Source organism: Harmonia axyridis, chromosome 6 (assembly GCF_914767665.1).
Source record: "Harmonia axyridis chromosome 6, icHarAxyr1.1, whole genome shotgun sequence".
NCBI classification, from domain to species: domain Eukaryota; kingdom Metazoa; phylum Arthropoda; class Insecta; order Coleoptera; family Coccinellidae; genus Harmonia; species Harmonia axyridis.
Window position 1 is genome coordinate 23,797,118 of NC_059506.1, and position 450,118 is coordinate 24,247,235.

The window sequence follows — 450,118 nt, forward strand, 5'->3', positions numbered from 1 at the left end:
AAAGAAATGTTGTGCACATACCGTTCACAAAGAGAACACTCAAGGCAATTATGCGAAAGAAAAGAAATGTGACTGTCTACAAAAATTGGAAAAGAGTATGAAAAGGGAGCTTCAGAATTGCAGGGTTCCCCAGTTGAATCATGATGATGGATCAGTTAATAAAATAAGAGTATGTAAATGTCAACAAAACAAACCGAAAGCACAACAACAAGTTTATGAATCTGGTGATAGAAACGGTAAGAGTTGTACATGTAAATTGAAAGCGATGAAAAACGACATTGAATCAAAAAGATCCGAAGACTCTGAAGAAATTGAAGTAATTGAGTTATCCGGCAAAAATTACCCTCGGTGCGTGAAAATTTGTCTGGAACCCGGACCAGAAAATGGCAATGAAGTTCAAGAGGAGGAACCAAGACCAAGAAACGACGTCAAATCGTGTGGGTGCAAATTATGTACAGCACGGAGAAACGCGGAGATGCAGAGGGAGATGGAAAACAATACTCCTAAGAAATCTCATAAGTGCCAGTGTAAAGATGCAAGCATGAATTTTAACAGACCAAAGGCCAACGACAAGAGTTGCGATTGCTCCAGACCTCCGGAAAAAAAGAGCTGCAATTGCCCGAAGTCGCAAAAGAAGCAACCAGAAAAAGTGAACAAATGTTGTCAGTGCCATCAGGACCAGGACAAAAACACTCAAGTCGAGATGACCAAGGATCAGTCTACAGAACCGAAAGAAATAACCGAAGGTGTATTAGCGAAGGAGGAAACAACTGAGTTGAATGAGGAAAATACCGAACCAAAAAGAAAGTCTGTCGAAGAAACATACGCGGTTAGTACGGAAATCTCAAGCAGAAGATCTTCCAAAGCATCATCCGTCAAAGAATCTGATACTGAGATGAAGGACAAGAGTTGCTCATGCTGTATTTGCGACAACGAAACAGACGAAGATTCCGATTCAGAATGTGGTTGTGGAAGCATACACGAAGACTATGAAGATGCAGAGGTATTTCCCACCTGTGGCAAAAACTACAACGAACGAAGCGAACGAGAACAATCTTGTAAGTGTGAAACAGGATCAGAAAAGATAATTCATATAAAGCCAATACTTAGAAACTGCAAAAAAGTAGATAAACCGAGATCAGAAAAACGTTCGTGTACATATGAATCATGCGACAATGACGATACTGAATTAACACAGAAAACATCGCCAAATAGAAATAAAGACAGGTGTTTAAAAAAAAAGTTTTCATCCACGGAAGATATGATCGAATGCGAATGTGAAGAATTTGAACAGCTTATCGAAGAACTGGAGGAATACTGCCGGATTAAATGCGCTTCAAACAGTCCGACAACATCAGCCGAGGAACCTGTTTTTATGGTTCAAAGAGATAGGTGCAAGAGCCCTACCTTCCACATAGGTACTACTCTATCAAAACGAACGAGGAAGATGTTGGAAAGGAAAGGTCTTGTTTTTGCAACCCAGAACGTAGAAGTTAATCCCAAGATATATAACAACCCAGAATCTAAATCAGATATTCAATACTGTTATCCTAGGGTAACATCCTGCAAACTAAGCGATCAAAGATTAAGAAGAAGAGAGAGAATGAGATCTCAAAGCAGAAAATCTCGCATCGAAGAGATAATAGGTTTTGTTCTACCGTAGTCTTATTAAAAGTAGGTGGTTTTTCGGTTTCGGTAACTGATTCCTGATCCCATCTTGATAATTATGTCTGTAGCTTTAGCTAACACGAAAAATTTTCCAGAGGAGTTTCACTGTGCTCAGTCGGATTTGAACATGTCGGTAAAGAATCCCACGCCTGTACTTCTAAACGTCAGAATAAAATAACTCCTGAATCGAGCAACGACTCGATAGAAGATGAGAATGTTGTCTCCCACCCAAATGACAATCTGTTCGATGTAAAAAGGAATCCGAGGAAAAGTACCAGCAAGAACTTAGCCATCGGTAAGGACCATGTAAATACGAAAAGATGTTAACTAATTGCTCTGATTATTAGATGGAATCCTATCGACCCAAGGAGCACCAAAATATGGACGGATATGTGAGCCTTATCTGAACAAATACAATGAAAACACGCAGAACCGAATTAACCTGAAGAAAAGTGTTTTTCTCATACCAGCCTTACTGGAGAAAATTGAAATGAGGCCTCCCTCATCTAGTAAGAGATCGAAGGACCCAAATTCTAATATTTCGAGGACTGATGACATAAGCTGGGACTCTATTCTCTCGCCCGTCTTACAAGGACGGGCAGAAATACATCCACGACAAAGCAGGATATCACAGAAACCAACCAGAAAGAAGCAGCACGAAAGGCATGCTGAAATTAACAGGCAGAATCTGAATTTTGACCGGGATGGTGCGACCTTCCAGCATTTATTGGGCAGGGTTGAAAAATCTTCAGAGCGTATAGTGAGGAGTATCACCGTGCGTAGCATGGAATCCGTGAAACGAATATCAGTTACCAATAAAAAATTGATCGTGAAGGTTTTTGAGAAATATCTGTCGGAAGTTCTAGATTGCGACGCAAAATTGCTTTTAGGCAAAAAAAACCTCGCGCTTGCTAGTTACGAAGATTACCTCATGCCTACAGGCAATATGACCTACTTCTTCAACATTAAGCATCCTTTCGGGACTTATACATTTCCGGTACTCGTTCAAGATTGTCCAGCTGGAAAAAGACCGAGTATCACTCCAGAATGCGGAGATAAGCAAACACTGCAAACACTTATGGACAAAAAACTGAGGTGCAATTGTAAAGAGAAGAATGCTTGTTGTCACTGCCAGCAGCTCAAAGCACAACTTACCGAAAACAAAAGGGGTAGTAGCGTAAAAGACGACAAGACTTTGAAAAACATCCTGAAACCAACCGAGATGAAAATGAGCAGTGGATGTGCTTGCAGTCAACCATTATCAGTGCAAAAAAATATCGAACAAGCCGCGGCAAATATGGAACCTCAAGCATCTTCGTTGGTAAGTGGAAATGACATGAAAATGAATAGAAGATGCAACTGTGGAAGGAAGAACTCAACAATGCAAACTATAGGCGAAGGTGAAGCCATGACGAAAACCTGCGACTGTGCCAAGAAATCGAAGAAGAAGAGGAAATCGCGTAGTCGAAGTAGGAGTAAGAGTCGTGGCTCTAAATCAACAAAGCAGAAGTGCGATTGCACTGAGCCGTGCGAGCCCAAAACTCCAGTCTCGGCAGAAGGAGATCAACCTCAGAATAATTGTGCATGTGAACCAGACCTGAAGAATCAAGGCGAAGACGTTGTAACCGTTTGCTGTACGCCGGAACCACCGGCACCTTCCAAACCTCGGTGTCCCTGTGCATGCAGGGAATTGATGAAATCTTCGAAACAAACGGAGGATAAGAAAGCGTGTGCATGCCAACCAAAATCCAAGACGATGAAGAACTCGACAGGCGATGATTGTGGCTTATGTGGCGATAGATCGGAATTATCTCGTGGGTGTGATGCTGATGAAGACATGTCCATGTCCACCTTCGGTTCTTCGGATTTCGAGAAGATCGCCGGCATCCTCAAAGACACAAGAGACAGCATTCTGAACCAGAAAGGCAATGACAAGCTTTTATCCAATATCAGATGTTTCAGAAACAGCAGTGGCATCATATGTCAATCTGAGGTCGTTGGATGTTCAACTACCGATGATAAAACTGGAAAATGTACTACCAACACAATAGAGATAAGAATAAAATATCCCAACAGGAAATCAGATAGAAGCAAAGAGAAATCATGCGCGTGTACCAACACAGATTATACTAAGCCCGTTGGAAAAAGAGATGAAAGTTTGATCGATGAGGCTAATTATTGCACTTTCGTCAAGAAGTTGCCTCAAAAAAATTCTTGCTGCGAGGCCAAACCAACCAGGTCGGATTTGTCGATGCTGTTAGATTCATTTGCTAGAAAAGAGCCGGTGGTTTGTCAGACTACACAGTGCGTAAGATCGAATAGTAATGTAGACGTCGACACCAGAAGAAATTCGAGACCTTCTGGAGATGGTAGAACTCTTTCTTTTGCGTGCTGCCAACAAACCGATGATGTCGGAGTGTGTACATTGAGACGTGATTCTATACCTTGTCAGGATAGTACTTGCGCTGCTTCAGACACGAATAAGAAAGATATTAAGTGCATATTCAAGAGGGAAAAATCAATCGATGAAAATGATTCGTGTTGTCCCCAAACAAAATCTTCGGATTCCCTTGACACATGGGCTTTCATAGATGAACCGGAAAACTTGCAAACGGGAAGTTGTGTAAAAGAAAGCTGTATGCGTCTAGTGAAGCGTCCAACTGAGATTGTTAAAAAACGCGAGTCGGCAGTCGAATGCGATGTTAAAAGCAGCTGCGTAAGACAAAAGATCTTCGAAAAACTCTATCCTAACATGAAACAACCTTGTCGTATCCCCTCCAAAAAAGGCCTAACCAACGGAACGCCCACAAAGAAAAAACCATCATCGTCAACGGTGCGTCGAAATAGCGGAAGTCGAACGGAAACAACTTCAAAAAAGAACACACCATCATCCTCTAAAGTAGCTCTAAATAAATCTTCCTCGAAAAATATAACTGCCAACAAGAGCAAACCAGCTTGTAGCAAGGATAATCTGAGGGCGAAAAAAAGAGATACGATGAAATTAGATGCGTTCGATCAGAATATTTTAGCGCATGCGCTGGATACTTTTCTAAAAAGAGAAAAGTAGAACACGTTGTGATTTGTCCAATTTCATCGCAGATATTTCATCAATTTTTTTTTCACAGTCCACTCACGAACAAAGATATGGAGGATGAAGAGGAATGCGACCCATTGGAATTAACAAGCACAAGTGACGTGACGCTTTGTTCGGAGGAAGAGCCGGAAGACGTTGATTCTGAAAGTTCGTCTTCTGAAGAGTCGTCAAGTCCGGAAATTCCGGTGGAAAAAAACCCTTACAATAACTCGTTTCTTGTCTACTACCTGAATTGCACCAACAGAACATTCAGGGATTGCGGGTGTTCGGGTTGCCGTCCAACCTGGGGCCAATGTGCCGGACCGACTTGCTACCCTCGATGTTGTCCTTGTTACAACAAGCACTTCAAGTGTTGTCTTCCTGCAATAATTAATAAGCCGAGACCTTACTGCACATTGCCAGTCAAAAAATGCCAGCCTCAGACCTATATCGCTAACAGTATGCCACCATTGAAGAAGAAACCGAGAAGACGTAGAGTTGTTGAAAAGGTTATGTCGAGGGTGAAAGCCGTGGTTCAACAAGCGCCTCCACCAAAAGTCGAGCGTGAAACAGAAGTTGAGCCATATTTCTGCTCCGGTGCACCTGAGCTACAAAGCCAAAGACAAACACAAACTTCTATCCCTGTGGTGAAACTGCTGGGTAAGAGAAAGACCATCATGGTTGAAACGCCAGTTCCTATTAAACCACCCTGTCTGAGAGTTCTTCTAAGAGGTGCATTCGATGCGATTTGCTCAACTGTTGACGAAGAACGCCAGCACAAAAGCACTATTGGTTGTAATTTCAGGCAACTATGCAAATGTACAAATTCTTATATTGAACGTGAAATGATCGTGGGTGGATTCATCGAAGGAAATGGTGAAGGTTTTAATAGAGGTGGAATGGGAAATATGGAAGGTATTGAAGGTATAGATGCCGAGGGTAGAATGTATGGGAACTTAGGAACCGAGGAATTGGAGTGTCCTTGTCTTACTGTAGGGTGTAAAGGTTCTTGTGGTTATCAGAAAGATGGAAGACGTATAGCGGGAATGCCTGATACTCCTAGAGGAGCCCCTTGCGTAGAAGAATGTAAATTTTACAATTCTGGGGAAGAAACTGTAGAGGTAATAATAGAACAAGTACCGCAGATAAGAGAAGCAGATTTGGTTGATATGATTGAGACAGAGTAGAACGAAACCCGAAAACCGAAACTATCAGTTATCACCATGTCCTAAAAAATAAATTCAATTCGATCCAAATCAGAGTTTTATTGAATTAGTAATTATTGTAATTGTTTGAGGATGTGCACTTGAACACTTTGAACATATTTTAAAACTACTCACATAACAGTGTGCTTACTTAAACTTCAACTAGGTACATATAATCGCAATAAAATTGGAAACTGTGAATCTGCACTATGCTGATGCTGTTATACAATTCAAAATAGTACCTACCCGAAATTTTTCTGAAATTTTCTACTTGCCAGATTATACCCAGTTACTGGTTGTAACAATAGATGGTGTTGATCCATGAAAATGTTCTTGATATTTTCACATACGTTTGTATCTTGATTTATCAGAATATCAGTTCAAATATGAACGTGAATTAAATTTGTTCGAAACTTCGAATACAATTTCCAACCTTCTACAGGGTGTCACAAATTCGATGCTCACTGAAAGCACCTCTCTTAGACTCATAGAAAAATCTTGAAGGCACCCTGATATCTTTTCTCAAAATAAGAAGATATCAGAAAGCCGATCATAGATATCATGATTCGTTCTCGAGTTCAGGGCGTTTCTGGGAAATAACTTCAAATGACTTGCTCAATATTCCACTTGAGTGAAGAGTTCGGTCAACGGCAGTTTGGTGCGGAAAAGTACCACTTTCCGCACTTTTTAGGAAAATAACTTTTATTTATTTCGAGATTCAACTCATTTTGTGTCAATTGTAGGAATTGTAAGCAAGTCATTTATAGAACACCAACTTTCCTTCATATCTGTGAAACGGTATTTAATTTCTTTGATCTGTTGTGAGTATCATATAAAGTATGAAAATTATTGGACGGAATGTTTTGGATTTTTTTGCACGATAGAACAACTTATTTTAGTCACCACATTTATTGCTAGATCGATAGATTATTTTTACTGGTTGCTAAGATAAACAGAACGATCACCGAACGGTAAGAGAGAATGTCTGAATATTCATTAAAATAATGAATGAATTCACAAACAATTTAAATTCAATTCGTCAATCGTCGAACGAAATCAGCTAGAAAAACTTTTTCATTGATTTGGCTGTCTTTTACTTGAATCCATTTCTTGAAAGTCTTCTATCTTTGGTATCAGCATCAAGCAGGATATGTACGTCGAAATCGAACCATAACAGTCTGAACTTTCCGAACTCAATTAAGAAGAACAAGATCTGAAGTGGTGATCCAAAAATTTTACTTCACGATAGATTGGTGGTGTAGGATCAGAGAAACAGGAAAATTATACTCTATTAGTTCACCGACATAATGTATTTAATTGTATATATGGGGTTTAAAGGATAAATAAACATTATTATTACATTATTAATACACTTCTTAATTCATATTAAAAGTGTCTCATTTTGATCAACATAAAAGGGTCCAATTATAAAAGTTTAATGAGTCTTCTTGATGAAGGATATTTAATATAAATCAAATAATTTGACAACTTTGTGTCTAATCCTTCACAATAATATATCTGTATGATATATTCAGTTTATTTTTGTCTTGGAATATATTCCAATTCTAAAAATGACAAATTTAATAATCAACCAAAAGAAAAATTCAAAATGACTAAAACTGTACAAATTGAGTAAACGGTTAATAAATTGAACAACTAAATTAACATAAAGACAGACGTACGTTTCGGAATTTTTGTATTTAATAATACAATTTTTCCTCATCAGTGCCTTATAGTACAACGGAATTATTAAATTTACAAACTTACCACGTGTATATCTACCTCAACAAAATTGCAAGTAAGAAACTACTAACTAACCGTAACGGTTGCTTTTGTGAGGATTCACAGAACAAGCCATTACTTAAGGTAGTCATAGATTTCTTCATTGTTATTCTTTTGAAATACATATACACATCGACATTTACAATTGAATAAACAATTTCAGAAATTCTAAATTTATCAATTGGTTGATACTGACTCTCTAATCAATAAATGATTACATCAAATTATAAAAGTTTAATGAGTCTTCTTGATGAAGGATATTTAATATAAATCAAATAATTTGACAACTTTGTGTCTAATCCTTCACAATAATATATCTGTATGATATATTCAGTTTATTTTTGTCTTGGAATATATTCCAATTCTAAAAATGACAAATTTAATAATCAACCAAAAGAAAAATTCAAAATGACTAAAACTGTACAAATTGAGTAAACGGTTAATAAATTGAACAACTAAATTAACATAAAGACAGACGTACGTTTCGGAATTTTTGTATTTAATAATACAATTTTTCCTCATCAGTGCCTTATAGTACAACGGAATTATTAAATTTACAAACTTACCACGTGTATATCTACCTCAACAAAATTGCAAGTAAGAAACTACTAACTAACCGTAACGGTTGCTTTTGTGAGGATTCACAGAACAAGCCATTACTTAAGGTAGTCATAGATTTCTTCATTGTTATTCTTTTGAAATACATATACACATCGACATTTACAATTGAATAAACAATTTCAGAAATTCTAAATTTATCAATTGGTTGATACTGACTCTCTAATCAATAAATGATTACATCAAATTATAAAAGTTTAATGAGTCTTCTTGATGAAGGATATTTAATATAAATCAAATAATTTGACAACTTTGTGTCTAATCCTTCACAATAATATATCTGTATGATATATTCAGTTTATTTTTGTCTTGGAATATATTCCAATTCTAAAAATGACAAATTTAATAATCAACCAAAAGAAAAATTCAAAATGACTAAAACTGTACAAATTGAGTAAACGGTTAATAAATTGAACAACTAAATTAACATAAAGACAGACGTACGTTTCGGAATTTTTGTATTTAATAATACAATTTTTCCTCATCAGTGCCTTATAGTACAACGGAATTATTAAATTTACAAACTTACCACGTGTATATCTACCTCAACAAAATTGCAAGTAAGAAACTACTAACTAACCGTAACGGTTGCTTTTGTGAGGATTCACAGAACAAGCCATTACTTAAGGTAGTCATAGATTTCTTCATTGTTATTCTTTTGAAATACATATACACATCGACATTTACAATTGAATAAACAATTTCAGAAATTCTAAATTTATCAATTGGTTGATACTGACTCTCTAATCAATAAATGATTACATCAAATTATAAAAGTTTAATGAGTCTTCTTGATGAAGGATATTTAATATAAATCAAATAATTTGACAACTTTGTGTCTAATTTTTCTTTTGGTTGATTATTAAATTTGTCATTTTTAGAATTGGAATATATTCCAAGACAAAAATAAACTGAATATATCATACAGATATATTATTGTGAAGGATTAGACACAAAGTTGTCAAATTATTTGATTTATATTAAATATCCTTCATCAAGAAGACTCATTAAACTTTTATAATTTGATGTAATCATTTATTGATTAGAGAGTCAGTATCAACCAATTGATAAATTTAGAATTTCTGAAATTGTTTATTCAATTGTAAATGTCGATGTGTATATGTATTTCAAAAGAATAACAATGAAGAAATCTATGACTACCTTAAGTAATGGCTTGTTCTGTGAATCCTCACAAAAGCAACCGTTACGGTTAGTTAGTAGTTTCTTACTTGCAATTTTGTTGAGGTAGATATACACGTGGTAAGTTTGTAAATTTAATAATTCCGTTGTACTATAAGGCACTGATGAGGAAAAATTGTATTATTAAATACAAAAATTCCGAAACGTACGTCTGTCTTTATGTTAATTTAGTTGTTCAATTTATTAACCGTTTACTCAATTTGTACAGTTTTAGTCATTTTGAATTTTTCTTTTGGTTGATTATTAAATTTGTCATTTTTAGAATTGGAATATATTCCAAGACAAAAATAAACTGAATATATCATACAGATATATTATTGTGAAGGATTAGACACAAAGTTGTCAAATTATTTGATTTATATTAAATATCCTTCATCAAGAAGACTCATTAAACTTTTATAATTTGATGTAATCATTTATTGATTAGAGAGTCAGTATCAACCAATTGATAAATTTAGAATTTCTGAAATTGTTTATTCAATTGTAAATGTCGATGTGTATATGTATTTCAAAAGAATAACAATGAAGAAATCTATGACTACCTTAAGTAATGGCTTGTTCTGTGAATCCTCACAAAAGCAACCGTTACGGTTAGTTAGTAGTTTCTTACTTGCAATTTTGTTGAGGTAGATATACACGTGGTAAGTTTGTAAATTTAATAATTCCGTTGTACTATAAGGCACTGATGAGGAAAAATTGTATTATTAAATACAAAAATTCCGAAACGTACGTCTGTCTTTATGTTAATTTAGTTGTTCAATTTATTAACCGTTTACTCAATTTGTACAGTTTTAGTCATTTTGAATTTTTCTTTTGGTTGATTATTAAATTTGTCATTTTTAGAATTGGAATATATTCCAAGACAAAAATAAACTGAATATATCATACAGATATATTATTGTGAAGGATTAGACACAAAGTTGTCAAATTATTTGATTTATAAAAGGGTCCAATAATTTTGGCGATGTGTGTATATAAGGAGTTTTTCGATCGTCGTTATCAAAGTCTGTCAGCCCCAAATTCGATGCCGAAAAGCTTTTTTTTCGATTTGATTTGTATCTTTCAATTGAAAAATCATTGGATAACATTGAACATGAAAAATAAAAACTTTTCTGAGCGATAATCATTATTGGTGAATATTCATTTTCTCATTTTTCTCCAGGGAGTAAATTCACACAGAAGGAGAGAAATGGGCAGAAAAAAAAGGACGCCTTGTTTCAACGAGGATTGGATAAAGAAACCTAGGACTTACAGAGATTGTAAGGATGAACCAAAAACTCCGTTTTCTTGGTGGTGCAATCCCAGTCGGAAAGGAGGTTATCAATTTCTAGAGGAACATATTTCCCATTCTACAGAAAGGTTCCGTAGAATACCATGGAAACCAACACATCTCGAGAGGAGAGACGATACTTGGCCATACAACTGCGACCCCCTCCGTTGTGCAAATTCTAACTTACCGACATGTTTGCACAAGCTTATCCATGGAGATCAGGTCTGCTTTAAGACACCTTGTTACAAATACCGTCTGAAAGCACCACTCTACGAGCTTCCTGCAAATTTAGGATTTTATCATAAAAAACCAAAGTGTTATTTTCCATTCAAGCCTGTGGAAAAACCCCAGGTCAAGGCCAAGTGTAAAATACATTGCAAAGATCAGCCTAAACCTAAGAGAAAGGAAGATGATTGCCCGTGCACCGTTTTTGCAGGAAACCTTTCAGTCCAAACCAGTCGCAAGGAGTTCAAAGATGCTTGTTGTGATCAGTCAATCAAAGCTCCTTTAGGAATAAACGAGTGTCCATCTTCAGAGTTCGGAGACTTAGAGAAGATTGAACCAAAAACCGATGAAAAGAATTACCTTTTAGAAGCCAGTTATTCATGCCCATTGAAAACTAAAGCTGCTAATAAATCAGGACGAGCCCTAAAAGAAGCATTCAAACATTATCGCAGTTGCCAAGAACTGATTAACGAGAATCGAAAGAAGACCAGTACTGTGAATAGTTCAGAAACGAATCCTTTTCTAAAATACTTACGTTGTTTCGATTTAGAAAAGGAAACTCTGGAATACATCCAAAAATGTTTTTGCGACGCGAAAAAGGAAGAAGAAGAACCATCATCGTACACCAGAACACAACAAAACCCTTCAACCAAAGTACTCTTCTCGAAGAAAGTTGACGAGAAATTCAACGAAGTCACTTCAATCCTAGAAATCTCAGAAAACATCGACGGGAAAATCGGTGAAGATGACATCTTCACATTCGTTATTGAAGGATGTCCGCCAGAATGCATGGATGAAGAAACGAGAAAGCAGTACAAAAACGTGTTGAATAAAAAATTAGGTTGTCTCAAGACAGTCCTAGATACCACTGAAAAAATGAAGATGAGTGAAGATGAATCGAAGGAACAAGAAAAATCCAATGACAACAAGAAACTCTTCACAGAAAAGATCAGACTCATTCAATCCATTATAGAATTAATGGAAAAAATGAAAGCAGCTCTGGATACAACCGACACTAAAACAAATATAGACACACCAGGAGGAAACGTAGATACAATTCTAGAAAAGGGGGGAGATACAGGAAATGTATCCTCGGAAATAACGCCATCATCGAAAGTTGAGTCGGAAAACACCAAAGACCCTGCAGATACTGAAGTGGAAATGACATCAGAAGATGTTGAAAAAAATGTAGGGAAACCTGTTAGTCCATGTAGAAGGCAGATTCGAAGTGTGAAGCGTACATGCGGAATTCGTGAATCAAAACCTGAACCTGTGATCAGGCTGCACGTTAATTTGGATGGAGATCAAGTAGGTTCTGTGCAAGCTTCCGTTGGATATCGTTCCCAATCTGAAGTGTCAGTTCCATTCGATTATCGAACAGTTTGTCCGAATAGGAATATGAGAATCTATACATGTCCGTATCCTTATATGCAAATCGACGACTGTATAAACTGTTTGAAGGCTCTGATCACCACTTACGATCCTTTTTTGTCACCTTACTCACCGACAAGAGACTACGTTTACCCTGAACCATATAGGACGGTGAGAACAAAGAAATGTCTACCTATTCCTGATTGTTTGTGTACCAAAATGCCGAAGAAATTGATTGGTAAAGATGAAAACAAGCCGATTTCGGCGTTACCACTCAAGGGACAACCATGTGAACCTAGGAGTATAATATGTGAAATGAGGAAATGGAAACAGAATTGGACTGGAAGGAGGATGAATTATTGCAATAACACTACGAGGAAAAAGTGTTTATATGGACTCCATTGAGATTAATCATTGTCATTCATTATCATTCATTAATCGCATGAACTATAGCTATAAAATTCATTCATTCATTCGATTTTGTATTGTTTCATTAATCTTATATGACTCCTTAATTTTCTGCAACACTAATTCACAACCTTCTCTTCAAAATTTCTCACCTTGTTGTTGAAAATTTAATTGCGGGATAAAACACCGCTATCTTATGAGTGAGACTGCTCTTCAAAATTTGGTTGAGATCCTCTTGCCTTACCGTTATTTGCTTGAGTCTTTTACGTTGCATTTTGATTGCTGAATTAAAACATCTTAAATTCTGGCACTATGATTTCACTACCTCCTCTCATAAAATTAACAAAATTTTGAAAATATATCGAATTACGGTAGATTTGAAGCCAAGTTGTCTGCGCCAATCACTGAGCCACCAACTCCAAAAACTATGAGTGGAGAATATTGTTTCTCTAATTCTGTGGTTATTCCGTTCATTCTTCCACATCTTGTAGAACAAAATCGTGCGAGAATATATCAGAAACGCACAGTTTTCATGGTTATATTTTATTATTCTATGTTGGCACTCCGAACTTTCCGCTACGGCTTTATCTGTCAATTCATCAAATTGCCTTAAAGAAATTAGTTCTGCCAACCAACATTTTTCAATGCAAAAATCACTAAATTATATTTATGGAAATATTTCATTAATTTCAATGAAAATGCAATGAATTAGAGAAAATAATGTATAATACTCGTACAGAAGGCTCATTCTACCACTCGTTCATTCCAAAACTCGCCACTTCGTGGCTCGTTTTTGAATTTTGAACTCGTGGAAGAATATCAATGCCTTCTGCACTTGTATTATAAATAACTAATTCAGTATCGCCTAACCTAACAACATGAGTTTTAAATTTCATGATGATGTGTTGTTCAGCTTTCAAGAATTGATATTTAGCAAATTTGTTTCCCTATTTGTTACTTCGAAATTGTATGGATTGTAGTAATCTCGATCTTGGAGGATCAAAGCTGTGCACAGTGTACTCTGATTGATTTTGCACCAAGAACCATATAAATATTGGTATTGGGGAAAATTTGCATTTCGATATAGAATGAAAATTTGACGCCTCGTGTAGATTTTCATGTTGATTGCTTCACCAGTACCATAGAAAATTCAAATAGAATATCGAAAAGATATTACCCAATACCACCGAAAAAGTTGAGATTTTGGACATTGATATGAAATAATAATTCCATGCTAGATTTCTAATAGATCACATCATCAGAACCTATCAATTCAAGAAGAATATTGAAACTTACAGAAAAAAACATTGTAAGGTCTTCATTTTTGTCGCCTGAAAAAAATTATGTTATGAAGGGAAGACTAGGAAATTAGACCATAATGTAACTAATACATCTTGAACACAACATTTCAGAGATCCATTTAATTAGATACATCTGGAGTTTGGCATGTTCTGGTGTAAACCAGTTCACTGCAGCAAATCAACATCTACATGTTCCTGCTGTAGCAGGAGTGAGAATTCATTGATAGCCGGTGGGTACTTGGATTTAGGCAGAACCTCAGGTAATAGAATTTTTATTGCCAAATCAAAACAGGGCATGTACAGGGTGGGGAAATTTTTATGTTTTAGCCATAGACGTATCATAGACTTGCGATAATAACTCTATGGTTTAGCACTGCAATATTTACATAAGAGCAGATAGGCAAAATCTAATATCCATTCTCGTTATTTTTTATGAAAAACTAATAAGAGTAGTATGGTTTTGTTTCTGAGTTCTGAGCGAAAATTGACAAAATGGGGATATCAAAAAAAAATTATATCTCCGCTAATACTGACGTTCTGAAGTTCTGAAATTAAAACATTGAATAGGCACTTGTTTACGTTGAATTCATTGGCGTGCTCGTCTTTTCAGCAGAATTTTCAATTAGTTATGACCCAATGTTATGTTTTTTTTTAATAGGAACTCTAGATTTCTGTGCTATTTTTTCAAAGCTATATAATATATATAGATATATAACATCGTATGGTTTGTGTTATCACCATTAGGTTGTCTTTGTTCCTGTTCTAATTAAACTGTTGATTTTATTTTATGCCTTATTTCATATGCTATTTGAAATAGATTGGTACTTGTGCGTATTCATTATGGAGACTTATAATGAAAATCTGTTGATGTCATCTCATTACAACTGTATCGATTTCAACAGTCGATCATGTGTATTTCCGAATATATTCAGATTCGCGTCCTTTAGAAATTACTAAAAAGTAGAGAAATAATTAAATTAATGGAAAGAAACTGCTACTGTTATAGAAAGCACTATTTTTCTGTGCCCATCAACAGTTGAAACCATAGAAATATTGAGACTCATAGAAGAAAAACGGTTTTTGACCGTTTTCTATCATTCATATTGATGCAAACCATGCGATGTTGTATATTTTTGAAATCAGTAAAAATTATGTTTTCAAAAAATCACACAGAAATCTAATATTTCCATTAAAAAAAATATTATGCTGGTTGATAGCTTCGGAATTAAAAAACCTGTTGGAACGACGAGCACGCCACTGGCTTCTATAAAAGGAAGAGGACAAAAATGAATACTACTCTCATTAGTTTCTCAGAGAAAGAGATCGGGAAAGGGGTATCAGACTTTGTCTATATCTTCTGATTTAAAGGTTGTAGTGATAAAACATCGAAATTAGGTCACCCTGTATACATGGAATTAGTTTTTGTTCAATATACTTAGTTATTCTCAACAAAGCACCACACAACAACTGCGGTAAGCATTTTTAGAGTTGGATCGCAGATACGTGGTTTATCTCCTCTTCTTCATGTTGGCTTCAGAGTGGGATTGTTGTCTAGTCTTCTTCTTTTCTTGGTACCTATCCACTTGGAATATTGCCTAACATGATGGAACTTATCAATTGCTGCCCAAAGAAGCTCTATGGTTGTTGAATTGAACCAAACTTGCAAATTCTTCAACTACGATATTCTTCATCATATAATGCTTCTTATTTCCTGGGTTGTAAGTTGTAGAAGTTTATACTTCTCCTGGTTTGTCATAACATGACCAAGATATACAAGTTTCCATTTTTCCACCTGGTACAAGATCTCTTTTTCCTTATTGAATCTCCTGAGAACTTTTTCTTTTTCATTGGTGATATGGTCCACCCATGAGATCTTCAGAATCCTGCATGTTACAACCCCATTTCAAACACCTCTAATTTCCTGCAGGACGCTTCTGATAATGTCCATGCTTGACATCATACAAAAGCACAGAAAATATATAGCACCTCAATTGCCTTATTTAGGTCTTTATAGCTAAGTTGCTCATAAAGAGTTTTTCGATCCAGAGGAAGGCTTTCTCTATGCTCGCTCAATAGAGTAACCCCACTCTTCATTGATGTTTGTTCCCCAAAATGGTGGCTCTCTGTATAAACCTGTTGTGATTGGTCTTCTACATCAAGATGCTGTTCGTCAGGTACTTCTGTTTCAATTCGTTTCGCCATTCGTGTTTCTAGAAGAGGATTCGAATACTTCTTGCCAATGTAAACTTTTCCATATTCCTCAACCTTCATTCGAAATCTCAGGTGTTAACTATTTTCAAATAATTTGCAGAAAATATTGTTCAAGTTTTCGACTGGTTTCAGAATGTGAAGAAGACCCAACGATCAGAAAGAAACAACCCAGGAAACAAACTGATTCTCGTCATGAATATCGAATATCATATCGTCCTGAATGTCCTGTAAATTTTCGTCCAGAATGTCCCGTTCACTCCAATAACAAGATAGACCTCAAACAAGATGAAAGCAAACAACCTGTTAGAATCACAATAATCGAGAAAAAAAAATCATGCGGCAGCGTGGATCAGAAAAAATTGGACATCAACCAACAAAGACGCTCCTCCTCAGGATTAGAAGGTATAGCTGTAAAAGCTGCATCAACTCTTTCTAACTGCTTTTCTTACATATTCAATAAAAATGCTGATAAAGCAGATAAAGATGTCGGTACCGGGATTTCAGATAAAACTGACGAGGAAACCAAAATGATGAGAGATGATAAAGCTAGAAAAAATCAACCTCGAGCCTATCAAGGCGATGATTCAACTAACAAAATTCAATCTTTCTATCCGGGCCGTTCCAAATGCATCAGCAATAGTGAAAAACAAGAAAAAATGAACGAATTGATAGAAAAATTCAAGACAGAAACGTCTGACGCTGATGACCATTTATTCGATGTCTTATTTAATAAACTTAAGGACGAATTGGACTGGCTAGCTTGCCATTGTCCTGATACTAATGTTACCTCTGAAACCGAAACAAATGTAAAATTTGACGAAAAGCCAGCAGAGCCCCAGGAAAATATGAAGAATGTTGGGGAGAATGATGAGGCTTTGACAAGTGTTGAAACGAAAAAAGAAAATTGCATGAATAAAGAAGAAATGCAGGATATGTTCGCCGATTTGAAATCATTCCTTGAGGAAAATGTATGCATTTGTAATAAAATATCTAACGAAGGTACCTCAAAAGCTGACAATAAGAGTTCTGGAAATACTGGCCCAGTAACTCCTTGTGGAGATGACAAAAGTAATTGCAAATGTGATAGAGTTCAATCCAAACAGGAAAATCCCCCCCAGCCGGTATCCGAAAACAAAACGAAGGAAATCAAAGAAAGTACTACGACATCGACCGATTTCATTGACTTTTACAACAAATTATCCAGTAAATTGGACGAAATATCACAGCAATGTCTAAATAATAAACGCTTGAATGATGGGACTCAAGATATTGCTGTAGGTGTTAACCCAGTTGTCCCAGTTAACCAAGTTGTCCCAGTTAACCAAGTTGTCCCAGTTAACCAAGTTGTCCCAGGTAACCAAGTTGTCCCAGTTAACCAAGTTGCCCCAGTTAACCAAGTTGTCCAAGTTAACCAAGTTGTTCCAGTTAACCAAATGTTACCAAGCGAACCAGAGAAGAGTGCTAATAGTTCACCTGAACAGCCTTTGAACAATGATGTTGAAGGAGAAAACAATTTGAAGAAGCTCGAAAAAGAAAATCTACTAATAGGTGGAAATGAGGAAAGTGCTACAGGTGAAACTAAAGACACCTTGGTGAAAGCTCCAGGTGATGAGAAAACAATTCCGTTAGATGAATTCACTAATCTTGTCAATGAGCTGAAAGAAGTAATAGAAATGTCTTCTTGTAAATGCACAAAAAAAGAAACAGGATCTGCTGGGGAAATATTGGCAAATCTAGACGAAGATCCTGTTGGATATAATGAAAACTCAAACCTGACTCTACTGCAAAGGGCAGCGGCAGATCCGCTGAGCTTATCGGATCTTTTCCCAAAGCAACCAATTCCTTTCAAGGTGATCGAATCGCCACCTGTTTCATTTTACTCAGCAGAATGCTCTGACGAAGCACAGGGACCACAGGGACCACAGAGGATGATCGGAGAAGATATTGGTGTCAACACTCAATGTAAGTGTTTTAGCGACCAAGTTGTTCAAACATTTGAAGATATGAAAGTGTCTTATGGAGTTGTATGTCAGAAACAATCAGAACCAGGAGCACAAGATAGGTCTGAAATATCTGATATTCAGATTAGGAAGAAAATGTCCCCTGATGGAGATGTTGAAAAGATCAAAGTTAGAATCAGATTGAATGATGGCGTGGTCAAGAATGAGACCGAAGATGAAGTTGCTTCAACTGGGGGGACTGAAGTAGGGAAATCTTCAAAATTCGTCAAATCCCTTGCTGATTACAAAGTTCAATATGAAACTAATGAATCCGAAATAGAAGATACTAAGGTTGTGAAAAACGGAAGTGTAATCAAGATTTTCATTCCACTTGAATCTCTTAAAGCTAACTGAAATTAGGAAATTCAATAACCTTTCAAGAAAATATGAGTCGAACTTCAGGAAGACAACTTTTCATTTTTCATACAACAAAAAATTAACTATTTGCAATATAAATAACCGAAAATTCTAATACATTTATCGATATATTAGTTATCAGGAAGTATTAATAACAAAATTTGTAACAATCTGGTTGAATAAAATTTTTTTATTTGGATACAATAAATCTATTCGAAATATTGTAATAAACTGAATGAGAAGAAAAAGATTCAATTGGTGAGGTTTTCACCTAAAGATCTATTTTACTTCCATTTCATGCTTAAGTGCTTTTTAGGATGACTACACAATATTCATATTCATTTTATAAGAGTATGTTTGTCATATGTATTTGCGTAAAGTGGAGGTAGAATTTTATCTGAATTCTTAAGTGCTTTATTTTAGAAAGAAGGAACATAGAAATAGAAAAAAATTGATAAATAAACTAAATAATCATTTGAACTGTGAAAAAATGATCCGTTTGATTGACAATATGTTATCTGACAGGAGACTTCGTTGAATAATGGACTTCCACAGGGATCGGTTTATACTTTTCAATTTTTACTTGTGTGACTGCTACCTTATTTTCGAGATTCATTCATCTATCTATACCGATGATATTGCTTCTGTGTGTCGTCATTCTGATTTCGAAATTATTGAGATTACTTTTAATGAAGATCTAAAAATTATAGAAAATCAATTTTTTGAGTGGCGTTTGGGCCCTAATGCAAATAAAACAGAAGTTTTCTGTTTTCATTCAAATAATCAACAAAAATATAGATAATTCAGATTAACTTTCAATTATTCCGTCTTGAATCATAATTAATTATACTTCCAAATATCTTGGAGTTACACTTGATTCTTCCTTGAAGTTCAAGGTCCACTTGGGAAATCTGCGTATGAAATTGTCGAGGAATAATATTCATCAAAAATTAGCTGGTACTTCATGGGATGCTGTGCCAGCACTTTCCGGACGGCAGCTTTAGCCTTAGTTTTTTCTGCTGCTGAATATTGTTGTTTTATTTGGTTCAATAGTACTCATGTTCATAAAATGTATGTAGTACGGGAACTAAACGTTCCTATGAGAATTATCAGTGGAACTATTAGATTTATACACCTTTAATCCTTTATATTGCTTATCAGAGCTATCACATATACTTCCTCATATTCGTAGATACGTTTCAGTCAAGAAACCTTGCGATAAATTTCATTTCTATCCGAACTAAATTCTAATTGTATCCTACTTCCCAGGTACTAGAACTATCAGAATGAAGTCACCTAAACCTTTATAGATCAATACTATCCTTCAATCTAGTAAAAGATACAAGGAAATGGAGGGCTTGTAATGTATTCAACAAAAGTCTAATCTTGATTCTTCAGAGAAAGTTTTAGGTTTTAATCTTCCTAGGAAAATTTGGTGTATTTCAAATCATGGACGTTGCAATAGTATGCTCTCCAAATGGCATTCTATTAAAAGTCCACTATGTGAGTGTGGTATGGAAGAAACTATTGACCACTTGGTGAATACTTGTCCAATTTATAAATTGCATGGTGGTTTCCAAGCTATCCATTCAGTTTCAGATTGGGCCGCTTACTTTAAATCAATATAATGGAAACTACACATGCTTTATTGTTTGAAGTAATTTATAGTATGGTTTCATCTCAAAAGATACATTCGAAGAAATAATAATATCAGAAGAAATTCTAACATACAGGGTGTTAACTTGGCAAACATATACAGGGTGAGTCAAAACATGTACCGAGCTTTCTGGGGGTGATAGTACATCGAAAAATAAGTATAGTTTGATGGATAAACTTATGGCCCAAAAAAAAAAATTAAGGAAGATATATCCTTCCTAAGTTGATAAAATTGAAGAATTTCTCCGCATAACTTCTGAACGGTGAATGCCAGCAGATTGAAATTTCGTGCATAAATATATGTTAAAATACATTTTCTTATGATACTTCTGAATTTCTGATATTGTTATGAAGGGTGTTTTAGAGGGTTTTTTTTTTGGGGAAATGGATATACTAATACTAAGACTGAGGATTGATTGACGGTTGTGCTCATAATTAACACTATAGGGCGAGAAGATCTAAATAATATGTCTTGAGGTACACAAAAATCATCTTCCCTCGAATTTAGGACAGGTATCTAAATCCTCAGACAATTTGTATCAAACGAATATGGTTGTTCTAATATTTCATAACTTATGTAATATAATTTTGAACCTTAGCTACCTATTAAATCATTAATGTTTTTTTTCAAAAAGCACAACAATATGTATGAATAACAGTGATGCAGTAAAAAGAATACATATTTCTATGAAATCTTGTTTTCAACCAGTCAAATACTGTCTAAATTCAATTTGTCAAAATTTCAACGTGTTCAAGTCAATAAATTTTCTGTAGGATCAAAATTCCTGCGAGTATGATGAATTATGTCCCATTCGAATAAAGTAAGTTACTTTAAGGAAGAAAAAAGACGTTAATGATGATTGCTATTGTTCATTTCAGAATTTATGTGATGAGTTCAAAGTTAAATCTGATGATACAATAAGCCCTTTTGACAATATTAGTTCCGATATAAAATTCGAAGAAAATCAAGTACAGTTTATTCCGGTCCGATTACAAAATGAAAGCCAAAGCATTAAACATACCAGGTGAGTCAAAAAATAGGTTTAACTCATACTAGTGAAAGGTAGGTTATTATTGATTGCTTGAATAACTTTTTATTTATTCATTATTACTTGAATCGTTCATTCAGTTCATTGGAAAGAAATGTTCCTCTGGCACATACTATCTATGTGTTATTTCTGGAAGGCTTCACGTGAATTTTAGATCAACTGCTACATAAACAAACAATAAAACAATTTTTCTTGTGAAGGTAACTTTCTTTCATTCACTGAGAAGTGTATTCCATAAGAAACTGGATATACTATAAGACTAAGAAATTTCAAGACCCAGCAGGAGCTGTTTAAATTCTAATTTTTTTTTTTTTTTTGGTAAAACATAGATAGTATAGCAAGGAGTGAATGATTGAATTTGGAGAAAAAAAATCATGAAAGCTTTTTCATGTAAACAATTTTTGTTACTTAAATATTGTATAATATTGTTATTATATTGTAAGTGAATTTGAAAGAGGTCGAATCATTGGTCTACGGGAGGCGAAATTGTAATTACGAGAAATCGCTAACCGTACTAACAGATATCCAACTACTGTTATGAGATGTTGTCAAGCGTAGTTCGATAATGCTCAAAATCGAAGAAGAGTAGGCACCAGACGTCGAAGAGGCACAAATGAAGTTCAAGATCGACGTCTAAGACTAATGGTCATTAGAGACAATTTGCGACAACTCGATCTTTGGGTGATGAGTGGTTAGGAGAACAAGGCCATCTTATATAATATAGATAAGTTCTTTTGGAATGCAGCATTATCGACCCCATCTTGGGTTACCTCTGGCGGTTGAGCATCGCCGGCAACGATTGTAGTGGTGCAGAGAACGTCAACATTGGAATGTGAAATGACATCAGGTCATCTTTTCTGATGAATCTCGATTCTCCTTGGGTGCACATGATGGCCTTTGAAAGATTAGACGACGTCGGGGAGAAAGACATGAACCTCAGTTTGATGTTGATCGTCATGTACACCGGACAGTAAGCGTTATAGTATGGTGTGCTATTGCATGTTTGGGACATCATGGGTAGAAGGCTTGGAAATTTACCCCAGCCCCCGCAGACTTTGGCGGCTCTGAGACATGAAGTACAGGTAGCTGGGGAAAGTCAAGAAGAAATATACCATCTTATTGCATCAATGCTAAGATGTGTCGGGGAGTGTCCAAATCTATTAAAAAAAATTGTAAACTCTTCGTTTTTTCTCCAAATTTCAATCATTTACTCCTTGCTATATTGTCTATGATTTACCAAAAATAAATTAAAATTTAAACAACTCCTTCTGGATGTTTTTTAGTCGGTGTATTCAGTTTCTTATGGAATACTCTTCTCGGTGAATGAAAGAAAGTTACCTTCGCAGTTTCTTGGTCAGTTAGTATTATACCTATGTGGAATGATTCGTTTTACGCTATGGATTAGATTGCATTGTTACATTGTCACTGGAAAGCGACGAAATGATTAAAATGAAAAATTTATATTTATAATCCTAGTTTTTGACGTCCAAACTATGTTACATGAACAATCCACCCTCATCAATGAAAAAAAAAGCATTCAACAATATTTTACAAGCGATTGAAGGATTGAAATGTTTCAATTTAATTCATAAAATCGTTTACATATATCATATATACAGGATGTCCGAAAAAAAACACGTCAAATGAAAACGGAATATAGATCAGAATGTGCCCTACGTGATGAGAAAACATCGTTCACATGAAAGTCTTACATTTTCGAGATATTTTGTTTTATGGAATTTTTTTCACTTTAAATACTTTCTCTCGCAGAAAAATTTTATACATTTTAATAATATGGGTTTGAATATAAATGAGGAATAAAGCAATAATAGGTATAAATGAGCGAAAAAAATACAATTTGGAAATATACATTTTGAGAGAAAATTTCATAAATTCATCAAGTTTCAAACATGATAAATTACGAATATGCTCATTATTAATTCACCAATAGGCAAACAAAGAGAAGTGTGCTGGTCAGAAGACGCTTCAATTTGAGAAAAAAATGAAAATAGTTCCATTTTTGTTTTCTTAGTACACGAAATTTTATAAGGATTTATACAAGTATCCAGTTTCACCATAAAGAAAAAAGATATCAATTATTATATTTAAAAAAAAATATACATATGGAAGATAAAACGATACTTAATTGTGTTGTTGACAAAGTATGTTAAAAAAATTATTGCTTTTAAGGTTGCTAGAGGACAATGGAGAGTCCACGTGAAATTCAGCAGAAAAATTTGTCACTATTATATACAGGGTTGAGGGTGATCCAGATTTTAGTTCAATAACTAAAATAACCAACGCCATTCAACATCTCTCGGCTTCAACTCGTACGGCACCCAATTTCCTTTTTTCTGAATCATTGCCATGAGTTCAGGCGTTTTTAATTGTCTTGTTGGGTCACTACCACTGCCAATTCTTGTTGCGCTTGATACATGTCTTGATCAAGTAATGCCTCCAATTCTGCATATTCGGAAACCTTCTGTCTTCTATCGCCATGCTGGTCTTCGACGTCAAAATCACCGTTCTTGAAGCGTTGAAACCACTCTCGGCACGTTCTTTCTCTAATAGCGGCCTCACCATAGATATTTGAGAGCATTCGATGAGCCTAAGCCGCAGATTTCTTCATATTAAAGCAGAAAATTCGAACCTCTCGTAAACGACGAGAATTTGTCTCGTAAGCTGACATGTTTAATCGAGAATCACTTTATGATGCAGACACAAATCGACTAATATTTCAATGGCTTTATGTTTACAAATACCCCAACTTATTGTATGACATCTAGAATCTATTTATTTCGACTACCACTTACCGCTACAGCCATCTATTGCAAAGTACACCTCTAAATACTAGAGTAATATATAAAAAACTTTTTTTTCAAACTTCCCTATACAACGAAAACGAAGCATGTTTGGTTATATGTTTATATGAGCTTTTCTTCATGAAAAAAGTTGACGCTAAAGAAATTGAACTAAAATCTGGACCACCCAGTATATTCTCGCAAAACTGATTAATTTATTCCGAAAGCTAAAGAATTCAATTAAAAATCTATAAACCGAAAACTGTATCACATAAAAGTTCATGAATTCGAGAAAAAACAGTATTTCAACTGTATGGAATACATTATTAATCACATCATAAAACTATTTCTGATAATAATTTAGAAATCATGATTTTTTGAGTTTAAATTTTGAATGAATATTAATTCTTTGTTGAGATGTGTTACAACAAATGCTAATATGTGTGAATAAAAGTTAGTCTACATTTTTTCCTACTAGAAATGCAGAAACAGAAAAGTTGACGAAGTGTTATTACTCGTCTAACCCCTATTGAAAATTATGCAAATACAAATTTCTTATCGTATATTTCCTACGTGACTCCAGAGTGCTGCACTAAACATGCACTTTTTACAGAAGGCTAAAATTTCGAATAGGAAGAAAAGTAGTAGAAAAGAGTAATTCGGAGGAAAAAAATTGTTGTTTTGGACTCCCACAAAAACCTATTTCTGAACTCGAGAACTCAACTATTAACCACATTTCAACATATTCGAAAGGGGATACTGATTGCTCAAACGATGATGAGAATATTGGTAAGATACTGTAGCGACTGCAATTCATCATCTCATCAAATTTTTTGATATCCAGCATGTTCGAAATTTTACCCAAAAACGAAACACGAAAAAATAGGCACTGCTCATTCGGAAAATCAAGAACAGAATGATGAGACCGCTTTCGATCACTTATCAGTCTCCGGAAATTTCCAAGATTTCATTCGAAACGAAGAGGAACACACCAGTAAATCAATCTACATCACCGCAACCTATGTTTATAACATGCAACAATCATTTAATGTTACTGAACACAGAGATGGAGAAAACTGCTCCAATTCAGGAATGGAATTTCGTTTCAGACAAAATAAAGCAGTCGGCACTGTACAGACAGAACACAAAGAAACAAAAAATTATTCGAGAAAAATGCGTATCTCGTTAAAAAAAGAAGATCGAGACAATTCGATGTATCCGTTTCATTTTTTGGAAAGGGAAACTTCTGATAACCTACACTTCGATGGCCCCTTTGTTGACAGTACACCGCCGAAGAGGGGAAAATTAAATGAAAATGTAATCAAAACCGAGAGTAAAAGCTCCAAAGCCATAAATACAACTGGCAGTTGTCCAAAACGAGCTTCAATCTGTGATAATTCCTTGAAAAGGAGAAGTGGTCACGAAAATGTATCGCTTTCGAGAGAAATTGATCATGAATCCACTTATATCAGTTCAAAGTCCCTGAGATCAATGGGAAGAATCAATAGAAATATTTCGAAAAGATTCTCGAATGAAGATTTGGCAACTGCGAATGAAGAATATAAAGTGAACATACAAGGTTCGAAAAAAAAGAAAGAATTAAAAACACTCACGGACAAGTATTTCGTTCTAAAAAAGGGGGAAATGAATTGTCATCAGAGTTTTACGAAAAGAGACTGTTGTCGATCACGATTTGGATCGAAAACTATTGACCAGTCTAGGTCTTCCGACAATTTATTCCATCATTTACCATTTCAAAGTAAGTTGAGCGAATTGATGAATTTCGAAAAATCATCAGATAAATGTCAATGTAAACCTCTGCGAATTAAAAAAGATAAAGAAATATTTGTCATACATCGATATATATCTAAAAGAAAAATGTATATCCCCGATAAAACATCCGCCGTTGATATCCGATTGAAAGAAAAAAAAATAACAGAGCTGAAAGTCTATAAGGAAGTTCCAACCCATACATCAACGATACCCATAAGAAATGTAGCATCTACGACAAATACATGTAAAGACAATTCTCGTAACAAATATAAAAATCCTTTTGAACTTCTAAAAGAAAAAGAATTATCAAACGATGAATTTTCTATAGAAAAAGTTATGTTTGTACCGCTTAAAATATTGGAAGAACCAAAAGTCCATAAGCCAGATAAAATTAAAAAATCAGAGATAAATACAGATCAATGTGCGAAAGTTAATTCGAAGGAAACTTCTAAACCTCTACATGCATCATTGACAACTTCGAATCAAGAAGTCAATATATCTCTAAACAAAGTTCAAGGTGTAGCGAAATATCCAACAAGTAGGGAATTCTTAGAGCATATAACGAAAGAATGCCATAAAAAGAAATATAAGAAAACAGATATCTCACCCGAAGAGGAAAATACAAAACAGGATAAAATACCATGTAGATGCCTAAAAAATGAGGAGTCAAAAAAAATAGATACAACGAAAACCGGAAGTGAATCATCAGAATTACAGGACAGGAGGATATCAGAAAAAAAATCGGAAAACTCATCGCCATCGGCCAAACAATTCTTAGATGAACTAGAAAAAATGTGTGCCGAAAAAATATGTATATGTGAAGCCAAAGATGAAAACAACAGAAGGGAGGAAGTGAAGGTGGATGAAACTGAAATCGATAGCAATAATCTTTTGGCAAATATACCAATATTCAAAACAGATGAAGAAAGAGCAAAAGAGGGCAAACTAATTATTTACAAGCAAAATGAATCAAGCCAACCTAGTTTAGGTGACAGTCGATCATCTGAAGATTCAAGAAAACCTTCATTGAAAATAATTATTGAAGGTCTTCCGTATGTAGAAGATTTAATACCAGATGATATAAATTACGAATTTGAACGATCTGAACTTGAAAAAATATCGACGTTGGAGCCGAAAGAGGAATTGGATAACCAAAATGAAAGCCGAAAATATGAAGAGGCAACGATCGATTCATTATTACCTTCCTTTGGAATTCTTACATTGGAAATTTCAAGTGAAAAGCAAGATACAATAGAAAAAAAATCGGACAAATCATCGCCATCGACCAAACGATTTTTAGATAAACTAGAAAAAATTTGTGCCGAAAAAATATGTAAATGTGAAGCCAAAGATGAAAATAAGAGAAAGGAGAAAGTGGAGGTGGATAAAACTGAAATCGATAACAATAATCTTTTGGCAAATAAACCGAAATTCAAACCAGATGAAGAAAAAGCGCAAGGGAGAAAACCTTCATTGAAAATAGTTATTGAAGGTCTTCCGTATGTAGAAGATTTAATACCTGATGATATAAATTATGAATTTGAACGATCTGAACTTGAAAAAATATCAATGTTGAAGCCGAAAGAGGAATTGAATAACAAAGATGGAAGCCGAAAAGATAAAGAGGCAACGATCGATTCAGTATTACCTTCTTTTGGAATTCCTACATTGGAAATTTCAAGAGTAAAGCAAGATACAATAGAAAAAAAATCGGACAAATCATCGCCATCGACCAAACAATTTATAGATAAACTAGAAAAAATTTGTGCCGAAAAAATATGTATATGTGAAGCCAAAGATGAAAATAAGAGAAAGGAGAAAGTGCAGGTGGATGAAACTGAAATTGAAAACAATAATATTTTGGCAATAATACCGATATTAAAACCAGATGAACCAGATGAAGCCAAAGATGAAAATAAGAGAAAGGAGAAAGTGAGGGTGGATGAAACTAAAATCGATAGCAGTAATCTTTTGGCAATAATACCGATATTAAAACCAGATGAAGAAAAAGCTCAAGAGGGAAAACCTTCATTAAAAATAGTTATTGAAGGTCTTCCATATGTAGAAGATTTCACACCAGATGATGAAAATTACGAATTTGAACGATCTGAACTTGAAAAAATATCAACATTGAAGTCGAAAAAGGAATTGGATAACCAAGAGGGAAGTCGAAAAGATATAGAGGCAACTATCGATTCATTACCTTCCTTTGAAACTCCAACATTAGAAATTCTAAGTGAAAAGCAAGATACAATAGAAAAAAAATTGGAGAAATCATCGCCATCGTCCAAACAATTTTTAGATAAACTAGAAAAAATTTATGCCGAAAAAATATGTAAATGTGAAGTCAAAGATGAAAATAAGAGAAGGGAGAAAGTGAAGGTGGATGAACCTAAAATCGATATCAGTAATCTTTTGGCAATAATACCGATATTAAAACCAGATGAAGCCAAAGATGAAAATAGAAAGGAGAAAGTGAGGGTGGATGAAACTAAAGTCGATAGCAGTAATCTTTTGGCAATAATACCGATATTAAAACCAGATGAAGAAAAAGCGCAAGAGGGAAAACCTTCATTAAAAATAGTTATTAAAGGTCTTCCATATGTAGAAGATTTAACACCAGATGATAAAAATTACGAATTTGAACGATCTGAACTTGAAAAAATATCAACATTGAAGTCGAAAGAGGAATTGGATAACCAAGAGGAAAGCCGAAAAGATATAGAGGCAACTATCGATTCATTACCTTCCTTTGAAATTCCTTCATTTGAAATTCCGAGTGAAAAGCAAGATACAATAGATGCACACCGAGCGGATGATGAAGTAGTTGAAAGGACAGAATCTAAAATTGGAGATAAAAACGAGGAAATAGATAGAAGACAGAACGAAAAAGAGATTGGTGGAGAAGAGGTACCAACAAAACAAACAGAAATTTCATCCCGATCAGATTTAACTGAGGATGAAGATAAGTTCTCAAGCCTTGGAGAGTTGAGAAAAGATAAATACATAAAACTTAGCGATGAAGAGAGAAAACAAAAAACTAGTGATGAAGAAGAAAATCTCGATACACAAGAGCTTGAAATGGAAAAGCAATATCAAATTGATGGAAAAGATATTTCAACAATAGCACATGAAACCCAGGAAGAATCATCGAAGAAAGATGTTACATTGGCTGGTCTCCAGCTTGAAGGCACAAAACAAATAAAAAGCGATGGAGAAGATGATATGGATAAAAACCAGATGGCAGAAAATGACGAAGAGCATAAAGCCGAAGAAGGAGAGATTTTAAGAGGAGCATCAGAAACTTCTACTCAGGCAGAAAATATCAAGAAACGAAAAATTAGTTTTGCAGTAGGGGAAGAGTACAAAAAACCGGTTGATGAAGATAAAACTGTAGGAGAGAATATTTTAACAAAATTAGTGGAATCCCCAATCCTTGATATTGGAGATATGAAATCAAAAATCAGTAATGAAGAACAAAAAATTGCTACTGAACGGGACGAAAACTTTGGAAAAGATTCTGAATCTGGAGCAAAGGATATTTCCAGAGTATCCCCTGAAACTTCAGTTGGGCCAGATTCCTTAAGTCTTGAAGTAGAAGTTGTGACACAAAAAATTAGTGGAGAAAGAAAACAGGTCGGAAAAGAAGCTATGAGAAAAGAAATTTCAATAGAAGCACCTGAACCTTCATTAGAGCTAAATAGAAAAATATCCAGAAAACAAGTCGATAAAGATAAAGAAAAAGAGATTCTTCTAAAATCGCCTAAATCGTCAAGCCAATTAACCGACCAAGAATATGTCAGCCAAAAACCCCTTGGACCTATAAAAGGGGAAGATGTAATTGATAACAATAAAATTCATCTAGAGTTTCTCGAACTCAAAGATTCTGATAAACAAAGAGATATCGAAACAACAAAAGTTGACAAAGGAGAAATTCAAGGAACGATTGAATTATTGATTCGACAATGTACAGAGAGAGAAAAAGAAAAACATGGACCTAAACAATATTCACCTTTACTGGATATAAAAGAGAAAAAGGATACAAAACTGATTGAACAAAAAGGGGATCAAATGGAAACTAAAGATGAAATCAAAAAGCCCTCCCTTCTAAGTGTCACAGAACTTTCAACAGATGCATCTAAAATTTCAACCAAACCTAGTTTAACTCATGAACTTGATGAAGATCAAGGCGCAACACAAAGAATTGGGGACGGGAAAGAGAAAATCGATGAAAAACATCTTGATAAACGACAATATGATTCTGAAAGTGAATATGTTCCATTGAAAGCACCTGAAATATCAACCAAACTGAAATTAGCCGAGAAAGATGGTAAACTCTCAAGACTTGAAGATTTAGATATAGAAAAAAAACATGTCGACGAGAGGAAAGAGATTGATAAAAAATTGATCGATGAAATTAAAGATCAATATGATGCTAATGGAAATATAATTCCAACAGAAGCACTCGATACTCCAACCCAACCAAAATCAACCGAGAAAGAGGATGAGTTCTCAAGACCAGAATATCAAGACGCAGAACGGAAAAGAGGGGACAGTGTAGAGGAAATTGATAGAAAACAGTCCGATCGTGATAAAGCACCATATGGTTCTGAAAAGATAGATATATCAATCGAAGCACCTGAAATTAAATCTCAACCTAGATCAACTGAAACAAAGGATAAATTCTCAGGTCTAGGATATCCAGACGCAGAACAAGAAATTGGGGACAAGAGAGAGGAAATCGCTAAAAAACAACTCGATGAAGGACAAAAAGATTCTGAAATGAAAGATATTTCAACAAAAGCACCTGACATTTCAATCAAACCTATATCAGCCGAAAAAGATGATAAATACTCAAGACTTGAAGATCAAGATTCAGAGCAAGAACACGTCGACAATAAAGAGGAAATGGATAAGAAAGTGATCGCTAAAAATGAAGATCAATATGAAATTATTCCAAGAAGTGTACTCGATACTCCAACCCAACCAAAGTTAGCCGAGAAAGAAGATGAGTTATCAAGACCAGAGGATCAAGACGCAGAACGAAAAATTGGAGACAGTGTAGGGGAAATAGATAAAAAACAATTTGATGAAGTACAGGATGATGCTGAAATGAATAAAATTTCAACGATAGCACCTTATGTGTCAATCAAATCGAGATTAGCCGAAAAAGAGGATGGGTTCTCGAGACTTGAAGTTCAAGACGATGGACAAAAAATTGGGTACAAGGGGAAGGAAATGGATAGAAAAGAGCTAGTTAAAGATGAAGGGCAAATTAAAAAAGAAAAACAAAAATATAAACCTGAAGAGAAAGGCAAAATACACCTTGAAAATATAAAAGGAAAAGATCTAATCGAGGGGCTTGAAGCTCACGTGGAAATTCTAAAACTGAAAGATCCAAATAGAGAAAGAACTGGCAATAAAAATCAGGATGACAAAGTAGAATTTCAGAACGCAGTAGAAGGAGGAGATGAATTGTTAATCCGCAAAATGGCACAAGTTAAAATGGAAACACATAAGAGAGACTACACAACAGATAAATGGGATGGACAAAAGGATACTGAACAGGTTGGAAAAAGTAGAATATATAGAGATAGATATGACAGAACCAAAAAATATCCTCCTCTTGGTGAAAGTGTAAGCAAAGAAAATTTATATGTAGAAAAAAGCAACGTCCAACCGGAAGGAAAGGATGAATTCAAGAGACAAATAATTGAAGATACTAAAGACAAATTTGGTCTGGAGAAAGAGAAACTTGACCGAGACCGAGATCAGGAATCTGAAGAGGGTGAAATCAAAAAAGGAGAAATTGGTGGTACAACAGATAAAAAAGCCGATTTCGAACGAAAGCAAAAAAAAGAGGAAAGAAAGCTTGATCAAAAGAAAGATCAGAAAGAACTTGAGAAGAGTGGTAAAATACCTGAGACCCGAGGTTTTTCTGTTGGAGAAATTGAAATGAAGAGAGATAGGGATGGTGAACTTGACATAGACCATGTTCAAGAATCTGATAAACAAAAAAAAGTCACAGGAAAGGATGACATGAAAAGACGGGAAATTGGCGATACTAAGGAAGAAAAAGACGATTTTGATCGTGAGAAAAAGGAAGAGGAAAGTCAGATAGATCGAGCAAAATATCAGGAAGAACTCAAAAAGAGAGATGAAATAGATACAACTGGAGGTATTGCAGCTGAAACAATCGAAATGAAGATTGATATAAAAGATGAACTTGACGAAGAACGAGTTCAGGAATTTGACAAACGAAAAGAAGTCGCTAGAAAGGATGAAACAAAAATCCAAGAATTTGATGATAATAAAGATAAAAACGAAGATTTGGATCGAATGGAAGAGAAAAGACAACTAGATCGAAAAATATCCCAGGAGGAACTCGAAAAGAGAGTTGAAATAGATTCGACTGAAGGTATTCCCGATGAGAAAATGGAAAATCAGAAAGATAGAGAAGGTGAGCTCGACAAAGACATAGTTCAGGGAGCTGACCAACAAATAGATGTCACAGCAATGGATGAAATCAAAAGCCGAGAAATTGGTGATACTAATGAAAAAAAAGACTCTTTTGATCAAGAGAAAAAGGAAAGCCAACTAGATAGAATGAAAGAACAAGAAGAACTCAAGAAAAGAGATGAAATAACTAAGACTGGAGGTATTACTGAAGAAGGAATTGAAATGAAAAGAGATAAGGAAGGTACATTTGACAAAGACCGAGTTCAGGAACCCGACAAACAAATAGATGTTACAGGAGAGGTTGAAAGAGGAATTGGCGATACAAAAGATGAAAAAGCCGTTTTTGATAGACAGAAAAGAGAAGAGGAAAAACAACTACTTCGAAAAGAAGAACAAGTAGAACCTAAAAAAACCGAAAAAATAACTAAGACTGGGGGTATTCCCGATAAAAAAATTGAAATGAAAAAAGAAAGGGAAGGTGAACTTGACAAATACCGAGATCAGAAATCTGACACCATGGATAAAATTTTACAGGGAGAGTTTGGGAGACTGAACTTATATGTTTACAAAACGAATGGAAGGAAAATTCAAACTGAAGAGGGAGGTGAGATCAAAAAGGCCGATTTTGATAAAAATCAAAAAGAAAAACAACTAGATCGAAACAAAGATCAAGAGGAACTCAACAAGGGAGTTGGAGAAATCAAAAGTGGGGATATTCCTGGTCGTAGAACCGAAATGAAGAAAGATGGGGAAGTTAAACTTGACAAAAACCGTGTTCAGGAATCTGACACCAAAGATAAAATCATGCAAGGTGAGTTTGGGAGACTGAACATATATGTTTACAAAAAGAATGAGAGGAAGAACCAAAAGGAAGAGGTAATTAAATTCCCAGAAGACAATATTGATAGAAAGCAAAAAGAAGGGAAACAACAGCCAGATCGGACGAAAGATCAAGAAAAATCTACGAAAAGAGATGAAACGCTTGAAAGAGGGGGCATTTCTGGTGAAGAGATTGAAGTGAACAAAGAAAGGGAAGTCCCAGTTCAGGAATCGGACCAACAAAGAGATGTTCAAAGAAAAGATGAAATCAAAAGTCGAGAAATAGGAGGAACGAAAGATGGGGAAGCCGATATTCATCGACAGAAGGAAGACGAGGAAAAATTACTGGATCGTAGGAAAGATCCAGAAGACCTTGAGAAGGGAGATGAAATAACTAAAACTCCAAGCATTTCTGATGAAAAGATTGAATTGAAGAGGGACGGGGAAGGTAAAATTGATACAGACCATGCTCAAGAACCTGACAAGCAAAAAGAAGTCACTGGAAAGGATGAAATCAAAATCCAAAAAATTGGTGATACAAAAGATGAAAGGGGCGAATCTCCTAGAGAGAGGAAGGAAGAAGAAGAACAGCTAGATCGAGAAAAGGATCAAGAAGAACTTGAGAAAAAGGATAAGATGTTAGAGACTGGAAGTGTTTCTGTAGAAAAAATTGGAATGAAAAAAGATGAGGAATATAAACTTGACAGAGAACAAGGTCAGAAATCTGAGGAGAAAAAAGGAATCACAGAAAAAATTGATGATACTCATGACAAAAAATACGAATCTTATCGAGAGCAAAAAGAAGAGGGAAGACAGCTTGATCGAAAGGAAGATCATGAAGAACTTGAAAAGAAAGAAACAATATTGGAGACCGGAGGTTTTTCTGTTGCAGAAATTGAAATGAAGAAAGATGGAGAAGGTGTACTTGACAAAGAACGAGTTCAGGAATCTGAAAAGAAAAAAGGAATCACAGAAAAGGATCAAATCAAAAGCCAAGAAATTGGTGATACTAAAGCTAAAAAAGACGATTTCGATCGAGACAAAAAAGAAGAGGAAAGACAGCTAGATCGAAAGAAAGATCAAGAAGAACTTGAGAAGAAAGATAAAATATTGGGGACTGAAGGTATTCCTGTTGGGAAAATGGAAATTGAGAAAGATAAGGAAGGTAAACTTGACAGAGAACGAGTTCAGGAATCTGAAGAGAAAAAAGAAGTCGAAGAAAAGGATGAAATCAAAAGCCAAGAAATTGGTGATACTAAAGATAAAATAGACGAATCTGATCGAGGGTATATGGAAGAAAAAATACAGCTAGATCGAAAGAAAGATGAATTATTGGAGACTAAAATTATTTCTGTTCCAAAAATTGAAATGAAAGAAGATGAGAAAGGTGAACTCGACGAAGTCCGAGTTCAGGAATCTGAGGAGGAAAAAGTCACAGGAGAAAAAGACATCCAAAGCCAAAAAATTGGTGATACTAAAGATGAAAAAGACGAATCTGATCGAAAAAAAGAGGAAGAGAAAAGGCAGCTAGTTCGAAAGAAAGATAAAGAAGAAATTGAAAAGAAAGATAAAATATTGGAGACTGGAAGAATTTCTGTTGTGAAAATTGATATGAAGAAAGATGGGGAAGGTAAACTTGACCAAGACCTAGTTCAGGAGTCTGAGGGGAAAAAAGAAATCACAGGAAAGGATGAAATCAAAGGATTGAATGATACTAAAGATGAAAAATACGAATCTGATCATGAGAAAAAGGAAGAAGAAAGACAGCTAGATCGAAAAAAAGAACAAGAAATTCAGAAAGATGGGGAAGGCAAAATTGAGAAAGACCGAATTTGGGAATCTGACAAAAAAGAAGTCATAAGAAAAGATGAAATCAAAAGCCAAGAATTTCGTGATACTAATGAAACAAAAGAATTTCTTGATCGGGAGAAAAAGGATAGACATCTAGATCCAACCAAAGATATGGCAGAACTCAAGAAAAAGGATGAGATAACTAAGACTGAAGGTATTATTGATAAAGAAATTGAAACAAAGAAAGATAAGGAAGGAACACTTGACAAAGAGCGTGATCAGGAATCCGACAAACAAATATATGTCTCAGGAGAGGATGAGAGTGCAATTGGTGATACGAAAGATAAAGTAGCCGTTTTTGATGGACAGAAAAGGGAAGATGAAAAACAGCTCGTTCGAAAGAAAGAACAAGAAGAATCTATTAAAAGAGAAAAAATAACTAAGACTGAGGGTGATCCTGATAGAAATATCGATATGAAGAAAGAAAGGGAAGGTAAAGTTGACAAATACCAAGTTCAGGAATCTGACATCAAAAATAAAATGACACAAGGTGAGTTTGGTAGACTGAACATATATGTTTACAAAAAGAATGAAAGGAAGATCCAAATTAAGGAGGGAGTTGAAATCCCAACAGACGATATTGGTAAGAAGCAAAAAGAAGGGGAAAAACAACTAGATCGGAGTAAACATCAAAAAGAAATCAAAAAGGAAAAAGAAAAAATTGAAAGTGGGGGTATTCCTAGTCGAAAAATCGAAGATAAGAAAGGTAAATTGGACATATATCAAGTTCAGGAATCAGACACAAGAGATAAAATGACTCAAGGTGAGTTTGGGAGACTGAACATATATGTTTACAAAAAAAATGAGGAGAAAACCAAATATGAAGAGAAAGTTAAAATTTCAAAAGAAGACAATGAAAGGAAGCAAAAAGAGGAGGAAAAACAGCTAGATCGAAAAACAGACGAAGAATCTAAGAAAAGGGATGAAATGCCTGAGAGTATGGATATTCTTGATAGAAAAATTGATTTGAAGAAAGATAGGGAAGGTGAACCTTTTGAAGTCCGAGTTAATGAAACAGATCAAAAAAGAGATGACCTGAAACAGGATGAGATCAAAAGCCGTGAAATAGCAGAAACAAAAGATTGGGAAGTCGACATTGATCGACAGAAAGAAGACGAGGAAAAATTACTGAGTCAAAAAAAAGGTCAAGAAGAACTCAAAGAGGGCGATGAAATAACTAAAACTGGGGGTATTCCTGGAGAAAAACTTGAAATGAAGAAAGAGAGAGAAGGTGAACTTGACACAGGCCTTGCTCAAGAACCTGACAAGCATAAAGAAGTCACAGAAAAGGATGAAATCGAAAGCCAAAAAATTGTTGATACTGAAGATGCAAGAGACGAATCTGATCGAGAGAAAAAGGAAAAGGAAAGGCAGCTAGATCGAAAGGAAGATCGAGCAAAACTTGACAAAGGAGATATATTAATGGAGACTGTAGGTATTCCGGTTGAAAAAATTGAAATGAAGAAGGATGGGGAAGGTGAACTTGACAAAGATCGAGTTCGGGAATCTGAGGGGAAACAAGAACTCACAGAAAAGCATGAAATCATAACACAAGAACTTGGTGATACTAAAGATAAAAAAGATTTTGATCGAGGCAAGATGGAAGAGGAACGACAGCTAGATCGAAAGAAAGATCAAGAAGAACTTAAAACGAAAGATAAAATATTGGAGACTGGAGATATTTCTGTTGGAAAACTTGATATAAAGAAAGATGGGGAAGGTAAACTTGACAAAGACCGACTCCAGGAAATAGAGGAGAAAAAACAAGTCACAGGAAAGGATGAAATGAGAAGCCGTGAAATTGGCGATACTAAAGATAAAAAAGACGATTTTGATCGAGACATAATGGAAGAGGAAAGACAGCAGGATCGAAAGCAATATCAAGAAGAACTTGAGAAGAAAGATAAAATGTTGAAGACTGAAGGTATTCCTGTTGAAAAACTTGAAATAAAAAAAGATGGGGAAGGTAAACTTGACAAAGACCGAGTTCAAGAAATAGAGGAGAAAAAACTTGTCACAGGAAAGGATGAAATCAAAAGGCGAGAAATTGGTGAGACTAAAGATGAAAAAGACGATTCTAAACGAGACAAGATGGAAGAGGAAAGACCGCTGGATCGAGAGAAAGATCTAAAAGAACTTAAGAAGGAAGATAAAATATTGGAGAGTGGAGATATTCCTGTTGGAAAACTTGAAATAAAGAAAGATGGAGAGGGTAAACTTGACAAAGACCGAGTTCAGGAAATAGAGGAGAAAAAACAAGTCACAGGAAAAGAAGGAATCAAAAGCCGTGAAATTGGCGATACTAAAGCTAAAAAAGACGATTTGGGTCGGGATAAAAAGGAAGAGGAAAGACAGCTAGATCGAAAGAAAGATCGAGAAGAACTTGAGAGGAAAGATAAAATGTTGGAGACTGGAAGTAAACTTGAAATAAAGAAATATGGGGAGGGTAAACCTGGCAAAGACCTTGTTCCGGAAACTGAGAAAAAAAAACAACTCACAGGAAAGGATGAAATCAAAAGCCGTGAAATTGACGATACTAAAGCTAAAAAAGACGATTTGGGTCGGGACAAAAAAGAAGAGGAAAGACAGCTAGATCGAAAGAAAGATCAAGAAGAACTCGGAAAGAAAGATAAGATGTTGGAGACTGGAGGTATTCCTGTTGGAAAACTTGAAATAAGGAAAGATGGGGAGGATAAACCTGGCAAGGACCTAGTTCCGGAAACTGAGAAGAATAAAGAAGTCACAGAAAAGGATGAAATCAAAAGCCGTGATATTGGCGATACTAAAGCTAAAAAAGACGCTTTGGATCGCGACAAAAAAGAAGAGGAAAGACAGCTAGATCGGAAGAAAGATCAAGAAGAACTTGAGAAGAAAGATAAAATGTTGGAGGCTGGAAGTAAACTTGAAATGAAGAAAGATGGGCAGGGTAAACTTGAAAAAGACCGAGTTCAGGAAATAGAGGAGAAAAAACAAGTCACAGGAAAGGATGAAATCAAAAGCCGTGAAATTGGCGATACTAAAGCTAAAAAAGACGATTTCGATCGAGACAAAAAAGAAGAGGAAAGACAGCTAGATCGAAAGAAAGATCAAGAAGAACTTGGGAAGAAAGATAAAATGTTGGAGACTGGAGGTATTCCTGTTGGCAAACTTGAAATAAAGAAAGATGGGGAAGGTAAACCTGGTGAAGACCTAGTTCCGGAAACTGAGAAGAAGAAAGAAGTCACAGGAAAGGATGAAATCAAAAGCCGTGAAATTGGCGATACTAAAGCTAAAAAAGACGATTTGGGTCGAGACAAAAAGGAAGAGGAAAGACAGCTAGATCGGAAGAAAGATCAAGAAGAACTTGAGAAGAAAGATAAAATGTTGGAGGCTGGAAGTAAACTTGAAATGAAGAAAGATGGGCAGGGTAAACTTGAAAAAGACCGAGTTCAGGAAATAGAGGAGAAAAAACAAGTCACAGGAAAGGATGAAATCAAAAGCCGTGAAATTGGCGATATTAAAGCTAAAAAAGACGATTTCGGTCGAGACAAAAAAGAAGAGGAAAGACAGCTAGATCGAAAGAAAGATCAAGAAGAATTTGGGAAGAAAGATAAAATGTTGGAGACTGGAGGTGTTCCTGTTGAAAAACTTGAAATAAAGAAAGATGGGGAGGGTAAACCTGGTAAAGACCTAGTTCCGGAAACTGAGAAGAAAAAAGAAGTCACAGGAAAGGATGAAAGCAAAAGCCGTGAAATTGACGATACTAAAGCTAAAAAAGACGATTTGGATCGAGACATAATGGAAGAGGAAAGGAAGCTAGATCGAAGGAAAGATCAAGAAGAACTTGGGAAGAGAGATAAAATGTTGGAGACTGGAGGTATTCGTGTTGGAAAATTTGAAATAAAGAAAGATGGGGAGGGTAAACTTGAAAAAGACCGAGTTCAGGAAATAGAGGAGAAAAAAAAAGTCACAGGAAAGGATGAAATCAAAAGACAAGAAATTGGTGATACTAAAGCTAAAAAAGACGATATGGGTCGAGACAAAAAGGAAGAGGAAAGACAGCTAGATCGAAAGGAAGATCAAGAAGAACTTAAGAAGAAAGATGAAATATTGGAGACTGGAGGGATTCCTGTTGGAAAAATGGAAATTGAGAAAGGTGGGGGAGGTAAACTTGACAAAGACCGTGTTCAGAAAATAGAGGAAAAAAATCAAGTCACACTAAAAGATGAAATCAAGAACCGAGAAATTGGCGATACCAAAGATAAAAAAGAGAAAGACGAACGAATGCTAGTTAAAAAAAAGGAACAAGAAAAACCTAAGAAAAGAGAAGAAACAACTAAGGCTGGAGATTTTCCTGGTGGAAGTGAAGCGCAAAAAGACAGGGGAAGTAAACTTGCCGAATACCAAGTTCAGGATTCTCACACCAAAGATGAAATGACTCGAGGAGAGTTTGGGAGACTGAACATATACGTTTACAAAAAAAATGACAGGAAGGATCGAAATGAAATTATAGGGATAAAAATGCATTTGAAGGATACTGATCAAGAACGAAGAAATGATATGGAGCTAGGAAAAATTGAAGGAAAATATGAAACGAATTATCAAAAATACCAAATTCGAAAACCAGAAATTGAGAAAGATAGAAAAGTTGAACCTGACAAACGACAGGTTCAGGAATCTGACAAACAGAAAGGAGATACAGGAAAAGATGCAATTAAAGATCTTAAAATTGATGCTACTAAAGAAAAAAAGGCGGCTCTTGATCGAAAGCTAAAAGATGAGGAAAAACAACTAGATCGAAAAAAAGATCAGGAGGGACTCAAAGAAAGAGAAGATATAACTAAGACTGCGGGTATTCCTGGTGGCAAAATTGATATGAAGGAAGATAGAAAAATTGAACCTGACAAACGACAGGTTCAGGAATCTGACAAACAGAAAGGAGAAACAGAAAAAGATGCAATTAAAGGTCCTAAAATTGATACTACTGAAGAAAAAAAGGCGGATCTTGATCGAGAGCTAAAAGATGAGGAAAAACCACTAGATCGAAAAAAAGATCAGGAGGGACTCAAAGAAAGAGAAGAAATAACTAAGACTGCGGGTATTCCTGGTGGCAAAATTGATATGAAGGAAGATAGAAAAGTTGAACCTGACAAACGACAGGTTCAGGAATCTGACAAACAGAAAGGAGATACAGGAAAAGATTCAATTAAAGGTCCTAAAATTGATGCTACTAAAGAAAAAACGGCGGATCTTGATCGAAAGCTAAAAGATGAGGAAAAACAACTAGATCGAAAAAAAGATCAGGAGGGACTCAAAGAAAGAGAAGAAATAACTAAGACTACGGGTATTCCTGGTGGCAAAATTGATATGAAGGAAGATAGAAAAGTTGAACCTGACAAACGACAGGTTCAGGAATCTGACAAACAGAAAGGATATACAGGAAAAGATGCAATTAAAGGTCCTAAAATTGATGCTACTGAAGAAAAAGAGGCGGATCTTGATCGAAAGCTAAAAGATGAGGAAAAACAACTAGATCGAAAAAAAGATCAGGAGGGACTCAAAGAAAGAGAAGAAATAACTAAGACTGCGGGTATTCCTGGTGGCAAAATTGATATGAAGGAAGATAGAAGAGTTGAACCTGACAAACGACAGGTTCAGGAATCTGACAAACAGAAAGGAGATACGGGAGAAGATGCAATTAAAGGTCCTAAAATTGATGCTACTAAAGAAAAAGAGGCGGATCTTGATCGAAAGCTAAAAGATGAGGAAAAACAACTAGATCGAAAAAAAGATCAGGAGGGACTCAAAGAAAGAGAAGAAATAACTAAGACTGCAGGTATTCCTGGTGGCAAAATTGATATGAAGGAAGATAGAAAAGTTGAACCTGACAAACGACAGGTTCAGGAATCTGACAAACAGAAAGAAGATACAGGAAAAGATGCAATTAAAGGTCCTAAAATTGATGCTACTAAAGAAAAAAAGGGGGATCTTGATCGAAAGCTAAAAGATGAGGAAAAACAACTAGATCGAGAAAAAGATCAGGAGGGACTCAAAGAAAGAGAAGAAATAACTAAGACTACGGGTATTCCTGGTGGCAAAATTGATATGAAAGAAGATAGAAAAGTTGAACCTGACAAACGACAGGTTCAGGAATCTGACAAACAGAAAGGATATACAGGAAAAGATGCAATTAAAGGTCCTGAAATTGATGCTACTAAAGAAAGAGAGGCGGATCTCGATCGAAAGCTAAAAGATGAGGAAAAACAACTAGATCGAAAAAAAGATCAGGAGGGACTCAAAGAAAGAGAAGAAATAACTAAGACTGCAGGTATTCCTGGTGGCAAAATTGATATGAAGGAAGATAGAAAAGTTGAACCTGACAAACGACAGGTTCAGGAATCTGACAAACAGAAAGGAGATACAGGAAAAGATGCAATTAAAGGTCCTAAAATTGATGCTACTAAAGAAAAAAAGGGGGATCTTGATCGAAAGCTAAAAGATGAGGAAAAACAACTAGATCGAGAAAAAGATCAGGAGGGACTCAAAGAAAGAGAAGAAATAACTAAGACTACGGGTATTCCTGGTGGCAAAATTGATATGAAGGAAGATAGAAGAGTTGAACCTGACAAACGACAGGTTCAGGAATCTGACAAACAGAAAGGAGATACGGGAGAAGATGCAATTAAAGGTCCTAAAATTGATGCTACTAAAGAAAAAAAGGCGGATCTTGATCGAAAGCTAAAAGATGAGGAAAAACAACTAGATCGAAAAAAAGATCAGGAGGGACTCAAAGAAAGAGAAGAAATAACTAAGACTGCGGGTATTCCTGGTGGCAAAATTGATATGAAGGAAGATAGAAGAGTTGAACCTGACAAACGACAGGTTCAGGAATCTGACAAACAGAAAGGAGATACGGGAGAAGATGCAATTGAAGGTCCTAAAATTGATGCTACTAAAGAAAAAAAGGCGGATCTTGATCGAAAGCTAAAAGATGAGGAAAAACAACTAGATCGAAAAAAAGATCAGGAGGGACTCAAAGAAAGAGAAGAAATAACTAAGACTGCGGGTATTCCTGGTGGCAAAATTGATATGAAGGAAGATAAAAAAGTTGAACCTGACAAACGACAGGTTCAGGAATCTGACAAACAGAAAGGAGATACAGGAAAAGATGCAATTAAAGTTCCTAAAATTGATGCTACTAAAGAAAAAAAGGCGGATCTTGATCGAAAGCTAAAAGATGAGGAAAAACAACTAGATCGAAAAAAAGATCAGGAGGGAATCAAAGAAAAAGAAGAAATAACTAAGACTGCGGGTATTCCTGATGGCAAAATTGATATGAAGGAAGATAGGAAAGTTGAGCCTGACAAGCGACAGGTTCAGGAATCTGACAAACAGAAAGGAGATACAGGAAAAGATGCAATTAAAGGTCCTAAAATTGATGCTACTCAAGAAAAAAAGGGGGATCTTGATCGAAAGCTAAAAGATGAGGAAAAACAACTAGATCGAAAAAAAGATCAGGAAAGACTCAAAAAGAGAGAAGAAATAACTAAGACTGCGGGTATTCCTGGTGGCAAAATTGATATGAAGGAAGATAAAAAAGTTGAGCCTGACAAACGACAGGTTCAGGAATCTGACAAACAGAAAGGAGATACAGGAAAAGATGCAATTAAAGGTCCTAAAATTGATGCTACTAAAGAAAAAAAGGGGGATCTTGATCGAAAGCTAAAAGATGAGGAAAAACAACTAGATCGAAAAAAAGATCAGGAGGGACTCAAAGAAAGAGAAGATATAACTAAGACTGCGGGTATTCCTGGTGGCAAAATTGATATGAAGGAAGATAGAAAACTTGAACCTGACAAACGACAGGTTCAGGAATCTGACAAACAGAAAGGAGATACAGGAAAAGATGCAATTAAAGGTCCTAAAATTGATGCTACTAAAGAAAAAAGGGCAGATCTTGATCGAAAGCTAAAAGATGAGGAAAAACAACTAGATCGAAAAAAAGATCAGGAGGGACTCAAAGAAAGAGAAGAAATAACTAAGACTGCGGGTATTCCTGGTGGCAAAATTGATATGAAGGAAGATAGAAAAGTTGAACCTGACAAACGACAGGTTCAGGAATCTGACAAACAGAAAGGAGATACAGGAAAAGATGCAATTAAAGGTCCTAAAATTGATGCTACTAAAGAAAAAAAGGCGGATCTTGATCGAAAGCTAAAAGATGAGGAAAAACAACTAGATCGAAAAGATCAGGAGGGACTCAAAGAAAGAGAAGAAATAACTAAGACTGCGGGTATTCCTGGTGGCAAAATTGATATGAAGGAAGATAGAAGAGTTGAACCTGACAAACGACAGGTTCAGGAATCTGACAAACAGAAAGGAGATACGGGAGAAGATGCAATTAAAGGTCCTAAAATTGATGCTACTAAAGAAAAAAAGGCGGATCTTGATCGAAAGCTAAAAGATGAGGAAAAACAACTAGATCTAAAAAAAGATCAGGATGGACTCAAAGAAAGAGAAGATATAACTAAGACTGCGGGTATTCCTGGTGGCAAAATTGATATGAAGGAAGATAGAAAATTTGAAACCGACAAACGACAGGTTCAGGAATCTGACAAACAGAAAGGAGATACAGGAAAAGATGCAATTAAAGGTCCTAAAATTGACGCTACTAAAGAAAAAAAGGCAGATCTTGATCGAAAGCTAAAAGATGAGGAAAAACAACTAGATCGAAAAAAAGATCAGGAGGGACTCAAAGAAAGAGAAGATATAACTAAGACTGCGGGTATTCCTGGTGGCAAAATTGATATGAAACAAGATAGAAAAGTTGAACCTGACAAACGACAGGTTCGGGAATCTGACAAACAGAAAGGAGATACAGGAAAAGATGCAATAAAAGGTCCTAAAATTGATGCTACTAAAGAAAAAAAGGCAGATCTTGATCGAAAGCTAAAAGATGAGGAAAAACAACTAGATCGAAAAAAAGATCAGGAGGGACTCAAAGAAAGAGAAGATATAACTAAGACTGCGGGTATTCCTGGTGGCAAAATTGATATGAAGGAAGATAGAAAAGTTGAACCTGACAAACGACAGGTTCAGGAATCTGACAAACAGAAAGGAGATACAGGAAAAGATGCAATTAAAGGTCCTAAAATTGATGCTACTAAAGAAAAAAAGGGGGATCTTGATCGAAAGCTTAAAGATGAGGAAAAACAACTAGATCGAAAAAAAGATCAGGAGGGACTCAAAGAAAGAGAAGAAATAACTAAGACTGCGGGTATTCCTGGTGGCAAAATTGATATGAAGGAAGATAGAAAAGTTGAACCTGACAAACGACAGGTTCAGGAATCTGACAAACAGAAAGGAGATACAGAAAAAGATGCAATTAAAGGTCCTAAAATTGGTGCTACTAAAGAAAAAAAGGGGGATCTTGATCGAAAGCTTAAAGATGAGGAAAAACAACTAGATCGAAAAAAAGATCAGGATGGACTCAAAGAAAGAGAAGATATAACTAAGACTGCGGGTATTCCTGGTGGCAAAATTGATATGAAGGAAGATAGAAAAGTTGAACCTGACAAACGACAGGTTCAGGAATCTGACAAACAGAAAGGAGATACAGGAAAAGATGCAATTAAAGGTCCTAAAATTGATGCTACTAAAGAAAAAAAGGCGGATCTTGATCGAAAGCTAAAAGATGAGGAAAAACAACTAGATCGAATAAAAGATCAGGGGGGACTCAAAAAAAGAGAAGAAATAACTAAGACTGCGGGTATTCCTGGTGGTAAAATTGATATGAAGGAAGATAGAAAAGTTGAACCTGACAAACGACAGGTTCAGGAATCTGACAAACAGAAAGGAGATACAGGAAAAGATGCAATTAAAGGTCCTAAAATTGATGCTACTAAAGAAAAACAGGGGGATATTGATCGAAAGCTTAAAGATGAGGAAAAACAACTAGATCGAAAAAAAGATCAGGAAAGACTCAAAAAGAGAGAAGAAATAACTAAGACTGCGGGTATTCCTGGTGGCAAAATTGATATGAAAGAAGATAGAAAAGTTGAACCTGACAAACGACAGGTTCAGGAATCTGACAAACAGAAAGGAGATACAGGAAAAGATGCAATTAAAGGTCCTAAAATTGATGCTACTAAAGAAAAACAGGGGGATATTGATCGAAAGCTTAAAGATGAGGAAAAACAACTAGATCGAAAAAAAGATCAGGAGGGACTCAAAGAAAGAGAAGATATAACTAAGACTGCGGGTATTCCTGGTGGCAAAATTGATATGAAGGAAGATAGAAAAGTTGAACCTGACAAACGACAGGTTCAGGAATCTGACAAACAGAAAGGAGATACAGGAAAAGATGCAATTAAAGGTCCTAAAATTGATGCTACTAAAGAAAAAAAGGGGGATCTTGATCGAAAGCTTAAAGATGAGGAAAAACAACTAGATCGAAAAAAAGATCAGGAGAGACTCAAAGAAAGAGAAGATATAACTAAGACTGCGGGTATTCCTGGTGGCAAAATTGATATGAAGGAAGATAGAAGAGTTGAACCTGACAAACGACAGGTTCAGGAATCTGACAAACAGAAAGGAGATACAGGAAAAGATGCAATTAAAGGTCCTAAAATTGATGCTACTAAAGAAAAAAAGGCGGATCTTGATCGAAAGCTAAAAGATGAGGAAAAACAACTAGATCGAAAAAAAAATCAGGAGGGACTCAAAGAAAGAGAAGAAATAACTAAGACTGCGGGTATTCCTGGTGGCAAAATTGATATGAAGGAAGATAGAAAAGTTGAACCTGACAAACGACAGGTTCAGGAATCTGACAAACAGAAAGGAGATACAGGAAAAGATGCAATTAAAGGTCCTAAAATTGATGCTACTAAAGAAAAAAAGGCGGATCTTGATCGAAAGCTAAAAGATGAGGAAAAACAACTAGATCGAAAAGATCAGGAGGGACTCAAAGAAAGAGAAGAAATAACTAAGACTGCGGGTATTCCTGGTGGCAAAATTGATATGAAGGAAGATAGAAGAGTTGAACCTGACAAACGACAGGTTCAGGAATCTGACAAACAGAAAGGAGATACGGGAGAAGATGCAATTAAAGGTCCTAAAATTGATGCTACTAAAGAAAAAAAGGCAGATCTTGATCGAAAGCTAAAAGATGAGGAAAAACAACTAGATCGAAAAAAAGATCAGGATGGACTCAAAGAAAGAGAAGATATAACTAAGACTGCGGGTATTCCTGGTGGCAAAATTGATATGAAGGAAGATAGAAAATTTGAAACCGACAAACGACAGGTTCAGGAATCTGACAAACAGAAAGGAGATACAGAAAAAGATGCAATTAAAGGTCCTAAAATTGATGCTACTAAAGAAAAAAAGGCAGATCTTGATCGAAAGCTAAAAGATGAGGAAAAACAACTAGATCGAAAAAAAGATCAGGAGGGACTCAAAGAAAGAGAAGATATAACTAAGACTGCGGGTATTCCTGGTGGCAAAATTGATATGAAAGAAGATAGAAAAGTTGAACCTGACAAACGACAGGTTCGGGAATCTGACAAACAGAAAGAAGATACAGGAAAAGATGCAATAAAAGGTCCTAAAATTGATGCTACTAAAGAAAAAAAGGCAGATCTTGATCGAAAGCTAAAAGATGAGGAAAAACAACTAGATCGAAAAAAAGATCAGGAGGGACTCAAAGAAAGAGAAGATATAACTAAGACTGCGGGTATTCCTGGTGGCAAAATTGATATGAAGGAAGATAGAAAAGTTGAACCTGACAAACGACAGGTTCAGGAATCTGACAAACAGAAAGGAGATACAGGAAAAGATGCAATTAAAGGTCCTAAAATTGATGCTACTAAAGAAAAAAAGGGGGATCTTGATCGAAAGCTTAAAGATGAGGAAAAACAACTAGATCGAAAAAAAGATCAGGAGGGACTCAAAGAAAGAGAAGATATAACTAAGACTGCGGGTATTCCTGGTGGCAAAATTGATATGAAGGAAGATAGAAAAGTTGAACCTGACAAACGACAGGTTCAGGAATCTGACAAACAGAAAGGAGATACAGGAAAAGATGCAATTAAAGGTCCTAAAATTGATGCTACTAAAGAAAAAAAGGGGGATCTTGATCGAAAGCTTAAAGATGAGGAGAAACAACTAGATCGAAAAAAAGATCAGGAGGGACTCAAAGAAAGAGAAGAAATAACTAAGACTGCGGGTATTCCTGGTGGCAAAATTGATATGAAGGAAGATAGAAAAGTTGAACCTGACAAACGACAGGTTCAGGAATCTGACAAACAGAAAGGAGATACAGAAAAAGATGCAATTAAAGGTCCTAAAATTGGTGCTACTAAAGAAAAAAAGGGGGATCTTGATCGAAAGCTTAAAGATGAGGAAAAACAACTAGATCGAAAAAAAGATCAGGATGGACTCAAAGAAAGAGAAGATATAACTAAGACTGCGGGTATTCCTGGTGGCAAAATTGATATGAAGGAAGATAGAAAAGTTGAACCTGACAAACGACAGGTTCAGGAATCTGACAAACAGAAAGGAGATACAGGAAAAGATGCAATTAAAGGTCCTAAAATTGATGCTACTAAAGAAAAAAAGGGGGATCTTGATCGAAAGCTTAAAGATGAGGAAAAACAACTAGATCGAAAAAAAGATCAGGAGGGACTCAAAGAAAGAGAAGAAATAACTAAGACTGCGGGTATTCCTGGTGGCAAAATTGATATGAAAGAAGATAGAAAAGTTGAACCTGACAAACGACAGGTTCAGGAATCTGACAAACAGAAAGGAGATACAGGAAAAGATGCAATTAAAGGTCCTAAAATTGATGCTACTAAAGAAAAAAAGGCAGATCTTGATCGAAAGCTAAAAGATGAGGAAAAACAACTAGATCGAAAAAAAGATCAGGAGGGACTCAAAGAAAGAGAAGATATAACTAAGACTGCGGGTATTCCTGGTGGCAAAATTGATATGAAAGAAGATAGAAAAGTTGAACCTGACAAACGACAGGTTCCGGAATCTGACAAACAGAAAGGAGATACAGGAAAAGATGCAATTAAAGGTCCTAAAATTGATGCTACTAAAGAAAAACAGGGGGATATTGATCGAAAGCTTAAAGATGAGGAAAAACAACTAGATCGAAAAAAAGATCAGGAAAGACTCAAAAAGAGAGAAGAAATAACTAAGACTGCGGGTATTCCTGGTGGCAAAATTGATATGAAAGAAGATAGAAAAGTTGAACCTGACAAACGACAGGTTCAGGAATCTGACAAACAGAAAGGAGATACAGGAAAAGATGCAATTAAAGGTCCTAAAATTGATGCTACTAAAGAAAAAAAGGCAGAGCTTGATCGAAAGCTAAAAGATGAGGAAAAACAACGAGATCGAAAAAAAGATCAGGAGGGACTCAAAGAAAGAGAAGAGATAACTAAGACTGCGGGTATTCCTGGTGGCAAAATTGATATGAAGGAAGATAGAAAAGTTGAACCCGACAAACGACAGGTTCAGGAATCTGAAAAACAGAAAGGAGATACAGGAAAAGATGCAATTAAAGGTCCTAAAATTGATGCTACTAAAGAAAAAAAGGCAGATCTTGATCGAAAGCTAAAAGATGAGGAAAAACAACTAGATCGAAAAAAAGATCAGGAGGGACTCAAAGAAAGAGAAGATATAACTAAGACTGCGGGTATTCCTGGTGGCAAAATTGATATGAAGGAAGATAGAAAAGTTGAACCTGACAAACGACAGGTTCAGGAATCTGACAAACAGAAAGGAGATACAGGAAAAGATGCAATTAAAGGTCCTAAAATTGATGCTACTAAAGAAAAAAAAGGGGATTTTGTTCCAAAGCTAAAAGATGAGGAAAAACAACTAGATCGAAAAAAAGATCAGGAGGGACTCAAAGAAAGAGAAGAAATAACTAAGACTGCGGGTATTCCTGGTGGCAAAATTGATATGAAGGAAGATAGAAAAGTTGAACCTGACAAACGACAGGTTCAGGAATCTGACAAACAGAAAGGAGATACAGGAAAAGATGCAATTAAAGGTCCTAAAATTGATGCTACTAAAGAAAAAAAGGCAGAGCTTGATCGAAAGCTAAAAGATGAGGAAAAACAACGAGATCGAAAAAAAGATCAGGAGGGACTCAAAGAAAGAGAAGAGATAACTAAGACTGCGGGTATTCCTGGTGGCAAAATTGATATGAAGGAAGATAGAAAAGTTGAACCCGACAAACGACAGGTTCAGGAATCTGAAAAACAGAAAGGAGATACAGGAAAAGATGCAATTAAAGGTCCTAAAATTGATGCTACTAAAGAAAAAAAGGCAGATCTTGATCGAAAGCTAAAAGATGAGGAAAAACAACTAGATCGAAAAAAAGATCAGGAGGGACTCAAAGAAAGAGAAGATATAACTAAGACTGCGGGTATTCCTGGTGGCAAAATTGATATGAAGGAAGATAGAAAAGTTGAACCTGACAAACGACAGGTTCAGGAATCTGACAAACAGAAAGGAGATACAGGAAAAGATGCAATTAAAGGTCCTAAAATTGATGCTACTAAAGAAAAAAAAGGGGATTTTGTTCGAAAGCTAAAAGATGAGGAAAAACAACTAGATCGAAAAAAAGATCAGGAGGGACTCAAAGAAAGAGAAGATATAACTAAGACTGCGGGTATTCCTGGTGGCAAAATTGATATGAAGGAAGATAGAAAAGTTGAACCTGACAAACGACAGGTTCAGGAATCTGACAAACAGAAAGGAGATACAGGAAAAGATGCAATTAAAGGTCCTAAAATTGATGCTACTAAAGAAAAAAAGGCGGATCTTGATCGAAAGCTAAAAGATGAGGAAAAACAACTAGATCGAAAAAAAGATCAGGAGGGACCCAAAGAAAGAGAAGATATAACAAAGACTGCGGGTATTTCTGGTGGCAAAATTGATATGAAGGAAGATCGAAAAGTTGAACCTGACAAACGACAGGTTCAGGAATCTGACAAACAGAAAGGAGATACAGGAAAAGATGCAATTAAAGGTCCTAAAATTGATGCTACAAAAGAAAAAAAGGCAGATCTTGATCGAAAGTTAAAAGATGAGGAAAAACAACTAGATCGAAAAAAAGATCAGGAGGGACTCAAAGAAAGAGAAGATATAACTAAGACTGCGGGTATTCCTGGTGGCAAAATTGATATGAAGGAAGATAGAAAAGTTGAACCTGACAAACGACAGGTTCAGGAATCTGACAAACAGAAAGGAGATACAGGAAAAGATGCAATTAAAGGTCCTAAAATTGATGCTGCTAAAGAAAAAAAGGCGGATCTTGATCGAAAGCTAAAAGATGAGGAAAAACAACTAGATCGAAAAAAAGATCAGGAGGGACCCAAAGAAAGAGAAGATATAACAAAGACTGCGGGTATTTCTGGTGGCAAAATTGATATGAAGGAAGATCGAAAAGTTGAACCTGACAAAAGACAGGTTCAGGAATCTGACAAACAGAAAGGAGATACAGGAAAAGATGCAATTAAAGGTCCTAAAATTGATGCTACAAAAAAAAAAAAGGCAGATCTTGATCGAAAGTTAAAAGATGAGGAAAAACAACTAGATCGAAAAAAAGATCAGGAGGGACTCAAAGAAAGAGAAGATATAACTAAGACTGCGGGTATTCCTGGTGGCAAAATTGATATGAAGGAAGATAGAAAAGTTGAACCTGACAAACGACAGGTTCAGGAATCTGACAAACAGAAAGGAGATACAGGAAAAGATGCAATTAAAGGTCCTAAAATTGATGCTACTAAAGAAAAAAAGGCGGATCTTGATCGAAAGCTAAAAGATGAGGAAAAACAACTAGATCGAAAAAAAGATCAGGAGGGACTCAAAAAAAGAGAAGAAATAACTAAGACTGCGGGTATTCCTGGTGGCAAAATTGATATGAAGGAAGATAGAAAAGTTGAACCTGACAAACGACAGGTTCAGGAATCTGACAAACAGAAAGGAGATACAGGAAAAGATGCAATTAAAGGTCCTAAAATTGATGCTACTAAAGAAAAAAAGGCGGATTTTGATCGAAAGCTAAAAGATGAGGAAAAACCACTAGATCGAAAAAAAGATCAGGAGGGACTCAAAGAAAGAGAAGAAATAACTAAGACTGCGGGTATTCCTGGTGGCAAAATTGATATGAAGGAAGATAAAAAAGTTGAACCTGACAAACGACAGGTTCAGGAATCTGACAAACAGAATAGAGATACAGGAAAAGATACAATTAAAGGTCCTAAAATTGATGCTACTAAAGAAAAAAAGGCAGATCTTGATCGAAAGCTAAAAGATGAGGAAAAACAACTAGGTCGAAAAAAAGATCAGGAGGGACTCAAAGAAAAGGAAGAAATAACTAAGACTGCGGGTATTCCTGGTGGCAAAATTGATATGAAGGAAGATAGAAAAGTTGAACCTGACAAACAGAAAGGAGATACAGGAAAAGATGCAATTAAAGGTCCTAAAATTGATGCTACTAAAGAAAAAAAGGCAGAGCTTGATCGAAAGCTAAAAGATGAGGAAAAACAACTAGATCGACAAAAAGATCAGGAGGGACTCAAAGAAAGAGAAGAAATAACTAAGACTGCGGGTATTCCTGGTGGCAAAATTGATATGAAGGAAGATAGAAAAGTTGAACCTGACAAACGACAGGTCCAGGAATCTGACAAACAGAAAGTAGATATAGGAAAAGATGCAATTAAAGATCTTAAAATTGATGCTACTAAAGAAAAAAAGGCAGATCTTGATCGAAAGCTAAAAGATGAGGAAAAACAACTAGATCGAAAAAAAGATCAGGAGGGACTCAAAGAAAGAGAAGAAATAACTAAGACTGCGGGTATTCCTGGTGGCAAAATTGATATGAAGGAAGATAGAAAAGTTGAACCTGACAAACGACAGGTTCAGGAATCTGACAAACAGAAAGGAGATACAGGAAAAGATGCAATTAAAGGTCCTAAAATTGATGCTACTAAAGAAAAAAAGACGGATCTTGATCGAAAGCTAAAAGATGAGGTAAAACAACTAGATCGAAGAAAAGATCAGGAGGGACTCAAAGAAAGAGAAGAAATAACTAAGACTGCGGGTATTCCTGGCGGCAAAATTCATATGAAGGAAGATAGAAAAGTTGCACTTGAAAAACAACAGACTCAGGAATCTGAAAAACAGAAAGGAGTTATAGAAAAAGATGCAATGAAAAGCCTTGAAATTGATGCTAAAAAAGAGAAAGAGGCGGAATCTGATCGAAAGCGAAAGGATGAGAAAATACAACAAGATCGAAAGAAAGATCAGGGAGATCTCAAAAAGGAAGAGGAAATAACAAAGACTGGGGGTATTCCTAGCGAAAAAATTGAAATAAAGAAAGATAGAACAAGTGAACACGACAAACGACAGGTTCTGAAATCTGAAAAACAAATTGGAGTTACAGGAAAAGATACAATGAAAGACCATCAAATTGGTGCTACCAAAGAAAAAGAGCCGGAATCTGATCGAAAGCAAAAGGATGAGGAAAAACAACAAGATCGAAAGAAAGATCAGGGAGATCTCAAAAAGAAAGATGAAATAACAAAGACAAGGGGTATCCCTAGCGGAAAAATTGAAATGAAGAAAGATAGAACAAGTGAACTTGACAAACGAATGGTTCAGGAATCTGACAAACAAAAAGGAGTTTCAGGGAAATATACCATGAAAAGCTTTGAAATTAGTGGTCCTAAAGAAAAAGAGGCGGATTTGCATCGAAAGCAAAAGGATGAGGAGTTACAACCAGATCGAGAGAAAGATCAGGTAAATCTCCAAAAAAAAGATGAAATAACTAAGACTGGTGGTATTCCTGGCGAAAAAATTAAGATGAAGATAGATAGAAAAGGTGGACTAGGCAAACGACTGATAGAGGAATCTGACAAACATAAAGGAATTACAGGAACCGATACAATGAAAAGCCTTGAAATTAGTTCTTCTAAAGAAAAAGAGGCTGATTCGGATCGAAAGCGAAAGGATGAGGAAATACAACTAGATCGAAAGAAACATCAGGAAAAACTCAAAGAGAAAGATGAAATAACCAAGACAAAGGGTGTTCCTGACGGAAAAATTGATATCAAAAAAGAAAGCAAAGGTGAACTCGACCAACGAAAGGTTCAGGAATCTGAAAAACAGAAAGGAATTATAGGAAAAGACGCAATGAAAGGCCTTGTTATTGGTGCTACTAAAGAAAAAGAGGCTGATCTTCGTCGAAAGCAAAAGTATGAGGAAAGACAGCCAGATCGAAAGAAAGATCAAGAAGAATTCAAGAAGAGAGATGGAATATCTAAGGATGGCTTTATTTCTAGTGGTGGTAAGGAAGGTAAAATTGACAAAGACTTAGGTCAGGAATCTTATAAACAAAAAGATGTGTCAAGAAGAGAAGAAGCCAAAACCAGAAAAATTGATGATACTGGAGATAAAAAAGCTGATTTTGTTCGAAAAATAAAGGATGAGGAAAGACAGCTAAAAGCTAAAAAGCGAGAAATTGACTATAAAAAAGATAAAATGGTCAGTGACAGATTTCTGAAACATATTTCTGGTAAGGCTCACTTGAAAAGTGATAAAATTGTGGGTCCGGATCGGGAAAATCTTGTAGGAACCAGTAGGGATCATCAAGGAATCAGAAAAAAAGTTCATATGATTAAGGGCCGTAAAATTATTGATGACAAATCTGGAATAGGAAGAGTTATCGAAAGCAAAGGTGGAACTCGAGAAGGATCTAGACGAACAGATAAATCATCGGGAAAAGAAAGTGTAGCAATAAAGCAAAAATTGAATGAATTGGATTATACAAAAATTTCAGATGAAGATCGAATAGGAAAAGAAAAGAAGAAAGGAAAAAAAATAGCAGCATATGAGGAAAAACCGAAAATTCGTCGAAATATAAACGAGAAACGATCTAAATATGAAATCCTTAAATCTCCAAGTTGTGAAACATTGAAAAAATATCAAGAAAAATGGAAATGTTCAACACAAGTTGAAAAAGATATGCAAACTCTCGAAACAGAAGAAAAAGGGACAATAACCAACATCCGTGGAACTACTGAACCTGAAAAAAATGAAAAGGGTGAAGGAAGCCATAAAGGTGATATTAGAAAATATATGGAAAAAACAGCAATCAGAAAAGCAGATGAATATCTAAGCTTAGGGAAGAATATGAAAGAATTAGATGATGAAAGACACATCGAAAAACAACAATATGGTACTGGAAGAGGACAGGATATAACGAAGAAACTTGAAACTTCATATAAAAATTTGAAGATTGAAGATACAAAAAAAGATGAACATGAAAATAAAGGTCTAGATAAATATGATGAAGAAACCCTAGAAGGACAAGGACTTGAATGGCCATATCGGGATAGTAAACGAACCAAACCAACTAAAGAGGAGCTTGATATTGAAAACAAAACTGAAGAAAAGGTAAAAAATCATAGGGAGCAATATGGAACTAAGAGAAACGAAATATCTTACGGCCATGATAGAATTCATGAAGAAGTGAAAATGGATCGAGAAAATATTAACTATAATAAATGGGACTCAGATCACGATAGAAAAAAAAATGAGAAACAGTCTGGAACTAGAGATATCGAAACATCCGACTATAAAATCACAGGAAAAAAACAAAAATTGGAAACTTTAGAGTGGGAAAGACAAAAAACTGCAGATGAAGATCTGAAAGATGAAGAAATAGTTCTGAAGAAGACAAATGACTATCCAAGCACTGAAAATGCAGTTATACATCAAGAACTCAAAGTGGAAAACAGAAATGAGAAACAGAATGATGAACATGGTACAAAAGACGACGACCGAAATGAAACTCAAGAGAAGAGTCACGAAATAACTTATAACAAGCAAGGATTAAAGGAAGTAGATGCAAAAGACAAGAATTTTCCGAAACTCACAATTGATGGAACACACGTGAGTCAACTTGAACAGTTAATGAATGATCAAAGTAAATTGAAAGACATAAAGCAGATTGAGAAAGAACGTACACTAAGAGGAATTGAAGTTTCATTGAATAGTCCTTCAGCTGCTGATATAAAACAAAACGAAACAGTAGAAAAGTCCTATAATTTGGCTGGAAAGCAAAAAATTGTTACAGATCAGGCAGAAGAAAATAAAATTCATAATAAATCACAAAAAGATGTTGCTCCTCTGGCAGGAACTGAAAAAACAGAAGACACTCTAGATAAGGAGATGTATTCAAAATTAGTTGAAAAGAATGGAGATTATGATTTAATCAATGAAAAGAGAGATACAATGGGGCCTGAATTTTCAAAGAAAAAAGGAAAAATGACAATGACAGATCGAGGTAGGGAAAAAGAGGATAAAAGTATAGAAAAAATTGAAGACTTTGGCTATAATGAGGCTAAAAAAAAATATATGAAACAGAAAACAAATAAGGAAGGCTCTGTAAAAAAATTTAAAACGTTTAAAGAACATTATGACGATCGAGGAAAATATGATAGTTCCGAAAATACGGAAACAAGGGGAGAAATAAAAAATGCAGATCGGAATCCGCAAGCTGTGAAAGATAGGGATTCACGAGATTCTGAACTTAAAATGGAAACTCTATATAGAAGGCAAAAAAAGAAAAAACCCTCCCAAATCCATAAAAAAAATTTGAAAGTTATTGAAAGAGGAGAAGGAAATTATAAACAAAAAAATGAACTCCGGAAAAAAATGAAATATGACCTACCTCGCTTTGGAAATCACGCATTGCAGTTCAAAAGTAAAAGAAAAAACTTACCATTGGGAGTCGTAGGCATTCCACTATCTCGAGATATGAAAAAACATATGACTTATTCAAAAGTCACCCCAAAACTAAGATCCACTCAATCTCTTCCTGCTATGAAGCACAATAAAGAGCTAGTATTCAAAAGCAATCACGATATTTCAAAAAGGTCACAGAAACCTTCCAGAACAAAATCACTTACTTTCAAACGTATAAACACCCATAAAAATATTGGGAAACAGAACCAGCAAAAGTTGAACAAATTATTATTCAAGCAGCTAGGAACAGAATTTCAAATTTTAACTGATGCAGAAAAATTGAAAATTCTAGGCTCGTTGAATAAAAAAAAACATAAAATTCTGAATAGAAAAACTGTAGTTATTAAAATAAAACAAACAGAAGTACATTTGAGGATTAGGTCAGTAGGTATGAAGAAAAAATCTAAATCTAAAAGTCAAAAAAATCAAAGTACAATTAACATCAATAGGGAGAAAGAAATCTATAGAAAACATAAAACAAGGATAAATTCGCGAAAAAAATCGAAAAATCGAATTATTGACGATTCATTTCATGTTCGGTCATCATTTTCTATCGATAGATGTGGACGTAATATTTCAGAAGAAAAAAGATATTTAAAGAAATTAAAAACTTTCATTTCAGTTCGAAGAGAAAGAGGGAATAACAGAAAAGAAAAGAACAATGAATCAAATTCATGCTGTTGCTGCCGGAAAATTAAGAAATCTTCTTCAGTTCAAGAATTTTCAGGTTCTAAAAAAAATATATTGAAAAATAAAACAAAAAGAAATGATCAACTCACTGATAGACCTCGATCGATATACGTTCCGACAAAATATGGAAAGAAGGACATCAAAGGACGTTCAGTAGGAGATTTTGGTTCCATTGTCACTTTAAAAAGAAAATTTTCATCAGTCATGAATAATGCGAATGGAAATTCCTACTTTTCCAATAAAGATCAAAATAAAGAAGGAAAAGAAGTACATTCAGTTGGTGCACAAGTTGGTATAAATCGAAAAAGGCAAATGGAGAAACCAATTAAAAATAAAAATCGAAGGGAATGGAAGGAAGTTAAATTAATGATGTTAAGAGAAAGAAGAACTGAAACCACTGTTAATAAAGAATTGCAAGCTGCGGACACTAATTTATCGAATGAACTTGACACTTATAGTGACGAATGTTCAATTAGCATAAGACAATCTAAAAGTTGTTGCTACATTTCAAATGCCACTAACAAAAATGCAGATGAGAAGCAAATGAAATACAAGGATTCAAAAAATCTTCTATTGCACAATGTGGAAAGTGCTTGTTCCAATTCTAAAGCAATTGATCTACTCATTAAATCATTTTGTTCGAAGGAATATGAATCTATGCGAAGTTTTAGATTTGATGGAAAGGAAGAAATTGGTCTATGTGAATCTAGAGATTGCGTAAGGAATACGTACTACTCGAAAAAATCGAGAGAGTCGAAATCAAAAAACCTTAACGACAAAGAGAAGATAAGAACAACCAAAAGGATAACTTTTGGAAGTGATATCGATCTCGAATGTTCGAAAGTAATCAGCAAGTATGGAGTCAACGAGAAACCGAAAAGTATATTGAAAAATCCTCTGTATAAAACGGACCTACATTTATTTCCTTTACCAGGAAACATTATTCCATTTTCAACATCGCTCTTACAAAATACGGACGATAACATGGAAGATCAGTTCTCAAATATAGAAACTGAAATATCGAACATTATTCTGGAAACTGAGGAAAGCAGATCAGTACTGACACTATCCAATGCAGGTGTTCCGATTCTGACAGCATCCGAGATTGAATTCATCAAGGAAATGAAAGAAAAATTTGGTAACTTCACACCAAAATCGGAAGAGAGAAAATTAGGAAACGGTAGAGATCATTGGCGTGAACCTTGCAGAAATCTCGCTCTATGCCATGACGGAATCAAATCTAACGCTGGCTGCTCTCATAATAGATTTGCTAACGAGAATACTTCACATCTGAAGAAGCCAAAAACCGTTGAGTTGAATATTGACAAAGCGGTAAAGAGTCCAAAAGCTGCTATCAAATTGAAAGATCTCATAGATAAAACTTGCTTACCTCACAGCAAACCCTCCGCTGATGAAAAGAGACTGGAAAAGAAACATAAAACTAAATCTGATAGTAGGAAGAAAAAAGACCATTTTCAAAAACAGGAAAGTATTTCACTACGTGAGCCAAAACTTTCACACATGCTTCCCATGAACAAAAGGAGCATCGTGAGAAGTTTCTATCAAGTGTTGTTCCTTTTTGAAATAGATGTATTCGGTTCGTCTACGCAATATCAACAGTATGCCGAAGAAACTCAAAATGAGAACAGGCGTCAAGAATCAAGTTTAGCAAAAAATTATGACACTTTATGTCGGTCTGGTGATCATAATGATTTGAGAAATTCCGTGATATTCATGAGGTTGGATTTGTTGAAAAAACACATGTCGCTTGTCAGAAGTATAACTGGTTCAAATAGTTCCCTTCGGTTGCTTGTGGAAAAAGCAATTCTTTCAACTGAATGCTGCAAGAAAGACAAAAATGGTAGAAAATAGTTTCTACCCCAATACGATTTAGGTAATAATGAAATATAAACATATTTTTTATCTAATGAGGTTATTTTTCGCTATGATTGTCTATACTATTAGTTTTTGGGTACTTTTTTTCGTAACAGGGTGTTCAATTTGCTCGAATTGCTATAATTTAAGGGTATTTGAATGCTCCGTTGTTGAACTGAATCGGTCCAATAGTTTCGGAGAAGTAGGCTAGTTAGATTCTTTTTTTAGTAATTGACAGAAATCCATTCAAAAAAATTAAATTCTCTATTGACTCAGGAACTATTCACCTCTTTTCGATGAAAGAGGAACGATAAAAATGAATGATTAATCTGAGAATATAAAAAGTTCAAGATTCTACAGATATCAAATAGATTTTTATGTTGATTTAGTCTGATCAGCTGAACGCAATTTGTAAATCAAAACAAGGCAGTTTCAATAAATAGTAGTTCATTCTAAAACAAGTTGCACTACTTAGGGGGTTTTATTCCAACACGAATGCAAAATAAATGTTGGGATTGCCTTCTGCAACGAGTATTAGAACTTCAGTATCTGGGATGGCTTCGATGAGGCTACTTTCTCACTCGTACAAGCTTCTTGTCCAAAGCATATTTTGCATTGGGTAGTGATGGCGAGGCATTCCGTCACCAAGTAATCAGAAGTTTCTTTTTCCTTCCTGCATAATCTGCACTCCCCGTTTTCTGATAGACTAATTCTCATGAGATACCTCCTGAGGCGGCATTACCCTATAAGGAATCCAGTGAAGAGGTGTAACATATTCTTGCTAAGATCCTCGTACTGCTTAGATCTAGCAGTATCAGTTCCAAAGAAACTTTCTAGAAAAGTCCCTTTCGGTTTTTCCTTTTAGATATAGTTACCTATACCACAAGGAGGTTCTAGGACAAGGAAAGGAGTTTCTGCTCTTCTTCTGGCAAGTGTGGTGGCCTTGTCATTCAATTTTATTCCCGAGTGACCGGAAACCCAGACTGAACAAACCTTGTTTTTCATTGAGTTCATTTCAGCTCACCAATACCATCTTAGAATTGAAGATATATGAAATCAATGCTTCGATTGCAGCCAAACTGTCAGAATGTATAACATCCGAATCCCAAACGCGGCGATTGAGTCCGACAAAGGGTTTCGTAGATATGGTCGTTCGAAGTTTTGTTTTCCTACCAATGTCAAAAATGCTACGGGGAATTTGCATATACAAGGTGTCCAAAAAGGGTATCGGGTATTTGTTTTGTCGCTGAATTTAAGAATGAGTGACGGGGGGGATTGTGAAGGGGATCGTGATGTCCGCAATTTTTTGGAGTTTCAGTGACGATGGAGCAGTACCCAGGAACGCATCGCGCTTTTTGCGTACGAGAGTATTATCGCAACGGTGATTCAATAGTAGTTCCTCAAGTCTTAACGTTTATATCGTGAGGAATATCGTACACGCCATGCACCAAGTGATGACTTCATTAGAAAATTGATCCGAATGTTCGAAAATACAGGTACGACGATAAAAATTCAAGAATTTGAACGCCCTCGTTCAGTCCGCGACGAAGAAACGGTCCTTATTTTCATGAAAATCGAGGAGGCCAACCACTCAATGTAAATAGTGACCGTTATTGCGATATGCTGCGAAACTTTTTGGGTCCAGAGTTACTGGAAATTTCAAGGTAATAATTCAAGAACATGGTTTCAACAAGATGGGGTCACTCGCCATACAACAAATCAAGCAATGGTAGCTGTTAAAGAATTATTTCCTTATAAGGTCATTTCGCGTAGGGGTAACATCAACTGGCCTCCCAGAAGCCCCGACCTTAGTCCACTTGACTATTTTGCATGGGGGTACATTAAAAGTAAGGTGTATGAGAATAATCCAACGAATTTGACCCAATTGAAGCCAAGCATAAGGTCAGAAATGGCAGCAATATCGAGAGCTATGTGTCAGCGTGTGATCGACAATTTTCGTTCCCGATTAGAAGAGTGCCAGCAGCGTAACGGTCACCATTTAGATAACATAATCTTTTCCAAATAATTTTCCACTCTATGCTGTAATAATCAACAATAATTCTTTTTTTTTAATTGTAACTAGTTTTTGTTTTATCGAAGTTACAAATACCCGATACCCTTTTTGGACACCTTGTATAATGTTGAACAACTTTTTTAAGCTTCGTTCAAAATTTAGTCAATGTCTACTAATACAAAGATGAGCCTTTGGGCGATCGTATAGTGCAAACCATTGACTCCAATATCGAAGAGAAAGGTTGACAATCCGCTAACTTGACCATGAAGGACATTACAGAAGTTTGAGTTTCAACCAATGATAGAATTGATTGATTCGATATAAAGAACCAAAATCTATGTTGTAACTGCAGTCTGCTGATACAAATATTATCCAATACATGTTGCAGTCGGTTCCTCTCTCTCTCTTTATATTATTAGATCATTGAACCATAAAAAATCAAAGAAGAAGAATATCGAAAAACATACTAACGATACAGGCAGTAGGTATGAACGGTTCGACCGAAATAAAATTAAAACTGACATAGGCATGGGTCCACAAATTAACAGCATTCAATATAATTAAGTAGCTTCTTGTTAATTCAGTATTAGTAGAATCATGTTCTTAGACACCGTTAAAAAAATCAAGATGGTTCGCATCATATGATCGAACTGGCCATGTGAGTTATCGTGGTGAAAGTTCAACTTAATAGCAGGTTTCCGGAAATGTAGGTGCCAGAACAGAATGTTAACAGAAAAAATTTCAATTTGTTTGCCTTAAAAGGAAATAAACGATTTCAAATTAACACAGCATGTTTTTTCTATGATGATTTGAAATTTTGAAAAATTATTAATTCAACCTGTATACTTCAATTGTAATCTTACATTCAAATAATTTTTATGTAATAGGACTTTCTATATTGTTGTTCTATTTGGTATTGAATTTTTTGTTTACAATTTTAGTTCGATATCGTTGAAAATAGATTTCAAACTGAAAAGAGCAATTCAATGATCTTCTACAGTATTGTTTTTTTTTTAATTTTTTCTCCTCTTAAATGCCCTTTCTTCGTGTTTTTGGAAATATGGAGATTTTGTTCTAGTATTTCATTCTTACGTTTCAATTTATCATGATTAATTTTTCATCTTCTCTCTCCTTCCCCTTCACGTGAATCGATGTTTTCATGTAAAATACGAGTCCATCAACAAAATTTTTTTTCCATTTCTGCTCCAAATAATTATTACACATCTATCCTACTTCGTTTAATAGATTCCCCAATCAAGTTGAATGAAAAGCAAAATAGAAAGTTTGTATAAAACATAAACAAATTAAAGTAGTTCTTTTAGTATTAGAATTCTGAATAATATATTAGGTGTAGTAAAAAGGAATCCATTATTTTTCCAATAGATTGATTTGAATATCTGTAGCTCGCGTTGTATATACCTAACTGCGATAGTTCCACTAGATAAAGTAAATTGGCGTTAGAAAAATGAGATTTCGTACTACACTAGCAAAGAGCTATATTTTACAGTTTTTCTTCGATAAAGAAAAAATGTAAGCCTGGCGGCTGAAAATGTGAATAGTGTTTATGGTCCTGATACTGTAGTAGTAAGTTCCAGTAATTTCGATGTCAAAGATGCACCACACACTGTAAGGCCAATTGTTGATGAACTCATCGACATTGTCGAGTCCGACTGTCATGTAAGTACTGTTTCGATTTCCCAAGAGCTAAAAATTGCACAAAAAACCGTATGGAACCATTTTCATAAGGCTTGTCTCAAGAAAAAGCTCGATGTATGGGTACAAAACGAGTTAACACAAAAAAAGCCAATGGAACGAAATCGACCCATTTTTGAAGCGGTTAGTAGTTATGATGGTTACTGGTGATGAAAAGTGGATTACTTACGACAACGTCAAGCGAAAACGGTCATGGTCAAAACGCGATGAGCCAGCGGAATTCGTGTTCAAGATAGGATTGACAGCTGAAAAGGTTTTGCTGTGTGATTGATTGGATTGGCAGGGAATTATCAACTATGAGCTACTTCCATACGCCACAACTGTTAACTCGGAACTGTACTGTGAACAATTGGCTTTGGCCACTGGGAAAGGAATTATGCTCCATCAGCACAACACCAGCCAAACACATTGAAAGTGACTCGCCAAAAGCTCCGGGAGCTTGATTAAGAGATTCTTATGCATCCACCTTATAGTCCAAACCCGGCACCAAGTTGATTACCATCTCTTCCTGTCCATGGCAATTTTGCTGATGAAAATTTGCTTGAACAGAGGCTTCTGAAAATCAACTGTCTCAAATTTTTGCCAATAGGGACAAGGACATAACCATATTACCTCCAAAATGGCAACAAGTTATCGAACAAAACGGCGCATATTTGACCTAAATCGGATCATTCTAACTATGGTGATTAAAACCTTGTTTTTCATGCGAAAATAATGGATTTCCTCTTACTACACCTCAGAATTGCGATATAGATAGACAAAAATAGAAAATTGAAATAACCTCCGACATTCGAGCCTGATCGCAAATTTTTTTCTAGATTTCGCCCTGCAGGATCACTACGTGCCTCAACATAAAGCCAAATTCGAGCGTATCCACAAATTCCATCGACCAGAAATCACCCGTTCAAACAAGGATATCAACACCGAAATGTCACTTCAGCCAAAGCTCCAACTTCAGAGACCCTTACCAAGACCCGAAAGTGTCCCTACAGATCCCTACAAGAAACAGTTTCAAGTTGCTCGTTTTCAAGAAAAAAATAACTATTATTGGAATCAAGCGAAAATATCTTCCAAGGAATTTCCGGACTTCAAGTCTTCAATCGAACAATCCAACAAGAATCACAACATACTCATGCCTGAGGTTATAATGAGCTCCAGCGAGCATTTGGACATTGAGCGTCCAGAAAAGAATGCGATACTTCAGAAACAAAAGGAGTTTTGCGAAGAGGATACACCAAAAGAGGCCCCTGCTGACTTCAGTCCAGAAACTAAACACTTTAATTCTAACAGTTCACGAACATCGAAGAAAGTTAAATGGGAAGATGGTTATTGCGCATCCCCTAGCTTCGAATGGTATCCAATGACTGCAGAATATCGGAATTTCTACAAAAATTACTTTCCTTCTACTGTGAAACCTTCTTACTCTTACGGGAACTTCCTGACATATAAAGATAAAGACTACGATAGAAGGCACAAGTACAGAGATTATGATTATAGCAAATATCACTATTTTGATCACAAAACTCCTGATACATATACTCCTTCCAGGAAATTACGCCCCAGTGAATGTACAGATTCATACACGTACAACCACAAAAACCTTGATACATATACGTCCCCCAGGAAGTTACACCCCAGTGAATGTACAGATTCATACCCGTACGACCACAAAAACCTTGATACATATACCTCCCCCAGGAAAATACACCCAAGTGAACGTACAGATTTATACCCGTACTATACTATAGATTATCCTAGAAAAACAAGGTATGGAAATCCAAATAACTGGCTTTATATGGAAGAAGATTCTAGACGTTATAACCCTTACTATTATAAGGAGGACCAAAGGGCTATGAAACTCTTCAAGAATCATCCTCAAAAATCCTACAGAAATAGTGACACTCAGTACGATTTGGTCGAGAAAGGTCACAATAAAAAACTTCAAGTGTCCCAGTCTGAATCATCGAGAATTTCTTGCAAAAAAGTCACATTAGAGAGTAAGAAAGTTGGAGATGAGAAGCCAGGCATACGTCTCACAAAAAGTGAGGAAACATTAAATAAATGTGAGGATGCTGCTACACAAATAACAGAAAGCAAACACCAAAGTCTTCAAACTTTCATAGTTTGTAACGCTGAGACGAAACAAAATGATTTCAATAAACTCAACGATACTACCGTTATAAGTAAATTGTTGTTTGAACTGACGGAAAAACTTAAAACATCAGAGCATTCTTTGTCTTCTGCAAAACAGAAATGTATCCTCATGGAAACAGGCACGCAGTACGTCGAGCCATATCATAGGAAGAAGCCGTCTCAACCTAAACCTACATCTGCGAGGAAACACCAGAAGTCATTCGAGCAGCCTAAGAAAAACTTGAAAATGAAGAGAAGTAACATCAGGATCATGCAAAACGAATCAACGCAATACGAAGAGATGAAATGTTCAGAGAAGAACTCTACATCAACGCTCAATACAGAGTTTGAATTCGAGAGAAAATTCTTCATGAAAGAGCCCAAAGAAAACTTTTGTGAGATAGAGTCGACCAAGAAGCGTAAGGCGATGAAGTCTGGTGTTTGCGAGGAAAGAATTTACGCAAAACGTTTAGTGAAAGAGTTAAACAGATGCAATCTTCGGTCTTCGGATTTCAACGACAGTTTGAGGTCGGTAAAATCTGAAGATTTGGCACTCAAGAAAATTCATCATCATTCATACGTTACCGCCAAACATTGTCTTCCCTTCCTAATAGATAGAGGACAAAGAATTGCAGATCGTTCTATTGAATACATGCCTAATTTCGACGATAGTAAAATCAAAGTTAAACGTCCCAAACAACGTGAAAAAAAGAGATCCACGAGTTGTGAGATAAAGGAAGAAAAGCCGAAGCGTAAACATAAGGATAAATCCAGTAAAATACTATCAAAAAAGATCAATTCCGTATGTTCTTCCAACTCCGAATTATCTTGCCCCGAAGATCGTTATTTGGAGAAATATGTGGTGAAGTTGGCCAATCCCAAAGAAGAAATAGTTTTATACGACGTCAAACCTAAACTCTGTGACCATTTAACTAATAAGGGTGTTAAAAAGAAAATTGTCCAAAAACTAAAGTCTGGAGCTAAAGATAGGAATGCTCCAAAAGTTTAATATTGATGTGATTGTTGCATACGTCTTTTTTATCATATTTGTATGTAAATTTATATGAACAGTTGTAAATATCGAGAATTCACTCATGTATTCATTGTGCTATTGTTGTAATAAATCAGTGAAGAAAAAAGTTATTTTTTTGGGTAATAGGTAAACTTAGTAAATGTTGTCTTGCTCAAAATTCGGCTCTCGTTTCAAATGGCATGATTGATTTTGGAAATATAAAAACATCATTTTAATTGCGATGGACTCACATAGTTATTATTACATTTTTACAATATTTTCAGTCAAAATCTCAAACTTATATTGAATGTTGAAATCTTAGGATATCATATAGAAATTAGGATTTTCACATTCCATTTTGAGGACACCTGTGTTTTCGATTAATTTTTTTATTTCCAATCATAACACTGCTACATGTAATTAGATTATGTATGTCTGTAACAGTATAAATAAATAAATATTTGAGAATATTTCAATAGAAACGAATGATGCTAAGAACGACTATCGGTCATTAATTTTCTGTTATTCTATTGATATCAATTTCAGGAAAAAAAATTAGAAAGGTGCGGCAGAGCCGACTGACGAGTTTCATAGAGGTATTTGGAAAAAAAGGTGAAGTTAAACAAAACTGTTTTATTCATTCGAAGCAGTGGGAAATATAGTTTTTTGCTTAAGTTTTGAAACCGATATCACTAAGATGGCGACCATCAGCAGCGACACACTGATGTAATCGATTTTGGAAGTTTTCAACCGCTTATCAGCATATCTCGAGCGAATGGCCCGGATTTCACTGTTCCAAAAAGGTGAAAATGTCTCTTGTCACTACTGAAAAAAGTTGCTCTTGGGGAGATGCGCTGAATCATTTCCTCACAACGATTTTTGCGGTTCACGTAATCAGCAGCAATCAATTATTGAACAAGCATGATTGTATATGGGTGGAATGATGAGTGCTCATGCAGAATCCTCCTCAAAGATCGTTTCTGTCATTCCCAAGTTTCCTCAAGTTGACGAGCTCAAGTTTTGATTGTGTTTGCAGAGGGGATTGAAACTTTAACAGAAATGCCGAAATACCTGCTGGGTCGCGATCACAGAACGGTTATTTTCGTAAAACGTGTGAACGGCAAAGCCTCGATGCTCTCCCGTGCAAATTAAGATGCTGGCTAAAAACTTCTGACTCTAAGGAACACAAAGACCTTTTCCGAACCTAGCTACCCCTACCACATCGAGAGCAATGATCTGTCAAAACTCGTCAATCGGCTCTGCCGCACCCTGTAAAATAAATTCCATGATGCTATCAGATTATCATTATCAGATCATCAGATTGATCAGATAAGTGACAATTGGAATCACAAATAAACAACTCACACTTTTTGGATATCAATATTTTTCCCGAAGAAAATAATAAAATCTGAGATGTGTATAGGTATTCTCTCGGCTCTATAAAATTTTGTTCTCAATATGTATATTTCTATGAAATAACAATAATTATCCTGGATATTCCAAGAAATTCAATTAAAATGTTGTAGGTATTCACTTCTGATTATATCTGGAGATTGTATCAGTAACCTGATCATTAAAATTTCAGTTTATTTCTTCGAATTATTTTGATTTCACAGATGAATTCATGATTTCCATGAGAAATACAAGATAGAGCAAATTTAGGTTGGGAATATTTGAACTTTTCGTTGTTATCTTGTTTGCCATGATATTATGGCAGAGAATAAGCAGCTAGCACTATATGTTATTCGAAAGCACACTAAATGAGGTAATTTTTGCCGAAAAGAAAACATGTCCATAATTAATAATTCTTCAACAATAAAACCATTGGAAAAATATGACTGGTTTTGTTCACTTCAGAATTGTGATATTCATCTCCTTACCACGCCAGCAATAAGAATTGTTTGGCACACAGAACTCCTTGTAGCAAACTTAATGCCGTTTCCAGATATGTCATCAAATTTTATGTGGCTATAAGGGTAACCTAAATATCACTGATTTTATGGACAAACTTGAAATATTTCGTGAAATGAATAAATTGAATTGAAGAATAAGTATCAACATTTCAAGCATGTGTTATATGACATTTTTTGTTGCAAATAGCTTGTATGATCTCCTCTTGAAGTTTGGTTTTTTTAAAAGTAGACATTCTCTATACGAAATTTCTTTTCTTTTCATGGAAATGAAATGATACCCGTTTGTTATTGATTTGATTTTTTTTGTGAAAAATATCAGATTTTCAATCGGGGGCAGAATTGAACGAATTAATTCATTTTTTCAGGTTTCTTTCGGATTCGGGAAACGAACATTGCTACTCCACTGCTGAACTTGAAGCAATCGAGAAATTCAATAGTTTATTCGAAAAAATTGTGGCTCTTCCTAGTAATAATTCTTTCTTCACTTTGAACTCTACACCATCTCATTCGAAAGTACCAATACTTGAGGAAGGACCATTACTTGAGGGAGAATGTTATACACCTTCATTCCATGATTTGGGACATAGTTCGGAAGAAAAACAGAGTAAGAAGTATTTAATTGTTGATTATGAGATGGTAGTTTTTCTATGATGCATTAGATAATGATAGAATAATAATAGCATGAAAATATGAATAATGCCAAATCTTTGAATTGGCTAATATATGAGGAATTATTCATACAGCCATAAAATTAAGACAGGCAGAATTCAACAGTTTTTTATTAATTATGTATTATTGCAGTGACAGAAGGAAATGGAATTTGTACACAAAGAGAAAATCATAGTGAATTCAAAACAAGGAATACAAAAAATTCAAATATATTTGCAGAGAATCCGGAAGTTATACATGAACATGAAATCTTGAATTTACAAAAGCTCTCTCATTCTTCGAAGAAATATCAAGAGGACACTGATTCAGAATTACTAGTACCTAAACTCATACGTCCACCATTTTCATCCCGTACAAACCATAAAAATTTAATTAATACTAAAAAAGAAGAAAGGTTTAGTACAAAAAAAAGACATATGAAGAAACTCTCAAAATTAACGGCATACATCGACGACGACAAAGGTATTCCTGATGAGAAAATAATAAATATTTGCGTAAAACAGAAAGGAACCCATAGAAAAGATTCGGAAGAATTATTCCTGAGGGAAATTTCAGATATTTGTGAATCAATCAACAAATATCCGTCTTCCAACTTCATTGACAAAAATTCATGTTGCTTGAAGTGTAGGTCGGCACCACATCTTCCGGACAAAAAAGATGTGGAGATAAATCCGAGATGTTCATCATCGCTGATGACTTTTGGGTGTCCTGAGGATCCTGAAGAGACGAAGAAGGCTATAAATGAGATATTGAGTAATTTGAAAGATAAAGTTGAGGAGCTTAATAGTTGTAGATGTAAAGAAATTCAATCAAACCACGGATTGATGGAGAGAATAAATCACAATACACCTCATCTGAAAACTGAATGTAAGGAAAAAAACATGGCTATATCGAAAAATAGAGCACTAAGAGAACAAAAAATACGGTATCTACTGGAAGGAATCAAAAACACACTAAAATGTACGTGCGCAAAAAAATGCCAAAAGCTAAATATCGAATCAGATCGTGGAATGGAAAAAATTCCACAATCGCCAACTGATATAACACGAGAACCTTCTTATTTCGAAAAAAACCTTGATCAACAAAAAAATGAAAATTTAGAACCCAGCATTGATGACGCCAAAAAAAGAGAAAGAGACAAAAAACTGCAGGACCTACTGGATACTATAACTAAGAAGAATAAATGCTTTTGTTTGGAAGGTGATATTATATTCGACAAAAGTAGCTTGTTTGCTCAATCATCTGATGATATTATGTGTGAAAATAGTGACATAAATTTTGAAGAACTTGATCGAAAATATTCGGATATTAACATAAGTAGAAAATCCTCCAGAAGGGTAAGTTTTTTCGATGAAATTTCACAAACAGATCCCACGAGCATTCAAAAAGATGTTGAGTCAGATGAATTAGATGTGCCTGAATTCCATAGAGGAAAGTCTAATGCTTCAATGAATACATCAGATTCCTCGCCATTGATATCAAAAGAAGGAGTATCAGTGGATTCTGAAGAATCTTATACTCCATCGATAGATGAAATACATCCATCTATTTATGGAGTGTTTTCTTCTGATGACATATCAGAGAAAAGGACTTCAAAAGATAAACCATTAGAAAAAAATATAGGAGATACCATGAAAAAAGGAATCACTGTAGATGCAGATAATATCAATTCCTTTTTGGAATCTGAGGATTCTTCTGATTCCGATAAGAAATCTAAAAATGAAATAGAGTCGAAATCTTCTACACTTAAAATTGAGGAAAATAAAAGTGATTCAGCCGATCATAAACTAAAACAAGAAGAAAAAGAATCAAAAGACATGGCCTCTAAGCCTGGCAGCAAAGATTCCGAGTCCGATGGAACCCGAGAAAAGAAACAGAAAAAATTAGACGTTAAATCAAAATCTAATTTTCCTAAAACTAAGGAAGAAATAGCTGACTCAGCAGATCATAAACAGAAGCAAGAAGAAAAAAGTTCTACAAGTCCACAAGACAATGCATCCAAACCTAAAAGTAAAGATTCCAAATCTGATGGAACCCAGAAAAAGGAACAGAAAAAATTAGACGATAAATCAAAATCTTCTATACCTAAAACTAAGGAAGGTGTAGGTGACTCAGCAGATCATAAACAAAAGCAAGAAGAAAAAGGTTCAACAGGTTCTCAAGACAATGCATCCAAACCTGAAAGTAAATATTCTAAATCCGATGGAACCCAGAAAATAGAACAGAAACAATTAGACGATAAATCAAAATCTGCTACACCTAAAACTAAGGAAGGTGTAGGTGACTCAACAGATCATAAACAAAAGCAAGAAGAAAAAGGTTCTATAGGTCTTCAAGACAATGCATCCAAACCTGAAAGTAAAGATTCCAAATCCGATGAAACCCAAAGAAAAGAACAGAAAGTATTTGAGGATAAATCAAAATCACCTAAAAAAAAGGACGAAAAAGGTGAATCCGCAGATAATAAAAAAGAGGAGATCCTGAAGAATGTACAAGAAAATGCTACCAAACCAGCCAGTACAGGTTCGAAGTTGGATGAAAGACAAAAAAAATCAGATTCCGGAAAAAATATAAAGGAAATATCTGAGAGTAAAGATTCTAAATTTGTAGACTCCCAAAAAATATCTGATTCTGCTAAAATGATGAAAGAAATATCTGAAGAAAATTCTTCAAGAAAGGAGCAAAAGGAATTTTATGACAAATCAAAATCTTCTACTCCTAAAATAAACGAGAAAAAAGCTGATTCCACAAGTCGCAAATCCCTTCATGAAGATAATGGTTCGAAAAATTTACCCAAAATTGCCAAGGATTCTAAAAGTAAAGAAATCCGAGATGATGCGAAAAATGAAATACAATCTGAAATAAGAGGCAACGAAGAGCTTATAAAAAACAAAAATATGATAAGTGATCCAACTAAATCAAGAGATCCCTCCCTAAAAGATCAGAAATTAGACAGATCTACTATACAAGATAAGAATACATCTGAAGTAAAGGTTCAAAAGCAACCTGATGATAAATCATTGCCAGGAGCCGACAAAAACAAAATGAAAGAAAATGATAGATACTTTTCTTTAGTGAAAGAAGAAGCATTTCAGAAAAAGGCGGCAGATAAAGGTGATTTGATAAAAAGAGAAGAAGATAGAAAGAAAGTGGACAAATTACAAGAAAAGATAGAAGTAGATGAAACAGTAGAAAAATTTCGACCTGAAGATGAAAAAGAAAAGCGTAAAGAAAATATAGGGGAAGATAAAAGAAAATCATCGAAAGAACGCTCAGTAAAAGATATTTCAGACAAGACAAAAAGAATGAAATACGGAGATGGTGGTGAAAATTATATGAAGAAAACTAAAAATGCAGAAATTGAATATGGAAAAAGAACAGAAAATATTGAAAAACCCACTGAAATTAATATTGAAGATCTTTTCGAGGAAACTAAAAAGGGGGGAGAAAAAAAGGTGGGAGAGGGTGGAAGGATGCGGAATGAAGAGGCAAAAACGTCATTGAGAAAAAAACCAGAACCTGAGCCCAAAAGACAGACAAACAAAAATATACCTAAAAGTGATGATCAATCAAAGCAAAGGAGAAAAGAAGAAAGCAGAAGTGTGCATCATAAAACGGAAATAAATTCTAAAGAACGCGCTGACGGTGTTACTGAAACGAAATTAACCGAAGTTAGAAGAGACTCAAGAGATAATTATAAAGATTTTGGAAAAGAACCGGCAAAACGAAGACCATCCACCACTGATAAATCGAAAGATAAATCGGATAAATTTAGCAAGCTGCGAAGTGGCTCCGATGGTAAATTTCGAGATAAAAAATTCCCAGAAAAAGCAAGTATTTCGGAATCCGCAAAATCTAAATTTGCTGATACTACTTTTGATCAATTCTCTGAAAATCGGAAGAAAACGAGTATCGTAAAACAAATGGAAAATCTTAATAGGGAGATTTCGTGTGAGTCACTCGATTCAAAATTTGGTCTTGGTTATCTCCTCGAAGGTAAACAAACTGAATGTAGTGATGAGAATCTAGCAGACGTAAATGAGGGTGAAACTGAAAATCAACTTATAAAACCTACACAGAGCAAAAATGTGAAAAATATAGATGATATGAAACAATCGAATGAGATAAAACAATTTCCACAAGAAGAAATTAAAAATACAGAATTTTCACCTCGGCTCGATACAAAAACAGAAATATCGAAAAATTCAAGAAGACAATCTTTACGTTCGAGTTTAGAATATCATAAAAATGTATTTCGAAGAAAAGACGAAAAACATGAAGTTTCAATGAAAACTGCGGAAAATGGAAAAATTGTCGAACCTGATGATAATCAGTCAAAATTGTTAGGCGATACACGAAAACATTCCTTACGTTCAGCTTCAGACAATGGTAGGAAAAATTTACAAAGAAAAGAAGAAAAGCCTAATTATGTGACAGAAAATTATAGAAGAAAGAGCATTCTCAAACTTGATGATAATAAAACAAAAATATTGGGAGATGAACGAAAACGTTTTCCACGTTTGAGTTCAGAAGGACATTACGAAAAGAGAATCAAAATTGATGATAACAAAAGAGTAAGAAACAAACCTCTCCAAATTCATGAAGAACGGACCAAAGTCCCTGATGAAAAGATCAATAAACAAAATGAAGTTCTAGATTCTAGACTCTCTGAGAATAAACGAAAGTTTGTTGAAAGTCAAAAAATTATTTCTCAGTATAAAAAGACTTCAAACGGAAAAAACCATTACTATGATGGCAATAAATTAACCAAAGATTCAGAATTGATAAACACAAATATAATCAATAATGATATTATAGAGAAAATACTGGCAGAAGGTAAAACTTTCTCTCCAGAAGTAAAGGGTAAGAATGAAAAGTACAATATAATCATTGAGGAAACTGGATGCGAAGAAGAAGAAAGTGTTTCTAAGGAAGACGATGAACGGATACGGAAACAAAGAGAAAGAGAAGACAAAAAGAAACAAATTCAGGCATTTTCAAGATATTCGGATCAGTCCAAAAAGGAGCAATATAGAACTAAAATAAATAAAGATAAAATTCAGAAGAATGGGCCCACCAATGTAACATCTATAAGTAGACATCACCCTGAAGATAAAAGTAGCATCGGCAAAAACAAAGAATATCAAAATAATGATCACCCAGCCGTATTAAAATCAGGAACTATACCACAATCTCGAAATGAAAGTGATAGAAGATTGTTAGGAAAAAAGTTTGAAGGAATAAATGATGAAGACTTTGCCATCATAAAATCTAATGCAGAGGAAATTGTAGACACTGTACTAGAAATAGGCGAAAAAGAATACAAATTAGCAAATCGAAAGAATCGAGAGAATATAAGAAATAACAAACACCAGAAGAATAATGTAGAAAAATCTATCAAAACCGATATGGAACCAAGCAAAAACTTACTATCAGGTGAAACTAGAGAATCTGTGTCTATCGATTCGAAATACCCCAACACAAAACAAGATCTTATCAAAACAAATTCAATATCTAAGCCAAGCAAAATTAGTCGACTTGATCCAACTTTCTCGAAATCGTCACATCCGGAGAAAGATATCGAAGATCACAAATGTGAAGAATCTAAACTAAAAGAAAAAATAATCTCTCAGTATAAAGAGGCTTTGGATGGCAAAACTCATGTCTATGATAAATCTAAATTAAGCGAAGATTCAGAATTGAAAAACACGAATAAGATCGGTAATGGTATCATGGAGAAAAAACTGGCAGAAGGTAAAATGAAGCATGATTCGTCTTTTCCTCCAGTAGTAAAGGATAAAAGCGAGAAATACAATATAATCATTGAGGAAAAAGGATCAGATTTGAAAAATTTCGAAAAAGAAAGAAGTATTTCTAGGGAAGATAATGAACGGATACGGAAACAAAATGAAATTAAAAAAATTAGTCGAGATGATCCAACTTTCTCGAAATCAACATACTCGGATCAAGATATGAGAAATCATAAAGTTGAAGAATCTAAAATAAAAGAAGGGACCATTATAGATGATCGAAATAAAATTGGAAAAATTAGTCAAGATGATCCAACTAAGTCGAAATTGATATATTCGGACGAAGATATGAGAGGTCATAAAGTTGAAGATTCTAAAATAAAACAAAGGAGCAAGATGGAAGAAGAATCTAAAATAAAGGAAGAAAACAAGGTAGATGATAAAAATAGAATTGAAAAAATTAGTCGAGATGATCCTATTCTCTCGGAATCAACATATTCGGAGAAAGAAATGGGAGGTCACAAGCTTGAAGAAATTAAAATGAAAGAAGGATGCAAGATAGATGATCAAAATGAAATTAAAAGAATTAGACGAGAAGATCCAACTAACTCGAAATCAGCATATTCAGATAAATATATGAGTGGTAATAAGGTTGAAGATTCCAAAATATCAGAAGGGAGTAAGATAGAAAAAGAATCTGAAATAAAGGACACAAGCAAGGTAGATGATAAAAATAGAATTGAAAAAATTAGTCGGGATGATCCAATTCACTTGAAATCAACATATTCGAAGAAAGACATAACAGGTCACAAATTTGAAGATACCAAAATGAGAGAGGAAATCAAGATAGATGATAAAAAAGAAATGAAAAAAATAAGTCCAGATGATCCAACTTTCACGAAATCAACATACTCGGACAAAGATATGAGAGATCTCAAAGTTGAAGAATCTAAAATAAAAGAAGAAAGCAAGATAAATGATCAAAATAAAATCAATAAAATTGAGAAAATTAGTCGAGATGATGCAACTTTCTCGAAATCGAAATACTCGGAGAAGGATATGAGAGGCCACAAAGTGGAAGAATCTAAAATAAAAGAAGGAAGCAAGGTAGATGATCAAAATAAAATTGAAAAGATTAGTCGAGAGGATCCAACTCACTCGAAATCAACATTTTCGGAAAAAGACATGAAAAGTCAAAAAGTTGAAGAATCTAAAATAAGAGAAGGAATCAAGATGGATGATTCGAATAAAATTGAGAAAATTGGTCGAAATGATGCAACCTACTCGAGATCAATATATTCTGAAAAAGATATAAGAGGTCACAAAGTTGAAGATTCCAAAATAAAAGAGGTAATCAAGGTAGATGATAAAAATGAAATTAAAAAAATTAGTCGAGATGATCCAACTTACTCGAAATCAAAATACTCGGAGAAAGATATGAGAGGTCAAAAAGTTGAAGATTCAAAAATAAAAGAGGGAAGCAAGATAGATGATAAAAAAGAAATTAAAAAAATCAGTCCAGATGAACCAACTTTCGCGAAATCAACATACTCGGACAAAGATATGAGAGATCTCAAAGTTGAAGAATCTAAAATAAAAAATGGAAGCAAGATAGATGATCAAAATAAAATTGAAAAAATTAGTAGAGAGGATCCAAATTACTCGAAATCAACATTTCCGGAAAAAGACAAAAAAAGTCAAAAAGTTGAAGAATCTAAAACGAAAGAAGGAATCAAGATGGTTGATTCAAATAAAATTGAGAAAATTGGTCGAGATGATGCAACTAACTCGAAATCAATATATTCGGAGAGAGATCTGAGAGGTAACAAAGTTGAAGATTCCAAAATGAAAGAGGGAATCAAGGTAGATGATAAAAAAGAAATTAAAATAATCAGTCCAGATGATCCAACTTTCGCGAAATCAAAATACTCTGAGAAAGAGATAAGAGGCAACAAAATGGAAGAATCTAAAATAAAAAATGGGAGCAAGATAGATGATCAAAATAAAATTGAAAAAATTAGTCGAGAGAATCCAACCTACTCGAAATCAAAATACTCGGAGAAAGATATGAGAAGCCACAAAGATGAAGATTCCAAAATAAAACAGGAAATCAAGATAGATGATAAAAAAGAAATTAAAAAAATCAGTCCAGATGACCCAACTTTCGCGAAATCAAAATACTCCGAGAAAGAGATAAGAGGCCCCAAAATGGAAGAATCTAAAATAAAAAATGGGAGCAAGATAGATGATCAAAATAAAATTGAAAAAATTAGTCGAGAGGATCCAACCTACTCGAAATCAACATTACCGGAAAAAAATATGAAAGGTCAAAAAGTTGAAGAATCTAAAATAAAAGAAGGAATCAAGATGGATGATTCAAATAAAATTGAGAAAATAAGTCGAGATGATGCAACTTACTCGAAATCAATATATTCTGAGAAAGATATAAGAGGTCACAAAGTTGAAGATTCCAAAATTAAAGAGGGAATCAAGGTAGATGATAAAAATGAAATTAAAAAAATTAGTCGAGATGATGCAACTTACTCGAAATCAATATATTCGGAGAAAGATCTAAGAGGTCACAAAGTGGAAGAAACTAAAATAAAAGAAGGTGGCAAGATAGATGATAAAAATAAAATTGAAAAAATTAGAGGAGAAGATCCAACATACTCGAAATCAGTATATTCGGAGAAAGATATGAGAAGTCACAAAGTTGAAGAATCTAAAATAAAAGAAGGGAGCAAGATAGATGATCATATTAAAATTGAAAAAATTAGAAGAGATGAATCAAATTACTCGAAATTAACATATTCGGAGAAAGATATGAGAGAACACAAAGTCGAAGAATCTGAAATAAAAAAAGAAATCAAGTTGAATGATTCAAATAAAATTGAGAAAATTAGTCGAGATGATTCAACTTATTCGAAGTCAGTATATTCGGAGAAAGATATAAGAGGTCACAAAGTTGAAGATTCCAAAATAAAAGAGGGAATCAAGGTAGATGATAGAAATGAAATTAAAAAAATTAGTCCAGATGATCCAACATTCACGAAATCAAAATACTCGGAGAAAGATATGAGAGGTCAAAAATTTGAAGATTCCAAAATAAAAGAGGGAAGCAAGATAGATGAGAAAAAAGAAATTAAAAAAATCAGTCGAGATGATCCAACTCACTCAAAATCGATATATTCGGATAAAGATTTGAAAGGTCACAATGTTGAAGATCTTAAAACAAATGAAGAAAGTAAAATAGATGATCAAAAAATTAGGCGAGATGATGCAATTAACTCGAAATCAACATATTCGAAGAAAGATATGAGAGGACACAAAGTTGAAGAATCTGAAATAAAAGAACGGAGCAAGATAGATGATCATATCAAAATCGAAAAAATTAGTCGAGAGGATCCAGCTTACACGAAATCAACATATCCGGAGAAAGTTCAAAAAGTTGAAAAATCTAAAATAAGAAAAGAAATCAAGATAGATGATCCAAATAAAATTGAGAAAATTAGTCGAGATGATGCAACTTATTCGAAGACAATATATTTGGAGAAAGACATAAAAAGTCATAAAGTTGAAGATTCCAAAATTAAAGAGGGCATCAAGGTAGATGATAAAAATGAAATCAAAAAAATTAGTAGAGATGATCAAACTTTCTCGAAATCAACATACTCGGAGAAAGATATGAGAGATCATGAAGTTGAAGATTCTAAGATGAAGGAAGGAAGCAAGATGGATGATCAAAATAAAATTGAAAAAATTAGACGAAATGAATCAGCTTACTCGAAATCAACATATACGGAGAATAATATAACAGGTCACAAAGTTGAAGATTCCAAAATTAAAGAGGGAATCAAGGTAGATGATCGAAATGAAATGGAAAAAATTAGGCAAGAATATCCAACTAACTCGAAATTGGCATATTCGGAGAAAGATATGAGAAGTCACAAAGTTGAAGATTCTAAAATAAAAGGAGGAAGCAAGATAGATGATCAAAATAAAATTGAAAAAATTAAACGAGATGAATCAACTTATACGGAGAAAGATATGGGAGGTCGGAAATTTGAAGAATCTAAAATTAAAGAAGGAAGCAAGATAGACGATCAACATAAAATTAAAAAAATTAGTCTAGACGATTCAACTTACTCGAAATCAACATATACGGAGAAAGATATGATAGGTCACAAAGTTGAAGAATCGAAAATTAAAGAAGTGCGCAAGATAGATGATCAAAATAAAATTGAAAAAATTAGACGAGATGAATCAACTTACTCGAAATCAACATATACGGAGAAAGATATAAGAGTTCAGAAATTTGAAGAATCTAAAATTAAAGAAGGAAGCAAGATAGATGATCAACATGAAATTAAAAAAATTAGTCGAGATCATTCAACACATTTGAAATCAACATATCAAGAAAAGGATAGAAGAGGTCACAGAGTTGAAGAATCTAAAATGAAAGGAGAAAGCAAGATAGATGATCAAAATAAAATGGAAAAAAATATTCGAGATGATTCAAATTACGCAAAATTACCATATCCAAAGATCGATGTGATAGGTCAAAAAGTCGAAGAATCCAGAATAAAAGAAGGAAGCAAGATAGAAGATCAAAATAATATCAAAAAAATCACTCGAGATGATTTAACTCACTTGAAAGCAACATATCAAGAGAAGGAGAGGAGAGGTCACAAAGTTGAAGAATCTAAAATAAAAGCAGGGAGTAAGAAACATGATAAAACTGAAAAAGAAAAAGTTTTTGGAGAGGATTCAACTTACTCGAAATCAACATATCCTGAGAATTATTTGAGAGGTCACGGAATGGAAGAATCTAAAATAAAAGAAGGAAGCAAGATGGATGATCAAAATTTAACCAAAAAAATTAGTCGAGTTCATCCAATATACTCGAAATCAACATATAAGAGGAAAGATATGAGAGGCCACAAAGTTGAAGAATCTAAAATAAAAGGTGGAAGCGAGATAGATGATCAAAATAAAATCGAAAAAATTAGTCGAGTTGGTTCAACTTACTCGAAATCGACATATTCAGAGAAAGATATGAGACGTCACAAAGTTGGAGAATCTAAAATAAGACAAGGAAGCAAGATACATCATCAAAGAAAAATTAGTATAATTACTGGAGATATTCCAACTTACTCGAAATCAACATTTTCGGAGAAAGATATGAGAGGTCCAAAAGTTGAAGAATATAAAATAAAAGAAGGAAACAAGATAGATGATAAAAATGAAATTGAAAAAATTCGTCGAGGTGATCCAACATTCTCGAAATCAATATATCCGGAGAAAGATATGAGAGGCCAAAAAGATGAAGATTCCAAAATAAAAGAGGGAATCGAGATAGATGATAAAAAGGAAATTAAAAAAATTAGTCCAGATGATCCAACTTCCGCGAAATCAAAATACTCGGAGAAAGGTATAGGAGGTCACAAAGTTGAAGAATCTAAAATAAAAGAAGAAAGCAAGATAGATGATCAAAATAAAATGGAAAAAATTATTCAAGATGATCAAACTCACTTAAAATTACCATATCCGAAGATAGATGTGATAGGTCAAAAAGTCGAAAAATCCAGAATAAAAGAAGGACGCAAGATAGAAGATCCAAATAATATCAAAAAAATCAGTCGAGATGATCCAACTTACTTGAAATCAACATATCAAGAGAAAGATAGGAGTGGTCAGAAAGTTGAAGAATCTAAAATGAAAGAAGGAAGCAAGATAGATGATAAAAATGAAATTGAAAAAATTATTCGAGATAAGTCAACTCACGCAAAATTACCATACCCGGAGATAGATATGATAGGTCAAAAAATCGAAGAATCCAGACTAAAAGAAAGAAGCAAGAGAAGGAATAGATCTCTTGCTGAACTTTCTGACGCAACTAGATCGAAATATGCAAAAAACGAAAAAAACAATATCATAAAACAATTTGGAACAGAAATGCCAAAATCTAGAGAAAGATCGAAATTCAATGAACACGAAATGAAATCAGTTTCAGGTCATAAAGAAAATGTTTTACGCGATATTGAATTCACTTCTATCAAGTTGGTTGACGATATTCTCAAAGAAAGTTTGAAAACTATTCACAAAAATAATTACCCTCATGTAAAGGAAAGGAAACGGATTAAGAGTAGAATAAATATAGAGGATATGGGCGTGAATAAAGAATTGGAGAGGAATAATACTGATGAGCAGGGAGAACCAAATATCATAAGTGGATATAAAAGTATTCCAGAAAAAAATGGTTCTCCTAAAGTAAAGGCTAATGTGATTGGTGAAGCAACTGATATTAAGAATTTTGGTAAATATAGTGATATTCTCGAAGATATATCTTTGGATAAGGCTATGGAAATGGAAGAAATTCTGAAAAAATCTCCACCTATTACCAAGAGAAAGTTGATTGACACTGCATATAGGAATCCTCGAACTGAATCATTGAAATATAAGATAGTTGAGATAGAAGAAACATGGTCATCATCTTCCTTGAAAACTGAAGTTACAGATATTAGTAAACAATTTTATGAGTCTCAATCAGAACATCAAAGAAACTTGAGCATTTTCAAACGCCAAAATCGTTTCGGAAAGGGAAAGAGTATCTACGTACCGAGTACGAATCAAATCCACGAAAATGTTAAAAAGGACGGTAGTTACATGTTGAATACTTCGTTAGAAGATGAGATTATAGAGAACTTCCCCTATAGAGGAATTGCATTGAAAGAAGTTGAGAGTACTCACAACATTTGTAAATGTATTGAATATAATCCTTCAACACCGCAAATTTCACAATCTAAGTACGATGATAGTTCTAAAACATCCCGCCTTGACAGTTCCTTCAAGACTGACACTCAAGAAAGAGATTCAACGTATTGGACTATAACTGGAGATGATATTGATCAAGAATCATCAATCAGGCTACCATCTTCTTCGAACAGATTGTCCAGAGATCAAATGAAACTCAGAAAAACCTCAACTCAGCCATTATCTAATGTTCATGGATCAAAATTACCATCAACAGAATCCAATATGAGTTCTAGATTTTTTTCAGCCAATGACATTCCATTTGATAGATCTTCATGTGGATGTCCCATAACTGACAAATCTCCCAAAGCATATGAAGATGAGTGTTTCGAATTATGTTGCTCGAGAAAAGTAGAAAGTTTCCTTCGAGATTTGTCTGAAAATGGTAATTCATTTTCGAGAAATCCTTGCGAAGATTATATTGAAACATGTAGGAGGAGTATAATGCAGAGCTTCAGCGAAAAGAAGATAAATCTTCGGAAAATATTAGATGGTGAATCATCTTCAGATTCGGAAGAATGTTGTCAAAAAATTGTATCGAGTATCAAGAAAACGGTCCCAATGAAACGCAAATGTGCATCAGAAAAGTCTGTTCAGTTAAAAACACATACAGATATTCTGGAAACAAAATTTAATTCAATGAATATTTGTGATAATTTACCTTCTGACATGAAAAAAATCAATGAAATTTGCAAATGGAATTTGAGTACAGTTCATATATGTTCCAGAATCAATAGCCTTCCTGATTGTATCACGAGTAGTACAATATCACAATATCGATTTTTCAAATTGAAGGAAAATATAGATGAAGAAGACCAAAACTTCAATAAAATGTTAAAGAAATCAACATTATCCTCTAAATTATCAAATCGATCTAGAAAAAAACCGATGAAAACAAATGATGAAAACATTAAGGTTCAAACGAATAAAATGCTATCTCCATTGCCATTGATGACTGGAAAGGATGATGCCTCCTGCAATTTAAATACAAGGATCATTGAAGCAAATGATGATAAGAAAAAGAATATATTCTTCAGAGGAGCGGAATCTTTCAATAGAGAGTTTAATGCTCTAAAATCTCTGTTAAGTGTTTCAAAGATATCCTGTGGCACGGTAATGCAAAATGGTAACGAAGTTCTATCTCGCCTTAGTCTTCATACATCCAATGAAGATATCTTATGGAATGGCATATTTACAATGAATGTATCCAGAAAGATTATTTTCGATGAAACCTATTTCAATGCACTTTTAAAAATTCTAACAAAATCAGAACAGCAATTTTTTAATAGTAGACAAAATATCGTTTCCAATATAACCTTACTGCAAGGATACAAATTCAATGATAAAGAAAATTATAGTACTCAGTACGAAGCAATAACAAATTTTAGCACACAGAACTCAAAATCTCATTTCAATGAAAGAATAAACTATGAGCCAATCTCAACAAGCAATCATTCAACATTGTACAAGAAGAAGATGAAAAAGGCAAGGAAACTTTTCGATTATTATGAGAAAAGGCACGCTCTCAAATGGAGAAGAATAAGGAAGTATAAACATAAAACCCGACCAACTTCTGCAAAAAAAATATATAAACATAGTACTCCTGAACTAATTTCCTCTAGTGAAACAGAAAGCCATATCGCTCTTCATGAATCTTTCTCTTTTTATTCTAATGATTTTATTTTATCTTCAATCAGAAGTTTTAACAGTGAGCATTTCTTATGTGAAGAGGATGCAACATCCGAAAAATTGTTACAATTACAAAATGATATTTCACGAACGTTGGGAACCTGCATCTCTAATAATTCCAATAATAATCATTCGAATACTACCAAAGATTGTGAAACAGATACTGAAAACGAAGAAAACCCTTACCGGAATGATCTATTTCTGTATTACGCCACTGTAGGGAAAGATGAGGAACAACCTAAAAAATCATCTTATAAGAAAGCGACCAAAAAAGTTTTTTCTTGGTTCAAATCCTTCGGGATGCCTGACAAGACCGTGGAAACGCCACGAAGATCAGGACACAAAACTTTATGTAAAGCCGAAATCAATTTAATGAAACAACGAAAAGTGTTAAGGTCAAAACTACGATATCCAAAAACGAAAACATCGAAACTATACCTCCATCTGAAGAACTACAATCTCATGAGAGACGAAATCAATAAACCTCCCGTTCCTAAAACCATAGAGCCCATTCTGATGGAAATCCCATCCAGTGAAATCATAGCACCTGATTATAGGGATGACTCTGACGAGGAATCTTCCTCCGAAGAGGAAGAAGACGAGGAAGAAATAGCAGAAAAAAAAATGATAGTTTTCTCGGAGGATTCTTTGGTGCTCTTCGACAGGAAGAAAGTTTATGATCGGCTGCAAGAGTACGCAAAATTATACTACACTATTTACTTCGACAACCGTGATCTAGATCACATCTCTATAAGATCTGCGTCGTCTTTAGAAAACATAATAGAATGTGAGGATAGACCATTCTATTCCACTTACGATGGCAAGAACGACATTAGAGTGCATGTCACAAAGGACGAGTGGGAAGAGAAGAAGAGAGAAGCTGTATTCAAGAATGAAACTCATGTCGCATGTCGAAACTCCCAAGTGAAACTGAGTTTGATGAGGGGAAAGAGGTATCTTTCACACTTGGATCCTACCAAAGCGAAAATAATAGAGATCGACTGCTCCAATGAGCTGGGTGAAATTAAGATATGCTACAAGAAGAGTGTACACAGCAAACCCTGCTTGTGCGAGCCTCCACATGTCTGCAAAGCTATTCAGTTGGAATCTAGTGAGCTTTCGTCTATCGACCTGAATAAGGAGGATAAATCACTGGATACCCATGAACTTTGTGCAGATTGTCGGGAATGTTTGCATAAACCCGAAACTTGCGAGAACTACGAAAAGTGCTTGGAAGAGGGCGTTTGTGCTAACAAGAAGAAAGTTATTATGTTCAACGAGAGCAATGAAGACGTCCAGACGGTAGAATTTTTCCATGTTCCACGGGCTTACAGATATAGAAGAAATCGATACCCTTATGAAGGTTTGTAAAAAACATATATTTATGGAGTTAACTTTCTTATTTTTTGCTTTTGCAAAGTAAGAAGTTTAATGCTGAAGGCTTTCATCTTCAGACTGTCCAATAGTCTGAAAATTCCAGTAGTCTAGTAGACCAGACGCTTTAAGCTTTATGTCGCCTATTTGTAACTTCTTTAGGTGTACAACTTTGCTTCCGCCGTTTTGCAATAAATGGCTGTAGCGGTAAGTGGTAGTCGAAATAAATAGATCTTAAATGTCATACAATAAGCTTAGGTATTTGTAAATATAACTTATCGAAATATTAGTCGATTTTTGTCTGCATCATAAATTTATTCTCGATTGAAAAGCTTACGAGCCAAATCCTCGTCATTTGCGGGAGGTTTTAATTTTCTGCTTTAATATAAATATGCGGCTGATGCTCATAGAATGCGCTCAAATACCTATAATGGGGCCACTATCAACGAAAGAACGTCCCGAGAGTGGTTTCAACGCTTCAAGAACTTGATCAAGACTCGTGTCAAACGCAACAAGCCACATCAAAATGCGTGAAAGTCATGGGACTGATTCAGAAACAAGGAAATTGGGTGCCGTACGAGTTGAAGCCGCGATATGTTGAACGGCGTTTGTTTGCTTATGAACAGCTGCTTGCAAGGCAAAGACAGAAGGGATTTCTGCATCGCATTGTGTCTGGAGAAGAAAAATGGGTTCATTACGATTAATCCCAAGCGCAGAAAATTATGGGGATATCCCGGCCATGCCAAACCGAATATTCACGGTTTCAAGGTCATGATCGGTATTTGGAGGGACTAGCTTGGCGTAGTGTATTATGAGTTGTTAAAACCGACTTAAACAATCCCAGGCGATCGTTATCGAACGCACTCAATTCGTTTGAGTCGAGCATTGAAAGATTTTACAGCATGATAATGCTCGACCCTATGTTACGAAAGTGGTTAAGACATGGAAATGGTGCCGTATTCTCCAATCGTTGCTTTCTCGGACTATAACTTTAAACAAAATTTAGTTCAATATTTCGAAATCTTATGAAAAAAATTTCAAATAAAAGTTTTTTTATGAAGGATTAGAATCTGCACTAATAGTTATTGATGCAACAAGTGCAAAAAGTGAATGTTTATTGCACTCGACGTGAAATTGTCCGACAAGGCCGTTAGGCCGAGTTGTACAACACGTCGAGTGCAATAAACAATTTTTGCACGAGTTGCATACAACATTTTTTCTACGTTCATGCAAAAAGCAAAAAATGATTTATTGAGGTGCGGCACTAGGTGTAGGAAAATGAAAAGCGCAACTTGAATACTTTATTATTAACATCGATTTGCATTGAAACAGGAACTAATACGTAAGGAACAATTTAACTCAAACTTTATTTTTACCCTCAATGTTGAAAGTGAATGAACAATTGGTGCAATTTTCAATATGAATATTTCGTAGTGAAGTACTTTTTAAATCCACTTCTTGATTTGTTACTGCTGTAAACGTACTAGTACTTGGTAACTGTACATCGTTATTTCATTCAGGCTGAAATATTTGTTTGTCATGATGACAGCACGTTGAAGTAGAATGACAGATGAGTGCAATAAAAACTTTATTGCACTAGTGCAATAAAGAACTCCTTTCTCCTCTAAATTTAGTTCAATAAAGTTTTGCTTTTTGCATGAATGTAGAAAAAAATGTAGCTTTTCATTAAAAAAAACTTAAGTTGACTTTGAATTAACCTTGAAGTAAAGGTTTAATATGTTCATTTTGTTTTCCTCTTGATACCTTATAACTTCAAGTTGAAACATTTTTTTTAATTTCATAGTTTTTGAAATAATTTCCAGTCTCCAGTTAAATACCCCACCTGGTATAGGGTTCAATATCTGAATGTTTACCTTTATTATGTAATGAAGTTTAATTTTTTTGTAATATTTTGACGAATAAACAATTTAATCAATTAATGAAATTTGGTATAGGTATATAGATTGGGCCATGAGTGGTGGCACAACGAAGAAAGAGGGAGTGCTACATCCATTGGGGGTGTTTTTGTAGATGGGTTCTCAAAACCTTCACACGAAGCAGTACTAAATTTTTTCCTTTTTTCTTATTATGCAGAAACAAACCTTGACTGGAAAACATGCATAAATACTATCATATTTAGATTTCCTTTAATTCTCTTCTTTCGTTTCAGTTGCCGATGACAATAGTGAAGAATTCGAAAGCTCAGATGACAGCCTGGAAGAAACACTTCCACGTAGATCATATAAATATGCTAAGAAGAGGTATAACAGGAAAAGAAGAAATAATTATCGTCAGAAATAATCATATAGTTATTTCTGAAACGAATAAGTAAAAAAAAAGTTTTATTTGTGGTCAATATTATCGTTTGAAATTTTGTGTACAATTTCGTTTTCTTATGTCATTTTGTGATAAAGCAGGAAATAAAATATTGATCAAATAATTGGAATCTCTCACTGCTGTTCTAGCTGAAAGATGAAAGTATTGATAAAGCCTACTACTTGATCACAGTTTTTTTCAGAATTGTTTCTGAAAAACTTTTACATAAAGGCGTACAGGCTCTAAGTCCTCTGCGATTAATGTTTATGCTACAATAAACATATCTAATCTACAAAAATAATCTCTTATTACATAAGGTATTAAGTATATAAATACAAATATCATCTGAATTTGAGGTAGATGACGTAAAATGTTTCTATGATATTCTTTATTATATTCCGTGTTTAACTTTCAATGTTTGTTTCATGATCTTAAAACAAATCAAAATTTTATTATGAGTGAGCAAACTTCTTTTGAAAACTTCTTCAAAAAAAGGAAAATTGCGGAGGCAAAGTTTTTCTCGTTTGAATACAACAGCTGATACTTCTACAGGTGAAAATCAATCTCAAGAAGAGTCTGTAAATTCATGTATGTAAGTACATTCGAAACCAATATCCAATTTTTTTTTGGTTTATAACTCATTATCCCCTCCTAAGACTTATGTCTGAGTACGCCACTGTTCGACAGTGTTCTCATAGTTTTTTCCCAAATGAATCGAAACAAATTTTAATATATGACCAACACAAAAATAAAACTATTCCATTGAAATATTTATTCTTTCCAATATAGCATGAATAAATAGATGATCTTGATATAGAAAAAGTTTCTACTTTCAATAGCATCTAATTCAGGTTAAGTCTATAACCTTGAAGATTATGATTCTTTATTGAAAAATATTACGACAGTTCAATCGACAAATCAATATTTGCTATCTGTCGATAAGGTCCCCAATTCCACTTTTTCTTTTCCATACCTACTCATCAATGAAATCATCGAAAATCAATCTGAAAAGTAACAGGTAAATAAAGGAATCATTATAAAACAAATTAACATACCTCTCCAAACTAACACCGCTTCTAAAAGGAAAGCAACCGCATTCAAAAGAGATAATCCTGATTTTATGAAACCAAAGGTTTTTTCATCGCTATCAAAAGCTTTATAAAACTTGTGAAAATTAAGATATGCCGCTGCAGCAAAAAATGCAAAGCCAACTATAGCATAGAATATTTCAAGCCTGGAAGGAGCAGCTCCAGCTATAAAAAATTGTACATAATGTATCTTAAAAAATTTCAGATTATTTCAGTCTTACCAATAAAATATCCAACAATGATGATCAAGAATCCGGCAAATGCTGTAATGGATACAATTTCAGTGAAGAAATTGTATGTTCTAGATTGAGTATGTAATGATAAGCATAAAAGTGTGAGCGTCTGAAAATAAAAATTTGCATTATTAATTAATCTTTCCTGACGTTGATTGTCGACATTTTTTCCTCAATTATATCTTATTTCTTGTACTATCGATTGCTATTTTCAATAGCTATAAATATTTGATTAAATTCCAAACATATTAGAATATTTTACTCCTAATAGTTTACATAATAATAGCTACATTTGTTGTTGTTTCAAAAACAAAACGTGTATTGATAAAACAATATGTTTCGTTGAACAAAAATACTGTGCAAGCAGAGCAATGGCTTGATAAATATTAGGTATTCAGACTCTGCCCCATCGACAGCAATGGTTGAAAATTGCTCCAGTCAAAGAAATTTGGTTCTAATGAAGAAGTGATTGCTGAGGTTGAAGCAACTTCGAAAGAAATTCCATCTTTCTGCAGAAAAACTATTGAAAAGTTAGATAAATGATGGAGTACTTATGGGACACTATATTGACGAATAAAGTCGAATTTTGAAAAGTGTGTTTTCACTGGTTAGACCCGAGAATCATTGTGAAATATTTTTTTGTTTAAATAAAGAAAGTTTTCATGAATCACAAAAAAAATTACTCACTAACTGTATACTCTTCACAACATTTCTGTTAAGAGCCATATTGGTTATCTACCGAAAAGATTTACTTTAGGAAAAGTAACACTTTGTTTTTCTAACAAGTATCAATTCACAAACATCTAGAGCTTGTTAGTAACTGATCATATCACAATATTTGCACTTTACTCACTTAGGTGAGTAAAAATATTTATCAGATAGCTGTATCCCTACAATAATCAATTTATATGTGTTATTAGTTTGAATTTTGGCGATAAAATCATTTTGATCCTGATTATAAAGGTAATTTGTTGCTGACTTCTCGTATAGAGATTATTAAGGGCATCTAATTTTAACATGAGTCTGCAAACGCTTTGTTTTTTAGATGTGTTTTTTCATAGCACCTTCCCTTCACAAGATATTTAACTTGAATTGGCATTAATATTCCAATTTAAAGTTTTCAACATGTGATATGCTAATTTTGAATGCAAATCTACAGAGAAATACTTTTCTGGAAGGGTTTCCACTCTTTCCTCCAGAACTATTTTCTGGTGACCCACTGATAGTTCAGAAAAATGTAAAAAGAAACTCTGATTCGGTACTACACTTTTCGGTTTCTTGTAGTGTTGTCGTATTTACTATCGATTTCTAAAAAAAATTCAAATAGCTCTCTTGTAATCCACAGCAAAATCAAAACTATTATAAATATCAATTAAGTAAGCTGTGATAAATGAATTAATTATAAGTTTTTTTCTTATTTACCCACTCTGTAGCGAAGATTAATGAAGATTCGATAGACTGGTTAATCATCACAAAAAAGGAGGCTAACAAGAAACACCCAGTACCTCAACAACAAATCGTTTGCGAACTCATGATCATGAAACTTTTTATTCTCAAAAGTTATCCAAGGAATCTCTCATTTTCCTTCGTAACTCCAATTTAGGAACACCCAATTCAAGATAATAACAATCGAATTGGTAATAAAAAAAATATTTCGAGTAATTTGGTTCAAACTTCATCCTCATTTTCTCACATTACAGATATGAGTGAACGTTGTCGTCAAAAAAATTTTGTTTCGCTTACCCCCCTAAGAAAAAAAATGATCTACGCCCTTAGTCAGTATTTCACGCGGGCAATGAAGAACTGTGGCGGGCATGGCTGGATATTTAACTCCCTCGCAGCTAACAGCACTATGTATGTATGTTCCATAGAGTAATGAACATAGATAGATGAAGTATACGCAACATGGTTAGATTACGTTGTCGGATTGTGATATATTTTCAAATCCACAATTTTACCATACCTATCATTATGAATGTATATTATATTGAATGAAATATTTATTTGAATGATTCTCGATTGAATATGCAAATTTGAATATTTGGAATCCGATATTTTTCCTATTTGTCCAACTTATAATTAGCAGAATATTCATTATTTTCTGTTTCTACCTGCTGAAATCCAAGGTTTGGCAACTTTTGCTCTCCTAATGTCATCGGTTGCTTCATGTCATTTGGCGCGCTTGAAGTTTGTTTTCTGAATTTCTGATATATTTAGGTATTTATTTCGATATATTTCGAGTTAATATGAAACGTTGATTCACTATGGGACATAAAATGTGCGTTCTTAGTGAAGAAACTCGTGAATTGAGTGAAATTTCGTATCACTGATATGTTTTCATTTTCGCGCGCTTCTTGTCAAAAACTGAAAATGACATATGTTCCCTGTATCTATGTTTATTACTCTGAGGTAGATTCTTAACTATTTCTAGTGTTTCTGATAGTACCTATCATTATTAAGTCATAGTAATGTATAATCTCTTACTGAAATTCGAAAAACACATCATGATCGTCTCAATATTCCGCTTTCAAGGGGTAACAAATCATTAAGGCAAAATATCCACTGATTGGCTACGTCACAATGAGTCATCAACGTTTCTACCTTCGACCATTACATCATGGATTAAATGAAACAGCCATCATATCGTACCTTCGACTATCCAAACTCGTTATAGAAGTGATGTCACGAATGTGTGTCAGGGATCGAGTCAAGCTAGCAAACAAGACCACGCCATCCGATCCACGAGATATTGTTTTGTCGGACTGAATTTCACATCGCAGTCTACGCCAGAACTTCTTTAGTGCCGCCCGTTTCCAGACAATTCGTCTGATCGATATACTCGTTCAGTGCAAATTTTGAAGCAACAGATATTCTTCTTGATCAACAATGGCAATCAACAGAATTACCATCATCAAAGCTATTGAATTGGTATGTTTGATAAAAAAAACAACGTATTCTTGTTTTTTTTTTCTTTTTGGATAATGGCTCGTTCGGGCTTTAAATGTCAAATCGGATTATTCTGTGATCGATTCTTTTCGCTGAGACACATCCCTATTTGAAGAAAAAATTGTCTTTCTTTCTGTGAACAAGACTTGAATTGAATTGGTATCAGGTTGCCTCAATAAAACCCACGCTGAAGAAACTTGATAACTTTGTAGTTCAAAACCGAAATAATCATTTGTTATAATGGTTTCACCTGATCAATTCTTCTTAATACAGGGTTAGAACTATTTAGAAGGACACTATAGGGATATCGGAAACCGTACGGAATACAGGGTGGCTTAAACTACAAAAAGGTTGCGTTATTTAGGGATGAGTGTGTTGGTATAAACAGATCCAAAATATCTCCAATGGTTCCCGAGATATTCCGAAGAAACTAAAAATCGAGATTTTCTTTTTTTCTGTATAACTGACTTGTTTCTGGAGATAACTTCACGAAATTCGATTTGTAGCCATTATCCAATATAGAGATTCTTATTGTGTCGTCAGATTTTTTTTTGTTTTCCATTGTTTCAGAGATGCGATAGTCATTTTTTTTCTTATGGACGCCATATTGGTTTTCCTTATGGGGTAATAAAGAAAAAAATTACGAATTCATCAATGTATCACACTCTACAAAAATATCTAATCTGGCTACGCAAATTTGAACTTCCTTTTTGTTTTTTGTTTAAGTGGTAGGCTGGAGCCACCTCTTTTATCTCTCCATAAGGAGAACCAATATGGCGTCCATAAGAAAAAAAAAATGACTGTCGTGTCTCTGAAACAATGGAAAACAGAAAAAATCAGACGCCCCCTTAGAATCCCTATATTGGATAATGGCAACAAATTTTGTGTTATTTATCTCCAGAAACAAATGAGTTATATTTTGGATCTGTTTATACCAACACACTCATCCCTAATTAACGCAACTTTTTTGTAATTTAAACCACCCTGTATTTTCAACGGTTCTCAATATCCCTGTAGTGTCCCTCTAAATAGTTCTAATCCTGTATACTTATCATACGTTTCACTAAATGAAATTGTGTACAGAACCAGATTTGATTATGCGAGAAAATTCTATCAAAATTTTACAGGGCTATGAAGCGATAAGAGGATATATTCGTCTTGATATCATCAAATGCATTGCTCATGATGTGTACTTTTATTGTACACTTGCATTCTCGTCAATTGTAGATCCACTTTCAAAATCCTTAAAGTTGATGATTCACATTGCGAAAGAATGTAATTCCTGGAGATATTAATAATGTCAAGAAAATTCAAGTCAAACTAAATCATTAATCGGAAAATAAAATAGAGAAAAAGAGATTCATTGTTTTTCTTTTTGTTCGTTAGATATGTCATGTTATTTCACTTAAAAACAATAATTAGAGCAAAATAATACAAAGTGAAAACCGTCTGAAACAATTACTAGTAGGGATAGCCTTCGATAGCTCATGTCAATAAAGCTATTTTCATTAGACAAACACCAGAATCGCGTAAAGTGTATCCAAAAATATTGATTCCTTTCCTGCCTGACGTACTCGATTGAACTCAGTGCATTGTACCTGGGGTGTTCAAAAATAGCATCTTAATTTCAATATTTACTCAAATCTACAATTACAACCTATTGAGGTTAACTTCAAAGATAATTCCTTCAATTATTTAATTTTGGTTGCTCAATTTTACTGACGTCATCCATTCTAAGACTTCGTTCAATTTTCCAACGGATATTGCAATCGAGGAAGAACAGTTGATGAATGCCAAATCTATTCTAATGCAGCTTGAAAGGTTTCAAAGGTTACTGAAGTGAAACCATTTGTGGATACAATTGAAAAAAAATGTCAAGAGTGTTTGAATGCTCGTTCATTCATTGCAAATTTCATCCTTGGTAAACACAGAACTCTGTTCTGTACCTATAGGTTTATACAAAGGTGCAATTGGCGCATGAATGACGAGCGCTCAAAAGCTCAAATCAGTGCTTCCCCATTTTTTTTATAATTCGCTGAAAATTTCTATGGTCACTTTCACTTTCGGTTCACAGCTTTGGAATGCACTATACCAACTAATTATATTGCACTATACCACCCAAATACACACATTTTTTTGATTAACAATTTACTATAGGTTTTAAGTAATACAGGGTAGCCATTTGAAAACGAAACAGACGAGATTACAGACGAAATAAAGTTTTTCGATAGAAATGCTCGGACAGGTCGATTTCTGTTTCGAGGGGGACAACTTAAATTTTGAATAGGGAAGATGGGGTGAGTGATACCTCATTTGAAAGGTATTTTTATACTGATTTCAGCACAGTAATTGTTTTTTCATTTTATGCATTAGTTCTCGAAATATTCTTAACTAAGTATTTGAAAATGAAGTGGTGTTTTCATGGCACTTGTAGTGTTTTGTGAAAAATCGACATTTTGAGCTTCAAAACAACCATGACTGTGGCTTCCTTCCTAACTAACTAACGCATGAATATTTCGAGAACTAATGCATAAAATGAAAAAACAATTACTGTGCTGAAATCAGTATAAAAATACCTTTAAATTGAGGTATCACTCACCCCATCTTCCCTATTCAAAAATTGGGGTTGTAGCAGCAAGGGTTGAAGCGCTATGCGTCCGTAACCTACATCTTAAGTTGTCCCCCTCGAAACAGAAATCGACCTGTCCGAGCATTTCTATCGAAAAACTTTATTTCGTCTGTAATCTCGTCTGTTTCGTTTTCAAATGGCCACCCTGTATTTTCATCTTTCGATCATTTTGCATTAGCCACTTATAATTTGAACAAGATTTTTCTTTTGAAATTAATTTGGGAAATTCAGAGACTTTTTTTAATACCAACAAATCATATTGAAATATTATTAAAACATAATAGATACATTTTTTATTCGTTACGAAATAAATAGTTAATGATATGGCTGCATATCAGTTTATTGCACTAACATCACGTTGAAAATTATTTCCTTAATTTCTCATATAATAGGAGTAGGTTATATCGGAATATTTCACATATCGAATTATCAATATGATAAAAACGATTTTGTTCGTTTAGAAATAACATCAACATTGCTCAAAAATACATGTAGATAACAATTCAATGAATAAAACAAATCATTACTTATTCAAATTCGAGGGATATTGGTATATTTAATCAAACATTTGTCATTCATAATTTCGAAACATATGAATCATGCAGAACATGATTCAATTAATTATTTATCGCTTGGAAACAGTCAAATAGTGCATCCTAAGGTACAGTTAGTATACTGGGAATTAAAGATGAAGTAAGAAATGTTAAATCATCATTGCAATCAGTTTGAAGGAGAAAAGTTATGGTACTTTACTCATAAAGAAGTCTCTTCAAAATGATACAGCTGTGCTTATCAATATATCACAAAAGTACCCACCTATAGATATTATGAGAACAAGTGCATAATTGAGCTATCAAAGTACTTTCCGCTTCGCGTGGTACCCTTAACGTTGCAAGTTGCAAGTATTTACCGAGGTATTTACTTTAAAGATACTTAAGCAGGTTTATCATACGCTATTTTTTTATTATAACCTATACCTGAATTAATACTTACACCAGGGACCGTATTCTCGACAAGAGATCTTTCAAAACGTATACCTACGTTCATTCAGTGTTCAAAGCACTGAAAGTACCTACGTATACGTTTTGAAAGATCACTTGTCGAGAATACGGCCTCTGGTGGTTCAAAAGTCTGGAAACGGTGAATTCATATACGAAAAATAAGCTCAACTTTGAAATTTCAAATGCAAACCCATCTTTTTTATTGCAGTTTCGGATTTAGCGGGAAATTTACCATCCGAATTGATTGAAACCGAAATTTTTTCGTCCTTTTTGGGCCCTATGCAGCGTTTTTTAAGCTGCAAGATCAATTCTATTGTGAATAAATTAATTATTTTCCAGAACGTTCTTCTTTTTTTTTTTCTTTTTTTTTTAGGAATCATTTCCTAAAAAAAAGTGTTCCAAAAAGGTGATTGATAACATTATGTTTAAAGTATCACATCATTCTTAATTGTCACATACCAGGAAGTTTTTGCTTCACATTTTGTTCTTAAACCAGATTAAATACCTATAGATATTAAATCCTGAATATACATGTGAATTTTTGTTGAAAAAATTATTGGTACCGTGTTTTTCACCATAATTTGACCCCCCCTTTATTTTAGTTACTAGAAGAGGTACAAAAAAATGTTTTGTACTAAAGTTTCACTAAACATATTCATAGCAACTTCATTTCTTCAAATGGAACCGCCTGTATTTTTTTTATATTTGACTAGCTCTTTTTCCCCTGTTTTCGAATATATAACATATTTTTGGCCTATCTCTCTTATTTTGAGTACCACAAAGTTTCAAATTCTAAGAACCACCTGGCAAAAGTAATCAATTTTCAAGTGGAAGGCTGCGATAACTCAAAATGCCCTTTTTTGAGTTATCTCGTTGGCAACGATGTGACATACGTTTTTCACTATGAATTGGAATTGGATCATTTGGATGCAACTCCATATATTCTCTCCTTGTAGCTTTCTTATTTTTATGGTTCTTCACATAAAGCGAAAATAATTCAAATTTTTCTCATTTTTTGGAACTCATTACATATCAAACTGCAAAATTCCAAAATCTTCTCCTTATCTCGACAATAGAGCAATAATTCATCATTTAAAGTGAATTTTCCTATTTCACAAACCGTATCATTATGTTTCATCAAATTCTTCGAGGGTTTAATGAAATTATTTCGCCCAAGCATACCACACATCATTACCGATTATAAGCCATGATGCAATACGCCATAATCGTAGAGGTTATTCAATTCTTCACCGACTACATCTATAGCAATGGAATTCTTGGTTTTAACCTTGCTCCAAAACCATACATGATTCACATGTTATGTTTTTTTCCTTGAAAATCCTTCATAGCACTTCAGGTTCACATGTACATTTACCAGGTTGAAAAAAAAGAAATCGTCGCTAATTTGAATGAATTGATTAGATTCATTTCTAGTTTCCGGTCTCTGTGTAGGTATTTGTTCAAATGTGTCAGTTCTAAAAATAGAAGATGGAATCGTTTTGCATTCAGAGAAAATATTTCAAAAGTGGTCACTTCCACTCTTAGCTTGAATGAATATATATATATATATATATATATATATATATATATCAATGAATAGAATATTGAGTACCTAGTTAATAAGTTTAAATTAATTGTACATTTTATTTTCTGTTAAGGGGTGTTACCTGATAAGAGCGATAGTTTTTAGGGGGTGAATGCTTTTTAAGAACTCAAGGAAACTAATTCCTTGACTGAACTTTTTAAAAAATGAAAAATATGATAATTTTTTTCTAGTATCAGCTGAGCTGAAGAGTGAAAGGAGTGTAACATTTTGTGGGCATGTTCTAGCAATATGACACTCAATATGACAAATTTTTTTTCAATTTCATTGGGATATAAGGGTGAAACATGCAACCCCAGTCCATTTTTCACCAAAACATTCTAACAAAACAAATTTTCCTAATTTAAAAGTCACAAGTTTACGAACATATAACGTGACAGTCACCTATAGTAGTCCAGTCAATATATGTTTTTCACAGGAAAGCTTTGGGTAGTTTTGATTTCTTCAATTTTATATTTTTTTTGGGGTACTGATTCCGAATTTGAGGTTTGCCACCAAAATTCCTTGATGGATCATTGAATGAAATGCAGAAAAAGGTAAAAAATTTCAGTTTTTGGCGGTTTTTTGCATATAATTCGGAAAATATAAATGTTTCGTGAATGACCTTCCTATACAAAAACAAAGTGATTTAAATTTTTTCCATTGAGGTTTATCGTCCGATAAACCGTTCTGGCTCAAACGATAGTTGTAAATTGGCGTATTTTATCTGTCTCTCAAAAACCCACTTTTTTCACTCCAAAACTCAAATTAATTATTAAATTTGGCAAAAAACCGCCAAAAAATGGTATTTTTTACCTTTTTCTGGATTTTGTCAATGTTCCGTCTCAAAATTTTGGTGGCAAATCATAGTTTCGGAATCGGCACCCCAAAAAACATGTAAAAACGCAGAAACCAAAAAAAAATCCAAAACTTTCCTGTGCAAAAAACATTGACTGGTACCTATACTAGGTGACTGTCACTTTGTAAACCCTAAATTTTTGAACTAGGAAAATTTGTTTCGATAAGAACCTTGTGAGCACAAATTGACAGGAATTTCTTCTATTCTAGTCGCAAATAGGGTGGTTCATGCACAATGTTGTATTTTATTTCTTCATTATGAAACTATTAATATTACGAACATGAACATATTTTCAAATTTCATTGAAGAATTTACCCCTCTAAAAACGATTGCACTTATTTGTATAGCATCCTGTACAATGAGCATTTTGTCAGATATCCTATTGTAAACTACAACAAATATTTCTTCTTTCACAGGCCCTAGCAGTCATATGCCTCTTCCTTCATACTAAAAGTCATACTGGAAACAGTACCCAGGAGATCATATCCATTGCTGCCTTTGGTGGTTTTACAATCATTCTTACTGGTTTATTTATAGGTAAGCTGATACAAAACTCGAATGAAAAATGATATCTATACCAGATTGAAAATTAACGTAAGGCTATTCTTAGAAAACAGGATTATTATCATTATAGTGGTTTGTTATATGTAGGCATAAAAATCTCTCACTACTAGTAGAGAAAAGCAAGAAATATGGCTTTTGCGCACTCAGGCTAGTAGATACTCCAGTGGTTCGTAACTCAACTTGGAGTGGTTATAAAAAAAATAACGACGGAAATATCATAAATATCTATTTTCATTAGTTATGTCTTCAACTGATTTTACATTTTATTTTTTAGGAAAAGTGGTGGATTCTGCTGTAGGATCCAAAATTGACCTCTACTACTCCATCGTGGGAGTAGTTTTATTCGTAGCTGCAGGTTACTACAACATTGACACCTTCAAAGATGACGGGGCTGACAGTAAAAATTATGGTTTGATAAAAGGAAGTTTAGCCATCATTAATGCAGTAGTCTTCCTCATCGACGCACTCTTAGGCTGGAGAGTGTAAAATCTCAATCTTCTTGAGAATAATCAATTCACAGAATCGAATATTTTTGTTATAAACTTTTGTACCTTACTGGAAATAACTATATTTCGTCACAAATTTTCGATATGCATAATGTTAACATTTGATTTTTATGAATGTTAACGTAAAGAGTATTTCACCTGAATTTTCATCTGATATACAACCCAGAATTTGTAAACAAAATGCCAAATATTTTTATACAAAAAAACAGGTATATTCAACTGGAATATGTATTAGCATCATATCGATAATCGTTTTATATTTATTTGCTGATGTGAATATGTAGCTTTAAGAATACATGTAAGAGATAAATTATTTTTTAATAAATTTGCCTATTTGTGTCGGAAATTTTTAGCAATCCCTGATTCTCTTCTGAACTCAAATACAAAAAATTAATATTTAGGACACTATTAGGATTTTTTATGGAAAATATAAAACTTATTATAATCCTATAAGAGTTAGTTATGCTATACTTGAGCAATGCAAAGAATGTACCATCGCACTCAATATATTTATGTCATATTCAAGCAGTTCTTGTATTACAGAACTGCCGAAGCTACGGATTTTATACTGAAGAAATTAACTATCTGTTCTATAGGGCGATACATAGATTTTGTTTAAGGGTGTTATATATCTTATCTATGACAATGCTATTCCAGTGCTAAAATAAACATGCTCAATCACTCATTTCATTTTTTGAGTGAACATCGATGTATGGATTTTCTTTTGAGGTGTATAATGTCGAAAAACAGTCAATAGTGTGGAAATTTGAAATATTTTTTAAATGCCTATGCAGTCTTAGAGAAAATTTTCATTAACAATATTTCAATACAAATCGTTTGTTGAAATGGGAGCTTTGAATTAATGCAAAAAATTTCAGAATTCCTTCATTTGTTCGAGTTTACAGTAAATATTCATTATTTTTTTAATTTTTATAGTAACTGTTAAATGCCAAATGTTTTCGGCGGAACGCATGTTTCCCAATTAGCTTTCGAAAAATTACCCCCTTTGCATCTTGTGATTTGATAGGTACCTAATCATTCTTCGATAGTAGGCAGTGGCATGTGGATTTGGAAACATTTCAATATTCTTCATTCACTATAATTTATTTTTTTTACGCACGTTTGCAAGGTTCTTTATTGGAAGAATAAATTTCTGTAATATCATAAGATCAGATACTCATGTTAATAATGATGCTTTTTCAGCAGTGGCGCAGAAAAATTCTTTACTTCAGGTGCCAAAATTATTTGCGCCGGATCTGTACCTATATGAGTACCTGCAAAACTAATCAAAAATGAAGCAATTAAAATTTCTAATTCAAGAAAAAATATGAAAAATGATAAAAAAGTACTTTAATAAGCATTTAACTATCAATTCATCAAATAATGTATTGTTCATATAATGATTATAATAATATTATTATAATCATCACCATAAATATGTATTTTTTTAAATAATTCAAGTTTCAAAATTGAATGCTTGTTCGCAATATCATTCACTCTTGGTTACAACAGCCCTCTGTCGAGAATCTAATTTGTATGGGTACATGGCACATGCTGCGGCCAGCCCAAGATTCTCTTTTTTAACTAAAAGAGAACGAGACAACAACAACAACAATCTAATTTGAATTCCCGCCAAGTAACTATCGTTTCAGCTCGCAAACACCAGAGGATGATGCGTGACTACCACAGAACACTAATTAATAGAGAAGGTCATAGAATTGTTTAGTTATTGCGCACTAGAACTACTGAAACTAGCTTTTTCTCTACAAATTTGACAGAATTGAATATCTTGATGTTACTTCGTGAATAGAAACTAGAGATGAGCATATCAGTGATTTCTTAATAACTTCGTGATTGTGATTCTCCTGTGATTATGATCACAGTTAACTTCAATTTGAGCAAGGAAAGTGTTATGGATCAACTTCAATTAACTAAAGGAACTAGAACGATGTTAATGATCCCTATACATCAAAAAAATCATAATATCTGCTAATGCTTGTGGTAATAGTTTTTTATTACGGGAAATCCTTATAAACGAACTACCTTATCAAAGCCTTTGCTAGGGGGAGGCAGGGTAGGCCGTCGCCTAGGGCGCCAAAATTCAAGGGCGGCATTTCAATCTGGATCAACAAAAATCACATGTGTAGAAATGGAAAGTACCGAATGAGATTTAATTCGGTCAGCAACAACAGGAAGGAATATCGACTCATTTAATTAACATTATCCTCATAAATATCCAGATGTCGAGTTATCCCCTGATAGTGCTGTTTTCAAGTTATTGACGATAAAAAAACACATGCATTCATCAGGCTTGTCGGCGTTCGCATTGCTAAACGTTGCCGAATTTTATTACCATTTGGGGCGGCTTCTGGATTATTTCTGTTTTCAATTCTTCAATAATCCGAATGTTAATTCCTCAGAATGGAATGCAGAATATACGAGGAACGATTCCATTTCACCATTTCCAACTTATCCTTCTTGAGGATAGGAGAAGTTTTTCATTTCATACCACATTTCATTGTATTATAATATTTTCATTTTTTATATAATAGTATATAATAATATAAAATAACAAGTGTTGGGTGTGGGCGTATTCGAATTTAAAATAATGGTTTATCCGCATCATCCGATTCTTCTTCTCGATAATCTCAAAAAAAAAACAAACAATATGTTCAAGATTTGTATTATCTGAACTGAGAAGAGGAATCTGAAACCGCAGGGCCCGCTCAGAGTGGCGGAAAAAAATGGGGAGCGGCTTTATCTACTTTTTTCGAAAAAATATTGGATTTCTTTTTTTTAATTTCAACAAATTTCTCAGTTGATTTTTTAAATCAAATTAACTAGAATTTGTCGAGGGTGCAAATTCGAATTTAAAATAATGGTTCATCCGATTGTTTATCTCGATAACTTTAAAGAAAAAAAAACAAAATATTTTTATCAAGTCCAAACTGAGCAGAAGAACCTGAAACCCTAGGGGCAGGGTTCTAATGAATTAAATATTTTTTTTTTATTTCAACGAAATTCACAAATTCAATAATCTTCAACATTTTTCCATTGAGAATGTCTGCAATATACATATTTTCGAATTGAAAATAATGGTTCATCCGCAATATTCGGTTGTTTCATTTAATCAATTAAAAAAAAACGCAATGTTCCAGTTTTTATGAAGTCGAAACTCTGCAAAAGAATCTGAAACCTGATTTCAATTCATATATTTCTTCATTTATTCATTAGAATTCAGTTTTAGCATTCCGCAGAGTTAGTTTCATGGGATGTATATATATTATAGTAGTGGAACGAAAAAAAATTCAAATGTGAAAATCGCAGTCACCGTGATTTCTCCAGCAGCAACAAACTCACGGTGATTAAATCACAGGTAGTGAAATTTCGCTCATCTCTATTGAAAACCATAGAAATAAAATAACAATATTAGAGGCGGGAATTACACTTAATCAATAACTTAGAAAATTAATCTATCAGCTATCTATATTCTGAGCTCGATAAATATCAAATTTTTCAAGCTGATGATTTCGATTTCAAACTTGTATCATCATGTTCCAGCCTGGTTCAATCAGACGAATACAAGTGAAAAATTTTGTGTAAGTTCTTATTACATGACAATATTATTTCATTATGATTTAAGAACATAACATTACTGATACTGCATTTAATATTGCTTATTTATCATTAGGACCTATTCATATGCAGAATTTTATCCTGGTCCTCATTTAAATATGATAATTGGCCCCAATGGTACAGGAAAATCTACTATGGTAGCTGCCATAATTCTGGGATTAGGAGGTAGTCCTAAAACAGTGGGGAGAGGCACAAAAGTATTCATTGTTTTTAATATAAATTACTTTCATTCATATTAATTCTTTTGTAGATTAGTGAATATGTGAAACATGGTTGTGACAATGCAACCACAGATATTCATCTGCAGGGAAATAGTGACAATAGTTTCTTGCGAATAACAAGAAATTTTGATATCAATGAACGAAATGTATGGTCTATTAATGGAGTCAAAAAAAGTTCCAAGGAAGTTCTCGAAGTCATAAACACTTACAATATTCAAGTGAATAATCTTTGTCAGTTCCTACCACAAGATAGGGTGCAGGATTTTGCAAAAATGAATAAGCAGGAGCTGCTCAAAGCTACACAACTAGCACTTTGCAGAGAAGATTTGATTGAAAAACAACAGAAATTAATTGATAGTAAAGATAAGTATGCAGGAATTAGTACTTCCTTGGAAAAGAATGAACAAAAGTTAGTTCAAGCTAAAGAATCTAATGCTAGATTAGAGGTGAAAGTAAGTATTTGGTAATTATTAAGCTTTAATGAGCTTTTATTAGAATTGAAAATTTTAGGTAGAAAGTTTCAACAAGAAAAAAAAATATTTAGATAATATTCAAGATATTGAAAGAAAGATAGCATGGTTAAGGTTTGAACAGTTAAAGGAAGAAGTGGATGAAGTAAAGAAAGATAAAATTGAGGCTACACAAGCATATGAAAAATATAAAGCCTTGGGGAAACCTATGGAAGATGAGATAAATAAGGCCAAAAATAACTCTAAAGTTTTGACAAATATACATTCTAATCTTGTAAGTCACTAACTAACATATACAGGGTGGTAGTGATTCTGCATGGAAAAATAATGAGTTTGCTATTAAACTTTTGTTCACAAATGCTTCATGTTCCGAAATACTGAGTGTTGAAGCTTTTCTTATAAACTGACGAGGTATTTTTTGCTCTCAATTTTTGTAAAGAGAAAAATGGTAAACAATTGAGATATTTCAAAGTAAAAATAATTTTTCAATTGCTTGTTCAATTTGTGACGAAAATGCCTTTTTTTGTATGGGACGCCGTTTTTATGCAAAAAAAATTTTTACTTTAGTACGTTATTAAGAATTTATGCTTTTGAATAATCCAAAAAATTTTTATTTCAGATGAAAACAAAATGGGATACAGAAAATCGTTTGGAAGCAAAATATGATAGACTAGATTTGTATAAACAATCTATTCAGTCTGTTGATCAAGAAATGAATGTCAAGTTGGATGAGTTTTCTGAGCGTGAATCTGAAATAAATTCAACAATGGAGAAAATTAAAGTGCTAGAAAATAATCTAAAGAAATTGATGGAAAAATATCAGAATGGTAAATATAATTTCTGTATTCATACAGAATTTGTACAATGAATCCATGAACTTTAAAAACATTCAATCTTTTATCCATAGATCAAGAGGTTCATCACAAGTTGAAACAAATTAGTTCTGAAATCAATTTGATGTCTTCCAAAGAGAGAAAGGCAGAACAAGAAAAAGATCAGGTTCTTTTTAAAAAAAGAAACAATCAAGCTGAATTGAATATGTTGCATAATGAATTAAAAAATCTAGAAGATGTAAAAAGTCAAAGGTTCCAAAAACTTTGTAAGTTGAATAGAGGAGTCTATGACGCTGTTCTATGGCTTAGAAATAACAAGCACCTGTTCAAAGGTGAAGTATGTGAGCCAATGATGTTAGAAGTAAGTACTCGTTCATTTGGTTGATTTTTTCGAAAAATCAACTGATTTTTATTACATATGCTATTACATTATATAGTCCATTCAGAAATTAATGACATTGAAGTAGCCCTTGAACTTCTAGTCGCGGTGTTATTTCTGGTTACAAAAATATCACTAAAAATTGCTGTAGTTCACTACAGAAACAATTACTTTATACTATTTCCATAATTTTTGTATCTGAGAGATCCCGATTACGAAGGGACGCATACAATCGTGATTTCATAAACTGGAATTCAGGCTCTATAAAGTAAAAATATAGTGGAATGCTTTCACATTTCAAGGAAATCCAATGAAGAGGTATCTATTCATTTAAGCGTCGCCCATGAAAGACCTCATTAAAGATCATTAAAATATGCTTGTTCCTTTAAACCGAAAAATAATCAATAATTGTTGTGTTCTTGACGAACACTGTATACCTGTTTGCAAAATTATAATCATAACTCTAAACATGCTATTTCATCCCAGGATTTACAGATCACTTCAACTATGGTAGCTAAACTGGTGAAGGAAACTTGTTGATAAATTTGAATAGTGTATCTGAGTGAATGGAATGGCAATATAATAAAAAAGAAATTAAATCTAAAGAATCCATTTAGTATATGATGAATTTCAACATACTACTAACTACTTGAAACATTTTTGCATGAAATAATTTACAATTTGTGAATTTTAAAATTTTATTGCGTTCTGTTATTATCTTGTTAATTAGTGGAGAAATCTATAAAACCTAATAAAGAGGTGAGCCTTAAATTTGAATCAATTAGAAAGAATGAAAGGAAAGAATGCCAGTTGTATAAAAATTAAAGAAATAAATAGAATAGATTATTGACTTATATTAAATATTTTACTATACATTTTTATTATTTTGACTTTTTGGCAGCTTTCATCTGGCTTAGTGACTTTTTTAGTCTCTTTATTGTTGTCATTTTCATTTCAAAAGATACTTCATGTTGAAATTTCTTTGATGTACGATTGTTTTGTTGAACTTTTTTGAGGTTGTATTCTGTTCCTCAAAAGAGGTGGCATCAATTTTAGTGATTGTTTTCATCTTTTGTAGCCCTGATGAAAAATCAATAAAGATTCAAAACGTTGGCAAATTCAATAGGGATTTTTTGTTCTTTTTTTGGTCCTCAAGCTGTGATTACCTATTGTTGATTAATTAAAAGGACGAGATTTGAATACCATTATCTGTTATATGATTCTAATGATGAATTTAATAGGAAATATTGCGCCTACCTTGAAATTCTTTATCTGTTAGCTAAATTTCAACTTGGTGTCACTACAAATTTTGGTTTTTTTTTTATTCTTTTGGATTTACTCTTGTTTTGGTAATGCAATGAACATGAGATTTGGAACGATTATTTTACATCTGAACGCAAAATTTCATCTGTATAAAATTCGTAGAATTTTGCCCTAACCTTTACCTAGATCTGAACCTACCATTCAAATTTTAAGTTTCTAGGTTAATTTATTTCCTTTACATCAATAATCATAATATTCAACACTCAATATTGAAGAAATATAACAAGAATATTTTTCAATTTTCTAGATTAACATACTAGATGCCAGAAATGCCATATTCTTAGAAAACATCATTTCAAAAAGAGATAGACTGGCATTCACTTGTGAAAAAAAAGAAGATATGAATCTATTGATTCACTGTCTTCGCAATCAACAAAACTTGTCTGTTAATGTTCTCCATTCCAACCGTAAGTATTTAAAAAAACTTATCACTGCAAATGCAAATTTCAACTTGATTAATATGAGTTTCATTCATGATTTTCTCATTACCTGTAGCACCTACTTATATTTAGTTTTCAAAAATGCTTAAACTTCTGCAGAAAGTGACAACAGCGCCTCCTACTCCAATCTGATCAAATTGTTTATGTAATCAATATAACACATTTTATGTCCTTTTCTATCCATGTATAATCTGTAGTCTATGTTGCCACATCATACAATGTCAACAAAAAGCACTATTTAGATAATTACAAATTTATTTTTACATGAAAGGATGAAATGTAACATTTCAACAATACTTTCGTTTGAAGGAGAATTTCCCATTATCCCTGTAAAAATCTAATGATTTTCCTTTGAAATATATAGAAAGGTTCAATTAAGATACTTTTAAAAAAAAGGTATACTTGGTGCCTTTGTTTTTCAACTGTGCAGTAGTACTTTACAGAAATTGAAAAAATTTCAATCGACCCTACTATTCTATATTTATTTTAGTCTTTGCTATTATGATCGATGGTTCAACGACCATGGTTTCAGTAACTTGGTTCAGTTACAGTAAATCGCTACATTTTGTACTCAATTCGCAAATTCAATTTATGACGGCAAATGATTACAAATGTGAAAATTTCAGGTGATATAGACATGAGCAATTATCAGCCGAATATACCAATAGAACAATTGAAGAAGTTTGGCTTTTATGCTTACATCGATAGCTTGTTAACTGCCCCCAAATTAATTATGAACTATTTATATAAATCATATAGGATACATGATATTCCAATTGGAAATACAAAAGTTGATCAGTATTTTGAAAATGTTCCCAACTCCATTCGGCTGTTTTTCAGTGGTAAGCATTACATTATATCAATCGAATTACTATTTCAGGTTTTTTTTTTTTTTTTCAATTTTGCTGATCATTTTTATACTATAGATAGATATATTTTTTTCCAGAAAGAACAAGATATGCTGTGAAATTTTCTGCCTACACTGGTGCTAAAATTACCTCACAAAATGTAATTGCTCCGAATCATACTTTATCAATTTCAGTCGATATTGTAAGACTTGAAAATTTAAAAGGTGAAATCCAGCACAAGGAAGAACTTTATGCAAATATTGACAATGAAATAAAGAATTATGACAATGAGGTAACTTGTGAAACAATTCATATAACCTTGTGAAAAATCAACCCTTAATTTTTTTACAGATACTTAATTGCCGAAGCAGAATTACAGAATTACAAGCTGAACAGAAAGTGATAACAGATTTGAAACAGCATATTCAGGCTGTAGGATCCAGATATAGTGCAATGAAGAAAAAAATTGAGAAATTGCAGCAGGCTAATACAGATAGGGACAGTGTGAAAGAAGAAGCCGCGCAAAAGATAAAGGTCTATGTCTATTTGAAACGATCACCATCTTCACAATTTATTTTGAATAAAAATGGCATTTTGTGATAGAGCATTTCCATTAAAGTTGAAAAATATTTTTTAGGGTATTGTTAAAGAAATGGTATTATTTCAAAAAGAGATTTTGTCAACATTCATATCCTGTAAAGAGTTGTCCATAAAATCAGCAATAAGTTTTAAAAAACTTGAGGCAGCTAGAAATAAGGCTTCATATTTAGAGCAGAAGTTCCGAGACACAAAAAGACAATGCGATGAAGCTGAAGAAGTGTTGAATGCTGTAAAAGAAAAGTATTTTAATATGGTTGTACAAGGCAAAGCAGCTTTACAGAAGGCTAAACAACTCTCTAAAGGTGAACAATATTACAACATCTCTTAGATTTTGATATATAATAAATTTGCTCTATAAAGTCAATAGGGTGGTAAACATGTTGAATATTCATCAATCAATAATTTATGTCCCAGTTTTAATCTGTTAAGATAGATTGATTGATTTAGTTGCTTAGTACACCTTTTTCGTGTCTATTTTGACGCAGTTTTTCATGTCTATTTCTGCCAGAATCACACTATACTTTGGGTATGGTCAGTATATCGCCGAGAATTTCAGAGCGGTTATTAGCGGTTTTCAATATTTCAGGTAACCTGCTTCGTTTATACAGACCTTTTGACACTTGTTTGACAAAATTTTAGAGGTTATAAATGGTTAATCTCTTGTAATTTGTAAAGAACTAAAAGTTCTTAATTGCTCTGAAGTGTATTTGTTTCTTAATTAAAATATCAAAGTCTTTGAGGGTCAGATGTCATGGAAAATTTTCATAAACAATAATCTGAATAATAAAATGACAACTGCAAAGACAAGCGGGCGTGGTTACCGAACCTCACCAGAATGAAAGTACGGTTGCTTTGGTGACAGATAACTCACCGAAGTTTGAGGAAATAGTCACCGCTTTTTGAGGAATTTGAGCCTACTTGATAACCATAGTAACCAAGGTGATATACTAAACATACCCTTTTTTCGCATTTTTTAATGCTAATTCAAGTTAATTGATATTTTAGAGGTATTTTTTATTTTTTGCATAACTTCTGCACTTATGAAGAAATAGATGAATTATATAATTTCTAGGTTTTACACCTGATGATGAGGGTTTCATTGAATTCAAACAAAAATATGATAAACTTTCTAGTGATGTAAAAGCTCTACAACAGGAGAAAGATCAGATTTTATTAAAGATTGATTGTTTGAAAATCGCTGATGACGGTGAACTAGAAGTAAGTTCATTCAGTAAAATATTACTTCAAAAATTCATATGCAAATATCTTCTTGGTGAAGTGTTTTGACTGAATAAATCAACAATGGTAAAATCATTTTGCAGGAATATGAACAAAGAGAGGAATTAATTAGGACATTAGAGAGAGAAATAGATGAAAACAACAATGAATTGAATAAAATGAAGTCGCAAATGGAAAAAATTGAAGAAGATTGGTTATTGCCTCTAGGAAATCTAATAAATGAAATCAATATCAAATTCTCTAATGCGTTCAACAGAATGAAATGTTCTGGTGAATTGGCCATTTGGACAGGTAAGATTTTATTCATACCATTGTATCTGAGTTAGAAATACTATGTTAAACAATGTATCAATGGGTTTTCTTCTTCTATGTTCTTAAAAAATCGTCTTAACAAAAGTCTTCTGAATGAGCTTAAATTAAATTCCATCAAAATTGTAATCATGGTTAGGTTTGTTCTTACAGCAAATCTCCAATAAGTTTGGGATAGCTACCAACTAAGCCAGTTTAATTTTGTATGTCTCGAATATTCTATTTTTCGATTGATTTCAAACTCTGTGCCAACACTAAATTTTAGACCTAACCTTAAAGTGAGTTTGGTTTTTGTCTGCTTTTTAATTCCTTTATATTGATTCAATTGTACTTAATTTTGTTGTTAGAAATTTAACAAATTAATTGAAATCCAGATTGCAAATCAAAAGTTTCCAAATATTAGAACATGTTGTGTGAATAACACTTCTTTTAGAATAGAAACATTTTCAGTGACCAAACTGATCAGCTGTGTATTAATTCGAGCGTTTGAGGCATTATTCTTACTTGTTCCTTACATCTGCAAAGATAAATCCATAGTTAATTTTACACTTGCGCATGCTCACAGTCGTCTATAGCCGTTTAATGTAGAAGGCTAAGACATACTCAACACAACAACGGGGTAAACAGAAACAGCTGAACACATGGTATGCAAGTGTCCAGAGCTCACTAGCCTAAGAACCATTCATATGGGGAAGCCTTAAGCTGAGGTAACGGCCAAGGCCCCTAAGGAGGTTGTCAGTTTTATCAACGCCATTGATAACCACCTTGGGTTTCCATGAATGAGTAGGATAGAGAACAAAAGATCTACATGGTTGCAGTTCCGGGAAGGCTTACCGAGCCACAACGACCGCAGTTCAAATAAAAATAATAATACTCAACACATATATTATCATATATTTTCTGAAATTCAAATGGGGCAATCTCAGGATGCTCATACTAAATGGGATAAGAATTGTAGATGTAAGGCTATTACAAAGATTTGCAGATACACAATGCTACAGACATGAAACCAAAGTTGTTCAGAACGGTTTGAAATGTATTTTGCAAGTAGAAAATTTCAAATTGGGGACCAAAAATTGTTTTCATCCAAAATTATCGCAATCCTTGGACTTTGAAGCAATAGATACAGGCTTTCAGAAGATTTTTGTAGTTCCAGGTTCACATGATATCCATCATTTGATGATAATTTGATTTGTTGAAGTAATAATAACACCCTTTATTTTACCAAACTGAGGAGTTGAGAAATATATTAAAAAAAAATTACTACCTGTGGGCCTATAACTACCACCTCAATGAATACAAATTCAAAGTAAATTTATTTATTTCAGGTGATAATGTCACTGATTACTCCCAATATGGCTTGAGTGTGAAAGTGTCCTATCGGAATGGTGAACCTCTACAAGAGCTCAATTCCACTACTCAGAGTGGTGGAGAAAGAGCAGTTGCCACTGCAGCTTTTATGCTGTCTCTTCAAGAACTCACACCTGTTCCTTTTCGATGTGTAGATGAAATCAATCAGGGGATGGACAATAACAATGAGAGGAGGATATTCGATCTCTTGTTGGATTGTACAACACAAGAAAATACATCACAGTACTTTTTAATAACGCCAAAGGTTAGTATTTTGGTACTTGCCTGTAGTTTTGAATATTCATGCTTTCTTCACATTTTGCAATTTAAAACTACTTTGAATAAGTTTAATAAGAAACAGAATTCCTCTTATTGGACTTTCAATTTTAAATGCATTTTCGCCAAATTCTAAAGTAATAATTGTACAATATCTATTAGAAGTATATATTTTACTTAAAAATTATTTTCAGCTTGTACCTAACTTGAAATACTCAAAGAATATGGCTGTACATATCGTTCATAATGGACCTTTTGTAACTCCTGATAGAAAGTGGCATATGTCTAAGCTGTGTAACCCGCAAGGAGTCAAGGTTAATAGTTAAGAATAATTTATTGTTGAAGTTGTGAGTTTTTGTACACTTAAAGTTTTTGTTATATTTACCAAATTAGTTATGTATTTTGTTTGAAATCACGTTATTTCTTAAACTTTATTTAATGTATTATATATACATATTCCTTTATTAATAATATTAAAGAGGCTGAAGGAATTAGGTCGATGGCCTATAAAGAACAGTTATTATTATTAATACTAAAGGAAGAATGATTATTTGAAGTCACTATTATTGGAGATTCATAAATCTATGCAACAACCTGTTCTTCAGTATTATATTCTTTTTTTTTTTAATACCAATGAAAGTAGTTTTAACCCAATGATTGAAATTAATTGTGGTGACACATTTTTTTTTTGTATTCAGATTCTTCAATATCTGTTATAACAGTTTTTATTGTTTTAAGGGCCTTGCCAGACATTCAATATCACAATTTGGTTACATGTCTGTCTATTAAAAAAACATTGTTTGTTTTTATTTTTAAATTGAAATTGTCTACTTATCTATGATATAATAAATAAAATATTTTTTCACACTATGGCTGAGGTAATATCAGTCGTCATTTCAAACGCTATATTCTTATATCAAAATAATTTTTATTTGATTGCATTTGAATAAGGTAAACTTATTCAAAGCATTCAACTTGTTACTTCAACGCTGAAATGGTTCAAATCTTAGAAGATAGTCAAAAATCTTGTTAGCATTTAGCCGATATAAGGATTCAGGTTCTACTCAATATCTAGGATAACCCATTTCAACTAAATTTTATCATTCCTGAAGTTAAAGTTAATAACTACTATTTTATATTTTTAATAAAACAATATAAATGAAAAAAGGATATTTATTTTTTCCCTAAATTTGACCAAATCCCAGGTATATAGAACTACATCTGAGTTGGGAAAGCAATTTTTCAGGTTTATTTTGATTAACTGCAGGGGTGGGTAAAGGGGGTAATTACCCCCTCCGAGTCTATAGTCTCAATATATTCATAATTTTAGAGCAGACTCGGTAAATTGTTGACTGGAAATATATTTTCATCTCATTTTGGGAACATATATGAAACTATATTATCTGTTTTCATTATTTTGGAAAGATATTCTTATTTTACTTTTGGCATGAGAATTTTTATATCCATTACCACCCTAAACAATACCATGGATACGCCATTGATAAACTGTCCAGCCAGATTATAATAATAATATGCAGAAGAATATCAGGAAAATTTAAATATCACAAATTAATTTTCAAATCATGAACTAAATTAGCCGATGGACAATAGTTTTATAAAAATAATCATTAATTTCATGTGGTTAGGATATAGTCTTGGATTTTGAAGAATGTTAACTATTCCTGATCAAAATGTAACAAAAATTTTAGTGAACACCACTGTATTCATCTGACAAGTTTTGTCTGTTTTCAAAACTGGAATTAGTACTTCGAAATCGACTTCTCTTTTTCCAAAAAGAAACGTTTTTGGACCGATTCTAGTCGATAAAGAGAATACTAGAAAACGCAAAGGAATGAAAATCTATAAATGGCTTACGTGTTTACATTAAATTGACATCATCGACGTGTGAGTTCGCCAAATCCAGTTCATTTCTCATCAAGGGATTTATGCCTTTTCTGCATATTTAATAAGATATTTTCTTGTCAGATTAATATAATATAACGTTCTTAAAAGTCTAATCTAAGTGAATGTAAGGAATGAAAGGACAACATATATTTAAATAACTTTATCAAATGTTTTGTTTTTCTTTTATGATAGTATTCAACATATTTTAATTCTGGATATAGTAGAAAACAAATTTATATATCAGCAGTCTAGAAATATCTTGGACAACACTAAAAAGTGAATATGTCATGTTCCAAAACTGGGTGAAAAATGTTCCAATAAAAAAATGTTCCTCATAAAATGTGTTATTTTCAATCAAGCTTAAAAATGAAAAAACTATGAAATCTATGTCGAATAAAGTCCCTAAACACCTGTTTTTCAACCATTCATAATAATGCAGCGGAATTCACAAATCACCAAAATTTAAATAGGTTGGAAGCCGGATATTTTGACAGTTCTTTTTCTGTTGCTCCGGTAACCAAACACTAAACAGCAACAAATAAATCAACAGAAGTCTTGTCACTGACGGTACTGCTATTTTTCTCTTATGTAGTGAATTTCTGATAAAATGACTCTTTATTTCGAGAACGCCTTGAGATCAGGAGAATTGAGTTCTATCAGTTTAAACGTTAAATGGCATCCAAATGCAACCTTTTTGGCAGTTGCTAGTTTCTCACAAGAGAAAGGAGGTTTTGTCACTGTATTCGATGAATTGGTGAGAGAATTACTTATATTCTTATACTGAAATAAAACAATAGCCAATAACATCACATCTCGTTATTTTACAGGGTGACTCACTCAAAGAAAATAATTATCCTTTTCATCGAAACTATCAAATAACTTCTTTTGCTTGGCATCCAGAATTAATCAGTCTGGCCACAGGATGGGAGAATGGTGAACTCAAAATTTGGAATGAATCAGAAAACGATTTTCTGAATTTAACTGGCCTACACAAATCTCCCATTACACATGTTGAGTATAGTGAGAAAGGTGGTCGCTTAGTCTCATGTGATTCTGTAAGATATAAAGTTAAAAATATATGAAAAACCACATTACAGTGTAGTAATTTTTCAGAGTGGTTCATTGGTGGGTTGGAAAGTGGACAATAAAGGACAAGCTGCCACTGTTTTTCATCTAGATGTCAAAGAATGTATTACCCATATAACTTTTCGAACCACTATCAAGCATCCCGAATTTGACGTCAAAGGATTAGCAAAAGCTGCTGTAAATGGAGATGAACAAGCTTTGGACATCTTCAGTAACTGGAGACCGAAAACCACTGCACGAAAATTCAGAGTTCAAGAGGGATTGGACAATATGTGCTTCTTTGTTGGAACACAAGTTGGTAAGTCTGTACCCTATATTTTGAAATAATGTAATAAGATTGTTGTAAGAGTGAAATCTTTCACATCATAGGATCTTACAGCTTTCAATTAAGTAATTTGAATTCAGATTTTAATATTTTAAAGTTGAACTACTATAGTTCGTATTATACAAAGTCTAAGCAGTCTAGCTCAAATTTGTTGAGAATACACGCATAATTTTACCAGGACAACTGTATGAAGTAGTAGGGTGAAGAAAATAATAAAAATTCCGATTGCATTGGTGAAATTATGTATTTTCTGATGATTTCCTGTTTTTTATATACAGGGTCTCTATATTATGTCAACAATGGTGGTTCTTGTACAGAAGTATTGAATACAGAAGGTGTACCATTAACAAATGTACTGTATCATTATTCTAAAGATGTAGTAGTGGTTATGATGGAAGGACTTACAATTGGCCATTTCTCTGTGGATCAGCAGGGTAACCTCACTGAAGTGGCTAAGGTAAAATTAAATGGAAAAATTCAAGGCCGTAGCGATTTTAGCCAAAGGATAGCATGGGCTGGAGGAGATTCACTTGCAATTTTAACAGGTTAAAACCAACAAATCATATTCAATTAGATACAAGGTTCTTTCTTACAGGTGTAAAAGAAGTTTTAGGTCACTATGAGCAGAACGTTTGTATAGGGATTTTTGATCTGTTTCAAACCAATAGAAAGCTGTTCATACACAAATTTCAGACTGTAACAAATTGAATTCAAATGAGGTTATAAGTTCGAACCTAATAATATGTTATTTGCGCATATGGAAAACGTTGATTGTGAAGTTTGGAAGATATTGATATCAGATCCTTTAAAAGTATCGATATTTCAAATATCGAATATTTATAAACACTAGATGATGACTTTGATATTCAAATCTATAAAAGACACCAAAATTTTCAAAGCCAACAACAAACAAATTCAATCAATATACAAATAGAAGAAATGTAGAACAATTTATTCATTTAGATTTTAAAAAATCATAATGTTGGAAACACAGCTGATCAGTATCTTTATTGAATAAGGTTTCTATTAGTGTATAGATAGTAAAATATGGAATTTCAATTCTACTTGTTGAGATTTGCATTCTTCATCTTAGTTGATTCTAAGTTTGAAATTAGTGTAATTGATTTATAGGATTACAAAACAGATAAAACTAAACCCACTTAGTTTAATATGAGAATTTACTATTATTTTAAATAGTTTGAAAATGATATGAAAGTAGTTATTTGGGACATTAAAATTGAAACTTTTTCGCTATCGGTTGCAAACTTGATGGAGAATTGCTGTAAGAATGAATCTAAGTCTATTTTAAAGCTCAACATCTTATGAGGTTCAAATTATGAAATTTTTCAGGAGATTTAACTGTGAGGATTTGGGACGTTGAAACAAATGATAATTTTATAATGCCCACTACAATGAAACTTTACGTTAATGAAGAGAAAACGCGCCAAACAAATGAAAATTTCTGTTGTATTTCCTATTGTAAATTGAACCAAACCATTTGCGCTGGCACAAATTTGGGAAAAATCTACTTCTGGACCAAAAAGCAAGTGCAAACTGAAGGAGAAACTTCAGATGGACTCTGGGAGTTGAATAACATTAATAATATAGGTGGCACAGTCAAACATTTGGTATGGGGTTCTGTTCAATTGAAACTACCCTTACTTTGCGTGAATTGTGTAACTTCTGTTTACATAATGAAGGAACAGAATATAGGAACAGCTTTCTCTCCCAGGATTTGGGCCACCCAAAAGACAGCTTCACAAGTTTTACTGGAATCGGAAAGCAGTGATCATTTACTTACAATCGAGGTAATAATAATAGCAACCCTGTAAAGAGAGACATATATATGAAATAGGCTGTGACAGTATAAAAAATATTGATATCCTTATAGATCAGGCTTTTACGAACGACATTTATTGATTAGAATATGTTATTGGTTGAACTTACGATGACATTCATTTGAAGTCAATATCAGTGTTTTGATGTGAATTTTGACATTTTCTATGGTAAAATTTGCTAGTTATTGTGATAGTCTGAATAGATTCATTTTTCTTATAGAAAGGAAAGGGCATTTAAAGCAACATTGAATTCTAACCCCGAACTCATTGTTATAGTAAGAATGTAATTAATCAAAGTAATCTTTAAAATGAAATACTATGAAATAATAACAATTTCATTATTTACATTAAAACGATCTTCATTGAAGAAAACAGTTAAATCAATAAAGAATACAAACACTTTCATATCATGACTATTGTTTATACTTTCACGTGCTTCGTTGAGGAATATTTATGCAAATTCAAAATATCTAGGTACTCAATGAACATCGCTAATTTGAGAGTATTTGAAAAATCTTTCAACTAGCCCGTTGTTATTCTATTGACATTTGTTTTTAGCATCAAGTGACTGACATGTCGATTAATGAAAAAAATTTGATATGTACCAACGGTAGAATCATATCAACTTTCAAGATTACATGGAAGGAAAATTCTATTGATGTCTCGAAGACTTCAGAAAAATCTCACATCAATGAGTTTTCGTTGGAAAAAATATCTAGCTTCAACTGTGACAATGATTTAGTAATCATTCATAACGATCATGTAATTGTTCTCTCACTGAAAGGAGTTGCTGTGAAAGATTTATCCGGAAATAATATCCATAACATTCTGAATAATTCTTCAGAAGGAGAAGCCATAGGTCAGCTTTCAGAGATGTACTTGAAGAAAGTTTCGGTAGGTTCATGCTTATTTTTGTTTCTAGGTATCGATGTCAATTCTAATTACCTCACTATTTTCACATTGGAAGGTTTCCTGAAAATATACGATTTATCTCATACTCCACCCAAGCTGCTGATTCCTCCACAAAATCTAGTGGAGATTGTACCGGATTTTGGAGAAATAATTCAAGCTAAATGTAATGCCAATGCTACTCAAGTTGCCATGACTTTAGCCGGTACAAATCTAATACCAGACGGAAAGCTCTACATATGGGACATCGATAGCAATACATTATTCAATTATGATTTTCGAAAATCCTACGATGAAGTTGAAAATGAGGACGATGATGGTTATGAAGCCTCCCACAAAGAAACGGGTGACGAAAAGGTTAACTCCAGTTACCCAGAAATATGTCAGAATCGGATACCTCTGTCATTATTCTGGGATAAGAACGATCCAAGGTTACTCATTTGTAACGCTAAAAGATTGAAGTATGGTTGGTCCAATAAGAATTCCGAGAAGAAATCTGGTGATTATGACTGTTTAGTATTCTACTCTTCCGATGGGTTTCATAAAATGGATTCTTCACTGTGAACTATGTAATAGCACTTTGCACATTCGAATAATTTGTTGAATGCATGTCTGTTTCATACACTTTTTCGCAAGTAGTAGCCGAAAATAACAGCTTGTTTCAAATTTTTATATGCACATTTTGTAGAGTAACTGTAGGTTTTCTGTTGTTTTCTTATATCTCCTAATATTAGAATGTATTTAGTATAAATTACCAAGCACTAATTCTTCAACAAGTGTCGTTAAGTTTTTTGTGGTTATTAATGTCAGTACTTTATATAAGAACCTGTTATTTATTTTTATTTATTTATTCATTTTTGCCCGACTCCTAAATTTATTTTATTTTGTTCAGTTTCAATGACAGAATTTTTGTTTTTAAGTATAAAACTGGCGTTCCACAGAGTTCTGTTCCCTCAAAATTTTTTGTGGATAAATAATTAATTTTCTGTAATATAATTATTTATATTTATATTTTTATAATTGATTTAATTATATAATATAATGAGTTTTAAGTATGGATCGCTTCATTTATATTGAAGCAGATTGCACGATTTTTATAGATTTTGGTATGCAAGGATCTTGTGTTACAGCCGATATTGAGGTGGTATTTATATTGTTGTCAGATCTTTCCTTTTTCTGGAATAATAATGAACCTTGTTGTTTTTTTATATTTTTGGCCTTTTGAAACGCTTTAAAAAAAACTGAATATTTTTCATGTTATGTGACCCTGTACCCAAATGCCTTAATTTTAGAGTTACAGCTAAATTAACATTATTTGCCGAAGTTAAAATAATACATTCTGATGGCTATGATTGAATAAACTCATTTAATTTTTAAATTCCTTTCAAAAGACAAAAAAAAATATAGGTTGATCCATTTGAAATAACAAAGTTCATTTTATTCCAGAAAAAGGAAAGATCTGACAACATTGTAAATGCCACCATAATATCGGCTATATCGCAAGATCTTTGCATATCAGAATTTATAAAAATCATGCTATCCGTTTCCGAGATAATTGAGGCTTTCCTAACTTAGAACTCAATCTGTATTATGTTGGACATCATTTTTTGTTTCAGGTGCGGGACATAAAAAATTGCTTCAAGATGAGGAACATATTGTTATCTCCATGTTCATTTCTTCTGAAAATGGGATTAAAATGCATGATATCCAAGCAATAGATGCCGAAAGTCGACTTGTTGACATTTCTACACCTTATATTATTATTCTGGAAAAACTTGCTCTAGTCAAAGAAGTCTTGGGCGATTTTGTTGGGTTGGAAAAATGTGATAAAATAACTAGAGAAGCGGTATTGGATTTCAGTTATTACCTCAGTTTAGGTTGGTAGGTTTGTGTCTTTATAACTATAGTCTCATAGCCTAAGAGTCCTATAAGAGCTGAAATTTTTTATACGCAATGTCTCTAATAGGATTAAGTGGAATGGGTCCCAATTTTGTTTCAAAAGCTTCTACATGACAAAGCCACCATAATATAACTTTTTAGTGACCATTCCACCTTATCCTATTGGGGACATTGCGTACAGAAACTTTCAGCTTTTATGCTATGACATAAGTGTCATTCATGGGCTCTTACTCTTTTCGTCTAATAGACATTTTGTAAGTCTATCTTGCTCAATGTTCTTCTGTGGAAATTCAAATCATATCAAAGAAATTGATCCTAAAACTTGTTGAACATTTGAAATTCACTCCATATACCTTTTGAATGACTTCATTTCTTCGAGGTTCATATTAGATCCCATATTCACTATTTCAGGTAATATGGATGCAGCCTTCAAATCAATAAAACTGGTACATAGTTCAGGGGTTTGGAACAGCTTGGCAAGAATGTGTGTCAAAACGAGAAGATTGGATGTTGCCGGAGTGTGTCTAGGTCACATGGGAAATGCTAAGGCGGCAAGAAATCTTAGATTGGCAATGGCTGACACCAGTTTACCCATAGAAGCGCAGATAGCGGTTTTAGCTATTGAATTAGGCATGATTGTGAGTTCAAAACTATCTATTACAAAATAGTATATTGTGCAACAAGTGGGGAAAGTTCAACTTTTCTCGCGAATGTGTCGCAAACACACGAGCGAGAAAAGGACTTTCTCCACATGTTGCACACTATACTTTTCCTACAACTGCACAAATTTCAATAATTCAAGTAATGGACTTGATTCAAATCAAAATGGCCTTCGTTGACATTATGTGCTAATTCATTGCGTTTCCATAGAAACGACTCAAAAGCCCAATTTCATTGGTCTACCAAGCGAGGTGTGGGCAAAGTGCCGTGTGGAATAATATTTCTCACAGTGTGAGCAATACATAGTTTTGAAGTTGAGTACTCTATGAAAAATACGCTAATTTCCATAGTAGTTGTAGGAAAACATCTATTACTATCTATTACGGAAAACAAAGTCGATTTTTACACTATTAGTTACTTAAGAACGGCTGGACAGATTTTTATAATTTTTGATTTGTGGGATTTTTTTCTGACCCGAATTTTCATTTTCCTACGTTCTGTAGGATGAAGCGGAACAACTTTACAAGCAATGCGAGCGATATGATTTGCTCAATCAACTTTATCAAGATCAAGATAAAATGGAAGAAGCTTATTCAATTGCTTCAACAAAAGACAGAATACATTTGAGAAACACAGAGCATATGTGGGCCAAATCTCTCGAACAGGCTGGTGATTTCAAGGAGGCTGCTTCAAAATATGAAAAAGCCAATACCCATAGAGTTGAGGTTCCAAGAATGCTAGTGGATCAGCCTGAAGAACTTCAGAAATATATGTCCAATACTAATGATCCGTAAGTTATACAAGTTGTCAAATGAATATGTTTGAAGTATTTCTTGAATCATACGAAGAAATAAGCCATAATAGTAATAAAAAATTATTTGGAACTCATTTAATCACTTTCAATATTTCGTTTTCAAAATTTTTTCAATTTTTTTCATAGGGAGTTATTGAAGTGGTGGGGAAAATACGTAGAGTCCCAAGGAGATATGTCAACAGCTCTGAAGATCTATTCTAAAGCAAATGAAGTATATTCACAAGTTCGTGTTTTGTGCTACTTAGGTGAAGAAGCGAAGGCAGCAGAAATAGCAAGACAGTCATTAGATAAGGCAGCATTTTATCATATGGCACGACATTACGAAACAGTTGGCAACAATGAAAACGCTATTAATTTCTTTGTGAAGGCAAATGCTTACAGTAAGTTTTTGTTTTATCTAAAAAAAAGAAGCAAATTGCTATAGCAAAAATTTTTTTTAGGTAATGCTATTCGCTTATGTAGAGAAAATCATATGGCTGACGAATTGTGGAATATTGGTCTAGTTGCTTCTAATCGCGAAAAAATCGAATGTGCTCGATATTTTGAAGAGATCGATAACTTAGAGAAGGCTGTTGTACTCTATCATAGATCTGGAATGTTGCACAAAGCCCTTGACCTGGCATTCAAATCAAATCAATATGACATTCTGCAACAGATTGCTACAGACTTAGATGCTGACTCAGATCCTGCTTTAGTTCAAAAGTGTGCGGATTATTTTGTGAATAACGAACAATTCGATAAAGCTGTGGATCTCTTAGCTGTCGGGAAGAAGGTTAAATAGGTTTTTGGGTCATGACCTCAATTGATTTTTAAATTTTTTTAGTTCGAAGAAGCCATTACTCTTTGTACAACTCATAATGTACAATTAACGGAAGACTTGGCTACAAAGTTAACCCCTGATAAGGATCAGGTCGATGAAGAGACCAGGATTCGAATACTTGAAACATTGGCTGAAAGCTTAATGCAACAAGGAAGCTACCATTTGGCAGCACAAAAATTCACACAATCTGGGGATAAGGTAATCGAAAATTTGCAAAACTTCAATTTTCTCAAAAAAACTATAGATATAGTGTGACACTGTGCTTCCTTGTCGCTTCCTCACAATATGTTATTTTCGATCTTGTAACACTATTATTACCCGATATCATTTGGTTTACGCATGGATTAATATGGATATGGTCCGTATATAACCTTGGTTACTATGATTACTAAGTTGGTGGTCCGTATATGTCAAATTCCTGAAAAACCGGTGACTATTTCCTCAAACCATACTTTTATTCTGGTTAGGTTCGGTAACCACGCCCACTCCGGTTGGCAGTTGTCATTTTAATTTTCAGATTATTGTTTATGAATATTTTCCATGACATCTAACACTCAACAATTTTATCATTTTAATTATGAAACAAATACCCTTCAGAGCCGAACTATTAGTTATTTATAAATTAAAAGAGATCAACCATCAACTTCCAAAATTTTGTCATTCACAAGTGCCAAGCGGTCCGTAAATATGAAGCAGGTTACCTGAACCATTGAAAACCACTAGTAACCGCTCTGAAATTCTCGGCGATATACGGACCATACCCTATGTGTATTAGAAAGAGCTGAACTACCCATACGAAATTTCATCAAAATGGTAGAACGCAAAATATTGATTTTTCGAAAATTTAATTTTATAATGGTGATAGCTGAACTATTCAACTTTTTAACCCTAAGAATATTGGCACATTTTGAGAAACTTATAATGCCGTTTACTGAATCCCTCTATATTTATTCGACCAAAATTGAAATTTGTGTTACGTTGTTGAAATAATAAAAAACATGAAATTCATCATATATCGCCCTCAGATTAATTCAGATATCATGATGATCTCGAGAATTTCACGTTTGCGCATGCTCAACGGACACCCTATATCTGAGAACGCTGAATTTTGGGATCATCAAGCAGGATACCCAAATCAAATACCATTATAATACTAAATTCGCTCTGAAATCGGGAGGGTTGCTTCAACCAGGACCGATTCTCCAAGCGATGATTTTTCGACAAAAAAATCGGATAAAAACTGTAGAAGTTACTAGTTTTGCACATACAGACCACTATAAGAAATCAAAGTTGTTCATAATTGTTTAAAACGCATTTTAGATGCGGAAATTTTTAAAACGAAGACTAACAATTTTTTTCATCCTATAAGTGATCAAAACAATATGCACAAACTATGACTATACAAAATATAATTAATGCAATATCTTTTTCAGATAAAAGCCATGAAAGCCCTGTTGAAATCTGGAGACACCGATAGAATTATTTTCTTTGCATCTGTCTCAAGAAAAAAAGAGGTTTATATTATGGCTGCCAATTATTTGCAAACGGTGGATTGGCAAAACGATCCAGAAATTTTGAGGAACATCATTACTTTCTATTCAAAAGCTAAATCCTTAGCTTTATTAGCTAACTTTTATGTAGCTTGTGCTCAAGTAAATTTTCCATTAATACAATTTGTAGCAATTCTTGAATTTTAAATTGTTTCAGGTAGAAATTGATGAATTTCAGAACTATGAAAAGGCTTATGAAGCCTTCATGGAAGCAGGTGCCTGTCTTTCAAAAATATCCGCACCAAAAGATCCTAAACAACACGAAAGAATTACAGAAGTAATAAAACAAAGGAGTGCTATCATAAAAAGATTTGTGGACATTAAAAAGTTATTTGAGAGAGGTGATATACAAACAGGTTAGAAAATTCGTTCATCTTCTTCGAATTTATTGATTTAATTTATTTTTCTAGGACTGACCCAGTGTAGGCAACTTCTAGAAATTGAATCAGAAGAATTGGAAGTAGCAGTCAGAAGAGGCGACATATATGCACAAATGATATACCATAGTATTAAAACATCGAATTTCACAGTTGCGAAGCAATTGTTTGATGAATTCAAGCAGGTTCTTAATGCTTCTTCCAACAACACTATAACTTATTATTTGAGTAAAGATCTCTTGGAAGCTTTGGCGAACGGATTAAACATACCTGTTTCTTATCTTGTTCCTTCTCTAACCAAAGTTAAACATACAGATAAAGATGAAGGTGAAATCGAAGAGGTAATTGAAGAATAATAAGCTTTAAATACATTGTTATATATTACAAGCAATACTTGTTATGTGTTACATTAATATTAATGTTTAAAATTCATTATGTGTTTGATTTATTATCCTTTCCTTTTAATAATGAAAATATTTAGAAAGCATGAGTTAATTATTGCATAAACTCCATCACAACTTAGTCCTCAATCTTGTATTTCTAATTTACCTCATTTTGATTTACTTCCTCTATCGAATCTTCGAAAATCATTGTGCTCCTTACATATTTCTCAAACTCTAAATATAATTTAGTCTGTAGGTTTCTAGTGATTATTTTAGTACATTTCCGTGACGCCAAAATGTGCCTACTTCAATAAACTTGATCGGCTTCAATGGAAAGAATTATTATTATAAGTAGAATTCTCCTAATTTGGTTTCCGTAAATGTGCAGTTTATTACAATGGCCTTGAACCCCTTTACGATCATATTCTTTAAATGAATATTAATAAATTGACGTAACTGAGCGAATTTTAAATTTTAAAATGTATTCTGTTCTCTGTTGATGATACCTGTACCCTGTAGCACCTTTTTCTTGTTAGGTGTGAAATTCAGTATAGAAATTCGATCGTGGTACATTATCATGGACGTTTTCTTTCACAAATTGTTATATTTTTATCTCACTTTGGTAGTCGGGATGTCTGTAAGTTATTGAGTAAATAAGTTGAATTATTTCATGAAATATATATAGAGGAAACTTAATAGTGGTATATCCCTTAAGACATACTCTGTTTCCGATATATTGGTCTTCGTCCATAATATTCGAAATCTTCATAAGATCAGATACATTACTTATATATCTGAATTATTTTTTCTCAGTAACGAAATGAAGAAATATCTTAAATTCAAATATGGCGCTTTCTGACTGTCATTTCTCACGCAGTAGGCGGTCCTAACTAATGGAGGGAGGATTTTATTTCAAATTTCAAATAGAAAAATCTGATAAGAAATTCTGTTGGACGTAATAGTAATGATAAATCATTTTTCTTCATCGCTTGAGCTTTGAATTGAATGCCATAAGATATTAAGAAAACTACGAAAATGAAGTCAAAGATGTTTATATTATGACGCATTTCAGTTGGAATCATTTTCGGCCATCTTGCTTTACTTGTGTTTATTGTTTGCTGCTCCCCGCGTCCGTGCTGAATTAAATATAAAATAGTAGTGAAGTTGTGTAAATAAATAGTCAATAAACGCATAATACATCATTGTAAAGTAGTTTGAAGCGTTTTACGATATACATTTCGTGAGTGGAAGCTTCTGAGGATGTAAAAACGTTAAAATTATATTCGATATTTGTAATGGCTTCCTCCGCGTCCCCCTGGTCTTTGTCCACAATGACAGGGGATATTGTTCTTTCGTGTTATTCAAAACTTTACCCTTAATGGTTTTTTTCACCTTTTTTTGAATGGAACATGATTCTTTAGTTTTATTATTTTATTTTCATTATGAATACAAGTGAGAACAATCCTTTAAATAATGGAACTCATAATTCTAGCAATTCGGAGGTAAGAAAAGTTTGCAAGCCAATTAAGTGTTGTTTAATTGAATTTTCTCATTTTCCTATCCACGATATAAGTTGAAATTCACGCAATCGAACATTTTATTTATTATTTTATTCCTTCAGCAGTTTTTGATCAAATTATAAGTATTTCATTGATATATTCATTCATAATTTTTTTCAAATTACATTACATTCAAATTAAGATATTAACAAAAGTTTCCACAGCTCAGGAAATTCAATTACTTATGTTTCAATAATATCATCACTTGATTTTCACTAAAAGTATCTTTCATTCACTTCTTCTCAAAATCGTGTGTCGCAAGTTTTCAAAAACAAACCAGTTTCTCATTTGTTTATGTTTACTTGTCATTTTTATGGAAGAATTAATTCGATGCGTCAACTGCTATTTATTATTCAATATACTTGTGCACATCTTAGCTGTGCTAATTTGATATTTATTAACTACATTACATTGATCTCAATTATTTTTGCCAAAGTTTAATTAACCATTTGACAGTACATAAATTTAGTAAATGTATTTTGGGAAAACAGGTGGAATGTATTTTCCTAAGGCTCCAATTTCCCATCATAGTTCGGCACAATATTATTTTAGCCAAAAACTTGAATTTCTGTGTATTATTCAAAGCACAGTAGATTGATCTAAAACGTAGGAAGCTCATTTCATTAGTATTTCCTTGTGTTGTTTAGATTGTGGGTAAAAACCATGTGTTTTCATTAATTAATTAATTCCTTATTCCTAAGTCTTGCTTATAATTAAACTTATAATTTATATAATTTTTTATGCTGAATTTTCATTTTCAACAACTTGTGTGGAACAGAATGCCCACTAATTTATATCGAGTTATAAAAATTTTATTTTTGACAATTGCAATTTATCCTACTTCCATAAGAGAAAGAAAAAATTTTTGATTTCAACCTTGCAGTTTTGAACCATGCTGTTTCAATGTTACCGCTGTAGAAAACAATATATCCATCAGAGTGATGATATGTGTTATTTATTTGAATTGACACTTGGGTAGCATGTTGAATATTTCATGTAATATTATCAATTATCACCATTAATGATGTGAAACAAATACTCTTGTATTGTTTCCTATAATATATACATATATCAAAAAATGACATAAACTTTTGTATTGTTACTTGGGATGAAAATTTTTGATCAAAAATCCACAAAACTAGAAGTTTTTTTTTCCCAATGAATTCAATTATGGAAAGAGTACCTATATATTGTTTGGTTGACAATAGTTCAGAACATTGGGGTGTACAATTTATTACCCATAAAGAATACTGAACAACATTTTTTTTTTCAATAAAACTGGCCTTCAACTGAAAAAGTTTTTTTGTTTTCCACAATTGTACATTGATGTTCTCAATGATGCTATAAGAATACAATGGAATAAGAATTGAAAAATACTACACCGATAAGTGGCATTGCTACCTAAAGTATATATGTCACTGAGTTTTAGCTGTTTTAATGATAAATTTAATGTCAAAAACCTTAAGAAATAACTTGTTTTACATTTCAATACAATCACTGTGCCAAAATTTTTTACTCAAAAAGTAATGACTTGCCTAGAAGTCTAAAAAAAATAGCTGAAATAACTGATTTGATTGAATTTTCTTCAGGTTGAAAGATCCTTACCGTCGTCAACTATTCCTACTGACTTGCGGGTCAATACTACTGCGCTAAATACTGTTGCATTGAGTGCCAGTGTAGCCAAGTATTGGGTATTAACCAATCTTCTAACATCTCCTATACCACAAGTTTCTGTTTATGGTCCACTAGGGACTGGTAGAGATGGGCAAAAATTAACTCAGGTAAGTCTGTAACATCTCATTTTTTTGTTACTGTAGATGAAAAAGGTTGTGATTAAAAAAGTGATGTCAAAACTTAAACGGATAATATAATTGTTTAATTATAGTTTTATAACTGCTCAAAAGACTACAGAGGTTTTTATATAAAATGTAAAGGATACAGTTAAACAATAAGTTTTACTTTTCCAAGTGAAAGTTATTAAGAAAAACTAAGATGCACAGAAACCTTGGTGTGCCTACTTATACTTCAGAAAAACGAGAAACTTCCCAGATTTATGCCTACTTGATTTTCAGAGATCACCAGAGTTTCAGATGGCGCATACATCGTTTATATTTGACATAGACCAATAGCCGCCTGTCATTATATTCCAATAATTTCATTATAAATTCGATATGAACTGAATTGTAATTTCTTGTGAAATTTTGCAGTTTATAGAATCATTATTTCATTTTCAAAAGCCGACAGACAGGTAGCGAGAATTTGAACCATTCTTAAGAGCGCCCCCCCACAGAACTCTGGTAAGTTCTAGCCAAAGCAACATGTAGACTAGCTCAAAAGTCGGCAACAAAACCGAATCAGTGCACACACCAGGGTGAACGATTCTTAAGAGCGCCATCTTATGGAACTCTGGTTGCTTTGGTTAGAACTTACCAGAGTTCTGTAAGGTGGCGTTCGAATTGTTCAAATTCCCGCTTTCTGTCTGTCGGTGTTTAAAAATGAAATAATAATTTGAGAAACTGCAAACTTTCACAAGTAATTACAACTCTGTTCATATCAAATGTTTAAGGAAATGAGTGGAATATAATGACAGATGGCTATTAGTCTATGAAGAGTATAGAAGATTGTCACAAGTATAGAATATATAATATTATCATTCTATACTCAAAGGTCGCAAGAGTTGAGAATCGAGAGAAGTGTCAAATCTAAACGATGTATTCGCCATTTGAAACAGTCATGATCTCTCAAAATCGAGTAGGTATAAATCTGAAAAATCTCCTGTTTTGTCTGAAAATTTTTCAGTTATGAGTAAACTCACCAGGGTTTCTAAGCACCTTAGTTTCTAGGCATCTTAAGAAAAACAAAGTTGCTGGTCTCTATTTTATGAAAAGATTACAAACCATGGATTCAAATTTCTCCTTTACTGTCCAATATTACTTGAAATCTTGTGTGAATAGGTTATTTATAAATTTATTCCAATAGGAAGCTATGCTGTCTCAACATGGGCTCATGCCAACAGATCCTTTATTGATACCTCAACACTCGCAAATTCCTGTCAGTATTGCCACATCACAAGGTGTTGCAAGTTTAGCTATTCCAACTGGAGCTATGCATATTGATGGTCAACATAATCATCCATCTTTAGCTCATCATTCTCAGCAGCAATCTGACATGCCTAATCAACAAAATCAAATTAGAGAGGTTGGTATAAATAAGTATACTGCTCTTGAATCTCTCTCATGAATATTTTTTCAGATGTCCCAACATCCAACACATTCATCCCACTCTCAACATTCACAGCAGCAGAATATGGTGCAAGTACAGGTGCAGGATAATTTGGTATCAGTTATTGAAGACAATAAAGATCATAAGGAGGCGATAGCCAATCATATTGTACAAGCTCATGCTCATGCCCAAGCACAACTTCATATCAATGAAAACCATCATATGAACCATCAAGCTCTCACAGTACAACAGTTACAGCATCAAGTTCAACAAGTATTGGATAATGTGGTAAGAGTCTCTTCATTTGGCACTCTAGCACTACCTATCCTATTTCTGATCCAATCACTTGAGAACTGAAACGAATTTTCACATCTTTCTATTATAACTTTCCACTTTTACTTGCTGAAAGACCTTGGAATCCAAAGAAAATGGTTGTAATTGTCATTATAGGTACGTTTGGAAAATTCTGTAGAAAACAATCAGAATCAGTCCAACAATGATGTCCATATGAACGAAAATATTCAGATAGTGAAAGATGAAAAGAACCAACCTCAGCAACAGAACTGCAAAGTTTTACCAGCCCAGTTTGGTCTTCAGAATTTGAAAGATAATCTAATGGACGTTCGGACGTCTGATGGTTCAATTTTAAAGATATCAGCAAATGTTCAAGAACAAGAATTAGTTAAAACTTTAGGTGTGGAAATGGTACAAAATATGTACAAGGTGAATAAATCCTAATTTGTTACCATTTCTCCCAATTAAAATTTTATTTTTAATAGGTAAATGTCGATGACCTAAACCAACTTCTGGCATATCATGAAGTTTTTGGAAAGCTACAGGGGGAACTACCTTCAAGTGGTGCGCAAGGCATAATTCAAAGCACAGGGACCAGTGTAGGACTGCAGAATCAGGGTTCTAATGCGACAGTGCAAGCTAAGGATGAACAAGAAGCATCAACTAGCAATAATATTGAGAATGGACCTAGTATCATCAATGGTAGTAACGTGTGTGACTTATGTGGAAAAATGTTTCAATTCAGATACCAGTTGATTGTTCATAGGTAAATTTCTGGTCTTGGATATCAAGTTTTACAATATCATACTTTTTTCCCGAATCAATAGGTTTGACGAAATTGAATTAATTTTTATAGGCGTTACCATACTGAGCGAAAACCTTTCACATGCCAAGTTTGTGGTAAGGCCTTCACCAATGCCCAGGAGCTTACACGACATGGAAAATGCCATTTGGGAGGTAGCATGTTCACTTGTTCAGTTTGTTTTCATGTGTTTGCTAACAACCAGTCATTAGAAAGACATATGAAGAGGCATTCCACTGATAAGCCTTACAACTGTTCAATATGTGGAAAATCATTTGCAAGAAAGGAACATTTGGAAAACCATACAAGGTATTCAATATGTTATGTTTGTACCTTTATGCATGTTACAATTTTGATGTTTTTCATTCCTTTATTGGGTTCAATGTTAAACTTGAGACATTTAAAACAACATTCAATTCAAACCCCAAACATAAAGCTAATTTTTGCAGTGAAAATGATCTTTACAAAGGAAAATGGTTGAATTGATTATGATAACAAACACTTTTGTTAATGGCAACTACAAAGTGACATCACGTTGTAGGAATAGTATTTTGGCAGTATTTTCCTTTTTCATTTCTGTTTCTTTGAGAAATATTTATGCGAATTGAAAATATCCACTTTCATGTTCTTAATAACTGAATATTTTAAGGGAATCGTTAAAATCTCTAGCCTACAGTAATTTTTTATCACACTCTGCCTCTCTTTCAGATGCCATACAGGCGAAACCCCTTACCGATGTCAGTATTGTGCTAAAACCTTCACAAGAAAAGAACACATGGTTAACCACGTTCGTAAGCACACTGGAGAGACTCCACACAGATGTGACCTATGTAAGAAATCGTTTACAAGAAAGGAACATTTTTTGAATCACGTTATGTGGCATACTGGAGAAACTCCCCATCAGTGCAGTATCTGCAATAAGAAGTATACGAGAAAAGAACACTTGGCCAATCACATGAGGTCCCATACAAATGACACTCCCTTCCGATGTGAAATATGTGGAAAGTCGTTCACACGGAAAGAGCATTTTACAAACCACATAATGTGGCACACAGGGGAGACACCGCATCGATGTGATTTTTGTTCCAAAACTTTTACGAGGAAGGAACATCTTTTGAATCACGTGAGACAGCATACAGGTAGGAATGGGTACAAATAAATTACTTTTTTTTATGTAGCTTAGGAGTCTTATTTTCTTCACAATGATAGACACGTGATATTGTGTGTTGTAGAGAATTCCTATGTTTTTTCCGCAAATTTAGTCTTTTTCAATGATTTTGCTCTCTCTCTTTCCAAGTGATAGGAGAAAAACCAAAGAACTCACTTGCTTTTTTCCATTATTGTTATTTTCAAATGAACGGATCAATGAAATTCCATAATCATCATGTACTATATACAAATAGAAACCATGTTCGATGAAGAAATTGATTAGCACTTTATTTATTGACCTGTCATTGTTTCAACTCCGGAAACGGTGACCAAAATCAACCAAACTTTGCGTGCAGATCGTCGAATGAGCATCCGGATACACAATTTGGATGATTTTGGTCACGGTTTCCAAAGTTGAAACAGTGACAGGGCGACCTGGCCGTTGGTCATCTTCAGTGCTTTCTCGGCCCTCACTGAAGCGCTTACACCACTTAAAAACACGCGCTCGAGATAGAGAATTGTCCCCATAGACCTCTTCCAACAATTTATATAGCATTCAGTCGGAGTTTTTTTCAATGTAACGAGAAATTTGAGAATTTACTCTTGATTTTCGTCACACATGGTTTTCGGCACGAGAGAAAAACACGTTCGTTTCAAACCACTACTGCACAAATAACGGGTGTTTTTTTTCGAGGTATATAACTTTAAGTTGGCATTACTGTTCAAGATGGCGATCGACTTAACAGCTGTCAAGTGATTTATTCTCAGTTTGGTTTGGCAATTCATCATGAATAGACTCACGCCTGAACAACGCTTGCAAATAGTGCAATTTCATTTCGAAAATAATGGTTCTGTGCGGAATACGTATCGCGCACTACGTCCATTTTATTTTGTTTAGCGATGAAGCGCACTGCTGGTTAAATGCCTACGTCAACAAACAAAACTGCCGCATTTGGAGTGAAGCTAATCCAAGTATATGTCGAAACACCGTTACATCCAGAAAAACTGACTGTTTGATGCGCTTTATGTGCTGGTGGAATCATTGGTCCGTACTTCTTCAAAAATTGATGATGGCCAGAACGTTACAGTCAATGGTGATCGGTATAGAGCCATGATTACTAACTTTTTCATTCCTGAATTGAACAACCATGATGTCCAGGAGCTGTGGTTCCAACAAGACGGCGCAACATGTCACACAGCTCGTGCCACAATCGATTTATTGAAAGACACGTTTGGTGACCGCCTAATTTCACGTTTTGGACCTGTGAATTGGCCTCCAAGATCTTGTGATTTAACACCGCTAGACTATTTTCTGTGGGGCTATGTAAAGTCATTGGTCTATGCGGATAAGCCACAAACCCTTGACCATTTGGAAGACAACATTCGCCGTGTTATTGCCGATATACGGCCACAAATGTTGGAAAAAGTAATCGAAAATTGGACGTCCAGATTGGACTACATCCGAGCCAGCCGTGGCGGTCATATGCCAGAAATCATATTTAAAATGTAATGCCACAAGATTATCTTGCGGATAAATAAAATTCATGTCAATCGAATAATCCGTCGTTGTTTTATTGCAATTTAAAGTTCTATAGCTCTAAAAAAAACACCCATTCCAATAATAGTGACGAGAACGTGCTTTGGTACGTGCATAGACAAGATATCTAGATACCCAACGCACTACTTGTTTTTTCCCCACCCCTCTACGGCGCCCTCTGTCTCGTTATTTAATAGCCAGACCTCGTATGTAGGGAACTATTGCTCATAAGTAGGGATCTTAAACTTGTTTCTCACAGCTGTGAGAAAAATCTTTCCAATACTTCCAAGAAATGTAGGAATAAGTGAACTATTTTAATTATCATGATCTCATCCCCATAAATCCAAAGGAGAATGTGTAGGTAGATTTATAAATATACTTTTTTCCTCAACTCAGGAGAATCTCCCCATCGATGTGGCTTCTGTTCGAAATCTTTCACAAGGAAGGAACATTTGATCAATCATGTCAGGCAACACACTGGTGAAACGCCTTTCAGATGTAGCTATTGCCCTAAAGCCTTCACTAGAAAGGATCATTTAGTCAATCATGTCAGGCAGCATACTGGAGAATCTCCTCATAAGTGTACATTTTGCACCAAGTCCTTCACAAGAAAGGAACATCTTAACAATCACGTCAGACAGCATACTGGAGAATCACCTCATCGGTGTCACTTTTGTTCGAAATCCTTTACCAGGAAAGAACATCTGACGAATCATGTTCGGATTCATACAGGTAAGGTCTTTTCAGATTACATTTCAATATGTTCCATCTTTTATTGAAGTAGTGTCCTTTTGGCTTTTACCACTGGAGAAATATCATCTCATCAAATTTTTGGGATTTAATTATTCAGTTGGTAAAAGCCCTAATTTAGAAAGTTAATACTAAGCTTTCTTTGTATTTTAGACCATATCATCAAAGATTTTCATGCCTACTCATGTTCATTTGACCTAATAAGGTTGAAATAACTAAAATCACCATGAAATCTTTATTTTTACCTATTTCTGGAGATTTTCAGAACTCCAAGTAGCAAATGAAATCCTGAATTGTTCCTTTATTTTATCTAATTGTTCTTCTTTTAGGAGAATCTCCACATCGTTGTGACTTTTGTCAGAAAACTTTCACCCGCAAGGAACATATGATTAACCATCTTCGACAACATACTGGAGAAACTGCCCATTGTTGCAATGTATGCTCCAAACCTTTCACGAGGAAAGAACATCTCATTAATCATATGAGATCTCATACAGGAGAGAGGCCTTTCGCTTGTGGTGAATGTGGAAAATCCTTCCCGTTGAAAGGTAATCTACTGTTCCATCAAAGGTCGCATAATAAAGGTGCGCAGGCTGACAGACCATTCCGTTGCGATTTGTGCGATAAGGATTTCATGTGCAAAGGACACTTAGTTTCTCATCGTAGATCGCACAGTGTGGAGAGGCCCCATGTGTGTCCAGATTGTGGAAAAACCTTTGTTGAAAAGGGTAAGTTATTTAATTCCATATCAATGGGTAAACTCTTATGACATGTTGTAAAGTAAACTCTTATAACATGTTGTAAAGCTTGGTCATAAGCTTATGGGTGAGGTGAATACACTGCAAATTCAAAATTGATTGGTTCATTACTGTCGGCAAATTGGTCAATTTAGACCCCTGAGAAATGATATATGTACTTGTACCAATGAATAATCCAAATGCATTTCCATTCTACAATTTTCGCACGCTTGGCAGGCAAATATTTTGCTGGCCCCGATGTCTGTAATTTTCGAATTTTGAGCTGAGAATGGTTTCAACTATTTCAAGCATAGAGGTTTGATTCAATGATGAAAAATTCGATGTCAAAATCGATTTTTGCAAATGGAATGTGCTAGAGACTAAATATTTTCATGGTCTAAATATCTTAGTTAAGTTTCATTTGATGGTTTTGTATTATTACATAAAAAAAATTATTCTTTCCATAATTGAAAAAGTATCCATTTGATTGAACTGTGTGAAATTTAGAAATCAATTGTAATAAAAAAAAGTGACACTTATGTCAAAATGAGTAGTTCAAAAATTCAACTGTTTTAACACAATAAATTTTTTCTGATTTGCTTATCCTCTGAACCTCTTTGGACCTGTAAAGTGGAATTTTTGTGTGTATGAGATTTTCTGATAGGGATAGGGGTTTGTCTACGAAGTCTAAAACACTGGTATAGTATATCCAAAGTCACTTGAACTAGTCCATAAAAATGCTTGGCCAGATGAACCTTTAAAGTGGATACCGCGATCTGTTAAATACCGCTAAATAATTTGAAAGTGTTGTTAGACAATAAATTCACTGGCTCCAAATAAATTTCTTGAAACTTGGACAACTCTAGCATAATCAAAATATTCTGCTTCCTCCAAGTGATTTTGGATATACTATACACTCAGTCAAGGCTCATTTTCACAGTGATAGTAACTATCACGTAGTTTAAATGGTGATAGTTACCATCGCGATAGCACTATCTTGATAGTACTATCACCGTGAAAATGAGCCATCACTCTTGAAAAACCTTAAAATTAAAGTGGCGACTTTTGAAGGGACCAGCCTTCTTGGATTTTAATGGTATTGATCCCTTTGCCCTCGATTTCCGCATCGTTTCTTCATTTATTTTATTTATTTATCTTTCCACATCCATCAGCCTAATTCCCAATTACAGGCTTAAACAGGTGAGAAATACATATGGCGCTCACGTCGTCCTTCTGTCAATGTCATTTTGAGGTTAAATCAAAGGTCAATCAACTTTTGACAGAACAAATGAAAATATTAAAATGATGCTGTTGATTGGTAAATTATTTGTATAGAACAAAAGAGAAAGGGACCCATGCCCAGCCTGAGTCACCAGAATTATCTTGAATAAAATCTAATCAGTGAACACACAAGTATTTTAGACATCTTAGGACAATATTTTTGACATTTGTTGTCTAAAATGTTTGCCATTTTAATCATGAATCACTCGAACAACGCTTCCAACTTATAGGAACTAATTTTCAAAATCTGAATTTGACATATCCGTCCTTGTGACCAGGCAATTCATGCTAAATAGATACATTTCACCAAAACCTTGCATAAATACTAATTTGAACAACCTAGCAAAAGCTCTTGACTTCATGTTAATGCTTTCTCATGTTTTTTCAACATTATTTCATTGTTGTGTATATTTTCAGGTAATATGATGAGACATCTACGCAAACATGCTTCAGACAATGCGCAACTCAATTCTTCGCAATCTCTGACCTCTCAGAGTCAACCTCAATCCGCCAATTTGCAAATACCGCAAGTTGGTCAACCCAATAGTCCTCCATCAGGGGGAACTATTGTAACACAGCAACAACAGCAAGGACCTCCCCCACATTTATCAATGCATGCTCCACCTCCCCCTGGAGCTCACCCTGTCTTAGTGCCTGCACCCAACGGTAATGTACTGGCCTCTTACTAGCATTACTCGTACTGTTATCTTTAAATCTAATAGAAATTAGTTCCTTCTGTAACAGTATTTTTCACCAGACCATTTTTTTTTGTTAGTACCTCCAATTTTTCTATTCATGACGAATATCTTGAAAATTTTGTTCCTACTGGTGCTGCATTAATTCTTTCATTGTTGTTTTGCTGTATAACATGAACAAGAATTTATTGCTTTTCAAGATGTTCATCATTTTTGGTTTTTTAATTTATAGTTTAAGTATTAATGAAATAATTAATATGTAGAGTTTTCAATGTATATCAATTTTACGGATTTGGACTAACCCAGTTTAAAATGCTGAATTGTCATTTATTATTCCATTAAATCATTGTATATTTCAGAAGAATAAGAAAATGAGAATATCGCGCATCTCTTTTTAAGAAAAATAATATTTCAATGAATAACTCGCATCACATCAAAAAGGGTTTGATACTTTTATATCAAATAATTATTCATGTGAAAAATAGTACCACACCTAATGTAAAATTTGACAACATATACTTCAAACACCAGTTAAGTGAGAACTAACCATAAAAAGTAATTCTTGTTGAGAGCTGACCTTTTCTTCGAAAAAAAAAAAAAATTGCAATAATGATATGTGCTTTTCTTATAGGGGTAGCATTTAGTGAAAACATTCATTATGTTTTGTCAAATTGACAATTTGGGGTACTCTAAATTAATTTTAAGATATCAAATTGCTGCAGGATAGGAGTGATGTCCTTATTCTCATGAACATCGAGCCATTTAATTGGTGCAATATTTTCTAATTATTAGAAATATTATATTTTAGTATTTCAATCTTTTATGACATTTTTTTTATAATTTTTGGTATATTTATATATTTTTATTTTGTTTTATCGATTGGAAAAATGCCAGTGAATTCTTTTTCATAATAAGTATTGATATAGGTTAGGTTTGAAGATCTCCAGAGATGTCCTATAAAATGGGAAATGTGTGATATATATTTATATTATATATTTTTTGTGATTTGCAAAGATGATGGTTTGAAATGATCGACTGTTGTGTGTTTCACACAATTTGTAATTTAAATTCGAAAGATGAAACCTTAGTATAACGTTAATAATTAAATTTCTATGAGGCAAATAAATTTTTTATATACCCATTTGTTAGCAAAGTATTTTATGCATGATGTTTTCCTTCAATGAAGAATTAACCATGTTGAAAGCAATAAGTACATTAGAATATTTATTTGCAATTTTGGTCATCAATTAACTCATATTGAGACTGTTATTTAATCTCAAAAATTTAATTTTTTTTTCCTGACAGAATTATACCTTTGAGCACTTTTTGTGGGCTAGGATGAATTTTCTTAGCGCACCAGAAAAACTATATATTGGGAACAATTTTTTAGTGAACCATATCAAGGAGGGGTATATGAATATCTAAAACTCTATTATGAGTAACTCTGTAAATATATATCATAAATAAAAGAATTTATATATATTTATATAATAGGAGTTTATATATTATAGAAATGTAGTTCTACGGAAATGACTGATTTGATACTGAATTGAAGGGAGATTTTCGTCAACAGAAACAAAAGTATTATTGCGAAAAAGGATGATATAGGGTGGAATAAAATGTTAAAGAGTTCAGTTACCATTTCAATTCCAAATTAACAATTTTAAGTGAACTCCAAATTCTGGTTCAATTCAAAAATCAATTGTGAAATGATTGAGAATGGTGAATACATCTAATTAATTTTGAATTTTTCTTTTCCTTCTATGTCAATATTGAAGATTATAATTGATTTATAAATCCCAGTGCTTTTTATTTTTCAGTCATTGAATAATTGCCATAGATCATTTTGAATGTATATACACTGTAGAATTATTCTGATAAGTGTTTTTTCCTTGTTTGCTTAGGAAAGCCAACATCGAAAAATATTTTTTTCTTAGTAGAATTTAATATTGGACTTTGATAGTCCGAAATTTTTTAGACGTGGTCTAATAAGTTAGGTTAGAATATTCTAACCCTCATCATGTTTTGTTTTTTGTAATTACAGCCAGACTGACAAGTTTCATTTCAGAATTTTGAGAACCTGCATCATCTCTGAATTAACGAAGTTTTTATATTTAATGTATATATTCTTCTTTGTTATTTTATCAAGTGAAAAAACTCTTATCAGAGCAAACACGAATCTATTAGCTATAAGTTATTGTATTATTTTTCATCATCACATTAACTACACATTTATCACGTATGTATCAATCTTTTTGTTTGAAGTGAAACTGCTTGGGAATAAATCTATATTTTACTCGACTAATAACCAGCTTTTCGTTGAAAATTATTGTATCAGCTGTTTTTCAATATTGGTTTCTGATTGATCAATCTAATTCAACGGAGCAATTTAATAACAACCAATATTAAAAATTACTTAAATTCTATTCATTTCAAAACTTATTCACAAGTCTACAGGAGCAGAAAGCAAAAACTTGTGGAATTTGGGATTCTATATTTTGATTGAAATTTTTATATATACATAAATCCTAATTTTCAAAGGTTTGGTTTCAACCAATTAGTCTTTATATACAGATTTTCAGATAGTTGAAAATAAATTAATATTTTGATTTTCAATAATTAAGTTTCACTTCTAATAAGATTAATTTTTGGTAAAATACTATCAACAAGTCCAAAAAAATCACAAAATGTACATAATTATTGTATAATATCATGTAACATCAAATTGAGAAGAAAATATATGAATAATTGATTTTGTATGTTACAATTTAATTTGTATAAAAAAACTTTGTTTTTTTATGTAATAAAAAGTATTAGCTATATTTCATTTTTCAATTGCTATTATTGAAGTGAAAACACAACCATCATTCCTGAAAAAAATCGCATTAATCAATATCACTGGGATATGTGGTTATAAAAAAATCGAGCAAATAGGTCATAAATATATTATTTCTCAATATTCCTGTTCGTATAACAAAATCAGAAAACTCTAAATCTTATAACTAAAGTGGACATCACACTGAAAGTTGTAAAAATAGTCTTACCTAAAGTTAGTTCGTTATATAATCACTTTGGTTGCACTAGGTTCAACAAAAATTTTCATTAACCAAAATACTAATTGAAAATCACTTAAAAAAATTAGTTATTGATCACTCTATAATTCATCAACTAAGTTTAATTAATGCGTTTTTGAAATTCCCTACAATTATAATTATCACAACAAAATATATACACAAGAGAGCTTTTTAGTAAAACTCATGAAATCTGAGACCTTATAAATATATAAATAAAATAAATAAATACTGTAAATACAAATCCTGCTCAACTAAATGGTTGCTAGGTTATCAACAATCACTTCAAAAAATAATATACTTTTTGATTAAGCGACAATTATTTACAATATTTTTGTAGTTCTAGATTTATAATCATCCTTTCAAATTTTAAAGAGTTATGGTATTCTTGTTCATATAAATTCAATAGGCCTTTAAAAAATCAATAGTTACAAATTTTCAATAATGAGAATTACAAAATGTAGAATTCATAATTATTTTCCACATCGCTTTTTTATTGCAGCTACAGTACTAATTTCAATATGGTCCAAAATTTAAGAAGAGTCAAGCTATATGAAAAATTTGGTATATTTAAGACCCATAAAGAATATAGTTTTGAAGATTTGTCATTAAAATTTAGTCTCAGTATTGAACATTTTGTGGAAGACAGCTATATAATTTGTTTGAATCTACTTTTTACTGGAATGATACAATCGAAAAAACTGGATGAGCTCCATAGTCTAAGGGAAATGACGACATGTGTTAACGGTGTTAAAATATTTGCAATTGTCACTATAAGACAATGTTGGAGTAAAGTTAACATATTTCATTTCATTAACAGTTTCATTATATTTGGAAATATGACTAAAATATTTTTTTCATAGATTTTTCAAATCCATAAGTCTTTTTTCTAAAACTAACAATAAATAATTTTCCTGGTTAATTATATACATATGTATTTTAATACAATTCAATTATGTTTCAGTTAGTTGTACTTTCTGCTGCAGATATATTAGAACTTGACCCGCTCATATTCGATTTGGGAGAATTCTGATTATTATTTCTTTCCTCATCGTCAATCGTAACAAGACTTTGATCCATTGCTATTTCCATCCACTTCTCACGGTTTTTCTTCACTCCCACAACCAAAGGTTCTAAATTCTCGGAAAGTAGACCAAATGCCTGAAATTAAAAATGAAATTTCTAATTCTATTCTGCAAAATGAATGGAGTATCTACAGTTAAAAAATAAATACTTTAATTAATAGCAGATGCATATTTAATTTTCTTTTAAAGCTGAACCCAAATGCTCAAAACGGTTCAACAAAATTGCATAAAATATTTATTTATACTCACTTCATATATTGGTAAACAAATCGAGTCGATGAATCCAACTTGCATAAGGGGTAATTGGTCTTCTTTTTCCCTATTCATCAAATCCTGAAAGAGAAAAAAACAAAATCATAAGATATTGAAAACGAAAGGATGATAAGAATTCAATAATTTTCAGTGAATGTATTTATTTGGGACATTTGTGGGCATTAGTTTGTCGAAAACATCTCGAGAATACTATATTTCATCGTACTCCTGTAGTTTAGAAAAAGGTATGAGACAAAAATCTATCAAGTATCTTCAAAGTCAGAAACGAGGAGGTTTTACTCTTTAGTGACTCTGACTGCCCGAGAGGTGGCGTTATGGGCGTTGCGCCACACTCTACTACGGCCCCGGTCTCCGTTGTTGTAGCAGAGTCACCTCTCCACTATGGTGTGAGAGGGTGTCTTAGGCAGAGATAGTTGGATTGCCTAACTGAAGAGTACACCAGCGATCTCGGAACGAAACACAATGCTTAGGGAAGGGCGCACCAAGGTAAATTTAGCTCGAGAACGTCTTGCCAAAACTCAATAACATGTTTCCCCCAAAATGGTCTGCCAAACAAGTGTCTTGAACTTTGTATTTTATCCTCATCAGCATAAGTGAAATGGTCTTCGGTTTGGGATTGTGTTTTGTCTTCTAAAGACGTCTCTATTTCATTTCGTAATGTTGATTTGATGAAGTATAAATGTATATTCTTGACCATTTGTAGACATTGATTGTTATTCCAGAAATTCCAGATATTTGCCTGGGTTTTCTAAATACCGTACCATACTTGTCATTAATGAACGGCGCACTTTTATCCTAGAAAAAAGCTTTAACCAATTCTTTACTCAATGTCAAGTTATGATGACTTTCCAATTTGCTGATATTTAATCGTAGTGTAGCTTCAGCAATAACTAGTGTTGCATCTTCGTCCGCAACTTAAGAGTGGTTTATTGCTTTCTGGGACGTTTGCGCTTTTATTGTCTCATATGCAATTTTAATATTGATTCAATTTCAGAGGGATCCCGCATTTGCTGGATTGGATTCCCTACTTCGAACAGATAAAAAATGGTCTTGTTCAACCTGCGTTTTGAAATTTCAAGGGGAAAAGTTCGGTTGAATTTTATGCTTGATTCGAAAAAGATCCTCTGAAGGTGCGCTTTCATAGTTTCTGAGGAACAACAATTATCCTAGCGTTAAAATGGGCTTAGGAGTGAAGAACAAGGAAGAACATGACCATTGACGGAGTGTTTTGTATTAAATTTTAAAATCTCGAAATGAAGTTAAGATAGGCAGTTTTGTATGGATATTTTTTCAGACATGTCGAGATTCTAAATTCTGGACTTCAATAATTCATCATTAATAAACTTACAATAGGTGTGATGTTGAGCTCCTCTCTTTCCATGTCACCCTGTTCGAAGAACTCGGAGGAAACGAGTTCTGCCACCCTCTTCTCGACCTCCCAGGGTTTCGTGATAGCGGATAAATCACAAACGGTCATTAGCATCGCCCTGAGGGTTTCCCTGTTCTCGTCCATTTGCCAGCAGGCCCCCTCCCTTACGGCCGTGAAAAACGCCCCCCTCTTTCTGAAGTAAATCGCGAGATCTGTCGACAAAATAGCCTCTTCCAACACCCTTATCACCCTAGAGTATTCCTCTGATGAGATGTTGGAGAGTAGCTGGTTGCCAGGGGAGTTCAGGATCATGATGCACTGGTCGAAGTGATGATGCTCCATGGTGGAGGTGGAGTACAGCTGGGCCAGTGGCGATGAAGCTCTGTAAAATACAAACAATGGTTTACATTCAGTGATTTGTACTGGGAACAGTTGCGTACAGAGAATTTATGAATACATTTTGGCGCCCCTTCTCAATCGTCCCTATTTATTACTCGATGTGAATTTCAACACGATTTTAACACTAAATCAACTTACATCAAAGATATAAAAACATTCTATTTTAATGAAATACATTATATTTTACACCCCACCCTTTTTTCTTATGTTTTCTAAATATATGTATAGGTATGCTATGTACCTTTTTGAGCCGTTTTCTACAAAAATAGAGGGTGCGGCAGAGCCGATTGACGAGTTTTGACGGGTCATTGCTCGGGATGTGGTGGAGGCAGGTAGTTGTGGAAGGAGTCTTTATGTTCCTTAGAGTCAGTAGTTTTCAGTCAGAACCTTGATTTGGACCTGAGTGCATCGAGGCTTTGTCATTCGCACGTTTTACGAAAATAACCGTTCTGTGATCGCGACCCAGGGAGCATTTGGGCATTATTTCGCTCTGCAAACACAATCAAAACTTGGGCTTGCAACTTGAAGAAACAGGAAGTACACGACGAGGGCGAGGACATGAACGACCGAGAACGGTAAGAACACCGGAAAATGTGCAGGTTGTTCGAGTAGTAGTCGAGCATTCACCTAGACTCTCTGCATGGAGGCATGCGATAGCTTTGGGAATGTCAAAACCGATCTTTGAGGAGGATTCTGCATGAGGATTTATCATTCCACCCATATAAAATCATGCTTGTTCAAGAGTAGAGTGCGATTACGTGAACTGTAAAAATCGTTATGAGGAAATGATTCAGCGCATCTCCCCAAGAGCACCTTTTTTCAGTAGTGATGAGGCACATTTTCACATATCTAGAACAATGAATAAGCAACATTTCCGGTAAAGGGATGCATGTAATCCTCTTCAACACTATGAAAGACCATTCCATTCACCTAAAGCCATAGTTTGGTGTGATATGTCTCAATTCGGAGTGATAAGCCCTTATTTTTTCGAGGGGGAAAATGTCACTGTCACAGTTGCTTCCCATCGTTATGTGTCAATGTTGGAAACCTTCCTACAGCCTGAATTGAAAGAACTTGCTGAAGAACACGATCTGGGTGACGTATGGTTTCAGTAGGATGGCGCTACAGCTCACACAGCTCGAACTTCATCAGCTGTTTTGAGACATATGTTCCCAGGGAAACTGGTCTCACTGAGAGGGGACGTGGGTTGGCCAGCGCGCTCACCAGATTTGAGCATCTGCGACTTCTTCCTTCGAAGCCACCTCAAAGATAAGGTCTTCAGACATCATCCACACACCCTGCCACAACTCAAGCAGCGAATAACCGAAGAAATTCGGGCCATACCGCTCGAGATATACCGAAAAGCGGTCGAAAACTACTTCCAAAATCGACTACATCAGTGTGTCGCAGCAGACGTCCGCCATCTTAGTGATATCGTTTTCAAAACTTGAGCAAACTAACTATATTTCCTACTGCTTCGAATGAATAAAACCGTTTTCTCTAACTTTTACCATTTTTTTTAAAAAAGACCTTTGAAACTCATCAGTCGGCACTGCCGCACCCTATACCTCAGAATATTGGATTGGAATCAACAATTAAATTTGTATTGGCAGGGAAATGAAACACTGATTTTGAATTTCGGAATTGCATTTCTTTTGTCTTATTCTCTGATTTCTATTGCATTTTCAAGATGCATAGAATACATTGTGTCGACCAAGATCTTCCAGTGCATGGTGGATCTTTGATATAGAAATTACCGGAACGGAATCGACTGAACCAAAATTGCGCGTGATTGACCATAAACACTATTTACATTTTCAGTCGCCTGGCTTGTATTTCGCCTTTATCGAAGAAAAACTGTAAAAAAGCGTATTTTCTCTTTGATAGTGTCAAACTAAACTCGTGAACTAATCACAAAACTAACAAAAGAGATTTTGTAGTTCGAAATCTCAACTTTCTAAAGCCATCTAGTTGAACCCAATTGGACTTACACAACGCGAGATACAGATAACCAAAGCCATTTAGTGAAAAAATAATGGATTTCTTTTTACACAACCTAGTAAGAACACATCGAAATAGGTTTGTCTTTCATCAGAACTTCTCATCTAGGTAAATAACCGACAACAATGACATCTTAATAAATTACATTTTGGATAATATATTGCAACAGTTCACTAGTTCCCAAAAGGCGTATGAATGAACTAGTGTTCAAAACTTCCGAAACCAAGTCTTTGCTTTTCCCAATTTTTCTTATGACATATTATATCGAATCATTCAAAAATAACGATCCGAGAAATAAGAAAAAGTTATTATGATTCAAGAATTTGTACTTGCGAAGGTTATCTAAGTGCCTAGGTACCAAGATACACTCCCTTACAAGGTATGTGTTGCAGTTATTCAATTTATATTCAGATGATTTTAAGTCAAGAATCAAGTGGTATCGCTGCGGAATAACAATATTATTATTTCATGTACCTGTAGCTCTTCTACTCTTCCGAGAAATAATAAACTGAAAAGGAAGTAGGTACTCACTTGATTTGGAATGAATTATTTGTCCCCCTGTGGTCCAAGTCATGGCAGAGACATGCTATCATTAAAGCAAGACATTCTATTTCTCCAAAAATGTTCCACCATTGTGTGACCTGAAACAATAATCATTTCATGAATTACTTACAAACATAGTGCCTAATATTTGTTAACGTTAATATCATTGTAGGCTTGGTTAATCGATTGTCTAGAGGTATGATTCGATTACCTGCCTTTCGTCTTTTTCTTCGTGACTGTGTTGGATTTGTAATAATTAAACTCTTTTGAATTATTAACATCTATTTACAAAGCCACAATTATACAGTACAAACTCAGTATTGAGAAGATCCTAATTACGTCTTAATTACAAGTTTCTCACTACGGTACTGAATTTCGTCTTTAACTCGTTTGTTGATTACTCGAAACGTCTTCGTTTATCACGTCTTCGTCGTACTTCAAGTTTTCGGTCGTCTCGTCTCTAACTCGTCTTAATTTAGTCCGCGAACCATCTTTTCGTCTTACGTCTTAAGTTGACCGACCGAACTTGACTTGTCTTCGGCTTAAGTTGAACTTTACCCGTCTTCGGCTTAATTTGAACTGTGCTGTCTGCCCATTGGAACTTACCCTGTCTCGAATATCGACCTCCCTTCTTTCGGCTTGACCACACCCTCAGGGAAAGTACCATCCCCATGTCCAATAAGAATTTTGCCGTACCGCCCACAAAGATCTTCGCGGATTCCTGGAAATCGAATATTCTCGAAGGACTAGTACCTGATACACAGATGTAACACATCTGGTACAACCGTCTTGTTCTCTAACTTTCCCAACCCCAGTAAATCTCTTAAGTTTTACAACCGACATGACACGTCTTCGACACCCCGAAGAATTACACATCCTTTTTACATTATATGTACAATAACAATTCGTTCCCGGTAAATTCATTGAATTTGTCATGCCCTTGACACTTGAAGAGACTAATAGGTCTCCAAGCATCCGGTTGACCATCTCAATTATTTACAGGGAACAATAACTGGATCCTACATCATTATCTCCCGAATCAAATATATTTTCGAAACTTGCATTGAAAAGCTACCAAGCTTTATACTATCGTAATTTGAAGTGACCAGTTCTAGTTTAAAGTTCTTACCGTTAAGATGGCGAACATCATCTGGGCCACATTGAATGCGTGCCTCCAGTTGTGATAGGTAACATTTCGGTAATTCTTCTTGACAGACAACAACCACCTGCATAACACCTCATAATCCATATGGAATCTTTCCACTAGGTCTAAGTCTAGAAACATCCTTATACAGGCCTAAAAACAAAGCTTGTGAAAGAGAAGACAAAAATTTCCATAAATTTTATCTTACCGTAAGAGTATCATCGTCACTCATGTGAATATCGTCGAAAGAAAAACTGTGAAGTCTTAAATGTGCGGATGACGGAACCCTCAAGCTCTGAAAAAAATCAATTATTCTATAAAAATATACTCATTATTATTTTAATGAGAGAGCTGAGCAAGGAAGTTGAACAAAGAAAGCTAGCAACTTTCTCAGCGAACTAGTTCATTCTTATTACAAAATCGTTCATTCCAGATTAAATTCTTTCCTGGAATGAAGTTCGTTAGTTCGCGAACTAGTTCTACCTAGCTAGCTAGAAATAGCTCTTTTCTATAATGAGTTCTTAAGTCACGAACAAGTTCTTTTCTATAAAGAGCTCTTTAGTCACGAACTAGTTCTTTTCTTTAAAGATTTCGTAAATTTGCATTATAGTTCTTTCATAAAACATAGTTCTTCTTAGGAATAAGGGCCGTCGTGAACTAGTTCTTTCATATATTAGGTGTACAACCTTGCTTCCGTCGTTTTGCAATAGACGGCTGTAACAGTAAGTGGTAGTCGTAATAAATAGATCGAAGATGTCATACAATAAGCTTAGGTATTTGTAAACATAACGCCATCAAAATATCAGTCGATTTGTAGCTTCATCATGAAGTTATTCTCGATTAAACATGTCAGCTTATGAGCCAAATTCTCATCATTCGCAGGAGATTTCAACTGTCTGCTTTAAAACAAATCTGCGACTGAGGCTTATCGAATGCTCTCAAATACCTATGGTGAGGCCGCTATTAGTGAAAGAACGTGCCACGAGTGGTTTCAAATGTGATTCTGACGTCGAAGGCGGTGGAAGAAAGAAGGTTTTCGAAGATGCAGAATTGGAGGCATTAGTAGAGTCATGAACAAGAATTGGCAGGAACATTGGTAGTGACGCAACAAGCCATTTCAAAAAGCCTGAAATTCATGGGAAAGATTCAGAAACAAGGAAATTGGGTGCCGTACGAGTTGAAGACGAGAGATGTTGAACGGTGTTTATTAGATTGTGAACAGCTGTTTGCAAGGCAAAGATGGAAGGGGTTTCTGCATCGCATTGTGACTGGAGACGAAAAATGGGTTCATTATGATAAATTTACGAAGTAAAAAATTGGATCGATTCGTGGATCGCTTCAAAAGATGACCAGTTTTTTTAACGTGGAATTCGTACGCTGCCCGAAAGATGGGAAAAAGTAGTGGCCAGTGATGGACAATTCTTTGAATCATAAACGTTTTTTACAATAAAGCCTCCAATTTCGGAAAAAAAACGGCGGAAGCGAAGTTGTACGCCTATGTAATACTGAATTGGTTATTCCCATGATTAGTTCGCTAGTTTGAAGTTCATGAACTAGTTCTCCTACTATATCGCGAATTCACTTAAAATTATTGGTAGGTTCATCCCACTGCTTAATTTTAGTTCGTATTATATCTGATAATAACTACTTAGTCAAATCTGAATATATATATTAATTTCAAAATTATAAACTTTTCTCTTTTGTAGTAGTTTTCTTCAATTATTCAATTGTAATTTCTGTAAAATATGTAAAAGACTAACAATGCACTAGTTCTAGTTCTTGCCAAGGTAATTGTAATCAGCAACCGTTTGTTTCGTCTTCAATATTTCCTCTTACAGCTAGTGAAAGTCTTCTATACTCACCCCAAGTTTTTGTGCGTCCTCCAGACTGGCCGTGGCGTGATATGACAGCACATCCAATGTCACGCTCTGCTTGGCAATAGCAATCACAGCTTTTTCATACATGTGAGTATTGTGAATTCCCATACCACAGAATATTGCGAATGCCTCTACGAAGTTCTCGTCGTTTTTGGTGAACGGCAAGTCGTTGAACTTATTGACCAACTGTATTACGCCGATTATCTCACCCGAGGAATTTTTTATCGGCATGCACAGTACGGTTTTGTGCTTGAAGCCGGTCCCGTCATCTACGCTGGGGTCGAACTTGGGGTCTTCTTCAGCGTTGGCTATGTTCACCACCTTGAAGAAGATGACGGCTGTTCAGAATGTTATGAGTTTTTGTTATGGGATAAATGTTAGCTGATTAATCATTGAGACCAGCAGTTTTAGATAGCACCTGCATGTATATTCAACAGATTTTCTTCTCAAAATTCCAGGCGCAATTTGGTTCTACATATTTAGGTCAATTTTGATCATTTTTATGTCTAGTTATAGGTAATTTCATTCTAATGCTCGAATGATAAGACTGAAACTGTAGAAATGAATTTTTCATTTTCTGAATTCGCGTCATTGCTCTTGTCGAATATTTGGCTTGCGGTATGATTTAAAAAGCAGAAATCATCACGTAAGGAAAAAGAGGTAAATACTCTTCAGTCGACTTTCCTGAAGAAAGAGATAACTTTTCAGCTAATAAGGTACAAGACAGTTCCTAATTGGAAAGCCCCATAATGCCCAATGAAATGAAGCAGGATTGTAATTGTAATAATATTTTTCTACATTCATGCAAAAAGCAAAACTTTATTGAACTATATTAAGTGGAAAAAGAAGTTCTTTATTGCACTAGTGCAATAAAATTTTTATTGCACTCATCTGTCATTCTACTTCAACGTGCTGTCACCAATTGTTCATTCACTTTCAACATTGAGGGTAAAAATAAAGTTTGAGTTAAATTGTTCGTAACGTATTAGTTCCTGTTTCAATGCAAATCGATATTAATAATAAAGTATTCAAGTTGGGCTTTTCATTTTCCTACACGTAGTGCCGCACCTCAATAAATCATTTTTTGCTTTTTGCATGAACGTAGAAAAAATTTTGTATGCAACTCGTGCAAAAATTGTTTATTCACTTTTTGCACTTGTTGCATAAATAATTATTAAAAATTTGTGATGATCAGTTGTTTTTCACTCGTTTTAAAGTGTAACTGTATGTCTCTGCAATGAACAACTTGAATGAATACATTTGAAATAAGAGTATAGTCGATTATGCAACCCCGATTTGGAATCCCTTCATTACAAATACATCAATCGGATTGAAAGAATCCAAAAAAAAAATTACTAGAGACTTGTACTACAGATTCGGGAAAGGCACGTTGATCGTCTTTATGGTGCAAGATTAAACCTTTATAGCATGACTATTCTAGAGCATAGAAGGACTTTTTTATTTGGAATGATGAATAGTCACTTTGATTTTGTTCTCATCACTGAAATTTATTCAAAATTCAAATTTACCGGTCGTCCTAGAAAACCTTTTCTATGTCCCAAGAGCATACACATGATTGTACTGTAACTCCACTTTTTGAGAATCATGGGCCAATATAGTGGCCCATTATTCAGAAAAAGAATATATTTGGACTTATGTAGTAATGACTACATTATTTTTTGTGATATTGTTGATATTATTTAAGATTTTATACCTGATATAATTTGATTGATTGTAGATATTATTTAAGATTTTATATCTGATATAATTTATGTTTATAATCAACTGTATATTTCTTCTTTTTTTTTGGCGAATTATTGTAAATGTATTATTCCTGTTAGGTTTCTAGTTTATGTAAGGTTAATAAATAGAAGTGCCTACGGGCTACAGTAATAACTTATACTTACTTCTCCTGTTGCAGCGACATGTCCAGTTATTCCTATGTTGATTGGAAATCGACTTTCGAAGGGACTGTAATTTTTTTTTCATTAGTGTTCAATTTGTGAGTGGTTTAATTCTCACTTACCTTGTTCTTGATTCACCATCCTCCGTGATATCGAGGTCATTTGCTTCGAAATCGAATACTCTCGAAAAACTTACTTTAGAACCACCTACCAATAAAACCTGGAAAAGACAAAGTAAATTCAATATTTCAACCAAATGTAAAGTTAAATTCATATTGAAAATATTATCAATTCATGAAAATGACGTGACATCAAAGTATGATATTCAAGAAAGACCATTCGCAGTAGGTGTTGTAGAAAGTATGAGTGAAAAATTAAATAACATCATTTTTATAGTTTTAATTATAACTTAGGAAATTTTGGACCTCAACTCCTGCACTAATGCGAAAAAATAGTTAGTTAGTAAGTAGTTGATAAGATGTGTAGAAAATAATATATTTTTCAACTAAACCCAATTCTCAAAACCAGGAGAGTACTGCATTCGAAGTGTAAGATGCAGGAAAGTTCAAATTCTTTATAGGTATCATTGGTGATGATTTTCTAATTTATTAGTTAATTTTTCTTTCGTTCTCAAATGGAAGTACCCTTCAATCAATTTAACGGGAATAAGCTTTCGAGAGACATAGATTGATAAACGATGTCTTCAGTAACCTGCAATTTCTGGACTAATTTGCATGGCGGCCTTCTTTTTACAACATCCCATAAATTGAAATCGACGACAAAATCAAAGGGCACTTGAGCGATATTATCATTCCTTCCAAGAAAGTGCGCAAAATTCATATCCTCATATTTGAACCGGTTTCCAAGTATTGAAAAAAAGCGATGATATTTTATAACCTTCTTTCACAGGATCTTGATCGAATCACTTTCCTTTGTAGGTTAACCGAATCACAAAACATCATTCTATCTTCTTGAATTGCCAACATAATAATTAACACTGTCTGAAGGCAGTATTAGTTAATAAGAGATAAAAGTTGAAAAGAAAATGAGGAAAGCAATAACGCATGGATGAATGAGACCTCAAAGGCTCTTACATTCCTCACTTTTTTAAAAATATTTCTGACGATGCTATCAACTCTTAATTTCGCACGAAGCTTTAAATAGTTAATTTATATACAGGGTGTTTCGGAACTACGTTACAAAACTTCAGAGGCTGATTCGTTATGTCGTTTAAAAAAAAATGCTTTGAACATGTATCCGGAGTTGCTTTGTTTTTGAAGTTTCAAATCAAAATAAACATTATTTGAATTTTTTCAAACATGCAAATGCGTCGAAGAAGTTCGGGTCAGTTTGACAGATAATATATTGGCGGTCGATCGTAGAATGTTTTGGGATTACAATTAGGCCAGAAATGTTGTTTTGCTTTTGAAAAAAGGTGGGAATATTAATTTTGATATGAAATTGTGGTATTTTCATTGCTAAAGCTAAACAATTCGATGTGAATTTAATATTTCAGCAGAAAATAAACATGTTAATTTGTTCAAAAAGGCAAATGTTATTATGGGAGTCCAATGGAATTGAATTTGTATCTTTATCATTTCAATTTCATTTAGAGAGATTGTTATTTAGAAAATAAATAGAGCATGTAATTATTTACATGCTCGTCGAAATTAATTATAATCATAATTTGATATGATAAGCTGAATTTCTGGCAGGACATCGCCTGCTTGGTAAATTAGTCTGAAATAAATTAAATCTAGAAATAATGAAATACGAAACTATTTAATATTGAAATTAATTCGATAAAGAGGATTGTCCTGAATTAATATAAGGTTTTAATCTTTCCACATTCGCCCTAACGAAGTGCAAACAGTCAAAGCTGTTTCATTCGCGAATCTGAAAGATGCATCGATTCATCTCGTTTTCAACATGTTTTGTGTCGTTAGTGATGCTGGGAACATACGACCCATAAGATTTATGTTGACATAAATATGTAGAGCATAAAATATTTTTATTGTGGATGATGAATTGGAGAGAAGATGCCTGTATGCGTTGCTCGATAGATCACATGAATTTTCCTGAAAATGGAAGACCTACTACTGTAAATTTGGATGATAAATTCAAGTAATACAACAAATGGATTTTCCTTCATTGGGAGAAGTACCAAGATGTTACTGATGGACCAGAGGTTGAATGTCGTCATCAATCTTTGTTCTTCTCTAATAACTCATTCAGAAGCTCCATCACGCAAATTATGTAAAACACGTAGTTTTCTTATTTGTAAGTTATTCAATATGAGGCATCTGATATTGATCTTTAGATACTCCACTCTTCATTGAATTTGTCAAATGAAGTTACTTCTAATTCTTTCTTAGTCTAAATAAGTTTTTGAATTTCTAATCAAGTAGTAGAGACATGAATCTTGAACTGTTGTACTTTGTAAAGGCTGATTCAATTAGTGCAAAGTATTTTCAAGTGTAATGACAATTAAGTTCGAGATATGGTTTCGTAATCTTCATATTAGACATAGTATTTTTTCTTCAGATCATTCTAGTTTGAGCCCATGACTTCACCCAAGTGGAAGTTTTAAAATTTCAAAAATGTTCTGGAAGTCCAATTTTTCCTTTAGTTCCAATAACCAAAATTATCATTTGTTACTCTTCCATTATTGTTCATGCTATAAACTTTTTTCATTGCTTTACAGTCACATCGGTTCTTAGTGCTTTATTCTAGTATAGATAATTGACTATTAGCATGACATATCTTCGTGTCCAAACAATTCGTCTTACATTTTTATCTTCACCTATGACGATACTATGACCCAATTAACATAATTCAACCACCAAATGATTCTATCAGATATAACACATTGAAGGTCAACTCTTCCTTGACTTCGTTCATAAACAAACATAAATTTTTGCGAATTACCTTCCCATAGCTTCTCGTATTGATTCCATATAATTTATTCAATGCACGCTGAGTATTCGACTACCAATATTTATTAGATATTCAAACATGATATATTCACTTTTCATTGATATTTATGGAAGTACTGAAATTGAAAACTAATCGTCCATCCGATACAACTTTATAACGACAGAACAGAACATAGTAAGATTATATTATACAGGGTGGGCCACGGTCAAAGGTACCCTAGACTTTAACGGAGAACGGATAGTGCGATTTTATTGAAAATTTGGTGTCATGGGAAGAAACACTGCTCTATCGATCTAAAAAAATTTCACCGCTGCAGTGTGGCCGCTTATATGAAAAAGTACTAACAACTTCAATATTTCAAATAGAACACCCAGTATATTATTGCTTTTTTCGGTTTGCTGTAACCTCTTGATTACTTATGTATTACTTCCTTGTTCCTATCTCTAGCGATATTTGAGTAATTCATTCATTTCTTTTTTTTTGTGCAAAATATAGAATCAATTAAACATTCATTGCTTCGGTACTTGGAATCCTAGGAAGCTGACATTTCTGGTATGGATTACCGATATCCCGTATATAATTTACATGTAATAAAATAAGTCCCAAATCATACAGGATTGTTCAAAATCACATGCTCCAACGAGACATATAAAAAATATAAAAAGTGCGTTTTTCAGTTGAAACGACCTGCATATCATAAGACGAAATGAACGAAAAGAAAATTTCCTTTCAGAAGATATAACATGTTCCTATACTAAATTATGAGGTTTCCTAATGAAAAGCAAGTTTCCATCACAACTTGTGAATTATGATAATTTGACTATCCGCAAATTGACATAATTTAGAAGTTCTATGTTATTTCATTGATATGTAAAACAAATGTTGCTTAAATATTGCCATTGGGATGAAAACTTGCTTTTAATTTTCGAGTTTTTTCGGTGATCTACAAGATCGAAAAAATGCTAAGCAACAAAAATGCAATTCAAGTTTTTTATTGGAGACACTCACCTGTACTCTTTGGCATTGAATTAGACTTTGTGTATGAGTTAATATCCTGAACACCACATGTTCAATGGTACTCTGTTCCTCGAAGATCATACGCGCCAAGTCCAATAAGACCTGATTCCTCTTGACCTCGAGTTGCGATTTTTCGTATAAATGCGCGTTTCTTAATCCTATTCCGCAGAATTGCAGATAACTAGAAAATACTTCTTCGTCGAGCTTTGTGAACGGCTGGTCCCCTAATTTATTTATTACCTGAAACAAAAATATCATATAGTCAAGTGTCTTATTTATTTTCTTTTATTAATATTAAAAAATATGTTTCACCAAGAAATATGTGAGGAATCAATTCCGAAAAATATCAAATTAGTGCTAAAAAAATTACGAAGAGAGCAGTGAATTAATCGATGAAATCCATTAGGTATGTATGTCAGTCAAATTGAAGTAATAGATAGATAGATAGAAGTTTATTTGGATTCAAATAAACATAAAAAAGTCTATACTCTTCCGCATTCATTTGCGTACGAAAACTGAAATTTGAGTGTGGATATATATACCTTATTGGCACGGCTTGAAGGAAAAATTAAACTTCATACCAAATAATCTCATTGGTATGCCTTTCTAACGGAAAATCACTTTGAGAATGAGACCACTCACGCTTCAAAACAACCTGTATGGCAATTTTCAGTAACCAACCACCAACATGCTGTGAACCAGATTTTGGTAATAAAAAGCGATCTTGAGAAATATGTACAAGAAACATGAAGAGATAGAGCTACCCAATTTTCTTTGAACTATGCCATTTTGCCCGGCGTTAGATGGGTAGTCGAAGGTTGCTATTGGTTAAGGTAGTACGCGTGGTACTATCCTTGAACTCAGTTTCTAGGTCTTTCCGTTTGAAAGTTATCGAGTACACGACCGGCCAAACTGAAGCACATAATCGAATTCGAGAAAGGATTTTTTATCAGTGAGTTGAACCTTATCAAGTGAGACTCAAAATTAGAGAAACACAGGTGAAATATATCAAAAAGTACATTGATGCAAAATGGCGAATGAACCATTCTTTCAAATCCATTTATATTCCACAATGACTTATGAAGCTTGTTATTATATGCGGATCATTAGAGGAACATATTTCGTATTTAAGAAACTCATAATTCCAGAAATCTTTCGTCAGATTTCATTAATAATTTGTATGAAGTAGTTTCAGGTGAAAATGTTGAATAACGAGAAAAACACACTTAGCTAACCCCCATATCATGGTCAGTAGGTACAACAGACTCACTGAGGAAATTTTAGACTTTCCTAAAATAGTGGTCTATATATTTTTTCTCTCATGTTTGAGGCACCAGCAGATGTCAGACAATAAGCTTAGGTATTCGTAAACATAACGCCATCGAAATATAAGTCGATTTGCGTCTTCATCATGAAGTTATTCTCGATTAAACATGTCAGCTTACGAAGCAATTACTCGTCATTTGTGGGAGGTTTTAGTTTTCTGCTTTAATATGCAGATTTTGCGGCCGAGGCTCATCGAATGCTCTAAAATATCTACGGTGTGGCCGCTATCAGTGAAAGAACGTACCGAGAGTGGTTTCAACGCTTCAAGAACGGTGATTTTGACGTCGAAGATCAGCATATGGCGGTTGAAGAGAGAAGGTTTTCGAAGATGCAGAATTGAAGCCATTACTCAATCAAGACTCGTCTCAAACGCAACAAGAATTGGCAGGATGCTTGGAAGTGACGCAACAAGTCATTTCAAAAAGCCTGAAAGTCATGGGAATGATTCAGAAATAAGGAAATTTGGTGCCGTACGAGTTGAAGCCGAGAGATGTTGAACGGTGTTTGTTTGCTTGTGAACAGCTGCTTGCTAGGACAAGACGGAAGGGATTTCTGCACCGCATTGTAACTGAAGACGAAAAATGGGTTCATTACGATAAACTCAAGAGCAGAAAATCATGGGGATAACCTGGCTATGCATCTACGTTGACGGCCAAACTGAATATTCACGGTTCCAAGGCCATACTCAGTATTTGTTGGGACCAGCTCGGCGCAGTGTATTATGAGTTATTAAAACCAACTCAAATAATCACAAGCGATCGTTATCGAACGCAATTAATGCGTTTGAGTCGAGCGTTGAAAGACAAACGGCTGCAATACAACGAGAGACATGATGAAGTGATTTCACATCATGACAATACTCGACCCCATGTTGCGAAAGTGGTCAACCCATACTTGGAAACGTTGAAATGGGAATTGGGAAGCCCTACCCCACCCGCCGTATTCTCCAGACGTTGCTCCCTCGGACTATCAACCAGCACTTACGGTCTTATTAAGAAGTAAAAAATTGGATCGATTCGTGGATCGCTTAAAAAAAATGACCAGTTTTTTCAATGCGAATTCGTACGCTATCCGAAAGATGGGAAAAAGTAGCGGCCAGCGACGGACAATACTTTGAATCATAAATGTATCACCAGATTTTTACAATAAAGCCTCGAATTTTGGAGAAAAAAACGACGGAAGCAAAGTTGTAGGCCTATGTAACTTTCTACTTGAGCCAAATCTGGAAAAATGGTAACTTAAAAAGCGTTTTATTTGATGAGAAGAATCTATTTACCATTCAATTTGAAATAACGAGCGTTCATTAAAATTCGTTGTCAAGAGTGCTATGGAGAAATTAGAGTCGATTTTCTGTGGTTACAAGTAGCGCTTAGTTTGTACCATATATAGTTCCCAGATTCGAAGTATTTGAACAAATGTTAGGCCCAGTTTCACCAAACAGCACTTGATCCCAGATTGATTAAACTCCGCTTGTTACTAAAGCAGGCTTAACAGTGTTTTCTGTTTCACCATGCATCAACCCGTCCGAAGATGATCGCGATTAAATAGTCAAACCATTTGGCAACGTTGTGAACAAAAAGTTATATAGTGTTCTGTATCGTATTAGCAGTGATGACCACCATTGGCGCTAGGTGTCAGGTGTCATTCATTCATAACTCATAACATTTCAAATCATTTGTCATCTTGTAAACAAAAAACAAAGTTAATTTTTGCCGAAAATGTCGAGTGATGTGCTTCGAAATGTCGGAAACTTGCAGAAGTTAAAAAGAAATTATGCCATTTCACAAAACCACACATTCTGGAAAAAAAACTATATAAGTAATTTTATTAACTTATTTATTTTTATTAACAAGTTTGACTGCTTCTTAAATAATATTTCAATCAAACATATCAATAAATTATTCTTTGCAATAAATTTCATAAAACACAAAAACAAATTTTACGTGTATTTTAAATGGGAAATATTGAGCCTATACATATAGTCATATTTTGATAAAATTGACCCAAAAATTAGAAATTTCCGGAAAAATAATTACATAGACAAGAGTTCCATACTGATAAATAATTATTAATCTCAACTTGAAAGGTTATAATCCTCCAAAAATGGCCGATTAGTGCTAAATCGCGATTGGTCGATTAAATGACGCTTTGGAGTGTGGTGAAACGCTACATTACATTAATCGTGATCTAAGGCCTCACTTAAGAGCCAAGTCAAGATTAAAGCATTTGGTGAAACTGGGCCTTAGTGATATGGTACAAGCTAAGCTCCACTTGTAATCACAGAAAATCCGCTCTAATTTCTCCACAGCACTCTTGACCACGAATTTTAATAAACGCTCGTTACTATGGTTGACTTGAATGAATAATTTCAAGTCTCGCCCTGTATCGAACTACAGAACTGCAGTAGTGACCTGGGGGCAAATTGCGTGTAGGCGTTCTTATAATAAATCGTCATATTAAATCCAATTAATGCTATCGTATATCATATATTAGCTGTTCCATTGTCTTCCTCGTTCCTTCCTGCAATATGAATAATGGTCCAGTCGATCTCTATCATCAATAATCAATCTGGCGAGATTGTGGCGCGGCTTTTGAACGCTTGAATGCACATGTTTTTACCTATGGAAAGGTAGGAAGTATTGATTTCTCCTCTATCTGATAACGGCTAGATTTCTATTGCCATCAGGAGGTATCTCTCCTTTATGAACGTGTGCCGCCGAAAAAATGAACGTATTCATGGAAAAATGAATCAGTCAGTGGCGTAGCGAGAATTGGAGCGCCCTGGAATGAATTGCTCACCGTTGTGTCGAATTAAAAATATCAACAATATTTTCAAATTAACCTGTACCGAGCACATAAAAACAGTTTTTATTGATGCAATACACTATATTTTTCACCCATTCATTTTTATCATATTTTTCTAAATATACTACTTCTCTTCAACAATTAGGAAACTCTCAATTTTTCCAACAACAAACGTGTATAATGTTCTGAAATGTGTGTATGTAACTAATTACACAAAAATACATAGGCAGTTTTTATGTTTTTTTGGTACATTTCGATACTACATAGGGGTATAACTTTATGGTCCCGGCTTTTTTTTTAGAAATTCGAGGATCTATTGTAAAAAATTGGTTAAACATTTATGATGTCCATCTTAGGCCACTACTTTCTTCCATCTTTCGGGCAGCGTACGAATCACGCGTTGAAAAAACTGTTCATCTTTTGAAGCGATTCACGAATCAATACAATTTTTCATAAGATCGGAAGTGCTCTTTCGCCAGGCCGTGTGCCATTCATCGAAACAAGTGATAGTCCAAGGAAGCAACATCTGGATAATACGGCGGGTGGGGTTGGACTTCCCATTTCAACGTTTCCAAGTATGTCTTGACCACTTTCGCAACATGGCGTCGAGCATTGTCATGCTGTAAAATAACTTTATCATGTCTCTCGCTGTATTGCGGCCGTTTGTCTTTCAATGCTCGGCGCAAACGCATTATTTGCATTCGATAACGACCACCTGTGATTGTTTCAGTCGGTTGTAACAACTTATCATACACTACGCCGAACTGGTTCCACCAAATACTGGGCATGATCTTGAAACCGTGACAATTCGGTTTGGCCGTCGACGTGGAAGCATAGCCGGGATATCCCCATGATTTTCTGCGTTTGGGATTATCGTAATGAACTAATTTTTCGTCTCCAGTTAAATGCGATGTAGAATTCCTTTACATCTTTGCCTTGCAAGCAGCTGTTCACAAGTAAATAAACGCAGTTCAACATTTCTCGGCTTCAACTCGTACAGCACCCAATTTCCTTGTTTCTGAATCATTCGCATGACTTTCAGGAATTTTAAAATAGCTTGTTGCATCACAGTTGAATAAAGTATATATTATATTGACTGAATTTCCTCCACCTTAGTGGTAATAGGAGCCATAAGAAGCTATTTTTATTTTTTCCTTTATTATTGAAGTTTGTAATGGGAGCCTCCTGAGCATTTCGTTTGGAGCGTCTGCTTCAATCGTTTCCCGATCGTCACGCCACTGCTTCGAGTCTTGTTAAGCTACGTTTACATTCACACGGATGTGTGATTATCACTTTGAATTATCAGGTAGCAGAAAAAAGTTAGTGGGTGCAATAGATATTTTGTCGGTTATTTAATTGATTTTTTTTTGTACTTAACAAGAGAAGAGGTTTTTTTTTCTATTTGTTTTCTTGAAGGCAAATACTTACAATAAATTATTTGACGATATTAGAAATATTGTATCATTTATTGATATCCTTATAAATTAGAAATTAGGAACGATGTAGAAAATTTGGAAAAAAAGTTCTTATCCATTGTTTATACTTCCATGTGACGACACTGAGGTCCACGTTGCGTAAATTCACCTTTCTTGATTGTTATTTTTTTCAGGAAATATTCATGCATATTTAGGTGTTCAGCCATAAAGTGGCCTCTAAGTTCAAATTATGAATCTGATGGAGCCACAGTCTGGCTCAAAAATTTGCGTGTCTCTGCCATTTCAATTAAATGATTCTGTATCATAAACGGTAGTTGTTGGAATCAATACCTACGCTCACACCTTTCAAAGTGAAGGGTTTCATTCGTAATTAAATTAATTAAACATATAAGGATGCAGTTGATTCATCATCACCGGATTCATGATTAATTTGGGAAATCTACGTAATCAAACCGGAAATATCTGAGTAGTTCTTATCAGACAAAAAAAAAGTCTGGTCAGACTGCGTGGCAACGAGTTTTTTCGAAGAAACCGCAATTATGAATAGAAGTTAAAGAGAAAGTCATTTCAGAGAATCAAGTCAACAATCAATTAACGTGAATTCAATTCGAATACAATACAATAACGATATCTTTATGATGTGAACATTCTAATATTGTACCTGCTTAATGGAATATAGGAAAAATATAAACAGATAAATATTATATACACAAGGTGAATCGAAAGAAAGTCTATATATGAAAAAAAAAACAGCAGTTTTTTTCCCAACATGTAAATCAATGAGTTCATAAAAATTCAGATATTTAATTCCATTTCTGAATTAGTAGAGCTATCATTGAACGAGCGCACAACAGATAATCTGGCGTCAGATCAAATTAGTTAAAAAAAAGACTATTAATATTAATTAATTAATATTATTTTTCTCGAAAGATTCAATTTCTTCAAAAAAGCAATGTATTTCGTCAATAATTCTTGTATTGAGGAATTCAATGATATAAGCTTTATTATATTTTCTTCATCTGATGAGTTTTTCTAATGCAAATATCATAATTTGTATTTATTGGTATAATTTTAGATTTTCATTGTATATATTCATGAATTCTATGCGTAACATTCTATGGTTAAAGTTCATGTTTTGGACGCATGAGAAACCATAACACTCTTTCTCGTTAACTCTCTCTCGTTCAGTTCTATCTGTTCTGTTCATGTGTCAGTTGTAAAGCAACATAACCTACTCGGGGTTGAGTTTTTTAAAGTGTTCGAATAAACCGTTTAACCAGTGCACGACTTATTATTTTATACAGTCCATTATATCGAAAATATTTCCATGGTCCTTCGAACCGTATAATTCCAAAGTAGTCCTACGTGTACCGCATTCTGGTTAGTGTGAAATCGTTACATTGAAAGATTGGTGACCTTTCTGTTCCTGTTTTAAAGAAGACATCATTGGAAACCAAGAAAGTGCCAGAGGAAAAGTCCATCTTTCAAGTTGAAGTCAAGTTTATTTGAACAAGAAAACTAGAGACCTTTCTGTTCCCAAGCGTTGGAAATCAAGAAAGTGCTAGGAAGTCTCCAGAAGAATACTGTTTTCGTGTGAGAAAGAGCCAAAGGAATCCATCTGTTAAGTTAAGTATCCTTCGTTTTACCTGCCAATACTATTTGAGTCAACAAATTTAATTCACTTATATATTTCTTTTTAGATTAAAATCGACGGTTGCGAGGATTTTCTGGAATAATTCTTCGTACAAGAATTATTGACGAGTTACGTTACTTTTTTGGCATGCTGTATTTCGAAAAATAGCAACTACTAAGTTTGGGATGTGTTGTCTAAGCTCCAACTTATTTGAATATGAATATATCGTTGCAGCAGAACTATCAGGACCATCAAAACAGATGGAAAACCTTCAACGAAACATCTTCTGAATGCTGCCAGATTGGAAGGGAGTCCACCTCTAAATCCTGAAGGTACACAATTCTCTGCTCACATGAATACAACTTTCCAAATTCCATTTTTCGTCGTTACAACACGAAACGAAGTTGATAACATTGTTTGGTGAGTTAGGAAGTAGAAAATTCCTCATATATCGCTATAACGGCATAGCGGGCTCACATGGATAACCGAAAGTATGGGATAACCTTTTCAACCGTGTCGTAAGGTTGGAGTTTCCAGACGAAAACTTTATTATACTACACTGTGATAGTCATGTAACATTATTTTTTCCAGGAAACTGGATTCAGATAAATGAAAGCTAACATATTATGACAAGATACAGTGAATGGATAAGTTCAAAGCGTGTTTAGAAGGATTTTTTTTAAAGAGATGTCTGTAATTTTCAAATTTTGTTCCAAGAATAGTATCAAACCATAAGGCACTGATGATGGCCCGGCCGGCAGTACCTAAACATAATGAATATCGAACGAATAGACCTAGAAATAGGAAATTACCAGAGTAGGTTCGGATCTCGAATATCTCGTTTAAGTTTGTTGATGGGTGAAATCCGACTAGGGGTTCCGTGAATATAATCGTTTAAATTGTGAGTTTCCTGATAAACATTTTGAGTTTTAAAATAACCACTTGCTGTGCACAGCTGCTCGCAAGTTAAAGACGGAATAGATTTCTGCATCGCATTGTGACTGGAGACGAAAAATCGGTTTATTACGATAATCCCAAGGCAGAATATCATGGGGATGTTTCGGCCATGCATCCACGTCGTCGGCCAAACCGAATATTCACGGTTCCAAGGTCATGCTCAGTATTTGGTGGGACCAGTTCGGCGTAGTGTATTATGAGTTGTTGAAACCGATTGAAACAATCATAGGCGATCGTTATGGAACGCAATTAATGCGTTCGAGTCGAGCATTGAGAGACAAACGACCGCAATACAACGAGAGACATGATAAAGTGATGCTACAGCAAGACAATGTTCGATCCCATGTTGCAAAAGTGGTCAAGACATACTTGCAAACGTTGAAATGGGTAGTCCTACCCCACCCACCGTATTTTCCAGACGTTGCTTCCTCGGACTATCACTTGTTTTGATGAGTGGCACACAGCCTGACTGACTAGCACTTCCGATCTTATGAAGAAGTAAAAAATTGGATCTAGTCGTGGATGGCTTCAAAAGATGAACAGTTCTTTAAACGCGGGATTCGTACGCTGTCCGAAAGATGGGAGAAAGTAGTGGGCAGCGATGGACAATAATTTGAATCATAAATATACTACCAGTTTTTTACAATAAAGCCTCGAATTTCGAAAAAACGGCGGAAGCAAAGTTGTATGCCTATGTAGGTGAATTAATTGACAATCATGACATCATAAAATTAATCAAATCTCACATGTGAAGTTCTGAAATCTCCACGGTTCCAGAATGACGAGCGCTCAAAAGCTGTTGGTGCCAAGTCAGTTCTTCTCTTGAATTTCATCAATCTATATTGAAAAATGTTCAGTGTTTAACATTATCATTGCAATTCCAGGGAATGAATGAAACTTTCCATGAACTTGAAGAAATGAAAATATAACATTAGCAAAATGATGAAAATATATTAAAAAAGGTCCTATTGTGGATAAAATTCATTGCGAAAAGTTGTATTTTTTTGAAATATTCTTATTATTGTTGGGTACATTACTGCATTATTAACAGTGAAAAACTTGAACAGCAACAATTATTCGTACTAGTTAACTAGAAGAATATTCTATTCATCTCACACCCTGAGAAGAATGTAAGAAACCATCTTCATAGAGTTACTAAATAACATACCATCGATTACGTCCCATCTTATTGAATGAAATTTGTATATGCAACAACTTGAGAGAGAAAAAAGATATGGCCGAGATGAATAGGAATAATCCTCAAGCGACAACGACAATAAATCTTCCACTAAGTGTATTACTAATCAAACCATTTAGATGAATCAAGATTATTCACCAGCTTTGAATTGAACAATAAAGATTCATTAGCGATTCTACAACTCTTTTAAAATCACTGCTGATATATTACTATGAATGTCTGTTGGAATAATTCAATGTACGACATTCGAATGAAACGAGATTTGATTTATGTATTGTCATAAAATGGAGGGAAGATATATGGATGCAATTCCTTAAGATTACTCAGTGTCACCTCCATATAACCATAATCTTTCTCGAATTGATAGCTTCAGGTTTTTTTTGCAAAACTCATAGGTATAATAAGCTATTTTACTGCCTCAAAAGAGGAAGTGATGTGAGTCTTTTACTGCCATTGTTAAAAATGCATAGCTCAATTCAGATTATTTCAAAACATTTATTTGATATTGATATATATTTTGTAATATGATGAATTTGTTGAGGGAAATCATTAGGTTGAAGTACATAAAAATAAAACGTAGTTATCATACGTAAATTCTCATTTGGAAATAGGATATTGGAATTTGATTTTCAAACAAGAAGATGAGAGGCGATAAAGCTATCAAATTTGGGAGCGTTCAGCAGTCCGATCAAAATTATGACATCTTTTTTCCAAAATCTTCACTTTTCGATATAAACTTTTTTGTTTAGAAATACAATTTCGAATTGACAAAATATTGAGAATTAACCAAAAGAAAAATAAATTATCCAAAACTGTATTCAAATTGAGTCAACAGTCAATGAATTGAATAACTGAATTAACATAAAGAAAGACGTCCGTTTCCGAATATTGAATTTTTTGATGAAATTTTTCCTCATCAGTGTCTTTTAGTGAAATGAAAAACTTTAAACTTGTATTTTTATTTCATGAAATTGCATTTCAGGAATCGTAGACTAACTGAAAGAACGGATTTATAGAGAAAGCAATCACAACAGGAAGTTATAAATCTTCTCTCTTACTCTTCTGTGAAATAAGTATACAAATCAACATTTACATTTGAAATGATAATAATTTAAGAGAGTTTAATCTCAACTTTTGCTTGATATTCTTGACATTCTTGTAATTCTTAAATATTCAACATTTTTTAATTGAACTCGAAAATTAACCCTAAGTCTCTTATAAATCAGAATGCACCAAGAATAATGTAACTCTTCGTGTCACTAACTGTAGATTGAACATTTTTGTTTAATTCGATGTATCAGAATATATCAGTTTTCACAGTACTTAGTTCGTATAGGAATATCGATGCAGCGACTTTTACAAAAATTCAGATATACCTATAGCTGTCACATGCAGAAAAATCAGTTTTTTTGACAGACATATATTTCGGAAAATGGACTGATATGTTTTCAGTTTTTTTGGTTATTTGCTGAGTTGATAGAAGAAATACAAGATAGTCAGAATTCTTCTTTAAAAATTTGTTATTTTAAAACAATGAACGAATTTGTGAACCATATTTTTTTCATGATTTAGTGTCGATGTGAAAAGGCACATATCGAGAGAAATAACATGCATTCATTATTTTGATATGCTATTTCGTTTATTGAAGTAAATTATAAAAAATTTTTTTTGAAACAATCACGTTATTCTATGTTTTCATGAAATAACACTCTGCAAGGTTAACTGAATATTCTTTATTTCTTCTGACTCATTTTCTCATTTATTAAATCGTAGAGATTCATATAAAAAACTGCAATTCTTTTCAACTGAAAACAAATAAATTCAGATAATGTTTTTAACCCTAAATTTTTGGAATGAATTCTCCAGGTGCTAATCCTGATCTGAAAATGAATTTACGGCAACATTTTTGCGAGAGAAATTCCTGAAAACGGTTTCCTTTTGATCTGGATATTAGATTTTTCATCAAATGATCTCAAAGGTCAATTAATCTCGTGGAAGTAATCTCTCTTTCTGAAACGAATTTGAATATTTATCATCGGAGAAAAGGAGACGAAAAAAAATTAAGTTTCCGGAAACGACATTTACTTTTGTCAGACGAACCGCTGAAATTTATCTGAGACAAATGGAACGATAAAAAACAGTCTTTTCCTTCCCATTATTCACATCTCTGCCCATTCTGCATGAAGAGCTTCCAAGTATCTACGATTAATATTAACATTCATCCTATCCTTGAGTTTAGACGTCATACGGTCCTAGAGAATACTTAATGTTTTCCATTTGCGATGTAATGGAAGTGTGAATTCCAAGGGTCTTAGTGCGTATTAATATAACTGCTCTTTTAGTGGGATTACTTCTATAAGCCTGCAAAATTATGTTTTACCGGTTATGAATGCCTTCATCTCTTCCAGTAAACCATAGAAATCTCCTCTTATGGAAAGTTTCGGCTTTGACATTTCGTAGAAGGATGGAGCTTCCACAACATTTTAATACCTCTCTACATATTTCAGGTTTCCATCTCGGCATTCTGGGGCTATTTATCTTATAAATTATTAAGTGCTTCTTCAGGCCAGGGGATTTATCGTTTATCGTGAGAACACACAGGATGTTTAGAAAATCGAATATCTTCATCGAAATTGATGAAGATTTGTCACTAAGTAACAGTGATAAATGCGTAGTGTTTGTGTATTTGTACCGAAATGGATGAAAATGAAAAATAGGATTAAAAAGTAAACACTTTATTTCCGACAAAGAAACTGCAACATCCAGAAGGAGGTGAATATATTTAAATTTCTTTTTGGTCAAACATAGATAGTCTGGCAATGAGTATTTTTTCATTGCTCATTCATTGAATTTGGTGAAAAGAATTGTGAAGGTTTTTTCATGTGAACAATTTTTGTTACTTAAATATTGTAGTCGGTTTTTGCAAGTTTGTTGAATTTTACAACAAACCAGCTGTTCGAGGAGAACCAAAGTCGATGTTTAGTTGTTGTTAAAATGCCTAGAGAACGTGTACGCGGAATTTATTGCCAGCTGAGTGAATTTGAAAGAGGTCGAATTATTGGTCTACGGGAGGTGGGGTTGTCATTTCGAGAAATCGCTAATCGTACTAACAGATATCCAACTACTGTTATGAGATGTTGTCAAGCGTGGTTTGATAATGCCCAAAATCGAAAAAGAGTAGGTGCCGGACGTCGAAGGGGCACAAATGAAGGTCAAGATCGATGTCTAAGACTTATGGCAATTAGAGACCGATTTGCGACAACTCGATCTTTGGCTGATGACTGGTTAGAATACCATCCTGTTACCGCCGGATAAGGTCTTTTGGACTGCAGCATTATCGACCCCATCTTGTGTTACCTCTTACGGTTGAGCATTGCCAGCAACGATTACAGTGGTGCAGAGAACGTCAACATTGGAATGTGGAATGGCATCAGGTCTTCTTTTCTGATGAATCTCTATTCTCCTTGGGTGCACATGATGGCCGAAAAGGGTTAGACGACGTTGGGGAGAAAGACGTGAACATCAGTTTGATGCGTAATGTACACCGCACAGTAGGTTTTATGGTATGAGGTGCTATTGCACATGCAAGTAAGCCACCTTTAGCCTGTATTCGAGGTAACATGACAGCGCAGCGTTACATTCAGGAAATAGTGGAGTCATATGTTCTCCTTCACCTTAACCGGCTCGAGAATCCAATATTTCAGCAAGGTAATGCCCTCCTCATGTTACCAAAGTTGTTTAAACTTTTTCGAAGCGACCCATGTGAATATTTTAACATGGCCGTCCAGATCCCCTGATCTTTTGTCCATAGAGCATGTTTGGGACATCATGAGTAGAAATTAACCCCAGGCATACAGACTTTGGCGGCTCTGAGACATGAATTACAGCTAGTCTGGGATAGTATCCCTCAAGAAGAAATAGACCATCTTATTGCATCAATGTCGCGACGTGTTGGGAGTTTCTAGACAGAAATATAGTGTGTGGACAAATACATTATCAACAAATTTATCAAAAAATTGTGAACCCTTCGTTTTTTCTTCCAAATTGAATCATTTACTCCTTGTATACTATCTGTGTTTTACCAAAAAAATTTAAAATGAAAGCAGCTCCTTCTGGGTGTTGCAGTTTCTTTGTCAGTCATTATCTAACGAATAGCATAATCTAAATAACGCAAACTCATTTGGGGTAATCGTTCCATGAACATATCAATATTCAGGGTGTTGTTTCAAGGATAAAATCGTTTCGTAATTGTTTTTGACCTGGATCTGAAGATTCCTAGTGGTTATCAAGTAATTAATTTGAGCATTGAATAAGAACCATATGTGTCAAATATGCAGAAAAGATACAGTGTGGTTCACTTTTGATCACCCCAGGAAGAAAGGAGTTAAATTCTAAAGTCGAATGGTAATGAATACAGAGCCAATAAATGTGGTGTGGCGACAAAAAGCAATTAGACATAATGTCTGTATCTAGCCGAATTGTCGTCACAATACTTAATATAAATGTACTTGCATTAGTGTAATGATGATCTTTCGTGGTACTTGTGCATATAACTTTCTCATTCATAGAGTTCTCAGAAAGATACAATAGAGAATACCTTTCCCCTACCCTTATTAGTGTGCAGATAGCATGATACCATTGCGTAGGCATACAACTTAGAGAATAAGAAAAGGAAGAAGAAATTCACGGTGTACAATATGATTTTATCTTTGAAACCCAGGTATAGAACTGGGAAAAGGAGAGTTCAGTGGAGTAAGTGAGGAGGTGATGACCAGTTGCGTTATTAGAGTGGTCAAGAAATGTTCCATGTACCACAATAAAGTTCTCGTCTGTCGTCCATCAGTGTTTTAATAATCCCCACGAAAACGAGATACCCCAAAGTGGTATATCTAGATATATTCTTCAGTTTCCCAACTAACATACTGTATAAAGTACGAAGCAACTTTTATGTAATATCTTTAACTAGAAGACATTCCAGTAAATGCCTGCTTCAATTTTCACAATATTGTAAGACAAACCGTGCTACTTTCCTGATTCCATAATCAATAGATCGCGAGTTCACGATGAATTGGCACTTCAGCGCTTCTCCTAAGTGGTTAAAGATGCAATCAAGATGATCACGATACCAGATGAGCTGGACCGATATTGACGTATCCTGTCAGCCGACAACCTAATGAACTACATTGCACATAACAGCGTCCATTCACTATAAATCAAATATTGCACCGGAGGACACGAGACCATGTTTGCAACATGGACCGTTAACTCTGCTGCAGTTGGGACGTGGTCAAGAGGCGTATTCAGGAACAAAGGATTGTTTCGAATTTTCTCAATGAATAACGGAGTATTGAATGAAACTGAAAGAGTCATGAGATTTTCAAGAAAATTTCAAAAATAATTTTCATAATAATCATATTAGAAATAGGACAAGTTAATTAGGTACATTGAGATCTATTTTAGTTCCGAAGTTCTTACATATTGTGAAGGAGATTTTTTAATTCAAAAGCATATTTTATTTAAAATTCATAAAATAAAATAAGGAAAGCAATGGCGTGATCAGGGCGTCATCATTAGAGTTGCACAAGTTTGAGATTGATTTGAAATTGAGTCAAATTCAAGTCAATCTTTCTGAAAAATAATTCAAGTCAAGTCAAACTGGAAAATGGTTTGAAAATTCAAACTGTTTATCAAACTAGTTTGAAAAATGATTTATTTAGTCAATATGCTTTGAAATGGTAAAATATTTATGATAAATGTAGTTGGTCAGTACAAAAAATACCTACATTAATTTAAAACAAGAAAATACTTTATTTCCAACTTTTTTTCAATCAACTCCAACTTGTCACCTCAAAATTCTTCGTAAAAAGTAAAGTTCTTACTTCAGAACTTTTTACAAAATAAGTGAATGATGTGAATAAGAAAACTAACACTAGAGCGCCCTGCTAATAAACATTACAAGTACGATAAATGAAACCGCATATTTTTAACATAAAGAATGAAGAAGCTGCCGTCCAAGAACTATTTTGACAATTTTGGATCCAACGTTTTATGTTGCTACTACCACAAATACCACATGATCCAGAAAGTGTTGCTCCCTGCGGAAATTCTTCTTCATAAAATTTTTTGTGGCTCTTCATCTAATGTCGTTAAAGAACTAGTTCCACTATTGGCATTTTATACCGTTGTTTTTTATTTTTACATAATTTGCACTATATTATTTTCATTGTTTTTGGAATCGCCGGCGCCGGCCGGAACATCAAAAAAATTGTATATTTCTTTTTCTTGTTGATTAATTTGCCTAGTCTATAAATTTTTTCTCATAGTATTTGAAGGGGGGAGGAGAATCTTCAAAATCAGACTCACTTTGTTTTAGTACGTATTCTGAGCTGCACGAGCTACATGAAAAAAAGTTCAGGTTCAGACATTTCGAGTTTAGGCACAACGCACAACACATGAAATATGAACTATAACTAATTTGCGGAATGGCTGAGTACAGGTTTAGACATGTTGCGCAATATGATTTTCAAACTTCAAACTGTTTGACGGAATTTGATTTCAAGCCCAACCTATATACAAAAATCAAGTCATGTCAAACTTTTTTCACATAAATAGTTTGATTTTCAAGTCAAGTTTCTGAGTAAAATTAAACTTGTTTGATCTCTAGTCATCAGGAGCTTTTGAGGGTTCGTTTATTCATACGTCAATTGCATCTTTGAGGACCACAGAACTGTATATACCTATATATAGGGTGAGTCTTCAACTTGTACATATATTTCAACCAAAGATTCCTGACGTCAAAAGAAAAACGTTTTTCCTTCAACATTTTTTTAAATTCATCTCTGTTGAAAGGATATAGGTTGTTCAAAATTCATAGAAAAATGTAATTTCCATTTATATTTCGCAAATTTTTATATCGAAGGGATTTTTTTTCGAAATATAGTTTTCATTGATGTGATGAATCTTCTCCAAACACAAAATTCCATTCACATCTTCCAGTTTATTTATTATGATCATTACATTCGATGAAAATACCAGGAATTCGAAGAATCCACCTCTCAAAAATAAGTTGAATGCTTAGGAATGAATATTTGACCATTTTGACAAATAAAAGTATTCCTCATATTCTCTCGTATAATTTAGAACGTTTTGGAGTAATTTGTTCCTAAAGAATTAGGTAAATGCAACTTCTAAATGTCTAGATGCAACTCTGTTGAAAAAACCTACAGTAGATTTCCAAGCTTAAAATGACATTATTATGCCATCTTATGATTGGAATAACTTTAGTGTGCAAGTTTCCAGTGGTGGCATAGTTCATTATGAATATTTAAAATGACATGATAATAAAAAAAACTTGTCAGGAAAATTGAAAATGCTTTAATTTTTTTCACAAGTTTACTTTCGCCAACGTTTCGGAGAAGATTTCCTCGTTCTTCAGAGCTAAAATAATGTACTTTCAACAAGTCATAACAAGGACAGCCTCTGAAACCAACCTCAAGAATATCAAGTTCTCGAAAAAACAGCAAATAAGCAATAATATTTCATAAAGATTTGCAGGATTAGATCACAAATAGTCAAAGACCCACTCTGTATACAGGGTGTTCTGAGAGCTCTATGACGAACTTTGAAAGATAATAAATGTGATTATTTTGAATTTTTTTTTATGTTATGTCATTTGTTTTCGTTAGAAGTTACAACAATTTGAAGTAATTCATTTTCACTCTTGACTTAAGAGTAGGCCGACAAATGACAATACCAGCCGATGTGTCAACTAGATTTTTTTCGATGGTTACTTCAATAACAGGCACAAAATAATTGATTTATTTCGCTTGTCACGTGATCTGCCGAGGCTTGTTACATTTAGGACTGCATTAACTATAATCATAATGAACACTAATGGGCACTACAAAATTCATAAGCCATTAGAGCAAGGAGATTTCAGGAACGTTTTAGGTTTTACGTTCCGGGAGGGATTTTCAACAATTATTTGATGCCAGTAGATGCTAAAAATTACCATTTTAATGCAGATTTGAAGCACAACCTCTTCGATTTTATTGATTATCTAAGCTCATCAATGTTGAAAATATTTGGTATCAGTATCTGTGATGCACCACCACACAGAGAGAGATGAGTAGCTGTTTAGCTAAATAAAAATTCCCGAATAAATGGACCAAATTCACAACCATCTCGTCACCGGATCTCAATCCGTTAGATTTTTATTTATGGGCACATATGAAGGCGCTTGTCTATCATGTTGAAATAACATATCATCGACAATTTAAGATGCAGCAAACAAAATAAAAAACGACCCAAATCTGAACCGTCGAGTAACGGAACCTTCATTTCATCGATGTGAGGCTTGTGCACATTTCGAACAATTTTTATTATTGAGGAAGACTGATACAATGTTCAAACATATTTTTTGACTTTAACAAAAAAATCTTTTTCAAATTCATGAAATATCTATGATTCTGGTTATACTATGAACATGAAATATTGAAATGGTTGTTCTATGAATCTATATATCTATATATACCCAATCGGATCTGGCATTACAAAATAATTTTTTTTCCAATTTTCTAAGAAGAAATTCCATTCAAGAGAATTTGTCATAGTTCTTTCTGATGATATGATCAGCAAATGTAGCCTGATGAAGCCAACGTGTGGCGAGGCAATTGTTGCTAACAATTGAATAGTTCAGTGGAAATTACTTTGTTTTATTGTATTTATAACAATTTATTTGTGTGTGTTGTTAGTCAGTCTTATTTTCTTTTAAATAAAGATAGTATTTATGAACATTTGCGTATCCATTTATTTTGTAGAAAAGATTTTGTTCCTAACTCTTCAGAAAAGTACCACTTTCCGCACTTGTTAGAAAAATAACTATTGTAGGCGTGTAATGATTGTTCTACTCACTTGTGCAACACCGATAACATCCCCATTGGTATCCTTTATGGGCATGCACAGTAAGGTTTTGGTCCTGTAACCTGTCAGAGCGTCTATATCATGGTTGAAACGTTCGTCCTGAAACAAGAAAAAAATAACATCAATAACTCTGGGAGCTCACAGTATAAAATTATATCGATAACATTACTGGTTATTGGTTTCCAATTTGAAAACAGCTAAAGGGTATCTATGAGTAAAATATTCGGGAATCCTGTGGGAAACAATACATCTGGAAAATGGCTTCCATTGTTTTGGTGGAAAATGTTAATTTTTTTGCGAAGATTTGTAACACAATATTGGCGTTATTTCGTTGAAGTAGCGTCTGCTTTCTGACTTGACTAGAACGTTTCGGTTGTCGTGGGAAAATGAATCTTCACTTTATAGTAAAAAATACTAACTTGTTGGATTTTAAGAGTGTGATAGACAACGTGAGATGACATCTGAAAAAATCTCGTACAAAACCGTTTGGGGTATAGCAAATGGCTTGTGTTTTGCTGGAGCAACATACCCTCGAAAACAAAACACAGAGTAGGCACTAAAAGCCACTTGCCAGTGCAAGTATAGTATGCAATTTATTCGTTCTATATTCTTGGGATTCCGTACAAAATGATAGAACTATCGATTCGAGAAAGTTGATACTTCCAGACACAAGCGATGATAAGGCAACCTATGGGGTGTTAGATAATTAATTAGTCGAAGTTAGTTGAGTGATATCGATATGGATAACATTCGAGACTTAAAGAAGAAACACTTAGCAATTAAGAAAAAATTCCTAGAACTTTTTTTCCAAATGAGCACAACGTGGACGGAGAAAAAGTTTTTTTTTTAACCAAGTAAACTTAGAAAGAGTCAGTCAGCTAACAGGACACCCGTATGTCGACACCACTAGGTAATTTTGGCAGGTGATACTTACCTAATTCGAAACATAACCTAACCTTATCTACACTTCAATGTCTAAAGATAAAAATAATGAATGTAATAATACTAGAGTTATAAGTGAAAAACATTTATTTCAAACTTCAACATCCTGTATCTCGAAAACAAAACTTGTTAGGATATATGTTTATATAAACTATTTTCTTGAAAAAAGAAGTTCTATCCGAAGCCAAAGTTATTGAACTTAATTTTGGACCACTCTGTATATTGAAGTCTCAATTCAATGAAAAACTCAGGGAACAGAAATAAAAAATTAATGAAGTATGGTGAGAACAACAGAGAAAATGAGATACTACTGATATCTCTGAAAAACCTGATAAAATCTACACTATACGTTACAATTTATTTCATGAGATTCTGAGGCTCATAAAGCCTCAGAAAAAAGTAGACGAAAAACATGATACCCTCACAAAGGCCTGGATGAATGCTTCTATTTATAACATAGTTGGTCGAAAACCAATATCTTTTTTACTACCCGAAAATGAATTATAGGAAAAAAAAACCTTCGTCACTGTTGGATGAAAAGAAGATGGATACTCTTCAGAGGTGATTGAGTATATTGAAGTTCGAAAAGACGAGGAAAAACTTCGATTATTGTTCTTCAACTTTCCCAATTCCCGGGCCTATTCATGAAACTGAATGAATCGATCTTAATTCATTTCTGGAAGTTTGGTTATTTTGGGGACCGGTCCCATCGAACAAAGGACAATTAATATTTCTGAGTGCTTATGTATATTCTAAGAGATTTTGAAAGTTCCTGCACAAAATTAAACACAAACATTGGGTGAACACAGTAGTACTTACTGAAAGTTTCAGTGGACTTATTCATATAATATTTGTGTTAGAAACTGCTGAGAGAGGCAACATCAGTTTCAGATGTTTCGAAAAAGAATTTGAATAAGAATGACTTGAACTTTGAGCTTGAACTTTGCTATGGGAGAAAAGGAGTTTCATTTTGAAGAGAAATTATTCAATTCGTCCCTAAAAGAACTATTGTTTGCATTGAATAGTATCATAAAAAATGACATCGTTCACATTCGCATTCATGGAATACAGCATGTAGGTTTTTGATCCAATATCCAGAAAACCTTCTCTCTTCGACCGCCATGCTAATTTTCGATGTCAAATCACCGTTCTTGAAAAGTTGAAACCACTTTCTGCACGTCCTTTCACTAATAGCGGCCTCACCATAGGTATTTGAGAACATTTGATGAGCCTCAGCCGCTGATTTCTTCATATTGAAGCAGAAAATTAAAACCTCCTGCAATGATGAGAATTTGGCTAGTAAGCTGACATGTTTAATTGAGAATAACTTTATGATGCAGACACAAATCGACCAATATTTCGATGGCATTATGTTTACAAATACCTAAGCATATTGTATGACATCTACGATCTTTTTATTTCGACGACCACTTACCGCTACAGCCATCTATTGCAAAACAGCGGAAGCAAAGTCATCATCAATGAGATCCAACTTTTTCTTGTTAGTACCGATGTTCAAAAGATACGTGTCAAATTTAACGAATTGCACTTCCAACAGCTTCACCTGGATGGTGAAGCTGGATGCTCATTTTGCATATCTGCCCCTCAGTGATTACTGAATTTGTCCAGACCTCAAAAAAATGCTCCAAGGAAATGAAGCAGTGATTGTCGAGGTTAAAGTCTATTTAGAAAACAAAGATAAAATTTTCTGAAGAAAATGTATTGAAAAATTAGAGTGTTGAGGTATATGTATAACATGTTGACGAATTATGTCGAGTTTTCAAGAAGATAATTTGTTTATACTGGTTAGGCCTGGGACTTCTTGACTGAAGTGTTACATCATATAAAACACGATACAAAAGCAGTGACAGCTTGGTAGTAATATTTGGTAGGTATTTCTGCAAGTTTCCATCCATGCTTCATTAACAAATGAATATCTTTACTAGTCTAAATAACAGAACCAAAAAGATCTCAAATTTCATATAATTGGTTGCCTTTCAGTTTTCTCCAAATGTTTCATTACTGATTTGAGGGGTTGAAATGATTAATAATTCCTCTATCTCACATAGTGTATAACGATGAAACATAATTTTGAATATTGTTAGGAAAAATTGAAAATGATATGAATTTTCGGAACTGAACTTAAAATTGCCTTCATTCTAAATTCCTTATTGGCGATCAGAATTTTATGATGCACAAAGTATACAGGAAGCGGAACTTCGCACTGAAATAGTTCGACTGAGTTAATAGCAGCATACAATTTCTGCAGTTAGCTTTGATGTCTTTTGGCGCCATGTGCAATGACAACTTTCGAATAGCTGTTGGTTTACTACTTAGCGATAGCTATAATAAATTTTTGGACATTTGATTGCGAATAACTTCCATCCCAAGCCAGTGGCGGCTAGTGACAGTATAAGATGGTGAGGACCATTAAAAAAATTACTATTTTTGTAATATTCATTTATATTTTAAGGTTACTGACAGAGTTTATCAAACAAACTCCACTTTTTCAGTTGCTTAATAATCATTATCAAAATTTTCAATACTTACTTGATGATAATATGTATGATGAAAATAATAATTATAATAATATTAAACTTTATTTGAGAACTTCAACAAATAAACATAGTTTATCACAGAGGTAATATATACTAACAGAGTATATTAATCTGTACGTGATACTAAATTAATTTTACATTCTAAAAATGTTCTGCGAAGAGGGGAACAAAATTTATAAAATCTGAAAAAAGTAAAAGTGAAGAATTGGATGCTTCGAACCCAGATACTACCATCCACCACCATATGAAAGGACTCGAAATACAGAAAGTCCCATTCGGTAGTTCATGCCAATGCCAGGATATTGTTGTCTCTAATCGGGTAAGTGTGCGTCTTATTTGGTTTAATTAAATAATTGTCATGTTTCGAGTAAGTTCATTTTTGTCCAGGAATAGTTCAGAAAAAACTTCAATCTGTAGAATTGAACTGCACGCATTTCTTAAAATCACATAGTAAACCGTTTACTTTTCCCGGCATCAGCCTCATCATAATGTTTGAGCCACTAGTTTTGAATGCAAGTCAGTCAAATTTTTCGAAATTGGCAGATAAAAATCAAAATAAATCTTCAGAAGAACGCCCAGAACTTACATAATAAAATCACATGAAACACTCGACAAGTGGGTCATTTATTACATGACGGAAAATTGTGAATGACATTATTTCAGTTGTTTCATCAACTTTTCAGGTTCAACTTCGAGGGCGTCTTGATGAAACAGCACCTTTTTTCCTTCAAATGGTGCCGTTTTTTAACTATTTCATCCTTTGAACGATCCAATAACGTTATATACTAATCGCTGTTGATGGTCTGGCCCTTTCGGAGGTAATCAATGAATATTATACCTTGCGCATCCCAGAATACTGATGCTATAACCTTACCAGCTGACTGTTGTGTTTTTGCTCGCTTAGAATTCAATTCATCGTGTGCAGTGTGCAGTCCACTCAGCTGACCGTCGATTGGACTCCGGAATGAAATGATAATCATAATCCATTGCAAAAATTCAGGTTTATTGCACTTAAATAGCTTCAAACACTGCTCAGAATCATTAAAACGTTGTTGCTTTTGAACGATTGTGAGCTCGCGCGGCACCCATTTTGCACACAGCTTCCTCATGTACAAATATTCGTGAATGATATGATGTACAGGGTGGGCAAATTTCGATGTTTTAGCACTACAACTTTTAAACCAGAGGAGATAGACAAAATCTGATACCCACTTCTCGATCTCTTTTTCTGAGAAACTAAAAAGGGTAGTTTTCGTTTTTGGCCACCTTCTTTTGTTTTCGAGTTATAAGCGAAAATTGGAAAAATGGCGAAATCGAAAAACAGTTATATCTCCGCTAATACTCATGATAGAGCTCTGAAATTAAAACATTATACAGGCACTTTTTTACGTAGAATCCAGTGGCGTTCTCGTATTTTCAAAAGGGTTTTTAATTACGAAGCTATGACCCAAAGTTATGTTTTTTTAAATGGGAACACTAAATTTTTGTGCCATTTTCTGAAAGCTTAATTTTTCCTGATTTCAAAAATATATAACATCGTATGATTCGGATCAATATAAATAATAGAAAATGGCCAAAAACCTTTTTTTCCTTAAGAGTCTCAATATTTCTATGGTTTCAACTGTTGATGAACACAGAAAAATTGAGCTTTCTATAACAAGAGCAGTGTCCTTCCGTCAATCTGATTATTTATATGCTTTTCACTTATTTCTACAAAATTCGAATCTAGATATGTTTTATAAATTTTTAATTTTTTATCTAAAAATTGATTTGGAAATAACGGAGAAACCACAAGATCTAATTTTTCAATCGAAAGAGTTGTAATGAGATGCATGTATCAGGAGATTATTTACATAGGTCTCCAGAATCAATACGCACAAGTACCAATCCATTTTAAACAGCATATGAAACAATGTATATATCATTGAACTCAACAATTTAATTACGAAGGGACAAACAAGAAATCATATTTAACCTAATAATGACAACAATTGCACAATGCACAGTCGACACCTCTTCTCGATATTTCAATAGATGAATATTTGAAACTGTGTTCAAGCTACCTACCTACCAAGTTCGTTTATCTTTTCGAAACTATTTGTATAAAATAAATATAGATTCGAATTTTGTAGAAATAAGTGAAAAGCATAGAAATAATCAGATTGACGGAAGGACACTGCTCTTGTTATAGGAAGGCTCATCAACAGTTGAAACCATAGAAATATTGAGACTCTTAAGGAAAAAAAGGTTTTTGACCATTTTCTGTTATTCATTTTGATACGAATCATACGATGTTATATATTTTTGAAATCAGGAAAAATTAAGCTTTCAGAAAATGGCACAAAAATTTAGTGTTCCCATTTAAAAAAACATAACTTTGGGTAATAGCTTCGTAATTAAAAACCCTTTTGAAAATACGAGCACGCCACTGGATTCTACGTAAAAAAGTGCCTGTATAATGTTTAAATTTCAGAGCTCTATCATCAGTATTAGCGGAGATATAAATGTTTTTCGATATCGCCATTTTTCCAATTTTCGCTTATAACTCGAAAACAAAAGAAAGTGGCCAAAAATGAATACTACCCTTGTTAGTTTCTCAGGAAAAGAGATCGAGAAGTGGGTATCAGATTTTGTCTATCTCCTCTGGTTCAAAAGTTGTAGTGCTAAAACATCGAAATTTGCCCACCCTGTACACGTTCAGATGATATCTTCACAATGTCTGCTATCTTGATCAACTTCACTTTACGGTCATTCAAAATTATTTTGTGAACTTTTTTGATTTTTTCGTTGGTGACAGCTACTTTCGGACGTCCACTATATTCGCCGCCTGTGGTGCTCATTTCACCACGTTTAAACTTAGCATAATGATGGTTGATTTTCCTGGTGCAGACCCTGAAAACTCTTCATCAGGCCTAGATTCTGCTTCAACCGTATTTTTTTCCTTCAAAAAGCAATATTTCAACAGCACACGAAATTCTTATTTTTCCATCTTTTTTCCAATAACAAGTAGCTACACTCACAAACTAATGGTCGGAATGCTGTCAAATTTTGACACGTGCTGTTCGAAGGTTTGTACTAACTAACAATCATATGGATTTAATTCTAGCACTGCCATCTGTGCGTCAGAACGGGGACTTTTCAATTGGCCCATAAGGACAAGCCGCTACTGTCCCAATCCCAAATGATTCAATTTATACCAGCTTAAAACCGTAAGAAATGAAATATCTACAAGACATCGATATAAATAGGTTATATTGATGGCAGTTCCATTCAAACCGCAGCGTTACATATGTCGTAATTGGCGTTTAATGAAATGAAACGTGGCCCCCACGGCTAACATAAAGCCAGACATGTTGTCTTCATGTTGGAAAATTCCACTTCACGCTGAGAAATTAGATATTGGCCAATTTGCCAAGTTGAAGGGGCCATTTCTCAGTGGGAAGTCTGATGGCTTCGATTATTTCTAGCAAGCTCCCTCTATCGACTTCGGCTGATAAACAATTACCAACTTTAATTGCCTAAGTGTGAGAATGTGATGGATTACAGATTTTGGGAGATTTTCGTTCCCATGAGAATGTGAAGTTGGCGATATTGATGGTAGAGATAAGTATAATCGCTTCAATCTAAGTTTAGTATAATCTGTCAATGAAGTAGATACCGTAAATCGAAAGTGAACTTCAAAAGTACGCTCATAGGGATTGTTGAAATTATTTTTATAGTTAAGTTGCCAGACTTGTCCTTTGAAGTCTTGTGTGTAAGAGCTGAAGAGGGTAAGTGAAAGCAATAAATTGCGATATTTTCTTACAAGGGGTGGAAGAAACTTGTTTATATTCACAGTTTTCTATCAATGCTCAATCTTATAATTCGAGGTAAACACATTTGGTCAGTTAAATCATAATATCCATTACTCCCAACAAATTGTGTACGTAACTGGCCAACAAAATGAAACAATTGAAATTCGCAAGGAATTTGAGCAAAACGCATGAGCATATTGGGGCATATCCAAGTTGAAATCAAGTTCTCTAGTCTCTGGAGATAATACTCATTTTTATTTGCTATTCAGGGTGATGATAGAGTTATGCCGGATATGCTGATATAGTAGTTTCGTATTGGACATTTCAGTTTGAAAAAGATATAAAATACGTCCCAAAATATAATAAAAAGTCTACTGTTTGATATATTTCTATGCTTGGGTTTGGAAACAAAATTTGAATGAGAACTGTTTATATTTATCTATTTAAGATCGTAAATTTCAAAATTTAATCTTCTAGAACAGTAGCCTGAATAGATGAGAGCACTACGATGATAATATTGAATAAGACCTCGTATCAAGGAACATTGAAATGTTGTCATAATAACATAACACTCCTAAATTCATATTAGAAAAATAGAAACAACCTGCAGAAAAACTTAATTTCTCTAAACATCAACCTATATTTTAATTTTCTGCTTCTATATGAAGAAAACTGCGTATGAGGCTTATCGATTGCTCTCAAATAACTATGGTTGGGCCTCTATTAGCGGAGGAAAGTGTCGAGAGTGTTTTCAACGATTCAAAAACGGTGACCAGTATGGCGGTGGAAGAGAGAAGGTTTTCGAAGATGCAGAATTGAAGGCATTACTTGATCAAGACTCGTGTCAAACGCAATAAGAATTGGCAGGATAATTGGGACGCAACAAGTCATTTCAAAAGGCCTGAAAGTCATAGAAATGATGCAGAAACAAGGAAATTGGATGCCGTACAAATTGAAGCCGAAAGATGTTGGATAACGTTTGTTATCTTGTGAACATCTGCTTGCAAGGCAAAGACGGAAGGGATTTCTGCATCGCATTGTGATTGAAGAGGAAAATTAGGATCATTACGATAGCGCAGAAAAGTGAAAATTGGATTGACTAGTGGATCGCTTCAAAAGATGACCAGTTTTTTCAACGCGGGATTCGTATGCTGCTGGAAAGATGGAAGAAAGTAGTGGCCAGCGATGGACAATTGTTTGAATCATAAATGTATAACCAGTTTTTTACAATGAAGCCTCGAATTTCGGAAATATACCGCAGAAGCAAAGCTCATTTAACATCTTATATGCAGGTTTAATAGCCTTTGGAACAATTTTTTTGAGTAACGATACTGAAAAACCTATAACATCCCTGCCCTTCCAGCCTTTTAGGGACTTTGTGATATTCATAATTTAAGTTTTAGTAACAGGGTACATATAAAGACATCGCGGATGGGGAGTCTATTTCGTGATTTTTAACAAATTATTCGATGATTCTGAAGATAGTTGAAAACTCCTGCCCAGTTGTAAAAAAAAGTATTCCAACTATCCATTCAAATTATCAATTCATCTGAAAAACTGACGGCTGTCGAAAAGAATTCCTCAAAAACTTCCTTTCCTCCACGAAGCCACCTGCACATGGTGATATATTTCCATTCATCATTTCCATTTTAAACGACCACGGTAAACGCCCCCATCTCATTGAATTGGAAAGCTACATTGAAACCAGCAGGAACTTTTAGCTTCACCTGCAGGAAATTGAACTTTCCGAAATGCGAAGCTGTCGACAGATTTCAAACGAAATTTATTCATAAACTTTGGGAACTAATTCTAGATGTGGTTAAACTTTGTATGTATGACCTGCAGTTCTTATGCGAAGACTAGCGATAAATGTCAGAAACTTTTCATGCGCTAGGTTTATACGCAGCATGTATGTCTGTACATACCTACAATGAGTTGAGTTAAAGTTGGTTCGTCAATGTACAACTTTTTTGAATGAAGTGTTTTCGTATGTTCGAGTAACTTGTCTTTGATTAACTATTATTATCTAACGGGATCTATTTCTTCACGCATGATCTATGACTACAAAACATAACTCCATTCTCTCATTGTGTCATTTTCATCACACGTTTTTCTCTACCACACAAATTTTTTTTGTTGAAATTATCATTTTTCACCTTCATATACTTTCACTTTATGCACTAAATCTCAATTCAAATTCAATTAAAATTTAAAAAAATCAATTTCTATAAAATAATACCAAATGCAGACAATAAATCACTAGTTCTCAGAGTAGCCAACCCCTTGGGAATTTAACACTTACGAATAAAATAAAGCTTTCTCTGAAAGATGGTAGGATTATGTTCATGAAACCGGAGTTACTTTTAAGCTCCATTTGAAGGCGACTTTCTAATGAAACGGTCTTTACCAAGGGGAGTCTTTTCGTATTGTATGGACTTACATATAGTATAAAGGCTGCCGCTATCTTCCAATACCGCGATGATCTATTTTTTTTTAGTGGCTATTCCTACTTGACCCTATTGTGGACATTGTCGACAGAAACTTTCAGCTTTTAGCTGAATGAGATTTTATTAATTTACTACGTGAAAAATATTTGAATATTTCTCAACCCTCAAAAACATGTCCTTTGAACTGAGATTCGTGTGAAATCTCAATATTAAAACATCCTATTCTGAACTTTGATGAGTAACAATAACATGGTCAACTTTTTAATTTACGTCTGTTTGCTTTTGCAAGCAACTATGCAACGGAACATTATTTTGAATTGAAAAATACCTTGCTATTACAACGTTGTAAAAACTAGTGGGGAATGCTTTTAACGTTCACTTATACGCTTTTATTACAATTCATTTTAATTCTACAATTTCTAATGTTAAAATACTATTTTTTGGTTTGAAATTAAATGAGTTGGGAGAAAAGTAGTTTTCTCATAAAGATATACAACCAGTCTATACAGTATGCTCCGTCATAGAGATGGCCTACTTAGAGTGTACACTAGTTTCTTCAGCGCAGATTTATTTTGATTCTATCTATCTTGATCTATTCTTATATCTTTATCTATTATTGATCGATTCTTTCAATTTTTGGAAAAAACCTTCGTATGACATTTTAGAATAGAATAAAAATTTTGAATAATGGTCTTCCGCAGGGATCGGGTTTGTCTCCCATACTCAATTTATACTTGTGTGATATCCCAGTTACTTCATCTGAGAAATTCATTTATGCCGAGGATATTGCTCTTTTGTTTCGTCATTCTGATTTTGGAATTATTGAAAATACTTTCAATGAAGATCTGTAAATTATGGAAAATTATTTTCTTGAGTGGCGCTTATTCCCTAATCCAAATAGAACAGAAGAATCCTGTTTTCATTTAAATAATCAACAAAAATACAGAAAATTGAAAGTACCTTTCAATGATTCCGTCTTGAATCATAATTATGCTCCCAAATATCTTGGAGTTAAACTTGATTCCTTTTTGTATTTCAAGGTTCGCTTGGAAAATTTGCGATTGAAATTGATGTTGAGGAATAATATTCTTCGAAAATTAGCAGGATCTTCATAATGCCAGCACTCTTCGTACGGCAGCCTTAGCCTTGGTTTTTTCTGCTGCTGAATACTGTTTTCCTGTTTGGTTCAATAGTGCTAGAGTTTATAAAATTGATGCACAGCTTAACGTTTCTATGAGAATTATTAGTGGAACTTTTAGATCTACACCTTTAGATTGGTTACCGGTGCTATCACATATAGTTCCGCCTCATATTCGTAGACAGGTTGCAGTCAAGAAATCTTCCAATTGTATTCCACCTCCCAGATTCTAGAACTGCTAGATTAAAGTCACGCAAACCTTTATGGAGTAATACCTTCCTTCAATCTAATGAAAGCGACAAGCGAATTTGGTGTTCGGAATGAAACTCTTGTAATGTCTTCAACGAAAGTCTTATCGTTGATGCTTCAGAAAAAGTTCTAGGTTTCAATCTTCCTAGGAAAAGTTTGTGTATTTTAAATCGACTTCGGACTGGTCATGGTCGTTGTAATAGTACGCTCTTCAAATGGCATTCTATTGAGTCCACTATGAGAGTGTGGTGTAGAAAAAACCATTGACCACTTGGTGAATAATTGTCCAATTTATAAATTTTATGGTGGTTTCCAAGCTATCCATTCAATTTCAGATTCTTTTTTAGAATGGGTCGCTAACTTCAAATCAATATAATGGAAACTAATATTCAGTAATCCTTTCTGGTTTTTTTTTTTGTTCTAGGATTCAATTATAAAGTCGTCAACCGTTGGTGAAGAGAGAGAGGATGGAGAAAATTTTGTTTTGGTTGAAGAGGAAGACTTCGATATAAATATGTCAGCTTATTCTGTAAACGTTTACACAAACCAGTCACTATACCGATACGGGGAGACAGAGTTTTTGCTGAGGTTTCTATCTGTTCTCTTGTATCATACGTTGAAATGTTGCCACGATTACATTTTCTCTGCTAATACTGAAATAACATCTACACATGCTTTGTTGTTTGAAGTTGATAATTTTTGTAAATATATATAAAAAAATATATGTATTACTTGAAAAATATCAAAAGAAGGTTACAGTTCATTCCAATGCATCAGTTTAAGGAGCTTGTGAGAACACGGTATAATTGAAGTAGGAGATTTCTGTCAGTGTGGCAAAAAAGACATCCTATGCACTGTATCGTCGGATATCTCTCCTTCCCCAACATATAAATTATTCTCAGGCATAATAGCGCAAGGTCTGCATCCTTCTTTCGGTAGATATGACTTTCTATATATGGTGTTATCCTCCATTGGAGCTATTGGAGCTATGTAAGTTCTTTGAGGTGCATATGACTTTGGTCTTGGTGGTTGGATGTATTTGCATGTCTTCCGCGGAGCCGGAAGAACAGCTACAGCTGGAGTAACCATAGGCACACATACGTTACAACAACAACGTTGACATGGGTTGACCCCGGTCTTCGGCATAGTGTCAGCTATGGTGGAGCATCGCCTCAAGGAGCACAAGCTATTTCGATTAATTTGAGCACTCAAACTTGCAAATAATCGAATTCTGAATAAATTTATTTCATCAATTAGAGTTCACTTGATATATTCGCAATTAGAAGACCGCTGGAGATTGTATTTTACGTTTTAAATCAATATAAAATTCCCGAGGAAAAACTGACATGATGTTTTGACATTCGAAAATATGAAATAAACTTACTGTTTTTTTTTACAAATCAATCGATAGTTTTTGTTTTATATCACTCTGAAAATTGAAAGGTTTTTCAATTATTTCAATGATTAATTTCAAAATTTACATAAAATCTATTTAGAGTTTCTCAAAAGAAATGTTTAAGTTCTCGTGCATTGAAAATTCAGAGTATCAATAACTAGAAATGTTACAAAATGAGAACGAAAGCGATGAACGACGAATGGTTTAAAGGAGTTTTTTATAAAAGTTGGTAATACCATGTAAATGAAAAATTTTTTGGAATTCATCATTGAAATAATTGACATATGAAAAATCTTTCAATCTTCAAAGTGATGTGAAACGAAAACTCTAAATTTGTCGTGACAAAAATTAGTATTTTTTTTTAACTGCTGTACGATAACCTAGTGAGAAAAATATTGTAGTTTTATGTGGAGAACTTATTTCAAAAGCGAAGGAAGAGGAAGCTGAGTGCCACATCCATTGGCAGATACTTTATGTTGAATCATAAACAGAAATTAGTAAAAACGGAATAAAAATTGAGCAGAAACGGAAAATTCAATAGCTTTAGTCAAGTCCTGATTTGAATGAAATATTCAAATTATTCTCAATAACCTTATCATTTAAGGAGTTTTGTCTCGAAATCGATTATTGATATTGTTCAGCGAAGTGTGTCGCAAAGTGCTACCGTAAAACTCCGTGGCATGTCACAAATTATGAACTCTGCATACTGATTTCTTCATTACAGCGTTTCAAGAGAGCAAAACTATGAAGAATTTCTTTATCATCACAAAAAAAAAATAGAAACCTTTTTTGTACTCAAGTATATGAAAAGCTGAAGAGTTTAACAAAAAAAATCTATAGTTCGTTGAACCTGAAATTAATTTTTTCAAATCATGTAAGAACTTTTCCTTTTTCAATATTTTTCGACAGTCGGTTTTGATGTCTCACTCTAGCCAATTAATGATTGTTTCACCTATGTATGACGTGATACATTTTTATATTTGATTATTATTGTGGGAGTGTTGATCTGAGGGTGTTCCAGAGTAGGTGTAACAAACTCATTAGGTCAATGGTACTAACAATAACAAATAGGAAAAAAATGTTACTGCAAACATGGGTTTAACTATGTACTTTCACTTCCGCCATTAAGAGGAAAAAACTTCTTCGAGAGTTCATGAAAAAAAGAGTGGAGGTTTCCTTCTTATATCGACAGCAATGGTGGCCATTTTGAAATTTTCAATGAAAACACTGTGCATTTAACATTCCTTTTTTGATGAAGAATCAAACTTTGAATGTTTGAGGCTATATGAAGAAATTCCAGAAGAATACTGATGCTGCGTCAGAAACTGTTGAACGCTAGTTCAGAAATAGTTGGTTCAAGTTTTAGAAAACTAGCTGACCAGCATGTTGGCAAAGAATTAAGCTACCTTGTTGTTAATTTATAATAAACTTTTAAATTCAATTGGTTATTCTCGAGTTATTGAAAAAAATTAATTTTAAATCGATAAAACTATACAGGGGAACTATTTATATCGAAAACCGTTAGAAATACAAGGTGGCTTAAATTATAAAAAAATTGCGTCATTTAGGGATGAGTGTATTGGTATAAACAAATCCAAAATATCTTCATAACTTCACGAAATTCGGTTTGTAGCCATTATCCAATATAGAGATTCTAATGGTGTCTTCAGATTTTGTCTGTTTTCCATTGTTTCAGAGACGCAATAGTCAATTTTTTTTCTTATGGGCGTCATATTGGTTTCCCTGATGGGGTAGTAAAAAAAAATTACGAATTTAACGATGTATCACACTCTTCAAAAATTTCATGTTTAGCTACGCAAATTCGAACTTCCTTCTTATTTGTTTGTTTGAATAGTAGGCTGATGCTAGAATTGTCAGTTAACCAGTAATTTTGTTCAGTTGTTATGTGAAATCATCACTTGAGTTTTGTAAAAACATGAATCCTATTTGATAAGTAACGTCCTATGTATTACATAATCATGCTGATACCAACAATCTACATAGCGTACAACTGGCAATGTCTGTAGAAATTGTTCTATATAATTTAATGAAAAACCCAAGTGATGGTTTCACATAAAAACTGTTAGTCTGTTAACAAAGTTATTTGACAATTCTGGCTCCAGCCTACTACTTGTGTTATGAGTTAAGTCTGGATCAAGATTTTAGAAGTTAAGTGATGCTACATTGGTGCAGCAATTACTCAATGTTGATTGAAAGCAACAACGCATCAACGATTCTCAACACTGTTTGGAGCTATTAGCTTCCTAGGTCTCACAATAGATACAAATTTGAACTGGAGCGAACATATATCATCGCTATGTACCAAGCTAGCTTTCATCTGTTACACACTGGGTGTTTTAAGAAGATATTTAGACCTACCATCCATTGAAGTAATCTATCAGGTTACTTTCGAATCAAAACTAAGGTATAGAATTATATTTTATGGAAGTGGAAACACTATGGATCGTGTTCTGAAAATGCAGAATAGAGCTGTTAGAACAATTACGCGGATGAAGAGCAGAGAATCATGTAGGGGAATATTCCGGAGAAATATAGCCTGCAGTTCACATACAAGAGTGCCGTATATTTGTCTTCAAAAATAAAAACTAATTTCAGACTAAATCAACACAAGGACAACAAAGTTAAAATATCCACAACATAGACTTAATTTAACTGAAAAGGACCCAGAATACAGGGTGTTTCCTAAACATGCGGCAAAAATTCAGGGGGTTGTTCCTTGGACTATTTTAAGCATGTTTTGTCCTTGGATGATTTTTGAAAAACCTCTTTGTTTCGAAGATACAGGGCGAACAACATTTTTCATATTTTTAAAATTAATAATAGTTTAAATAAAAATGCGTACCGCACTGTGTTTACTAAGTAGGTACAATTTATTTTTAAATTTGTTTAACAACATTCCAATTACTAAAAACGGCCAGTATTTCCTATGGGGCCATCTAAAATCATTAGTTTATACCACTCCAGTAGAAAATGTGGAAGACTTGCGAAATCGGATCATTGCTGGGTGTAACTTAATAAGAAATGATCCTGGTGTTTTTGAAAGGGTTCGGCAGTCAATGAGGAGAAGATTGGATGCTTGTATGCTGGCTAGAGGTGGTCATTTTCAACAGTTTTTGTAGGTTGACTTGAATTTTCATGTAATTTTTCATAATAAAATGTTATTATCTGAAATTTTGTTTCCCCTATATCTTCGAAACAAATAGGTTTTTCAAAAATCATCAAAGGACAAAATATTCTTAGAATAGTCCAAGGAACAACCCCCTGAATTTTTGCCGCATGTTTAGGAAACACCCTGTATAGTTGTAGTAGATATTATAACAAAATTATAGATCACATGAAAGAAAAAACCACCTTAAAGGTTTTAAAAAGCAAATTTTCAAACTTTCGGTACGAATCGAAGCATACACTGTTGAAGAGTTTTTGATGTATGATATGAGGAGCTGGAGCAGGACCTCTAACCAGTATATTATTGAAATCTTTGACACTATTTAATTTCAAGAAGTTATGTTTCACATTTCTACTTTACTTGAATTAAAGCTCGTTATTATTATTATAGCGGAATAATAATAATTCGCGACAGAGGATGAAAGGATTCCTCAGTACACTCCTGAGCCCAGGGAAAGAAATTAGGCTTTATAATAAAGAAGTGATTACAGGAGTTGACGCATACTTCTAAAGCTGAGACCAATATTTGTATTCACGTAAAACTAGTTGAAAGTTGGAGAACTGATGGTAAATTACTCTTAAAGGTGACTATGTTGACGAATAAAGTCGAATTTTCAAGAGAAAAATGTGTTTTTACTGGATAGGCCCGGAACTTATTATGTCACGTTCTTGAATCTCCATACAATATTCCAAAAGTAAACAGACCAATCAACAAGCACAAAACAAGATCTGACTTCACGTCAATTCCCAAAACCCAACTTCCTCATTTATGCAATTTTCCTTTGCCCAAATTTCCAAATCAATTAAAACTTTCAGAGGGTCGAGCACAAACACGACAATTGAAATTTCCAATCGGAAAACAACCCTTTGTCCGAATTCGCCATCATTCCCAAAACGCACCCTGTTCATCTTGTCAGCCGGCACAACAAAAATCTGATTACCAATCAGCGCATCTGACAGCCAATTCGATTACCGAAACAAAAGAAGCGCCGGCTTTATTTCCCATCAAGCCGGGGCCACACGTTCCACGGTTAGGCCGATCGCACACGCACAGGTCCTTCAACGTGTTTCATACGAGAAATCGGTAACGGAAAAGATGTGTTCCTAACCCTGAAAAACTTCCGATGTGAACTAGGGCGGAAAGGTAAATAATGGAATTGTGAACGAGATCTGAAAGATGGATGTATAGGGGGCGTTCGTGAGAAGGGGTGGGAGAAGGGTGAGATTCCGAAGGAAAATTCGGGCGTTCGTTAGGCTGATTGATTGCAGAGTTTTGAATGTCAATTTATCTTCTTTGTCAGTAGGTCGTCAGATCTCCGGGTCTAGTTGATTTTCGGCATATCTTTCGTTTACATCTGCTGGTACACTTGGTGAGGTTGACGAGTCTATTCTTACGAACATCTGTGTATATGGAAAATTTACGGAGCGAAGAAGTTTGGAATCTGAACGGTATAGAGTTGAAATTTAATGGAAAGGAAAACCATCCTCAATTCATGTTATTGTAACAAATGTAATTTTAATCTCCTTAGTTTTGATCAAGACTTTCACCTATATTTCTTCTATAATACTTCAAAAAAGACAAATGAAGGCAATCTCAAGATTTATTGAAACATATTGAATTTTAGTTTCTCTATACCACGAATTTTTGGTATAGATTTTGATCCAGCTGAGACTAAATTTCATAAGTAATCATAAGTAAGCAGAATAACTTCAATTAAGTCTTGTGGCACCCTGATATTATTATTTTTCATTGGTGAATGAGTATCATACACGAATACATGACAAATAACTCAGTTCAATCAGTCTCACTAAAAAAACATTATAATACGATTCCCTTTCCAGCATTGCTCCTGAAGTTATGCTGTAGGTCTAATAAAAAATAGCAATGAAACTGACCAAATCGGCTGAACTATTCCGATAAACAATCAACTAGCCTATTGGGACTGGTTAAACTATAAATTCCTGGCTGCCTTGTATATTAGAAATATTTTAGTCTACTTCAAGTAAATTTGAATATACTTTATCCGAATGAAAACAAAAAAACAGGGAAATATTGAACTAATGCTCATTTCGTTAATCCCCCTATGGACCACACTGGTTTATGCGAATCATGAGAAAGATAATTAAAAAGTGATAGATTAGCAGCCAATGAAAGTAACCAAATCGGTATCCAGCGAAACGTGGACTATTTCAGCCAATAGAAACAATGCAGATCTAGAAGGTGATATTTCTTCTGAAACAGTGCCTGCTTCTTTCCTACAGAATTCTTTTGGTGGACCACTGGTAGTTTGAGAAATTGTTGAAAGGAAATTTGGTCTAGTTCTACTACACTTCTTGGTTTTTGTTGTTTTGTCGTATATGATACCGATTTCGAGAAAAAAATCTCAAACAATTCTCTAGTAATTCTCAGGAAAATTTATTATAAAGAATCAGCTAGTAAGCTGTAATGAATAAATTAATTGTTTGATACTTATTGACCTAATCTATAGCAACGATTAATGAATATTCGATGAACTGGTTAATATATCATCACAAAAAGTAGGACTACAAGAAACACCATGTACCTCGATAAAAAAGCTTTTGCGGCCCATGTTCTTAGAATTTTTTTTTAATTACTCAAGAAATCTCTCATTATCTTTTTTACCTGGAATTTACCTGTGTTTTGCAGATATAGTTCTAAATCTTCACGATAACCAAGTCTCCTATGAACCATATGATAGACGACATCATTGAGAGTTGTTAGATAAGGAAAAAACAAAGACATGATATAGATATCATGTCCTTGATTGATATGTATTGCATAAGCTAGCTATGGAAATATTACATTCTGGCAAAATTAATTTTAACTGCATATTATGAAATAATGAAAGATCATAAAAATATTAGCTTCACTACTAAAACGTATGTGAGCAGTAAGTTGATTATGTTCTTCATGCTAAATTGAAAATAACTAACGAAGGTTTCATTCTGCAACCAAGAACCTTGACAAAATACCATGATTCCTATACATTTGCAATCTTGATAACATCGATTGATTCCGATAGAATGAAGAACAAATCGATCAGCAGAACGATTTTTCGCTTCGGACTCACTGCTTCGGAAATAAAAGCTTAGCATTTGTGTCCGCCAATAACGTGTAATCAGCCGATAAATTGGCGCACCTTATTCCGTAATTAATTTCATTTAAAAGGCGCCAAAACAGATAATCTTCCAATTATATTGTCTATATATCCGATAAGCGAGTCGACAACTGACTGACAGCCCACTATGCGGTTCATGTTCACGATTACCAGTAGCGGAACTCTTAACCTTCATGGGTAATTTTTAATAGACCTGCTATTTTCTCGATTTGCATTTGCTGGTTTCTTGTTGTCATTAGCTTTAACTAATTGGTATGCATTTGTTTGTGAGGTGTACTTTTGGTTTTACATTAAAAAAAATATATATTATGGAATTATATGTTTGATAGACTACAACAAGCCCAGCGTATATATGTTTCATAGACTTAACAGAGGCCTCCGACCGCATGAAACTCGAAGATGTATTACACCTTTTATATGATAGAAATATACATCCAAATATTATCCAAACAATAGAGGACATATATAGAAACAATACAACGAAAGCGCGAATCAACGGCCAATTAACCAAAGACATCCCAATAAATACTGGTATCAGACTCATTGAATCCATGACCATTTAACATCATAATGAATGGAATTATCAGAAGAGTGCAGAAAGGAAGAGGCTACAGAATGGGTGAGAAGGAGATCTAAATATTCTGCTACGCAGATAATGCAATGATAGTGACCAGAAACTTCTGCAGGAAACGAGACCAGACACATCCAAGGCTAGGCAACTATTGGAGACTACAGAAATTCGGATTCTGAGACATAGAAAACTTTGTGAAGACATCAGAAGGACATGTGGGACAGAAAATATTATCGAGTGGGTGCAATGGAGGAAAGTGGAATGAAGCCAGCACAGAACGAGGTATATAATGGTGAGAATTGCAAGGAATAAGTCATCAAGTAGGCGGCGAAGTGTTGTTCGTTCTAGGAAGAGATAGATTGTGACATCAACCTGGGGATGAGGTGAATTTTTTGATGAAGGTACAGGTCTTTGGCCTCAGCTGGAATATGAAAAAAAAAGATAAATTTGAACAAAATATTTCAACATTCGTCAGCGAAAAAAACCTTCACAAATACACTCCTAGTAGGATTATTCCGTGAGTATATTCTATTCACATTGAAAGTATAACGATTTCCAGTATCAAACAGAAAAATGTAAACTATTAAGTATCTTTCAGAACCAATCCCAGAAATACCGACATCCACTATGAAAAATACGTCCACATAAATAACTGTGTCCTTTCTGTCGAAGAAGTACTGAACGGACTTTGCTTACTGCCGGAAAAAAATGACGGAGGCCCCGATGGGATTCCTTCCGTATTTTTGAAGCGATGTCGAGTTGAATTGGCATCTCCATTATGTGATCTATTCAATCTATCTCTGCATTCTGGTCGGTTTCCTACCCAATGGAAACTCAATTATATAATCCCAAAATTCAAATCCGGTGACAAGAACAATGTTAAGAATTATAGACCGATTTGTAAATCATCATACATACCAAAGTTGCTCGACACCCTGCTAGTGAACAGGATATCACCATACTTCAGGCATATAATTATAGATGAACAACATGGATTCATTTCGAAAAGATCAGTCACGACCAATCTTCTGACTTACTCAAACTCGATATTAGAAGCCATGAAGAATGGAAACCAAGTCGACTCTATATATACGGATTTCAAGAAAGCATTCGATTCGGTTGCGCATTGGTTGCTTATTGATAAACTCAAGGCACTAGGAATCGACTCTCCGTTTTTAGATTGGTTGGCTGATAGAATAAAAAACATTAAACTAAAGGTGCTCATATCAAACATACGCTCAACGGACTTCATTATGGAATCCGGTATACTTCAGGGTTCGCCTATTTCGGGGCTTTTATTCATCCTATTCATAAACGATATGGGAAGAGCTGTCAGGTTCTGCTCATTTCTACTTTTCGCGGACGACTTCAAACTTTTTCATCAAATAACATCACTCGATGATTGTGAGCTGTTACAACTAGATTTGAATGCTATTATGGAATGGAGCGCAGCAAACGAAATGGAATTCAACATCGAAAAATGTCATGTGATGAGATTCAATAGATTAAAATCACCACATCTGTTTGAATACAAGATGAACCAGATAGCTTTGAGAGAGTCATCGATTGTAAAAGATCTTGGGGTGTATTTCGATACGAAAATGAACTTTATACATCAGATACAATATGTAACAAACAGAGCGTTCAAAATGCTCGGATTCGTGAAAAGAACAATGAAACATTTCAAAAATTTAAATGTTTTGAAAACAGTTTACTGTAGCAATGTCAGGAGTGTTCTAGAATATTCCACAATCGTTTGGTCACCGGCTTATGCTGTACACAGACAAAGTATCGAACGTGTTCAAAGAAAATTTTTAAAATGGATAGCCTTCAAATTAGATCTTCCCCTATCAACGGAGAGTTACGAAATTGTCCAAATCGAACTGAACTTGAGAACACTAGAAATGAGGCGAAAAAACTTCGACATAATGTTTGTATACAAAATGCTGAACAATTTTCTCGAAAGTAAATACCTATTGAATCAAATAGGACTAAACTGTAAGCTAACATCTTTGAGATCCAGAGAAACGTTTCACGTGAGATTCAACCCAACCAACTACACGATGAATGGTCCAATCGATAGAGCACTTCGTTCAGCGAATGGTTGTGACATGGATCTATTCTCTACAACAATTTTTTCACTAAAACGATACTTCGAGTCCCAAGGCTTGATCGGTAGATGAAAATTCGAAGCTTGTAAAAAGTCATGTTTATTTTTGATATTATATTTTGAACACTGTTTCTTTTTGTTGGATTTTGTTTTTATTGGTTTTTTAATATTATGTAAAATGGCTTGTCCGTATAAATAAATAAATAAATAAATAAATAAAGAACTGATATCTAAAATATCTTTGGTATGTTAGCCAGCTCTCAAGGTTTACCCAGAAAATATTTTTTTCGCATAGTTAATAATTTTTCTGAGAGTTCTTAGATCTGGGTATGTAAGGTTACAAAGATTTGAAAGGGCAAGTTTATCTTTGGTATGTTTCAATGCTACTAAGGTTCACCCAAAAATAATTTTTTTTCGCATAGTTAATATTTTTTCTGGGATTTCTTGGATTTAACATGTAAGGTCGTAAATATGTTACAGAGACTAGTTTTTCTCAACACCGACCGAATATCTCAACAGTTGTCTTCCTTGCTGATTGGCGATTGCTATAAGCCAAGAGTCCGGAGTATTTTTCCAGAAGTGGTGGAATATTGACAGCAGTTCTGATCTTTGAAATTCTTCACACTAAATTCAGACATATCAGTTTGCGCTAATGGAAAGTACTCAACAAGTATCGATAATTATACCATAACAACCTGATATCATGTGTTGTTCACAGTGTTATAGCAAAGCCAAAGGCAAGTAGAATATAAGATTTATTGTTTTTGTTATTTGAATATACGAATCCACCTCTCTTTTTTATTGAAGAAAGAGAAGAAAAGGACAATGATTGACAGATGGCGCTTGCGTGCAAGGCTTTCTTCGGAATGAATGAAGTGATGGGTTTCCACATAGGTCTTTAATTATTCATTTATTATTATATCATTTTTTTTATTGAAGTGAGTACCTACTTAACTTAAGTGGAATTTTATAGTTGTTCTCATAGGTAAACTTAATTAACATATATTTTTTCCAGCCACTAATGGTGCTCTTTCTGATCTTAAGAAGAACAGTTGGAATTAATTCCAAGAAAAGATGACAAAGTTGACAAGAATGTGAACTCTGGAAATAACCATTAGTACCTTGTTATGATTCATTGATTCGTCTGCTCTAAATGGATACGCCTCTGTTTACCTTTAAAATTAGCGAAAGTTTTTATTCTCCACGAGTTCTACAGAGTATAATTGATGATCAGTAACTCGACTATTATTCATTAGATAGGACTAATTCTTAGATTTAATCATCGGCTTTTTCCAAGCTTTCAACGGGTTCCCTTGATGACAGCTGTTGTGAAATGAATATAGTAATTGCAGTAATTCACGTAGATTCGATTGAAGGTTGTGTTCGGAAATTGAGCCGAAAATTCTTTCTTTCAGTTCGAAGAAAGTTTCTAGATTTGACTTTCTAATATCTATGATTGGGTAATTATGAGCTTCTACTGTTTATCTTTAACACAGTTATGAATTTATATTAATCAAGATTCAAATGAAAGTATCAACATTGAATTGTACACACGGACTACTAGATAACACTGGCTTGATAGAATTTGAAAAGGACCAGGCACCTGAATGTATAAAGAATTGTCACCAGCTAATTTCAATGTTAGTATTGCTTTTTGTAGACCTTTTTGCCTTTAATAAGAAGAGCATATAGAATCTGGTCAACACTGGTTCCCAAGTTATAGGGTGTTCGAAGTAGACATAGCGATAATTGATCATTTATTATTGCACTTGCACGGTGTTTCGAGAGGTGGTATCTTGAACATTTTACATCCGAGATATCAAGAGGGTACTTAGTGTTCAGTTATTGAAGTGCGTATTCCAGAAACTATAAAATGCTTGCGATATGAACACCGGTTCAACCGGTTGAACCCTATTCATTCATGGAAACCCAAGGAGGTCGTCAATGGCGTTGATAAAACTGACAACCTCCTTAGGGGCCTTGGCCGTTACCTCTCGGGTATCCATGAACCGGCTTCCCCATATGAATGGTTCTTAGGCCAGCCAGCTCTGGGCACTTGCATACCATGTGTTCAGCTGTTTCTGCTTCTGATCCACAGAGCCTGCGAATCTCATTTGCTAACTTTTCCTTACGGTACAAATGATGTTTGGTCTGAGTAAGTCCAGGAGTAGATGTCATAACTTAAGAAGTGAGGATGATCTTTTACGGATGCGTGTGTATTCACGTTTCATAAGACGAACAAACCCAACTATTGATGAAGTACAGGCCAAGTCATGAATGAAGAATAGAAGTTACAGTTGAAAGTTTTTACTGCACATATAAAACATGAGCCAGCAGTTTATGATTTTTTGGGATACGTGCTTCATCACCTCAACACGAAGCAAAGCTTCGCTGGAAAATGTTCAAGATGCTGCTACACGAAACACATTGTAAAACCTATAAGTTGATGGCAATAATAAATGATCAAAACGGAACAAAGTTCACTTTTCTTATCAAGGGCATAAAGGTCTACAAAAAATACATTAATACTAACATTTGGAGTAACCGGTAACCATTTTTCATACATTCAGGTGCGTAGTCCATTGATAATTTCACTTTTGATAACACAATTTTTTCCATAATTACATATTTCGATTGGACTTCGTAGATCAATCTGATTTGGAAATCTATAAACCTTATTGATTTATCAGCTATGTGGACCTGTAATCTAGGTAGATGAGTTGACTGAGTAGTTTAAGACTAACAGATCATTCGACTGATTAATTGTTTCAGAGTCATAATTGCAAAAAATTTGATACTAAAATCTGCTACTTTACCGCATAAATCCTTCAAGATTGAGAATGCGATCCATGCATTTCAAAAGCTAAAAATCAAGAAAATTGAATTAGAGTAAAATCAAATTGAAAACCATGCAACAAAAATAAAAGTATTCATAGATACAATAATACTGACTGCAATATATTTTCACCACAATGTTCTACTTTTGAGAGTTAAAAGCTTAAACTCAAAATTGTTTAGGATCAAATCCTACGCTAGGGTTACCTATATTTGAGAGGATTTTTACAGGAGTTACAAGATATTTTGCGAAGATAGGAATGAATAATTGTGCAAAATTTCCCACTGACTGCAGAGATGTTGCATGCAGATAAACCACAAGAACAATGATTAGGAATTCAATACCACTGATAAACGCACTTGGGTCGCCAATAAATATCCTACTGCGTCCAATTAGTTATATAATGTCAACCGTTCTGGGAGTTGGAATTTTGTAATATAGTCGTTACCATATGTATCGTTGAAACGTGATCGATAAATTATATTCCAACAAATATCGGTTTAATTGTCGGTTTGTTATCGTCAACTTGCACGACGAAGCGATATTTATATCTCCAAAAGGGCAGCATTGTAGTAAATAATGTAGTAATAAAAGTGTAAAACGTTAGACCACACGGCTGATGTCACACCCACATTTTGCGATGATGGGATTTAGTTGGCAATTCCAAATGCACGATTTGTTCTTTTAATTACTATTGGGCTCGGTACTATAATGCATATTGGGATACTAGTTTACTACCCGTACTACTCTCAAAGCCGGAGGAACTTCAGTTGAGTTGGTTCAAAGCCTCTTCAAAATTATTGGGTATATAGTTTTTTAGAATTTTTTTTTGGTCTACCCAATTGTTCTGTCCTCTTTTACCATGTCAATCAATAAATCCCAGGCTTGGCGAACATGTGCCTCCACCAGAGCCATAACAATTTTTGTTTTCGCTTGTACTTAGCTTCTAAAGATGTGTGCCAAAATTGCGAAATATGAAGTTGAATCTGGATCGAGATATTGGAGGTAAAGTGGCGCTTCATTTGTTATTGTTTACAGTTTACATCAGAAACACTCATCATTTGTTTTTCAAAATCTGTATATTTTTATTTTTTGTCAAGTTTTTGGCCCGTGAGTTTCTACATATGAGCGTTAGTGAATTCGATGATAGATGATTTTAGCAGGAGATTGTATTCTCTTTTTTTTTCAACGAATTATCTTTGAGGGGAAAAACTTCACATTGAAACTCTACAAAAATCAAATTCAATCAATCATCAAAATTCAATTAACCCTATGAAAAAGAAGGAGTCTTTGTTAGGAACTAGTTTTGTAGGAAACAAACAGCATGAAATTGGATGATCGTAAGTAGTAAGTTGCAGTTTAATTGGAAAAAAAGACTTGGATGGACATCATACGAACAAACAATAATTATATTAAAGAGGGAACATCATCACGTGGCTGTTCAGTTCAAAACGAAATATTTCATCTTGCAAATGACCGATTTTTATGAGGTTTTCACATAATTTGCTTCAACAAGAATCTACATGCAAAAAAGTAAATATTTTTAATCTGCGAATGGAAAATAGAAAAACTTTTCGTTTTTCGCGAAAAAATTGTGAAATGCACTGATATATTCGTGAAAAAGACCAACCAAAAATCATTACAAAAGAAAATTAAAATTATATTTTCGTGAAAGTCGTCCTACAGTGCTGCCCTCTACTTATTTGCTTCGAAAAAAGAAAGAAGATGAAGTGAATGTACAACTTCGTACATCATACAAAGTTTGGTCATCGCAGGAGCGCCAGAGGGTCAATCAATGGGTAGCAAAGTTTGACTAATATGCGAAAATCCACATGGTGGTAATCCCTCTTGAACCTATCAAATCATAATCCAATTATGATATCAACAAACTATACGAGAGCCATCTGATGTGCATGATTCGATTTTGCAGTTACCACCAATCTACCCCACTTCAATTCGGTAATCAGTAACTGTCAGGGCAGCCAAATTAGAACCGACAATCTGCTCCAATTCCATAAATCTCCAAATCGCGGCAATACAGAAGAATCGATTGCCGTGTCCACCAGACGGCCTCGTTGGTTGAATAGCAAATGACCAAAGCTAATTTACATCCGAAATTGTTTCAACATTTAAATTTTCGGTCGATTATTCCAGTTTCTAAATACTATGGTCGCATCGGCGAATGGTGAGTCTATGACTTGGTGTAATGATGTTGAATCAATGGAATTTACGATATACAGATTTTGAAAGAAAAAAAATTGAAACAAAAAACACGAGGAATTTGCAGACAAAATTGTGTGTTCCAACGCTTGTTAGTTTACTTGTTTATATTGAAAATGTACTAAAATAGTACTTTATATTTTAACTGAAAGGGATTCCTCGAGCGCCGAGAGACTGAAGCATTCGCCATTGTGACTTTATTATTAGTAGTTTTCTTACATTTCTATGAAATCAATTGGTAGATTTAGGTAGTTTCCAAACTTGGACAAAATGGCCAAGGATTTTTTATCAACGCCAGTATCTTCAGCTCCTGTTGGAAGACAATTTTTCAGAGCTGTTCTAACAGATACAAAAACCCGCAATAGGTTAGGCGACAAATCTATAAGATCCTCATGTGTCTTAGATCCTGGATGGAAAATTATGGAATCAAATAAAGCCTGGAGGTTTCTCAATATTAAGACACTTTTTTTAATAATTTTTTATTTTGTTAAGAAATTTGATATTTTTGGTTCTTTTATACAATAAGTTTTATGAATAAAAGTGTTTTTTTGCGAGTTTCCTTCTCATTTCATCATTTTTTCATTGATATGACATTATACAATAAGACTGCTAAAAATCTAGTAGCTCGATATGATTCAAGTACTTGATAGTTAAATACTTGACTTGACTTGACATTGAAACACTACTACTTGACTTGAGCTTGACTTGAAATCCAGTCAAGCTCAAGCTAAGTCGCTTGAAAATCAAGCCAAACCGTGAATCCCTAATTACAAATACAATATCCTACATATATCATTATAATCAATCGAAGAAAAAATTAAATGTTTAACTCGGCAGCAAAGTAGATTGACTGCCTTGGTTGAATTCCTAGCCTCGCTACGCTCGGCTATGAACTATCAGCCGCGGCAGTGAATCTACTATTTTGCTGCCTAGTAAAACAAATAACTATTCTCTACTCCTCCTACAACAGTAAGTGACGAAATTTGTACTTCTCGCCAACTATACAATTGTCTATTTTGAGCACTGTGCAACGTAAAACTGTGCGATTCATTTTACCGTAAAGTAAACAGAAAGCATGATCAACAACCAATACAGTGGCATCTGTAAAGTAAATCGTACGGCGAATAACCAATAAGATAAAACCTCTAGTAGTTGCCATAGAAACGAATAACCAACAGCCCCCGTAGCCGATAGCTTTTTGACGTTTCGTAATTGTGTCGCCTCTTGTTATTTAATATACTATTATTACTTGAAGCAAATTATCATCGCCAGAACAACGCTTCCAATGATTTGATCGGCCGATCAGAGTTCTGTGGATCCTGACAAAATGAAATTCGTTCACCAAAAGTCTAATCATCCTATATTCACCCGAAATTGTTTACATTCTACCAGTCAGTGAATTCATGCTCAATCATTTCGATTTCTGTCTACTAGATACGTTTGTATCGCCCCAATACCCGTCCATGGTGTTACTGTGGAATTAAAATCACATCAGTCTGCTCGAACTAATCAACCGTAGGCGATGCCGTCAGCATCGTTATCGGTAAGAGATTAAAGCCCAGCATATGGGACAGCGTCAAAGGATCAGCAGTCATAAAGGATGTTGCAACATTAAGCCCTGTGCTACAAAATGACGCAAGGGCACTGCGTTTTAACGCACTCAGGGAAAATCTGGGATGGAATTGAAGGTTCTTGGTGATGCGTCATTAGTCTGTCAACAATCTAGATGGAATATTCGTAGAGCATGGATATTCGAGAAATAATTCTCTAGTACGAGGGTTGCCTTTTATATTTCGGGAATGAATAGGAAAATACGCTATACCCATAGATTTGATGTAAATGGCTTTATAATTTCTCAAAATTGTTTTCATGAAGATTCATACACTTCAAACCAATTTTTAAACAATTTTTCCACTCCGATTCAGATAGCTCCAACATGAACGAGACTATAAGGCAGATGACTCATCAATTCAAACCCAAATGTGTGAGTTTGAAGAGCATTGTCGAGAGAAATTATATGGTAAACACCAATATAGGTAAAATGAAGGAAAATTGGAAAAAGTACCATAAATCGTATTCCTACATTACAAACTTTGCTTCCACCGTTTTTCCCGAAATTCAAGGATTTATTGTAAAAAACTGGTTATACATTTATGATTCAAAGTATTGTACATCGCTGGTCACCACTTTCTCCCATCTTTCGGGCAGCGTGCGAATCCAGCGTTGAAAAAACTGGTCATCTTTTGAAGCGACCCACGAACCGATCTAATTTCTTACTTCTTCAAAAGACCGGAAGTGCCGGCAGCCAGGCCGTGTGCCATTGATAGTCCGAGGGAGCAACGTCTGGAGAATACGGCGGGTGGGGTAGGACTTCTCATTTCAACGTTTCTAAGTATGTCTTTCGCAACATGGGGTCGAGTATTGCCATGCTGTAAAATCACTTTAACCTGTCTCTTGTTATACTGGATCCGTTTGTCTTCCAATGTTCGGCTTGAATGCATTAATTGCGTTCTATAACAATCGCCTGTGATTGTTTCAGTCGGTTTTAATAACTCGTAATACACTACGCCGAGCTGGTACCACCAAATACTGAGCATGACTTTGAAATATTCGGTTTGACCGTCGACGTGAAGGCATGGCCGGGATATCTTCATGATGTTCTGTGCTTGGGATTATCGTATTGAACCCATTTTTCGTCTCAAGTCACAATGAAATGCAGAAATCTCTACCGCATCTGCTTTGCAAGCAGTTGTTCACAAGCAAACAAAGGCCGTTCACCATCTCTCGACTTCAACTTGTACAGCCCCCAATTTCCTTGTTTCTGAATCATTACCATGACATTCAGGCAATTTGAAATGGCTTGTTGCGTCACTCCCAATAATCTTGCCAATTCTTGTTGCGTTTGGCATGGGTCTTGATCAAGTAATGCCTCCAATTCTGCATCTTCGAAAACCTTCTCTCTTCCACCGCCATGCAAGTCTTCAACGTCAAAATCCTCGTTCTTGAAGCGTTCTTTCTCTTTTAGCTAATAGCAGCCTCACCATGGGAATTTGAGAGAATTCGATGAGCCTCAGTCTCAGATTTCATCATATTAAATCAGAAAATTAAAACCTCCCGCAAATGACGGGAATTTGGCTCGCAAGCCGACATGTTTAATCGGGAATAATCTTATGATGCAGAGACAAATCGACTAATATTACGATGGCATTATGTTTACGAATACCTAAGCTTATTGTATAACATATACGATCTATTTATTTGCAATATCATATACCGCTACAGCCATATATTGCAAAACGGCGGACGCAAAGTTGTACACCTAATAGAATATTTTTGAATATGAATATCGCGTCCCTAAGAAACTTTAAAAGAAGCATTCTTGTAAATTAAGACGTTTTATGTGTTTATGAATTTTGTAATACCAAATCTTAATTTTTCTCACCTGATATGCGTCGGGTATGTTCACTGGCTCCCCGCTCTCTGCCACATATCCGACGATGCCGGTGCCCCATGGTATCCTGATCTCGTCCTTTTTCTCCATCTCCTTCAGCGTGCTCCTCGAACAAACATCGAACAATTTCGAGACTAGACATCTACCCCGAGGTTTACCCCCAGGAGGGAGGGGTGTGCACCCGCCACCCCTTTCCCCTTGGACTAGAAATAACGACCCGCGGTCTGCGTGCAGTAACATCGACACATTCTGCAGGATCTTATGGCACAAAGAGCGCACTTCGAGCTCATTGCATATATCTTTCACCTGAAACAAAAAAAAAAAAGGATAAGTAAAAAGATTCTATCAATTGAAGTTCAAAAATATCTCTGTGACATAGCGAGAAGACATATCTTAGTGTACTAACAAAATTCTCTTTCACCTTGGCCATCAGACAGTACACATCGGCGTCTATCGTTTGTTGTTTGATTTTATCAGTATATATAAAAACGAACACATAGATGTTCATACAATGAATGCGTAAAATGAATGATTATTATTCTAGAGAAGAAAATTCAATTCATTTCTTCGATCGAAAAAATATTTAAAAATCACATGTTGTACCTAAGCAAAATATGAATTGAAAATTTTTCAATTCACTTCACAATGAACGTTATAAATGTTATTTTCAAACATCGAAATGAGATGAAATATTTTTATTTTTCAAGGCTTCCTTCTCATCCGTATAGAATCATCCGTTCAAGATTCTGAACCAGTTTCAACCGTAAAAAAAATGCCGATAATTGACGGACCTTAAAACATTTTCCAAGTGTTTTGCTCTGATCAGTTTTCTTTCGTAAACTCGAATACTAGAGGTGTAAAACTGATAAAATTGGGATAGTTTTCTTGTTAAACTTAGGAGTATCACCAGAGGAGCTATTCGGGGTTGAGTTCCACAACTTTAATAACTTTTCAACGCCATAAGTTTCCCGCTGAAAAGTTTGATTGACTTCTATTACAAGACTTTTATATCAACTTTGAGGTGACGTGAAGAAGTATGTTGAATTTCAAACAACCCCACACATGTGTTACAAAACTTATCAATCAAATATTATTTTCGAAAATGAGGAGTGTTCTGATGTGTAGTTAGTAGTTTATGCACGGTCGATCAAATTCTTATTTATTTATTTTCTTTACGAAATTTCGAGAGAAGCTTCAAAGCCTAATAATTGAATGGAATCAATTCATTTCACCAACTTGCATTTGAGGACTTCGTAGATTAACTGAAAGCAATTGACCAATTGATTAATTTTACAGAGATAAGAGATCTCAATATTTGAAGCTATAGCTTCTTTCTTACTCTTCGGTGAAATTAATATGCAACTCAACAATTGATTAATTTTACAGAGATAGAGATCTCAATACTAGAAGCTATAGCTTCTTTCTTACTCTTCGGTGAAATGAATATGCAACTCAACAATTTACAATTGAAATAACAATTTTCGACCTGATTTGTTTTTTACAAAATTCTCGATGTTCCATTGAAACTATTCAGCAATTTTTCTTTAAACTTTAGTGAAATGTAAAAGGAAAAGGGAAAATAAAATTAAATATCGGTATAACTACTCTGAAAATTCGATGTTTCTAGCACATTTCGCTGAAGATTTATATTGTGTAGGTATAAAGCGGCCTGCCTGATTTTGGTCTCGAATTCATCAGTCGAATATATTATAATTCTTCAAGCTAATGAGCTTGAAGAATTATACTCGCCTCAAAATTCTAAAATAGAAATTTGGGCATAATGATAAGAAGCTGTACCCTTGAAATATCGCGCAAAGAAGTGAGATTTATCGATATTTTGCTATTTCAATCAATAATTCGTTTGAATGTAAATGATAATAACATATTTTCTGGTAATACCTGCACTTCCGCTACGCCTATGGGCAAATTCTTCGAACGTTAAGAAACAAGTTTTCTCTATAGCAAAACGTCGACGCTTTTACAGCTATTCAGTTCCAAATTACCCTACCTCAACCATGCCTGATTGTCTGCAACAATGTAACTCTTTCAATGATCCAATTACCAAGAATTCATGGTGAGCGAAGATATGTACAGAATCTCCAAAACGATACAACTCATTCGTTAATTTATAATTTTCTCAGAAATTTTTATTTCTATTACGTGAAATATTTCTGAAGAATATAATTTCAGTAATCAATTGAAATCAATAAAAGAATTAACCACTTCATGTCGACATAACTTACCAAATTATCATTCCGAAGTGAACAGGAAATAATAATAAAAAGCTTTTATAGTCAAAATTCAATACCATTTCAGACATTCTAAAGATGGTTTGGAATTTTGACTGGGAGCTTTTTAATATCATCATTTTCACATTGAAATAATTTGGTTCATTACAAACACAATTCTGCTTGGAAATTCTTTTCATCTACAATGAGACGAAATTATATACCATTAAAAGTTAATGCAACTATTTCACAAAGACTAACACATATATCTATAGAAACTAATCAATATCGCCTAATATGAAGAAATTAGTGAAAATATCGAAGTGTCAGTGAACTGAAATCGCAAATTGTATAGAAATATCTCTTTCCGAATACTTAATTCAAAATTTATCGAATAGAGTTTTTCAAGGATATTCTGTGAAAAATTGATCTCAACAATGGTTCTACGATATTATTAAATTTTATGAGAAGGAAACAATAAACATGATATGGCAGTCATTTTGAAGCAGAAAATACTGGCTGTAGCATATGAAGAACTAATAATGCTGTCAAAATTGGTCGAAAAATTTCAAAGCCTTGTTGGTGCATTTTTTTGTGTCGAGGAGTATACTAACTAAGCTCACCAGAAACCATTACCTGCAGAGTCAACCCCTAAAAAAACTCGAACGAAATCGGAAACTTGGACAACCGTCGACCGTCTCACATTTCCTTGTGAAAAAAAGGGAACTTGACATTTCAAGAGCAATCAAAACAACGTCATTGAGGCGCCTTTGTGGACGCAGCACTCACGACATACACAATAAAAACGTTTGGAGAAGTATCGTTTTTGTTACTGCACTATAACGTTGAAATAATTACATACATTGTATAACGTGTATTTCGGTTGTGTCCTATGTTTGGTTATTTAGGAGGATTCCACAGATCGAGATTTTTTTTATAATTAAGCTATGATTATATTGGTAGGTATTCCTTCAGATTGTATCTTAAAATCATGAATAAGAACAATATTATAATTTCGCTATTTTTATTTCAACGACAATTGTTTTGTCCTATGACTTCTTGAGGTGAGTATTACTGGATACTGAAGTAGTTATGATATAACGAAAGACTTGACGTTGAAATTAAATATAGCAGAAACAGAATATTGTTTCTCTAAATCTGTGGTTATTCCGTTCATTCTTCCACATCTTGTAGAACAAAATCGTGCGAGAATATATCAGAAACGCACAGTTTTCATGGTTATATTTTATTGTTATATGTTGGTACTTCGAACTTCCGCCACGGCTTTATCTGTCAATTCATCAATTTACCTTAAAGAAATCAGTTCTGCCAACCAACATTTTTCAATGCAAAAACCACTAAATTATATTTATGAAAATATTCCATTAATTTCAATGAAAATGCAATGAATTAGAGAAAATAATGTATAATACTCGTACAGAAGGCTCATTCTACCACTCGTTCATTCCAAAACTCGCCACTTCGTGGCTCGTTTTTGAATTTTGAACTCGTGGAAGAATATCAATGCCTTCTGCACTTGTATAATAAATAACTATTCTCTAATTCTGTGGTTATTCCGTTCATTCTTCCACATCTTGTAGAACAAAATCGTGCGAGAATATATCAGAAACGCACAGTTTTCATGGTTATATTTTATTATTATATGTTGGTAATCCAAACTTTCCGCCACGGCTTTATCTGTCATTTCATCAATTTGCCTTGAAGAAATCAGTTCTGCCAACCAACATTTTTCAATGCAAAAATCATTGAATGATATTTATAGAAATATTTAATTAATTTCAATAAAAATGCAATTAATTAGAGAAAATAATGTATAATACTCGTACAGAAGGCTGATTCTACCACTCGTTCATTCAAAAACTCGTGGAAGGATATCAATGCCTTCTGCACTTGTATTATAAATAACTATTCTCTAAATCTGTGCTTATTCCGTTCATTCTTCCACATCTTGTAGAACAAAATCGTGCGAGAATATATCAGAAAAGCACAGTTTTCATGGTTATATTTCATTATTATATGTTGGTACTTCGAACTTTCCGCCACGGCTTTATCTATCAATTCATCAATTTACCTTAAAGAAATCAGTTCTGCCAACCAACATTTTTCAATGCAAAAATCACTAAATGATATTTATGGAAATATTTCATTAATTTCAATAAAAATGCAATGAATTAGAGAAAATAATGTATAATACTCGTACAGAAGGCTCAGTCTACCACTCGTTCATTCAAAAACTCGCCACTTCGTAGCTCGTTTTTGAATTTTGAACTCGTTAAAGATTATTAATGCCTTCTGCACTTGTATTATAAATAACTATTTTATTCATCATTCCAAGATTTAAGGTGAAGATCTAAGAAATCAAATTTTCACATATTCATTTCGACATTTGGTAATATTTGTTCAGATTTTTCACATATTCATTTCGACATGTGGTAATATTTGTCTAAAATCTTACTTTCATAATTTATCAATACAGTTTGATGAAATTGTACTGTGATTTTCATATCCATTTAGTTTTCAGAGTCATAAAATACGTAGAGCTGCCTTTTTCATCTATTTTCTGAAACCGACATTAATAGCCTATTTTGTTTCTACTTCGAAAGATTACCATAGTTGCATAGTTTCGACATCTTCGGATATTTCCGGACGCTGTTTCACTCTATGGTTTTCTAGCGAATGCATGCTGATCTTCACTTGCTTTCAGAATCTTACACATCAAAACAAACCCTTCTCTTCTCACCTCTCCTTGCTTCAAATCGAAAAAAAAACAAAGATAGATAATATTTGGCTTCATAACAAAGTGTACTGAATATTATGGAACGCAGAGCATCTCTACGTATTTTATTACTATGGTCACTATAATAATATAACGAAGCAATAAAGATACAAAACTACTATGCCATAAAATGAATTAATATGATTTCAAGAAAATATTAATATGTAAATTGAAGCCTTGTCATTGCCTCTTCCCAATTCAGCTTTGTAGAACTAGACCAAGCACATACGTACTTGGTACAATGTACTAATTGATATGGACGGAGCTGCTATTGACCTTCGAAGAATTTTATCGCGATTTAACAAATTTGGTAGCAGGTGTAAAACTATAAACCAGCTGCAGCTACTTCTACAATACGATGAATGTATGATGTCTGAATAAAATATTGTTACGTAGGATATTCACTTGTGAATATTTCTTTTGCAACTATCCTATGTTAACCCATAATTAATCTTGCAGTATTGAGACGCTATTCCTGGTTCAAGCTGAATTAGACTTCGATTTACTTGAGTAGCAGCAGTTGAAAAATATTTCATAACAAACAAGGAAATTTCATTCAAGAAAAAATGAACGAGAAGTTTGATTATCTGAATCCTTGGCATTTGACAGAAATTCATTAAGTAACAACAGCGTGAAACACGATATAATTTTTGGAACATAATTGCCATTATTTTGGAATGAACTGAAAATAGTTATTGTTTGGATTGAAATTGAAATGACCAGATTGTAAAGTAGATCTAGATCTAAATTTTTTTCTTTTTTTAGCAATTCATTCATTGACTAACAGTACTTCGTCTCTGGAACCAGAATGTGTCGATTTGGTTGTTTCTATTGGCTAAAATATTCCATGTTCCTCCTTATGCCGATTTGGCTTCTGTGATTAGCTGCAACTACGCACATCTATAACCTCTTTATGATCTTCAATATGATTCGCATAGACCAGTGGATTAATAAAATAAGCATTTTACTCGGTTTAAGTTCGTTTTATTCCGATAAAGTATATTCAAAGTCTCTTGAAGTAGGCAAGCAAATTTCTAATTTTCAACAGTTTTCCTAGTTCCCAGAAATTTATCAGGGAGCAGGGTCAGCAGGTAAATTATTGTCTTAATGGTCCTTTTGAATAGATCCCAGTCTACTAGTTGATCGACATATGAAGTAGTATAGGTCTATTTGGTCACTTTCATTGCCCGAAATAGTACACGTGCTGCCGCATGGCAATTTGATCACCTTTCATCAGTATATCTAGTTTTGGGAAGTTATTACAAGCCGTTTGAGAGAGGCTTTAATGATTTCAACGATGCTGTTAGCTACATTCTCTGGCACCCGTTGAAACAACTGAAGATGAATATTAAGCGGGTAAATCTATTCCTCTAGTCACTTTCAAAGTCGGTAATGATACGTCAAGTTATGTAAAAAATTATAATGCCGCCCTCCATTATTTGCCGCCTCTCTCGAGCGGTCCCCGCGGCTTCAGGTTCTTCTGCTCAGTTTTGATTTTATAAAAAGGTTGAAGATTTTTTTTTTCTTTGAGATTATAGAGTAAAATAATGGGATTATGCGGATAAACTATTATTTTAAATTCGAATGCGCCGAAGCCTAACTCTAGTTAATATTATAATATGATGGTATGAAATAATAAACCTTTAAAAAAAAAAATTAGGAAAATATGAAGCCGCCCCAAGTGGCAATAGAATTCGGCAACGTTCAGCAAAGCGAACGCCGACAAGCCTGATGGAATCATGTATTTTTTTTGGCGTCAATAACCCGTAAACAGCACTATGAGGGCATTACGTGACATCTGGATATTTATGAGTATAATGCATAATGCGGCACCTTTGATGGTTTTTGATGTTAATTAAATTTGTCGGTATTCCTTCTTGTTGTGGCTGACCGAATTAAATTCTATTGGCTATTTTCTACACATGTGATTTTTGCTGATCAAGTTTGAATTGCCACTCTTGAATTTTGCCGCCATAGGCGACCGCCTACCCTGCTTCCCCCTAGCGACGGCCCTGACCATATTCAACCATCAAAATTTAATGAGGATTCTCCACCACGAGCAACACCCACATTCTGTTAACACACCAACTTCTCCCAAATTCAAATCGTATCAGATGAAATGCAAACAAAAAGAATGAGCTTTGGGCATCTCCCCTTTTTCGACACTAACTGGATTCCCGGCACGAAGAAAGCTCGTTCAAACCGACCTTGAACCACAGAAAAACACAAGGATTTCATCCTCTCGATATTCCGTTCGAGTGCTCGTCGAAAGAAGGAAAAAAAAAGATAAGAAGGCGAAGTAATCGTGATTCTCCTGGACGGGCCGTACATCACAAAGGATCTTAAAGTATTCGTTGTGATAGGAAGAGCGTCTACTTGAGGGAGATTTCTCGCGGTTAGGAACCTTCGAAACTTGCTTCCGACCACTTAGCCCGACCTGGATCTCTGTCGGCTTCGCTTTCGTCATAATAATTGCAGGCTATGCAATTAGCGTTGCCACTTCTACCGTTTCAGCAGGAGATATACTGTTCACGATTGTTCTGATGTTTCTGTATAGGGTGGGCAAATTTCGATGTTTTAGCCCTACAAGTTTTAAAGCAGAGGAGGTAGACAAAATAAGATACCAAATTCTCGTTCTCTTTTTCGGAGAAACTAACAAGAGTAGTATTCATGTTCGGTAACCTTCTCCTGTTTTTGATTTATAAGTGAAAATTGAAAAAGTGGCGATATCGAAAAAATTATATCTTCGCTAATACTGATGATAGAACTCCGAATTTAAAACATTATACAGGTATCTTTTTAGGTGAAATCCAGTGGCGTACTCGTCTTGCAGCAGGGTGTTTATTATTATTAGTTGAAGTTATGTTTTTCAAATGGGAACACTAGATTAATGTGTCATTTTTTGAAAGCTTGATTATATGAAGAATATACAAAAAGAAAAATAAGTACAATTTCAAATATGTAATAATATCATACGATATTAATTATCTATTTGGTTAATGTATCAGCAAAAATGCCATCAACATAACCATTGTCAAACAGAAGACTTCCATGATATTACGTAGGAATCATAATCGAGAGTAACCCAAGGAGAATGCATGTCATCAAGGGAGAGTAGCGATATACCGGTTTCACTCTTGTTAGGGATCATCAGTACCGCTTGATTATAAGATTTGAAAAAATATAACATCGTAAAATGGCAAAAATAGAAGATTTTTCTCCAAATCTGGTTACCAGTAACAACTGGCTTTTTGCAGACCATATAAGAATGCTCCAGGGGAAAATTTTGGCTCTAATGAAGTGATTGCTGAAGTTGAAGCCTATTTCGAAACTAAAGACTAATATTTTTATGGAAAGGTTATACCTTGGAGAATTGGAGTACATGTTTCACTCTTGATGGTGATCATTAGTCGAATTTTAAGGAAAAAAAAGGGTTTTTGTGATTTATATGAAGTACCTCTAGCTTTCTGTAATTCCATCGCTAATGACACAATGAGTGGTCTGGAAGAATATAGATAACTGGTAACTACCAGTTACCAGTTATAACTTCAGTTTTATAATCTATTATTATGATTTTCTTCGCAAATGTTTAATGGAAAAATCAATAAGGACAAATAGATCTGGCAACTCCGTTCGCAATTAAGCAAGTTGCCTGTTCTCCTGAAGAGTACGAAAGCGAACCGCCAGATAAATAATTAGAACATGTTTCCCTCTGATGTTTTGCCGTACAATTTTTTTCCATATTTGATTATTGCGTTCTTGGGGAAACAGAAATACATCTTGAATTAGCGGATGGTTTGTGATCAAAGGTACCTGAGTATTTCATTTAAACGCAAAGCATCTTTGAGGAACGAATGAATCGTATTATTCCTCTCAAAAATTCAACGTAACAGAAAATTTCGGAGAGAAGTGGCTCGGTGGTCCTGCAATTAATGTTGTGGTTGGAAAGTTATGAGGACGATTTATGTCATTTCGTGTAAACTTTTTCTGTAGCAAAGTTTTTATTCCTAGGAATTAGGTTATCACTTTCTCATTTGATAATTACGTACCGTAATTCAACTATGCTCAGGATTTTGTTTCATTTTCTTAAATTCTCACTAATGAAAGGATTTAGAATTTCGAATGATTATCCATAGTTTCAGATGAAGTTAAATGTAAAAACTGAAAACCTGGATACCAACTTTCGTTTTTTGAATGTAACTCCCAGTTATTTCATTCATGATCAGATCATTCATTGAATTCTACATCGCTTCAATGTATCATGCGCATATTGTTCCCAGAAAATTTGTCTGAAATCTGAGGAGAACTACAAATTTTCTCGAATAGGGCATCATTCCAATGATAGAGTTCTTGTAATGTCATCATCATCATCAAAGGCCTAATCGTTGATCCTCAAGAGGAAGTTCCAGGGATAAATTTCATTTCTACCCGAACTCATTTCCAATTTTATCCTATTTCCCAGATTCTAGAACTGCTAGATTGAAATCACGCAAACCTTTATGGACTAATACCTTCCTTGAATCCAATGAAAGCGACAAGGAAATTTGGCGTTCGGGATAGACTTCTTCTAACGTCTTCAACAAAAGTCTTATCGTTGATCCCCTCAGAAAAAGTTCTAGGTTTCAATCTTCCTAGGAAAATTTGGTGTATTTTAAATCGACTTAGGACTGGTCATGGTTGTTGCAATAGTATGCCCTTTAAATGGCATTATATTGAAAGTCCATTATGTGAGAGTGATGTAGAAGAAACCATTGACCACTTGGTGAATACTTGTCTAGTTTATAAATTTCATGGTAGTTTCCAAGCTTCTTTTTTTGGAATTGTTAACTTTAAATCATTATAATGCAATTATTTTATTATATTATCACCCTTTCTGGTTCTTCAATTTTTTGATTTCACATTCAATTATATTATATATGTCGTTAACTTTTGGTGTAGAGGTAGGATAGAAAAGATTTTGTTGAGATGAAGAGAAAGCCCTACAATCTAAATAGGTCAGCTTATTCTGTAAACAAATACAAAAACCAATCACTACACCTATACTATACTATACTACTATATATCTGTAATTTTTTATGTTTATAGTAAATAAACATTATATTATTATTATTATTATACGAGGAGACAGGGTTTTTGTTGAGGTTTTTCCTCTGTACCCTTTTATCATACGTTGAAATGTATGATGCCCGTTTACATTTCCTCTGCTAATACTGAGATTTTATCTACTCACGTATTATTGTTTGAAGTTAATAATTTTTTGTATTGCATCTCAAAAGAATTTAAATGAATATTCCACTGTTAATAACTTTGATATTTTTCCATGAAAATTTCTCATTTTCCAGCTTCTGTCAGAAGACATACCAGCGCTTCTCCATCATTGATTAAAAATCCAATCAAACATATCGGGTGTTTCGAAATTAAAGTCAGCCATAACAAAAACCTCAAAACTCATTTTTTCAAATGAGAATCCATTAAAATCAATAAAATAGCTCAACTATAAAATTTTTATAGTTTATCTTGAGTCCTCCTTCGAAATATTCAAATCAACAGTCTTCGTGAATAACCCTGTATAGAAATTGATCCTATCATTTCAGCACGCGATCATAACGAAGAAATGTTAGTTGCACAGAAGTGTAACAGTTAATCAATATTATGAATGGGGCAATTAGTACCAACTTTATGACATATTATTGAGTGTACAAATAATCCGATAAGGAATATCGGTCGAGATATCTACGAAAAAAAAATACCAATGTTTACATTTAGCGAATAACATAATGAACTCAAACTCCGGCGCTACCAATCGAACGTATCTACAGGGATTCCATAATCGCCTGGCATAATATAATGAAACTTGAACTGCATCCGCTGACTTCGCCTGATAACGAACTGACAGTGAATGATGGTCATTCATAATGTAGTAACTGTGGCCATGGAAACGTTTTTCAACAATACGCTGATAATAACGAACCGGATGAATTACACTGTCATACACTCATAATAATACGTAAATACTTGGAATTGTGCGCACCAGAAGGCGAACAATGTGTATTCAATGGAATGGTTTTTGAAACGGGCCTTTGTGCTCCTTCGCAAGAAAATGTTTAAAACCTAGCTGCTTTGATGTTGTATGATATCTGTTCGCAACGGCGGATTTATCATCAGGCTGAGTAGGCTGAAGCCTTGGGAGGCAGATTGGGCTTATTAATTTTTGATTACCATTTACAGAATTGAGAAAAAAATTATATACACAGAGTAAGGATTTCTAAAATTGGAGAAAAATTTAAATATTCAACAAAAATCGAAATACATATAGTCCTCTATACAGAGCCAAATACTCAATTTTTCAAGATCTTTACAAGAACAAATCCTGAACGCATGATATAATTAATAATTTTGTGAATTAAAAAAAAAAGGTATTCTAATGCTTCTATAAGTAAACTTGAACTGTGATGCCTAGGCGTACAATTTTTCTTTCGCCGTTTTTACAGAAATTCGAGGCTTCATTGTAAAATATTGGTATATACATTCATGACTTCCGGATAGGGTACGAATCACGCTTTGAAAAAACTGGTCATCTTCTGATGCGATCCATGAATCGATCCAATTTCTTACTTCTTCATAAGACCGGAAGTGCTGGTAGCTAGGACGTGTGCCTAGCTGATCGAAACAAGTGATAGTCCAAGGGAGCAAAGTCTGGAGAATAAGGCGGCTGGGATAGGACTTCTCATTTCAACGTTTCTAAGTATGTCTTGACTACTTTCGCAACATGGGGTCAAACATTGTCATGCTGTAAAATCACTTCATCATGTCTTTCGTTGTATTGCGGACGTTTGTTTTTCAATGCTCGGCTTAAATGCATTAATTGCGTTTGATAACAATCGTCTGGGATTGTATCAGTGAGTTTTAACAAGTCGTAATACTCTACGCCGAGCATGACCTTGAAAGCGTGAATATTATGTTTGGTCGTCGACGTGGAATCATGGCCGGGATATCCTCATGATTTTCTGCGCTTGGGATTATCGTAATAAACCCATTTTTCGTCTGCGTCTGCAGATATCCCTTTCATCTTGACTTGCAATTAGCTGTTCACTAGCAAAATACGCCGTTCAACATCTCTCGGCTTCAACTCGTACGGGACCCAATTTCCTTGTTTCTGAATATTTTCCATGACTTTCAGGCGTTTTGAAATGATTTGTTGCGTCACTGCGAATGATCTTGCCAATTTTTGTTGCTTTTGACTCGAGTCTTGATCAAGTTGTCAAAATCACCGTTCTTGAATCGTTGATACCACTCTCGGTACGTTCTTTCACTAATAGCGGCTTCACCATAGGTATTTCCATGACTTCGATGAGCTTCTTCAGATTTGTGGAAAAATGGATCTATTACAGTAACCCAGAGAGAAAAGGTCATGGGGATTGCCCGGTCATACTTTCACGTCTACTGAATATTTCTGCTATGAAGGTTATGCTGTATATTTGATGAGGCCAGGTCGATGTTATTTATTATGAGCTGTTGGAACTGAGTGAAACCTCACCTACCGTATATTGCGACGTCAAAAGTTCCACTCACTAACAACCTTGCCCTTCAACATCATAGGGTAGGATCTTCCCAGTTGACCATCAATCAACCCTGAAGGTTTATAATAAGTTACCCCGAGGTTTTAGGCAACTAACAAGAATAACCCTGAAAAGTCATTTGAAGAAGTGTCTACTGGAGAAGGCCTATTAATCCATGAATGAATATTTTTGGATTTGTGATTTATCTGTTTTTTGTTTGCTATGTAAGTTATTGATGTTTCTGCCAGTGTTTATTTTTTTATATTGTATCTGAGGTAGAACCTCAGATGTTGATTCCCCATGTACTTTTGATGGGTTAAAATAATCTTTCATGTATTTATTAGGCGGATGAATAAATAAATAAAACAAATAAATTTGAAGACAACAAAAATTACGTTTCTTGATGCTCCTTAGTCCACCTTGATCAACGAGCTGGTCTTGTTCATTTTCTTCTACCTTCTTTTCACAAACACTATGCCATTGCAGCACAGTTAACAGGTCGATAAAAAATACCAGCATCCTGATAGGCAATACAAAAGTCATAGTTTTTAGATTGGTCACACTATTGACTTATTTGGCAAACCATATTTTGCCTACAAAAACTCATAACCGATCATTCAAAATCGAAACCAGGAGATATTACTGCGTCTATTTCCCATATACAGGGTGTTTCATCATAAACTGGACAAACATATATATTCGTGTAGAGGACATCGGGAAAATCATTTTTGCCTTATACAATATATCCCGTTTTCGACGCATAAGCGAGATACAGGGTGTTAAACGTCAATTTTGAGCAAGATTCTTATGGGTGTGGTCAGTTTTGTATAACACTCAAAGAAACGGTTTTTGGTCAAATCTCAGTATTTTTGGGTCCTCTATTCAGAAAAGTTGATGAAATCGGAAAAAAGAATTACAAAATGGCGGAAAACCTGCAACGTTCCTAATTTTTTTTTCCGGTGGTCAAATTGAATTTGAGTTTCTGAATGAACACAATTTTCTAAGAATTTCTGTGCAAAAATTTTTTCAAAAATCGAACACAAATTTTTTTTTACATGTCTACAGCGATAAAAAAATTTCACCCGAAATGGATGAAATTTTGTACAATTGTACTCCTTCAATTATCAATCACGAATATGAAAACAGAATTGTAAAATATCAAACGGTTTCGTTTCTACAGCCATTCAAATGTTTCGTTCAAACCTCCAAAAAAAATTTAGAATGGCTTCTTAGAGTCAAAATTATTAAATTATTGCTATTTCCAAATATTCCGGATGCTAAAATGTATTTATACAAAAAAAATTCGGTGAAACTTAGTTGGGAGTCGAACCCTCGATTCCAACGTAAGTATTAATGAAGAAATTAAGACAGTTCTAAGAATATTAATATTCGTTGCTAAGCAACGGAAGTTCGTTGCTCATAGAATTCTACTGGTTATTTGAATTTCACTGAATACAATTTCGCAAGTATCGTGACACGAATTTGTTTGGAAACGAAAATGAAATATTCTCTTTTGGAAAAAAATTATATTGTGCAGGCTTATTATGAAGCGAATTGCTCAGGCAGAAAAGCAAGGGAAATTTTTACTCCAGCAGATTTCCAAGCAGAAATTCGCCAAACTTCAAAACTTTTTATGAAACAGTACGCAAATTACGTGAAGAAGGAAGTGTGCACCGGAAAAAGAAGGAAACAATAAGAACAAACGATGATCGCATCCTTAATTTAGTAGGAGATAACCCAATGATTTCAACAAGAACTCTTTCGAACCACCCTTCAGTGAATAAAAGTAAAACCACTGTTTGGAGAGTACTCAAAAAGAACAGCTTCCATCCGTTCCATTTCCAACTTTGCCAAACTCTAGAAGACGGTGATTTTCATAGAAGAAACGAATTCTGTCAGTTTATTTTGAGAAGAGTAGGAACGTGGAAATAGGGATTTTCTCCATCAAATTTTATTTACGGATGAAGCTACTTTTCATAGGGATGGTTTCTTCAACAGAAAAAATAATATTTTATGGCATAGAGAAAATCCGCATGCCACGGTATCAAAAAATAGCCAGAAGAGGTTTTCAGTTAATGGGAATAAAAGATAAATTCATTATCGGACCATACATTCTTCCTCAAACATTGACTGGAAACGGCTATTATCACTTCCTGACGGAGATTCTGCCAGATCTTCTTGAAGATATTCAGCTGAGTCAGATTCAGGGCATTTGGTACCAGCATGATGGTTGCCCTGCCCACACAACTCGTGATGTAAGAGGGTATCTAGATGAAGAATACCCACGCCGATGGATTGGCCGATTAGGACCTATCGCATGGCCTCCTCGTTCGCCGGATCTCACACCACTTGATTTTTATTTCTGGGGACATCTCAAAAGTCTTGTTTATGATAAGAGAGCTCCAGTAAACTCAAAGGAAGAACGTATTCAACGAATTGAATCAGCTGCCGAGGAGATCCGGCAAAACCCCGAAATGATACGTTCAGCGGTCGATAGTGTTGCGAAAAGGGCGAGAATGTGTATTCTTAAAAATGGAAACATCTTCGAAGACGATTTATAAATTGATTTTTTCACTAATTTTTTTTTTTGTGTTTATAAAATGTAGAATTATTAGTAAAAAGTTCAGGTTTATTCCTTGAAAAATTCGTTTAATAATAAGCATGAACCATGACATTTTTTCCAAAAGAGAATATTTCATTTTCGTTTCCAAACAAATTCGTGTCACGATACTTGCGAAATTACATTCAGTGAAATTCAAATAACCAGTAGAATTCTATGAGCAACGAACTTCCGTTGCTTAGCAACGAATATTAATATCCTTAGAACTGTCTTAATTTCTTCATTAATACTTACGTTGGAATCGAGGGTTCGACTCCCAACTAAGTTTCACCGAATTTTTTTGTATAAATAAATTTTAGCATCCGGAATATTTGGAAATAGCAATAATTTAATAATTTTGACTCTAAGAAGCCATTCTAAATTTTTTTTGGAGGTTTGAACGAAACATTTGAATGGCTGTAGAAACGAAACCGTTTGATATTTTACAATTCTGTTTTCATATTCGTGATTGATAATTGAAGGAGTACAATTGTACAAAATTTCATCCATTTCGGGTGAAATTTTTTTATCGCTGTAGACATGTAAAAAAAAATTTGTGGTCGATTTTTGAAAAAATTTTTGCACAGAAATTCTTAGAAAATTGTGTTCATTCAGAAACTAAAATTCAATTTGACCACCGGAAAAAAAAATTAGGAACGTTGAAGGTTTTCCGCCATTCTGTAATTCTTTTTTCCGATTTCATCAACTTTTCTGAATAGAGGACCCAAAAATACTGAGATTTGACCAAAAACCGTTTCTTTGAGTGTTATACAAAACTGACCACACCCATAAGAATCTTGCTCAAAATTGACGTTTAACACCCTGTATCTCGCTTATGCGTCGAAAACGGGATATATTGTATAAGGCAAAAATGATTTTCCCGATGTCCTCTACACGAATATATATGTTTGTCCAGTTTATGATGAAACACCCTGTATAGCTATTTAGCTGCAAAATAAAATGTCACATCCTGAACATGATAAGGTCTCAACTCCGCCACAGCTTTTCGGGATTAACATCATATTTCACCAGTGAGAACACTGAGCGAGATTGAATTGTGGCAAAATGTCCGAGCCGCAGGCTGCCAACATTTGTAGTTTCATTTTAATTACTACACTACGTATTTGGAATGTCATAACGAGATATTTATGAATACAAACGTCATGCAGATGACACTCTGATGGAAAGCTTTTTAATCATCCTGCTGTATCAGATGTCTCTCACCCAAAGTTGTATCACCACAATTTCTCAGTTGACACATCTTGGAACTTTACGGCAATCTTACTCGAGTTATATGAAGCGATAATCCAAAGGTATCGCATAACCTTAAAACATCGTGCGGATTTCGATGGCAAAGAATGGAAATTATTACTATAAGCTTGCAGTTTCATCACCAACGCGCTCAAAAGTGATCTTTAGTTACGGTGACATCAAGGAGAATATCCATGGTAATCCATTTGAGAGGAATTGCACGAACTTTGTTACCAGGTGCATCAGTCTCTTTAAATTTTCAGTGGAATAAAATTTGATAGTCGTTCAACCAGGATAGTAATGAGGAATGTGGCCAACATAGGCTCAATGTCGAATAGAGTTAGTTGTCTTCCTTCGACATTTTATGTCTTTTTTGAAGAGATGATCAATAAGGTTTGAACCTATACTATCTTATATTGAAATTAACGAGATTGAAGCGTGTACATCTTTTGTGAGCAGAAGAAGGTAAAAGAAAATTATAAGGACCAGCCGATCAACCAAGCCTCTGGACATAGAGTTGCTTATCGAAAAGTTCATTGATTAGAAACAATTTTACAGTTACCGTTCCTTCATAAAGTCTTCTTCTTCCGATTCTTTTTATGTTAAAACTTAGTCCTGAGGTTTATGTAATGCTTCTCATTCTTGGGATGCCGAAGTACAGCTTTCATACCAGCGTTTTAGTGGTCTTCTTGGGAGTCTCGCAGTGTTGGGCTTTTCTGCATTTGCTATTTGGATAATCGGTTATCTTATCTACGTGGTCTCTTTATTGTTTTCATCTAGTTTTGGTCCATCTCACCACGTCTTGTAGCCCGTAGATCACTCTAATTTCCTCATTTCTCTTATGGTTGTTTAATGTATATCTTATCCTATTATATTTCTCAGTATTAGCATCTCTGTTGTCTCTTGGCTTGAGCATTTTTACCTCTTATTTCAATGGCATATGTCATAATAGGTGTTTTGTAAACTCGGACCGTACTAGATATGCTTAAGTGTTTTTCCTCCATCTTATGTAGCGTAGTTATCATTATATCAGGAAAAATCTTGTTGTTTAGCGTAGCATCTCTTCTTTTAGATTTCGGTTATTTGTTATTTTGGGACCAAGGTAAGTGTATGACATTACTTGCTCTCTCTACTCTACAGTTACTATAGCCATTCAGTTGAGGGCAGTTCTTGAGTGTGCAATACCAATGTAGGCTCTATAGGGAGATATAGGAAAAAAATTATATTTTTTTCACACTAACCATAATTATTCGGCTCTAAATACACTGAATAAATTCAGTTATCCATGCTTTTTTATGTTTCAAATTAGTGTAAGGCACTAGCATTTTATAATTTGGCTCACATATCTCACTAAACATTTTTATATTTCAGAATAGTTATGGCAATAGAAATTCCACAAATGGTTAGATTCAGAGCAATATTTCAGAAAGAAAATTCAATCTGAAAACTAGAATTTTTCAAACCATATTAATATCAACACGGACCAATGATTTAGATACAATTGAGGCAAATGGGTAATTCATTGCAACGATAGAAGCAACTAAAACACCTGTCATGTAAAAAAAGCTAGACTTAAATCCATCATAATTGAGGTGTCTATTGTTACTATGCAGTAGTAGAAGGCCAAAGAATTCCAGTGGAGTATCGTGAAACTGTTACAAATCAAAATAATTCAAGAACTCACCAACTCAAAAATCAACTCCTTCTCATCCAGCTGCCTGAGTTCGTGCCTAGACCTCCTCTGTCTACGTACCGAGGAGGGACTTCCAGGCCCCCCTCCATTGTTCTGCGAGTCACCTGACCCGGTCAAGAAGGTCGTCTGCCCATCGACCGTGCTTATGATGGGCTTCAGAAGTCCAACACGCTCAAACTCGTGGGCGGAAATCTTCCTCACCGGCGTCGTGGCACCTGATCCGCCCCTGGACTGATTATGCGTCGGAGAGGACAGTTCCACGCTGGAGGGGGTGGGGGTAGCGTGGGACAGCAACCACGTGTCCACGACCTGCCTCGTGGCTTTCCTGCAAGGAAAAATTCAATTTAGCGGCAAATACTTCAGACACTAAGGATTTGTGGCTTTGCATCGTTATTTGAGAGTAGATTCGGAACGTTCCTTATTTTCTGTCTTTTTGAAATACTGGATGAGGTTCGTTCACGGTAAAATGAGATGAATTTGTTTTAAAATTATGGAATTATGTGAATTCTTTGATGTTGAATCATGAGCGGAAATGCTTTATGGTGCGTAAATATGAAATGCCTAAGGGTATTGAAGATAAAGCAAATTATACAGAATGGTTTTTTGCATAAAATCAACAAGAAATTCGAACATTTCTGCTCACGTGCCAGAAGCTTAATCAGACTGATATATATTCAGTAAGTTTGGAAGCTAGTTATCTTGTTTACAGTAGGATTTTGATGTGCAAAATGATGATGCATCGAGTATCTTTATTTTGATAGATCACTTGAGTTTATATCATTGTCGCCTATACCTATCCACGTGTATTTTGAACATCGTTAATTATACTGTTTGTTTATGCTCATTGAATGATTTCACTGCATCACCGCTCTACTTTCAACCATTTAGATTATATGTATAAGGTGCTGTTCTAAATTTTCAAATGGGGATTAGGAAAAAGTGTTTCGAATATGTAAACCAAATCGAGTATGCATCGATTGTTCGTACAGCTGTCTACTAAAGAGACAAATGATTCGTGCACCCACGGAATATATGAGTCCAAAGAAAAAGAGTTCTTCAGTGATTTGCAAAAAAATTGAGCGGTAGAATTTCATTTATTTTCAGATATTATGTGGACTATCAATATCAATTGCGTTTGATGATGTTAATACCGCCTCAATTAAACTGACATATCTATTATGCATGTATTCCTAATTAAACTGCATAGAATTAGATTTATGCAGTTTGATGAGGAATACCAGGAATACCAGACATCTAGATATCTGGAATTCCGGAATAGTTTAATTCAGGAAATGTTAACATCATCAATTGCAACACTCCATCAATTACTGAAAACATTTTCGCTGCTGTTCAACTTTTACATGGCAGACATACCAAAAATGAATAGATGCAAGATAGCCCAGTTTGCAGATGACACCGCTAGATAAACTGATGAAATAAATCAAGAAATGAAAATTCAAAGTGAATAAATACATCGAAAACAGTTGCAACCTACTTTGGAGAAACAACAGTAAAGGAAGAGAGAGCAGGAAACGTCAAAATAGAAAATCAGACGATATAATGAAAAAAGGAAGCAAAGTAATTCTAAGTGAAAGAATGAACTTTAACAAACAGAAGAAAACAAAAAGACGAAGCAATTTCACGGGAACGGGGAATAAAAACAGTGCTAATGCCAAGCATTACGTATGTATGAGTAACCTGGTATAATACGAAAGACAATAATAAAGATCAGTTGCAAAGTACACTAAATACAGTAATCAGAAAACCAGATATATAAACAACCAACAAATCAGAGAAGAATTGAAAATTGAAACTATTGAGGAAGTAGTTAACAAACAAAGAAAGAAAACGAAAGAGACGCTGAAGGAGCATGAGAATAAGGAATGGAGAAAGATACTACAAATGAAAATGAGAATGACAGATAACAGGAAATACCTCTTTCGAAGAACCAAATAGAAGAAAAAGGTGACAAAAGTTTCCCAATTAGACAACAGTATGAAATCGGAGAAATGAAAGTATAGGCGTAGGAAAAAAAATTCCAGCACTCATACAAAAAGAGACCTGAGATAGCTGAACGTGGTAACACTGGTAACTTCGCCGTAAAACGGCTAACTTTGTATCACAAAACGGTGCCGTTCTTCCGAAAATTGCGCAGCCTTCGACGCCATCTCTCGGAACATCAAAGAGCCACTACACTATTAATAATTCCTTTTATCTGCAGTCTCGAACACACCATCAATTACTGAAAACATCGTCGCGAAACATACTTATTCCGATTCAACTGCCCTCACGTATATACGAAAGAGAACGGCATCACATTTGAATTTCCATCGCGACGCTGCCGTCATGTACCAGGAAACATCTTCGGCGTCCCCGGCGATGGAGATAAATCGGCCCTGTCTGACGACGCGAAAGGCGATTATCATCATCCCTTTTGTTCCGAATAAATAAGGCGTCACAAACGCCCATCTAGGATATCCGAAATCCAATATAACGTTACACGACCTTGAATATTATTTCAGAGCTCGCCTTATCACGAGCGCTCGACTCCTGCATAATTATCTCATCTGAGGGGAGATTGCACGGTCAGATGAGATGCTGCCGAGCCGAGACAGATCACAATAAGGTCTTTATGGGTGGGTTTTATGTCGACCAGTTTCTTCTCGGTGAGATGATGCAGTCTGTGATTGCGAAGAAATGGTTACTTATTAAACTGGTAAAATGTTGGGTGTACATATTATCCATTCGGTGATTTGCGTTAGTTTCGTGACTGTTAAAAGCTGCAATGGGTATGTCGTGGTTAGTAAAAAACCAAATCTACAGAGACTTACAATGGGAAACTGTTGAAGATAAAGGACGAGAAGATTTTTGAAAAGCATATTAACATCCATATGATGAATTGAAAAGATTAGTTGAATACAATCCTGTTGACGATGTGATTATAACGAAAGACCCAGAGATCAACTACGACAGGACAGAAATCGAAAAAATCTCAATTTTAAATATTGAAAAGAAGAGAATCTCCTATGAAAGATAAAGATATACCCAAAAACTACATGATTCAGTTATAAACAAAAAGAGACAAAAGTGTAATAGGAAAATAGATCTTAGAAACAGTAGGTTAGATTTAGTTTGGCAGGTCGTGTTCTTCAAAGACGACAACGGAGCTCTCACACTTACGCTCGCTGTTTGTCTTAAAATACTTAACTGAAACTGACAATTTCAGCGTGTTATGGGTGACTTTGCTGGATTAGCTAAGTGTCACTACAAGTTTCTACATATATAATATAGTGAAGAACCGCTTAAGTAAATGTGTAAATGTTATTCCAAATAGCTCTCTGCATTATAAATGAGCTCATAACAACCATAACTGGAATACAAATTTTGTACAAGGTGATTCACGTAAGCGTATCACTGGATTTTGTAATTAATTCTTTGAGTAAATTTCAATATGATAGTATTTTTACGGGTTATTGATATATGTTTTCGGAAAAACTATCGAACACTGGCATGGAAAATTACTCAGGAAAATTCGTTGTTTAAAAAAAAAATGTGGATTACAAATTCTACCGGTCTTCAAAATTAGATGGTTTTGATACAATTTCTTCTTTTCATTAGAACTTTTTCTCGTAAATGGAAGAATGTTGAAAGCTTCTGAGACAATGGAGAAATTTTAGTCAATTGAGGTAGAGGTCGATTAAAAGATGAAGATAATATGAACGATGTTAAACACAAACGTGTATGTTACCGAAACAAACAACAGAGAGTATGAAAGATGTGTTTATACCAACGTTGAATGAAATCGCGATGATATAATTATTAGAAAACATAAAATTCAAATTCAAATTCAAATTCAAATTTATTCATCGACAAGTTAGTACAATAGATTCATACAGTGTATGCATAACTTAATTATAACAAACCTACTTAATGTACATCAAATTGAGCATGTATCAAGGGTAGAAAATTTCGCCTAAGTTGCATAACAACTTGTGTGCTACTCTTTTCAACCCAACAAAATAACTATTACTTCTAATACAAACTATTTTATAGTGATAGAGTGGACCAATAGAGAGGCATTTTTTTTTTGTTGTTTTTTTGTAAAATGTAAGATGCGCAACATCATGTAAATAACTGGGCAAAGTATTGTGGATTTTCTGCAATAAAATTTTTAACTTCGGTTTTAAATCTTCGTTGGCGATGGATTAATCTTCTTATATTTAATGGCAAAATGTTAAATATTTTCGGAATCAAAAAAGTCAGAAACCGCTGGCAAACGTTAGAGTGAAACAAAGGCAATTGTAAGTTTTCATTGAGGTTCGATCTTGTTGAATGTCCATGTGATATGACAGGAAATATCTGCATTATTTTCAGAAAGTATGAGAGACTAGAATTCACATATAAGTTTCTCAGGTTGAACAAACCACTACCGGAATATAATTCTATTGTTGGGAACATGCGTGGTTTCCTGAATATGATCTTTAAAGCTGAATTTTGGCAGACTTGTAAGTTGTATAAAGCATTGTCATAAGCACTTCCCCACATAGTTATACAATATTTCAATATTGATTCTATCAGCGATTTATACACAATTATGATTAATCTCTTGTTTAAAACGTCTCTTAACTGATATAACTTATAGAAAACTTTCCTCATCCTAGTACATAAATAAGCAGTGTGACAATTCCATTTCAAGTTTTGATCTATTATCACGCCAAGATATTTTATCATTGCACATTTTTTTATGAAAGTTGAACAACAACAATCTGGTTTGGTGCAGTTTTCTTCATGAATACAAATTTCAAAAATATCCGGTTGATCTGAGGATGTCGCAGAGAAAGTCATAAAGTAGGATTTCGATATATTAAGACTCAGAAGACTTCCACTCAGCCATTCTTGCATGATACCGATTCCGACTTCAGCTCTTCCGCATACCTCCTCCCAAGACCTTCCATCAAACAATAATACCGTATCATCCGCATAGGATATAACTTTACAATTCCTTATTAAGCTTCCAATATTGTTGATGTAGATTAAAAAAAGAATAGGGCCGAGAACAGTGCCCTGGGGTATACCTGTCGTAATCGTCTTATGTGTACTGAAGGAGTTATTTATTTTAGTTTTTTGTGTTCTGTTAGTTAGGTAGTCTCTTATTAATTCCAATGGTCCATCTCTAATTCCCATCCTCTCCAATCTATCGAGAAGAATGTTATGAGGAACGGTGTCAAATGCCTTCTTTAAATCAAGAAATATTGCTAGACTTTTTTGTTTTCTCTGTAAATTCTCATTGATGTTTCTTATTAAGGTAAATACTGCATCCTCAGTGCTTCTATTCTTTCTGAATCCGAATTGGTTTTCATAAAAATGATTATCTTTTTCCAAATATTCTACGATTCTATCTTTAAGACATTTTTCGAATATTTTATTGAAGTTGTTTATTATTGAAATTGGCCGATAGTTCGTGAGTAGTGTTGGGTCCCCATCCTTAAAGATAGGTGTCACAATAGAAGTCTTCCATTCCTGAGGTATTTTAGATGTTATTAAACAAAGATTTATCATGTACTCTAAAGGTTTTAATATATATATATGAATATTTTTGATAACCTCGGCTCTTATTCCGTCATCACCCGGGCTTGAATTATCTTTAAGAGTGTTTATATGTTGAATCAGCTCATTTTCGTTAACCGGACGTAAAAAAATAGAGTGCGGATTTATATATGCCGTGTGTCTCTGATTGTTATGTTGTACAATATTGTTTTGGAGATCGGAACCGATACTAATGAAGAACTCATTGAAAGTATTAGTCATTTTTTGTTCATCATGTATTACTTCATTATTATGTATAATTTTTTTAATTTGCTGCTTGTTTCGTTTTCGTGTTCTGGTCGTTTCATTTATTGTCTCCCATATCTTTTTGTAGTTGTTTTTTGATTCGACGATTTTATTCCTAAGATAATTGTTTTTGGCCAACTTAATTATCTTATTGAGGGTATTTCGAAAATGTTTATATTCATTTAGTAATTCGACAGAATAATTTACGTTTAGTGATTTCTTAAGTTGATCCCTCTTCTTTATAGATGCCATAATGCCCTCCGTAATCCACAATTTTCTCTTTCTATTTTTATTATTCAGCCTAATTGTTTGAGTCGATTGCAATATGTAACTCTTCAACCTTTCAATAAAAAACCCATAAGCCCGTCCAACACACTCACTCTGATAGACCCCCGACCAGTCCTCCTTGCTGAGAATCTTTTTGAGTTGATTTAAGTCAAGTCTCTGTCTGAAATTATCGTTATCATGTTTTAAATTTTTTTCTTTTTGAATGGATAACCCTATAGTATAATGATCCGTTAGTGCCGAGTGTAGAACAAACGGTGTAATTGTATTATTTTGTTCGTGAAAATCCTTAACTTTAATAAATAGATGATCTATGAGGGTAGCAGACAGTTCTGTTTCCCTCGTTGGTTTATTGATACACGAGAAATAAGCGTTTTGTGACATTATATTCAAGTATTTGTTCACTTGTTTATCGTTTATATCTAACAGATTTATATTCACATCTCCAACAAATATATCCACTCCAGTAGGTTTAATCTCAGAAAGTAAGTCTTCCAGTTCGCCTAAGAATGTATCCAACTTGCCGGATGGTGATCTATAACATGCGGTTATACCAAAAGAAGTATTGTCATCTAGTTCAATTTCACATCGTAAAATATTGGTTTCATTTAGTTGAAATAATGAATGTTTCACAGTAAAATTTTCTCTGAGATAAATCACTAGACCATCGTTTTTGTTTAATAGAGATTCATTATATAAAATTTTAAAGCCCTGCAGTTGAAAGTTATTCACATTTTCCAAAATGAAAGTCTCCGAAAAAATCATAACATCTATATTATTTAAGTTTATCATATTTAAATAGATAACAAGTTCATCGAAGTTTTTCTGAAGACTACGAATGTTCATATGTAGAATGTTAAGTTTATTTTTCCCAGTAAAGATAGCGCCTACCTCCACAGGATCCTCTACGATTTTAGCATCAAGCTCTGCAAGCTCATCCACCATCTCCATATAGTCCAACTCCACCATAATTCGAAGAAAAAATTTAGAAATAACAAATGCCCCGTAGAATATCACCAAAAATCAACTGTATTCATGTAAACCATTTAGCTCCCCTGTGCTGCATCAAAATTTGTAATATTAAAATACGTGGTTAGAGTGATCAAATATCTTCGCTAGAAGAAATTCTCTTAATTGTATTTTCATCTAATCTGATGAAAATGTTGCCAAAGCGTGTAAACATTTGTTTTCTATCATATTTTTTAGTTGCTTCTCTGTATAAATTTAATCTGTGTTTACTTAGATCTTCCGTAATGCCAATCTTAGTTCCTTTCAATTTCGATGTGTTTTTAAGTACATTCAGTTTGTTTTGAAACTTATCGAATTTAATTATCACTGGTCGCGGTTTTTGACCAGACTCACCAATTCGGTAACATCGCACCACGTCGTCTCTAGTGATTTGTGTTTTCATTTTACAATTCAATAAATCAAGAATCTTTCCCGACAAATTTTCATTCGTTTCCTCCTTTAAATTGTAAACACAGATATTGTTTATTTTCGCTGCTTGTTGCATGCTCTCGATTCGACCTTCCAGCTGTTTCATTTTATCCGCATTTTTTGCTGCTTCTTCTTCTAACTGAGTTATCTTATTTTCCATCTTTGATAAAAGTTTGTTAAGGAATTCATCGTCACAAAGTAATTCCTTCAATGCCTCCTTCACGATATTTTTCATGTCAGCTGACTTGTTTGGAGCCATTTCGTATAGGTGCACAGTACTTTGGTTCACTAAAATTGCAATTTCTCACTCTTGATTCAATTTATATGCGTTTTCAACGGGAGCTCAATATCGGACGTGTTATTCGCTCCGCGACATATTCTAACCAAAATCAACTTGTTTTATAGATAGATGGTTCTGAAATGGTTTCAATGCAATGTTGAAATAATGTCCAATACTAGCAAATAAATAATATACAAAACAAACTGTTCGACCTTTTATAAGATGGTTCGTCTATAAGGATTGTATTTGTTCACCAAAAAAAAGTTTTGTGATTGAAGGTTACGTCATCAGAAATGACGGGTTGTAACAAGATGCATAAAAAACATAGTGTGGACGACTCTCGTTGATGTATTTTCATCCAAAATGTGTGCTTGAAGCTGTCAAAAAAAGGCGGTAGATGTCTATTTCATTTTTCGCCGATAGATGTCGGAAGCAGGGAGAAATATTATTAGGTGTTCAACTTTGCTTCCGCCGTTTTGCAATAGAGGGTTGTAGCGGTAAGTGGTAGTCGAAATAAATAGATCTTAGATGCCATACAATAAGCTTAGATATTCGCGAATAACGACATCGAAATATTAGTCGATTTATGTCTGCATCATAAAATTATTCTCGATTAAACATGTCAGCTTACGATCCAAATTCTTGTCATTTGCGGGAGCCGGGAGGTTGTGATTTTCTGCTTCAATATGAAGAAATCTTCTGCTGAGTCTCATCGAATGCTCTCAAATACATATGGTGAGGCTTCTATTGGTGAAATTTCGTACCGATAGTGGTTTCAACTCTTCAAGAATGGTGATTTTGACGTCGAAGACCAGTATAGCGGTAGAAGAGAGAAGGTTTTCGAAGATGCAGAATTGGAGGCATTACTTCATCAAGACTCGTGTCCAACACAACAAGAATTGGCAGGATCATTGAGAGTGATGCAACAAGCCATTTCAAAACGCCTGAAAGTCTGGAAATGATTCAGAAACAAGGAAATTGGTTGTTGTTCGAGTTGAAGCTGAGATATGTTGAACGGCGTTTGTTTGCTTGTGAACAGCTGTTTGCAAGTCAAAGATGAAAGGGTTTTCTGCCTCGCATTGTGACTGGAGACGAAAAATGGGTTCATTACGATAATCCCAAGCACAGAAAATCATGGGGATATCCTGGCCATGCTTCCATGTCAACGGCCAAACCGAATATTTACGGTTCTAAGGTCATGCTCAGTATTTGGTGGGACCAACTCGACGAAGTGTATTATGAATTGTTAAAACCGACTGAAAGAACCACAGGCAATCGTTATCGAACGCAATTAATGCGGTTGGCCGAGAATTGGAAGACAAACCCTAGTTTCAGGCTTATCTGGGTTAATGGTCCAAATCTCACAAGAGTTCTGTTAATATGGCCGTTCGAAATTTTTTCAATTTTAGAACTGCAAATTCGCTCTAGATGACAATTTGACTAATTCAACAATAAATTCAAAGATTAGGATGGTATACACTAGAGGTATTCCGATAAGTTTTTCGAAGTGCACTTTATAGTCTTCACACGACTAAATTCGTAACCCCCCAAGCGTCGTTCCATAAATGCCTTTTGTTCTTGGGGCACGGTCCGCATTAAAGCAATTAATCCAGGATGATCCTGAATACGGAATGAAATTTTCATGAACCTACTTCCGACAATCAATTTACCCGGAGCTCGAACCATCGGGGAAGAAGATGAAGACGTCTTAATGATTTTAGCAGAAATTAATGACTGCAAAGAACGTCGTTAGTTAACAAACCACGATTCAGGTTTAGAGCTACTTCGAACATTTAAGGTGCGATATCAACAGCTCTTATGAAATAATCCAATACTTTTAGAAAACTGAAAACAATAGTTCAGAGGAAGGTACTGACTTTACGTCAAGGTTTTGAAATCTTTCCTTAAGGTGGTAATCTTTTTTTCTGTCTCTCATTGACCTCTGAGATCGAAAGTTCCAGACTAGAAAGGATATATTCTAGTTTTGGAGGATTCTTCAACCATTTGAAATAGGTTGAATGACTATAACGTTACAAAGCTTACAAGGAACACAACAATTCTGCTAAAGATTTTTTTTTAGTGATATATGGTGGTTTTATAAGTATAACCTCCAGTTAATCTCTGATACTTGATAATTGCTATTCCTCAACATAGAAAATGGAACAGGCCATCAAAGATCACACATCAGTTTCGAGCAGATGCACTGTTTGACGAGTTATCAATGGATTAAGATTTCTGAAGTTAATTATCAGATAATAATAAACACCTGGAGACATAAAGCGAAGAAACGCTTTAGATCGTATTTGTCAAGTCAAGTATAATATAATATCGCCTCTCTACACAAAAAACTCGTAGGTTCACTTGTAAAATGACACAGGAGAACCAGAATTTTGAACTCATCATATTTAATTTCTTCTGAGAACCACCTACACTAACCGATGAACTCATCATATTTAATTTCTTCTGAGAACCACCTACACTAACCGACCTGCCAGTGAAAAGTTGTTCTGTTTGCCATCAGTCAATTTTCTCTGTTATGAAAGGTATCCAAGATGTCAGCTCACTCCACTTCTTAAGAGAGACATTGTCTCCTCCTACCTAACAATACCTGCTCCATTTCCTTTCATTGTCTACACACAGAATTGAAATTTTCCATTCCTTCTTACCTTGTATATTCGAAAGAAGACTTCAGCATAAATCGAAACTATCCGATTTATTTAGTGCTTCAAAGGATTTTTCAATATGCCCGAGGGAGGTAGATAAATGATTGTTCAAAATTCAAATTACACGAAATTCGAACACGACCATTTAGTTGAGAGCTCAAAAACTATAGGTGTACAACTTTGCTTCCGCCATTTTGCAATAGATGGCTGTAGCGTTACGTGGTGGTCGAAATAAATAGATCGTAGATATCATACAATGACCTTAGGTATTTGTTAACATAATGCCATCGAAATATTACCCGATTTTTGTCTGCATCATAAGGTTATTCCCGATTAAACATGTCAGCTTACGAGCCAAATTCTCGTCATTTGCGGGAGGTTTCAATTTCTTGCTTTAATATGAAGAAACGATGTTGAACTTTTGGCTTGTGAACAGCTGCCTGCAAGGCAAAGACTGAAGGGATTTCTGCATGGAATTGTGCCTGGAGGCGCAAAATGGGTTCATTACTATAATCTCATGGATTATCCCGGATATCCTGGCTATGCTTCCACGTGGACGAATAAATTGAATATCCACATGCTCAGTATTTGGTGGGACCAGCTCGGCGTAGTGTATTATGAGTTGTTAAAAATGACTGAAACAATCACAGGCGATCGTGATCGAACGCACAGGATGTTTTTAAGCCGAGCATTGAAAGACAAACGGCCGGAATACAACGAGAGACATAATAAGTGCTTTTACAGCATTACAATGCTAGACCCCAAGTTGCGAGAAGACATATCTGCACATAGATGACGCTATGGGTTTTTTCGCCACACAATCTTTGGCCCCGGCGGATTTGAAGAGGTCATAGCGTTGCAACAGAGTCACTTCTCCACAGGATTGCCTAACTGAAGAGGCCACCAGCGATCTCGGGACAAAACACCAAACCCCTGGGAGAGGGCGCACCTCGTAACTTGGCTCGAGAAAGTCTCGCCAAATTATAATCATTTAAATTGATGTCTTCAGATGTAAATCAAGAAAACGATATAACACGAACTGATGATAACATGTGATATAACGTTGAAATAGATTAATATGTCAACATCCAATTAAACCGTACATATATCAACTAGTGTTAAAAGAGAACATTCACGAAACATCATAAGGCATCACGCGAACACCGCTCTAACACGCGACAAGGGATCCCGCTATAGTCTACAAATCATCGACGGGCCCGAATCAGCCAGCGTTCTGAATAATGTAGAGGCCGCAGTGGGCCCGTCCACGGGCTGAAAACTAGGGGCAACATCGTATCTCAACGCGATAAAAATGTAGAGCAAGCTGTTTATCTCGTCCCACGAAACATGGCGCGCACTCGTTAGAAATTATGTACGATCGCGTTGCGCTGAATTTCGGATGACGATTCTCGTGTTCGCGAATATATCAGCACTTTACGATAGGGCGTGTTGAAGGTTGGAAGTTAACGTTAGCCTCGAGCGGGAATGGGGATGTAAAAGTTAGAGGAGCTATCTGCGTCGCTCTCGTACCTACTTTGTTACGGGAATTGAAATGTTTATATTCTTCTCTATAGGTCCATGTTTCCTGTGGATTCCAATTTCACTGGTAGATGTCAATTAGATATACCAGACATCCTGGAACATCGCTAGAACTAGGCAAAATTGATGGAAAACTATTACCATCCCTGTATATTTTGGAGTTTAACAGTTATGAGTCCCCCGTTTTAGGTTACATAATTATGTGGAAAGGTTATCAAGAGCCAAATTACAAAGCAAGGAACAAGAATATTGGACATGCCCTCAGGAGAAGCGCTAGCCGTAGACATGTTTTTCGGGCTTTCGGCCCTCATCAGTACGGTGAAAAAGTGTTAGATGAGCAACACTTGAAGAACAACAACAAACAAACGGAGTCCACAACAGAAGCCAGCCGTCCATTTGTGGTTTCCGCAGGAAGACCCAATGGGTTTTCGGGCAACAACCAACATCACCACGTGGGAAACTATAGAGCTACCTGCGTGAAAACCTAGTCCTGGTAAAGATATGTGGACAATGAAAGTGATGATATTTCAAATCACTATTTCATTTGTAAAATATTTCATTTTATTCTTCAAAGTATGGTATATCTCGGAATCGAAACTCACCTCAGAAAATAGTCTTGAACAAAATCCGGATGCTCATCGAGCCATGCTTCCATCCGCGCAAACTCGGGATCGTAACCATTTCCGGTATTCTCGAGCAGACGCTGAGAGAACTTCTGGTGCCTATCTCGCAAACTGTCCGAGGTGGGGCCAGCCCCCTCTGCTGGCATCCGACAATCGTCGCCACTACTGCGGAGGTGTAAGCCTGAAAAAAAGAGCACATAAGCATTGGTTTACCGTGGGAATTTCTCTAAGGGGCAATTGGATAAATGATGAGGAACCTTGTAGTATACTTTCGGTTTAAGCATGCTGTATTGTAAAGCGTTGTGTACAGAAAACCATATAACGGGTGTTTTTTTTCGAGGTATATAACTTTAAGTTGGCATTTCTGTTCAAGATGGCGACCGATTTAACAGCTATCAAGTGATTTATTCTCAGTTTGGTTTGGCAATTCATCATGAATAGACTCACGCCTGAACAACGCTTGCAAATAGTGCAATTTTATTTCGAAAATAATGGTTCTGTGCGAAATACGTATCGCGCATTACGTCCATTTTATTTTGTTTAGCGATGAAGCGCACTTCTGGTTGAATGGCTACGTCAACAAACAAAACTGCCGCATTTGGAGTGAAGCTAATCCTCAAGTGTATGTCGAAACACCGTTACACCTAGAAAAACTGACTGTTTGGTGCGCTTTATGGGCTGGTTGAATCATTGGTTCGTACTTCTTCAAAAACGATGATTGCCAGAACGTTACAGTCAATGGTGATCGGTATAGAGCCATGATGACTAACTTTTTCATTCCTGAATTGAACAACCATGATGTCCAGGAACTGTGGTTCCAACAAGACGGCGCAACATGTCACACAGCTCGTGCCACAATCGATTTATTGAAAGACACGTTTGGTGACCACCTAATTTCACGTTTTGGACATGTGAATTGGCCTCCAAGATCTTGTGATTCAACACCGCTAGACTACTTTCTGTGGGGCTATGTAAAGTCGTTGGTCTATGCGGATAAGTCACAAACCCTTGACCATTTGGAAGACGGTCACAATTGTTGGAAAAAGTCATCGAAAATTGGACGTCCAGATTTGACTACATCCGAGCCAGCCGTGGGGGTCATATGCCAGAAATCATATTTGAATGTAATGCCACAAGATTATCTTGCGGATAAATAAAATTCATGTCAATCGAATAATCCATCGTTGTTTTATTGCAATTTAAAGTTCTATAGCTCTAAAAAAAACACCCTTCAGATATGGAAGAAATTGTATTCAACTTCAGCAAAAACATTCTGATATCTAAAAATCTAGATCTGTTTATAATGAAACTTAGTAAACAAACCTCCATAGAAAGTAATCATCTAAATAACAAAAACTCATTTTCCGAACATGTTAAATCATTTCCAAAAAACTGTAACATAATAATCGGACATAATTATCAATCGTTAAGGGTGAAACAGGGCTGGAAGGTTCATACAGAGATAAATGATCCTAACACCTCTAATTTGAAATTAAAACAAACTCCAGTTTTCATAAATTTTACTCTTTGTATAACCTATTAAATTTCATTTAACCTAATGACAGTTTATTCGGCTTCAAATTTCTCATTAAAAAACTGCCTATACGTATTCATTAATATCAGTCGTTATCGAAAATATTCAGACGAATATTACAGCAGCGAAATATGAAAATATGAAACGCGTAAAAGCAATATGGGGAAATAACTTTTAATGACTTTCGGCGAGCGCCAATTGAAAAATGAATACCTCCATAAAACCCAATCAATACCGAACAAATTTCAATTTGAATCGAAAAGTTCCCCATTATAATTTCATCAAACTTCCTCCAAAATCCCGCTTGTAATCGATTTTACCAATTTGGCCTAACAATAGTGCCGAAATGGAATCACCTTTCTGACGCTTTCAATTGGACGGAGAGTTAAGAGAGTTTCAACAGTTCCGCGGTAAATCAAAACAATTCAATTAGGTCGGTACATATGCGTCTATTAAATCATTGCTAATTGGTTAACGAGGTGAAATAAAGCTACCAATTACGGGTTTGGCGATGCCTAATTTGGATTATATATTTGTTGTTGAACATAAATATTGGCGAATTGTGGTTCGCAGTTTCATTTCGTTAATAATCGATTTAAATACGATGAGTTACTTGTATAGTTGGCTCTTTATGTAGATGTTTATTTGTGGTTTATACAAGGTGGGCTTTCGAAAATGAAACAGACGAAATGATTTTATTTCGAAAAAATATTCGACACGTCGATTTTTGATTCGAGGGGGACAATTTTTAAGATCAAATTCACAACCATATCGCTTCCACTCTTAGTGTTAGAATACCAACCCCTTAATTTTGAATATGAAAGATGGAGTAAGTGATACCTCGATAGAAATCAAAACAATTCAATTAGATCGGTACATATGCGTCTATTAAATCATTGCTAATTGGTTAACGAGATGAAATAAAGCTACCAATTACGGGTTCCGTGATGCCTAATTTGGATTATATATTTGTTGTTGAACATAAATATTGGCGAATTGTGGTTCGCAGTTTTATTTCGTTAATAATCGATTTAAAATCGATGAGGTACTTGTATAGTTAGCTTCTTATTGTGATGTTTATTTGTGGTTTATATAGGGTGGGCTTTTGAAAACGAAACAGACGAATTAATTTTATTTCGAAAAAATACTCGGACACGTCGATTTTTGATTCGAGGGGGACAACTTTTGAGATCAAATTCACAACCATATCGCTTCAAACCTTCATAACCATTGTTAACATAACAACCCTAAATTTTGAATATAAAAGATAGGGAAGTAACACCTCACTTGAAAGGCCTTTCTATCCTGTGTTCAGCATATTAATTTTTTTGCAATTGATCTATTCGTCTTCCATGTGAATCAATACAATTCTCTCTAATTTATGTTGTGGTTACGATGGTAATCGTTAATTTACATACACAGACAACAAAATAATTAGTGTTTAATATTTTCATCTACAATTAAGGTAAAAATGGTTCATTCCGTGGCAGAAAGACTTGAAATGATTTCTTTATTTTTCAAAAATAACGAATGCGGGAATCGTACAACAGATATTTCGATGTCTAGTATATGACTGTTATGGAGTATCATCGAAACTACAGAATAAATTGAAAATAAATTCGATTGATTACACAGAATGCTTGACGAAAAAACCAGTGTTGTTCGAAATTTAAGTATGTACAATTCGAAAACCAATACTTGATTAAAAAAAAACTTAAGTACTATAATTAATAAGACGCGGTGAAGTTTGAGTTCAAAGTTATTGGCATCGTAACAAAATTCAAGTTCATCGTATAAAAAAAAAATTTTTCAGCTTTGAAAAATCATCGAACGGTTTCTTGAGATCAATGGTTTATAGCCTACGATTTAACTCAACTCTCATTTAATGAGAATATTCCTGATTTTCCTCGGAAGGAAAATGAAAATAATTTTCTCTTTCAACGATTTTTCAGGTTTATGATTAAAATATTACTTTGAAAGTATATTAACCAATGAAGTAAAAACGAAAATATAATAAAAATGCATTTATGTGACAAAATGGCGAATGCGCTTCAAGTTAATTTCCAACGATACATATTTCGAATATTCAAGGTAATAGCACCTCTAGTTTCTTAACAAGAGTGGTAACGTGAATTATTTTCGACAAGACTGAATGTGTGAAAATTTCAATCAATTCGAAAAAATGCTTTGGTTCGATAGAAATACACCATATTCTCCGTAAACAGAACTGAGAAAATATTCTTGGAAAAATTCTAAAACAGCTTATTAGTTGCTGATATCCTGGAATATCAACATCTTCTTTCGTAGTGATTGTAGATTTCAGCATCTAGTAATTTGACCATAGTGTGAATGCTCCTCGGAATGCTCTAAACTTAGTACACAAATGGGACAAAAGCCTTATTCTTTTTTTGGTGATCCATAAAAACTTTGTAAGCGTATTCATATTTTTTCTTGGATATATAAGGCAACAAATTCAAGATGATATTAGGGTTGTGTCCCTCATATCTGAACATCATCATCATAACTGTCTATTTCAAATATTTTTGGAAGATAAGTAGACATTAAACCGAAATAAGTGATGGTTATCTGACTTTCGTTACAATGATAAACGAATCAATTGTCAAAGAAACGATATCATAGGCAATGAGATTGTAACCGAAAAATATTATTCTTTTGAAAAGGTCCTCATTTTACGGTAATGCGTACCTCGTAGTAAAAGCACATTCCTGAACGATTGTTAATCTCGGCTTAACTCACCGGCCAACAATTCACATTTTCGTCCAGAAAAGTACCGCTAGGTACACAATTTCCTATTTCTAGTTGAATTTCTGTCTAGTCACTTCTTTTCTAACAATATGAGTACAAAAAGTGACAACTCTAGAAGCACAGATAACTTAAAATTATGAATCGATAAATATTTCTCGCGTGGACAGGATAAACTAAAAATGACTCTTTAGTATGAAAAAAATTATTTATGCAAAGATGCAAATGAATAGATTGAAATGAAAATAAACTTTGGTTGGGATTTTGATTGAACACTCTGTACGTGACACAACCGTAAGGTCATAGTTCACACTTAAGATAAAACACCACCACTTCCTTGTTATAAAAGTAGATTTTCCCCTACTAAAATCAAATTATATAGAACCATCAGGCCTCGCTTCCGTAAGACCCAACCACAATAAAATTCTGGCCACCTTTGATGGAGAAAATTCGATGAACGAAGACGTCGAGTAAATCTAATTCTAGGTTCGGGCCCTCTAAAACTAGTATTCCATGCGGCCCACTAAAGACTAAAAGGTTCCCCGCAGTGTAATAAAGAGGGCGATAAAATGGAAGTTGCCAGAATATTGAAAATTTCATTTCCTCATCGTAACTTCGAACCGTGTCCCAAATTGTTGATGTGCTCTTCTTCTTTGATGTCTCACCATACCTATTAACGGTGAGGGCCTTTGACCAGAACCATTATTTCGAAAGAGGACTTAACTCAATCGGGAATTTTTGTTCATATAACTCATCTCAAACTTTAGCTCGATTTCTATTAGGATGAAAGAATAGTGCATTCTGTATCTAGTGGTAGGAGCGATACTTTCTGGATGACAATTGAAATGTTTGGCCGAGGCGTTAATTAAGCAGTGTCATTCATTGAAACGTCCATCGTAGTGACAAAAGTTGGATAATCATTAGAGGAGGGTGGAGTAACTGAGCCACCCAAAGGCTTAACGAGGTATAACTTCCCCAAAAAGCGAATAGAACAATTTTTGTTGATGGAGACACAACTTAAGATACTTATTCAATACACAAAATACATAAAATTAATAAAATAATAATTCTTAGATGAGAATTCCTGACTAAAAAAAAAAAAACTTCAAAAGCCTACTCTAAATCAAATCAAATCAAATAATTCATTCCCAAATCAATGTACAATACATGAAGAAGATCATGTCAGAATAACAAAAAAATAGAATACAAGTTAATATAAATCAGCTATACTAATCTTTTACACTTACAGTGATCTAAATATTCTTGAACCTTATAAGGTTCAGTTTCAATTAGAAAGTTTGATATTTCTCTTTTAAAATTTTTGAAATTATCGATTTGTTGAATCTTTCTTGGTGAAGAGTTATACAATTTCAGGCACACATATTTGACATTCTTCTCAGTCAAAGTTAAAGAGTGTTGGGGAAAATGAAAGGGAATCATTTTCCTTGTACTATTAGTATTTCTGAATTTTTCAAAATAAGAACTTTGCTGCCGGAAGAAGACTTTTTCACGTATAGCCCCGTTAATGTTAGTATTCCATTCCTCCGAAAAACACCGCGGCAGGAATCTCTGTATTTCATGTTATTCATAATACGTATTGCCGATTTCTGTACAATAAATATATCAGATGCATCAGAAGCATTACCCCATATCATTAAACCGTATTGTAGGAGAGACTGAAAGTTGGCATAATAGACCACCCTGAGAACGGAAGAATCTACTCTCCTCGACAATACTCTCATTGTATATATTACCGAGTTCAATTTTTTTCTCACGTTTAACACCTGAGAGCTCCAGCTGATATGGCTATCAAGGATTACACCGAGAAAGTTGGTTGAAGACTGGAACATCATTTCGCCACCTTCCAGGGATACTCTATCAGGAAACGTTTAGAATTATGTATCGTAAATAAAACACACTCTGTCTTCTCCGAGTTTACTATTATTTGGTTATTCTCACACCATTTCAAAAAATTTTCATATTCAGCTTTGATGTCATCAACTGCGTAATCTAACAGTTTTCTAGACACTATGATGTTTGGGTCATCCACAATCATTAGAAGCAGACAGTTTTGGACACATTCAGGAAGGTCATTTATGTTTAGAAGAAATAGTAGGGGACCAAGAATACTTCCCTGGGGTACCCCCATCTCCACAATCCGATCAGCCGAGAAATAGTCTTCCCCATTCAGCTCAATTTTTACCTTCTGCATCCTGCCTCTCAGAAAGCTCCGGATCAGTTCCAGTTCATTGTCTCTGATCCCACCGTGGAACAGCTTCTCCAGCAGCAAGTTATGGCTAACGTAGTCAAATGCCTTACTGAGATCCAAGGACAGACCAATTGAAGGATTTCCCTTCTCTAATTCCGAAATTATTTCATCAATCATTTCAAATATTGCGGTCGCTGTGTTCTTCCCTTTCAAAAAACCTACTCTACTTCTACTCTTCGTTCATCCGAGGCACTATATTAATACACAATATTCATTCTTCATGAAAATTGTCTCAATTTGTTTGTTTGTTTTTTTCTTCATCTGATATTGTTGTTTTTTCTCCTCAGAGTTTATTCTTTTCGCCTCTTTTTTTTTTTGAAGAACTTGGTCCAGCATTCTCAAAGTCTCTATGATTGCTTTGGTTCACGCTGTTTTTGCTTTTTCTTTGAGTTGGTCTTTATAGGATGAATTTGTGATTATTTTAGTATTCGAGACTCACTTGCCCCAATGTGTCATAAGAAGTGAAATTAATGTTTTGAAAAGTACGCTTATGTTTGTCAACGTTCTAAATATCAAGCCAAATAACATAAGTTTGATGTGATAATATGATGTATTCTATGAAATATTCAGAATTTCCCTATAAATTACTAAAAATCCTTGTTTAATTCACCTGAAATATAACAAGACAGAAGTTGTAACACGATAAATCTCCATATCTACTTAAGTTTCACTATTTTTCATATAGTTTTTCATTGACACCACGAGGTAATTGATTCACTGGTGAACTGTATTAATTTTTTCCTGATATATTGCCGGTCAAAGAAGATATTGTGAAAGACGCACTTGCCCTGTATGGCTCACTTGCCCCATTCTCCCCTACTTATTTCGGTTCAATATCTAGTTATTTCACAAAAATATTTGAAATACACAGTGATGATAATATTCAGATGTGCGGGACACCATAAGATTTGGTGAATGCTGCTGAAAATGTCATGTTGAAATTGTTGCCGAATACATCCAAGAAAAGATATGAATACGCTTATCTACATGGATTATTGCCAAGGACAAGATGATCCCCTGATCTGGAAATGTAATGTGATTGCTTATTTCTTTCATTTGTCTTCGAAGTTGATAGTATCTACATTATGATAAAATTACTCCATACTGGAAGGTATTCGCAGTACAAAAAAAGATGTTGATGTTACAGAATAAATACTAATGAATAACGTGCTTTTTTCGAACGCTAAATTGAAAATTCCGTATGATGACCAAATCAAGGCTTACTACGCAAGCACCTGAACACATATACATACTTAATGAAAAAGGTTCGTTCAGCATTAGCACCCTAGAATTTCAAAGTTATATGGATATCTCTGTAGAGTTTATTTTTGGCTATTTGATGTTGCTGGAGCAATCCACAGTGATGTAAAATAAGAGATAAGGTTTTGGATATGAGCTTTTGATCTTGATACCCTATAACAAAACGATCAAGCCTAGGTATGCCATTTTACATATTAATGTTAATACATTTAATTCAAAATTGAGCGTTTGTGATTGATGGAAGGTACGACGAGGGAAATAGTCAGAACAAATTACAGAGTAGCAATATGGCAAAATGTGAAAGAACATTTATTTAGTAACGTAATTTTGTGGCTGTCAGAACTATGATAAAACTGACAATAAAACTGTAGAAATTATTCGGAGCCTCTTATTAACATTGTGCGTTACTGATGCAATGAGAAAAATTGAATAAACTATTTGAAAATGAGCTACTAGCTCTTTTTGAGGAATTTTTAGCCAGAAAACAAATGAACAGTTCAACAAGATGGTCTGAATATTCCATTATGGAATTATTACTGATTATAAAACATGGTTAACAAGAATGAAAACAATAACATCAAAAATTCAAAGCTCTTGGCAAAAAAAACAAAACGAATTGCAAAAAAATATCAGAGGTCGAATAAATCTTGCTTTACCTAATGCAATTTATGAACGAAATTTTGTCGACGTCGACAAAAGAAGGAGGTAAATTGTCTTGGAAACTATTTTTATCTCTGAAAGTCTGTGGAATCCAATTTCATGATAAGCAACCACCAGACTAATAAGTAATCATATAAAAAGTATGTAGTTTTGCATTTTCCTAAATATATCAGATATTATCAAATAATTTTTTTTATTTGCTGGTGTTGATGACATTTGCTGAAAATACAGGATAATATCTATTCGAATGATTAACATTTAGCCTCACCACAAAAACCACACTTTTTACCGTTATAGAATGATTTCAAAATTTGTCCAACTAAATCTCTGTAAGGAGCAAAAGACCATGAGAGAACCAAGTGATAAATCTATTTGCTTCCAATGGAAATGCAACTAGACCTTAAAGAATAATAAAAATGTCTTAGAAATCAAACATTTTATGAAAGCAAAATATAGCAATGACAAAAATGGAAATAAGTTTGTTTCATTACTTCAGAACTAATTGCAACAAAAAACAAATTATAACACCAATGGTTTCTACTAGAAAAAGTATGTTTTTTTGTTTCATGTTTATATTATCAGCAATAAAAAAATTATCAGAACTTTTCATTTCACGCCATTTTCCGATTTTCTCTTATAGCTTGAAAACAGTTGAAAATATGTAGTTACTACTAAACAACGAATTTAGTACATCCGATACTCTTTCAATTTCGAGAATTGCTTGAATCTGTATGAAATCACTGAAGTTTTACATAAACGAAAAGTGAAAATCAAAATTGTGCCAATACTCACTATTATATTATTATTTCAGGGGTAAACTTAACTCATCGCAATCGAAAAACGTCCTAATTCGCACCGCACACCAGCAGGAGTGAAAACAATGCCTCCGATCAGAGTTCCAAACAATAGAAACCAATCCAATGGTTCCTTATTGGAGCACAGATGAAGTCATTCTTATCAAGCTGAGACCACCCACGTACATTTTTCATCGGTATAAAAATTTCTATGCACAGATGGAATAACCATTTCAGCCATAAACTTTTATCGACGTGACGTAACGGTAACCGATTGTAATTTGGCGATATCTCGATATAGGTGAGCCTGCCACTGATATCGACAGTCACGATGGGATCACAGAACGTTCTCGCTTCGAGTTGACACATAACATAAATGTCAGTGTAGATCTTGGTCCAAATTGAACGCGATGCTTCTTCTCCTCTTTATTTTCTTCGGTCAATGTTTGGGCTTGTACAGGGAGAGCGAAATTATCTTGAAAGTGAACACGGACAACTATGAGGACTATATCGAATCAGAGACAAAACCTGTGATTCTCCACGCTTACACCCCTTTATCTCAACAGTGCAGAGATGTAGCCGAGCAGTTCATGAAGGTCGCTGAGGAGCTCAAGGAAATAACCAAATTTGCCTGTCTTCAGGTGGAGAAAGAGAAAGAACTAGCTTATGAACTTGGCATCAAAAAACCCAACACCTTCTACATAGTAAGACGAGGACAGATACAACAATTCTCTGGACCCATAACATCCAAACATATCGTTGGTTTGGTTATGAACCAAGTACTAGCCAACTTGGATGCAGTGGAGGAAGTCGGTTTTCAGTATTTCTTCAAGAATGTTGTACAACTCAAAGACGAAAACTTCGAAGACTACATAGCGAAAAATGATAAACCATGGATGGTGCTGTTCTATTCTCCAAAATTACCAGAGAGCAAACATATGATTCCCATTTGGTATGACGCGGCGCAAAGTTTGAAGGATAAGGTCAATTTCGGATCTGTTGACATCACCGACAACCAAATGCTAGCTAAAGAGTACGATGTTGCTGGATACCCTACTGGCGTACTCATCATTCAAGAAGCTACATATTACCTTCATTACAACGTTCATCTCAATTCCGACTTCATAGTAGAATGGACCAACAATAAAATGAACGAATACGACGAGGATACCTTAATCAACGAACTCATCAGTCAAGATAGGTACGATAAATGCATAGAGAAATCGCTGTGTATCATAACCTTTGTCCCGCATATTCTCGATTGTGGAGCAAACTGCCGAACAGGCCTGTTGAAAACATTGACAGATATCTATGATAACTACAAAGATTACAAATGGGGCTGGCTGTGGTGTGAAGCCAGTTCTCAAGGAGATCTTGAAAGATCCTTGGAAATTGATGGTTTCAATGTTCCCACAGTTGCTGCCATCACTTACAGGAAGTTGAAATATATCAAGTTGAAAGGTCCATATGATTTCATCCATCTGCATGATTTCTTGCAAGATATACTGATGATGAGGATACCTAGTGCTACTCTGAAGAGGAGTATAAGGATCCGTGGAAGAGATATGTGGGATGGTAGAGATTCGAAAGAAACCAAGAATCATCTAGATTTCTTCGATATAGATGTTAAAGTCAAGGATGAATTGTGAAGAGCTCATAACAAAAGAGCTAATACCTATGTGAATTCGTATAAATATTAAATTGTCGATTTTGTATGAATTTTAAGTAATTTTTGATACGTTTCTATTCACCTACTACATATAGTTTTTTGCTTATTTCTATTAATGATTTCAGTTGGAAAACAGGTTATTTTAGCCATTTCTATCATTTTCGATTATCTAGAACAAGGATGGTTTCGTTAATGCTCTATTTCCTAAAGATTTTTTTTGCGTTATGTTTTAAACGATGAAACTATGAGTTCAGTAACTTCATCTGAATTTAGCCTTCTCTATCATACTTCTATACTTATATGGAAATTTTCCAAATTCTGCTGTTGATAGATAGAGCGAGAGGCTTTGTCAATAGAATATACCTCCTGAATTGATCCAACTTAACCAATGTGTTATCATAAGAGCAATTATGCCAAATGTCAACGATGCATCGAATCAAATTGATTATTATTCATCGATAAAGTAGGTATTTGTATGTACATGTGTTAATACGGTAATATAATTCATGTAGCCCAAATCGTCCTGTTGTATATTCAATAATTTATATGTTCGTGGGATGATATATGAATTATAAACAATACATCTGATTATATGGTGATTTATCACTTATATTCATGGATAACTAGTTCCTCCTATTTTCATATAGCCAGAAGCGTTTAACACTTAGTAAAGACTACATTTCAAATGCATTGCTTTGAAGTACGATTTGATTAATATACATATTCTATGTAGAAGTGTTATTATGGATCCAAAAGCTCTATCTGCTTTGTGATGAGAAATGGAATATTTTGAAGAAGGTTACAAACAGAGTCATCTTTACCGAATATTTTTTGATGTCAATCTTTTAAGATTTTGAATGGAATATTAAATTCAAAAATATATTAAATCCAAAAAGTATAAAAATAGGTATTTGAAATACCTGCTTGAAAGAATTGTAGAATGTGTAACCGCTTTTTTGTCTGTTATTCTCGAATTTCTACCTTAAAACATGACGAGCCTTTGACTGATACATATATTTCAACCGAAGAATCATGAGGTCAAAAGCAACACTTTTCTATACTTTACAACTTTTTCCGATTGAATATTTTTCCTCGGTCAGTAAAGCGCTTATTATTGACCCATCAATAGAAAAATTACTCCAAAAATCATTTTCTTTGATTCCATTCCATTTGCGAAATATAACTGAGAATTGAATTATTTCATGAATTTTGAAGTTGTATCTTTTCAACCGAGCTGAATCGGAAAAATAGGTAAAATGGGTTAACCTCAGATTGAATCTTCGGTTGAAATATATGTTAAGGTGGAACACCTACCCTGTATAATATCTTCTCCAGTAAGTAAACTTTTTTCGGAAATATAGATTTCAATTCATGTTTATGTATCAGGAAAATGTCTAGACAAGGATGTATTTCTAGAAAAATGAGGCCAATCGGTAGACGATGAAATGAACTACTGAGCAGAACATCCTTGAAAATTAAGTTTTATGAAGGCACTATAAACTTGCTCCGCTTGAGTCTTGACTTCAGTTCTCTTGCTAACTTCCAAGGCGATCCCTGAATAATCAGAATGAGGACAAACAAGAGTTCTTAAAATGGAAATGATTAAAGAAACTACTAGAACGATTGGCTGGCTATGTAGCTGTTTTATCAAGACGAAAATTACAGTTCAAACTTGATTACATATTCTATAATACTTATCAAACTTAATTCTAACTCTCTCATTTCGGGTGCCTATATGAAATACCAATAATTTCAATGTAATCATATTTTCAGAACCAAAGAAAATGCAAGAAGAAACTTCAAGAAATGCTGAATATTTCTGTGGTTACAGATAGGATCGGATTCTGGAGTTTCTGTATGTGAAGAATAATTATTTATTTTCGCAATATGTACATACAAAAGACCATTAGAAATTTCACCAAATTGTTACAGAAAAGCTGTTGAGGTCAAGTATTCACTTTATAGAAGCGTATTCATTTAATGATTTGGATGTTACTATTTGAATCTCTTTCAGTTTAGTATGTACTAATTAGGTCAATTGAAAAGTCCTCGGTCTGATGCACAGATGGCGGTGCTAGTATTAAATCCATATGATTTTTAGTTAGTACCAACCTTAAAACGATACATGTTAAAATTTGACAGCAGTCTGACCATAAGTTTCTAAGATATTGCGTAGTGAGTGTAGCTACTTTTGTTATGTGAAATGAGATGGAAAAAAATAAATTCGTATGCTGATGAAATATTGCTTTTTGAAAAGAAAAAATACAGTTGAAGCAAAATCTTGGCTGGATGAAGAGTTTCTGGAGTTTGCACCAGGAAAATCAACCATCATTGATTGGTATGCTAAGTTTAAACGTGGTGAAATGAGCACCGAAGACGGCAAACGCAGTGGACACCCAAAAGAGTGTCTTTATTGTGAAGATATCATCTGAACGTGTACATCATATCATTCACTAATATTTGTACATGAGAAAGCTGTGTGTGTGTTTGAAGCTGTTTAAGTGCAATAAACCTGTTTTTTTGCGTCGATATGTGACAATGGATGAAACATGGCTCCATAATTTCACTCCGGAGTCCAATCGACAGTCAGCTGAGAGTAATGTACACGATGAACCGAATCCAAAGGGTGGAAAAACACAACAGTCAGCTGGCAAGGTTATGGAACCAGTATTCTAGGATACGCAAGGTATAATATTCATTGATTACCTCCAAAAGGGCCAAACCATCAACAGCGATTATTATATAGCGTTATTGGATCGTTTAGAGGATGAAATCGTTCAAAACGGCCCCATTTGAAGAAAAAAGGTAGCGTTTCATCAAAACAATGCGCCGTATCACAAATCAATGGAAATAATGACAAAATTGCATGAATTGGGCGAATTGCTTCTGCATCCACCGTATTTCGACAGATCTGGCCCCCAGCGACTTTTTTCTATTCTCAGATTTCAAAAGAATGATCGCTGGAAAGAAATTCAGCGCCAATGAAGAAGTAATCGCTGAAACTGAGGCCTATTATGAAGCGAAAGACAAATCGTACTACAAAAATGGTATCGAAAAGTTGGAATATCACTATAATCGCTGTATCGTCCTCGAAGGCAACTATGTTGAATAATGAAATTTTGCCAAAAAAATGTGTTTTACTATGTTAGACCGGGGACTTTTCAATTGGCCTGTTACATACACAACCATAACTTTCGTCCTTCACAAAAAAAAATAAAAAATAAAAAAAATGTTAAATGGAGATTTTAATTGCATTCATCAAAAACATTAACGATCGAAGCATTCAGTTTCTTCAATGAAAAACTTTCACCTCAATGAATCTTGATGATTCACACGCTTTGTTGTCTCAAATAAAAAATGCTGAATAGCCTTCTACATTTTATACATACCTAGAATGCGTAAATAACAGTTTAACATGCGTCTCACATATCTCACTGTATCAATCGATAAAACTAATTCAACAGAAGAATGAATCACAATTGATGTAGGAATTCTCATCAACAGCAACCTCACATACTAGCGCCGAAGAATATTGCCGAAGAGGCTAAGGACACAGATCGAACTGAATCTCTCTAGGACTTCGGAGGGCTGAGATTTATAACACTCTATTCTTAGAACGTTCACCCACAAATACCCCAACACGCAACATTCATCCCTTGTAATATAGGGAGAATGCATCGTTTTCCTTTACAGCGCAATCTTCGAATTATAAATGTGCATTTTCAAGGAGACCCTTCTGGGTGTACCAGCAAGGACGGTAGAACCAATGCGTTCTGCATTTCAAGGTGCCTGATGGTTTTTAGGGGTGTTTATTTTTAGAGGGATGAAGGACGGTGGGAGAAATGGGGGTAGATAGTGAGAAGTGGGATGACTTAGAAATACAGTGCGCGTCAAAATTATGGAACAAATTCATTTCCTCAGAAGAAAAATATTTGGCAACACAATCCTGAAACAGGTCAATTTTTGTTTCACTTTTACCAAATTTTTATGCATTTTTGAAGGATTTTTGTTGCACCCTGTGCCATTCCCATCAACCCTCTGAATTTTTTGAATAGGGAAAGCGGGTCATGTGGTATCTTTTTTTCAGGCGTGCAGAAATTTTTAAGAAAAAATTTTTTTATTTGTAAAATTAGTTAGTTCGAAGAGGTTTTCAGTATGTGCACTTTGTCATGGCTCATTTACTTTGAGACAATGGTACCTGATGAAATTTGTCAGGTTGAGGGGGTTGACAGGGGTTGAAAGTTGTGTATAAACAAAACTGTAATGGTCAACTTTCATTTGGTGATACATTTCATCAGGTACCATAGCAATGGCGACGCTAGGAGAGGGGGCAGGGGGGGCCCGCGCCCCTCAAAATTCTGCTCCCCCGCCCCTAAAATTTGATATTCTTGGGCTGAAAGTTTAGCAGAACTATAATTTCAATTTACTCTGACCCCCCAAAAAAAAATCCGCCCCCCCCTTGACCACCCCTATTTTTGAAAGCTGGCGTCCCCACTTTACCATCGTCTCAAAGTAAATGAGCCATGACAAAGTGCACATACTGAAACTAACTAATTTTTGAAAAAAAAATAATTTTTTCTTGAAAATGTCCGCACGCCTGTAAAAAAGATTCAAAGACCTTGCCAAAAAAGTACTACATGACGCACTTTCCTTATTCAAAAAATTTAGAGGGTTGATGGGGACGGCACAGGGTGCAACAAAAATTCTTCAAGAATGCATAAAAATTTCTTGAAAGTGAAACAAAACTTGACCTGTTTCAGGATTTTGTTGCCAAATATTTTTCGTCTGAGAAAATGAATATGTTCCATAATTTTGACGCGCACTGTATACTGACGAAAATGTGCAAAAGATTTTGTTCAATTTTCTTCAACTACGAACAACAATAACAGTTGAGTACCTAGGTTCTTTCTAACTGCAAAATTTTCCTTCAACTGGTTCGTGAATATGGAACATTTGATTTTGAAAATACATTTTGGGATAGAATATTTATTTTCAAATTCAATGGCTCAACTCAATTTTTTTCCAAGAATGGTCAGTCTTTGACCTGAAAAGATTCTTTAAAAAGAAGATAGTTCCTTCATTATAACCATTACATTATATAAAATTACAAGCAATTTGAAGAACCCTACTCTTAGAAGTAACTCGAACGCTCATTAATGAATTGACCATTTTGAAATGTGAACATATTTTCTCGTATAATGCGCTGCTCTCGAGCAATTTATTCTTTGAAAATATCTGGGAAATTAAAAAAGACGCACAGAAATACATTTTTGCTACTTTGTCTCTTCTAAAAATTAAGAAATGAAGCACAGGATTTTTAATTTGTAATGATCGTTGAGGGAACTAGCCGACTCAATTTGAAAATGGAGGCACTTGAGTAAGATCACTCAACAATTTAAATCCCAGTATGTTCAACCGAACATACCCCTTTTGAAATATTGGTTATGGTTTAGGGTTTTTTTTCATAGTGTTCTGCTATGGTGTTCTTAGTTTGTCAATTTGGCAACGTTCAAAGTTGAACGTTCACAGATTAATACATTTAATTATAATTCATATTTTATTTATTCACATTAAAATGAATACCCAAAGTCATAACTCTACTATTAAATAAACAACGATATTGAATAGTTGGAAATGAAAATCAGAGCTAATATAGCTGGTTGTGAGCTGAATTGGTCATTATTATCGAAAATGTCATAGAAATCAAGAGAAGAATGTTCAATATTTATCGTCAACGAAATTGCGGTAACTCATTTATTGTAATATTGATTCTAAAATATTTCCCAAAATGAATAGAACAATAAGTGGTTTTATGTTATGGTGGTTTTCTGATGAAGTAGCTCATTTTCAAGATCGAAACGATATTATATGATTGGGAAAAAATGAGTATGCAGGTTTCCAGAGCCACATAGCTCATTGTGAAAATTTAAAACGGCTAAATCTTTTCACCTAGGCCGAATCGGAAAAATGGCAAGGAACAAAGTGTTTCGTTTTAACCTATAGGATCTACTGTTAAAATATATGTGCAAGTCAAAGACTCAGCCTGTGTAATTCAGAGAAAATTTCAATTTTCATTTATATCAATCCTACCTACCTACCTACTTTGCCGGAAACAAGTTTTAACTACCCTCGTATTTTTCCTTCTCATAACTGAATCTTGAAATACAGATCAACCTAAAGACGAAATACATTCTAATTTCTTTCAATAATTTTTCTACTGAATTTTCAACAAATATCACGCTCCTCAAACACTAAAACCGCAAACTTTATATTGTTTTGAACTTCCATACTGTCTTGAGTGACACATCCTTATCTCGAATGGGTCCAAGAAAATGATTGGCATTCAAGGCAGAATCCGATTGGATATCGAAGATATATATTCCCAGAAAGAATAACATGCCGGTATGATGGAACTGGCAGGAAAATTCAATAACCTCCATTCCATCTGACAGAGCAGTCTATTCACGTCTGCGGGGCTATGACTGGATGAATTCAAGACCATAGCTCAAGACGTTTTGGGATGAACATCGATGGATCCATTGGGGTGAATTTTTTTATCGAGAATCTTTTCATCCACTCTTTTTTTCAATGAACCCGAAATAGTTTTGAGGGAATTTATGATTTTTTCTTGCATTTTATTACAGTTGATTCAACGATTAATATACTTACTGAAAAAAAAAGCTGCAACACACAGAATGAGCTGTTTAAATTTCGAATTTTTTTTTGGTAAAACATGAATAGTATAGCAAGAAGTGAATGATTGAATTTGGAGAAAAAAATCGTGAAGGTCTTCATGTAAACAATTTTTGTTAAGTACTGTAGTCGTTTTTTGAAAAAAGAGTAGGCATCGGACGCCGAAGGGGCACAAATGAAGTTCAGGATCGACGTCTTAGACTTATGGACCTTAGAGACCAATTTGCGACAACACGATCTTTGGATGATGAGTGGTAAGGAGAACAAGGCCATCCTGTAAGTGTCTGAACAGTTTACCGCCGGATAAGGTCTTTTGGACTGCAGCGTTATCAACCTCATATTATGTTACCTCTGAAGGTTGAGCATCGCCGGCAACGATTACAGTGGTGCAGAGAACGTCAACATTGGAATGTGGAATGGCATCAGATCGTCTTTTCTGATGAATCTTGGATTCCCTTGGATTCACATGATGTTCGAAGAAGGGTTAGACGACGTCGGGGAGAAAGACGTGAACCTCAGTTTGATATTGAGCGTCATGTACACCGGACAGTAGGCGTTATGGTATGGGGTGCTATTGCACATGCAAGTAGGTCACCTTTAGTCTTTATTCGAGGTAACATGAAAGCGCTGCGTTACCTTCAAGAAATAGTAGAACTAGAGAATCCAATATTTCAGCAAGATAATGCCCGACCTCATGTTGCCAGAATTAGTTTAAACTTTTTCGAAACCATGTGAATCTTTAGCCATTGCCGCCGAGATCTCCCGATCTTTCACCCTTAGAGCATGTTTGGGACATGTAAAAAGCTTGGTAATTTACCCCAGCCCCCACGGACTTTAGTGGCTCTGAGACATGAAGTACAGGTAGCTTGGGAAAGTTTCTCTCAGGAAGAAGTAGACCTTATTGCATCAATGCCGAGGGGATTGCTAGATAATCGCGGTGGACATATACATCATTGACAAATTTATTGAAACAAAAAGTTGGAAACCTTTCGTTTTTTCTCCAAATTTCAATCATTTACTCCTCGCTATAGTATCTATGTATTACCAAAAAAAAATTAATTTAAACAGCTCCTCCTAGGTGTTGCAGTTTATTCGTCAGTAAGTATATAACAGAGATAATCATTAGTGTTATTCGATCTACAGAACAGATAGTTCTAGTTGATAGATCCACATAGCCTGTATTCTAATTCAATTTGTGAAAATTCTTAACCTTTTTTAGATTCGCAAAACGTTTGAGATACACTTATTCCGACCTTTTTGTGCATTCTACTCTTTTCTTCATATTTTCAAACAGGACGGAGCTTAATCTGTATCAGCCCTCAACCTATTAAGCGAAACAGAATTTCGAATGATGAAAATTAACATGCATAGGCCGGATTATCTGTTATCGAATTCTCTTTATGACTCAGAGACTCACTTTGTTACACAATTAATTTATTCATAATATGATTACGAGGCTTTTAACAATCAAATTCAGGAAAATTTCAATGTGGCGCTGACCTACAAAATTGCGTCGCCTCTGACGGTACAGTCCATGAGGTGTCGCATCAGTGCCTGCACCCTTCAACATAATGAATTTTCTGTTTCTGGAAGTCACATTTGATCACGACAGAGATGTTCCGACAGGAATTAATCTAAAAATACCATTTATCGATCGGAGCTATGACGTAATAACAGTTCACCGTCGGAATAGGAAATGATTATTTTCTGCAAACACTCCCCCCCTCCACTCTACACCCATGAGGACGAATTGTTACGCTGAAGTGCAGAGTGACGAAGAGGATAATTGTTAAGATGTTTCGAAAACTACAATTGATACTTGGGAAGTATGACGTCAATAGATACTCGCAAAATGGGAATAATACTCAGACGCTAAAGCTCTACAATCGTACGTAATTTATCAGTTTATCGCACGGTTTTCGTTTCAGAAGGAACCTATTTTTCGCACTAGTGGGATGACGTGAATATCGACTGATAAGAGAAGCAACAAACACGAGGTGAATATTGCAGCTAGGTATTGAAGTTACAGGGTGATTCACCGGGATGGCCTATTTGAAGTTTATGGAAAACTAATCATAATTTTGAGGTGAAAATTTGCACATTGGGGTTTGAGACAATGACCTTTCTCCCTAAAATATGTTCAGATCTCTACAACTTTCGGTTATACCGGAAACAGACTACTACTTCCTCATTTCAAATGGCAAACACAGTATCTTATTAGATAGCTTTCTTGATGACAATTTCGGCAATATGCCATACCTTGGATGAAAACTCGTTTATATGAATTTAACAGAAAAGCTGTTTTTTACATGATAATATACCATGCATTGGCTCCAGGAAGAACACCACCAGTGCTTTTTTGTGTTATCGTATTTTTTTATTAATTTTTGAAATTATGAGCATTGAAATACTAGTTTCCAGTGCTGGTTTAAGATCTTTTTGGGCCTTGGGCACAGAAGATTGACGGGCACCCATGGCGGCGTCGACACTGGTGGATCTTTTGGAATTTGTAACACATCAATAAAAAATTGTTCAAAATTGAAAAAAAATTAGTTAATGAAATTCCTATGAAAAAAAATGGAATTCTCATGAAAAAAAGGTGGCGTCGGGGGCTGACCTTTTTTAGAAAATTTCTTTGTTTTTTCGAAATTTTTTTTTTTTTTTTCTATTCTGCAAATACATATTATGCATTACATAGTATTATGAGACGGTTTGTGGCTTGGATCAAAAATGTACAGGGTATTTATAAGAAGATCATGAACTCAAATTCATCAAAACTCAAGATTTTCAAACTAGAACCTATATTTTTTATTATTTCAATCGATTCTACGTACAAAAATGGTGGGGGGTTACTCAAGTAAACCCTATATCTAAAATTCGATATTTCTGCTTCTTCTTCTTTTTCATCACCATGAATATTCAAATACGATATTTGGATAACTGAATTCGACATTTCAAGAATTGTAATGAATTAGTCGTACTTGAAAATAGTATTTGTTTATGGTTTTCTCAACAATCCCAACAAAAAATCAATTATAATTATTGAAATCTAAAATTTAGCTTTGAAACGTCGAATATTAGTTTCTTTCTTTGTTTTCCGGAAGTCACAGACCCCTCCACACCGTTGCAAATTGTTGTTTTCCTCATTTAAGGTTCTTCCTCGATAACTATTTAAGTATTCATTTTTGGTATAGGGTTTGCTGAAGTAAACTCCACTATGTTGAATTGATTGAAATATTAAAAAATTTAGGTTCTAATTTGAAAATATTGAGTTTTGATGAATTTGAGTTGTCCAAGTTCATGATCTTCTTATAAAAACCCTGTACATTTTTGGTCCACAAACAGTCTCATTATACTACGAATTTTCAGAATCGAAAAAGAAAAAAAAAATTCGAGAAGAGCTTTTTCTGCCGAAAAATTTAAAAAAATCTGAGACCTCAATGCCACCATTTTTTTCATGAGAATCCCATCAACTTTTTTTTTTTACCCAAGGTATGGCATATTGCCGAAATTGTGGTCAAGAAATCTAGCTAATGATGCAATAATACACTGGATGTGCCATTTGTATATATCTGAGAATATTTTAGAGGTAAAGATCATTGTATCCCCAATATGCAAATTTTTGTTCGAGGAAAAGAATTAACCCTGTCTGAAATTTTCTAGTATACCTCTTGAAATGTAATGAATTCAATAGAGCTTTTCTTTGTAATGAAGGAGCTTTTTGCAAAAGATTCTGTAGAAATATCAATGCTATACTGCCCTGATTCTCTTTTCTCTGGCATACTATCTATAAATTTTCAAAGCAGAAAACCAAGTACATAAATAAACAACAACAAAGTAAAAAAAATATTTCTCGAAGATTTAACAACATACAAATATGAAATTCAAAACATGTATTGATATGACATTTTTCACCTAAAAGTCCTAGCACTTATAGTTTAGGAGATTGTTAACTGCTTAACTCAATAATTTGAGATATTTCACGAGAAAATAATTATCTGAAATGGCTGATGAACAGTTTGATGTAATTAAAACATATTGAATGAATATGAACTATTTCCTTGACTCGAAGTTTTATATTATGTAGTTATTTTGAAATGGTAGTGGAATTTTTATTGTTTAAATACTTTCAAAGCATTTTAAATATTTTATTCTTTTATTTTGCCTTTCAAACAGGCTGAATACGGCATAAAAATCTGGGTGGAAGCTATTATTTTGTTTCCTCTCCACATGAAGATGTTGATTGCATTTCAAAAAAATGAAACCAACAACTGAGAAAAAAATGATAGCTGATTCAATTCAGTCAAAAATCCACGAAACTCTCTCTAGAAAAAAAAAACATCAAATAAAACACAGTACTTACTTCTCTTGATTTTGCAGTTATTCAATTTGCACATACTAAACGACGTGCCCATGTGTCGCAACGCGCCCCCTTTACGATTCCGGCGCGACGCTGGAAGGCCTACCGCAGTGGGGGCCGGCCTGGGGCACAGCCCCACATCGCGCCACCACTGTTTTATGGTCACTGCTACGTCCGAAATTTTTCCAATTATCGAAGCTTTCGGTTCGAACGTTATCTCAGTTGTCCAAGCCCAATGCGACTTGATTTTATGACTAGGTATCTTCAGAATGTGGTATCTCTTCCTGATCTTGTGCCGGGCACCTTTTGTAGTAGCCGTTTTTGGGCCTTTAGTGCTCTCTCCTTGGACAAGCCCGGATCTGAGTTTCCATGTGACGAATTCCCGAATTTGGAGTTCTCCAGGGCTATGTTCGTGGGCCGATTAACTTCCCTTCTGCCAACGTAGCTCTTTATAGGAAATGTAAATCGTTAAATTTGTCACTGAAAGGTCCCGATACACTGTTCTACTCTTTATCATATCTATCTGGCACTTGCTTTCCAATAAAAGCAGCAAATCTGAAGAAGAAAATGGTATTATAAGCGACATGATTATGGACTAGTTTTGTGAATCAGTGGAGCTGAACGGCGATTATTTTATCTGGTTCATTGTCTAGACTAGACGGTACCGTCATTTCGTGGTGGAATGAATGCTCAGATTGCCGCCTAATGAATGAAACTTTTTGAATGTATATTTGTGTTATCAGTTCAGCTCCAATAATTAGGAAATGCTTGCAATTCACTGGAGTTGGATCGAATAAAATATCTCAGGTTTCACATATACCTTTATCATTTTGTCATATATTCTCAGTTTGTAGAATTCATTGAAATAATTGATGAGAACACTTGGCAATAGATTATCCCAATGAAAGTTATTCTCAAAATACCAAACAGGCATTCAGAATACAATGAAGATCAATAATTGGTTCTTCTTTTAACTTCAATTTCAAATCAATGTTACATTAATGAAATGTTCACAAGCGTTGATGTCAGTTGACCTGGATCTGTGCATGAAGTCGGAAAAATTGTCAAGAGATGTTATGGATACTAAACCCAAAATAGAACTAGTAGGGGATGATCAATACGGTTTGGAGCAATTGAAATGATGATGGAACAAAGAGGAAACTTATCAAGCTACTTTTTTTTTAAAAGGAAGGGTGATCATAGAAATGTGTTTTGGCCAGCTGAAACGGAAATATTCAATATTGCAGAAGGATTTGCTCGCAAGTGAAAGGTGATCATTATTATTATGGATTGAAGGATATGCTTTTACTACCTTTTACTAGAAGCAAATACCTATAATCCCACCTTTTTCATTTGAGCAAATCCTTATTTTTATTAATATGGCTCAATATATCGATTGTAATATAACACCCAGAAGGAGCTGTTTAAATTTCAATTTTTTTAGTGGTAAAACATAAATAGTACAGCGAGGAGTAAATGATTGAAATTCAGAAAAAATAAACGAGGGATTTACAATTTTTTTTTTGATGAATTTGTTAATAATGTGTTTGACCACCACAATGATCTATACACTTCCCAAGACGTCTCGGCATTGATGCAATAAGATGATCTATTTCTTCTTGAGGGATACTACCACAAGCTACTTGTACTTCATGTCTCAGAGCCGCCAAAGTCCGTGGAGGCTGGGGTAAATATCCAAGCCTTCTACCCTTGTTGTCTCAAACATGCTCTATGGGCAAAAGATCGGGAGACCTAGGCGGCCATTGCAAAATATTCCCATGGGTCGCTTAAAAAAAGTTCAAACTAACTCTGGCAACATGAGGTCGGGCATTATCTTGCAGAAATATTGGATTCTCGAGCCGGTTAAGGTAAGGGAGAACATATGACTCCTTCATTTCTTGAAGGTAACGCAGCGCTGTCATGTTACCTCGAATAAAGACTAAAGGTGTCCTACTTGCATGTGCAATAGCACCCCATACCATAGCGCCTACTGTCCGGTGTACATGACGTTCAACATCAAACTGAGGTTTACGTCTGTCTCCCCGACGTCATCCAACCCTTCTTAGGCCATCATGTGCACCCAAGGAGAATCGGGATTCACCAGAAAAAACAACCTGATTTCATTCCATATTCCAATGTTGACGTTCTCTGCACCACTGTAATCGTTGCCGGCGAAGCTCAACTGTCAGATGTAACACAAGATGGGATCGATATGCTGCAGTCCAAAAAACCTCATCATCACTCATCAGCCAAAGTTCGAGTTGTCGCAAATCGGTCTCTAATGGCCAGACGTCTTAGACGTCGATCCTGAACTTCATTTGTGTCCCTTCGACGTCCGGTGCCTACTTTTCTTCGATTTTGGGCATTATCAAACCACGCTTGACAACATCTCATAACAGTAGTTGGATTTTTGTTCGTGCGGTTAGCGAAATCTTGAAATGACAACCCCGCCTCCCGTAGACCAATAATTCGACCTCTTTCGAATTCCGCGTACACGTGCTCTAGGCATTTTAACAACTAAACATCGACTTTGTTTCTCTTCGAACAGCTGGATTGTTGAAAAATTCAAAGAACGACTACAATATTTAAGTAACAAAAATTGTTTCTCAAATTCAATCATTTACTCATTGCTATATTATCTATGTTTTACCAAAAAAAAAATTAAAATTTAAACAGCTCCTCCTCGGTGTTGCGGTTTCTTTGTCAGTTAGTACATCAGTGAAGGAACCTTTCTTGAAGAAGCCAAGCAACAGGAATAAAGAAGAATTGCATCATATAGGATGGACATGCCTTTTGAAGTTATGAACGAAACATGAGGTGAAATATCTGAAAAGACTACTTACTCAAAATCCCTTCAAAATAAGAACAATAAGTACATACTATATGTATAACTTGTTCTTATTTTGAAGGGGTTTTACTCACATTCAGGGAAATAATCAAAAAGAGAATTACAAGAAAATTCATCAGTATTATGTAGTCTCCTACTTTGGAGTGTCCACAAGGTGATTTATAGCAGAGGGTCCATTTTCCGCTTATCCGGGAAGAAAAACAATCCCGCATTCATCATTCAGTTCGGGCATAATGAACGTAACGACAAAAGAAAAAGGAATATACGGTTCGATGCGCTTTTCAGTTGGGCTTTCTCATTTTCGCCAGTGATAAATGATCACAATTTGTCTCCAGTCTCTTTGGTACCGATTAGAAGGAATCTGTGGCTTCATGGTGTGTATTATGAAAAATTATCGATTTTCTGAGGGGTAATAATCTTGAACTTGTTTCTTTTGTGTTGTATTTCCTTCATTGGAACGTAATGATTGAGCAGTTCAATGTTTATATGTATATCCAGAATTGAAATATTTCTGCGTGACTTTCTCCAGATTGAGTGTATATTTGACTTTGTTGAATATGCTGAAGTTTTTGGTATTTCTTTATCTTGACCTTCAGTGACGATTGCATAGGTCGATTTTTTTGAGAATCCTTAATTTATTGACTTTTTCCTTGCCATCTGAGATGTTTTGTTCTCCAAGTGATCTTGAAGTACTTCGCAACTCTTGAGGTATTTGAATGTATGTATGTATGTAAATATTTTGAATTTTTCCATGTTTAAAAGGACAACTATTTGAAATATTATAGATATTTCCATTGAGAATTCAGGACAGCCTAGAACTACTAAAGGTTCAAAGGATTCCAAGGCATCTGGGTAGCCCTTTGACTTATTAAACCAGTAGCAATTGATAATGAATACCACCCTGCTCTAAATATTCTATTTCTAATTACTATGTCAATGCTTTGGAATCCGACTCTCATAAGAAATTTAGAGCTAGTCCGAATTTGGAGAATCGGTTGAGATCTGTGAAGGTTACTTTATCCTATTGGCACTTCAATCGTAGAACATTTAACAAGCAACGAATATCTGGACGGTCCTATGTTCAATATTGGGCTTGAACTCTTGACTTTTGGAGTATGGGTTCCTAATCACAGGACCAATAATTTACCGATGACGTGTGTAAGGTGTCAAATTGGTTTGTGCATTTACTTCTGGTATCATATGTGATTTTTTAGATTTAATTAAGGAGTTTCGTTTCACTGCGACCTAATGGTCTATCGTGCCCCCATCAGAGCTATTCTCTCCAAAACGTGATCTACAGCTCGCCTTTCAGTTCCGGAGTTCTAATGTACTCCAATATCTGGGATGGCTTTAAGGAGGCCAATTCCTCACTTCTATAAGTTTCGCCAAGGCAGGTTTTGCGTTGGCTAGCGATGGCGAGGCATTCCGTCACTAGGTGATCCGGAGTATCTTCCTCCTCCCCACAGAATCTGCACTCGTAGTTTTCTGTTAGACCCATTCTCATGAGGTGTTTCCTAAGGCAGCAATGTCCTGTGAGGAATCCAGTGTACAGGTGTAGCATATTCTTAATAAGCTCCAGATACTTCTTGGATCTTGTAGATTCTAAGTTTCGAAGAAACTTTTTGGAGTGATCCAAACCAGGAATATTCCGCCAGAGTTTTTCTCTTTGGGTTACCTCCTTTTCCTGAAACTCTTTCTTGATCTGCTTTGTTTAACAATAGGTTCGGAATTGTTATAAAAGATATATCATAAATACAGGAATTATAAATTGTTTTCCAATAAGAGATTTCATTTTGAATACTCTGCTTCGACTTTGAAGCTGTCATATTTTGCTATTTGACAAGTAAAAACTACGCCATTACTAAAAATCGAACGATACATGTTTCAATAACGAATTGAAATTGTTGAAATTCACTACAAAAATGGTGAAAATTTTGCAGTTACAACTCGTAAAACTAAAACACTTTAAAGTAGTCGTGTCCAACCATCTCTGCTGCCAATATTGAAACTGGTGGAAAAATTTGAGCTTTTGGGACGAGTTAGTTATTTATCGAAGAGGTGATCACAATTGGCCAACGAGATCTTATGATTTAACACCTTTAGACTCTTTTCTTTAGGGCTTCGTCAGAGATATACACTATGTCAATGCTCCACAATCGATTGAAGACCACAAAATGGAATTCGTGAAGTTATCGAGGACATATGCAAATGTGGGATCCGAATTCTTAACCAACCCACACGAATGATACGCTACTGACTTGACGATACGTAAACTACGCGATCAATCCTAAAACGGTGGACCATGCAGTTTTATCGATATAGGGAGACGTAAGTGGAAGAGGTACTTGAGACTTAAGACTGAGACTGGAGCACGATACAAGGGGACGAGGGTGATATTCGACGTTAGAGATTAGACGGAAAAGGTTAAAGAATTCGACGTGATAGACGCATATGATTCGACGTAAAATATATTAGATGCAGCTAGTTAGATAATTTGACAATTAGACGATTAACAATTAGACGGAATAAAATAGCTTCGATAGTTCGATAGACGAAAGTTCAGTGGCTGTACATTCAATTGAAGTTGAATTGTACATAGTGTAAACAAACTATAGTTAAGTTCCGGCGGCCTTTTTATATAAACCCCTAGACAACGATATAAAAACCCTACACAAACGTACGAATTGGTTATAGAAAAATTCAAGAAAAAAAAATACCGCAGCAACTGTGGCGGCCATTTGGCTGATATCGTTTCCTATCGTTAATGGTATAACTTCTCTTTACAATGTTATCTCGTATCCATTGATTTATCTCTATATATACTCGTTGTTTTAATATCAAAACCCTACACAAATTTACGAATTGGTTATAGAAAAATTCAAGAAAAAAAAATACCGCAGCAACTGTGGCGGCCATTTGGCTGATATCGTTTCCTATCGTTAATGGTATAACTTCTCTTTACAATGTTATGTCCTATCCATTGATTTATCTCTATATATACTCGTTGTTTTAATATCAAAAGGAACCCTGTCATTGAAAAACCCTTGGAAAAACCCTATTTAATTAGTTGATCGTTCAATGACTGCAGGAAAAACACTAATTATTCTAATTTTCAAGGACGCAAATAAGATCTGGAACGTAGTTGGAGGTGGGATTCCAACTCGAATTCGACTGCCAAGAAAATACGAAAACATTGTAGCGCCTTTCAGTAAACCATTAGTGGATCAAACGAAGCTTGACGTTAGGCGCCTAAGCAGACACAAATTGCGGAAAAATAAATAAAACGTACAACGAACGTGTTAAAAAAAGCAGAAGGTATATTTAAACTGAGGTCCCTGTTGGGAAAATCAGGTGCTGTATAATCGAAGTCGACGTTTGTTCCCATTTTGAAAGGAACAATTAATTCTACGACGGAATCAACTCGGAAGTGAATTCAGATGTTCACTCGTAAGGATTTTTAAGTACAAATATACTATCTACACGAAAATATTTGGTTAGAATCAAGAAAGAAAATTACGTATAAACCGATGTCTATGATCTATGATTCGTTGGATATATTTTTGTTCCCAATAGCAGAATTAAAATGGGAACATCTGAGAAATCCACGAAAAATATTTGAAGATTGAAAAATAAAGAAGTAACTACGACTTTTCACGAAACTAGAGAATTTAAAAATAGGTATGGAACTGGGAGAAATCTACTTTAGAGCGAACTCTACAGGAGAACGTGTTTACACGTTTTTTTTAGAGCTTATCATTATCCAACACAACAATCACAATAAAATCAAAACAGAGGGTATTTATTTGTTGCCATTGTTGGCCTATATGATTTTGATAAGCTCTAAAAAAAACAAAACTGGTATATCGCTACTCACCTTTCCTGTGGTTAACTCTTAACCTAGATTTTAGAACTATTATCACCTAATCTGGTCCCGTATTATTATCAGACAGTAGAAGTCAAATTAGGTAATTTTTGAAGGTTATTCGACTTTAAATATCGATGTCAAGGAGCTGAATATAGGTTGACGTCAGTATGACATACATTATACTGGGATTAACATTATTCCAGAAAGTTTGTTCTACATTAATTAAGACAGATGATAAGACGGCAGAATTGATTATGAGTTTGGAAGTTAGAGAATCTTAATACTTTCGGTATTGGACGAAAAAAATGGTGTAAATTTGTTACAAATCCCGATGTTCTTATTAAAATCATTGCAATTATTAGAGAAACCCTTTATAAATCTTTGATCTGATACTTTTGGTTATTTTATCCCCTGGTATCAAATTTGTGATTATTACATACTGTTTATATTTTTTAAATGAAAATCGTCAAACGAACAAATCTACTGAAGTCTATTCTCACAATATACTAAGATGATTTTATTATTCATTTGGGCGATACAACAAATTTATTTGAATTAATATTTGATGTAGTTCACTGAGATAGTATTGTGGTTCACTAGCTATGATATGAATCATTCAGGATTGATATTGCACAAAAAAATTTTGATTGCAAATTTTTTTTATTAGTCTTCTTTGCTGATTCTTATTTTGTCGTGTATCAGTTATTCTCATAATTTTTTCCAATAGATCATGAAAACCATACATTTTTGACCCGAATTGATACACCCCTAACTTTGGTAAAAACGAAAACACCAAAGAATAACATGCAAACTTTTCATTGCTAAAAAGCAACGAACCACTAAAAAACTTTCCTCTGCATGGTACTTAACAAAAACAAATTTATGAACCTTGCTCATTTTACAACAAATAAAAACTCTATTTCATAAGGATTGTATGGTACAACGTTCATCGGAATTTTGCAGCTGAAATTTGTAGAAATAATCGTTTTTTCTTTCGAAATAGGCTTCGAGCTCGGGAACCACTTTTTCATTATGGCGAAATTTAATGTCAACATACCACCTTTCCACAATTGTTGTCAATGTAGCTCAGTAAATAACACTTATCTCACAATTGCTTTTATCGTACAGTATTTTTCCCATCAGAAAAGTGTTTTATTAATACACGAAACTAGTTTTTATCTATTTTGCGAAAAACAAATGTAGCGTCACTTAACCTTCAATAATTGGCCCAGAACATTTCTGTGGTATAGGTAAATGTACCTACAAGAAAGAGTTTCAGTAGAAGGAAAAAACCGAAAGAGAAACAATCTCGTGGAATCTTCCTGGATGGGATAATCACAAAAAGTTTGTTGGAAACCTTGATACCGCAAGATCTAAGAGCTATCTGGATCTTAGTAAAAATATGCTACACCTCCTCACTGGATTCCTTATAGGGCATTGCCACCTGCGGAAGCACCTCATGACCACAGAATGACCCTCGAAGAACACGATGAGTGGAGATTCTGCAGGGAGGAGGAAGAAACTCCAGATCTCCTACCTTGCCATCGCAAGCCAACGCAAAAAAATGATTCGAACAACTGAGGAAGTCACCTCATTGAAGTAACTCCAGATACTGGAATTCATTAAAACTCTGGATGGTGAAAATAGCTCAGATGGGGGCTCGATAGGCCATAAGGTACAAAGAAAATCCCCTTAAATGTGAATCTAACCTTCAATATCTCGATGCAGGTTTAACTATATGTTCCAGAATTCCGACACTCAACTTTTGAAACTTGGTACCAATGAGAAAAAAGTGGTATAGCTGGCACTGGCAGTGCCATTTGGGCGCCAGGCCCAGGAATTATTGAGTGACGTGTTAAGTTTGCCATAAGAAAACTAGCCGTTACTTTGGTATTTCACCAGTATAAAACAATCTAGTGAAATACTAAATTCAAAGGTCTTGTGATATAACGTATGATAATTCGATTGAGAAAGAGATGATTCTCACTCACTGCAGATATAGCTTCAACCTCATTTCTGAATCTCGTTTGACAATCTAAATGCACCAACATATCGGCTAACGTTCTCGAAACCACTACTCGAACTATGGAAAAACTATACCGAATACAAACCATATTAAAATTCATCGAATTTCCTGTTTTGAATTGATATTACGTATATTGGCCTTAAACTCATAATCGACATTGACATTGGAATTATTCCAGTGAAAATGAAAATATTTACTGCTATTTCCGCCGTGAAAATAGATATCGAGGAATGTTGAGGTAGTTGCAGATATATATCTAAGTAACGGTTGGGTTTATTTATTGATATCCGAGTTATTTTAGTTTACTCATTTTTGGATTTCACGTGGTTTTGGAACGTAGAGAAAAGCTCTAAGAATCTATAGTTAGGCTATTGGGAGTGCCCCTTCGAATGGATTTTTAGAGTGAAATCCCAATCATATTGAGGTTTCTTATTGTTGTTTATGCTGATATTGGTTATTTTGAGAACAAAAATAACTGATAAACTGAGGAGAGTTGTAAACGTCAAAGGCGCCAGTCTAAATATTATATAAATTCTTGGATAAAGAAAGCTGTGCATTTTTCCGATAACTCATATCTAGATGCTTGCAAAAAACCTTCGATGTAACGATCGGCTCTGTTAAATATTTTTTCTCTAATTGACAGCGAATATTAATTTTGCAGACACATACCAGTCAGGGCAGTTTTATTTTTCCTGCATAGGCAGCAAAATGATTATTCTCAATAGGAAGAGAACATTTCATTTTCAAGTTGTAAAACTGTAATTATTATGGCCATGTACATTTCTAGAGCAACTATTCCAACAATTGCGATTTCTATCAAATTTTGTTTTAATTTATCAGAACGAAGAAAATAAAAAGATTGTGGGATTTACAATAATTTGCAAATAGAATATCCTACATTTATCATTATAAACGATTGGAGAAAAAATGATTAGTTCAGCAAAGCTCAGCAGCAAAGTAGATTGACTACCTTAGCTGGGGAAGGAACTAAACTATCAGCCAAGGAAGTCAATTTACTACTTTGCTGAATTTACTACTTCGCTGCCTAGTAAAACAAATAACTATTCGGTACTGAATTCAATTGTATTTTTATACTGAAATCAACGACCTGATCTGTTGACTAAAATGTTGAGAAACCAGTAATAAAATTTTCTATTTCGGATAATTTTCCAATTTTATTTTATACCTTAATCGAAGACATTTCTGTCCAAATTTAAATAATCGATAAGCAGAACTTAAAAATACTTAAGAAGAGTATTTCCTGTGAACTATGACTCCTACGACTCGAAGAAGCGTCGAGAGAATCACTTCTAAGATTGTCAACTATTGCAAATGAAGATCGTTAAATTATTTTGTTTACGTCACTTTCACCGTAATGGTTGTAGTAATGAATAAATCCTTCAGCGATGGCAACAAATGCATACGATCCCACGCTAAGTTTTGAAAATTGATGACCAACTTTGCTCATCGATTTGTTGTTCTGTCCTCGTTATTTTCATTCGAGAATATACATTTTTCGCGTCATTATCGATGAAAAAGTATTTCTTTTATTCCTCCAATAAAAAGGAAGATCCTTCAAATGAAGATGATCATGGTTCCAAAAAAAAACAAACATTAGTAAAAACTGATCAGACTGTTAGTCGAAGGGTATGTCTTTGATTTTCGATCTTATATACAATCCATCATAAATTCCAATTCGATATTTTGTTGTCATGATCCTTTCGATACCAATAATTCGATCCATAAAAATTGGCAGCAATATGTAAAATGACAATTTCAGAATTCACGTAATGATTATCATCGCGTCACCAGAATCGTGTGAAATTCAAGAAGAAAATTAAAAAAAAATTATCCAATATTTCCGTGACCACAAAACCGACGAAGATAAGATTACTCACAACAATGACATAATGATAAATCACAACTTTTTACAGGTTTTTCCTGAATTGGAGGTACAGACGAAAACGAGTGATTCTTTGGAAAGTTTTAAAAAGAAAAAATCCTGTAAACATGGCTCCACAAGCACTTTGTTTTCGAGATACAGGGTATTTCTTGTAGTCCTACTTTTTTGTTAGAATTAAATGCATTCATTGAATTTTTATGAATCAAAATATGCACCAAAACTAAAGTAATTCATTCATCATAATAATATGCTGACCAACTTACTGAATTTTTGTTATAATTCAGATTTTACTGCGGAAATCGAGTGTTGTTTGAATTTTTTTCTCGAAACTAAAAGACATCAAGAAGATCAATATTAGATCGAAGTTTCTTTTAACATTTTTTTTACTACCAGTGGTCACTCGAAAAAAAAGGACTTAGGGAAAAAAGTGTGCACCCTTCCAAAAATAATATCACCATGCAGATTTTAAATCTAAATTGGCATATCGCGTGATATAAACTGCAAATTGAAAACTATATGCCAAATTTCAGAAGAATATCTTTCGAAGTGCAGAAGCAACAGAAAAAAAAACCTGAAAAAATATCACACTTTAACACTCTTTACTTGAAAACGAAGTGTTTGCGGCTCATGTTTATGAAATTTTTCTTTAAATTATCCCCGGAATTTCCCTTTTTTTGTTTGTAACTCCAATTTAGGAACCCCTTGCAAAATACACACAACAGTGGCCTTCAATAGGTGCACATATAAAATCAGTGATTTGTCGAATTTTTTCCATTACCGTTTTTATCGAACATTGATACGAAACGCATAAACATTGAATATCACTTAATGCTTCGGTTATAAAAAAAATCATTATGAGAATCAATTCTACAATCTGAAAAGAATTGTGTCACTGTCACGGTCGTCGAAAATCTAAATAGGATCATCAAACTACTCGTATCAACATGTTACAAATGGAAAACGGTCGGATTCAATGATATATATATTCAAGCACCACGTCACATCAAGTATAAGTTGAATCATCCATATGCAAAATTTAGTACTCTTCCCGAAAAATACTCAATCGATGATAGTCCGCACAGAATATTCGTTGACTAAGGTCAGTTAGAATTTATTTTAATGTTCCTTTCGAATGATAAGCGTTATGTTGACCTTTTCAATAAAGAATAAGTAATGGGCCTGAATGAATTAATAGAACCAGTATGTGCATATTTTTTTCTGTCTGGAACTCGATTATAAGTTGTCTGGACAAAGGAGAATCCGAAGAGAAGTAGATAGAATTGACTTTCACTTAGGATAGGTTCTGGTAGGTAAGGAATAAGAGGTATCAGATTCAGTGAATAATATGAAGGATTAGAATGGTGTTTGTGGTTATTAATGGTGAGAAAACTCTTCGATAAATATGACACATAGGTATTAATGCAATATAAAATATGTAAATGTGATGAGGAGCTTTTATGAGCTCGTTTATACAAACGCTTATTGCGTCCTTGACGACGAATCTCCGGAAATAAGAGGAAATTAACAACAAATAACTACAGAATGTTAGCTAAGAATCTATGGATCATTGTCATAGACCGAGAAAACAATAAGATTGTCAAGTATCTTCAATGAAGATCTTGAAATTATTTGGTTTTTATCACTTTCTCCTTAATTGTTGTAGTAATAAAGAAATCCTTCATTGGTAGCAAGAAATGCATACGATCCCACGATAAGTCTTGGAAAAAGAAATGACCAACTTTGCCCATCGAATTGTTGTTCAGTCTTCGTGATTTTTCTTTAGAATATAAGTATTTATTTTATCTTTTCCACAAGCAAGGATGATTCTTCAATTTAAGGGCATCATCGACGACATAAGTATCAATTTCATCATCCATTGATTGAAGCAACCAAGTTCTGAAGCTATCAAATACTCACTAAGCTTGCTTGGATGACTTTATTTATACAATTTCGTTAATGTATTGGAAAAAGATTAGTTGAAGCCGTCCAAGAAAAATTCATCGATCTACAAAAGGATATCTTCAGCACAGAATGAAGAGATATTTATTTTTCCTTTGCTGTTCAAATCGAGGTTCAAATTAATTACGTACAAACCTTCCAAAATAATGTACACTGCATCATTCTCAAACATTTTTAATGCACAGAAAATATTATTTCAATATTTATAATTATTTCTGGAGCAAAACTGTTACTTTCCAGTTTGAATCAATTTGTTTTGTAATTAATAACACCAACATTTAGAAAAATTGAATTATTTCGAGAACAAAAAGATTTACTTCCTTCTAGATGATCATTCGAATTGGAAATTAACTGTGGATCTTTCGATCTATATTCACTGAATCAATTGAGATCCAGAAACTATATTTTATATTTGCTGATATATGCAAAATTGTATTTGACTCATGGATTTATTGATCCATTCAAGTTATCCTCGATCTGATTAAGAATACTGAAAGAAAAACGGAATGAATATTTGCGTGAATTTATACATCATCATATATTATGAACTTTTTTTACTCAAGGTATTTTATTCGAATAGATTCCTTCACAGGTGGCTTCAAGTTCAATATCTTCTGATTTCATTCACAAACGAATTTAAGAGTCAGTGATGTTGCAGTTCAATATTCAAGGTTGAGACCAGCCCTCATCCTAACCCTGTAAACTGAACTGCAACATGTTCATTTCTGAAGAAATTGTAACATTATTTTGTACATCGATAAATATTTACATAATACATTAAACGTAAATGAAAATTTCTGCACTTGCTCACGTGTACTCCAGTCCTTAAAATATTGAAGAAAAAAAACATTTCATGAAATATATTATGTATAAGGTTCAGAGTTGTAGAAAACAAAACTAGATAATAATCTACATACCGAGATAACTAATCATTTTTTCGAAATGTAGGTACAGAAGTAATTAACCTCTCAAACAACATTGAGTAAACTGAATCTCGTGGTTGTTATTACTTCAAGCATTGCAGGACAACATTCGGAGTTCCAAACCACAGAAACTTACCGAAACAAGAATCCAGAAAACTGAAGTGACTAACTTTTTCAAGATTTACTTGCAATATAGTTGCATGAACTTTCGTACACATAATTGCAGAATTATCGCTCTTTTCAAAAAGTGTAGAACGCGATTGAACTAATCGATAACTTCCCACGAAGATATATTTATGACTTCCAAGTACGCATAAGTCAAAATTTCCGTGCACGAGATATTCAAATTGGAACCGGAACCTGGGCTTTCCACGCTATTATTACTCTTTACTTTCCCTTCCTACGAATACGTGGGAATTTCGGTAATAAAATTGGATTATAGAAAATATTTATTATTTCAGGTTGAAAAGGAGTTATTCTGGGAAGTGATGGACGAAAAATGTTCGTTTTGATTGATCATAACAGAAATGATAGTCCATTATTTTTCATTTATAGCAAGAGTCAATCGGACATGGGAGAAGTTTTTCGTCAGAATATTATTTTGTCAGTATTTTTCGTGAGCGCATTCGCCATTTTGCAACTCGAATCATTTGATGCTTGTTCATTATTTAATTACTTATTGTTGATGCGCATATTAATACACGATTCATGTTACTGAAAATTTCCACTAAATTAAACCCCAGAAAGAATCGGTTTTTGAGATACAGGGTGTCAAAGTTTGATTTTTTTTTCAAGTTTTCTCTCAAAGCACATTCCCTCCATAAGATATTCAACTTAAATTTGGCATTGATATTCCAATTTGAAGTTTTAAACATTCGATATGTTTTTTTTGAATGCAAATCTAAAGGGTGATATTCCTTCTGGAACAGTGCCTGCTTCTTTTCCTCAGAACTTTTTGTTCTGGTGGCCACTGGAAGTTCAAAATATAAAGAGAAACTTAGGTCCAGTAATTTACCTTTTTTTTTTGTACTTTTGTCCTATCTGCTACCCATTTCGAGAAAAAATCTCAAAAAATATGCTAGTAATCCTAATAATAATAAGGAAAATCCGAATCATTCCAGTCAGTAAGCTGTGATGAATAAATTAATTAAGTTATGGTAAATATTTACCTAATATATAGCGAGGATTAATGATGGAGTTAGAGGCAATACTTGATCATGATTCGTGTCAAACGAAACAATAATTCGCAGGATCATTGGGAGTGACGCAACAATCCATTTCAAAATGCCTGAAAGTTGTCGGAATGATACAGAAACAAGGAAATTGGGTGCTGTACGAGTTGAAGCCGAAAGATGTTGAACGGCGTTTGTTTGCTTGTGAACATATGATTGCAAGGCAAAGATGTAAGGGATTTCTGCATCGCATTGTACTAGAGACGTGAAATGGGTACATAACGATAATCCCAAGCGCTTAAAATCATGGGGATATCCCGGCCATGCTTACACGTCGACGGCCAACCCGAATATTCACGGACATGCTCAGTATTTAGTGGGACCAGCTCGGCGTAGTGTATTATGAATTGTTAAAACCCATTGAATCAATCACAGGCGATTGTTATCGAACGCAATTAATGCGTTTTAGTCGAGCGTTGGAAGACAAACGGCCGCAATACAACGAGAGTCATGATAAAGTGATTTAACAGCATGACAATGCTCGACCCAATGTTGCGAAAGTGGTCAAGACATACTTGCAAACGTTGAAATAGGGAGTCCTACCTCACCCGCCGTATTCGCCAGACGTTGCTCCCTCGGACTATCAATTGTTTCGATCAATGCCACACGACCTGGCTGACCAGCACTTCCGGTCTTATGAAGAAGTAAAAAATTGGTTCGTCGATTCGTGGGTCGATACAAAAGATGACCAGTTTTTTCAACGCGGGATTCGTACGCTGCGCGTAAGATGGGAGAAAGTAGTGGCCAGCGATGGACAATACATTTTTTTTGCAATAAAGCCTCCAATTTCGGAAAAAAGGGCGGAATCAAAGTTGTACGTTTATGTACTATTTTTTTTTCAATATCAAAACCCTTTAAATAAACCGTAGGTCCTTTTCATTCCACTCGACTTACTGAATACAAAGAGAATAAATTATCACTTGGATATCATCCATTGTTATTTAATAAATAAGAAAATATTGGGAATATTGTCCAATATTTCCGATATTTTCTTATTTATTGATGAGAATAAATTCAATAACTGAATAATCTCCACAACATTTAACAATCTGAGATATTAAACGGACGAAAGTACTACTGTAGTCGACGTATTCAAGCGGAAAAATAGCTATATCAAAAATTATTGAAATATTCAAACTATTACTGAATGTTATCTTTCAATATTATCCAATATGCGCAATGGTTTCACCATTCAGCATATCGCAATGAATTCTTTCGATACCATTCACACAAGGCTAATGAATTTCATTCACGAAGAAACAACATAGGAAATCTAGAAAAAAACGAACTCTAGATTGTTTACTCACGTACCTAACTCCGAGTCACCTCAAGTTATCTGAACGTCAGCAGCGCAATCGACACAACCTATTGTCGTATCGGGAATTAAAAATGTTAGGGTATTACCTCGAGTAATAGCATATACTTGTCGAATAATAATAATAATAACAGCTCGTCTGTTATCGTAAATATTTTACGACTTCGGCATTGAACGTAAAATATATTTCCATACGCTATTAAAGAGACTTCGTCTTATTGTTTGCGTGGCTTCTCCGATAGTCATTCGGAAGAGGTTGTTGGACTTGAGCTTACTGCGCTTTAGAATTTCATGATGTAGCTGGGGAACGTTATGATCGCGAGAGACGTTCCTACATTCGATTTACGTTGAGTCTGATGAAAGTGCTTCTTCAACTCAATTACTGACAGTAATGGCCTCGGTTGTTGTCACGGCATACTTAGGTGTCTGATTGGTTGATAATGCGAAATTAGTTCTGATAATGTCGGAGATATTCATATCAGTCGCAGTGCATTATGTACAGTACAGGGTGGTTCATTATAGACGTCTCATAATGTAATCTCTGGAATAACTGATTTTCGAAATATGAACGAAAATTGCAAGTTTCAATTTTCCTAAGACAATCAAGATTTTCTCATTTTAGAAGTGGAATTTTTCTCAGAATCAGATGGTTACACTAAAAAAAATCAGTTTTTCATAAGTTTTCAAGTTTTAATACAATGTTGGGTTATTCTTAGAGGAAACATATTATTTATTTAAATGTAATTTATTTGAATTCTACATTCCATTCAAGAGCTGAGGTCAATTAAAGAATGGCAAAAAAGTGCCACAAAAACAAAAAGACCCTTACTAAAGATACTTACGTAATACAAGGTGAGTCAAAAATGTGTAGGGGAGAGTGGGGCAAGTGAGCAATACGGGACAAGTGCGTCTTTCACAATATCTTCCTTGACCACCAATATATCCGGCAAAAAGGAATACAGTTCACGAGTGAATCAATTACCCCGTGGTATCAATGAAAAACTTCTTTAAAAATAGTGAAACTTAAGTAGATATGGCGATTTATCGGGATACAACTTTTGTCTTGTTATATTCCAGGTGAATTAAACAAGGATTTTTCATAATTTATTGCGAAATTCTAACTATTTCATAGAATACATCATATAACATCGAACTCATATTTTTAGGCTTGGTATTTAGAACGTTGCCAAACATAAGCGTACTTTGCAAAACATTAATTTCACTTCTTATGACACATGAATGAGTATCGAGTACTAAAATAATCACTAATTCATCCTATAAAGACCAACTCAAAAAAAAAAGCAAAAACTGCGAGAACCAAAGCAGTAATAAGGACTTTGAGAATGCTGAACCAAGTTCTTTGAATAAAAAAGAGGAAAAGAGAATAAACTCTGAGGACAGAAAAAAATTACCGGAAAACCAAAAACAACATCAGATGAAGAAAAAAACACAATAAAACGAAACAAATTGATACAATTTTCATGAAGAATAAATAATGTGTATTAATATAGCGCCCACGATGTGGGGTAAGTGAGGCATTTGAAGTTTTTTTTTCAAGTAAGAGATTCTCCTCTAAGAATTATTATTTTGTGTGTTGGTGTATTGAATAAGTATCTAAAGTTGTGTCTCAATCAACAAACATTATTTTATTCGCAAGTTATACCTCGTTAAACCTTAAAGCGTCTCAGTTGCCCCAACCTCCCCTATCGAGCTTTCTGCGGGTGATAGTACATTGAAAAATAAATAAAGTTTGATTACAGGCCAAAATGCATATTGATCCAAAGTTGAAAAAATTTAAAAAATTTCTATGCATAACATCTTAACGGCGAATGCCACCAGATTGAAATTTCGTGCATAAATGCATGTTGTCAAAATAAACTTTTTAACTACACTTCTACTTTTTTTATATAGTTATAAATGGTTTTTTCAAAGGGTGTGGCGTGATTTTTTTGGAAAAACTTCTATGATTATCTTTGAATCCCGCGATGAATGAATCTGCTGACATCATGTGACTACAAAAACTCGAATATCCCAAAAACGGTTCAATTTTTTGTATTTGAATAAGAGTACCTCCCTTTTACATGAAATTCCCTTCGCTCCATCGAATGCTACCATTTTTTCACCAAAACGAATACAACAAAAGAAGTTGTCCAAAAAAAAAAAAATCATGAATCACCCTCTAAAAACACCCTTTATAACAAAATCAGAAATGTAGAAGTGTAATAAAAAAATGTATTTTGACAACAAACATTTATGGACGAAAAATCAATCTGGTGGTATTCACTGTTTAGAAGTTATGCGGTGATTTTTTTTAAATTTCATCAACTTTGGATTGATATATCTCGCTAATATGCATTTTGGGCCATAAGTTTATTCATCAAACTCTACTTATTTGTTAATGGAACAACTATCACCCCCAGAATGCTCAGTACACATTTTTGACTCACCCTGTATACAAAAAAACAATTTGTGATAGAAAACTAACTGCAATAGAGACGCTACAAAATCAAACATGAAGCTCTCTATACTACACTATCGTTTTCGAGATACACAGTGTTAAAATTCGATTTTTTTCCAAATCTTTTCCTCATAGCACATTCCCTTCACAAAAAATTCAACTCAAATTTGGCATAGATATTTCAATTTGAAGTTTTCATTATGTGATGCTAATTTTCAAGGAAAATCTACAGTGTGATATTTCCTCTGGAACAGTGTGCGCTTCTGTCGTCCAGATTATCTTTTGGTGGACCCCTGTTAATTAAGTAAAATGTAAAAAAAAAAAACTTTGATCCACTTTATAGTAACTTGTAGTGTTGTGGTATCTGCTAGTAATCCTCAAGAAAATTATTATATAAAGATCCAGTTAGTGAGCTGTACAATGTCAGATTTCAGATAGAATGTTTCCATCAAGGGTCGACCCATCAAGACCAATGTACTCACTTGCGTAAATATCATATATATCTCTTTCAAATATTTTATTATAGTTGCTGACTATGACAATACATCCATAGATAATGTTTGACAATATTTCGGATGCCTTTTCTCAAAACAGGATAAAGGACTTCATTTCGTTCGTAATTGATTTGTTTAGGTAATAATTGGTACATCAATGGACAAGCGCTCAAGCTCCTGACTTCACGTCAGTTATTTTTTTTTTCTATCAATCTTACCAAAGTGAAATTTTTCCGTCAATCTCTGAATACCCTTTATTTCTAGAAATCAACAAACATGTGTTTCGGAAATATTCTTGCAATGAACATTGTTTACAAAATCTCTGGAAGTCCGTCTCCATCCTACAAATTTGTAGATAAGGGGTCGATAAGATTATAAATGTAGAATGGCGCCAGTGAATATAAAGGCTTATCGCCAAAAAATTAGAAGTTTTTGTTAGAATTATTATGATACTTAACGTACAAAGAGATAATATTCGAATATATTATGCGTAAACGTTTTTCGAAATTAATTGAATGTTCGATAACAAACAAGCCTTTCTCAAAAATCATCAGTAACAAAAGTCACCTAAAACACAAGAACTGTTTTCGCAATTTGTATAAGTTAGTTAGGAATATTTATTAAGGGGAAATTGAAGTTAGATTTATTGTCAACCAGTTGAAATGGTCTGTATTCCACTTTGAATTATTATTATCCTAAACCTCTCAAAATATTGATAGAGTAGAAAATGAACAGTCATGCCATGTGACCGGATAGAGCTCTTTTAAGATTCAACTTAAAGTTTCCAAATCCCATAAATATTGACATAAGAATGCAATGCCCCGAAGAATTTAAACACCAAACAACAATAATATGTACTATAAATTCACACTCGATTATTATTCCGTAAATGACATATGGTGAGAAGGTGTGCAAATAAGATTCCAAAGCCTTGACCATCACAATACGATTCAAAATCGGGTTTTCACCGATGACCTTCAGATTAGCATAGAACTTCCGAGAATTGATTGCAGTAAAATCCAATCGAGATTCCAGAAAAAAAAACATTTATATAATGTTTGGATGTTTGTACTCGACTAAGGCTCCAATAGATAAGGAAAATTGTATGGAATTTCGGAATAATGTTATTCATAATCAAGCGAGACCTATCAAATTTTGTTCTTTTAAATAAGGTTCAATTTTAGTGTACCTTCCCGAACTAATTAAAAGTCCGAAATTGTCGTGTATACAAATATCGAAGGGTGTGTAAACCTATCCTGTTCTCATGTTTAGAATTTCGGAGTTGTTTTGATGGCAGATCGGAGTGATGATAGATTTCAATTTCATATGATAATTGGTCATCAGAATAACAAAATCCCAATTAACTATCTCACAATGAATGATTGATTACGTGTTGAAATTAATGGCGCGACAGAAAATTGGTTATTCCAATGTTTCGTCAAATAATCTAGGCATATTATGATTTGCCAGCAGGAATACGTACAGAGAGTTATTATTGTAACGAATTCTGTTGATGGAGGTTTTTGATAACCGTGAAATTAATTCTGTTTATGTTTTATTTATTTCAGAAAAGAATAATTCCTTGGCATTCCTGCATGGACTTCGCTGGAGGAAATGAAACTTATGTCGAAGTGGCCAGAAATGATTGAAGTATTAAAGTGTTACTTATCTCCTGCAGAATGTAAAAAGAAAGATTATAAATAGTATCTGATAGCGTTTGATTTTCCTTTACTTCATAGAAAGCTAGTCTAGAAGTGTCACCCAAAGCACTCGGACAAGATAAGCAGATCAATCTACTTTGCAACTCCCTTCATTTTACCTGAGCAGGTAAGAACAAAATAATGAATTCTTTGTGACAGAAGATGGCCAGAAAAGAAATTCAATATAACCGCTAACCGATCAATGTAGTGATGGGAACAGAATATTATATAAAAAGATAGGAAATTGCAGGAGTTATTATGACCAATAAACAAATTTTCACAAAACTACAAGCCACTATTGGCCCTATTCTGCAACTGGAATAGAAATGAACGAATCGGATCGTAACTGAGAAATCGGAATGTTTCACTTCTATCGCTTCCAAATTTGGTATTCCTTATCCAATTGTTTTTCTATCACCAACTGTAATTCGCATAGAGTAATGAACATAGATAGAGGGAGCATACGCATTTTTAACATGTCCCCAACATGGTTAAATTGCGTTGTCGGATTTTGATATATTTTCAAATCCACAATTTTACTATATCGTTATGAATGTATATTATATTGAATGAAATACATTTAATTGAGTAACTCCCGATTAAATATGCAAATGTGAATATTTGGAATACGATATTTTTCCTGATTGTCGAATTCATAATAAGCAGGCATGATTTTCTGTTTCTACCTGCTGAAATCCAAGCTTTCGTAACTTTTGCTCTCCTAGTGTTATCGGTTGTTTCACGTCGTTTGGCGCGCTTGAAGTTTGTTTTCTGAATTTCTGATTCATTTAGGTATTTATTTCAATATATTTCGAGTTGATATAAAACGTTTATTCACTATGAGACATAAGAAGTGCGTTCTTTGTGGAGAAATTCGCGAATTGAGTGAAATATCGTATCACTGATATGTTTTCATTTCCGCACGCTTCATGTCAAATTTAATAGTTCATGTTGGGAATTAAATTTGCTTACTGAAAATGACAAATGCTCCCTCTATCTATGTTTATTACTCTGAGGTAATTCGTAATTGAAATCCATAGTAATTGTACTTGAGTTACAGAATACCAATTCGATACGATTCCGTTGCAATTCTATTCGATCCTTAGCATCTCTATTCGATTTGAACTTACAAAATAGGTCTGATTGTCAGCACTCGGAAAAAAGTTGAGAAAATCATTGCAAGAAGACTAAACGATGAAACAGAATCACTGAATCTAACAAATCCGAGCAGTGCGGATTCAGAACAGAAACTACTGGGACTTATCAAATTATTAATGAAGGATTCCAGAACAAGCAAGCCATATGACTAGTGCTATTAGATGTTGAAACAGCCTTCGCCCGAGTTTGTACACCAAATAGTAAAACTCAAAAATAGCAGATCATAGATCAAATAGGTATCTACTACAAAATAAAACTCAACAATAAACGGAAAAAGCGAAAAAGAAGGAATTCATCAACCTCCAATTTGATTCAACCGAATATGTTGGAGAGTTTTTGAAGGTGAACTTTCGATAAGAAGACCATTCCACCGGCCCAAGAAATGGGTGTTGATGCAGCTCACACACCCATATTTGACAAACAGCATCGAAACAAATACCGATCGAGAACAAACAAACGAAGATAAGGTAATAGACCGGGAGACAATTGGAAAGATAAGAATGTTTACGTGTCATCTGTGATACGCCATCCTTCAGAAGGGGGGCGGGTCTCTTCAAGCAACGAACTCGCGGTATTTCGTAATAGATTCAACGGAAATCGAGGAATGTGGAGATTCTCATGTGGGGGAATCTTCTCGTGAGGGAGTTGCGTCACGAATTTTTATTGGGGTGATTTGGTTTACTATTTTTCCCGGAAATAAACTTATGAAAATTCGAAGGGGTGGATTTTGGGATCTGGGCTGGAATTTTTTGCTTCAGTTTCTGGGTTCGTGTTCATGCTCACGCAGGGTGGTTGAGATGAAATATTTCAACTGGATATTCCTATTATTATGAGTTCTTCTGGAAACGACGAGATAGGTCAATTTTTATTTGGAAGGGGGCATATTGTGGTTCCTGGGTATAATCTCTCAAGAATCTTAAATGACGATAGAAAGCGGAAACACATAATTTTGAAAGTTATGCAATTATGTCAAAAACATTTCTGGTATTCATTTGGGTGTAGAACATTGAATGGTTGAGTTCCAGAATAACTTTCATTTCTTTAGATGTTTACCGTCCATGTCCAAAGCGGGGTCTAACTATAATCTATTTTTAAACATTTTATTTGACTTACAATCTTTTTTTTTTAATTTTAATCCACATGGTATCCAAACAGACCTATGCCAAAAAAGGCAGTACTTAGGGATGAATTGAAAACATCAAAATTGAAGATGATGAGTCGCCTCAAATGCTCCCGAAAAGAGTTTCCATTCTGGAAATGAGATATTTCTATGAATGATTTGTCCTCCTTGAAGGAGCATTGAATGCATAATCGAATATCAGAAACTCTGAACGAAACTGACTCCAAAATTTTTGGCACATAAAATTGTCGGTGATTTTTCAGCACCATTATGCCAAACTTCTCTTGGATATGCGATTACTCATGATAGTAATCAACTATCTTATTTTTGAAAGCAAGAAATTTCTGAAATTGATTCTGTATCTCATAGATTCTATTTGTATTGAGAGGAAGATATAAATGAAGGAATAATATATCACCAAAAAAAGTTCTGCTATTTTTGAAAATCCTACAGTGTCGACCTCCAAAAGAGAATAATTTTACACAGTATATATAATATCGGGTGTCCCAAGGTGAGTGGCCTATTAGATTATTATGGAAACTATTGATGGTGAAGATTTCAAATTTTGTGGATAGATATTTGGCCATGTAAGGTACATTTTTGAAATAATTTCACATTTCCAGTGTTGCCGGATGTACGACAATTTGGCAACAACTTTGTTATTTTAAATGGGACATCCGGTATTTCTATTTTTTTATGATACTCCATAAAATATTAAATCTATTCACTCTTACTTTTCCATCCCTATCTTTAACGGTTTTTGAGTTATTAATTATTTTTCGAAATTTTAGATCAAATTGGCGTATTACAAAAATGACTCTAGTTCGCTCAATATTTGAAATTTAAGTCAGAAATTTTGCAAGTCGCTAGATATTGATCTGATCTGTGTTACTGCTTTCGAATTATGGTTGTCAATAATACAGGACGGACCAAAAAAAGACATCATTTGCCAAGTTACAAAATTGTAAAAAACTCTATTTTTTCAAATTAGACAACTAGTATATTTTTCAATTTTTGGAATCAGTAGAACACACTCTACAATTTTTCTATTCACGTCCCTATACCTATCTCAACTGGATTCCGAGTTATATGCGTTTATTAGATTTCACATTGATTCAATAAGCGTTAATTTCTTTTGTATTGTTATTTTCTCTATGTCGTTCATAGATGGATATATCAATGAATCAGTTAAATCCATAAGTGTTAAAATAAACAATTATTGACTAACAGGTGTATTGTTCCGAGGTTTTTCTATAAATAATGGCTCAAGAAAGATATACACATATAACGCATATAACTCGGACTCCAGTTGAGATAGGTATAGGGACGTGAATAGAAAAATTGTAGAGTGTGTTGTACTGATTCCGAAAATTGAAAAATATACTAGGTGTCTAATTTGAAAAAATAGACTTTTTTACAATTTTGTAACTTGGCAAATGATGATTTTTTTTGGTCCGTCCTGTATTATTGACAACCATAATTCAAAAGCAGTAACACAGATCAGATCAATATCTAGCGACTTGCAAAATTTCTGACTTAAATCTCAAATATTGAGCGAACTAGAGTCATTTTTGTAATACGCCAATTTGATCTAAAATTTCGAAAAATAATTAATAACTCAAAAACCGTTAAAGATAGGGATGAAAAAGTAAGAGTGAATAGATTTAATATTTTATGGAGTATCATAAAAAAATAGAAATACCGGATGTCCCATTTAAAATAACAAAGTTGTTGCCAAATTGTCGTACATCCGGCAACACTGGAAATGTGAAATTATTTCAAAAATGTACCTTACATGGCCAAATATCTATCCACAAAATTTGAAATCTTTACCATCAATTGTTTCCATAATAATCTAATAGGCCACTCACCTTGGGACACCCGATATACACCTTTCTACAAAAAAAATGTTGTAACATTTTTCATAATTCAGGAGTTACTATACAATAATCAAATTATCTATGAATGTTCATCTTTACGTTCTATTAACTTTTATAAAAATTTTGAGATCATTGATATACAGTATAAAAATCCTTGAAACATTTACCCCAGCATAGAAATATGGAGAAACAGAGCTCCTAGGTGCGCGAACCTTGGGTCAACCCTTAAGTACTACGAAATGTAGAAGATCGAGTTTCATCTATTGTAGTAAATCAGATCTTCTAGTTATATGAAAGGAGATCCAACTCTATAGATCGTCACATATACCTTCCTCAGCGGACCACCTTCAGCACAATCTAAGGATCTTGGTGAAGTTATTACTTTATCCAATTCAAAACCATACCCGGGAAATAAAATCACTGCTATAAATAAATTCAGCAAAAAGCTCAGTCATGTGCCTCGAGTTTTAAGTTAGTTATTAGAGATTTCCGTTCATATTCTTGTTATTATTGAATATTTGATCACGAAAGTAAATAAAAATTCAATTACTACTGAGAAAAAATGATAAATAACTGAAACATCTCAATAGAGTGGATTCTGTACAGAATTTTTATCACTGAATGCGTTTCATCATTTCCAACGCATGTTTTACACCAAAACAATGGACAAACAGAAGTTTTTTCGACGTATTTACGAATAAAATTGAAAAATCCCCATTATGGGTCATTCGAACCCTGTTGTCATTCAAGTTTTTTGAGAGAGTTGCCAACCCACTGAAGGAATTCGCAATTCTCACCAAATAAAAATTTATTATTTCAGTGTTTTCCAGAAAAACTGAAATAATTAGGTAGATTATATGTAGTGTGAATGTGCTAAATGATGAGAAAATTATTCACCTAATATTTTGTAAAAACATTTCAATTATCTATAATATAATATTGAGTTTCAAATCCTACGATCATAGCATAGCTAATAATATATTCCTAATTCGAATTTATCTACAATTGATTCTTGACAAAATTGAGCTAACGCCAGCCAAATACAGAGAAGAACTCATCAGGAGTTGTGCAGATTTCGATTCGAGGACAGCAATTTTTATTAATGGTTTTGACTTGATTGCAGATTGAATGTTTCACATCCTAAAATGATCCAGTATCGCAGTATTGAATTTGTCCACAATATCTCCTTTACTAGATTCAGTTCGCTAGAGCCGAACAATTGGCACACATCAGGAGTCCTTCAGGGTTCGATTCGGGGACACTAATACTTATCGATTGTTGTCATTTCATTCGAAATTAAATATTTAACAGCTCGAAATGAGCCAATATCGCATTCTGTCGCATTTCTGCACCAAACTTCTGAAAAGAAGAAATCCCTCGAACAACTTCCGAGCGTTTATATACAGCTCTAATGAATCGATATGTGTTGTCGGGGATTGGAAGAGAGCCAGCGTTCCAATTTAGAAACGCGAATACAAAGCCATTCATGAATATTTTCTCCAACTTTTCGGAATCGTAATTATCTGCTACGATAAATATCTTACGACGAGGCAGATTGCAAATATTCGAGATAGTTTCGCGCTCGATTCGGCGAAAAGTCCGATCTCGTTTATGTGTTTATTTTGTGATTCGCTTTTACGATTCCTGAAAATTGGCACGTGTTTACAATAAAACTGGCCGGTCGGAAGAAAGATGAACATTGGAATGCGATCAAAGGAGCAGTCATTGAGAATAACGTCTTCTTGGAATCATTTGGGTATATCTTATATTGGGCAATGAAGGAATGAGGTGAATCGTTCATCATTTCCCGATTTTTCGGAATAAAAAAACTTCGCAACTTGACTCAACAACAGTGGCGGCTCGTCAATTCATCGCGTTCCTCAGAAAATGAAAGGAAATGTTTACTTTCACTTTTGTTGGCTTTGTCGTTGATTTATTTACACAACGTATTACAGAACGTGCTGAAAAGTTAAAATTTAACACTCCTGGTGCACAAGCATAAACACCTGGAACTAAACAAGAGTATATACACTTTTCAGTGTAAATAATTGTCCTGATACAAATTAAGTTAGGAGCTTTTGCTACCTTTTTCGAATGTATATTCATATAATTTTTTTACGAAATTTTGCATGTAGATTTTGTCATCAATATATGTACTTAGTTTATGCTGTTTTGAAGTGAAACTGGTCTGTGGCATACTATGAAAACATAAATTGTTATGATGATTTGATTTGGATCAAATATGCGCCGTTTTGTTCGACAACATTTTGTTATTTCGAAGGTAATATCATTATGCTTCTTCATATAAGCCCTTGTCCTTATTTGCAAAAAATTGAATCAGCCGATTTTCACAAGCCTCTGTTGAAGCCAATTTTTTCCAGCAAAATTTTTTGCTAAGAACAAATGGTAATCACTTGGTGCAAGTTTCGGACCATAAGGTGGATGCATAAGAAACGCCCAACTAAGCTCACAGTACTTCTGGCGGATCACTATCGATGTGTAAGGCTTGGCGTTGTCCTCATGGAACACAATTACTACCTTATTGGCCAAAGCTGGCCGCTTCCTTCAGACGATCCAATTGTTGACAGTATAGTTCCGAGTGAACAGCTGTGGCGTAGGAAAGCAGCTCATAGTAGATAATTCCCCGCCAATTCGCCAGCTTACCGCGTTTCGACCAAGACCGTTTTCGCTTGACGCTGTCGTTAGCGAACTTCATTACCAGTTACCAACAATTCCAAAAATGGGTCGATTTTGTTGTGATTCAGCAGCGAATTGCAGATGGCAATTCGGCCAATGAGGTTTTTTCTGCGTTAACTCATGTGTACCTATTCATCGAGCTTCTTCTTGAGACCAGCGTCATGCAAATGGTACCAAACGGTTTTTTTTGCAATCTTTAGCTCTTAGGCAATCGGAACAGTGCTCACATGACAGTCGGACTCGGCAATGTCCATGGTTTTATCGATATTTTCGACAATTGGCTTTCCAGTGCGTGATGCATCTTTGACATCGAAATTACCAGAACGGAATCTGCGAAACCAAAACTGAGCGTGACTGGCTCTTACAGTATTAGGACAACAAACCCCTTCACATTTTCAGCCGCCTGGCTTGCATTTTCACCTGAATTGAAGAAAAACTGTAAACTATAGCGTTTTTCCTCTTCGTTAAGGTTTATTTTTGGCGCGTGCTCAACTAAACTGAGTCAACTAATCACAAAACACACAACAGTTTTTGTAGTACGAAATCTCATTCTTCTAACGTCAACTGGTGGAACCCGATCAGACTCATACAAAGCGAGGTACAGATAACTAAAGCCATCTATTAGAAAAATAATGTCTTTTTTTACTACAACCAATCTAAAGAACAATGAATGGAAATAAAAAATTTGTAAAAAGCGCAACGGTGAATTCGAAAGCTTTTGAGCACTCGTTCATACATGTGCCCATTGCAGAAGATCACATAACAATATGGCGCATGTATGAGCGAGCAGTTAGAAGTTCCTGAGGAGAAAATTTCGGGGAGGTTAAAACTCACTTTTTTCGAACGACTCGAAAGGTTTCAGTATTGAAAATAATAAACCAAAAAAGCAATTCCGTACGCAATCTCGTCCTTGTAAACTCGGGATATTCCACTTTGGATACGAACAGATCTCATCTTATAACGATTAAACAACGGACCGAAATTCGGCTCAAGGCTTATTTGCAAAGGGGTATATATTCCGATTCAGCAGTCCCATTAATTGACGTAGCGTATGCTTTAAGCAAATTGCACCAGATGAGGCCCTATCTGATAACGCTGTGTGGTCTCCTGGATCAACTTGGCATGATTCGAATTTTGCATTTTCGATAACGAAGAGGTAAGACCAGTTTGTTGTCCTAAACGAGCGTTGATAATTTGCAGATATCCGTTGGGGTTTTCGCAGAGAGTGAGCTGTTGAGATACAAACGTTTTTTTTTTTATATCGTTTACGATATCATTTTTGGAGGGACCTTTAGTTTTAGGGAAAATATAATGTTGTCAATTTTAAGAGGACTATAAATTGATGGCTTAATTGAAAAAGTTATAAACTGAAGATGTTTATTGTTCATTTTTATGTATATCGTGAAATACTATAAATGTTGAATATTTTTGAGTGCATAGATCGCTTCATCATTTTATCACAATGTTTGAATTTTATTCCGGGAATGGTATCAAACTATAGGTTCAACCGGGGGTTCAACTAACTAATGACAAATACGTCCTCAAATTCTACTCTGATCATGGATAGAACCCTGTCGAACGGCAATACCTAGAGAGTTGAAATTTTAAAGGTGGGTTCGGATTGCGAATACTGAGGTTTCAACGAATGATAGAAAAATGATGAAGAATATTCGGAAAAATTTGTCGATTTGAGGCGGTGTCTTGTGATTTCTTCACGCTTATTGAAGTAATTTGAGGCATTCGCACTTCACTGGTTAAATTGTGAGTATAGTATGATTCCTATCCTACAACTTCTGAAATGATTGCGGTGAAGAAATTTCCTGAAGGAATTTTCGTGAATTGCACACAATTGCATGATCATGTGTACTGGTGAAGTTCACAAGCTCGCGTGCACTGCAAGAAAGTCGTCATAGTATAATTATATTTTTACTTTGATCACTAAATCTTCATCACATAACATTATTTTCATTTCGAATTTTCTTCGCTTACATTTCTTTTTGTTAATTCCTGTTTTTCATTACTTTTCATATCAAAATACGTGCGTCAATCAGTTGATTGAATAAACAGAATTTTATTATTCAGGTGCATTCCGAATTCCGATCTGATAGTATCATATGACTTTTTAAATGTGGGATGATTTGTTTATTGTTTTTATTTATCGATTATCTACGACTACACATCAAAATTTCCCGGTAGATTAAAAACATTAGATAAGAAAACAATAGTTTGATAACAGGTTTGTTTAAACGTCATTTCCAGGAACTGAAATTTCCCTATCCACCGAATGTTTTATTTACTGACGTAGATACTGGAATTCTTTGGATCAAAACATATTTTCTAGGAATTTGATTATAAATATGGAAATGAGCAACGAAATTTTCCATTTCAATTCTTCATTTTGAACAAAAACAAATCGATCAACTTGAAAAAGAAAGAAATATTACATGATATCTAGATACCAATTATAATTTTACTTTCTTTTATTGTATTTCACTATTTCAGACAAGAATCTGTTCGTCTATGATCTCTTTAGTTTTAAACTGGATAAGTTTATGATGAAAGACAATTACCAACAATCAGTGGATTGTTTGTTCATCGTTTTTGTAAAAACGAAAACAATGTGGTTGATTGGAAAAATTGAAATCGTTGCTGAGAAATGTAAGTTTCGAGGATTCTGATGGAATGTCAACAGAATTCAGCAAGAACTCATTTTGGATGTTCATTCTGGAGAATTCGGAAAAAAGATAAAATAAATAACGAGGTCTCGCCCCAGATGGGTCCTGATCGGATAACAGGTTATCCAGGTGTTTCACCCAATATTTTATGTTTTATTCATTTATGTACAAACAATTTTCAATTCTGATACGAATCTAAGATGTGATCATATGAGATAGATACGTATATAACGAGACCTATGAATTTAATGGATTGAACAATCGGAATAATTTTGCTTGAAGAATAGTAGAATATACTATGAAAAAAAAATGAAAATTCGATCCATTGAAATTCATAGGTCGAGTGATGACTAGATTATTTTCAAAGAAGTTCGAATTCATACCAGAAACACTCTTTGTTGTTTCATAGATCATGATTTTGGGCATTCCGTGACTCTAGGTCAGTTATATCCATGTTTTGGGTTCCTTGGTTTACATCCCACCAATTCATTAAGAAAAACTTCTAAGCAAAAGTTATGAGAATAATTAAAATATGACAGAATGAAAACCACTATGGAGGACATAAAAATTTGAAACGAAATTCATTTGAAAAATAGACTCTGATTCATTCAATTGGAATTCAAGGGAATTGTTCAAATGATCGCATCACTATTTCTCTATTCGATTTGATGGGATTTCATCTCTTCTTCCAATAATTTATTGAAAGTATTTCAGAGAAGGAGAAATGAACCATAACATGACAAATGGAACCATACAACTAGCAAATCTCCACGTTTGTATTTTTTTTCCATTTTTCACTTGATATGCTTTTCTCTTCTTCCTACGTTCATAGTTTATTCGGTCTGAGAAGTTAATGAAAAATTCTGTTGTTTTTTATACATCATCGATGAACATCAAGAAACCTTCCATTGTCAATATTACATTGAATAGTACACGGTACGAAGTCTGCAGTAACTTCCATCATAGAAAACATTTCCGATTGATTCGCCATCTTGCCTCCTCACAGAAAAACGTGTAACTCCATAACAAATGGTCCCTTCTGCCTGGATACCTCAAACTGGAGTTTCTGATAAAAGTGTTCCCTTGTAGTTTTTGAGGATATTCTCCCTAGAGCTCGTAACAAATCAGCAGCGAAAGACGTGAACTAGGTTCCAGACATGAAGCACATTTTATGTGTCTTCTAAACGATTTATGAGAAAAATACTGTAAGTATATGGAGATCTTAGACTTTCGAAAATTTCGATACAATGTTGCTCACTGAATGAATCCATTATTCGAAGCAACAAATTATTAATTATTATGAGAAGAAAGTCTGGTTTTATTCTGGCTTGTATATACTTTGTGCGAATTAATTCAAAGAATCTCATTATTCAATTAGGGAATGATAAAGATGAATAACGGAAGCAATAAAGCAATATAGAAGGATTGAATCACAGCAATTCATATTCTGATATGGATGGTTATTCCAAGAAGTACTGCGTTTGAGAAATATCATTTTAGGAAGGAGATTTCAAAATAAAGATCAGTGAGTTGTCGGCGTATAAAGACTTAATTAAAAGATTTGAATTGGACACTTCTCTGAGAGTAATAATGATACATGGATTATTTTATATAAGACCCACAGGTGACAAGTAGTAGGTTGAAAATATGATGAATGAATTAGTGTATATGGATAGAACAAATTTAGTTACATTCTTGTCTATAACACGCATCATAATCAACGTTAGCAGACAAACCTGCTGAGGATACCAAAATCCAAAAACGATTTATAAGAAATGATGTAGGATCTTTCACTATATCATATATATTTTGGTCTGGTGTAATCACTGGATCAAGATAATCAGGAGACATGCATTATTGTATGGGCAAATGGCAAATGCTATCCTGGTATGATAAATCATATTTTGTGCCTCAGTTGTAATATACTGCCTTATTGTTATTTCCTAATCGTGTCATCTTCCTGTTTGGTGACAAGAATTACAATTCTATACATTTGGCTTTGCAGTTATTAAGTGTCATAGGTTTATGTCAATGACATCCAATAAGCAATACCATCTTAAAGAATTGCGTCAATGTGTTACAATGCCCTGGAGGCATTATAGACTTAAAGTTTGTGTTGTTCCCAAGGTGTAATTTATAGCTCTCAATAAGATTACTGAAACTTTGTAACACCATATAGTATAGGTGAGTGTATTTTAGGACGAAAAATGAATGGAATTCAGTTGCGATTTTTGAAGTGACACCTCCTCTCTTAAGACGATCACGAGTATACAGAATTCTCTGAATTTATATGATTCACATAAAAAACATTCGAGGATGGAAATATGCCAATTTGCCGAAAAATAGAATTTCTGCGAAAGGAACGAGAGTTTCTACTGTGTCATATGATCATCATGGAGCATTACATCGATTCCAAATATTCTAAAGCATTCCCAGCATCAGCGAATTCCACAAATGCTGCGGTTCATGAGATGGCATATAAATACAGAATTATTTTGCACGTTTCTAGTGATTTACATCACATTCAATCTATACGCTCAGGTAGCTATAGATATTGTAGTTCCACTCTGGTTGCTTAACCGCAATAAAATGAGACGAAATATAAGCACGTGATTTCAGTTATTACGTGTTTTGTGCACTCAAATCTATGTTCTTATGTTCTGTTTGCTTTTAGATTATTGACATGATTCATGAGTGTTTCTACATACGGCCAACTAATATTGAACTGTTCGGGATTTCATGTTGGTACGTCTCATCGAATTTGTAGGACGTGTGTTGTCTGATGTACGGGTATGTTCTGGACGAGGTTCTGGATAAGACATGACAGCTCTTCGTTATAGTAATATCCTCAAATTGGAAAAAATCAAATACCAACTATTGCCTGTATTTGTCAGGAACGTTGAAATTTGAACGTTCATAAGAATTGAGAAATGCAATCGAACAGGTCTTTTGATTCCATCTGTTACCGTGTTATCTCCTCATCAATCTTATTTAAACCGTCTAATGGAACTTTCGAAAATCAATTATAAGGATCATATTTTGGTCAAGTCAACTCTGGAATACTTATTTCAGCATTGATACTGAAACTTTTAAGTTCCAAACCATAAAGCGAGCTCGCTCTTTACGTATATCACTGCCTTGAAGTTTCATTACAGTTGAAGTTTTTATGTATGGGTGAACAGCATTGGTGGTTCGACAGTTCAACGGAATCGATGTTTATTTATGTAGTCTGCATAAATTACTCCTATGTATCCTTGATACACTGAATTCTCATTCACTCTATATTGTCGACCTGAATCTACTCTATCATTATTGAATTCTTCATATGATGAGAAGTTTCATAACAAATAATGGACTTTGCCATGTTGAACATCTGTAGGTCACTTCCAAATTCCGAACATTAATTCGGTAAATTGTTGTTTTTTCGACACTTTTGGTTATCTAGTTTGATGATGTCATAGAGACAGCTTCAATTCACGAGAAAACTTGAATTAGATGTCTTCTAGTCGATTGTCTTATCAAGTAGAGATGTAATCGTAATTTGTAGTTTCTACTAAATTCATAAACAAGCATCTTATCTTGTTATTGGCATTTGGCTGTTGTTCATGAATCATAACAGTTCGAAGCACTTGAACGTGTGATCACCAAATTCCTAAATCACGTGCAATATTGTCTGAATACACGTAATCCAAATGGCACTTAGTGCAATTCATGACTTGGCTGTAACCGTCAAAAATATTGGACTGAAAACTCAGTCACTTCCACTAGTCACGTGGGACGCGTTCCTATTTTTTGCCACAGACAGTTGGCTATGATACATCCAGATGATACAGTCAGAAGTAATGTTCCCGAAATATGAATTACAATCTGAAACATTAGGAATGGATGAGGACGTGCAATAAGCAACGTAGCTCAAAGTTTCAATTCGATTTCATCATTAGTCAATAACAAAAATAAGAAGAGAAAGTAGGGAGTTTGAATCATAGAAATGTATAATTTCGAGTTCTTTTTCACTCGCTTAACTGATTGGCAACAATAGTAGTTTAACCAATCATTCAAAGCTGAATTAGGAAACCTAAATGCCAAGGTCTTCAATATATCGAAAATCTGTGTAACTTCTTTCGAGTTACGACTCGATGTAATTTTCTTCATTATCGACAGTATTGTGTCGACACTGGTAGCAGTGAATTGCAAGCATTTTTATCAGTAACAAGACGTATATCAACGGCATACGAACCATAAAAACAATAAAGAAAATCCTTCTGATAGTCAATCAACTAAAATACACAAAGTAGAAAAACTTAAAAAGTGTTCAAACGAACGGATTCACATGTTGAACTCCCAAAACTTTCCACTGTGCGATAAGTGCGGCAGAGTTAACTCCGTCAACGAATGAAATAAACTTAACGTACACACACACCGAAAGATCCGCTGTGTTCAACGCGCCAACCGGACGCAGCCTTGTCACTGCGACGTTTTGGAAACGACTGAATATACTGATCTACTCCGCTTTTAGTTCGAAGAGCGTGAAACGCGCACGAATGCGCTGTTGCCGGTTCTCGCCAGACGTAGTAAGGTTGCGGAGAGTAGGAAGAGAGTGAAGCACTCAATGAACTCGGAAAAACAAAATGTGGGTTTGGTTTGGAAGGAAAGACCTGCGGCGAAGTGCGAAATCCCATTTTTTTTTGTAATTGGCATCATCTTGTTTGGCAACGAACTTTACGACATTTATAGAGGTCAACGTGTATTCGTGATATTGTTTTTCTCGAACCGGGTTTACTGATGATGTAGAAGCACGCAGAAACCGTCGTGGTATTCGTTCTTACGAAATTTTTTTTATTACGTCCAAAAACGTTGAAAAGTCTCGGAGACAGAACCGATCCCTGCGGCAGTCCAAAACTACTCGATTTGAAACTCACCACATTATCTGAACATTCACAAAAAAGTAATATCTATTATGGACTGGAGTAATTATTTCTTTGGAAATAAGCAAGGTAATGTAGTAATGAGGAATTGCGAGCAGTATCATCCCAAATAATCCGTGTTCAACAAAAAAGTGATTTCAGTAGGATGGCTCCACTTGGCATACCACCCACGATATATACAGTCGTACTTGAGTTGTTTCCTGATCCTGTTATGTCCCGATTTGATGAAGAGAATTTGTAGCCACATTCTTTCGATTCTACGTTTTCGAGTTTGGCTGAAGGATTATTCGAAATCATTCCATGAATTTAGGGTGGTTTCAACCGATGATATGCAATTTGTAATAATAATCTTCATTGTGTGAAAATTCAGCTCATACTACTCTCAAAATTTCACCACAAAATAACGATATATCCCCTAATCTCAAACAAAAAATCAACAACTATGATCAACCAGAAAAAAAGGAAATTACATAATTATATTTTGACACTTATGAAGCAGAAGATCCCTATCTGAATAGAAGTGATTCTTCAATTTTTTATTTGAAACCATTCACTAATATTTCTTTGATGTAAATGTTGATGTGCATATCCATTTCACAGAAGAGTAAGAGAGAAGATCTATGACTGCCTGTTTCATACGGTGTCCTCAATTGTAAGTTAGTGAAAGGAATATACAAGTGGTAAGTTTGTAAATTCTGTAAGTTTTTTGAACTTTAAGACAAAATATTATCAAAAATACCAAAATTCCCACATACGTCTGTTGTTATATTAATTTAATTATTCAATTTATCAACTGTACATCTTTTTGTACAGTTTTTGACGATTTATTAATTCATTTTTTGGTTAGTTATCATTTTTTCAATAGAAATTATATTTTTTAACAAAAAGTATATAAAGAAAAAATAACATAGTGATGGTCTTGAAAAATTTATGTTTTAATTTTAATATTTATATCAAAAAAATATATTGTTACTCGTTGGTTAGCTTCTACAAAACTGTTTTTGTCTTACTAAACTTCTAAATAGATTCATTTCTGCTTCTATCAACGAAATTATTCAAACTAAAATCAACGAATTGATCAAGCAATCAAAGATTAGATCGAAATGAATTGATATTAGGTATCCACTATAATGGTATCTCATCAGTTCGAATTGAACCACGAAGAAGCTTCTGATCACTCCGTATAAGAGCACGAGTTGACAATTCGCAGAAATTTCAACTCCGACTTGCAAGTTTCACGGAAATTGAAACTCTTTCTCCAGCTGTTTCGCACTTTTGAACAACATTGTGCGCTCTATTCCGGCAGCTGTGTTGTCAGACCGTGTTGGTTTTATCTGGTTCAGGGACATTCTTTTCCTTGTTTGGCAGTCTGTTCAACTTTACGGTAGTTGCAGTGTCATGGTGCTCGAACTGCTGTTATGCGGCTTGAGAGAAGTTACCACATAGGCGCCAAGAAACTGGTACTGCAGTATGAATACTAAACCTCAGTTTGTTTTCATGGTATCAGTTTTCGATTTGGTATTATACAGGGTATTATAACGAACTCATAAAGTAGATAGTATAAAAACAAACAAAGCTGGGGCCTATTTTGAAGCGGAAGACAAATCGTACTACCAAAAAGGTTTCGAAAAGTTGAAAGATCGCTATAATCGCTATAATTGTCTACGAAGGAAATATGTTGAATAATAAAATCGAATTTCGCCAAAAAAATGTGTTTTACTTTGGTAAACCGGGGACTTTTCAATTGGCCTGTTACTCTAGAAGATATGATCGATTATCTTTCGAAGAAGCTTATCCAAGGCTACTGGGAGTTCAATTCATTTGTGATAAAAGTGATGAAAAACATTTAAATGTCTTTCATGCATTCATTCATTTTGGCAAGGAAAATTACTGCTAATCTATAAGATTATCTTCATTCAATCTGGTTGAATTCTTGCAATTCAATTCGTAGAAGTGGTACGTAGAAAAGGTGAGGAAAATATTTGCTCGGATCAAACTTAATTACCATAATTAAATAATTCAATCACTGATAAACTATAGGACAGTTCGTTCACTTTGTTTTGAATTTTTAAATCCACTTCTTTGTGGACAATGAATCTCAAACGATGAGATAAGTATCTAGATTCTAGATGATGATAACTGATAACAATAACCAATTTTAAATTTTTCCACTACATGTACCAAGGACGTATCATATATCAATAGGCGGTTTTTCAATAAGTATATATAAATATATACTGCTCTTCAAATGTAAGGGAACTCTGAATTTTGAGAACAACACGCGTATATAATATTTTGAAATGACTGTATAAAACTAAGTACCTACATAAAAACACACAGGCAGTTTTTATGGTTTTGTCTTACTTTAATCTGGTATTTTAAGCAATGTTCTCAAAAGAGTAAATATAGGTATATCAATTATTCTCAAGTTCCCTAACTTTTGAAGAGCAGTTTATTTGACCATCTATTTTTTGAATTTGACAAATCATAATATAGATAATGTTGTAGATCTCGAGATGCTGATCAAACGTCTTGTATCATCACTCTGAATTCAACCGTTCAGATTATACAGGGTTCTGAAAATAACTTTTCTAAAATTTCAAGTGGCCATTGTCTAAGAAACTTTCTCGAATATATAATCTAACTAGAGTATGCATCGATTGTTCAAACAGCTCATTGAAGTCCACTATAGAGAAAAACGATGATTGCTGCACGCACAGAATATATACATAATGAGTCCAAAGATATATAGTTCTTCAGTTATTTCCAAAAATTGAGAAGTGGAATTTTATTTATTTTCAGATATTTTGTGGGATATCATTATCAATTGCGATTGATGATGTAAACATCTCCTAAATCAAATTGATCTCTTATTTGTTATCAAACTGCATATACCTAGAACTAGCCTGAAATCGAAGGTAATCACTTCGAGGAAATTATCATTCATTGATCCACCCTTTATGATTTATATACCTAACTGCCGAGTGATCGTTCACTGTGAAGAATCGAGTTGGTAATCGACTATTCTGGATTTTAAGGCATCTAGATATATCAATGAGCAGGACGGGTGCAGGTTTGATAAGAAATATATACATTATACATGGTATAGATATGTCAGTTTAATTCAGGAGATTTTAAAATCATCAATCACAACTGATATCCCACTACAAATTATCTTAAAATGAATGAAATTCCAGCACTAAATTTTTTGGAAATCACCAAGTAAACTTGATATCTTTGGACTCACCCAGTATATCTTTCGAGCGTGTGGGATTCATTTTTCTCTAATTCTGTGGTTATTCCATTCATTCTTCCACATCTCGTAGAACAAAATCGTGCGAGAATATATCAGAAACGCACAGTTTTCATGGTTATATTTTGTTATTATACGTTGGTACTCCGAACTTTCCGCCACGGCTTTATCTGTCAATTCATCAATTTGCCTTGAAGGAATCAGTTCTGCCAATCAAAATTTTTCAATGCAAAAATCACTAAATGATATTCATGGAAATATTTCATTGATTCCAATAAAAATGCAATGAATTAGAGAAAATAATGTATAATACTCGTACAGAAGATTCATTCTGCCACTCGTTTTTTTTTGAACTCGTGGAAGAATATCAATGCCTTCTGCACTTGTATTATAAATAACTATTCTCTAAAGTGGACATTTAGAGCTGTATGAACAATCGATACATACTGGATTTGGTTTCTATATTTATTTGGGATATCGCGTTTTCGTGGGGATCATTAAAACTCTGATAGACGACAGATGAGAACTTTATTGTGGTACAGCACTTGAAAACATCCTTAAACACTCAACTCAACTGGTCATAATCTCGTAACTCCTTCCACTAAACTCTCTTTTACTGTTTTATACCTGGGTTACAAACATAAAATCATATTGTACGTCGTGAATTTCTTCTTCCTTTACTTATTCTCTAAGTTGTATGCTTGCGCAATGGTATCATGGTGCTTACACACTAATTAGGGTAGGGAAAAGATATTCTCTATTGTATATTTCTGAGAACCCCATGAATGAGAGAGTTGTATGCACAAGTACCACGAAAGACCATTGTTACACTAATGCAGGTACATTTATATCAAGTATTGTGACAACAAATTCGGCTAGACACAGATGTTATGTCCATTCACTTTTTGTCGTCACACTTGAAATAGTTTCTTCACAACGCCATTTGAAATTTTAAAAGGTCATTTTAGTAGGGGAGACTGATAAAAGGGGAGGTTTGATACACGTTCAAATTTCTCGCCTCAGTCCCTCAAAGAAGGCGTTATCACGGACAGTGCCTCTATGAGTGTGGAAATAGTGTCTGTTGAAAGCTAGCAACGATCGCGTCATGAACAAGAGTTTTTAAGCTTTAAGTTTGTTTTCTACATATTTGATGTAAGAATTTGCATAACAAACGTAAGGCTTCATGTCTTTATGAACAAAAAATATAGAAATTCATTACTTTATTCTTGATGACCATTTCATTTAGAACAAAGTTGTCAGTAGTACAGATCTTCAATCGAATATCATAATATGTTCACGTCCTATATTTTCTAAATTTTTCTTTTAGGAAGGTTTGATACAGTAAATCTCACATCAAAAGAAAAGTTTCAAACAGAAATGCAAAAACAAAGAAAGTTTATTTGATGACTTGGATCCTGAGGACGAAAATGAAAAAGATCCATTTTTTGATGAACGCCGAAAATAGTTAATTGCAGTAGTGCAACCTGGATCGTCAACTTCAAATGAAAAGCTATCAGCCTGAACAAGTGTCAGTAGTAAAATAAAAATGTTAACTTGCGAATTATGTAGGAATTAGGTAGTGTTATGATAACAGAAGACTGATTTCTTATAATTGCTTGTACCTTATTTCTTATTGTATCACCCTCCTTTTAGTGTACCAAACCTCCCTTTTAATGTATCAAGCCTCCCATACATTGGGAGGTTTGAGACACTTTGCACCGACAATTTCAAGAACAGATAATCAAGGTTGAAATTTCCATTTTCAGTTATTAAATATTGCTAAACGTTTAAGTCAAGTCCCTGAATTTCACTCTGACATAAATGGATTGGTAAATGTTAAACACAAATTTTTTATTACCAATTTTGTTAAAAGAGTATCAATCCTCCCAAACAGTTGGATTTATAGCGGTGATGCAATAAAATAAAAATAAATCAGCATCACGAGTTCTACAACATATAAAAAATTCAAGCAAATTTACCGAAAACTTTATTGATTGACATAACCTCTCTTTACTCTCAGTCGATGATTTGGATCGATACATCTCCACCACTTGTTCAGAGACACTTTATACAGAGAATATATTAACATCCGTATGACTAATTTCGGTAAGAGTTAATTCCCTTACACAACTACATATTCAACGGCAGATAACCATAAAGCAAATTCCGGACCAAATTACCAACAAACTTCACTTCCACCCCGTATCACGGACATGTCCACTAACCGCCAGGGGAATAGCAGGAAGGGATGCATGAATTTCCATCCCAGAAGATGCGGTCGAAACGTTTCCACAATCTATTTGACATATTTTACAAGATATAAATACGCAAAAGGATTCAAACTCGAATAATTCATAATTATAATTACGTGATGAGAAAGGAACGTTTTTTGCATTTAGTGTTTATATATGTGTGGGATCCAGTTATTATTCCCTGTAAATAATTGAGATGGTCAACCGGATGCTCGGAGACCTATTAGTTTCCTCAAGTATCGAGTGCATGACAGTTCCAATGAATTTACAGGGAACGAATTGTTATTGTACATATAATGAAAAAGGATGTGTTATTCTTCGAGGTGTCGAAGATATGTCATGGAGTTGTAAATCTTGAAGAGATTTACTGGGGGGTTGTGAAAGTTCGAAGACAATACGGTCGTACCAGATGTGTCACATCTGTGTATCAGGTTCTAGTCCTTCGAGAATATTCGATTTCCAGGAATCCGCGAAGATCTTTGTGAGCGGTACGGCAAAATTCTTATTGGACTAGGGGATGGTACTTTCCATAAGGGTGTGGTCAAGCCGAAAGAAGGGAAGTCGATATGCGAGACAGAGTAAGTTCCGATCACACAGTTCATGTTAAGACGAAGACGAGTAAAGTTCGGTCTAAGTCGAAGTAAGAGTAAGTTCTGTCGGTTCAAACTTAAGACGTAAGACGAAAAGACGGTTCGCGGACTAGATTGAGAAGGTTCACGAACAAATCAAAGACGAGACGACCGAAAACTTGGAGTACGACAAGGACGTGATAATCGAAGACGTTTCCAGTAATTAAAACTAGAGTTAAAGACGAAATTCAGCACCGTAGTGAGAAACTTGTTATTAGGACGTTATTAGGATCTTCTCAATACTGAGTTTGTAGTGTATTAGTGTGGCTTTGTAAATAGATGTAAATAATTGAATCGAGTTTAATTATTGCAAATCCAACAAAGTCACGGAGAAAAAGACGAAAGGCCAGGAAATCGAATCATACCCCTAGATGATCGATTAACCAAGCCTACATATGGTAGTTATTTTGACAGAGAAACAGATTCATTTTCTACATAGGGGTATTTCAAACAATTTTGAATTCTTATTTCAAATAGATTGCAGTAGTAAAAATATAAAATGAAGACCTGTAAGCACATTTTACCGATCGAAAACGATTGTTTGAAATAACATCTAAAGAGGGAACACTACCACGTGCAAAAACAAGAGTTTTTAAGCTTAAAATGTGTTTTCTCATATTCTACGTAAAAATTTGCATAACAAACGTAAGGCTTTATCTCTTTATCAACTAAAACTAACGAAACTCATTACTTTATTCTTGATGCGCATTTCATTGAGGACATACGCCAGTAGTACAGATCTTCAATCGAATATCATAATATGTTACGTCCTATATTTTCTAAATTTGTCTTCTAGGGAGATTCGATACAGTAAACCTCACCTCAAAAGAAAAGTTGCAAACAAAAAAAAGTGTGTTTGATGACTTCGATCCTGAGGACGAAAATGAAAAAATCCATCTTCTGATGAACGCTGAGAATAATGAATTGCAGTAGATGCAAGCTGGATCGTCATCTTCATCGGAAAATAGAGTGTTATTCAGCCTGTGCATGTGTCAGTAGTAAAATGAAAATGTTTACTTGCGAATTATGTATAAATTAGGTAGTGTTATAATAATAAATTATTGATTTCTCCCCTTTTGGTGTATCAAGCCTCCCATGTATAGGGAGGCTTGAGACACTTTGCTCCGACAATTTCAAGAACTCATAATTAAGGTTGAAATTTCCATTTTCAGTTATTAAATATTGCTAAACGTTTAAGCGAAGTCCTTAAATTTCACTCTGACATGAATGGATTGGTAAATTTTGAACACAAATTTTTTGTCAACAATTTAACAAAAAAAATTATCAACCCTCCCGAGTCTCCCCTACTACTGGCGTCTATGTTCTGAATTAATTGCGCTTCAAAAATAAAGTAATGAATTTAGTTGTTTTTTGTTGATGAAGAGATAAAGCTTCACGTTTGTTATGCAAATTCTTACATCGAATATGTAGAGAACACACTTTAAGCTTAAAAACTCTTGTTCGTGACGCGATCTTTGCCAGATTTCGACAGATACTATTTCCACAGTCATAGAGGCACTGCACGTGATTATGTCTTCCTTGAAGAACCGAGGCGGAAAATTTGAACGTGTATCAAACTGTTCCGTAACCACGGAATTATTAATTTAAAATTTAGATTTAGAGACCTTTCACAGTTGTTTTGTTTTTCCGGTTTCCTTTTTTGTTTGTTATTTTAAATTTTTCTGCTGGCCAACGTCTTGCGCCGAAAGGAATCGTGCACGTATATGCGCGATGCTGGCCTGTGACTTTTTTTGAGAAGACTAAATTGAACGGTCGAACAGATTTTTAATCGCTGTGTTACACACGATACGTAATTTTCCGAAAGTGGATAAAATACACGCTAAAATCACGAGTTTTTGCTGTGAACGCTAAAGAACTAAAGTTTCAATAGATTGAAACGCGCAAAAGATGTTTGTGCGGTTTAGGTTTGGGTATTCTTCGAGATTAAGCTGCGGATGCAGATATAAAGGGCCCTTCCAGACTCCATCATCTCAACCAACAAGGTAAGGTGCAATTCGTTGGTGGCTTGCTTTAAGTTCGGGTTATTAATTCGCATTTTTACGTTACTTTTCACTCTGTGAAAGGTGTCGCTGACATTTCATCGTTGGTTGTAGGACAAGTGGCCCAAGTCCATATTTTCTCTCCGACAATACGTTTTCTTCATTCTCGTAATAGATCCTGACGAGTTGATATTTCTTTTTAAGTTCAAAATTAACTTTCTTCAAGTCTCCAACAATTTTCGCTTCAATTATGTTCAGATCGCAGCAATGAAGATATATGGAGTGGACTGGACTTTGGACCCTTACGTTGATATAAACTTCACCTTTGAAGTAATCTTGGGAAAATATAGGTTGCAATTTAAGGGTGAACACGAGCGGTATGACTCCTTCATAAACCTCCCCTTGTATCAACTCTCCCCAGTCTTCCCTATCTCATATTAATGACTGTCCACATCTTGATTACTCAGAATAGAGATAATTATCGAGGATAACGTTTTGTATTGTTCAACAATAAAGAACAACTGAGAGTTTTTAGGAGTCTCTAGCTTCCAAACTAGCCTACAGAAAAAAATGTAACTTTTGAACTTGTTTGGAATGACTCGAACTATAACATATCAAAAATTCAGCCAATTTGACCAAGGGACACTTTCTCCAATAAAGCGTGCGGTTTTCTTTCATCTCTACACCGACAAGCACAACCAACGGCCAGGGGAGTAGCAGGAAAGGATGTAGGTATAAATTTCGGTCCCAGAAGATGCGGTCGAACAGTTCAGCCAGGAATTGCGGGCTCTGAGGCAAGAAACTTTATTCATTTCGTCCCGGTATCGATGCTAGTTTCTCCGGACTCGGAATCAATTCGTTTGTGGGAAATTTTCGATGACGCGGGTCGGAAGAAACTCGAGTCGAGTTCCACGAATTTCCCTCGAGAGATTATGGTATTCAACGTGGATGTTTCATTTGGTCCGAGTTGCGGTCGGCATGGAGAAAACAAATATTCTGACCGAATGGGACAATCTCTTGGCGGTTTGATTTTATTTGAGGGTTTTATTGGAGAAAGGGACCGGAAAGAATGGTGGTCCATTGGGATTCGAGGCACATTCAACTGATAGAATACAGGATAGATTGATGGTTCTTCAAAAATTCGAATCATCATGGAAAACGAAGCAAAGTAGTTGATTACATTCCATTTTTTGTCAATATTTATTCATTCTATATAAAAGTTCAACGAGTCTTCTTGATAAAGGATATTTAATATAAATCAAATAATTTGACAACTTTGTGTCTTATCCTTCACAATAATATATCTGTATGATATATTAAGTTTATTTTTGTCTTGGAATATATTCCAATTCTAAAAATGACAAATTTAATAATCAACCAAAAGAAAATTTAAAATGACTAAAACTGTACAAATTGAGTAAACGGTTAACAAATTGAACAACTAAATTAACATAAAGAAAGACGTCCCAGCAAACACGTTACATCACTTGGCAGTTTCGCGAAGTCTCAAATTGCACATTGACAGATATCTTCATTGCGATTACGCATACTTGTTCTAAACATATTTATTTTGCGACATTGCTTTGTTAACAACAATTCGAAGATGCAGTGATAATAATTTGAGGATATTAATAAATAACCACAATGCCATCCCCATAGAAAGTGGTAAATTAGTAGTTAAAAAGTTTACCATCGAGCGACTTCGCAACGAAGTCTTTTTGAGAACTACACAATGTTAACATGAATTGGATGATATTTCAAATCCTTTTTGAGTGGGTCACTTTATGTTCCCAATGTGGCTGTTTATTCTGGTGAATGTAATAGTAATACTTTGCACATTATTATTTTCAATTATCCATCTGTGGCACTGAAATATCCAGCCCTCAAAGAATCCGACGAATATTTATTTATTCTCCTTCATCTGGATGTAATAAACAAAAACAAACGATTCAGAGCAATCCGAGAGGTCGTCGGTGAAACCAGAACGTGATCCTAATAGAAGCATTTTTGCAACAAAATACAGATTACGTATTCACTTGGTCCGTTTTCTGGCTGATCGAGCGATATTTCGAAAACTACAATAGCTATAGGCTTCCCGTTTTTTCAGTTTTATTTATGCGTTGGTGTCTGCCATGTGGCTGGTGATATAGCTATATCACCAAAAAACCAATAAATTAAAATATACATATATAGTATTTTTTTATAAGTGGTCAAATGAAGACCGGCTCTGTTTGTTAATTTTATTATTTTATGAGAGATAATTTCACTTTTTTGTGACGTTTGTTTTTTTATATTAGATTGAATAATTATTTATTATATGGATGTTTCATTACTTCATTTCCCATTTCCAAATTGTATGTACAAATTTCTACAGGATTTCTTTTGTGATATTCATAAAATAGTCCCTTTGGCACTATACAGTGTGTTTCCAAATTGTATGTATGACTTTGTACAAGATATTCTACACATTAAATAAATGATATTCTATATAGGAATCCTTGTCCGAATTTGAACAATACAAGGCATTTGACCTATATTAAATATCATTTATTCAATGGGTAGAATATCTTGTACAGAGTCATACATACAATTTGGAAACACACTGTATAGTGCCAAAGGGACTTTTTTATGAATATCACAAAAGTAATGTTTTGTGGGGATTACAGATTCCTGCGTTACGGTCATGGTGGCGCTGCCAACCAGGTTAACGCTTCCCCCAACAGAGGGCGCAACAATCTACTTAAGCTTTGAAGTAAGCATCTTAAACGGAGATAAGCCGAGGAATCCCAGTCAAATAGCAACCTACATCAAGTAGCATTTTGTGTCTTGTAATATATCTGTTGTATATTTTAGATTTACTGTTTAATTTTATAACTGTCTAACTAGGAGTAGGCAGATAGAGAGGCCTAGTTAGAAAACCATTTATTTTTCCCGCTAACTAGGAATAGGCAGATTGAGACCTAGTTAGCGCATGTCCCGCTATAGTTATCCCGAGGTTAATCAGGAGTAGGCAGATTGAAGCCTCAGGAGTAGGCAGATTGAAGCCTGATTAAACCCCACCATCGACCAAGTCGTCACGTTGTCCCAAAAGTTTTATTAAGTTCAAAATTTTATCTTATATGGAAGTCAGTATGTGTACTCTATGTGTAGTGAAAAAAAGAATAGAATTGAGAAGTCTAATAATGATATCCTAATGAAATCATAATCGAACTTCCTATTGAAATTGATATAATGTTCTCTATGTGTGGTGAAAAAGGGAATGGAATATAGAGATCTCAAAGAGACCTCGCATGAAACGACCCAATGTGGTTATTAAAAAGACATTTATTGACTCAAAAACTTCCATAAAAGTGACAACAAATGGATGTTTTTTTGGGGATATTTTTTCATGTCTCAATTTGAACAACACAACGACTTGAAATGCGTACATGATGTCGCGGACATTTCGCTGCAAATGCGAGCGGGAGGCAATGTTTTTAATACATCGCATGCGAGCTTTTAGTTGCAAATTTACTTCCATGGTACTTCACAGTTACCTCCCAGTGTTTGCTGGGGTACGTTACGGAATTTTTGTATTTAATAATACAATTTTTACTCATCAGTGCCTCATAGTTCAACGAAATTATTGAATTTACAAACTCACCACGTGTATATCCACTTCACCAAAATTGCAAGTAAGAAACAACAAACCAACAAAACGTACCGGTTTCTCTAGTAACTTCAAAAGTGAACTCGACAAGACCAACTGGTCGCAATTGACTATGCATAAATCCGCAAAAATAGCCTCTGATTAATTCTGACATCATTTTATGCGAGCATTCAACATATCATGCCCAGAAAGGGTGATAACTAAGAGAAAAAGTAATAGAAAGGCCATCAACACGAACAAAGAAACCATCAAACTGAAGAGAACGCTGGACACATGAGCAACAGTTTGTGAGGTGAAGAAGGATTGGGAGTTAGTTACAACTGAAGTTCCACAAGGGTCAATAATGGGACCCATATTGTTTCTGGTTTATGTCAATGGCCTTCTCGCAAATGTCAATGAGGATAACTTGGTTATTTTTGTTGACGATACCAGCTTTGTTGATGTTGCTGATGGTGACGAACACTTGGAGGGTGAAAGTAAAATTACTTTGATGGAAGCTGAACAGTGTTCAGTGCGAATATGATGAAGATGAATCCTGAGTAAACTCAATCTATTCGTTTTGCTGTAAAACCTACATTTAACGCCAAAAAAACAACTATTCAAACAAGAAAACATCCTCATCTTGACATCTTCTTTTATACTAACCTGTATAATCTATAACATTCATGACCATAAGGAGAACTTCCTCCGAAACATTTTCCACCATGCGTTCACTACCAATGCAGATAAATTAATGAATTTATTCCCTTTGTCATAAAATGACAACAAAATAACTGGGTATAAACCACTTTGCCGTGGAGATATACATATAATGCACTACCAGAAGAATATAAGTCACTAAGTAAGAAGAAATTGAAAAAAGTACTCATTAAGAAGCTGCTGCAAAAAGGGTTCTACAAGGTGGATGAATACTTCATAGACCTTCTGGTAATGATTGTATTATGCACTATCTTTCGTTTGTAAATCTTTTCCGTATTCAGTTGAGATTAAATGCAGCCATCGCATTGGACACATGCACTAATTAAATGTACTTGGTAATACACTTCTTGACTCATATTAATGTAGGATCCAGTTATTGTTCCCTGTAAATAATTGAGATGGTCAATCGGATGCTTGGAGACCTATCAGTTTTCTTCAAGTGTCGAGGGCATGACAATTCCAATGAATTTACAGGGAACGAATTGTTATTGTACATATAATGTAAAAAGGATAAGTTATTCTTCGAAGTGTCGAAGATATGTCATGGAGTTGTAAATCTTGAAGAGATTTACTGGGGGGTTGTGAAAGTTCGAAGACAATACGGTCGTACCAGATGTGTCACATCTGTGTATCAGGTCCTTCGAGAATATTCGATTTCCAGGAATCCGCGAAGATCTTTGTGGGCGGTACCGCAAAGCTCTTATTGGACTAGGGGATGGTACTTTCTCTAAGGGTGTGGTCAAGCCGAAAGAAGGGAGGTCGATATTCGAGACAGGGTAAGTTCCAATCGGCAGAGAGGACAGTTCAAATTAAGGCGAAGACGTGACGGTACAGATCAAGTTAAGACGAAGACGAGTAAAGTTCGGTCTAAGTCTAAGTAAGAGTAAGTTCGGTCGGTCAACTTAAGACGTAAGACGAAAAGACGGTTCGCGGACTAGATTAAGACGAGCCGCGAACAAGTTAGAGACGAGACGACCGAAAACTTGAGGTACGACGAAGACGTGATAATCGAAGACGTTTCGAGTAATTAACACTCGAGTTAAAGACGAAATTCAGTACCGTAGTGTAATTGTAATTGAGACGTAATTAAGATCTTCTGAATACTGAGTTTGTACTGTATAAGTGTGGCTTTGTAAATAGATGTAAATACTTCAAAAGAGTTTAATTATTGCAAATCCAACCAAGTCGCGGAGAAAAAGACGAAAGGCCAGGTAATCGAATCATACCTCTAGACGATCGATTAACCAAGCCTACAAATAGTCTCCTTTCGACAAACATAATGGAGTCCAAGAATTCTGACGATGTGTGTTTATTAAGTGAATATATTACGCTTCTGTTGAGGAACCATCAAATCGCTGAATCGCTACAGCCGTGGCACCACCCAATCTGAAAGCTCAGAGTAGCACCTTTTCGAGATAAGTCGAGTCGACAATCACAGCTTAGCCGAGCATGTGGTAGAACAAAGCCCACGCTCAAGCTTGGGTCACAACACCTCGGTTAATTTATTATGTCTGCCAAAGATAAAAATACACTTTCTATCGCTCTGGATATCCACAGTTATTCCATCATGAAGACATATGCGATTTTTGCCATAGCCTACGTTGAATGCTTGGCACCCGATAACGTTATTTCTTACACGTTGTCTGTGGTCATTTGAAAAATAACGACCGTGGATTCATTTAGAACCAAGCTTGACAGGTAGTCATCACTGTTATAAATCTGGAACGTTATGGAGCAGAGCAAATGCCACTACTTTCAGTTATATGCCATTTGATAGAAATATGAATGTCAGTTAAACATTGCCGATGATCTACCTCGATGAGAAAGAATATTATGAGAGTTCACATTTGGAACAGTGTTGAAACGAAAAAAGAAAAATTTTCATCATTCTTCCGGATACAGGGTATTTCTTCGTAAACTATAAGTATGCTGACATAGCGAGAATCATTTTTGCCTTATGAAATATACCTTGTTTTCGAAGCATGTGCGATACAGGGTGTTCGAGATCATTCTGAGAAATATTCTATTGAGTGTGGTCAGTTATGTATAACCCTTGAAGTTACGATTTCTGGTTACATCAGAGATTTTTCGCGTTCCCAATTCAGAAAAGGTGAAGAAGAAGAAAAAGTTTCAAAATGGAGGAATACCTGCAATGTTCGTGATTTTTTTCTCGGTATCCACATTGTATTCCATTTTCTGAATGAACTCAATTTTCCAAGGATTTCTGAGAAAAAAAAGAACAATTTAAATACTGAAGAAAAGAACAAAAAACAGAAAAACGGAGAACTTATGAGTATATCGGAAAAACAAACTAAAACTATTTGGACGATTATTAAAAATGAAACGCGAAGAAAACTGGGAAAAAAACAAAGACTGCAATTTGGACGACCATGATAATTTGAATGACCATTTTTCCACTGTTGGGGACATGATGAACAAATGTACAAACTTTCCACCTAATTACATGGAAGAGTCTGCGAAAAGCAAACTAACAAGCATTACTGAAACAACAGATTTTGAGGTTATAAGCGTGATAAGATCAAACATAAGGAATCTACTGACATATGTGAGATGACGACCATATTTTTAAAAGATATGTGTATAGAAATTGCGAAGCTTCTAATTATCATATTGAAAAAATGTTTTAGGGTAGGCGTCTTCCCAGAAACTCTGAAGCTAGCAAAAGTGTTACCTATCTACAAGAATGGAGATAAGAATTTTATAGTATTTCGGAGATAATAGAATCCTCGGTGAACAACAACATCGCTCCGAAACTCTTAATCGGTAACAACAATGCTTTTGGAGCTTAGAAGAACATTTTTTCAGCAATGGATCAACAATGGTTATCTGGGATTGTGTCTTGAGATCTAACAAAAGCATTCGACAGTATGAGGCATGAATAACTGATTGAGAAACTCGGTCTATATAGCCTGGATTGATCACCATTGTTCATGATAATGTCATTCCTTGCCGACAAACAAGAGCAAGTTCAATGGCAGAATAAAATTTCTCAGATGCATCATTCTGATGTTAGGTTGTTTCAGCAGGACAGAGCCACTTGTCATATAGTCTGCGAAACAATGAAAATAAAATGACGCAATTCAAATAGTGAAAACTCGAAATGATATTAGTATTCTGAATGGGGAAACCAGCATTATTTTTGAACTACCAAAAAACAGATAGAATATTCATAGCTCTAGTATAGGAGAATCACAACTTTCTTAATTAATTTATTACAAAAGACTACTCATGATTACTTTGAGCATTGAATTTTACTTCACCTGTTACATTTTCTCTCGCTAAAATTTCGATATAGTTATCACATATGCTCAGAAGGATTTTTCTTCGAATCATTAAATTTTCGTAATACTCAAATTGAAGAACGTATGTGTTACATGATGAATTCAAGGGTTCATTAGTGGTAATGATACGTTAATAACATCCTTGGAACGATTCCAAATGATTATAATTAGAAGCAACAAAATGGAAAAGGACAACAGAATGAAACAAAATTTCCAAGTCATAATCAACGAAGAAGATCTATTCATGAGCTTTAACCCAACTCATTTGAATATGATTTGGGTCTCTACCAAGAAGTCTAATTATTATCCTTGAAACACATTAAATATTTCTTTTTATTATGAAAGTTATCATGTTGGAAAAATTTCCTCTTATATTATACCTACAATGAACGTATACTAGTAGGTATTTGAAAAATACTCTGTCATTATTTCTAGTCCAGTATAATTATCATTTTTAGTTCGCGAATGCAATATTGAGATGAAGACAATTTCACTTTGAGTAAGACGCACTCCGAAAGATCTTAAATTCCCATTGTCTACCAGATAGAGATCTTGCGAATTCCACCATTCCAGGTTTTCCTATACTCGGCTCATATCTCACATGTGAAACCTGAAATCCGTGAGGGACCCAAATAAAATAACAAAACATACACAAAAAACGAATTCTAGAAGTTGGAGCTGTAAGATTTTGCAGGCACACATACAGACAGGTACCAAACCAATATTGTTCAGAATGATATTCCTAAATTGGAGGTATAAAGAAAAATAAGAGATTTCTTGGATAATCTTAAGAAAAAAAGTCTTATAAACATGGGCCACAAACGCTCTTTTTTGTGATACAGAGGATGTTCCTTATGCTCTTATTCATATGTAATTAATTTATTCATCAAAGCTTATGGACTGGATCTTTATGATAATTTGTATATTCCTGAGGCTTACTAGAGAAATGTTCTTCTAGAAATCGTTAGCAGATCCGACAAAACTACAAGACATCAAAACTGAACAAAACTTTCTTTTTACATTTTTCTGAACTACCAGCGGTCGACTAAAAATTTGGTGGAAAGAAGCGGGCACTGTATCAACCTGTAGATTGCATGCAAAATTAGCTAATCACACTTCACACTTCGAATTGGAATATCTTTGCCGACTTAAAGTTAAATATCTTGTGAAGGGAATGTGCTATGTGAAAAAAAGTGAAAAAAATTCAAACTTTAACACCTTATCTCGAATACGTTTTTGGGACTTTTTCTTTGAAATGAATCATAAAATCATAAAAGGAATCAGTCAATTTCGTTTGTACCTCCTATTTAGGAACTCTTTTTATAAGTTGGTCTATAAGCTCGGTTTTATAACAGTCGAAATGTAAAAGTAACTTGAAGAAGCCACAATCGAAACAATAACTTGTTATTATTAAGAATTTGAGGAAATTAATTTCATTATTTTTTCATTTTATAATAAATTTAAATCGAATAAGGACCAAAATATATCGAAAAATGTTCCTTTACCTATTGAATTATATATTCATTATTTAACTGCTTTTCATCGAATAATAGTATCTATTAACAAACAGCGTGAGTTATAATAACTCACTATAATGAATCGGAAAAAATGGCTCCGTGTTCCTATAATTCTATTTGATTAGTCGAAAGGAAACATTCCATTATTGTTATTGAGGGGAGAAAGGTCACTTTAATAATTTTAACGTTTTTAAATTAAGTTGAATACAAATTGTGAATATTTTACCGAGAATGTTGATTCAGATAGTGAATATGAGTTATTAATCATATACAACTTCAGAAAAAAAGGAAGCAGCTAATGTTACCAATGTTGCCATACAGAATTTCTTGCCCGAAGAATCCCAAAAAAAATAAAGGTGTTTAAAAACATTTTCAAGATTATTGTAGCAGTAAAGTGAGTCGTTGTTCACAGAGAATATTTTTTTGGCATATTTTAGTGAAGTAAGCACTAAATATAAAGCTTCGTCTCCATGCTAAGAAGCACATTCAACATAAATGATGGAATCAATATAGAATACTATTTAAAATTACGTACGTTTCCTTAACGTCAATCAGAGAAACATGTTGTTATTAAAAAGTCCTAAATTTTTACTGGTTGTTCAAACTTTACAGTCAATTTTATTGATGAACAAAATCAGTGATTACAACTAAAATTTGTATAGTATCGTTATAGGTTGAGGTTTGTCAATAACGTTTTCTATGTATTTGTATCTTAATATTTATTGTTATAGTCGTAGATAAAGTATAGTATTCCATTTGCGGTAATAGTCATAACTCACTTGATGAATTACTGCGAACTTCATCGGCGTGACTTATGACCTATATTACCGCTCGTTGAATAATATGAAGGGTGTTTTTTTTAGAGCTGTAGAACTTTAAATTGCAATGAAACAACGATCGATTATTCGATTGACATGAATTTTATTTATCCGCAAGATAATCTTGTGGCATTACATTTTAAATATGATTTCTGGCATATGAACGCCACGGTTGGCTCGGATGTAGTCCAATCTGGACGTCCAATTTTCGATGACTTTTTCCAACATTTATAGGCGTATATCGGCAATAACACATCGAATGTTGTCTTCCAAATGGTCAAGGGTTTGTGGCTTATCCGCATAGACCAATGCCTTTACATAGCCCCACAGAAAGTAGTCTAGCGGTGTTAAATCACAAGATCTTGGAGGCCAATTCACAGGTCCAAAACGTGAAATTAGGCGGTCACCAAACGTGTCTTTCAATAAATCGATTGTGGCACGAGCTGTGTAACATGTTGCGCCGTCTTGTTGGAACCACAGCTCCTGGACATCATGGTTGTTCAATTCAGGAATGAAAAAGTTAGTAATCATGGCTCTATACCGATCACCATTAACTGTAATGTTCTGGACATCATCGTTTTTGAAGAAATACGGACCAATGATTCCACCAGCCCATAAAGCGCACCAAACAGTCAGTTTTTCTGGATGTAACGGTGTTTCGACATACATTTGAGGATTAGGTTGACGCAGCCATTCAACCAGAAGTGCGCTTCATCGCTAAACAAAATAAAATGGACGTAGTGCGCGATACGTATTCCGCACAGAATCATTATTTTCGAAATGAAATTGCACTATTTGCAAGCGTTGTTCAGGCGTGAGTCTATTAATGATGAATTGCCAAACCAAACTGAGAATAAATCACTTGACAGCTGTTAAATCGGTCGCTATCTTGAACAGCAATGCCAACTTAAAGTTATATACCTCGAAAAAAACACCCGTTACTATTAATATTAAGCAAGATGTTTCGTGAAAGATTAGGCTGAATTGGAAACGACTGAAACGCGAGATAAACTTCCAATCACCTTAAGAATCAAAACTTAGGCAAACCTGGTATATCTAATAATTACCATGCAGGTCAAGTGACTTTCCTAAACACCATACTAAATCATTCCCCTACAATCTTATCAAAACATTATAAACCGAAACATTTCCCAACTCGACAACATTGTTACGCCAAGGCGATATCCACGTCGGTGTCTAGATCCAGTCTGGCGGTATTTATCGTTTGAACTTCTGCCTCTACCCGGAGGAAACCCTGGCTTAATCTGGCAACGAGATCTGCCTACAGTGCATTTTGCAAATCGTTCGCGGCGTAGAGTAGAAAAAAAAAAGCGCGAGTTATTATGGAAACACGAAAGATAAGGGGACCTATCTCGGCGCCTGCCGTTTCGCAGATTCGAGCGGATCAACGTCAACTACGGACGGATTTACGATTATTGAGTCGGGTGTTGATCTTGAGATTTGAACTGGAAACTTGAAATGCGGGTTTCTTCCGCGATCGCAGATACAGGACGCGTGTTTTGAAATTCAAAATGGGTCTTCTTAGAAACGATTGTCGAACAATGTGCGCTTTCAACGTCCTCAACAATCTTGATGTCTGGCAGGAACGTCGTTTGACAAACTTTTCTATTTGGGAACTTGGTAGTTAATATGCAGAAGATTATAGGAAATTATATGCGGCACCCATCTCAGAATAATGTTTTCAATAACTTTGAGCCATAATATCCCATATTATCGAGTTTTCGTACTACAAAAACTTTTCTGACAGTTTTGTGATCAGTTGACTCAGTTTAATTTGAGCGCGCGTTGAAGATGAACACCAGCAAAGAGAAAATACGCTATATTTTACAGTTTTTCTTCGATAAAGGCGGAAATGCAAGCCAGGCGGCTGAAAATGTGAATAGTGTTTATGGTCTTGATACTAGTAACAGCCAATCACAAGCAATTTTGGTTTAGTAGATTCTGTTCAATTTCGTTGTCAAAAATTCACCACGCACTAGAATGCAAATTATTGTCGAAAATGTCTATAAAATCATGGACATTGTCTTGTCATGCAAGCACTGTTTCAATTGCCGAGGATAACTATCTTGATGTCTGAAAGAAACTTTTCTATTTGGGAGAGTTTATATGCAGAAGTTGATAGGAAATGATATAAGGCACCCACCTCAGAATAATGTTTTCATTAATGCATGTTTTGAAATTCAAAATGGTCTTCTTAGAAACTATTGTCGAACGATGTGCACTTTCAACGACCTTAACAATCTTGATGTCTGGAGGAAACGTCGTTTCACAAACTTTTCTATTTGGGAACTTGAGAGTTAATATGCAAAAGATTATGGGAAATGATATACGGCACCCACCTTAGAATAATGTTTTCAATAACTTTGAGCCATAATATCCGCATAAAGACCATGGTAAGGTAGAAAAAAACTCACGTCCGAGCTTTCGTACTACAAAAACTTTTCTGACAGTTTTGTGATCCGTGCACTCATTTTAGTCAAAGATGGACTCCAGCGAAGAGAAAATACGCTATATTTCACAGTTTCTCCTCGATAAAGGCCAAAATGCAAGCATGGCGGCTTTATTAGTATTTATGGTCCTGATACTGGTAACAGCCAATCAGACACAATTTTGGTTTCGTCGATTCTCTTTCGGAAATTTCCATGTCAAACATGCACCACGCACTAGAAGGCCAATTATTGTCGAAAATGTCGATGAAATCATGGACATTGTCTTGTCACGTAAGCATTGTTTCAATTGCCCAAGATAACTATCTTGATGTCTGGAAGAAACATTACGTCGTTTGACAAACTTTTCTGTTCAGGAACTACGGCTGAGAATGTAAATATGTAGTGTTTATTGTCCTGATACGGGTAACAGCCAATCACGCGCAATTTTAGTTTTGTCAATACAGTTCCGGAAATTTCGATGTCAAAGATGTACCTACCATGCACCAGTAGCCCAATTATTGTCTGAAATTTTGATAAAATCATGGACATTGTCTTCTCACTGTTTCAATTGCCCAAGATAACTATCTTGATGTCTGGAAGAAACATTACGTTACTTTTCTATTTGGGAACTTAAGAGTTAATATGCAGAAGATTATAGGAAATGATATACGGCACCCATCTTAGAATAATGCTTTCAATAACAGTGGATAAATGGGCCATAATTTTCGTATAACGACTATGGTGAAGTAGAAAAGAACACACGATTTGTGAATCCTCTTCAAAGATGACCTAGAAATTACCGCCAGCAAAGCCTCTTCTACAATGCTCCTCCTGATGTGAACAACGGAGTCTTGCTTTGTTCCATATATCAAGAAAGTGAAAATAAATCCATTATTTCTCTAATAAAAATCTTCAGTTAACTGTATCTCGTTGTGTTAGTCAGATCGGGTTCAACTAGGTGGCTTTAAAAAGATGAGATTTCGTACTACAAAATCTTTTCTGACAGTTTCGTGATCAGTTGACTCAGTTCAATGTCGATAATGGACACCAGCAAAGGGAAAATTCGTTATTTTTTACAATTTTGCTTTGATGATGGTGAAAATGCAAACCAGGCGGCTGAAAATGTAAAAGTGTTTATGGTACTGAAACTGTTACAGCCAATCACGCGCAATTTTGGTTTCGTCGATTCCGTTCCGGTAATTTCGATGTCAAAGATGCACCTCGCACAAGAAGGCCAATTGTCGAAAATGTCGATAAAATCATGAACATCGTCGAGTCCGACCGCCATATAAGTACTGTTTCGACTACCTAAGAGCTAAAGATTGAAAAAAAAACCGTTTGGAACCATTAACATAAGGTTGGTCTCAAGAAGGAGCTCAATGTATGGGTACCTTACGAGTTAACGCAAAAAACCTTATGGACCGAATTTCCATCTGCAAATCGCTGCTGAATAGCAACAAAATCGATCCATTTTTGAAGCAGTTGGTGACTGGTGATGAGAAGTGGATAACTTACGTCAACGTCAAGCGAAAACAGTCGTGGTTGAAACGCGGTGAGCCGGCGAAAACGGTGGCCAAGCTAAGATTGACAGCCAAAAAGGTTTTGATGTGTGTTTGGTGGGATTGGCAAGAAATTATCTACTTTATGAACTGCTCCCCTACGGCATAACTGTTAACTTGGCACTGTACTGTCAACAATTGGCCCGTCTAAAGAAAGCCATCGTCAAGTTTTGACCACTAGGAGAGGAATTGTGTTCCATCAGTACTACGCCAGGTCACACCCATCGATAGTGAATCACCAGAAGCTCCGAGAGCTTGGTGGTGAAGTTGTTATGCATTCACCTTATAGTCCGGACCTGGCACCATCTGTTCCTATCCATGGCGAACAATTTTGCTGGTGAAGAATTCGCTTCAGCAGAGGTTTGTGAGAATCGACTGTCTCAATTTTTTTCCAATAGGGATGAGAGGGCTTCTATGAGAGGCATAATGATATTACCTTCAAAAGAGCAAACAAAATAGCGAATATTTGACCTGAATTGGATTATTCTATGGTAATTGAAGCGTTGTTTTCCTTGCATAGATATGGATTTCTCTTTACTACACCTTATACTTGAAAAGAAGGTACTCCCATGAGATTACAAGGAGTAAAGTTCCTTTTTTCGTTAATTCATAGAAGAACCACTTGTGGAAGCATAATTTTTCTTATGGCTAACAGACAATTCCGAAAAAAGTATCCACCCGAGCAGGACTCGAACCCGCAACCTACGAATCACTAGTCCGATGCTCTAACCAATCGAGCTATCGAGGAAGCTGAAATTCCAACACGCATACGAGGAACCGCCTTTCCCGGAAAATGTTAGTAGTAGAATCCCTTACAAACTATGTAGTTCGCAAGGGTAAGGGGAAAGTTAATGTTGGAAAGGAACTCATTCACTACCGGTGATCATCATTATCATAGGACACCAGATTTGAACATTCGCCTTCATACCAGAGTATACGAATATTCAATCATCTACCCATAACTATTAAAAATCTGAAACATATCCGTTTCAAAAATACGATAAAAAGTTTGCTATTTAGCAAAGATTACTATTCAGTTTCTGAATATTTGAGTGATTCCGAGTTGGTATTGTGGTCTTGTAATCACTAATTATTCACTTTTTCTCTTCTTTCTTTTTTATTGCTTTTCTTTGAATCATTTGTATTTGACTTGTCCTATACTGTACTGTCTCAATGGATCAATAAAGTGTATTTATTTATTTATCATTCCCTTTACCTTTTCTCTAACATCTTCGATATTTCATCGACTTCAGTGTGATTCAGGTTTCTGAATCTTGCGATCAACCGAACAATATTGGTCAGAGAAATAAATTAGAAAAATTGGTCGATTTCTGAATTGTAATAGAATAATATTTTGATGGCTTTAACAATTTTTTTAACTTATTTTTTCCCGAATTCCCCGAGTTCTACATGAAATTTCCGATCTAACGATGTACGCTTATTCAATCGCCAGTGTTTTTCTCTTTGAACCTCGCAAATGTAACCAGCAGTTCCAACGGTATCTCCGAGCTATTTACATCAGCTACACAGCCGAATAGGACCCAGACCTTTCAATTGCTCAGTGTGTTCCTCAAAATCTAATTACATAACTCAAACCAATGTTCCTACATCACATTCAAATCGCGTCAGGTCCCAGCTGGCACGAAAATCTTGATTTCCGTCCAAACTCCAATGAAATTTATTACGATGCATTTACTTCAGTACAGCGTCAACGTTTCTGTAGGTCCTTGTGCCAGAAAAATAATTTAATTAGAAAGAAGTTGATTGCATATTTTTCGTCCAGGAAATTGAGTTATTACTGTGGGGAAATGTTTTTCGATGATTAATCAGATGCAGAAAAGTTTCGAACTAGATTCTATGTGATTATAACTTGGGGAAGAACTTGAGGAATTACGTATCAGTTTTTCAAATTGATTGCTGCCATAAACTGTTCGAAGAATTGAATGTGTAGATTCCAATAATTGAATGATAAATGATTCAGAGCTTTTCTTGGAAGATATGAGGAAGACTCACATGAAATAAGTATGGAAATCAGTAGAACATGAAGTTCATGTTCTACTGAAAGGCCAAGTTGGCCTTTTTAGACCCAAACTCTCGATTGCTATGGTTGAAAAATTAGTAGACATAAAGGTAATATACATACAAAATTGTGAATTTACATAGGCGTTCAACTTTGCTTCCGCAGTTTTTTCTCGAAATTCGAGGCTTTATTGTGAGAAACTGGTTATATATTCATGGTTCAAGTATTGTCCATCGCTTGCCAATACTTTCTCCCATATTTCGGGCAGTGTACGAATCTCGTGTTGAAAGAACTGGTCATTTTTTGAAGCGATCCACGAATCGATCCAATTTTTCACTTCTTCATAAGACCGGAAGTGCTGGTCAGCCAGGCCGTGTGTCATTTATTGAAACAAGTGGTAGTCCGAGGGAGCAACGTCTGGAGAATAGGGCGAGTGAGGTAGGTCTTCCAATTTCAACGTTTTCAAGTATGTCTTGACCACTTTCTCAACATGTGGTCTCTCGTTGTATTGCGGTCGTTTTTCTTCCAATGCTCGGCTCAAACGCATTCGATAACGATCGCCTGTGATTGTTTCAGTCGGTTTTAACAATTCATAATACACAACGCCGAACTGATCTGACCAAATATTGAGGATGACCTTGGAACCGTGAATATTCGGTTTGGCCGCCGACGTGGAAGCATGGCCGGGATATCTTCATGATTTTCTGCGCCTGGAATTATCGTAATGAACAAATTTTTCGTCTTCAGTCACAATGCAATGCAGAAATTCTTTTCGTCTGTGCTTAGCAAGTAGCTGTAAAGAAGCAAGCAAACGCCGTTCAACATCTCTCGGCTTCAACTCGTACGGCACCCAATTTCCTTGTTTCTCAATCATTCCCGTGATTTTCAGGTATTTTGAAATGGCTTGTTGTGTCACTCCCAATGATTCTGCCAATTCTTGTTGCGTTCGACACGAGTCTTGATCGAGTAATTCCTCCAATAATGAATCTTCGAAAACCTTCTCTCCTCTACCGCAATGCTGGTCTTTGACGTCAAAATCACCGTTCTTGAAGAGTTGAAACCACTCTCGGCACGTTCGTTCTCACCATATATATTTAAGAGCATTCGATGAGCTTCAGCTGCATATTTCTTCATATGAAAGCAGAAAATTAAAACCTCCCGAGAATGACGAGATCATTTTAGACATGAATTGCTTCAAAGAACTGAAAATTTCGAGTGATAGTTTAAGCGTGTTGCATAACGACCACACGAGGAGGAATATGATGAAAAATCTATCTTTTACCATCTTCAATAGAGGCTGAACTTAGATGACTCAATTTCAAACTATTACCATTCCTGCTCTTAGGAATGTGGTCTTCAAATATTTGTTTGAATGTTGTCGAATGGGTGGAAAAATTCAATGCAAGAAATGTGTGGCATGGTCAAGGTGTGCTTTTCTCATTTGAAAATTTGACAGCTTAAATTTTCGAGAATAATAAACAATCTATCTATCCTGAAACATATGCCAGAGATTCAATGCTTTCGAATGATATTGTTTATTCATTTCACGTTTTGCCTAGCTCAGTGAATAGTGGCTAGTAAACCTAATTGAAAAAAATTTATTTATTCACCCAGGCATGATTTTCCATTAGGTTTTCAACTAAAATCACTAAACAAACTCGATTAAAACGCATAACAGTCTAGTAACTGGGATCCAATTCATGAACGAGTTCATTTCGAATTTGGTAATTCAAATATTGTTTTCAGTGGTCAAAACAATGTCCATACTCTGAATCCATTCTAAATTCTGCACATCCTGGTGGTATAATGAAACGTGATGCAAATAATTAATTATAATTCCCTTTTCGTGGCAAGTTTGCATGTACTTCGCTTCGTTGTGGTTTTCAACGTAGTAGCCTCCGGAATAACATTGATATAGGGTTATTATGTATTTTGAAAACAGGGTAGGTAGAAAAAAAATCAAACATAATATAAAAAAAAATTAAGGCCTGTTAATTTATGCCAAAATTGCACCCTTGGAAAACGCAAAACTGTATACAAGTAAATGTGGCCTTAAAAATGCGCACGAAAGCTTAAAAGCTCCTGGCTTTCCCCATTTTCTTCGATATTTTTTCAGGATATGTCATAATTTTTCTTCTCGAATTCCCCATGATTCAGTTGATGAGGTCCACACGAAATTCTACATGAAGCTTAAAATTGTGTCATCTCTATGCTATCCGATCCGTTGTTACGAATTTATCAATAATTCATTTATTGATATTTTGATTCAAAACATGTTATCTGATAGGAGACGTGTTTTGTTGATGACAAAAGTAGAGTCAAAACATTGAATAATGGACTTCCGCAGGGATCGGTTTTTGTCTCCCATACTTTGAAATTTATACTTGTGTGATATCTCTGTTACATTATCTGAGAAATTCATCTATGCCGATGATATTGCTCTCTTGTTTTGTCATACTGAGTTCGGAATTATTGAAAATACTTTGAATGAAGATCTAAAAATTATGGAAATTTATTTTCTTGAGTGGAGCTTATGTCCTAATCCAAATAAAACAGAAGTTTCCTGTGTGAGTGATCACCAAAAATGAAGAAAATTTAAAGTAACTTTCAATAATTCCGTCTTGAATCATAACTATACCCCCAAAAAGCTTTGAGTTAAATTTATTCCTCTTTGAATTTCAAGGTTCACTTGGAAAATTAACCTTATGTGGTGTAGAAGAAACCACTGACCACTTGGAGGATACTTGTCCAATTTATAAATTTCATGGTGGTTTTCGAGAAATTGGTTATCGAAAAGTGGTTGAAAGTCACTTTTGGTAATACATTATTGACACTATCGATTTCCGATTGACCGAGTTTCCAAAAGTAATGAGATATTGAAATTGCAGTACTTAATTCAATTCTTGTTCATTGTTTTCATCAACATTTTGTTCACATGTTTGAATCTCTGATAAACAGTAACACGCAAATTATCTACTGCAAGAAATGTTTTTCATGTCAGAGAATATATTATCATTTATTATTATTATTCTTGAATACAAACATTCATCACTTTCGAATTTTTTTTTAAACCGAATAAAAAGCCAAACAGGAACTTATCAGCCTATACATAAATAGGACTTTTTTCACATTGATGATTGAAAGGATTGCTAAACTTTCGAAATTAGTTCTTGACTCCAGTTGAAGAGATAATCTTAGATAGATCTTTCGGGTTTAACTTATATTAACGGAAATATCCAACTTGACCCTTTCAAGTATAGGTAACCCTGTATATCATATGTGAATCAACAGAGCTCGGACATTCATAAAATCACAATGGAAGTACGACAATATTCACCACAGTAAATAACGGAGAGAAATAGACGGCAACATGAAATTCACAGAAATCCCCTATTTACCCATTGCTTTCCAAATATAGAAACTGGAGTACAAACCCCGCGATTTCCACTTCAAATTTTCATTATTCAGCAACCACCATCCCAAGGGAACCTTTCCACAATGTTTATTTGAGTCCTGTAGTACAGGACTGAGCTCTTATCCTCATTTTTGAACGAATACCTAATGGTAGCGATGCTTGGTGAGGTAAAACCTCAGCGTATTTTTTTTCATTCTCGTCTCGAGCATAAAAATTAGGAAAACACGGTATGTGGTTTGTGACAAGAGGGACTGCTATATACGTTGAATTAACATAAATCCATACTAAAATTTATGGTTGGTTATTTACCGTATTTTTATATCTTTGCGTTGTATACAATAAAATTTTTCTCCTAGAGTAAATGATTATATTACCAATTATGTTCGGTATACCGAAAATATATGTGTGAGTAGATCCCCTAGTAGAGCATGAACGATGTTGTCGATTAAATGAAACAGCTCTCTCCGAACATGATAACAAAACATCATGTTGTCGAAGATAGGAATTCTCTCAAATATCAAGAGCTATAAACCAAGAATAAATATAAAGAATTGGAAAATACATTTGGCAAGATGAGATATTCAAAGTTATCCCAGAGAACACTTGTGGTCCAGTGAAACACTGACGCAATCAAAATATCTGTGCGATACGATATCGAATAAACGAGTGTTCTCTTTAAATGGCTGAGTGGGGATAGCAACATGACAGCGCTATTTATTGCTTGGTTTACAGCCGATTACTCGATCTCTAATCATGGGATGCGTTGTAATATGCAGGGCGTTCCAGCCCAGAAGAGACTCCCCGTATATTTCTTATAACATAGTGATTGGAAAATTTTCTCGGAACACATCGTTTGATTTAGTTTGGGAGACATATTTTGACGTATATTTGAGGCTTGAACGAGCAAATTCCTAAGAGGGGGAGCTTCAACCCCTCAAAATTGAATGGGGGAAAGGGATTGAGCGATACTTCAATTGAAAGGTATCGGATGTCTTTTTATAACAATGTTTGAAAATTTTAATTTTGATGAACTGTTTTCGCCAAAAATCAATTGAGTAGCTCAGATGAGCCACCTTGAATATGCCCCTGAGTATGCCACCTAGGTAGGGATTCACGGCTTGGCTTGATTTTCAAGCTACTTGGCTCGTGCTTGACTTGATTTCAAATCAAGTGGTAGTTTTTCAATCTCAAGTCTCAAGTATTTATTTATCAAGTACTTGAATCATATCAAGCTACTTGATTTTTAGCAGTTTCATTGTGTAATGTCACATCAATAAAAAAATGATGATATGAGAAGGACCTTTGCAATAAATACTTTTTTTATTAAACTTATTGTATGAAAGAACCGAAAATATCATTTTTTTTTTATAGAAACATAATTCAAATCACTATTAATTTTAACAAAATAAAAAATGAAGTCTTTTCCATCCAGGATCCAATACTCATGAGGCATGGGATAGCCAAGGCTTCTAAGTATTTTGGCAGATTTTCCAACACTATGAAAAATCTTGTTGAAACTAATTTAACGAGGTATAAGAACAAAACATCAAAATTTCCGCAGTTCTGAAAATCTGAGCTCTAACCAATCGACTCCAACAATAATCTAATCTATCTATATTATTACCCACATTCGGGGAATCCATCAATTCAGAAAGTCTAATCTACGGGTGTACCTCAAGGCAATTGTCCCATTTCTACGAAACAACCACCCACCTGATCGTCTCCATAATTACGAGATCCTATTTCCAAATTAGCAGTCCGACGTGAAGTTCTAGAAAGGATGAGATGACGGCTCGCGTCAGGTTTCTCCCCAAGTTAGGGGCCCACTCCCAAACTGAATAATTCGCCTCATCTCAGACGCGTTTCGACGCCCTTATCGTGAAATTTGAGAGCGTCGTGATGGATGTCGACGTCTCGCTAAAAGATGAGCTCTGGAGGCCGGGAGTTCAAGGCTGAGCCGGAGTGTATGGCAACGCGAAGAAAGTTTTGATGCGCCACATGCATATAACATGAGGTGCGTTAAGTGACACTGACATGAAGGTACATTGTAACAGTTGGAATATTTTGATTATTTTTGGTGAACATATTTCTACCAGAAATTCCATAAAGGAAATCTGGTTGTTACAAGTCAATGTCAGAGGATGATAAGTTTAATTATTAGATGGTTTCAGCAGTAAGTGCTGGTCGACTTAGACGAATCCAAAACATCATGCTAAGACAAACTGTATGAAGAAATTTCTGTTTATGTTTTGGCGTCATATACTTTTGGTTGCGTCAATATGTCTGATTTCGTGCCAAAGAAAAGTCATTTTCGGGAAGTGTTGATTTTCTTCTTTCGTTAGAAGAAAATGACAGCTGAAGTACATCGAGAGCTCCAAAAAGGTTACGGAGATGCTGCTGTAAGGAAAACAACGTGCCGTGAAGTGGCATTTTTGGCGCCCAACGTGGGGCCAAAAATTGTAAAGTGAGGTCGCACAAAAGCGATTTTGATGTTGACGACCAACCGCGTGGAGGAAGGTCAAAAATCTTCGAAGAAGCTCCATTGGAGGTATTACTCATGAGAATTCGTGCCAAAAGCAAGCGAATCCATACGTTGGGAATCATTCAAAAACAGGGAACTTTGAGTTGAGTGTCGGTTTCTGCTTGAGAACAACTGCTTCAGCGCTAAAAAACGAAGGGTTTCCTTCATCGTATCTTGACGGGAGATGAAACATGGATCTATTACAGCAATCCAAAAAATATGAACTCATAGGGACTGGCCGGTCATCGACACCTCAACCGAGAGGTCCAACCAAGAGGTCAACACCAAAAGTGGGTGAAAATAGCGGTTGTCAACATCATTTCGGTGGAGATTTCCGTCTATTGAATTAGTAAGTTGAGTCACAAGAATTATTAGAAAATTGGGGAAGAGCTTCTATTATGTATAATAATAAAGAGTTCTCATGAAAAATGTGAAAATATACATATAAATATTCAGTCTGATCCATACCACCAAATGATACATGGCATGACGAACAATTATATAAAGTCAAATTATAGATTTACACTAGTACAGGAAGTGCAAAGTCATAACACCCGAGATAGAGGTACCATCAGAAGTGAACTCAGGTTTATAAGGAAAGCCCAGGATTCCCCAATTTACCGAGCATTTAACCAAATACCGCCAGAAATAAAGTATATAAGAACAAAAAAAAACTTTCATATTAAGCTTAAGTTGTACCTGAAAGATTTATTTTGTTTAGTTTAACTTTGTTGTTGTTTTGAATATTTCCTAGTATTATTTTTTTGTATATTGTTAAATAGGCCTTGTCACCAGTACTTGTACTGTATTAGAGGTCAAGAATAAAGAAGTAAATAAATAAAAAAATATTGAGACTGTCTCGAGAATTGTGGATTTTTTTCATATGTTTTGAGGCGTTTTAGGAAGGAAAAGTATCTCACCGGAATACATATGTAACAGGTATTATACATATATTCAGAAGTTTATAAATATGTATTTAGAAACAATTCCTGTTTCACATTTTCCAAATGTTTCAATTGGTCTAATTCACCATTTAAAAATCCCATTCCACAAAATTTTTATATAATATAACATCGTCCTCCATAAACTGGTCTGTTTTCCGTAATAAACTGATTGGATCAAAATATGAATAAATGATAAGGTAGAGAGAAGGGATAAATCACATCTTAAAAGCGGCTATGATCTTAGAAACATTCATAAAAGTTGCCTATCATTATAATCATATAAAATATTAGTCATATTTGAAAAAATATGGCTTCATCATACATGTAATGACATAAGCAATGTGTAATTATGAAAAAAAGAGGTGAGTAATTTGAATCTTCTTGGATTCATACTATAATTTTTTTGTATCCGGAATCTACTAGACCTAATTTCAGAAGTCTGTGTTGGGAGTTGGCACTGGATTTTTCTGATCACCAAAAATAGTGATATTTCAATCAACAAATTGAAATATGGTACAGAAAAAATCTGTTATTGAGTTGAGTGGTTAAGAATATTCAATTCAGAAGTAGGTAATACTCAATTGTCAAAGAATGGTTTTTTTATTGGTTAAGATTTCACAGAAAAAACTGTGTGCAACAGTTGCAGTACGTGTTCTGCTGACCGATCAAGAAATATCGTAGAACCAACAATATCTACTCGGAAAATGGATATTCCCACGAATTGTACGAAACGTAATGATTACCTAATAATTCCATCGATTTACATTGTAAGATGCGAATGGAGCACATTATCCGAGACGCCATAAATTACTTCACATGAAATGATGTATACTCAAAAGTCTAAAACAAATAAAAGTCACCTTGACTCACGTTCGGTCGGCTATCTTGAATGAACAAACAATAAGCTGTAATTCAACAAGAATCTACAAGTCGCAACCAGTGCGAGACGACAGCCGTGCGAAGATTGCTTTTGTCGTTTTGAAGGTCCCGTCTCAGAAGTAGGTTTTTATTTATTCATTACTTTTTACGTACAAGGTTCAGAGGAGAATGTGTTGAACTTGCATGGAAGACATGCAGACTCCAAAGCAATAAAGTGCTTATTGATTTAAGTACTAACACAGATTTGCTCGCTTCTTCCAAAAAAAAAGTTTGTATCAGTCAATTAATATAATGTCACTCAATGAGTTCCGAGCCTTGCGCACAATTTTTTTCTAGTCAGTAACAACTTTCAAAATATGCGTGTCATAATTTCGGAACATAATTTCAAGATCGAGGTACTGAAGGTTAAGTGACGGTACATTTGTTGTTGTTTGAAAAATGGATAAAAACGAGTTTCGAATTCATAAATGTATAGATAATCCGAACAGAGAGTTGGTTGGACCCGTTCGATTTATCAAATCATTCGGATTATAGATTCATTTTTAGCCAGTACAAACACATTTTCCATAAAAAATGCTGTTTTTCATACGAAAATTTTTTTGTTAGTTTTTTCAGGCTCATATCGACAGCCTTCTGTCGAATTATTCGTGTTCAAAGAACCACCGACTCTGTCCTACGCTCTAGTCGACTGAGTTCGGCAGAGAAAAGATAAAACAAGTCTAGAAGAAGGTTTTGAGTTATCGTTGCATGAGTTGCATGAGAAAGCGATAGAGTTGAAGACATCAGGAGGCAGTGTATTCACTATTTTGCGAACCATTGTCCATGAGAAAGATTCCGAACGCTGTTTGGAGCTGTTTGAGCAGAATAAATAAGGTATTTCGCGTCCATATATGATAATGGATACTTCGTGAGTCAAAGAGAGCGTCAGCGTCCATATATGACAATGGATATATTCGTGAGTCAAAGAGAGCGTCAGCGTCCATATATGACAAGGGAACATTCGTGAGTCGAAGAGAGCGTCAGCTGAGTGTAAAGCAGTCGGTGAAAGCAGCCAAAGCACCCAAAATCTTAAACATCAGCTGCCAAGGTTATGGCATCCATATTTTTGGACGTACCTGGTATATTATTCGTTATTGGATCGATTGAGTGCAGTAATTGAAAAAATCAACCCCAAATGCAAAAGGAAATTCTTTTGAAGTTGAGAAATCCGAATGCAGAATGTTCTTCTTCTTGTCCGAAATGGCGTTCATCGGAAGGATTATAAAGATAACAGAATAAGGATATATCCTCAAGGAGAAGTGCTAACCGTAGAAACGTGTTTCAGGCTTTCGGCCATCATCAGTACGCTGAGAAAGTGTTAGGATGAGCAATTTTAGGATGAAACAGCAAAAAACGGAGTCAACTTCGTTTGTGGTATCTCAGCAGACCCAAGGGGTTTCGGGCAACAAACAACATCACCAAGTGGGAAGCTATAGCTACCTACTTGACAGCAGAGTTCAAGAACAATAATCATCGTACTGATGAGGGCCGAAAGTCCGAAACACGTGTCTACAGTTAGCACTTCTCTTTGAAGGTATGATTTTTTTTTCTTTGTGTTTGAACAATCTCTTTCCGCATACATTAATTATTTTTATATTTTATTTCATTTCCTTGAGGAAAGTTATAACAATGACATTGTGTGGAAAGTAACATCTAAATCCATATTTTATAACACGTTATAGATAAGGAAGTTCAAACTTCATGCAACCGAATTGAAGCAAAAATCTATATGGAAAAATTCGTGAAAAAATTACTTGAATTTGAATACAAATTCACAAGACAATAATTCGAATTATATTCTTCTCTTTTTTGTGGTATATTATTTTCAATAATAAAACTTATCAATTCTTCCAGGAAAAAATTAAATTCCCACAGCTTCTTCTAAGAAACTATAAGTGGAAATGAAGGACTCAACAGGAACTCATTATTTACAGAAATTGAGTACAAAGAATCTTGTAATGTTATCGTTTTACTGAATAAACTATTTTCTTCCTCGAAGTTCTAGCTCAATGAGTTTCAGAGTTAAAAATTCTCAATATTCTCTCTTAATATCACACAACCTAGTGATCTCACGACCACAGGTTCGACTCCGTAGAGGCTGCATCCTTTTTTCCAATCAACAATTCATTTTTATCGACTATTCTAATGATTGGTGATATTTTTAGCAGAAAAAATAATTATCCATTGTGTGAAACTCATTTAGTAACAGAGAACTAAATCAAATGTACAGTTGGTAATGTTGTACAGGGTGGGCAAATAAGCGAGGTAAGCGGCTATATCTCAGGATCCACTCATCGTAGAGACTTGCGGTAAAAAATTTTACCACTAAAGTGTACAAGAGAACACACTGGAAATTGTTTTGAAGTTTATACCTCCACCGCTAGGGGGCGTAATAGCTACCGTCGAGTAGAAAAATGAATTTTACTCGAAAATGTTTCAGACGAAGTTGAAGAAAAAATATCATCACTGTAATCTTTGGAAAATTCTCTATCTTTTTGAATAGTCACTTTTGATTTTTACGACATCAAATAAGGGCAGGTGAAAGGGAGAAGTCTTACTGATTGAAACGCCTGTAACTTCAGTTTGGCTCAACATTTTTGAGCAAATTAGATCTCGTCTGAAAGATAATATCTTGTTAATTGAGGACAAAATATAGTCATGATAAATTTGTTTTTGCTGCTTTCGGTAGGGGGCGCTAAGTCAGAAGTTCATTGTTTTGTTCATTTTATTTTGAAATTTCAAATGTAATGATAGGATTTTCTTAACAGAAACAGAAGTTCCATCAAATTTGCATGAAAAAACCTGGAGGTCCCAAAGCGATAGTTTCAGGCGTTCTGAAGTTATGGCCGAAAGAAGATATTCCTCAACTAATGCACTGCGAAAAACCAAATTGTGTCATGAAGTTCTAACAGAAGCAGAAATCCTATCAAATTTGTATGAAAAAACCATAAAGTCGCAAAGCGATAGCTTCAGGCGTTCTGGAGTTATGACCGAAAGAAGACACAATTTAGTTTTTCAGTGCATCAGTTGAAGAATATCTTTTTTCGTCCATAACTCCAGAACGCCTAAAGCTATCGCTTTGCGACCTTTTGTTTTTTTCATGCAAATTTGATGGGATTTCTGTTTCTGTCAGAACTTAAAACACAATTTGATTTTTCGCAGTGCATCAGTTGAAGAATATCTTCTTTCGGCCATAACTTCTGAAAGCCTGAAACTATCGCTTTGGGACCTCCAGGTTTTTTTATGCAAATTTGATGGAACTTCTGTTTCTGTTAAGAAAGTCCTATCATTACATTTGAAATTTCGCAATAAAATGAACAAAACAATGAACTTTTGACTTAGCGCCCCCTATTGAAAGCAGCAAAAACAAATTTATCATGACTATATTTTGTCCTCAATCAACCCGATATTACCTTTCAGACGAGATCTAATTTGCTCGAAAATGTTGAGCCAAACTGAAGTTGCAGGCGTTTCAATCAGTCAGATTTCTCCCTTTCACCTACCCTTATTTGATGTCGTAAAATCGAAAATGACAATTCAAAAAGATAGAGAATTTTCCAAAGATTACAGTGATGATATTTTTTCTTCAACTTCGTCTGCATCATTTTCGAATAAAATTCATTTTTCTACTCGACGGTAGCTATTACGCCCCCTAGCGGTAGGAGTATGAACTTCAAAACAATTTCCAGTGTGTTCTCTTGTACACTTTAGTGGTAAAATTTTTAATCGCAAGTCTCTACGATGAGTGGATCCTGATATATAGCCGCTTACCTCGCTTATTTGCCCACCCTGTACTGAAAGTTCGAATTCAAATTGAAGAAACAACAGGGAAATAATCCAAAATAAATATTGAATAACTCACCATTGGCGACTGAGAATCGATCAATTCACTAACCTGAAAAAAAAACATTGTTAGAACGATCAGTTAAAAGAAGTATATCTGTATGGCAAATGAAAGTACCTACATAAGTAAAAAAAGTCATGAAAACATACGTATCAGCATAGATTCCAAAACAATGCGTGATTTATTCTACAGAAAAAAATCTATAAATAGAGAGGTCTGCAGGGGGTATTACCCCACGGAGTATGACCAAAACCCTACGAATAAAAGACAATCTCTCAAAATGAAAACGAATTTTTAGAGAAAACTGCCTAGATTCAATACTGCCTATAAAGTTTATATGACAGAGGTTGATTGTTCCCAAAATTCAACAGTGAAATTGCATTTATAGTTGAATCCAATTGTTTCATCTCACCAGTGTCTATGTCCACAAACAATGCAAATGAGGCTGACATACAACCAAATTTAATTAATAACAGAATTGGTCACTGATGTCATCTACCCATGCAATTCACCTCATACATACCGTTCATCCTTGTAGTATCTTCATTCACGAGTTGCTCGACCGTTGTCTCATTTTCCACAACAATGTTTTTTGGAATGAACAGAAGGTCACGAAGGTGTGTTTTGAAACTTCCGGAACAACTGTGACTCATTGCGCCTTGTTAAATAATGCTACTTTTGTCATTATTCCGTTGTAATGCAAAATTATTGTCGCCCGTTTGGAGCTATGGTAGGAATGAAATTATGATTAGATGAGTGGTATAGCGACAATAATAGGTGAGCATATGAAATGTATGCAGAACGACTAAATATTAGGAATAAAGTTTTTTTTTTGAGTGAAAAGGGTAATTGTTATGGTTGTAAGGTGAAATTTGATTTCAGGGTTAATACTTAATATATTTATCTACTCCTATTGAATTATATATTCATTATTCAACTGCTTTTGAGCAATTAATAGTATCTATTAACAAACAGCCGTGAGTTATAATAACTCACTACTATAACTCACTATAATAAATCGGAAAATATGGATCTGTGCTTCTATACTTCACTGCTTCTATTCGATTGGCCGAAAGGGAACATTCCATTATTGTTATTGAGGGGAGGAATGTCCGAGGGAATGTCACTCTTGACGTTTTCAAATTAAGTTGATATCTAATTATTGTGAATGTTTTGCTGAAAACGATTAATTCAGATAGTGAAGATGAAATATTATATAGGTAAACATTTCCAAAAGACAAACAGCTCATGTTACCATATAGAATTAATTGCCCGAAAAAATATAAAGGAGTTTGAAAAAATTTTCAAGATTGGTGTAGCAGTAAGATCATTAAGTCATCGTTTACAGGTAATATTTTTTGGTATATTTTAATGCATTTTTATAGGCAACTATTTCGGTTTTTCAATAAAGTTCTATGTCTGTACTCAATACTGGATACGAGCTAGCCGAAGCTTGTTCGATTGTGATTGGTGGCTAAGTTTCCATCTCTCTTGTACGGGATCGAGCACATATGTTTATTTCCCGTTCCTTCTATCTATATTCTAAGTCTGTATTTTTTTCTTAGTGTTTATTGATATAGTCGTAGATAAAGTATAGTATTCAACTTGCGGTAATGGTCATAACTCACTTGATGAATTACAGCACTCGCCTGCGGCTCGTGCTCCAAACATCATCTGCGTGAGTTATGACCTACATTACCGCTCGTTGAATAATATACTATTATTGTTTTATAGAATTGTCAAATGAGGCAACGCTTCGGGCAGTGCCCTTTTTCAAGCCTGTAAAATATATAAAAAACATCCTCAATAAAACATCACAATGTAACTAACAATAAACGGACAAGTATGTAATATAGATAAATTTCTTTCTATATTTTTTATATTGAATAGAGATCTAATTCCATATGTACAATCATTACCTTCTTATTCAGATATTTATATACACAATCTATCTTTGTTTCAACAACTCATTTCGTCGGACGTTGTTGTGTTATGAAGTGAGGTTATGATGTTTGATAGAGTTGGGTGTTGGTTCACCTCACAATTAAAAGTGAACAGGGTAAATAATAAATCAATAAATTGTTATGGTTTTATGTTCGATTATTTCTGAGGGGTACCTTTAGGTCTATTTTGCACTCATAAGAAGTGTTCTTTCACTGTATAATTTATAGCTGGCTTTTCAATTCTAGAGTTATGATAAACTCCGGTATCTGGAATGGCTTCAAGGAGGTTAAATCCCACTTTTAGAAATATTTAGTTCATAGCATCGTTTGTATTTTCTGGCAATGGTGTAGCCTGGTGATTAGGAGTTTCTTTCTCTTTCCAACAAAATCTGTACTAATGAGTTTCTGATAACCCTATTCTCATTATATGCTTCCTGAGGCGGCATTAAGGAAGCTAGTGAGGAGGGGTAGCATGTTCTTACTGAGATCCAAATATTGGATCGTAAAGTTTTAAAGTTTCGAAGGAGTTTTTGCAGTCATTTCTCTGAAAAATTCCGCCAGAATAATTCTTTCGATTCCACCTTCTCTCAAAACTCTTTCTAATAGGTGCATTTACATTTACTGTGGAAAGGTGCTAGTAAAATGCATTCGTGATCTCTTTCTGACAATAATTGGCCTCTTCGTTAAAAGATTTAAAAAATATGTATTCGTCTCTTATTGGCGACAACCCTGGCAAATTCCTCTATTGGACGGTGAGAACTTATCTTTGGACATTCATCCCACCCCAATTGCTTATATCCTTCATCAAGCAGTATTTCCTCCTTCCTGGTTGTAGTTTACCTCTCAACACGTATATGAAGTAGGGCCTCTTCTGCTTTTTGATACTTAGCTCTCTATCTGCATTAACATTGTCCCCTCGTGCATCGTCTGGATCTGGATTTATACTATTAGATTTCCAGCAACTCAAGTGTTTGATTTTCTTCGCTTCTTATTTGCACTGGCCCTCTGAAACCATATTGGCTGTTATATTATTGGTCTTCGAGATTACTTTAACCTTTGTCTTTTTTATATTGCTTGGTATACATCATTCTCATCCTCTCTCCTTATTATTTTTGCCTGATTCATTAGTTTTCTATCGGTATTCATTTTCAGCTTTGAATCGGTGTTATAGAAGATCAGTGCTATAAGGGCAGCTTGATTATAAGAACTAATGCTTTATAACATTTTTGATAGTTTCCTTTCGATTCTGAGTATTTCGATTTTGAGTATTTCTGCTTGAAAAACGCCTGAATAGGAGTCTGCCGATAATGACTACTCGAAGTTTTTGAATCATCTGTGTACCCTTTCATGGTATTTCTTTCAAAAGATTGAAAAGTGCTTTCTTTTCTTCGTACTTAGTTCCTTAGTAAAGTTTTTTTACATGCTCACTTTCCTGATTATTTCGTTTCGAGGAAGATTCGATCTATTTTGTTAGATAGGTAGACTCTGACTTTCAATTATCTCGTTACCTGTATTTTCGCTAGATGTTCTGAGAGTAGGTAGCTGGTAGCTCTGTAGAGTCGGTAAATCGACAATAGATTCAATAGAGCCGATATATTCATAGTTCATATAATATTACCCAATATTTTACTGCACAGCTAGGAGATTATCAGAGCAAAGTATGATTAGATTTTAAAGGCTCTTGCTTCTGTTTTGAATAAAATATAAAGATTATGTTGTTGTTACATGCAATTTTTCGTTTTGAGTAACAACATCAAACTAATCAAGTAGAGAATTGATTATTCCATTAACATGATTCATTGTATTAATATCCCTAACTATAGGGTTTTTTTAGGAGTTTTTTGGCAATTATTTGAGTTTAGTTTGTTTGAGATTTTTCTGACACACATATTTGATGTTATGCGTTATACTACGTATGTTTCAAGTGACAAACTTGTGAAACGTTACGATATATAAGAATCTTGAATAACTTTAGAACAAAAAATAAATGGACCATACTCTTCAGAAACTCTTCTCCTCGAGTCTGTACAGCGTTGGAACACAAGGAGTATTTCCTTTGCGAGGATAAGACCTGACTATCACGCTCGTTTGAGATTGTTGAATCTGCAAACCTTTGAGGATCGGCGAGATAGAGGTGATCTTATTGTAACGTATCATGGCTCTGCATGGGTTTTTTGGTGTGAATCTGGATCAATTCTACATGAGAAGCAGCACCCAACTACGCGGCCATACCTTCAAGCTGGCAAAGGAGAATTTCAGGACTACACAGCGTCAATGTTTTCTTCCCAACAGAGTTTTCGGTAGATGTAATGGTTTATAGTATATCCAAAGTCACTTGGTGGAAGATGAATAAATGAAATTTATTGCCTAACAATACTTTCAGATAACCCCCGGTATTTTGCAGATCGCGGTATCCACTTCAAAGGGACATCTATGGCCAAGCGTTTTTATGGACTAGTACAAGTGACTTTGAATAAACTAGACCAAATATTGTTGTTGGTGCAACTTTGGTGGATTCTTTCAAGAACCTTGTCGACCAATTTATAATTCGATTAAGCAACTGCAGAATAAAATTGCCTTCAAACATACTGTAAGAAATTTATTAATAAAAAAATGTTACTATTGTGTTCAAGAGTTTCTCAATGATAATGAGTTACATTAGAGCTAGGATGGCTGTTTTTGTTATGTAATTTTTTTTGTATTTTTTTGAGCCTTTTTTCCTTGTAATTGACTTGTCCTATATTGTTATGTTACAATCCACAGGATCAATAAATATTATTGTTATTATTATTATTGTTACCACTACATTCGAGAGCAGAATCGCCTCTAATTTAATTAAGTAACTGATATTGTGTGCGAGTTTCTTTATTATTTTTGTTTGACTTCACTCAGTTGAGTGGCTTTGAATATGTGCAGGTTTCTTTAGTATTCTAGTAGTTTAGAAATCCCATTCATTCTTGTAATTTTGAGTTTATGGGTGAAAACCGCTACTGTACTCTCTTGTTAATAATAATAATAATGAACATTTTTTTTTGTTGCAAATTGTCTGTAGAATCAATTTGTGAAATTTGTCCACCCTGTTTATTTTAAAACGTGAACTGAAAATTTTAGGGCAGGTTAACCATTTTTATTCCTTGAACAATTTCAATGGTTTGATATTGAAAAAACTAAAACGAAACAAAATTTAGTTTTGAGACTCATCCTTTCCTATACATTGTGTTTGCAACACTTCGATGGATCCATTTTCTTCGTTCCAACATTTTCAAGGCAGTCCATAATAGTCCGTTCTCACATATCCAAAGTAAGTCAATTAAGTACCACCTTGCCATTCAATCGATTAGGTATTTATCGATCCTTACCCATCTCTAATCAATTACCTCCATTTCCAACTAAATCTAGTTTTCATAGCCTGCAGCCTCTTCCGAGGAAGTCTCACTCTTACATAACGAAAATTCCCGAGATTGCTGCATCAGAATTTCCCGTCGATCGACGGCAACATATTTCGCAATGAAAAGTTGCCAAATATTGAGAAAGGAACCTTCAGGCCTACAACCATGGAAAGATTCAACGATCCGAATTTTTTTGCGTCCTACGATCGACTCAGCTTATAACGGCAGCTACTAAATAATTTATTTTTTTGCGAATGCCGGCGTTTATCAGTCCAGGTGAGTGTTATAATTATATGTATGCGATATTCGCCTGGTCATGACGCGGACATTTTGCACGTTACACGGTCTATAGATGTCGCCTGCGGCAAGGTCAGTGTTATGTGGCGCCAATGGACTGACCGAACACTGGTACTTTGTATCGGGTAAAACAGTGGCGGCGACTGATCAACTCGGTTTGCGTGATCGTTGATTGTAATTTTTTAATTATGTACTGGATATGGAGAAAAATTGCAAAAGGATGTAGCTCATCTATAATACAAATCAATTAAATTCATGTGAATCATTACAATTACGTATTTTTGAGATTTAATAGTAAAAATTCGAACAACTTTCCGAAGATGAATTTCAAAATAACATTCAACCCTCAGAATTGATTTTACTCAACGTAACAGACAATTCGAAAATTACAAAATTAAAATGATATTTATTCATCTATTATAAAACTACTGTTATAATTTTCCCCAAAAAAATTGACTGGTAAAGAGGTAGTATTTTCTTGTGAAGTCAGAATATTGTTTGAACCATTGTATCAACATTCCTCAACAGTTAATAATGAAAAAATTATTGAAAAGTCCACCTTCGACTTGAATACAAGCCTCACATCCACTGAAGAATTTAATTCTCATTGGGTCGTTTCTCATTTGATGTATCTTCAATTCTATCAAGTAATAATAATATTATTATTTTATTATAATTTACTTGACGGAAGTTCTTTCTGAAATTGTCAATAAAAAAAAAAACTTCCACGATTTTTATTTCTACGGCAATTGTTTAGGTATATCACAACTTCTTAGGGTGAGTTCATAAGATCATGCAATATTTTTCCACATTGCACAATGAATATGTAACTATGTATTTTGATTGTGTACAATATACTGCGCAATCTTTGAATATCATATACACACGTTCAATATTATTGCACAAATCCCAATACTGTACACTTTATTGTACTTTTATTGTACGTTTATGGACCGCATGAAACGTTGCTGAAATCGTCTTGGTCCATATAGAGTATAGACGTACAATAATATTGTACAATATGGGAAATTATGCAATAATACCTATTGAACGTGTGTAGATGATATTGAAAAATTGCGCAATATATTGTACAGAATCAAAATAGCTGAATATATTATATTGTGCAATGTGGAACAATATTGCATCGTCTATGGGTGATATTGTGCAATGTAGCATCAGACTATGTCGGGTTCGCTCAAGATTTTACCAGATTTGATAGAATAGATTATACGATTTATTATTATTTTATTTTGTCTATTTTTGTCATTTTTTTATGCGTGTCATATAGGTGAGTGAAAATCACATAAATAATGAATTGCACACCATGAATAGTTGGCACCAAGTGTTGCACAGCATGTAGGGATTCACGGCTTGGCTTGATTCAAGTCAAGTAGTAGTTTTTCAATCTCAAATCAAGTCAAGTATTCATTTATGAAGTACTTGAATCATATCAAGCTACTTGATTTTTAGCAGTTTTATTGTGTAGTGTCACATCAATAAAGAAATGATGAAATGAGGAGGAACTTCGAAAAAAGACACTTTCATTTATTAAACTCATTGTATGAAAAAACAGAAAATATAAACTTTTTTGAAATAGAAACATAACTTAAATCACTATGAATCATAAAAAAAATTGAAAATAATGAATAAGTTTCTTAATATTGAGACACCGCCTGGTTTTGTTTCATTCCATAATTTTCCATCCAGGATCTAAGACACATAAAGCATCTATATATAGATTTGTCGCCTAATCTTTTGCGGGTGTTTGTAAGATCAGCTCTAAAAAATTGTCTTTCAACAGGAGCTGAAGATGTTGGCGTTGATAAAAAATACTTGACCATTTTGGCCAAGTTGGGAAAGATATTTCTGAAAAAGATTTCATAGAAATGTGGAAAAATACTAATAAAGTCACACTGGCGAATGCTTCAGTCTCTTGGTGTTCGAGGAATCCTCTTATTAAGTCTAAGCGCGCACGAGATTACAGAAATATATGCCGTGTGACGCGTGCATATCAAGCTCAAGTAACATCAAGTAGCTTGATATCAAGTCAAGCAATAAATATCTATAATCAAGTCAAGCCAAGCTCAAGTATGTAATTTTTCACGAGCTTGATTTTCAAGTCAAGTAGTTGGTTAAAATGTCAAGCTACTTGGCTTGATGAATCCCTAACAGCATGTCTAAAAAAAATTATGAATAAATACAATGAGTTCTATTTGAATTAAATGAAAGATTTAATTGCGCTTCCTCAGCAAAAATAGAGGGTTACAAACATTCAAAGCTACTAATTTGGCGTTCCCCTCCACAATTATTATCAAATTGAATCAACCAATAAAAAGAATTATACATTTTTACATTTTATTGAATTATTTCAACATATACAGAGTTAATATAAATTTTTCCAATGGTAATTTATTGCACCTAACTCCTGGAGGAGTTGTTTTGTGCCTGATTTGTACAATTTTGTTGGTTCAGATAATTCATGTGAAAGAATTTACCATATTACATTACTTAACTTTGAGAGAAAACAAACAACAATAGCATAGATCTATCATTACTTTTTTGTCTTTTAGGTAATATGGAAAAGGTCTTTATTTGATATAATCAATTGTTTTAGTTTTTTGGAGAAAAGTCTGAAATTCCTTAAGTTCTTCAGCTCCTCAGGGATGCAGTTATATATTTTAGGACCAGTAGTGCATATAAACTTCTGAAATAGTGTTGTATTGACCTGTGGTATCTGCAAATTTTGTCTTTGTCTTGTGTAGTAAACATGTGCATTTTTTATTGTTGTCATTTTATTTTGGTACATAAATTTATTTCAACTATTTCAAAATTTCAATTATTCTGCCATACAGCAAACTTAAATGGGAAAACTACAGAAAAGCACACTAATAAAAATGTGATTTTCTTCACACCTCCTCTCCTCGCAGAGAGAAAAATTTTCAAATGATAATGTCCGTAATTGTTTATTCATTAACAAACAGAGAATCCAATTTCGTTATGTGCTAAAGAATTGATGATTCTGCTTTTCTGTCGTGATTTTCTTCACATAAAAATCAAATATAATATGGTCAGTGAGTGTATAATTATATTATCATATCCACATACAGAACCAGATTACAATATTTTAGACTTTCACTTCCTTATAAAATTTTCTTTTGAATATCAGCTCATTGTGGTTTTTCACATTCCCAGATCAGATGTGATTTTTTCCCTGCTCTGCTTTCGCAATTACGCAGAAGATTGTTCTTCTATTCGTCCAATGTAATCTGTAACAATTCTCAGCCAGACTGCTTTTCGGAGTTTTTTCCAGATGGCGAGTATTTGAAATGCATTTTGAACACCAAGCTTTATTGGTTCGCAAAGAATTTGATAATAATCGAATACCGCGATGTATAGATACTTTTTCCATTCAGAAAACTAATGAATTAAAATTTCTTACAATCCAAACCTCGAGTTACTCGCATTCCGATCTATAATTTCGATAGCAGTGCAAAAACGTAATTTACGTCAGAAATATGAACTTCGAATGAAGACTGCGAAATCGTCCATTTCGCAACATTTATCGGGGACAAGCGAATAATTGTTTCTCTCGCGGTAATGTAGAAATAATCGCGAAAATCTAGGATCATTAGACGGAACCAATAATGGATAGTGTAGGACACTTCTTGCAACCAAACCGTGAAAGCAATCTTTCGTATAAATTGATCTTATGTAAACTGGTGTATTATCGTTGAGATGAATCACTTCCTAGAAGATATCGAATCATAATACAATCGGATTCAATACAATTAAATCGATATTTCACGGGTGTTCCGAAAGGAAATGTGTGAGGACCATCTATTTTTGATTTAACACTCTTCTCAAACGCCAAACATTACATTAGCTTCGTTCGTCTAAGATATTACTTCATAAGTAATTGTTTCATCAAATGTATCGGAAAAACAAGTAAAGGAATTGAAAATAACATATTCTGTACTCTGATATGAACCACCAGTTCTAATCCTAATATACTAACTGACAAAGAAACTGCAACACCCAAAAGGAGCTGTTCAATTTCAAATTTGTTTCTGGTGAAACATGAATAGTGAGTAGAATAAGGAGTTACTGATTGAAATTTGAAGAAAAAACAAAGGTTTACAATTTTTTTTTCAAATTTGCTAATAATGTGTTTGTCCACCGCGATTATCTATACACTCCCCAACACGTCTCGGAATTGATGCAATAAGTTGGTCTATTTCTTCTATCTCATAGCCGCCAAATTCCGTGGGGGCTAGGGTAATTTTTCAAGCCTTCTTTCTACCCGTGATGTCCCAAACATGCTTTATGGGCGAAAGATTGGGGTATCTGGGCAGTCATGGCAAAAGATCCACATGGGTGGTTTCGAAAAAGTTTAAACTAACTCTGGCAACATGCGGGGCGCAATATCTTGCTGAAATATTGGATTCTCGAGCCGGTTAGGGTAAGGGACAACATATGACTCCTCTATTTCTTGAAGGTAACACAGCGCTGCCATGTTATCTCGAATAAAGACAAAAGGTGACCTACTTGCATGTACAATAGCACCCCAGAGCATAACGTCTACTGTTTGGTCTACATGACGCTCAACATCAAACTGAGGTTCACGTTTTCTCCCCGACGTCGTCTAACTCTTCCTCGGCCATCATGTGCACCCAAAGAGAATCGAGGTTCATCAGAAAAGACGACCTGATGTCATTCCACATTCCAATGTTGACGTTCTCTGCACCACTGTAATTGCTGCCGGCGATGCTCAACCGTCAGAGGTAACACAAGATGGGGTCGATAATGCTGCAGTCCAAAAGACCTTATCCGGCGGTAAACCGTGCGGACAGTTACAGGATGGTCTTATTCTCCTTTACCACTCATCAGCCAATGATCGAGTTGTCGCCAATCGGTCTCTAATGGCCATAAGTTTAAGACGTTGAACTTCATTTGTGCCCCTTCGACGTCCGGTGCCTACTCTTCTTCGATTTTGGTCGTTATCAAATCATAAGATGATATTCTTATAAGGGGTCATCGCTTAAACCTATATTCTTGTCATGTAAATCGAGAAAGAAAAATTCCAATTAACTTTTATTCTTCCAACCCAACTTTCGATCATTATTGACTTGATGTTGCTATTTCTACTCCTAGTAATCAATATAAAGAGCAAAAATTTTATTTTCTCACTTTTCCATTTCAAGCGCAAGCACGCAGAAGTTGGATTTTCAGTGTTACATAATTTTGACACATCTCAAATTCAGTCTGTCATTTTTTGATTGACCAAATAGGAAACGAATGAACAAGAGTCCATTAAAATTAAAGGGCATTCAAGTACACACTCCTTAAAACCATATCTACAAAATAATTATATGGATGCATCATTAGAAACTTGTTCAAAATCTTAGAGAAGACAATCTATCTACTGCCAATCAAAATTCCCAGAAAAAAGAATCTTCAGATCGGATGCTGTCTGTTATAATCGAAATGATTGATCCCCAAAATAATCAACTACAACAATTCTTATTTTCATTTAAGAAATTAATTATAAACTCAACATGTTTCAATGCAATTCTTCAAAACTTGGTTTTTCCCAAGAATTGTTGTTTTCTTGGATTTCTCAAACATTATCATAACACTTGTCGACTAATTTTCTCGTGAAATATTCATGTAAAGATAAAAATTTAAGCAGGTAAAATTTCATCTCTAGTGGTATTATATATGAAAAACCATAGGTCGGTTTTGCTCAGGAAACTACAGGCTTACGTGAAATTACTCTACTATGTAGTTGGCACTAAAAAACGTACTATTGCTGCGTCATTTAGCACGTATAAAACAGTAGAGTGAATATCAATTAAAAAATATTTATTCTACAGAAATTGAATTACGAATTCAATACAATTATGAAATTTCGATGTTCATTATGAAGGCTTTCACGACCGGATTGTTCGAGATAATTTTTCGGCTAACCGACTAGACCTCTGCTGAAAGAACAGAATTTTACAATGCTGTCGTTCATTACATTTATATTTATTATTCCAATAGAAGTAGATTAGTTCATAGAGGGAATAGTGGAACATTCAGATATGGAAGGTTCTCATTCATTTCAATTCAATACATAGAGTATATTTTATGGTTCTTAATGGATTAAAATCATGTATAAATAAAAAATCGTTCATCAAAAGAAATTATCAACGGACTTTCGATCGAAAAAGTATTTTTTCGAATGATTCGGTAAAATTCAACAAGATGAATTAGCCATTATCTGATGAAATATTATTCCCTCATTCCAAATATTTATACATGAATAACATGGAGATAATTTCACTGAAGAGCAGGCATCAGATGAATTTTTCCCCTTTCATCATGAATTCAAAGAGAAAATTTGCATATTTTCATCGCATAAGCTCTGGACTCCTGACACGTTTCACAGAGGCCAAAATGGGGCTGGATAAAAATATTTCAGCATATTATAGTACCATGTCAAGTGAAAATAGGGGTGTATATGAGGAACATACCATGCAATTCTCAAACTTATAATCTGACCATCAGGTTGAAGATTGATATTTCATTGAATTGATGTATTCTACATGAAATAAGTGATTAGTTTATATTGATTTTCACACATCAAAATGATATGGGGCAAACCTGTTTCTTCGATATTTTCTTTTATTTTATAAAATATTTGGGAACATTCATTTTGACAAAACAAAATGAAGACCACGAAAAAAAAAGACACATGGTCTGTATTCTCTTCAGTAATTCTAAATGACTGCATATTTTCAGCTGAATAAGTCTCATCAATATACATCGCCCATATGATCTGCTCAGATGTCTGTAAAATTTTCTTATAATTTCAATATGATTGTAATGAGGTGCAGTTCGTTTTTAAAACAGTTTGCAGACTCTCGTTTCCGTAGAAGTTTTCATGACAGCTCGACAATACCAAAACAACATTCTGCAACTTGTTATTATACTGCAGATTTAAGGTAAACTTTCGAACCAGGGTTAGAATTTTGAGCTCAATCAAGGTTATCCCCTGCGAACCAATTGTTGGCTAAAAACTAAATTTCCGACGTACTCATAAAGTTTCAACTTCTAGAAATGGAAAGTAAAAATGTAACTAGCACGTCCAATTTTTTTCCACCGGATTTTTCAACACTCGACACATCAAATAAGCCTAAAAATGTGAAAGGAGAAGATAACCGTAGTTATTTTATGGGAAGCTCTAATAAGAGAAAACGATGAAACAGAAAACTTGACTTGAATTATTATGATACATTTCAAATGTAGATAAGACCGAATAAATGCTCACTTCAATTTTCTGAAGAAAATGAACAAAACTTTTTGAAAAATAATATATTCTCACTTTCATTAAAAGAACTCCAAAAAATAAAAATTATAATAGTCAATTAACATGTGAAATGAATAAAGATTTTTCTTCGAAATTTCGCGTTGTTCAGTTGATCATTTTGGTGTGTGTATTTTCTTCAATTTTATTACTCGATTTGAGTTATTTTGCGAAAAATGTTAGTTACATCATGTCATTATTATCATTTCTAATCTTTTCATAATGAATTCTGGCGAAAAGAATATTAAACTCACTTCTTCGAGGAGCCATCCTCAAACATTCTCATTTTCCATCAGAAATTACACTATCAACGTAGAAGTAGTAATACCATCGCAGCGAAATTATAAAACAAATTACCTAGCATATAGCGTGGGTGCATCTGTCTGACAAGAAACGTGAATGAGGAGGTATTAAATCTTGATACCTGCTTTATGTCTTACAACCTTTGGAAACACCATATGGCGATAGGCTACCATCGAAATATTTCAACGAAGTTTGCGAGGATCAACTTACAGCGTCTGGATCTGTTTCGCATTGATGCAAAAAGCTAGACAATTTGGTGAATTGAAAAGGATCGATTTACATTTCCCGAATAAGTGTAGCATTCATTTGAATGAATTGTAATTTCGTGAGCCAAAAATGCTGGATAATCTTAAGGTGAAGTAAATATAACAAAAAACAACTTGAAATTTTTGATGATAACCTAAAGGAAGCAACAGAAAGAAACAGGAAAATATTGATGATTTCGAATGGAAACATATTAGACCAAGGAAAATTATGGAACAAAGTTTCATTTATAAAATTTTCTAATTCGCTTCTATAAAAACTATGGAACATGTTATATTCGTTCTAAAATAATGCATTACTTAGTCACTATTCTTTTAGGAATCTAGGAGATCTCTAGGAAACTCATCTCAGGAAATTCTTCATGTTTTTCATATTATTTCATTGGAAGTAAAAAGGTTTAAATTTCGCTATAATGGGAAATGTAAATTGAGTATTATAGACGATAATAACAAGAATAACTAGATTAGTTACCCCGTAGAAGAACATAAACTTTCAATCCAATACCAGTGGTTATTCCTTCATCTTTCTACAATCAATTTCTCATAATACGGAAATGATCAATTTTATTGCTAAGAAGTGGGTTATCCGCCCACCAATCTTTTTTATTGAGAATACATTATTCATTTATTACCCAATCTTTATGACATCAATACACGAATAGTTATGTATGTGTTTTATTCGAAGCTTTTTTCGTTTTTTTCATTTTTTCCCACTAAATTTATTTCGTGAATGCTTGATTCTAGGTACGTCATCTCAAAGTTCAGCTATATTCTTATAATTTAATTTCTTTTAGTTTGACTTTTTTGAAAGTATTTTGCAGGACTAAATATTTTTCACAGTTGTGGATAATGGTGGACCAAAAAAATTCCGAAATGGTATTAGATTGTAATAATAATTAATTAATACAAAACCTTACATATCTGCATAAATACAAATATCTATAACACTTCTGATAAAATTCGATCTCAGGACAATGAGAAGTTGAAAATTTTCAGGGAATACACAAAAATGCTTATGTATTAAAATCCACCATTTTAATTTCATGTGTTGCGATAAATCAAATACCTATAGAAGAAACTGTTCCCTTCGAGTAGTGAATCAATCCTCACTAGAAATCTCATGAAAGTCTGTAGTATCAATGAGTCTGATGTTGCTAATCATGTTTGAACAATAGGTTAAATTATTTCCATCATTTTAGATTATTTTTTATTGAAACAAAACAAATTCAATTCTCACTGATAGCATCTCGAGAACTATAATAATCAAAGAAAAAATATTCAAAGCGCCCCGGTCACTTTTTTTTTTAAAGAATACCTAAGACATTAGATTACAGATCAGAGATATCTTGATTCGTTGTCACATATATCCGTATCTTGCTTTCTATTCGAGATATTAAAAAATTGTATAACATTTTTCTCAGTAATTTCAACAGTTTATATGATACTCATAACAAATTATATAAATTAATTATCGTTTTAGAGATATAGAGGAGAGTTGGCGTTTCTTAAATGAAACACTATTTTTCAACGAAGTTTCTTAGCCGCTAATTTCACGAAAAGCATCCCGTTATTGGTTTTTCAAAATTGCTAACCATTTCAAAGATAATGAGTTTTTCGACTCTAACTTTCCTAAATGATTATAAATATTCTTCAGTTATTTCGAGATTTAAATAATTTTTGTCCGTTGTATAATTGTAATCAAGTCATATATAGGGTGTCTCACTTGATAAAAAATTAATTATCGTTTCAGAGTCATAAACGACTTCCATTGAATAAAAGGTGACTTCATTACAATTAAACAAAAGACACAAAATAAATTCAGTCTCGAAATAGATGAAAAATATCCCCCCTAAAAAAAATATTTTGAAACGGATAACATTTTCGAAAAACCAGTAACGGGATGCTTTTCGACAAATCTCTGGTTGAAAGTCTCGGTTGAAAAATGTTAGGTGTCTCATTTAACAAACAACAACACTCCGCTATATCTCTAAAAAGAGAATTAATTTAAATGATATATTATGAATATCATATAAACTATACAAATTATTGAAAAAAACGTTTTAAAATTTTTCTAATATCTCGAACGAAACAGAAATAATTGAAATTATTTTTTTTTTAGAAATACCCAGTAATTCTAGAAATAATCATGATATGATCTGCTCTGTGATATCATCTTATCACATATATTTGGAAAAGATCGGAAATCGGAGGAAGATGTCTTCTTTAAGTCTCCTAGTTTTTTGGATGCTCTCAGTAAGCATCGAATTTGGGACATCCTGTACCTACAGCTGTTGATTTTCGTATCAAATTTCATGCAGAAAGCTCAGATAGCTTGTGAGAAATGCCTTGAGCTAGCTTCCCCAAAATTCTCGGCATTCAACCTATGCTCCTACGAAAACGATTATATCAAATCCCTCTCATAATCAGATTATGGTTTCAGTCGATCCTGTCGAAATTGTTATGCCGGCTCGACACGAGTGTGTAAACAGCGTATCAAATCACCACCTGCTTAAGGTGACTAACCCCATCACCCCCTTCGTGTCTGTACTCTAGGAGAATGATGAAATTTGAACTGGCGTGTAAACGTACAACGCAAAACAACAGGTGTTACAGAGACGTTTCAATGCCGCCAAAGCGGATCAGAGGAGGCCGTGGAGTAACGGAAATTTCCATTCGTAATTGATGTACAGACCGTTGGACTGACGGGGGGGCCATAGGTCTCCTTTTGCGAGTCGATAGACGTCGTAATGCAATTCTGCGTCCGTTGAATTTCGCAATATAAGCACATAGCGATGACGCGAGGTGAACTCGATGACCAGCCTATATCAGAGGTTGTGATTGTTTAGGAGAATTCTTGGAAATTCAAGGGGACTTTTGGTTTTTTTTTTTCAAGAATGAATCCTTTGACAGGGATGAAGCCAGACATTTAAAATAAAAAAAATATATATACAAGAAAATTTTGCCTCCCTGCTTTGACTAATTTATTTGGCTCAATACATAGTTAATTCATTATAGGTAATAGTAACTACCTTTTCATCGGATTTTGTTGGACTATTGAAATGTTCTCTTTTGTTATTTTCCAGAAAAAAACTGTCTTTAGCAGCTGAGGGCTCCGTAGAAAGCATCTTTTCAACTTCACATGAAATCCTATTTTTGAACTGAAAATCACTGTCAAAATCTAAGGACGTTCTGTCGATTTCATCAGAAAAACGACCTCTATTGTTCGAAAATACGGTGGTCTATACTCTATAGTAAAAAGATGATGCAGTTTTTGAAGAAGCATTCTAGTACATCTTTATATTTTAATGACTAGCTCCTAGCTAGACGCTTGGCAATTTTATTTCACCACAAAAAAAGGTATTTCCACTATGAAATCATTTTTGTGTTGAAAAGTATACCTTCTTCTAGTAACTGACTTTACGCCCCTACAATTTGGCATCCCGGCAGAATGTCCGGTATGCCGGTCCTGGCAACAAAATTGTGAAGAATTTATTGCTCTACAACTCTGAAAATTAACGTTTCGGTTGAAAACTACTTAGTTCAGCAGTTATGAGCAAAACACTGAAAAAAGTCTGAGAATATTGAGGTTCTTCGGCCCTCCACAAGTTAGCACAGGGTCCTCGTGTTGGATAACTTGAAAGAGTCATGCCACAGCACCCCCAAACAACCTGTAGTAGCTTCATTAAGTTCGGAATTTTTTCCAGGTAAAATGTACATATCTATTGGACTATACCTCTATTGACGCACGTTGTGGATATCGTGAGTGCAAAACAAATGATCATTGAGGAGGTACTTGCTCGGATGCGTGAACCACTTGAAGTCCTCATTGGCACCAAAGGAAAAATGATCAGATATGTTAGGCATGTAACGAGGGATATGAAATATGAGTTGCTGAGGTTGATAATTGAGGGTAAATACATGGCAGAAGAACAGGTGGGTAGAAGACAACATTTTTGGCCGAAGGATTCAAGAAATTGGTTCAGCTGCACTTCCACCGATATTTTCAGAGAAGCGACTTTTAGAATTATGGTTGACACAAGAATCGTCAATATTTGTTAGGAGATGATGTACTAAGAAGCAGAAGATATTTTCAGCAGGACCAGAGAACTTTCAGGATGAATATTGACAAAATGACTTCTTTCCACTAAAAATCCAAATTACTTGAAATAATCTTCAGAATCTGCAAGATTTCATGTCTATAAGATGAGCTGTTTAGGCATAGGAGTAGAAAAGTTACAAAAAAACATTTGGATTTATGATATTAGGTTGATTTCAATATTGTCTGCAACTTCTTCCTCGACCTCTCTTCTTTTATGGTGACTTCCCATTTTCCGATCTGAACAATACGGAAGTACACAAAGAATCTGAATAAGGAGAATAGGTAGATGAAGAGCTTCTGGACAGAAAGACGACAAAACCTCAATCATAAGAAATTTTCAACGAAATCATCTGTTGATCATCATTGATTCATTCAGTGATAGTGTCAATTATATTAATTCTTTCATTGAAATGCTTGAATATTTATCATGTAACACCCATTCAGTTGGTATAGAAATATTAGTCATTATAATTGGATTTTATTCAAATATTAATCCTCTTGAAATGACAGAATGAGAACGCACTCGACTTGCACATAAATATCACTTAAAAGCCAATATTATTCTCATTGAACACACACACTCGTCTATAGAAAGTGAAAGTTCAATATTCAAATGAATGATTAATTGCATTTTGATTAATTGAATGGTGGCAATTCAATTTAATCTACTCCGGTACTACCGAAGCAGATATTTGCATTTCAATTATAACAATTTGGACACGATAACCACACAAGCGTTACGAGATTAACTGTTTTCGTCATAGATATTCGATCGATAATTCACAAATGTTTGGAAAGATTGATATAAAATTACCAAAAAAAGTTTGATAACATTGGTCACACATGGTCTAGTCTGAGAGAAATGGTAGAGGCGGACTTCGGTATGGTGGTCGATTGGTTCAGTCATAGGTTGTTAACAGTTAATGTAGAGAAAACGAAATACCTCCCTTTGACAAATCACAGAAATCTCCTACCGGACTTCGCTTCGATAGAAATCCGAAATCAAAATAACAAAATGGTTATCAGCCCGGCAAACAGCGTAGAGTACCTCGGGATTACTATTGACTCTCACCTGCGTTGGAATTTTCATGTGAACAGGATCACAAAAACCATAAGATCCATGATTTATAAATTCAAACACCTAGCCAGATTCTTGAACTTCTCTCATATGAAAATGATATATCAAGCTCTTGTTCATTCGCGTCTTATGTATGGTATTCTGGGTTGGGGTGGCGTGGCGGTTAGTTATTTGCGGAGGTTGGAGGTGGTTCAGAAATTAATCTTGAAGATTATTCTTCGTAGAGACCGGCGGTACTCCTCCGATCTTGTGTATCGAGAATCGAAGGTAATGGATATCCGACAGATATTTTTTTTCAAGCTTGGAGTTTACTCGTTCAAAAATCGACATGTATTTGGGGGAATATCACATGATTACCAGACAAGTGGACGTGCCAAAAAAAACCTTTTAATTCCGTCGTCCCAGAGGACTGTAGGTCAAAGATCCCACTATTTTCTCGCACCCCGTGTATATAACTTTTTACCACCAAATATCAGGGAAGAATCCTCTATTAATAGGTTCAAGCCACAATTGAGAGAGTTCGTATTTTCTGTTGATAGGAATACTGTTGTGGACATAATAGATGTTAAAAATAAAAGATTATAAGATACTTGAATTCACACACATCAACACACCATCGTTTCTGTTCTGTTGTTGGCCAACAGGAAAAAAAAAGAAAAAAAAAAAGGTAAATGACTGCAAGGGCTTAAAAGTAGATTGGAAAGATTGTGGAAAGAGTAGGGAAGTCAGCAAAATTTTCGAACAGCAAAACGAGCTTTGGTATGAAGATTTTTTTTTTTTTTTTTTTGTACTTTGTTGTAATTGGCGATGCGAGGCACTGATCACCACAGACAGTCCACACGGACTTTGTGGTTATTAAGTTTATTTGTATAATTTTCTGTCAAATTATTTGTAACTTAATGTATTATGTATTTTCCCAAATAAACTATATTATTATTATTATCCGACTTTTGCCTATACGCGTAGGATTTTTCCTCGCCGTCGGCTTCTCACTCCTCGCTAAGAGGAACATTCACTCAATCCCAGATATTTAAAATATCAGAAGGGCTGAGCTCGGTCGTGTCCGGTCCTTGTGGTCCCCCTGGTTCTCGTCGAACTTCTGGTCCTCTTACACGCGATCCTTGGACCTGTCCTTCGCTTCCTAGGAATTTTCTCACCGTCCTTGCAGTACCTAAAAGAACAGCTTTTTGCATTATATTACATATATACTCACTAACTCCTAGTTGCTTGATATTTCTCTTGAGATTTTTGGGTACTATTCCTGTTGTTGAGATGATAATTGGAATAGTTCTCGTTGATATCATTCCCCACTGGCGCTTTATCTGAAATTCGAGGTCCCTATATTTTGAAATTTTTTCGACCTCTTTTTGACGCATGTTGTTGTTATTAGGTATTGCTACGTCGATGAGTATTGCTGCCTTTTGTTGTTTATCAACTAGCAATATATCTGGCCTGTTGTGAGGGACTGTTTTATCAGTCAAAACTGTACGATCCCAGTACAGTTTATAGCGTTCGTTTTCCAGGATGGTTTCCGGTCGGTACTTGTAGTATGGCACTTTTTCAGAATTAATTAGTGTTAATTTAGTTGCCATTTCTTGGTGTAGTATCTTTCCTACTGCATCGTGTCTCTCTTTATATTCATTTCCTGCAAACATTTGACATCCTCCCGTGATATGTTGGATTGTCTCGTTCGTTGGACAACCATAACGGCATCGATCGTCAGTAATAGTTCGATCCTTTATGATATGTTTGCAGTAATTTTTTGTTGAGATCACTTGATCTTGGATGGCTAAAAGAAATCCTTCCGTTTCTGGATACATCGCACCTGATGTGAGCCAATAGTTCGACGCTTCAATGTCGACATGATCCTGGTTCACCTCGTTGAAATGTCGTCCATGTAGGGGCTTTTCTACCCATCTTTGCAGTTTTTCTTGGATTGTCTGGTGGTTGTATGACAATTGCTCCTTGTGCAGTTGTAAAGGTGTTGATTCGTCTGCTTCACACAGTACTTTGTAGATCTCTGACGTGCCTGATTTGTCTTTGAAGTATGTTCGTAGGCATTCAATTTGACCATGGGCAAGTTCCATGATGTCTAGCAGACCTCTGCCTCCTTTATTCCTCGGCAGTGTCGTCCTCTCAATGCTACTTTTCGGATGGTGCTTGTGTGCTTTCGTCATCAAGGTTCTCATTTTGCGTTGCAGGTTTTCCATATCTGTTTTGGTCCATGGAATGATACCGAAAGAGTATGTAAGAATTGAACATGCATATGTATTGATAGCTCTCGTCATGTTCTTGCTGTTGAGGTTTGTTTTCAAAATTTTGTTGATTCTCCTAATGAACTCAGTTGTTAAGTCTTCCTTCATTCTTTGATGGTTTATTCGTCGGTTTTGTTTCATTCCTAGGTATTTATAAAGATCGTCCGATTTCATTGCTTCTATCTCCTGTCCATTGGAGAGAGCTATCGGTTCATCTTGGATTTTTCCACGCACTACGCTAATAGTACGACACTTGTCCAATCCGAATTTCATCCCCACGTCTTCCGAAAAATTTTCCACCAGTTTGACCATAATTTGCAAGTGGTTTTTGTTGCCTGTTATAAGTTTGAGGTCATCAATGTATAGCAAATGATTGAGTGCAATATTATTTCTGTTTCCTTTCACATTGAAACCTTTTTCAGTAGCATTCAGTTGTTTAGAAAGGGGGTTCAGCGCCAAGCAGAACCATAAGGGACTCAACGAATCTCCTTGGAAAATTCCCCTTTTTATTGGAATATCTTTAGTAGTTATGTTCGCTGTAGAGAGTTCGATATTCGTTCTCCAGTTGCACATTGCATACTTCAGAAAGTTTATTGTATTTGGATCGATCTTGTATATTTCCAAAATTTTTGTCAGCCACCCATGTGGAATAGAGTCGAAGGCCTTCTTATAGTCAAAATATGTCATAAAAAGATTTCTGTGTTTTTTGAAGGCTTGGTTGCATATGATGGAATCTATTATCAGCAGTTCCTTCGATCCTAGTGCATTCTTGGAACATCCTTTCTGCTGTGCTGTCATTATATTATTTGTCTCGCAATGTTTGTAGATACGAGATGCTATACATGATGTGATGATTTTATATATTGTTGGTAGACATGTAATTGGTCTGTATTTTGATGGATCCGCTGTGTGTTGCATATCTTTCGGTAAGAGGTAAGTGGTCCCTGTTGTTAAAAATTTGGGCATTTCCGTTGGATTACTTATAACATCATTTATGGTTTCAACTAGCCTGCCGTGTATACACCAAAATTTTTTCAACCAAAAGTTGTGGATTCCATCTGGGCCGGGTGATTTCCAATTGTGTGTGTTTTTCAATATTTCATGGAATTCTTCTATAGAAACTGCGTTATGCGGCATTTGTTCCATTGTCTCACAGGATTTCTCTTCATTTCTTATCCAATCAGCCTGGGAGTTGTAGGGGGTTGGTGTAGCCAGTTGATCTGTCCAAAAATTCTCAATATCCTCGACGGTTGGATAACTTCCTGGTGTTGCTGACATATTATTGTTTAACATTCTATAGAATTTTCTTTCGGAATTTTCGAAAATCATATTATCCTGTTTTCTTCTATAGCTCTCATTGTATCTTCTGAGTCTTTCGGAGTACACACTAAGTTTTTGTTTCAGTGTGTCTAAAATTTGTTGAGCATTTTCATTGTTTGGATCATACGTTGTATGTTGCCGGTGACGATCCATTATTATATTCACCATTTTTTGTAATCTTGTAGACGGCGAACCTTTTGCAAATTGGGTGAGCCTCCCAATTTCTTGGCGGATGCTATGAACTTTGTCTTCTAGCCTTTTTTGCCAATGTGGTTTATTTTGTTGTTTTTCTCTGGCTGGTTGCTGACTTTTAGGTTTTGGCTTCACACCTAGCATTGTTGCTATTGAAAATGCTGCACAGTATATGATGAGGTGTAATGATTCGAGATCATGGTAGTCAGAAAGATACTTGGGTATAATCTCCTTGTTGGTCATGGCCAGAAGATGAGATAGTTTCTTAGATGTCCTCAATCTTGGCAGAATCGGTCGTCTCAATGGATCTGTGCCCTCAAAATCTATAACGCATCTATTCATTGTGGCAAATAATCGCTCCAGTAGTTCTTTTTGGTCTTCTTCTGGATTTACGACGGGTGCAGCATATTTATTCCGTCGTTGAGCATCACTTATTGCTAACACATCTGCGTTGTTTTGTTCCTCAGAGTTCATTTTTGCATTGATGTTGTGTTGGTTTTCAGCACAATCGTAGTTTTCTTCAATTGTCGTTTCGTTGTTAGTGAGGTTCCTATTCTGTAGCCTCAGTTGGACTTCATTTTTTATGGTGTTAAGTCTCTCATCGGGTACAAGTTTATTTCTCAATATGACCCGGTATTGGTCGGCTACTCTCTGCTCAGAAACTTGAAGTTCGGGATAGTTTCTGTGGAATTCTGCAAATAATTTTTGACGGTAGCCTATTTTATCCTCTTCCATATTAGTCACTTCATAATATATGCGCATGATCGTTTCATTTATCGAACTTGTCCATTTCATGCGTCTTCTTGGTAGACCTGCTTGAGTGAGTGCTGGTTGGGGATCCTGCGCAGCACCTTCAGCGGTCGGAGAAACTCGTGTTATTCTTCTCCTAGAATGTTGAGATTGTGGAGGCGTAGCATTTTGTTCGACAGACGCCCGTCTCCTTAGCACTCTGTCACCGACGTCCCGCATACTGTCATGTCCAGCGCCGGCTCCAGACACGCCCTGACGAACCTCAGGCAGCGGCTCTATATTCCTATTCCTTAAATTCACCATCATTCATGGGTTCCTCCGTGTCGTGGGGGAGACGGCCTTTGATCGCTTTTTACGATCCGCAGAGCTACGGTGGGAGAATTCTTGAGCTGCTTTCCACACGGCTTCGTCCGTTACCCTGGACAGGGACCCTTCGACAGGTTTCAGCTTCCCGGGTCAGAGAGCTCCTGGAATCTGCGGTGGGCAGGAGTCGATTTATTATTATTATTATTATTATTCACTATTGTCAACTCAATGATTCTTGGAGTTTGGCATGGTTTAGGTATATGCTAGAGATTCACGGCTTGGTTTGATAGTCAAGCTACTTGACTTAAGCTCAAGCTCAAGTAGCTTGAACTTGACTTGAAATCAACTCAAGTTCAAGTCAAGTAGTAATTTTTCAATATCAAGTCAAGCATTTATTTATTAAGTATTTCATTGAAAAACTGCAATTTGACTTGAACTTGAGTTGATTTCAAGTCAAGCTCAAGGTACTTGAGCTTGAGTCAAGAGGCTTGAATATCCAGCCAAGCCGTGAATTCCCAGTATCTGCTATCTACAGTGCTGGCGAATCGTTATCATAGGATGTAATATCATTGTGTCAGAAAGAAAGGCATGAAAAATGCCGTCAAGTCAAAAAGGGACCGGCAACGTTTTCCCTTCTTCTCTTCCATAAACAATGAAAGTCCAATTAGGTACAAGAGGAGAGGCATCCCCTACCTCTGCAAATCTTCGTCTCTGGTGTCACATTCGTGCTCGTAGCTTAATTTCCATTTAGCTTCTCGTGAGAGCCTTATTCAGAGTGAGAATTGCCAATCTAAAAGAAAATGTACTAGCCTGAACAGAATATTAATATTAAATAAATGGTAATTGGAAGCTGACAGCGAGGATGAAGTGATTGGGCGATTTATTTCAGCTTATACTGTTTAACATTATGTATATAGTAAATGCTTTCATAACGATTAAGAGATCCCCTAATCTAGAGGAATTTACATGTATGTGTCTATGTGAAAACTACCCAAGAAATTTTCCCAGAAGATTTTGTCAGGAAAATGGAATTTTGTGCGATTATAAGAGAACAAATCATAGGAAATAACGAATTCAGGTAAAACTACCGTTGAATACTAATGTTCAACTATCTTCAGTAGCTTGATTTTGATTTCCAGAAAATGAACATTAGGCTTCATCAATAAGGACGCAATATTACAATCACCACGTTAGTCTTGTTTCCTACAAAATACTAACTCAGAATTCGAATAATCTATACCGAAACATTTAGAATACGCCTACATGTATCCTCCTTCTCTCAATGTGATGGGAAGGGAATAGTTCAAATGACAGCAACATACTTTCTTCATGGTATTTCATCTCATCGCATTGATTCATTCAAGACATATCGTTGACAATATTGCTTCTGATGATGTGTACTGATTAGCTTGATGATATAAATTATTTAATACCTCATTACGATATTAATGAAACTGTGAACTCAATTTCTTTTCATTCAAGAAATTTTTTTTCTTTTGTTGTTATTTTTCATGTTTTTATTTGCATGTGATATTTTTTTTGTCTATTGAAAGAAGAAATAATTAAATATCGTACAAACGTCAAAGCTCGTTGAATATCCAAGATGTATAAATGAAGATAATGAACTTCATTTCCAAAAAACTTATTTCGTGGAAATTGAGTTTTCTAATTGTCATTTGAAATGAATTCCTATCTAAAGGGATCCAATACATCAATTTGAATTGCGCAACATTGAAGCTGGTACAATGATGATTTTTTTTTCAGCAGGACAGATAGGTTGGTAACATGGGGGAGTTTTCCTTCAAAGAACATGCGACGGGATCATATGTCCTTTGAATAAAAAAGCAAATGGCATAGGTTAGCGAGCATTTATTCATTAATTTGTTGTTGCCTAGTTGGAAGAAGTTATTTTCAATTATAAGTGGCTTCGTCAAGAATATTTCACTTATCATACAGATCGTAAAAGATTGACAGAGTTGCATGAATTTTTCAAACTGAAGGAACACAACTCTATCGCTTCGTTATTCGATTTGACACATTTTTGGCCCTGGAGGTATTTAAAGTCACCGGTTTAAGTTAATGCTGCATTAGTGAAAAAACACCGCAAATGAAAAAAAATTCACAACAAACATAACCTGTGCCAGCAAAGTTTTTAAGGTCATTAACTGTCAAATTACTATTAAATAACTCTATATCTATGTTGTAATGCTTCAGTAGAGAACATTATACTTTATTTAACCTTTGTATCTATCATTCCTATCACACTTCTCTCAATGGTAGCAGTCACTAAAATTTAAGTTTGGATTCACATACTTAATGATGGAAAATCATTAAAGAAGCACAACACGAAACAAAACAGATATAAAATCTATTGTAGATGACTTGGTAGTTGAACAAGAATTTTTTTTCATTACTTCACCAGATGAGCTGAAGAACTAAGTCTACCTTATATTCCCTGAAAATATCGCTTCAGAATAGTGAAAATTTTATTTTTCTCATCGATATTTTCTAGAATTATATGAGCATTCACTTCGGTAATTGAGGGTTTCAACAGCCAATTTTTAATATGCATAAATATTTCGGGTGTGCCAGACAGATTTCATCGTCTAGCTCATTGATGATGACGCATCTGTGAGATCATCAGGTCGTTGGATGTTGATCTGGAAAAACGGAGTACAAGAGGGAGTATTGAATTTATGTTCTAGTGCTGGGTATTCCAGTTTCTAGAATCTCTGGAATCCTGTTCGAGTTGAATGGAATGATGGTATGTATTTTCGGAAAACCTGTTGGGGTTTGAGCAAGAGTATTCTGTGAATGGATAATGGTCGCAATTTTTTCTCAGAAAAATATGAGAGGTATTCTGCTTTCAATTATGATTCATCTTCTTGGTAAGATGTTCTTACCACATTCGATGTCAATTAGCATATGTCATAGTTCTGCTCACCTGGGAAAATGGTTGATATAGTTTTCTTATATTATTATATTAGTTATATTGAACTGTTTCAGCCGTCACTATTTGGTTGTTTTTCAAATTCTCTGAAATTTCAAAATGATGTTCCATGGGTACTCAAAAAGTGAATACATTCGACTCCAGCAACCAAAGGAGTGGAATTAAAAAAAGAGGTAAAAATGAAATATTACGCAAGTTATATACCATATACATCCATATGAGCAAAATTCTTACAAATTACATTTCTTATTATTATAAAAAACAATAGAAATTCAAAAGTTCTCCCCGGAAAAATGGTAAGAGAAAGGCAACTGAATGCCTGTTTTACCCCTCCCATCTCCCCAAAGAGGACAATAAAAACTCAACAAAACATTTCTCCTCCAACACATAATGACATGTACTAGGTACAGAGACAGAGCAGAGGGAGATAGAGAGTAGGGTGGAATCTCTTGATCAAGGACTAGAATTGATCGAAAAATTAAATTTTATTATCTGCAATGAACTTTCTCAACTTCATCTTGAATTGCTTATTATTCTGCAATAAAGTGCCATATATGAAAGCATTAATTTTCTTTCGTGAATAATTCAGCAAAACACTCATTATTTAATAGTATTTCATTCCAGAGATTACTTCGATTCATTATTTTCTTACTATAGCAATCTGCTTGATTTTAGAATTTTAAGTTCTGAATGCCCAAAGTTTACAATGACCTTTCTGCAGTAAGCATGAACAAACACATTTTATTGTACAAAATATCGAAATTCACAGCAATACACTAAACGTTAATGAACGAAAATGCAAATAAAGATGAGTTTACCGCAAATTGATGTTATTGTAAGTTCACTCAACCCAATTCGTTTCTCATCATGTGATAATAGGTATGATTATTCGAGTTTTCATGCTCATTTGTTGTCGAATTAATATAAGTATATCGTATTTTAAAATCAGGATGTCGATGAAAAGGAAATGATTCTGCATACTGTCGAATAGCTTTTCTTTCTCTCTGTTAGCTTGAGCATAATGGACGTAGGAGCTTATTGTCAACAATAAACCTTCGAAGGAAAAATTTCAAACCACCTTGAAATTTTCAGTTTCTGGTTTGAAAGCTGTTCAAAGCATTCCTTAAAGACTGAAGGAGGTATCTGACTGATATATTCAGTGTAAAAATCAGTAGTTGCTACGCATTGATCTCCCATGATCGAGACTACGATTAATTGAATATTATTGAGGAAACATAATCGAGCAATCAAGAAATGAAACACAATAGTTAAGTCGTTGATCTACCCTACCGTGATGTCCCACTGGCCGAGTCCAAGTCCTGAAGGAAAATATTTTCACATCATTTTATAAATCTTTTTATTTCAAAGATTTAGATATTTCATAAGATAGGACGAAATAATATATCATAGCGTTAACTTTGCAGTCTTTTTTACTTGAAAAAGATTATCTCTGCATCTCTACTCAGACGCCATAGGATAATACCATATAATTATCTTTCCACATATCTGCTACATCATTTATAAGACGTTCCATGAATATTACAACTTTCATAAGAAGTGCTAATGAGATTGCTTTAGCTTTGACTAGAGTGAAATTCCAATTTCGTGTAGGTATATTACTGAATTCTGTTCCACAACAGGATTTTGAGGATGGGTTTCTGGGTGTTTTGGAAATTCAACCTAACCAGAAGTTGAGAACTACAAATAGATGTGTCTTAAAAAAAATATTACTTTCAAGAGATGGATTCAGGTAGAAGGCAGTAAATCAATGAATCAGTATTGCTTTGCATGCTTTGAGTTGTTTGTGAATTATTTCAAAGAATATGTAGTAATTGTCACTTACTGTTCGTTGAACAGTAAGTTTTTCACTTACGGTTTTGTTCATCTTAGCTGCCAGTAAAAATAATCTACCGATCTAGAAACAAACGCGGTAACCAACAAAGGTCGTTCTATCGTGTAAAAAATTATTATCAATGAACCTCTGATACGAATTCGTGAAATTTTTTTCTCTAGGAAAAGTGACATTCATTTTTTCGACAAAAGGCTAATTTTTTTCCTCACTTGATAACCAATTTTGGGTTGGGAAACCTGATACAATCAAGTCTCCTCCCGATCTACTTTCCTCAAAATTCATCCTCAGCCTGGTGCTGACGGAAATATTTCAACGCGATAAAATTTCGCAGATAATATAATACCCCGGACATTATCGAATCAAATAAATCATAAGACAGCTGCATAAATCCAGCCACGAGTGCAATTGAAATGTCCGATTGCGAATCTAATATATTGACAATGGTTAAGTACATCCTCAGTTGCAAGCGGAATGCAAGATGTTCGTCATTAGCTGCAACAATGATAATTGACATTAACTTCGTTATATTTTATAGCAAGTTAATTCGTGATCATTTAAATCAGGTTCAGTTCGTGGAGTGGCTAGGCAATTATGTCTAATTTGAGATTTGTAATTAGCACACAAAGAATATTGTAGTCAATCTTATTAGGCGATGCGCATTCTTAGTATTCACTGATGCGACATAACTTCATTCGTTTATTGCAGCCAATTGAATCTATGTAGATAGTATTTTCTGGACAAAATACGAATACGAAAAATTTAGTTTATCCAATAAATTAATGAAAAAACTATAATTAATAGGTAAAGCATAAATGTTCGCATATCATTCATACTCCCTGTTGTTCATTTCGATAACATACACGTTTGTGGTCAACATTATATCATGGTTCATAATTATATCTTCAAATCGACATCTCGAAGTTTTTTCGAGTCAAATGGTTCATAGTGATGAAGAAATATTCATTTCAAATCGATAATGAAATCGAAATAATTATGTTACTATATCACGTTGATATATGTGCTATTATCCTTAGTTATTTCAGTTATTTGTACATTATCAAGCAACGTTATTTCCCCATTGTCTCAACTTTCAAAGAAATTTCCATTCACGAGAAAAGAACATTGGCCAGAAATTGTCACTAAACGAAATTGCTCAACGAATGAATCGACGCTAGTCTAGCAAAGTCAACCAAAACACACTGAAATTGTCATTGAACATTGACCAGAAACTGTCACTAAACGGAATTGCTCAACGAATTAATCGACGAATTAATATGACTTTGCTAGTCTAGCAAAGTCAACCATAACACACTGAAATTGTCATTGAAAATTGGCCAGAAATTGTCATAAACGAAATTGCTCAACCATAACGAACTGAAATTTGTTAGTTACGTATTAAAAATGTTATATTTGCTAACGCCATTTAGATGCGAGACTAAGATATGTTTCTATGAGCATAGACGCAGGATAAATACTCTCTGGTCGTTCTGTGATTTGTGCAGTTAATAAAATGGCGGTTTGAGCGTTAGCAGACTTGAAAGTTCATGTTGTTTTATTCCCAATCCTAAACTAAAATATTCAATATCCACCGTTTTCCTACAGAATTGTCATTGAACATTGAACATCGGCCAGAAATTGTCACGAAACGAAATTGCTCAAGGAATGAATCGACGGATTAATATGACTTTGCTAGTCTAGCGAAGTCAACCATAACACACTGAAATTGTCATTGAACATTGAACATTGGCCAGAAATTGTCACTAAACGGAATTGCTCAACGAATTAATCGACGAATTAATATGACTTTGCTAGTCTAGCAAAGTCAACCATAACACACTGAAATTGTCATTGAACATTGGCCAGAAATTGTCACTAAACGAAATTGCTCAACAAATGAATCGACGGATTAATATGCCTTTGCTAGTCTAGCAAAGTCAACCATAACACACTGAAATTGTCATTGAACATTGGCCAGAAATTGTCACTAAACGAAATTGCTCAACGAATTAATCGACGAATTAATATGACTTTGCTAGTCATCGGGATCTTCAATTTTTTATGAAATGCATTTGTACCACTCTGTTGGTATTGGGTATGATTCCTTTAAAACCAACGCGGGTTTGTTAAATGAATCTGTTGTCAAATCAAAAAAATTAAATATCTACTTCAATAAGTCCGACAGGAGCCTTGAAGAAATGTGAATACGCAGACGGTGCTACAGCATAGACCAAACTCCGTGCTTCTCCATGTGTTGAACATAAAAAATGAATGAACTGAATTCGTTTTTTTTTCTTAGGACACTGCTTGGTCGTATTGTATCAGAAATCGTCGGCACGTTTGAAAACTAGGGGAGAAAAGGCACGTGTCACGACCAGTTGTCTCTGGTGGATAGAATAGAAGCCAAATGCTGCAGGAACTGAATCTCGATTAATGTTTCGAATGGCTGTTAGAATTCCTGGAGTGTCTGCGAATTTATCGACCAACTGTGAATTATAAGGTTGAATAAAGTTATCGCTTTTTTTGTGAAAAAACGTGTCAAATCGACTACGGCATGAACAACGACGAAAAGGATAGTGAAAAATAGTATATATAGTAAAATGTTCATAATTTGAACTTGATAAAAAACGAAATCAGATATATTAAACAGAATGAATCTTCAACTCACATCATCCTTACAATCAATTTTCTGAAAAAAGTATTAAATATCAGTACGGGGTGTAAAAATGCTGCAATGTGATTTTACTGATTTTAGGTGAGCAACTAAGTTCCCTCTGTTTGCCAATAGATAGCTCCAGCCTCCAGTAGTGGGTACAGTGAGTAATAAAACCAATTGTGACACGAGTGGTCTCGTTCTTGATTGGCTGTCGGTTTCTTAGCCTAAATATGACGGCTTTTCGTTTACATTCTATGATTTTTGGGATTAATTAGAAATGTAGGGCCATTTTAATAAGTCACTGTAGTAGGTATTCTTTCTTTCCATCCACCTCACTCTTCAGATGTTTCTCTGTCATATTATTACTGGTTCAGGTCGATGGCATATGTCTGGCTCATCGGTACCACTTATTTGAAGACATCAAAAATGGTTTGATAAGTGTAAAGCCTCAAAAGAAGAAAGCTTTGACTGTAACAGTATTGGAGCTGTCGCAGAAAAATTGGAAAGAGTCGTAGCTAACAATGAGCAATAAATACTTTGCATAATTCATTTGTAACCATTTTTTCATCGAAAAACTGCGGGAACTCAGTTGTGCACCTTATAAATACGAAAATTTCAAAGAATTTAATTTTGAGTATCTCCAATAAAAATGTCTCAACCTCCATGATTTCATAGCTTTTGGTTTTCAGTGGAGAGATTTTCCAAACTGGCGACTCCATATATCATAAAATGCCAACTGCATGTTATAACAGACAAAAAAGAAAAAAACAAAGATCTACATTTTTATTCCTGAGATCGATAAAATTCATTGATATTTCACCGGTAATGTTACATGAAAACTTCCTAGACGTCTGGAGGGATTCTTTGTTAGTTCACATTTATGCTCGAATAGAAAAACAAATACACCTACAGAAGGAGTAGGAGTTCCTGTTGTTCTTTCGTTTTATTTCCTACAATCAAGAAAACTGAACTAAGGAAACTCTAGTATTACACTTTCTTGTGATTACCATAACGCCCTCATATTATCGTCGAACTGATTATGCATCTATGGTGATTTCGATATCATATCAAAATCAAAAAGATGGAAAAGCAACTGCATATTTTTCTATCGTGGGATGTTTCCTGATGACGTAGTAATTCTCGCATCATAAGCTTCAAGAAAACACGAAAAAAAGTCATTCATTTGGTAGCAGGGTCCTATTTCTTTCTGTTACACCGACTATATTGAACAGTGTTGTCTTCAAATACATATAGATATTTGAATAAAAAAGTGGAAATAATGCCGATCCTACCTTCATCAATGATTTTCCTTTCCGTCCAAGAATAATAAGATATCACCTAATAAGAGACAAGATACGAAGAAGATATAAAAGTTCCAAATGGACAATAATTTTCATCACAGGAAGGCCGTCGATGCTGTTAACGAAACCGAAGGCATCCTTAGGAACCTAAGCTATTACTTCGTGAGTATCCAGAACTGACTTTCCCATGTGGGTGGTTCAGCCCTGGGCATTTGTACATTATGCGTTCGGCTGTTTTTACTTCCTTTCTACGGAGCCTGCAAATATCATCTTCTGACTCACCCATGCAGTACAACAGGTATTTGCACCGACAGTATCCTGTCAACCGTCCCAGCATTACCCGAAGTTCAGCTTTTGGTAACTTAAGGAGCTTTCTGGTATAGGTCGGTGAAAATATATGACTGTTGCCATAATAAGAGTGCAAGTTAACCCTTCCCTCAATAAGCCTCTGGCTTGGCGCATAACATACTTCTTTTTTCTTCTTAGTGACAAACTTTAAAAGATGAGGGGGAAAATTTCGGAACATATAGTTGGAGTTTGGATCAAGTGGAGTATCACAAATCGGTGAAAACCATGGATCAATTGAACGAATTGCATTTACAACTGCTTGACCCTACCAGCTTATTATGCAGATCTGGTCCTCCAGTGATAACTGACTTCTTGCAAACTTAAAAAGAATGCTCCAGGAAAAGAAATTCGGCTCTGATGATGGCAAAGACTAATTTTTCTATGAAAAACGTATTGAAAAGTTGAATGAACGTTGGAGTATATGTATCACACTTGAAGGTGACTATGTTGACTAATACAGTCTAATTTTAAAGAAAAAATGTGTTTTTACTGGTAAGGCTAGGGTTTTATTGAGTGGAGTGTTTTGTCATGATAGATCGATATGTGACATATTCAGTATATAGAAATTATGAAAATGGAATATGAAAGAGCAACTGTGAAATGCTAGCAATTGAATTCTTGAACATCATAACAATAAGGCACCCAAATTGAAAATAGATGTAAGCCAATTAATTTTGTGGAGACATGAATCCCTAAGGAGTAAAACAAAGTTTGAGAATATTTTTCTCGAATCCTAAAATGTGCCTATACGAGTATTATCATTTTCCCACTAATGAGTTCAAGGTATATTTGTAATTAAATAAAAATATTATCAATTCACCTTCTGATATGTTCACGAACCTAATCCTTCTAAAATCCTCCATTTTCCCAAACAATACCATCGAAAACGGTGTAGAAAATTCAGTCCATTTAGTATCTGATCGTCCAAGGTAACGGTATCAGAATATTTCACCTCTGTGACTTAACAGATTCTTCCATTACTCCGCGAGAATAAATTGACCAAAAAGAATATCGCAGATACTGTGCCAATCTAGCGGGCTTCCACCGGAAATTGCATAAAATCGATCTCTCAGTGAACCGAGCGCCCTATACATAAAAAGTGGAATAAAAATTCACACCGCTCAAATTATAATTTCAGTCTCTCACCTCTGCGTTACTGCACGTAGCTCAAGTGTTATACTCAATGACATAAGAAGAGTTTTCCCAGTTTTTCCAATTTAACACCAGTGAGCCAGCGGATCTATCTTGTGAATATAAAAAAATTGACAACTTTGTGTCTCTTCTTTCACAATAATACATCTTTATGATATATTTGGTTAATTTTCGTCTTGGAATATAATTCCAATTCTAAAAATTAATAGACAACCTAAAGAAAATTCAAAATAACTAAAAGTGTACAAATTGAGTAAACAGTTAACAAATTGAATAACTAAATCAACGTAAAAACAGATGTACAATTTGGAATTTTTGTATTTAATTTCTCCTCATCAGTGCCTTATAGTTCAACAAAATTACTGAATTTACTAACTCACCACTTGTATATCTTCTTCACAAATATTGCAATCGAGAAATTTCAAACTAACTAAACATAACTATTGCTCTAGTAGTAGTAGTAGTTCAGTTAGTTTGAAGTTTCTCAATTGCAATTTTTGTGAAGTAGATATACGAGTGGTGAGTTGGTAAATTCAGTAATTTTCCAACTATAAGGCACTGATGAGGAGAAATTGTATTATTAAATACAAATATTCCGAATCGTACGTTTGTCTCCATGTTAATTTAGTTATTCCATTTGTTAACCGTTTACTCAATTTGTACAGTTTTAGATATTTTGAATTTTTCTTTGATTGTTTATTAATTCTGTAATTTTCAGAATTGGAATTATATTCCAAGACAAAAATAAACCAAATATATCATGAAGATATATTATTTTGAAAGAATAGACACAAAGTTGTCTTCATCAAGTAGACTCATTAAACCCTCATAAGGAACTATCTTGTATGTCAAGATGTTGGCGAGTGAAGACGATGAATATGAGCGCTCTGCGAATGAGTTGAATAGTAAAGAGGCCAAGCAAACAAGAAAGTGATGGACTCGATAAATTGTATCAAGTATAAATCAATGTTACATAAATCATGCTGAAATAAATTCAAAAAATCATCTACAGCAAACGCATCTCATTTCTTAAAGGAATTGCTTTCAATCTTGATGTGCATTACACAGTAATTTGTTTTGTATCCACACAAATTTTTGGGAAGTAGAGTACAACTTCCCAAAAAATAGTGTGGATACACAACTGTCACCAATACCAAATTCACTCAAATTATGTAAGGAACTTCAATAGAGTGAAATGAAGGAATATGTTGGAGGCAACAAGAGTGAAAACTAATTTGGTCAAAGCAATCAAAAGTATCTATGTGAAAAATTTTAATTGTGTGTCATTTTCAGGAACATGAGATCAGAATTGTAAGAGGCAAAACAGGGATTACAACAGGATGGCGTGCTGAGCCCGACACTGTTCCTGATTTTCAGATGAGATAATCAAGGAATAAAAGGAACTCACAGAGAACCTAACCCTTGGCTACAGAAATATGAGGAGGGTTGAAATATCACTGTGTGCCTTTGTGGTTGATATTGTGTTAACGACAGGAACAAGATGGGATGAGTGGAATTAAGTATTTAGGAGTCATGTTATGGAAATAAATGAAAAAAAAAACACAAAAGTGTAGGCAAGTGTTGACGAGTGAAAGGGAGGATGAATTAGAGTTGGAAATGGATAGTAAAAAATTGAAAGGATGAAATATTCGGAATATCTAGAGTGAACATCAAAAACAATGGGAACCAATAGCAAAATATCGAGAAGAGAATCAATTCCCAGGGTTGAAATTATATATTTTATACTGAAAAAGGAGTGGCCTAGCTCATCATAAAATTTAAAATAGCTTTATGTTTTCATCTAGGCTGAATCGGAAAAAATAGTAAAAAAGGGTTTCCTTTTGACATCGAAAATCTACCATTGAAGTATACGTAGATAAAAATCAAAGACTCACTCTGTGTATAAGTATTGATTGAATTATAGTATATTATTCAACGAGCGGTAATGTAGGTCATAACTCACGCAGATGAAGTTTGCAGCACGAGCCGCAGGCGAGTGCTGTAAATCATAAAGTGAGTTATGACTATTACCGCAAGTTGAATACTAAACGTTATCTACAACTATATCAATAAATACTTAGAAACAAATAGATAATTCAGATATAGACAGAAGGAACGAAAAGTGAACATTTGTGTTTGATCCCGAGTACAAGAGAGATGGAAACTTCGTGTAGCCAATCACAATCGAACTAGCTTCGGCTAGCTCGAATCCAGTAGAGAGTACAGAGATAGAACTTTATTGAAAAACTGTAATAGTTGCCTATAACAATGCACTAAAATAAACCAAAAAACATTCCCTGCAAACGATGACTTAATGTTCTCACTGCTACACCAATCTTGAAAATTTTTGTAAACTTCTTTATATTTTTTTCGGGTAAGTAATTCTATATGGTAACATTAGCTGTTTGTCGTTTGGAAATGAATGTAAAAATAAGACTGTTATTTTTAGGGAAAACAACCTTATAACTTCTATGTTCTATGTTCTATGTTCTATGGTCTTTGTTCTATGATCTACGTTCTATGTCTGAGAATCTAACCTAAGACTAGTTCATGTGGTATTTGTGAGTTATTTTAGAATCCCGAAGAAGTTGCATTGTTTTTGATTTCTTACAGGTTAGTAAGCTATTTCTTTTTATTTATTTTTATTTTATTTCTTTGTATTACTTTGTATAATATTATTTCTTTTTTGTATGTTATTATGTTATATTTTAAACTAAACAAAATAAATCTTACAGATTCAAGACATCAAATCGTCTATTTCTTTGATTATAAAAATAAGAATTGATTACATTCTTATATGAATATATAATATTTCATCTTCACTATCTGAATTAATCGTTTTACGCAAAACATTCACAATAATTAGATATCAACTAAATTTGAAACTGTCAAAATTATTAAAGTGACATTCCCTCGGACATTCCTCCCCTCAATAACAAGAATGGAATGTTCCCTTTCGACCAATCGAATAGAAGCAGAGAAGTATAGAAGCACAGATCCATCTTTTCCGATTTATTATAGTGAGTTATGGTAGTGAGTTATTATAACTCACGCTGTTTGTTAATAGATACTATTGATTGCTCGAAAGCAGTTGAATAATGAATATATAATTAATGTATATAATGTAAATAATGTAATGTAATATGTCAATAATGAATGCATAATTCAATATAAAATGAATTTCATTCAAATTTTTTGTGAATAATTTCATTGTTTCAATGAATACTTAGTCGTTCTGACTTGCTTTTTTCTGGACGGTAAGTGATTCACTTACTGCTTTGTTTATCTTAGCAACCAGTAAAAATAATCCACCGATCCTGCAACAAACGTGACAACTAAAAAAAAAAGGTATTGAATAATAATTATTGAAAAATGGTGGTCTCTGATTGGTTCGTTGAGAACAGGAAAATAATTAACAATACATTGTTATCATAGCATGTCTTGAATTCAATCAATCTGTTCAAAAAAAATCGAGATGAAAAAATGATTTCTTCTGGGTGTTACACTTCTAACGTCAATGAGTATATTTCCACCGCTTCTTTCTCCAGGCTATTCGGTCTGGTTGAAACGAAACCGAGCTGAATATTTCGCGTAAAGCTATCAATCAAGCGTTAATTACCGACCGACATGTCCGGCATGTTCAAAACAACCTGCAGGCTTAAGAATAATGCGGAATATCATTAACAAAGGATCGTATAAAAACGACGGCGCCAATGGTAATAGGATCGTGAACTTTATCTGTGCAATTTCTTGATCGATCCAGCTGATTTATGGATTTTTTCAACGTCTTTGAAGGTCGGGAAAAAAGCGAAATTATAGGTTCATACTATTGCATAAAGACTGAAGAATTTTTGCTGTCATATTGAAGAGAACTATCCAATTAGGGTTTCCTTATGAAATAACTATATTCGCTATTGATTTGTGGAGGTGTATAAGGTAAGAACCACTAAATTGTATAACTGATGATTCCTGATGAGTCCTGGCATAAAACACTACAATCCACTGAGAGAGGGGGTGTATTTGGTGACTGATAGCAAGTCAGTAGGATGGCACTGCACACATAATAGACTTGGGATATACATCCTTTGGTGGAGTTGCTCCCCTTGTCAAAAGCGAAACTAATTTCCATGCTAAATTTCCTCAGGATCGCATAATTTAAAATCCAAAAAGTAAAAAGTAGTTATATGTATGTTTTATTCAGTTTTTTTTTCATTTTGTCCAGTTACTCAGAGCGCGGATGGAACCAACAGTTTCATTGTAAATTCGATATGAACTGAATAGTAATTTCTTGTAAAGGTTTGTTCTCAAATCATTATTTCATTTTTGAAAGCCGATAGACAGATAGCAGGAATTCGAACCGGTCCGAAGAGCGCCACCTTACAGAACTCTGGTAAGTTGAAGCCGAAGCAACAGGTGGACTATCTCAAAAAGTCTGAAACAAAATCGAATCAGTGCACGCACCAGGGTTTCTAGGCATCTTAGGTGAAACCATAACAGAACACTCAAAATAAAAACAATTCTTTCAGCACTTAAATCATACTTTCAAAGATACTGCAACGAATTTGCACGCTTCAATTCATATTACGCTACTAAAATTTGCAAAGACGCGGTAATTTGTCAATTCATCGTACGTGATTGGTCGCCGATGAATCGGCTACGGGTACGCGTATCTAGGGCAAGGAACAGAGAGAATTTTTTGGAAGATATCGAATGAATGTTGAGACTTCAGAAAAGATACATACGTTGTTTAAGATCTCAGCCATTACTAACTAAATTGGAATTCAAAATTTAATGTATCGGCAGGAATTGTGTTGAGATTCCTTGAGATTTGGAAAAGCAGGAACTTCCCTTAGTATCGAAACATTAGAGGGGAGTACCTACCTTGGGATCAGAAAATTACAAGGAGAAACCTTCCATGGGATTGAAACATCACGTACAAGAACATCCCTTAGAGCTGGAATAGTACATACATCGAACAAATCTCGTTCCTGGATTACTTTCTCGTTGAAATAGAGAATATGAAATTAAATTGAACTTTGCTGAATGTGGATTGGAATACTGTAGTCCACCCCAAGCCCTCCTCCCGAGATCTGTCATTTTAAAGTCTGGAAATAGCCCTAGTCATCGTATTAGCTCAATCAATCGGTGAAACCTGATTCATATAAGTTGAGTTTTTTTATTTCAATTTTGTATAAAAAACAGGTCGACTTTGTAAATCTTGATTTCATTAAATGTGTAAAAGCCTGGGTAGAAGTTTTGTTGCCAAATAAGCCAAACCACCCCTAGAAATTTGTCTTAGAGTCTAATCTCACAAATTTCGTCAAGTGGGTAATTGTAACGCTATAATACAAAGACAAACTTCCAAAGCGACATTGCGCAGATATTTCATGAAAAACTTCATAATCTTCCATGAGAAATTCTCTATCACAAAGAAGAATAAATTACCGAAATTCTTTCTTCTAAATGAAGAAGGACCAAACCCTTGAAGTGCGAGTGACAAAAAAAAACTGCGCAAATGAAAGCCTCTCTTCGGATAATCCTAGGAAAAATTCGAACTCTGCAAATGACTGCAGACGTGAAATCGATCCCAAATGTATTGTTTTTATGTTGCAAACGATTTGTTGCATGATGCGCAGTTCAGATTTTCAATTTGCTTAAAACAATTTCAAGGTAACGATGAAGAGGAACATCCTCCTGACCCCACCGTACGGCTGTTGTTCAACCCCAAGGCTTTTATCTAAATGTGACTGCTCCTGCAGCGTTCAGAGGGGTGAGAGGTACATTCAATTAAAAATATAGAGGATATGCACATCGGATGCTGCAGAAGTGGAATGTCGTTTCAGGAAAATACTGATATATTTATGAAGTATGCCATTAAGACGTAATATCGCAGGCAGAACATCTAATGAATAATTTGTGTGGAAGAAGATGGCTGTATAATATGAGATACTTTAAATTTCTCAAGTAGCTTCTCATTTACTCTTTTTGTGTATTCGTCGCATTTTTTGTAACTTTCGCATTTCGAACTGGAAATAGTCTCGGATGAAAACGTTGGACTAATTTATGACGAATATGTCTTCAAATTCGATTATGTTCGTCCGTCTAACCGTATGCATGATAACTTTCAAAAGGAAGGATCTAAAATCTTAAAATTTTCAGGCCGAATTTCTTGTTACCTACTTAAAAATTTGGTTTTTTCGATATTCGTCTTGAATATTAGGTGATTCCAATGAGGCTATCGACTCAAAATTCTAAAATTACAGACATTGTGAGTAGCCTGTTCGGAGAATACGCGATCCAAATAATTTCAAAAAAGCAATGACAGAAAATTCTTCATAGGTTTATCTACACTACACTATTTACAGTTTTTCTGAAAATCTTGAGTTCTTCAGTTAATATAACAATTACAATAAAAGTTATCCATCCAGATACTTACCTCTTCCAATAGTGGTCTTATGGAAGCCAGAATTTGAATCGAATTACCCATTCATCAATGGAGTTACTCATTCAGGTACTTTGTCGGTTTTGTTACTTCCCACCTTTCGGTTTTAGCTCTTTTGTCTTTCGCTCTTAGCTACCTACTATCTAGTTCATCAACCCTTCGCGCCAATTTCCAGTTTCTAAATTTGCGAGTCCAGTATTACTTCATTTGCACACTCATTAGCCTTCTGCATGTCTGTGTCATTTTTTCTTCCATCCTTCCTCAATTGAACCATTAGTTCTCCATATTTTTTTTCTATATTTTCTTTTGCTGTTTGTCTGAAATCAAATGTACAATGTTGTCTTATATGTATAGCGTCCTCTTCCTCGTTTCTGTCACAACCACATTTTCCCGTTGCTTCCGTCAACTTGAACCTTTTCTTGTATGACTCCATGTTTCCATGACCCGTCATCAACTGCGATGCCTTGAAGTTGAGCTGTATTATCTCGTTGCCCTCTTGTCTGCAGTGTTCGTACAGTTCTCTTCCTTTACTTCCATTATCCCAACTCCTTCAGGTACTGACCTCTTCCAATACTGGTCTTATAGAAGCCAGAATTTGAATCTTATTTGATTTGAAAAGAGAAGAAAGAATTCGGAAAAATCAACAGCTCCTGTGCGTTTATTAAAATTCCTAATCATATAATTTTTCACTAAATTTGGCATGTAGATTTGAGCTTCAATATACTAAATTATACGAAATTACGACATAAGGAGACGAACTAAAGTCGAAGATGTCATTGCCAGACTGAAGTGGAGCTGGACATGTAGCCAGAAATCGAAAGAATAAGGGGACTAAACGTCTGTTGAAGTAGAGACCATAAAAACAAAAACAAAATAGAGGTAGATAACCAGTGCTGTCTCCCTCAACGTCTCTACGTTGGGCCGATGATATAACCGACCAAGTTGAGGAGAAATGGATGAGAGAAGCTCAGGACAGAAGAATGTGTGTCTTCCATGAGAAAATTTAATATTTATCACTCCACAACCATCTTAACAAATTCAATCGAAGTATTCCAACACCAAACCTAAGCAAAAATTACATATCTGTAGCAAATTTTGTTAGTTAGATGTTCACTTGCAAAAAACGTACAAAAATCACACAGTAATCGATTTATTCCGAATTTTTTCAATTAAATTAAGTTTTTTCATGTGGATACAATTTTCTTTGAAAAGAAAACAGAAATTCATAAAAAGTGCATGGTTCTTCAGTTTTTCACCTGCTTCAATCAAGTGTATCGATCAGTGGAAGAACTAGAAGTCCAAAATAAAGTAGGTATTGCTCCAATGGAATTTGATTCAGTCAAATGACATTTATTATCAAAGTGTTATAACATCGTTGAACTTGAATTTATCGAAATCTCATCAATTAAAACTAGATTTATCTCTAGTAATTTCAACTACAATTCAAACTAATCAAATGTGTTTTCACAAATCAAGAAAATTTACATATTGTCAATTTCTAAAATAATATTTTCTCCATTTGATTCCTTGACTTGTAGGCTTCAAGAATATTAGATTAAGTTCATGAACTTTTAAAAGTTACATCAGATCAACAAATTGGTACATGCAATGAAGCACGTAAGTCCCGAGGGAAGAACACAAAAACGATGAGAAGATAACTGGTAATCCACTTCTTAGGAAAGTCTCAATTAATAAACAGACCATAAGGTCTCAAGAGAGAAGACGAAGAACTATCACAAGATATATATTATGCGATATATAAATGTATGAAGTTCTACAATTTCAGTAGTTCTTGTTTGGAATATTGTTGTAGAATCCAAAACATTTTTTCTTGAAACCAACTAAGACTACTTGCATGAAATTCCTCCTCATCATGAACAATTCTAGAGGAGAGCTTACCTGGAAAACTGGGAAATTTGAATAATCTCCGTCTCATACTTCAATCGTAATATCAGGATACTCAAGTTATCCTGTTGAAACCCTAATTAAGTCACATAACACTCTGTTTGATATATACAAGCCGGGTGTGAAACGTTCCAGAGTACTGGATACACTGGAAAGGATACCTGCTCCTTTTTCTTTAATTAATAGAGGTCACCTTTGATCATGATTAAAACCATCAGGACTAAAAAGGGTTATTATTATACCTTGTAATAATAGAGTGGACATTCGAACACGAAAGCCTGGGCAAACATTTTCTGTTGATTTTAGGGCTTAGATCACGGAAACGATGATTACAATTCTTCTTGACGTGGGTTCAAAAAGCCAACGTTCCCATAATGCTACCCCAATTTTTTTTCACATTCCCATTTTTTGTTTTGTTTGATCAGCTTTTTGTTCGGAAATATTGAATGCTTCTTAGAGGAACAAAGAAGGGTTTACCTTCCATTATAACTTTCATCCCCTTTGAGGAAAGTTAATGTGACTTTCATTCCCTTTGAGGAATGATAATTCTGTCTTCAATACTGAATATTCAGGTTCAAGTTACAAAAAATTTCAGCAAATGGTTGCAAAATCAGTTGTTGTAATTACATGCATACATCTAGCTTCAAAAATACGTAAGCAGGTTGCACAACAAACATATATTTCATATTGAACAAACTCTAGAGTTCGTTCAATGTAATATCTTTCTTGAATAAACTCTCTCTTATTATTATATATTTCATATGGTGATTTGTTAATTAGAAAATCAAATTAAAAAATGTTTGGTCCTCTTCTTGTGGTAGTATGTTCAATGAGAGTTAGTTGACAATCACTTCGAATTCTATGCTCTCCGGTGTCAATGACACATTATTACTATTATAACTAGTGTAAACCATTTTGTAATTTTCATCAAAAACTGATAAAACGCACCTCTAATAATTCTGCAATACAAAATACTGAAACGAAATTTTCTGAAAGCAATAATCTGTTTGCGTATTGCCTACACATGGTAGTGTAGATTCTGATAAGCATAAAGAGAAAAAAGGCATTTTACAGTTTTTAATCGCCTTATTGATTGTTTTCGCTTCGTTTTCGAACAAAAGATAATCATGGTTTTATCGATGCATACAATCTAATGGTGAGAAATTCGAGAATTTGTGGTAAATTTCTACTAATACTGTTTGTTAAAAATATTCTTCTTTCAAAAAAAATTATACTATCAATTAGAACATCTTTGTTTCATTTAGTTTTATCGTTACCATAATTCCATAAAAAACACCTTGTAACTTTGTGAATATTCACTTCATAGAACACAAACTGCAGGTTCATACATATTTGAATCATACATTCATTTGTGCTACAAAACTACCTACTTTCCCTATTCAAATTCCTGATGGGGTTTCAACCGTCTCCAGGGGGTTAATAGTAGAAACAAGATATGTATCCCAGATCATGTCTCCCTGTCATCAAAAATTGACCTGTCTGACTGTTTTCACAAACTCTGATTCGTTGTTGAGTTATTCAAGGTGGACACTTCTAAATGAAACACCCTGTATGTATTTATTGTTACGCCATGTCTGTTAGATTGATTTAAAGGTGGAAGAAAGAAACTTGAAATTAATACTTCTAGTGCTTTTTCTTGAACTTGTCACTTGGTGTACCACCTCTTCTAACATAGGCAATTTTAAGAAGCATCAACTCTACGCATTTCGGTGCGTTTTAAATTGTGAACGATATACGTGATGTTTCATTTTTTCTTATAAATATGAGGATGTAAGTATTTGCGGATGCACCGACAGACACGAAGCCAGTTGGTTTAGACTGAAAATTTTGGGAGTAGATGTGTAAATCTGGACACCAGGGCCGGTGTTAGGGGTGAAACAGTGAAGCGACTGTTTCAGGCACCTCTTTTCGAGAGGCGGCAATTTAGCCCAGTTTGTTGCCCCCTTTCATATTTCTGAAGAAATATAGTCTTGATTCTTAAAAATACTATGAGGTTGGTCCGCTTTACTGCGTTTATCAACATTCCCTGCAATAAAAATCTCCAAACCGTCTTAACTAAGCCGCCTGTTCGATAAATAACACATGGCAACCCAACCAATATAAGCAGCATTACCCTAATTGAATGACGGATTTGAATGTATTTCACAAAGACAAAAAACAACACTTCGAATTACGTGGAAGTTGTTCACACATTCAACATATGGAAAATTCCTACGATTCTGAATTCGAAACTAGTTACTGATAAATGCTAAATATTTTCAGCGGAATATATGTTTTTAATCCCATTTAGTTTTCAAAGTTTTGCATGCCTTACCGCCCTTTGTATCTTGTGGTGTGATAGGTAATCTTTCATCGATCGTACGCAGTGTCTTGTGAATTTGAGAATCAGATATATTACTCATTACGTATTGTTCATTGGCGTCGAAGAAATCCAGGAATTTATTGTAGGTACAAATGACGGAAAAAAGAGGAAACCCAGTGGAAACGACTCCAGAAAAAAACGATAAGCATAACTGCTGGAGAAATCAAAAATGGCGATTCATCTTCGGATCAGGTGATGTTTTTCGTTGGGGAGGGGTGTTTATTGATACTTTTTCAGCAGGGGCGCCAAAAAATTCTTTGCTTCAGGCGCCAAAATTGCTCGCGCCGGCCCTGCTGGACACCTAAAATTATTTCATCCCCAGAAGTGATATCAGGGCTTGCTCGGAATCGTAAACCCTATAGAACGTTACGCATGTGTATATCCGGCGAGTATTGGTCTCGTATTAATGCGAATAATCGGAACTGCGGCGTCTGCGGTACAATTAAATCGACGGCCGCAGTATACTGCGCTCGTTTCGCAGCAATAATTAGTCGCATTTAGCTTGTTTGTCCATTAGGCTTAATGAATGTAAAAGGAAACCCCCAGGACGCCCCAAGAGTACGAAAGAGGAGCATTAAAAGTAAACAGATGGCGTCAACGCTCAGACAGTAACGGAAGCCGAGTCAACTTCCGTGTCGATACGGCTAATGGAGAATGGCTGCAATTCGTCTTTTGTTTATAATAGATTAGCCGCGGGTTCGTCGAACATTGTGGCTACTTCGAGTGGAGGCCATTAAAATCCAAAAGGATTAGAGGATTATGAACAGTTATCTCTTTGGGAATGCGATGATAAAGATACTTTTAACCCGATTAAAGATTCTATCCAAACTATTCCTAGTTTTAAGAATTGGAGTCACCTTGAGGTTTTCAAATAATCGATTTCTTATCATACCTGCATCATAATCCTTTTCCTACGAATTGATTAGCCTGTGAATTCCAAAGATTGAAACAATACGTGTTTTGAATTTAGCTATCTACAAAATTGTGCGAATGTTCATTTTAAATTCGTTGCTATCTAATCCATAGCATTAACATTTATGAAAAAATTGGATGTAAAATTAACAGTGCTTGTCCTAACTCGTACAAGCTCTAAGCTCCTGAGTGGTTACAGAAAAATCTGGAAAACTTTTATTCGGCATCCTCGTGCAACTGACATCAATCAGGAAAAACAAAATCTGTTTCAAAAATGATATCCAGGTAAAATGAAAAATAAAGCGTATGTCAAACGTGCATAAGTGCCTTCAAAGATCTTTTGAAATATAAATATCCAAATTTTTCTTTCTTACTCTTCTGTGAAATGGATATGCAAATCATCATTTACAATAACAATTTTCGAGAATTCACTGAATTTCATCTTTGGGTTGATGGTACTGATCAATATATGATGACTTTGAATTATTTGGGCCATTGATAATTTCCATTTTCATATTAAATTTCCTACATCAAGTAGACTCCTTCGACCTTAATAATTTAAAGTTACCACATAATGATTGAAGTCACCGTCAACCAAAAGATAAAATTAAATTATCTCAAATTGTTATTTCAATTGTGAATATTGATTTGTATATCCATTTCCTAGAAGAGTAAGAGCGTAGATTTACAATTTTATACTGAGATCGCTGAGTCTATAAATGGCATCAAAGAACCTTCCTTTTCAGTTAGCATACACCTATAGTGTTCTCACTTGCAAGTTAGTGAAATGAATATACAAGTTATAAGTTTTGTAAAACACTGATGAAGAAAAATTGTATTGAAAAATCGCATTTTTAGATTAAAGAAAGGATATATGTAACAAAAAGTTATACCAGAAAATGAAGGTTTTGACGAGATGGTGTGATAATTTCGATTTATATTTGATTGCCTTCATCAAAAAAACTCCTTCGACACTTGGAAATTAATTGTTTTGATTTTGCATCAAAAAAGGCTAGCACAGTGAATGATTTTATTACGAAAAAACAACAGATCTAAACGGACAATTCATTAGATTCCATTGAAAAACTTCAGATCCAAAAAGAGGGAATTTAGAATGAGATGTACTAGCCAGAATTGAATTCGAACACGTTTTATAATAATAATAAAAATAATGCCTTCATTGAAGAGAATAAAAATATTACAACTCCAAAAAAAAAAACATCAGAAAAAATCAATCACAGGGCAGAGTTTAGATGGTGATGAAGAGTTATGAAGATAATGGCATATACTTATGTCTAATACGAGGTTAAATAGTATTTTTATGGACCATTTTTTGGCATAGCAAATAAAAGACATTGGAGCAAAATTATAGGTCTAGCATTCTTTTCGTGGGAACTTGTATCACTGCTTCATTATGAATCAATCCTGTGACACAAGTGCAAGAATATAAAATGTGTATCAAAACAAGTTTATATGTGAAAGAGTGAAAAGGGAATTACTTCCTTATAAATAATATCATCGATATGTCGCAATCACGACACTCATTCAACCTAACACTAAAATTCCTGATGGCGGTCAACTTTGGCCAATAAAGGAATTTTTGATGGTTGCATTTCTGATTACTCCAATAGCGATAATTCTTATGCTATGTTATAGTCGCGTTATAGTCGTAGAATTACCATTTTTGTAAAATTCGCGTACGCACAACGCGCAATCCGCTCCCGAGAAACGCTTCATAGTGGGTAAATTCCAAAGAACCAAGCTACCGAGTGATAACACCTCTTGCGCCCCTCCGAATCATTGCGTCCACGCAGTAATAAATGACACAGCTCGTATAAAAAAAATCCATCAATCTTCATAATATGATTTTGTATTAAAATACTCAATATTCTGTGCATCGTGTTCAATTATCGAAATAATATTATTTCTTCACTTGAAGAGATGATTATTCACTGAATTTTTTTTGAAATATTATGAAATTGTTGACTGGCTCATTTCTACATATGAGTCTCCTCACATCTGTATCTGACAAACTGTAGGAACACGGTTCAATAGAAAAAGTACTAAATTGTCCTTCCTTTCACAATAGCTTGTAATGTCAGCATTTTTTCTACGATCAATTTCCAAACAACTCTAAATTCTATATGACCCCTCCCCAACAATCAATCGCTATTGTAGTCATATACTTTATTACCAAACTTCTCCAGGAAAAAGTAAGTCATTAAATATAATGACGGTAATGAAATAGGAAGGAATAATAAGATAACAACACGTCTAGCCGCCGTCGTTTGAAAAATATTGACTGGAGAAATAAAATAGCTTTATCCTGTACTGTAGTGGGTTGATGTCTGCATTCACTCACACCTACGATGTGACAAGACCGAAAAAACTCCATTTTATTGGTAGTGAAAGATCAGAGAGGGATCGGAAAAATTGTCTAGAGGATCATTATTTATCTGTTTATCATTTATTTGATTCCTTGGAGAAATTTCACTCGCCCAGACACTTATTTTTAGATGTTGAATTCAAGAGATTCGAATATTCAGAAAGGAGATTGCATTTCATCCAAAATCCAGCGAAAATAATTGAGCTGATCTTATTTTATTACTTAGAGGTATCACAACTTCAGATATGGATAAGGAGAGCTGGCTTTAATCTGAAGATAGAAGACAGTAGCGAAGTCTAATAATGAAATAATCGGGCTTCTGAGAATTCTCAAAGAGATCTAAAAAGAGTCTAAGTGAATAACATTGAGGAGAGTTAACGATATAGCTTTGATGCCTTTATTAGGTGTACTAATATAAAAATGTAATCCAACTAAAAAATTAATTTTGAAAGGGCTTTTTTCCTCCCAGAAACATCTGTCAATGAGTTGACTTCATAATGATCAGATAAAAATGACGAGAATGATCGATCTCATATAATTTTTTTTTCTATTTGCGTTTCGAAAGTATTACACTCCACACGCATTGACGTTTGGAAAGTAGAACTTTTATAAAAAAAAGTTGATTTAAGAGCTTTACCCTAACAACTATTTTTACTGTTAGATGAATTGACAGAGCCAATTATTCAAGAGATCGTCAATTGTAGGCAGATATTTTCGAAAAGAAGTATTTTGTAAAGATCCACCTTGTTGGTAGATTTATTGCACCCATAAAATCAATCTAGCCCAGACATCAACAATACCCATAGCAGAGAAGTATAGAGATGCTGGTGTGTCCATTCCTTCTTGAAAAAGTTTGAGATATGTCTAGGACTTCTCTTGGGGTAAGTCTACTTAACACTGACTTAAAGAAGATGATTCTCTTGTGGTGAGTCTACTTCACACTGACTCAAAAAAGATTGGTGAAACTTCAGTTGATGTGCCATTCCGCCAAATTCAAATTTGACGTAGTTTTCATGATGATATGGTCTTAATTCTATCTTGAGCGGATCATATGTCAAGAAAAGTGGAGGTTGGTCAATATCGAATTTGGATTGTCTGAAATGTCATGAATAAAATATTATGACCAATATTGCTGTGCCGATTGACAATAAGCCAATCTTCTCTTTCGTTTCTTTTAGGTGGCGCAACTGAAATTTGGCCTTGGGTCTAGATATACGTCTATTATAGGTCTACCTACTTCATCACCAGATTTACCTAGCTGGTTCCATCCTTCTAAAACGTCTGTATAATGCCTAAAACAATATACATACATGAAAACTTAGCAGGGGAAAACTGATTATTTGATATTTTCTTGAATAGAATGTGGCATATACGAATACGATGGCTTTACATAATTATTGTTTTGCAAAGATTCTTCCTTGGTGAAGGGTGATGGTTTGATGTGTTATTGCAATAGGTCGTAGAACTAATCTCGTTTCCTTGCAAGGTCTCACGACAGCTGGACAATACCAAATCAACATTCCACAACATGTGATAGCGCTACAGATTTCGGTGAAACTTTTTTCAATGCAGGAATATGCTCGTCCTCATACAGCGGACGCAGTCACTAGATTCTTACGTCTTAGGTCAGCATAATATCCCGACCTGAATCCCATAGATCACGGTTGGGGTATGATTCAAAAGCGTGTTTACGAATTTTGCGGCGGTGTTTCAAGTATGATATCAACCTTATATTTTTATTACATTTTATTCACAAATTTTCTCATAGAGCTCGATTATTGAAACGTCACTATTGAAAACTCTTTACTTCTCGGTCAGTCTCTATAGTGACTTAATAATACATCTTAATTTGAAATAAATTTCTTATTTTTTGGTTATGGATAAGATATATTATTTTTCAAGAAAGTTATTTTCACCTTCTTCACAAATAAGTATTTTTCTTTAAAATTCAACCTTTTTCAACATTTTGATGTTTGTATCTTGTAATATCAACAACATTCTTTCAATATAAAGGGTTTTGCAATAAGAGGTTCCATTTTGATATTGAAAAAATATTTTTTTTATGAGAAATCAATGTATGTTCATTTCATTGCAAGAAGGAAGGTATGCCATCAACGATAGAAGAAAAATATCAGCTAAATGTCCGCTATGACTACAGTTCTAGAACCATATACTTTTCATGACCAATTGGCACATTTGCAGCTGTATGTCTTAGATAACTTCACTAATTTACGGTCTTCAAATCGTTTAGGGTGGTGGCCCCGAAGAGAAAGGTCTACAGGTGTCAAATCACAAGATCTCGGTAGCCAATTGTGATCACATTTTCGAGAAATAACTCGGCCTGAAAACTTTTCTTGCAAATCTATGATTGTTTCATGGCTTGTGTGGCACATAGCACCGTCTTCTTGAAGATGAACCTCCTCCAGGTCAATATCTTCTTTCAGCCGTAAAAAATCATTAATCATAGCTTGGTAGCAAAATCTAATCACTATTATAGTAGCATTAGCCAAACCTAGGTTTTTGTCAGCACTATAGGCTACAGAAGCAATATTATAAATTTTTCTACACACTGTCTTGTCCCAACAGCTCAAACTGTCCAACAGTTCGGACCGAGAAGGTGACTTAGACTGTTTTAGATTCAGGAACTTTGACTACAAAATTTCCACCATTTTCGTAGTGAATTTCAATTCGTTTTCAAAACATACATCGTTCCATTTTTTAGCAATGGTGTAGTTTTTACTTGTCAAATGTCGAAAGATGACAACTTCAAAGCAGACACTCCTGATATTCAAAATGAAACCTATAATTGGAAAACGCTTTACAAGTTACATGCACATGTTTTGAGATTGTTCGATGTATCTGGAAATGCCTACAAAGTAATGATACAACTTTCATTGGTGGTAGATGCCCCCCTTTCAGATATTCAATCCATTCTTCCATTCCAATTTTTTTTTTGGCTGAATCATCTCTTACCTCATTCAACGCAAACAAACGCTCACATTCAATTCTTAAGAGGCGGCTTCCTCCTCGTTCGTTTCTGCTCTGAATCCATCACTGCCAACTATGATAGTGTGTAGATGTGTGAGAAACGTCGCGTGGGAAGAAGCAAACTTTATGAATGAAGTTATGAATGAACGAACGCCTCTCATCGACCATTCGTGATGCATGTTTTCTAATGGGAGACATGTGGCGTCATTCTGACCGGAAGCGCCCCACGGCGTCTTGCCGCTCGCGTCCCTGACCGAACGTCGAACATAGAACATACGCCTCTGACACAGAGGATCACGAGTTTTCGCAGTTTCGCTATTCCGGTACCGGTTCCGACCAATTACGGAAACGATTGGCGAAAAAGTTTGAGAGAGGAAACGCGAGATTGGGATTTTATTTCTTGGGGAATTTGGATTGGGGAAATGTACTTGAAACGGTAATTGCGGAATATTGGACTTTTTTGCGAACTGGAAACGGGGATTTCTTGGGAACTGTACGAGCTGGAATTGGGTAATTTGGTACAAGAATCATACAGGATGTGATCAATATGATCTTTCTAAATATTGAAATGATGACATCATTGTGTCAAAAACCTTCACTAATCACTATTGGTTTTTTTTTTGTTAGATACTTTTTCTGAAATCATAACGTAAACAATTGATTGACTAAATTATAAGACTAATAACATAGAAGTATGTTTCGGAATTTTTGTATTTTCTCAAGGTCTTAAGGTCTAAAAAAACTTGTATATTTATTGCAAACTCTTGGATTCCAGAAACTCGTAGGCTAAATAAAACAAACTGTTCATCTGGTACGGATTTACAGAAAACAATTTCAACAGGTAGTTATAGATCTCGTCTATTACTCTTCTGTGAGAGTAAGCAAATCAATATATACAACAGAAATTAAATCTTAGAGAGCTTGGTTTTACCTTTATGTTGACTGTTCTCAATAAATGATTACTTAAAATAATAAATTATGAAGGTTTAACGAGTTTATTTGAGAGAAACAATCAATACATATGAATGAATTTATATTGATTGCCTGCATGAAGTTTTATTCATTTAACCTTTATAATTTATAATGCTGTTTCTGTGTTGGAAATTGGTCCAAAAACCTTCTTTATACAAAGAAAACTTATTTTGCACCTACAAATTATGAAAAAAAGAGAAATTCGCAGAAAAGCAAAGAGATGAAATATTACATCCACAAAAAATTATGAAAGATATAACGTTGACATGGTTCCATAGCATTGTTCCAACTGTAAGTCAATATGTTTTAAGGAATTTAAACATTCATTTCTTGATGTAATATTTCTATTATGGTCGTATTTTCATGAGCTCATTTTATTTAAACTCGACTTTCAGACCATTTCCAACCTATAAATGGTCAGTTTCATAATGGTTTATTATTTTACTAATAACCAAGTGGGTAGAGCCTAATAATCGGTTGACCCAGCTAGCCCACTGATCTACCTTGCCCACAGATTTAACACTTTACTCGATGAGTCCCGGGCCTAACCAGTAAAAACACATTTTTAAAATTCGACTGTTTTCGTCAACATAATAACCTCCAAGCGATATACATCATGTATTCCAACACTTAGTCCAGTCAATTCATGCTCACAAGGGATTTTCACGGGAAAGTTTTGATTTTCCGGTTTATATGTTTTCTGAGGCGCTGAATCCAAATCTGGCGAACGAATGTTTCATGAGGAAACATTGAAAAAAATGCAAAAAAAGGTAAAACATTCCAATTCATTAAAAACGAAAAGAAACGCCAAACATTAGAAATCGAGAGAAGAATAGGGCTAATGTGGGCAGAATTTGGCAAGCTCAGTTTCATCTTCAAGGTTGAAAATGTACCACTGCAGTTAAAAAGTAAAACTTACGACAGTGTATTTTCCGGTGGCAATTTATAGTGAGTTTATGTGAGCTCGAGAGATAGAATTCCAAACTCAGAAATATTATGTAGAAAACTGGAGTGACCGACATCATGTATATAGTGGTTAGGCTTAGGTGGCAGTGGGTGATACACGTACCAAGGCAAAATGTGAAGAAATGGTCGTACAGGGTAACACTTTGGAGACCTCGAAGAACCAAGAGAAGCATAGGAAGACCCAGGAGAAGATGGATAGACGACACAATTGTTATAGCAGGAAAACAATGTAGGAGAACGGCAAATGACATAGAAGCATGAAATGAGGAAATGAAAGGCTGAAGAAGAATTGCCAAATGGCTTTAAAGCGTCTACCTAAAGTATTGGCCAATGGAATGCGTCTGACGTTTCTGATATAACTTCTACAAAATTTATATGAAAATTAACCATTTAAAAAGTAAGTAGCTCTTTTTTTGGTTACTTCTCTCACCTGGTATCTACCTAGGAGTCACTGAGCGAACTCCACAAACTAGCATATATTACAAGTACATGGAACTCTACTCAGGGCCTAAGGTTTCATCCTTCAGAAAATAAGTTATGTCTTACGGCTCCAGGATCTCGGACTTTAAGTGATTGTATTCATGTGAAATACGCTATTAGGAGAAATAACATGGTTGGCTCCTGTTCATTCGGACACCCTTTATATCTAATAATAAACAGTTTTGCCTAAATATTTGTTGTCTTCATGAAGCAAATAAATCACATGTACAAATAAAAAGAATTGAGAGTCCTACAACCAATTATCTCCTTTGAAAAATGAACCCAAATCAAAAAATACACAAAATCTTAGTACCATCCCTAACAACATGACCACTTACTAAAATAACAAGTAAATGAGTTCCTCGAAATCCGCCACCAGCCTCCTAAACAAGAATCGCATCAGAATTAACAGTGATGTAACCAAACGTCCCAGAACAATGCCAGGACAGGAAATGAGTAGGTAAAGTTGTAAAACGGAACGGCCGCAATTGCAAGCAGAGAGAGGGAATCTTGAATCTTCCAATTGACAGCCGTCGGCGGCGGAGTACGTAGAGAGATGACGAGAGCGCCGTAAAAGACTTGGACGTGTAGGGATCCCGCGCTTGAGGAATGGCTCAATTAATCCCACTTTTTGTGCATCAGCGCGATCTCGTGTCCGTTAATCCGCATTTCCGTCGGTTATTCCGTATCGTCTAGACGTTGTTCCGTTCACTCGAATGGGCACCGCGACGGCCAAAGTCAGAGGTGAACCAGAACCGAATTCGATCTCGGGTTCAATCCCGTCGAGTCGAATTGGGGATGGGATGAGATGCAAGGGGACTTAAGCAAGGACATAGATCCGATAGTTCGCTTTCAACATATTCGAATCATTTGAAAGAATGGACCATACCTTTAACAACAAATCTGAAATACTCCATATAGAAAAACAGGGCACGGGATTAACACTCTTAGGCCCAGTTTCACCAAACAGCACTTGATCCCAGATTGATTAAACTCCGCTTGTTACTAAAGCAGGCTTAACAGTGTTTTCTTTTTCACCATGCATCAACCCGTCCGAAGATGATCGCGATTAACCAAATCGCGATTAAATAGTCAAACCATTTGGCAACGTTGTGAACAAACAGTTATATAGTGTTCTGTACCATATAAGCAGTGATGACCACCATTGGCGCTAGGTGTCAGGTGTCATTCATTCATAACTCATAACATTTCAAATCATTTGTCATCTTGTAAACAAAAAACAAAGTTAATTTTTGCCGAAAATGTCGAGTGATGTACTTCGAAATGTCGGAAACTTGCAGAAGTTAAAAAGAAATTATCCCATTTCACAAACCACACAGTCTGGAAAGAAAACTATATAAGTAATTTTATTAACTTATTTATTTTTATTAACAAGTTTAACTGCTTCTTAAATAATATTTCAATCAAACATATCAATAAATTATTCTTTGCAATAAATTTCATAAAACACAAAAACAAAGTTTACGTGTATTTTGAATGGGAAATATTGAGCCTATACATATAGTCATATTTCGATAAAATTGACCCAAAAATTAAAAATTTCCGGAAGAATCATTACATAGACAAGAATTCCATACTGATAAATAATTATTAATCTCAACTTGAAAGGTTATAATCCTCCAAAAATGGCCGATTAGTGCTAAATCGCGATTGGTCGATTAAATGGCGCTTTGAAGTGTGGTGAAACGCTACATTACATTAATCGTGATCTAAGGCCTCACTTAAGAGCTAAGTCAAGATTAAAGCATTTGGTGAAACTGGGCCTTAGGGCCGGTATTATAGAGGATAACCGACGGTTCAACCGTTGCGTCAACTATGGTAATTAACCCACGGCTCAACCGTCGGTTATCCTTTTTTAATACCGACCCTTAGAATCCCTAGAAATGAAGTGGTATCATTCCCAATGCATGTAAACTCATCCCTCATTGAATTTCTTCAGATAGTTTGGACATTGCGTGCGGTAAATTGTCCAATATACGTGTGAAGTAGTTTTTTGCCTTATACATAGGTGTACAACTTTGTTTCCGTTGTTTTCTCCCGAAATTCGAGGCTCTATTGTAAAAAACTGGTTATACATTTATGATTCAGAGTATTATCCATCACTGACTATTACTTTCTGCCATCTTTAAGGCAGCGAATGCATCCCGCGTTGAAAAAACTGGTGATCTTTCGTAGCGATCCACGAATCGATCCAATTTTTACTTCTTCATAAGATAAGAAGTGCTGGTCAGCCAGAATAGGCGGAGAATACGGCGGGTGGGGTAGGTATTCCCATTTCAAAGTTTCCAAGTAGACTTTGACCACTTTTGCAACATGGGATAGAGCATTGTCATGCTGTAAAATCACTTTATCATGTCTCTTGTTGTATTGCAGCCGTTTGTCTTTCAATGATCGGCTCAAACGCATTAATTGCATTTTATAACGATCGCCTGTGATTGTTTCAGTCGGTTTTAACAGATAAAATACACTATGCCGAGCTGGTCCCACCAAATACTGAGCATGACCTTGGAACTGTGAATATTCGGTTTGGCCGTCGACGTGGAAGCATGGCCGGGATATCTCCATGATTTTTTATGCTTAGGATTATCGTAATGAACCCATTATTCGTCTCCAGTCACCATGCAATGCAGAAATCCCTACTGTCTTGGCCTTGCAAGCAGCTGTTCACAAGCAAACAAATGCCGGCTTCAACTCGAACAGCACCCAATTTCCTTGTTTTTGAATTATTCCCATGACTTTCAGGCGTTTTGAAATGGCTTGTTGCGTCACTTTAATGATTTTGCCAAATATTGTTGCGTTTGACATGAGTCTTGATTAAGTACTGTCTACAATTCTGCTTCTCTCTTCCACCACCATGCTGGTCTTCGACGTCAAAATCATCATTATTGACCATAGGTATCAGAGATCACTCGATGAGTGTCAGCCGCAGAATTCTTCATATTGAAGCAAAAAATTAAAACCTCCCGCAAATGATGAGAATTTGGCTCGTAAGCTGACATGTTTTATCGAGTATAACGTTATGAAGCAGACACAAATAATATTTCGAAGGCCTTATGTTTCCTACAAACCCTGTACTCTTACCAGTCAAAAATGTAGCCTGGTGAAGCCACAGTGTGGCGAAACAATTGGTACTAACAATTATATAGTTTAGTGGAAATTACTTCGTTTTATTTAATTATTCGAAAATTATTTGAGATTCGATGAGTTAATTTTATAGGTAGAACCAATTTCTCAGCCGATTTCAATGAAATTTGTTATAGAGTTTTATTTGGATTGTAGATAGTTTCATATTCCAATTTCAGATTTCCGAAATGTCGAAAAATATTAAAATTCATGAAAAAAAACACCCTTCCATTATTTCACCTATAAATTTCAATGGGTCAAAATAGGTATCAGAATATTTTTCGACAGATTTTGCTCTCTCCAAAAAACTTTCAATTTCAATTAATTGAAATTGAAAATACTCAACTCATAATTTCATTGAATTATTGTAGACCTGAGTATTTCCCGAATCAAATCAAATTCGAACTATTCAGATATTGTTTCCATTTTGGCATTAGACTCAGATGCAGAAATTGAGTTATTCAACATTTCAAGACAAGAACGCAATCTAGGCGCATTCGAAATTTCCACCCATATGTGAGACAAATATATACATATGTACAACAACCTGAGCTTCAACACAAAGAATACCGAAACCAATTTCGGCGATCTTTCTATATTCGAACGCGAATGCGAGTTTTTTATTACTCAAGTGCTTCTTCCTCTTAAAGTGCCTATTCTTTGTTGATGTAGGCTATCACATTGGACCACCATACTTTGTTTACTACCTTCTCAATGGGTCCCATAGATTGTCGATGAGATTCAAGTCAGGACTTCGTGCTGGCCAGTTGAACCTTGAAATTCAAACATCATTTCTAGTTCGAGAAGTATGTGGTATTTCCTTGCTCTCCCAGAAATAGTATATAAGGTAAAACATGGTCCATAAGAATTTTCTCTATGTACCTTACAGCTTTAAAGATTCATTTTCGAAAACCTACTATGTGCGGCACCCTCCCCAGACCATAACATATTCTCCACCGATTGAAACTCGATCCTCTATACTGGTATATGTAGCACGTTCCAGTTATCGAGGAAAAAATAAAACAGAGAATTTCATTAATTCAAGCTTTGCAGGAAACAATATGTCAGTATAATAACCGAACTTCGAATTCACAAAGATAAAACATCAAAATATGTTTCGCATGATTGTAATTCGATAATGTATTCTGGAATAAAAATTCAAAGCTGAAAACCGAAAACAAAATGACACATGATATTTTCTGGTGGACTGATCATATATCTCGTATAATAATTGAATTGAGGTATTCAAATTGAATTCGTATTATCCCAAACACGTATCTGGAACAGTCATTCCACTTAGCAGCTCATTGATTCGGAGAATAAATTATAATTTCGTCATAAGAACATTGAGTATATCCCGTCTTACTTTTCTATGATTCATGCTTTCCGGAATTGGGATAGTCATCTCGATTGATTTTGTGTCTGATGATAACGGATGAATGAACAGGAGATATAATTGTGAACGGGAAAATCCAGTTTCATTGGAACATCGATCTATAAAAACTTTTCTGGAAAATTGGGAAACTTCGTTCACCTTACTGGTCGACGATTTCAAGGACAAACAAACATATTACAGGCTAGTAGAATCATCTTTGTCCAGGACTGTTGTATAAAGTTTTTCTGTTCATGTCCTTGCTGAGGCCAAGCCATGCTGAGTGAATACTCAGCCAATTTAACATATATGAGAACAATCCTTATTGTGTGAATCCCTTCAACCAGAGGCGGAACAAGGCGTTGGCAAGTGATATCTCTCGCCTGGGGTTTTATGTTATAAAAACAGTGAACGTAAAATATTCAATGGCGATTTCAATTGATAAGTATAGTCAAATGTCCACAATTCTATTCAGATTACTATTTCATACTTCTTATATTTCGTAATAAAGTTGTAACTCAGTTAACGTTTAGCAAGGATATTTTCTAGGCTACCCTAGTTGACTGTATCAAGGAATCCCCGTCGATTAAAGCATAACATTTTGTATTCTGTTAGTTAACGCTCAACCCCTTAATATATTTTTAGCCAGATTTTGAAGTGATAATAAGTGAAGTATTGATAAATGTCAGCGATTCATCGAACTGTGATGGATAATAGTATATTATTCAACGAGCGGCAATGTAGGTCATAACTCACGTAGATTTAGTCTGCTGTTATTCATCAAGTGAATTATGACCATTACCGCAAGTTGAATACTATACATTTTTGTTTATTGATGAAATAAGTGTAAATTTTGAACAACCAGTAAAAATTTTTGTCTTTTAAGTTTCTTTGATCGACGTTTAAGAAACGCACGTACCAGTTTTTGATATAAACAGGGTAATACATTGAAAGGGGATACAGTTATTACAAAAGTTGTATAAAATGAACATTTTTTAGCGTTTACTTATTGTTATTTTGTCAGTGTATAATGAAAGACAATTTACATACTGATCTAGAATAGTTGGGAAAAGTTGAAAAATTATCTGACAACACTCACCTGTTTTTCGACGAGGTCCCCACAAAACAGGAGGGGAAGCGTTGCCTATTGGGAGAGCCAGCTTGCTGGATATGTCACGATCTGGAAAACAATTCATCAAATATTATCTATTTTGAAATATATCATACTCTTATTTGTTAGATTATGGAAAAATGAAATATGTTTGACTTCAACTTGTTATTAGAAGTATGCAGAATCATCATTTTCATGCAGCCCTCATGCAGTTTTTATGACAACACGCTGTCATGCAAAATTATCGGTAATTTTGATGCACTTGTGCAATTACTTACGAAAACAATGCTGTAATGAGTTCATTACAGCACTGTAATGAAATCATAACGATACTGAATTAGAGAAAATTATATATGGGCATAACTTTAACCATCTAACGGAATTTGCACTGATGTATTCGAACCAATATAAATCGATTTTGATCTACAGTTCTACATCAGTATGTCTTACCCAATCATTTTAGACCATTCTCGGAACATTTAGGCTAAATTATAAGCCGCACGGAAAATGTTGCATACGAATGACAGCGTACTTCCGCTAGTATTCAGGACTTAATGGAATTCCCAAATAATTACTCATATTACAGGAAGCGTCAATTCAATTCCGGAATAATAACTCAACAGAAGTGCTCTTGGTTGTAGAAAACAAGAGAACTTGTGGACATGATGACACTTCTTGGATGTAATTAAACGCTCTATTAAGGAATGTTGTGAAACCTTACTGCCACATGCTCAACTGTATTTACAAGAACAGCATAATAGCGTGCTCGTTTCAGAAAATGTGGCTTTTATCTCGTTAAAATTTGCGGATTTCATTAATTCGGAACTTTGAATGATATTGAATAGTTGAATGAGATAAAATAATGAATGATCTGAGGTCACACCTAGAGAAAGTTGAAAGTTGAAATTAACAGATATTATTATACACTCACAAAAAAAAACGCAACAAGTAGATATTCAGTAAAATTAGAAGTTCTTTAGGTATTTACGTTATAGTTGAATTGATTTGTTTCAATTTTTTGAATTCAATAAGGGTGCATAAATGAATTTTGAACTGATTGATTAAAATTATAACTGAACATCCTTATTAGTAGACTCATTAAGTGAGTTTTCTCACATTGATATTATGGTACAATGAGCAAGGTCATATCGTAAAAATTTCTTCATTTCTTTAAATTGGATAGCGTGTTTATTTGTCCCTTTAAAATGAACTAGTGGACTTGAAGCCATGAATAAAAAAAATAGTAAGAAAGTTGAAATTATTAATTGCATCTGCAGATTAATGAGAGAATTTTTAAACAGAGCTGAAAATAAGAAATCTATGAGACTTCAAATTTTACCAAATATCAACTTGTTGCCTTTTTTTTCACCTGAGTGTGTTAATTCTTTTATAGATATAATAGGTCATTCAATAAATCACCGGCCTAGCGCAAAGAGGGCATTGCCAGTGCTATACCACTTTTTTCTCGTTAGTATCAAGCTTCAAAAGATGCATGTCAGAATTTCGGAGTTGGGTTTGGATCGACATATTGAAGGTTAGGTGACGCTACATTCGGTTTTGTTTGAAAAATGGATAAGATCTAGTTTAATGTGAAATAAAAGTGTTTTTTTCATGAAAAAGATATTGTGCAAGCAAAGCTAGGGCTTGATAAGTAATTTTTCTTTATTTATTTATTTAATAATTACACAATTCCACAGCCTAGGCCAATTACAGAATGGGAAAACAAATATATAAGAAATGAAACTTAAAAGTTATATACTGAAAATAAAAAACATAATAAAACCCAAAACAACTCAAATGGAGCCTGGCTTGAGCGAAACAAAACTCTGGCCAAACTACCCACATAGAAGCAGTGATCCTAGAACAGCCCTCCTTATATCAGATTGGTTACAATGAAAAATATCAACAATATGCTGGATGCTCATGTAGTCATAACATATACGATACAGAGGCGAAAAAAGAAGAAGATGTTAGAGCGTGGAAAAGGTATATAAAATGTAGTTGGGCAGCGTACAGGCAGTCTAGGAACATGAAGATCAACTAGTGATAGCAAATAGGGACAGTCGATTAATGAGTGAAATAAATTTCTAAGAGTATACCTAAGTAGGTACGACGCCGCTCTAAAGAATCAACTTGGAATCTACTCAACAACTGATCATGTGGTACACCACGGTTTGGATAAACACCATCGAGCCTAAAACTAACGTACTTCAAGAATCGCCTCTGTATATTTTCCAAACCTCTGATGTGTACATTATACCCAGTAATATTGAGACTCTGCTCCATCGAAAACGGTTGAAAGGTGGTATGCTGACTTGGAGTTGAAAATTCACTATTTTGCATCAACTGTCAAGGTTATGGCATCCTTATTTTGGAGACCAAAAATATCAAAGCAAAGCGCAGAAAGACCACCGAAAAGATGACTTAAAGACATAAAAACCAGGCAGGGAACAGGTGGTTTCAAACGGCATGAGATAGGATAGCATCAACAAATTTGAGAGAGTCATACGTCCAGGAGTGGACAAGATGATGAAGAAGAATATGGTATATTGTTCATTGTCTATCTCCACAAAGATGAAACCCTCAACAGTGAATGATACATAACATCATAGAATCGATTGGGTTCAGAAATTAAGAACAAGCATCTTTAAATGCAAAAGAAGAAAGTATCATTCACCAAAACAATACTCTTCGTTACAATAATAATAATGAAAGCGATTAAAACCATGGTCGTCAGACTGAACGAATTGCACTTCCAACTGCTTGACCACCCAGCTAATTTTTCAGATCTGCCCTCAGTGATTACTAGCTTTTTTCAGACTTCAAAATAATTCTCCAGGGAAATAAATTTGGCTCTAATGAAGAAGTAATTGCCGAGGTTGATACCTATTTCGAAAGCAAAAATGATCTTTTTACAGTAATATTGTGACTGTATCACTCTTGAAGAAGATTGTCGAACTTTTAAGGAAAAATGTTTTTTAACTCATTTGGTATGGAACTTATTGAGTGGAATGAATTTTTTTGATGCAAGGTTACTATAACATAACAAAACGTTATGACACAACCAATGTGTTTTAATTAGTGTGATCAAAATTATAAATGATGAGTGAAAAAACTCAAAACAACTGTTCAGTTCTTTCAACGACTTCAATTCATTAAAGCATTGCATACAAAATTTTTATAATTAACATTCATGACCCAGTTCTGAACTACAGCGAATGAAACTCTTTCTTATGTCATTTTTTGGCACTCTTGATGAATGAATCGGAAGCACTTTAATTCGGAAATTCTACGTTCAACTTCCACTGAAAATTAATGTGCGAAATAGTTGCCAAAAGCGTAATTCGATTTTTCATATTCTTTTCCATCTTATTTCCCTTTAACGCTCTCAAAGCAAATATCTTATACGGAAGGTCAAATCTGAGAGGAAATGTCCACACTAAAATTCGAAATGTAAACATATTCCTTTGCGAATCTGAGAATTTTCATCTGGAATGGGATAGTCCCAGACAATAAGGAGACAACGAGGACGAAATTGCTTCCCACAGTTGAAATTGAAGTGCCGCCAAGCCATTTTTCATACTAAAGAGGCAGGAGAACACATTTTAAACTGGTTTTTTTATCGGTGCTGCTGCAGCGAAACATAAATTATATGTTCCGCAGAATCTTCCACGGAGCACCACCCGAAAAAATCAATTAGTTGGCTTTGCAGAGAGGAGATACATAAATCTCGATAGCTTCTCGCTTCTGACAAGGCAGAGTGTGTAGCTTATTGGCAGTTATATCATTTAAAATGTCGGCTACAGACGGAATGATACAAATGATTTAAATAAAACTTCTTATGGAGGTTGAAATATCGGGCTTTAAATTAAACCTTTCGAATACAAAAGTAAGATGTTATTCTATTGATGCATTGGGATTTCAAGGTTAAATACAACACAAATTCAGCTTCATTTGAAAAACTGTTTCGTCACTGTAAGAAAAAAAGTATAAAGAATGTTATGAATTTTAAAAATGGCATGATGTTGAATTAATTACGTAAATATATATTTTCATGTCATGTCACATTGCAGGTTACTTGAGTATATTTATATTCTTCCGTTCGTAGTTTATCCTACCTTATTTCCTAAAAGATTTGCAAGATTTGCACCTGAAGCGCACAAAAGCTCTTGGCTTCATGCTCAGTGCATTTCTATTTTTTTGGTTTATTATTTCCTTTATTGTAGTAGTATATCGTATTATGGAAATGAGGAATCATACTCGTATAGGAACAATTAACGAAACCACGAATGTTGAAATGGTTATTCTATACAGGGTTTCCCGGGAGTAACAATACATACTCTCATCAGACGTAGAGTAAAACCAGAGTAGTACAGATTGACTACAAAAAATTTATTTCTGCCTTTCCTTAGAAAGCTACTGGGTGAGTTTCAATACTCATGGAATATTAGGATAGACCATTACTATGCAGAAGTATAGAATTTTGAAAGCCATGGACAGAAACAGATGGTAATCACCTCCCAACGAATCTCCCGGAGCTTCTGGTGAGTCACTATCGATGTCTGTGGCCTGATGTTGTCTTGATGTAACACAGTTCCTCTCCTATTGGCCAAAGCTGGCCGCTTCTAGGCGATTGCTGCCTTCAAATGATTCAATTGTTGACAGTTCAGTTCCGAGTTAACAGTTGTGCCCTAGGGAAGCAGCTTGTAGTAGAGAATTCCCTACGGTCCTACCAAACACACAGCAAAACCTTCCTGGCCGCTTCTAGGCGATTGCTTCCTTCAAATGATTCAATTGTTGACAGTTCAGTTCCGAGTTAACAGATGTGCCGTATGGAAGCAGCTCGTAGTAGAGAATTCCCTACCGATCCTACCTAACACACAGCAAAACCTTCCTGGCCGTTTCCGCCGGCTCACCGCGTTTCGATCTCGACCGTTTTTGCTTGACGTTGTCGTAAGTGATCCACTTTTCATCATCAGCCACCATTCACTTCAAAAATTGGGTCGATTTAGATGCGATTCCAAATGGTTTTTTGTGCAATCTTTAGATAATTATCTTTAGATAATGTCCATAATTGTATTGCCATTTCTGACAATTGGTCTTCCATGGCGTCTAAATTACCCGAACAGAATCAACGAAACCAAAATTTCGCATGATTGGCTGTTACAGTATCAGGATTTACATTCACAGCAGCCTAGATTCCTTTTTCGCCTTTACCGAAGAAAAACTATAAAATGTAGCTCATTTTCTCTTTGGTAGCGTCCATCTTAGACGCGTGATTAAGCTAAACTAAGTCAACTAATCACAAATCCGTCACACAAGTTTTTATAGTACGAAATCTCATCTCTTCCATCTAGTCACTAGTGGAACCCGATCGAACTCATACAATACTTATACAGAAAACAAAAGCCATCTTTTGGAAAAATAAAGGAATTTTTTCTACTACACCTTATATTCAGAACATAGACATAATTTATATCTACACCTTTTTTATTTTTTATCTTCTCAACGTCTCAAAAATTACTTCTCCGATTTTTAATCTGAAATACTCTACTCTGCTCATTTTGATAGAGTAATATGCTAATTTTGGTAGAGTAACTGTATTCACGTTTGCTAGTAATTTGAAAAGATGTTGCGAAGGATGAAACAGCTAAAAAGACACATTATCCTCTGCTGAAACCAAACTTGCGTTGTTTGCATTATACATCGGTAATAGTCAACAAACAAACCAGTAGAGTGGAGAAAGAGTGTGGAAGTGGGGGTTGCATAGTAGAACGTACTATTCCACACGTCTATCCACATTACTCTCCACTGCACTATCTGTAGTACTCTACTGACACTAACTCAAACTGTTTGTGGCGGCTTCTCATAAAAGCTCCACATAGCAACACTCACCGAGATGCGACAAGGTGCCGGGTTCGAGTCCCGGCGGCCCCCGATAATAATAAATTCCCCAAGCGTCTGTGACACGGCACACACAAATATACCAAAATCACAGTGATGAGTCCGGTGTGTGTGCCAGGGACGAAACGCATAAGTAGGCATATGTGAAATCCTACATGTTTATATTATTCTAGTAGAGAAATACTCTACTAGAGAAGTACTCTACCACCGAACTTTACTTCTGATTATATAATGTAAACTTAGCTTAAGTTATACGAATAGAAATTCAATTTTGTGACACCTTGTATGAGTATAACCAAAAAAAAAAACAAATCATTTCCCCAGATAATTTGATTTTCAATCAAAACAAGAGCTGAGTATCAAAATGCCTCACGAAAATCTGATAAGACTGTATTCTCTACAGCGTTGTCATTATCTCAAACAACTTGTTTTCTTCACATCAATTCAACCAGTTCACGAACCACAGTCGTCGTATGCTCGAAAGATAATTTCCATTACGCTCCTCAATATGGACAACCGTTAAGACAATTCGATCCAATCTCAGAATCAAAACCCGAAACAGATATCTCAATTATGTTATTCTTCCTGTCGAATTGGTTCCTAACCTCGAGAATTACCATATCAAAACAACGAGTACAACGACCTCGCGTCAGTAAGAATAATTTGACCCCCATGCGAATGCATTATAATGGTCCACTCGAATGTGGATACGAAAAGAAAGCGGATCGATGGAATTATCTGAATTTGACAACAATCGACCTCTTGATATTCCAATTAAGCTTGATGATAATGGGTGGATGACGTGAATTTGGCTGAATTGATTATCGAAAAAAATACACTGATCAACAATTGCTAGGGATCACTTATGAACTTCTCTTCATTTGTATTTTTTTCAAGTTATCTCGTGAATATCTGTACATTATATGTTCTCTAAGGAAAAAGTAAGATGTTTTGAGTTGATTATATCAAAGTCTTCCTCACTTCATCGGCTCTTGTTCACAAAATCGATTATTATCTGTAGGCTGTTACAGGTGGAGTGAAAAGCAATGTGGTATTTGTTATTAAATCTGTTTTTTTCTCTCGTTCAAACACATAAGGTGACAATAATTGAAGAAATGAGAACAATATCAGCTTATCAGTCATGCCGAGAAGACTCCTGTGCAACTGGACCAAATCATACGGTGGATACAGGAAGGTTTGTCCCAGCGAGAAGTGTCCCGGCGGTTGAATGTTTCGCAAAGTGTCGTGAGTCGGGCTTGAAATAGGTTCATCCAAAACGACTCAGTAGCTTATGTTCATGGGGGAGGTCGGCAGCGCAGTACAACAGCTGCCCAAGATCGTCTTTTGATCCTCAATGCTAGGAGAAATCCCACTTACCCGGCGTCGCGGCTCAATAGATCACTGAGAGTTGCAACAGGAGTTCTAATTTCGAACCAGACTGTAAGACGACGACTACATGTTCGTGGTTTGAGAGCACGTAGGAGGGTACAACATCCCCGTTTGAATAGGGAACACCGGGTTCATCGACGGCAATGGGATGAGGAGCACCGCAATTGTACACTTGAAGATTGGAGCCGATGTTTATTTACGTATTCTTGCTTGGAGGGAAAGAGGTCAAAGGTATGCAGAACAGTTTATGGTACCCACAACAGCTTTTGGCGGAGGTTCTATATGTGTATGGGGACGCATTTGTTTGAACCAACGCACAGAGTTGGTTGTTCTGCAGAACACCACCATGACCAGCCAGAGATATCACGATATGATTATTGAACCCATAATTGTTCCGTTTGCGGCTGCCGTGGGCGAGAATTTCATTTTAATTGACGATAATGCCCGTCCACACCGTAGTCGTCTGGTTAATGAAGCGCTAGAAACTCATGCTTTTGATAGGATGGACTGGCCAGCTCGCTCTCCAGACATGAATTGCATCGAACATGTCTGGTCTGAGATGTCTAGACAATTGTCAACCTTAGAACAACCGATCAATAACCAGGAGGACCTTTCTAACGCTTCACGGGATATTTGGACGAATTTGCCCCAAAATTTTATAAATCGTTTGATCGAAAGTATGCCTCGTAGGGTAGAATGCTTGAGACGAGCTCGTGGGGGACCAACTAGGTACTAGCTTAACCGAAACTTCAGCCTTCTTATGGTTTCATCATAAAATTTTTATGTTATTCAAACACAGAATTTTGAGTGTTCCTAATAAGTTTTTTTTCTCTCCAACTTTCCATTTTTTCATTTTTTTCTCAAGTGAACCATATTATCAACTGAAAATACTCTGATATCTGACTAAATTTATAATCTTGGAGCGAATATTTCAGAAATAAATTTAGAACAAGTAAGTGATCCCTATCAATTGTTGAGCAGTGTATTTTGAAATGATGAAGGGAGAAAAGTTTTTCTTATCATCTAAAGATGGTTTTATTTCGATGTAATTTGATGTAATTCAGCTCTATCAATCTGCTCATTTCCAGTTATATGTGCCAGTGTCGAATATCTGAAGAACTGAAATTCCTTTTATATCCTTCATAGTTTTATAGGACTTCTACAATTTTTATGAAATTTGGTATGGCCTTCGGTTAGGGTTGTAAGTTGAACAACTGACAACAGATCGATGGAATGTCTGAATTTGACAACAATCAACATCTTAATATACCAATTGAGCTTAATAATAATCGGTTGGATGACATGAATTGGGCTGAATTGATTTTCGAATCAAGTATTTTGAACTGATCAAGTGAGGAAAAGTTACTTATCATCTGAAGATTGTTGTATTTCAGTGTAATTTGGTGATTTTTCTGAACGTATAGCGGAAAAAAATCGCATTCAGATTGCGTAATTGATAAAATATAGTAATAAAATTCAACATAACAGGTAACGTAATTCTTCTAGAAAAATTACAATTCAAATTATATTGAACGCACAATAATTATTGTTTCATCGAATAAATTTCACTTATGAAATATTTATGAAATATTCAGGGATTGATCTCACCCTCATTGCTTTCAAAAATGATCTTCTGTTGTGTTTAGCACATTGCTACCTCGTTCAATGAAGTTCATATACGACCGTTTATGATCCAACGCGAAAACCAAATTTCATCAAAATCGTAACAACCATGAAGGTAGTTATTGAAATTTTGGGAATTTCATATTTTTACATGCAAAATTCACATAATATAACTGCAACTAATCACGAACTAAACCGGATACCCATTTCATTAAAATCAGAAATTTCACGTTTCAGTTACTAGGGAACAACACCAGGTGCCGGATCCGCTCTAAAAAGAATTAGAGAAATTTATTCTCACAAATCACCGATTTTTTAGGGCTTCCACATATGTTCTCCAACCAATAATCTACATTGTGGTATTTGAAAATTTTTAATTTGCGAATGAAAAAAAAATATTTTGGTAATTTTTCGTTCTTACAAAATACTGATGTACATATTTTGAAAATATTCGTAAGAAAAATCCCACCAAAATGATTACAATTGGGAATTGATATGGCATAACCTTCTCATCTTGTGCTCTATAAATCAGCTCATTAAGTAAGTAGTAAGTATCCAGTCTGGAATATCGTCCAATATACTTATCTAAAGAATTGAAATTCTTATGAAACAACTTTATACCATAAGCACTAAATAAAAAATTTCATCGAAATAGTAGAAGTTAAAGCTCTCACAACGGCAAATACACAGATCGATAGACAGACATGAAATAAAAAATGTTCAGAATGGCCAGAATAGTAATTTACCTAACAAGTCCGGAAAATAGGGTTTTTTTGGACGAATAGACAAAATTGTGAGTCCAAAAAAACCATTTTCGGGCGTGTTGCGTACAATATTTTTTCGGCAACCATGTAAAATAACACTATCTCTGCTGCTTTCCATATCTTATTGCGATTGCGATCAAAAAACATGCAAATTTTTGACAACTAATTTCATATGAACTGTCAACCGTTATCTCGGTTGCTATGGATTCTATGATTCTTTTCTGGCCTAGTCCGGGAAGTACGTACTTTCCGGACTAGGCCGGGAAATGCTACTTTCTCAGAGAAAAAGCGTCCGGGAAGTTAGCACTTCCCGGACGGTTGCCAAAAAATCATTTTACGCATGAAACTTTGGAATCCTGGCACGGGATTTTTTTTATACCGGATTATCACAATTCAATACAATCCGAATCAAAACTTCTGGACAACGTAAAAGTTGATTTTATTGATTAAATTTTTGGATAATACACATAAAAAACATTAATGGTTAGTGAAGTTATATCTCTATGACAAAATCGTAAAATATACAGAGCAGAAAAACATAAATAGGAACGAAATGGCGCATGAGCCGGTTTATCGAATGATACAATAATTGGTAATAGTTTTAGTTACACATCTCCAGGAAATGGGAAATTATATTTAGCTGTCCATCTGACATTAATTGAACATTTTAAGGATAAACTTTATGGAATTTTCAACAGAAATGTGTTCTATTCAGAATAATCCGTAATTAGGAAATAAAATAGAAAAAAAGATTTAATGTCGAGAAAAAATGCGGAAAATTGCATACATTTATTTTAATTGTGAAATAACGAGCGATCATTTTAATTCGTGGTCAAGAGTGCTGTGCAGAAATGAGAGTTGATTTTCTGTGATGACAACCAGCGCTTCGCTTACCTATACCATGTTACTAACATTTGTTTACATACTTCGAATTTGGGAACTATACAAGCTAAGAGCTGATTATAATCACAGAAAATCAACTCTAATTTCTACATAGCACCCTTGACCACGAATCCAAATAAACGCTCGTTATATCCCAAAGTCAAATTTAGTTATATAAACATCGAAGTTTAGTTTCTTTCTGTGTTTTCCGGAAGTCAAGGACTACCCACGCAGTTATAAATTGCAATTTTTCCTCATTTCAAGGTCTTCCTTGTTAACTCTTAAATTATTCATTTCAAGTATAAGGTTTGTTCAATCCCCCTCTTTTTATACGTAGAATTGAATGAAATGAAAAAAACTGGGTTTCAATTTGAAAATCTTGAGTTTTGATGAATTCGAGTTGTCCAACTTCATGATGTTCTGATAAACACCCTCTACCTTTTTGGACACACCGAAAACACTCTTATAATACTACATATTTGCAGAATCGAAAATGAAAAAGGTTTTTTCGAAAATACTTTTCCTGCAAAAATATTCAAAAGAATGTGAATCCTCGCATCGCAGCAGTTTTCATATAAGAATCCCATAAACTCATGAATCGTTGAGTTTTTACCCATGATATGGCATATCACTGAAAATGTCATAAAAAAGGCCAACTAATGATGCAATAGTATACTATGTGTGCCATTTGAAATAAGGAAGTAGCCTCTTTCCAATATAACCGTAAGTTGAAGAAATCTGAAAATATTTTAGGAAGAAATATCATTGTCTCAAACCCCAATATGCAAATTTTCAGTACAAAATTATGATTAGTTCCCCATAAACATCTAATAGGCCAAAGCGGTGAATCACCCTGAATTTTGATGGTGACTTCCTCTAAGGATACCGCCCTCGTTGCTAGAATTTCGACAGAACAAAGTACGAAGATATTTTAGATCAACTTTGTCTGATCTTACAGAACTCGATTCAAACTGTTCTAGCCAAAATCAATTTCGAAACCTTCCAAGAATGTACGAAGACACTATTATTCCCTCGATAAAAGCTTTCATATACTAAGTAACCACGTGCACACGACTCTGAACCAAATGGCATTCCCTCTGCTCCGAAAATGACGTTTATGCCTTCAAGTTGATAACATGAAAACCGAACTCCAAAATACCGTTGAATAATGTATGAACCCGCTTTGGACTTTGTCGTTGAAATTCTCTTGAAAAGTGGGTATTCGTTGATAAATAATCGATTTAGTTCCACGTTCATTGCTGTAAGAGGAAAATTCTGCATTTCCTTTGAGCACACACAAGACATGGTCGCAAAGAGAACGAATAGAATTTCGATAACTTTACCTCGTTGGTCTTTGTGCTGTAGTTTGAAAATCACATAAAAGATTCGTAGGACTTTTCTCAACTTTTCAACATAAGGTGGAGCTGTACTAACACCTTCCCTTGGGACCGTTGGAAAAGGGGAATTCCACTGACTGAAGGATTTTATTTTATATTCAAGTTGAGCTTTCGAAAATTTTCTAAACAAAAAAATCGAGGAGTTTCGACTGATGTGTATACGCTAGGGTAGATTTCAGAACTCTGGACTATGACTGAAACAACTTTTTAAGTTAGGATATTTACGTATGTTGGAACACGAATGTTTTCGTTTTCCCAATTCGTTCCAAAACAAACCACAACACAACGAAAAAGTCTTGATAATTTTTCAACTGTCTAACTTGCTTCGATCGATGGTTAATCTTCCAAATTTCAAAGACAACAGATCAGACCTAGTTGATACAAAAGAGTTCAACTTTGCTTCCGCCGTTTTTTTCAGAAATTCAAGGCTTTATTTTGAAAAACTGGTTATATATTCATGATTCAAAATATTGTCAATCTTTGGCCACTACTTTCTCCCATCTTTTCAGGAATCCCACGTTGAAGAAACTGGTCATCTTTAGAAGCGATCGACGAATCGATCCAATTTTTTGCTTCATCATAAGACCGGAAGTGCTGGTCAGCCAAACCGTGAGCCATTGATCGGAATAAGTAATAGTCAGAGGGAACAACGTCTGGAGAATACGGAGGGTGGGGTAGGACTCCCCATTTCAACGTTCCCATGCATGTCTGCAATAGGGGGTAAATCATTTTCATGCTGTAAAAACTGGTTTTATATCTCAAACGCATTAATTGCGTTCGATTGCGATTACCTGTGATTTTTTCAGTCGGTTATAACAACACATAATACTCTACGCTGAGCTGGTCCCACCAAATACTGAGCATTACCTTGGAACTGTAAATATTAGGTTTAGGTGTCGACGTGGAAGAATAGCAGGCATATCCTCATGATTTCCTGTGCTTGGGATTATCTAAATGAACTCATTTTTCGTCTCCAGTCACAATGCGATACAGAAATCCCTTCCGTCTTTGCCTTTCAAGCAGCTGTTCACAATCAAACAAACGCCGTTCAACATCTCTCGGCTTGAACTCATACGCTACACAATTTCCTTATTTCTGAATCATTGCCATAACTTTCAGGCATTTTGAAATGGCTTGTTGCGTCACTCCCAAAGATCCTACTGATTCTTGTTGCGTTTGACACAAGTCTTGATCAAGTAATGCCTCCACTTCTGCACCTTCGAAAACCTTCTCTCTTCCAACTTCCACTAGTCTTCGACGTCAAAATTACCGTTCTTGAAGCGTTGAAACCACTCTCAGCACGTTCTTCCACTAATAGCGGCCTCACCATAGGTATTTTAGAGCATTCGATGAGCAACAGCCGCAGATTTCTTCATATTAAAGCCGAAAATTAAAACCTCCCGCAAATGACGAGAATTTGGCTCGTAAGCAGACATGTTCAATCGAGAATAATTTTATGTTGAAGACAAAAAACCACTAATATTTCGATGGCGCTATGTTTACAAATACCTGAGCCTATTTTTTAACATCTAGGGTCTATTTATTTAGACTACCACTCACCGATTATTGAAAAACGGCGGAAGCCAAGTTTTACACCTAATATTTTAAGGGTATATACATAGTAGATGTAAAATATAAAATGACAAATTCATGCTTGGTGAAAATTTCATGTGAATTGCATCACCAGAACTTTAGAAAATTCGATAGGAATATTGTGGATCTAACAACACAACAGATCAAAATGAGTTGAATTTTCGCTTTTCAATTAATATTGATAATTTCAAGTTTTATACTATTTCATGTTGATCTCGTCAAAAAAAAAATGGAATTAAAAAAAAAATACCAAATACTTCCGCAACAGTAGATTTGAAATAGTTGTTATATTTCATTCGAGTGTTCATACCGAATTTGAGGAGGATCATATTACCAGGAGTTCTGTACAACCTCGTATACATGGATGATGTCATAATAAATCACATTCCATATAATCCAATTTACAGTCAGCGTACTTTAGTATAATTTTTTGTATTTTCAATAAAAGAGAGTTTAGAATGTTTATTATTTTCCTCGTACTAGAGGTTTCCTGAATTTGACCGCTTGAAATTTTGTTATCCTGATAATTTTCGAAAAGTAAATATTTAATCGAAATTTCAAGCTTCATGAGGAATTTCATGTGGATTGCGTCATCAGATCCAGTGAAAATTCGGAAAAGGATCTAAAGAAAATTACCCAACATTTCTTTGACAATTAAACCGCCGAAATCGATATATTGGGTATATAGCTATAATATAAAATAACAATTTCAAGCTCAATTCAGAGTTGCATGTTGATCACCGTACTAGAACAGGAATAATCGAGCTAAACCGGATAATTCCATAACAACAGATCGGACTTGGTTGAAATTTAGTTTTATATGTAGAATTACCATCGTTTCATCGGAACTCCTCATCTAGATAAATTTACTCACAAAAATGACATTACATGAATTCAGAATTCTGACCACATATTTAAAATTCTATTTAGGCCTGATATTATATACCCTGAAATAAAATGAATATCTGTCATGGAGAGAAATTCACGGAACCAGGGTCAAAACTATTCATGGAATCATCAACTATTGATACTAAACTCGTCGTACCTTTTTGAAAATAACACCCTTCCTAGTTCAATAATGAAAAACGAACAAGAAACACATAAGTTTATCAAGAGAATTATACGTCTGATACTCCTCATTCTTTCGATCGATTCAATCGAATTGTCCAGTATAAATAGGCACAGATTACTCTGTAAACATCAATCTTTCCCAATTGTAACTAATAAGCCAGCCGAATATGCCCAAGTCTCTGCTGAGTCAGATCTGACGATTGATTTCGTATTCGTATTCGTGATTCATTCGCTTCATTCAATCACATCTAATCGAATCTGTGCAACTGGTTGAGTACCATTCGTAGTGGAAAATTTTGGATGATTATCTGAATGCATTCGATCATCTTGTATCCAACGGTTCCGTTAGTTACATTGTTTGTATATTCAATCCTGATTTTCATCATAATCTAATCCAAATATAATCTATCTATTCAGCTATTAACAATAAGTCAAAGATAATGTGATGTGACATTTGTTGTTTTTTGAAAAATCGATTAAACTTGTCATATAACACTGTTTTTATGAGAAAACATACTGAACGAATGAAGTAATGGCTTTATAAGCGTTATTCTGACTGCTTCATCAACGACAACTGTTAAAAGGTTGTATGCCGACATTAAACGTGGCTGAAAAACCACCGACGATGCTGAATGTTCTAGTCGCCCGAATTTGGCAGTTGTTTCAGAAATCATCAAGTCGAAATGGTTTCGATCGATCATAAATTGAATTTTCGTAAGATAGCGTAGAGTTGAAGATATCAGAAGACAATGTATTCACGATTTTGCGTTTCTTATGGACAAATGTTGAACATTTGTCCATAAGAAACTTTTGATCAAAATGGGTGCCACACTTGATCATCGCTCAAAAACATCAAAGCATCATTGATTCCGAGTTTTTTAAGTGGAATGACTAGGATTTTTGCATCGATAATGAATCATGGATTTATGGCTACATTCCTTGAAGATATCATTAGCCGAATGGAAATCCGTCCAAAGGAATATCAATCATCAGCTGCTATTCATTGACTATCTTGATAGACATTAAATCATCAGCAGTGAATATAACATAACCTTGTATTACATAACCTCATTGGATGGATCATGTGCAGAAATGAGCAAAAAAGTACTCAAATGCAGAAAAAAAAAATTCATCTTCACCAAGATAATCCGCCTTGTCACAAATCGATGGAACGTGTGGTAAAATTAAACAAATTGCGCTTCCAACTGCTTGACTACCCAGGTTATACTCCAGATCTGGCCCACGGTGTTAGAGAAACATGTTTTGAAGTCGATTTTTTTAGAAAAACGTGTTTTGGCTGATTATGCCTGGGACTTGATGGGTGAAGTGGTATATTGTTAACCGAAATTTTGCTATTGTAACCTTGAAAAAGGGATAGGATTATCTTGAAAAAGGAAGTTTGTTGAAGGAGAAGAAATAGAGTGATTCACCGCGATGGCCTATTTGACGTTTATGGAAAATCATAGTTTTGTGCTGTAAATTTGCATGTTGGGGTTCAGTGGCTGCTCAGTTCAGAACGAAATCATCGATAGTTCTTCTTACAAATCATCGAATTTTATGGTTTCTTTAAACAATAATCTACATGGAGAAAGTAAATATTTCTAATTTGCCAATAAAATGTTCTGCCCTCTACTTATTTGCTTAAAAAAAGATGAAATGAATGTACAACCTATCAAATTTATATACAGACGTGAAAGCGTTATTCATCTATGAATGTAAAGTATATCCAAAGTCACTTGAACTAGTCCATAAAAACGCTCGACCAGATGTCTCTTTAAATGGATACCGCGATCCGCTGAATACCAGGGTTTATTTGAAAGTATTGTTAGGCAATAAATTCACTGGCCCCAAAGGAATTTCTGGAAACTTAGACAACCCTTGTACATATAATTGAAATATCCTGGCTTCCTCCAAGTGCCTTTGTATATACTATACAACTTCGTACACCGTCAAAGCTCATTTAGCCATCGCAGGAGCACCAGAGGGGAAAAGAATGGGTACCAAAGTTTGACTGCTATACGAAAAACCACGTGGTGTTAATCCGTTAAGACAATGATCTTTCTCCCTTAAATATTTTCAGATCTCTACAACTTCCGGTTATACCGAAAACATATTACATATTACTTTCTTATTTCAAATGGCACATCCAGTATATTATTGCATAAATAGATAGCTCATTTGATGACAATTTCAGCAAAATGTTATAACTTGGGTAACGGTTCATGACTTAATTGGATTCTCATAAAAGAAGAGGGCAACGAGGAATCATATTTTTTTTGCAGAAAAAGCTTTCTTCGAAAAAACGTTTTCAATTTTTGATTCTTCAATAAGAGTGTTTGCGATTTGAACCAACGATGTAGGTACAGGGTGTTCATAAGAAGATCATGAATTTGCAAAATTAAAATTAATCAAAACTTAAGTTTTTCAAATTACAAACTATATTTTTATTCTATCAGTTAATTCTACGCTTAAAACGAGGGGTTTACCTAAGCAAACCCTTTACCTGAAATGACTACTTTGAAAGTTATCGAGGTAGAACTTGAAATGAGGAAAAACCACAATTTTAAACTGAGAAGAGTAGTTGAAAGAAACTGAAATTCGGTGTTTCGATAACTAAATTTGACATTTCATGAATGAAAACATATTAATGGAATATAATAATAATAAAACTTTATTTAGCACTCGGCTATTGAAAACAATACAAATGTAATCCACTAACTCAATTAAATTCTTCATAAATATAACTCATTAAACATTTTTTGAATTCTCTATAATTATGTATTACAATATTTTCAGGTAGTTTATTGAAGATAACTAATCCCCTGCTAAATGTGGATTTATTCATTAATGTAGTATTAACTTTTTCTATGTAAAAATCATCTCGACGTCGTGTATTATAATTATGTATCTCATTAGCAAATTTTAGGTTTTCACTCAAATATTCAGGTAACATTTCATTCCTTGCTTTGAATATTAAATCTAATGTTCTATAAATAATCCTTTGATTGACACTCATCAATTTCAAACAATTTAACATATTTCTTATGGGAGTTCTTTTATTACATTTCAAAATAATTCTCATACCTCTATTTTGTACTTTTTGTAACTTATCTATGCTACCTTTATTTAAATTAAACATAACTGACGAAATGTCAAATCTAGTTATCGAAATACTGAATTGACAATCCGAAGATTTGAACCGTAAATGTGTGGCAAAATTTACGATGACTGTCATAATTTCGATCGTCAGATCACGGTCTTCAGGCTTCAGATCATTCGATGCAATCGTATCGTTTGCAGCGCAGCGCATTTTAGATTTTCATCTTCATTTCAATTCGAAATAGTCAAGGTCACCGGTACGTGACTAGGCACCTTCACTCAAAAAACAAGGAGTTCGAATTTTTTGATGTTCTAGAAAAATAATTAGAAACGGATTTGTGCACCTACTTGATGACTTTGGACCGTCAAAAAACAATAGATCTGGGGAATGCCCAGGCATTTCCGTTATTCGTCATCGCGGCCCACGTAACAGCGAACAATCACAATGCTCCTTGTCTGAAACAATACAGGAAACCAGCTTTTCACCAGACGCAACACTTTCCTTATTGGAAAACACAAAGAATAGGTTAGGAGTCACGTCCAACGACACAACATGGTCCCATTCTCCATTCACAAAATGTGTTCTACGTAGCATCTTCCATATTAGTTCTTGTGGCGCAAATTCGCTACGCAATAATATCAAGGAGTGTTACGTGAAATAGCTAGTAATATCCGAAACTTTAGGTGAATTTCTATGATTCCATAAAACTACTAATAATATGTAGTTATCTACTCCTATTGAATTTTATATTCATTATTCAACTGCTTTTGACCAATTAATAGTATCTATTAACAAACAGCGTGAGTTATAATGACCCACTACTATAACTCACTATAATAAATCGGAAAAGATGGATCTTGACTTCTATACTTGTGTGCTTCCATTCGATTGGCCGAAAGGGATCATTCCATTATTGTTATTGAGGGGAAGAATGTCACTTTGGTAATTTTGACGTTTACAGATAAGTTTTGGAGTTTGTCAATAAAGTTCTTTCTCTATTCTTGTATTTTTGTATTTATTGTAATAGTCGTAGATAAAGTATAGTATTCAACTTGCGGTAATGGTCATAACTCACTTGATGAATTACAGCACTCGCTTGCGGATCGTGCTGCAAACTTCATCTGCGTGAGTTATGAGCTACGTTACCGCCCGTTGCATAATATACTATTCCAAGTTATATACAGAGGGTCTTCTTTAAAGTCCAAAACTTTGCGGAAAGATTCTAGATGTGATTTGCAACAAAAAATGTTATATAACACATGGTCTCAATATTGACGGTAATTCTTCAATTGAACTTTTGGTGTTTTCACGGAATATCTCATTTTTTTTTTAAATTAAATTGCACTTCAGTTATACTTGAAGCGTCATCAAATTTAGCCACATATCTTAAAAAGCATGAAATTTGCCACAGCACAAGAATAAATTCTTCCAGGAGTTCAAAAACGAGCCCCAAAGTCGCGAGTTTTTGAGTGTTAAAATGATCTCTCTGTATGAGTATTATGCTAGTATACATTATTTTCTCTTATTCATTGAATTTTTATTGAAGATACCTAATAAAATATTTCCATAAATATCGTTTAGTGCGATTTCTACATTGAAAACCAACATATAATAATAAAATATAATCATGAAATCTCTGTGAATCTGAGTTACTCTCTCACGATTTTGTTCTACATGGTATGACAGAATAAATGGATGTGTCACAGAATTAGAGAATGGTTATTTATGTTATTTATAATACAAATGTAGAAAGTATTGATATTCTTCAAAATTCAAAAATGAGCCGCGATGTGGCTAGTTTTTGAATACACGAGTGTTAGAATGAGCCTACTCTACAAGTATTTTACATCATTTTTTCTAATTCGCTGAATTTTTATTGAAATCGATGGAATATTTCCATAAATATCTTTAAGTGATTTTTACATCGAAAAATGTTGGTTGGCAGCACAGTTTTCTGCATCACTAATTTGATAGATAATAAACAAATCCTTAAAAGGAGAATTCCTAATACCAACATAAAATAATGAAATATAACTATATGAAATCTGTGGCAAACTGAAATATTCCCGCAAGTTTTTGATCTATAAGGTATGTCAGAATGAACGGATTTACAAACAGAATTAGAGAATAATTTATGTATTTCATGAGAATAACAAGACAGAAATCTATGACTACCTGAAGCGATTGCTTTCTCTGTGAATCCTTACAGTTACGTTTAGTTAGTTTGAAGTTCCTCAATTGCATGTTTTGTGAAGTAGATATACAAGTGGTGAGTTAGTAAATTCAGTAATTTTGTTGAACTATAAGGCACTGATGAGGAAAAATTGAAATAGTAAATACAAAAATTGCGAAAAGTACGTCTGTCTTTATGTTAATTCAGTTAATCAATTTGTTAACCGTTTACTCAATTAGTACAGTTTTAGTTATTTTGAATTTTGTTTTGGTTGGTTGTTTATTTTGTCATTTTCACAAATGCCATTATATTCCAAGACAAAAACAAACCAAATATATCATATTCACTTGACGCAACATACCGCCCCCTTTGAAAGCTCTGAAAGATATATTATTGTGAAGCAATAGACACAAAATTATCAATTTTTTATATTTTTTAGGAGTGTTATGCATTATTTTTTCTACTTCACTGAATTTCTATTGAAATTAATGGGATATTTCCATAAAAATCGATTAGTGACCATGATGATCGTTAACTCTTCGAAAGAAGACGACACCATAAGAAGAAGAAAAAGAAGTGATTTCTACATTGAAGAATGTTGTTTGGCAGAACAGTTTCCTGTAACATAATCTGAATCTGAAATATTCTCGCAAGATTTTGTTCTACAAGATATGACAGAATGAACGCATTTACCACAGAATTAGAGAAAATAATATTCGATGTTTGTATAACTGTCCCATACCAACGCAGCAAATGCAAACCACAGACCATCAATCATTTCATTACCGTTCGACAATGATTTGATCAGCACAGAGACAATAACAAATTAACCATTTAGCAGAATTCCTCCTTGAATCGCTTAACGAACTGTGGAATTCAGTAGCTCCCCATTCTGGTCCATTTTACTCTCACACCATAGAATCAAGGCTTACCCGGAGCCCTCTGTGACGTAAGGCAAATAAGTATGGCTTGAATTACATGTAATCACGTTGGGCGCCACTAATTAGAAATGTTATGTGAGCTGGTTAACAATCAGGACTTGTCTGGGGGGGATTGAATTTTACTTAATTACGGAAGATTAATAGGTGATTAATTTTAATTGAAATGAGTACCATTAAATGGTCAACCCGCCGCTTGGTAGATTTCCATGAGGTTTCATCAACAGAGTTTTTTTTTTGATTTTCAATAGGATAGGAGGTTTGAAAAAGCGCCAAAATTAAAGGAAGCACAACAAGAACGGAATGTCCTTGTGGTGTCCAGTAGCCTGGCAAAAATATGCAGCATTGACTTTTGAAAATATTCAAAATTTCATTGAAAAACCGATTAGATCCTAAACAGACAAACATAGGTCTTATGCAAAATTTTTGTGAAGTGAAGATGTTGAATGAAATGACTAAAAAAAAATGAATTTTATCACTATGGTATTTTTTCAAGAATAATTTTAGGTTATGGGCCCAGACGTGACTGTAAATAAAAGACCTACGTAGTTACTAGTTACATATAACATTCCTGTTATGTGTATTTTTGTGGATATAAAAAAGGCCTTCGATATAGTTGATCACAAACTACTCTTACAAAAGTTGGAGGATGTGGGTTGCAGAGGGGTGAATTACAATTTGCTGGAAAGATATCTGTCAAATAGGAAACAAGTGGTCAGAATAGATAATGTAATTAGTGAAGAAATAATAGTAACATGTGGGGTATCCCAAGGTACAGTACTGGGGCCAGTATTGTTTCTGATTAACATAAATAGTTTATTTGACTTGCAATTAGAGTGTGAGATAATTAGTTTTGCTGATGACACAGTTATTTTGTTTGAAGCACGAACTTGGGAATCATTGAAATCCAAATCTCTTAAAAATTCTTTCATCATTCTAGATTATTTTACAGTAAATAAGCTAACTTTAAATTATGAAAAAACTAAATACATGCTATTCACAAGCAAGAAGAAGGAATTTCTAAATTTTGAAAGTCTGAAGGTGGGAAATACTGAAATATTCAAAACAAATGACATTAAATTCTTGGGGGTTCACACTGATAATCACTTACGATGGAAAATATAATCAGATATAGCGACCGCAAGTCGGAAAGACATTGGGATTGCGAACTTTGACCCACCTTGCACCGGTTTTATATAGCATCTTACCTTCAAACTTAAGGGCAGTAAATTTTCGAACACTTTTCACCAGAGGAATCAAGACATGGATCAAGTAACAAGATTATGAATTTTGGAGGAAAATTTTCAACAGGGTTAACTTTGTATAGAGCATTTGTTTTGTTGTACTTGTATTGTATTTGTTTTATCTGAACTCATTGGTAGTTGTTTTTTGGAGTTTATGGTTTTTATATTATTCCCCCACGAACAAGTATATACTTTTGTGGGTTGTAATTTGTTTAATGATGCGCACCTTACGAATCAATTGTATTTCAGAAACTGTTTCTTGTTATATTTTTTCTGCTTCAATAAACTTTTTTATCTATTTATTTATAAATAAAAACTGAAGAAATATAAAAGTGTAAGAAAACTCTCGGTTCTAAATCAATGTGTAGATGTGAAGGGTTTTCGATCGTGAATATAAGAATAAAATTACGTAATTCTGTTTTCAATAATATCATACGTACATTTATTATTTCAAATTTATGTTTTCATTTCAGGAAGTTTTGACTGAACAGATTTTTATATGAAAACTTTAAATAATATTACTTTCAGTTCTACAATGATTGTTGCGACATCTACAATGTATTTTATCTACAGTTTTTCATTACACATCTAGGTGAGTATATTATTCCATCTGCATATTATTACTGCTATTATTCGCCAAGGGTGAAATTTATTGCTTTTTGAATAATGATAAATGGTCTAAATGGAATACACTTTAACATAACATTCCAAGCTGTATGTATCACTTGTATAACTAGTCCACAAACAAAACATTTCGTATATTTTTGTCCTTAATATGGAACATTTACATTTGATGGACATATTTTATTTGTGTCTCTAAATAGCCGTTTTTAGAAATTTCCCATTTAGTGAGACATTCGTAGTCATTCGTAGTTTTTGAATATTTCGGGTAACAAGCTCAACGACGCAAATTTCGGATTTTAATGATAAGCTATCACGTTCTGGTCAGATATTGTCAGATTCTTCTTCATTATTGTAAAAAACCGTAATATAAAATGTTATGAACGAAATATCAGAAAGATAGATCCTCCACTGGGTATGAAAATAACTTGTATCAAATCATCGAGGAAAATAATTCCAATGGTCCTTCTGAGTGAAAAAAGAAGCCTTTCGGTTGTAGCTTAACTTATTGATGAATTCCTTCTTTCATAAATTCTCCAGCGCTGCTCCTACGAAGGTTTTCTCATCTTCATTAGAGGATATTCCATAAATTAATTGCATTATCTTTCTATTTTATCAAGTGAAAAATATCGTAAAATGCCAATCTGTCTCTCCATTATTCAATGAAAATGTGCAAATACCCTGGAGAAATTTAAACTGGAATACGTAGAAGACGTTAAATCACTGGAAATTTTTCACAGCATATTTCCCAGGAGAACTGGGTCTTCTGAAGCTTCGACCACGTAACGATATTCAGACTTGCAGTGAATACGAAATAATGGATTGAATCTTTCGAGAAAGTCGATCCGATGGCTGCAAATCGGGACAGCCTCACAGAAACTTGACAAGGGGAGTGTATTTCACCTCTGATATACATGATATGTAATATTTTTTTGTAGGTTTGGACTATTTCCATAATATCCTTATTTCGTGTTTCTACTTATTCCTGAACAATGTAATCCATTGAATTGACTATTATTATACATACACACATCGTCAAAAAATCTTGGCCCCAAGGTTTCTCATGAAATAAAGAATTTATTTTCTGGAAATGAGATGAATTTTTCTTTCCTCTATTTCGACTGTGATATATTTGATAGAAAATCTTTGTGTGTTCCCTGAGAAATTCTGTATGTACTCAATTGGATTCATGTCTAGTGAGTTTGCTGGCCAGTTGATTCTCTGGATGTTGTTCTCTTGAAAAATGTTTCGAACCCTTCGTGTGGGGGAGCATTATCAACCTGATGAATGAAGTTATCGTAAGTAATTGCAGAAGTGCATCAAAATTACCGATAATTTTGCATGACAGCGTGTTGTCATAAAAACTGCACCTTCGGTGTCGGGCTCTTTCTCCAAAAATGAAAATGACCGAATGCAGTTTTTCAAAGAAAACACGCTGGAATGTGAAATTATCCGGTCATTTTGATGCACGAGTGTAATTCGGGGGAATATTTCCCGAATAAACTGTTACATCACTTGTCAAACTGATGTATAATGGAATTGCCATAGATTCGAACTGTGTAAGATACATAGAAACTATGTATCTATGAACAGAACAATTATCGCAGTGCTGTTTCGCTTCCTACAATGCAATTATCGTAAGTAATTGCACAAGTGCATCAAAATTACCGATAATTTTGCATGACAGCGTCTTGCCATAAAAACTGGGCTCTTTCTCCAGAAATGAAAATGACCGAATGCAGTTTTTCAAAGAAAACATGCTGGAATGCGAAATTATCCGGTCATTTTGATGCACGAGTATAATTCGGGGGAATATTTCCCGAATAAACTGTTACATCACTTGTCAAACTGATGTATAATGGAATTGCCATAGATTCGAACTGTGTAAGATACATAGAAACTATGTATCTATGAACAGAACAATTATCACAGTGCTGTTTCGCTTCCTACAATGCAGTTATCGCTGTAATTTTCGATAATTGTTTTCCATATACATAGAATTTTTGACAGGAGGGAAATATTCGCTGTAATTTTCGATAATTGTTCTCCATATACACACACGAGGTCAAATTAAATCCGGAAATGTTTTCGAGCTCATGATTATTTTGGAAAATAATTTTCTAAAAATATTTATGAATATTCTCGCTCATGAATATTTTTAGAAAATTATCCCTTGTCTTCGACTCGGGAAATTTTCCAAAATATTAATGAGCTCGAAAAAATTTCCGGATTTGATTTGACCGCGTGTGGTATTCGATAAGAAAATTACACACCAAATGTGTTTATTTCCAACAACATCAATTTTCGTCTTCAGCAAGTACTCTAAATCAAGAACAAGCAATTTCCAATCAACCTGCTACAGTATATAATAATTGCGTGTTTAATATAAACATTAATCATAATGGTCCAAAGAATTTAGAAAACATTTAAGCTTGTAGTTGAAATGAATCAAAATTATCATGTGAACAAACAAAAATTAGATTGTCAAAAAAAATGATGTGTCATTATAAACGTCGAAAACATTTCCAGTATAATTTATCCAACAGAAATAAATCACATTATTCAATTTTTGTAAAGAATGTATAAATTTTTGTTTATGAAGGAATATTTTGGTTTTGGAAAATTATTTGCAATCATGTGTATTACTTTTTTTGTATTATTTCATGTGGGGATAAATAAAGCATATTATTATATTATATTATTATATAATTCGCTGTTGATTGCCCATGAGGAGAAAATTTCCACTAAAATTCATCCGTTGCGATGGTGATCCGTCCGAAATACATGTTCTGATTGTTTAAAAATCACATGTGTGGAATTTTCGCCAAAATGTTTGGGCAAAAGAACAATGATTGGTTTTATGATATTTTTTACACAGATGGCATCAGCTATTGTTCGTTTAACGATAATAAGAGGAATACGGCGACCGAACATTATACCCTCTAGCACATTACTGAACCGCTTTGGAACTTCCTGGGCGAAATTGAGTAGATCTAGTCTGCATGGACCTCTCCAAATCCTTTCTCGTCGAATATCACTTAGTAAACCGAATCGCAACTCATCCAAAAAAAAGTACATTGAGCCCTTGTGGTAAAAGCCAGTCTTGGTGGTGATCTGCCCATTACCGACGGATAGCTCCATGTTCAGGTGATAGGTTAGGTACTTTTAATGGTCTTCTTGCTCTTAAATTTGAGGAATGCAACCATCTCCTTATGGTACTGGTTGGGACTACCCGTCTAAAGCTCCTCAAAAAATTACTTCGAAGGGCTGTTACAGATACCTTTCGATTCCTTCGAGTAAAATTTGCGATATAATGGCCTTTCCTTGTAGATGTTACTCTGGGTCGACCAGTCACCGGTCTCTGGGCAAATCTGCCAGTTTCCAGGAAAAAGACCACTGTGCGCCTTGCTGAAGTCCGTGGAATAATCAAACGTTGCGCAATCTGGTGGTTCAACAAAGCTTCTTGATGTAAGACTACTATTCTTGCCCGGTCAAACTGAGAAATTGGATGTCCCGGCATTACCCACGGAATATTCTCAATATTACAACTCTCGTTATTCGCTGAAAACTGATTAACTTCAAATACACCTGTATTCCCCCGAACAAGAAATATTTTTTGATGGTTTATTGTTTTCATTTGACTATTAGGTGAAATAGTGAAGATTCCACACACAAAATATCATCATGTTACATTCAATGTTACAATTCTCATATTTTCTGACGTCTTGATATAATTCGGGCCCATACCGAATTTCTAATTGTTGTCTTGATATGATAATGGATTATATGTTAGACAGTTCATCATCAATATCAAGACAACAACTAACAACGTTGTTATATCCAACGCCTAAGTTATTGACCTAAAATCTGTACAAACCTGTATAATTGGTGAAAAGTTCATACAATATTTCTACAAAATATTATCTATGAATTTGAACAAAAGTACAAAGCTCCCTACATTCCTTCACTACTTTATCAATTTAGTTTTATATTGGTGTTCATTATATGATTTCTATTATACGTAGTACGATATTATACTACAATCAAGAAACTAATAAACCAACAAAAGATGAGGAAAGCACTGACCTGAAGTCAGATACTTTTAAGAGCTCGTTCATTCATAGCATTCTTTACAAACATCATCTATACAGTATTAACATAGTAAGAAAAAAAACAAAAACATCACCAATCGACCGAAAACACCAGGTCTATCAAGTATTGACAAGGAGAGTACCAACCTTATAAATTGATATGCATTTGAGTCACGGACTAAAAGGCAATAGAATGAGACATTCACATATAGCCTGACTCTTAACTCGTAACACTGAATCTTAGTCGAACTATACAACATGCAAAACAAAAATCACAAAACCTCCATACTTCATACAGATAAATAGCCCAATATCTCATGTACCCCGGAGGAGATGAATCCCACGAAATCCCATTTCTCAACATCAGACTGCATTATTTCCACAACAGTACAACTAATAACGCAAAGATAAGAAGCCATCCAAGTAACAAATTACCCAGTAGATTACTGGAACTCGAAAGATCTATCTACGGTGCAGGACCAAAACCTGATATGTTTGAACGAGACTTCTGCGTATATAGAGGATGGTAGAAGGCCCAAGGGTATCGGCTTCCAGCCTCCCCATGGCACGCTTTGATGAAATGCCGAAGTCGACCGCAAAAAGGTCTGGGACAGCGAAAAAGTTGAATGGAATATTGGGAATTCAGGTCGACGGCAGTTTCGTCTGCAGTTATGAGGGATGTGAGGCTGTTTGGTACGGGGAATCCCCGAGTTTTGCTATTTCGTGATATATGGCGGAAGTTTGCCGGAGTGAGAATTATCAATTTGCTGTTTGACATGGATTTATGCGGTCGGTCTAGAAACTTTTGTGTGGTGGTCTTCGAAACTTTATGTAAGTTTAGGTCTGATTTGGGTAGTATCAACTGTATAGATAGGGTGTCCCAAATTCGAAGGTTTTATGAGGTTGATGAAACTAAAGTTACCAGAAACAGATTTGCCCTAGCCCCTAGCTGCTATAGTTCACGTGCTATAAAATGATTTAACATCGACTATATCTCTGCTATTTCAATATATAGCTACTCAGTGACATGAGAAACGTTACACACAGAAAGAATAACTTCATTTTTTGTCAATATGCTATGTCCTATATTGAGAATGATGATGACATTCTCAGAAAATTCTATTCATATTTAATTATTAGGTGTACAACTTTACTTTTGCCGTTTTGCAATAGATCGCTGTAGCGGTAAGTGGTAGCCGAAATAAATGGATCGTAGATGTCATACAATAAGCTTAGGCATTTGTAAACATAACGCCATCGAAATATTAGTCGATTTGTGTCTGCATCATAAAGTTATTCTCGATTAAACATGTCAGCTTTTGAGCCAAATACTCGTCATTTGCAGGAGGTTTTAATTTTCTGCTTTGAACTGAAAAATCTGCGGCTGAGGCTCATCGAATGCTTCCGAATACCTATGGTGAGGCCACTGTTAGCGAAAAAATGCGCCGAGAATGCTTCCAACGATTCAAGAACGGTGATTTTGACGTGGAAGACCAGCATGGCAGTGAAAAGAAGTAGATTTTTGAAGATGCATAATTGTAGGCATTAATTGATCAAGACAACGCAACAAGAATTGACAGGATCATTGTGAGTGACTTAAAAAGCCATTTTAAAATGCCCGAAAGTCATGGAAATGATTCAGAAACGAGGAGGATAGGTGCCGTACGAGTTGAAGACGAGAGATGTTGAACGGCGTTTGTTTGCTTGTGAACAGCTGCTTACAAGTCAAAGACGGAAGGGGTTTCCAGCATCGCATTTTGACTGGAAACGAAAAATGGGTTCATTAAGATAATCCCAAGCACATAAAATCATGGAGATATCTCAACCGTACTTACACGTCGACAACCTAACCGAATATTGACGATTCCAAGGTCATGCTCAGTATTTTTGAGACCAGCTCGGCCTAGTGTATTCTGAGTTGTTAAAACCGACTGAAACAATCACAGGCGATCACAATTAATGCGTTTTAGCCAAGCATTGAAAGACAAACGGTCGCAATACAACGAGAGACATGATAAAGTGATTTTACAGCATGACAATGCTCGACCCCATGTGGCGAAAGTGGTCAAGACATACTTGGGAAGGTTGAAATTGGAAGTCCTACCCCATCCGCCCTATTCTCCAGACGTTGCTCCTTCGGACTGTCACTTGTTTCGATCAATGACACACAGCCTGGTTGACCAGCATTTCCGGTATTATGAAGAAATAAAAAATTGGATAGATTAGTGGATCGCTTCAAAAGATGACCAGTTTTTTTTAACGAGATATTCGAACGCTTCCCGAAAGTAGTAGCTAGCAATGGACAATATTTTGAACATATTTGATAGTATTGGATATCATTCATATTCGGATTCAGTTATAACGACCTCTCTTTAAGAAATACCTAGAATATATCCCAATTCCATCCCAACCACAAATGAGAGCTCTCCGATGGATAAGCAAATAAAGTAAAAAATTGAAAAAATCCATTTTCATGTCTCCATATCTCGAAAAATGCCCATGTTTGAGATTTATAACAATGGATGTTTTTGAACAACCCATCAAGAACTACAGCATACCAAAAATTCAACCAAATTCACCGAAAGCCATTTCCCTAACTGAAAGAGTGGAGTCCTTTCCACAATTTGGAAGCGTTGTTCTGGTGTTAAATTCATAATGAACTGTCAAACCTTTGCGAACAGAAATATCAACACAGTTTGACAATCTCAACTGTTACACCATAGACAACCACCATCGAAACTTCTCAGGTAATTAAAAAAAAACACCCGTTATCTTTTTGCATTTTTTTTGGAAGCGTTGTTCTGGTGTTAAATTCATAATGAACTGTCAAACCTTACCGAACAGAAATATCAACGCAGTTTGACAATCTCAACTGTCACACCATAGACAACAATCATCGAAACTTCTCAGGTAATTAAAAAAAAACACCCGTTATCTTTTTGCATTTTTTTTGGAAGCGTTGTTCTGGTGTTAAATTCATAATGAACTGTCAAACCTTACCGAACAGAAATATCAACGCAGTTTGACAATCTCAACTGTCACACCATAGACAACCACCATCGAAACTTCTCAGGTAATTAAAAAAAAACACCCGTTATCTTTTTGCATTTTTTTTGGAAGCGTTGTTCTGGTATTAAATTCATAATGAACTGTCAAACCTTACCGAACAGAAATATCAACGCAGTTTGACAATCTCAACTGTCACACCATAGACAACCACCATCGAAACTTCTCAGGTAATTAAAAAAAAACACCCGTTATCTTTTTGCATTTTTTTTGGAAGCGTTGTTCTGGTGTTAAATTCATAATGAACTGTCAAACCTTACCGAACAGAAATATCAACACAGTTTGACCATCTCAACTGTCACACAATAGACAACAATCATCGAAACTTCTCAGGTAATTAAAAAAAAACACCCGTTATCTTTTTGCATGTAAATGTAACGAGATAATTCTCCAAATCCCCCAAAACCATCTGACGCAATTCCCCCCCAAAATCGAAACGATAATTAAAAACCAACCCTCCATCCATCCCGAACGCAGACCAAAGCCATAGAATCGTCGGATATCCAGTGACAGAGCGTCTCATCGAGGTAAACGCCCTGTGCCGTAGGATTTATTTTCGAGCCCGGTGGAAAGGCATCCAGACGTCGCGACATTTTAAAAATTGAAGTACTATTCAGCCCATTTAGGAACAAGCAGAAGCTATTTCCGAGCCGTTCACGGGCAAATATCTGCACGGATTGCGATGGTAAAGCTGTTGGCTATGGCCCTTCGGATACGGATCGCGTATCGCTTATTTTTCTCCGACCGTTTTCTGATTGGACGGCGTTCAATCTATCGTATTGAATCGGGTTCGACGATTTGATATCTCGTCGGAAAGTTCGGTTAACAATCAAGAGCGTAGATTTTTTTTCTTGGGAGGGATAATCGAAAAAAAAAAATCGTCAGAAACACATCAATTATTTCACCAAAAATAAATACATACAATACAAAGATTTTCAAATTAAAATCTATATTTTTTATTATTTCAGTCGATTCTACGTACAAAAATATAGGAGTTTTAGTTCGTCGCGGCGCCGCAATGTCATACTTGTCATTTCGATCTTTTTCCGTTGATTTTGAATGGATACATTAATTAAAACCCGATACTGACCAATTAAAAGCGATGTGTAACCGAGTATGATCGTGCAAAGTCGTGAAACAAAACACGAAACGTTTACTGGAATGAATTCAAATATTTGAAATAGAGAGAGAGTTTATTGGTATTTCAATTACAAGAATTGCTCCCATAGATCATAACTTTAATGAAAGATATACATATATAGGTACATAATGGCACAAAACTCATAAATAATAAATAACAAGAATCTTAATTTGTTGATAGCGCTACCTACAGTTGACATAACGAAGCTTAACTAATATTCTCAAAATTGGCAAAACAAAAGCTAATCAGTTCATACACCTGGTTTTTAGACATCTTAACCTTAAACAAGGAAAAACCGCAATTTCTCACTGTGTGGAGTAGTGACGGAAAACACAGAAAGAAACTAAAATTCGATGTTTGTATAACTAAATTTTACATTTCATGAATTATAATTAATTTTTCGTTGGCATTGTTGAGAAATCCATAAACCAATACAATTTTCAATTACGAATAATTCATAATTCTTGAAATGTCAAATTTAGTTATGGAAACATCGAATTTTCGGTGATTTCCGGAGTCACAGACTACTTCACACAGTTATAAATTGCAGTTTTTCCTCAATTAAAGTTCTTCCTCGTAAACTCTTAAATTTTTCATTTATGGTATAGGGTTTGCTTGAGTCCCACTATTTCAGTACGTATAATCAACTGAAATAATTAAATAATAAATAATTTGGAATTTTAATACGAATTCCATTAAATTCTGCCTAAAACCAGAATCATATTCCCTGAATAATTCAATGACTGTAGGGAGAATTGAATTATTCATATCAAAAACTTGAACACATCATTTTGGAAATGGAATTCGAGATCTGCCAGTACATTATCCATTGATGGAATGAAAATACTCTTTCATAAATAATCTTCGATTGAATCAGCTGGAGTTTTAATTCGGTTGATTAGAATCTTAGGAGTTCTGGGCTTGACTAGATTCAAAATAGGTCTCTACATAATTTTTTTTTCAACAAAGTTATAATGTATTGAAATATAATTAATTAAAATATAATTTATTAAAAATAATAAAAAGAAGTAATGCACTTTAACGAAATGACAAAGGAGCTGTATTCTCATTATTTTTGATGCTATTACAAAATTTCAGTCGAATATGGCGAACAATTTCTGGGATATCGAAATTTTGAGGAATTTTGTAGTTTTAATCATCTGATTAATTTATTGGAACAATTTTCATAATAACATAAGACTTTTCGTTGATAATTTTTAAAATAACCGATTTTTTAAGGAAAGATTCTGTGCTTCTAGGTTTATCGAGAAAAAAAATTAGAAGGCTATACTTATTCTCATGTTAGTTACCTAAATTGAATAAGAATTGAAAAAAATGGAACTCAAAAGAATTTTATGAAATTTTCCTTAGAAAATATTGTGTCCAATATAGTGATATACATTTCCGAATTCATAATGATTTGCTAAATTTTTTGAAAATATTTCAAACTACTCCTTGAATTTCAACCTTAAGAGTCCGTTCACGCGGCGCAAATTCAGGAGTTTTCTTAACTAATTCGGTCTTGATTTTCTCAGAAACGGTAAACGCTATCGAGATGATTCAAAACAATATTGGAAGGGCTTCACCCCTTGTATGTTCGTTAGGTAATAATTTCACTTTAAGTTGCAAATTAATTGTTTTATTGAGGTAGAAAGAACGATTTTCAATACCAATTTTGATTAATTTATTGTCGCTTCAGTTGACCTAAATTCGAAAATCTAATACAACATGGTCATAGCCTATTTTTTATTCTTTCCAATGATACCAATAAAAAATATATTACATCATAGGTACTCAAAATTCTATGTGACGTTGTAAATCTGTTTCAAGTGCCAGAATTGTGAACTAAAAATCGTTGCTCCTCCCTGGGGGGCGTGGCTTGTAGCTATCAGGACCGTCTTTTAGGAAATATATTCTTGAAAACCTGAATTACTTGTTACGAACAAAAATAAATATTTTGTCGCTTAAACCTGCAAGTTCCTATTCTAGCATTGATTATCTTTAAAGCCATAGGTCTGATTTTCATGTTACTTTTTCGAATGAAAAAATGTATTCCTCATGGAAGGTTTTGGATTGGATGCAATAGTCAATTAATTACTTCGGACCGAAGGTTTCGTAAGTTTGAGAAAAAGTAGATATCTGTTATTGAAAAAATCGATTCGGATGTAATGATGGCTGGCAAATTATCTTGTTTTTAACACATTTCATATAATACAAAATTTGGGTAGTTCAGAACCTATCTTAGATTCGGTATTGTGCTACTGCTTGAGGATAATACTTTAAAAGTTAACAAGAAGTGATTTCGTGTAAATCTATTAGAGTTATTTCAAGATTTCATTGTCACATCAGATAAACATCAGTTGTAATATAGGTTATTCGGTAATCTTTTGTGTACCGTATTATTTCATTGCTGGACAATTTGACAGTTTCTAGGTAGGTTCAGCATTGCATAGGTACCTGAAAGAAGGCATTTAGGAGTAAAAATTTAAAATGGTCTATTTTTGTACCTATACGTATATTTCTACTTACTCATTGATTTGATGTAGAAATGAAGAATATATCCGACATTGAAATAACCATTTTCAAACTGAAATTCCTAGAATGGTATTCTCAATTTGGGGTTGAGGTATTACTAGAATTTTTCATATCTATTTGTCCTGTGCAGTTCTCCTTATAATTTTGTTTATGTGTATTGAATTGAACCTTTTATGCAGGAAAATATCTTTGGATACATTCCGAATTGTTTATATTCAGCAATTTGTCTAAAAGAACATTCCAGTCACTCCGTTATTTTTGAATAAACTTTATCTAATATGCGTTTGGTGAAGGAAAAAATTCTTGATACTACTCCTGTTATAAGAAGCTCAATTTTTTTGTGTTCATCAACAGTTGAAACCATAGAAATATTGAGACTCTTAGATGGTACAAAACCTTTTTATTTTATGGAAAAAGGTATTTGACCATTTTCCATTATTTATATTGATACGATACCATACGATCTTATATATTTTTGAAATCAGGAAAGATTGAGCTTTCTATAGCATAGAAATCTAGTGTGCCCAATTGAAAAAACATAACTTTGGGTCATATCTTCATAATTAAAAACCATTTTGAAGAGACGAGCAGGCCACTGGATTTTACGTAAAGAAGCGCCTCTATGTTGTATTGTGAAAAACCAGACATAGATGAGGGAACATTCCAATAATATAGGGCTGAATTCTTGAGGGGTTTTATCAAAACAGAAGAAGCTTATAAAGAAATTGAGCTGAAAACACGGCTTCAAACTGATTCTGCTGATTGGCATCAGTAGAGGAGGAAATTGTTGACGGCTTCAATATTTGGGAAAATATGTAAAATACCTCTTATGACAAGTTGTTGCTCAACAGTTGAAAGCATTTCATAAAAAAATTTTTCTGCAAAAGCTATAGATTCGGGAAAAATAATGAAGATCGTGCGAAGCATCTATTAGAGAACGAATTGTGCTCGAAGATCACAAACAGTGGAATTTTTATTAATAAAAAATGGCCTTTTCTAGGTGCTTCTTCAGATGGCGTTGTTGAAAAAAATAATCATTCAAATGCCTGTTTTCAACAAGAAATAATATGATGAAGGACGCTATTGAAAGGAAACAAACCACATATTTGGAAAAAATGATGATTAGAAATATCGATTGAAACAAAGTCATAATTTTTATTTTCAAGTTCAGGGACAATTAAATATAGCTGAAAGAGAAAAATGCCTTTGTCGTATGGACTTTGAAGGAATTTTTATTTATCGAAGTCAACATCGATGAAGAGTTTTTCGAAGAAAAATTTTATTAGGGATCCCCAATACAAACTAGATCTTCAGGATAATCAAAAATTGAAGAAAAAAAAAAGGCAATTTGAAATATATCATTATGAGCCAAGCTGATTTTTTTTAATTATTATAACAAAGTACTATTCCTCAAAACTGTAGATATTTATGAAATGAGTTCATCAATATTCTCAATGAAATTTTGGATTAGATATTTCAAAATTCATAAGGATTTTTACAATTCAAGAAATGAGGATAATGGTATATCAAAGCGTATTTGGATTCTCAATTCGATATCAAGTAATTATGAAAAGTAGAGAGTCTTTTTCGAAACCTAAAAAAGAGTTCGTATTTCTCAACTCTTAGCTCTTATTATAAAGAAACCGTCTTTACCACCATAATCATAGGTGACCATTTGACAATCATTTCATTTCATCAAAATGTCAAAAATGCGGCCGCAAATTCCGACACGCACTAGTAGAACACGAGAAAGAAACGAGATCATCCCAATGCGTTACAAATTCATTCTACCTGGACTGAGGGCTGAGGGCCTAATACGTTCACGATATTTTTACGACGATAGTCGACGCCCACCCGCTCTTGCCCCTTCACGTTGCGACCCCTCTGCTTCCCAAGCAGTGTGGTGTAAACAGACTCTTAAAATTCAAAGATTGTATTCTCGATTCTTGTACCAAATTTCTATTTTCCTAGAACAGTCTTGAATTATTCGAACTACGCTTATCTCGAAGATTATAAAAGATAATAAATCATTGTATACAATTGGCTTGTTCTTCGATAGTATATTTCCTCTGAGGCAATTCTGAAATACCCACTTATAATTTTCATAAGATTTCACCATTATTTCTCGCAATATTCTAGATTCTTCAAGCGAAATTCACTGACATCGAAGGTACAATGGAAGGCATTTAAGCAATATTTGTTATCGGTAATTTCCATTATTTCGACGATATGGGCGACAAAACACCATATTGTTATATTTATCATAAATTAATACAGATATCTTATCAATCTTATGACTCGTAAAAACTACGTTTCGAGAGAATTGAATGTCAAGTGAGTAAATATTTTCATTCATTACACTTTTCGTTCTAGGAAAATTCCATGGAAATTTGATCAGTAAATGAAGTACCCCAATGTAAATAAAACATTTTCGTGAAATTAACTCAGTTGTAGGTATCTAATACAACAAAACATTTTTATATGTTTGGCTATCTTATAGCTGAGGACCTTCTTGTTCACGTCTAGACATCCAAAAAATGAAATGTTCGGTGATTATCTGCGACACCTTGAACTTGCAACTTGAACTTCGTGTTTTAATTGTGATAGTTTGAGTGAATGTTCGACGGGATTTAAAAGCGGTAGACGAGATGGCCATGATAAAATACAAAATCAGTATACAGGCACTTATACACGTGCCTTATACGCTATATTTTATTATATCGTCTACCATTAATTGAATAGCAATGCTGCAAATGAAATATAAATGGAAAGGGAGGATACTGAATCAAAACTGTTAACAGAAGAATCCAGAAACTCGTTTTTCAGAAAATATGAGAATTATGGATGATATGAAAAGAGAATAAACCTAAACATAAATATAAAATTCAGGAAAGCACTGACGTGAAGTCAGGAACTTTTGTGCGCTCGTCATTTATGAGTCAATTGCATCCTTGGTTCTTTCCTCATTTATTTTTCGATAGGTATTCTTCATTAAGTTCTTATCAATCTGATGAAAGTATCTGACATTTTTTTTCCATCAACAGTTATGAAAAGTAGCGTATTCTTCATATCTTACAGAATTTCAAAACTATGTATTGCTCATAATGTGAGAAATATTATTCCTCGCTTGATAGGCCAATGAAATTGGGCTTTCAAAAAATTGTTTCTTTGGAAATACAAGAAATGCATAAGTATTGTCAACGCGGGCCATTTTGAATTGAATCAGGTAGAATATTTGTATTATTTAAATGTATGCAGTTGTTGAGGATATACTATTCCGTGAGAAGTTTCTTTTACAAATGAAACGTGTTTCATAAAGCAATTTTGAGGTTAGAAAATGGTTTGAAGTGCCCTTCCTCATAAAGTCCCGATATTGGCCTTTAGGGCAAGAAAAAGGATGGTTTTTTGTTTGCGCATGCTTCATGACTACGAAACATAACCTTAGTGTATTGTATCATTCACTTTTACTTCGTACACAGAATACTCTACGATTTTTTTTTCAACAAAATTACCAAATGCAAGCAGTAAATCACTAATTATCAGAATAATCAACCCTAGGAAATTTGGCACATGCGAATAAAAGAAATCATATCTAGAAGACGGTCGAATTATGGTCATGAAACTGGAGCTACCCTCAAACTCCCTATAAGGAGGAGTTTCTTATGAAGCGCTCTTTACCAAAAAGAGCCTTTTCGCATGGATTATGAAACATTGGAATATAAAATAGGATTCCTTTTTTTATTGCTGGTTCGTATTTTGCAGCAAAAAAAAAAAAAATTTTCACGATTCGTCATAGATCTCTGCGATCGAATTCAAGTTTTCTGTCTGAACGACCTTAATGTACCCGGTCCATTAGTCATTAACATGAAATTCTGTTATTTTCTGCTGAACTGTTTATTCTCAATAAATGTGATGTCACTGATCATTTGAAAACGGCGAAATTATTGTTATTTATTTAACATAATCTCTATTAATTAAAAAGGACGTATCAATTGATGATTTGGAATCAAGAAGAAATATCCGTCAAACGATTTATCTATACAGGGTGTTTCCTAAACATGCGGCAAAAATTCAGGGGGTTGTTCCTTGGACTATTTCAAGCATGTTTTGTCCTTGGATGATTTTTGAAAAACCTCTTTGTTTCGAAGATACAGGGCGAACAACATTTTTCATATTTTTAAAATTAATGATAGTTTAAATAAAAATGCGTACCGCACTGTGTTTACTAAGTAGGTACAATTTATTTTTAAATTTGTTAACAACATTCCAATTACTAAAAACGGCCAGTTTTTTGACTAAAAATTGATAAGTGCAGATGGTAAAGGAATACAGATTAAACACGGTTTTCATTTGAATTCGTTTTGTGATGTATTAGCAATTAAGAAATGATCCTGGTGTTTTTGAAAGGTTTCGGCAGTCAATGAGGAGAAGATTGGATGCTTGTATGCTGGCTAGAGGTGGTCATTTTCAACAGTTATTGTAGGTTGAGTTGAATTTTCATGTAATTTTTCATAATAAAATGTTATTATCTGAAATTTTGTTTCCCCTTATCTTCGAAACAAATAGGTTTTTCAAAAATCATCAAAGGACAAAATATTCTTAGAATAGTCCAAGGAACAACCCCCTGAATTTTTGCCGCATGTTTAGGAAACACCCTGTATATAAGATATAAGAAATGCCCTCTTGAAATTCCCCGGTTGACCAAAAAGGTGGTGTATATGGAAAAGTTTCTAGCATAAGAGGACTTTCCTTTTCCTTTCCGAAACCATCAACCTTTCATTCAAACCATTTTTCCGATTCCTTTTCGAAATTTTCGACTTATTCAATTTAAAAAACTCACCCGGTATAGGAAACGGAATGTATTCCACTGCATTAAATCGCAGGATTTCCATCTCAACATCGGTGAAATTCTATTTCGAAGCTAAGCATTTTATCCACTTATTTCCTCCTTCACAACAAAACTGACTGCTGAAATTCCAAAATCCCTATCTACCAAAATATCCCTATTATTCCCCTCCAAATCCAAAAATTCCAATTAGCTCATCCTCTATCCTTATTAAAATCCCAGCTCGATCCTGTTTCAAAGCAGGAATTTTATTCCGAGTGGCTCGAACAAAATCCGACAAGCATCTCAATTCGATCCCTTTTCTATGGAATCTCTTTGGAGGACTCTCATGTTTCAGGAGTTCCACTACGGTCCTTAAACTGGCTACGAGTAGTGCCATCATCTCCGATATCACTTTCTCGTAAATGCCCTCTATTCCGTTCGCAATCCAAAGGGATATTATTGACCTTGGAGTTGGTCCAGAACTGCCTAATAACACTCCACACGGTTATGACGATGAGAATTTAATCTAGGGGGTTGTTGAGGAGGTTGATATCCTGGTGCAGGGTAGAAATATGGACGTCAGCGATCGATGATAAATGACGTTGCCAGATTTTCAAAACCATCCTTAAACACTATTGATTAAAGGATGCTACTATAGTGTTGATGAGTTCCTTAAGGATTCAATTCGTTGAATCTGTTTTTTTGTTTTTTTTTCTATGAAATTGCATACTATTTTATATGACTTGTCCTACATTTGTTGAATGTCAGAAAGGATCAATAAAGTTTATTATTATTATTATTATTATAAATAACACTTCACTCAATAGGGGCTAGTTTCATAATCGAAATTAAAGTCTCCTTTAAAAATGAAACGTGTTTTAAACTCCAATTTCAAGGTTGAAGGAAGCTTTGGAGTGTCATTCATCATAAATAACACAGGGCAACAAAAATAACTGTTTTTTTTGAGCCTGTGATTTTAAATCTGATTCTAACTCTATTTGGGACGCTAAATCTATACATGGAATCCGTTTTTTCTATCAGCTCTACTTTTTTAGATACATCAACTTATCTACCAATGTGGGTTTCATTCAGTATATTTATTTTTAAGAGTTCTAAAATTATTTTATATTCATTAATGTAGGTAGAATGGTTTTATTGTCAGCCTGTAATTGATTAAATTTCAGGTAAATCTATAAATAATAGAACCAATGCCTATCAGGTATCTGAAATGACCCTTTTAATTCCCTAAGTCGGGTAAGTAAGAGAAAAAATCATACTTCCTCCGTTACATATAATGTTGGGTTTAATGAAGCAATTTGTAAAGGCTCTTTATAAGAGTGGGTCATGTTTTGCATATATAGGGGTGAAAACGCATCAGTTGAGCACAAAAAAACTCAAAGCAGGGATATTTGACAGCCCACAAAAAAAAATTAATTAAGGATCCTGACTTCATAAATTCAATGAATCAAGTTGAACGAGAAGCTTGGACATCATTTGTTGCAATTGTAGAAAATTTCCTAGGCAAACATAAACCACAAAACTATGTTGAAATGGTTAACAAGATGCTTAATAGTTTCAAATCCTTAGGGTGCAATATGAGTATTAAAATACACTATTCGCACAGCCGCTTAGAACGTTTTCCAGAAAATTTAGGAGACTTTCAAAGTTATGGAGGACAGCTTACCAAGAAAAATTACTGCTGGGGTGTAAAAATGGACTGTTTGAAAAAACTTTCAAGAATGTCGCGGAAAAAAAGCTTTCGAAGTGTTGAGTGACTATTTGATTTCGTCAATGAATTTTTTGTTCGTAAGTTCAACATAATATTGTTCTTTGTATAACTAAAATGAAAATTTTGTATCTACTTATGTTCACTACACTTAAGGATTTGAGTTAAAATAATGTTACTTATATTTCTTAAAAATTGTATACCTTAAACATTTGAGGTCCTAGGTAGAAAAAAATACGTTATTTCAGGACATCAAATTGATATAGAATTAGCTCAAAAAACCTCGACACCAAAACAGCTGTTCCCCTGTGAATAGACTATATTCTATTGGTATTGATGGACGACACCAAAGGTTCCTTCAACCTTGAAATTGGTTTTTAGAACATGTTCAATCTTGATTGAAAGTAAAATCACTCCTATCACACAAAATTTATTTCACTAAATAATTTGATCATATTCATCTTATGAAGTAAACATGTAAAAGATGAAAGAAATTGTTGTGTTTAATAAATAAATGCGCAAATGGAGTCATTTTAATTTTAATCATTCTAAGAATCCAGTGATGTGGAAAAAAATCGAATTTTAGGGTAGGCACTTTGTCCGCGCCGTCCCTTGTTTTTCCATATGTGAATTTTGTATTCGTCATCGGTATACACTTACCCGTTGTTTTCGGTTTTTTGTTTCATTCTCGTCACAACATTTCAATACTGTCGCTGCCAGTTATCAAGAACTGAACCGAGTTATTCGCAACGTAAATGTGATTGTGTTTCAATCAAATCGCAATTTATTTGTTATATGAAGACACCAGTTTTGAATTGACTATACTTCAAATTGGAGGTGCACGAAAATGACAGATTCCTCCGATCATTTCAAGAAAAACATGATCCAATAACATGGGGCCGCAAACGTTTTGCTTTTGAGATAGACTGTGTTGAAATTTGATTTTTTCTCATAGCATCTCCCACAAGATATTCAACTTGAAGTTGGCTAGATATTCCAATTCAAAGTTTTCATCATGTAATATGCTAATTTTGAATGCAAATCTACAGGGTGACATTTTTCTGGAAGAGTGCCCGCTTCTATCCTCCAGAATTTTTTTTTTGTGAACCACTGGTACTTTAGAAAAATGTAAAAAGAAACTCTGGTCAAGTACTACACTTTTTGGTTTCTTGTAGTTTTGTCGTATCTGCTATCGATCTCGAGAAAACAATTTTAAACAGCTCTCTAGTAATTCTCAGGAAAATCCAAATTATTATAAAGATCCAGTTAGTAAACTGTAACGAATGAATTAATTATAAGTTTTGGTACTCATTTACTCAATATGTAGCGAAGATTGATAAAGATTTCACAAACTGATGTGAGTATCAAAAAAAAGTAGGACTACAAGATACAGCCTGCATCACGAAAACCAAGCATTTGCGGGCCCATGTCCATAGGACTTTTTATTCTTAAAAAAATCCAAAGATTCACTCAATTCCTTCGCTCGATAGATGTCACTTAACGACGGTAATCTTTAACACCCAATTCCCATCAGCAGGAGGGGTAATAAGACACAAAAAACCTGCGAATAAAAACACAACACAAATCAGGAACTAACTGAAAACGACATCCGACCTAAAAACTCCATCCCAGCAGACAACCGGAAGAAGCGGACCAAGTGGAAGAATCCTGCAGTCCACCAAAAACAACCCAAACGAAATTCATTTTAACCTCGGAAGACTCACGTCAATATCGACAGTGTTGCGAGTGGTTTCCGACAGATATCAAGGAGCGGAAACCAACCAAAAAAAAAAAAAATCAAACTATAAATAGAAATGGGGCAAACTTGTCTCGTTTCCTTGCAGCTCCTGAAATAGACTCATCCTCGAGGTCAGAGTTCGAAGTCCTACATCAGGGGATGAGCTGGAGGAGACAGAGGGGGCTGTATTCGGTTGGGGTGAACCACCTGCCTTGATATTTGTGTTGACGTAATAGGGGAGGGGGAAATCTTGATGTGACGACAGTTCGAGCGGGTTTTTGTGGACCTATGATACTGTTTTTAGACGAGGACGCTTGATGAGGATATTAAATGAAGCTGCCTTGATGTATGGGGTTGATACGATCAAGCTGTTCGGTGAACTTGATGGGGATGATGGTCCTTTCAGCAAATGTCAGTTAATTATGAGTTCAATTTATAACTTTGTTCGAATTTCTTCAGGAACTGTTCGGATTTATTGTTCAGATATGACGTTTCAAATTGATTCGTTTCTAGTTCAGGATATGGCATCAGGAGAACTTTTGCTGTCACCCCTGAAAAGAAGATGAAATAGTTTTGCACAATCTAACTATGAAACGGTTTCAATTGAAAAAATCTGAAAAGAAATACCTAGATCAATCGCCAATAGGACAATTCAAATTCAAAAACACAAAAATCTCGATGGTATAGAAGATGCAAAACTAAATTTGATTACCTTAACAGCTGATAAACAAGGATAGCCAAATGGCTTTTGTGGAAATCAAAAAGTATGCTCATATTTCCCAAGTTTTTCGAATGAATATTGCAAAAATGTGTGATGAATCTGTTGAAGACGCTGCTGCAAAATAGTGGTTGATAAATTGGATCAAAAATCAAGGAAAAATACGAAAAAAGTCCATTTGGCTTATTTCTTTGGGGCCACGTGAAAGATATTGTCTATGCCAATACTACACAATCGATTCAATACCTTAAAGATGAAGTTAACGAGAACATACAGTCGCAAATGTGCTAATTGATTATTGAAAATTCCAAAAAAAGTATATGGTAGTGCAACCGTAGACGTGGCGGCCATTTGGCAGATATATTCAATTTAATTCAATTAAATTTATTCATCAATAGGTATAAATATACATCCGACAAAAACTTCAATTGCAGAAATATTGGGCCTAAGCAAGCTTGTATGCTGTCATTATCTGCTTCTACAACTGATGAAAATTCTCTCTAATTATACAAAAAATCAATACATTTGTTGAAAGAGAAACAACAAAAATGTAGATTACCAATTGAAAGGCATAACAAGCCAAAGAAATGCAAAAAAACACAGAAAACAAAAAATTATGCCGATAGGATGGCTTCGAATCTATAAGAATTAACAATTACATAAATTCGGAGATAATATCTGAAAATTTTACTTTTTACATTGGTTTTTGATTTAAGTTCTTGGGAGAGGAGGTTATAAAATTTTTTTCATCAAACTCCAAGGCATTTAGTTATAACATCAAATCATCACAATTGTTTCGTACACTACGTATATTAAAATGTACCAATTCATATCCGATAGACATATCGAATTCAATCTCCTTTCTAGCATCATCAACACTAAAATATTTGTTCTCTATGTCATCAAATTCTGATTCGAAGCAATCTATTATACAACTACAATAGCAAAAGAATAGTAAAAATACAGTAAAAAAAAAATTCCACAATCAAACTCTACAACAATTGTAGGCATTATGTACAGTGAAACTACCCCGATAAGCGTATAAGAACTAAACCTATATAGAAATCACCTACATCATACAACATAATAATACAATTCAATTCAATCATTATCAACTCATTTAAACTAAGGAATCTACGTCCTGTTTATCATTAACTGAAATTACACCTTTTTCAGTTCTAACCTTAATTATACCATCAACAGTCCACACATTCTTGGGAAATTTTGTAATGCATACTTGAATATATCGATTCTTTTTCTGGGACCGTATTCTCGACAAGTGATCTTTCAAAACGTATACGTTCTTTCAGTGCTATGAACACTGAATGAACGTATACGTTTTGAAAGATCACTTGTCGAGAATACGGTCCCTGGTTAGATCTTCTTTCACGAAAACCTTTGATCCCACAAAAAGTTTTCTTGATGAGTAAAATTCACTACGATATGATTCATCTAAAAATTTGACAATAATCGAACGTGTTTTCCTTTCGACTCCTTTTCCTAAACGGTAGCAGGATTTTATAAATCGTGCATCAATGTTTACCATTTTATCTTGACACATGGCTATAAGTTTCTTCTTCAGATCCGAATTATCAGGTTCCGGAATTCCAAAAACAATAACATTGTTTCTTTTACTTTCGTGTTGTAAATGTTCCAAATTAGACTCGGTCTTGTGAAGCCTTGATTTTAGTTCTTCCAAATTTCGATCGGCAGAAGGAAACTCATCATCTTGCAATCGAAAATTCAGCCGTTTAAACTCCTCCTCCATTCTGTCCTTAATCTTGAGCATTATTTTCTCAGTAATGGTATCTAAATAGCAATCCAGTACGGCCACTACTGTCTCTTTAACGATTCCTTTCAATTCTGCTATATTTTCTCTAGTTAAACCCATTTTTGAAGATTTCTATCGATTAGTATTAAAATGCGGAAAACTAGTTATCGGAGCAATTATATTATTCATAGTTAATAGCATACCCCCCTATTTACAATGAAATAAAGATCTATTGATTTGTTTCAAAATATATAATCGTTTTTTAATATCACAATTCAATCTACTATTGGTAAACCCTAAATAATAAAAGCCAGTCTTACGGTCAAAAATAGGGTTGAAATCAAGAAGAATTCAAAATTGTTATCGTTTTTGAAGAAAAAAAGATTGGATAAAAACCAAAGAATTCACTAGATAACAAACTGAACAAATTCTAATGAAAGCTTCTTATGAAAAGTTGCTAGTGGTTGATGGTTGAGCAATTTATCGAAATGTGGTTTTAATTGAAAAAGAATTTTGTCTGCGATTGACAGCAAATATTGGTTTAGCAGACACATATCAATCAGCAAAGTATTACTTTTCCTGTCTAGGCAGTAAAGTTATTATTCTCAATGCGAATAAAAAATACATTTTCTGATAATCAATATTTTTTGCCACCTCTTCCTTATTTCTGGAGGAGTAAGTACTTCTGAGTCGCTATCACCGTCCATAATATACATATGTCCGATATTCAGATATTTCATAAGTTGTGAAACTATAATTATCATGGACATATACGTACATTTATAAAGCAACCAACCATTCCAAAAATTTCGATTTCTGTCAAATTTCTTTTTAATTTATCACTACAGAAAAAATAAAAAGATTGTGGGAATCGTAATAATTTTCAAATACAATATTCTTCCTACATATACCATTATAAACAATCGAAGAAAAAGTTATATGTTCAACTCGGCAGCAAAGTAGATTGACAGCCTTAGCTGAATTCCCATCAGCCACGGCACGGCATTCAATCTACTACTTTGCTGCCTAGGAAAACAAATAACTATTCTACTATTTCAGTTGGCAACAATTATATGTATTGCTGAGGTCTCAAGATCGGATGATTAAGCTGACGATGATGTTCAGGGATCCGGGATTTTGCAATCCAAACCAAAATATTTCTTCGGAGAAAAGTGTTCGATTGATGCTGCTGCCGTTTCTGAAAAGTACATGGTTCTGCAGAAAGAGAAAACACAATATTGAAGTTTTTTTCCGAGTTGTCGAATTGATCTACGCAGCTAGTAGATGAATGCTTTTTTGAAGGATTACCAAACAGAATAACTGAACACCATATATTACCAAATTCATCTTTCTACATGAGCCACTACATTCAGCGCTCATCATCTTTGATAGCCGATACAGGTACTGATATTAGCGTTATAAAATGCCATGGTGAATGGAAATCTAGCTCTGTTGCAGAGATTTATGTTGGAAATTCATTGACAAACAATAAAATGATTACTGAGAAGATTCTTTCAGTTAAATATTCCATAAAGAAAAACCAACCTTCCACTTTTAACGGTTGAAAAGAGTGAATATCAAAACGCCAAATAATGTAATTAATACAATAACATCTTTGTTCAGTATTATTAGCGAAGAAACAATATTGATGTGAATATTAATATTACATAAATTTACCCAAGGGAGTATTCACTCATTTTACTCCTGCTTATAAACGAATGAAATACTCGTATAACTTATTATAAAACTTGGGAATCCTCAGTGCGCTTCGGAAAAAAATCATTTTATTCCATTGGTGTATAATCTTCTTTTATATTTCATTCACTGTTTGATGTTTTATATAAGTTCTCTTAGGCTTTAGTGAGACCTCTAAGAAACTGAAAGCTTGTACGGGTTAGGTGAAACGATTGTGTGTATATGGGTTTCGTTATTGCGTAAGTACGCAATAACAAAACGGCGAAGTCGCCGCATCAGTCAAAGCTCTGTAAATTGTTTACCTTATAGCGTAATGTTGGAACGGTATGTACTTCCGTGATAAAAAAATTTCCCTGGCAGATGGATTCCAAAGAACGTAGAATCAGTTGTTTACAGTCGTTTTTGAGTGTTCATTCCCCATACAGAGCGATAGGTCATTTCGTCACAAAGTCTAAATCTTTCAAATTTTGCGCCGGACATTATCTCGAACGATAAAGTTTAAATTTTTGACTCACTGACGACCAATTCGTATTCGAATTCAATTTTGTTCGTTTAATTGGACGTAAATAAGATAACTCTCTCATTTTTTCCTGGTATTTCCAAAATTACGAATTCGATGCTGTTGCAATTTCGCATTTGGATGTGAAATGAGAATTTCAACGTTCCTGCAGAATTTTATGTTTACACCTGAGAAAAAATAAGAAAAATCTCAAAATATTTCATTGACGACAAATCGGACCGAGTTGGTTGAGGGTTAAATTTCGTTTCCAATTATGTCATCAAAACGAAAATCAAAACAAAAAAAAATTGGAATGTCATGAATACCTTTTGTACAGAAAATGATGAAAATATGTTTTTAGTTCGATTTTCCAGCTCTTTTCGAAATTTCCGTCGCATAGATATAAAGTGATTTTTTTTAAATAACACGTATTTCAATTTTTTTTTGATAAGGACCTGAAATTCTTCAATAGATTTTCCAGTGAAATGGGGGAGGATGAGCTTCATAATAATCATGTTAAATATTTCATTTTACCTGTTTTTAAGAAATCACACTGTATCATATATGTTATTCCAATGAGAATAAACATATCTATCTATCTATCTATCTATCTCTGAAACCAATACATCAAGGAAACATTCAAATCCCTAATCCACATTCAGCTGGAGCTCCTCTAACGGGCTTTGGAATAGAAATGATACAATTTCAAATAATTATAATGGCAATACTGTTATTTTTTGTAATTTTTGATGTCTTTTGTGTTTAGTAGATTGTACCATTTAATCATGAAAAGTTACCCGCTTCCACAAAATTGAGAAATTATTGAATTGTTTCATCAAACAAAATTACTGCTCATTCGAAAATACCGATTGAAATTCAAGAATTAAGAAGAATTCATGGACGATATTATTGAGTTAATCGACTCGCTCACTATTCGTCGGATTGTAGACAAATTTAATAGTGAATTTTCTTCAGTTAATACATTACCAAGTACTTACTTGTACTTGGTACTACATTCAAATTTGTTCACAATACGACGAATAGGGAGTCCATCAATTGAATATCTCCTCCATGAATTATTCTTAAAAATTGAAGAAATAATTTAACCATTTCTAAACAATGTTGAACCATGTATCTTTTGATGATTAAATAACTTAACCTGCCGAACACATGAGATGTGTCAAAAAATAATACTTATACACATTGTTTCCATAACAACCAATTCGAATTGCATCATTTCTACTGGAAAAACCTTTATTCCTTCGGTATCCAGCCACCCTGTGTACTATGTACATGTGAGAGTTTTTATAGTGAGAGTGTACATAAATATTTCCATACAATTACCAAGTCTCCAACTAAAAAAATGTCCAAAAATTTTGTGTGCAGTGTATAAGAAATGGTATAATAAAATTTCTTTGTATATTTTGGAGAATGTTCTGGAATCGCCAATTCCTGCAGTTAACTTTGAATACTCCCATTCACCAAATATAAAAAAAAAGTCATCGAAAGCTGTTCAAGCCTTTCAGTTTATCAAAAAGCTGTCATTCGATTGTATCCGATGGAAGACTATTTTAGAAAAGAAAACATTGAAGAACAGGAATGTATCAATTCGAAAAAAATGAATTGGAACTGTTTAATATTTGATACACCTCTATATAATACAAGATTATATCATTCACGTTAGTTCCATGGATTCAAGACTGATAACCGTAAATATTACTCACTCTCATATAAAGTTCCATTGAAATTCGAACTCTTATCTATTTGGAATAAGTCGCCTTGGAATATGACCTGCTATATGAATAGAATAGCGACGAATTTGAATAATAAGATTCTTATGCAAGCAACAGCTGACCAGAACACGTTAAGTCACATCGTGTTACATGTAAGACACTCCAGAGATCAAAAACATACAACACCTGATCTGCGAAGTGCACCTAACCTCAAAAATTCAGAAACAAAACATTATCGTTCTATTCTACCTTGATATGCTGAAGTCTTCAGATGATTAGAATTCCATTTCCACCACTAGAGGGCACATCCACAATTACTTTCCGATAAGGAACGAATTCAATCAATGTGAGAGGTAGATTTTCAATCGAACACGAACCGTACAGTAAAAAGAAAACAAAACATACACATTTCGTTCGAAGATTGTCAATGCGCTAGCCGTTGTTAAACCTGGTTCATCCTTGTTCCTCACGTGTGAAAATGTAACGCATGCGTTACATGTTGTGGTTTGTTTTCCGTTTGATGAGGTGAAATAATGTACCTACAAAGTTCAATATTTATTTATGTATCAATAAAACAGACATTTGACTGAGGGAATTCGTTGGTACATGAGACATTTTTGGAAATTGCTTCACTTTCAGCTCCATCCTCAAATGAAGTAATTTTTCGCGCGAATATTAACTGCTTTCTATCATCTCAACCTTTTCTTAATAATCACTGCAAAAAATAGCTCGTGCCTTTTATACAGCTTAATGCCCAATGAGAGATTAGCTCCGTTTGACATTTTGGAGCCATCTTACGGATCAATCGCTAACTAACGTTATTCGATATAGGAACCGCTTGAAAATTCGAAATATGCATTAATATTTCATTCAAATCTCGGTCATTGAAGGATATAAGGATTTTACTACGTGAACGAAATAATATTAACATATCTACTTGGAATTTCCGCATAATATAAGGCATAAATAATTCATATATAGGTATTCGTATTCACGAATTTTTCCCGAAAGGGCACCATTCAACTATAAAAGCTGAATTTATGGGACATAAAATTTTCGAGTCACTAGTTATTGTTTCGGACCGAGTGTTGGAGTAACAACGACCACATCAATTTAGATTTAATGGAATTTATTCGTGGAATATTTCAGCGAAAACATTTTTGAACCAACGGAAATAATTTGATTTCAAAAATAAGTAACCCTATTTCAGTAGGTAGGTACTTATATTATACCCATAATATTATTTCTGATGCATGAATAGAATATGAATAGAAAAAGATTCAGAATTTGAGGAAATAGAGAAGATAAATACGTAACGAAACTGAAAATTAATCGACATTAGTTTATTATAACTCTGATGCGAAATATCGATAATTTCAACTGATCGAGCATTATATTCAATATAAAATATAACTGACAAAAAAAACTGCCACACCCAGAAGAAGCTGTTTAAATTTCAAATTTCATTTGGTAAAACATAGATAGTATAGCAAGAAGTAAATGATTGAAATTTGGAGAAAAAAATGAAGGGTATACATTGTTTTTAATAAATTTTTTAACAATGTGTTTGTCCACCGCGATTATTTATACACTCCCCAACACGTCTCGGCATTGATGCAATAAGATCTCTTCTTGAAGGATATACAATCCTAAGCTACCTGTACTTCATGTCTCAGAGCCGACAAAGTCCGTGAGGGCTGGCGCAAATTTTCAAGCCTTCTACCCATGATGTCCCAAACATGCTCTATGGGCGGAAGATCGGGGGATCTGGGCGGCCAAGACAAAAGATTCACATGGGTACGCTTCGAAAAAGTTGAAATTAACTCTGGCAACATGAGGTCGAGCATTATCTTGCTGAAATATTGAATTCTCGAGCCGGTTAAGGTAAGGGAGAACATATGGCATCACTATTTCTTCAAGGTAACGCAGCGCATCAGAAAAAATGACCTGATGCCATTCCACATTCTAATGTTGACGATCTCTGCACCACTCTAATCGTTGCTGGCGATGCTCAACCGTCGGGGGTAACACAAGATGGGGTCGATAATGCTGCAGTCCAAAAGACCTTATCCGGCGGTAAACCGTTCGGAGAGCTACATGATGGCCTTGTTCTCCTAACCACTCATCAGTCAAAGATCAAGTTGTCGCAAATCGGTCTCTAATGGCCATAAGTCTTAGACGTCGATCTTGAACTTCATTTGTGCCCCTGCGACGTCCGGTGCATACTCTTCTTCGATTTTATCAAACCACGCTTGACAACATCTTATAACAGTAGTTGGATTTCGGTTAGCGATTTCTCGAAATGACAACCCGCCTCCCATAGACCAATAATTGGACCTCTTTCAAATTCACTTAGCTGGTGATAAATTCTGCGTACACGTGCTCTAGGCATTTAAACAACAACCAAACATCGACTTTAGATCTCCTCGAACAGCTGGTTTGTTGTAAAATTTAAAAAAACAACATTTGAGTAACAAAAATTGTATACATGAAAAAACCTTCACGATTTTTTTCCAAGTTCAATCATTTACTTCTTGCTATACTATCTATGTTCTATGTATTATCGAACAATAAATGAATAAATAATAAATAAACAGCTCCTTCTGGGTGTTGCATTTTTTTTTTGTCAGTTAGTATATAATAAAGGTATGGTATTGAAAGTTCTACCGGGTTGGATTTTGGATTACTCTCGAAAGGTAGTATTAAGAGCTTTAAAGGCATTCAAAAAGGATAAATGTATTATACGTTTTGGTTTATTATTTATGATAAACCTTTGTAATCATTCTAGGAAAAAAATTATCACCTGAAATTATCACAACTCATATTTTGGACGTGTAGATTCCAAAAATCGAATGAAACAATCCGTCCACAGTCCAAAGTATACTTCCTTGAACTTTCGTACCAAATCGATTGCTATACCGCCTCATTTATACTCATAGCTCGAGAACAAGATCCATGAGTTTTGAAAGGAAAAGAATCAAGGATTAAGGATCAAAAAAATTCATACAAAGGTGTCTTTGGTGAAGTAGGTAGATACTTTCAACTGTGATAAACTCTTGAGATTATTTTGCAATACTGGAAACTTTACGCTATAGAATACAATGAGGAAAGATGTGACGAAATCTCTCTTGTTAATTGAAGTATTAAGTTGTCCAATAAGAGGTTTCTTTTCGAATAACCCTCTATGAGGGCATCTGTGAATTTTAGAGATATCATCTTTTGATATATGGAAATCAAAAATAAGCCAATACTAAAAATAGAACTATACACGCTTCAACAAAATCCTGTAATCATTAAAATTTACTACAAATATGGTAAAAATTTTGCAGTCACAGTTCGCAAAACTAAAGCACTTTTGGGTTATCGTGAAGCACCTTCTTGGCCGGCAATAGTGAAACTGGTTTCACTAGAGTTTGAGCTCTTAGGACAAGTTAGTGATGTGAAAAATCGAAACCGTGTGCGTTGCTCAAGAACAATTGAGATTATTACTGTTTTACCCTGTAATATTCACAAAAACCTAGGTTTGTCGATTTCAGGTCTATCTTCGGAATCAGGCATTTCACAGACGACAAATGGAAGATATTGATCTGGATGACGTTCATTCTCAACAAGACAGCGAAACAATAGCAATTTCGCAAAAAAAGGTTATATGGCCTTAATTTTACGAAAAAGTGATCACAATTGGTTTGTGGTTCAACACCTTTAGATTTTCTTCTTTCGCATGAAAAATAAGGTCTATACGTCAATGCTTCGCACTCTATTTAAGACCTTAAAAATGGAATTCGTGAATTTATCCAGGACATACTATCGCAAATGTGCAAATTGGTCTCAGAAATTTACATGAAAAGGATAGGTGCAGCAAACATAGTTTTGGCTGATATCGTTTGCCATCGTTAAAGGCCTACCTCCCTCTCCCCAATCTACTGACTTGCCAGCACTGAATAATCATGAAACTGAAATCATGTATTGCTACGACGATACGAAATACAATATTTTTAACATGAATACCTACAGCTCGTAAAGTTTTGAAATTTTTTAAATTTATAACGAATAACCCAATGTTCGAATTCCGCCCCTTGATATTAATGACAAAGCTTTTTCCTTGATATTTTTCACCTTATTATTATCGATATAGTTTACCTAAAATCATGTTATTCTTCACTTGCAGTTACAATCTACGACCTAGAAACCTCTGAAAATGCTTACGTAAGTGGTAAACAAAACGTCATATCAAGTCTAAAACCGTCTAGAATCGAGTCTAGAATACATCTAAAAAGCCCTGAATTCTTTAATTATGTAGAGCGCTATTTTATTCAATCACGATCTATCTAATTTTCGAATTCTGTCTATCTGATTCTAGCCGATACGAAAACGCAATAACTCTCAAACATGATATATTCACATAAATATTTAACAATTCTCTCGAAAAAGGGAGGTTTCTATTTGGGAACTGCATTCCATCCATTAGGATACAAGTAGATTAAATTAGTCATGCAGATATGTGTACATATGCCTTGATTGGATTCAGGTTCTGGTTGTACATAAAGTTCATTAAATGTTTATTATATAGATACATACTTCATTTCACGGAAGGGATATCCGTGAAAATTCAATTCTATACCTACCATACGTTATAATTAGCCTTTAAAATACATTATGGTGGAATGTTGCTGATGGTGTATATCCATCAATTTAAATGGATGCTCAGTTTTTCAGAAGAATGGATTGTATTACTTTCTTGCATCAAATAATCTCAGAAATAATTTCACAATTGCAAATTACACACAATGATTCATTATATTATTTTTTGTTGCAAAATACATATCTCATCTCGCACGACAAAATCATACTTCATTACTTTATAGCTTCAAAAACCAATGAATCAATTTGGCGGGATTCTGTCATTTATTCCGAAGGCACAATTTAACTTTTTAAAATCCACATCTTCGAAACTATAATAGCTCAATATAAAAAATATTGTCAAACAGTCAATGTACAATGCATATTCTTCATTGAATGATTTTATATTTATATTTTTTCTAATACTGTGGCAAACCCGTTCATTCTGCCAAACATCGTGCGAGAATATCCCAGTTTCACACAGATTTCATATTTATATTTCATTATTGCATGTTGGTACTCGGAGATCTCCTGTCACGCAGGGGCGGCTTGTCCTATGAAGCAGGTATAACGTATAATATTATTGATTGATTACCTCCAAAAGGGACAGACCATCAACAGCGATTGTTATATAGCATTATTGGGTCGTTTAAAGGATTAACTCGTTAAAAAAACTAATTTTGAAGAATTTGAAGAAAAAAAAGTGCTTTCTCATCAAAACAATGCGTCGTGTCACAAATCAACGAAAACAATGGCAAAATTGCACGAATTGGGCTTCGAATTGCTTGTGCATCCACTATATTTGTCAAATCTGGCCCCCAGCAACTTTTTCCTGTTCTCAGACCTCAAAAGAATGCTCGCTGGAAAGAAATTTTTAGCGCCAATGAAGAAGTAATCGCCGCAACTGAGGGCTATTTTGAAGCGAACGACAAATCGAATACAAAGTTGAAAGATCGCTATAATCGCTGTATCGCCCTTGAAGGCAACTATGATGAATAATAAAATCGAATTTTGACAAAAAAATGTGTTTTACTATGGTAGACCGGGGGCTTTTCAATTGGTATATTATCAATGCCTATGCACTTGTATTTTAAATAACTACTCTCAAATTTTCTATTTAGCTTCAATGTCAACTCCAAATATGTAAATGTACAAATATAAGCTACATGGTAACCAATTTTTGTAGCAAATTGAATTCAAATATCAATTTTATATCCGAAAGAAGCTTTCCTGAAGGTAAAATATGAGAATTATTTATTTTCCTTGAACGTTTCCAAATGTTCATTGATATTATAAAAAAAGTTCAAAATCAGCTCTTCTGCAATAATATGTGTATTAAAATTGATAAGAAACCGTTTTTTCATCAGTTTCGCTGGAGAATACGAATCCTAAAGTTTCAAAACAAAAAAATCGAAAAATGAACACCTGATAGAAAATATGCGAATGACAAAGAATCCATTGCTTCAAACTATGCTAGATGATTCCAAAAGTATTGAAAAAATACTAAATTTTGCCATCTTCACTTGACCAAATTGAATTCCCAATGAAGGAAAAGATCAATGAAGCAGGCGCTCAGTTGATCTTTTCCTTCTTACTTAATGTTGAGTTCAATGAATTCCGGAACAATTTGGGCGACATGGTCCAAATCGTTGTTATTATTACTGTAATTACTCATAATGTAGGTTATTATATTTTTTATACTAGATAACCTTGATGAAGGCAGATATTTCTTTTCCGTACAGAAATATTTCATCACAGTTTTGTTTTCGAACTTAAGTAGGTATAGAAGGAATATGTCTTAACTCAAAACCAAAAATCTTTCACATGATTGAACTCACGTTTAAAGATAACCAATTCGTAAGTAAGGAATCATGAATGAATCGAAAAAAAATTGAAACGTTAATACAATTATGTTTTTTTTTTTGAACTCACCAATCCGCAAAGGAGGCAGATTCTTCGCCGATTTTCTCGTCAATCCCAACATTTTCACTAAATTCCACTCACACACCACAATCACAATAAATCAAAAAAATATCATATTTCAAACTAAGCCTTAAAACGAGTACTGCTGTTAGTAAGATACGGCGTCAACTAATTCATCTATACAACAAACGAACATAGCAATCTTTGCGTTTAGCAATCGTCCAGTTCATCTCATTTTCAACCGTCATGAGAGAACAACACTACGTCACCGTGTCTTCATTAAAATTGGAAGGCTATTGGATAAGTTTACACAAAATTTGATTTCCAACACGTTTTATCCATTCAACTAGCATATACAAAACAACTTTACGACTGAAAACGTTTTCTATTGTTCTAAAATCGGATCATCCGAGTGGTGTCGAGGAAAACCACATTTCGATCCAAACTGTACCAATTGATTGACTGGAATTGCTAGCGATAAAACCAAAATTTGCGTAAGCGACTCGACCGCTCGACTCAGGATTTTCACTGTTGGTTCCAATCGAACTGATGGATGAAACTTTCAAACTATTTCAACGTTGATGTGTGGCTGCATTATTGGCAGCTGTTTGATGGATAGTAAACGAAATTTGCCGTTGTTTACACGTTCCTGGTGGCCTAATTTGGATCAACTGTAATTTATTCAATATCCATTATAATATGCGGCTGGATATGGGAAACAAATAGTGGTAGATTGATCCACTAAAATCGTAGATTGCTGGATAGATATATTCCATTTATCTTTCGATTGGACGATAATTTGTGTATCGCAAATTATCTAAATGAATCGTGGTTTACAAACATCGCGGTAATCTCTGGTGTAGGCGTATCGCTTTCATCTTCAACTAACTTTCGAAATATTTGATAGAATACACATGGTTTTTATTTATTTTAATATGTATTTCTTAAGTCAATCTATATGATTTTTGATCGATCGACCCCTGAACAGATTGCTCTAGTATTTCGTCACGATGTTTGTAATTTTAAAATTATCTGTCGAGAATTGTTTCAAATATCCTCAAGCTCGATTCTGTCCGTCCGGCCGTGAAGAAGATAACTCTGGAACGGAAAGACCTAGAAATTCCGTGGTATGGAAATATCTTTCTGTAAATATTGCCGTTTGAAATTTTGTTTTTTCTATTAGGTACATATTAGGAAAGAAGTTTTGCGTTTAGATGTTGAAATACAATTTGAAGCTCCATGCAAAATTTCACGTGGATCGCAGAACTAGAAAAAAATCAAGAAGAATATTAAAAAACTAATATACTAATTGACAAAGAAACTGCAATACCCAGAAGGAGCTACCATAACGCCTACTGTCCGGTGTACATGACGTTCAACATTTTACTGAGGTTCACGTCTTTCTCCCCGACGTCGTCTAACCCTTCTTCGGCCATCATGTGCACCCAAGGAGACTCGAGATTCATAAGAAAAGACGGCCGATGCTATTTCACATTCCAATGTTGGCGTTCTCTGCACCAATGTAATCGTTGCCGGCGATGCTCAACCGTCAGAGGTAACACAAAATGGGGTCGATAATGCTGCAGTCCAAAAGACCTTCGGTTCGGACAGTTACAGGATGGCCTTGTTCTCCAGTCTCCTAACCACTCATCAGCCAAAGATCGAGTTGTCGCAAATCGGTCTCTAATGGCAATAAGTCTTAGACGTCGATCTTGAACTCCATTTGTGTCCCTTCGACGTCCGGTGCCTACTCTACTTCGATTTTGGGCATTATCAAACCACGCTTGACAATATCTCATAACAGTAGTTGGATTTCTGTTCTTACGGTTAGCAATTTTTCGAAATGACAACCCCGCATTCCGTAGACAAATAATTCGGCCTCTTTCAAATTCACTTAGCTGGCTATGAATCCCACGTACACGTGCTCTAGGCATTTGAACAACAACTAAACATCGACTTTGGATCTCCTCGAACTGCTGGTTTGTTGTAAAATTTAAAAAACTTGTAAAAAACGACTACAATATTTAAGTAAGTAACAAAAATTGTTTACATGAAAAAACACAATTTTTTCTCTTAATTCGATCATTTAAGTACTGCTTGCTATACTATCTATGTTTTACCTAAAAAATTAAACAGCTCCTTCTTGGTGTTGCAGTTTCTCTGTCAGTATATTTCAGTGACAACAGATACTACTGATATAAATTCAGACGGTCTGACCGAGAACAACGACATCATAATAAATTGCATAACATATATACAGTTCTAGGGTCTCCAAGGGCAGAATTGATGCATGAATGAAGATCGCTTAAAAACTCTTAGCTCCAAGTCAATCCAAGTTTGTTAATAGATTTGGAACAAGAGGTTCACTTTTGGAATGGATTCGACCATTTTTAGTGAAAGAGAGTTCTACTAGAACTGCATTTAGTGGAGTACCTACCACAGGGATGCATTTTGGAACCATAGTTGTTTCTTTTTAACATAAGTCTCCTTGTTTAAGAGTTCCTTGTTCGTTGTTTACGGGTGATACAAAGCTTTTACTTCTGAAAGTATTCGCTTATATTTTATTTGTTAATGAGATCAAAGTAATGAATGATTTAGATCTATCTATTGCGAACCACAGAAATCATCATTTGACCATCGAATTTCGTACATCATTTTTGTAGGCCATTGTCAATTTTTTAATCTCCTTTGATTCGGGTTATCCAAGGAGATCGCAGAATTAGCTTTATTCACCTGATACATTTGTGACGGCGATCACAACGTGAGATAAAGAATCGTTCCATATCCTTGCCAATATTGGTTTCGTGGTCACTCTTTATATGTTCCGAGAATATTCCTTATAATACAAGTTGCAGTAAATAAATAATCCCCAATGATATTACTTGATCTCAAGTGACGAATAAAAATCGAGAATTTATTGGTTTTGTGTAGGTCGGTTGATTAAAAACTCACCGCTGAGTATCGTGGAATGGGATAATCCTTTGAATTGAATGAAAGTAGATACAGAGCCGGATTAGAATTAATTCCTATTTCCTGCATATATATTGGCTTCAATATGGGAAGGTTGCTAAGATTTTGATTACATATTTAGCACTTTATCTCCCAAATTATCAGATATAGAGATAAAATAATATACTCGTCCCTTATAAAGCTCATTTATAAAGGAAAGTCGTATATACAGAGTGGTCCAACGAAAACTTACAACTCAAATTTGCGACTTCAAAATGAAAATATGGAAAAAAATTATGATAAATTTCTTCATTTGCAGAAGTATGACATAACAGATGAATGTTTAAAGAAAATATAACACTAAAAAAATAAAGTCTGCAAACTGGAGCTTAAGGCAGAAAAAACTGGTAAGAAATTAAGCTCCAAATTCACACAAGCTGTTTGTTCCACAAGTTACATGAAAAAAGTTCCCTCAAAATTCTATGCACTAAATAAAAAAAGAAAACATTCAATCATACCGCTTTCACCTCACACTGGTCGTCCAAGAAGTAATAGCTTCATCCTGTATCTAACTTGGCTAAACCGAGACTCGCTCGGACCCGTCAATTTCTGATTCAAGGGGGAATTACTTTTCCGTTTTTTTCACCCCCGTAGCTTCAACCCCCTAACGGGGGTGAGCACAACCCCTTGATTTCGAATAGGGATGAGGAATGTTGCCATAAATAATTTTGGAAATCGTATTGAGTACTATCTGACCCTAAAAGTTCGCTTGAAAATATCCATCGACAATGAAATAATAGCTAAAATAGTGAAAGAGGCACTTTGGAATTTATCTCGAGAACATTATTCGTATCCGACAAAATTCCAAAGGTATTTAATTGTTATGTTGTTAATTTTTTGTCCAAAAAAGTAGACGGATCATGTTTTTGATTTTATTTTATCGTGAATTCTTGAGAAAGTTACAAGAGGGTCAATGCAATTGTAAATTTGATGTTAAATTAAAATACTTTAGTCCGTAGACTTTATTTAACGAACGACATCTTTAAAAAATGTAGACGCTGCTTACGTTGTGCAACTGGTTGCAAAATTTAACGCTACTGGTTCAGTCGGAAACAAAAAGAGGGTGCATGAAAGAGACGAAGCTAGGGGACGTGGCTGTCTTAAGTCATGTAGAAATGAATTCGATCTTGAGTATCCATTTGATAAGATCTTTAAAATTAGGTCAGTGGGTTGCAGTTACAGGGATGCGAAGATCGGAAAGTGTTAACTTTTCGTTGGACCACACTTAGACAACCCAATATAATTTATTAGTAATAAGTTATAGCGTTTACCAATAGGAATGATACAATTTGAAATGGTTATAACGGCAACACTGTGTATTTTTTTTGACATTTGTTATGTCATTTGTGATCTTCAGGTTATGTCATTCAATGACCTATGGTGAGGGCGCTATTAGTGAAAGAACGTATCGAGAGTGGTTTCACCGCTTCGAGAAGGCTTATTTTGACGTCGAAGACCAGCATGACGATGGAAGAGAAAAGGTTTTCGAAAATGCAGAATTGGATTACAACAAGCCATTTCAAAACGCCTGAAAGTCATGGGAATTATTCAGAAACAAGGAAATTGGGTGTCGTGCGAGTTGAAGCCGAGAGATGTTGATCGGCGTTTGTTTACTTGTAAACGGCTGCTTGCAAGGCGAAGACGAAAGGGATTTCTGCATCGCCTTGTGACTGGACACTAAAAATGGGCTCATTACGATAAACCCAAACGCAGAAAAATCTTGGGAATATCCCGGTCATGCTTTCACATCGAAGACCAAACTAAATATTCACGGTTTCAAGGTCACGCTCAGTATTTGGTGGGATCCGCTCGGTGTAGTGTATTATGAGTTGTCAAGACCGTCTGAAATAATCACAGGAGATCGTTATCGAACGGAATTAAATCATTTGAGCCGAGCATTGAACGACAAACGGCCGCAATATAACGAGAGAAATGAAGAAGTGATTTTACAGACGTTGAAATAGGAAGTTCTACCCCACCCGGCGTATTCTCCAGACGACGCTCCTTCGGACTCTCACTTGTTTCGATCAATGCCAAACACCCTGGCTGACCACCACTTCCGGTCTTATGAAGATGTAAAAAATTGGATCGATTCTTGGATCGCTTCAAAAGATGCCCAGTTTTATCAACGCGGGCGGGATTCGTACGCTGCCCGAAAGATGGGAGAAAGTAGTGGCCAGCGATGGAGAATACTTCGAATCATAAATGTAAAACCAGTTTTTTACAATTTCAATTTTGGAAAAAAACGACTTAAGCAAAGTTGTACGCTCATGTACAATAAGAGAACAAACGGTGTAATAGCTTGTTTCCGTCGAACAAAAACAAACGAATTTCCCGTATTCCGTCACTGCGCCCACACCTTCATAACTTATTCAAATGGCAGTACCCGATGCAATTACCACAATAATTAATGCTCACTTACGTGTTGAACGTTTTACCAAACATGAGTGGCACAAAAAAAAAGTCTCTCGGCGTTCCCTCTTGCGCCCATATATCTCAGCACGTAAGAGCATAACTTAAAATCGAATAGGTACAAGGGTACCGATATATCACGACTCTCTTACCGCTTAGCCTAAATTGGACAGTTTTCAATCCATATGAAGAGTATCGTTGCAACCCGCTGTCCAAATGTGTTATTACTAGGGCTACTATTTATGTATTGAGAATTGGCAACACTGACATTGCCAGGTGAAATCTGATATTGATATCGTAAAATTTGACATTTTTGAGGTTATAAGTACTCATAACGTTTTGACGTACGAGCACAATTTTCGTTGTTTACAGTACCTAATTTGAAAATTTCATATCTGCCAAAATATGGATTTAACTCGTGAAAATTTTCGAGCTATGAAAATTATGACTTTCGACGTGGTATAACTTAAGAAAAATGCATCTTTCAACTAAATTCAACTTTAGGCGATGAAGGAGCTTTTGAAGCCACTATATAGCTTGTACACTGAATTCAAACTCGGACGTAGTTCGCTCACTGACGAGGTTAAAGAAGGTCGTCCAAAATACGTCGTTGTGCCGGAAAATATTGATGCTGTGGGAAAACTAATTGGAGAAGATCGTCATGTGACATATCAGGAAATTGAGAGATGTTCAAGCATTAGTATGGCTAGCACACATAAGATTTTGCACGAACATTTATGTGTTCGTTAACTCTTTGCAAGTTGGATTCCACATTTGTTGAATGACGCTCAAAAACTTGCTCGTGTCGATGGTGCCGTAAAATGATTTCGAAATACGACTGTGGTCACAGCCGTCTTCAACTGAAGACGGCTGTGCTGTGGTGCATCCAAAGCGGTATAAATATTTTCACAGGTGATGAGTCGTGGATTTATCCATACGAGCCAGAAAGAAAAGGCCAGTCGACAGTTTGGGTGTTTCAATGTGAAGCAAAGCCAACAAAAGTTGTTCGTTCTTGAAGCGTTAAGAAGCAAATGGTGGCGTCTTTCTTCACGAAAACTGGTCCTGTGGCAATTGTGGTTCTTGAAAATCAAAAGACCGCGTTAATTCAGAGTGGTATGAAACCATTGGTTTGCCTGAAGTTTTCGGTAAATTGAGAGAAACAAACCCAAAACGACGGATCATCTTGCATCATGACAATGAGAGCTCACACACATCAAATGCAACTAATGAGTATTTGGACACACAAAAATCAAATTAATGGGTTATCCGCCTTACAGCCCCGACTTGACACCGAATGATTTCTTCTTCTCCCCAGAAATTAAAAATAAACTTCGTGGAGAATGATTTTCATCGCCCGAGGATGCGGTTGAGACCTTCAAAACGCATGTTTTAGAACTACCATCTTCTGCCTGGAAAAATGCTACGAAGGATGGTTCAATCGCATGCAAAAGTGTATAGATTGTAAAGGCGATTATTATGAAAATAAATAAAAATATTTTTCATCAAATTCGCTTGTTTATTTTTTGTATTCTCAATACATAAATAGTAACCCTCGTATATCACGACTCTTACCGCTTAGCCTAAATTGACCATATTCACCGTCGCCATATTGTTGTGCGACAATACCAACTACCCAGTGTTCCCAACGGAGAAATATTGAGTTTACTAGAAAAATACCGCTAATATCAAAAATACTATAAGCGATAAAGATTATTCTTCCACTGACTATTTCCAAAAATGGAGCGAAGCCTTCATTTATACACTCGGCCACAGTTAATTTGTTCATAAAACCACCTTTCACTAATGTTTTTATTTCCAAAAGGTGAAATTTTTGCGAAATATTGTACCAAACAAGCCTATCTGGCGTAGCAGCCAGAAAAGGTACACATAAACTTCACTTATAAACTTTATATTGTGGAATTTTTCTAGTAAACTCAATATTTCTTCGTTGGGAACACTGGGTAGTTGGTATTGTCGCACAACAATATGGCGACGGTGAATATGGTCAATTGGACAGTTTTCAATCCATATGAAGTATCGTCGCCACCCGCTGTCCAAATGTGTTATTTTAGTGTTATAAAATTGTCGATCACATAACTCACTTCGATACGGTTTCAGCTCGATCGACTGAAAAGTTTCACGTTCACCACGGTGCAGTTGGGGAATAACTAACTGTCTCACTTCTGTTACGTGAAGTTTATCAGGCAGAACATTTGGAGAAAACAATTTTGCGGCAAATTTTATCAGAATAATCCCACTTTGCGGTGTCTAGAATCAGTATTCTCTGAATCTTAACACGTGCGAAGTTTCCTTATCAAACCGGTTGAAATTTCAGTAGAAGATATGTCTAAGATGCCTAAAAACTCTGGTGTGTCTACTCAGGGCCGCCGCCAGGACCGGCAAACCAGACATTTTGCCGGGGCGCCAAATTTTAGGGGCGCAGCCAGTTAATAAAACAAGACATATTTTTTGACACAAAACTGTTTTCTCGGTGAAAGTTCCACTCTTTGTAGTAAAATAATAAAATAGGCGCTCTATACAAAAATGTACTTGAATGCACTTTCAAGAACTGCATCGTCTTTTTACTGAAAACTTATAGAGCGTCGTACTATTAAAAAATGCAGGACGTTTTTTGATGAAATCGACAAAAGTCCTTTGATAAATTTGACAAGGTGAGTTTAACTTAAAAAATACGATTTCATATGAAATAAAAAAAAATGCCTGGGCGGGATTACAGAGGCTCCTTCAACGAAATTAGACAAAGCAGGGCAGCGAAATTTTATTTTGCCGAGGCGCCAAAATGTCTGGCGGCGGCCCTGTGTCTACTTATAACTACCTGTAATACTTTGGGGCAAAACGGGAGATTTATGCTTACTTGATTTTGAGAGATCACTATAGTTTCAGACGGCGCATACATCGTTCATTATAAACTGTAAGAACAAATCACACAGGGTGTTTGAGGTTAATCTATCATCATCATCAGCAGCCTTTCATAGCTCATTCCTGGACATAGGCGTCCCCTTTTGTTTTCCACGTTCATCTGTCCTGAGCTTTCTCTCATCCAATTCTTCTCAACTTGATCGGTTATATCTTTCACCCAACGTCTTTGTGGTCTACTCCTATTCCGTTTTTGTTCTCTTAGTCTCCACTTCAACAGACGTTTAGTTCACTTATTCTCTTGATCTCTGGCTACATGTCCTGCCTAGCTCCACTTCAGTGGACGAGCCGGCGAAGGAATAAATAAGAGAGAAAACATTCAATTTCAAAGAATCGAAATTCAAAAATACTGATTGACATTTGACATTTCATCTGACAGAAATTCGAACAATTTTGAAGGGCGCCACAGAACGCTAGTAAGTAGTGACAAATAAGTAGGGGGCAGCACTGTACGACGGTCGATAATTTTTTTCACAAAATTATAATATACCTCTTCTGTAATGATTTTTGGTGGGTTTTTTTTTCACGAATACATATTTTAAATTCATTGTCTTGTACATTTTATATATTATCAATTCTTTCGCGAAAAACGATAAGTTACAACAACATTTTTTTTATTCGCAAATTATAAATATTGACTTTCTAAAATGTGGATTTTTGTTAGAAGAAATGATGTGAAACCCAGTTAAAAATCGGTGGTTATGAAAGGAAAAATCATTCAATTTGTTTTGAACTGAGCAGTCACGTGGTGTATTCTCTCTTAATTGTAGAACAAGTATCAAAATTAATAAACTATCATTGATGCTGAACATAAGTGGTTGGTGGTTGTTCGCAAACATATTTTTTTGCTGAGCATGCAGTATGCAGATGAGACGTCTAAACATCGATGATGCATACAAAATCATGGCAGGATACTATTAATTTTTCTTCGTTACCAAAAAAAATCCCAGCCTTAAAACCTCAAAACCGGTTTTTTGTAGGTATTGTCCAAAACATAGGGCGTAATACCATAAGAAGGGCCGCCGCCAGACATTTTGATATGAAATCATTAAAAAACGGCACCATTTGAAGAAAAAAAAGGTGCTGTTTCATCAAGACAATGCGCCGTGTCACAAATAAGTGAAAACAATGGAAAATTGCACGAATTGGGCTTCGAATTGCTTCTGCATCCACCGTATTCGCCAGATCTGACCCCCAGTGACTTTTTCCTGTTCTCAGGCTTCAAAAGAATGCTTGCTGGAAAGAAATTCAGCGCCAATGAAAGAATAATTGCCGGTGAGGCCCATTTTGAAGCGAAAGACAAATGGTATCGAAAAGTTGGAAAATCGCTATAATCGTTGTATCGCCCTCGAAGGCAACTATGTTGAATAATTAAATCGAAATTTTCCAAAAAAAAAGTGTTTTACTATGGTAGACCGGGGACTTTTCAACAATGAAATATATAGCGAGCGAAGGTGCTGAAATCGGAGACCGCAAATATTTGTCATCTCAAAGGCATTGAAGCATGAAACAAGACGTCAAATTTATAGAGTTCAAGACGCAAAAAAAAAATTCTAGAATTCATCTCTGCGGTCAAGTTTGGCTTGTTAGACTCACCATTCCCAAAAAACGAGCACATAATCAACTAACACTTCTTCACGAATCAACACTGCACCTCAAGTTTATTCCACAGATGAGTCTGATGTATACCTAGTCGATCCTGGAAATTTGCTGGCAAGTGTCCCACTGCCACCCGATTTGCATTTGTTATTCTTGCGATACCCTGGTTGAAACAAAATGATATCGGTGTTAACCGTTAACACTCCATGGGTGTACACCGTGAAAAGAAAACTAGTTCAGCATATAGACCGGGGATATTTATGGCTATGTGGAAGTTTATTACTCCATTTCGTCGAAAATGGATACAGTGATATTGCAGAGGGTCAGAACTTGACTTGATTCAATCCTTCGAACTATAATTCAGCGTTGAAGCTGTTTACTTCCTGAAGACGGTTATGTAGGTTTCAGAGACCCATGAGATTTTCTCATTTAGATGATTTTTATGAAATATCTTTGATTAATTGCATCCAAACTTTTTTTTATTAATATATTCAACTTCATATTTACTTGGATAATTAAATAAAAAATTGGGAAAAGCACTGAGTTGAGTTAGGAGCTTCTGAGCGCTCGTCTTTCATACAGGGTGTCCCGGGAAGAATGCGACAAACGAATACCGTAAATTAAAGACATCATAGAGGACTCGTATCAAAAGGTTTCAATAGCTTGAGTGCCTTCGTTTGGAATATATAGGGTGATGTTAACCGTATGAGTGAAATTTCACAGTTCAATAACTCTTTGACTAATCGACCGAATAATTTCAAATTTTGAAGTTTTGTCACCCCTTACTATCCCCTTCCTTCAATATTTCTGAAATGAAGTTAATCAGATCCGGACTAGGAAAATTTCAGATCATTCCTATCTTCATGAATATTGGATCACCGTGTACGTGAACATTATGAATTTTTTTCATTTTCGCGTACACAAAGAATTGATTCACAATAAAAATTCTAAATCTCAGCTTGGCGCGGTCATACAGGGTGAACAATAAACATTCCCTTAAGAGTGAATTCATTTTAGTTCAATAACTCTTCAACTAACCCACCGAATACCTTCAAATTTTGAAGTTTTGTCACCGTTTACTGTCGCCTTCCTTCAACATTTTTTAAATCGAACAAATCAGATTCGGACTAGGAAAATTTTAGACCTCTTCTATTTTCTTGAATATTGAATCACCCTGTACGTTGATATCATGATTTTTTTTCGTTTTCGTAACCACAAAGAATCAATTCATTATAAAAATTCTAAATCTCTGCTTGGCACCGTCATACAGTGTGATCAATAAACATTTACTTATGAAAGAAATTTCGTAGTTCAAGAAATCCTGAATTTATCGGTAGGATTATTTCGAAAATTGCAGTTTTTTAACCATTTACGAATTCCTACCCTAAATTTTCAACTTTTAATCCACAAACTGGATGAAGAATAAAACATTAACAGCAAATAAATTGAAAATATTTGAACTTGAAAACAACGAATCAAAAACAAAATAAAGCATTTTCAGTTCAGCAGAAATTGTTCAAAATGGTGTCCCTCCATTTCAATACATTTTTGAGCATGTTGATATAGTTGTGCCGCTATCGTATTCGGTTGAGATTTAATAATATCGCAAACATCAATAATTCTTTGTAGCAGTTGATCCCTATTGTTAGTCTGTACCGCATAGACCTTCCCATAATAAATAAGCCAAGGGTGTCAGATAAAGGGATCGAAAAGGCTAAGTCATATTTCCACTCTGCCAATCCATCTGTTTTCAAAAGTTTCAGTCAAATATTTGCGTATTTTTTTTTTGTTAGTGTGCATTAGATCCATCCTGTTGCAACCACAATGTTTCCATTGGAATGTTTTCTAACAAACAGAATTATGTTTCTAAAAATTTTCATTAATTTCTCATTTCTATTTTAAAAAATATTAGGGCATATTAAATTGTTGTTGTAGATACCGCACCAAACATTTATCGGGAATCTACCTTGGAAATTTTCAAAAATCACTGATTTTGGATTATTTTGAGTCCATACGTGAAAATAACAGGAATTGTTGATTTCATTCCTTCTGAATGGCGAACTGCAAAATTCCAATCATAACGGAATGTTTACTGATCATCCTGTATGACGGTGCCAAGCAGGAGATTTAGAATCATGAATTAATTCTTTGTGGTTACGAAAACGAAAAAATCATGATTTTAACCTACAGGGTGATCCAATATTCACGAAAATAGAAAAAGTCTAAAATTTTACTAGTCCGGATCTGATTCATTTGATTTCAGAAATATTGAAGAAAGAGTGACAAAACTTCAAAATTTGAAATTATTCAGTGGATTAGTTGAAGAGTTATCGAACAAAAAAAATTCACTCATAAGGAAATGTTTATTGTTCACCCTGTATGACCGTGCCAAGCAGAGATTTAGAAATTTTATTATGAATTAATTTTTTGTGATTACGAAAACAGAAAAAAATCATAATGTTCACTTACAGGGTGATCCAATATTTACGAAAATAGGAAAAGTCCTAAATTTTCCTAGTCCGGATCTGATTTACTCGATTTCAGAAATATTGAAGGAAGTCGATATTAAAGGGTGACAAATCTTCAAAATTTGAAATTCTTCGGTCGATTAGTTTAAGTGTTATTGACCTGTGAAATTTCACTCATACGACGAACATCCCCTGTATATCCCAAACGAAGGCACTCAGGCGATTGAAACCTCTTGATATGAGTCCTCCATGATGACCTTATTTCATGGTATCCGTTTGTCGCATTCTTCCCGGGACACCCTGTATACGCGCAAGAATGATGGAGCATTAAAAAGCTAAGTTCTAAGTCATAGGCTTCTAAATCTAGATTTAGAATGCTAGAAGGTCTTCAGTGCTTTTCCCATTTTTTTTTTATATTTTGCTTGAATTTTCTATGGGTGTGACTGAAATGCATCTCAATTGTGACGAATCTTTCATGCAAAATCTCAACTTGGACGAATCTCTTGCCACATAGTTTGTTCTTCCAATATTCTCTAGGATTATCTATTATTGTGTCCAGGCTATCAACA

The 450,118-nt window shown here is 34.7% G+C and overlaps 10 protein-coding genes across 14 annotated transcripts in view; 8 read left to right on the plus strand and 2 right to left on the minus strand.

Moving 5' to 3' along the window:
* Positions 1 to 4,741, plus strand: part of LOC123681667 — an 8,719-nt gene extending 3,978 nt beyond the window's left edge. Inside the window, exons 3-4 of one of the 3 annotated variants that reach the window (XM_045619901.1) lie at positions 1,764 to 1,963; positions 2,016 to 4,741. In XM_045619901.1, coding sequence (XP_045475857.1) covers positions 1,764 to 1,963; positions 2,016 to 4,735 — 2,920 coding nt within the window. In that variant the 3' untranslated portion in view covers positions 4,736 to 4,741. The other 2 variants (XM_045619902.1, XM_045619903.1) reach the window with 2 other exon arrangements.
* A 16,301-nt stretch (positions 4,742 to 21,042) lies between these two features.
* LOC123683128 (titin-like) lies at positions 21,043 to 46,395 on the plus strand (the record flags this gene model as incomplete). Its single annotated transcript, XM_045622025.1, has 4 exons — positions 21,043 to 21,166; positions 21,225 to 21,370; positions 24,809 to 24,984; positions 25,040 to 46,395. Coding segments are annotated over exons 1-4 (21,696 nt in total), but the record flags the coding sequence as incomplete, so codon positions are not given.
* Position 46,396: 1 nt separating this feature from the next.
* On the plus strand, positions 46,397 to 63,151 carry LOC123683129 (centrosomal protein of 290 kDa-like). Its single transcript, XM_045622026.1, has 3 exons — positions 46,397 to 49,630; positions 51,353 to 58,489; positions 63,016 to 63,151. Exons 1-2 carry the CDS (start codon positions 46,588 to 46,590, stop codon positions 58,465 to 58,467), a joined length of 10,158 nt encoding a protein of 3,385 aa, XP_045477982.1. The 5' UTR covers positions 46,397 to 46,587; the 3' UTR covers positions 58,468 to 58,489; positions 63,016 to 63,151.
* A 2,888-nt stretch (positions 63,152 to 66,039) lies between these two features.
* On the plus strand, positions 66,040 to 85,851 carry LOC123683130. Its single transcript, XM_045622027.1, has 8 exons — positions 66,040 to 66,068; positions 67,621 to 67,859; positions 68,057 to 68,849; positions 69,033 to 74,613; positions 74,728 to 76,512; positions 76,603 to 81,613; positions 82,325 to 83,539; positions 85,721 to 85,851. The coding sequence occupies exons 1-8, from the start codon at positions 66,040 to 66,042 to the stop codon at positions 85,849 to 85,851; spliced, it is 14,784 nt and encodes a 4,927-aa protein (XP_045477983.1).
* A 772-nt stretch (positions 85,852 to 86,623) lies between these two features.
* Positions 86,624 to 88,060, minus strand: LOC123681670. The gene is made up of 4 exons (XM_045619908.1): positions 87,875 to 88,060; positions 87,176 to 87,296; positions 86,922 to 87,119; positions 86,624 to 86,870 (listed from the first exon to the last, which is right to left on the minus strand). Exons 1-4 carry the CDS (start codon positions 87,911 to 87,913, stop codon positions 86,866 to 86,868), a joined length of 363 nt encoding a protein of 120 aa, XP_045475864.1. The 5' UTR covers positions 87,914 to 88,060; the 3' UTR covers positions 86,624 to 86,865.
* Positions 88,061 to 89,801: 1,741 nt separating this feature from the next.
* On the plus strand, positions 89,802 to 97,620 carry LOC123681671. The gene is made up of 3 exons (XM_045619909.1): positions 89,802 to 90,115; positions 96,621 to 96,741; positions 97,043 to 97,620. Exons 1-3 carry the CDS (start codon positions 90,074 to 90,076, stop codon positions 97,252 to 97,254), a joined length of 375 nt encoding a protein of 124 aa, XP_045475865.1. The 5' UTR covers positions 89,802 to 90,073; the 3' UTR covers positions 97,255 to 97,620.
* A 3,061-nt stretch (positions 97,621 to 100,681) lies between these two features.
* Positions 100,682 to 110,365, plus strand: LOC123681672 (structural maintenance of chromosomes protein 5). The gene is made up of 15 exons (XM_045619910.1): positions 100,682 to 100,873; positions 100,966 to 101,107; positions 101,161 to 101,583; positions 101,642 to 101,875; positions 102,221 to 102,428; positions 102,509 to 102,795; positions 104,384 to 104,543; positions 105,203 to 105,418; positions 105,523 to 105,716; positions 105,776 to 105,958; positions 106,062 to 106,326; positions 107,097 to 107,242; positions 107,347 to 107,554; positions 108,901 to 109,187; positions 109,393 to 110,365. The coding sequence occupies exons 1-15, from the start codon at positions 100,827 to 100,829 to the stop codon at positions 109,522 to 109,524; spliced, it is 3,132 nt and encodes a 1,043-aa protein (XP_045475866.1). The 5' UTR covers positions 100,682 to 100,826; the 3' UTR covers positions 109,525 to 110,365.
* Positions 110,366 to 110,807: 442 nt separating this feature from the next.
* Positions 110,808 to 121,813, plus strand: LOC123682274 (intraflagellar transport protein 140 homolog). The gene is made up of 16 exons (XM_045620822.1): positions 110,808 to 111,857; positions 111,931 to 112,158; positions 112,217 to 112,487; positions 112,793 to 113,059; positions 113,865 to 114,322; positions 114,911 to 115,211; positions 115,275 to 115,760; positions 116,878 to 117,138; positions 117,572 to 117,798; positions 118,324 to 118,610; positions 118,761 to 119,014; positions 119,075 to 119,406; positions 119,458 to 119,652; positions 120,888 to 121,106; positions 121,162 to 121,360; positions 121,415 to 121,813. The coding sequence occupies exons 1-16, from the start codon at positions 111,711 to 111,713 to the stop codon at positions 121,735 to 121,737; spliced, it is 4,455 nt and encodes a 1,484-aa protein (XP_045476778.1). The 5' UTR covers positions 110,808 to 111,710; the 3' UTR covers positions 121,738 to 121,813.
* A 1,040-nt stretch (positions 121,814 to 122,853) lies between these two features.
* On the plus strand, positions 122,854 to 134,931 carry LOC123682919 (zinc finger protein 271-like). The gene is made up of 11 exons (XM_045621746.1): positions 122,854 to 123,266; positions 124,913 to 125,104; positions 126,303 to 126,521; positions 126,576 to 126,833; positions 126,996 to 127,268; positions 127,325 to 127,605; positions 127,696 to 127,950; positions 128,350 to 128,780; positions 130,724 to 131,059; positions 131,407 to 131,805; positions 133,513 to 134,931. Exons 1-11 carry the CDS (start codon positions 123,207 to 123,209, stop codon positions 133,782 to 133,784), a joined length of 2,976 nt encoding a protein of 991 aa, XP_045477702.1. The 5' UTR covers positions 122,854 to 123,206; the 3' UTR covers positions 133,785 to 134,931.
* A 1,788-nt stretch (positions 134,932 to 136,719) lies between these two features.
* LOC123682920 (dual 3',5'-cyclic-AMP and -GMP phosphodiesterase 11) lies at positions 136,720 to 437,610 on the minus strand. 3 transcript variants are annotated; one of them, XM_045621747.1, is made up of 16 exons: positions 437,134 to 437,610; positions 382,330 to 382,410; positions 230,491 to 230,692; positions 217,844 to 218,177; positions 199,717 to 200,031; positions 169,679 to 169,786; positions 151,402 to 151,650; positions 147,579 to 147,676; positions 147,460 to 147,523; positions 145,538 to 145,873; positions 143,884 to 143,970; positions 143,661 to 143,828; positions 142,520 to 142,629; positions 139,568 to 139,970; positions 138,196 to 138,279; positions 136,720 to 138,022 (listed from the first exon to the last, which is right to left on the minus strand). In XM_045621747.1, exons 1-16 carry the CDS (start codon positions 437,183 to 437,185, stop codon positions 137,822 to 137,824), a joined length of 2,892 nt encoding a protein of 963 aa, XP_045477703.1. In that variant the 5' UTR covers positions 437,186 to 437,610; the 3' UTR covers positions 136,720 to 137,821. The 3 variants fall into 3 exon arrangements, with proteins under 3 accessions (XP_045477703.1, XP_045477705.1, XP_045477704.1); XM_045621749.1 differs by lacking the exon at positions 437,134 to 437,610 and adding an exon at positions 430,831 to 431,015; XM_045621748.1 differs by lacking the exons at positions 382,330 to 382,410; positions 437,134 to 437,610 and adding exons at positions 252,517 to 253,068; positions 287,004 to 287,258.
* Positions 437,611 to 450,118: the final 12,508 nt, after the last annotated feature.

Excerpts from the sequence above, each read along its gene's own strand:
- LOC123683129 (XM_045622026.1), top strand. The coding sequence starts at position 46,588 with ATGAAAGAAGATAGAAAAGTTGAACCTGACAAACGACAGGTTCGGGAA. Across the intron at positions 49,631-51,352 it reads AGGAAAAGATGCAATTAAAG|GTCCTAAAATTGATGCTACT; the intron begins GTCCTAAAATTG and ends ATACAATTAAAG.
- LOC123683130 (XM_045622027.1), top strand. The coding sequence starts at position 66,040 with ATGGCGACCATCAGCAGCGACACACTGAT. Across the intron at positions 66,069-67,620 it reads ATCAGCAGCGACACACTGAT|GTTTCTTTCGGATTCGGGAA; the intron begins GTAATCGATTTT and ends TCATTTTTTCAG. Across the intron at positions 76,513-76,602 it reads AAGATATGAGAGAACACAAA|TCAGTATATTCGGAGAAAGA; the intron begins GTCGAAGAATCT and ends ACTTATTCGAAG.
- LOC123681670 (XM_045619908.1), bottom strand. The coding sequence starts at position 87,913 with ATGGCTCTTAACAGAAATGTTGTGAAGAGTATACAGTTA. Across the intron at positions 87,297-87,874 it reads TTGTGAAGAGTATACAGTTA|ACGCTCACACTTTTATGCTT; the intron begins GTGAGTAATTTT and ends TTTTATTTTCAG. Across the intron at positions 87,120-87,175 it reads CATTGTTGGATATTTTATTG|CTGGAGCTGCTCCTTCCAGG; the intron begins GTAAGACTGAAA and ends AATTTTTTATAG.
- LOC123681671 (XM_045619909.1), top strand. The coding sequence starts at position 90,074 with ATGGCAATCAACAGAATTACCATCATCAAAGCTATTGAATTG. Across the intron at positions 90,116-96,620 it reads TCATCAAAGCTATTGAATTG|GCCCTAGCAGTCATATGCCT; the intron begins GTATGTTTGATA and ends CTTCTTTCACAG. Across the intron at positions 96,742-97,042 it reads TCTTACTGGTTTATTTATAG|GAAAAGTGGTGGATTCTGCT; the intron begins GTAAGCTGATAC and ends TTTATTTTTTAG.
- LOC123681672 (XM_045619910.1), top strand. The coding sequence starts at position 100,827 with ATGTTCCAGCCTGGTTCAATCAGACGAATACAAGTGAAAAATTTTGT. Across the intron at positions 105,717-105,775 it reads TAAAGAATTATGACAATGAG|ATACTTAATTGCCGAAGCAG; the intron begins GTAACTTGTGAA and ends ATTTTTTTACAG. Across the intron at positions 109,188-109,392 it reads ACTTTTTAATAACGCCAAAG|CTTGTACCTAACTTGAAATA; the intron begins GTTAGTATTTTG and ends AATTATTTTCAG.
- LOC123682274 (XM_045620822.1), top strand. The coding sequence starts at position 111,711 with ATGACTCTTTATTTCGAGAACGCCTTGAGATCAGGAGAATTGAGTTCT. Across the intron at positions 113,060-113,864 it reads TTCACTTGCAATTTTAACAG|GAGATTTAACTGTGAGGATT; the intron begins GTTAAAACCAAC and ends GAAATTTTTCAG. Across the intron at positions 117,139-117,571 it reads CAGTTATTACCTCAGTTTAG|GTAATATGGATGCAGCCTTC; the intron begins GTTGGTAGGTTT and ends TCACTATTTCAG.
- LOC123682919 (XM_045621746.1), top strand. The coding sequence starts at position 123,207 with ATGAATACAAGTGAGAACAATCCTTTAAATAATGGAACTCATAATTCT. Across the intron at positions 127,606-127,695 it reads TACCAGTTGATTGTTCATAG|GCGTTACCATACTGAGCGAA; the intron begins GTAAATTTCTGG and ends TAATTTTTATAG. Across the intron at positions 131,060-131,406 it reads TCATGTTCGGATTCATACAG|GAGAATCTCCACATCGTTGT; the intron begins GTAAGGTCTTTT and ends TTCTTCTTTTAG.
- LOC123682920 (XM_045621747.1), bottom strand. The coding sequence starts at position 437,185 with ATGTTGGGATTGACGAGAAAATCGGCGAAGAATCTGCCTCCTTTGCGG. Across the intron at positions 147,677-151,401 it reads TTCAATGCCAAAGAGTACAG|GTTTTATTGGTAGGTGGTTC; the intron begins GTGAGTGTCTCC and ends TGTCTTTTCCAG. Across the intron at positions 138,280-139,567 it reads AGCTCAACATCACACCTATT|GATTTGATGAATAGGGAAAA; the intron begins GTAAGTTTATTA and ends TTTCTCTTTCAG.